The sequence below is a fragment of the Phyllostomus hastatus genome, unplaced genomic scaffold (genome assembly GCF_019186645.2).
Source record: "Phyllostomus hastatus isolate PE091 unplaced genomic scaffold, TTU_PhHast_1.1 phas_contig_34, whole genome shotgun sequence".
Taxonomy (NCBI): Eukaryota; Metazoa; Chordata; class Mammalia; order Chiroptera; family Phyllostomidae; genus Phyllostomus; species Phyllostomus hastatus.
Window position 1 is genome coordinate 65,954,514 of NW_025333857.1, and position 576,716 is coordinate 66,531,229.

The 576,716-nt window shown below is 47.4% G+C and overlaps 9 protein-coding genes and 1 long non-coding RNA gene across 24 annotated transcripts in view; 3 read left to right on the plus strand and 7 right to left on the minus strand.

The window, feature by feature from the left end:
• Nucleotides 1-73,679: 73,679 nt before the first annotated feature.
• CDK5RAP2 (CDK5 regulatory subunit associated protein 2) lies at nt 73,680-241,255 on the minus strand. 3 transcript variants are annotated; one of them, XM_045840755.1, is made up of 37 exons: nt 241,031-241,255; nt 231,749-231,816; nt 228,627-228,694; nt 220,020-220,130; nt 216,435-216,511; nt 210,031-210,154; nt 207,303-207,457; nt 203,904-204,066; nt 202,731-202,784; nt 201,751-201,870; nt 199,938-200,030; nt 192,237-192,455; nt 173,504-173,680; nt 169,815-169,958; nt 161,657-161,754; nt 156,171-156,301; nt 154,609-154,718; nt 152,428-152,556; nt 147,715-147,810; nt 145,649-145,836; nt 136,148-136,580; nt 129,858-130,089; nt 121,246-121,822; nt 119,276-119,508; nt 109,934-109,982; nt 107,115-107,287; nt 102,029-102,148; nt 97,930-98,046; nt 95,896-96,085; nt 94,762-94,883; nt 93,449-93,700; nt 90,746-90,823; nt 89,519-89,784; nt 85,324-85,467; nt 78,692-78,818; nt 74,187-74,233; nt 73,680-73,773 (listed from the first exon to the last, which is right to left on the minus strand). In XM_045840755.1, the coding sequence occupies exons 1-37, from the start codon at nt 241,084-241,086 to the stop codon at nt 73,717-73,719; spliced, it is 5,598 nt and encodes a 1,865-aa protein (XP_045696711.1). In that variant the 5' UTR covers nt 241,087-241,255; the 3' UTR covers nt 73,680-73,716. The 3 variants fall into 3 exon arrangements, with proteins under 3 accessions (XP_045696711.1, XP_045696712.1, XP_045696713.1); XM_045840756.1 differs by lacking the exon at nt 202,731-202,784 and having other exon boundaries at nt 73,691-73,773; XM_045840757.1 differs by lacking the exon at nt 85,324-85,467 and having other exon boundaries at nt 73,691-73,773.
• Nucleotides 241,256-254,709: 13,454 nt separating this feature from the next.
• MEGF9 (multiple EGF like domains 9) lies at nt 254,710-344,615 on the minus strand. The gene is made up of 6 exons (XM_045840257.1): nt 343,851-344,615; nt 298,949-299,150; nt 275,137-275,276; nt 261,958-262,101; nt 261,150-261,419; nt 254,710-259,350 (listed from the first exon to the last, which is right to left on the minus strand). Exons 1-6 carry the CDS (start codon nt 344,446-344,448, stop codon nt 258,899-258,901), a joined length of 1,806 nt encoding a protein of 601 aa, XP_045696213.1. The 5' UTR covers nt 344,449-344,615; the 3' UTR covers nt 254,710-258,898.
• A 34,421-nt stretch (nt 344,616-379,036) lies between these two features.
• FBXW2 (F-box and WD repeat domain containing 2) lies at nt 379,037-405,363 on the minus strand. Of its 4 annotated transcripts, none has more exons than XM_045840258.1 (8): nt 405,266-405,363; nt 405,049-405,157; nt 399,948-400,457; nt 391,202-391,396; nt 388,818-388,951; nt 385,058-385,144; nt 384,013-384,182; nt 379,037-379,707 (listed from the first exon to the last, which is right to left on the minus strand). In XM_045840258.1, the coding sequence occupies exons 1-8, from the start codon at nt 405,314-405,316 to the stop codon at nt 379,419-379,421; spliced, it is 1,545 nt and encodes a 514-aa protein (XP_045696214.1). In that variant the 5' UTR covers nt 405,317-405,363; the 3' UTR covers nt 379,037-379,418. The 4 variants fall into 4 exon arrangements, with proteins under 4 accessions (XP_045696214.1, XP_045696216.1, XP_045696215.1 ...); XM_045840260.1 differs by having other exon boundaries at nt 405,255-405,326; XM_045840259.1 differs by lacking the exons at nt 405,049-405,157; nt 405,266-405,363 and adding an exon at nt 404,801-405,033.
• Nucleotides 405,364-409,340: 3,977 nt separating this feature from the next.
• Nucleotides 409,341-410,444, plus strand: B3GALT9 (beta-1,3-galactosyltransferase 9). Its single transcript, XM_045840036.1, has one exon. The coding sequence runs from the start codon at nt 409,470-409,472 to the stop codon at nt 410,442-410,444; it is 975 nt and encodes a 324-aa protein (XP_045695992.1). The 5' UTR covers nt 409,341-409,469.
• A 2,706-nt stretch (nt 410,445-413,150) lies between these two features.
• PSMD5 (proteasome 26S subunit, non-ATPase 5) lies at nt 413,151-432,430 on the minus strand. The gene is made up of 10 exons (XM_045840734.1): nt 432,181-432,430; nt 426,411-426,555; nt 425,286-425,399; nt 424,712-424,840; nt 422,635-422,744; nt 420,739-420,881; nt 419,772-419,963; nt 417,764-417,873; nt 417,241-417,381; nt 413,151-413,860 (listed from the first exon to the last, which is right to left on the minus strand). Exons 1-10 carry the CDS (start codon nt 432,354-432,356, stop codon nt 413,603-413,605), a joined length of 1,518 nt encoding a protein of 505 aa, XP_045696690.1. The 5' UTR covers nt 432,357-432,430; the 3' UTR covers nt 413,151-413,602.
• A 4,016-nt stretch (nt 432,431-436,446) lies between these two features.
• LOC123820047 (protein CutA homolog) lies at nt 436,447-452,163 on the plus strand. The gene is made up of 6 exons (XM_045840735.1): nt 436,447-436,570; nt 440,560-440,708; nt 444,770-444,829; nt 446,561-446,606; nt 446,888-446,937; nt 449,784-452,163. Exons 1-6 carry the CDS (start codon nt 436,502-436,504, stop codon nt 449,884-449,886), a joined length of 477 nt encoding a protein of 158 aa, XP_045696691.1. The 5' UTR covers nt 436,447-436,501; the 3' UTR covers nt 449,887-452,163.
• Nucleotides 452,164-453,748: 1,585 nt separating this feature from the next.
• On the minus strand, nt 453,749-474,679 carry PHF19 (PHD finger protein 19). Of its 4 annotated transcripts, none has more exons than XM_045840732.1 (15): nt 474,556-474,679; nt 470,390-470,590; nt 469,794-469,875; nt 466,806-466,901; nt 466,186-466,286; nt 465,577-465,725; nt 463,922-464,017; nt 463,200-463,268; nt 462,889-463,009; nt 461,346-461,413; nt 460,042-460,203; nt 459,340-459,430; nt 458,581-458,666; nt 457,555-457,650; nt 453,749-456,322 (listed from the first exon to the last, which is right to left on the minus strand). In XM_045840732.1, the coding sequence occupies exons 2-15, from the start codon at nt 470,573-470,575 to the stop codon at nt 455,980-455,982; spliced, it is 1,746 nt and encodes a 581-aa protein (XP_045696688.1). In that variant the 5' UTR covers nt 470,576-470,590; nt 474,556-474,679; the 3' UTR covers nt 453,749-455,979. The 4 variants fall into 4 exon arrangements, with proteins under 4 accessions (XP_045696688.1, XP_045696687.1, XP_045696686.1 ...); XM_045840731.1 differs by lacking the exon at nt 474,556-474,679 and adding an exon at nt 473,974-474,262; XM_045840730.1 differs by lacking the exon at nt 474,556-474,679 and adding an exon at nt 473,413-473,560.
• Nucleotides 474,680-487,650: 12,971 nt separating this feature from the next.
• TRAF1 (TNF receptor associated factor 1) lies at nt 487,651-515,629 on the minus strand. 5 transcript variants are annotated; one of them, XM_045840278.1, is made up of 9 exons: nt 510,874-511,223; nt 509,008-509,201; nt 507,589-508,356; nt 505,420-505,504; nt 496,945-497,010; nt 496,066-496,476; nt 493,703-493,880; nt 491,807-491,955; nt 487,651-489,037 (listed from the first exon to the last, which is right to left on the minus strand). In XM_045840278.1, the coding sequence occupies exons 3-9, from the start codon at nt 507,726-507,728 to the stop codon at nt 488,819-488,821; spliced, it is 1,248 nt and encodes a 415-aa protein (XP_045696234.1). In that variant the 5' UTR covers nt 507,729-508,356; nt 509,008-509,201; nt 510,874-511,223; the 3' UTR covers nt 487,651-488,818. The 5 variants fall into 5 exon arrangements, with proteins under 5 accessions (XP_045696234.1, XP_045696236.1, XP_045696232.1 ...); XM_045840280.1 differs by lacking the exons at nt 509,008-509,201; nt 510,874-511,223 and adding an exon at nt 515,611-515,629; XM_045840276.1 differs by lacking the exon at nt 509,008-509,201.
• LOC123819752 lies at nt 510,459-521,672 on the plus strand. Of its 2 annotated transcripts, none has more exons than XR_006785857.1 (4): nt 510,459-510,573; nt 513,518-513,578; nt 513,993-514,067; nt 520,731-521,672. It is a non-coding gene; the product is annotated as an uncharacterized LOC123819752 (long non-coding RNA). The 2 variants fall into 2 exon arrangements; XR_006785856.1 differs by lacking the exon at nt 510,459-510,573 and adding an exon at nt 512,699-512,799.
• An 11,529-nt stretch (nt 521,673-533,201) lies between these two features.
• C5 (complement C5) overlaps nt 533,202-576,716 on the minus strand; it is a 90,674-nt gene continuing 47,159 nt past the window's right edge. For both annotated transcript variants that reach the window (XM_045840627.1, XM_045840626.1), the window contains exons 23-41: nt 569,052-569,141; nt 567,759-567,971; nt 567,226-567,301; nt 561,691-561,850; nt 559,911-560,006; nt 558,016-558,187; nt 554,719-554,924; nt 553,031-553,183; nt 549,715-549,777; nt 548,052-548,133; nt 546,729-546,774; nt 543,839-543,941; nt 540,743-540,817; nt 540,525-540,630; nt 539,326-539,409; nt 538,137-538,226; nt 535,788-535,871; nt 534,348-534,486; nt 533,202-533,735 (exon numbers count right to left, since the gene is read on the minus strand). In XM_045840627.1, the coding sequence (XP_045696583.1) occupies nt 533,597-533,735; nt 534,348-534,486; nt 535,788-535,871; nt 538,137-538,226; nt 539,326-539,409; nt 540,525-540,630; nt 540,743-540,817; nt 543,839-543,941; nt 546,729-546,774; nt 548,052-548,133; nt 549,715-549,777; nt 553,031-553,183; nt 554,719-554,924; nt 558,016-558,187; nt 559,911-560,006; nt 561,691-561,850; nt 567,226-567,301; nt 567,759-567,971; nt 569,052-569,141 (2,177 nt within the window). In that variant the 3' untranslated portion in view covers nt 533,202-533,596. The remainder of the gene's footprint in view (nt 533,736-534,347; nt 534,487-535,787; nt 535,872-538,136; nt 538,227-539,325; nt 539,410-540,524; nt 540,631-540,742; nt 540,818-543,838; nt 543,942-546,728; nt 546,775-548,051; nt 548,134-549,714; nt 549,778-553,030; nt 553,184-554,718; nt 554,925-558,015; nt 558,188-559,910; nt 560,007-561,690; nt 561,851-567,225; nt 567,302-567,758; nt 567,972-569,051; nt 569,142-576,716) is intronic.

A 576,716-nucleotide genomic window follows, 5' to 3' on the forward strand; every position in this document is an offset into this window, starting at 1 on the left:
AGTCCGAGGCCACAAGTGCACGGCTTCCATCAGCACCAACATTTCACAGGCCAGATACGGAAGGATCGCCCAGCTCATCTTCTAGAACCCTCTCCTGTGAAAACTGAGTCACAGAAAACATGAGGAGCAAGGTGCTGACAGAGGAACGACCAGAAGCTAATGTGCTGAGCAAGTTCAAGGCCTCTTGACCCTTCCCTGGAGGTGGAGAGCAGGGTGCTTGAGAGCATGGGCATCACACAGACCTGCACTCAGTCCTGACTCTGCCACATGGCAAATAAGAAGAACCCTGCAGCAGCACAGGGCTGTTGTTAGGGTAACAGTGTGGCCAGATTTGGATAGGGATGCAGACAGAGGTGCAGATACAGATGTGGACACAGATATAGACACGGACACAGATATAGACCATGTAGTTGATACAGACTACACACGGATATAGACATACTCGGTGCTTAGACCGATGCCTGCCGCACAGCAAGCCCTGAGCGTCGATGGTACCATCACGATATTAACATTATTCTTGTCGTACACATGAGAGGCACGGCGGTGCTAGGAATCCGATGTTCAAGCCAACTCATCAAATGTTTACCTGCTAAGCTCTGAGCCTGGGCTGCCTGCCGGGAATACAGATGGATGGAAGTCAGCCCGAGTCGCTTCTCACAAGGCATCAGGGTCTGATGGGGGCGGCGGCCACAGAGCCGGGAAGTGACTGTCTTGGGCAGGTGTGTAGTAGAGAGCAAGGCCACGGTGGTTGCACAAAGCGGAGTGGGCATCCACGCCCACAGTGCATGGAGACAGCATCCAAAGGCCATGCTCCGAGCCCCACCATCCCCACTGCTTACGGCCATGAGACACTGGCCGGGGCGGGGGCAGTGCAGGGGGCAGGGGGGCCATCTCCCCGGTTCTCAGTCCTATCCCCTGTGATGTGGAAGAAATGGAATCCTGGAACAGGTGCTTCCTGTTAGGCCCACGTGCAGCTCTGATGAACAGCAAAACTGAAAATGGAACTCAGGTTTGGGGGCAAAGGTAGGGGAGGAGGGCTCTGAATTTCAAGGACACCTTGGCGACTGGGGTACACCAATTGGAATCTTCCAGAGAGCTACATCTCTTTACCCATTTCCAGTAAATAAATCTGATGTACTTAAATGTCCCCTACAGATGGGAGACAGGAAGTGGCTTAGAGTTCCCTCGTGGAAGATGCCAGACCTGTTTCCTTTTTTTTTTTTTTTACATTTCTTTTTGACTTGTCTAGACAGTCAGATTCCAGAGTTCCCTGCCCTTTCTCCTTCACCCCCAACTCCCTCCAGGCCCCAGGTGCCTGCCTGTCTTCCTTCTGTCAACAAGCAGAGCCACTGTCTTCTGAATCGCTGTGGGCGAAATATCTGCTTGCTTGACTGCCCCCAGGGGAAAACCGAAGTGCCCCAACAGGGAAGGCCAGGCTGGAAGAATGAAGGCGACTTGATGCACTAGTTACTAAGTCATCTGGTAGTAATAACCACACGAGTGAGGGAAGGAATGAATGAATGAGGAAGCTGGGGGGTGTGGCCCACCCATTGTGTTGGCTCCACCCTCTGCCCCGCCCTGTTTTTCTTTCTTTCTTTGTTCTCTTATTGATGCCAATGTGGGTAGAAGTTCCAGGGCCTGCAGCTACGCTGATGGAAGCGGAGTTTATCTGTGCCAGGCATTATTCTAAGCTTTGTTCCAATAAGCCTCTATTGGTGGGTAGTTTCTGTTACCTTCTGCGATTTTATTGGTAATGAAACTACGTCATGAGTTAAATAGTTTCAGCCCTGGCTGGCGTAGCTCAGTGGATTGAGCGCGGGCTGTGAACCCAAGTGTCGCAAGTTCAATTCCCAGTCAGGGCACATGCCTGGGTTGCAGGCCATGACCCCCAGCAACTGCACATTGATGTTTCTCTCTCTCTCTCTCTCTCTCTCTTTCTTCCTCCCTTCCCTCTCTAAAAATAAATAAATAAAATCTTTGAAAAAAACAAGAGAATGTATTTTTAAAAAAAGAGTTAAATAGTTTCTCCAATGTCACCCAGCTACTGAGTGAGTGGCAGAAGCAGGATGGTTCCCCGGGCACTTTGGGTCCAGCTCGGGGCTGTGCTGCTTCTCAGGGCCCACGTGTGTATGTAGCTTCCTGACTCCATCTGAGCGGCAGCCCCAGGGACCCCTCCCGGCTGTCTCCCTTGCCCAGCGAGACGCAGGCTGCGCAAAGTGAGACACAGGTGGTCTGCCAAAAGCCCCTCATCCTGGGCCCTGTCTCTGCTGACCACTCCTGCCACAGTGGCCATCCCTTCGGCTGAGAGCAGTAAGCCCCCTTTTATTTAAGCAATAATTGGGTGGAATCATGACTTCTGCTTTCTGAAAATGCTTTAGAGCAAAGCTCATCCACATGTCTGGGAGGGAGGGAATTAATCACCCATTAAGTTTTACCTGGCTACACATTAGAATCACCAGGGGAGCTGTTAAAACTCCTGATGCCCAGACAGCACCCCACACCAATTACATCGGAATCTTTGGGGAGGGGCCAGACGGCATTATTCGTTACAGCTCCCCGGTGACTGCAGCATGCAGCCAGGTTTGAGGACCACTACTCCAGACCTGATTCCTTAGCAGGCAGAACACAAATGGAGACACTTATGAAAAATTAAATCGCCACTTGGCTACTTGGGCTCAGGGCCCGGAGTAGAGGAGAAATCCATGAGGGCTTCCTGGAAGAAAGAGCACTTGAGCTGTGAAGTCAGACGACGTCCGGAGAGGCAGCCATGAAGACCCCTCTCTGGCCCTGAACGCGGCTCTTCTTCAGCAGCCACAGTCCCCCCCCACCCCCAGCAGTTTCTCCTCCATCCTCTCCCCCACCTCCCTCACGCCCCGCAGGAACGGGCTGAGTGCTCCAGACAAATGGGATGTTGCATGAAGAGCATATGTCCTGTATGCATTTAAAGAGCATTTCTCTTCCTCCTCCCCAGTCTCGTCGGGAAGTCAGCTCTTTCTGCTTTCACATTTTCGGGACGAGCAGATGGCAAAAGTTTTGATTCAGGAATAATGTCCATCTGAAAGACCCACGCTCAAGGACCCCTGACTGTCATCAAAGGATTATCGCGGACACACAATCTGGCCTCCGAAAAAGTCCTTGTTTCATCCAAAAATGAAATCTTCGCTTACCCACCCCCAGCCCAGCTTCCTCCTCTGTGCCCCTGTCTCAGCAATGGCACACCCGGCACCCAAGCCCTGACTCGCCCACTGTTGATTTTACCCCCTTTACGTGTCTTGTCTCAGCCCCCACAACTGCCCTCCACAGCCTGGGCTCAGGCCTCCGCGTGCACCCGGTGGGCCACGCCCCGGCCTCTCCACGGCCCTCCTTTCCTCCCTCAGCACACATTCCACATTGCGGCCTCAGAACTTCGCAGAAGGCCCAGCTGACCAGCACACACCCCTGCTCGGCAGCCTCCGAGGACTTCATGTACCGCCGTGCCGTTTCCCGCTTGGAGACGTCACGGCTCACGTTGAAAACGGCAGCGTGTGCCCAGCTCGCTGGAGCAAACAGATGAGCTGCTCACTGCGGAGAGCAACGCACCCTGGGGCGCCGGCCAACCCGGGGCTGTGGGGCCTAGGGTCTCAGCTCCTTTATAACCCATTTGCAGCTGACTGACTGGGCGCTCAGGCCTGCAGGGATGGGTCCCAAATGCGAGTGACCATCAGGATTGTCTGCAGACCCCTGAACACACAGCTCCCCGGGCCTCCTCTGACCACCACGCCTCCCCCACCTTCCCTGGAGTTCAGGGTCTCTCAGAGCTGGGCTTTTTTTCCTTAAGAGCACTTATCTTCTCATTGCTAATTATATGACCATATGCACCAGTATCTGATTACGGTCGGCCTTGTTTGCTGAAGCATAAGTTCCCAGAGTCCCACTGAATACCCAGTGCTCCTAGCTCGGGTCAAGTGATGCTTCTTCCAGGCAACTCTCAAGGATCTCTTCTTGGTATCCCAGGCTGACTGCCTTCGTCAGGGACATGTGATGAGCACTGAGGACATGTGGCTGCCTGGCACCTAACAGATGCTCTAAAAACATCTGTTGGTGATGGGTGGATCCGTGGATGGATGGATGCATGGATGTCTGAATGTATGATTAGCTCCCTGATGGATGGATGGATTATTAGACGGAGGTCAGAGGGTGTGCAGATCATGGCCCTTCTGGCCTCTCAAGCTTTGTTTGCCTCCATATCCCCATCGACATGCTAAAAGCTCACAAAATTGAACGATGTCACGGCTGTGTTCCTACATGGCTTTGTCCTTGTCAGAAAGGAGCCGTTTTGCTATTTGAAGAGGGTTTTCTGTTCCCAGGAAACACAAGCTTCTGCAAAGAACAGGAAGAGGTGTGTCCAAAAAAAGTTACTTCTACCCGGAGCACTGATGCCAAGAATAGAAGCTTCGTCGTGTTGCACACACTCCCCGCCCCGCTGCCAGGGAAGCGGCCTCAACACCCAGGGAGAAGATCAAGAGCAGCTCGATTATTAAGCGTGTTTCATCATCGAGTGCGCGATACCAAGCCGAGAGGGTTGTGAGTCCAAGCCGCTAACCCTGTGGCTGGACCCAGCTGAGGGGTCAAGGAGAGCTGTGTGGAACAACAATAATAACAGCTACACTTCTTGCTGAGCACTCACCATGTGCCAGTTGCTCTGCTGAGAACCTTGTACACAGTATCTCCTTAAGCTTCGCTACATCTGCGCTATAGGAACCGCCTTTGGATTCAGAAGTCCTACCCGGCGGGGCTGGAATCCCGCCAGTGCCCTCTAGTGGCTGCACGGTGTTGGGCAAGGTAGGGAATCCCCCTTTCTCTGTTTCTCATTGGTAAAATGAGTAGGATACTAGTGCCTACTTTGTGGGGTTGTGAAGATGACATGAAGTAATGTAATTCATGTAAAGTGCTTAAAACACAGTCTAGACACATAACATTCATTAGCGGTTAGCTATTATTATTATTAGCTCCATTTAACAGAGGAAGAAACTGAGTTCAAAGAGGTTGCATAGTACCCAAGCAGCAGAGATGGCTCTGAACCCATCGCTGTCCAGTCAAAGCCCGCATTCCTGACCACCGGGAATACTGCCTACCTCCAATGCCCTGGATGTGTGACTCTGGCCACTTCGGGCACCTCCCAGCCCTGCTCCACCAAAACTGGCGATCTCATTCCTTTGGGTGCAGAAATACTATATTTCCTGGGTGATTGTGCCACGCCAGCACCAGGGGAACGCACAAATGCGTCAGACACAGCCCTCGCCTGCAGGTGGCTTCTGCCTAGCAGTAGAAGGACCCGGATATGAGTGTTAAGATACAAAGTAGAAAGAGAGCTGTGCTTATTGGCTGCCTACTATGTGCTGGGCCAGGGTCTTCCCCCTTTGCACTTCCCTATGAGTTAGTGTTTCTAAATGTGGGAACTAAGGCCCAGAGAGGTTGAATCACCTGCCCAAGATGGCACAGCAAGGAAGGAACCTGGAATAAGGTCTGTCGGATTTTGATCCATTCAAATCCCTTAGCACTGAAGGGCCACTTACTCTGGCCAGGATAAAGAACGCTGTGCTGTGATAGGGGTCGTGAGGACACTATAACTTAGGGGTCACAGAGCCTTGGGCTGAAAGGACCTCCGTGAGAAGGTCTCAGATGGTGACAACAATAAATTAGCCAAAATCGTCAATTTGCTAGAAACATATAACTTATCAAATAGATTTAAAAAGAAATTTAAGCCCGAAGAGGTCTATAACCATTACAGAGGTTTAATCAGTAATTTAATATGTAGCTCCCCAAAGCACAAACACCTGAGTATAAGGATAACTGGGGAAATCTAAGTAAGATCAATGGATTGTATCAGTGTCGATATCTTCACTGTGGCCTCACACTACTGTTTTGCAAAAATGTTACCATTGGGGAAAACTCAACAAAATGTTCCACAGATCTTTCTGCATTATTTCTGATGACTGCGTGTGGATCAACAACTCTGTCAACAAAATTGCGACTAAAAAAAATCAACGGGAAAATAAAATCCCAACAGGAAAGTGAGCAAAGTATATGAACAGGCAATTCATGGAAGAGAAAGCATAAATAGCCAATAAACATATGTAGATACAATCAAATTAAAACAATGAAGTGTCATTTCACACCAAGTTAATTTCCATTTTTTTTTTCCTAAAACTCAGAAAACACCAAGAATTGGCAAGGACATAAAGAAAAAGGTATTCGCTCGCTGCTGTTGAGAATATAAATTGGAACCAGCACTCGGGAGAGCCGTTTGGCAATATCTGCGAAGCTGCAGAGTGGTCTGTTCTGTCAGCGACTCTGCTTCGCTCTCTACCCAAGAAGCGCTTGCGTGTATAGACACAGGGAGAGATGTACAAAGACACTTATTGCAGCACTGTTTATACAGCAAAATAACCCAACTGTTCTTCAATCGCAGACAAGATAAACAGCGATTTGTTAATAAAATGGAATACAATGTGGAAGTTAAAATAGCTAAAATGCGTCTTCATACATAAACATAGATTAAACTCGACAAAATGTTGAGTGGAAAAAAAGCAGGTTGTGAAATAATATGTTATGATACCATTTATTTCAAAAAAATTAGACCTGCAATGCTGTGCTGTAGTAGTGCTGATGGGAACATATATATGTAATGAAGTTCAAATAAACATACGAGAGCATTTATGGAAATGACGTACCCGGTACCTTTGCCAAGGGGGGAGGGAATTCTGCTGCTTCTACATCCATTTCCCCTCTTCCTGGGATCAGCTCTTTCATGCTCCTTCGAAAAAACACCCCACCCCAACTCATAGTCCTGGTGACCCAGGTAGGCCTGACTCCAAGCCTCACCCCACCCTCAACCAAAGGGGGGACATAACCCAGCTCCGGCCAATCTTCGAGGCCACGGTGACCCATTCCAGAGTGGGCACGTGACCTGAACAGCCTCATCCCTTGAGACATGAGAACCTTTTTTCCCTGCTACATGGCCAGGAGGGAGCTATGGTTCTACCAGGTCTGCCCAGCAGCTGGGAACGAAACTAACACAGAGGAAAACAGACAACGAAATGCGAAATCCCAAAGACACCATTTGAGCACCTGGGTCCAGCCCTACCTGATCCAGTGTCTCTGGGACCTTTCAATTATTTGACCCAATTAGGTTTTGGGGGGTTACTTTACTTAAGCCAACTTGAGAGCGAGTTCCATTCCTCGCCAGAAAAAGAATCCTAATAAATTTTGCCTAGTTCCACCCTTGAGCTAATCGGATAGGAAAGACAAACAAAAAGGAAAACAACCAGGGTCCCAGCTGGACCCTCCCGGCTCCCAGACAAGCAGGTGCCGGGCTCAGGCGCCCCTTACAACAGTGTGAAGCTCTTCTCATGGCGTCCGTTCATTCCCAGAGACGTGCAGCTTCCTGGGCCCCTCTGCCTGAACCTGGGTCCGAGGCTGCTCCCTCTGTGGCTATTCTAAACCCACTCAAAAGCAGACCCGAACTTCAGCTTCCCAATGTACTCGAAAGCATATGTGGTGATGCAGACTTACCTAAAGATTCTGGGGGGGAGAGGGGGGCACATCCTCGGGGATCAGCCTCACAGTCCCTCTTCAGACACTCCTGGTCCCCGCAAGTCCCTTCTCAGCACCCGCCCCCCCCCCCTGCTGCCATGGAGGGGAGGCAGACGGGCCATCCAGTCTCAGGGGCTCCTCGCCCCCTAGCCTGCACCCTGAGTCCCTTTCCTACCCCCAGAACATCTTTGAAACTCTCCCCCTACGTCTTCCAAATTCTCTCCCTCCTGCAAAATGACTTCACTTTGGCCCCTGCACTGAAGTTGCTTATACACAAATAACAGGGGTGTTTGGCACAACAGAAGTTTGCCTATTAACTTAATCCACTCTATTTAGATGCAATTTAGGTTATACAGGGGAAAAGAAAAATGTATTACACGTGAAAATGTTACAACACAGTGCAATAAATACTGTACTAGAGAAAGTCAGGCAAGGTGTGTGGGTGGGGAGAGGGGGAGGCTTGCGAACTCTGCCCAGAGGGGCGTCAAGGAAGCTTCCCCAGGAGGTGACATGTGAGCGGACTCTGCAGCGTGAAGCAGTGTGTGACAGGCGGAGAACAGAGGAAGGCCGTGACCAGCAGAAGGAAGGGCACATACTAAAGTGCAGAGAGGGGAAAGTTCGTGTGCAAGGTGGGAGCATCTCTTGGAGAGAACCTGGGACCGACGGTGAGTGGGGAGGGGCTGGGAAAGGGAGTCAGGTGAGGTCGACCAGACCCCAATCACGGGGCGTCTGGGATCCCAGGGAGCAGCTGGACTCCCCCAGCAGGTGAAAGGAAGCCACTGGCACGTTCTGATGAGAACAGTGGCCTAGCCAGCCCTTATTTACAAAGATTAGGTTGGTCACCAGTGTGGAGGGGAGGTTGGGGGGCTGACGGACAAGGGTAGGATTGGTGAGGCCAGGGGACAGTTAGGGGGCTAGCTGGCACCAGTGGCGTGTTCTCATGGCAAACAGCAGAGACACCAGGCCCAAAACCAAACGGTGCAAGCATATTCAAGGCCTCTGATCAAGCCTTGTCCACTATCATCCTATTGGCCAGAGCAAATCACATGGAAAAGCCCAGCTACTACTCTGCAGGGTGCAGAGCACCGCAGGAGGTATGCATGTGTTGTCCTGCCAGAGCGGAGTAAAGAACTGGAACCAATAACCCAGTCTATGATGTACCATCTTACCCGGAACCCCCAGGCTCCCGCAGACCCCGGCACTGAGACACAATTGTAATGCAAACGCTCCCACGTAGAGGGGCCGTGCAAAATTCATGGAAACCACAGCTAATGGAGGTATCGTTGACCATACCATCTGGGCTTTCACCCACTTCCTCGTACAACCTGTGCATCTAAAGCAATTAGAAGTCTCTTAAGGAAGGTTAAGTAGGAGGGTCCAAGAAATTTGACCACATCCTTCTGAAAAACGTTCTTCCCATCTCCTTGGGTAGGTCAGACTTCGTGAATTCCATCCACGTATGTCACAGCCACCGAGGTCAGCTCTAATGTCGCCCGCTCCTTGGTCCTCCAGCTCCTCCCGGCACACCACTTCATGCATCTTTTATCACCACCTTAACACCTTTATAAAATATGGATTGCTCGTTCCCACGGCCCATCCCAGGGCCCCCAGGTGAGCTTGCCTGCTGGCGTCTGGAGCCTGGGGCACCTCCCAGACGACAGAACCCACCGGGGTGGGGGACCAGGAAGACCCGTGGCCCCAACACAGAAGAGACGCCTGGGAGTTCCATGAACACGGTGTTTGCTGATAAGAGAAGAGGCCCTGGGCAGAGGCCCCGTGAGGAGGGAGACGGGACGGAAAGGTCAGGAGGAAGGAAGAGGAAGTGCAGACGTTGATGGCGAGGCCAGGCTGAAAGCCGGATGGATCATCAGCCCCGTTTGCTGTTAAATTTAATGGGCTGTAGGGCTGATTGCTCAATCTATAAAATGAGCTATTAATTTGCTGTTCTAACAGGATGGGACCTATCTTATGCAAATTGACTTGAAAGCCAGCATCAATTCTAAGAGAATGGGTCAGACCTCTCCGAGTCAGAAGTCCTGCAGACTTTCCTCTCGGTGGGTGCGCTCCGTCTGCTTGGCGTTATGCGGAGCGCAGGCCCCCTGAAGTCGGAGGACCTGGGTCCCCTGAGGGCAGGCCTGTGTCTGTTCTGTGCACCCCCGTGTCCCCAGCACCCAGCACAGTGCCCGGTACCTGAAAGAATGAATGTGTGAACTCCGGTGGCCGATCTGCCGCAGCTGTGCATGTGACTTCGGGCAAGTCGCTGCCCTCCTGTCAGCCTCCGGCTCCCCCACCTATACAGGGGAGGGTTTGGACCAAGCGTTGTCACGGAAGCTCCACCGTCCAGGTCATCAGTGAGCTCCGGGCACGGCCTGTGGGCGCTGCGAGTCTCTGAGACGCGAGAGGGAGAGGCTGGGAGACGCCTGACAGCCCTGGATCTCACAGGCCTCCACGGAACCATCTTCCAGAACAGGCTCTGCTGACCCAGGTTTCGGGGAGCCGTGGCCTGAGAAACCTCCCCTCCCGTCTTGCTCCAGTGCTGACTCGCTGGGGAACAGCCACCTTTCTTCCATGTGAATAATGACTTTGACCTCGCAGGCTGTGGGGAAGTTCAAGCTGAAACGATGGAAGAAAAACAATTTTGGTTTTAAAACCACAATGTTCTGCCAGCCCGTTGGGTGAAGGAGAGTGAGTGGGTTTCAGGGACAATGCGATCAGGGTTCAGATTCCAGCTCCACCCCATGACGGCTGTGCAAATTTGGGCAATAACTTAACCTCTCCCAGCCTCCGTGTGCATGTCAGTGAGTCCAGAATGATAATTCCTCCCTCCCAGGGTTGTCGGGAGAATGAAATGCAATGCATTGTGTACAGTGTCTAATACTATGATGCCTGAGTACTACAGGACTGGCTACACAAATTGCAGGACCCAGAGCAAAATGAAAATTCAGGGTCCCCCTGGCTCGAAAATTATTACAAGTTTTAAGGTGTGATCGCAGAGCGTTAAAGTAAGTGCAGGACCCCTCGAGGTGCAGGGGTCACACACCTGAACCCAACCTTGCCAGCACAGAATAGCTGCGATGTGTCAGGCCCTCCTGGGAACGTATAAATAGGATTTGGAAAGTTTTGTTAGAAGGAACTCGCTATTACTATTCCTGAAACAGCTTCACTTTTCCTCCTCTGAGCAGAGCAGAGCCGGCTCGCCCATCCTGAGAGACATTATATAAAGGTGGAAAGAAATCAACTCTCTGGCTGCTGGCAAACACTGCGGCCAGAGTAACAGGGTTACAGAATAAGCCAGGAACTACAACAGTGGAGACGTGACCAGCAGTGTTGTCCCCCACGTGGCAGGAAACACGGAGCAGCCATGTTCCTCGTTCATGAACCTTCAGTGGCTGCTCCTGCAGCACCTTCAAGGTGAAGCTTATCATCCCTAGCAGCGCATTCAAGGCCCTCCATGGTCTGATTTCCCAGCTGTCTCCCCCTGCTCCCCGTTACGGTGCTTCGGTTAAAGCTCTTTTCTCATTGGCCTCGCGGGTTCCAACGTTCCTTCTCACCTTCACGAGTCTGTTCGCTCAGCTTCTACCCCCTGGGGCGCACGCCCCCCATTTCTCAACCGCATAAAAACTTTTCCCACTCTGAGCTCACATTCCACCTCTTCCAGGAGGCACTGCCGAAGAGTCTCCAGGATATGGAGACTGCATGAGTTAGCTTTTTGCTGCAGTAACAAGCAGTCCTGAAATCTCAATGCCTTATGAGTGTAGACATGTGTTTCTTGTAGGTGAGCTCCGTGTGTCTGTCTGCTGTTTTGGTCCACGTGTTTGCTCATTCGGGCACCCAGGTGCAGGAACAGCACGTGTCAGGGACAAGCCATGTGGCATGTGGCATGGTTTTTCATAGCAGAGAACAGGCACGTACAAGAGGCAAAGCCAAATCACAGGAGTGTCTTCAAAGCTGCTGCACAGGCATGACGGCCCACCACATTTCATCGGCCAAAGAAAGTCACATGGCCAAGCCCAACGTGAATCAGGCAGGAAAGGGCACTTCACCTACAGGAAAGCTTAGCAAGAAAGGGAGTGATTGTGAGCAAATCACACAATGTACTCAGCAACCAGAGGGCTGATCATTTGATTCAAATACTCCTGTGTTGCATCCCAGTTCTTCCGACCTTTTGTGGAGTGGGCTCAGGCAAGTTCCTAACCCTCCCGGTCACAACTTCAGCATCTGCAAAAACAGGGACACGAGACCTAGTCTAAAGGCACCCAGGAGGGATTAAAAAAGGTAATGGCTGCAACACGTTTTGCGTGGTCTTGGAACACAGTAAGCACCCATGAATGATGTTTTTATCAACAGCACTTTTAAAATTCACTTTTACTAATTTCCTATTCACTCATTTGTCCATTTTTCCTCCCTTTGTTCAACATCCATTTCCGTTGCACCCACTGGCACCCACTGGCACCCGCCTGACTCCCCACCACACTTGTCTGAGTCCTAAGGAACTTGGGCTCCATCGGTGAGTCCTGCCGTCCCCACACCGAGGCCCGGTGGCCCCCTGCAGGCACCCCACGGCCGCACACACGGCCGCAGCCTCGCAGGAGAGCCGCCAGGGCTGCTCCCTCTTGGCCCGCTTCCATCTCCATCTGAGGAATCCGAGCAGGATCAGCGGAGGGAAGCAGTGGGGGCACGTCACACTTCAATTAGTTTCCTGAAGTTAAGATTGCTTTCATGGGAGGAAGGAATAAGGTAGGGGACGTTGAGACCGAAACCAAGGGAAAAGGAAGGGAAGAAATGGTCGTAGGGAGCGGGAGGAGATTCTCCCACGAGGCTGAAGTAAACTGCATTTTGCTAGAAAGGCTGCAAACAGCACCTGGTTCTGCTCAGGGACTGTCTTTGTAAACCACTCGGCTTTTCAGACGAACAAGAAGAAGAAGAGCCAGGGGTTTGGGGGGACCCCCGAGCTGGATGGTGATTTAGGTCTCAGCCCCAAACGGGGGCACTGATGGTTCCCTCAAGGATGAATGAGGAAACAAGCCAAGGCACTTTGCTCTCCCACAAATCCCTCCAGCATCTCCCAGACAGTTCGATTTAATAGGAAACCTACACATCCCAGCTCCGCCGTTACCATCTGTGCGGCCTCAGGCGGTCCGCTCCCCTGCTGGGAGTCTCCGCTGCCTCCAGTGACAGTGACGGGAGGCCGCGGCAGGACCGTGCTGCCAGGGCTGTGGGGACAGGGAGACGGGAACCTGTGTGCCGGGACGGAGTGGCCACAGAGAGACTGTTAGCTCCCTGTCCCTCACTGTGTGTTGTAGGCAAGTCGGCTTGCTTCAGAGAGAGAGAGAGGCGGAAAAAGAGAGAGCTGTATTATCAGAAATCGGCTCACACAACTATAGAGGCTGATGAGTCCCACAATCTGTCATTGGGAAGCTGGAGACCCAGGAAAGCTGACAGTGTGTTTCCAGACGTAAGACCAGTGGGCCCAAGACCCAGGAAGAGCTGCTGCTTCTGTTTGAGTCTTAAGGCAGAAGAACTCTCCTGTCCCACCTTGAAAGCAGTCAGCCCAGAAGAATTCCCCCTTCCTCATGAGAGGGTCACTGTCTTATTCCATGTAGGCCTTCCACTGATTGGACGAGGCCCACCCACACGGAGGTAGGGCAATCTGGTTTACTCAGTCAAGTGATTCAAATGTTGAAATCATCCAAAAACACCCTAACAGAAACACCCAGAATAACGTTTGGCCAAATACCTGGGCATCCCGTGGCCCAGTCAGGTTGACATATAAAATTAACCACCACAATTCCGAAGACTTTTCTCTGATGCCAGGAACGTCTAAGAGGACACTGCCACATCGTTCACGGAAGCACGAGTCCGATGACGTCCTATCTGAATCTTCGCGGGTGAAACCCAGGCAGCACAGCATCATGATCATGTGCCAGGAGTCACTCTCTGAGCCTGCTCCCCACTCTGGGAAACGGAGACATCAGTGTCTTTGGTACAAACCAGATGCAGGCAAGGGTGAGAAGGAAGAATCTGGGGGGGGGGGGTGTACAGTACTGTGGGGTACACATATGTGCAGAGAAAATCAGGGCATGGCCCCTGTACCAACTACAGCCGTGGGCATGCATTTAGCTGCAAGGAACAGAGTACGTTGATGAGCAAAGACTTGAGTCCTAAAGTTACGGAATCATCTCACATGACAAGAACTTGGATTTAGGCCCAGCACTGGCTTACTTAGGAGCTCAGCAGCACCAGAGCACCAGATCAGCCCCTCCAAGGATCCTGGGGCCTTCCTGCTGGGCACTCCGAAAGGGCTGAGGTAGCTCACCGTCCTCACGGGACAGAAACCAGCCAGGAAGGACGTCACGAGGGTGGAAAGGGCTTTCTCCTTCTTCCTGTCTCTCTTAAGACAGGGAAAGCTTTCTTGAACTCCCCAGCAGACTTCCCCTCGCGTCTCGTTCCCATGACCTTTGCCAAGAGGAACAGATCTCCAAGAGCATCCTGCATCCGTCCTGATGCATCCCCGACACTGGGCACACGGCCCCCAGCCGAAACTGAGATCCCATCATCAAGAAATAGAAGGGGAAGTTTGGGTGCGAGACCCACACAGTGCCCGCCTTGCTCCCCCCACCCCCCGGGGCCGTCAGCTAAGGGCAGCTGGTCAGTTCGAGGTGGTGTCAACAAGGCCGCAAAGACAAACCAGAAGCGGGGTGAGGAGAAAGTTCATCCCCAGACCACACGAGCCATTTTTTGTTTAAGGAGTGTGTCTCCATCTTGAGCCAAAACGGCCTCGAAAAGCATCATGCTTCAAGGAAAAAAATCAGTGAAGGCAGTGGGAGCTGAGGAGGGTCTGGTCTCAGCCACAACAGGCCCCTCTGAAGTGATATCAAGACGGTACCATGTGACCATCAAACAGGCTTTTGGGGTGGGGGGCTGTACTCTCAGTAGTAAATAGTGCTTTATTATTAATCCCTTCACTTTGCTCTAAAAGGAATGTCTTATTAATTTTGTATTATGCTTACTTAGTTTTGCTATTTGCTCATGAATAGTTTATCTTTTGTTCATAAAAACTTGGAGAATCTGGAGTTCCTGCTTCCCTCGTCTCTGAATCAAACATCCACACTCTCTGAGCTATTTTTCCTAGACTCTTCGATCATCAGCTGTCGAGCACCTGACACCTGTTTGCCCCTGAGCGGTCGTCTCACCAAATAGAGGTAAATCTCTGGCACAAATCAGTCAGACCGAGTCAAAAAGATGGTGCTCGTAGTAGGTGCTCCAAAAATGTTTGTTGACTTAACTCATTCTCAAGCACAGTGTATAAACTATAAACCACAGCGGAGATGGGGCATCTTCCTCAGCGCCTCCCTGGAGCAGGTCTGAGGTCTGGGGGCTCGGTTTCCGCTGTGTGTGAGGGGCTCTGCTCAGTGCCGGTCCTCACAAGGCGCCCGGCAGGGGTGGGACGTGCAGACTAACCCCCCCATCCACCCCTCTAAGACAGGACCTGCACTGGGCCCTGGGGGGGGGGGGGGATCAAACACAGCCTCAGCCGAGAGAATCAGTGCTGGAAACGAGTAAAAGTGACCCAGAGAGGCAACTGTTACCAAAAAAAGACGCGTCCTGAGAAAAGGCAGTAGATGGAGTGCTTGGGTGTACGGGCTCTGGTGTCTCGTGCTTGTTGAGTCTCTGCACCGCCACTGGCTTGCTGGGTGACCTTCTATAAGGCACTGAGCCTCTCTGTGCCAAATCGTGGAAGGGATTAAGAAGGAAATGCACACAAAGTAGTTAGCACAGGACCTAGCCCAGAGCAAGATCTCTAGACCTGTGCGTTATTTTCATGATTATCAGGAAGGTCAGAGGAGAGAGATGCGGGCGGTTGGGGTGGGGCGGGGGGGGAGGGGCAGTGTTGAGCTGGGCTGCAGTGTGAGCGGAGGTTTGCTGGGAAGGGTGCTGGGGGCCCTAGAGAAAGTGCAGGCAGGGGCAGAAGAGTGGGAGAGCACGAGGGGTGCTTAGCAAACTACAAGAATCTGGGGGTGAATGGAGATAGGGCTGAGCAGCATGGCGACACTGAAATGCTGAGTTAACACTACAGTGGGTCGCCCCCCCACCCTCCCACACCCAGGCCAGCACTGAAGGACCTAAAGCAGGGAGACACCAGGAAGCAAGAGAACGGCGAGAACCCTCCGAAGAGGGGGGAATCCTTTTTAAAGGGGTTCGGGGGTGGCTGTGGCCGGAGGAGGAAGCAGCCCCGCTAGGTTGCTAGGCTGTGGGCAGATATAAGAGGAAAGGACCCGGTCGCTTTCACTCTTCCTTCTGGGCCACCATTGTCCTGGGACACACCGTGCCTCTCCTACACCTGCAGGGACTCACACCTGTGGCCCGGGAACCCTCAGGAGCAATGTCAGGAATGCACGGAGCCCTGTCTGAGGAAGGCTGAGGAAGAGAGGGGCAGGGGTGCCTAACCACCCTCAGGCAGCCCTTTCCCGTCTCATCCTGTCTCACCCCAGGCCAGGGGCGTGGCCCGAGGAGGACCGCCCCCGGGTGCCGCTTTTCTCTGCACGGAAGGTGACGCTTCACCGTGACGCCAGCTGGGTGGCGCGAGGGTGACTGGCTAAGGCTTTACGATGTTATGACCTGTCCACCTCCCCCCATCCTGCCCCCTGGGCCCCCTGGGCCTCGAGCTGGGCTGCCCCCACACACATGGCCTGACTGTAGCCCACCCCCCTCGGGAAAATAAGTGTACAGGGAAACACGACTCCAAATTTAAAAACACAGCTAAACTGAGAGAAGAAGGAAAAAAAAAAAACAGCACCCTGGAATATGAGTTCCATCAAGAAGCAGAAATATGAGACCAGAAGGAATAAGAACGTAAAATTAGCCTAGTCAACATATAAAGGAAGATAAAGGGAGATATTAACACTGTGAAATGGGACCGACAAAACAAAAATTAAAGGAACAAGTAGAAATATTGCATATACAAAACAGAATCGCTTATATTATGAACAGAGCCGTTGGGATAAATAGCAGGAGAATGAATTAGTCAAGGGGGCGGGGGAGAAAGGTGGAGAAGATTTCCCCAAGGAAAAAGAATTAACTAATTAATTCATCAGTTAAGGGAGAAAAAACGATCGAACTGGGGAGCTGCTTCAGGGTACGGCCCTGCAACTAGTCCATAAATGAGGCCCCGAGCCCCACCGCCCAGCAGGGGGCCGTGGACAGCGGTGCTGCGTTACTCACTTCCAAGCTGCCAGGCGAGATCTTAATTGATCCCACCCCGAAACAGAAATGATCATCACGTGACGTGATAGCACTGTCATCCTATTGCAATATATAAATGTGTCAAACCAACAAGTCAGAAACCATAACTTACATAGTGTCATGTCAATTATATTTTTTTAAAAAAGGGAAAGAAAGGAGGGAGGGGAGGAGGGGGGGAGAGGGAGGGAGGCTGGCCCAGATGGAAGGAGAAGGTGAAGGCGCTGACATCCAGACAGGAGATCCAGGAAAAAAGACATGAAAACACAGGCAGGAAAAGGGGTTGAGAGGATAATGGAGATGAATGTCCTGCGGCTTAAAAAAGAGTGAAAGCATTCAGAATGAAAGGGCCGAAAGGAGCAAAGAGGCGAGCAGACCCCACCCCAGGCACCCGGTGGTGAGCTGTGGGGTGTGTTCCGGAGGAAGGGGAAAGCAGGGGGACATCCAGAGGGGCTGGAGGGGGTGGAGAGAAAAGCTCCGGGTTCCAGACCTAAGCCTGACCTGCGCCTCCCACCAGTCCCCAGGTGAGAGAGCCCCACCCTCTGCTTTATGGTCTCATGGGACCCCGTGGTTCTCCTTCAAGTTGAAGTTTGTCAGGCTGGTGTCTTCAGTGATTATTAAATGAAGGTCTCCTTCTCCACCGCACGCATCACAAGGGCAGTGGCTTCATGTCTTTGTGCCCTGGGGTGTGTTGAACACACACAGATCAGTGCCACTGAGCACCGACTTGTTGATTGGACAGCGTGAGTGTCTCACTGCCCAGTGACACTTTCTTGTGTCCATCTCCTCCCATGGGGGCCTGGCCTGCCTGGCTGTCCCTGACATCACAGCTGATTGTGGCCACCCTTCCCCATCAGGACACGAGATCCAGCCTCCCCCATCCCCGTGGAATCAGACCCAAGGTCCACACCAGGAATCTGCTCCTGCTCCCGCTGTGCCCCCACCCCCTGCACACTCGCTCTCATCACCCAGTCTCAGTACTCAATTTCACAGCTGCAACGTGTGCCTAAACCTAAATCAGAGGACGGAATGGACTTTCCATGGTCACGTGGCACCAGGGTGAGGACCTCGGGTCCCCTGATGCCCACACCGAGATGCTCTGTCCTGCTCCACATTGCCTTCAAACGACACCCATGAATGCAAGTTTTCCAAACTAGGCCACCTTAAAGCTCTGGGTCTGGGCAGTGAAGGAGCCCAGAGGCTCAGGAAGCCAGAGGTGTCTGTCCTCTTCCCATCACCCCTGTGGAATTAGTCTACAGTCAGACAGACCAGGGTCCCCGTCCCAGTTCACTGCATGACCTTCACCGATTCTCTCTCTCTCTTTGCGCTTCAGCATCCTCCTCCCTGAAGGGCAGGTATTACTCCCCGAGTCCCAGGTGTGAGGACAAAAGCAGAGCATGCCTGTAAAGTGCGTGGAACCATCCATGACACACCAGCGGTGCTCATTAAATGTACCTTCCCCACCAGCTTTCTTCCCGTGGCTCAGTGGGGAGCTCCAGGAACACCGGAATCATGGCTTGCTAGCTCATCATTGTGTCTCCGCACAGCGTTGGGGGTGTGGGAGGTGCCCAAGAGATATTTGTAGAGCGAGCGGATACATGGATGGGTGGATGGAGAAATGAATGAGCGAATGAATAAGTTTTCCATTCATTATGCTGAGGAATTGATGGGAGGTGTTAGGTTATATGATAGTCTTTGTTTGTGTAGAATAAGTCACTAAAATGGGGGCAAAGGAATCCTATCTGCCGTAGTACCAAACCCAAAACAATGCCCACCCAGGAATTCATTGCGCCAGGCTCTCTATGTCGGGAGAATGCTCAAATTCCCAGGAGAAGAGTCGTCTGTTATGTCACATAATCTCAGCCTCTAATACTTAACATTATAAGATCTGCTAATAACTCCAGGTCACTTGTCTGGGGAAGAAAGATAAGGATTTGAAAATGATGCATATTAGCATATGTAATCTACCGCCCAATATTGTTGACTCAGATATTTTAATTCACACCCCCCCCCCTTGCTCTCTGACAACAGTTGTTTCGGGAGATACAAATGGAGAGGGATGATTGCGATATGGTTCTATTCCTGGCACTTTCTGTCTTTCCATGTAGAGCTGGTTTCCACACATATTACCAAGATAAGACCCTTCCCTGGAGGGAGAAAACTTTATGGAACTAAATATGAGCAATAAAATCCCAACATTTAAGTCTGGGCCCTCCTGGTGATCTGCTGTGTGGCTTTCTGCACACTGTGTGACTTCCCAAGCCCGCTCATTTAAGCAGATTCAAGATGGCTGTTAATTCTTTGACCCTCCGCCAACCAAGAGGTGAGCTGTGCGTGCCCTCCCCCTGCACCTGAGCATGCTCTGTGGCCACCTGGACCAACAGGACACAACAGAAGTGATGCTACGCCAGTTTTCAGGCCCAGCTTTCAGAAACCAGCAGCTTCCACTTTTTGGAACTGGGACTCCTTTCTCTGGGAGCTCTGAACATCCTGGAAAGAAGTCCAACTTCCCTGAAGCCACCAAGCTGAGGATGACGCACGCAGGTGATGTTGTCACCGTCCCAGCTGAGCCCAGCCTTCCAGCCATCACCCCTCTGGGCAGCAGACATGTGAGGGAAGGAGCACCTTGCAGTTAGCCCTGGCTGATGCCACATTGTTCAGTGACTGACTGCCCAGCTAAACCTTTTCCCACTTCCTGACTCAGATATCACGAGCGAAATAAAGTGGTTGCATTAAGCCACTAAGTTTTGCAGCAAATTGTTACGCAGTGACAGATTACCAAAACCTCTTTTCTGCAGGGAACAACGCAGTGTGCTGGGATTCCGTCTCAGCCATATTTATGCTTGGGTTCTTCTTCTTTGCTGTTCATCTGGGGAACTCGTGTGTCCGGAAAAACCCAGAGAGAAAAGAGCACCTGGAAAGTAGGGGATGATCCGACTCAGACAATGCAAACAGGAGGAAATACAAATAGCTAATAAATATTACAGTATGTGTTTGACCACACTGCTAATGAAAGAAATGCAAAATGAAATAAGATGGTATGAAGGAGGTATTTTCGCCTCCCAAGCAGCAAAGTTCCTGTGTAATGGTAACAGCCTAGGCTGCTGGAGGTGGGTGGGGCACGGAACACCCTCACAGACTGCTGGGAAGGGTCAAGATGGGTCATGATGTGCCTGGAAAGCAAACTGGCCGGTAAGTCTTCGGCCTGGGTATCTCTCTTGGAAAAATAATGTGACACGTGGACAAAGATTTATGCACAAAATATCTTCATTGCAATGTCATTCCTAGTAGTAAAATATCCTGGGTAAAAACAACTTACATGTTGGATTTGGGGGAATGGCTAAGTAAATTGAACTGCCCACACAAGATGGAATAGCACGCCACTATTATAAATGATGCGTATGAAGTGTCCTTAACGACACAGAAAAATGCTTAATGCTGTAACATTAAGTCAAAGAGCAAGAGAGGGAAAGGTTATAAAGTATGATTTCAACTACTTCAAAAAGTATAAACGGGCTGGAAGAAGATCTGATAAAATGTTACTAGTGTTTTATCTCTGAGTGGCAGGATTATGAGTGGTTATTTTTCTTAGGTAGTCTTCGCTGTGGTTTCAATGCGGGGAAGGCATCACTTCTACAATCTGACTTTTTTCAATAACGAAAGGGATGGTCAACAGTGGTTAATCATCAGTCCACACTGAGAAGCATGAACATGGAGATGGGTGTTGGGAGGGGTTTTTGAGAGGCGTGGGGGAGTCCCTGGAATTGAAAACTTGTGCTGATACAGACCTTTCAGGGTGAAGTTTAACTTTGCCCTTGTCTGCGATCGGAACAATATTTGCTGGGTGTGTGAGCAGTGTAAACACCAAGTCTGCTTCCCCGGCAGGACCTGACTTGAGAAGTGAACCCCACCTCATTCCCCAGAAGCAGCTCTGTGCTTATCTCGCGAGAACTCTGAGAAACTCACTGCCTCTGAGCACATGGAAAGAGCTCAGAATCCAAGTAACTGTCCTCAGACTCAAAGTGACAGAGTCCTGGGATTTCAGGCCCCAGGAGCCTGCTTCTGTGGCTACTTGGGTGCCTGTTTTGTGCATTTTCACTTGGTGTTGTTTATGAAGAAAGGAATGAGAAAGCAGAGCTCCTTAAGGATTTAGAACGAGAGAGTATTAGGGCCAGAGGAAATTTCAAGGTCATAGTTCTAGTCCAGAGCTTTGTTGCACTGGTGAGACACAGAGGCACGGGGAGGTGAGGAACTCTGCACGAGGTCCGCCAGTGAGCCAGCGTGGAGGTGGGACCGCAGCCCAGGTCTCCTGGTGCTCACCGTACCGCCTCTCGGTGCCACCCTCCCCTGGGCCTCGGGGGCATCCACTCGGTGGGTCACACTCAGCTTCTTTCTGTTTCTTCGATTGTTTCTTGTCTGTATCTCTCCATGAAGGCATGGACCTGGTTTACCTGGTCCACAGTAGGTGCTACATAAGTATCTGTTCAATGGGTGGGTGGATGGATGGACAGATGAATGGTTAGATCAACATGAAAATGGACAGATGTAAGGACAACCTGAGACAGAATAGTATCATGGAAAGGCCATGGGTTCAGGAGCCAAGATGACCCGGGATCAAATCCCAGCACCGCCACTTACTGGTTACATAGCCTCAAGCAAGTCATTCAACCTCTCCAAGTCTCAGATACGCCCTTTGTAAAGTGGGGGCATCATTCCTGAACAGGGTTTCTGAGAGATCATTGAGATAATACGTAGGGTCCCTAAAACTTTTTGCCAAAGTCCTACCACTTTAGTATTTTCTAATTAATTGCTGTCTTCCCTCTTCCAGCCCGTGAAACCAAGTCTGAGTCACAGCTATTGTCTCCTGAGTCTTAACATGACGACAGCTGTTTCGTCTGACTTCCAACACCCCTGCGTGATGCACTCATCTAAATATTATGGGAAAACACCTTCACACATTATGTCCACCAAAATAGGAGAGTAAGAGTCAGGTCCACCCAGTGGAATTTGTTAAGCATCTATTAGGTGGCCGCGTTGATGCTATGATCTAGGGAGGACACGAAGAGGAAGGTATGGCCTTCGAGGTCAGGTGGTACAGGGAGGAAGCCATACATGTTCAGCCAATGAGGACATCTATGCCTCCAAGGCTCCCAGGTCAGAGGGGGGATGACAGTGGCCCCGCAGCAGGCAGATGGTTATAAGACAAGAGCCCCAGCCCTGCTCAGAATCTTCCCACGTGTACAGAAATCCCCGCTGACTCCAACCCAAACCTCCAGGCTGAGATGCAGCAGCCGCCACCTCTGCCTCAGACACTCCGGGTGCTAGCGCATGGATTCTCCTGCCTCCAGATTCAGTGTGGATGACAACACTCACAGAGCCTCAAAAGAGAGAGAGTCCACAGTGTGATGAGGCAGTTAAGGATGTTTCCTGGGAGAGGAGACCGTTGGTTCAGGACGAGGATGGCACAAACTCGCACCTGGCGCCCCCACGCCCCACCTCATCCCATCGATCACAGCGCACTTCTCCCCTGAGCTCAGGACTTACCCAGGCCCACCGCCCTCACCAGCAGATCAGACTGGCAGGCCAGAGGATGCCTGCTTGTCACCTCTGAACCGATCACTGATTTGGGATAGGATTTGAGAGGCAGCACAGTGCAATAGCAGAAGTCAGGCAGACCTGGGTGTTGCTTCTCATTTTTCCACCAACCTGCTAGGCAGCATTAGCTGTGTCCATTTAATCAGGAAATAAGTCCCTCTCTGGACCCCAATTATACATTTCCTTAACAAACATTTTTAGCACTCTCTGTCAGACACTCTTCTAAGCATTTCATCAATTTTAGCTCATTCGTTCACAGCCGCCATCCAAGGTGGATGCTATCCTTGTCCTCACTTTGCAGAGGAGGAGATTAGGACACAGAATGGCTGCGCAGCTTTCCCAAGGCTGAACAGGGAGAAGGGGTGGAGACACGACTCAGACCCTGTTCTTAACTCACATCCTGTGATCCTTTAGCCCTTTTGCTCCCTGAAAAGGAAGGCCTTCAGACAGCCCGGGAAAGGCAGCTCTGAGAATGAAGTGAGGTCAGATAATGCAGGAAAAGACAGCAAAGTGAACCGAGTACACTGAAGCTCTCAACAAAGCTCAAGGTTGGTTCTTTGATTTCCCCAAACTAACCACATCCTGGTCTATCATGCAAATCTGAACAAACTTCAAGAACTAAAATCCATGTAGACAAAGTGCTCTAAACACAGTGAAAATAAGTTAGATATTAACAGCAAAACAAAAAGATGGCTAGAAAAGTCTCTCTACTCCGAAATAAGGAAACATGTTTTCAAACAACCCTTGTGCCAAAGAAGAAATAACATTGGAAATTAGAAAATATGTTAACTAAATGATAATGAAAATGCTACCTTTCAAAACGTGTGGGAAAATTGTAGCTTTAATTGCATATATTAGAAAAGAAAAAGATTGAAAGCAATGATCTAAGCTTTCATCTCAAGAAGTTAAAAAAAAACAGCAAAATAAAACCAAAGGACATAGGAGAAAGGAAATAAGAAAACAGAAATTAATGAAAGAAAACAGAGCACAACAGAGTTGATTAATAAAGCCAGAAGTCAATTCTCTGAAGACTGTTTGTATTGATAAGCCCCTGGCAGACTGACTGAGGAATGAGAGGGAACGAGAGAGCACTAATAACCAATATCTAATGTCAGGAGCGACGAGGGGAACATCACTGCAGGAGTACATAGAGACACAAAATATAATAAGAGGCTTTAGGTCAATATATTTGAAAATATAATCAAAACTGACCAATTCTGAGAAAAACACATCCTACTGAAATTGACACAAGAGGAAAAATAGTCTGATTCCTGTCTCGTATCTATCAAAGAAATTGAATTCATAAGGGAAACCTTCCCACAAAGAAAACGCCAGGGTCAGCCAAGTGGCAGCACTAATGAACTCTACCCCACACTCAAGGCGGATGCCACTTCACCCGCTCTCCGCTGGAGAGTGGGAGCTCCGCTCCCCTCGCGTTACTGCACAAGACCAGCGTCATCGTGGTACCAAAACCTGAACAATAAACTAGAAGAAAGTGACAGACTAATTTCTCTCATGAACCCAGTCGCATCCTCTGCCAAACATCGACAAGCGGAATTTACTGAACTGATTGATCCTTTCTCCCTCGTCCGAGGCCTCTCAGCACAGTGAAGCTGTTTATGTCATCCGGAAGTTAGAGTTAGGGATAAGCTGAGGTCCCTTTTTTCTACGAGGAAGCTGGGGGCCCTGGAGTCTCAGAGACTCCCTGTTCGATATTTCTGAGTGAATGGAGAAAGGAGGGAGGGAGGGAGGGAGGGAGGAAGAGAGGGAGAGAGAGAGAGAGAGAGGAGAAAGCAAGCAAAGAGAGAGAGAATGGACTGAGGGACACCCTGTGATTTTTATAGGAAATGGAAGCACCTGCTTTCAAAAGTCATCTGCTCTCGGTCTAATTCAGCCGCCAAGAGGACACCCGTGTAACTGGAAGAAACAAGCAAAACTCATCCAACAAGCTTCCTGGGAGCCTCAGCAGCTTTGCGGTTTAGGAGCGTGGGGAGTCGGCGGGAAAGCAGTCAGGAAGGAGACTTCAGGATTCAGCATTTCCGCACCTGATAATGGACTGTAAGAGCCTGGGTTGTAATGGGATCTAATACCCGTGCGCCCTCCCACCTTTGTCCTCTCCCTAAACAAGTCAAAATGCCTCGCCTGGCCCTGGCGGACTGAAGGAAACGGTCCCATCCCTTCAGAGCTGGCGAACTGCTGAGGTCATCAGGGTCCTGTCGGAGAGAAGTGAGGGCCATACTCTGACCCACTCCCCACCCGTCTGCTCTGACCCCTGGGAAGACCGGCACGGGGTGGGGGGGGGGGGGGACCGTCTCCATGGGAGTTTGCAGAGACATTCATTCGCGGGAACTGAGAGACCTGTAGTGGAGGGGGAGCATCTGAGACAGAGGGTCCCGCCTTCTTCTTCCCTTCGGGAGTCATTTGCCCAAGGTCACTGGGAATGGAGAGCCGGGCCCTTTCCTCTCCTCCAGCCACTCTGCAGGGCACTGTGTTACAGAGGATACAGGCAGGCCTCCCACATTCGGTTCATGCACAATGTCATTGATTAAACAGATTTCTCCACCTTTCTTTCTACCTCCTCCCCCATCCTGAAAGGGGAGAAGTCACAAGGACTCCCCCCAGCCTCCTCCACCCCCCTCATTTTTCATTCACACATGCGTGCTGCAAGCCCTCACCCAGCTAGTTGGGGTGGAAAGGGCACACTCTGGGGCTCTGCCTCTTACTCCCAAGTCGCTCCCCTCCCCCTGAGCCTGTGTTCTCACCGGGAAACGGGGCTGCCTTCAAACACCAAACCCAAGGGGAAGTAAGGATTAACTGCGAACGTACTTATAAAATCAATGCAGTAGTGACTGGTATTCAATTCAGGTTTAATACGTGCTCATTTATTTCCTGCCTATGTTCAGGCACTGGGATGGCAATGGTGAGTCTGGCATTTGTCCCTGACACCAAGAAGCTCAAGATACAAGAGGGGAGATGAACACTACACGAGGGGAGGGGTGAAGGAGAGCACAGTGGTGCACCGTGTCCCCAGGGGCTAGGAGAGGATGGACAAGAGAGGGGACACGTGAGTTGCCCACGTCGGAGGCAGGAGAGGGGTGGTTCTGCTCATCAGACGGTCCCGCTGAGGGGGTACAGCAGAGCCTGAGGCCGGAGAAGCCTGCAGAGCAGCCCCTGGGAGGACCTGAATGCCAGGCTCCCGGTCTGGGTCGCATTCTGGGTGAACCATGATGTAAAAGGCGGGTGATGAGAGTCGCTTTGGATCTGCTGCCCCTGAGTCTCTCGGGCCACAGCTTCCCTTCTTCCTGGACCCAGAGTTCATGGTCAAAATGCTGGAGGATCTCTGTTTGTCCTGCTCTCATTTTGAATGCTCAACCCACCATCCTCTCCAGAGCTTTGACTCCTCAGTTCCTCGGGGATAATAACTCTCAGCTGTACGTCACCACCAAAGGGTCCGAGCCCAGGGAGGTGAATGGGGCTGAGAATGTGCTCACAAAACTCAGTGCCAGGCTCCACCTGGGGCCCCAGGCCACAGGGGCCCACATCTCCCAGCACCCAGGCAAAAAGACATCCTCCTGGTGGCCCCCTTTTCCTCACCCCTCCCCAGCCAATGCATCAGGAGGACCTGCTGAACCCCACTCCTATGTGGGGTTCAAACCCAGCTGCTCCTCTCCCCAACCAGTGCCTCCCTGCTGGCCCAGACCCCAGAGTCCTGCCCTTGCCACACCCTTGTGTCAAGGTCTTCGATGGCTCCCCACTGCCCTAGGACGAGCTGCAGACTCCTCTCCCTGGCCTTCCAGATTCTCCAGCCACCAGGAGAGAAGCATTGAACAGGTCTCCCTCACAGCCCCCTAGAAGGAACCCACCCTGCCAACACTGTGACCTTGCACTTCTAGCCTCCGGAATGTGAGACGACATGTTTCTGTGGTTTAAGCCACCTGGCTTGCGGCCCTTTGTCAAGGTGGCCCTAGCAAGCTGATAACCCCATCAAATCCTAATCAGACATCAGAGTTTATCTTAGAGCTCCGTCCTCCAGAAGTCTTCCCTGACCCCTGTGCTCCCAGAGCATCCTGTCCTTCCTCATATGGTGGCACCCATCACGGCCTCTGCACGGGTGATTGTCTCTCTCCCCAGCCAGCGTGAGCACCTCAAGGGCAGGTCACCATCTGTCTGGCTCTCCACTGTGTTCCACAGCCCAGCTTTCTACCCAGGGCAGGAAAGACTATGCTTCTTGGATGGGTGGATGGGTGGATGGATGGATGAGTGAATGAGCAGAGGCTACTGGGAGATAATACATCCAGAGAGGAATGACCAGAAACTCAAAAGTCAGTGTCCACAAAGGTGTGGGAGCCGCAGGCTAGACTGGAGCAGTTGTGGAAGCACACAGCAGCTGGGGTGGGAGCCTTGTCCCGGCAGACAGACCCTGGCTTGGCTCAGGACGAGCTCTGGAGAACAGCACAGAGCAATTTCCTAGAGCAGCTTCCGTGGGAAGATGGGGGAGGGCCATGTGCCGTCTGCCAGGAGCCAACTCCTGAAGGCAAGGGACCTCTGAGACCTGGGCGTGCCTCTGGGTCCCCCTTGTGCTTAGAAGTCTCCACCACGTCCTGATCTCCAAACCAGAGCAAGGTGTCCCCCAGAGCTCTCCTGGGGTCCGCCCCACCATGTGCCCGTGCACTCATGCTCAGTGCTGCAACCTGTTTGCTTACCACTCCCTCTCCGTCTCTCTTTTCTTTCGTTGCAATCTTTGGTCATCAACCAAAGATTGGATCTGGTGTCATCACACCAGAATATCAGTCCTGTCAAATTCCCCACAGTCCGAATCTTGCGGATCTGAAGCTGAACTTTGAACTCAGAGGAAGCCAGTGTGGCCAGACCAACAAGGTCAGGAGGAATTTTCAAGATCAGAGAGGTGGCCAGGTGCCAGGTCGCATGGGGCTTCCGCTCCACAGGGACTCTGGGCTTTACGCTGAGAGGAGGGATTTCGAGCAGTTGAATGTCATGTGACCACATGTTGAGAACGACGGGAGAAAGGAGACGGTTAAGGGCAGAGGCGGTGTCCTGAAAAGCGCAGATGCCCTGGAAACACCCCTGGGTGCACATTTCTGCTCCAGATCAGCAGAATCCTCGCGGTGGGGAACCTGGCAGGACTTAATTGCCTGGCTTCACCAACAAAATATTGCCCAGAAAGAAAGCAGAGACGGAGAGGGAACCTGCAGACGGAAAGGAAATGAAGCAACACATCAACTGACGGCGACGCGTGGTCCCAGTGCAACCCTCACACTGGAAACAGGCGGGAGGAGTGGGCAAGGTGTGATATACGAAGGAGTTATTGTTAATGTCACTTAGGTGAGCTGACGGTCAAGTTCTTGTCTTTTAGAAATACGATCTGAAGTATTTAGAGATGAAATCACTTTTTCTAACACACAGCTTGACTGTTGGTATGCCGTGTGACATCTGCGAGGCACTCCAACCCTTTGAATCTGTTTCTTCATTGTTAAAAAGGGCATTTTTAAGGCCCTGGCTGGCGTAGCTCAGTGGATTGAGTGCGGGCTGTGAACCAAAGCATCGCAGGTTCGATTCCCAGTCAGGGCACATGCCTGGGTTGCAGGCCACAGCCCCCAGCAACCGCACATTGATGTTTCTCTCTCTCTTTCTCCCTCCCTTCCCTCTCTAAAAATAAATAAATAAAATCTTTTAAAAAAGGCATTTTTACAATCTTCAGCAGGACGGTATTGTGCTAAGTGAATAAAGAGGTCAGAGAAAGACAAGAACCATGTGATTTCACTTGCATGTGGAATCTAGTGAACAAAATTAAACAAAGCAGAAACGGACTCATAGATCCAGAGAACAGGACAGCTGTCAGAGGGGATAGCGGGGCTGGGGGACATAGGTGAGGGAATTAAGAAAAGACAAACTTCATAAGCACAGACCACAGCGTGGTGATAGCCAGAAGGAAAGGAGGGTGAGACAGATAGAAGAGGGTAAAGGGGGGACAGATGGTGACAGAAGGAGACTTGACTTTGGGTGGTGAACACACAAAGCAACATACGAATTGATGTAATATTGAATCATACACTTGAAACCTATGTAATTTCATTAACCAATGCAACCCGATAAATTCAACAAAAATACACTTGTGTGCAATGGGAAAGTCCCTGGCACAGGGCAGGCTCTCAGCAAATGGCAGGGGTTATGGAGACCAGTGGCAGCCTGGGGTACATCTCATTGCCCTGGCAGCCCCTGGGACAACCTGGTGGAGGAGGAATCTGAATTTCCGAGGGGAACCTGCCAATCTCTCTCCGGATCAGATTCCATCCCCAGGGTAGCCCCCAGGCCAAGGCCGGCTCAGCCTCACTCTCGGAAGGTGGAGGCAGGGAGGTGGGGTCGGCTCCCCCCAGCCCCCCAGAGCCCTCTGCCGAGCCTCAGGGCGCAGTGCAGGTCCCCAGGCTGGGCAGGGCAAGGATGCTCCTGAGCAGAGGGTTTTCTGAGTCCTCGGGGACTGCTCTGCCCTGTCCCTTTTTAGTCACCTTACGAATCAGATAGTCCCCCCAGGGTTTTAACCATTTCTCAGAATGGTCTTCTATTAAAATCTGAAAACCAAGCCAGATTCTCAGGAGACAGACACCTTAGCCACTACCTCGGGGAACACAGCTGAATTCATTTCGAACCAGGGACAGGTGGCCCACAGGTGGGCTTTGACCCATGCAGCACTGGTGTCTTTGAGCACCTCCCACGCGCCAGGCCTATGAATGACCTTCTCTGACTTGCTTCACGTGGGCCGGTGGTCTTTCTATGCGCCTCCTTCTCCTTGGAGCCCCTAAAGTCAGAACGGGACCCAGGCTTCTGCTCCCTGAGCCCGGACCTCATTCCACTGCTCGTCCCCCCCGATCGTCACTGTTCCACGACAGTCAGACGTGACTGTCCCCAAAGCCAGCAGCATGAAGGCTTCTCTTCTCCCACCACTCGTGTCCTTACAGCACTCACCACCCAGCACGGCCGTGAGTCCTGCGCACACCCACCTCCCCCCACACTGCCACGTCCTCCTCGGAGGGATTTTTACTGCTGAAACAGTCCAAGGAAAGCCGGGGTGGTGGTGGCCCGTGAGGAACAGGAGGAGGAGCTGTAGTGGAGCAAACAAATAACAAGAGTCGTGATCTCCCTGGTTGCGTGCCTCCCAGTTTTGGGGCACCGGGCGGGTCTTTGGCCTTGGGAAATTCACCCAGGAGCCGCCTTGCACTATAGATGTGGACACTGAGGCTTCCTTTGTGTTAAAGACATCCTTCCCCCACACAAACGCTCCCACCAGGACGGAAGCGAGAGCCAGAGTTTAGTCAGGGACACAATGGACCACGTGGTCCCCTTCTCCAACACCATCCCAGGACTCACCCGCAGGCTGGAAGGAAACCAGCAGGGACCCTGCCCTGGCCTCGCTCATTCTCCTGCCTGAGCCAGTGGCTGCCATTTATTTTGACAGTTAGACGCACGTCAATTTCAGCAGGATACAACATGTTGTTTGGATTTTAGTCTTATCGATTTTAATCAACCAAATTGTTATGTTGAGGCACCCTGAAAAAAAATAATCTTGAGAGCTCATTTTAACAACTCCCTCATGATTTAAACTCCTGCAAGAAAAGAATGGTGAGTTTTGAATGTCTTAGCCCTACTCCCTTTTCCTCCCTCATTTAAAAAAAAAAAAGTTTCCAAAGTGCAAGGTTTGAGAACGTGGGGTCTGTTCGGAGCGCAGCTGCCGTGTGGGGCTGTGTCAGCCCCGATCTGCAGGTGCAGAGAGCGGCAGCAGGCTGCGTGACCCCATCGGGGCCACCACTGAGGTACATGTGAAAATAAGGTAGTCACCAGCGCGTCCCTAGAAGTAGAACTCCTGGATTCCTCAGAAAACTAAAAATAGGTACACCATACAACCCAGTAATCTAGTTCTGAGCATTTATCCAAAGAAAACAAGAGCATGGAAAAGACACATGCACCCCTATGTCCACTGCAGCATTATTTGCAGTAGCGACGGTATGGATGCCACCTAGGTGTCTGTTGACAGATGAGTGGATGAAGACGATGTGGTGCATTTCCACAATGGCACACTACTCAGCCAGAAAAAAGAATGAAATCTTGCCACTCGTGACAACTCAGACGGGTCCGGAGGGCATTACACTAAGTGAAACAAGTCAGAGAAAGACACGCTGTACATTTTCACTTCCATGTAGAATCTGAAAACAAAACAAAACAAGCAGCCAAACAAAAACAGACTCATGGAAAGACAGACCGAAGGGGTGTTTACAAGAAAGGAGGGGAGGGGAAATGGGTGGAAAGGGGACAGGGAATACAGTCAATAGCATTGTAGTAAGTCCACACGGTGACAGATGGTTACTGGAATTAGTGGGGTGGTCACGTGGCATGGTATAAAAATGTCAAATCGCCATATTGTACACCTGAAACTAATATAACCAATATAAAATTGTATACCAACTACACTTCCATAAAGAATGAATTAAGAAAAGAAATAGAATTCTTGGGTGTATCAGACGTCGCAAATTCCCCACGTAAATCAATGCACCACCACACAACCAGCAGCGTGAGTTTCCCAGCTTTCCCGTTCCTTTTGCATATATGCTGACCCGAAATGCATGAAAAGCAAGTCCACTTTTACTTTAGATCTTATTTCCTTAGTTATGAGTGAGGCTGAGAGTCTTTTCAGATATTTATTCCCTTTTTTTTTTCCTGGAGAGAGCCTGTTAATACTCTTTGCCCATGTTTCTCTTTTGCTCTTCCATGAGAATTTCTGAGAACGTTCATTAATAAGGAAATGTTCTCTGTGTCATTGGCTGCAAATACTTCCTTCCACCCGCTGAACGTTTGCCTTTTAGCTTATTTGCGGCGCTGTTGCCACACAGAGATATTTTGAGTTGCGTGTGGTCTGTTTTTGGCCTCGTGATCGTCTGCGGTGTTTATAGCCCTGGCCCATCCGATGTTCTTTCCGTCCCACCCACACCCACTTCTGGTATCTATGGTTTCTTCGTGGGCATGTGAAGCTTCGTTGAATTGCAGCTTATTCTGACATGATGAGTGAAGTAGGAGTGTAGCTCGCCCCACCCCTGCCACAAATGCCCAGTTGGTAGGCCTCACGCGGAGGCAGACACTGCATGGAAAACAGCTCTCTCGGCGTCTGCAGGGCAGGCACTTACACCGTTTGAGAAGACGGTAGAGAGAACTTGCAGAGCCCCACAGGAGAAGCTGCGAGGACAGGACACGCGGTCCCCCCGAAAGAATATGTAATATGGCACCAGGCTGGGTTTTTTTCTCAATACCAAAGTCATGTCTCCGCCCCAAAATTAGCCCAGTTCATTAAATCGGGCTGACTCCGCGTGGGCCCAGGGCAGTTTATACGGGTTTTGTTTGGCCTGGGATGTTGACGTCCCTTCTGGAGACACGTTTGACATTTACTGCTTCTGTTGAACAAGAAGATGGGGAGAGCGCAAGCAGGAGCGGGAGGTGAGGGGGAGACAGAAAGATTTTTTCTGGAAGAAAAGCAACGTCACTCACGGAGCAGGGCCAGGCGTCAGCGTCGTCCCAGGGACCCCCGGGATGGGGCAAACTCTGCAAAAGTTCCTTCCCAGGACGAGCAGTCGCTGCGCAAAGTCACGTGACGGTAAATCCGGCTTGAGTGGCAGCCCCGTTAGCGAACTGGAGAGGGGATTGGTGTCCTTCCGCGGTGGGGCAGGCACGCGGTGAAGAGCTCTTTCTGGCCGGCACCGTCGCGGTGTGAATATGCATCATCATCGGCTTCTGCCATGAGTTATGCTTTCATTCTCCTCCTGGTCCCTGGAATGTAGAGAAGGCATTTGTCTGGTCTTTGTGGCGGGGGTGACAGCTATGGCAACGTGGTCACACAGGGGCGATAGCGGCCTGGCAGATAAATCAGGCGCCGTGAACGAACCTGTTGTAATCAATTTGATTTGGGGGAGTAAAAATCCTCCCTGTGGGCCCAGCAGGCCTTCCCTCTGCTGAAGTGTTTGCTGGGGTTGCCTCCTCCAGCCTGTGGTGTCTCTGGGTGACATGACCTGGAGGCATCTGTCCGACACGTCACGCAAGACACCGTCTGCCTTGCCCACGAGAGTGTGGGCTCTTTGAGGACAGACCTCTGTCCGATGCCTCTGCGTCCCCATCTCGAGCACAGAGGCAACCGCCGTCTGTTCATTGAAATGAACAGAGAAGCCAAGGCTGAAGTCCGCCCTCCACCAGCGGAGGAGGGGACCCTGGCCTGAGAGCGCCGAGCACCAGGGATCTCCCTGCCTCGGCCTCTCTCACGTGGCCCGTGGCTCCCAGGGGCGTCTTCTTCACGCCTGGGGCTCGCTCACTCCTTCCTTCTCATGCTCTTCCCTGTCACCAGGCCACGTCAGCGCCTTCTGGGCTTTCTCTGCCTAACCGCTGGAGGCCACACCTCCACCTGCGGGCCAGACCACCCTCCTGGGCCCCTCGCCCGCGTGTCCAACCTTCTTGAGGACAAGTCAGACTCTGCCTGGCGGAAGAGGAGCTTAGCATCTTCCCCTCTTGTCCCTGTGTCCTTCCTCTCAGCCAGGGACACCAGTGACACGTCACTGCCTCCGCTGCTCGGGTCAGAAACCCAGCTGGCGTGCCTGACTCCTCCCTCCTGTAACCTGACCTCCAGGGTGAGTGGCTTCTAGCGAGATTTTTGTTTGGGCAGCGTGAGTCCTGATTGGGCATTCATCAGAGCTCACATCGATGAGATTTAATTTCCCCCTTAGGTTGACCGAGTGGACTTGGCAAGAAAGACAAATAACTGTGACTTCATCCATCTCCGCAGAAGGAGAGAGAGGGCTGGGCCGGCGGAGTGTTTCTGAGCTGGATGCACAGATCTCTCCGCGGGCAGGCAGGAAACCCTTTCGCTCCGAGAAGGGCTGCGGATCTCCCCTCTGCTCCTTAAGGTAGGCTCCCGGGGCGGAGGTCCTTTGAGCATTAGGTGCTCCCTGACTACCAAGGGCTGGGACCCGAAAGGTAACCCTGAGAAGGAACCAAAGGGAGGGGGGGAAGAAGGGATGTCCCACATGATATCTTTCGGAAATTTCCGCACCGCACATTGGGGTCAGTGGGCACGCAGAGAGATCGTTGTTTGCTGAACCCCTTCCTCTTCTCGCAGGAAAGCTCATTGCCAGATGCTCACGCAGTCAGCTCAGCAGGGAGGTTAGGATGCACACAGGCTTTGGAGCGGGCTGACGGGTCAAACCCCAGTTGCACTGCTCACGCACTGTGGAAGCTTGGCCAAGTCGGTTCATCACTCTGAGCGTCAATTTCCTGCTCAGCAAAATGGGTAAACATCCCTACTTCGCAGAGCTGCTGCGGAATTAGTGCAATTGCAGATGCGTTAAGTACTTAGCCCCATAGCGGACACATAGTATTCAACTGGTATTGGGTTGGTGGTAACTCTTGTGGTTCACGATGACCAGGATCATTCTTTCTGCTTTGAACTCTAAGTCCTCCCAGTCCTTGAAAGAATGTCTCAAATCCCCTCCTCCCTGAAGCTTTCTTGGATCATCTGATGAGGAAGCGGTGCCTTCTCGGAGCCCTAGGTGCAGCCTGGAGCAGGGAGGCCAAGGTGACATGGCCACCCCAACACGACTCCTGCCTTCAAGTGCATTAGCGTCCCAGCAGAGCTCAAACGCCCTCTCCACCATTCAGCCCCCAATGTGTGAAGTCAGCAAACAATTTCACTTTTCTGAAGCTCAGCTTTCTCATCTGTACATCAGAAATAGCATTTCCTACCTCCACTGCAGGCACTGAGCGTGGGAAAAGTCAAGGAGGGAGGGAGGGAGGGAAGAGCGAGGACTGGAAGAGGGAACGGAGGGGAGGAGAGAGGAAGAAAGAGGGGCATCGTGAAGACAAAACTTCCCTGCGGTATGAGACAGTGAAGGAATGGTGGATGAACGGACAAACTTCACTCCGCCCTGCAACCCCCAGGTCCCACAAGCCATCCTCCTCTGGCCTGTGTGGCGGGACGCCTGGGCCACTGAAACCGTGGCCCACTGAAATCTGTACCGTGAAATCCGGAGAGCGATTCCATGCCCTGCCACTACAGCCCCACTTTCAATAAGTGAAACTTGTTTAAAAGCCCACTGCTCCCAGAAACAGCACCGTCAGACAAGGAGCCCACACTTTCTCCCATTTGTGGACATTAATAATACATGGCAAAAAGCTGCTGCTTTATTTTATTTTGTCCTCCATGTCAAGCTCTTTAAATCAAATATTTAGGGAGGGAATATTTACCCACACGTCCTCGAGGAAGCATTTCTGGTCTTAAAGGCAAACATACACCACAGCGATCGAGGGCCGATACACTCACAGCAGGGTGGAATTCCTGTAGCTCTCACAGCGACCCTGTGAGGGGCCGCGACCAGCATCCCCACTTCATAGATGAGGAAACTGAGGCTCAGAGAGGTGCAGTGAACCTCCACAAGGTGGGGCTCCCAACTCACTGTCCTGCCTGGTGCCCAGGCTCTCTGCAGGGCAGAGGTTGAGAGCAAGGCCGAGTGGGCATTATCCAGCTGTGCATGAGTGCCCGCCTGGCTGGAGGCAGAGCAGGGGCAGGGAGGAAACAGGACAAGCCAGAGCCCTGAATTAAGGGAGCATCTAACCCATTTGCAGAAAGGAAAGAAGCTTCGGCCAGCGCTTGGGAAGCCAGAGGGAGGCCAGAGAGCAGAGGAGGAGACTCGTAGGGCCAACTGGGGATCTTGGAGTTTATCTGAGGGTCCCCAGGAGGCACAGGAGGGACTGGAGAAACATAGAGCCCTACAGTGACCAGCACCGTGTCTTAAGACAGTCACTCAAGAGGAAAGCACACGCCCTGAGTGGGTCCTTGATGCCCGATGCCCAGCGCTAAGCCAGGAGCAAAGGGTGCAGAAAAGAGGGCGCCATGGGCCCTTCTCAAGAGAAGCGCCAGCAAACCAGTGTTCACTGGGCCCTTACTCCGTGTCGGGCACTGAGCTGGGCTCTACATGGTCATATCCTTAGAGGATGGCTGTTAAGTTCCCACCATATGCAGAAGAGCACCGAGGCCCAAGGAGGTCCACAGAGCCAGTGACGCAAACACAAAATGGCCAAGCATTTTTTATGCATTTACTAAGCACTTTACGAAGTTCCAGTCACTAGGCCATCACATTCACAATGTGTGCATGTTTTCAGTAGATTAACTCCTCTCGACAGCCCTGTGGGGAAGAAATCACCATCCCCATGCTACACGTGAGGACACTGTGAGGCTCAGAGAGCTTAGGCAACCTGTCCAAATGCACACAGCTGGCGAGGGGCAGCGCACACTCTCTCTCAGCCATCCCGTCTCACAGCCTCCTCGGCTCACTCCCCACCGCAACCACGTGCGTCCGGGGACCCTGGAGAGAACAAGGGGAGCTGCTTACCAGGCTGATGGGGTTCCAGCTGGGCTTTGATGAGCAGAAGGTGTTTTCCTGGCAGAGAAGGAGGGAAAGGGCATCCGGGCAGGCAAGTGCATCAAGGGCCGGGGACGTGTGCAGTGCAGGGAATGGGGCAGGAAGTGAGCTCGGAGAGGAGCCAGGTCAGAACCTGAAGGATGTGGAATGCCAAGCTCTCTAGCTCTACCTGCAGGCAATGGGAGGCCGTCCAAGGGGCCGATGGGTTCACGTGGTGTTCAGGGGAGCATTTGGGAGACTTTGGGGAGCACAGGTTGGAGTAGAGGAAGAACGGCAGCCAGGACATTGGTGAGGATGGTCGTGACCTTGATGAACCCCTCCCCCCATGTATTGAGCGCCTACTATGCCAGGTACTGTGCATATTTCCTCCCTGGTGTTTACTAGACTAGTGAAGGCGGGCATTCTTGTCCCCCTTGTATGAAGGGGGAAGTAGGCTACAGGAGGGCCTGCCTGGGGAAGGTCCCCTCCCTGAGAACAAATTCAAGCTGCTTCCCTCCCCTCTAGGGAGGTCAGCCTCCCCAGAGACCTGTGACCAGCCCCGCCATCCTCCCGAGAGACCGAGAACTAACAGGAATTTTTGGCCCTCCAGGGTCCCTCCTGCGTGCCTACCAATGCCACCCCACTCTGGGCTCTGGGACAGAGTCCCGGACAGTGTTCTGAGTGCTGAGTTCATCAAAAGGAAACAGATCACTGTGAATGCTGGGCGTGCAGCCCCGGTGGCTTCCCCACTCCCAACTCCCATCCTGGACTCTCTGAACAATTACTTCCAGGCACATTAGCGGCCTCGAGCTAAATGCTGAAGTGTGTGTTTCCTGCTCGGAGGGGTGGGTTATCGCTGACTCTGCAAGTGTTGCTCTAAGTACTTGAGAGCTGGGGAGGGGGCCCAGCTGCGAGAGGACCAGCCCTCCCCCGTGCAGCTCAGGGCCCCCCATACTTAAAGAGCAGGAGCAACCAGGGAGAGGGGTCCTGCTTAAATGCATTTTTAAAACGCAATCTCTGCAACGCCAGACAATCTCTACGAGCCACAGCGGAGAGAGCGGTGGCCCCGGAAGGAAAGGGGGCCTGGTTAATGGAAAGAGTAGCAATTGGAGTGGGAGCAGAATGGAGATTGTGGAAGAATGCCAAGACCCTATGTTTTTGCCTTGGATTAAGGCGTTTCAGAGGGCTCTCAGGTCTAAGTGACCCTTTGGGACCCATTCATGTCCACAGACATTTAGTAAGAATCTGCCTTGATGTCAAGGTCACACAGGCGGCTGCCAGGATCACCTTGCGGCTTTGAGGGTCAAATGACAGGAAGCCTGACCCTCACCTGAGCTTGCACATCAGAGATCACCTGCAGCCTCCCTCTGGGCTAGCTGGATGAGGAATTTAGGTTTCTCCCCGTCTGCCAGGCTCCCGGGGCCTGTTTCTGCTGTGACAGCTCCCCTGATGCGGAGAAAGCACCGTCCCTTTTTCCGTGCTGTGGCACCTACGCTGGACACGTCCTGACCCCCTCTCCCTTCCCCACCAGCGCTCCTGCCCCAAGACTGCCTGAGACTTTGCTGAAGGCGTCTTGGCAACTGGCAGAATTCCCACCCACCCCTCCCCCCGTATCTCCTGTCTTGCTGTGTGTTCTGATGCCTGTTTCTCTCTCTAGCCTCATCTCACCCCACCCACCCCCTCGCACCCTGAGATCTAGTCGCTCTAATTCTTCACTTCACTGAATGCATCCATCACACTCCTTCCTGCCTCAGGACCTTTGCACAAGCCGCTTGCTCCGTCTGTGTTTTTCCTACTTGCCCTAGGGAAGTAGGAGAGGACCCCTACTCAGGTCTCAACGCAACTGTCCCCGCTCAGTAAAGATTTTTTGTGATGCCCCCAGTTAACCATCACCAGTATATTCTCGTCCTCATTATTCCCTGCGCTTTATGGCACATGTCACAGTTTACCCGTGTGTGTGTTGCGTGTGAGTGGCAAACTCTCCCACCAGACTGCAAGCTTTGTGGGGACAGGGAGTGAATGTCTAGCAAATGGTCAACAAATATTAGTTCGGGGGTGGGGAAACAAGTATAAGTTGAGTGAATGAATTAAGGGTGTGCATAGCATACAGAAGTAGCGTGAGAGGAGTCGTGAGTGTCTCTGTCCTGTTGATGGGGGCTGTGGAGCGAAGGCAACTCCCGGGCAGGGTGCTGAGGTAGCAAACCGTGTGCACCAGAAGGCTCCGACCAGAGGGCAGGACGGGGCGGGCGGGGCAGCACAGCTGGGGGCGCAGCACAGAAGGGTGTTTGCAGAGTCACACATGTTTTTATCCGTCTGGGGAGTTCAGTGTAAGGGGGGGGACGGTTTGGGATAAGGCTGGGAAGATGGGCAGGAGATGAGGTTAGAACTTAACCACCAGGTACTAGGGAGCCATTGAAGGATGGTGAGCAGGAGAGTAATGTGATAGAAGCTGATTTTAGAATCAGGACACTGGTGCCAATGGGGAGGGAAGTGGCCCGGGTGAATCACCATCAGGGCAGCAGTGCGACAGTTGTCGCTGTCACTGGGGCAGTAGGTACTTGGGTGACTGGAGTGTGTGCACTGAAATGAGGGTTCACCCAGGAGGATAGGCTTGCGGGGGCTGGGGGGAGTCGATCACCTGCATGGAGGTATCCATGAGGCTGCAGGGTGCTGTAATCAGGAGCACCAGGGTGGCACCCAGGCCAGAGGCGCCAGTCTGGGCGGACAGCTTGGAGGTGGCACAAGCACATGGATGAGAGGGCCCGGGAAGAATGGCTGGAGGGATTAGAGCTCCGGAGCTCCCACCAGCCCTGACAGTCAGTGATCTCACGAGAGCTGGGAGCTTTACTTGCGAGGGGAAGGGGAGGAGCAGAGTTCATGCTCTCAGCTCCTGACGCCGGAGCCCGAGGGAGTCGGAGAGAGAGAAAGGGCTTATTATCCCCCGTATCCTGGCATCGGGCATCGCTCAGGCTGGCATCTGATCGCCAGCACTAATGAAACGGCATGCCCGTGGCCAGGCAGCCTGTAATCAGGGCCTTGCAAGGCTGCGCTGGGCTGCCAGAGACCTCTGGTTCTGTCCCCCAAAACCTGGTAGGTTGGAACCTGATGTGTCTTCAGGGACACGTAGCTGGTCTTCTGTGACACGGATGCTTGTCCCGGGGGCTGGCTTTTACAGGCACACAGAACAGGGAAACGTTCAGCAACAAAGGCTTAGTATCTGTTTCACTCAGGACAAGCAAAGAACTGGAATGCTCAGCCCGGGGAAGAGATAGCCACAAACCCCAGGAAGCCTCCTGGGCCAGGGGAGCAAATGTGGTCTGGGAGTGATGGTAGTGAGCTCCCCGTCACTGGGAGGGAGATAAAGAGAAAACTCAAATCTCGAAGAAGAGGCAGAACAAGGTGACTCTTGGGGCCCATTTGGACTATAGAGTCTAAGACTTTCTAATTCGTGTGCAAAGAATTCTCTGGGTATCCATTCTCACAAATCACATTCCCAGAGCCCAGAAAGTTCTAACATCTCACCTCAAACCCTCTGGTTACAGTCTAAGCTACATTTGCCCATAGTTGCTCCTGAAACTTAACCTAGAACCTGTGTCTTCAGGGCCCCAAGGATCCTATAAACAGTGCCATTCTCTGCAGAAGAGCCTTTGTCCTTGAGCGCCTGAGCCAACTCCAGCCAACACCAGTACAAACATCTCTCCCAAATGCTTTCGTCCAACACGGTAAAAACGGAGACCCACAGAAGGCAAGGGGCTCGGCCAAGGTCACCTGAGAGTCGGTGGGGCTCCCACCTTCGGAGCCCCGCCCAGGGTATTCTCCCGGCGTCCAATAACAGAGAAAGTCGATGCTGCGGAAGGTTGTGGCAAGAACGAGGGCTTCCTTAGACAGTGTTGGACGGCAGGTGTCTTTTCTTAATTTAGAGAAAGTTACCTAAGTTGGCCCTGAGTGCTCCGAGAAGGGCGTCGGGCCTGAAGCCGTTCCCTCCTCCCAGAAACCCCCGGCCAGCCCTGGGTTACCTGCCTGATGAGCCCCAGAGTCGGCCAGATGGAAAATAGGGCATTATTGCGGTGGGGGGGGGGGGAACCCAGTAAGTCTGACATACTGTCTAAATAAAATGCATGCAAGTTCTAGAAGACCCACACTCCCAAAACTAACCAGATTTGTCGATATTAAAAACCATCTCAGTAAGGATAAAGAAAAAAGTGGTTGCCTCTGGTGAGCAACATTGTGGGAGCCCTATTGCTTTTCCTTTTCAATTATTTTCTTCATCAATCATATCATTTTATTTGTAAAGCATGTCCATGTTTTATTTTTATGAAACAATATTCAATTATTAACATAGTAACTAATGCATACATAAATGATTGTATATTTATCATTCATTAAATACCTGTATTTGGATACATTAAATATATTATATATATACATATATATTTGGAAAGTCCTAATTTTATGGCAGGGTAGTCATATAAGTTGAATGAAACGAGCTTTATGAAAAAGTGATATTTTAAAAATGCATGCTAGGGCAGGTAAATTTCCTGCTGGATTACTTTCTTCAGAATTCAGAAAAACCCTCTAGCCCTGTGCCGACGAGGCCTGTTTTAAGTTTCTGCGCCGGCCCTGCTTTGCAGTCTGATGTCTCTTCTCGCTTTCGCTTGCATTCTCCTTTGTTTCATTTTTGCAAGACGTGGCAAAGTGCTTGTGCAGTGGCCATTCCCTAGATTATCGTCAAGTGAGGGCCCTTTTTTTTTTTCTGGGTCTGTTCTAAGGAACTCTGCATTAAACAGACCTCTTTTGTCCCATGGATTTTGAAAACTTGGAGTGTAACCATCAAGCTCCAAAATCACAAAAGATGGCGAGGAAAGCTGCAATGGCTGAGGAATTCCATTGCGTGAGAGCGCACGCCTACCCTCTGACCATAGACCGAGGGACCCCCACCCCTTCGCTCTGGAACTTCTGGCTGACCTCGGCATTCAAGGCCCTGCTGGGAGAGGGTTGTGCTCAAGGCCTCTGACGTCTGGCCCCCACCTGCTTCAGAAATGCATCTCTTGCTTAAGCATTTCACACACCTCCCTCCAGCTGAATGCACCTTCTCCTCTAGAATGTCATCTCCTCGCACCCTCACACGTCCAAATCCTTCATGATGAGTCATAATAATAAAAATAGCCAATAAGCTGAGCAGTTACTAGGTGCATGAGGGTGCCTTCAGGGATTTTAAAGTAGCAAGCATTTACTGAATGATTCACATATAAAAAGTTCTTTGTATCTGTTTTTGTTTAATCTGCACAGCCGTCCTACAAGGCCCAGCTCAAGAAATGAGTTGAGTAACTTGCCCGAGGTCCCTCAGCCAGTCAAGGGTGAAGGCAGGGGACATGAACCAGGCAGTTCACCACCGGCCACACTCCTCACTGTGACGCTGTACTGCATTCTGGGGAGCAGTCGGTGCACCCTAGAGAGGCTAGGAACATCTCTAAAAGTTCAACGGAGGGTTACTATACGACCCAGCAGCTCCACTCATAGATACATACCCATGAGAAATGAAAACATAGGTCAACACAGACACTTGGGCATAAGTCTTGAGAGCAGCTTTAGTCTCAGTAGCCAAAAGGTGGAAGCAACCAAAATGTTCCTCAACAGACGAATGGATAAACAAATGCGTGTGTGTTTGCAATCAGATACCACTCGGTCACGAAAAGAAGTGGCGTACTGATACACGGGTAAACCTGGAAAGCATTCCGCTAAGTGGAAGGGCCGGACCCCAGAGCCCTCTGCGCATCATCGATAGTGAGGGAGGCTCAGGCTATGTGTGCACATGGGGTCAGGGCATTTACCGGGAATCTCTGCAGCTTCTGCCTAATTTTACTAGGAACCTCTCAGGGCTCTACAACAATACAGTCTTAAAAAAAAAAAAAGAAAAAACACCCTGCATTGGTTTGTCAGGGCTGCTGTACCATAAGAACACACATGAGAGCTTAAACTGCAGAGATTTATTGTCCTTCAGCTCTGGGAGTCAGGAGCCTGAGATCGCGGTGTCTCAGGGTGGGTTTCTCCCGAGACCTCTCTCCTTGGCTGGAAGATGGCCGTTCTCTCCCGGTGTCTTCACATGGTCCCCTCTCTGTACGTGTCTGTGTCCTAGTCTCCCCTCGTGAAGACACCAGTCACGTTGGATGAGGGTCTGCCACCATGACTTCAATTGTACTTCATTTCCTCTTCAGAGACCCTGTCTCCCATGCAGTCACACTCTGAGGACCTGGGGGTTAGGGCTTCAGCACAGGACTTGGGAGGGACACAGTTCAGCCACAGCAGTCGTCGTATGGCGTGGGGTCCCTTCTGTATGCAGTAACCAGAATGGACCAATCCACGGAGACAGGAAGCAGACCAGTGGTTGCTGAGGGACAGGGGAGGGGAAGTGGGAGTGACTGGTGATGGGCACAGAGCTTCCTCTCGGTAGGGGGGGATAAAAATGGTTTGAAACTGGAGCGAGGCGGTGGTTGCTCAGCACCGTGAATGCGCCAAATGCCACCGAGTCATCCCGTTTAAATGGTTAATGGTATGTTACTTGAATTGCCCCTAATTTTTTTACACTAAAAATTAAAAAAAAGTCTATTCACGTCAGCCTCTCTCCAGATTTCCCTTTACCCCGTCTCACTCCCAGCCAAGTTTGGAGGTGTCGGCATCTCTTCACCCAGGAGACGTTGGGAGTCTGGGGGGCTTATAAGCCCTGAGCTTTCCTAAGTGTCACATAAGATGGAGTCAGTTTCACCAAACAGAGACGGAGAAATGGCTCCAATTTCAGGAGGAGGGAGACAAATTCCGTGCTCCCAACCGGTGATCAGTCCAAAGAACCCACGGCTGCGAGTCTGAGACGGGCCAGGTGGGAAGTGTGTTCCTTTGTCCTGGGGCCCAGGCCCGCCCCTGCTGCCGGGGCAGGAAGCTCGGAGCAATGACAACAAACGCTGCCTTGTTGGCCGGGAGAGTTTCTCACAGGATGGGCCATACACGCTGAGTCGTCAGCATCAGGGAGACGTTGCCCAGAGGAAGAGCTCAGGGACGCCCAAAACTGAGAAGGCGCAGCCGCCGGCTGCCTCTCTCTCCGGGTCCCAGGCGGCTGGAGCAGCCTCTGTCCCCGCCGGGGACGCTGTCCGTCATAAAGGTGGAGACGAGGGACAGCGTCTCGGCAGCCCCTGTGCTGGCACGTGACATGTCTCCCTGGATGTCACGCACATCACTTCTCCTCCATGTGTTGGCCAGAGTAAGTCCCGTGGCCAGTCCGGATGACAATGGCAGAGAAGGGAAGGAGAAGCACATGTGAGTGAGTAACGGTTTGATCCCTCCCACAAAGCGAGCCAGGGCATGGGGACAAGCTCAAAGCCTGCCCTCACTCGGTCCCCACAGCCCACGCAGGACTCCATCATTCTTTCCCAGAGGCAGGGAGTGAGGCCCCCGGGCAGGCGGGACCCCTGGAGCTTGCGGCACCGACCCAGCATCCGACATCCGACGGGCCAACGCGTAACCGTGGGACCAGCGTCCTTCCTGAGGTGAATTCATAATAAACGAACAATAAACATTCCATCGAAATCTTTAAATGGATAGAGGAGTTTAATTATAGCAATTTAATATTCAGAAGCAAATGCGGCTTTTATACAATTACAGGAAAGCAACTTTTAATTAACTTTGCTAACTTTCTTTTGCTTGGAAAATCTAATTAAAAATACTTGGGGAACTATTAACATAACACAAGATTCAGGAAGAGGGTGAAAGCAATGTCGGGAAGGTAGGAGACAGAGACACAGGAAAGGTGTCAGTGGTGAGCTGGGGCACCTAAGTCGCCCCAAGCATCCGCCCCTCCCTGCCCCTCCCCAAGCTCTCAGGACATCAAGGAGCGATTTTGCCAACAGAAGCTCCATGGGGTTCCTCCAAAGGATGGAGTCTGAGCAGAGCTCTGCCTGTTCTTGCTTCTGCCTCGGGGACTGCCCCGCTCTGATGTAAGGAACACAGAGGAGGGTGTGTGGTTACACTAGAGGGCCAGAGGGAATTCCAGAAGGGACAGAGCACCCTGTAACGTTAGCCTCTGCAGGGAGGCACGGCAGAGTGGATGTCCGTTGGGTTTCCAACGGGCCTACTCCTCGTGTGCCCCGGGATGAGAGGGTAGTGTGGTCCACGATGCCACGGCCCCGCGGTGGCCGCAGTGCCGGAGGCTGTATGTATTAGATATATGATCTCAGATCCGAATGGGCATTTGAACACAATGCCCAGGTGATTCCACGTGCCCCTCAGTGACCTCCGAGTGCGACGTGCCAACAGCCTGCTCTGGAATTGCTTGGGGACCCCAGGCCCTGCCCCAAACCCAGTGAACCAGCACCCCTGGAGGCGGGGCTCAGGAGCCCTCGTTTCAGAGTCAGGTGAGTCTGACTCGACAGAACCCCAAGCTTGGGGTCAGGACGCCCGACCTCCCCCTCCTGGCCGAGGAGCCTCTCCACCATGATGGGCCTCAGTTTCCTCCTCCATGAAATGGAGAGAGAGAGCAGTGCCCGCCTCACACACGTGCTGAGAGTCTGCTGAGCACGGGGATGTGGCACTGGGAGCGACGCTGAGGACGACATCGCCACCCTTGGCTGGAGCCTCTGAAATCGGAGGGCCGGTGGGGGCTGAGGCCGCCGATCTAACCTGGTCCTGCCTCTGACTCACTTCACGGCCGAGGGCAAACCAGGCCACCCTCTCGGGTCTCCGTTTCTTGACGTTCTCAACAACCGGGCAGGAAGTTGTAACCTGCAGGATCGTGGGAGAGCTAGGTCAAGATTCCCTGGACGCTGGAATCTGCCATTTTGCACAGCTGCCCTCCAGGTGGACCCCACCTCCCCAGGGGGGCGCAGGCAGGGGCAGAAGGGGGTCCCCAACAAGGCTAGTGACAGGCCCAGGGCGGCGGGGGTGGGGGGGGGATGGTGGGGGAGCTCTAAGGGAGAAAGGACTACTCTCCCTGTTACAGAAAGGCGGCTTTCCCAGTAAGTTCCTTCTGAAACTCCAGAATCAAAACAAAAAAGACCACAAACAAACAAAACTGACTCTCAGGTGGCTGTGCACCCGCAGACCCCTGGCCCTGCGCCTGCCCACCAGCGGCTCCAGGCGTAACTCGCTGACCCAGATTCCTGAACCCAAGGGCCTCGGCAGGGAGGAACTTTAATGTTACACTGACCCCCTGTGGAAGTCAGAGGTGGCAGCTGCGCTCCCACCAGGAGCATCCCCCCAGACTGTCCCCACCCCACCCTTCCCACCTGGCCCAGTCCACGGCAGCCAGGCCCTCTCAGGCAGGGCCATCGGCCAGCTGCCACCTCTGAGAAAGAGACCACTGCATCCTGGGAAACCCCTGCCAAGGTCAGAGGACAAAGGGAGGGGGCATGCAACCCCTACTCCCCACCCCAGGCTCCAGCCTAATGGCCCCCGACTGGCTAAACCAGCGCCATCTCTTGCCTGGATAGTGCTACTATTTTCCTGGTGGCTTCCCAGCCCCCAGAGCCATCGTCCTCCAGGGTGAAGCCTTTGCTCATTCCCGTGAACCCCAGTCTGGAGTGGCCTTCTCCCATCAAGGCCTCCTCTCTCTCCAGCCATTCATCAGCTGTCCCACGGGCCCTGCATGGCAAACACCCCGAGACCCATACACAAGCTGAGGGGAACTGCCCTCTGCGGTCCAGGCAGTGGGAGAAGCTGCAGGGAGCAGATGACAGCATGCCCTATCAGGGGTCCGTGGAAGTGCAGTGGAGGGCTCAGGAATCAGGGAAGTCTTCCTGGAGGAAGTGGTGTCTAAGCCATAACCCAAAAGATAAGGAGGCATCAGCTGGGTGAAGGAAGGAAGGAGAGAGAGTCAAGGGAAGGGGACCACCCAGGGAGGTGAGAGAAAGAGGAGCTGGGTTGTGGAACCCAAGGGAAGGGGGTCTGGCTGGAGCAGAGAAGGGCAGGGGGCGGGTGGGGAGAGAGGACACAGGAAGCCTGCTAATGGGAGTGGGCTTGCGCGGAAGGACAAGGGAAACGACATCCTCAGAGGTTCCTTTTAGGAAACTCCAGTCCTTGCTGAGAACAGGCTGAGTAGGAGGGGACCGAACCAGATGTAGGACGACCAGGGAGTGTCTGCCATGGAGCATGGACCGGGCACTGCCCTCAGCCCCTGACACGTTTGTCAGTACATTTCCTCCTCCCCAGAAGCCAAACGAGGAGGGGCTGCTGTCACGCCCACTTTCCGGAGGAGGAAGCTGAGGCCCAGAGGGTTTAAGCAACGTGTCCAAGGTCACATCACAGCAAAGATGAGTGAGGGGGAAAGAGGCAGCCAGCCTGAAGGAACAGAGGCAGAGCACGCCAGGGCCTCAGGGACAGGCCTCTGCCCCGTGGGGCTGGGTGCGGGGTCCCAAGAGCCCTGGCTTTGGGACGGAGAGACCAGGGGAAGCGCTCCTGCTCTGCCTGCCGTTCTGCATCCAGACAAGCTCAGGCAGGGCTCTGACGTCTCCAGCCTTCCCAGCTGCCCTGGGGACAGGATGAGACTCATGGGCAAATCCCTCATGGGGATCGGGGATTGGCAGGAGAAGGGGAGGTGAGCCAGGGGAGGCACCTCAAAGGAAGGCGCCTTCCCTCCCCTCCCCCTTGGGGGTGGGGCAGTCAGGGAGCTCAAACAGTGGAGAGTGCCTGCCCCCGCCCCCTGTCACTCCTCCTAGCCTCCCCTCGCTCCCCACACAGGGGACAGCATAACTAGCACTTGGGAATCTCCCTCTTCTGTGTACCAAGAGGACGTCACAGGGGTGTTGTTCTCTCCCTGAGACGCAGGAGTGGCTCTCTCAGCTGCTCAGGAAGAGCTGTGGCTTCTCTGCGCAATGCAAACAGGTTGTAGATGCTCCTTTCCCTCTTTGCTTCAGCTGCCGGGGAGCTCAGAGCCACGGACAAGTCTAATTGCCCAGCCCCGTCGGCTTCCTAGTACTCAGTGAGGGGGTGCAGTGTGGAGGCCCTCCGCTCGAATGCACACACGCGCCCCCGGTATACGTTTAAGGGAAGAAACATCCCTTAGGTTAATATCTTACATTGCTGTACCTGTTTACTCCCAGGCCCAATCCCCTTACTATTTTTCCCCTCAATATAAAAGTACATACCGCCCGAAACTGCACCCTTTGGATATAAACATCTATATGAACATTTTGGTGAATAGCCTTCCAGATGAGTATGAGATGCAAGTATCACTGTACAAAAATGAGGTTCTGTAATTGACTCAACTATATGTCACAGACAGCACTTCCTATCAATGACTATAAATCCACATGACTGCACAGTACACCATAATATGAATTACCACAATTTATTTAGCCAGATCCCCATTCCAGTGCATTTCGGTTATTTCTCATTTTGGCAATTATACAGCAAGCAGCCGTGGAATTTCTGGTGCCGTTATTTTTCCCATTTGTGTGCTGTGCTTCTGATGGAAAATTCTTAGCAACCGTCTCCTTTGTTTTTAATCAGACAGTATTCTTTACATTTTTGTAAGATCGGTAAAATCCTTTTGGGACCAAGAAGAAAGAGGTTTATGAAATAAAATAAGTGATGGCATCTCTACCCATTTAGCATAACAATGGAGCGTTAGATAGCCATAAAAGGCAGTGAGGTGCTGATCCCTGTTACGGCGGCGCGGGTAAACCTTGGAAACGCTGCACTAAGTGGAAGAAGCCGGTCGCCGAAGACCGCACATTGTGGGGTTCCACTTCTACGAAATGTCCGCACTGGGCAAGTCCACAGAGACAGAGAGTGGATCGGCGGTTGCCTGGGACTGTGAGGGACACGGGTGTGGAGGGTGACGGCTCCAAGGTAATGGGTTTTCTTCTGAGAAGATGAAAATCTTCAACCGTTGATGGGGCGATGGTGGCAAAACTGTGAATACCGTTCAATTGCGCCATTGAACTGTCACTTCAAATGGGTAAATTGTGTGGTGTGTATATATATAAATCAAGCTATTGCAAAAGATAAAATAAAACGCTGGGAACAGATCCCTGGGAGCCTGCGAGGAGACAAGAGGCCGCTAGAGGACAGGGGGACAGAGCTGCCACCACGGGGCTGCTCGTCCCAGGGAGAGGAAGCCACAGGAGCAGTGTCTCAGCCCCTGGCCCAAGGCAGGGGCAACGGTGGTGGAAGACTCCGCAGAGTTTTGGGGGACACAAGAGACATGTGCAGGGCCCCTCTCCAGTCCAGACTGTGTCCCCAACCCCATGTTCCCAAGCAGCGGGCTCCTGCCAGCTGTGACGGCCCCAACACACGCAGACAGAGCCCTCCGCCGCGCTCACATTGTCCACCGCGGGCAGCTCCAAACTCTCTGATTATAACCGGCTTCTATCGTTTCCCGAGCAAGCCTGCTCCCTCAAGTTTCCTATAACCAAAGCCAGGAAGCAACAAAGAGAAAAGAGGAAGAGAGAAAGCGCCCCCAGGAAGGGTGGGAGGAGGAAGTAGCCCAGTTAAGACCCACTTTTCACCCTGATTTTATGGGTCTGGACCTCTGGGGTCTCTGGAGGGGCCCCCTCAGGGGACCACAGGTGAAACCAATAACCCACCTCAGCTGGCAGGTGCCTGGCTGAGAAATGAGCCGAAGGGATCCCGCCACCTGGGCTCCAGGAGCCGGGGCCTGGGGAAGGGGGCATTTGGCCGCACAGGCTACCAGGTGGCTCCCAGCATTCGGGAACCTCCCTCCTTTCCTGTCACTGTCCGAAAGACCTTGCCCACAGACCAAGCAGTCCCCTGGAGTCAGGCCCGGGCTCCAGTCCCATATCCTAGCTCCAAGACCCTGAGCAAGTGGTTCTTCTCCTCTCAATGAACCTCAGTTTCCTCATCTATAAAATGGGGGTGGTGGACACTATCTACAGTTTCTTTATTTTCCTGGGAGGTGTGAAGACCAAGTGAGCCCCTGGAAAAGATGAAGGGATTGGGGAAATGGTTCCTAAACACCAGAGTGACTGCTCCAGAATTTCTGTGGACACATGTGGAAATACAGATTCCTGGGCCTCCTTAAAAGAGAAACGGTTCATTGGTTAGAGATTGGGGCCTAGGAATCTGTATTTGGAAAGAGCTACTCTGTACTTGTAACGGGTGGACAGGCACAGGGAACCTCTGCTTTACGCAGTGACGTGGCGTGTGGCCTCTCTGTGGGGCAAAGGTCAGACAAAGGAAGTAGCGCTGGTCAACCTCTGGGGGGGGAGGGGGGGACTGCTCTCAGCCAGGCCAGGTACGTTCCCTTCCCGAGCCTCTGTTTCCTCACCTGGACAGTGGGTGAGGAAATCTTTCAGGCTTGGCAGGTGAAGGGTGTGAAGTGTTCAGCACACAGTGAGCCATCCATCAATGGTAGCTGTTACTTTTTGTATTAGCTTATATTTTTTTATTATTAGATACTCAGAACATTCAGATAACTTAGAACCTAAAAACCACCAGTTTTTATGTTTTTGCCTGAACTTTTCTCCTTTTTCAATCCCAAAAGGCATGGGCTCCCAGAAATGCACATTCATTGTGAAAATGCAAGCCATCTAGGGGTGTTGAACCCAGTAGTTATAATTCGGGGCCTAGTTTTCTGGGCATTTCTCTATAAACAATTATAAACATATACATCACTGCCAATTCGCACACACACAAAAATGGCATCCTACATTGTAGTCGTGCTGAAACTCGCTTTTTTCTCCACTCAGCAATCTATCAGGGACCTCTTTCCACACCAGTCAGTCTATTGGTCTACGGACCTACAAGCTGAAAAGTATTCATTTACATGGGTGCACCGGGATGTATGTAACTCGGTGCCTTCCTATGGGCAGTCAGGTGGCTTCTGGTCGTCCACTCTTCAAAACAAAGCCCCATGGCCATCTTTGGGCATTCTTTCTTGAACCTCTGGGTAAGCAGTCCTGGGCAGCCACCCTGTGCCTGGTGCCAAATACTTAAAATACACTTATCTCTTTAAACCTCACCACAGACTCTGCCGGATTTGACAGATGAAGAGACTGAGACTGGGCGTTTCAAGTCCCGTGCCTCTGCGCCTGTGGGCGGCAAGGGGTGGGGCAGGTGCAGCCTGTGGGAGACTGAAGTGGGGCTGCCTCCCTGCATCCCTCTTCCTCTGCAGGTCCTTCCACACTGACTCTGGGCATGGCCTGACCAGTCCCTTTAGCCGATGAGACAGACGCAAGCAGAAGCCTGAAGAAGCATTTCCACGGTCCTGCTTCTCCCTCGTTCCGCCTTGAGAACAAGCTCAGGCTCATTGGCCAGAGTAAATAAAGCAGGAAGCATCCCATCTGAGGCCATGTCAGACCAGCCAGCCCTAGCCGCTTTGCCAGCTAAGGTACATGAGCAAGCCCAGCCAAGGTTAGCTGACTCAGCCCAAATCAGCAGAACAGCATAGGTGACTCTTGAACGAGAAGGAAGGGTTTGTATTTTAAGCCACTGAGTTTTGGTATGATTTGTTACGCAGCCATAACTAACTGATACAAAGCCAAACTTGGATTCACAATCCCTACTATCTCCACAACCTCCCTGCCTTTGTAAGGGGTCAAAGCCCTACATGCAGTCTGTATGGAACACTGGGCTGACAGATCTGGAGGTCCCTGCCCCTGTGAAACTGACAGTCCAGTGAGAAAGAACCCGGCAAATTATTACAGTTGAGGAAAGCGAGGCTGGAGATGGTCCAGTGTCCCTGAGCCCAGGAGCTGCAGGACGGGGACTAGGCTCCAGGCCCCTGTTCTTTCTTCACAGATAAAACCTGGGGTTCAGAGGGGCTTCCTTCACGGTCACACAGCACTTCAGTGACAAAGAGAAACTCCAGGCCCTCCTGACCCTGCTGTACGCAGAGTCCCGGGGGCCACTCAACACTTAGAGCGGTGCTGAGTGCCCACAAAAGTCACGTGCCCAGTCCCACCCCTGACTCCACCTGGCAGCACCCCAGGGACAGCCTGTTCCCAATTTAGGGAGTCAAGTCGAAGAGCTTCAGTTCCGTCTGAGGGCATTAACAGCTAATTTATATTTGCGGCCCTGTGTGCGGTTTTTATGCATCCTTAAATACCAAAACATAATTACCAATGTCAATACATAATGTTTATTTCTTTCAGAACCGACATTTTAATTTTCCTGAGCAGGCGGGAAAAATGATATGCATAAAAATAATGACAAATATTAAAATTCTCCCGAATAAGGGACCGAGATCACCACGTAATCCTAAATTTAAATGCATTCACGATCACAGCCATATTAAAGGTCTGATAAGCCAAATTAGGTTCCATGTAAGCATAATTAATCTTCTTTTTCAATGAAGATATTACAAGGGCGTTAATTTGAATCCCAAAGGCCTTTGGGAAATTAAATTATATAGATAAAGCAAATATTTGACCTTTTGCAGATAATTACTTTTTTTTTTAAATCACAATGCAAATGAACAGCAAATAAACGTTGGGTGTTACGGGGCCCTGCAGAGATAAAGTTTATAAATATTCAGTGAGAGAAGAAGCAGGTATTGCTCTCTTCGGTCCCCCAGCTTTTCATTTCAGGTTTGGAAACATAAAACTCCAGCCAGGGGCCCTGGTGTTTATTAACAAATAATTGAATGGAATTGGCCAGCGCTGATTATGTCAAATTTGCAAATTATCCGGTATCATTTATAGGTCATTAAATTTCAAATGACACAGAGCAATGGGGCTACAGGGACCATCCCAGGGCCATCCTTAAAACGGGCTAATGGTTATCCAGGTAAATGTCTCACCATTGGAATGGCGCTTCTGTTGCCTGCAAGTCAGGGTCCTGGGGCCCCAGGCAGGATGGGAAAGAGGAACCTACATGGTGTCACAGCCCTTCCCCTGAAGCCACCTGGTGGCATCCAAGAATGCACAGGGGCCAGGGCCCAGTTCTGGTCCTGCAGCTCATGGGCCGAGAGATCCTGGACCATCTCCTGCCTCGGTTTCCTCGACAGTCAATGAGCAGAACCACACCTGCGGTCATCACACCAGGGCCATGAAATGAGATCAGGATTCTGAGTGCAAATGCCTGAGGCCCTTTGGAGGTGGACAGGCCGTGTTTGCGTCCAGGTCCCACCCCAGCTCTGATGACAACCAGGTCTCCTAAGTTTCCCGGATCTGCAAAAGAGGTCTCTAGCCCCGCCTTCACTTCCTGAGGTTCTCGTAATGATTAAATAAGAAAGGGTTGTGAGGTGCCTTGCAGGGAGGATGAGGGTCAGAATACCCAAGTCATTTCCCCAGGCTCCCAAACAGAGAGCAGCCAAGGCACCCAGCCCCTCCCCAACTTCAGAGCAGAGACTCTGGGCCCTAAGCCGAACCACAGGGGCCTGAGCCCCCAGCATGGCCAACATTACAGAATGGTTTCTATCTCAGTTTCCTTTTAAGACTGAGCTTGTCCACAGCTACAGGGCACAGAGATGTTCAGATGTTCAAATGTGAGCTCACCACTATCTAGTGCTTCCAAAAAAAAAAAAAAAAAAATAGCACAGGCTCACGGAGAAATGGCAAGAAGAGAATAATGATGCTGTGCAGTGACAGGCCAGAGCAGAGTGACCAGCTGCGCCTGGGGAAACAGAGGGCTAGACTTTCAGAGGGGACATTTTGAGTGGGCTCTGAAGGATGAGCAGGAGGTCACCGAGTGGAGGAGGAAAGGACATCCCTAGCACAGGAAACAGAAGGAGCAAAGAGAGAGAGGTGCATGGAGCGGGTGCTGGGGGTCTAGGCATTCTCCGAAGGCCCTGGTCGTCACTCCTTATGTGACTCCCCTCAGCCCGGAATGCTACCACCAGGCGCTTGGCCTCCCGCTTGGATCCACAGGGGCTGGCGGGGTCAGAGTCGAGCAGAGGAACGCATTCTGCCAGCAACGCTATTTGCCGTTGTGCTCCACACCCTGCCTGAGGCATCATCCACAGGCCTCGCGTGGGTGCTGGGGGAAAAGAGCCTGTGGACCACTGACTGCCAGGCGGGCTCCACAGCCAAGCTCCCAAACGTCACACAGCGTCACACAGCGAAGTTCCCAAACCCTCGCCCTTCCCACAGCCCCAGCGAGGCAAGGCCTCAGGCCGGAGGCCGCAGCTCCCGAAAGTGTGTGCAGCGGGAGACATGTCAACAGCCAGAGACAAAGTCATTTTCCCCATCATAATCACCCCGGAGTTTTCCATCTTTCTGATTAGAGCAGAATTGAATCTGGCTGGGCAAATTGAATTTGTACATTTCCTAATCATACAATCTGCAAGCACGGAACGTCCTAGTCCCGAGTGGTCTTCCCCGATCCGGAAGGAGAGGGAGATGTCCTTGTTGATGAGGAGGGAGTGACAACTCAGAGCCTGGAGTTACTGGTGATTCATCAGCTGGGTCCCAAAGGAAAGTCAGGGCCTTCCCAGGTTCCAGGAGGAGGAGGGCCCCCGTCCCCAGGCCTGGGGCAGGAGGGGTCACCCTGCCATGGGCAATTTGGTGTCCCCATGATTTGGGGCAGTTCCCAGGCCTTTTGGGCTGGCAGGGTTATCTACACCAGGAGGTATTTCCTATGCGTCGAGTAACTACTGGACCACTGACTGCCAGGTGGGCTCCACAGCCAAGAGCAGAACTCACATCAAACCTAAGACTGGCCTCGGACCCTCCCGGGGGCCCCGCCACCCCATCTCCTAAGGGTGGTCCTCCTGCAGCCTCCCCTCGCGCTGAATGCACTTCCTGGTGGTTCGCCCTGCCCCCTCGGCTTTGGTTGCTATCTCCACCACAGCTCTCTCTCTCCTGAGCTCCAAACCTGAGGATCCAGTAGCCCTCTGGGTACCTTCATCCAGATGCCCAAGATGCCCCTACTCCCGCACAGCCCAATGGACGTCGGCCTCTTCACTTATTGAGAGAACCAGAGCCAATGAGAATGAAGGAAAACCCCATGCTGGGCCCTGTCCTGTCTAAATACATGCATAGTCCAGTCAGCTCTCCTAACAACCCTCTAGGGAAGAACTGGTGTTAGCGCTGTCTCACAGACGCAGAGATAGTCTGCCTTTCTCTGCGTGAGATTCTGCGGAAGAGTGGACAATCCGTGGGCCACGGCTCTGTAGACGCTGGTCTGTTGCTTCAAAGGGCCCCTGAAGCGCCCTGACTTGTTTTTTTGCTGGGTCCGTCTCTCAGACGTTTTGCTTCTCCCTGCCTGGATCCTTGCATGTGATTTGCTTTTATCTTTTTCCTTATTCAACACATGAACCAGGGTTTGACCAAGTGTTGGTCTTCCCCGGGCTTAGCCAGGAAGGAGGGGGCCTTGTTGACCTGCACAGTCTGTCTTTAATTTCTGCCTTAGTTCTGTTTCTCCTCAAAAAACCACCATAACATCTCCGATTGCCCCATCTTTTCCGTCTTTATCTTTGTCTTCTGGCTTCCAAGGGAGCTTTTCAAGAGTGTCTGCCGCATCACTGATTCGATTTCCTTCGAAGTCGATTCCACTGCCGACGCTTCCGGGAATGCCGGGACGATCCCATCGCCTTCCAGGTCCCTCGCAAATCTTCCTCAGCTCATCCAACCTCTCTCTGCGTTTCACTGAGGAATCTGTTTATCCCAGCTTCCTCTGCTTATACCTTTCTGCTCTAATTCCATTAAAGCCACCCTCTCCTTACATTCACACGAGGGTCCTTATAAGATGCTGAAATTTTCTTCTGGGTCCAGAGAAAATACCGTTCAGAGGTCTAGTCATCCTCTGAGTTTTGAACAATATTCTCATTCAGTTATTCAGCAATATTTTTTCAGAGGTCCCAAGTCATTTCTCAAAGGAAAATACAAGACCACACTGATTTATTCACCAAATATTTACTGAGAGTCACTATGTCCCAAGCACTACAAAGAATGTCAGCAAGGCCATCAGTAGCTCCTGGCTACCTCTGGGCCAGAGAAACCAGGCATGTGTTTCTCCTTGGTCTAGGGGGAAGCTCGGTGGGGGCAGGGACCAGGTCTGTCTTCTGCACCTGCCACAGGCCTGCCAGAGCCCTGTGGATGGGCAGCTGGATCCTGAACAGGACCCAAGAGTGCTCATCACTCAGCGGAGGGAAAGGGTGAGTGACCCTGCTATCCTTTCTCAGGTCTGGATTTGCACGACCAGCTCCCAGGAGATCCGTGCATGGTCTTCATGATGAAGTCAGCTCTCTTCCTGAGTCCTCCTCCCACCAGTGGACACAGAGACCTGCCACAGGGTGGGGGGGGAGGCCGGGGCCTGCAGTGCAGAATGGAAACTGAGAGCAGCTGGCGCCCAAGTTGAGCACGTGAGAGACAAAAGCAATGGGGGCTGAAAGAAGAGGACCTGGACATTGGGGGAGCAGGGGAAACATTATTCAGCCCATGACAGCTTCCACGTTCTGAGAAAAAGTGGTTTTTATCCCAGGGTTCTAGATAAGGCCAAATGATCAAACCAGGGAGAGGACAAAGTAAAGATACTTTATGATTCCTAAGAACTCAGAACATTCACCACTCTGCACCCAAATTAAAAAACCTGTATATTAAGATGCTTCTACAACAAGATAACAATTTTAAAAATATTTTCGACAACAAAAGACAAACAACCTAATTTTAAAAATAGGCAAAGGACTTGAACAGATACTGCTCCAAAGAGGATGCATGATGGCCAATAAACACATGAAATGATGGGAGCATCATTAGTCACCGGGGAAATGCAAATAAAACTGGAGCTACCACTTCATACCCAACAGGGCGACATGCACATGTCATGAACCTTGCCAATATGAGAATAGTTACTTCACAAGAATTGGAGGGTGGGCAGGAGCCATGGAAGAAAGTGTAAATATACTGATTTTTTAAATTTTTCATAGCTGTGATCAATACTTACAGTCCAAAAAGAAATCAATCAAGAAATAGCACCGTATTAAAAGTTACAAAATCAGTAGAATTCAGAATAACAACATAACTACAAAATTCAGTAGGGGAAAGGAGAGACGGAAAGCAATAAAGTACACTGAATTCCCCATCTTTCTTAGCAGGAGGAAACAGGTACTCTCTGAAGGACATAAGTTAAAAAATAGAATTATAAGAGACTTCTGGCCAAGATGGAGGTGTAGGTAGATACACTTTGCATCCTCACACAACCAGAAGAAAGACAGCAACAAATTTAAAAACAAAAACAACCAGAACTGCCAGAATATCGAACTGTATGGAAGTCCGACAACCAAGTAGTTAAAGAAGAAACATTCAACCACACTGGTAGGAGGGGTGGAGACAGGCAGCCAGATGGAGAGGACTTGCGGCAAGGCAGTGGCTGGAGGACTAGGCAGCCCCACATTTGCGTGCAGATAAAACAGGAGGAACCACTGGGAGCAAGACAGACCGCACAACCCAGGGTTCTAGCATGGGTAAATAAAGCCTCAAAACCTCTGACTAAAAAAACCTGTGGGGGTTGAGGTGATGAGAGAAACTCTCAGCTCCACAGGAGAGTTCATTGGAGAGACCCACAGCGTCCTAGAATGTACACAAACCCACCTACCTGGGAATCAGCACCAGATGGGCCCCATTTGATTGTGGGGGGCAGAAGAAGTGACTAAAAGCTGGCAGAGAGCTGAGCAATCAGCACTGTTCCCTCTCAGACCACTCCCCTATATACAGCACCACAACACAGTTACATGGGTTGCCCCACCCTGGCAAATACCTAAGGCTCCTCCTCTTACTACATAACAGGTGCGCCAAGACAAAAAAACACCGCCCAAATGAAAGAACAGATCAAAGCTCCAGAAAAAATGCAACTAAGCCATAATGACATAGCCTATCAGATGCAGAGTTCAAAACACTGGTAATCAGCAGGCTCACAGGATTGGTTGAATTTGGTCACAATATAGAGGAAGAAGTGAAGGTTATGAAAAGTGAAATAAAGGAAAATGTACAGGGAACCAACAGTGATGGGAAGGAAACTGGGACTCAAATCAATAGTTTGGAACAGAAAGAAGAAATAAGCATTCAACCAGAACAGAATGAAGAAACAAGAATGCAAAAAAATGAGGAGAGGCTTAAGAAACTCCGGGACAACTTTAAACGTTCCAATATCTGAATCATAGGGGTGCCAGAAGGAGAAGAGGAAAAACAAGAAATGGAAAACTTATTTGAAAAAAATAATGAAGGAGAACTTCCCCAATATGGCAAAGGAAATAGACTCCTAGGAAGTCCAGGAAGCTCAGAGAGTCCCAAAGAAGTTGGACCCAAGGAAGCACACACCAAGGCACCTCATAATTAAGTTACCTAAGATTAAGGATAAGGAGAGAATCTTAAAAGCAGCAAGAGAAAAGGAGATAGTTACCTGCAAAGGAGTTCCCATAAGACTCTCAGCTGATTTCTCAAAAGAAACCTTGCAGGCAAGAAGGGACTGGAAAGAAGTATTTGAAGTCATAAAAGGCAAGGACCTACATCTGAGATTACTCTGTCCAGCAAAGCTATCATTTAGAATAGAAGGGCAGATAAAGTGTTTCCCAGATAAGGTCAAATTAAAAAGTTCATCATCACTAAGCCCTTAACGCATGAAATGTTAAAGGGACTTGTCTAAGAAAAAGAAGATAAAAAATACAAACAGTAAAATGACAACAAGCTCAAAACTATCAACAACCAAATCTAAAACAAAAACAAAAACAAGCTAAGCAAACAACTAAAACAGGAACAGATTCACAAAAATGGAGATCACATGGAGGGTTATCAGTGGGGAGGGGAAGGGGGAAGAATGGGGGAGAGGTACAGGGAATAAGAAGCATAAATTGTAGGCACAAAATAGACAGGGGGAGGTTAAGAATAGTATGGGAAATGGAGACGCCAAAGAACTTATATGTACAACCCATGAACATGAACTAAGAGGGGTGGGGAATGCTGGTGGGAGCAAGGAACAGGGCAGAGGGGAAAAAAGGGGAGAAAAAAATGGGACAACTATAATAGCTTAATCAATAAAATATATTTAAAAAATAAAAAATAGAACTATGGTATTTATAACTTCAATTGTTGGTAAACCTCTGTTTTTGTCTGGTGACAGATTCCCCTCTTTCCTTGGGGATGACCCACCTGTGTGGTTCAAGTGGGGCTTGCCTGTCCCTTTGGCAATGGGGACGGTCACATGACAGAGCCTGACCAATCAGAATCTTCCCGGGAATTTTTTGACCGGCACTCTTGGGAAAGACACTGACTTTCAGGCAGGGTTGTCAGGTTGGGAGAACGTGGATCTGGGCTGTTCTGTGTCCATCGTCTTGCAACTTGGCATGTGGCTAGGGATATGCTGAAGCAAAACAGAGCTGATGGCGCCGAGTCCCCCGATGTGCCTGTAGCCTGCGTCACTCTTCTGATTTCTGTTAGCTTAGTGAATTTCCCTTTTGCTTTAAAATAAATAAAGATATGGATGGAACACTGAAAAATCTTTCTTTAAGTTAACTTTGAGATTAACGATTAAGAATTTTTTCAAGTGCCCTGGGCAGCCACGTGGCCCCTGTGCTGTGCTGACAGGGAGTGCTAACTCAGACCATCCCCCAGGAGGCAGTGGGGCTCCCCAGAACAGAAAAGGAGTTACAACAACAGCACGTGTGAGGACCCTAGTGTTTCCAGGATGGGGTCACAGAGGTTACTCAGCGGCTCAGACATCCCCCGATGAGTAATGATTATGGAAAGAACTTGGCGTTTGGATGGCCAAAGTCTAAACCCTGCCATCAGGAGCTGGGCAACTTGGACATGACTCCCAGCCACCCTGACCTTAGCTTCCTTGACCCCCCAAAAAGCTAATAAAATGTCTATCCCATGGGGTTGTTGAGATTGCAAAATAGTGAATGAAAGAAAGGTACTTTATAAACCATTCCAAGCTTTGTTTTTTTTTTAAATACATGATCTTTATTGTTCTTTCATTACCATTTAGTCCCCGGACACCCCCCGGCCCCCCAGCAATCCCCACCTTGTTGTCCACATCCCTGAGTCCTTTTTGCCCAATCCCCCCACCCCCTCACCTCCCCGGCCCCAGCCCCACTAGCCGTCATCTGCTCTCCACCTGTGACGGCTCTATGCGGTATGATGACGAGTTAAGGCCCTGGGTGGGTCTGTTCTCCGACCACACACGGCACCCCGGTCCCACCCACCGCCCCGCACATTCGGTGAGGGTGAGAGAGTGTGAGTGAGTCCTTGCGGCCCCTTCCAACTCCCTCGGCCCCCCGAGGTCACCCAACTGGAAGTGTCCTCATTTTCCCCTACTTCTCCTGCCTCTCCCTACAAGGTGCCTCACCCTCAGAACCAGTCCTTCTTTTTACTCTATTTTGCTTTTACAAATGCCATCCTCAGGAAGGGGCCAAGGGGATTTTTTAGGCAGTAAAATACGGCTCGGGTGTCCGGTGCCTCTGGAGACGTGAGAGGACTTGTAACGGCTGCACACGAAGACCGTGTCACGTGTTATGTGGGGCTGGGTTCCTTCTGAAAACTTGCATGTGTTTTCTCTTACTCTGAGAGGAATGTTATTCCTTATCATTGTTTCTTGTAAGTAATATAAGTAATATGGTTTATTGCAGGAGATACAGAAAAGGACGAAGAAGGAAATAAAAGTCACCCACAAGCCCACAATGCAGACTGAAACCCTGTTAACGTTTTAGTGGACTTTCTTCCACTCTGTTTTACTGACCCCCTAGAAATCCTATCATAGACTGTGTCGGGGTGGTCGGCGACTCGGGCTGTGAAAGAATTCACAGAGCGAAGACAGTGCAGAGAGTGAAGGTTTATTGTTACTTTCCCGAGGGCGGGGGCGGGCTGGGTGTGGAGATGCCACCGCACCAGCCCTGAGGGGGCGGGGCTTTGGGTTTTCATGGAGTGACCAGGTGGCTGCAGAGCAGGAGGTTTGGGTTGGGCTGCAGCTTGTTTCGATGTCATTCTCGGGTACAGGGTGGGAGGTCTCCGTGGTCCGGTGTGTCCTGTTCTGTGGGTTCAGAGCCTCTGCACCTTCGGGCCACTTCCAGCAAATTTCTAGTCCTGAGGGTAAAGGCTCATAAAACAGTGAGGGTCAGGCATGCTTTATGGGGTCCAGCCGTCTCTGGGAACGAGGGTCTGAGGAAGTGCCTTCTGTCCTATTATACTGCACGTTGCTTTTTCCATTCAATATTATATTGCTCACATATCCCCATTTCATTAAAAATTCTGTTTAAAAATGTTTTTACCAGCATGATACTCCAGGGTACCAAAATCTATTCAGTCAAGTTCCCGTTATTGAATGTTTTAGAAACTTCTAGTTTTACTACTGATCTCTCAGCCTCAATTCCTTTTTATCTGTTCAGTGGGAGACTTTAACCATGCGTGTGCATTGTTGTCACCGACGGGCTGGCCTGGGTTCCCAGGGACACACCCAGGATGCCAGGCGGCTGGACCTGAGGCGCCACTGCCGCCCACACACGGGACAGTCCCTGCCCCCAAGGGCAGCCTGTCTGCAGACCTCCTGCCCCTCCTCTCCTCTGACCCCCACTCAGAGCGGGGACAGCGTCCCCTGCCGCCCCCACCCCCACCCTCACTGAGCTTGTGTCTCCGAGGGTCTCAGCGGCGCCCTTCCAGAGGGTCTGAGCTCCTTATGCAGATAAGTCTCTCCCCTTCAGCCCCCCGCCCCCGCCCCAGAAGGTCAATGTGCAGTTTTCTAAACCCCAAAAGTACACGGCCGTCTTACACCCACCTCCAGAGCACCGGGTGCTTCCTGACTCTGCATCTGCATCACCGGGGTCCCCCCATCCACCCCCTGTGCGGGGAGGGGGCACAGAGAAGGTTAGAGGGCTGAGACATCCTGGAGCCAGCGCCACCCTTCAGGCCAGGACATGGGGCTCTCACACGGAGACCGGGTGGCATTGCTGCACATTCGTGACATTCCTCACCAGTGGGTGCCCCGTCCAGCACCCATTAGGCATGGCCACGTGTCCCATTATTCCAGGGTCTGGGCTGGGAAAGACGAGGCCTGGGGTCTAGCTGCAGCCCTGCCACAAACGTGCTGCGTGTCCTCAGGAAATGCCCTCCCCGTCTCTGGGCTGTGGGGAAGGCAGGGGCCAGAGGGGTGACCAGATGATCTTCAATGGCCCTCCTGAGTCAGGTGATCGGGCCGGAGCCCCACGGACAGTCCTCCATGGGCAGAGCACAGTGTGTCCCCCGGGGCCAGCTCCCAGGGCCGCACGGAGGACGAGCTGGGCCGCACCAGCTTCCTCTTCCTCAGACCTCTCCCTCCAGGGCTCTGTGGATGAGCGTTAGCAAGCTCCTGAGCAAAGGGGTAGGCTTGAGGCCTCGGGGTGGGGGAGAGAGAGGAGTCTCCCCTTCCTGAGAGGAACACGGGGCTCCACGGGGCAGCCGGGGGCTGTGTGAGATTGTGGAGGAGAAACGGTCTCGGAAAGTTGTGTCCGTGTTGAAAGGCCAGGAGCCAGCTCGGAGGGGCCCCTGCTGGCCGACCTCGGACAGGGTGAGCACCCGTGCAAGTAATGAGAGTAACAGATTACAATCCACCGAACAAAGTAAAAAGCCGTGTTGTCTACACAGGTACAAGTAAGAGAAAGTGACAAATACGTGGAAGTTTAACGAGGGATGGGATATTTGCACTTTCAAAGCACCCCCCCCCAAGATAATTACTAATTACAAAGGTAAAACCAGTAACATCACAGCTAATGTCTCTGTCAGTGACTTACAACAATGACTGACAGACACCTTGATGGAGGGACCCCAGTGAACATCGGCAGCAGCGAAACACACTGACCTCCAACCCCTGTGAGACGCGGTGAGGGAGTGCACTATCGCCCTGGGGCGTTCCCTCCAAAATGCACAGCCCGGATCCGACCAGTGGGAAACGTCAGACAAACCCGAACCGAGGGGCAGCCCATAAAACAACTTCAAAATGTCAAGGTCACGAAAGTGGAGGCGAGTGAGAAACTGTTCCAGGCTGAAGGAAATGAAGGAGGCATTTCTTTAACCACACGCACCACACAGGGCACGGGCCCTGGGTCCTCTCACCACGAAGGACAGCACTGGGACACTCGGTGAAACCTGGGTGGGTCTGAGGGTAGATGTAGCATGTGTCAGGGTGGGTTCCCCAGGTGTGACAGTGGCAGCCTGTAGGGTGGTCCCCAGTGACCCTCACCTCCCGTATTCACCTGATTGTGAGCAATCCCCTCCCCTTGAGTGAGAATACAGCAGAAGAAACGGGATGCCGCTTCCAAGGTTAGGTTCTAAAAAGGACTGCGGCCCCTTTCTCTCTGTGTCTCTGTCCCTCCCCGTCTCTCTCCCCATTCCTCCTCTCCCTCTCCCCCTCTCTCTCCACTCTGCATATCATGAGCAGCCCCATGAAGAGGAGGCTCCCCTGTCCTGGTGAGAACCTGAGGCCCCCAGCCCAACAGCCTGTGGGGACCTGAAGAATCCAGTACCACCCGAGTGAGCTTGGAAGTGGATCCTCCGGACCCAGTCCTGCCTGGAGGTGAGTGCGGCCCATGCCGACGGCTGAACCAGCTCTCAAGAGTCAGAAGTACCCAGAATGCCGAGCCAGAACCATCCAGCTAAGCTGCGCCCCTGAGACAATAAATACCTGCTGTTTTACGCTGCTGACTTTGGGGGTGGTTTGTTACGCAGCAGCAGAGAGCGGACGCAGTTGTGTGGGGGTTACATAGGAGAATGTCCGTGTTGGTGGGCAGTAAACATTGATGTATCCGGGTGTGGGGGGACATCAGATAGGGGGTTATTCTCAAATGGCTTAGGAATAAAGAGTTCTTTGTACTATGTCTGTAAGTTTAAGAATGTTTCAAACTTACAACATTTATTTTAAAAAGAAGTCATGTGCCCAGCGGACATGAGGGGAGTTCCAGAAGGTCAGCACCCAGGGCACAAAGAAGCATTTGGGGGGACTTCAGACATTGTGGGCTCTCTCAAGGCTGAGCCCCCGCTGTCTTAGACCCTGAGCGACTTCCTGTTGTCCTCGGGATGAAGTCACCCTCCTGGGCCCACCCTGCGTCTTGCTCTGCCCTCAGTGCCCGACCTCCAGACCACGCACTTCCTGGCAGATCCCAGAGACCACGCTGCTCCCCACCCCACCCCCGGCACTTTTGTCTCCTGCCTGGCAGGCCCCCGCCCCCCTTTCCTGGGAAGCCCCAATGACCCTCTGGGACTCAGTTCAGGAGTCACCTCCTCCACGTCCCCCCAGCTCCTTCCCCTTCCCCGTTCACAGCACACAGCACACAGCACACAGCACGCTACAGGGAGGGTCTGCCTCCTCCCTCTGACTGTGGGCCCAGCGAGGCCAGAGGCTCCACCCGACTCCCTGCGGGCACCCAGCACCCAGCACCCAGCCCCAGGCAGGACCCCCCGTGCACAGTGGGTGCTCAGTTCCAGGGGCCCGTGTGCCTGACCGGGGATGACTGCGGGAGCCCCACAGCCACTCCCCCGGGTCCCCAGAAGAGGCCTGCGCCCCGCGTGGCCCTCAGACCGCAGCAGCGCCTTGGGGAGGTCCCAGGGGATGTCAGGCTCCGTCGAAGGAGCAATTTGTGTGTCAGGCCCGCTAATGAATCCCTGAACAGAGGGATTAATTACTGTGGGTCGAAATTAGACTTCTCCCTTCCTTCGAGATGCATCTCCTTTTTATTCTTAATTAATTTTTAAAATTACGACGTCAGTGTGGAGTCCAATTTATTTTACTTTTAGCATCATTTCTCCGATAAGCAATTCCACCCGGTGCCGGGCGCCCTTCTCCTCGGGGCAGTTTGTCACACGGCTGTCACTTCGAGGGGCTGCGTCCGACCCAGTGGGGCCGGGGGCCTCGCACGAGCCGCCGAGGGGTGCGCCCGCCCTCTAACGCACTGCCGGGCCCCGTCCGGCTGTGTGCCGTCCTGCAAGCCCGTCCCTCCCTGTGCCCCAGGGTCAGCGGAGGGGCGGCGCTGGGCTGTGGCCTTGGGAATGCACAGGGCCCTGCGGGTTTATGAGGCGCTTCACACGTGTCGTCTCACTGGGCCTACGACACCCCCGGTGAAACAGAGCCTGTCACCCCGTTCTACGAATGAGGAGACTGACGCTCACGAGGAGAAGTGGCCGGGACACGCTGGGAGCGAGGGTCCCACGCCAGCGCCTGTCCACCTCCCTCCCCCTCCCTGCCCCCCCCACCCACCCCTGGGGGCGGTACCGTCACCTTCCTCTCCCAAGCTCCGAAAGCCCTTCTCAGGCCTCAGTAACTTGCTTCCCGAGCCCATTCCTTCCAAGGCTCACTTCTTCTGCCTCTGGGACTTTCTAAACAAACTCTCTCTCACAGTCTCGGGCCCGGATCCTTTCCAGCCAGGACTCCAGCACGGAGGCTGCGGCACCGAGGTCCAGGCTGACCCCACCAGTCTGATACCAGGTGCCCCCAGAACCACAGAAACGATTAAAACCAGGGAACAACACTGACGGGTCACAGCTAAGTGGTGAGCAGGGAGTAGCTGGGCAGCGTGAGTCAGGGGGCTTCCCCGAGGCCGCGCTCCATGTGGGACTCTGGGTCGCGTCGGTCCTTGCCTCTTCCAGCTCCCAGTGGTGGCCAGCACGCCCCACGCTCCACCCCACGGTCTCTGTTGTCACACGGCCACCTCTCCACCTGTCACTGTGTCCTCACTTGCTGCTCTCCCCCCACGCCTCTCCTTCTTTTTATAAGGACACCAGCTATAGTGGGCTAGGGGTCCACCCTACTCCAGAATGACCTCACCTTAACTAGTTACGTCTGCGGTGACCCTGTGTCCGATGAGGTCCCACTCTGAGATGCCAGGTAGTAGGGCTTCCATGTGTCGTTTTTGTGGGGGCACAGTTCAACCCATACCAGAGGTCTCCTCTCCCAGAGAGAGACCTGCTGTGGGGCGTGGCTGGCCCTCCTCGAGACCCCCCTTCAGTTCCTTCTCTGGGCCTCAGTCTGACCTCCTGGAACACGGAGGGGCCGGTGTGTCCCCCTGGGTGGGTGCTGCTCGGGGTCCTTTTGAAGAGACCGCCAGCCTCTCACCGCACTCTGGGCTCCCCAGCACAGCAGCGTGAGGACAGGAACACAGACGATTCCAAACTGTATCTTCACCACAAAACAAATATTTTGAAAAGCCTTTTGATGTCACTTGAATGGAGTGAGAAAAACACTGTTCAACCCCCCGCGTTTTTAATTTCATCCCCTTTGCTATTTTTTCCTCTCCTTTAGAGCTCGTGTTTGCTTTCATGTTACGTTATTTATTTGGTTGCTTGTCAATTAGTGTCTATTCTCCAGGAGACAAGCACATTAGCAGCCGCGGAGACGGGAATTAAAATCTGCAGCCCAGTTGGTGTTACCGAAGGCTCGCCTACTACCCGACCGAGAAAACAGCGCCTGTCATTTCAAAGGATGACCTTCCTCTCCTTTCTTCCTGTTCCTGGCTCCCCATTCAAGGCCGACGGCCTCGTCCAGGGGGCCCAGGGGGCCGAGGTGGAGCTTTGTCAAATGCACAGAGGAGGGCGGGCAGCTGTTCGTGGCGCCTTTGATGACTGTCGGTGTGAAGCAGGAGTCGCCGGACCTGAACAGCGTGCTGTAAATGGCCGGTCCAGGGTTCTAGCTCAGCCCGTCTGCCCCGACACACCTCCGTCCTGCACTTCAGCGAACGGTTCACGAGGTGACACAAAGCGGTGCGAACAAAGGACCCCGCTCCAGCACAGCTCCCCGATTTGCTGGGTCTGTGTCCCTGAGCAAGTGAACCAGCCTCGCTGAGTGAGACTCACTTCCTGGTCTGCAAAACGGGAGAATTAGAACCATCTGCGCAGGCTGGTTGTGAAAACCGAGACTGGGAGTGTGAGGCTCTGCAAACTCAGTTTCAGCATCTGACTCTTCCCATGAGTCCGAGGAGTTTACCGCGTGGCCAGGAGAGCTTTGGAGGTACAAAGATCGAGGACGGGTACCCCAAGGGTGGAGATAGGGGCAGCCTGGCCCAGGCCAGACCGGGATCTGACCACTGTGCCCCCCAAGGCTGCAGGCCGAAGGTGGAGGGACCATGAGACCTCACCTAAGCTGGGGGTTTCAGAGCCCGATGACCAGGCGGAGAACCAAGGAGCGGGAAGGCAGCATCTTCCCATCGTTGGTCCCCAGGATGCTGCCGCACGGACGCAGGCAATGGAGGAACCCGGATGGCTTCCGCTCCTCCGCCGGGAGCTCAGCAAGGGCCCGCATCCACCACAGGCCCCATTGAACGGCCCCTTTCTCTGCCTTGGACCCCTGAGAGCAGGAGAGAGTCCCTCGGCAGCTCCCATGGGGAGACACGAGCCCCCGGGGACAGAAAACCGAGTGTGATTCTGCTGAGATCCCACCACGACACAGTGCCTGCCTGCAACCTGACGTAACGTCCTCTCGCTGGGGCGGTCCAGGGGCCGGAGGCTGGCCCTCCCAGGACCCCCTTTCAGTGAGTGGCCAGGACGAGGAACCGGCCCCCGCAGACCCGCTGTGTGACCTCGGGCAGCTCTCACCCCTCTGAGCAGGTTCTTAGAGCACAAAGTACAAGGAGATGAGGTTAGATGCACACGACAGCTGCGGGAGGTTGCGCAGTGAAAGAATATACTGGAAACACTGTCAAAACGAAGGCTCGGGCAGCAAGGATGATGACGATGATGGTGATGATGATGACAGACTGAGAGAAAGGCAGACTTTGCTACGTGACACACTGCAGGCAGGACATTGGGGGCTCCCCCTGCTCTCCCGCATTCTCACCGGGGCCCCACACCCTGGCCCTGCAGGAAAGCCAGAGGGCCCGGCCAGGGGCAGGAGACAGGGAGGCAGCTGGCCCTCACTCGGATATGCCCCAGCCCCTGGCGCGGGAGCCAGAGCAAGGCTGTAAAGCCTAAGTCAGAGCACACCCTCCTCTGCAGCCAGAGTCAAGAAGAGCCAATTCAGCGAGACCACCGGTAGGAGTGTGCCAATCCCAGCTCCGCCCCCAAACTCGGGGTGTGGTCTCCAGCAAGCACTTCCCCATCTGGACAGCGAAGGCTTTAGCCACTGGTTTTCAAAGGCGGGGCGGGGGGGGCAGGGGGTGTCCCTTACAGCCCCAGTGTTTGGGGGTGGGAGGGAGTGAGCGGTCAGGACCCTGGGCAGCCCATCTCGGCCTCACACAGGCTGGCCGCTCCTGTCTGCCTTGTGTACATGGTTCCCGGGGAGGTTCTTCTTGAGGAGAAGCTTCCAGTTCCCAAAAGCATCCGGGGACCACAGGCAGACGGTGGCTGGGACTCGGGAGACGGACACCATGTTGCCGGTGTCGGCCCCGGGCATGCGCCTCGGCCCCCCCCACGCCTCCCCCTCCCCATCTGTTGAAAGTGGGGTTGGGCCGAGGGGCCCCGTGATGCCCCCAACTCTGAAGTGTGGGGACCCCAGGGGACACGACACGAGGCAGCGAGGGAAGTGGGTGAAGACAGGGAGACGGTGTCTGCGGACGGACAATTATCACCACACAATATAACACTCTAATGGCAGAATCTTTTACATGAGAATAGACATTATGGAGCGCAGTTCCATCAAATGAATATAATAGACTTGTTTTATATTACAATGCACACTGTAATTACACATTTCAATAATTCTTTCAAAGCATTACATAGAAGCGTCCTGAGGTAATGGAGTCCTGTAACCATATATAATAATTCGCCCGAGGGGAGGACACCGCAGGGGGTGACAGGGTGACCGAGGGGCCTACCAGCTGTCAGGGAGACCCACACTCTCCTCCTGCCCCCGGTCCCATGGCTTCTGACTCGGGAAGGGCGCTCCGGCCAGGACTCTCTGCACAGACTCCACCCGTCCCTCCAACCCATGCCGTCCCCCTGCACCCCATCCCTACCTTCTCCCTGTGTCTCTCCCCTGCCTGCTGCCCTCCCTGGCTTCCCTCTGTCCCCGAAGAGGCCTGCCTGTCTCATGCTGCCGCCTGAGGCCCAGCCAACCCCTGTAGCCTGTGTCCTCCTGGCCACTGTCTGGATTCTCAGGAACGGCCAGCTGGGTGGACAGCTCACTCACAGGTCTTTATGAAGCTGTGAGGACCCACCCTCCCACCTCTTCAGCACACGAATTCCTGCCAACTGTCACCACTCACCTGGACACCCACTGCAGGCCCCAGCCCCACCCACCCCCAGGCCTGTTAGGGTCCTCTCTTCTGGGTGCCCTTGTTGCCCCAATTGACCACGGACATAACACAGTTCACTGTGTGCCTGCCTCTCCCCACTGGGTCTGGCAGTTCTGGGCCAAGGCAGGTACTGGAAGAGGCTGAATTTGATCACTGATTATCTCTCAACCCTTCCTCTGCTGAGTGCCCATGCTCCAACCCCCACCCCGCCCCCCCCACACACAAACACACTCGCACACACGGGCTCCGGCCACTGGCTTCCACCACCGGGGGCCTTGTATCCGGCTCACCCTGTCTCTGACCCCGGCCCTGCCATCACTCTGGAGGAGCCAGGGTGGCCCTGGTCTCCATCTTCACCGGGTCTGCGGCCACTGGCCCAGCAGTGCCACCGATGAGCGGGGACCACACGTTGTTCTGTTCGGAGGGAAGTAGCATTAATGTAAATAGAGGATCTTTTGGAAGCTGAGAACCTGTAATTAAGCTCTCGTGTGAACGCCTGTTAACAGTGACGTGACTACGGTATTTGCGTGGGAAGGTGGCTGGTCACGACTGCGACTGTATTTTAACATCGTGATGGAGCAGGTAAGGGGTGAGCCGGGGTGCCCCGTGCTGCCCTCTGGGGCTAGGCCGGGGCGGCGGCTTCTCCAAGGACCGAGTCAGACCGACAGAGCTGGAGGGGCCTGGGGAACCGGGGCAGGGACCTGCGAGGAGTCAGCTAGAGGCGGCTCCAGCACCTGTCCCTCGTTGAGGTTGGAGAGGCTGATGCCCAGAGAGTGGCAGACACTGGCCAAGCCAGGGGCGGGGCAGGGCTCTGGATGGGGTGGCGGAAAGCTTCTGGGAAGGCCGCCAGCGCGCTCAGACACTGGGTGCGGACGGCGCCCCGCCCACCCAAGCCGTCTCGGCACTCACCACCCTGAACTGGGCTCACCCGAAACACCGGGTGGGGCCTGGGGGCCGCAGCCTGCTGGTGGCTTGTTGGAATCCAGCTCCACGGCCCCGCTGCCCCGTGATTTTGGGAAGTTTACTCTGCACCCTGTCCTTCAGCTGAAAAAAAGCAGCATCTCCCCGACAAGGCTGTCACAGACATGAGGTCACAGACGCTGCTGGCTCAGAAACTAGTCTTCCCTGCTGGCGTTACTACCGGTGTTCTCCCCCCTCCCCCCAATAGCCTGGGTTCTTCCAGGAGGAGGCGAGAGCAGCTCTGAGAGTGCTCAGTGAGTAAAGGTATTCACCAGGGCCGGCACGGGGAGCAGAGCGCACGGGCCTGTGCCCTCACAGGCCTGCCAGCTAGTGGCGTGACCAAAGAAAACCACACTCGCACAGTCCCAAGTCACCACGGTGGCCGAGCGCCGGCGAGGAGGAGCTCATGCTGTGTGTGTGTGACAGGGGCTTCTGATTGGAAGACTTCCCTCTGAGGCACAAGCAGCAGCCAACCAGCGAGAGAAGCAAGGGATGCCAGGGACGTAGATGGGAAGATGCAAGGCAGGGAAGCCTGTGCAAAGGCCCTGGGGCCAGAAAGGAAAGCCCCACGAGAGGGGTGCAGGTGGGGGAAATGAGGGACAGGCAGGACTCGGTACACTACCTGCAGGTCACACTAAGTGGGATGGGAAGCAGTCGACATTTTAAACACAGAGACAATACGATCGGTTTTGCACTTTGAAGAACCACTCTAGCGGTGGTTTGGGGGCACCGGAGAGGGTAGGGGTGGATGCAGGGAGGTCAGCTGGGAAACCATTATAGCAAGTGGTCCAGGTGAGAGACCTGGACTGAGGTGGTGATGAAGAAGCAATGGTCATGCCCTTGGGAGCGACAGGGGGAGGGAGGAGGTGGGGCGGGGTGGCTGACTTCAGTATAAGCTGCTGGTGGGGGGCAGAACCCTCACTGAGATGAGCAAACAAGCAAACCCCAGGGGTCTGGCCAATGTCCGGGCCTCACAGCTGCCTTTCCCTCCCCACATCACAGTCTCGCGGCAGAAATGAGGCTCGGTTCTACTAGAGCCCCGGAGGCAGCGGCAAGGCCCTGGGTCTCTGGGCCCGCTCCGGCCCCCGACCTGCCCCCCACACCTGCTGCCCAGCAGGGCGAGTTGGGACGGCCCGTCTGTGGCGAGAGGTAAACACGTCTGGCCCTGAAGGCAGAGTCCTGGGCTTCTCGGGAGACTGGATGAGTAATTTTGATAATTGAATTTTTGAGTTAGACTTAAAATATGGCCAAGATTGAAGAGGCAATTTGGCAGGGTCAGGAGCCCCCAGGCAGGTTTCTCTGCCTCCACAATGCTGAGAACTTATTAACAAGATCACTCTTTCTCCTGTCCGCAGCCCCATTTACAAGCGGTTCTCGGGGCCGCCGTGCCCAGCAATTCAATTGCGGGTCTCTGGGCCCCCGCTCTGGCCACCCAGAGGTGTGCTGTCCGAAAGGCACGGTGGGAAAACTTGGGGCTGTGACTGCAGAGGGGAGGACTGCACTTTGGGGGACAGGCAGCATCTCAGGGAGACACAATAATCCAGAGGACAGGACAGTTTAGAAAGCAGGTTGTGACAGACTCAGGTTCAAGTCCTGGCTCCAGCACTTACTAAGGTGGCTCTCCACGCGTTTTCTCCTTTGTAAAATGGACAGGGCGGTGCGGATTAATTGAGATGATGAACAGTGTGGCCACTGCTGAGCAGGTGGGCAGCAGCCTGGAGGGGTGATAGAGTTTTACCCTCTGGACTCAGCGGGGGACCTGGGCAGGTGGGCCCCCTGGGGGCGGGGCGAGGTGGAGGCCCCGTGCCTCTCTGCCCCCCTCCCCTCCCTATATTCTGCCCCTGCAGCTGTTCCTCTCAGGTGCAGCGCCAGCTCTGTGGACACAGGTGGTGATTAATTTCCCCAACCGGAAACGGACGCCTTTTCTGATTACTGCTTCAGAGCCCCCTGAATTCAGCTGCTGGTAAAATTAACTCGCCAGGGACAATGGAGCCTTTTCCAAGGTCCAAATTGTCCTTATTTGCGGAGTTTGTTCTTGGCCTGAATCCAGCCCGAACCGGGCTGCTCCTCCACCTCCCAGAGGAGGGAGGGCCTTCTCTAGTCCAAGGCTGGGAGTGTTTCTCACAACACTGAACTGGGAGATAAAAATACGCTTTGCCTTGGACTGCTGTGTTCCCGAAAAGCTGCGAGTGACCGAGGAGAGTGGCCGGCTGGACGCCCAGAGCGCCTGCTCCCAAGGCCCTGCTGTCAGCCAACCGTGGGGGCCTGGAATGTGCCACATCAAGTGTATCTGCCCTCACAGCCCTGCGCACCATGCCCTTGCCAACGACCGAGCTCAGCAACCAAGGGCTGTGTGCGGGCCCCCAGACAGGCAGTACGCTCACAGCCGCCAATGAGGGAGGCAGATTGCTCCCCTGTGGGTACATGTGAACACGGGTCTGACTTCCAAGCCCCACCTGAGCTCTGACCACTGTCCTGTACGACCTACCCTGCCCCCTCAGCAAAAACTTATATGGGAACGTAAAATAGTGCTTTGAAAACTTGACCTCAAGCCCAGTCACTGGGAGACACTGAATAAGAGTTGCTACTTTTTGGAAAGGGTTTGGCTACTTCCGCCTTTGAGGCTCCCACGCTGATCAGGGCTGGGCGAAGGGGGATTCCCATTTCACAGGGGTCTAGATGGCGACAGGAGCATGTGACTTGGGACTAGAAGCCGGCCTCCTGCTCCCTCCACAGAACCATGTGGAGCCACCCTGGCCGCAAATCAGGGCTCCCAGGGAGGCATCCGCCAAGTGTGACTTCTAGAGAACGGAGCTGCCAGGTAACTTTGTGCCTGAACCTGAGTTTTCGCACCCTGGGAGGTATTAAGGTCCATCTGTGCAAACACTTGTCATGAGAGAGCTCAGGTGACAGGAACCCAAACAGTCCGGGTCCTTCCTGCCCCTTGCCCCGCCCCTCACCTGATGGGCAACAGGCAGAAAACGGGTGGGCGGGGGGGCCAGGGGTGAGGCCGGTTCCCTGACTCCCAGCCTGGCTTCCGTTCCTCCACTCCCCATGCCTCCAGCCAATGCAATCACGCCAGCTCAAGTCACCATCCTGTCTGGGGAGCCGCAGGGGCACCAGCAGGGCAGGCAGTAGAGAGCACTTTGGGGTTTGGGACAGGAGGGATCCGGTCCCAGCTCTGCCTCACAAGGGTAGGGCCTTGGATGAGTCATTCAGCTGTGCTGTGAACACAGGCCTGGCCCAGACCCTCCATCGCCCTCACCTCCAGTGAGGTCTCGGACTAAGGAAGTAGTGGGGACCAGTTATATGGAGTCATCACGTTGCTCAGCCACCACAGCAGGGGAGGGCCTCGCAAGGACCATGAAAAACTGGCTGGAAGAGAGGGCGAGTCTTGGGCAGAGGCTGGGAAGGGCACCTTTGTGAGCAGAAGACAGCTCAGTCTGCCGAGACCACGAAGGGTGAGGGTGTGAGATGAGGGAGCCAGGGTGCCACAGGGCCAGACCTGAGTCCGTGCGTGAGGAGCTCAGATGAAGCCCCTCACGTATGCAGAGCAGGAAGCATCTGGTCCAGGGCACCGTGCGACTCCGGTGTGGGGGGCCCCCGACTAGAGAAACACGATGGAAAAGGAACGAGGAAGGAGCCCAGTAACAGCAAGAGGTAAAGGGACCAGACACTAGGATCTCCAGGAGGTGGAAGCAGAGGGGACCAGGGGTGAGCTGAAGGGCAGGTGGCAATGGTCAGAGGGCAGAGTGTCAGAGTGGCTGACTGCAGAGGGAAGCAAACTGAGGGGTCAGCCAAGCCGATGCCGAAGTCCCCAGAGTGATGGCAGAAATGGGCCCACAGAGGGAGGTGAGTCTTGGTCCAAAATGCTGCACAAATGAGGCCACGGGCCTGGCTGACATTGCAGGCGCCCAGGTGGTGGGCGTGGGGCTGAGACCAGAGAGCACAGCAGGGCAGGCAGTGTCAGGTCAGGGTGCGGCCGTCGGCATCTCTCGGGCCCCCATGGCCGGTCCGGAGCCTCGTGGGCCAACAGGGCCGAGCCCCGCCCTGCCAGTTCCTCAGGAACACCAGGAAGCACAGGGCAAAGGGGCAGCACAATTACTCAGGAGGACCAGTGACAGGGCTGCAGCACATGCAGCGGGCAGCGACGAGGACAGTGGAGGAGAAAGATCATGGTCATCGTGAGGACACCACAAGGCCAAGCCCCCACTGCGGCCTCCCTGGTCTTCCCCCCTGGTGGGAATGGCACGACCTCAGAGGGCCGCTCTGGGATGTCACTATGCGCTGCTGAGTCCACGCCAAGTGCACACGCCAGGTGCAGATGCCAGGTGCCCCAGCCATGCCATATGGCGTCGTTCCTCTGCAGACCCCTGACTGGACTCGGCAGAGACCTTGGGCGACATCTGAGGGCCACCCTGAGACCCCAGCCTGCCCCACTCGGGCGTTTGGGACCTCGGCTTCGAGGCCAAAGCGAATGCAGCACCGAGCTGAAACAAACCATTCCATGTGAACTTTCAAACCACGGGGCCGGCTGGGCAGGAAGCAAAACCGGGAGAACACAAGGCCCAGAGGTGCGCGGTAGGGACGCCCCACTCCACGGGCTGCCCCAGAGACAACAGGCCCAGCATCCAGTGCCCAAGGCCTGCTCAACACCGCGGTGCAGAGCGCCCAGGCCTTGCTTGACACCAGCTCTCAAACTGACTTCAGGACGGAAAACATGAAGAGGAAAAACAGATTTCCTCTGACCAGACAGCTCCCTCTTCCTCAGTAAGTAGGAACCACGCTTAGAGCAGAGAGGGAGCGGAGAACCACAGCTTTATTGTCTGACAGCTCTCAGGAGCCTGGTCTGCTGGGGCTGGCTGCTCCTGGGTGGGCGCCCCCGGGCCTCAGCTAGGGAGAGAGAGGAGAACAAGGAGAAGTTTAGGTCCGAGGAGGGGTCTGAGGTAAGACCCCCGAGGTAAGAGTTAAAGGTGACATTTTATTCTGAAATTACCATCAAAGACACCTTTTGGTCAGTAAGTATCTGTAGAACCAAACGACAATGAGATCACATTGCTCTCACTTATTAAACAAGTTTGTATTAAGTGCCTACCACGTGCCAGGCACTATTCATTGTTTCTCATCGGTGAAAACTGCACCCGAGTTTAGGAACCAGACCCGCGGACCCCCAGCATGATTACAGGAGAGCAGCAGGGAGCTACAAGTGCCGGGAGGGCCGGGGCCCTGTCCCCCCTCCCGCCCTGTGCCTCCCCCATGCCCCATCCCAAACGGCCTCCAGTGAAAGACACTCCAAGGGGCTTTACCTCCAGGTTCCCTCTGGCCTTCCGAAGGATCTTGTGGGTGACGACCACTGAGGAGAGAGCAGAGAAGGGGATGATTAGACACAGAGGCCCAAGAAGACAGCACAAAGCCAGGTGCAGGGAGGAGGAGCCCCCTGGACCCCAAATGGTTCAGACGAGCTGGAGCACCCAGGCCAGAGAGAGGTGTGGAGGCCGCACACCAGGACCAAATAATCCATCCCAGAGGGCGAACCAGAGGTGCCTCTTCAAGACGTCTTCAAGACGCCACACTAAGCCACAGCCTCCCAGAAACACCAGAGCAGAGCAGAGGGTGCAATGACGCCACGTTCTAGACACACCTGGGGCTCTGAAGGCCAGCTGGACACTCAGGTGTGCCCCGGGCTCACCTCCACGGGCCCAGGAGGGCGACAGTGCAGAGCAGGGCGGGGCCGCATCTGACTAGCGTCCTGCACACTTTGGTTGCTGGGAAGGGGGTGTGCCCCACTCCAAGCAAACCCCTGCATGCAGGCCAAGCCAAGGGTCGAGGGCAGTCCTGTAAAGTTGAACTTGAACCTAGCAGCACTTGGAATCGGCTCCTAATGTCCTGGGAGGGCGAACTCTGGCATTTTTCCTCCTTAGCTGCCCTTGAGCTGGCAGAGGAGCCCACCGTGGGTCCCGAGTAAGTCACATTCTCCTAGGACAGGAGGGCGCTGGGGGGCTGACTGCAGAGGGGCCTGCAGACCTGGCACTCAAGAGCTGGGCATGGGCAGATGGCTAGTGTGTTGGGACCCATGGGAGGGACGGCAGTGCCCACCTTTTGGGGCAGCAACTGGGGAGTCAGCTGCTTCTTCCCTCCAGCTTTTTCTCGACCAACACAAACGCCAGCAGCCAGGACGCCGCCAAGGGAGAGTTCCGTGCCTGATCAGGACCTGCTCTAAGCAGGGCTTGGGGAGGGCCAGGGAATCAGTCTGCTCCCCGGGGAAGGCGGCACAGGCTCCCGGAACCGGGCCACTGGCTCGTGGCACCCAAGGCTGAAACAGACTCCCCCTCAACTCATTTCAGCAGAGGCGCCACGCGGTGGCCTTGAGAAAATGCTTATTTCTTGCCTCACAGATAAGTCCACTTGGCAGTAACGAAGTCAGTTTGAATCTGTGACACTGGGGGAAGGACAGAGTGGCAGTGAGAATTTCAGAGGCGCCGCTGCTTCTCCACGCCTCCCCCAATCCCACGCTGCAGGGCACTTCTACCCTGGGCCCAGGGGTAGGCTTTGGGGTAGGCAAATCCCCAGAAACTAAGTGCAAATCTGTGTGTGAGTGTGTGCGTGGACACATGCATCTTTCTGGAGGTCACACCTCTCCCGAGAGTCTCCAATGATTGAGTATCACAGCGTGGGGGTTGGAATCATGAGACGCTAAAGAACACAACTCCCGGTGGGAGAGCGGAGGCTCACCTGGCCCACGGGAAGGGCCCCGCACCTGAGGGGCACCACCCGCCCTCCCCGCTCACGGAAATCCCCACTGCCGCGAGAAGCCCCAGGGACACAGTGATAAAGGGCATGTCCCAAATCCAGACTTGCTCGGCGCAGAGGAGTGACTGGAACCCAGGTCCGTCCTGCCCAGTACAGGCTCCTTCTGCATTAGCAGAGCACTGGCCAGGAAGGCACCACCCAGTGGTGTCCAGCTGGTAACAACTGTGACCTCGGTGACTACCCCAGCCCCGAGCAGCAGGTCCTGTCCCAGAGGCTGAAAGGGCAGCCGGTCATTCCAGGTCACACGGTGAGGGCGTGGCAAAGTCCTTGGGTCTCAGGTGACAGTCTTTCCTTCCTGTCCCCTGCGGACTATGGGAGGAGATGCAGTGTCCAGCTTGCCCCCAGCAGAGAACAGGCCTAGGCCCTTGCTCCTCTCGTCACCATGCAGAGAAGGGTCAGCAGGGGACACTATGCCGACTTCCACGCAGTCACTGAGAGCCAGGAGCAGGCCCGTGAGGCCGGCAGGGTCTGAGCACCTCCAAGGCCCTGGCCCGTCAGGACGAGCTGTGGAGCCGGCCAGGAGAGCCCCAGCCCAGTCTGCCACCAGCTGCGGGACCCTGGGCACGCCCCTCTCCCGGCACTGAGCCTCGCACCCGCTCTGTGCCAGGCCTCGGAGACGCAGAGGTGGGTGACACCGTCTGAGCGCGGGAGATGCTGAGACACACCCAGGGTTTTTCACACCAGTCACAGTGTGCCGCCTCCACATGGGGTTCAGTCTGACTCACTGGGACAGAGGAGGCAGAGCACGACATCTGCGGAGCTTCCCCTCTGGCCCAGGAAGAAGACAGTGAAGCTGAGGCTTCGCCCCAACCCGACGAGGAACCTGGGGCACTTTATAAAGCCGTGCTCAGAGCCGAGGCCCGCCTGGCGGGTGTGGGTCCTTCGGAATTACCGTCTCCAGTCAGAGATGGCGAATCTGAAGCTCAGAGAGTTCACACAGCAGAGTGGAGACCTGAACTCGCTCATTAACGAGTCCACACTCACCAACCTTCACATCGGCTGGGTTCTGTCCTTTGCATCTGCACGGCAGCTCACCCACCTGAACCTCCCGCCCGCTTCCAGAAGGTGCTCGCTCACCTGTGAACAGGCTCGCCCGTGAACGGGGCTCACTGTGCGTGCCCTGACTTGTTCAGGGCTGCTGAGGGGGTGCCGATACAGCGAGTTCTGACTCTCCCTGGACTTGGGGGCTGAGCTAAAGCACAACTCCTGCCCCCCTGCTGCTCCGGGAGGTGACCCAAACATGCCACAGCCACCTCAGACACGACCACCACGGACACTGTCCCCCCAGTGCTCCTTTGCTCTGCGGTGACACGAACCGCTGGGCTAGAACCTCAGAGACACCCACCACTCTGCCGGGCTGCTCCCTAAATTCATCTCTCCGACCTCCTCTCTCTCCTCCATGGCGCTGTGTCGGCCCCATCGGGCCTCTCCCCTGCCTGCCTGGGGGACTGCCACCGCCCCCGACGAGGTCTCCCCACCTCCCAGCCCCTCCATGCTGAGCCACAGGACCTTCTGACACACGGGGGACCATGTCAGCCCCTGCTGCTCCTTCCCGAGTCCAGCCCACAGCCCTCTGTGCCCCGGCCCCTCCTTAGCCCTCTCCCTCCACTGTCCACAGCAGAAGCCTTGGCCACCCCAACCGTGTCCCTCAACACTCAGCTCCTGCCCGTGGGGCTGCCGGCCAGGGTCCTGGTCCTACCCCTAACTCCTGCTCACCCCGTTGAGACCCAGTTGGTCCAGAGCCTTGAAACACCTCTCTCAGCTGCCTGGGACGCAGGTGCACCACTCTGCAGCTCATTCTCATGCCACCCCCATGAAGTCAGAGCTCCCCCTGGCAACACTGCCTCATTCACCTCTGTCCCGGCACCTGGCGCGGGGCACAGAGCAGGACCCAGGGCCTGCTAGTGACCAAACAACTCACTTTGCCGTTCCGACTCTGCCAGCCTCACGGTCTGTTTTCAGAAGGCTCCTACGGAGCTACAGAGAACTCCTACTTGACACTAATCTATGTTCTACACTTCTCAGAAGTGCCCCAGAAACGCTGGGCTTTGATAAGACGGCGCAGAAAACAGCGAGGAAAGGCAAGCGCCGCGGTCAGCAGTTCTGCGAAGACAGGGAGGTGACAGGCTGACAGCCCAAGGCTGGGCCGAGGCTGTGCTGCCAGGAGGCTCCGGAGGAAACCCAGCGGCTGCCTCTGAACACGCAGCATGAACGAGAGCTGAGGGTCCACAGCGGGGACCCACAGCTGCTCCCCACCATCTCCGAAGCTCCCAGATCGGGGCTGGGGCGGACCTCACAGAGCTATGCCACCTCTCCAACCCGGAGTCTTGTGTCTGTCTGGAAAGTGTTTCTCAAACCCGCCCCCTCCTCTGGATGCCCACTGTCCGGCCCGGGCGTCCTTCTCGTCGGCCCGGCTGAAGAACTGGCTGCTCCTCACCAGCCCTTCCTGCACGCAGATGGGACAGGCTGACGCTCTGCTCTGAGAGCTGGACACCCGAGGCTGACACCTCAGGCCTTCTGTGATGCAGTCCTGTCCCCCAGACCCCTCCTGCCTCGAGTGGCCACTTACAGCTCTTAGTCCAGCGATGTGAAGTGTTGACGGTCTCGTGCACGTAAAACCTCATTTCTTTGCCCTCTGCCTTTGTCCACACTGCTCCGTTCCCACCTGACCAGTGCCTGCTCCTCCCAGGGCGCAGGGACACCTGCCCCCCCGCCCCCAGTGCTCCCTGAGAGCCTGCCCATGTTCCCACACTGCACACGCCACACACCGGCCCCCAGGGAGGGGACAGTCCCTGCACAGTGGCCCCCCACAGACGTCTGGTAAGTGAATTCATCTGTCTGTGGGGGTCCACAGGGATGAGGTGGGAAAGGACACCCACACATAGCAGGTGTGATGACGAAGGGTCCGGGCTCCCAAGGGGGTGGTCCGGGGCTGGCTCCCTCTAGTCCCCAGAGGTAGGAAGTGGTCAGACACGGCGGCCACCCCCGACCGCTCACTTACACTGATCAAAGATGACTTTCTCCTGGTGCTTGCTCAGCTGCAAAAGCTTCATGGTGTTCTGCAACTTCTTTTCCTGTTCAAATAATTTTTTATGTAGCCTGGTGATCTCCGCCTTCATTTCTCCAATCTGAAGAAAACAGGAATTAGAAAACTGAACAGAGAATAATAAAACACCATCCTACCACACAGGCAGAATTATAAAACCATATGAAGATGCTCACCCTGACCGACAAAAGATATCCCAATAAAAACGAGAAGCCATTTTCTGCCGGTCAGATTGGCAAAAACACGCAAAACCCGGCGGCAGTGAGGGTGTGGGAAGCTCTCTCAGGACCGCTGGTGGCCCAGGGGGAACACGTGTCCTGTCGAGGTTCACCAAACTGCAAAATGCACTGAACCCCTTGACCCAGCGATCCTGCCCGTGGCATTTACCCCCCAAGGAGTAACACAGGCACAAGAGCAAGCCCGCACCCAAGGGTGCTCACCTCGGTGGTGCTCCCAATAGGAAAAAATGAACTGCCTGCTTTGTTTCAGTGAGGATCTAGCTACACAAGTTACGGTGCTCGCACACAGTGGGGCAGTTCTGCAGCCATTAAAAATGGTACTGTAGAGCTCTGTTCATTGACATTGCGAGATGACAGTAATTAGTGACAAGGACCCCGGAACAGCTACTGTGTGCTGCGCGTTCCGGTTTCACGAAACTGAACACCCATCTCCATACCCGCAGATGGGCGCATCAGGATGTCTGCAGAGAACTGGTGACAGAGAAATGTCACCAAAATATTGAGAGTGATTACCCCCAAGAAATGTGATTCAGGATGTTTTATTTTCGCTTTTAAAAATTTATCAGGATTGATTTTTTAAACAAAAGCTACAATGTTGATTTTTTAAAAATTGTTAACTCTTAAGAAGAGTAGAAAAGTGTTACTAGGAGAGTGTGATCCAGAAGGGCGGCCGATTCTGACCTTTCGGGGGCGAGGAGAGCACAGGGGCCGCGACACCAGAGACCCCCGTGCCCGGAAGCGAGGTGTGCACGCCACGGAGGCCTCCTAACAGTCTCCTCCGGACTCGTTCGAGGGCTTGCGGACACTCCCTTCTAAGCCAGCCGCCTGCACGGTGCCCTGGCCCAGACTGCCCTCTGCCAGTCACACCCCCTCTGCTCCCGCGAGGGGACCTGGGCGCTCGCCCTCAGGGCGTCAGTCACGGCAGGCCCTCGCGTCAGCGTCAGGGACGACGTCACTCCGTTCTAACGCTGATGAGGTGCCGGCAGGCACTTCCGTCCTGCTTGTATCAATCAGTCTGTGGTCAAACTGGTTTCGCTGTATGTCATTTTGCTTAAAAGTCACACAGACGGCGTGAAGAGAGGACTTGCCGTATGTGATTTAATCGAGTATTAAGTAAACCTGTGAAATGTGCACGAGGGGAGAGGGCCGGCTGCATGAAAACTAGCATATGCCTCAGGAAGGGCGTGATAGAGGCAAGTCACTAAAAACCACATTACTGGCAAATTAGGTGTGGGTGAATCAACTATAAAAGTTGTGGGAAGAACACGGTCTAGGGAAATTCTATATTCAAATTGCTTTTCATGTGTCTGAGTTTTTCCTTCATCTTAAAGAAACAGACATTGGAAGTGACAGACATACATTATGGATGTAATTTATGAAAGGAAGGAAACGCGGACCTCCACACAGCAGACGCGTACTCAAAGCAAAGGCTCTGGCCCTACATCAAAAGAACGGCAAATGAATGTACATTTAACTGTTTTAAGTTAAACTGAAATGTTTAAGGTATGTATCAATTTTTTACTCCCTGCTTTAACCTACTTTTAAGATTAAACAATTGTGGCAGCTACAAGGGCTTCAGCGGTTCCCCCAACCACCCTAACGGAAACGTCAGGTGTTCTCGACTCTCCTCCTCCTGCTGAGGGCCCCCCGGGATCTGTGTTCTGGCCACGGCTTCGAGGGCCGCACACCCCAGGACAGCCGGTCCCTCCCCACACAGAGCCCGAGTCCCTTCCACATCTGCAAACGGGGATGCTCCCGACCCGCCGCTCCACCGCAAGGGTGAGACCCACGGAGGTGATGCCTGAAGGCGGGGAGGAGGACCGCGCTGCCCCGCCCGGCTAACCTCCACTCTGCCTCGCCGGCCTCCCTCCCTCTCTCTGAAGTCAGCTCAGCCGTCGCCTCCTCCAGCAAGCTTTCCCTGAGACTCCGCCCCAGGAGTCCAGGTTGGCTTCCGCTCCTGTGGGTGCCCACTGTGTGCGACGCTTCCCCTGCACTGCCCATCTCACGCTGGGCAGTAGCTGGCCCTTCACTTGTTTGCTTGCCCTCCTGAACCACACGCTGCCTGAGGGCAGAGCTCAGCTCTTCCTTCTGGCCACCAGCCCCGGGCACGGGTAAGCGCTGTGAGACGGGCTGCCAACGGGGTGGCGGGGGTTGCTTGTCACCCGCACTCTCAAAACGCACTGTACACATTCTGCCCAGCACTGAAACGAGGAGCTCAGATTATTATGCGTCTGCTCTCCCTCTGAACCGAAGCCTTCACTTTCACAGGACGACCACACCGCGGCGGAGACAGCAGGGTGCGACAGCCCCATTAGTCACTCCCAGCCGTTGTGGTGCTGCGGCAGAGGAGTTCCAGTCCGGGCTTCCAGGAAATGGGAGGAATCAGCACCTGACTCTCTGGAGGCTGCTGTCAGGGGGAAAGTGAGATGCCGAGTGTGGAGCAGAGCGCCTCACTCCCGGGAGGAGCTGGACAGAACTGCCGCCTTCCTCAAGGCCACAGAGCTGAGCGCCGAGCGGAAAACCACACGCCCCCAGGAGAGGAGGCCTCGGCTTCCCCCTGAGCATCCGTCCACCTGACTCTGGAGCCGGGGCGCTCTTTGCGGTCGTCGAGGCTGTTCTCTTTCACAATGAAGATAACTCGAACATTTACAAAAGTAGAAAGAACAGGACAATGGACCACCAAGGTACCCAGGAATTATCAAATCGTGGCCGAATCTGTTCCATCAACATCCTCACTCTAAAATTACTTCCAAAACTGACCCTGGAAGCCAATCATATTTCATCTATGAAACATTTCAGTGTACAGCTCTAAAAGAAAATGATTCTCTTAAAAAAGCCACACACAGTATGAGCACAACTCCAACAACGACAACGACCGCCTCCTGGCACCAAGTGCGTGTCAGCGGACACTTTTCCCCGACTGCATCATATTTTGTTTTTTAACAACTGGTTTGGTTCCAATTAAACTGGAATACAAATAAACACCACATTTTGCGTTTGATCGATGTGGCTCTTAAATTTCTTTTGACCCAGTGGCTCCCTGAGCCCCTGGCGGGACTTGTAAAGAGAGAACTCAGGACCACTCCCAGACCTGTTGATGCCGCGGGTCTGGGACGAGGTCCCCAGTCTGCCTTTCCAGCCCGTTGCCAGAGGTGCTGATGCTGCCGGAGGAGGAGGAGCCACGGTCTGAGAACCACCGCACACCTGCAAGTTTCACTCCCCCGCCCCCTGCCCCCTTTCCCAGGATAAGAACAGCTCTGAGCTCATACTGTACACTCCCTGCCCCGCACCTAGGATCAAGCCATTTCTCCAGGACTCCTAGTTCCTTTCAGTGGGAAAGGGTACTTAGAAACCACGAGTTGGCACCAGGGGTGCTCACTGTTCTGGCTTGAACACTTTTAAAGCCTTCTAAGAAGAGAACTTGTAAGGTTTTTTAAATAGTAAATTCATCATGAGTTCATACTGATATTTCCAATTCAAATTAAGGATTGCAGGAATTTTACTTCATTGATTTTTAATTTATTTTATCTCTTCTCTGACAGTAAAAAAATTCAACATATTTGTTTTATCTTTATAATAGAAATATAACAGTTTCATGATATCCATACCAGTATTGTTACTAACAATTTAATCACTGGAAACAGCTAAAATGTTTTTGCAGCTCTTTCTGCCCTCAGAGCATCTCCACGGGGGATGCGTGCAGCCAAATCACCGTCAGGGACTGTTTGCTCTGTGTGCTTGTGCCTGCGACACCACGTACACTAAGGTTGGTGCACTGCAACCTGCTATGAATCTTTAGAAACAGCTTTTTTCTCATATTGATTTATTATTTGTAATTATGTAAAGCACTTACATGATTTCAGAGTCAAAGTTACAAAACCAGGGCCACTCACAGAAAGCTACCTTCCGGCCTGCCCGCCTGCCCTCGTCCTTCTCACCCTCACGGGCAGCCTGCAGCTTCAGTCAGGTGTCCCTCCCTTTAGAAAATGTGTACAGGAACAGGTGAATGTATTTGTAACCCCCCACAACTCTCTTAGACAAACTGAGGTGTACGGTCACACGTTCCACAGTAGGCCAAGGGACTGTAGGGGACGGTGTATTCAATGCAAAAGGCAAATCGATGAATGACACTCAGAGAAAACACTAGGAGTGAAAAGCCACTGGGGTTGCTGGTGAAAACTTGGAAATCTGATTCACACCGTGGAAAAAGGAAACACCAAGGAAAAGGCACTGCATGGAACGCAGGCAAAGACAGGTGTATGGGACATAGGCAGGGACAGTGTAGGGAACACAGGCAGGGACAGATGTATGGGACATAGGCAGGGACAGTGTAGGGAACACAGGCAGGGACAGGTGTATGGGACATAGGCAGGGACAGTGTAGGGAACACAGGCAGGGACAGGTGTATGGGACACAGGCAGGGACAGTGTAGGGAACACAGGCAGGGACAGAAAAGTGGCCAGAGGCAATCTGACGCCACACAGGGGGCTGTGTGCACCAGTGACCGCACTGGAGCGTCTCGAAGGCCCTTTCTGTGGCCCTAACATTCTGTGACGCTACAGTGAGCATCATCAACTCCCCCAGAAAGGCTCGGAAAGACAGGACGAACCATCACGAGCACAGACCAGACCCTGCACCAACTCGCTAGTGGGGGAGGGCAATGTGAGTATGATTTGCATTTACACAGGCACACACAGACACACTCGTAGTAAGCACTGCACTCTGTCTATTTAACAGACGTCACTATGTGCTGAGGACAAAAACCCTGCACTGAGGATAAATTGTTTAGTTCAGACACAGTGTGCTTTAAAAATCATGAGGACAAAGGTTTGAGTATGAAAGGAAATTATTCATTGATTCATTTAAAACATAAACAAATTAGACTTGGCCCCTCACTGAAAGTAGAGGAAGGCAGACATTAAACAAATAAATATGTAATTATAGTTTGTGCTAGGGGCGTGCGGAACAAAAGCTATGACTGAGTGAACAGGGAGTCCTTTCTGACCTTGAGGAAACAGGCAAGCCGAGATCTGAAAGGCCGGGAGCCAGCCAGCTGGGAGGGAGGCGGGGGACAGGTAGTGGGACATCTGTGTCATCTAAGCCTAAGACGGGAGACAGTGTGGTGGGTCAGGAGGAAAGGCCTATGCGGGCTGCCCACCAGCAGGCCCCCTTCCCTCCGACATTCCCTCTCCCGCCCCAGGCCCCACCGGCAAAGCGTGGTCTTCCTGCGCCAGGACTGGTGGCGTGCATCCCAAGCTTAGTGCGCCCAAACCTGCTCCCCAGGACCCCAGAGGGAACCTGAGGCCAGGCTCCCGAGACCCTGCGGCAGAGAGCGCTGCCTCGCTGCTCCTTCTCCACCAGGGTGACCAGACCTGAGCGCTATCGAGGGGGTAACCAGATGAGTGCTGACACGCACGCACATTCCCTGCTGCCTTCCTGCGGCCCGTGGCGAGGACTCGTAGGTTAGAGGAACGAGGGGGCGAACATCTGTCAGGCCACCCAGCAAGGAGTCCTGACGCCTCCTTAACCTGCGCGCTCCTGCTCCCTGGGTGGCTTCTGACCACCACGGTGGGCGCCCACCTGTCACCATGCATGGTTCCCGCAGACGGAAGCCAGGGGCCTGCTCTGCGCTGCCGGACTCCTGATTGGTGCGGTGAGACGGGCACAAGGATGGGGGCGAGGGTGACTGCTCTTAATTCAGCCACACTCGCCTCACTGGGAAGTCAAGCTTTTAAGGGAGGTTTCAACGATTTCATAATGAATGGTTTTCACTGATTTTTAAAAAGTAGTTTCTAGGTAGTTAAAACAGACCTGGACGAGGCCCACGAAACATGATGCCGAAAGCTAACAAAAGGCATCGGACGTCGGAGAAAAGCATCTGAACTGGAAGAGGCTTGGAGCTGTACAAGGGAGCCAGCTGGGACCCGAAGCCCAAGAACCAAGGTTTACCCTTTGGGTTCAGACACTTGCGCGTTCATTCACATCAGCTCTGCAACCTCCAGCGCGGGCCTCACCCCCGACCTCGGGTTCCTCGGGCGTGGAATGCAAACAGGATCCCCCTCAACACAGATGTCCTGGGAGTGGGGGCAGGGCAGGGTGAGGGCAGCAGGGGTGCTGGGGGGGGGGAAGGGGGAGCACGAGGGGCCAGCCAGCAGGGTGCCTGGCACGCTGCTCTTAGCAAACATGCCGCCTTCCCTGTCCTCCTCCCCCCGACCCCAGCACAGACCCCACACTGAGCACCCACCCGACAGACTGCCGTGAGCCAGGTCCTGGGCTAGATGCACAGGAGACTGAGACACAAGCCCTAGGGGCTTCCTTGAGCCTCTGGATCCATGCGGCACCACCCACCTGCTCACAGTGCAGCGTGCACTGGCCACCCGTGGGGAGCGAGACCCTCCAGAGAAGCGTCAGCAACCTCTCGGCCTCGTCCAGGACCAGCTTGGCTCTGCTCACGCCGGAGACAAACCGGCTCAGGGGCGCCAGGTGCAGGCCCTGCGTGGGGGGACGAGAAGGCTGTTACGTGCAGTCTGGACAAGGACTGTGGACGAGCCGGCCGTAACGGGCGGCATAAATCTCCACACCGCAGGGCTCGTGTTCCACACGCTGAGCAAGAGCCCGGGGCCAGACGACACCAATTTATTGTTCGTAAAGGCGGGCGAATTAGAGATCATGAGAGAACTTCGGCGGTGATTTTAGCCCAGACAATAACCATGATTAATGGCCACCTGCATTAACTATATTTACTATGCCAAGAAGAGGAAGCGTGGTGGGACCACTCTCACCGCCTCTCGGGACGGCAAGCGACGCCAGCAGCAAGGGAGGCAACGCGGACGCCTCTGTCCCCGCCGCCCCCTGGACGGCGCCCCCTGGACAGCTCTGCCCGCTGCCTCGCACAGCGGGGCCTCGAAAGTCCCTCCCACCCTCGCTGCTGGCGGGACCCAACTCACACTGGGATGCCAAGGGCATGAGAAAGCAAGGAACGTGAACCAGAGAGGGGGAAACCCAAAATACATTTTTTGGGTAATCTTTTTTAAGTATTTTTTATTGAGTATGCAATTCCAGTTTTTCCAATTTTCTCTCCTTTATCCCCCCTCCACCCTGCCCCTCCAGCCCTCCAGCATTCCACCCCCTTTAGTTCATGTCCATGGGTCGTACATATAAGTTCTTTGAGTTCTCTGTTTCCTATACCTTTTTTTTTTATCTCTCCCGTCTATTTTATGCCTACTAATTATGCTTCTTCTTCCCTGTCCCTCCCCCCCCCCCCACTGAAATCCCTCCATGTGATCTCCATTTCTCTGATTCTATTCCTGTTCTGGCTGCTTGCTTAGTTTTTATTTTCATTGTTTTTCTTTTCTTTTAGGTTCATTTGTTGATAGTTGTAAGTTTATTGTCATTTTACTGTTCACATTTTTTATCTTCTTTTTCTTACGTAAGTCCTTTAACATTTCATATAATAATGGCTTGGTGATAATGAACTCCTTTAGTGTGACCTTATCTGAGAAACACTTTTTCTGCCCTTCCATTCTAAATGAAAGCTTTGCTGGACAGAGTATTCTTGGATGTAGGTCCTTGCCTTTCAGGACTTCAAATACTTCTTTCCAGCCCCTTCTTGCCTGTAAGGTTCCTTTGGAGAAATCTGCTGATAATCTCATGGGAACACCTTTGTAGGTAACTATCTCCTTTTCTCTGGCTTCTTTTAGGATTCTCTCCTTAACTTTAATCTTGGGTAACTTAGTGATGATGTGCCTTGGTGTGTTCCTCTTTGGGTCCAACTTCTTTGGGACTCTCTGGACTTCCTAGAAGTCTATTTCCTTTGCCAGATTGGGGAAGTTTCCCTTCATTATTTGTTCAAATAAGTTTTCAATTTCTTGCTGTTGTTCTTCTCCTTCTGGCACCCCTATGATTCTGATATTGGAATGTTTCAGGTTGTCCCAGAGGCTTGTAAGAGTCCCTTCACTTTTTCGAATTCTTGTTTCTTTGTTTTCTTCTGGATGGATGTTTATTTTTCCCTTTTGTTGCAAATTGTTTTGAGTCCTGGTTTCCTTCCTGTCACTGTTGGTTCCCTGAACATTCTGCTCTATATCACTTTGGCTACCCTTCATTTGTTTTTTCACTTTTCAACCAAGCTCAATCAGATCTGTGAGCACTTTGATTACCAGGGCTTTGAATTCTCCATCAAATAGGTTGGCGATCTCCTCATTGCTTAGTTCTGAGGTTATGCTCTGTTCTTTCATTTGGGCCCTATTCCTTTGTCTTGGCAAAGCTGATAGGTTGTAAGACAGGGCACTTTCCCTCGGATTCCTGTGTGAGACTGGGAGTATCTCCCACAGTGGCACCCCCGCCATAGCCCACGGCCACCGCTGAGTCCCCTAACATCAGCCCCTCCTGCGCAGCTCGCTGAGCTCCGCAACCAGCCCCCACCCCCTCGGCTGCCCCTCTCCAAGGTTTCTGTGAGTCTGCTGACCGGGCCCAGTCTTACCAGTCTGGTTGTCCTGGTTCATTTTTTCTTTAATTCCTTGGTTGTCGGAGTTCCATGCAGTTTGATTTTCTGGTGCTTTTGGTTGTTTATTGATTTTTTTATTGGTTGGTATCCTTCCTCTGGTTGTGTGAGGAAGCAAAGGGTTTCTACCTACATCTCCATCTTGGCCAGAATTCCCAAAATACATTTTTAAAAGACAAAAGAGCACTGTCTTCAAAATAAAGTAAATAAAAATAAAACAATACACCCCGTTCAGCTATCAAATTGGCAGAAAAGCCACTTATAAGTAAGAACACTCGGTGAAGACAAAGGTGCAGGGACATAACAACTCTCCTGGAAGGGACGGGGCAGGATTCGCCAGTGGCAGAACCCAGAGGAGTTCACAGCCTGCGGGGGCCTCACTCCACACCCGGGAACTCGTCCCTAAGGAACTGACCAAAGACGTGACCAGCGGTGGGTGTATCTACAAGGACCGTCACAGCTGAAACAGCCAACAGCCAGGTGAAGCTGTAAATACATCCATGTTAGCTTATTTTGCAGCCATAAAAATCAAGTTCTAGAACATAATAATGAGTAAGACAGGAAAAATGTTAACACACTGTGAACTGAAAGTCAAAATATAAAATTCATATATGTTGGAATCAGTTTAATTAAGCTTTATGAATGAGCCAAAAGTGTATTATCAAAATTTTAAGGGTTGGGCACTATGTGGTATTTTGATAGATTGTGTTTTTATGATTCTCTAGTTTCTAATTTTTGCACAATAAAGACTATAATCACAAAAGAACAATAATCTTATTAATACTTATTGATTTATTCAACAAATATTTACCACCCCCCCACTCTGAGCCAGGCCCTGAGCCAGGCAGCAGACACACAATCCTGAGCAAGACTCTACCCCTGCTCTCCTGGGGCTTACTATCTAGTGCAACTCAAAGTGCAAAACAAAAAGGCAAAATGGGCATCAGGAAGCAGGGGGCTCAAGTAGCCTCAGGAAGAACCCAAGAAGAGGGACCAGTAGAATTTGGGTCCAGTCTGGGAGAAAAGGAAATCTGATGTCAAGCACCTGACACATGAGTCCTCAGAAAAAGGTACCTTTAACCGAGAAAGATTTCAGCAGGAAGAGGCAGGAACAGGGCGTGGCTGAAGGGCACTGAGGGGTCTTCCAACCCAGAGGGCACCTGTGGCCAGCAAGCAGGACACATCAGGCAGCCCAGGCTGATGGGGGTGGGGGGCAGGGCACCCTGGGGTACCTGGGGATGACACGGGGGGGGGGGGGGCGGAGGCAGCAGGCCTGCGAACGAGAAGCCCCTGGTGCCCAAACTGCTCCCGGGGCACGTGGAGTCTCTGCCCAGGGGAGTGAGGGGACGAACAGCGTTCCCCAGGAAGCTGAGTCATGACAGAGAGGGGGCCTTGGAGGGCAGAGAACTGAGCTCCAACCTCAACGGCTCCAAGTCACTGCGCCCCAGCACTGTGCAGCAGGAAATGCCGTCACCCACTCCCAGGGTTGCTCTGGGACGGGAGAAAACGCCAGCTGACAAGCTGCTCTGCACGGAGGGATGGCAGCGCCAGCAGTCTTGAGGGGCTGCGGGTCGCCTCACACCGGCAGGCTCAGCAGAGCTGCTGAGAAGCTCCTGTGTGGCTGCCACCCACTGCGTGAGGCACAGGACAGTCGCCACCTCACTCACAGCAGCTCGAGCCCGCACAGAGGCCTAGGTGGGTGATGGCCAAGTGACTGGGCAGGGGACCGATGGACACGCTGAAGGACCGAAGGGCAGAAGGATGGACGAAAGACTGGACAGAAAGAGGCAGGTGCAGGGCAGACCGCAGGGGAGCGACGGCAGCGCTGCAGGGTACCAGCCTGGACAAGCGCCCCTCCCACGGGGGAGAGCATCAGTCCCCCAGACTGGACCCGACGTCTCAGCCCTCGAGGCTGCATTTCCAGGGCTCCCGTCTCAAGGCCTGAGGACACTCGTGCCCCTGCCTCCGAGCACCCGCAGCCAACACGTCCACGCCTGCCCCCAGGTAGCATCTGCCTCCCCCCAGCTCCGTGGGTCAGGTTACCTTTGTTCCCTGCTCTCGACTGGAGGGGCTGGGAGCCTCTTGGATCTGAATGTCCATCTCGGCAAGAAGCTTCTGGCCCTGGCCAATGTGCTCACACAGGGCATCGTAGTCCTCAATCAGGCCCAGGACATGGCAGCCACTCTTGCTGGCCCACAGCTGGTGGCCAGGGACCAGGCGAGACATGCACGGGGCGGTGGTGGTGGTGCTGCCACTGTCACAGGAGAGGGAGTCCCCGTCATTTCTAGAGAGTGAAGGAGTCTCTGAAGCTACAGAACGAGAGGGAAGATGTCAGATCTACTAGGGGCAGCACTCCATTCCATGAGCTGCGTTCAGCCGCGCTGAAGGCAGCCAGCAGGGCGACGAGCGGCCCTCGCCTGTGTATTACCCCACGCTGGGCTTCTGCATTGTACGGGAGACACTCAGTTCAATTCAACCAACGTTATCAGGTCAGGCACCCACTCTGCAGAAGACCCCGACTCACAGAGATGAATCGAGCCAGTGCCTGCACTCCAGGAGCCCGTGGTCGGCTCAGAATACAGGTACCACGCGGGAGGCGTAACAGCACAATGATGAAGGGCCAGGGCTCAGAGTTAAAAATACATCAATTCTCTGTGCGGGAAGGGAGGTCAGGGAAGGCTTGCTAGAAGAAGCAACAGTTGAGCTGGGTTGAACAGGTAGCAAAAGTTTATGCTAAATCGAGGTAAAAGCCTGTTGCTTTTCCCTTTGGATCCAAATATGTCCGGATAAATAGTTCTGACTGGGGACGCCCGTGAGGTTTGCACTCACGGCGAGCGAGCGTGGAGGAAGCAGCAGGATTTTCGCTGGCAGGGAGGGACAAGGGCGGTCTGGCCGGGAGGGAGGGAGGGAGGGAGGGAAGGGGGAACAGGTCTGCGGGGCGGTGACCCATCTGGATGAGATCACGAGGGCAAGGGACAAGGCCGGACAGGCCGCACCGAGGCTGGCTGCTGGGGGCCCTTGAAAGTCACGTGAAGGTGTCACACTTAAGTCAACAGAGACCCGATGACGCCACCGAGGTTGGTCATACCCAGGGACACACTAGCTGGCTGGGAGAAGGGAATCACCGGCCGGAGATGCTGAGAACATGAAATCCCAGAGCCTGCCAAACACCCTGCGAGGCTGAGCCCGGGGACCTCCTCCTCTCCCATCTAAAAAGCCCCACAGGTGACCCCAAGCCTGCTGTCGTCAGCCCAGACTCCCACTCTGTACCTGATCTCAGGGCCACCACCTGGGTGGAGTCAAACAGATCACGTGAGTTGTCAGTGGCCACAGGACGTCTGTCACCGTCTACAAAATGTACGAGAGAAGGGAAACGAACCGTTAAAGTTTTCATTTCTCAGAGAGAACTGAAGAGTACAGTCAAGTCCCCGACACACGAGCACCATTCACACCCTCCCCGGCACCTCTCCTGCCGGGCCGGGGCAGGACACGGGTGAGAGAGAGCCGGCCCAGTCCCTCCCGGGGGGGACCCTTCTGTCCAGACAGGTGAACAGCAGTTTTCCCCCGGGGTGGTCAGGGCTAAGCGAGGGAGGCCGGGGGCTGTGGGAGCTCAGGAGAGGGGTGCTAACCCGGGGGCGGCAGGGAGAGTGAAATGCAGGCAGAGGAAGGAGCAGACAGAGGGGCACTGAGCGGTGAGCTGTCACGACACCCCTGGGGGCATGAAGCTGGTCCACGGCAGAGCCCAGGGGGCCGCTGTGAAGCCTGTGGGACTCACTCAGGGGGGGCGGGGCGGGGCAGTGTCCAGCTGAGATCTGCGCTCTGGCCCGCAGGAGTGAGTCTGCAGGCTGCTGCAGGAGCCCAAGCCAGAGAGAAGAGCGACCCAAAGTAGGACTTGGGAGGCGACGCGTTTGAAACAGTGTGAGGGCGAGAAATCAATGAGATGCTGCACAAGATGACCTGTGACTTCTGATTCAGAAGCCACTTTCACTCAGGAATGTAGTAAGTGGCTTGGGGAGCAGGATGGCAGTGTAATTCAGATTTCCTGGAAGACGAGACCAAGGCAGAGAGACAGAGAGGTGACCTGCCTGGCACTGCCCGGAGTGCGTGACAGAGGGAGAACCGGCCAGGCCTGGGGATGCACCACCCAGCTCCTTCCACCCAGCTCCTCCCGCCCAGGCACCTCCAGAGGGTGCACTGTGCCTCCTGAAAGGCATCTCTTTCTGCCCAAAACAGCAGTCTTCCCAGCAGAGCTTTCCAATGGGGGCACGTAAACCCAGTCCCGAAAAGTCTCCTGCAAAGGTGGAGGGGCTGCTGCCTGGTACAGCTCTGACCTTCACTCTCGGAAAGTGGAGAGTGTTTCGCTGCGGTGGCCATGTGATTCCTGACACACCCTCGGGGTGGCCCCTGTGGGGTCTGCGCAGGGCTGACCCTGGAGCAGGCGCAGCAGCAGGCACAGGCTGTTCAGTGGTCTCCTCACTCCAGCCACCCCACTCCCCTTCCTGGGCACCCCAAGCGCGGGACTGTCTCCTGCTTCAGCCTCCCGGCCCACCCCCGCGGCCCCCCCGGGCCCCCTCTCAAAGCTCTACGAAGGGACACCTCTGCCTGTGAAACAGTAACGCCCACCGATGACATGCGCCCCAGGCGGGAGGTGGCGATACCGCACCTTCGGGCCCTCTGAGGTGCTCCTAGTAGAACTGTATCCTAAGGATTCTGTTTACTAGCAACAAGCATATTTACACCAACGTCTACTAAAGCCCGAAATCGGAGACCACTCTAATTAATAATCACTGGGGTCGCGGTCTGGTGACCAATGATAATCTGCAAACAATAGCCAGAGGCCCGTGGGAGGGGAGGGGAGACACTCATGACGTGAGGTTGGGCAGAGACAAAGGAAGGACATGGAACGGCACAGAAGCCACTCTGAGCAACATAAACTCATGCCCACACCTGGGAAACATAGACTAGGACAGAGGAAAGTATGCCAAGTAAGAAACTGTCTTTCTGTAGATCGTGAAGGATCTTTTCCCACTTTCTGTTTCATATTGTCCCATTGTCTTTTCAGTTAAAAACGTGAAATCCTCGTAAGGAGAAACCAATGAGCCGATCACGAGCTCTAAGGCAGGTTGACTGGATGTCTTCAAGAAATGTTAATTTTTTAAATTAAAGGCAACAGACGTAACTTCCAATTCCGGTAAAGACAGTCCAAACGCTCACAACACGTGTGTATGGGGCACGTGGGCGTTCCCTGGCCACTGGACCGGCTGGTGGGCCCCGGCACCCGAGGCTCCGGAAGGTCGGTGCTGCTTCGGGGGCAGCTCTGGACTCAGAGCTGGGAAACGATTTCCAGCCCCAGCTCTGTCACCGACTCACTGTGTCACTCTGGGCAGCTCGCTGGGTCTTACTGCTCCATCCAGAGCAAAGAGGACGGCCCGCCCGACCACCTGACCGCTGTGAGCCTGGCCCTCCGCTGGGCAGAGGGCAGGGGGCTGAGCCCAGTCTTGGCCCCTTCGCCACCCTACGCAGCTTCTGCGGGGCTCGACAGTAAACCCACAAGCTCGGGCAAAACAGAACCAGTTTTCTAACTACCAGGTGCTCTTCAGATTCAGAAAAACACGGACAGCCAGGACAAGAGGTTTAAGTTCTCTTTCAAAGGCAGGAAGAGGGACTGGATTTTCGGCAGCGGAGGGATGTGGGCAGGACTGAATGGACGGGAGGGAGCAAGACCGGAGGCCATGAGGGCGGCCGGAAGCCCAAACTCCCCTTCCCTGAGAACCAGGAGGCCCCAGACAGAGATTACACCGTTTTGCCAAAGGTGACAGCTAACTAGTGGTTAGGGTACAGTGTGCCTGCTGTCAACGGAAAGACACCTCTGTGAGCAAGGGCCACATGCAGGAGCTTGCGCGTCCCGCACACACACATGCACACACACACAGGGCTGCCTCCTCTAAGGGCAAGGAGAGCCGGGAGCAGTACCTTGCCCGTCAGGCTGAAGGGGTTCAGGTTCGGGCACGGGCGGGGTCTGGAGAGCCAAAGCGAGAGCTGCGTCTGGAGCCTGCCCCCCGCCCTTCGCCAGCTGCTCCTGGAGCTTGCCCTGCAGCATGCTGTTGGTTTCGATGCTCCTTTCCAGCTGTGTCCGCAGGGCCCGGACCTCCGTCAGCAGGTCACGCAGGTCACCGAGAGGGTCCTGCCCCTTCCAGGCTTCCCCCGACGCCTCTGCTCTGGACTCTGCAAACATGCGCAAAGGGAAGCCTCGACGTCTCCTTCCACCACGGGGTCAGCCCCCGAGGGAGCTCGACGGAGTTTTAAACCCACCACCACCAGCACCCACCCTTCCCTTCCTAAGAACTAGGTACAATTTAAAATAACGACTTGACTTTAAAAACAAAAATACTGGCAGGCTTAATTGCTGCTATTCCACAGGCTAAATAAGAGCTGGAAATTAATTTTCGCTTCTGGCCATAAAAGCCCAGCAAATTGCACACCAAACCCCGAAATTATGTCTGGTAGTAATAAAATCTATTTGGGCGGAATTATAGAATGAAAGGGGCTGATTTTAAGAGCCAGAGTATATTAAAAAGGCACAACAGTAAGAATAAGAAAAGCAACTTGAAGAGAAAATAAAAGCTGGGAGGTGACCTTTTTCTAGATAAACTTTCAATAGGGAGAAACCATCTGGAAAATTAGTTTTTAAAAAACCCCACCACACCTCAAAATTGATTCTAAGACATCCGAGTTCACAGTCAAGTGTCTGTGGGGGTGCAGAGAGGACTGGGGCCCACCCCCACCCCCGGAGCGATGCCCAGAGTGGAGTGGGAGCTCCGTAAACATGTGCTGACCGAATGGGCAAAAAGAAACACACACAGACAAGGAAATTATAACACGAGTCCTATCCTGAGGGCCTGCTATGTGCTAGGTGCTGTGCGAGGATGCATTTAACAAACTACCTCGTTTAATTTCCATAACCATCTACAGAACAGATATCAGGAGGCATGTTTTCTAGAGGAAGAAACAGGCCCAGAGGGGTGAGACCGCCTGCCAAAAGCCACAGGGCCAGGCACCAAGCCATGGAAACCCAGACCTCAGCTGGCCTGACTCCTGAGCCTTCCATGTTTCCTGCGGCTCCTTCTGAAAAAGCTTGCTGCAAAATGTACCTGCTGCACCCGGGAGGTGAGCGTGGGGTTTGATGACAGCATTTCAGGAAGGAGCGCTGGACCTTGTCTGGGTGAGCGGACAGCCCAAGACACAGAGCCCAGGCCGAGAGAGGCCCCAGCCCAGAGCGCCCGCACCTCTGGGGATCCTGTGCTCCTCGTCCAGCTTCTCGTACACCTTCAGCTCCACTCGCAGGGACTGGAGCACCTTGTCGTTCTGTGAGAGCAGCTGCTGCCTCCACTTCACCTCCTCCTGCACCCTGCAAAGGCCCCGGCGCCACGGGGAGAAGTTAATTCCAACTTGGAGGGACTCGGTCACACCCCACGGGCTAGCCAATCCACCCTCAAGCTAGGGGAGTGTGGACAAGGCGACAAGCGTGGTTAAGAATTCCAGGCACAGCCACCACTTCCCGAGTGCCCCTGTGAGCCCAGCCCTTCGCATATGTCGTCTGAGACCTTCAGAGACACCCGAGAAGGGGCACGCTAACCCTTGGAGTGACGCTCCAAGACTACATCTTCTCCAGGGCGTGCCGCCCCGCTGGGGAGCCAGGGCTGGGTGACGGCGAAGTCACTGACCTCGCCGCATCACCACACCACCCCGGGTGACCGAGGGTGATGTCCATCACTCTGAAAGAGCCGGACACTCAAGAGTGCGGACAGGAAGACGGAAGACATGGGGGACAAGACAGGGTCTAAGGGGAAACTGCAAAGAGCAGCTGGTACAGCCCCTTTAAGACCGAAGTCAGGTGCGTGCCCTCCTCGACTCAGAGTCTTCCCCAACCCCGCTGTGTCCCTCAGCACAAAAACCAAAGTCTCTGCCGCGTGACAAGGTCACGCGTGATCCAGCACCCAGCCACCTCTCCGCCCTCACTTCCAACTCGGCCTCTTCCCCAACTGCACCGGCCTCCCTGCTCTGCCCTGCCCTGGGAGGCCAAGGACACACACCTCAGGGCCTGTGCCCTTTCCTCTGACAGTGACCTCCCGCCAGATACCGCAGAGCTCACGCCCTCCCTTCTCCAAGGGCGTCTCTGCAGAGGCCTCCCTGACCCGCCCTGGAAAAACCACCACAGCCTGCCCCCAGGCCCCATCCTCCCTCCTGCGATGAGCTCCCTCCATAAGTTTTATCCCCGCCTGATGAACTCTGTGTCCGGGTGCTCGCTGTCTCACTGCCGGCCCTGTGCGCTGCGGGGCGGATGTGCCCCGTGCCGTGACCGCAGCCCAGCGCGTGGACGCCCGCACAGCCCCTAGGACACGGGGGCACCAGGCCGCTACCTGCTCAGCTCGCTGCGGCTGTCACAGAGCTCCTGTAGCAGCTGCTGGCTGTGCCTCTGCCGCTGGCCCGCCTCCTGCTGCAGCCTCCCGTTCTCCGCCTGCACGCAGGCCAGCTCGCGCTGGAGGTGCTCGAGGTCCGCGGCCTTCCTGGAGAGGGACTCGCGTAATTTTTCATTCTCCTTCTGTTTATCTGCAAACACAAAATGCGCCACTGAGAAGAGACACCATTTGTTTTTTTCCAACCTTATTACGCAAATACAGCACTTCAGCTCGAGCACTCCAAGAATACAAAAGAGAATGAGATTTAATCTGGCATTTATGATTCTGGCATTCCAATTATCTTACGCATTTTGGGCAGATAAATCTGTCAACATCAAGGCTGCAGATTAAACGTCACTGGGATGAAATGGCCCTGTTTAATTTTCTATTAAATAATGGGCTGTGCAAACCTAGTTACTTTGCCTTCACAGAGCAAAGAGTGGGGAGAAATCACAGACGGAGGCAAGAAACGGGCCCTGGATCCTGGCACCGGGTGCTAGAAAAGCCCGCAAGCCTCCCTGCCCCAGGCCAGCAGGGCTGGGCGGCTGGCAGCCCGGGGCCCATCCGCCCCCAGGCCCAAGGGCAGCACCTCCCTGAGGAATGGGGTTCGCCCAGCACCCCGAGGCAGAGGGCCGTGTGCGAGTGCTCTCCCGCTTACTGACTCCACAGCCTTGAGTGTGTTTCTTCAGTGCTCTGTGCCTCAGTTTCCTCAGGTGTGCTGGTGGGAGGATTAGCCGGGCACTACACGCACGGGGCCCCCCCAGCGCACTGAAGGCTATCAGCACCCGCAGTGCGGGCTGCTGGCAGAGCTGGTAACCGCTAACTGCAGGCATCCCACTAAGATCTTCACACGCGTCATCGTGTTATTCTTCCTCGAAAACCTCCTAGGTAGGTCCTAGTCTTCTCCCCGTTTTCCAGACAGGAAAATAAGGAGCGAAGAGGCTAAGACTTCCCCAAGATCGCACAGCCACCAAGTGGCAGGGCCAGGACTTGGACCCAGGTGTCCTGATTCCACTCTCAACTTCAACACAGTGGCCTCCGAGCCAGTTTCTCTGCCCCCCGCCCCAGACTCCGGCCCACTCAGCTTCATGTAACTCCTGCCTGGTGGACCCTCACCCTGTCGCTGACCCCTAGGCCTCTGCCTGCCCCCTTCTGCTGAAAAGGTCCTGGCTCTTCTAAACCTTAGGCACCTGGGTTAATCCGTACTCGTCCTTCCAAACCCCACCTCTGAAGACCAGCCTCCCCCGGGTCGGGATGCCGTCTCCAGGCTCCTGCAGCTCCCTGCACCGGCCTCTGCCATGGGTCCCGAGGGACCCACTCGGGCCCTGACATAGAACTGGCGCCGGGGGCGTTTGCTGGCTGAACGGCTGACCTGCACAAGCCCAAATTTCACCTCTCAAACCAAAACCTCTGGGGGAAGTGGCCCAAGTTCCAGCCCCACCAGCTCCTGGCCCAGCGACCACTGTGCAGTCAGTGCCTTAGGCCGCAGTCTTATACCGGCAAAGCAGGACCAACAGGGATCAGCCTGGGAGCACCTGAAGTACTGAGAGGTAAAGTGAGTGAAAGCTCTTGGGGGACTAAGCTCCAAACAGGAGGAATTAAGACAAGGGACCTTTATGAGAAACACTGGGAAAACACTCCTGACGGTAGGGAATCTCTGACTGAGATGTGGCCGTACACCCTGCCGGGCCCCCTCTCCCCCCACCGCGAAGACCAGAGAGGGGCAGCTGTGTGGAGGGTGGGCGGCGAGCAGAAAAAGTCACGTGCACCCAGCTGAGGGCTTCACAGGGTCTGCCTGTCACAGCAGCCCAGCGAGGCACAGTGGTCCTATTTCACAGCTAGGAATGCTGAGGCCCAGAGAGGTCATGTGACCTGCCCCAAGTCACAGGGCCAAGTAGGTGACCCCTGGTCGTTTGGACTCGAGCGCCTGCCTTCCTTCCAGGCCCCCGAAGGCTGCGGGCCCCCGGCGGCAGCGGTGCCTCCTTCAGGGCTTACCTCTGGATCCTTTGGCAAGCACTGCATTGAGGGCCTGGTTCTGCTTCCTCAGGAAACGAATTTCTGACGTCAGAGAATTATGCAGCTCCGACCCACAAACAAAAGTGTTTGAAGAACCTATAAAAACACACACAGTGGTTCATGCCGAGTCTCCAGGTCAATATGGAAGTTTCTAGGAAACAGCTTTAAATAACTGGGAATCACTCCTGTGACCTGCATGGGGTGTTACCAGAGTCCAAAGGAAGTGAGAGTGAGCTGCGGAGGGGAGACGAGACGGGGCTCCCCCGCATGCTGCCTGCCCTCAGGGCGGACCGAGGAGGAGACCGGGGCTGCGGTGGGGCGAGTGGGTGGCGCTCTTCACCCCCCCAGACTCTCTCCAGAGGTCCGAACCCACCCACCTGGCAGCCCGCAGGGCCTCCCCAGTCCACAGAGCCGAAGAGGGGCTCCTCACCCCCCCCCCAGCCCCCCGGCCTCCCAAACCTGCTCTCTCTCCTGCTCTCTCTCCGTCTCCTGTCCGGCTGTCTCCTGTCCGGCTGCCTGCCGACGGCATCACTGCTCTCCCAAACCCCAGCTAGAAGCCCAGGAGCACCCCCCGCCGCCCCCACTGCCCAGCCCCCACAACCATGATGGCCGAGTCTCTCTCTGAATGCCTGGACGCCGGCCCCCTTTGCAGCCCCTATATATAGTTCAGGCCTCACCGCCTCGCCTCCCGACCGCTCTGCCAGTGCGGTCACCATCCCAAACACCGTCCATTCATGCTATTCTCGGCTCAAAAACATGCGCTGGCCCACACCTCGAAAAGCAAACAAAACCACCAAACACCGGGGCCAACTTCAGAGCACCACCCCTCAGCTCCCATCTCCTGCCTCAAATGCTGGCAGGCCGGGCCGCTTCCATGTCCCAACCGTGCTCCATGGCCACACGTCTCCCTGACTTTGAAGAACGAGGTAGTACTCCCTTTGCCTAGAAAGCCTACCCCCTCCTCCCCTGTCAAAAATCACACTGTCTTTCAACTTGTAGCTTGAATTGGCTGCCTCCATGTGCATGCTAACCAGACCAGGGCCTGCAGGTGGACGGACGGGATCTACGGTCACCGACCAGCTCCAGTCGGTTCCTCGTCTGCAAATACCTCCCTGGGCTGTGGGCTCTCTATCCAAACCCTACCCCTTCCTCTGGCCAGACGCCTCCCTTGACACTTCGTCCCAGCACTCCCTGCCCTCTGGGCCCTCCACGTCTGCCCCGCACATGGAGTCTCTGTCCACAGCTGCCCTTGGCAGAGTACGTACAGGTGCCTTCTTCATGTAGGGAGACGTGCTTCCCCCCTGCAGTCTCCCATAGGGACTGCGTCGATTGCACCACAGAGCCGAAGGCCGGACCCCTGCTCCCCCGCCTCCAGTGCAGCCAGACCAGGGCCTTGTGCTGCTCCTCAGTGTGACTAGCTGGGACGCCTGCTGGGGCTTCTGGGAGATCTCCCGCCCAGAGAAAAGGGAAGGACAGGGAGAAGCCACAACCTCTTCCCTCCCACGCTCTGGACACTGCCCTGAGAGGCTGCGACGCTTATAGCTACTGCAGTCTTCACAGGCACTAACCCTGCCTTGGACTGCCTGCCTCTGGATTCGCCTTGTGAGAAAATGCACACCCCCACTGTCTACACCGGTCAGCAGGTCAGCACCCACACTGTGTTACCTGCAGCTGAAGGCATCCCGGCACACAGTGAGGGCCTGCAGCATCCCAACCCCCACAGGGAAGGTGTGGCCGCGGCCTCCCAGGGCCAGAGCTCACACTCCCCGCTCCGCAGCACCCTTCTGCTCATGCTCGTGGTTCCCCCGCCTCAGCGTCTTACAGGTTCCACCCCACACACATCCCTCCTCACCGCCTTCCTCCACTCTCCCTGTGAATTCTGGTGTCTTTTCAGAGACAGCTGGGTTCGAACCACGGCTCTGGCTTCTTACTAGCTGCAGGACCTAAGGCAACATAACTTCCCTAAGTCTCCGTTAGCTCAGCAGAAACATGGACATTACTGTTACTGCAACTACCGTCTGTACTAATGTAGCAACTGATGACAGGCTGGAGCCAAAACAGAACCCAGGAACAATGTAGATGAACAAGAGAAATTCTAGAGAAGTCGACTATGACCACAGCTGAGGTGGTCACTTTTCAAAGGAACAGTCAGGCCAAAGAGCAGCTCCTGATGAGGCCAGAGCCAGCGGGGGTCACTTCTGCTGTGGGGAGGCCAGTCTGCCCTCTGACTGCCATCACCGTAGGCCCGTGTAACCAACCGGTGACAGCTGGCAGATACGACACGGGAGATGATGGCTTTCAACAGCAGTCCACCTCAGCGCTACAAGGGGGCGTGCCTTTCTTGCACCCACTCCCGGGGGACCCCCTCATGGCGGGGGGAGGCGCAGCCACCACGTCTACTTCTTTGTCTCTTCCGAAGCCGTGACAACACAGAGGAAGAGCGTGTCTTCCCACCAGCGTGAGTCCTTTATGAATGCCTCTTTATAAATCTTCCCGTCAAAGTGAATTACTCTCCAGAGCGATCGCCTGCTCCATTATAGCTGGTGGCCATCGGAGCCCCCAAATAATTCTGTAATTGGATTTGCCAGGGAAAATGTAAAACAGAATGAATCTAATTCGGGCATTACCAAGAGTGAACGTGAAGAGCCCAGGCGTGTATTTCTTTCCTGTGTTTGATATGACTAATAACTCAGATTAATAAATTTCCCTGGGGGTGAGAGCGGAGGACGCAGGGTGGGGGGGTGCGGGGGCAGGGCGAGAAACGGCACCCTCCTGAGCCAAAGAGCAGCACGCACGGCACTCTGGGAAGGCGTCCCTCTGCGCTGATGGCCACGACGGGCTGGGGAGGAACGGGACCTGGACCGGGCTCCAAAGATTCGAGCGCCGCCATTGAGCACATCTTTCCAGCACTTCGTGTCTTTGCAGAGCTTTGCAGTGTCAAACTAGTAACGTTATACAAGACACAACAGAAAGATAACACTGGCAGCGGTGAGGAAACCGCCATCTACTGAGAGGAGCGCTGAGCGAGGCCTCTCGCACGCTGCCTCTGCCTCGTTTCCTCTCGGTGACTCTCAGGCGCCAGTCAGGGCAGGGAGAGGCGGGGGGCTCTCCCAGAGTCGAGGAGCTCACAGACGGAAGAGCTGGGACCCACCCTCGGGCAGTCCAGTCCCGAGCAATCTCGGGCTTTTCCTCTCGCACAAAGCTGCTCCCGAAACACATTCTTCATGGCATGAGGACACTCTCTTTGGAGCAACAAGAAAAGATGTTCAAAATGTATTGGTTGAAGAAAAAAGGGGAACAGCACAGTGCTGTAAGGCATCCTATACCTTTGGGATAAGTGAGGAAGGGAGAAGAAAATGTATTTGTTTTTACATTAAAAAACCCTGTTTAAGGACACCAGTGGAAGTGGGAAGAGGGATAATGGCACGGATGGGTGCAGAACGGAGGTATTACTTTTTGAATCACGTGAATGTCTTACCTATGGGAAAAAACACAAGCTTTAAAACTCTTCATGGAAGAGTACTGCATTCAGCATTAACTGTGGCTACCTACTCAACATCACTGATGACCTTCTGATTGGCGTGTGAGATTTACCAGACTGCTAAAATGCTAATGTTGTTACAATCCGTTATTAACAAGAAGACAAAATACTGCTTTGTTTTGTTTTAAAATACCCATCCATTTCTCTGTAGCTGCCAAAGGCACACAAGGAGCCGACCACAGCTCGGGACGCCGCTGCAGGCCGGCAGGCTGCTCCCACGGCGGGGGACCAGCACGGGCTGCACGAGCGCTGCGTCAGGGACTGCGGGAGCCGACCCGAGTCAGCTCACGTAACTCTCATCACGACAGGGTAACATGGAAGGTATCATTCTCGTTTTGAAGGTAAGTCACTATAACTGAGAGTCAGCCAGGTTACGTGAGGGCACCCTGGAGGTAAGCGGCAAAGTCAGGATTTGAACTGAAATCTCTCCGGCCACAAGTCCGACACTCTCCCCAACCCACGGAATGCTCACCTGGCCAGTGTGCCACAGGCGCAGTGCTCACCCGCGAGCACTGACTGCGGGAAGGTCCTTCTTACCTTGATCCAGTTCGGACCCTTGCCGCTCCAGCTGTCTCTGCAGATTCTCATTTGTCTTAATGGATTCTTCTAAACGTTTTCTCAGACTTCGAATTTCTTGTATATGCTCCATCAGTAGGTCTACAGGAAGGACATTTTTAATTCAAAGTCTGAAGCCCCTAACAAAGTGAGTAATTTCTAGATTGTGGGGTGATCTTGAGAGTCCCACAGTCCTGGGTGGATTAAGATAGTCGGTGACGGCAATTCTCCCCCAGGCCCATGTAGGGGGCCCGCGCCGCTGCCCCCAGGCACAGCTCTGAAGTGGCTCCCTGCGGCCTCCACGAGGAAGGTGTTTTACATCACGGAGCAAGATCATGTTCCATACAACTTTAATGCCAACTCTAATGCAGCCCTTTACTCTTGTAAATATCAAATATTAATTTAAAATCTTCCTTATGGTGAAACTAACATCATTTTCAAGTCTGCGTGAATTGCCTGAGAGTTGATTAAACTCCCTTTATCATGAATCCAGATATTTTCAGGATTAAGTCTTTGAAAGGAATGCTATCCATGTATCACTTGACTAATTTCAGACTTAAAAACAAAACAGTCATCTCAATGTTAGTAAGAATGGTGAGAAGGGCACTCTCAAGAATGCACCCTGTTAGCATAAGTATAAATATATACACACACATATATAAAGATTTTTATCATTAGTCTTAGAAAGAAAGGTTCTTCCCAATGTCGTTTACCAAAAACAGACTACTTCTAGTTCATTTAATGAGGTCACCAGAGATGCTGACAACCATTTGCTAGAATGCATGAAAATGTTCTTTTTGGCACTGTATATAACAGTAAGAACTGAAAATAACTCAAATTATTAAATAAATTGTATTACATCCATTATGATGTAGTATTACATAGCTATTAAAATTATATTATGAAGACCCTCAAAAAGCTTTCCATGCTCATAATTCTGTCTCTGTTCTTCTTGTTTGCTTAGTTTTATTTTTTTCCATTTTTTTATTGTTGTTCAAGTACAGTTGTCTCCATTTTCCCGCCACCACTTTCCCCTGCCCCACGCACCCCCTCCTCCCACCCTCAATCCTACCCCCCTTTGGCTTTGTCCATGAGTCCTTTGTACATGTTCCTTGACAACCCTTCCTCTTCTTTCCCCTGAGGGGAGTGTGGGAGAATAGGTGAAGGGGTGAGGGGATCAAGAAGTACAAACAGGCAGTTACGGAACAGCCATGGGGATGTAAAGTACAGACAGGAAATGGAGTCACCAAAGAATTCACATGCATGACCCACGCACATGAACATGGTGGGCGGACTGCCTGAGGGACGGGGGGTGCTGAGTGGAGGGGGTCAAAGGGGAAAAAACTGGGACACCTGTAAGAGCATAATCACTAAAATAAATTAAAAATTACATTATGAAGACCCTATAACATCACAGAAAAGTACACGTACAAAACGGGTAGTCCTCACAGTCGTGACTCTATTTAAACACCTACTAAACACCCGCGGACAGCAAAGACACACGCACACAAACAAAGATGCACCTGAATATTCACAGAGGTTGCATCTGGGCAGTAGATGTCGGGTCTTTCAAAACTTCTATATCCATCTTAATACTATATTTAATAATACAGACCATAAAAATTTTAATGTTCCTTATTTTCCAAAATGAGCATATATATTACTGTTTAGCCTCTGCCAAACCTCACTTTAACAAAGACAGAAGCACAGTTCCCGCCCAGAGGTGGGTTTCCAGGATCAGTGTTTAAAGCAGAACCGCATTAAGTATCCAAAGGCAAAAACTAATGTCTTTAATTCATCAATTAGGGTGCCCTCGGTATGTCTTAGTAATGTTTATTTTAAAACATTATACTAATGCTATGACCCAGTTTTAATTCCTCCAAAACGACTTTCATTTAAAATAGTACTATATTACAGATCCTTTCCTAATTAAATAGTAATTTCGCCATGAATCTAAATGTTTATGGGATGACTTAATTCCCAAACCGCCAGCTACCTCCCAGTAAAGCCACGAGTGCGGCGAGTCACTCGCCGGAACGTCTGGCTGAGCCCCGCCACTGCAGCCCGGCACCAGAGGACCCTCCGCCGCGGGCTCCGGGCACGTCGGGCATGTCACGCCGGGCACGTCACGCCAGGTACGTCACGTCCGCAGGTCACCGCCCTGCACCTGCCGCTCGGGCCTCGCTGCCCTGCACACCTGCCGGCGGCCAGGCAGGTGGGAGTGAGCCAGGAACTCATCCGCTCCGCCTGCGGCCTTGCTTGCTGGCTTGCCCACTCCACACGCTGCTGCTGCTGCTGCTGCTGCGCGGGGACAGTGCTCAGCAGCCGTGGGAACACGTCATCCTCCACGGAGCCCGGCCGGGCGCTGGAATCACCCCTCGGGCTTCAGGAAACATTCCCAGTCGAACTGGACACCACGTATTAATTATGCAGCCCTCACCAAGGCGAAGGAAACACTATCCTCGCCTTTGCAAAGTGGGAGAAAAACATTCCTCCCTCTCATGATAAACACCCTCTGACGATGCTGACTCTTTAAAACCAGCAATCCTGTTAAGAAGCAACCACCAGACACACTGCGCTCACCTTTTGCCCAGAAGTTCCAATTTAGAGAACCTAGGTTAACAAAGTACCCCCCAAATAAGGGGACAGCTCCATGTTCAAGGATATTCCCTACGGTGCTATTCAAAACTGTGAAGTTTCAGAAAGGACTTCAATGTTCAGCAACAGGGGAACACAAGAAAAACTGCAGTTCAGACACTCAACAAACTAATCTAAAGCCAGTAACAATGATGTTCTATAAAAACATGTCAGAAAGTTTGTGATACAATATTAAGTGAAAAAAGGAAAAACACAAAATTCTGTCTGTGTTCAGAGTATAAATATGACAAGAGAAAAAACAGATGCAAAGATGAAAAGCCTGAAGACACGAAAACCGAGAGAGCGAGCAGTGGGTTTATCGGGCGGCTCTGGCGAGCGCTCCACCCGTACTGGAAAAAGCCTGGTCCCCACCAGGAAGGCAGGGTGGGCCTGCGGTCCTGGGCCCTCAGAGGATCAGAAATAGAAGACCCCCGGATGGTTCTGCATGGAAGAGAATAAACAGAGGCTGGGGTGGTGGACAGGGTGGAGACTAGGAAACAGAGGGGCCGGCAAGAGGAGAAACCGGGACCTGCCCAGTACCCCAGCAGGAGGTTCCGAAGAACAGGGACCTCCCGTGTCAGCGAGCGGGCTCGCTGCCCTGTGAACCCGGCCCCTCCAGTGCCTCACGCTCAGCCAAGTCGGCTCCTCCCGGCAGGGGGCGACCAGACAAAAGGTGGCGAAGGAATCAGTAACGAACACAGATGCATAGCCCACAGACACAGACAACAGTGTGGTGAAGGCCAGGGGGAGGGGAGGGGCTGGGTGGAGGTGGCAAAGGTTGGGGGGGTGGAGGTCATCTGGAAGTGTCAACAATAAAAATTTTTTAAAAATTCTGCACCGAAGCACTGGACACGAAACAATTCATGGTCTGACCTAAATTAGAGAAGGCAGATCATACTTAGAAACTCACAGAAATCGCAGGGGACACAGCCAGAAATCCAAAGAAAGCAAACGCAGGCAACCGGCCGCTGGACGACCCCAGCTGAGACCTGAGTCACGTCCGACAGGTGCACGTGGTGCTCTAGGTGTGTTTGCAAACTGTGCTCCTCAGGGCCCTGGGTGTCCCAGGGGAGCCTGAGGGGCCACATGGGGACAACGCCTCCACTCATTTCCTTTACATACTGGAGCTACATGTAAAGGTTCATCTGAAAAAAAAAAGGGAAGGGGGTGTTGCTAAAAAAAGATTTGAAGTTTCTGAAAACCGCTGTTCCATGTAATCAGGTGTCAGCAAAGAACTTGAACAAGGAGGTGCCAGCGTCTGCCCTGTGCTTGGGGTCCATTCTGGACGCCTCACAAGAACCCGCCAGAGGGGAGACCGGAAGACGTCGGCCGAGGCCCAGAGTCCGTTCCAGGGGCCAGAAAACCAGGGCCTCGGGGTCAGCACACCCAGGCCTGTTTTAGTAAAGGCAGTTTAATTGGGCCCCAACACACATCATTCGTTTACATGCAAATGATGTGGCTCCTTTGTGCTTCAGCACCAGGATTTAGTACAAAAAGGACCAGATGCTCTGCCAAGCTTACAATACAGGGTCCAGCAGAAGCAACACCATTAGTGTTGTTGGCAGGATGTATGAATGTCTCGCACAAGATGGACAGCAATTTGAACACTTCACCTAAAATGACATATGATGTTCTTGAGTGTGATACTGTTATGTTACAGAATCACATACTTACAATTTTGTAATGAAAGATTTTTAGGTGATAAAAGGGGGGTGTTATTTGTGCCAGATCCTGTATTTACTACCTGGCCTTTTCCAGGGAGCACGGATCCCTGGTCTCTCTGTTCTGGTCCATACTATTTGCTCCCTGAACTTCTAAAATACCCCGCCTGACACCCCAACAGGAGGGAATACAGGCTGCCAGCACAGAAGGGGCAAAGGGCAGCTTAGGGGCAGGTGGGAGCTTCGGAGGCTGGTTCGGCCCACTGGGCCCCTGGCCCCATGGTCAGAGGCAGGACACGGGGCTGACCCGGGGGCCAAGGGTCGCACGGAAGGGAAGCACGGCAGATTTCTAGAATCGCAACATGTCCAGACAGGGTTAGGTGATCTCTGGAGAGTCTCTGAAGCGCCCCTGCGCTCGAAAGAAGCGAGAAACAATGAACCAGAGTCGGAACTGACACGTAACCTCAGCGCTTCCCGGCCTGCCACTGTCGGAAGCGCGAGGGAAGGGCAAGTCACACAAGTCACCACCTAAAAACCGAGGACGACTTTCCCCAGGCAGCAACACTCCCAACCGCCGCAGCTCCCCCAGTGACAACAGCACTCCCAACGACCCGCGGGGCCCTCACAGGACCGCCCTCCATCGGAGATGCTCGCCCTCCATCGGAGATGCTCACACGTCCCTGCACTCTGCCTACGAAGGCAGGACGGCAAACCGCGTTCGAACCAGGAAACCTCGGCTATGCTGAAATGCTTCATACAGCTCCGCTTACCTTGAGAAAAATTGTTCGCTGTGACTGAAGTCTTCTCGGTCTCGCTGTCTTGCTTCTGGTCTCGTGAGCAGGAGGACTTGTCGGACGTGTCGCCGTCGGACAACGCGTGAGAGGCCGAGGGCTCAGGAGACTCGGGGAGGATGTGCTGGTCGGTTAAGCTGTCTTCCTCCACCCTTGACCATGGGGATTGGGAGAGAAATCACGTCCCGCACTCAGACCCCAGCCAGGACCCTGACCGAAGGACGCTTCGGGCTCCCGGGCCCTCTGCACCTCCACCACACTTTGGGCTGCTGCTGGGGCACCCCTTCGTCTCCCCAGAGCTTTTCTTAGCAAGGACATTCTAAAACCAAGACAGGCTCAGTGGGCTTGAGTCTGGAGCCCATGTAGACGGGAAGCCACCATCGGGCTCCCAGGGAGAGATCTGAGAGAGGGCACCGGCCAACGGCAGCTGTTGGCCAAACGCCGGCACCACGCCAGGCACCTTAGATGCACCAGCTCACCCGGGCCTCGAGGAACCCCTCTGAAGTGGGGAGGAAGACCCTCGCTGAGAGTTGGGGAGACTGAGGCTCATCATAAACTTGCCTGCTGTCTCACAGCTTCCAAGTGACAGAGCTCACATCTGAGCCAGGGTCTGCCTGCCCTCAAGACCCCAGGGGAATGTGGGAGACCAGCCCAAACCCATGAAGTCGTCTCACAGGGCCTAAACACCTCAGGCCCCTGGCGGTCCCCCAGCAGGTCCCGATATCACCGTCCTGGCAATCATCTGGTTATTAGCCTGCATTTCCCAAGGGCAACCTGAGCCATGAGGAAAAACATCCTGAACTCTGTGAAAAGCCCATGTGAATCTCCATTATAGATAAGCTCCTTAATTTAAGCTCTTTTTTTCCTCCCACTTTTCCTATTACTTCTTGTCTCATTATTCATAAGCTCAGACAAGAGCAAAGGACTCCAAAGCTGCAACGCATTCATTAACAGGTAAACACCAGATGCAACTTTGCTCAGACAGCATGATGGATGTGTGGGCTTGCTGCTGCCTTGCAGAAGTGCCGACTGGGCCAAGGACACCCATTTAATTAGCCTGGGAGTGACCCATGCGAGTGCTAAAGCTACAGCTGGGAAAGGTGGTGCGGAGGGAAGAAGCAAACCTGGCAGAGGCCGAAGGGGTGACGCGTGGCCGAGCAGGCTGCTCCCGGCCGCCCTCTGACCCACTCCCCGAGAACCACCACCCCCTTTCAAGGCGGCGAATCTGATCACGTCTCGTCCCAACTTCGCCTCTTTAGAAGACTCCCCTCTTCCTACAGAGCAGAGTGCGGGCTCTGCCCGGCCCAGCCAGGCCCTGCCCACCTCTCCTGCCATGACCCTCACGTTCAACGCACCAGCCACACTGCTCAGAGGGGCGATGTCTCCCCCACCTCGGGTGGGAAACACGCCCAGACAGCCCCAGGCCCCACCCACTCTCAGCCTTGAGATGCCAGCCAAGACTGTGTCCAGTCTGGGGCGCCGTCCTCGCCCTCCCCACTGCCTGCCGGTGGGACGTGACCCGTTATTTTAAGGATGGAAGTGGAGGGGTGAACTGGGAATACGGCAGCGGGAGAGGAGTGCTTCTTCCAAAGTTACAGAAGCCTTGACGAAAATGCCCTCCTCCAGTTACTGCGGCCACTTCCCTGCCTGCTCGCTCTAATGACACTGGTGGCTTTCACGATGCCAATGAAAACTAAGATTCTGCACCCCAGACTGGTCTCTGTTCCTTTACTTTCCCCCCAGGAGGCCCAAGGGCTGCTGTCCCAAAGAGGAGGGAAGCGCCCACAGCACTCGTACCATTCAGAGCCTTTAACAAGTAAACAGGAGGGCACGACCTTGACACTTCCAGTTGGCCAAGAGGAAAGCCAAGCAAGTATGCAGCCCCTTTATCCAGTGAATGTCTTCTGAATTCCCACTACGTGCCAGATACCTGGGGCCGGAGCAGGTATAAAGGCACTGAAAACGCAGTGTTTGCCCTCTGAAGGCAATGTGGAATAACAATAACAGCTCAGGCCTTGGAGTACCATACAACAGGCTCAAGTTCAAATCCCACCTCTGCCTCCCAATGGCAAGTATGCAACTGTGACTCTCAGGCTCCTCACCCAAAAATGAGACTATTGCTCCCCTTGTAGGTAGGGTCAGAAATATGGAATGCTAATATCCAATTAAGGCCAGCTCCTTTCCTCTCTCAAGGAATTCTGGGGGCCAAAGATAAATGCAGCAAGTATGACACAACCATGGGGTGAGTTCTGTAATGTAATGATGTGTCAGGTGCTGCAGGAGGAAGAACTGGTCCTGGGATGTCCTGGAGAGACGGGGTGTCAGGAGGAGCCAGGTGCATGTCCTGCGACCTGACTCCGAAGAAGGAGTTTCCAACCTCAGGAGGGAGAAGGTGGAGTGTGCAGCTGCGCCAGGTCATGGCCCGGAGCACAAGTCAGAGAAGGCTGAAGCGGGGGTGCCCGGTGGAAAGGAAGGATGGGTCACACTGAGAAGGGCCTCAAGGGTCAGGCTAGGGAGTCTGGAATTTACTCCACAGGTAACCAGGTGCCAGCGGGAGGATGCGTCGTCTGGGTCACACCACCTGACAGAGAAATGCTACAGGTAACCTACAACAGCTGAGTGAAGGTTGCATGATACTCGGCATGACCCCTTGGTTCTGTGTGGCCGGTCTCAGTTTCCTAGGCGTTCCTGCTTCACTAACAAGAAGCGGGGCTGAGCATGGCAGGGAGCGCAATACTGCCACAGCCAGCAGACGGTCCAAACCCACGGAGTCTCCCAAGCGCACGCCGCGCACTCACCTCTCCATCAGTTCGTTCTGGGCGCCCGTTTCCACTCCTCCCGATTTCCCTGGAAGCAGAAGTAACATTAAGAAGAAGGAAAACATTTTCAAAGAGTTTTCCCAAGTAATTTCCGGCTCGTACGTTTGCACAGGCACTATTTCATTTGTTGAACCACTCTTTCCAACAACCCCGGGTGTTTAAAGGAGGATTACCAAGAACACAATTCGGACTACAGACTCCTCATCACTCATTCTGGTAGGAAAGTGGCAGCGCTGGAGCTCAAGCAATGACGAGGCGCTGCTGGGCGCGGGCCCTCCGTCCTTCTCCCGCCTCTGGCGCCAGCGCAGGCAGGCTCTCTGCAGGAAACGGGCTCCGGGAGCGAGAGAGAGGGCACCCCGGCAGGACCGCCTTCCACTGTCTCTCTGTGCATGTTGGCATGGGTGGCAGGAGAGCATGGCTTACTTTTTCACTCCTTACTTTATTGTAAGCATTTCTCTTACTAAATTTGCTTTTGAAACCTCATTTTTTATGGCCGCATTAATATTCCGTGGTAGACGTACACACACCACAACGTTGCCAGTCCCGTGTTGACATGGAGGTCATCTCCAATTTTTCACTTTTATAAAAATAAATGAAACAAACATCTTTGGGCGTGCGGCTGTATCTGCATTTAAATTATTTCCTTAGGAAAGGCTCTCAGAAGCGGGATTACCAGGGAAAGGAGAACAGCGGAAGAAGCCAGTGTCTGCGACAGGGGAGATGACGGAAGAAATGACAAAACAAAGCACAGCCGGGCAGAAGGTCCTCCTCTGTCTCCTGCGTTTTGTCATCCGCTGTCTGAAAGGCAGCACAGGAGCCCGGGTTTCAAAGGGACTAACAACTTTGTTTGAAAAATACTTGAGAACCCTGGAAATTGCAGCCCGGGATGAGCTCTTTGAAGAAACTAATGTGTGGCTAAAGAGGAAAACAAACCCTCCTATAGCTGTACTTGAAAAATTAGACTATAATTACACCACACCCCACACAGCATTTTCAAAACTACTCCTGAGAGAGGAGTTCTCAGACGCCAGAGCGCACAGGAGAAGACCACTGGGGGCGCGCACAGTTGCCTTGTGCCTCGTGCCTCGCGGTTCCCACTGATGAACTCGCAGGGCTGTTCACCCCCCCTCCACCCCTGGCCCCACCAGGACCGCCACTGGGCCCCAGGTCAGGGCCCTGCACCCAGTGCTTGGACGTCACCCTCCCCTGCAGGGTGCTGTCGGGCACCGGCAATGAGCCAGACAGGCCTGAGCAACCAGGAGCCAGGCCCTGAGGATGGTTCCTTAATGTCCTGGACCTCAAACCACCCTCCAGGCCCAGGGTGAGCGCCTCCGTTTCACAACAAAGAAGCGGCCACCCAGGAGGCTTCATGTGTCCACCCTCTCACGCTGCCCACACACTCGGGAGGCGTGGCGTGTCCACCCTCTCGCACTGCCCACACACTCGGGAGGCGTGGCGTGTCCACCCTCTCACGCTGCCCACACACGCTCACCTACTTTCCTGCTCGCTCCTGGTTCACAAGGGACGTGGAGACATGGCTGCTGCCAGCTCCACCACACACCTGTGTCCCCCCCTCCTCGTGCTCACGTCCTGCAGTGACGGGGTACTGGGGCTCCCCGAAAGGCAGAAGGGGGCTGACAGGCCTCTCCCACTGGGGGTGCTTTCCAGGGCTCCTCCACCTTTCTGTCCTCTACATTCCTCCTTGAGGGGGCAGGGAGAGAATCTGTATCGGACGGAGTCCGAGTCCGAGACCCTGACTGCAAGTCCCAGGCTGCGGGACCACCCGGCACGGGCGGGCACAAGCGCACGCCCACAGAACAACGCAGACTGCACTTCTCATCTCACACCTGCACGGGGGCTGCTCACCGGCATTCTGATTTCAGCCCCACAGACGCCCGAGGAGGGGCCCTCTGCCACAGCCCGGCCTTCCAGAGAGCTCAGGCGCTGCACACTCACCGACCAGGCCGACAGTGACTCCAGCTTCACACTCACCACTGCCCTGCGGGAGCACAGACGCCCCCTCAGGACCTCCACGGGGTGGCAGACCCTTGGTCTGGGGCAAGCATTAGGCATCCCTGAACTGACCTGAAGACCACAAAAAACTCTCCCTGACCCCTAACAAAGCCCATGACCACAGAAGGAAGAGTCCCGACACTCCCAGCAGCACGGGTTTCCTCCTCTTCAAACGAGAGATCCTTCGAGGAGCTAGTAAGGACCCAACAACTGCACTCCAGCCACACACCCCCCCCCGATCACAACAGTGCTCTTTAGAACCCAAAGTAGAAACTGCTGCTGCGGGGTGCACAGGGAGGTCGTCAGGGCTGATGCGCCGACTTTCGCAGTGGAAACTGCCTGCGCACAGGTGACAAGGCACCACCTGTCAGGCAGGTCCAAGCGCTGAGGAAGGATGTGGTGAACACACTGCTCCCACCTCTCAGGTAAGTCTTACCGCTCTCCCGCTCTCCCTAAAAGCTGTGTGGCCGTGAAGGGACTTCGTCTTTCCAAAGAGAGGGACACTTGGTTACCCAGTTCATACTTGAACAAGCAAGAGATTACCATGCAGTAGGGGCTCGCACCTGGTGACCCGCCTTCCGCTTCCTCTCTGCACCGGTCCATCCGGCACACATCCGGCACACTGCCGCCGCTTACAAACCCCCTTTGCAAACAGGACTCCCCAGCTCAGATCCATCGGTCACCCAGAACGAAGTTCGAATATCGGAGCCCAGCACCTCCTACTGACCCAAATGTCTCCCCCTTTCTGTCTCACAGCAACTCCTACTCAGGGTTACGGTGCTCCCCCAGGTGCCCGTGCTAGACCCTGGGGGCACAGAGAGGAGGGCGGAGCCACCCTGCCGCCTGCAGTGAGTCCCCGGCTGAGGGGGGTGGTGGACCCGAAGGCAACCACACTGCAGGGCTGAGACAAAGGGCAGCTGGGAGGGCCCACAGAGGAAACTGAACACGGCCAACCTGAGCCAGGGGGACAATGCAGAGGAGGTGACAGCTGAGCTCTGCCTGTGAGGCAGGAAAGCACTGCTCTGTAAAGGTAAGCAGCTACGGGGCTACCTGGAGCCAGATCACAGGAGGAGACAGGAAGACAAAGCCCTCCCCTTTCTCTGATCGCCTGGCTCGCTGTGCGGACCCCAACTTGCACATCCCTCTACCGCTCCTGCTGCCCCTCCCCAACGACCATGAACCCCTTCCACTGTGAAGGCCAAGGCCCAACACCCTTTCCCCCTGGAGGTCCTGCCTTTGGGGCTCAGAGGTGCCTCCTGCCAGGCTCACAATTGCGTGTGAGACAGGGCGGGGGGCGGGGGGGGGGCGCGGTTTCGCATCCAAGGGCCCTCTGGAATGAGGGGGCCCTCTGGAACACCACGCACAGCTGTCGGCAATGCCCTCAAATCCTGAGGGCACTGCCTGTCCTGCCCCTCCCTCGCTCGAAGGCCAGAACAGGGTAAGGCCCCCATCTCCCAGGAGCTTAAGCTCTGAGGAAATAAAGTGTGTCCACAAGAAACCATTGCTGGGACCTCCTGAGCCCCCACGGTTGGCCGGGCCACCCTGCGAAACAGGTGCTGCTCCGTCACAGAGGAAACTGATCCCTTAACCGTAAAAACGGGATCTGAGCCCAAGCCTGCTGGGCTCCAAGGCGCTGGTTCTTCCCACCCCAGCACCAGGCCTCTGTCACAAGCCCAGGAGTGACTGTCATCGGGGAGCTTCGCACAACCCAGAGTAACTGGTTCCACCCAGTCAGCTGTGACTCTGAGCAACGGACGTGCCCCCGTGAGGGCCAAGGGCCTCGCACCAGCCAGGCGGTCCTGAGGGCTGTGCCCCCCACCCCCCACAGGAACAGACTCGAGGGGGCACTCGGGTCGTGGAGCCAGGCACGTGTGCCGAGCCGAAGCTTCGGGGTGAGCAGGGAAAGCCCCCTGGAAGGCAGGCAGGCTCTCTAGAAGTGGGCCGGGGGGAAAAGCCTTCTAGAAAAGGGGCTGGTTCAAAGAGAGTCACAGAAGTGGGGAAAGGCAAGGCCTGACCCACAGAAACATCTGACCCAGACACCTCACCGGACAGGGGTGTGAGATGGACGCCGTGGTAGCCCAGAGGTCCGGCTGCGGACACCAACTGCCCGGGCTCAGACCCAGACTCGGCCACTTCCCGTGTGACCCTGAGCAAGCACATCAACCTCTCCGCTCCTCACTCATTAAATGAAGATGAATGCTGCCTCCTCATAGGCTGAGAGCAATGCCCAGCATATAAGAAGCACTCGTTAGAGACCAGCCCTCCTCCCCGTTTCTCCTTATCATCATCATCATCATTTAGAGGTCAGGGATCATCATCATCATCATCATCATCACCATCATTTGGAGGTCAGGAATCATCATCATCATCATCATCATCATCTAGAGGCTGGCGGGCTGGAACAGGCGCACTGCTGCGGAAGGCCTTAAAAGAAGTGGGCGTGCCAGACTCGCCCAGCAGGTGAGGGAGAGCCAGGAGCAGGGACCCCGCAGCTGTCTTCTGGTCGGGTGGCCAAGCCCTAGCACACATGGGAGCTCCCCGAGGAAGGGGACGCTCCCAGTCGTCCGTGCGCCTCCCCGGGGCTTACTCAAACACGCCGGCGACAAACACCGCCGTCCTGGCCTGCGCCGCTGGGCCTGGGAGGCACCACGCACCAGGAAATGGTGGAGCACCTGAGACTGCAACACCAGTTCTTGATCTACTTCGGGGCTCGACCTGCTTTAAGAAATCTGTCTGAGGCCCTCACCCCGGAAAAACGCACCCACTCACGAAACCTGCAGGGCCCGACCCAGCGCTCGCAGGTCTAGCCCCGCAAGTTCTTCATTACAAGCATTACACCACCACACTGTCCCACTACTCGTTGGGCTGAGCCCATTAAACATTAACAAAGAAACAGCAAGGACATGCACAAAGAACTCCAGTACAGTGTCCACTGCAATAACCCCAAATGGAGAACCACCGAAATGTCCATCTAATGGGCAATGATTAAATAAATGATCGTACATTCATACAAAAGCATGCTCTGCAGCAACCAGCACTTACAATGTAGATCAACGTTTATTATCTATAATTGAACAAAGGGAGAGATGGCAAACAGTCTTACTACCAAAAAAATACAAATATGTATTAAAAAGGTCTGAAAATATAAACTCCAGGGTGTTCATGTTTTGCTTTATAAATGATGCAATTACAGGAGTTATCTGCTTATCTGTTATTCCACAATAAACATGTAGTGCTTTGTATTAATAAAAAAAGACTGTATTTAAATTTTTGAAGAACTCACGCTATGCAACTGCCTCCAATACAAAACTGCTTTGTGAGAAGCTCACTTCATAATTCAGGAGCCAGACCCCTTCGACAGCATCTAGGAAAGACACACCTGTGCTGCATTTTTTTTCCAAGAAAAAAGGCGCAGTGAGGCCCCTGAGACCTTTATGCCTTTTGGAGAAGAAAATAAAGTCCCGTTGGCACTGTCTGCCAAGCCTGCAACACTTGTGCTTTGCAGGAAACAAAGAGTGAGACCTCCCTGGGCTTGTCAAGGTAAAAACTAGGAAATAAATCAAGGGGGGTGGCTGCACGCGCGAGGGAGGGCAGCTGGCGCAGGGCCCTCCCTCTCTCAGCCCCCGCTGCCTAGGGTCGGGGAGAGGGCTTGCAGGAAGGAAGGAGACAGATGGGAAGCCATCTCGGGCCCGGAAGATCAGCTCCATCTTGAGGACTCGGTAACTTCTCCAATAATTAATGAAAAGTAGCTTACTTGGAAAACCTCAGCCAGAAGGACGCAGATCTCATAAAGCTGGGGAAAGTCAAGCACTCCTACGCCCTGGCGGCCCTCAAAGGTCCCGCAGACCGGGAACCAGAGAAGTCGGTCTGCGATGGGCCTCACTGCTGGGCTCTTTCAAAACCAGGAACAACAATCCCTGGGCCCAGAGGCCAAGGGACCCCATGTTCCATCTCGGAATTGAACTGAACATATGTGGACCTTCATGAACCATCTGTACCATACGCACGGAGAGAGAGAACCGAGGTCAAGTCCGGGTTCTGCCAAGTCAGCTGTGACTCTGAGCAACTCACGTGCCTCTTGAGGGCAGAGTTCCTCGCGCCAGGCAGGCTGTCCTGAGGACTGCGCCCCCCACCCCCCACAGGAACAGACACGAAGGAGCACTCGAGACATGGAGCCATGCACACGTGAGTGCTTCCCATCCGTTACTTAACGTAACCCTTGCAACTCACAAAGGCAAGCCTTAGAACTTGGGCGGAGAAGGGACTGGCCCGCTCCCATTTGAAAGGCTCCCTGACTACTGTGTGGAAATGCACAGTGGCGGGACAAGGTGGAGGTGCGGACCCAGGGAGGAGGGGAAGGGGGAGGAAGAGGGGTGGCAGTGGTGACCTGGAGCCCAGGTGGGGAAGACTGGTCCGATCTGGAACACAGTTTGGAGGGGCAGCTTCCCAGGGGCAGCCAGCAGGGTGGCTGGAGAACTGACTCATCGGCATCACCTTAGGAGCCAAGGGAGGCAAGAGGTTCTCATGTCCAAAAGTGCTGCGGGTTTGAGCCTGAAAACCGCTGGATCGCTGGAGGCAGCGAGTGGAGGCCGTCAGTGACTGTGGCAAATGCTCCTGGCTGTCTGAGGGCCCCATTTCAGTGGGTTTAAGGAAAGGCACAAAAATAAGGACCGCATAGAAACAATTTAAAAGAATAAAAGTTGTAACTTTGGAACCACCTTAATGTTACTCATATTTAAAAAATAAAATTAAGTTAAATCAATAAGGGTAGGGGAACCCTAAAACTAGATACAAATGGAAACAAAAAAAAATTTTAACTGTATTTCAAATGAATAATGTAACAAGACTGTAGAAACAATGAAACCAAATAACTAAATTCAATACCTGACTAAATGCCCTTCGCCTAAAGACAAAAATCACCATAAACAAATCTTAACTCTTTCAGGTTTGTTCTTCACCATGGTGCGAGCGGAGCGGTTCTGGACTCTGTGGGTGTTACAGAACTGAGCAAACACGCAGACAGGCCGATGCCGTGAGAGCCGGCAGAGGGGGACACAAACTCGGAAGCAAGAAGGGCCGGAAAGACCACAGCGGGTGTGACTAGGAATTGGGGGTACCGCTGTGATTTTAAAATGTATTATGCATTTTTAAATATGCATAATTTTATACATACATACATATATATACATATATATATAGTGTGTGTGTGTGTGTACATGAACTGCCTGCTGCCTGCTAACGAGCCTAGAAACAGTGACACGGCCACAGCGATAAACACAGCTGGCACCAACTCGGGGTTCTTAAGTGGCGCTGCCCTTTAAAGTGAACCAGAGCTAATAGAGAGATGGCTGATGGCTGACTCAGGGGCAAGGACAGTAGAAGAGGAGCTTGGAACATCTGTTTTGTGCCAGAAAGTAAGAAAGTATGCCCCCAAAAGATGGGAGACACATTAAAAGGAACTGTCACCTGCTGAGTTTGGAACACTTTGAGCATTGATATGAATGACCGAGTGGATAATAAGTAGTCCACTGAAAAAAGAAAGAATCTGCCCTGGCTGGTGTGGCTCAGTGGATTAAGTGCCGGCCTGTGAGCCAAAGGATCACCAGTTCCATTCCCAGTCAGGGCACATGCCTGGGTTGTGGGCCAGGTTCCCAGTTGGGGGATGTAGGAGAGGCAACCACATATTGACACTTTTCTCCCTCTCTTTCTCCCTACCTTCACCTCTGTCTAAAACTAAATAAATAAATAAAACAAAAAATAAAGAATTTGCAAGTCAATACTGATAATAAACAAATACATAAATAAAAGGAGGTAAAGGGAGAATCCATTCTTGTAACAGAGGCCACCTAATAATAATAAGTGAAGAAGGAACGACACCGCTAGAAAACAATCACCATGCTGACATCATCGTGGTGCTGACTGACGAGGGCAAGAACCATCAGTGGATGGTAAATCTCACAGGTACAAGTCTGAGGAGCAACGAAATACTTAGAGTCACACAGTATCCCCCTTTAATGACGTTTACATTACATAGGGAAATACTCTAACTTAGAGTGAAGAAACCTGATGCACATCACCTTAACCAGTGATCAAAGTTAATACCACCAAAAACAAGACAAACTGCTAGCGGGGACCCCATAACACGACACCAGGAGGACACAGTCGTTTGTGCAGTGCTCCCGCCCAAACCACGTGACTCGTCCCATCTAATCAGGAGCACACGACAGATGACCCTGAATGGAGACCGGCCTGGACTCTTGAAAGGTGTCAGTGCCACAAAGGACAAAAGGTGAACTACCCCAGACTGAAGGACACCGCAGGAGCCATGACAACTGAGCACAGTGTGGGGACTGGCTCAGGATCAAAACAAAGCTCCCATGAAAGACCATCTTTTATGAATACTGTGCGACTCCATCGACACCAAGACTCATCTATGGAAAGTTCAGAGCTGTGGTTGCCTGTGGGATCATAAAAGACATCCTTGAATCTGCTAGTGAAATTTTGACTACAGACTACCTATTAGAAAATACCATTTCCTGATTTTGTTAATTGTGGTTAAATAAGAGAATGGCCTTGGTCTGAGTACCTAGGTGGACTGATGAACACGACATCATCAATCCACCCTCACAGGGTTAGGAAAAAATGAATGTGTGTGTGCACATGTACGTGTTTGTGTGTCGGGAGAGAGAAGCAATGGGGCAAAACACCAACCACTGACAACGCTGCCAGGAGGGTACATGGAAGTTCCATATTGCAGTCTCAGAAAATTGCAGATTATTTTCTAAAACATTTTAATGCAATAATATTTATTAAATTAGTAATATTAATTAAAGCACCTAGCATATAGCAAATGGTTAGCAAAGGCTTTCTTTTGTCCTTCCTTTGACTACTTCAGACTCTCAAACATATTTTTTAACCCATAAAAGATCTGTTCATTTTGGTTTGTTTGTTGTTACCAATATTTAAAACTCACTCATTTTCACGCCCCTCCCCGAGACATCCCAACCGCCACCTTATCTTGAAACAACGGGGACAGAAACCGTGCGGCAGGTGCCGAGGGGCGGCCCCTCTCGGCCGGCTCCTCTGTGCCTTACCAGCTTGGCCCCGAGGCAGGCGCACAAACCCAGGCTGGGGGCAGTGGTGCGGTCACTGGAAGGCAGCAGCAGCCAGTGTGGCCTTGCTGTCACCTCATCAAAGCAGAGGGCGGCAGGTACGTAGAGCCCAGGAGCTGGCTCCTCCTGGGCCCTCCAAGAGGTCCTGGGTCGCTGACAGATGTGCCTCAGGACCCGGAGGGCCTCACCCACTTACCGCCGAGAAACAGCTTCTCCAGTCTCCCCAGCAGCGCGGCGCACTGGTTCAGCTGTTCCCGGAAGCCCGCGGCCACGTAGCGGTCCACGTCGCTGGCCTGCAGCAGCTCCTCGAACGCCTTGATCATGGTGCTCGCGTGTTGACGACAGATGACACAGATGTCACGGCTGTCCTTAATCTGCTGCCGCTGAAGGGAGAGCTCCCTGGCTTGGGACTGCACTAATGAATTGTATCTGATAAAAGGGGGAAAGAAAGTGCTTGTACCATTTTGGGATTGAATTTTTGTGACCTTAACGCTAATTGGAAAAATGACAAGAGCACAATTTTTAAAAGCCTGCAGCTGTACAACTATGTATACTTTTAGAAAAATTGAAACTGTACAAGGTCACTCCTTCGATTTCAAAATAGCCAACAAATGCTGGAACAAAGGTTCCTCTGCAATATTTTTAACCTTATGAAGCCCCCAATTAAAGTAAGATTGGCAAGGACTCAGGAGAACAATCAGTTTCCATACGCTCTTCAAAAATCTTCTTCCGAATTGTAGAAACAAGTGCCCGAGGGTCAGGGAAGCTACCACAAATTCTCAGGAAGAGCAACAAAAGGAACTGCAGGCAGGAAGACAAAGACGGGACTCCCTACCCTCCACAGAAACGCCGGGGAGGGATCGGAATCCTAACCACCATTCATGGAGGGGCTACGACCCGTCAGTCACTGTAGTAGGGGATTTCTGTACAACACCTGATCCTCCCGATCTTCCAACAAATGTACGAACCTCCCCTTTTACAGACGAAGAAACTGACTCTCCTCGATCGCAGCTAGTTACACAGGGAGGATTTCGGATGCAAACAAAGCCCGTGCCGTCATGCACTAGTACCTCCTGACACCCCACCGTGGCTTCCCCTGCAGTCCTCGGGCAGCGAGCGGGAGGCACTGAGGAAACCACGGGTTAGGGAAAGCGCAGCTCACAGACACCGTGGCCGCAGCGACCTGGCTCTCGAGTGGCTGGGCAGAGACACTGACCCCTCAGTTTAACGGGTTCCCCTGCCCCTGAAACGATGACGTGTGTGTGACTGCTGACTCCCTCACGTGTGCACACGCAGTCGCAGGAGAGCAGGACCGCAGGGGGGTCAGCAAACAGATGAGAAGGAGCCGAGAACCAGAGGGGGCTGACGTGGGCCTGACCCCAGTCGACGGCTCTGTGAACCTCCTGGGGCGGTTCGAGGTCACCCCTCTGAGGTTCAGTTTCCTCATCTACAGAAACACACTTCATGACACCCCCTCCTCGGGGGACTCTGAGGGTTAAATAAGAAAAGTGCCCAAATGAAGTTCAGACACAACCACTTTTCAACAGAGAGGAGCTCCCTTCAGTATCATCACTTGGGGAGTTCCGAAAAATCCACTCTGGCCCCTGACAATGTGTGTGTCTCAAAGTAGCGGCAAATGAAGGTCCGCTTCACAAACGATCACATTTTCGCCACATCTCATGAAGCAAAACTGTATGTATCCAGGCCCACAGAACATGTATCTCCATGACCTAAGAATTCTCCTCTTTCAATACCCGCTTGTTTCTCTGAGATGACCTTAAAGGGTAAAGATACGGAAAATATTTCTATTCTTCCCACTCACCTAGGACACTTTTCGGTCCTGCAACACAGTAAGTAAAAGCCAATAATGGCAGCCAGGAGTGAACACTGTCGTTCGGCAAACATATTATATAAGTCACTGAGTGACTGGTGTGAACCATTCACCCTGAATCCCCAGCCACAGGAAGGCGGCATCTGCCCCGCCGGGCCCAGAGGACACAAGGCCATTCTCTGCGGCCTCACTGCTCAGCAGGGCCTCGCTACCCTCACCAAGCCCCGCGGTCCATGCCCCAGGCCGTGGCCCCTCTTAGATCTCGGGCTGCGACCTTTTGGCAGCAGAGGGAAACCGCAGACCTAACAGTGGGAGAAGACAGAGGAGGGCAGTACCTAGAGGGCGAGAGATCTCTGAACTTATTCTGCAGGTTCTGGATCTCACTGAAAAGTTCCATGTTCAAGTCCTGCTCCTTCTGCAGCTCACAGTCCCGCTCTCCTCGCTGCTGCTCGAGGCTCCCCAGCATCCTGCTGTCAATCATCTCCGGGGCTGGCGGACAGAGGATTTTCATGTGCTTTACGTAGCGTACTTGGTGCAAACTCGAAAACGTCATTTCTTCCTCGTCGGTACCGTCCCTGGGCTTGCTGGAGCCATCCTGGGCCCCTTCTGTCCCACACAAAACTGTGATGATGGCCTCACTGCACCGGGAGTGCTTCTGAAGCTGAAACAGGAAGTTCCGGTAGCCCTCGAGCTCCGTTTCCAAGTCACCGATTTTCTGTTTTAAGTTTTCCGTATCATCTGATGTACCGACGTTCTCAGACTGATCGGTTGCAATGGCACTGACTTTAGGGGAAAGCTGACCCTTAGAACTCAGGCAGGGAGCTACTGACATTGGGCCCCAAACGTCTTCAGAAGGATCCTCTTTGCCCGTTGGCGAGACAGCAAGGCCACTGAGCTGGTCAATTTCAGGGTCTGAAAACGAACACATTTAGGTCAGTATCTCCTTTGCTGAAATCCGCCCCCTCTGCCCTCCCTCACAGACACCACCAGGCAGAGACCACTACAAGAGCCTCCCTGACTGCCAGCTTCCCTCTTCCCTCTCGGCCCACCCCCTTCCTCAGAGCAGCTGTCTTACGGAAGTGAATTTAACCGTGGCAACCACCCTCCCGCCACCAAACACTGATCGGCATCCCCACTGTCTTGAGGACCAAACCCAAACTCCCTTTCACAGCATCTGAGACCCCCCAGGATCTAGTTCCAAGCAATCTTTTCTAGAACGCCTTCTGGCACCACCCATGGCGATTCCCTGCTTCCCATAATCCCCCCACACAGCCGGCTGGTTCACGCCTCCATGCTTTTGCACGTGCGTTTCTCTCTGCCTGGGACACACTCGGCCCATCTGCTCCACTCCTACTCCGTGAACTCCTACCCGTCCTTCCACGCCCAGATCTCGTTTCCTTCCTCTGCAAGTCCCTCTCCAAACTACGCAAAACAGTCCCTCCCATCTGTGCTTCCACAGCACCTTACATATACCACCCGGGACAAATGTACTCCATGCCGAGTGCTCGTGGAGGAGTTACAATTGTCTCTTTAAATTTATTTACGTGGCTATTAGTGATGTGGATTCTCTCCCTCCCTGGCCTTCCACCTTTACGTTCTCAGTCCCTAGTACAGTGCCTAGCTGCACCAGGAGTCAATAAAGTTCTGATAAACATCGAGGACGGAGGGAAGTACGGCTGAAGAACAGTAACCCTACAACCCACCCAGGTGAGTCGTCTTCTCATTCCCACACGCGCCCGCTGCCAGGAGATGCCACAGAGCCCCTGCAGTGAGCTGATGCAACAGCTCACAGCCCTTCCAGGACACACCTCCTTACGGCTGCTTTAAGTCCCCAGGGACGCTTTGGAGCCAGAGGGAAGTTGGGTCACACCCAGCTTTGCCACTTGCTGGCTGCACACTGTTAGGCGAGTGACTCACTAACCCAGAGCCTCGGTTTCCCCAGAGATGCCTAACATATATGCTGCTGTGAGGCTCCAAGCTCAGGCCCGAGCCCGGCACGTCTGTCCTTAACCACGCACCACACTGCCTGCGGTCCAGGGAAAGCCCCGCTCAACATGAACAGCTGTCTGAGTACTTCAGAGGCAGCAACATTTAAGAAAAACCCATCTCTGAAGTCAAACAGACTTGGTGTCAAACCCTGCCTCTGCCATCTACTTCCTCGCCACTTAGTCCCGTGAACTCCGGCAAGTTACTTAACCCCGCTGAGCCTCGGAGCTTCACCTGCAGAACGGGAAGAACACTGGTCACGGGAAGAACACCGGTCACTAAGAAGGGCTGCGTTTGTTTTGTTTTAGCATCCAATGGGACGACATCTGCAAAAAGGTTAGCGGTTCTGGTACAAAGTAGGGGAGAAACCCAACTAACATTAACACCCTTTGCTTCCCTGAAACTGTTCGAAGACGGGCAGGACGCCTATCACGGGAGGCCTTCCAGCACTGGCCGTGGACTTGGAAAACGCCGTGGGTTGGACACGGTGCCTGAGGCACCCTCCCAGGGAGAAAAGCCCACACAAGTCCTTGTCGGACTGTATACTCCAGTTTCTGGGTTCTGCAACTGCTCCTCACAGCTCTTAAATCCATTCTTGTTTCTCTGCTCCCAATGAAAATACCATAAAATGAACCTTTTTATTTTAGAAAGCAGCTGCTACCTGACCTAAAAGAAACCTTCCTGATGCAGCGTTCTTACTGTACAAAATCTGCTCTGATCACTGGTCTCTGAGGTCTTCCAGGGGAGAGACCGTCCCACTCATCTCTGTGTCCCAGTGCCTGGCACAGGGCCTGGGGCAGAGGGGGGACTCGGGAGGTGCTGCTGGCTGAGTGAGGAGGACAGAGACAGAGCGAGGGCCCCCAGCCAGGCTCTGTTCCCCACTGCATCACCCTCCAAGACAAGGAAACAGCTTTGCTGTAACAACCATATGATTATGGAATTTCATGGCAAGGAGCACTGTTCACTCGTGAGAATGAAGATCAGTTCTGATGAGTTTTGTTAAGTAATCACGAGGCAGAGACCAATGTAAGAGCCATACAAACGTCCTTCTGGAATAGAGACAAAGGCTGGCTCCAATGTTTAGCTACACCCATGCTCGCGCCCCAGCCCCCAGAATGGCTGGGAGAGTGTGCACGCTCATGCTCACTGCACTTTAAACTCTGCTCCTCCGGGACAACCAACCTAACATCCAGACACTCGACACTCATCATTTTGACTCCAGAAGTGCCGCTAACCTGCAGCAAGTTGGGGTTCAGCAGAAGTAAGGGTCCGACATCCAGGCTCCAGCGCGGGCACGGCAATGCGGCCGTGCGCTTCGCTGCTCCGTGGCCCTCGGTGAAGTTCCAGAGGAGTTGCTGCTGTTTTTCATTTAAAAGTCACTGCCTGGGGGTGTGGGAGAGGGAGGACTGCGCCACGGGTGCACAGCGTGAACCTGCACACTCAGGACACACAACTCTGTGCCGGGCCCAGGCCCAGGCTCCCAGCACCTCCCACGCTGCCCACTTGACCTTCCTAACAACCCGTGAGGCACCACTAGTGTCCTCGCTCTGCAGAAGAGGAGACGAGGCTTAGAGAGAGAAGAACCTGCCCAAGGCCCAGGGCGCGTGAGCAGCGCAGCCCCCGCCACAGCTGGCAGCACCCGCCCCACTCTGAATGCCGCGTGCCTCCTGCAACCAGGGTCTGTCTCCTGTGTCAGGGGCGCAGGAGCAAGGAGCGACACTCCTCAGCCCTCACTGGGAGTCCCCTTCATTCACCTCCCACCTGTCCACTCAGGGGCTACCGAAGAAGAAACGGCAGGGACGGACAGCGTCACGCACAGTGCCCAGCCTTGCAGAGCACAGCCACTGAGCGAGTCAGCTCAAGACCGAAATATGGAGGAGCGGAGGGGCTCATGGGAGCGTCTAAACAACCGGGGGATTCAGGAAGGCCTCGTCTGAAGTGACCTTTAAGCGAGGCCTGAAGGAAGAAGGAGGCGTCAGCTAGGCAAGAACTAAAGGGGGAAATTCAGTATAGAGGCAGCAGCATGTGTAAAGGACCGTTTATTTGCATTACAGGAAATACTGCAGTTCTAGAACTTTCTACAACTCGGCTAAGGCGTACTTTATGACCTGGTAGAGTCTCCTCAGAGCCCAGAACACTCAGAGCACACGACCACGTTTCCCCCGCGCAGAGCGGAGGCACTGAGACAGCAGACAGCTCCGGGGGCGGGGCCCGCAGCCCAGCGTTTCCCCAGAGACCGGCATTCTCACAGCCACCCCATGAAACATTTAGGATTCCTGAAGACAGTTATTTCTTACAGATTGATGGCGATTTTTTTTTAAAATAAAGGAGGTGGGGAGATCTAAGGTAAAACAAAAAATGGAAGCACTGGTTCACACTGATTGAATGGGAACGTGAACACTGTTATATTATCCTTCGTGCTTCTCTCTCTGTTTACAATAATTCATAATTTCAAGAAAAAAAACTTACCTGGGGCCTCACTCACATCTCTGTACCTTTCCCACTGACGCGCTCAGCCAACCCCACAAAACAGGTGTGGGCTCAGGCTCACCTCTGACCCTTCCTCGCAGGCGGCCAGGGGCTGACTGTGCGCACCGAACAACGGTCAGCACCACGGAGAGCGCCGGCCGACCGAGGGGCAGGCATCCGGAGAGCGTGCCGTGTCCTTCACGGCTGAACCGCAGGAACCCAGCCCGCTGCCCGGGAGAAGAGCGTCTGACCGATGGACTGGGCAGCTCGGAGAGACGTCCCGCTGGACCCTGACTCCCCCCCTCCTTACCAGCTGGGTGACCCGGGACCAATTCTTTCTAAAAACCTCAGCTTCCTCACGTGTTAAACGGGAACAATGATGATGCCTGAAGATGGCTGCTGCAGAGCCACCCGTAATAAATTAGTAGTAATTTTTACATAAGGCACCGCAAATGGTGCCTGGCACACCGTAGGTGTTCAAACACAGAGGGGTTGAATTCTGAGTGGTCTCGTAACTGGTTTGCTGATCACTGTCATTGTCCCTTCCCTCGTTTCTCCAGACACAGGGCGTGGTTTTAATTCCCGTTTGCTCTCCTGGTAGGCTGCTCCCACAAGGGGCTGGGCTACAGGCATCCACGAAGAGAACAAAAAATAAATAAAAACACAGGCTTGAAACTTAGCCAAGCAACTGAGAAGAACACAAAGATACAACAGGGAAATAAAAACACTGGGGAGGCAAAATGCAATTTATAAGATAAAATTAATCTATCGAGCTGCCATAACAGGACATAAAAAGCATAAATACACTGCAGCTTGTCTGAAATGGTTTAAGTCCAGGCTCTCAAAAAACTGGGAGTGAGAAAATGAATTCTAGAGACTCACGCCCACCTCTCCCAAGAGAGAGGCCCCAGCGTCTTCTGGGCAACTTTGGAAGGAAGTACCACTTGGCTGAGGCACCCTGGGGTCTGAGCAAGAAGTGAAAACATTGTTAAGCCCTGGCCAAGTGGCTCAGTTGGTTGGAGCATCGTCCCATACACCAAAAAGGCTGCAGGCTCGATCCCCAGTCAGGGCATGTAGAAGAAGCAACCGACCAATGTTTCTCTCTCTCTCTCTCTCTCCCTCTTCTTCTCCCCCTCTCCCTCTCTCCCTCTCTCCCTCTCTTTCTAAAAATCAACAAGCATACTTGGGGCGAGGATTAATTTTAAAAAATCGTAAGTGCACACGGCAAGCCCTCGGCACAGTGCCAGGGCGTCTGTTTGGCTGAGTCACCTTTACCATAAAACTCTTTCCTCTCTGAAGGGTCCCCACCTCCTGAGCCACACTGATTTAATTAGTGACTCCCACCCCGAGAGACAGGGAGTCCTCAGAAGGCGGACTCTCTCCCAGTCCTCTGTCAGTCTCCCACACCCGGCGTGCGAGGCTGGGGGCCCAGGAAGTTCACAGGAACACTCACTGCACGGGCGAAGAGACGCCCACATGGGGCAGGTGAGTGGATGGAGAGAAGGGATGGGAGGGAGAGAGGAGAGAGCAATCTGGCTAGAGGCCACTCTTGAAACCGAAACTATGGTAAACTCACAAAAGAACCTAAAGTTAAATGGAAAACACCCCTGGCTAAAGCTCACCATAAAACCCAAAGCAAAGCACCATATACTAACTTCACGAAACAGTGAAGGACGCAGGCTCTGGAATCCGGCGGGCTGCTTCACACCGCGCTCGGGAGGGCAGTGCCCGCAGCCAAGCCGCCCTACCTCTAAGCCGCAGCCTTGGCGACAGAGCAGGGGTCACCCGCGCACCCGCCTCCGAAGGGCTGAAGGGGATTCGGCTACATCGTGTATCAGAATGGACAGTGGGGCCGAACAAACAGTAGGTGCTGGTTTGTCACGGCCCCAGGAAGGCTCCCAGACTCCCAAGGGCCGAAACAATTTTAGGACTGTGTAAATGTAACCACTCCTTAACTGTGAGGGAGTTTAAATGACATTCGGCCCTTTGAAGACAACCTCGAGGCTGACGTGGCCCCCCAAAGAAGATGAGTTTGACACCCCTGCCCTCGACGATGACGCCATCTTCCCACCTCGCAGGCAAACCCTTCCCTGGCAAAACCCCAAAGCACCTCGCTCTCCTCCCCGCACAGTCCACCCGCCCCCAGAGGGCGCATCCCACGCCTCCCCATCAGGGCTGTTTCCTCCCCACAGCCCCTGCCTCTGGGCCTGGGGCGGAGGTGCCTGTGCTCTCCCCTGGCACTTCCACCGCGTTCTCTCTTCCCTCAGCACTCGGCACTGCGCCTCCTGCCGTCAGACGACACCGCTGCAGCAGTCACCCACGGTCACCTGACTCCAGTCACCTGACTCCACGACAGTGTGGCTCTAAGTGCCCTGCGGCTCTAATCCCTCAGAGCTGCCTGCTCTTGCTGTTTGCAGCGGCTGTCCCCCGTGCCCTCTCCGGGACCCATGCCAGGCAGGCCCACCTCTCCACTGAAACAGCTCCCTGCACAGTCACCAAGCACTCCCGCAGCGCTCAATGCCAAGGCCAGTCCTCCGTCCTTGCCTCGCCCGTCTTACCGGCAGTTTCCACACAGCTCGTCTGCTCTCCACTCAGCGTCTGGCCGGCACCCTCTCGTGGCTCCCCTCCGCAAGCACCCTCTGCTCCTTCTCCGTCCAACCTCTGCTTAGCAGAGAACCCCACTCTCAGTTCCTGGGCCCACTCCCTATGTCTCCGGGTCGTACAGCTTCAAATACCAGGGGCACGGTGATTATTTCCTATGTTCTGAGCTCAGCCCAGACCTCTCCCTGTGCTCCAGACGCGTCGACCTCCAGCTGCCTACCTGACGTGCCCACTGGGATGGCTAGCAGGCATCTCCCCCAAGTCTGGAACCAGACCCCCGAGGCCTGGGTCTCCTGAAGGCTTCCCCACTTACTGCATGACAACTCCGTCCTTCCGGCGGCTCACATTCAGGTGGTCCTTTAACGGAGAGAGGTTGGCCCGCTTTTCTTAAAAGCCAAGTAATAAATGTTCTAGACTTTGGGAGCTACAGGGTCTCTCCTGCAACTGCTCCACTCTGCCACCGTGGTGCAGAAGCAGTCCCAGACACTACGCCAGTGACTGAGTATGGCTGCCCTCCAGTGAAACTGTGCAAACAGGCCCCAGTTTACGAGTCCCTGCTTTAGAGCTCGAGTCAGATCACATCACTTCGCTGCTGGAAACCCTCCGGCAGTCTCCGGGCCTACCTGGGGTGACAGGTGGAGGCCTGGAAAGAGCCTGCAAGTCCCTGCCCTGACCTGCCAGCTCCCTGACCTCTTCCATCTCCCACCTTCTCACTCCAGTCCAGCCATACAAGCGACCTTCTTCCTATTCATCCGACTTGTGAGCTCAAAGCAACATCGGGGACTTTGCCCTCGTTCCTTCTACCAAGAGGAGCAGCCCACTCACTTCCCCCTGCTTTCTGTCTAAATGCCGCCTCATCAGGGACACTTTCTAGAACATTCCATGGGCATTAGCAAACACTCCCCCCATTCCACAGCATCCCTGTCTTATTTTCCCCACAGCACTTATCTCACACCTCCTTTATCTGCTCACTGGCTTATGGTTTCCACCCCCCCCCCCCCACACACACACAAGGAGGTAAGTTAGACCCAGACTTCATCTGATTTGTTCACTCCTAGCTCCCCCGTGACTAAAGCAGAGCTTGGCTCACAGGAGGGTTTAATGAACGCTTTCTGAATAGATAAATACAAGATTACTGCTATTGTTCTTATTGTTGTGTGTTGCTCTCATCTGCTTATAGCGGATGTTCACAACCAGGAGTCGACCTAAGCGCCTCCGTGGACTTGAGAACCCTCTGGAGAGCAGGTACCCTTGCTCTGTGAGGGGCCCTCCGCTTTCTCCGGCGGCACACAGGGGCGGCAGTCCCAAATCTCCGAGAGCACTGCCCGTCCTAGAGGGCCCGCCTGAGGCGCTCCCCCCAAGTCTGCTTTGACCCAGGGACTCTCTGGTTTGGGAGCTCTCGGGAGAGCACAGGCAGCAGATTCAAGCGGGTGGGGAGGCTGGTCACTCGTAGAGCCAGACGTAAGGTCAGCAGGGCTTGGAATCAGCCCTGGACGATCCAAAGAACCCAGCAAAGAGGACTTTCAGATGCCCCATGTCTCATGCCTGAGGCTTCCACAGACCAAGCTGGAAAAAATGCCCAGGGCCAAGCCCTCCCAACGGGGGGCCCCTGCAGACAACCCCAAGGGAAGGGAGCAGTGACCTCGGAAGACCTGTGAGCGCCGCGAGCCCCTGGCTGTAACCAGCCGCCACAAGAAAGTGAAAACAATAGATTCATTTTCCTGATTGTTTCCCTCGATTGTATATTTGTCAAGAGTCAAGATTAATCACTGCAATCCATAAAATTTACACTCAAACTTATTGCAATTCCAAACAACAAGGCTGACATTTCCAGCGGTGCTATCGGGTCGTTCATCTAGCTCGCGGGGAACGCATTTTTCTAGGTGCTTACCTTTCAGGAGCGTTTTGTCTGGCACTGGGCTCTCCTCCGTCACTGCTTCAGCCAGAATTAACTTTTGGTGAAGTTGCTTATTGCGCATTTTAAACTCCTTCAGCTCCCCCTGCAGCTCCAAGATCTGGCCCCGCAGCTGGGCCACCACCTCCTGTGGGTCAGGGAGCCGGCACACACTTCCCAGCGACTGGGAAGGTTTCATCAGGATGGGCAAGCGGGACTTCTTAGCCTCCTAAAAACGCACACACAGACAGCAATGAACACACTTCCTTTGTCACACAGTCAACAGGCTCATGCCAATCTTTTTTTAAACTATATTTTAGTGATTATGCTATTACAGTTATCCTGATTCCCCCCCTTGCCCCCTCCACCCAGAACCCCCACTCCCTCAGGCAATCCCCACACCATGTTCATGTCCATGGGTCATGTGTATAAGTTCTTTGGCGACTCCACTCCCTGTGCTGTAATTTACATCCCCATGGCTATTCTGTAACTACCTGTTTGTACTTCTTAATCCCCTCACCTGTTCACCCATTTCCCCCACACCCCCTCCCATCTGGCAACCATCAAAATGCTCTCTGTATCTATAATTCTGTCTTTGTTCTTCTTATTTGCTTAGTTTGTTTTTTAGACTCAATTTGTTGATAGATATGTATTTATTGCCATATTTTGTTTATAGTTTTAATCTTCTTCTTTTTCTTAAATAAGCTCCTTTAACATTTCATATAATAATGATTTGGTGATGATGACCTCCTTAAGTTTTTTCTTGTCTGGAAAGTTCTTTATCTGCCTTTCGATTCTAAATGATAGCTTTGCTGGATAGAGCAATCTTGCCTATAGGTCCCTGCTTTTCATAACTTTGAGTGTTTCTTGCCAATCCCTCCTAGCCTGCAAAGTTTCTTCAGAGAAATCATCTAACAGATTTATGGGAATTCCCCTGTAGGTAACTAACTGCTTTTCTCTTGCTGCTTTTAAGATTCTCTTCTTATCTAACCTTTAGCATTTTAATGTTGATGTGTCTTGGAGTGGGCCACTTTGCATCCATCTTGTTTGGGACTCCCTGTGCTCCCTGCACTTGTCTCATGCCAACCTCCTAAAACGGAGTGCAAACCGCTGTCCAGACTCCTGGTTCCTACACTGGCATCCACGCTGGCCTCCCAGTCTACAGAGCTTAGATCTTGGCAAGTCCCTCCGCTGCCTGGCAAGTGTCCAGCTTTTCCTCTGTGACCCCCTCTGGCCCTGGCCCACCGTCCCTCTGGACATTCCAGACGTTCCACATGTGGCCGTCTTTTTTCCAACACAGTCTTCTGGGAAACACTTCCTTCCTCCTTGTCTATTTCCTCATTTCCCACCCATCCTTCAGACCAAGCCAATCTGCCCCCCACCCCTGCTAGTCTACCAGACCCACCTCCTACTAAAGTGTTCAGTGGCTACCGAGTCACTGATCCATGAAATACTCCCCAGGCTCAGAGCTCCTGGCCCGCCCATCCCAGGCATCTTCATTTCCAACGGCTCCCACGTGCTCCAAAGTCAAATGAAAACTCAACCCTTCAAGTCCATCACCCAGCGCCCCCAAAGCTGGGCCCCTTCAGCAGTCTCTGTCTTGGTGAATCACACCACGGCCAGTTTATGGCAAACCCAGTATGTGGGGGTCCTTTTAAACTTCCCTGTGTATACTCATCACACACTTCCATCACTCACCGAGTTCCATTCATTCCAGTTCCCAAGTTGTCTCTGAATTCTTTCAACTCTTCTCATTCTCCACTGCCACCACCCAACTCCAAGATGCTCTCACTAGGCCACGGCCACAGCGTCCTGAGTGGTCCCCCCAACACTCACCCTTGCCCTTTCCAGTCCACTCTCCATACTGCAACAGAAAAGGCAAACCCACCATTCATCTCCTCGGCTTACACCAGTTTAACTGCTCCCCAGTTCCTGGTGACGAGGTCAGTCTCGACCACAGCCCACGCCGCGCAGGACCTCCAGCCTGAGTTACTGCCCCTCCCCACTTCCCTACTGCCAACTACCCGCCTTCCGTCAGTTCTTCAAAGTGCTAGCGTCCTGCCACCTCAGAGCCTTGGCACACGCTGCCTCCTCCGCCCTGGACACTCTTTCCTGCACATCCCCCGCTTCACCCACTAATCCCAATACAGTCATTAGGGCTCTGTTCAAATGCGCCTTGCTCGGGAAAATGGGCCTCCATTTCCAAGACCAGGCCAGATCTGCCTGTAATACACTCACTGCTCCCTCCCTACAGCTCTCCTGGGACAGCACTAGTACCACTGTGATTAAATGCCTGTGCAATTCTTGTTCTTGGTCTAGTTGCTGCAAGCCAGAGTTCAGGGACTCTGCATTTCTTGGCCACACTCTACCCACAGCTTCCAGGACAAGAACTCGCACACAGCAGATGGCCCACAACGACTGTGGGATGAGCAAGCAGCAGTAACTTCAGAGGTCAACTGAGGGTGCCTTTCCAGTGCGGGAACTTTAACCATATTCAAACACTGAGGAGAGAGACTGAATCTAGGGATACATAAAAAAATATTAAATCGCAATACTAAAAACACAAATAACTCAAGTGAAAGCTCTATCAAAGGATCTGACAGACATTTCTCAAACGGAGACACGTATTTCTCACACATGCGTATGGCCAGTGAGCACAGGAAGAGATGCTCAACGTCAGCGGTCACCAGGGGAATATAAGTCAAACTGCAATGAAACAGTGCCACTTCCTCCTTACTGGACAGCTACGGTGAAAAAGACAATGAGTGCCAGCCAAGACGTGGAGGAGTGGGAACCCTCTGCCTCGCTGGTGAAAATGCAGAGGAGGAGCGGACACTTCAGAAAACAGGCTGGCAGTTCCTCAGAAGGTGGAACACAGATTTACCCTGTGACCCAGCAGTTCCACTCCCAGGCACACACTCAGGAGAAATTAGATCATGTACACTCACCACAATTTGCACACAGAAAGTTCACAGCAACATTACTCATGATAAGCAAAAAGTGGAAGCAGTCCAAATGTCTATCAACTAATGAATGGATAAATTAAATGTATCACACCCATACAATGGACTGTGTAGCAGTAGAAATAAATGAAGTAGTGTTACAGGTTAAAACATGGATGAACCTTGAAGACACTACGCTGAATGGAAGATCACATAGCACAGGATTCCATTCACACGAACTGTCCAGAACAGGTGAATGTATAAAAAGACAGAGAGGAAGGAAGGGGGTCCGTGGTTGCCTACAAATGGGATGGGCCAGCCCGGGGCAGGGGGGATGGGAAGTGACTGCAAATGGGTTCAAGGTTTCTTTTGGAAGGATGAACATGTTCTAAAATTGACTACAATAATGCTTGTTCAACTCTACGAATACATTTTTAAAGCCCACTACATTGTACCCTTTCAATAAATAAACTGTATGAGATGTGAATTATATCTACATAAGGTATTTCTAAGTGGTGGGAAAGGAACCTGAGGAGACCAGGAAATATTTGGGACCCTGGGAATGAGAAGATCAGCGAGGTCTCTCAGGAACGAAAGAGGGAAACCCCTTTCTTGCATGTTCTAGGATATAAAATGCTTTCAAGCACATTCTCCCAGAACCCTCAAGTAAACTCTGTATTCCCCAAGTTCACAGGATAACCAAAGTCATCATGCTTATTTTCCAGACAAGAACTGAGATGTCAAAAAACCAGTCAATGTCATAAACAAGGTTAGACCGTTGGAACCTAAACCAGCTCTTCAGAATCTATTGCCCAGTGAAGAAAAGTGAGGTACTTGCTGCCCTGAAATTCCAGGGAAGAGGAGAGGACAGGTTCAAGGACAAGAACACTAGTGGTAGTGAAAGAGACCCCTCTGGGAGGAGGTGGTTGCCTCATCAAAAAGGACTGGAAAATAACAGTCATTTGCTTGGTCCTCCGTCTCCTCCAATCTTTATTCTTGGATCCAAATCTGTGTGTCAGATGGCAACAAAAACATATCTCCAAGTGCACAAATGCCAAAGCCAATTTCAGGCTAGAAGACTGCCGTCAGTCAACCTAATGCCGGTTCTAAAATAACACCCCAGAAAATGCTACCTTATGGATGCTGAACAGATTCCCACCTACCACCTTATTAAAGATGGCATCATGGAACTTCCCACTTGGCAATGGAAGGGGAACAAGGAGGCACACACACGGAGCTCCTACCATGGATAAGGCACTTACCACACATGACCCCATGTATTCATCATGCCAGCCTCGGGCTCTAGGTCACACTGAGCCCGTTCAAGCCACTGGGAACAGCTGGGTGATCTACCCGAGGACTCAAAGTAGCTAAATGGCCAGGCCCGATGCAATCACGGGTATAGCTGTGAAGTCCATCCTCTCGCCCTTCAAACTAAACAACTGGAAGCATATCCATCTCTTTGTTCCCATGCTGGACCACAGTGATGGCCTTTTTATGGCCACAGTGATGGCCACAGTGATGGATACCAGAGTTCTGGCGTCATAAGCCTTGGGATTACTGATGCACTGACTAACCAAAGACCACAAGGAAAATCACTGAATTTTCTTCTACTCCGCATAGAATGGAGGCCACCAGGGTGGTAAGAGGGCTCCTCCCTTCCAGAGAAAGGCTGTCTTGTAAGACCCCTGTCTACGTCTAAAACAGGACCTCGGTTTACACCCCTCTTCCTCCTCCTAGCAGCTGAGTCACTGTGGACAATTTTCTGACCCTTTCACAGCCTCTACCTTTTCCCAAGTAAAAAGAAGGTAATAACTACCTAAGTCACATGCTTGCTAGGAAGGATAAACGTGATGAAGTGTGCACAGGTACCTGGCACCATCCCGGCACACAGAGCAAATGCTAAAAAATAAGCACTGTTACCTTTCTTTTTAAGACACAAGCAAAAAGGATAATTCCAAACTCAAAAAAGTACATCAATATATTTGGGGAAATTAAGTCCATTCAATTATCTAAACTTCCTGAACACAGAATGATGTCTCCCATACAAATGGGTGGGGGATTCTAGTTTTTCTAACATATAGGTAGAAACTAAAGGAGATGGGGAAGAGGAGAGCATTTCTATTCTAGCCAAATTGCATCTCAAGAACCATTAATATAATGGCAGTGTCTCTATATATATTCGTCTCTACTGATATCTTTAGAAAACCCTTTTCTAGAAATTACAGTTTTGGTGCATAATTTAAAACAATCAAGAGCAATTTTGCTAATGATTTATCTAACTGTCTTTGGAATGCACAAAAGCAGTAATTTTGGTGGTCAGAAAATAAACTTAATTCTCCATTCTGATGTTGTAAAGTGGTGTGTACAGCTGATTTCTCAGACACGGAACACCCATCACAAACAAGAACACCAATAGCCACCACTAGAGCGCTATCAGAAACACAACCTGTTCCCTTCTCTACCAGAACTCTCACATCTCCCTGCAATGGGGATTCCCAGCCCCAGCCCCTCCTCCCAGCAGGACTTCAAGCAAAAGGCCCAATCGAACAGTACCAGGAGAGTCAGTTTTTAATAAGCTGGTATACTGGACTGTGTTTGAGGAGAAACTTAGAGACAGCATCTTGGCAGAAAGAAAATGCATACATTCACTCAACAAAACGAGACCCTACCACGTCAGGCCAGCACGGGCTGGAGGGTGGCTTGACCCAGGGAGAGGGCAGGGCTGTGCACACAGGCGCAATGAGGGTCCCTGCTCGGCCCCTTTACTGCGGGCAAACCGCAGGCCCTCGGGATCTGGCTTCCTCAGCTCCGCTGCGTAAGGATCACAGGATGCAGACAAAGGCCACAGAATAGGCCCTCTCAGACACACAGTCTGCACAAACTAAAACCTAGCTTCTCATCCCTGCCCCTAAAATCTGGCTACTACAATTTTATTGCATCCTGAAAAGGTAAATGTCCAGCAATAGGTGAGAATTATGTAAATTTAAGTGCATTCCACACAATGCAGGTGTACACGGCCATTATGAGAAGAGACGGGCCTGAACGCATAACATGAGAGAGAAAGCTACAGACAGAGGGGCACACGTGACTATTTGTGGGAGGAAAGCACGTGAGTGTCATGACAGAGAGACCACTGAGAGAGGGCTGGGATGGGGGAGGAGAGACGGGGACACGCAGGCACACTCTCGGGAAGGTCAGGGCGGACGCACACCTCTCAGCAGAGGCCGGGACAAGTGCAGGCAGAGGAGGATGCGGGTTTTACATAAATCCAGTTTTAGACAAACCTGGGAGATTCTCTAAGCCTTCTGTTTGTACTAAGTAAGTGACGTACGGAAAACTCACTCTGTCAGCCCTGGGGAAGAAGGCAGGGGGTGCGGCCTGTCGCCCTGGCATCCCGTCCAAGTTGTCGGGCGGGTGCTCTGTGCTGAACGCAGCATCTGTCGGGGTCTCTTCCCAAGCCCCGCTCCTGGCTTCCTGCCTGAATCCGAGCGCGTCGCCTTCCGTGGCCGTGGTCTGCACCGAGGCATCTCTCAGTTCCACCCTGGCTGGCCCAGCAGCCTTCACCAGCGGGGCTCCCCAAGGTGACTTCAGGTCGCCGTGGGGCTGGGGAAACGAGCTGGCTTGGAGGAACTGTCTGAGTTCACCTCTCAGCTGCACAGCCATCTGCTTGAGTGTCTCCTCAGTTTTCCCATCGGGGTGTTCTCCAGAAACCGCCTGCTCTGGCAAGCATCCTCGTCCCAGAAGCAGTTCACGCAGCTCTTTCAGGAAGTCGGGCCTGTTTCACCGGAAGGAAAAGAAGGGGCAGAACTAAGCCTTCTGCTCTGGCCTCGTCCCCGTGCAGTTCCCCGGGGTTCCCTCCTGAATGGCCCAGGGAGTGCCCACCACGTGTCAGGAACCACTCCTAGTGTTTTACCCCACGTCACCGCACAACCACACAAGGTAGGTACCACCATGTCTGTTTTATGAAGAAAAAGAGAATTAGTTTGACATAAGCAGCACAGTAAGCAAGGGGGCCGAGTGGCTGAATGGACGCAGGCTGGACCTAGGAAAGGAACAAACAGGGTCACAAAGTACTCGTGACAATGCAAGGTCCCCCTGCCCCCCTGGCCTATGCCTGCGTCTGGGGGGTAAATCTGGCTTTGGATGAAGCTGGCCAGGCTGGTGGACCCACCAGTGACCTGGTCACGATGCAGAATCGGTGCTCAGTAACTAGGGATTGAATAAAGGGATATTATAAACTGCTCTCAATCGGAAAAGCAGTGGTTCTAAAATCCGACAAAAATGGACTCGAATTCTACCTGCGATTCTGTGAAAGTAAGGCAAGCCTTCCTCCACAGGACAGCTCTGAGGGCTAAATCAGAGAGCGCATGGGCAGATGTTTTCCATGCCCCTTGCCACACGCCCTGGGCCTCACTCGGACTGCAGCTGCAGCCGTGTGGGCAGCGCACACGACAGGCCCACCTCGAGCTCTCCCTGCCCGCTCTGCTGCCGTGGGACTCTTCCCAGAGCCCTCTGGGCCAGCCAGCTGGGCAGCAGGGAGTGGGGACCGGTGAGTACCTGAGGGACGCCCTCAAGCAATGAAGGAGGAGAGCCATTGAGTAAACACCCCAGGCTCCCATCTTCAGAGGGACCAACATTAAGGCACAGTCTGTGCCGTCCCTCACAGGGTGCCCAGTGGGACCGAGCCCCAGCTGCCCACAGCAGTAGCGAGAACGGTAAGGTGCCCTTCATTTCTACCTTCCTCTCCCTGCTTCCTCCTTCCTACCCCCCAGAATCACCATTCCGAATAAACCACATGCACCCAAGTCCTTATTTCAGGCTCCGAGTTCCCAGGAACTCAGATTGAGCCAGCATGTAAAAGACCGTGGAGTGGTTCAAGAAGAGTCCTCGTAACGGGCACTGGGGGTGCAGAACTGCCTGCGAGGAGTGAGCCTGCTGTCGGAGACAGGCATGTGCACAAGTTACTCCTCCACAGGGTGCAGAGACACACGGCACCGTGCAAGTGTGGCAGGGCTGCAGAGCAACAGCTCCAGCGTCAAGACTGGGTGGCAGGAAGAACGTCAGAAAAGGACTGTAGAGTCGACAGAGGCTGGCCAGGGGAAAGGAAAATGGAAGAGCCTCAGCGGGGAAAACAATAGGAGCACAGTCAGGACACCCTGGAGAACAGGGAGGCGGGGCTGGGAGCGAGGCAGGGGCGGAGCCAGCCATGCTGGGGAAAGGAGAGCCATTGGAGGCTCTGTGCAAGGGAGCAGGCAGCCACAGTGCTGTGGCAAGGCGACTCGGACTGTGGGGTAAGGAACGAATGGAAAGGTTTCCTGTCCAGAAGGTGGTGTCAGCACACACAGTTCTACACCCATGCAAGGACAGCACAAACCCGGAACAGCCAAAATGTTTCAAGGTGCACTACAGGATTCAAAATCAAGATAAAATTTATCCAAAGGTCAGAAACAGTAGAGACCCAAAGTCAGGAGAAAGGGACATTTGCAGAAAGCAGCAGGACCAGCAACTCAACTCCCATGGAGGAAGAAGAACCACGCAAATTTCCTAAGCCCTCAAAAGTCAGGTTGAGGCAAAACCACCGCACGGAGAGGGTAAGGGGAGGGGATGGAGCAGGGCTGTTACCATAGGCAAAACAAGCCTGCCAGCAAAACCCACTACTATGAAAGATAACACCAACAAGTGAGAGCTCACACTCAAGAAAACAGAAATAACGAAGCAATCTGAAGATTTTAAAATAAGCATTTTAAATCATCTAAAAATATAAGAGAAAAAGAAATTTGTAAAAAAAAGGAGAGGTTGTGAAATTGAGACAGCAAATGATGAAGAAAGGCAGTGGAGGGGGCGAGGACGGTGGGAGAGGCGGGAGCGCTGTGGCCCTCGTCCAGCAGTAGGCAGCTGCGGGGCGGGCGGAGGCGGCCGCAGCCAGGGGAGCGGCGGGGACAGGGGAGGCCCTCAGCGGTGTCAGGTCTCTCTTTGTTCTCTCTGCAGTTTCTCCGGCCTGCCTTATGTCCAGATCCTTGTGGGGCAGTCGGACTGCACCTACCAGCACCCTGAGCCTCCCTCGCTCTGGGTCCGTGCCACCGCCGGCAGTGACAGGAGCCCTAGCGCCCCCTACCCCACTGAGCCCTCTCAGGGCAAGGCAGGGCCAGGTCTCCACCTGGATTCCGACCATCTGGCTCTGGGGCAGAGTCAACTCAATTCAAATGAGACAGCTCCCACACGCCACAACAGAGTAAAAAATAAAATTATAAAAAACAAAATTAAAATGTCTGGTGCATTTTTCACTTCTAATATGAAATCATTTAGACTATACAAACCATCTTAAAATTCAGCAAACCCAGACTATTAGAAATATTTCTGGTGTTTTAACTGTGTTAAGCTAAATTTCCCTTCCCTCTCCTTCCCTTAACGTAGATTAAAAATAATGACAATCGCTATCCAGCTAGCCAAAGGAGCACCATTACTCACAACCAAACAATACACAATAAAACCCAGGAAAAGGACTTTACAAATGGGGAGTAAAAGGTGGTGAGAGAGGCCATTATAATACACTAAAGTGGTGTGCTGTTAAATAAAATATAGCGAGTGTTCCTTTCGCTAGAAACATGAACAGTAGATTCATTAAGTTGTCACTGTAACGGGGACCTTTTTAATGGTCCAGTCCAAGGGTCCTGTCGGAGCCCAAACATTGTTTATGTGCCCCCTGGGCATCTTGACACACGGAAGGTGTAAGGGGAAAGGAACTGACGTTTATGAAGCACTTGCCGGTGTCAGATCCTTTAAATACACTAACTGCGTTCAGTCCTCGGAGTAAGACTGTAAGGCAGGGACTAATGTCAAGCCCATTTTACAGGTGAAGAAATGGGCTCCTAAAGATCCAAGAGCCCTGGCAAAGGGCAGAGCAAGGACTGGAACTCAGGCCTTCCTGACTCCAAAGAAGCATGGCGCTCTGCCCCGTTTTCTAAACATGTCTCCTGCTAGAATGCTGAGCTCTTAATTGCACATTCAAGTACTTACTGAGCACAGCGCCCCCCATGTGTCATGTATGGCCGTGGCAATGCACAGTGAAGAGGAATCATGGAGCTTAGACATCATTAAGGAGCAGACAGAGAGACAGACAGACATCCACGCGGTGGCAGCGATGGTGAGTACTGCGAAGCAAGGGAGGGAGGAGGGGAGGAAGGAAGGGAAGGAGGGAGTCCCGAGGCAATGAGGAGAAGCCGAGTTTCTTTACACAGAGCGGTCGGGAAAGGGCTCCGCAGAGCCGATGTCCAGCAGAGACACCGCCGGCCTTGTGTGCACCCAGGAAAAGAGCATTCCGGCTGGAGAGAATGGCTGCGGCTAAGGCCCTGAGATGAGAACAGGCTGGGACACCTGAGGGACAGAGAGAAGGCTGTGTGGCTGGGCCACGGCGAACAAGACAGGCAGGTGATAAAGACAGAGAAACAGCAGAACCGGGCCAGGAAGCTCTGGTCTCACTGTAAGGGCAACGGAAATCCACTGCAGGGCTTTAAGCGTGGAAGGGCCATAACCCGATCTAAATTTTTTAAAAAGACCCCTCCGGCTGCTCTGTGGTGAACGGCCTGCAGAGGAGGCTGTGCTGTGGGAGTCCGGGCAAGACCAGTAGAAGAGAGGGGAAGTGGCTGAACAGGGGTACACACTGAGTGTGGGATCAGTGGGACTTGCTGATGGATACGGGGATTGTGGAAACTAGGCTTTCGGCTACACCAATCAGATAGCGGTGCCGTTAACTGACACGAGAAAGATCAGGACAGGGAGTTTGGCTTTGGACGGATTAATGTTGACACATCTTTTAGACATCAAGGTGGAGATGTCAAGCAGATAGCTGACTGTATGATTTGGAGATTTGGAGAAGGTCTAGGCTGTGGTATAAATTTGGAAGTCCCAAAGCATACTCAAAAGCCATGGGAGAGGGAAGACATAGTGACGTGGGCTAAGGACACAGCCCTGGGACACTCCAACATTCAAAAGGCAGCAGAGGAGACCGAGAAGGAAAGGCCAGGGAGGCAGAGGCAAGCAGGGAGGGCGAGTCGTGAACGGAAGGCCACAGAGAGGGGCCGGCTGCTGCTGCTGGAAGGCTGACGCTGGCCACTGAACTTCACAACCTGGAGACAGTCACTGACCTTGATAAGCGGAGTGAAGGGTATGACACCCTCGGGATAAGATAAAGAGAGGATGGAAGGAAAGAAAGTGGATACAGTGAATAGGAATGGTTCTTCCAAGAAATCTTGCCTTTCATCAAAAAACGGTGGTACATTTACACGATGGAATACTACGCAGCAGAAAGAAAGGAGCTCCTACTCTTTGTGACAGCGTGGGTGGAACCGGACACAGAGTCATGCTGAGTGACATAAGTCAGGCAGTGAAAGACAAACACCATATGATCTCACCTATAAGTGGAACCTAATCAACAAAGCAAACAAGCAAGCAAAATATAACCAGAGACTTTGAAATTAAGAACAAACTGACAGTAACCAGAGGGAAGGTGGGAGGGAATAATGGGGAGAAAAAGGGGGAAGGGTTTTCAGGAACAACTATAAAGGACACACGGACAAAACCAAAGGGGGATGGATCGAGGGTGGGAGGTGGCGGTGGCTGGGATGGGGGGGAAATGGAGACAACTGTACATGAACAACAATTTAAAAAATTAAGATTAAAAATATATAGATAAATAAAATATTTTTTAAAATAAACACAAAAAAACAAATAAAAACATTTATTTGCAAAGTTTAAAAAAAAAAGAAAGAAACCGTGCCTTTCAGGGGAATATGGAAATGGGGCAGCAGCAGCTGGAGTGAAACTGGGGAGGGGAGGGTGCAGGAGGAACCTCTCCCAAATGGGTGATACAAACGCATGCCGTATGCTCATGGAAATGATTCAGTTACCGAGGACACAGAAAAGAGAGGGCGCCCCAAGAGGACAGGGGCTTGTGAACCCCGGGGGGGGTGGCTGGTCCTCCATAGGAGCGGGATATGTGTTTCTTCCCTTCTGACAGCAGGACAGTCCGAGGTGGTGGATACAGAGGCAAATAAGCTGGTCGCTCTGGCAGGAAAGGAGAAATAGCTTGAGTTCACTGTTTGTTTTTTCAATGAAGTATAAGGCAGGATCACCGGTCAGGGCAGGGAGAGGAGAAGCTGCAAAAAACTGTCTTGCGCTGGGCAATGCTGAATGCTCGTTCTGAAATTAGTGATGATAATCTGATGTCACAGGGTTGCATGTCCCATGAGTAGATGGCCAAGACGAGGTCTTGAGAAAGGGTTGGATGCAACAGATGGACAGGGGTTACCTGTGCCCTGGGGAGGGAACGTTCAACCTCTGCATGTGCAAAGGCTCTGAAATGGGCAGTCAGCTCACTCCGGGGGCTGAGAGAAGAAGCACAGAAAGCAGGAACAGTGGGGACGGAACAGAGCCGAAAGACAAGGCGGCCAGGACACACTAATGGGGCCCCGCAGGCCGTGTTAATGATTTTGATCCCAGGAAAAGCGGAGGGTCTCTGAAGAGTTTTAGGCAGAGAACTGCTCTGGGAGTAGTGTCGAAAACAGACTGGAGGGGCGAGGGTGGCTGCAGGGGGCTAGTTAGGAGGCTGCTGCAGCGATGCCGGAGCACTCTGACAGAGCTAAGGATGGGCGGGAGGCAGCAGGGGTGGTGGGAAGTGTGTCAATTAAGAACGACGTAAGAGGCAGACGTAGGTTTGGGAGGTGAAGAAAAGGGGAGAATCAAGGAGGTCCTGCCTGGAGCCCACAGATCTAGTCCCTCTTCGGCACCGACCGCACCCCAGGCCCTTGCCGAGTCCCTCCAGCTGTTCATCTGCTCACTTCCACTCTTCTCTGGACCCCTCGCCGGCGCCTCTCTCTGGCGGTGCCCTACCTGTCCCTCCACCGTGCCCAGCAGGGCAGACTCCGATTTCCTAGGAGCTAGCTTCCCCATTTCTACTACGTAAAGCTCAAGACTGTAATTAGCTTTGAAGAAAAAAATAATCCCCCAGGGCTACCTTTTTAGATTTTTAGATATCAAATTTCACACCTAATTTTAGGCTACAAAGACCAAAACATTTAGGTAATAACATCCTAAACCATGTCCTCCCAGGAATGGGGCCAAAACGAATTGGAAGCCAACCCAGGGATAGCCCACCGCAGGAGAGGGGGAGCGGCCAGGCGGGGCCTGCACCGACCCTTTCACCCCACCTCCTGAGAATATCCCGCTCCAGTTGGTCAAGTGCAAGACAACTAGTTAGGCTAAGGTAACTACTGGACAAGTTGCTTCCTTACTCCACCCTGGCGGACGGGCAAGTCGAATCAGAGCCGTCCAGGGGCCCAGCTCGTCGGCCAGCCTCTGAGCCCCAGGACGGCTAGAAGGTGGGGGAGCACAAAAGTGAAGGAACTCTCAGGCCACATCGATGCCGGCTCTGCACTGGGGTTAGCGGACATGGCTCAGCAATGACCTCAGAGGCACAAACCCCAGGCTGGCCACTGTGTCTTGCATATGGTATAAATCTCACCTGAGGGTAGTGGGACAGGGTAGGAGTAACTGGCAGGGCACAATTCAAGCAGTAATATCACTAAAATCCCACCTCATGCTAACCTGGATCTATACTATATGCCCATCATTGCACTTAATCCTCAGAAGATACCTATGGGGTGGATGAGGAACCCAAGATGGGGACGGTCTAACCGACAGAGCTGAACCGGAGCCCTGGTCTGTCTGTCTGACTCTGAAACTCTGCTTTTCCCAGTGCACCAAAACCACCTGGCTTCTAGGGGGTATACCCAGACAGAAGATGGGGTTTCTCTGACCAACCAGAATCCTGGTTATCCCAAGGAGTCTTTTTACTTATTACTATAATTACTTACTCATTTTTTAGAGAGAGAGAGAGAGAAACATCGATTTGTTGTTCCGCTTATTTAGGCATCCATTGGTTGACTCCTGAATGTGCCCTAACTGGGGATCAGACCCCCACCCAACCTTGGCGTACTGGGACAAGGCTCTAACAAGGGAGCTACCCAGCCAGGGCGCCAAGGAGCCTTTCTCAAAGACTACTCCAGAAAAGTCTCCAATGGCTGCACCATTGACCAGCTAAGGAAATGTCAACTCCCCAAAGTCAGCTCCCACAGCAAAAGAGGAGATCGCCAGCAGCATGCAAGGCTGGTGTGAGGTTAAATGTGACCAGAGGTTTTACTACAAGTGCCCGCCTGGGCCCTAGCACAGGGTAGTGTGCCAGCAAGGGGCACAGGTCCCAGTCAGAACTTCAGGAGGGCCCCGAAATCCAGGACCTCTCTGTCACGGAACTCGATGGCATGCACTCTCAATGACAGCTACGAGACTGGGGAAGCAGATTTGGGCCTACATACGGAAGTCTTTTCTGATCCTAGAACTGGTCCACAATGGCCTGGAAACCTCTAGAACCTACAGAGAACAGGTAACTACATGACACGTCATGAGCTTGCTGAAGGATGTTGGTCCACGGAGTGCTTTCTTTAAACATGTAACTAGGTCTCAATTGTTTTTTAAAAAATCAAGAGGTTTAGAATATAATTTTCTAAATTATATTCTTCCAGGGGCTTCTGCCGGAAGTCTGGAAGCTCCGAGCCCACGTGTTTGCAGGACAACAGCCAGTGGGGCCGAGAAGCTCCTGCCCAAGAGGAGGGAGCACTCACACCCGAGTCGCCCCACTCCACCCACACCCACTGGACTTTCTCCAGCTCACGTCACCCAGGTGCATTCTAGGTGGTCCTGAGAGAGACAGTGCACGCACGAGAGAGAGAGAGAGAGAGAGAGAGAGAGAGAGAGAGAGAGAGAGGCACACATCTTCTAACTCCGATGTACTATTTGGGGCTCTGACGCTGACTGTGGTCATCTAACTCCCTGTGATAATAAACCAGAACTGGGCATGTCCCCCAAGAGGACTCAGGCTAGAAAAATTTTAGATCGATGTCAGAGTTGGGGAAGGGTTAGCTTGCTGTGTGCTCACAAAAACAAAACACTTTCTTTTTTTTTCTTTTTTAGTGAAAGAAATGCCCATGAGGCTCAGTCCACCAATGACACAGAACCGGTGGGGTCCCCGGCTCTTGCCAAGAGTCACGGGCAGTGGCACCCGCTCCGTTTCTCCGCCTACGCTGGAAGAGAATGAAACGCTTACTGAGCACACGCCAGGCCAGCAGTCTTCCCGCCCGGGACCTGGTCTCACGCGCGCACCACGCCTGAAGAGCGGCCGGACAGGCTGAGGCACCGAGCAGGAGGCCCCGCTCCTTCTGGCTCCAAAGCCCAAGCGGCTGTCGCTGGGCCGGAAAGAACTCGAAAGGGGGAATGCTGGCTCCTACAGGGTTGATTTTAAAAACATAAACATACTAACTGTTTCTCCGTTTCTGTTTTAAGAAAAACACCCTGTAGTATTTCCTCATGTAAGAACGACTCCCAGCAGATACAATGAGAGGAGAATTTTAGTTCAAGCTCAACATAAAACAGCAGTCACAATGGCAACAGTAGTTTTTAAGCGGCTGCAGAACTGGAAGAAATTTCACTGGGGCTGGTTCCTGTCGCCGACACCCAGACAGCCCTGTCTGGGGCTCACAGGACTAATTCCAAAGGAAAGCGTGCTTTCTCCTCTCTCTAATGGACTTGCGTGAGGCCTCGCTGAAGTCCCCTCACAGCCACTAGCGTGCAGCCTCATTCCTTAATTGCATGACGAGCAAGATTCCTTCCACGTCTTTTCAGGAGCTCTCTCAGGTAAATTACACAGCACCACCATCTACAGCCATTTAGCAAAATGAGCTTGTTCTCCCCTCAGACTACAGGGACAGGGCAACACCTGGGCCCCACGTCTACCTGGCTTCCAGTAACGACGCGGCCTTCTCGTTGAGGAGAGGGGCAAGCAGGCTCCCGAGCTCGCCTTCCTCCACACTTGGGTCTCCAGGATGGCCAGGTCTGTGGGCTCCACCGTGGTCCAAAATACTGGAATCCATGTGCCTTAAGTATCCATTTTTGCAGCCCTCTTTGGAACTGTCCTCAATAATCTGTAAATCATCAAAGTACCTGGTCAGATAATGGGCTCTGGAGGAGGGGAGGGGGCGTGTGGAGGAGGGAGAAAGGATGGAGACACACAGGGAGTGAGCGAGCACCAGTGAGCCCGGGAGAAAGTGAGAGGGAGCGGGGGAAAGGGACCCAGGCACACGGGGCCACACACACTCTCTCTACAGCAGGGAGGTGCTCTGGCAAGAGCACAAAGATGTTCACATCAGCTTCCTCCTCTATAAAATGGGGACAGTAATGCCACCTCCCAGGGTGACTGTGAGAACAGAAGGAGAAGACTGACTCACCCACGTGTGTGGGGCTCAGGGCCCCACCCACTAGGGCACGCCCCCAACCCCACAGCCCACTCTTTGGAAGCTGTTCCTGCCAAGTGCACAGAACCCATGCCACTGCCAGGGCTTCTGGCATTTACAGGTACTGTTGCGATGTAGCCTCCCCATTCTACAACAGAAAGCCAACTGGCTCCTTACAGATACATCCTAATTAACGTAACTTTGATTTGTCTCATTAGGAAAGTGGAGAGTTCCTAATTCCCATGGAGATGTTATTTACGGATCCAACTTCTCAGGTCACCGAGGGTCCCCGAGGAGTGGTGCCAAGGAAGCGTCTAGTTAAAGCCTGCGCTGAGCGTGTCTGGAGGTGCTGCAATTAGCATCCTCGCCCCTCCTTCCCAAAGCTGTAAATTTCTTCTGCCAACCCATAAATAACTCCCCGTGACTCCATCACTGCTGGTGATATATGCGCTAGCCATCACACTCCTCTCTCCACACTTGTAAAATGATTAAGATTTTAAATGGGAGACAAGACCTACACAAATGAGCTGTTATTTATAGGGCCTTATTTGCCACCAACCTAGTTATTAAATCCACCTAAATAAGCAACCTCCCAAGAAGGAAAAGTCTAGAACGTAATAAGAAAAATAGTAATTGCTATCATTTACTGAGCACTTAGTACATGCCTTTCTATTTAAATATCACAACAATTCTAACAAGAAGTATTATTATCTTCAGTGACGGGGAAATTCAGGCTTAGGGGTTAAGCAAAGGTGAACCAAGGTCACAGAGATAGTGACCAAGACTCAAAATCAGATCTCATTTCAAAGCCCTCACTTATAATTGCTTTGCTCTCTACACTTCAGCTACACAACTATCTACATTTTAATGATCTCCCATTCGTCGTCACAAACTTGAACACCTCGAAGGCCACAGATGTCAAATCTGCAGCCTCCTGTCTCCCACCACATCCCAGTCGTTAGGGTCCTTTTCAAACTCGGAGAGTGCTTGCTCCAAATGCCCAGGACCAGTGTGGCTGGGGGCCCAGTCTGTGTGGACAGAGGCCAATTCTCATCAGTGCCCGGATGACGCTAAGCTGGGCTCCAGACCAAGAGACTGCAAAGGGCCCCTGAGAAGGGGCATTTGGTTTTATTGGTGGCTCCTGACGCTGCAAGCCAATGACCTGTGAGCTTGCAGCAGTCCAGAAAGAAGGGCTCTCATCCCAACAACTGTCACTGAGTTACTCTGTGCCTTGGATGAACCACCCCCTCATGGGCCTCAGTCTCCAATGCAAACAACAAATGGGTCGGGTTAGATCTCTAAAGATCTGCCCAGGTCCCATAACCAGTGCCCACTGTTCTCCTAATGAAGCCCTGCTTTTATTTGCAAGTATATGTTTATTTGCTGTTTCACGACCGGCTCCCCCATCCAGTCTGTAACTTCTTGTCTCTTTATTCTCCGCAGGCACATGGCAGGCACTCAGCACAGGCGGAGTGAACAGAAAAGCCACAGGTCTCGCCCCAGACAAGATGACGGGCTTGGGCACAGAGAGGGGCTGGTGGAATGAGGAGTTAACTGCCACGTTCCTACCTTGTGACTCTGCTCCGAATGCTGGCCACTCAGGAAATTATTCTCGTCATCCTTGCCAATTCTGATCGTGTCCTTGTCCTCCTTGCTGGTTGGAAGCTACATGGTGCATGGAATGGTGTGAAAATGCAACCCAAAAAAAGATGCAGCATGAATATGTATGAATAAGTCAGTGATGACTTTTTTTTTAAATAATGCAAAACAAAAAAACAAACCAAAAAAGAGGCAGAAACAAATGGCAAAGCCATGAAATAAAATTAGCTGAAGTTAGAGCTGCTGGTTTGGCAGATCACACACAGCTGCCTGGGCTCAGGCATCACTTCAGGACAGACCCCCAGGAGACAACTCCAGCTACTTCCGCGGCCATGCTGGGCCCTCCCTGGGCCGCTGGAAACCGAACACGCTGTCTGTCGTGCCGCTGACACTCCTGCTGTGGCTAACTCCACTCTCAGATCGTATAAGAGGAACGAGATTTTGGAAAACAGCTACTGATGGAATTGAAAATATCAAACGGCGAGGAAGCAGGAATGAAAGTTACGGTGTGCCTGATGCGGCACCGCCCCTCCTGCTCAGCACAGGACGTCGGCCCCTCTGCGGGCTGGCGCACTCCTGCGACAGACGGCAGTCCCAGCAACGCTGCCCTTGTGCTGACAGGAGGTCCTCACTGCTAATAAAGAGTGTCAGGCTTCCCTGCTGATAACTTCATGCTTTTGAAAATGAAGGACAGTTATTTATGAAAAGTGCACAAATTCCTAATGCTTTCAGTAAGTGTAAGCCCCAGAGGTTCCGCATTCTGTAGAGTGGACAGGACCAAGCTGTCAAGAAGGCCAAACCTCAGCTCCCTGGAAGAGGGAGGATGCTGGTCATGGGACACCCGCGCTAACCGAATTAAAAATGGGAAAACGCGGCCACACCCAGGGAGGGAATCAGTCAAAGCTGCTTCAGTAGCTACCTCGAACCCCATCTCACCGAAGTGAGTGCTGAAGCCCCCAACTAAGTGCTGAGCCACATGCCGGGCATGCTGTACACAGGAGATGTCTGGGGATCTACGGCCACCATTTCATTCCATGAGCTCCTGCATTTAGTCAATTACCCCCATAATTCTCCCAGCCCAATTTAAGTGTTTCTGCCCTTACTTTTTAGAGGAAACCCTTGTTTTGGAAGAAGAAAAGCGAAACACAGCAAACTGAATCAGGAAAGTCATTTCATAGGAAACTTCCTGGAATCAGAATATGTTCAAATCTACCACGTACGAATCTGCAGCAAGGATCAAACGGACCTGGTGGTCACAGACCAGACATGCGTAAGGGTGCTTGTTAAGCATAAAGTTTGTACACATAGGTGAGGAACCCTCTCTCGCTACTGCCTTCTTCCCTCATTATTAAAACTTCCTCAGGGATACAGATCAAGCAGGACTATTCAACTTGTCAGAGAGAGGATAAAATGTCCAACCACTGTGGGACAAATACTGGAATCGGTCATGAAACTAGTAACCCTACGACCCAGGAGTCCCATTCCTAGGTATTCATCAGGAGAGTCGGAAACATATGCCCACACGAACACTTACATATGAGCATTCCTATCAGCTCTGGCCATAGCACCCAAAGACTCCAACAATCCAAACGTCCACCACGAGCAAAATGAGTGAACGAGCCGCAATGTGCTCATACGCTGGAATACCTCTGAGCGGTAAAAAGGAATAAACTGTTGATTCGTGTAATGACATGGGTAACGATCAAAAACACGCCGAGTGAGAAAGCGCTCCACGAGAGAAAACATTCTGTACGACTCTACCCACGTGAAGGCCCGGTACAGGTGAAACTGACCCGCGGCAGAACAAAGCTAGAAAAGCGGCCGGGGGCGAGGGTGGGAGGTGACCAGAAGGGACATGATCGGGATCAGGATTCGGGCCGCACAGGTACACAGACGTGTGCAACTTATCAAATGCAGGGTTACGATTTCTTCATTTCTTTGTGTGCAAAATGAACCTTGAGAGAAAAAATAACTATAAAACACACTCAGGTGAAAGATGAGCGTGTTGAAGTGTTTACGGGGAAGTGTCCTGCTGTCTGTGTAGTCCAATGTACCAAGAAGGTAAGGCGGGGTGACGGTGGACAGGTGGACAGGTGAAAACGCAGACAGCAGGATCTAGGTGGAGAGACTCCCCTGGCTCTCGTCTGCTCAGACCACTCCTGAAGGTCAACCACGCTTCCCTCCAATACGTGAATTAATCCCCAGTAAATAAACATAAGGAAATAACGGGCAACCTCACGAGAGAGTTCAAGTGCACTTGAAAACAAAAGCATGCCTGTGCCTGGCCGTCCGCTCTTCGGCTGGTTTGGAAGTGCACGGCCACCTCTCGGGCAGTGGGCAGTGGGCAGTGGGCAGCAGCCAGGGGAGTGCACACCAGTGCAGCTGCCGTTTGAGGCCGACCCTGACAGACTGCTGTCATGGGCCTCCTGCTATTTATACCCCTTTGTCAAATTAAAAGATGTAGGAGGAGGGTATATAAAAATAAACAACAGGCCTATTTTATACCTATTATCTATTTGTATTTTTGACCTAGTAACTACATATCTGGAAATAGAGTCTAAGGAAAAAAAAATCCTAAACCCAGAGAAAGATCTGGGTCCAAAGACACTCACAGGTAAATGCAAAATCATGAATCTCTGGAAACAACCTCCATGTTCAACAACAGTGAGGCAGTCAGTGACATGTCAGTACATTCACAAGATCGCATAAGATGCTCTAACGTACAACGGCTGGAAAAAACGAAACTGTGTATATGTCCTGCGGGCATACACGTGTTCATACACACAAACAGAAAAAGATTCCAAAGTGTTAGGTAACTGTGAGTATTTTAAAGTGACAGGATTAGGCGTCATTTCTCTTCTCCCCTTCCCAAGTATTAGGTAATGCTGTGGGTTAATTAAATATCAGACAAAAAAATACCAAAGTTTAAAATCACAAAATATATTTGCTTTGGACAAGCATGTCCAGCGTGCTCCTGTCTCCGGTCTCACCAAAGAGAACCACGCCCACTCCGCGGCCCTCCGCCTCCCCTCCTAGCATCCCCTCCGCCCCTAACAACATCCCCCCCCCCACCCCACCACCCCCACCCCGGCTCCAGTTTGGGAACATCGCCCCTCCCCGGCGGATGGCCCCTCCCCGGCGGATCGCCCGGCCCCAGAACCGTGCTGCGAAGGACAGGGCTGTTCACAGGCAACATCCGGTCGAGTGAGATCTGACAAATGACTCAGTCTGAATCGGCTGGTATTAAGATCTCAGAGTGTGGGAAGGGGAAAAAGCCTCTGTTCTCCAAAGGACACAATGGGACATTTAACAGATTTTTTTCAAAGGGCAAATGAACAAACAAACTCGCCATTTATGACTCAAATGAAGTAGGTGAAGAATGAGCTGCTTATTAAAAATGCTGCCTTGGAGAAAATAAGCCAAGAGACTTGTTTCTCCCTAAATGGACTGCAGATCTTCTTGGTTTTGAAAATTATCCGGAGCCCCAGAGGCTTAGATCAATAATATTCCCTCTCTCAAAGACAGCAGATGGCCAGGGTGCAGCACAAATACCTTTGAGCGTTTCCCACTTTGAAGCGGGGAGGAGCCAGCTTAAAGCTGACAAATTTACCCCCAGAAATGAGGTGGCAATGAGACTTCCATTCACCTGGCCTGCCAGGCTGACCTCAAGCCAACTCTAGCCAACAAGACTCCAGGGGCCCAAGTACAAACAGGTCCCCCTGCGTTTCACGGTGAGAAGAGCGCCAGCCTTCTGAACTGGCGGTCGGGTGCAGGGAGCAAGGCTCCGCAAGCAGGAGAGTTCGGCCAAGTTAGGGGCTAACGGGAGGAAATAACAAACTCTTCCTCACCGCCCCAGCTTCAGGGTCCTTCCAGTGTCCAGCACCGGCCGAGAACAGAGAAAACCGGATACAACCCATCACGAGGACGAGCAGAGACCAGAAGCCATCAGGGTGAAGCAGGCTTTGCTGGGGCGGAACCGAGAGAAGGGGCCTCTCCCCCTCACAGCACAAGCCCAGTGAACGACACGCCCTGCAGCGGCCAGTGCGCGGACAGAGACGCCAGGATTTCACCTCCCGGGGCCCTGCCGAACTCTTCAGTGCGGCCGTAGTGAGCTCCCACACTCCTGAACCTGGACTTGTGGGCTGGCGGGACACTGACCGTGGACTCCCTGCCGTGTCCCCTGCACGTGGCAGAGTGCAGGAGTGCTCGGGTGTGTGTGGGCAGGAACGACACGCGTCCAGTCAAATCCAGAGGCCCAGGTGCCGTGCGTGAGAAGATGCACCAAATTCAGAGGATTAACACAAAAGAAAGTGAAAATTGTGTTTCCTCGTTTGTCTTTCGATGTTAATGCATTCATTAATGTAGCATCTACCCACACAAATTATCTGGGTGATCTGGCCACTCTCCAGACCCCTCTGCGACCATACTGTCTTCCAGACGCACCATCTGCAGCACGGGTCCCAGGGCCGGACTGGGGGTCAAAAGCGTCACAACACATCGACTGTGTCCACACAGACATGACCTGAACATGAGGAAGCCTGCAGACATTACAATTACAGACCCGGGGGCGCCCTCAAAACCCCAATTTCAATAGTGACTCCCCAGGACAGAAGCAGTCTTGAGGAATTTGGGGGGTTATTTTTTTTGGTAATTAGCACATGATGACGACAATGTTTTGCTTACCTCCGTTTGTTCTGTTGACTCAAGTCTGCCATCCCCCTGGAAGCCCAAGCAGGAGAGATCAAAAATGGTTTTCTTCAGGTGCTGGTTGTCTGTATACAGTTCCTTCACCAGCTGGACGAGGTCGCTGACCTGGGAGATAAGAGCAGAAAGGACTACAGACCCACAGGCAGACTTCAGCTCCCCAGGGCCGCGGACCTCCCTGCCTTTAGCACCATAGCCATGGAGAACCAGGCGGCCTGATTCCAGTCTTCCGGCTGCCCTGGGCATGGGGGAAAACCACCAGCCTGCCTGTGCGCCAGTCCCAGAGCCAGCCTTCAAGGCAAAGAGACCCTGGGCAAGCCGCCCAAGCTAAGCCTGCAGCTCATCTGTGCAAAGGGTCACTGTGAGAACTGGACGTGATCACGGTCACAGTGCACTGACGTCCCTGGTACAGTCTAACGACAGCTCATACTGCCTCTCGTGTACTTGAGACCCTCGGGTGAAAATTGCCCCAGACTGAAGTTTCTGAAACTGTCGGAGCCTTATTTTACAGCATCGCCTTCTTTGTGCACTTATCTAGCAATGTCGGTAATAACAATAATCTTCAATTACAAAGCAATGTATAGCTACTGAAAGAGTCCTACAAGCTTTAGTCAATCATTCTTTACAAAAGTCTTGAGGAGGTGGGTGGGCCAGTATGACCCTCCCCACTTAACAACAAAGAGTCTGAGATACAGGAAGTTCACTGCCCATGGTCCCCCAGCTGGGGGCGTCTGGAGAACGCCACGGCATCTACCAGCCGCAGCACCCGGCCATGTGGGAAAGGGCTGCCGCTGCCACGGAGGCACAGCCAGGCCTGGGGGCCGAGACCTGGGGACCCCCGGCCCAGTGCTCGTCCTTGAGGTGCAGGTCTTGCTAGAGCGGGTACCTAAGCAATGGAGCAGACACCACCTTTGTCCCCAGAGAGTTTTAAATCCCAATGGCCAGTGATTTCCCAAAGCCTTCTGAACCTGGTCATCAGCAGCCACTCAAAGGAAGGGGAAACCCCACCCAGACTGACTGCCTACCGCAGATGTCCACAACCCACCAAAACGTGAATGCAACAGTGGGGAACGCAGGACATGCTGGCCCTGGAAACACTGAGTGCCAACCACGGGAACAACCTCCTGCCCTCAGCACCGCCACAGCAGGTGCTCGCAGCAGCTGTCACCCTTCCCATTCTCGTTACCTTCAGAAGTTAAGTGCCTCGACGCTCCGCGCCTCATTCCTCCCAAAACACTGAAATTTTATAGTTCTCCTATCTATTTCTTACTTTCGTACCTCGCACCGGCTAGTTTCTCTTTTTCTGCTGAGAAAACTGTCCACCCAGACAAACTCCTATTCATCCTTCAAAACCCACGTCAGGCCTCACTTCTGCGGAGAAGGCTTCTCTGATAAAGCGGCACTCCCCACGCCCAGCAGTCCACCCGCCCTCGGCCACCCTCCGCCGTGCACACCGCCTGTCACAGCGACCCCTGCACTCCATGCTGCAGTTCCCTAGCTACACGTCTGTCCACTGTCGGAACGAGAATCACTCCAAGACAGGAGCTGAGCCTGTCGTACACGTAGGATAATTTTACATTAAGGCGGCTCCTCTGAGCACACACTTCCTATTCTCATCAATGGCTCTTAGAGCCTTGAAATACTAAACCACTGTAACCGCACCAACAAGCAACAGAGTGAAAAACCTTTTCAGCTTTAGAAAAGATTTATGGATCAAACGTGAACATTTATTCTTTCAAAAAGCATCTATTAACTCCCATTACGTGTGCCAGGTACTGGGAAACCTGAAATAAATAAGATGCAGTCGCTTAGATGTTCACGGCCCAGCAGAGGACGCAGAGAAACACCCAGACGAGTGCCGACACGCTGGGAAGGGAATCCACGTGACCGGCACAAGGGGAGAGGGGAGCGACCTGCAGGACAGGTGGCGAACTGCACGTGGACGGGCTGGAGGGCAGCTGCCAGAGCAGGGCTCACCGGGCTGGGTCCCCAGGCCGGAGAGGCAGTGCACCAGACATAGGGAGGGTGGGGCAGGAGCAGAGACGAGCAGGCGGAGAGGGAAGAAAGGAGAGTCAAGGGGGTTGAGAATCTCACACCTCTAATTAGGAACCCAAGAGACAACAAAGAACCAAGGAAGCACCGAACGGAGCAGGCCAATACCTTTTTCTTAAGTTCTTCTTGAGAAAAATGCTCCACTTGAAACGGACTGCGCTCTTCAAGGCAAATACTCAGGTAAGATGTTTGATCGCTATAAAACGAAAATGGTTCTTCTGCAAAAAAAAAAAAGAAGAGTGGGGGGGGAGGAGAAAAAGAAAATCAGAAACAGATCCTTCCAAGGCCAGTCCTAGAGGCACACACGGGGAGTCCACCCTTTGGGGCGAAAGTAAGTTTCCTTCCTTCCTCTACAGGCTGATATCTCAAAGTGTGGTTTCATCACGGGCTGTGTAAGCTTTCACTGTAGCCGATTCTGAATTATAATTTGCGTATCATGTGCTGTGCCTGGAGACCCTTCTGAGTGGCACAAGGAAATGGTGATCTGAGTTCAGGCAAGGGAGTGATTCCGTTTAGGCGGGAATACAGGAAAAGCGGATGTGACCCTCAAGGGAGATCTCAGGGTGGTGAGTGCCTGATGTGTTTTACTGGCCCCACGGCCCTCCACGGCAGCGAGCACAGCGAGTGCACAGGCTGCCTGCTAGGGCTCACACAAGGGAATCGAGTCACCCGCTACGTAAGGGACCGCTTCCCCACAGCCACGTGGACATGCAAATGGGGAGGACAGATGCGGGGTTGGGGGAGTCTGTTAACTGCGTGAGGCATGTCCACAGACATGACCGCATATATTAGCACATGCGGGTAAGAGCCGATACAGCTAATGTACTAGAAAGAACTAAACTTCAAAGAAAGATGTCCTGGCTCCTACCTGGATAAATCAACCCCACATCCACCCTTGAGCCTCAGTTTCTTCATCTGTAAAATGAAATCAATATCTCCGCCAATGGGATGACTGTCAGAATCAGGGGTGAGGAGTTAGGTGCCTGGAGCTGTGCTTCACGCACAGCCCTTGCTCCATAAATGTCAGCCTACCACCACTACACAGTTCTGCCACGCAAGCCAGGCTGGGGGTACCGAGAGGAAGAGGATTCCAGCCAAGACTCTAAGGGGCTCAGGTTCGAGGAAGGCAGCGAGCCGATACCACCGTGACGGGCACCGCAGTGCCAGCACCACAGGGCCCTCCCCTTGCAGCCCTCCCTATGTGAGTCCACTTGGGGTGGTGACAACACAAAAAGCAACATTTTGACATGAAGCAGCGATCTCACCCCCACATGTCTGCCGTTTGGGCTCTCTGCATGGGGTGCAGTGGCAGGCAGAGCCCAGACGTTTGGGGCAACAAGGCTGTTTCCCAGAGAAAGGGGGCTGCAAGGTTTCACGGGTTCCTGGAGCTCTGAGTCTCAAATGCTACAGAACAGAGCAGAGGCGCTGGGGGACAGCCTGCAGCAGACCTCTGCAGAATTAACACAGTCTGCTGGGTCTCCCACAGCGAGGGCCAAAGCCAGACGCACTCAGACTGAGAGAGCCAACTCTGGCACGGTCACCACGGAAAGGACCGCCAGATGAAGTCCTGTGGGTGGCCCCTGTCCTGCTGGAGTTTAGGGTTCCCTTAACGTCCAGCCCAGGCCCTCCAAGTGGAAACCACAGGGACACACACTCTGGACAGCCTGTACCTTCCCGCCTCCGAATTTCGCTGATCTGCTCCTCCAGCGTCTTTTTCAAATTCCGATAGGCCAGCACGTCCCGCTCCAGCTGCCGCCGCAGGGCCAAGATGCTGTTTAACTCGGCCTGCAGGTTCTGGGCACTGGGTAAAGCAAGACACCAGACATGTGAAAACAGGCCTGCTCGTGCTTTAAGACGCAAAACCCCGCCAGCCTTCCTTTTGAATTTTACATCATCTGAGGTTACTTTCTGGTTATAAATGTACGTATGTGTGTTACAGAAAATTTTAAAGACAGAAGTATGAAGAAAACAAAAATTACCACGATCCTACTACCAATCAACACACGGCAGACTGTATTCCCACCCCATCTTTGTCCCTGAATAATCGTACAACATTGAAGTAGTAACGGACGTACAAGACAACACTACATTGTGCATTCGGCACTGAACTGCTCCCTGCGTTTTGGGGATTACTTGCGATCCACACCACTTTTTCACCATGTGACAATGATAGGTGATGTCCCACCATTTCCTTTAACTCACTCCTATCAGGGCACATCGGGGTCATTCCCAAGTCTTTGCTACAGACGTAATTAAGTACAAACAGTGTAATGCACAGCATGTTTCTCTGCCCGGAAGACGCCAGTGAGACCTTGGGCATACAAGGGGCAGCTCTCCAGAGCCCGGCTGTCCCCTGGCGCCCAGGCTTCAGGAAGAGGAGACAAGAGAGAACGTCGCTCCAAAAAGCCGCGGCACATGGCACGGGGGTCAGGGGTCAGGGCAGGAGGGAAGAGAAGAAAAGAACGAGGGAGCCAACACAGGAAGGGAGGGAGGGGCCAGCTTAGGGACCAAAGGAAACACAAGCACACGGTGCGAAGGGTGTTATTTCAGGCTGGGGTGCCACGTGCCCCCGCAGGGTCACTGTGATGCGGTGCTGAGCCCCACGGAGCTGGAGCGCACCCCGGAGCCCAGAGGAGGCGGTGGAAACACGCACCTCCCAGAACCACACCTCCCGGAACGGGCGCAGGTCCTGGGGAGGACTTTCCGACAGCATCTCCCCAAGAAGGAGCCCGTTTGGTAGCTGGGCTAACTAACACAGCAGCCGCAGGCTGGAGGTGCCAACCCGACATTTACACTGTGGCTAACACACTGAAGAACTGAGTGCTTAATTTTTTTTTTAATTTAGATTTAAATAGTCACATGGCTAGTGGCTACTGATTGGGCCGTGCAGGCCCACAAGGATGTGCCCACGGCAGGGACCTGAACCCCTGGTTAGCAGCTCTCAGAGGGGCAGAAGCCCTCGCTGCCATCTGAAAAACAGCCCATGCTTCTCCGAACTCCATGCCAAAAGCCTCGTTTCACACTCAGGTTAGTTCCGTGAGACAAATTCCCAGCAGCACAATTAGCGGGTCAAACTACAGCGCCGTTTCCGAGACTACCGACACACACTCAGGAAGCCTTCCTCTTTTAGACACCACGAAACACACCAGCCAGTGTCCGGCATCAGACCTCTGGGTCCCCACGAGTGTCCATCAACACCTTGCAATGGCGGCTCTTTATGGGGCTTTTTCCAGGGAGAGGGCCCACCAGCTTTCCACAGATTTTTCAAAAGGGGTCCGCACCCCCAAAGAGGCGAGAGCTGGTGCCCTAAATGCGCGCTACAGACGCGAGCCCCAATTCTCCTTCGGAAATTTCCTCCAGCTCCGTCCACCGGCCGCACACACAAATCGACATATATCGGAGGGAAAATAAGCCATTATGTCTAATCTTCTGTGCTCGCTGCTTTGACAACAGCTCATTGTGAAGCCAGCTTCTTGCAAAGGCAGGGGCCCCACCAGCCACTTGTGCCCACTTCCACTCCAAGGCAATCACAACGGCCAATTTGTGAGGCTGATGGAAATCTTCCAGAGGTGCCACAGCACAGCACTCGCGCGGATGTGGTCGAGCTGCAGCACATTCAACCACGGGAGGAAAAAAAAAGGAGATCGTTTTATAGCGAAGCTCTGGCGACGACGCGGGCTGGGAAAGCCAACAGCTTCACCCCCTTCCACTCTCCGACAGGGCGAAAGGGCACAGCTGCTGGGCCCCGTCTGCCATGTACGTCTCCCCAACCCAGAACCCTTTCACGGTGGGAGGCGGTGGTGGAACAAAAGCAGCGAAGGTAGCAAAAGCCCCGTGTGTGCCTCTTCCTGGAATGTGAGGGGGGAGGAGGCGGAAACAGGGGCCGGGAGACTCAAGCTCCACAAGGCAAACCTCCACCAACTGGCTCCATGACCTCAGCCAGGCCTGAGTCTGGATGTCCTCCTCTGTAAAATGGGGTAGTGTCTTTAGTGTCTTTCCTTTAAGATTGTTCTGAGGAATAAATGAGATGTTATATGGGAAAGAACACCAAACATATACTACATGCCGAAACACACATCATTTCCTTCCTTCCACATACCCTACAAACTCCTGAACGAAAGATAATGTTTGTAAGTCAAACTTTCTGACTCTCACGAGCTGTAATTCTCTCGTCTGGAGACGACGGTGGCGCCCGGTGAACAAGGGGCAGCACGGACGGCTGCCACACCCGGGGTGGGAACAGAGCCGGTGGCGCGCAGTGGAGAAAGTCAGGGGTGTCGCTGAACATCCCACCAGGCCCAGGGCCGCCCCCCCCCCCAACAACAAGTTACCCAGCCCCAATCCCAGCCGTGCCGAGGGCGAGGGGCCTGGGTCACTGGGAAGTGGGAACCGCAGTGGTTCGCAAGACGAGGCACGTCTGTGGCAGGGCCTTGGCTCGGGAGCCAGGGGCATCTGAGCTCTGAGCTCTGGTGGTCCCCGACTGTACAGACGCTGGGACAACACCCTGAACACCACCAACAGCACGGTCCCTCTCCTGAAACCGGGACGAAGCCACTGACTTCCCAGTGCTGCTGTGAGGAAGAAATAAGTAAAGGGGAAAGGGCCAGGTACACGGCTGCCCACGACCCCTGACCTCCCTCCCCTGCCTGAACTATAAGTGCAGCAGCACACATACAGCAGCAGAGACACCCCCGCTGGGGCCAGTGTCCAGGAGGCAGGCAACGCTGATATTACCAAAAGGCACGCCACCGGCCTTAGCCCACAACCCTGCCCTCCGCCCACGGCAAGGACTGAGGATTCAGAAACCCCGTACAACTGGGTTTATGCGCACGGGGATACCGAGGACTACAGAAGCTTTTCATGTTGTGCTCTTACTGTGTTACATGCATCGAGTGTTTGTATGTGCCCGGCCGTATCAGGGCTTCGCACACTGTCAACTACTTTCAAAACCAGTCTGTAAGTAGCGAGGCCGGCAGGGAGGTAAGTAGGCAGGCAGGCAGGTGGGAACGAAAGCAGAGAGTGGGTCACCCGATCTCGACTGTAAGAACACATCCGCTGAGGCTCAGAGTGAAAGGCGACTCAGCCCAGAACGCAGAGCTGCTGAGGGCGGAGACGGGGTATGGACCCAGGCCTGTCCTCTCCTAAAGGTGTTTCAGCTCTGAAGACGAACAGGAAACCTCATGAGCATCTTTGTCAGCCACAGCACTGACCTGCCTTGGTCTCATCCCACAGGTGTTGTTTTAATCCTCACCCGAGGATATGTTCATTGGTTTCAGAGAGAGAGGAAGGGAGAGAGAAAGAGAGACACACATCGACATGAGAGAGAAACACCATTCAGCTGCCTCCCATACACGCCTCAACCGGCAATCGAACCCACAACCCAAGTGTGTGCCTGACTGAGGATTGAACCTGCAACCTTTTGGTGCACGGGACGACGCTCCGACCAACTGACCCACCCGGCCAAGGCCCATCCTACGTCTTTACACATTAAGAACGAGCCTGTGAGACTCAGCCACCCATGATGCTGAGGAGCCGACCGCGACACACTTACCGCAGGGCCTGCCAGCCCCACCCACTCTGCCGACCCCCTCCAAGTCCCCAGCATTACTCACCCCTCCCCCGAGTGACAGTGAGTGGCAGCCAAGGCTTCTGGAAAACGCTCACTTTCTCAGAGTGATGCCTACTTTCCATCTTCTCTGAACTCATTTTAGATTTAAAAACATGAAAATTATCTCATAACTTAGAAGATGGGGGAGGGGAGTCCATCCAACGAACACCTCCCAAGTGCCTGCTCCATACTGGCCGCCGTGAGAGGCCCTGGAAACGGACGTGAACGAGACAGGACCCTGGCCCCGAGGAAGAGCTCATGGTCCAGAGGAGGAGGCAGGGCGCCCGGGGCAACTCTCCTAGGCGTTACCGTGGGCCTCCCGACAAGAGTAACCCTCCCTCAAGATGAAACCCCAAGGACCCCTGGGAGACAGAGAGGGTGCGGGAACCTGTGCGGAGGCAGGGGCAGGAGAGCACATGGCCCAGGGGAGACATCATGCAGACTTTAGGGCTAGCGTGAAGGGCTGAAGAGGAGGAGCAATGAAGGGTGGTTTTTCCTTTTTTAAATTTCTATTATGAAAAATTTTAGCCATAAACAAAAGAAAACAAGCTGCAATGTAACGAGCCCCTCCCCCATCAACCACGCTCCAGACCCAACCACCAGGGAGCCAAGGCCAACCTTGTTCCACAGCCCCCACCCCCACCCCCGGCCGTCCACTTCCTCTGCTCCTGCGCCACTTTGTGGTGAACCCCCGACATCACTCCTTCCACCTGCAACTATCCCAGGGCTGAAAGATGAATTTTTAATATCAGAAACCAGAGAGGCCACCCCTGTATTTACAGGTGGGCAAACAGAGGCCCACAGGTGGCCGCTCGCCCGTGGGCACAGAGCAAGGGCTAGACGGAGACCGCTAGCCATGATCGACTCTCTCACCACACCTCACAGGCACCAGTCATCTCGGCAATTCTGTGAGGACCCAAGTCACCTGGGTGGGTCGCAGGGTTCTGCCACCCATCACTCGTGTGACTCTGGACAAACCTCTCTCATGGAAAATGGCTTTGCGAAAGGCAGGAGTAACGGAATCACTTACGTCACAGAACAGCTGTGAGGATCACTTAAGATAATACAGAGAAACACTTTCTAAATCAATAATAAAGTATTATAAAAATCTGAGTGATTAGTATTAAATATTTTTACCCTAAGTGTGTTGTCAAGTGTCAGACAATTCTTTTTTTTCCCCCTTTATTTACTGACTTTAGAGAGAGGACGAGAGAGAGGGAGGGAGGGAGGGAGTCACATCGATCTGCTCTTGCACATCCATGCCCTCACTGGTTGATTCTCTATGTTCCCTGACCAGGGGTCGAACCCACGACCTTGGTGTATCGGGACAACGCTCTAATCAACTGAGCTACCCTGCTAGGGCAAACGTCTGACAACCCTTGATAGAAAACAGGTACATCTGATTTAAACAAGGCAATCATCATCCAAGAACTTTAAGCCTCCTAAGCAAACTTTGCTGCCTTGGAGACAAGAAGCATTTATTCATAATACGTGTGTGTGCGCGTGTTCACATTCACGTGCGTGTGATGTCCGGACAGAAACCCTTACCTGTCTGAGTCCTGCAGAGATTTGACCAGGTGGGCATAGATGTCCTGCTCTTTCTTTAAGACCTGGATCAGCTCTTCATAGTCTAATTGTTGCTTTTCCTGGAAATGACAATGGGCATCTGACATTAAGAGGAGAATTTTAAGAGAGCACATCCTTACCTCATGCAAACATACTTGGGTTTCTAAACCCAAACGAAGGTGATCCAGAGCGCCGGGCTCCGGATCAGGCCACAGTCAGAGAGCACCACCTGCAGGCGGCGTGGGGAATGACTGACTGTGCATCTCACCTCGGAGTAAAGCTGAGAGCTGTGCTCCCAACACCGAGTAGCTGCCACGGAAGAACCATCCTAGTTACCTGATTCGCCCATCATGGAACAGCCACCCCTCAGAGCTTCTGGGCAGTCGCTTTCACAGCACCACAAACAATGCCTTTCCACAACTGTTCTTGCTCCAAACAAAAAAAAATCCCTAAACTGAAACCTGACAAGTATTAGGGACAAGAGACCCAACGTAGAAGAAGAGGTCAAGTGAGGGGCGCCCTCCAGGCCTGCTGCACAGAGTGGCGATGATGACACCTGCGGACGACCTCTGCCACCCAGCAGCCGTGCGACCCGGCAGCCGGCCTAGCAGACCTCTACGAGGTTCAGTCTCCTCGTTTATAAAATGGGGGTGCAATTTTGTGAATTAGCACTCACAAAAGTGAATTCTTTTTACATTCAAAATATGGCTCTACTACTTCCCAGCTCTGGGACCTCAGGGAGTTACTGAATGAAGCCTTGGTATTCCTACCTGTCCAACGGTGGACAGTGACCACCACCTCACGGAGTTACGGAGCAGTAAGTTACACGTGTTCCGTGAGGACCCAGGAGTCCCGAGAGAAGTGGCCGACGCCAACACTGGGGTGAGAAAGTCAAGGACAGCACAAGGTGTGTCCACAGCGTTGTGTCACGCCAGAAAGATGGACCAGCTCAAAGAATGACAGAGTGTGTCCTCAGAAGGGCAGGGGGCCCAGTTTGAAAAGGCCAGCTCTGGGGTAATTTGAGCACCAGAATAACCAACAATAGTAAGAGATAACAACCTATTTAATAAAACATGAATTCATGAGTATATATATTGATATGAATAAATAAGAAGAAAAGTAGGCTTCTCTCTATAGAAGAATAACAACTACTAAATGTAGAAGGAATGATGAAACTAGAAAACTCACCATTTACCAACCATCGTGGGAATTAATAACTCAGCCGAGAAATATAAAAGGAAACTCATGGGTGAAAGTTTGAAGATCGAGATATTTATATAGATTCAAAAGACCCCCCGACAAAAAATATTAATTATAAAGGAAAGAAGAATAACCGTACAGTCAAGACACCTGATGGACACCACCTTCACAAAGTCATGTCAGCCAGAGGGACCAGCAACGGGACAAACGGAAATCACACACCGTCAGACGGGGCACAACAGAACACAGCACCATGCCTGGGCCCCTCCTGCCGGAGTCCAGAGCCTGACGCAGTCCAGAGCCCCAACCTAAGGACGCTCTACGGCACGACGGCCTGGATTCAGTCACACTGTGTCAAGGCACCAAGGCCGTGAAAGCCAAGGAAGGACAGAGGAGCGGCTCCAGATGGGAGACCGAAGAATCGAGATACACGCCGCATATGACCCTGAACCGGATCCCTCCGCTACAACGGCCCTTATGGGACCCTGGGGAGACCTGACTGAGCCTGAGGACTGGAAGGTGGCACAGTGCCTCTGCCAGTTCCCTCGTGTGAGGGCTGTGCCGTGTCACACAGGGGAGTGTCCTCCCCTATGAGACACACACACTCAAGTGTCCAGAGGTGACAGGACTTCCCACGGACAGCTCTCTCTCGGATGGCTCAGGAAAAGTACACCCTTTATTCTGTAAGTAGCCTCTAAATTTGAAGTTATTTCAAAAGAAGAGAATGTGCCCTGGTCTGGTGGCTCAGTTGGTTGGAGCATCATCCTGTCTGTTAAAAGACTGCAGGTTCGATTCCCGGTCAGGGCACATGCCTAGGTTGCAGGTCTGATCTCTCGTTGGGGTGTGTATAGGAGACAACCAATCAATGTTTCTCTCTCACATCGATGTTTCTCTGTTTCTCTCTCTCTCTCCTTCTCCCCCTCTCAAATCAATAACTATATCCTTGGGTGAGGATTTAAAAAAAAGAAGAGGAAAATGTTGAAATAAATGAAGTTAATGTGTGCAGAAAACCTAGCACAGTGCCCAGCACAGACTAGATAAATGTTCTCCGAGTGCCGGGAGGGAGACAGTCAGCTAACGAGGAGACTCGAGCTGCCAGCAGCTTCTGTGTTTCCCACTAACTCATGTTTCTTCCTAGAGTTAAAACACTCCCCGGGACAGGGGTTCCTAACTGAAATTAAAGTTCGGGGGCTGCGTGAACATGAGCATGAACAGGGGAGAGAAGTTACAGCTGTACCTTCACTCACCTCTGACTGGAATTTGGCCTTCCCTTCGGTATAACGTGACAGAATACTGTGACTGCCACGCACCACAGCAGTTTTAGTATTTTCCTGTGACTTCGTCATCAAAAGAAACAGTTTGTATATATTGTGATTATCTGAAAATGTGTATTCCCGTCACTACTTCAAAACTACAGCAGTCACTACGCTCACCCCTAGATCTTGTTATTTAACATAGTGCCATTTTTATTATTTTTAAATATTTCAATCACCAAATTTTAAAACAATTGGTTTCCTTTTTAATCCTGTGCACACATTCTACACATTTACGTATTTTTCCAGGGAAGGGGCCCTGCTCCAGCCGACTGCCAAAGGGAAGCAGAGAGCAAAGCTTGGCCGGGCTCCCCCGACCTTGGGGACCACCACTACATGTCCCGCCCTGCACAAAGCAAGGGGAAGACGCCACCCGTCAATGGGAGCTTTAAATGCTAACGCACCAGTCTGGCCGTGGTAAGCTAGTCACCAAGGATGCTAGAGGCGTCCGGCCCCTCCGAAACCCTGCCTCGTGTCACTGCACGAGGAGCGCCCAGTGCCTCCTGTGCACGGCCACAGTGCCACAGGGATCCCCTCAGCTCTGGGGCAGAGTTCAAGAGGACAGCAAGACAATGAGGCCATCGAGTCCTCAGCATGTCGGCCACGATCCTGAGTGCCTTCCTGGTATTTTCTCCTTCAAACCTCACAACCGCCCACAGGCTCAGATGGCACAACTCTCCCCATCCTGGTGATGAGGGATGGGGGCACAGGGGGCCAGCAGCGTGCCCAAGGTCAGGGCAGTGAGGCGGGGGCGGACCCCGCCGAGCTCCAAGTGCACCTGTCAATGCCCTCTAATGGATACAAATCACCAGGTGCTTGCAGAGGGTAACGTCACCACTGTCGGCCACATAAAAACCAGCCAGCAGTGACGAAGAAAATAAGGAAACTTACTGCTCCTTGAACACCTACCGTGAGAGGCAGTGATGATTGAGAGTGTGACCTTGAAGAAGTTACTCAACCTCTCTGTGCTCCAATATCCTCACCTGTAAGTAGAGGCAATAACTCTACACCTCATGGAGTTCGTAGGGAGATTAACTGCGTCAACCTACACAAAGTTCTCAGCAGGATGCCTGGCATGGAGTCGACACGTGATAAACAACCACTAACTATGAAATCCCTGTGCTCTGGTGCTGTGTTAGGTGTTTTTACATGGATCATCCCTCATCACAGCCACCCAGGAAAGTATGTACATCTTCCCACTTTTCGGATGAGGAGACTGATTCTCTGAGAGGAGAGGTTAACCTGATGGGTCCGCCCAGCTCATAAATGGCAGTCAGAATTTGTGCGAGATATGTAACTCCAAAGTCAACCCAGAAAGGCTTGCAAAAAAGATCAACAACGATAGAGCTCTGGGGGGATGGAGCAGACTCCAGGTGTGCGATGTACGTGCCCGGAGAAACAGTCCCGACCCTGGGGGCCCGGCACCTTACCTGGACCAGCGTGGGCGGGGCTTCCGGCTGCGAGGCCCACCCACTGCAATGTCAGGGCCTGGGTGCCTGGCTCAGCGCCCCCCTCCCCTTCTTTCTGGAAGCTGTTCCGAACCTTCACCAGGTTTCTCAGGTCCCAGGTCTCTTTGGCCCCGCCCCCCACCTGCCAGCTGACCACACCCGCACTTGCTTCCCCCCCACCCTCCCATCGCTGAGAACTGAAACCCCCTTCACCTGAGCTCCAGGAGGAAACACCTCACCCCTTCTGAGAGCACCTCCCTCAGTCACCCCTCTCCACGGACACACTCCAGGCACCTCACAGGATCCGCTCAAGCCAAACGCTCGGCAGGAAGCCATCCCGGACAGAGAGATGCCCTCTTCCAGCCCCCGAGGCACCCTGGTGCACCTTCGCGCCCAAGCTCGTGCCCCGGCCACCCGTTTACAGGCCTGGGGGTCTTGCAGGCAGCACAGTGTCTGGCACAGATCAGGTGCTGCCACCGTACTTGCTGACCTGATGATTAAATAGCTAAGAGGGACACAGGGACCCATATGACTCTTCAGAGCAGAGATTCCTGTGGACAGTTTGCATAACGGCAGTCGGAGTGAGTCAACGTCTTCCTAGAAGCACACTGCTCACCCTTGTTAAATAAATGAACTGTTTGGAGCCATCTGGGCCCCCTTTCATTAATCACCTGTTCCCCGGCATCGAATCACGCCCATTAGAATGAAGTCATTCGGCTCCGTCAGCAGGGCTGCCAGAGCAGTGGGTCTCCTCAGCACAGGGGCAGAGGGCTGCCCAGAGGGTGGTGAGGGGAAGCCCCTCCGAGCAGGAGCACCCAACCCCCACCCCCATCCTGTCCCTCCAAACAAGGACTGACCCAGACCGGAGGCCGCCCATCCTGCAGAAGACTCAGGATCACCACGCACCTCCTGTGTCTGACTCTGCAGTGTGTCTCCGCCACCCGAGGGTGACCGCCGGCTCACCACCGCCCCCCCACCCTGCCCCGCCCCATTTGAGAACTGCCCCTAACACACAGGGGTAAGTCCCTGGACAACCCCTCTCTCCTCTGTGAGCCAGCCACTGGGTCCACACGAAGCCAGCCCGATTCTCTCCAGGCATTTAGAAATTTAAACGGGGACACCGGAAGTCTGGGAGTCACTGGAGGTGCCTCACGTCAGAGACAGAGCTCTGGGGTGGACAGCCTCTGCTGTCCGTGGGCCGCCACAGCTTCACAGCTCTGCTCTCCCCCAGGCACGGCTGCATGGCTCTCCCGCAGCGGCAGCCTCTGGTATGCTCCCGGTGAACACTCCCGTTCACTGCTCTTTTGCTCAAACTACTCAGTGTTGGATTCTACAGCTGGCAACCGAAAGAACTTGAACGAACACACTTGCATTATTTCTAATCCTTTCAGGAAATAAGCATGGAGTTCTCCACTTTACAGACTAGGAAGGTGAGATTCAGAGAGACTAAGAAGCGACTTGCACGAAGTCACAGAACTGACATCCGAGACCAAAGCCCGGGCCCTTTCCACTCAACCACAGTTTCCTTAATGACTCGACGGAACCACGTGCAATGTGTCGACCACGATCTGAAGACGCAGCAGATACGTACGGAGAAAACCGGAGGGCTCACGTCTTAATAATCAGGGCAGTTCAGTGGCCTGGTAGACAGGTGGTATCTATCTCAGTACCCACGCCACAGCTCTGCAACAAAAACATTCATTCACTTGAATACTCAGGAACTTCGGCAGCGATGCCCCACCCATGCCAATGGCCAAGCTCCAAATCTCTGGCCACAGAAAGTTAAGTGTGGCCAGTGTGTTTTCCTCTCTGTCTTCACTGCCCTGTCATCCAGCGTTAATCCTCAGAATCATTCGATGATTAGAAGGAAAGCAGACTGCCCAGAGTCCATGGGGACACGTCACAGCCTCAAGTTCTTTGCAGAAATGGGCAGGGGATAAGACCTGAGTCAACACAAAATGGCCAAGAGCACAGCGGAAGAAATCCACATTTCCTACGAGGAAAGAACCGCACTCTGCAAAGCACCCTGTGCAGGCGAGGAGGGCGGGGCTGGGGGCACGGGGCCGCAGGCTCCAACAGCGGGGCTCCCTTAAACTGACACCTGGAAATGTACAATTCCTCGATGACAATGTGTAATTCTTGGTCCATGATTTGCCATTAGTCTTGAAGAAGAGAATCAAAACCTGTGGTAAATTAAAATACTTAGGAATTCTGCACAGTGATGTACACAGCACCAGGGTCTAAGTGCAGCGGAAATGCCGGAGAGGCGGTGTCACCCTGGCGGTCGTGGAAGCTCCGACCCCGCCCTGCCCAGCGCAGACAAGGGAACGCAGAGTGACACAGACCACCGAGCTGGTGCAGTTACGTCTAACATACGCAGCCTGTTCGACAGGCTCATAAACATTTTATGCAACATGTATACACTTTCTACATGACTAACACATGGTTCAAAATAGCAAACTTTAACAAAATGCATTCGCATTAGTGACGACCTGTCCACCTAAAACATCTGACGGGGCACCGTCTTGTTTTAAAACAGACTGTGTCTTGGTACAGGTTACTGGCATCCTAACGCCCAACAAACATGGTTGAAATCAAGTATCTGTACGTCAATCGGAATCACAAAGTATCAGCCCTGTGAGATTTAGTTACAGGACTTGCCCAAAGAAGTGACAGAGCCGAGAGAGGAATCCAGGCCTCCGTCCAGACTTCTGGCCTGGCCCCGGGGCTCCCCACTAATCTCTGCTGGAATTTCATTCCAGAGACACAGAAAAATGCAAGTCCGCAAACGGCCAGAGTTACGACAGAGCTCCCTCCCACTCTTCACCCAGCGAGGCCCTCTGGGCCGGGGCGGATGCCAAGCCGACACACAGTGCAGTGGCTAGTGCTGGTGCTCGAACACTGAAGCACCGCTACACCGGCTGTGAAATAACCCCTGACCCGTCCACCCCAACCAGCCCAGCAGCCCTGGCCCCTCCGTGAAGACCCGCACAGACCTCTCCAAGACCCACCAACCACCAACGGCAGGGTTGGTCCCTGGCACGCACACACGCAGGCCTCCAGGACCCTGCTCCAGCCCTGCCGCCCGGGTCTGTTCCAGCAGATGGGCCCGTGCTGCTCCGGTTCATTATTTGGAGAATCACCCTTTGCGAAACCACAAGTCATGATCACGGCCATTCATCAGAGAACTAATTTGTGTAAGAGTTCTCTGTCCTGAATGTATGAACCTGATTAAAACCAAGTTTAAGAAAAAAACAAAACTTGGCCTACAGTGAACTCCTTTCCTTTCCCATATCTGGCTGCCAAGGTGCATTTTATTCGCACTGGGGGTCAGAACAATCTCTACGCATCTCTCACAAACCAACAGAGTCAGTCATTCACTCAACAAACACCTACTAGCCAGGCACCGGGCTAGACACTGGGATTCAAACCTGAGTGCCAGTTAGTTCTCTGTCCCGGAGGTGCCTGCCCACGGTGCAGGGGCACAAGTGAGGAGGAGAAGGCAGGAAGGTGGGCCCGGTAACGTCGACACAAGAATTCAGTGCTACAGTGATGGGCATGCAAAGTGCTGTGCGCCACGGAGGGAGAGAAGACACCACTACTGAGCGGGCTCGGGGAAGCAGAGAAGGTGACACTAGGGTGGCAGCAGGGACGTTGGGGAGTCACCAGGTAAGGAAGAAAAGGCATCCACACGGACGGAGCAGCACGTGCCAAGGCACAGAGAGGCACCAGGATGGCGTTTCAGGAATCCTGCGCAAGAAGGTGGCTGCTGGCGGTGAGGATGGGGGCCGGAAGGAAATGAGACCAGAGAGAGAACCTGGGGCCAGACGAGGAAAGGCCTGCTGTGCCCTTTCTCGTATGCATTTGAACAGAAAAACGTTCTGAACACTTGAGATTGCATAGTCCTTGAGAGGCGAACCCTGGGAGCGCAAATACGCGGCTCCTCTTTTAGCGAGCCAAGATCTCTGTTTGCGGCAGCGCAGGGCGACCACCGATGCTCAGCTGCGGGACCCTAATCCCCAAGGTGGGGAGACGCGGACCCCCTCCGAGCACCTGCCGTAAACGCAGTTATCAGCAAGAAGGCGGCATCTGAGGCTCTCTAGATCAAAGGAATTACCAAACACGTGTCCGCAGAGAATGTGAGTTCGCACGCGGACGTCCAGTCCCAGCCAGGCTCACCTCGGAGAAGATGCTTTTGCCGCCTGGCGACCGCCGAGGAGAGCACTCTTCCGTTACAAAGTCTTCTCTCCCCAATTTGAGATCCTCCACGGTCGTTAAGTAACGGTTCTCCTGTATTGCTTCTGAATCTTTTTCAATGAATTTCTAAAGAAACAAAACAAGTCATAAGGAAGTTTTCATCAAGAAAGAAATATTAAGAGATCGTCCCAACTCTTTACGGGAAGATACTTTTTTCCCTTCACAACACTCTATGTCCTCTAAGTAACTTCCGTCGTCCCAGAATGCTGGCGAATACGGGCACTCCAGCGGCATGTTGGTACAGCCAGAAGGGCAGCGTGCCGGCACGGCGGCAGCCGTTACAAACCTTCCCTCTCGCCAGCATGGTGACAGCCTCCCAGCAGGTCGAGGAGGACAAAGGCCAGGCTCTGGCCCCAGGGCACTGGGCTCCAGTCCTGAGTCCCCCTGGACCAGGGTGTGACCCCTGTGTCTGTTTCCTATCCCACAGGGTCAGGTCAGGGAGACTGTGTATCACAACCCAGCGAAGCTGAGTCTCTCCTGAAGCATGACAATCTGACAAAACCTGAGCCACCTACATCTGTGAGCAGACTGGCTTCCGGGGAGAAAAGGGCAAGACTGCAAACGGTGCTCTGGGGTCTGGTCACGCGTGAAAAACTCCCCCGTGATGACACACAGGACAGCTGCCCTCCCTCCTGGACTCAGTCAGAAGATCAGATGCCAGACACCTGACACCCAACAGGACTGGAGACCATTTCTCTGGTCCTGTGCCCAAGTTCAGGCATAGACTCTATCCCTACGGAACAGAGCTGCTAACTCCGGAACTAGGTTCCTGCACTCTGCGTCAGGAATTCAGGACAAGACCCGCATCTCGTTCCTCAGCAGCTACCAGAATTGATTTGTCATGTCAAACTGGTCAAAGAAATCAGGAGAACACAAACGAAAAAGCAGCAGAGACACATTTTTGTAAAAACCCACTGACCTGTAACAGGAAGAACTGGGAATCAAATCACCAACAGTGAACTTTTAGAGCTGCCATCGTACTGTCGGGTCTGAGTTACACGTTTTAATTTTGTCTTTCAGAAGTCCCGTTACACACGCACACTGCCAGCAGTGCTGTGAGGCTCGGGCGGGAAGCAGCCGCCCCTGCGTCTCCACGCCCACCCCTGGGCCCCACTCCCAGAAAGTAGCTTTCCACCCTGCAGCCATTTCGGCTCTTTACTTCCACGCTTCTGCACTATGTTCCTGCTCTCACGTTTCTGGACATCTCAGGGTCAGATTCTACCTGTGGGCTCCTCTCACGGTTTGAAAACTCAGCTCTTACATCATCTGCCCACGACCCTTTTCCTAACAGTCACACCACAGTTGTAGCTAAATCAGCACTCCACGTTTACGTCACTACGGCCACGCAAACTCTGCTCCGGGCTCAGCCACACGTGCAGAGCTCCATGATGACGTTTCCTTTTCAGTTCTGCGCTTTTCTTGGAATTACTAACAACTGCTTTGTTCTGTTTGTTCCCTTACTGCATAAAAATCAGGTACTTAATGTTCATGTACCTCCAAACTCTCTAAAAGAACTCAAAAATTCCTCTAGATGGAGTCAGATATGTCATGCGACGATGTTGTGTTTCAGTTCCTGGGAGAAATCCCAACCTCAGCGTTCCCCCAGCAGCCGGCAGCCGGGCTCCCTACACGCACGAGGCCGTCCTAGGACCCCCCTTCACACGCCAGGTGAAGCCCCTACTTTCTGGATCCCAGGTCTCCCTGTTCTGAAGACTTCCTCGCCGGCATGAAGTCACCCTCCAGGCACTTCCTGCAAAGAGGAGGTGGAAGGCAGACGATTTCAGGCGCCGAACGCCTGGAGAGCCTTTGTTCTGCCCTCAGCGTGGCCCGCAGCTCTGCTGAGCACAGAATGCTGCGTGGGACACCCCCCTTCCTCAAAACTCCGGAAGCACTGCTCTCCCGTCTCTGGCTCCCGGCGTTTCTGCTGAGGCCTCGGCAGGTGGCCCACATTCTCCTCCCTCTAGAAGCCTTTCGGATGCTGGGTTCCCCACTGTGTTCTGAAACTTCACGAAGACGTGCCTTGGGCTGTAGGTCTTTCTCACTCACTGTGCCAGAAACAAAGCAGCCCCGTCCCTGGAGAGCTGCCTGTCTCCCGTCCTGGACATTTCCCCTCACTTTGAAAACGGTCTCCCCTCTGCTCCCCCTGCTCGTTCTCTCTGGAACTCCTGCTAGCGTACACTGGAGGTCTTCGATCAAGGCTCTAATTTCTTCTTTTCTCTCCCATCTTCCCACCTTGTCGCTCATTTAATTCTACCTTCTGCAAGACTTACTCTTTATCTTCCAACTTCTCTAACTCTTCTATTAAACTTTTTATATCTATAATCACACTTCCAATTTCCAATAGGTCGTCCTTCTTTTCCAAAGATGATCTTTATCAGAGCCCGATCTCATCTACTGTCTACAGGTGTCAGTGTTGACTTGGTTGCACTGTACGCTGTTCTTCCCACCCTCCACGGTTTCCATTTCCTCCGCGTAGCTTTGCTCTGTCTGTTTCAGCCTTTGCCTTTCCTGAGACGCCTTTCTCCTGTGTGACGAACTCCAGCCATCCGACCATTCCTACGTGCAAAAGCGCTCAGAAGCCCTGTGAGTGTGGGAAGGGCACATCACTGGCAGCCTCACTGATGTGACCAGGTGGGGGCTCAGCTGCTGTGCCAGAGGACCCCCAACTGTCAGCCCCTTTCGGCCTTTTCTCCGCTCAGTGGAATCGACAGCTGGGTATACACACTTCTGCCCCTGCCACTCTGCTTTCTGATGCACCTGGTGACCCCCCCAGACCAGAGCGTCTCTGACTGGAGGTCCCCAGAGAGTAGGGCTCCCAGTGCCTGCTAGCGAGGAGAACAGGTCACCCAGCTGCCTAGCATTCCAGCCCGGTCTCCTGTTTACCAAGGTGCCACACGCCTCCACGGCCTGCTGAGCCTTTCCGGGTTCTGCAGGGTAAATCGGCTTGCTTCTTCTTAGCTCTTCATCCCAGAGCATGTAGCAGCCACGTGCAAAAAGTGGGAATCCAAGGAGCTACCACCTGCCCATTCGCTTACTATCTGGACAGAAACCTGCCATAATACACGCCCCTGCCCCAGGCCCGTGGGTTTACACCTTTTCAGCCCCCACTGCCATGTCAATGAGGCTTTGGCGGGAGCAGAGTTAAACACCCGTGTTGAGTCCATGACAGTCCCCAGAACTCAGGAGCGGAATCGAACCCAGGCGAACAAGAAGGGTCTTTCGAAGATACAGAGGAGCAGTCAGAGGGAAGTCCAGTGGAGTGAAAGGGCGCAGCATGAAGGAGGAGCAGCACGGACCTCGGTAGCCGTGCTCAGGCCGGGCACCACAGCAACAACAACACAGGTCAGGGCCTGGGCAGGATCCGCTGCTTCCGAGTCAGGCGACCCAGGGAAACGTCCTTCCATCCGGTGGGCCTCCCCGTCTCCAAACTTACCTTCCTGGAGCTGAAGCCCAAATGGCACAGAGAGAGCTCCAAAGGGCTCTGATACACAGCAATGAAGGCTATAATCATTTTTGCCAGCCCTGTTTCTCTATAAATGTTCCTGCAAAGAGTTTTTTAAAAAACCTCTACCAAGTCAAAATTTAAATACAAAAAAAATTTTTTTTGATACCTGAAGAAGCAAGTCCTTGTCCTTTTGATCAATACTTTCTGCTAAATGTTTGATCATCGGCTCTTGACTGTGTAATTTTTTATTGCTTTCACTCAGCAGACACTTGTAACAATTCTCCATTGCTTTCTCTCTTTCGTTCACTTCGTTGCGTAATTTCTCAACTTCATTTTTAAGGTCCTACCAGAAGAAAAAGAAAAAAATGAAATATGCTTGACAAAAACTTCAAGGTGACAACCTCTCACCTGTTTACCTTACTGCTAGAAAGAGCGCAAGCTAGCGGATGCATTTAACAAATGTGTGCTTCCTTTTCCTTTAAAGTCCAGAAAAGCCAACCTTAAAAATAATCTGAAATTTAGAAAAAGCTTTATGCACAGATGTTACCGCATTATTTATAACAGTGAAAAACCAGGAAGAAACTAAATATGCAACACTAGGGAATTCACTATAAAATGATCATGGTATGAAAAATGCATAATCATGAAGAGCAAACATGGACATGTAATACGATACGGAATGTCTTCTAAATGCTCACAGCTATGGGGACACACCAAATAACAGCATTCCAGGCAGAGGGATTATGGGTGACTTCCAACTGATTTTTAATTTTTTATTTTTCTGAGTTTCTAACATCTCTAAATAAGTGTGTATGGATTTCAAGACAAAAAATACTCTTAAGTCCTGGCATTTATAATAACATGGAAATGCTCATGTTGCAATGGTGAGAGAAAAACAGAACACAGCACACTGACTGTAGCTGCCTCACACGTGTACTACTGGTAATATCGAAGCACTATTCGCAATAGTAAAAGGGTGGAAACGACCCAAATGCCCACCAACAGAGGAATGAACGATGGTACACACTCACAAGAGGGAACTCTGAAGCTATCAAGGAAGAGGAATGATTTCTCTCTACATAAATATACCGCCCTAAAGCCATCTTGACAATATATTGCTTCAAGGGAGAAGGGGGAAGGGAAGAGATCCCAGGAGAAAAAAAATTAAAGTATGTATAGCACACTGCCATTTATTTGACCATAAAATAAATTAAATGGTTGCCTATTAAGAAAAAGAAAGAAGATAGAAGGGACAGAGACAGTAGAACTCATTTTATAGATGTTACACTGAAACCATTAAAATGATTAAGTATTTTTAAAATAAAATTAAGTCCCCTAAAAGTGAAAGCAGAACCAAAAAAAAAAAAAAAGAATCTGTGTATCAAGTTGACTGGTTAGCCAAACAAAAAGAAAACTATTTCCATAACTTTAAAGCAGAGTCACTGTGCATTCCTAATGGGACATTTCTCTAAGAAGAGGGACTGCCACAAAAAACTCTTACACTCTTTTTAGTGTCGTGTTGTAAGAAATGCTATTGGCGTTGTTATTCTGAAACTGTGTGTGTATATTTATTAAGTCATTATCACTGTCATAAAAACCAAGACTTTAAGCCTAAGAAAAAACAAATACAAAGTAAAAGAAGTTAAAACCCGTAATTCTAAATTTGAATTGGAAATATCAATGTACACTTATATTTTCTGTTACTTCAGTCCTTCAGTGAAAAAGCCGAGGATCCCTGCCATCCCAGCATCCAGACTGTAGTCTCTAAACCTCACTCCCTGCAGAAGGAACCAGGACCCTTCAGAGCAGTGCTTCTCAGAGCGCAGTCCCCAGACCGAGGTCACCAGCACCACCCAGGGAGTGCAAACAACTGACGGGTCCCCAACCCACACCTATTGAATCAGAAATGCTGCAGGGAACTAGGGCCCACAGGTCCGTGCTTTAATGAGCCCTCCTAGTGATTCCGATGCACCCTGAAGTTTGCCCTATGGGAAGGGGAGTTCCAGGCCTGGGGCAGCAACGCACAGGTGAGCCCAGGCACCTTCTCGTGTCAGAAAGGGAGGAAGCCATCAAAGACTCAATGTCCATGTTTAAAGAACCAAGGAGTCAACCTGAGTAGACGTTTCCACTGTCCAGGGACAATGAGAACATCAAGGATAATCGCAATGAATAAAAATACATTAAAATGTTTAAAATCTGAGTTTATAATAATAATAAAGCAAAAACACCTTCAATCGCTATAATAGGCAGAATAATGCCCCCCCAAAGATGTTTACATCGTAATTCCCAGAATCTGTGAATACACTAAATTATGTGGCAAATGCAATAAAAGTGGCAGGTGAAATTAAGTTTACTTGTCAGCTGACCTTAAAATAGAGAGATTAACCAGCTGTGTCTGCTACAATTACAAAGATCTTTAAAAGTGGCCAAGGGGAGCATGAGAAAGACATCAGCCTCTACTGGCTATGAGGATGCAGGGGTCACAGGTGTGGAGACACAGGTGGCCTCTAAAAGCTGGAAAAGGCAAGGAAGTGGGTTCTCCCAGAGCCTCCGGAAGGAATGCAGCGCTGCTGACACCTCAACGCGGCCCGGGGAGGCCCATCCCAGACTCCCGATGTCCAGAAAAAGAAAGTAAACTGGTGTTGTTAAGCCGTTAAGGCCGTGGTAATTCGTTATAGCAGCAATGGGAAACCTTTGGAGAATTCTAGTGAATTCCTTATTTTGTCTTTCCTGTATGAACTGCACCCCAGGGTAACTAAATAGATGATGAAAAACAGGTTTTTCTTTAAGGAAGTATTAAGCTATAAATGAAGAAGGAATGAGGAGATTAAATGATCACCATTTGCAAGTGGTCATCAATGGTGAGTGACATAGCATGACAAAAACAGGAACTACCAAATACTCTACACCTCCCACTGGAAGCACAGGTAACTAGCTATAATGTAAAAACTGCCAAAAAATTAAACCTGAATTTGATCATGCATCTTAATCTAACTACCAATGTATCAGAAAGTCAGCAGAGAACAAGTTAAATGCCATTACAAAACACAATCAGCAAAATCCAGAATAAAGAACTATAAAGAACAAATGACCCAACTTATTCAACAAGTAAATTTCATACATGGAAGAAAAAAAAACAAGGAGGGAGCACCTATGGATTAAATAATAATTAAGAAAGTTAGGGAAGGATAGTGTGAACCCATGAATTCATACTGATCCCACAGGGTTCATTCTAGCCTTCTCCCCCCCCACACACACACAGAGTTGGACATGGAAATAAGTATAGATGTGTGTGCATACATGTATGCATGTATGTGTGCATGTGTATATGCACATACACAAGTATTTCTGAGCTGTGCACACTGATGCACACAGCTCTGCACACTGACGGCCTAGAAGTAATGAAACCCAGTAGCAATGAAGACGCCTTTCATTTGGAGCTTGCTTTCTCTTTTATTTTTCTATTTTTAGAGACGGAGGAGGGAAAGGAGAAAGAGAAACATCAATGTGTGGTTGCCTCCCATGTACCCCCCACTGAGGACCCGGCCTGCAACTCAGACATGTGCCCTGACTGGGAATTGAACCAGCGACCGTTCGGTTCACAGGCCCACGCTCAATCCACTGAGCTATGCCAGCCAGGGCTGGAGCTTGCTTTCTAAGTATCATTCTCCAATACAGAAACAAGGCATCCCTGGAAATGTGGTTGATTCTGGGACTGAAGTAGGGAAAACACAAGATGAGTCAAGGGCGACTCTGGTCCTAGAGAGAGAGGCAGTGCTCAGAAAATGACGGGGCACACTGAAAAGGCCAGCGGTCAGTTTGAAGGAGCTCCCGGTGGCCAAATCTGGGACAGGGTGAGCAACGAAACAAATCAAGATATTAGTGGCTTACAACCTACAGACTGAAACAAATATCCATTAGTCCGTACTGATACAAACAAATAACTATGTAATAAATAAATGCAGGAGAAGGGACAGTAGAGCTAAAAAGTGTGGAAGAAATCATGGAAACAGAAAATCAACATTACATAAATATTTACCACTATAATGTATTAATGTTGCAGGTATCATCAATGGATCCTAAGATTCTTGCAAGTATGAGGAGAAACAAGATATTTACAAAGTTTCAGAGTATCTCACCACAAAATACTTGTCACAAAGGGAAAAAACAGTAACTTTATTGTGGAAAAACTCAGGAACCCCCTCTGCCCCCCACCCTGCCACCAAGCGATCAACACTAACCTCTCCAGTCATAAGACAGGTCGGCATCAGGCACCTCCAGACACGACACAATGAGAAGGGCACATCACATCTGTGCTGTTGTCAAAAACGTATGCCCTCCATGTTATCATGAGAAACATCAGACAAGCCCAAAGTAAGGGACACTCACAAAATAACTGACCAGTGAGATGTGACAGATTAAGGCAATGTGGATCCTGGATTGACTCCTGGACCAGAAAAGGGCGTTAGCCCTGGCTGGCATAGCTCAGTGGATTGAGCGCAGGCTGCGAACCGAAGCATCGCAGGTTCGATTCCCAGTCAGGGCACAAGCCTGGGTTGCAGGCCACAGCCGCCAGCAACCGCACATCGATGTTTTTCTCTCTCTCTCTCTCTCTCTCTCTCTCTCTCTCTCTTTCTCCCTCCATTCCCTCTCTAAAAATAAATAAATAAAATCTTTAAAAAAAAGGGGGCATTAACAAGAAAACTGGCAAAATTCAAGCCATCTACAGGTAACAGTCTTCGACTGGTGCTGATCTCCTGGCATGATGAGGGCACCACAGCTATGTAAGATGGCAACATCAGGAGACGCTGGGTGAAGGTCATATGAGAACTCTCTGTATTAATTTAAGGTCTTCCCTCTATGTCTAAAATTATTGCAAAATAAAAAGCTTTTGAAAAGAGCTGTATCAATCAATGTGATGTGTGTGTACCTTATCTCGATCACGATTTGAGCAAACTGTTCAAAATAATTTTCACATGAGACGATCAGGGAAATCTAAACATTAATTGGTTATTCGGTAATATTAAAAGGTTATTTCACTGAAGTGAAAATGGTATTTCTTCTAAAAAATACTGAAAAACTGACAAAACAATATGTCTGAGAATTGCCTAACACACTCCAGCGCTGCGCGGGGGCTGGGGAAGGGCGCAGCCGGAGCGCGGTTGTCGGCTGTTTGCTGAAGCCGGGTGACAAGTGCACAGAGGTTCGTTCTCGCTCGCTCTGTGTGTACGTGAAATTTCCCACACAAAGCAGTTGTGTTTTCTTAAGCACTAATTAAAAACCTAGAAAAATACCAAACCACAAGATTCTAAATGATTTTTTTAATGATATTACTTTCTTCTCTATTTTTAAAATATTTTATACTAAGTACAGGCTATATTCATAATGGAGTATAAACATTTTTCAAGTAACCTTTTTAAAAAAAGAAACAAAGAAACTACCTTAAAAAGTAAATGTTAATTTTTCTCTTGGGCAAACAGATGATGATAAGATTGCTCTAAACCTTAATCCAAAACAACTGGACCAAGAACCTACTATCAGTAAATGTCAGTAAATAGAGATTCAGTTCCCGAGGGAGGGGGGAAGGGTCTTTGGTGTTACACAAAGAATACTAAAGCAGCCTCAGCAGACTCTGCAGCTGGAAAACAAGAAGAGTCCCCACGAGAGTGCCCTGTGAACAAATTAAACCGTCTCCACACTGTGGACGTTCCTACTGGCCCTTGTCCATCTGCAGCCGTGACTTTTATACAGTTTTAACGAGTTTGAGCTTGTCCCATTTTACTTTGTTTATTCCATTACACCGCAACCTACAAACGGCACACACAACATTAAGTAAGCACACAACTGAAGAACAAGTATAAAACAAAAGTTTAAAGGTACAAAGTCAAGAAAATAGTTATTTTTCAAAAAAAAAGGAGAGATGAGAAAGGCCTATGGAGCCGGTACACCTGAGCTTCCAACCAGCCTTTCCTCGTCCTCCTCATCCTCCTCACCCAGCGGAAAGGCGGGATGTGGTCCCTAGGTGAGAGACACACCATCTTCCTGTATCTCCCTGCTAATGAGTGTATCATATTTCCTCACTGTCTCTGATAAGACAGCAAAGAATAGCTCTATGCATACAACGGGCTTTATTTTTCTAACCTTTCATTTGCTTTCTCACTAGCACTGATATTTTCTCAAACGTTCGCTAATTTAATTGGTATGAAACAGTTCTTCGCAAGAGCTTGAATTTGCATTTCTTTGACTGCCACCATGTTTCTCTATATCTGACTACCGTCTGGACGTCCCCTTGTGCAAACTGGCCGTAATTAGAACGCTTTCGAGGACGATGCTAATGAAAAGTCGATCTCTCGGGAATCACCCACACTGTGCACACACAAGCAGACACAAACTCCTTGTCCCCTTGCGTCAGAAAAGCCACCAGGGCAAAGTCCATCTGTCTGACCACTGCTGTTACAGAAGACGTAGACTATGAGGATTCACCTTCCAAGCCTTCCTTTCATTTCGCCTTCCTGACTGCGCTGTGCAAGCTGTTACTGATCAGAATGAGAACACGCACCAGTCAGTGCAGAGGAGCTATGCGGCCGGGCAGTGGGCCTCGGAGTGAGGAGGACCTGGGAGCTCCCACGCCTGAGTCCTGCTGGCAATCAAAGCTACTGTGTGTCCAAGGGCTACCACTGTTCCAGGCACTGTGCAAGGCGCTTTCCTATTAACCCACATATCTCCATGGCTGCAAGGCCCTGCTCCGCTTGGACCCCCGCTGCCTGGCTGACCTCCTCTGCCGCTGCTCTGCCCTCATCTTACTCTGCTCTGGCAACCCCCATTTCCTTGCTGCTTCTCTCACAGACCATGCACACTCCCACCTCAAGACCTTTAGGCTTGCTGCTCCCTCTGCCTGCTGGGAAGTTCCTCAAGCCTGCTTCCTCGTCTCTATCAAGTCTGCACTCAAATGTCATCCCTCAGTCCAGTCTTCCCTGACCATCCCTCCTGAAATAACCACTAGCCCCACAACCTCGCTCTCTGTGTTCCTTTCCTTCATTACTCTTCCCGACGGCATCTTCTGACAGAACGCTAAATTTACGGACTGTGTGTGCAGTCTCCCCCACTAGAATGTAAGCTCCACGAGGGTAGGTATTTTGTGTATTTGGTTTCCTGCTGTATCTCCAGCACCTAGAATGGTACCTGGCACAGAGCAGGCACTCATGGCAAAATAAAGATAGCCATAAACTTGTTGACTTTCTTTTTATCAAGGGGCTATGGAGTCTGTCCCCTCCTATAGCTATAATCTGGGCAATTCAGTGACTTCTGTGACCAACAGAATATAGCAGAAGTGACGCTGTGCCAGTCTCTAAGCCCAGGGTTTTAAAAAATTGGCAACTTCCAACTCTTGTCTCTTGCAACACTCTCTGGCAGCCCTGTCACCAGCTAAGGAAGTATGGCCACCTTAACACAGCCGACAATCCCAGGGTGCTGAGCCCTCCAGCCATTGCCAAAAAGGAACCAGGCATTTGACTGAGGAGTCACGGACCCTCCAGATCAGCCCATTTCCCAGCTGAATGCCATGAGTGACCTGGACCACATGGGGCCCACCTAGCTGAGCCCCACACAAATCCCTGACCCACAAAAATCATGAGATATAATAAAAAGATTATTGTTTTAAGACACCAAGTTCTGGGGTCATTTGTTATGCAGCAATAGATAACAAGAACATAGCTAATATTACCTGTTGGTTGGCTGGTTGGTTGGTTGGTTGGGTGGCTGGCTGGCTGGCTGGACGAGGTAGGTGGGGTAGCTCCCATTTTATGAATGAGGAAACAGGCTCACAAACATAATTTATCCCAGGCCACGGGAACTAAGGGACAGCACCTGCCTGATCCCAGGTCCCTCCGATTACAAGACTCACACTCGTCCCCACACTATGACAAGGGTTTGGACTTCTTTTGCTGTGATCCAATACAGTACACAGTCATCTGGCTCTCGCTTTTGAAACCCCTCCCTAAAAAACTGGTGAGAGAAGAGGAACCATAAAACTTGTGTGAAGCCATCTAGGTACATTTTAAATTCACAGTAACTAGCCTACCATCCAAGGAGATGATGCCGACTTTTCAATTTTAAAATGTTTATTTAGCCCTGGCTGGTGTGGACTACGAAAGAAAGGGTCACCTGTTTGCTTCCCAGGCAGGGCACATGCCTGGGTTACAGGCCAGGTCCCCAGCAGGGGGCGTGTGAGGGGCAACCACACATTGATGCTTCTCTCCCTCTCTCCCTCCCTTCCCCTCTCTAAAAATAAATAAAAAATAAAATCTTAAAAAAAAAGAAAAAAAATTTTTTTAAATATATAAAATAAAATGCTTATTTATTATGCTAAATAAAGCATTTGCACAGTTCAAGTGCATATAATTATGGGTCCACTTACATCATTTCCCAGATTCAGTTCCTTCCTTTATACAAACACCCATCAAACCATATTTCGATGTCTGGTTCAAGTTTGTGTGTGTGTGTGTGTGTTCAGTAATGACTTATTCCATTCTCCATTTCACTTGCTTATATATTTTAATTCAGCTACCTAGGTTAAGAACTTCTTCCATGCTTTAAGTAAGAAAGACGATTAATGTTGTGTCCCATTTCCTCCACATGTCCCTCTACCTAACAGAGTTGACAACATGAGAATGACCTGTTCGGAATCCCACAAAAGACATGGAGTTCTGTTATTCCTAAGATTCGGAGCCCTCAGCCTGAGATCCACTGAACAGGCCCTTGGCAGCCCATGCAAATTTGTATGTGTGAGCACTTGGGGGGTAGAGGGCCCTCCGCATAAGCGAGGGTCTCAGGACACCAAAGAGGATAAACCGTTTCTCTTAGTACATGCATTAGTAACAGAAACTACTATTTGCAGAGCAGCAGCTATAAGCCAAGCACGGGCCAAAGCACTTTTACATAAAGCCTCTCTAACCCCACTGACTGCCTACTTGGTAAGTATTATTCGTCCTGTGTTTACAGAAAGGAAATCTCTCACAGAGGTTGAGAGGTTTTCGCAAAGCTTTAAAAGTAAGCCGTAGTGCTGAAATTCAAGCTCAAGCCAGTTCAACCCCCACCTCTGTGCTCTTTCCACCCAACTGCACTGTTGAGCCCAAAGAAATACAAAACCACTCTGTGGCATGGCCTTCCCCTGGTCAGTAAGTTCAACACCCCGAGCAGACGCTGCAGTTTCTCAAGAACTCAGAGTCGGCAGAACACCCAGCCTGAGAGCGGGCCTCCTGCTAATGAGTGGGGCGGGACCAAGGATCCTGGGCCTTCCGTGAAGAGCAGCCAGAGAAGGCTAGGAGTAGAAGGACCACCGCCGGGAGGGAAATGTGCGCTCAGGTGGCCTTGAGCAGGAGCAGCTACCATGGCAACACGACAACAGCCACGGGCTCACGTGCTCAGCACCAGTGGGGTACTAATAAGTGTTTAGGGGCAGCATGGAGACGGCATGTCTCACCTGAGCAAAACAATCAGAACTGGAAATTGATAATCTTGAGTAGTTTCCCAAACCTTCGATATTCCAGGGCTGCGGAGACAGCAGACCTAGCTTTGCATTCTGGCTTTACTGCTAAAAATCTGTGGCTAAAGACAGATAATTTTAATCTTTATGACTGCTTCCTTTACAGTAAATGGGAATAATAATACAAACTGCTAGGATCCCTGGAGAGTTAAATGAGGGGATGCAAGATGGGTGCGCGGCACAGAAGCAGGTGCACGAGGAATGATACCGTGTTACCTCCCCTTCTCACCACGCACATCCTCGGGCTGACCCCACGCCCGAGTTTCCTCAGGGGGCCACCGCGTCACCATCCACCCAGCCACAAGGCTCAGCTCTTCCCCCTCCCTCACACACCGGATGCCTTGTCATCTATCCGGTCCCCCAGGCCTGAGGGGACAGCACGTCCTCCTTACAGAGCACATGAGTGATGAGTACTGGGGATCTGGTGTTTGCACACGGGCACCAGCGCCCAGATCCTGCCCTGCCAGCCGCCCCTACCACTACCCAGAGCTGTCAAAGGAGCGGAACACAAGAAACCATCGCCGACTAAACTCTCATACCCAAAGCAGGGCTTTCTACAAAACTGAGAGTGCTTGTTTGTGTTTCATGAATGGGGAGGGTATACGCAGCTTAAGGGGGCCACCAACAGAGGCCAGGCCGGGCTGGGTGTGCAGCTGGAAAGCGAAAGAATCTGGAACTTGGGTTGCTGCCAATGAATATCCTAGACTCTGAATAACCAGGTGAGTCAGCCCTCCTCCCTTGAGGAGGTGTTGGGAAAGGAGGGGGGCAGAGGCCAAGGTAGTGGGGGACACAAGGAAAGGGCCCTCCCTGCACACTCAGCCCCTCCTCTCCCTCACCTCACTGCCTCTGCCCTCTTCAGAACGGAGCTCTCGTCTGAGCAACCACGACAGCGTCCTCACTGGTCTCCTGTCCCTGGCTTTACCCGCCAAATCCCACGCACACCCCGGACCAGCACACCCCTGCCCAGAACCCTTCCGGAGCTCTGGGGCGACTGCAGAATGAGGCTCCCTGAACAAGCAGTCATTCCAGCTCCCGCCCGCAGGCCCCAGCTGGCCCTGTGGTCTCACCTCGTTCACACTCTCCAGCCCCTGTGCCTGTGCCCACCCAGTCTCCCCCAGCTAGAAAAGTAAAATCCCCCCAGTTTGGCCTGAAGACAGCATGATTATCTTATAAGGCCCAACCCAAGGGCCACCTCTTCCACAAAGCCCTCCCCAACTACGCTGCCCTCAGCAATCACCCTTCGAAACCACCATCACCTGAAACGCCACCCCCCATTCGACTCTCACGACCCCACGAAGCAGGTGACCTGATCACACCGCTTTACCAGTCGGAAAACTGAAGTTTGAAATGCTCAAGCAACTTAACCAAAGTACAAGGTGCAGGAACCAGGATTTAAAACCAGGTCTCTCTGTGTGTCCTTCTCACGAAACTAGTGGTTTCTCACACCGAGCTCAAGGAGCTCCAGGACCAGCAATGCTCGGGCCTGGCCGACTCTCCTTATATCATGGGACTGCACGCTCCTCCAGAAGCCGACTCGGCCCACTCAGGGAAGAGCGTGGGCATTTGTGTTTGATTTCAGTGAAAGAAGCCTTGGGTGCACCTGTCTCAGTTCCTTCCGAACACAGGGGGACAAGGGGGGGAAGCTCAGAAACCCCTTTCCCACGCCCCCAGCCGTATGTAAAGCGAGAGCCGCCGCAGCCAGGTCTGTGCGGCGGCCTCCGCCGAGTGGCCTGGATTTCTGCCCCCAGGGGCGATTTTCCTTTAAGATCCGTAGGTACACTCTGGGCCAACGACGAGCTGAGCGGTGTCTCTGCATATCGGGGCTCTTTTAGCGCAGACTGCTCTTTAAAAAGTGGATTATTTGAAAAATAAAATACCCCTATAATCTTAGAATCACATTAGAAATGAAAAGCCAGGCGCTCGGCCCTCCCTCTCCAGTCAGCTAGTCTGTTTTATCTCCGGCCAGACGGAGAATGAGAAGGTTCTCATCCATCAAATTTCCACCTTATCAGGTTTCTCTGTGAGGAAGCTTGTCAAAGCATTCGGCAGTTACCTTTAAATAGACAAAGGAGCCTCCTCCAAAATCTTAACGAGGCGCAGGAACTCAGCGATGTGCGAATGCCCAGAATGCGCATGACACAGAGGTGTCCCAGCCACGTTCCGTGGAGCCGCGAGGCCGCTGTGGAGCCGCGAGGCCGCTGTGGGCCGGGCCGCGGCAGAAGCAGGACGTGTGGGGAGGAGGAGCGCCAGGCCTCCCCCCTTCACCCTGAGCAGCTCTACTTTCATGTATTTTTCTCTCCGGAAGAGTTCATCTGAACAAAGAATCCACATGCTTAGAAAAAATAAATAAGCAAACAGAAGCCACTGGAGTGAGACAGCCCTTGTCACGGAGAACGCACAAGCGTGTGTTACTGCTGGCTGTGAGGACTGCAGAGGTTCTGAGCGAGGAGCTCGCTGCCGCTCTCACTGGGAAGCCGGCAATGATGGACAGAGGAAACGAGGTTGGGCTGTGCAGGGGTCAGGGCCCGGCTGAGTCGCTGAACAGCGGGCCGGGCACCAGGTGAGGCGCCACCCCTCCCTCAAGCCCCGCCCAGGGGACGCAGTGGAACCAGCCGCCCTCTCCCGCAGCCGCAGCCCCGGTGCTGTCTCCCACGTGCCGGCTCTTTCAGGCCCCCAGGCCTCGCACAGGCCTTCCCTCTACCAGGAATGCATGGCACCTCCCTGCTCTCTGCTCCAAGTCTCGGCTCAAATCCACCTCCTCTGTGAAGCTGTCCCTCCCTTCCCCACTCCCCCTTAGCACAGCTCCTGCCTCGGTGCTCCCGAAGCATGTGGTCCATCCCTCTACCAGCACTTCCCATGCTGTATTCTAATTAGTTCTTTGTCCGTGTGTCTGTACATTTCCCTACTACGCTCCTTCGGAGACTGTGTCTGATTCGATTCTGTCCTGTACTCCCAGAGCCCAGGTCAGAGCCTGGCACAGAAATTATAAAATAAGAACCAGATACCAAGGAAAGACTTTCTGTTTGTGCCCCCAAAAGACTAGCACAATTCCATGAACTGATGGGAACAGCCTTTTAAACCGGCTCCCCCAGCAGCACCAGTGCAAGGCCCTGAGATACTGGTGAGCCTGTCACTCTAGAGGGGCTCTGACTCCCTTCCTAGAGGGGCCGCCCCGCCGGAAGGAGCAGACAAGCACCCTCTCCACAGGAGAGGTGAGTGTTGGTCTGGGGAGAAATGCACAGCTGTGCTGACCTGCCCGGTGAAAGGGCAGACCGCCTCCACCAGAGTCCAGCAGGCAGTGGTCAGCCGTGTCCAGTCCTGTGCCAGCACACACCACACCACGAGAAACGGGAAAGAGGGAAGAAGAGAAGGAGTATAATACACTGAACACCTCCCTCTACGCGCCGGGAACCCCAGCAGGCATTTTCTCAGGCAGCACATTTTATCCTTCGTTCATTTAATCCTAAAGTACATATAACCAGTCTCACTTTAAGGAAGAAAACGTAAGTTCAGAGAGGTTAAGTAACTGACATAGAGGCTTACAGTTAAGCACCCGCTGCAGCTGAGGTTCCAGATCAAGCCCAGCACGGTTTTCCCCTCTTCTGAAGATACCTCCTAAAACCCCGAAGTCTCTAGCTGCCGAGGGGGCAGCCTCAGCACCCTCGTCGAAACAACTCCTGTTCACCGGTCATTTACGATGTGCCGGTAGGAGGCTCAGGGACATAATCCCTACCGCTACCCTGCTTTTCTGACAGACACGGGCACCACGGTTTGGAGCGGCGTCACCGCTCACGCTCCGACAGCTCCCAAGCGACGGGGCCGGGAGTCAGATCCGGTCTGAATGCACGGTCCCTGTGTTCAGCATCTCCTGCGAGAAACCGGAACGTGCCAAGACAGAACTTCTTCCAACAGAGGACATTTAAACTGCATGTGGTTCTACAACGATACCAACTCACAATCTCCACACCTGATGGAAACAACCCGAACAAGGTAAGGAGAGCTGTGACCCTGGGGAAACATCACCCGCCTCAGGTCTGCAGTCTCCGCCCCACCAGCCAGCCTACAGACGCCGTCCCCGAGTGCCACATTTCCATGGCGGTTTACCACGGGGTGTTCCGCATGCTGTCGCCATCTCCTGTGGAGCCATCCGTCAACAAACGCGCATGAGAACCGGGGGGTTCGGGCTGAACTACCCTGAAATTAAACCCCCTCCTGTCAAAGCACACGGGATTAGCGGCTGGATGACAGGTACAACTTTAATTACATTTTTGGGCTTTAGCCAGCAAATGCATCCCCACCGAGCTAAGTGCCCAGGTACTGAAGCACGTGCTTGTCGGAGCAGCAGATGGCAGGTCTCGAGACAGATGAGAGCACTGTGAGACAGTCTGCGGGACACAGCTAAACCGCTGTCTAATGCACGTCGCTTCTGACGGAGAACAGACCAGGACTTGCTCCTCTCCCCAACACACCCCGAACAGCACCCGGAATGCCCGAACCAGAGACAGCAAATCTAAAATAAAGACGTACCACTCTCTCACCTTCATTGAACGCATGCCTGCACACACAAGGCACACAAGCATGCACGCACGAAAAGGAGAGGCATGTCTCTGGAGCCAAACACTGTGGCAAAGCCAGAGATGTGAGGGCAGGGGGGTGAGGGCCCGAGCAGCACGCCTGTCAGACCGCAGGAGCAAGGACACCCACTCGGGAACAGTGCGGGGTTCTGGTTTGCTTTTGCAAAGCCTCCTGAATTTCCCCAAAGGGCTAAGGGTTCTCTGGAGGCACTGGAGGTAAAATACAATGAAGGGACTCTATCTGTGAGACCCTCACTTTTTGACCTTTCTTATAAAAAAGTCTTCCAAAGTACAAACCAAACTTGTATTCACCAGAGCCTACTCACAGCGCCTGCACCGTTGCAAGCACCCAATAAATGTCCCCTGATTAAACAAATGAACACGCTGCAAATTACAGCGCATGCTGAGTCGACTGCCAGCGGGTCACCGCAATCGCAGGCAATTAAAACAAATGTGAGAAACGGCTCTCACGGCCCAACTTGTCCACGTTCGCGCACCATCAGACACAGCAAATGCACACGCCTCTGTCCGAGCTGCACTTTCAGACGGGCACTGTCTGCCTCTGAAATGCTTAAACGCAGGCACGGTGAGACTGCAGTAAATGTCGCTGGCATGAGCAAAGGATGGTTCGGCCACGTCCAGAGAGAGCCGCTGGCTTCCATCAGAAAGAATCCAGGGAATGCTGTGCCACCGAGGACTGCCTGGTGGGGGCCGCTGCAAAGGCTTCGAGCCTGCGCCTCTGTAAGCAGGACACAGTGCTCCCTGCCGATTCTACAGTGGTCGAAGAAACGAGAATAATGGGGAACAGCAAGACACTGCGCCAGGGACTGAAAGCCTGAACTTAATGCTTACAAGCTTACTGACTTGGATGACACGGACCCGGCCCTGTGCACAATTGCTTTTACTGGATGGGCCATTGTCAAAGGCGCCGTGTGCTACTGCTCGGAGAACTCTCCGGAAAACCCGCCAGAGGCAGGGCTTCCTCAGGCCTGAGCACTGGCAAAAGCTGTCCTTTAATCGTCGCATGTTCCTCCGACAGACACTGGAGCCAACTGCAGCCGCATTTCCCTTCTCGCTCCAGCTGCCAGGGGCCGCAGCTGGATGCCCAGGCCCCCCCGCAGGGCTGCGACGGGCACCACACCCGCACTTCTGCGCCCTCCCTGGTTCCACTTTACCCCTCACCCTTCCTTTTCTTGGGCCCTAACACCTTTATCTTTATTTTTAATTTCACGTAACTTCGGGACTCTCCATAAACTTCTGACAATGTTTTTAAAACAGCAAAAGAAATGTTACAGTTTTTAAAGCTTCAAATAACCAGAATACTTCAAGTTGGATGTTCTTACCTTGTTTCCCCCAAACACACACGCCTCTGTGCCTTCCCCCTCCCTACAAAACCCCTCCCCCCCATGCAGTAAACTTAAACTCAAACTTCAGAACCAGTTCAAAAGTTCCCTCCCCCAGAGGCCTGCCCTGACCCTGCGGGCCACGTCCTTGTTCTGTGCTCCGTGCTGCTTCGTTGGTACCTCTGTCGTGGAGCTGCCCCGTGCCAAGGCGAGGGCCTGCTGAGTATGTGGGTGGGTCCCAGGACAGAAACACCGAAAGGTCTGGCTCTCTGTTTGTTTGTTTCAATCCAAAAGCAACAGCAGCAGCAGCTGGTGAGTGCACAGCTCTAGTCCACTGAAGAGCCTAGTTAACAGAACAAGCTGATCACACACGCCAGCCCGGGGGTTATGCTCTTCCTCTGCACGCACCCCAGCACGGTGAGGTGAAAACACTCCCCCATCACGTTTCCCCAGACCCTGCACCAGCCAGTGACCCCAAGACCTGGTGTAAAACATTCCTATGAGATGGGCAGGGCCAAATTCTTAGCGTGCAACCAGAAGTTAAATGGAGCTACCCCTGTGATACAACACACACGCACAAAGAGAGAAGCCCCAGCCCTGTCACCTTGCCAGAAACATACACGTGGCCCGCTGCAGACAAGTAGCCGTGAGATGCCGGAAGCCGAGTCGCAGGCTTGCTCACACCAGGGAGACGTCTGGAGCGCCAGCTGCGGTGCTGCTCTGCCCAGCGCCCTGACACAAGGCCGCGCCTGCTCTGGGCGGCAGCGAATCCCCCTGCAAACACGTGGTTCTAGCGCAAGCTGACGTGGTGATGGTGCACACGCACACTGCCGACAAAGGACAGTGGGTACGTGGCCCGGGTTGGGCCTCTCAGCACCTCCCCTCGGGCCGCCCCAACAGTGGAGTGCAGCCCTCCCTCCTCTCCGTCCTGAACTGGGGAGACGCGGTCCCGGCGGGCGGGGCGGCAGTGCTGCGTCCTCCCACCTGGCACCGGAGGGACTGGGTCAAGGCAAGGACGCCGCAGCTCTCGGAGGGACGGAGACCGGTCCGGGCAGTGTCCCGGTCACTCGTCCTTCTAGCAGTTCACTTACAAGGCAACAGATGTCCCTTTTTGCCTAAGAATGCGGCTTTTTGATCAACAGCAGCCCAAAACTGTTTCAGAAACAGCGTGTGGGCATGAACCAGCGAGTTATGGAACCGACAGGATCTGACCGGAGAGGGACAGGTAAACAAGCGGCAGCACACCACCCCGGAGGGAGCTCCCCAGCAGCGACTCGCTGCCGGACGTCGAAACGTGAGAAATATTACACGTTTTATATGTGAGTGTGCGTGTGTGTGTGTACATCTATGTAACCTGTACACGCTCCCCCATTCAGATTTTATTGACTATTTTTATACTGACAGTGAAGGAGAAAGGGGAACGACTATTGTAAAGTAAATTTAAAAAAAGAACCCTGCCATCCCACAGGTTTTGTTACCCTACAAACATCGTGAGGGACACAAACACTGACTGTGGAAAGGGCACCTCAGTGCAAGGGCCTCGGGGCACCCGCCAGGGCACCCTGCGCACACCTCGCTCCTTCCCATCAGTCCAAGCAGCGCCTCCCCCGGAAGGGTCCCACGACTACTGCATCCTACAAGGATCTCTCACGCTGACTGCTATGCTAATTAGCTCTGGGTCTCAAACTGCTTGCATTTTGTCGTGCATAACATTTTCAACTCTCTCAGAAAACTAAAACTTTCAGACGCCATGCCTTGCGTTTCCACCAGCATCTAAACCAGGCACATTCAGTGTTCAACAACACTGAACAAATACAGGGGCAGGTCTTTAATACGCTGGAATAAACCGGTACTCACTAATACTGCTAGTGGCAACATAAACTAGACCAGCCTTTTAGACAAATAATCTGGCAGCCTGATTAACTAGTACAAAATATTTGTACCACCTGACCCGTGATCTCCTGTCTAGGGATTTCGAGAGAAAACGCCTCTATGACCAAAGGTATCCACGGCAGCACTACTTAAACAGCCAAAATGTCCAACAGAAGAGATAAGCATTAAGTAAATCATGTGAAATCTATTCAGTTGTGGATACGTACCAATCAACATAATCACTCTGGAGTCGACGCAGCATGGGGCGACAGACACCGTGTTAGAGCAAGTGATCTGGCGACACGTCCGTGACAAAGGAAGGGACATGGGGACATGTCTGTGATAGGGGAAATTACGTGGGCAGATGCCCCACGCGACCGAAGAACACAGACAGGACTTAGTCTCTGATTAGACCGGGGGCCCAGCTGCGCCAGGACTGAAGGGTGATGTCGGAAAACAGAGCTATGTCGTTAGAGCGGCAGAAGGGTAGGCGACAACTTCTTATGTCTCTGAATTTCCACTATTGCTCTCTTATGCTATGCTCATCAAAGTTTCTGTTACACTGCACACTGTGTTTCTATTCTGTCATCAGCATCACCACCAACACGGTAACCCACCAGTGTGCATCTCCATGTGCCAGCTGGCAGCAGGCACCAGGGAGCAGACCTCAGACACCTGCGGGCTCTCCTCCGAGCTCTCTGCTCTAGTGACTCTCCCTGCCCCGACTCCTGTGCCGTAATCCCATTAACCGAGCGCGCATATCCGCAGGGCCAGCGGTCACTCACACTCTGACCCTCTCCTAGCTGTCAGCACCAAGGCTTATGTAAAGGGATGCGACTCTCGGGATGCTCAATACTTGGGTTTAAATATAATAAAGATTGTAAAAGGCAAATTATTTTCTTCCTGCCAACTTCAGAGAAAATTCTTTAATGCTAACATTCAATGCTGAATAGAGTAATCGTCAAAAACATCACTCATATAGGGACCCATGGTATAATCTTTCTGGAGAACAATTTTGAGTGTATTTCTAAAACAGTCTTAAAATACTCATATTCTTTCACCCAGTAATTATATCTCTATCAGGAGAAAAAGAGTGGATAAATATTTGTGTACCAGGATGTTAGCTATAGCAATTGTTATAAGGCCAAAAGAAGTGTAATGACCTAAATGTCCTACAATGAGGGCCTAATTAAATAAACTGTAACCCATCAAGTGATGAAATATTATGCTTCCTTGCACCAAAACAACGTGTTTTTGAAGAACATTGATAAATGGCAACACATCAAAGAGAGATTGTAAAATTAAAAAAAAAATACAAAAATGCATTTTCCGCTTAACACCAATAATGCCTGGGGTGGGGCAGGGGGAAGAGGGTATAAAAGGATGAAAACACCAACTAGTTAGGGCATCGACTGCTCATTTTGAGGTGATCAGATGAGTGTTTTCTTCCTTACGTTTTTCAGATTTCCTACGTTTTCTGCAGTGCATCTCCCTAAAACCAGACAGGGCGGAACAGCCCCAGCGCACGGCACTGCCCGCCGCTCCGGAAGGGGACGGGCTGCTCACGTGGATGGTGCTGTCTCCTCTGCTCCTCTCGCGCCGGGCTGCCTGCACGTCCTTCTCCAGCCTCTCCTTCTCCTGCTGCAGGTCGCTCAGCTCCTGGGTGACCTTCTTCAGGTTCCGCCTCAGCCTGTGGTTCTCCGCACTCTTGGTGAGGTTCTCCGAGTGCAGCACAGCCAGAAGGGCTGCCTTTTCTGACAGAGCAGCTTCGTAGTCCGCAGACCCCTGGGGGAGGAGGCAGAGAAGGGAGAAAACTAATTTTCACAGCTCATTAAACAAACCAAGAAATTCATGCACCTTTTCACCATGGGGTGAGGCATTCAGGACCCAGAGCACAAATAATATGAAGATTCTGAAATTACTCAGGGGAATGTTTATGTTAGGATGTTGATGTTAAAGGGAAGGGGGAAAGCTACAATTGTAAAAAAAAAATTTTTTTAAGACCAGAAGGAAAAGCACAAAATGTTAACAGTAACAGTCTTTCATGAGGTGGGAATATACTTGACTTTTTTCCTTCACTTCTGTATATTTTCAAATGTCCTAAGGTTAGTGAGCACATAATTTTTATAGTAATTTTTTTAGAAAATAATGTATTTTAAAAAGGCAGAACAAACAGCTTCATTTGAAGAGCAGAGATGGACTCAAGCACTGGTGACGTGTATCTACACTAGAACGGCTTGAACCCAGTGTCAAAGAGAGAAAACACGTGGGCAGCACGGCAGCCCCATGGCCACCTGCAGATTCTGCCAAGTCCAAGGGCTCCATGTGTCAAGTACATTTTTATTTCATTAGCACACAGTTTACTAGAGGAATTACCTAGGTGCTTATCAAGCATATAAAAAAATGTAATAACTCACCAACAATCAAAAACAGCAAAATAAAGCAAGCTTTCATTTAAGAAGTGTTTTTATGAGAATATCCAGAGCTGGAGAGCTGACTGTGAAACGACACAATTAACATTCACTTTTCAAGAACTAACTGAGAATCTAGAAGCCAGGAAATATGCTGGCAGGAATGTAAATTAACATGACTTTGATGAACAGATTATATGTATCAAGTATGTGTGTATCACATAAACATACTCACACTCATCCCAATAATTCCATTCCTAGAATTCAATCTCAGGGGAAGAACCCAAAATATAGGAGGCAGGGAGCCTTACACACACCACAGAATTACTTAAATAGTGAAAAGTGAGAAACCACCTAAATGTGCAAGAATATGAAAATGGGTATGATATATGATAAGCTGCACAATGAAATCCTAAAACTGTATTTACAGAGTTGATAATACAAGAATGTTTCTAAGCTACAATGTTATATGAAAAAGTAAAAAGCCAAATTATAGAGTTCCGGCCAAGATAAAAGTGTAGGTAGAAACCCTGTGCTTCCTCGCACAACCAAACGGAGGCTAATAACCAATCTAAAATCAATAAACCACCAAAAGTGCCAGAAAAGCAAGCTGCATGGAATTTCGACAACCACAGGAATAAAGGAACAGTCAAACAGAACAACCAGACCAGTAAGGCAGAGGACAAGAGAGAAACTGCGGCAAGGTGGCAGACTGCACAGGAGGGGCTGACCGAATGGGAAACTGAGGCTCAGAGGTGGTTGTGGACTACGCCGCAGTGGGAGATACTCCCAGTCTCACATGAGAGTTCACCGAAAAGTGGGCTAGAGTCAACCAGGCGAGCTGCATTGTTCCCTCCCTGGCCCCTCCCTCACAGATGGTGCTGCAGCACAGCAAGGGGGGCTGCCCTGCCCAGGTGAATACCTAAGGCCACACCCCCTTACAACCTAACAGGGGCCCCAAGACCAAGAAATGCAGCCCAAATGAAAGAACACAACAAAACTCCAGAAAAAGAGCTAAGCAATGAGGAGAAAGTCAACCTATATGATAGAGAGTTCACAGCTCTGGTAATCAAAATGCTCACAGAACTGAATGAGCTTGGTTGAAAAATGAAAGAACAAATGGAAGATACCCAAAATGAAATAAAGGAAAATATTCAGGGAACCAACAGTGATAGGAAGGAAACCAGGACTCAAAGTAACGATTTGAAACAAAAAGAAGTAAACATCCAACTGGAACAGAATGAAGAAACCAGAATTCAAAAAAAGTGAAGAGAGGCTTACAAACCCCTGGGACAACCTGAAACATTCCAATATCCGGTTACAGGGGTGCCAGAAAGAAAAGAACAGCAGCAAGAAATTGAAAAATTATTTGAACAAATAACGAAGGAAAACTTCCCCAATCTGGTGAAGGAAATAGACTTCCAGGAAGCCCAGGAAGCCCAGAGAGTCCCGAAGAAGTTGGACCCAAAGAGGAACACACCAAGGCACAATAATTACATTACCCAAGATTAAAGGTAAAGAGAGAATCCTAGAAGCAGCAAGAGATAAGGAGACAGTAACCTACAAAGGAGTTCCCATCAGACTGTCAGCTGATTTCTCAAAAGAGACCTTGCAGACAAGAAGGGGCTGGAAAGAAGTATTCGAAGTCATGAAAGGCAAGGACCTACATCCAAGAAAGCTCTGTCCAGCAAAGCTTTCATTTAGAATAGAAGGGCAGATAAAGTGCTTCCCAGATAAGGTAAAGTAAAAGGAGTTCATCATCACCAAGCCATTATTAAAATGAAATGTCAAAGTGACTTATCTAAGAAAAGGAAGATCAAAAATATGAACAGTAAAATGACAACAAACTCACAACTATCAACAAATGAACCTAAAAAAATAAAAACAACAAAAACTAAGCGAACAACTAGAACAGGAACAGAATCCGAGAAATGGACATCACATGGAGGGATTTCAGTGGGGAGTGGGGAAGGGAGGAATATGGGAGAAAAGGTACAGGGAAGAAGAAGCATAACTGGTAGGCATTAAATAGACGGGGAGAGGTCAAAAATGGAATAGGAAACAGAGAACTCAAAGAACTTCTATAACCCATGGACATGAACTAAGGGGGGGTGGAATGCTGGAGGGTTGGGGGGTGCAGGATGGAGGGAGGATAAAGGGGGGCAAATTGGGAAAACTGTAATAGAATAATCAATAAAATATACTTAAAAAAACAAATTATAAAGGACCTAAAAAATAAAATGCATGCATAGAAGCCTAGAAAGAAAATATCAAAACGTTAATAGTGGTTGGGTGACTTCCTGGTTTCCTTCTTTTTCCTTCTTTCAAATCTTCCAGAAAAAAAGAAATTAAAGCATATATAATACTTATAATCAGGAGAAAACATAGTTATTTTTTTTAAAAATCTGCTCTTTGAACTAGACTGAGGGTCACAATTAAAAATCCTAAAGCAAGGAACACCTGAGCTGTCAGGTCACAACTCCAGCGGTGGAGTAAAGGGGCTGCTCCGGCTTCCCGGCCTTTCCCAGGAACCGGTCTTGCCGCCATCAACAGGTAAGCCAGTCTCCACGGTCCAGGAGAGGGGGCTACAACCTAGAGAACCTGGCTGGGGCTGGGGTGGGGGCTCTGCTCTCCCTCCCTGGGCCCCTGCTGCCCAGCCCTCCGGTCCCGTGTTGACCCAACTGCTACTTAGGACGTGGCAACAGAGACTGAGGGAGGAAGCCATTCAAATTTCAGAGTAGGTTATACAGAAGCTTCTGGTTTGGTTTCCTTTAAAATTAAAATAAATAAAAGGAAGTGGGAAACCTAGGTCTCACGCCACAAAAAGTATTTGAGGCAGCACTTACTCAAATAAACTAAAAAAAAATAACAGAAGATAAACAATGACTGGGAAAATGCTCACCATGAACAATGATCATAGTTAGCTTTTAGTGAACACTGATTATATATGCATGTAGAGCCAAACCAGGCACCTTTACACACGGTAACCTCTACTTCTCATGCCAGCCCTGCAAGGTACACACTACCACCCGTACTGCAGCAACGGAGGCTCAGCACTGTCAAATGGCTCACTTGTCCTCGGACGCACGTGAATAAACAGGGAATTCAAACAACTCCTGAGCCTACATTCTCCCCACCGCTTTGCACGTTCCACCGCAGACTCCGACGAAGACCAACACACCGACCACCGAGGGTGAAAGGGAGAACCGAGTCCAAGGGCGGACCGCCAGAGGCAGGAGCACAGGAGCTCGCTCAGCACGGACCAGCGAGGGTCGTCCCTAAACCGACAGCTACGAAGTGACAGAAGTTCGTGGGATTGTCACTCAAGTGACGACAAAGCTTCTTTAACAATCCAAGCTCAAAGAATTCAAATTCATGCATTCTGCTTACTTCACAAAAACTCTTTCCCTATTAAATTTCCTTGAAATGCCCTTTGGAAAACTTCTTCAGAGTTTTTTCACCTTTTCCCCCACGCCACCCTGCTGTCTGAATCCCGTCCCCGCAGTCAGATGCCTCCACACAGTGGCAAGCACTCAGCCCAAGGTCAGAAACTGAAGGCCAAATACAACATTAAATGAGTCATTCTCCCCCGTCCCGGGCAGAAATAAGATGTGTTTGCTACAGCGAGAGCCAGAAAGCTCCAAGTTCAAAGGCCAGTGCCAGCTGAGTGGCGTGGGCAAAAGCAACTTCTCTGAGGCTCAGTTTCCTCGCCTGAGAAAGTGACGGCCTCTAGCTCCCACGGCTGTTGCGAGGAGTGACTGACACACGAGTCCCGTCGCAGTGGGTGCGGGACGCACAGGAAACCGAGTTCCTCCCGGGCCGCTCACTCCGCCACCTTCCACTCCCAGCCCAAAGATGGAGCGGGGTTTCCGCAAGCTAAAAGCTACGTGTGTACCACCACTAGCAGAGAATCTGAAAAAACGACCACAGTGACTACTGTATTTCTACGGCAGAAGATATCTCATCCAACCTGAGGGCGAGTTTATAACCTGCGCCCGGACCCTACGGCGTGCAGCAGGCTGGGCGAGCTCCAATGTCTCGCCCCAGGTCACACAGTTCACGAAGAGCAGAGTCACAATCAAATCCGCGCCCCACACCACGCCCTTCCCAGTGAAGACAGCGTGGCCCCTGCATCCGCTGGACTGAAGGCAGCTGTGGGAAGTCTGTTTAAAAAGCACAGACACACACGCACACGCGTGCTGGCCAAACTGCTCGAGTCTACTGCATGTGAGTCCACAATGAGCAGAAAACTGCAATTATAAAAAAAGAGACTGGGCACATCTATTTTTACTGCCATAGCAAAACTATTAGATGTGAAAAATGTTAGAACAAAGTATATACTATAATCCTATTTAATTTTTCAAAGTATATACTATAATCCTATTTAATTTTTCAAAGGTTTTATGTGTCTGCGTAGAAATATGCAGTAAAAGAGGCAAGGTGTTAATAGTGAACATCTTCAGATGTGAGATTATCGATGACTTTTATCAACCTTTTCCACTCTCTTAATTATTGCATAAATTTCCTACAATGAGCACTTGTACAATACTTTTATAGCCAGGCAGGGAGGGGAGGAGAAATAATGCTATTTCCAACTTGAACATGTATCTTTTAAATGGGTAAAAAAATGTATTTTTTGCCCTGGCTGGAGTAGCTCAGTGGATTGAGCGTGGGCTGGGAACCAAAGTGTCCCAGGTTCGATTCCCAGCCAGGGTACATGCCTGGGTTGCAGGCCACGGCCCCCAGCAACCACACATTGATGTTTCTCTCTCTCTCTCTATCTCCCTCCCTTCCCTCTCTAAAAAAAATAAATAAATAAAATCTTAAAAAAAAAAGGAAAAAATCCATACCAATTTATATTTTAAAAAAGAAAATGTATTTTTAAATGGCTATAGCCAGCCCACATGGTAACCTTCCCAGAGTCACACACGTGACTGGCTCTCAGGTCACTGCACTGTGACAACTGCTCCAGGAGTCTGAACATGATTCGATGTTGCTTCGGTGTCAGGCTTCAGGCCAGCCCTGTGAGCTTTGGCTGTGTTATTCATGCTGTAATTAGCCCCAATCACATGGCACCCCTAAGAGGTCCCGACAAGTGAGAGAAAGTGCATCTGCGAGCGTACCTGACAATGAAACGACCAACGTCTGAGTCCTGCGTGTGTTGGGTCGCACACACTCCGAGTAGGGGAAGGAGCACAGACTGCAGTTGGGCTTAGGTTCAAGTCCCGACGACCCGTCAAACGGGCCAGCCCGCTGCCTTCACAGGCAGGGATCACACGGGCACTCAGAACAGCCAACCGGGCATGAAGGCCTGACCTCCCCACGGCGAGACCAGAAACCCCGCCAATACTGCGCATGACCTCAGAAAGCATCCCGAAAGTCGGGCAGGGCTGCGGGCACTCATCTCACAAGTGTATGTGTAAGTCTGATGACATTCAAATGTGTAACACTACTTACTTTCTTCCAAGGCCCAACATAAGTAAAATATCAGAATGCTTATAAGGCTATCTGGTCTCTGCTTGTGAATTGTCGATGTATTTTTTTTCTCAAGCAATGGGAAACATGAATGCTTTTCCTAAAAACAGCCTTTAAAAGCTTGCCATTTTCTAAGAAAGGAGAAGAAAACCTCAGAGAAAAGTGTAATCTCAGCTCCGTTTCATCAACCACTGTCAAAGCGGCGGGGAAGGCAAGTCTGAGGTTCCAAAAGCAGAGATCTATCTGTTCATGTTTCTAGTGCACCAGGATTTAAACTGAATTTCCTCAATTCCTCTTATTGTGAATCAACACTCTGCAAAAGATAAGGCATGAGATACGAATCTTAGAAATCAAACAGTCTCAAATCAGACTTAAATTTAACTTCTGCCTTATAACTAAAAACACAGGTGAAGGTGGGGAAGGAAGAGCTCAGGCAGTACGGACTTCTCAGGTAACAGAGATTTACTCATTAAGTTACTAGTAATGGGTGCGCACTGTCCAGGGAAACCAGACCCGTGAGAAGAAAGTGTTAAAATGATGGACAGCACAGACCTACAACCAGCAAGAGAAACGGAAGATGGTGAGGACGACCAGCAGGGGCCCTGGCAGCACAGCCCTGGGGAAGGAGAAGAGGCAGGTCCAACCAGCAAGGCCTGGAACAGAAAGCCACTGGGGAGCAGGTGGGACTGGAGAAGACAGGGGAGGGGACCGTGGGGGGATGGGTGAAAACACGGGCTTGGGAGTGAGAGCGGCTCCGGGGTCAAACTCTATCGCTCACCACTTCTGTGGCCCCGAGCGAGCGAGCTACCTGAGTCTCCAAACCAGGACCTCCGCAGCAGTGTGAGGACATTAGCGGTGACCATGTCACGGGGCTGCTGCGCAGTCGCTGAGCTAATCTGTGGACGGCACTTAGCACAGGGTTTGGCACACGGCATGGACTTAATAAATGCCAACTATCGTTAGCAATCGCTACTTTTAAATCCCGGCCCCGCCACTTGCTAGCTGCATGACAGTGAATAAACTAAACCGTCCATCTTCACTGAGCTTCAGAAACCCCACAGATACAAGGGAAATCAATATCTTCCCCACAGGACTGTACTGATGAAGATAATCCACACACTTTGCAATCTCCTACCTGCACAAAGTAAACTCAGCACTCCCAACTGAAGGGCAGTTGGCATCATTATCAGTATTATTACCATTATCATATTGATGAGGGGGCTGGGGAAGCACCCAAAACTGGTAGAGTTTACCTAGAAAGAGAGAGTTCTACCATTAAAGACGGCTGAGAAGTTTCCTTGGTTCCTTTCAGCTACGAAGTCCTGACCTCCCCAGGAGTAAGGATGAAAGAGACACCACTCCAACCAAAGTGCAAACTTACCTGGAATTTCTGGGTGTGTGTTTCCTGGCGGGCCTCTTGGGCTTTGGCAAAGGCAGCATTGAGCTCTTCAATTTCAGACTTAAGTTCTTCGACCTGGGTAAAAACAAGGACTAGCAGTCAAGTATGCAGCTGGGCTCCTACCTCTGGGTGGCCCAAATGCTTTAACTGCTGAACTCTGCTTATAATCAAGGTCTTTGTCATCATGCACAGAAGAACCTCTTTCATGAAAGAGATTCCCTCAACTGTAAAACGAAGCTACCACCACTCACCCAACCACAGCACTGTGGGGTTAAACGAGGTACTGTGCAGAGGTGCTGAAACAACGCCTGGCTCATACTGTTACCATCCCTATTATTGTTGTCCATATGGATGACCCGCCCAACACCCCAGCCGATGGGGTACATCGGCTATGCCCATGTACCCCAGGGAGCCACCAACTACCACGGCCACACCCTGGACTTTGCCAGCACCCAGAACTGCTCCACCACATACTGAAGGTCACAGACTTCCGCTGGGCCCTGAACTCCCAACACGATACAAATTATAGCTACTATTGTTATGAAGCAGCTCTCTGCTGCATCGGACAGCCTTTCTGTATCAGGCGGCTCTCCCCTCGGCTGCTGGCCTCCTGCCTCCATGCTCTCCCTCCTTTGACCCACTCTCCGGATCTAGGCAGAGACCTCACTACAATGCAAACGTGATCTCGCCTGTCCCGCTGAGAGCCTTCAGAGGAGCAACGCCCAAGCAGCGAAACACGAACAGTCCCGCCACCCCCAGCTGGTCCCGTGCAACCTCTCCAGCGTCTTCTCTCACTTCGCTTAAATTCTGCACTTGATGCTCTGACCACCTCAGACTGCTGCTGGTTCCACAAAAAGGTATCGGGCTCTTCCTCCACTGAATGCCCTGACCACTGCTCTCCCCTCGGCATGAAACAGCCTCCTCTCCCATCTCCCTTCCCAGCCAACCCTACTCATCCTTCAAGACCCAGCTCAGACACCTCCCCCTCAAAGAGCCACCCACCCCCTTCCCAAACACACACCCTAAGCTGGATTGGGTCCCCGCACTCCACCTCCACAGCCCCCTGCACGTCCCTCCATCACAACCTTTCCTTCCCCGCCCTCCTTCCCCACCGGGCTGTGAGCAGAGTCGGGCCCTCTTCCCTGCCCCTGTGCCACGCACAGTGACTGAGACACAACAGACTGCTGCACCACGGACAGGAAACGGCACGGGATCACTCGGCCACCACCTCGGGTCCCACGGACAGCGACCCACGCAACCATCTGACTACCCTGGCCTTGCTCCCCAAATCCCCTTTATCTCAGCGTTCTGCTGTCTTTCAAAAGATCAGACCCGCACTGTCCAGGACGTAGCCACCAGCCCCCTCTGGCCGCTGAGCACTTGACCTTGGTTAATCTGACTTGAGATGTGCTGAAAGGATATCTGGACTTCAGATTTTTAAAAATGTTAAAAACTTCACTATTATTTTTATTCTATTGATTAGATGTTGAAATGATACTATTTGTCATATATAGTAAAACTGATTTCACTTGCCTCTTTTTACTTCTTTTGATGTGGCTTTAAAAAAATTAAAATTGTACCTGTAACTCACATATTTGTATTGTGATTTACACGCCAGAAGAACTTCTAATTGACCAAAGGATCCCTGCCCCTCTTCCTACAGTCATTTAACTCTACATTCTAGAGTCATTCCAGCTCTCCCATAAACTTTTCACGCAGAGCTGCAAGTCCAGGGCAGGACAGGGCAGTCCGGAAGCTGACCAGGAAAAACCTCACTCGGGTGGGTCAGACATACCTCTTTTTCCTTCGACTTTAACGCCATGGCTAGGCCCTGAATGGCTTTATCCCTCTTTAAGCTATTTTTCTTCTCTGTAGCAATTTCTCTTTCCTTCTCTCTCAGGTCCTCCTGAAGTGCCTAAATTAGATTAGAAAAAGATCCACTAAGGTGATGTGTTCCGACCGAAATGCACTGTAAATATATCTTTGAGAGCACACTCAGATGCAGTTATTCTATCTTATTCCTGTCAGCCTGTGATTAATGCTTCCACATCGAGCTGAGCGCAGTGGCGCCGGCGCCGAGCTGCTGTGCTACCGCTCCCGGCAGCAGGGCTGGGTGAGAGGACGGGGATCGGATCGGCTACGACAATGACAGCTATTCCTACAGGAAGGACGGCGATGCCTTCTGGAATGTGCATACGGTCACGTCAGAGCCTTTGAAACCACACCAGGTTATTTGGGGGAAATAACAGATCATTAATTTCATTCCCTAACGCTACAAAAGCAAGCAGAGAATTCAGTCTGATGGAGACCGAACATATACACTTATAGCGTGAGTTCCCTTCTAAAGATAATCACTGCTGCCTCCCTCCCAGGCTGTCGTGAGGATCAAAGGAGATCACAGACGGGCAAGTCCTTTCTGAGCCGGCAGGTGCTATACAAATGCCAGCTGCTGGGACAGAGGGGCCACGGAGCAATGGCTTTGCACTCAGACTGCAAGTCCGAGTCCCTGCTGCATCGCCTCCCAGCTATGTGACCTTGGAGAAGGGACCTCACGCTCTGAGCCTCACATGCCACATCTGCAAGATGGGAATGCCTGCCTCCCAGAGCTGTTACAAAGACTGAGACACCCTCTCCACAGCGCCTAAAGCTTGGCTGGCAGACGGTAGCATTCAACGAGTGACAGCTAATGTCACACAGAATTATCTCCTGCACTCAGAATAAAGCAAGAGTCTAGGATAAATCTTCAACACATTTTTAAAAATTGCATCAACATACCTGGATCCTCTCTTCAAAGCGATTTCTCTCCGTCTGGTGCTCCATTTGTGCAGCCTATGAAAAGGCATTAATTGGGGACCAGAAGAGACCCACAATCCAACAGCTTCCCCAGGACAATTAGAATGAGCACCTTATCTACTTGCTGCTCCCCCTGCCGTGGAACTCATGAAAGCAACTGTCCACTCCTGTCCCACCCGAGTGAAGAAAGATGTGCAGATGAGCGATCCGCCCTCGCAGACCACCAGCCCCACAGAGAGTCAAGCCAGGAGCTACTGGATGATGAAAAAGGACAGGGCCACGGGAGTGAGACGGAGGGTCAGAAGGGGCAGGGGACGGAGGTCTATGACAGCCAGAGACTAACTGGTGAGGCCCGAGAATTCACTGCTGTGTCCGGGACAAAGGAGACCCTGCTGCACAAGGAAATCAACACTTTGCAGGAGCACGCAGAATGTCTCCTAAGGAGAACACACCACACCCAGCCGCCGCCTTGGTCCAACGAGAACGGGGAGGTCTGGACCAGGCCTACCTGCACTTCCAGTCCTGCCCACCCTCTTCAAAAGAGCTCATCGTGGAGGCCGCCTAGTGTGGGGGCGGTCCAGGGAGGCTTTAGGGTCGGTACTAGTAACCCACCTCCTCTTGGAGCCTAGGAAAATATAATAACTCCTCTGTGCTGAGCCTGTTTCTAAACCCAGCGAGGGACCGTGATCTCTACCCTGCAGCATGGCCTGGATTCAAGGCAGCAGCACGCTAAATCCCTCTGTGAGCTGCAGCCCAATACAGGTTGGTGCCCTGCCCCCACGGCCTCTGAGTTTCAGACCAGAGTTGGCCTTAAGCCTGCCTCTAGCTGGAAAAGGTAAACCAGGTAAGTACCACAGTGTTACCCTAAGAAAACCCACAGGTGAAAACAAAGTCCCTGGGCCACAACCAATCAACACACAGTGAAACAGAGGCGTGCAGGTAGGGACTGATTTTTTTAACCAGCTGCATGAACACAAGCCGGGAAGGGAGAGAAGACGCCGGGCCCCCGGCAGAGGAAGGTTCTGCCCACTCCTCAGCTAACGGGGGCACACTGAGAAGCAGCCTGTGGGAGAGCCGTGGGGACTGGGTGAGCATCCCGTTTCCCTCGGTCCGATCTGCTCATTAAAGCCCTCCGTGGGTGTCCTGCCACCTCACCTCGGTTTCTCTCCCCTTTTCCTCCCGCAGAGCAGCAGGAAGTCCTCGGAGCTCTGCCGATGACACATCCTCATCAGGAGACACCATCTGAGATCTCTCCTCTTTAAGGCACTGAATTAAAGCTTCTTTGCTCTTCAAAGACAGTTTCAACTCCTCAATCAGTCTAAAAGAGAGTAAAATTTAAATATTAATTCTAAGCTGTTCTCTTAGCTCAGTGGAGCAGGAGGAGGTCGGAAATGGGGCCAGACATCTTCAAAGTAGACGTGTCCGATGACTGACCACAGACGAAGCTGCACTTTCCAATTCAGGGACTAAAGGCCAGAACTCATGTGACATGAACTGTGCCCTCACCTCCAGCCTGGCTCAGGTCGACCCAACCTCCCAAAGGTTAAAATATACTGTCTTTCAAGACAAAAGCTAAACTCCTCGGTGAGGCGGTGGAGCCTGAGCTCACTGGGCCTGCACCCGAGAGGCCCCAGTGCGTCCTCTCCAGAGGCTGGGTGGGGTGGGGCCCCCGCACCTGCATTCCATGACCCCGTGCCCGGAGCTGCCTTCACGACTCTACTCCTGCCGCCGCCACCACCACCACCGGACAGACGCCCACAGTCCCTCCAGGCCTAGTGGGGCGTTATTCTCATTATTCTCAAAGACTCCTCAGAGAACTTTTGCCAATGGACACCCCCAGACCCCTCAGGGAGAGCTGAACGTGTCCTTCTCCAGGCCAGCAAACTGCCTCTGCCCACTGCTCCCTGACAGCAGCCACATTATCTACGCTCTCTCAGCCTGCGTTTCCTCGGCTATAAAATGGGGGTAACTTGCTTATGTGGAATGGAGATAAGCTATTTAAAACGGCCCTACACAGCTCCAGGCATATGGCAGGACTCAACAAATGACAGTTGCTATAATTATTACTTTTCTTTTTAGCACTCAATGATTAGCATTTTGTCAAAGGACCCTAAGAAGGGTGTTTGTAGCTAAGCCTACAAAGCAACTTGCTCTGGTAGAAAAGAGGACACGCTCCCAGGGTGAAGGTGGGAAGAGAGCACTAAAAGCAGTTACAGCACCTGGCAATGCACAGGGGCACTGTCTGAACATTTGTGTCTCCGGACAGTGCTGGCGTTAGGAGGCGGGGGCTTTTGGGGGAAGATGGGGTCATGAGGGCGGAGTTCCCACGGATGGGCGTGGCATTGTATCAGTGAAGCTGTGGACAGATCCCCTGCCCCTTCCGCCAGGTGGCGACACGACAAAAACAGGACCTGAAACGGGGCCCTCACCTGACTACGCTGGCGGGCACCCTGATCTTGGACTTTCAGCGTCCCAAATAACTTCTGTAAGAAATAAACTTCTATTGTTCACAAACGACCCAGTGTGTGGAATTCTGCTATGGCTCCAAATGGACCAAGACAACTGGATACAGAGGGAACTGGCGGCCCCAGCACTAGGCCCCCAAAACCAGGAAAGAGGAGTAAGAGCGCCCTCTAGGGGCTCAACTCTGAAACCATCAGTCAGTCAGCTGGAGAGGTGGAAGTCATCCAACTGTACATGAAAATGGATGTGCTGTGTGTGTCCAACTCACACCTCAATGGAACTGATTTTCTAGCTAACTTAAAGCAAGCCCTACAAGGGGTGGACATGAGCGGGGCGGGCCTGCGGGGCTGCAGCCCAGCGGGAGCACCAGGCCCACCTAGCGGGGCAGCAGCTCTCCAGCAAGACCACGGCCCGGTCCTCCCACACCTCCCGGGTTTTCAAGAGCATCTGGAAATCCAGACTCTTACACAAAATTAGATTTTTTTAAAATACTAAAAACTAGTTAAACTTCAAAAAAAATCAGATAAAACGTATCTGTTGGCCAAACTTGACCTGCTGGGCCCCTCACTGTCAGTGCCTTAAAGATACAGAAGAGCTTTAAGGTCTGATCAAAGGAAAACAAGCAGCTGCCATATGTACCTTCAAAAAGGGTGGGGGTGGGGCCGGAAACACATCCCTGTGAGGGCCCTGCCCATAGCGCAGTCATCCCGGGCAGCAGATGTGAACCCACCTGGCCAGGGCATGGCCGAGGACCCTTATCCCGGTTCTGTGCCTATTCCAATTCCATCACCTTCTGACACTGATTTGGCTTCCGAGACAGGCCTGCCTTCAGGGAGGAAACACGGTGCTTCTCGCCCCAGGGGAGTTCCACCAGGGAGGGCCACACCCTGAGCGAGCAGAGGCCCACAGTGGGCATCTGGCAGCTGCTTTGCTGTCTGGGATGTGACTGGGGCACACCTACCCCCGGGTCAGGCGCATCTGCAGGTCTGACAAGTCGGCTTCTGTGCCCACCCAGCCAGACCTATGGGAAACCCCAGGAAGACAAAGCCTTTAGCAAGGCCATGACCAGACCACCCACATCCACGGAGACCCCACCGCTTGGACCAGCAAGTACTGTGAGCAATAACCCTTCCCAAGTCCCCTTTTCCAAAAAGATAAGGACCCAAGTTCCTGCACTCTCCTCAATGACCTTGAAATGAGGCGGGCTCCACACCCTCGCACGTGCCACGCCCTCTGGAGGCCAGGCTTCTTCAAGGGCCCCCAGCGCTCCTCCTCTGACAAGCAGTCCCTGCCCCGCACCCAGGCAGAGCGGGCCAGTCCCACTCCCTCACGTTTGTCTCAGCACAGAACCCTGAACTTACCTCCAGCACCAATCTATTTCTACCTCTGTCCCCCCCATACACACACCCTCGGGAACTCCATTTAAGGAAGACAGTGCTCATCTCTGAACTCCTGGCACCCAGCGCGGCCGTGCTCAGCAGCTGGCTCAGGAACGAATCCTCAGCTCCTCTCACTCAGGCCTTAGTCCACAGGCCCGATCTCGACTCTCCTGGTGGGTGCCCACAATCCCTCAACCCAACACGTCCCAACTGAAAGCTCATGGTCCCACTCCCTCTGCCCAAAAACACCTTTCTCCCTTCACCCCCCAAACTCGGCAAACTGCACTACCATCCCACCACGGCTCGTCTGGGTGAGGGGTAACTCTGCAGCCTTTCCCTCAGCCGCAGATCCAATCAGCCCCCAAGCCCTTTGAGCCAACACGTGCATCTACCTTCTACCATTCGTCTCTCTCTCGTCCGGTAGTTCTGTCACCTCAATCCTGTCAAGATTAAGGGAAAAAGGGAAATCAAGGTTGTTTTTCCCTTTTTCCTTTGGCTACTGGGAAGCTTACAGCCAAAACTGAATGCTGAATTTAGTTTCTGAGTGGAAAGCTCCAGCATGAATTTCTATCTACTACCTCTCTCTCTCTCTGCCCTCACAGTCCTAGTTTTCTCACCGTGGGGACAGGGAGGGGAGGAAGGGGGAGGGGACAATTCTTTCCCCATGCCGCCAGACAAATAACTGTCAGGTGTCGCAGGGGCAGAGCCAGACCTGTCTTTCTCCTCCAGGGCCACGGCCACGTCCACGTTCCCCTCGTGCATCTTCTTCATCTCCGAAAGCCTGTTCTCCAGGCCCAGCCGCAGGGCCCTCTCCGCCTCCGTCCCTGCGAAGGCCTTTCTCAGGTCCGCCTGGGCAGCCTGCACTTCCTGGAGTTAAATTAAATGCACGTGATGCAATTTTTCAATACAATTGGGAACACTCTGAAAGGAAATTGGATTAAAATATAAATATTTATGACTTTTTCTCTGGCACACTTCCCCCCCACCGAATTGCGCCACACACGGGGAGAACCGGCAATAAAGGCATCTGCCAGCCGTCCTTCCGTCTTGTATCTGGAAGACTAATAGGCATTTCCAACGGAAAAGACTCAACTCTGTAGGAACCGGTTTGGTTTTGAAAAATCAGATCAATATTTACAGCTCAATGAGAACAAGGAGAAATGCGCCTCTCAATGCCTAAACATACATAAATTTCAAAGAGGCACCATAATCTCCACGCAAATCCATCCCACACCCCACCGCCCCCTCCCCAGTGTTTTTTAAGATGATGACTACACAACCCTAAAGTACATTTTCCGTATCTCCAAAGTGATTTAGGTGGTGGAAAACTCTACGTTCATCCAGAGCGCTCAGAGAAAGCAACAAGGAAATTATCTCAGTCCCGTAGGCAGGGTCCTGTTAGGGGAAGAGGCCCTGGTGCTCAGGAAAGGGACCTGGGAGTAGCCGGGCATCTCCGACTACTCATGCCAACTGCCTCTGATTACAACACAGACATAAACGTGAAATCCCACTGTTCAAAACCCAGCTCCCACTTATTTGCTGTGTGACCCTGGGTAGTCACTTAACCTCTCTGAGCCCCAGCTTCCCACCCTATACAACAAGGATAACCACCATCATGTCAGAGAATTGTTGTGAGACCTGTCAAAGGCCTGCTGCAACACAGGAAACTCGGACAAACGGGTTTGTCCTTCCCTTCCCTCCAGTGCCTCCCCCAACACTGTCTCCCCGAGAGGCCTGCCTGTCAATCTTAGTGACAGCTGGGAAAAACCATTTCCCAATTTGCTGAGACCAAACGACAAACCCTCTTATTTACTGAGAGCCGACTCCATGCCAGGCTCTATTTATAAATACTACCTTTGGTCCTCACTCCGTTCGCCCTAAGAAGTGACAGACTGCCGCAGTTTAGAAGTTTAGAATGCAGGCTCTGCAGCCAGACCTCCAGGCATTTTCTGCCTGTGTGACCTTAAGCAAGTGACTCAGCCACTCTGTGCCAGCACTGCATGTTGTTGTTAGAGGGTGATTAAAGCATTTACGTCCTAGGTTTGTTGCGGGGATTACCTACATCAGCGTGTGCAAACGCTGAGAAGGGTGCCTCGCCTGTGGTAAGTCCCTGACAAATGGCTAGCTGCCCTGCTGTCGCATTACAATGACTCCAGCAAAGCAGGCGGCACTAGCCTCATTTTGCAGAGGGAGAGGCAGAGGCTCAGGGAAGGCGAATGCTTTATCCAAGGTGACGAAGCTGGTAAGTGACAGAGCAGGGATTCAGGTGTCGGTTGTGCAGGCACCTGAAATCATTGGGAAGCACTTAGTGGGAAAAATAGGATGAATGAACAAGATTAGGTTAAGTGTCCGGAAAGTCTCACAATCATCTGAACTAAAACTCAGAGCTTGGACTCAGAGACCCTTCCTGGGCTCAGAGAGGTCCCACGCAGCCCCACCGCTTACGACCACGCCTGGTTTCTCACCCTCTCCGAGCCCCTTTCCTCACCCGCGTGATCAACCTGACATCTCCACAGCCCCAGGGAGCGGACCCCAGGGCCAACCTGAACGCCGTGACCGGAAAGGACCACTGTAATAAGCTGCACAATACAGCCCTCAAATGTATCCACTCTTTGCATCAGAAGTGCTTTTTGCTGCTCTTTCTCCTCACACCTGCGACAAGAATCAGGGTTGCAGAGAGAGAAAGTGAAATGAAACAACAGACTCCGAAGACCAAGGATCCAGCAACTGGTTTACTCAACATTGGCTGTAAGTGGAGGAAACTTCTTTTAGCACCTAGGAGCCAGGCCTTCCTACGCAAGAGACACCCCGACTCCCACCGGTCACAGGAAGCATCCGACTGAGCACCAGAGGGAGGAGCTGCTGCACACAGCGCCTCCCTGAGAGGGGCATTCGGTCAGCGCTGGTGGGAGGGCGCAGGGAGGCTGGACGCTGCGGAAGGCGGGATGGAGGGGTGGGGGCTGGACGCTGGGGACAGCACTGCACAAACACACAATGGCCCATCAGTCAGAAAGTCTGGTTCCAGCCTTAGCTAATGACGGGTGAGTCACTTTCCTTCTCGGGGCCTCAGTTTCCACTTCAGGAAAAGAAAGGCACTGAGCTAGATAACAGGAGGAGCAGTGCAGCAGGAACTCGGGGCTTCAAATCGGCAGTGACACATCTACATGCAGGGTTAAACTGGGACTGGATAGTGCTTCTCTCCGTGCCTCAGGGTCTTCTCCTATAGGAACGAGACAGTAATGGCCAGTCTGCAGGGGGTGAGGGTACAGATTCTCTCTGCCGAGCGCCCGGAATGGGGCTGGAGCCACAGAGATGCGCAGTGAGGACAGCTGTCGTGTCTGCGGAAATTCTGACAGTTACGAGGCGGAAAGACACAATTGCGCCCACTCCATTATTGGCCTACTGTAAGAAACCCTTCTCCTCGGGGTCTCCAGACTTGCCTCTTCTAAAAGGAGTATCCTTTTGGTCAGGAGGTCCTCGACCTGCTTCACCTTCTTCTGAGCGTCCTCCTTCACCCGCCGAACTTCAGAGCCGCCCCCTTCGGCCAGGCTCTCGACTGCTTTGCTGCAGAAGGAGGCAAACAAGGGCCACAGTTAGGTAGCGATTGCAGGCACCCAAGATACAAGGACTACTCCCCCGGGCCTGCTATTTTAATTAACATCTGTAACTCAAAAAACACTGATAATATGATATATAAATGTGTCAAATTAACTGGTTGTGCACCTTAAACTTACACAATCTTATATGTCCGTGATGTGTCAATAAAAATGCACATTATTTAGCCCTGGCTGGGTAGAACAGTTGACTAGAGCATCATCCCCACACACCAAGGTTGCAGGTTCAATCCCTGTTCAGGGCACATACAGAAAGCATCCAATGACCCCAGCAGGTGTGGCTGAGCTGGTTGGAGCATCGTCCCACGGCCAGAAGGTTGCAGGTTTGACTCCCAGGCAGGGCACAGACCTAGGCTGTGGGTCTGACTGCCAGCTGGGGCGTGGATGGGGGGCAACTGGTCGATGTTTTTCTCACATTGATGTCTCTTCCCCACCCCTGTTCCTCTCTCTCAAAATCAATCAACATATCCTTGGGTGAGGATGAAGAGAAAATATGTTTAAATATATATATATATACTATTTAAAAATAAAGTAAGTCATTTATAATCTCACCACTCGGCACAGCTAAGGTAACATTTCAGTGTACAACCTTTGAGGTGTCTTCTTCAAAAACAGAATCATGCAGCACACATCTGTGATCTGATTTTACTGCTTAACACACTATAAACATCCTTTTGTGTCAGTACAAATTAATATTTAAAGGCTACATATTAATTTTCAGTATATATTAAATCAACCCCTATTTTAAAAACGTTTAGATTACTTCTGATTTTACACATCTGTCTGATCATCCTTAAGCAGCTCGAGAAACAGTGCTCAGTACAAAGTACTCAACAAATGTCAGAGTTATGGTACATTGTGCTAAGCAATGTTACGATGAAAGCATCCTTGTATGCATACTATCCAGGGACTTCCCTAACGTCAATTCCTAGAAAGCGAACCACTAGGTTAAAGTGTAAATACTCTTTTAAGACTCCTCTGACAGTTACTGGCAAGTTTCTCACCAGGAAACTCCCAACAAAGTGCACCTCCCCCAGCGGCAGGGAGGGTGGAAGCTGGTCAGACAAGCCACCGCAGGAGGAAACAGGTAAAACACGGTGAATCTGAGGAAGTTCCACGGGGCTGCCTGCTTCATCCCTGGCCAGCCGGAGGGGAAGCACCTGAACCGCAGCCCCGCTCTGCGAGCACTGGCTGCTGCTCAGGGCGTGGGGAGGAGACCCGAGAGCGGCCCCCACCCCGTGCTCCTCGGGCGTGAGATGCAGAGCCCCCCTGTCGCTGTGGCACCACGGGTCACTCTCCATGGGACAGGCAGGGGTGGGGACGGATGGCACACGGAAATCAGACACGGGACCACAGCCACGGACGCCTCTCATTCTGGTTCTCCCCAGAAGAAAAGCAGAGGCGGGCACCACACGTGAGACGCACCCAGAGCCGCTCTCAGCACATTCCTCAAATGACTGCGGGTTTCCCGAAGGCAGAATAACATAAGGGAAATGGCTCCCCCTATAGCTGGTTTCTCAGACTCTATTCACCACCAGCCTCCCAAGCCCTGCTTGAGGGGTGTGTGAGACTTTCCCAACCAAGAGCCACGCGACCAGACACGCACGTGCACCGGCCATGTGAATCTGCGACCGAGAACAGTGGAAAGTCAAGAGGGCTGTTCTTGCTGCCCAAGTCTCAAACATTCACATCATGTCCCTTCCACCAGTGAGCCTGCACAAGGCCCTGGTGTCGTGATACCCCTTGAACGGAATTCAATGTGAACAACTGGAAAGAAAGCACAGGGGCTCTTAAGCTGAAGAGATCTGCTTCCAAATTTTTCCTCTGTTATGTCCTCCGTGTCACTATGGGTGACTTAGCTCTTACACCTCAGTTTCCTCATTAGAAAGATGAGGTGACAACCTCTCAGAATGCATGTGCTAACAGCACGGGGCTCCTGCCTCTCTGATCTGAGTGCTGCAAGACAGCCTGTTGTGCCCCAGCCACCGCCACCGCAGTGCTTGCCCCTGCTGAGATGCCCCTAGCGGCCTCATTCCACCCCCTGCTGGTGTCTGAGCTGAGGAAGGATCATCTGCCGGCCAGAACTCAGGCCGTCGCTGCCACTCCCTGATTCACGCCATGCAATGTCCTGAGCCCACCCCTCAGCTCGTTTCTTGACTAAGACTGTCTGGAGTTCACACAACCACTTCTGTCACTGCTCAAGAGGTCATGCTACACGGCTGCAAGAATTCTGGACTAGAAGCTTTTCCTCCCTGAGTTTTGGATACAGAATTTTCTGGACTAGAAGCTTTTCCTCCCTGAGCTTTGGATACAGAATTTTCCAGTCCTGAATTTCCTCAAACCCCCTCCAATGTTTTAGCCCTTGGGCCTTCCAGAGCCTCCTCTAGAAATGGCTCAATTACCCGCCCCCACCCTCCACCCCACCCAGCAGGTGCAAATCCACCGGCTCCCCCCACCCGCCCAGACCAAACCTCCGTGTTGTAGAGTCAGCCTCACATACATCATCAAGAGGCCGACTACAATTTTTAACAAGATCTGGCATTATTCAGTTTGTTTGCATTTAGTTATATCAATAAAATATACTCCCAATAATAAATGTTCCAACTTTTCATTTATCATCTTTGTATTTTACAGTTACTGTAGCAATAAAATTTATACTCAGCAGTATGGTGCCATTTTCCTCTACTAATGGAATTATTATTTTTGTTTGTGTTTTAAAGCTACAGAAATAAAATTTACTCCCGACAATATGTCTGCTTTTGTTTTTAATGTCCCCTTACGGTAACGGATGAATACAACAATGGAAAGTCAGCGAGCACAGCGGCTCGCTCCACAGCGCGGGAGAACGGGCCGCAGAGCCCTTGGACGGGCCGCCCGCTCCTCCGAGCCCGAGTATAACTTTTCCTTCAAATGGGAACAGCAGCTGCCTCGCGTAGCTGCCGTAAAGTCTAACTGACATGATCAAGCGTGTCAAGTACCAGGCACAGGGTTAGGGGTTAAGAAGGTTCTCAATAAATGTTAGTTCCCTCCCTGTAGAATCCGGTCCCACAGAGGAGACAGACAGCAAGACCCCAGGAGAGGGAAGGCGGAGAGACACTGGCCCAATCCAGCTCTCCGCCCAATGCAAAAACGAACCTTCTGCAAACACCACCCTCGCTACTCTTTTTAACCATCAACATTTCCTCTTGATTCTTTCCATTCCAATTATAGTTCTCCCATCCACCCAAAAAAGAAACAACCATGATATCAAAAAGGAAGTGGAGGGCATTAATAAAAAAGACATTTTTCCATCAGCAGGTACGCACCACACACACCATGCTGGGTGCCAGGCAGTCAGAGGCAAGGGGAGAGGCACAGAGCACAGGCCGGTGGCAGACGGGGTGCGGACTCCGTGGCAGGGAACCCACACGAAGGCCCTGTCCGCCCCTTCCACCACCCTGTACTCCGCTAAGGAAGAGGTTCTTGGCTAAGGGGATGCCCAGTCATGTTAAAGAAATGAGAAACACATGTGAAAATAAAAAAAGAATGTGAAACCTCGTGCTGGACCAGAAGTCACAAACTTGAGTTCTAACCCAACTCTGATCTTCCTGGCTGAGTGGTTTAAGTCACGGCCCTTCCCTTCTCCAAACCTAAATTCCCTCCACTCTCAAATGAGGTTTTCCTCGGGATCTGAAGAACTTGCAGGATAATGATGGACTGACTGCAAACGGATATCAAAGTGTTTTATAAGCTGAAAAGTGCGGCCCACAAGTGGGATTGTCATTACATGCCAGAGAAGTTGGTGAAAAGACAGGTGTGAGCTTCCACGTGTGACCCAACAGGAGGCGCTATGCAGGGTGGCGACGGGAAAGGCGCTCGGCTGAGAAGGGCTGGAAGGGGAAGAGGGCCGAGCAGCAGGAGCAGCAGGAACAGCGACGTTTCTAGATCTGCGAGCTGTGCGTGAGACACAACGTCGGTGGGGAACACGCCGGAGCAGCTGAGTCACTGTGGACGTTCCCACACAGAGCTCACAGTCTTGACCCCTAACCTACCCCCGACAGCCCCCTTCCCATCCCCTACATAGTCCTGTTGGTTCTGCTTCCTCTGTGTCTTTGCAACCCGCCCATCCACCTGTCACTCATCTGTCACCCACACTCCTGGGCCAGCCTCCTGACTGGCCCCCTGCTTCCACTCCTGCCCCCTCTGCAAAACGCTTCCCACTCAGCACCCAGAGTGACCTTTTAGAAAACAAAACTCTGATTGTGTCAGTTGCTTAAAGCCCATGACTACCTTCGCTTTGATGTGAGGGTAAGACCAAACTCTCCAATGAGGCCTCCAGATCCTGCAAGACAGGCCGAGCCCCCCAGCCTTCTCCGACTGCCTCCGTCCTGCACACTCCTTTCCCCTTCACCCGGTTAATGCCTGCCTACACCCCCGACCTCATCTCAAATGCTACCCCCTCAGGGCCCCCTCCCTGCAACAACCTATACTATATGTCTGTTTCCACTGCTACAAACTCCCACGGCTCCCTTTATTTTCCCCACAGCCCTTCTCCCAATCGGTACTGAGATATAAATACAGTTGCAGTATTTTATCCTCATCACCACCACTAGACCATAGGCCCCACGTGTCTGTCTGGATCAAACTGCGTCCCCAGGAGCCGAGTCCCATGCGGCACGGCACAGCCGTTTAATAAACACATTCTCAATCAACTGGTAAGTCAGATCGGACCTGAAGGGTTCTGAACACTAGTTTGGGCAGTTCGGCGCATCTACGCACACAAACATGCGCACACGCCCCCGCAGCGCGCGCCCTGAGTGCTGGTGCTGAGGGGTGCACGAGGCCTCGGTGAGCCGGGGCTCCCCCGTGGACACGCGTGACTGAAAGCAAGTCCTGCTCAAGAGGCGCAGCAGGGAGAGCCCAGACCAGATTCTATCACTGACTTCCAGGCCTGGTAATGTAAGTTTGACTCCCTGCCTAAAGAATGATGAATGATGTACTTCTGGAAGAAAAACCAAAAACAAAAACTTATTATTCCAATGGATTCATTTATTCATTCGCTCACTCAGAAAATGCCAGGTGAGCAAGGTCAGGCGGGACCTGGGAACCTGCAGTCTGCTCAGAGCTAACAGCAGTCTGACTTCCAGCAGCCGGCCCTGCCCAGGGCAGTGCAGCTGCGTCCCAGGCTGCAGACTCCTGCTCCCGGCCCCGCATCCAGCAGGGGCTCTACTGCCGTGACAGATGCAGCAGTTCCACATAAGCTTTCAGCCCAATTCTGGGACAGGCAGCCCCGGGAAGTCTTACTCCACTCTCACCCACCGAAACTCAGCACACTCCGGTATCCCCACTGTACCCACAAACTACCAATGTACCTCCACTGCACTTGGTTTGCACGGTGAGTTGTCACCAGTCTCTGATGAGCTCTTGCAGTAAGGGAATATCTCTTTTCAAAAACACGTGTAGCACGAGTAATTATGTCATAAATGTTTATGAATGAATGAGTGAATAACCAATTGAGTCATTGGTTATATTCTCTGAACTGCGCTTGTTGTTTAAGAAATAATTAATCAAAACAACAGTTTTCAAATGCTCTTTAAGCAAAACAGACAGAAAAATGAGCTACTCTGGCGGAAGCGCCGTCCCCTGCCCCACTGCCTCACCTCCCACGGGGGTCCCTCGGGGCCCCTTTATGCCCCTAGGGCTTTTACAGCAATGAGTGAGCTAACGATACACTTACAAAATCTGGATGGATCTCACAAATATATCATTGAGGAAAGGGACCAGACGCAAAAGGGTGCATGCATAGCACGTGATTCCGTTTCTACCAAGTTCAGAAATGGGCAGAACTAAGCAATGACTAGTGACTAAGCGACACTACTAGTCAGCAAAGGGACCATCTTTGCGAGAGAAGGTAAGTTCTGGGAGCATAAGGGGACTTTCTTGGGGGCTGGTGACGTGCTGGTTTCCGATCAGGACGGTGACCCACAGGTGTCTCTGCTTAGTGAAAATCCATCCTGCTGTCCGTGTAAGATCTGCTCATTTTCCCACAAACTGTAAAAGTTTGTTGAAACATAATTAAATAAAAACGAACCCTCCTTGGGGCCCTCCAAGCCCAGCTGGAGGACAACGGGTTGGAAAGCACAGGGCTCTATTTTACAGCCCACGTGGCCGCCCGTGGGGGAGCCCTGGGCGCCCCTCGCACTGGTGACGGGGACGCCGGGGACGACGGGGACGGGACGACAGGTACTCACGAGGCTTTGACGAGCAGCCGCTCTCTCTCCTGGAGCTCCCGCTTCAGACTCTCCACTTCCACCTTGAGCTCGATGTTCTTTCAGATGAGATCAGGGAAGAAAAGAAACAGCGTAAAACTACAGGCCGCACTGTCCACCGTGGGGAAACCACTTTCCTCGCGGACTGACTACGCCGTGCTTGTAATAGGTAGCTGTTAGACTGGAAACCTCATTAGCCTCAGGGCACAGGGAAAAGGGAATTATTAAACACTGGTGGTCTCAAAAGAAAGCCCCCGATTTCTCAAGACTTGAAACAATTATGTAAATTTTCCAAGCTTCTAACAGCCAGAGCACTCAAACATCAAGGCATAAATGTCATACAAGGGAGGCCGATTTAAAAACTGTTTGCCCTCCACCAAGCAAATTTACAAGCAATTCTGCAGTTTGTTTTTACCATTCCAGGGCAATTACTGCTGGTTGTTTACCATCACACATGTGCTGGCTGCAGCAGTGGAAACATTTTACAGCTTAAAAAAATAAACATGTGGACAGATAAATGGGAGGCCCCATCCCTGCCTGTCTCATTTCAATGTGAGATTTCAGGGAATTCACGAAAGAGCCACAATTGTACACGGCAAACTGTCTATTAGGGACACCGCAGTGTTCACCAACCAAATGTCTTCCTCGTAACCAACGAGGAGGAAGGACGTCGCACGTGGCCCTGGGCTCCTCATTCACATGCGAGTCCGAAGACAGAGTCTGTAGCGAGCGGATCGCAACGTGAGACAGTGGGACAGAGGCTGGCTTCCCGAACCAGCCCACAGATGTAGCCCAGACCGGGCATCAGATGGGTCTCCGTGGTAGAAAGGGGTCTGGGCGAAAGGTTCTCAAAGAACTGCTATAATTCCAGGTTCTCTTTGAAATCTTGCTCCTGTTTTAATAATTCATGCCAATTTTGCATTCCACTCCATAATACATGAGTATCATTTTAAATAAAAATAACATTTCCAGTAAAATTTACAATCTCGGAGGACATGGCTCTCCCTCCTTTCAGCCAAGCAGCACCGCGGGATCCCCACACTGAGAAGTCAGATGAAAGGAAAGGCCAGGGGTGTGGAGTCAGAAGGACACGGGTTCGAATTCCGCCTCCACTCTTCACCAAATGGAAACTGTAGTAAGTCAGCAGATGCTCATGTATTCATTCCCCCTCTTCACCGACAGTTACCATCCCTGTGACGGGCCAGGCACTGGGCTGGGCCCTGAGGACTCTGGTGAGCCGGCAGACACAGGCCCTGCCTCCGAGCTACCGTGGAGCAGGGAACTGGAAGTGGGAGCCTGTAACCGTCCTCAGAAGTGCAAGTCCAGGAGGCAAGAAAGCAAGGTTTTGCCTTTCAGGTCCCCCAAGTGACAAATGAAAATCACAAAGCCCACCTACCCAGGGGGATTTTAGGACGAAGTGAGCTAAGGCATGAGAAAAGCCTAAAGACCAGGCTCAGAATATGCTGTTTTCCTCATCGTCAAACAACAAGAACCAGAAGAAGTCATTCATGCAGCAGAACTTTTTCTGGAAGACAGTAACCTTTGCACAAAGGACCCTGAGGGTCAGTGCACTGTGTCTTCAATGGCAGCTCTGGGAAAACCACAGAAACAGCCTTCGAACTGAGGGCTCCTCTGCAGCTCTCAGAGGAGCAAAGAGCGATGTGAGAGCTGATTGCTGAGACTCCGAGTGCTCTGCTTTCGGAGGAGCCAGCTGGCACTCCAGCCCAGCAAATTTAATAGAACAGAGAACTAACATGTCCACTAGACTATTTTTTGCAAGCCCAATACCTCAAATTACAAACTTAAATACGTGGTAACCATAATTTCTAAACCAAAAATCAAGGCACCTTAGTAGCATGAAACAGATTATCAGTATAAAAAAATAAAGAAGCTTTGACCCACTATTAAGGAAAGATATGCCAGATATTATTAAGGAAAAGTGCAGATTACAGAACAGAATATGCTTGCACTTACATAAACAGGGGACTTACACATGTATACATTCGCGCACACACTTGCTTGCATTCACATACAACTTCTCTGCCTGAGGGACCAGTCATTTGGTTAGACCTAGGGGACAAGGGATGGGGTGGAAGAAAGCCTTTCCAGTGTACACCTTTTAAGCTTTTGGACTTTTGAGTCATGTACAACTATATACAAACTTAAATTGCAATAAAAGTGCAATAAAATCAGGTCATCTAATCAGACAATGGAAAAGGATCGCTGAGATGGTGTGGTACAATGAGGTGGGCAGACCTGGGTTTGAAATACACCTCATGTAGCAGCGATGGCATCAGGCCAGTTACTGACTTCCCCTGAGCTTTGGCTCCCTCTCCTAGGTGAGGGCCGTCCCCACCACGAAGGGCTGTCTGGAGACTCAGATCCAGGGGATGACGTGCACAGGCCCAGGACAGGGCCTGACACAGGGAAGGCAACTGGCACACCCTGGCTTCCTACCACCCCAGAAGGTCTGAGGTAGGCGGTAACTACCCTTACACATGAAATGTTTTAGGCTATTGTCTTTTCTTTGAAAATTGTACTCTATCATCACTTTCTTCCAGAAAAGGGGACGTCCTCTTTGTCTTTCCATCCTCACAATGAAGAAAAAAATTGTGTCTTGAGGGACAGGGGAGCTTTTCATTTCTGGAAAAGGCTCAGAAGTACCGTACAATCCAATCCCTCCTCAAGACAAGTCCATTCAAGTTCATCCACTGAAACTCCAGCAGAGTTCTTTTTCCTCCTTCAAAAGTTTCCACAGGTATAAACTTCAGAAGAGAAAAAAAAATGGAGTAATTCCCAGGCCAAGGGCTAATCTATTGGAGAAAGCCAAAAAAATAGGCACTGAAATATTGTTTGTATTCGTGTCTTTTCAAGAATGCCACGGTCTTTTCAACTTTCAGAGCCGAGGTCTGTTTTCAGGCAGAGGCCTCCAGGCTCAGACCTCAGATGGAAATAGACTTTCTTCCCGACAGTGATAAGCCAGCAAGTACAGCGTGCGGAGCAGCACACCACAGAAACACTGACAACCCCAACTTCGGGCTGCCAATGGAAGCCGCACTCGGCCGGCGGTAGCTGTCCAGCACGGGCCTCACGCTGGGGAGCGCTGGGGAGCGCTGGGGACGTTCGCCTGTCATCTCACTTTATCCACACTAACAACAACCCTGTGACACGGATTATCACTTCCCTCTGGGGCAAGCCCAGGGAGCTGAAGTGACCTGCCTACAGTTACACAAATTAGTTGGTAACAATAAGATTACATTCCAAAGACATTCTACCATTTCACTGTGTTTGTCTCAATTACAAATAATTTTAAAAAGGCAACTGAGTTATAGTTCATCAGAAACCCAGTTTTAAGAAGAGAAAAAAGACTACCTTAAAATTAATCTTGGGTCTCTTTGTTTAATATTAAGGCCGTCCTATTATCTTTATACTCCCCATAATCAATTCAAATTAAATGAAAGCAGCTCTTTCTATTCAGGCGTACTCAGAGCAAATATCAATCAAACTTCTGCTTGGAGGACAGTGAGAAAAGGCATCAGGGGTGGCAGCAAGAAGTGGGACACTTACAGTTTTATAGATGTGCTCAGTGGGGCCATCAAATTCCTGCTGCATTCTTTCCTCAAGGAAATAGATGCGAAGCTTTAGGTTAAAGTTTTCTTTCTTCAACTCAGTGATTTGCTAAAAAAATAAGCACAGGTGGACTATCAAAAGTAAAGGTCTTAGGCACATCACCAACATTAATTCTCACAGGCTACAATGTATTCAAATGTTAAATACCAGAGGAAGCTCACCTTTGTTACACCTGTACCGACCCAGAGTTAAGTGGTTCCCTCTGACCAAATTTAGGACAATCTGAGCGTCAGAATGAACAATGGCCAAGCGAAGAAAGAACTCAAGACTCCACACTGACAACAAGTAAAGGAAGAAAGGAAGAGAGAGGGAAGTCTCTTCTCCACAAAGGAAATCCAGTGAGTATGTGCAGGAGAAGAACAGTGAGTAAATGTAGGAGAAGAGGGTGGGGAGGGGGTCCCTTCTCCCCAAGGGAAATCCAGTGAGTGCACACAGGAGAAGAACAGTGAGTAAATGTAGGAGAAGAGGGTGGGGAGGGGGTCCCTTCTCCCCAAGGGAAATCCAGTGAGTGCACACTGGAGAAGAACAGGGCGGAGGTCCCAGCGCACAGCCGCTGCAGCGATGGGCGGCGCGGGCCAGGAGCACCGATGCCAACGGAATCAGATGAACGATGTGGACAACGTGACACCACACAGGCTCGAGGTACCCCCCCGCAGACGGCTTACAACTTCAGGAGGAGAAGGTGCAATTAAAATTCAGCAAGCTCGCAGACACCACGTTAATCAGGGCACACACCGCCGTCCCGAGGGACTCACAGGGAACGGGCTGCAGGAACCCCACGGAAACCAATGTTAGTAGATGCTCCAGCCCCTTACATAAAGGGGTGTAGTATGTGAATATAACCTATATTTTAAAAATGTTTTCTGTGGAAAAATGTCCATGGTTGGTCAAATCCAGAGGCAGAAGACACAAATACAGAGGGTTCATGTATTTAATATCACCCTGGTGGGGCGGACTGACATCTCGTGTCTCCTGAAATAAACCCCTGAAAACAAACAATCTCACTTGAAACACTTCTGCCCACAGCCTTTTACCTGAACCTAATCCAAAGCTGTCAATCAGACACATCCAAACTGAAGGACCTTCCGCAAAGCAACAGACCTGGACTCTTTAAAAATCTTACTGACAATCTTAAATTAAAAGTGATTGGGAAATTCTTCTAAATACATGGAAGTACTAAAGGCATTACAACTAAGTGCAATGAAATCATACAGTGAATCTTTAATTAAAAAATAAAATAAGCTATGGGGGGATCACTAGCAAAATTTGAATAACAGCTTTATATTAGGTAATAGTATTGTGATTATGCAGAATATCCTAATAGCTACATGGTGAAGTACTTAAGGGTGTTATCAAAATACCGGCAACTCTCTAATGAGTGGGAAGGAAGGATTCCACCAAAAATACTATTAGGACTAATAAATGAATTCAGTAAATTTGCAGGATACAAATTAATATTAGGAAACCTGTTGTGCTTCTATACACAAATAATGAACTATTGGAAAGAGGCATGAAGAAAACAACCCCATTTACAACTGCATCAAAAAGAATAAAATACCTAGGAATAAATTTGACTGAGGAAGCAAAACACTTGCACTCTGAAAACTGAGGAAAACACAAATAAATGGAAGGTTATACCCTGCTCGTGGATGGGAAGAATTAATAATGTAAAAAGGTCCACATTACCCAAATCAATTGACAGATTTAATGCAATTCCTATTAAAATGCCCATGTATTTTTCACAGAACTAGAACAAAAAATCCTAAAATGTATATAGAACCACAAAAAAGCCTGAATAGCCAAAACAGTCTTGAGAAAGAAGAACAAAGTTGGAGGTATCATCCACCTAGATTTCAAACTATACTATAAAGCTATAATAATCAAAGCAGTATGGTCTCAGCACAAAAACAAATACATAGATCAATGGAACAAAATAGAAAGCCCAGAAATAAACCACACTTACATGGTCAATTAATCCATGACAAAGGAGGCAAGGTAAAATTATACAACTTTTAGAAGAATACATAGGGAGAAATCTTTGGAACCTAGGGCTCAGCAGAGTTCTTAGATCTAACACTGAAGGCATCGTCCATTACAAAAAAAATGTATCACCCTGGCTGATGTGCCTCAGTGGGTTGAGCGTGGGCCTGCAAACCAAAAGGTTGCAGTTTGACTCCCAGTCAGGGCACATACCTGGGTTGCAGGCCAGGTTCCTAGCAAGGGGCACACGAGAGGCAATCACACACTGATGTTTCTCTCCCTCTATTTCTCCCTCCCTTCCCCTCTCTCCAAAATAAATAAATAAATAAAATCCTCTACAAAAAAATTTTATTAAATAAATTAGGCTTCATTAAAATTTAAAACTTTTGCTCTCAAAAACAGTGTTAAGAGAATAAGAAGACAAGCCACACACTAGATGAAATATTTGCAAATCACATATCCAACACAGAAACTCTAGCCAGAACACATAAATAACTCTCAAAATGCAACTGTAAGAAAACAATTCAGCTTAAAAAAAAACAAGAGATGCAAGATTTCAAAAGAAATTTCACAGCAGAAGATACACAGAGGATAGATAAGCACAAGAAAAGATTTTCAACAACTTTAGCCATTAGGAAAATACAAATTAAAACTACAGTGCACCTACTCAACTAGCTTTAAAGAATTTAATTGATAATATCAAATGCTGCTGAGGCTGTGGAGCAAACGGAATGCGCACACTCTGCTGCTGAGAACGCAAGTGGCGCAGCCACTCTGGATAACCGCCCGGCAGCTTCTCACCCCAAAGCCACACCTATCATGTGACTCAGTAAAGAAACCAAAACCTACGTTCACACAAAAACCCGTGTGTGAAGGCGTCCTGCAGCTTCACTGACGGTCACCACGAGGCCAGGAACCCGAACGTCCTCCCGAGGACGGAAGAACAAACAGGGCACATCCACGTGATAGAATGATGCTCGGCTCCTGTGATACCCACAACGTGAATGCATTTCACAGGCACTGCACTGAGGGAGAGACGCTAGCCTCAAAAGACTACATGCTGTATGATTCCATTCACGTGACATCTGGAAAAAGCAAAATTACAGGGACGAAGGGCAGCGCACAGCGACCAGAGGTTTGGGGTAAAGAGAGGGTCTGACCACAAAGAGACAACACATGGGGCTAGTCTGGCACTGTGGAACTGTTCCACAGTCTGATGGTGATGGTGGTCACACGAACTTAGAACAGTGTACACTATTTTTAAAAATTATAATTACATATGTATGTGTATGTATGTATAGATACATATACATATATATCTATCTATCTGGATTATGATAGAAGTTACAAGAGAGTACACATTTGCCAAAACTCATCCAACACTTAAAATTGGTAAATTTCATTTTATGTAAATTATATATCAATCAAGTTGAATTTAAAATAACTAAAATTAAATATAGCAAAATGTTAATAGCTGAATTTGTATACTAATACATCCCCACACATATATACTCATTGGTTTTTTCAGCATTTAAAAAAATAATTGCTAATAGCATATAATGCTTTCTTTATTAAACATACTTTTATGACTGGATAAAAAATGATAAGCCTTCTTTACATTATGTTTTCAAACTGTCTGCCTCTGGCCCTCTTGTTAACAATTTTGGCTAACAAGAACAGCAGGAGAAACAATTGGGAGGTTCATTAAATCCTCCTTTTGAATGTTTTAAGGAAACAGCACATAAAACATTCATTCAAACAAAAACGTCTGCCCTGCCAGCTGCATCCTATAAAGAGAAACCTTACTCTGTTACTCAGCACCAATAAAATATTTATGGAGCTTGCATAGAATGTCCACATTGTATGCACTGCTAAAATTCTTCACAGAACACGTGAGAGAATATTTGTCCTATTTATAGGTAAAGACACTGTCTTTAAAAGAAAGAGAAAGGTAAAGCAGCCCTGAGAAAGGAGGCCACGGGGAACGGCAGACGGCGCGAAGGAAGCCCAGGCGCTGTGCTCACAGCAGCGGCGGTCGGCTCTCGGCTCCGCACCACTTCCCCCGCCAAGTCCGCTCCGACAGCCCCGGCGGGCCGGGCTGGGAACCCTTCTAAATGTCTCCTTACACCCTCCACTGTCTTGCTCACAGCAGTTCCACACTGCACTGTACCAGCCGGCTACCGCCTTTCTACCCAACCACCTCCGAGACATCGGGAACCATCTTCTGGTGCATTCTAGTCTAAAACGTAAGACACGGTTACTAAATACCCAGCGGCCGGACCGGCGATCAGCCCCGTAGTGTTTCCTAAGGCCGTGCGCTGCAGGGAGGCAGCAGCCGGACCGGTCAGGCTCTCATCGCTCCACCGTTTCCGCTCCCGCTCCACGGCTCCTGGACGAGCACGCCCCCTGCGGCCACAAGGCGCTGTGCATCTGGCTCCCACCAGCCCCGTGGTCTCCACGTGTATATCCCCTCTCTTGCTCACAGTGTTCCAGCCTCACTGGCCTCCTTTACGGTCCTCAAAGAGCGCAGCCTCTGTCTGTCTACACAGCCCTTCCCACAGCCCTGGTCAGGGTGGCGCCGTCTCCTCCTTCCCGTCCTGGCTCAAATGACGCCAACCCAGAGGCCCTTCCTGACCACCTGATCTAACGTGGCCCCCATCCCTACCGCCTCCACCAAGTCACACCCCAACACAGAACTCTTATTTTCTCACCAGAACTTCTCACCGTCTGTATTCACCTTGTTTGCTGACACATTTATTATTTATTATGCTTATTATATGAATACAATCCACTTCTTGAGGGCAAGGACCTTACCAATTCATGGCCCTGAGGTTTTAGCACAGTGCCTAGAACACAGTAGATACTTAGTATTTGTTAAATGAATGAAAAAATTAAAAAATACAATCCAGACTACCTTACTAGCTGTATGACTTTAGTCAAGTTCATTTTACCTTATGCCTCAGTTCCTTTAGCTATAAAAGTGGGATTATAATAATGCCTATCTCAGAGAGCTATTATACGGATTAGAAGAAATTAATTTGAACATTTAGCATTGTGTCTAGCACAGCATAAGAACTTAAAACATACTTTTTAAAAGATTTTATTTATTTATGTTTAGAGACAGGGGAAGGGAAGGAGAAAGAGAGGGAGAGAAATGTCAAGGTGTGGTTGCCTCTTGTGCACCCCCATGGGGATTGTGGCCCACAACCCAGGCATGTGCCTTGACTGGGAACCGAACTGGTGACCATCTAGTTCACGATTCACAGGCCCGTGCTCAATCCACTGAGCTACATCAGCCAGGGCAGAACTTAAAACTGAGCACAGGCCTGCGAACCAAAGTGTCACTGCTTTGATTCCCAGTCAGGGCAGATACTTGGGTTGCCGGCCATGACCCCAGTAGGGGGTGTGCTAGAGGCAACCACACATTGATGTTTTGCTCCCCCTCTTTCTCCCTCCCTTCCGCTCCCTCTAAAAATAAATAAATAAAACCTTAAAAAAAAAAAAAAGACTTCCTGGGCCAGGAGACCCAAGTTCAGAGCCTAAAGAAATCCCTCCCTTTCTTCTAAACATCTTACAGCCCTGTCCCTTCGCTCCAGAATCATCCCCTTCCCCAAAAGGCCACACGCAGCAGCCCTTCAACCGATCACACGGCCACCAGCCTTGCTCCCCCCTCGCAGTCACCAGTCTGGGTGACCCGAAAGTGCAATTCAGTCATTTCCCTCCCAGGCTGAAATCCATCACTGGCTCCCCTTCACCTTCAGGGCAAACTCCAGCACAGCAAGGAACATACAGGAGCTGACCCCCGCCCGCTTCGATGGCCTCACTCTTGCTTCGATGGCCTCACTCTTCGCAGGCGCCCGCACACAGCCTCCCGCTTCCAGCCAGAGGGAACTGACAGCTCTCCAAGCTCACCACTCCCTACCAGGCCTCTCTCTGCATTCGCACAGGTCGGTCCTTGTGTCCCGACGCTCTCCCAGTCGTCTTGCCTTGGCAAATCCGTTCTTGTCCCTGATGACCCAACTCAAGAAACACCTCCTCCAGGGAGGCTTCCCTGAGTCCCCCAGGCCAGGTCCAGGGCCCCTTCTCTGTGCCCCACAGCACCCTGTCCTTACCTCTATCACTGCACTATTTTGTTCTCCGTCTCCCCAACCAGACTGTGAGCTTCTTGACAGGGAGATGCGCCTGCTATTAACCTGGTGCAAATTCCCCAGCCCCTGGCACAGCACGGCACAGGGAATATACCTGAAAATATTTACTGATGGAAGATGGACTCTGAGCAAAACCAGAAGGAGACCTACGTCTGTCTGGCTAGATGCTAGCTAACAGGCCCTGATGTTCAGACACCCATTCCCTGAGACTAGAGGAGGAATCACGAATTCCCCTTTACATAGAAGGTATTCCAGCCTCCTCTTCAATGTGTATGCTGACTGTAAAACAAGCATGAAATGCCAACAGCATCTCCTATAAGCATCCTGCAGAAAGTTCAGACCACCTCCACAGAGAGGTCGTGCCTTTGGTAGCTCAGGCCAGATGAAAATGTTCAGTCACTTATAAAGACCTCAAAGGGAAACACTGAAAACGGTGTGGTTATTTCAATCTCAACAGAAGGATTTGCTCTTGAAAGTACTACAGTAAAAGACATTAATGCCATAAAAACCTAACAGCAGCCAAAGGACCACGGTCATAAAATGTTTACCAAAAAATCCATAAATCCTAAAACACACTGGCATGGAAGGCTCTCCCTCGCCTTCAAGAAGAACAGCACTTAGGTCACCAGGAGCGCGTCTGAGCAAGGGCAACGCAAACCACAAGCCGAGCAGGAGGAACACCCGCACTAACGAGCACACACCCCAGCAACAACAGGAAGGAGCAACAGCTGACACGCGGGACGGACTCGGCGTACGTGCTCCACGCACACGCCCTCCTAACAGCACCAAGGAACACACACCAATGTCCTGCCCCTTCCACGGGAAGGCAAGCACAGACAGGTTGGGTGACAGGCCCGAGGCCGCCCCACGGAAGTGGACGAGCAGGCGGCCCGGCTGCAGAGGCGGGGGTCCCTGGGCAGCACAGACCGCCCGGAGAACAGCTCTGCTGTGTCCCCCCACCCCCACCCCCGGGGCCCCGGCTTCTCCTACATATAACGCGGAGGCGCATTCCACTCCCAGAGTCCCCTCAGGTCAAAAGGCAGACAGTACAATGTGAACAGCAAAAACTGCAGGCTTCTATAAAATTTCTCCATCTGGAAATAAAATCCAAAAGTGCGCCCTCCGTAAATTAAATGCCGCGTCTCGCAGCGCGGCTCCAGTATTGCCGCAGCGCACTGACGCACGGAGCGCCTCGCACGCCAGGGCCCGGCTCAGGGCAGCGGCGCGGGGAGCAGCAGCTGTTGTTACTCTTACGATGAAACAGGAACCGCCATTTAAGTAGCAGAGCACATTTTAATTATACACAATGTGAAGTAATCAAATCTCACTCGTTTGCGGCCCCAGACCCCACAGCATAGATCAACTTGTACAGTTGAAATTATAACAGCTCAAAGCTCGGAAATTACTTGTTTCCATTAGAGATCTGACAAGTCATTTCTTCGATTGGTCACCGGTGGTTTGCAGATAACTATTAGCAGTAATGAGCATCCTAAATTAAAGCCAGAGACAGCACCGCTCCGCTCGGCAAAGACAACTGGGGAGAGAGAAGCACAACCGGGGGATGCCCTTCCCCCTGCGTCCCCGTCCTCCCTCTGATGAATAGCTCCCCTGTCCTGCACAGTGCAGATTCCATTTGGTTGCAAATGCAGAAGGGTCTAATTCCTCCCATGATAAATGAGAGTGCTGAACAGGTGACTTGTTGAAAAGATTTGGAATTGGGAAAATAACCTTATTTCCCTGCTATCTGCAGACCAGCGCCCTCCACTAACAAATGAAAGACATCGGGCGCGGAAGCCGCATCTATCGCCCACCCGTCCCTCCTGGGACGGTCACCGCAGGCCTGGGTCCAGGCTGCTCACGTTCCACTGGACACTGGACAGCCACAAAGAGGAAGCCTACAGAACTCCAGGAGTCACCCCAATGCGGTGGGAAAAGTGATGGCTTTGGAGTCATTAAAAACCGGGATTCGAGTCCCAGCTCTGCTGCTGGAGCATCCTGTAATGCCTTATCTGTAAAACGGTGATAACACAAAACCCCTCACAGACCTGCTGCAGAGGTCAAAAGGGGACCATTAACAAGGTGCCTGACACCACAAGAAAGCCCTCGACAGACATGAGCTCCTCTCAACTGTGCAGTAAGGCCCTGTCCTCACATTCGGGACACAGAACACACCACCCTCCCCCAAGCTGGACACTGCTGACCCTGTCGGAACCCACAACCAGCCCACGGCCTGACGCGCCGACTGTGCGGGGTGCATGAGTCGAGCAGAGAAGGACCACGAGACCTGGCGTTCCTCCAGACTCGGGCGTCATCCGGCTCAGACGCTCGTCAAGAAGTGCAGCTCCCTCCTGGGCCTGCTCAGACAGCGGCAGTGGGCGAGGTGTTTTAGGGACAGAAACTTGGTTTCTCCACTTACATTTTCAAAGTCCTTCATGTTCCGGGCTCTGGTGGGAGACACTGTTTCTTCTGACACTTTGGGGAGCACTATAAAAAGGCAAAACAGACAGAATGTCACGGTATACAAATCGCCAGCATCTCCGTTAGGGAACAGAGCTCAGAGAAGAAAAAACGTGAACACCATCCACCACAGTATATTCTGCTGGTGCCTTCTGTCCATTGTGATTCACTGGTCTGAGTCCAGTGAAAGCTCTAATCCATTTGATTTCAAATATTTACAAATTACTTAAACTAGCCCCAATGTAATAAGTATGCGTGACAGAATGAACCCAGAAAATGCACTGCGCGTGTGGCAAAGTAGAACCTCCTGACTTGTACTTCCTTGCTGTTTGTCATAAAGGTGTTCTGCCGAGCCGGGCAGCATGTCACATGTTGACAACTGAAACATAGTGTGTCCAACTGACCTGGCATCAGGGGTCACAGAACTGTTAGAGGACACTAGACAACAAACATTTTAGGTTTTGCAGGCCATATATAAAGCCTAAAATCTGTACAATATAATAACACTAACTCTTCTGTTGAAACACAAAAATAGCCACAGACAATTCATAAACAAAGAAGCTGTGCTCCCATAAAAGCTTATTTTCCGAAGCAGGCAGTGGGTCGGAAGCTGCCGATCGCTGCTATGGAATGATTAAAGACTTCGCCAAAACCCAAATTTCCCCACTGCTTCTTTAATTGAGCATTTATTGCTTCCCTACTCTGGGCCAAGCACCGTGCTAGGCACCAGGGAGCCACGTATCCGGGGCCCAAGAGGTCCCCACCCCAGTGGGCAAGACAGAGACGGACAGGAGCTGCCCCGCCCACAAGGGGCCTGGCACTTCCCAGCTGGCGAGTAAGGGCGTGCTGAGCAAATGAAAGCACCCTTCCAACAGACATGCGTGGAGGGCCTCTTCTCTGCCGGGCATCCTTCTAGATGCGGCTGTATCAGGAAACAAAACAAACAAATGGAGCTGACACTCTAGGAAGCAGAAATAGACAATAAACAAAATCATAGGGCAATTCATAACATGTTACAATGGGATCAATGCGATGGAGAAAAACCAAGTGGACAAGGAGAAGAAATACCAAGGCTGGGGGCGGTAAGGAGTGCCATCTCACATAAGCTGGCTACACTAAGCAAGGTCTCGCTGAGAAGGGGACGCCTGGGCAGCAGCCCGAGGTGGGAGCACGGCTCGTGGGCCCGAGGACCAGCCGTGATGCCAGTGGACTGAGAGGGCGAGAAGAGGAGGTGAGCGAGGTGCCGGGGGGGGGGGGCGCTGACTGCGGGTGGCCTCACAGGCTCCTCCCTGGACTCCGAGGAGCCAACAGTGGATTCAGAGCCCGAGAGGAACGTGGTCGGACTCGCTTTCTAGGGGCTCCCTCGGGCTGCCCCGCTGAGGACAGACTGAAAGATGCTTGGGAACCAGGAGACCAGTCAGGGGGGTCCTGGGGTTCTCTAGGCCAGAGATCACAGTGGCTTAGACCAGGGTGGCATAGCGTGAGTTAGAATCGGCCTGGGAGTGGGCTAATTCTGGGTATTTTTAAAATAGCCAACAGAAATCAATGAAATAAATGAAATGAAATATATACATTTCAGAGAGGAAAGCAAGCCTAAGGCTGGTGGCGGAGAGCCAGGGAAGGCAGTGAGTTTCAAGCTAAGTCTGAAAGGGGCAGCGGGCAGACGAGGGGCAAAAGGCAAAGAAACCACCACCCCACCCCACCCCACCCCCGCACAAAGGCCCGGAGCTGGGAATGGCACAGTGCTCTGAGCCACTCAGCAGAAAAGAGGATCAGGCACTGGGCGGGGGTGGACCGGGAGGAGCCCCGTGCGCCAGACTCAGGGCTCACAGGTCTGAGCTCCTGCTCTGCTCACAGGCCACGCTCAGGCACCTGTGTCTGTGTCCCTGTCCCGAGAACGAGGTCCCCCTCGTTCTTCAAGTCTTGGCTCCAGTATCGGTTTCCCGGGAAACTCGTGCCTGACCCACCTCCTCCGTCCACCAAGACAAATCTCCCTCTTCCTCCCTCTCACCGCACCTGATGTGCCTTCACTCATTACATTCATCATATGATTTGTCTTAATAATTCTCTAATCGTCTGTCCCCTCGGCCTGGCTGTAACCTGCTCCAGGCTGAACCCCAGTGCTTAGCCCAGAGCCTGGCACCACACGCACGTGCGCGCGGGCCTGCCGATTTTCTGCTTCTAACCGTCTGGGCACAGGAAGGGCGGAAACAAGACTTGCTGGATTCTGTGTTACCAGAAAAAGTTAACATATTCTGCGGGAAAACCGAAGGGCGGCCTATAAGCTGAAGTACTCTCCAGAAACAGACCTGGGACACTTATATGGCCTGCTCTAAAAACGTCTTCCTTTTGCCCATGTTTCATCAGTTTGGAGAAGAGAATAACACACGAGTCCAAATAGCTCTAAGATCTCTCAACAAGTCGAATTATCAGCACTTCCCCAGATCCCTGCACCAGCCTGCACGTTTCTCAGAAACAAAGTTATGAAGGATGCAAAACAGAAAGTCTCCTCACAATCCAGCTCAACCCCAACGGGCGGCTTAGTTCCTCAGCACCGTCTCCTGGGGTCTAACCAGCTGTTTGTCTCCACAGGGCAGGCCCGTGTGGATTCGAATGCTGGGCCTCCACCAGCACGTGGAACCAGCAGCCTGCCAGGAGACCCCTGGCACACCAAAGTTCAGACAGCAGCTCTCCTCGGCCTCCAGCCACCGAGCAGTGGGGACCACCAGGTCTTCCATGCCTGACCTAGTCACCAAACCCACGTCCTGCCTCCACGCAGTCACTCAGCTTAGCAAACACAGACTGAACCCCTACAAGCATGATAGCGAGAAAAAACACTCATGAAATACGGCCTGAAGAACATCAGTTCCTCTAGGCCAGTGTCTGTGAGAGGAGGTGAGGAACACATCAATACATACGTAAAATCCTGAGCCCTACTGTGGGCACCCTGCAGGCCAGGGCGGGCTCTGGGCCCCAGACACACAGGGGCCCCTCCCAGGCTCCAGGCCTCAGGGCCCCCACGGACTGGCATCTGCGTCCCTTGTTCTTAATTTTAAAAAGTGCCCAGCGTTGGGTACTTACCACCATTTCCCAAACCAGCAATGGGGCTGATGCCTTCCAGGTCATCTGGTAACTTGGGAACGAGGCCACTAAGAGAGAATACACGCATAAGAGATGAGTGAGTGCTTGAACGACAGAGGCCGTTAAGACTGCCGAGACTGCGCACGGCAATCATCAGGCCGTGGCCGGCCAGGGGCACACAGCTGAGCCACGTGGGAGGCAGCAGTGCAGGGGCTGAGAACTCAGGCTTTGGGGCAGAGTTCTGGCCCTAACACTTAACAGCTGAGTGACCTTCAGTAACGCTGGTCATCCATTCATTCCTTCATTCATTCCCTGACTCATACATCAAGCTGTATGCCATACATGTGGCAGATGCAGAGGCAGTGTGCCATGTAAGTGTCTGAGTCTCACTTTCTTCATCTGTTACATGGGAATACCACCCTCTAAAGATTAGATGAGTTAACGCACATAAACACAAAGCACATAGTAAACACTCACTAAGTGGCATCTATTGTCTTCGTCATTACTAATATTAATACACCTATCATAACCAAAATCAAGCTTCCAAGAATCAGGCACCAATTCAGATGCTTTAAGACCATGAAACAAAAATGCAAAACTTACTGATCCAAGAAGTATTACTACATGAAACACTGATGTAAGAAGAGGTCCACTGAAGACCTGGAGACATTGTCAGAAAACTACACCATAGCAGGAGGAGTGGTTTAACACAAAAGACGCCACCCTGGATTCTACTCTAAGCTCTGCCACAAACCCCTGCAGGCTTTGCTGCCGTCATCTAGGAAAGGAGTGACTGACACGTAAGCAGGACACAAGTGCCCAGCAAGGTACCTGCATGCTGTGGGTGCCCCAGAAATGGAAGCAAAGCATCACTGTCAGCTGGAAACATACAGTGCCTTATCACTGACAAAGGGTTCGCCAGCATGAGAACCACCCAACTCCCTGAGGGTCCACGCACTGTTCAAAGGAGGGCGCTAAGACCCAGATAATCCCAGTGGCCTATCCAGGGTTGCAGCGTAGTTCGGTAGAGAACCAAATCCCGAATCCCAGCCTTTCATGTCTAATCCCCAATGACGTGCCCCTGTCCGAAGCTGTCAACTAGGAGTTGATGGAAGCTCAGCTGCACTTTCTGGCCATCTGCTCCTCCCACACATCTAACCCTAACTCCATTCCGTTCCGAAGGCAGTTTTGCCGGGTCACCAAACTTAAAGTTGGCCTGCACCTCCACGATGAGTGCCAGGCAAAAAAAAAAAAAGGATATCATAAAATTCCAACATCAACAGAATGATTACAAAAAATGTGTCTGCTATAAAGATAGCAAGAAAAAACTTACGCAGACTATGCCCTCAATGATAAAAGAAATACATTCACACTAAAGTCACCTCTAACCCTTCTTGGAAGTTAGGGGGGCTATAAATGAAGACGGAGGAAATATTTAAAATCATCATTTGTGGAAATGAGAGAGATTTTCCTCTTTTAATTTTCTATAATTCTCAATTTCCTCTAATAGGCATTACTAGGACAAACGCCATTTTCCAAACTGAATTTTCTTAAAGATTAAAATCAAGTTCAATCACCACCTTGTGCAGATGGTGGCCCCAAGGCACACACCAGGTCCCTGGTCAAGCTCAGCCTGCAGTCCAGTCCCTACGCTCCCGACCGGGGTTTCCCCCACCACAGCCACGGAATGACTCCCACTGGCTGAATGGCCCATCAGTTACCCAAGCCAAGATCAATCACAGTTGAAAACTACCTGGTGGGCACAGCCAAAGAATCCGGTCTTTGATAAGTTTCCTACAGACAAACACAGAAGTATGAAAAATGACATTTGACTTCCCAACTCTTAGAAGAAACCACTATGTAACAGAAATTCCTGTCTGGTTCCTGCCAAGTTTCCACTTGGGCTTTACCTACCCACTTTTTTCCCCTGAAATTTATTTTTTTAATTTAATCTTTATTGTATTTTTTTCCATTACCATTTAATCCCCTTACACCCCCCGCCCCCATCAATCACCACCCTGTTGTCCATGTCCATGAGTCCTTTTTCCTTTTTCCTCAGTCCCTCCACCCCCTAACCACACGCCCACCACTGTCATCTGCTCTCTCTGAGCCTGTCTCTGTTTTGCTTGTTAGTTCAGTTTGTTCATTAGATTCCAATATGAGTGAAATCATGTGGTATTTCTCTTTCTCTGACTGGCTTATTTTACTCAGCATAATGTTCTCCAGGTCCATCCATAAGGTCACAAAAAGTAAAATTTTCTTTTTTACGGCCAAGTAGTATTCCATCGTGTAAATGTCCCACAGTTGTTTTATCCACTATCGACTCATTTTTGACTATCTATAACCATCTGCTAATGGACACCTTACCCACCCACTTTTAAAATGCTATGACTCTGTCATCTGCACGCTCCAGTCAGTCCCAGGCACCCCTCCAGCTCGAAGTAGCTCCCTCTTCCCATTCCAATCACTCATTTTTAGCCTGAGAACTAAGATTGGGGGTTCAGGGAGCCTTACAAGATAGCACAACTACACAAGCAAAACAAGAGGACTTCGATATGGTTTTTATCACGGTGCGACGGGAGAGACTAAGGCCCAGAAAGGGGAAGGAACTTACTCGCTCAAAATCACAAAGCAGCGGTGGCAAAGCTGAGACCAAACCCAGCTAAATCCAGCACAGTCACAACAAGCCTACCCTGCAGGACACCCACGCTGAGCAGGCACCGCACTCAGGACAGCACAGGGAGGGGCAGGGCCGGCTGCCTCCCGCCTAAGCCTCGCCACAGCCCTGCTGTGGTAGGTGGCAGTTTTCAACGTTGCCATTTTTTTTTAAATGAGGAAGCAGAGGCCAAGAAAAGTTGATGAGCTACAAAAGGCACACTGGCTGGATTTCAAACCCCATGTTCTTAACCTCTACCCCACCCTGGGACCCCTAACACCTGCCTCAAGGGGGCCGTGGCGAGGTCTGAATGAATGCAGGCAAAGGGTTTCCAGTGCTCACTGGCCACAGCGCAGGGCCACCGCGACCGCTGTCTGTCCACTGTTGGTTGAGTGAACCAATGGGCACTCACCCGAGCTTCACCACCTCACCCTCCTGCCTTGCCCTCCGGCCACCCAGTGGGAGCGATCTCCCTCTGGGTCTGCACGTGCAGCAACAACTGTCCATCCACACCACAGAGCCGACAAGGCCTAGGCATTTCATTGGTTCAGGGTCATGAGAGCCATGGAGGGGTCTGGGCATCACCTTCAGGAAACAACTACACCAACCAGTACCCTGCAGTGTGCCTCTCAACATTCGTCATTCTATGTTATTGATCCTTGGAGAAGAAATGTGTAAAGACCAGAACGCAGAGAAGCTTCAAGCTCTCTTTGGCTCCTCCGCACTCCCACCTCAGCCCCTCCCGAGAGGCGACCACCGCTGTCGGCAAGACCCGTGTCCTTCCAGACCTCGGTCTGTGTGTTCGCACAGACGGAGACACAGTTTTATTTTGTGGCTTAAAAACAAGTCAATGCAATCAAACTCTGTAAGTCATTCTGCAGCATCTTTTCTTCACTGAACGCATCCTAGAGGTATTTTCATGGCGGTACGAATGGGTCTCCCTCAGCAGTTTAAACTCCCACAAAGCATTCTAAAGCACTCTTTCCCAAAACGATCGCCCACGACCCACAGAAGAAAACATATTACCCTTCACTCTTGAGATGTTTTCTATTCTGCTCTACTCCATTTTACAAAATCCTGATTGCAACCTGCGGAATCGGATTTCGTGAGCGGCTGCGGGTCGCAGTCTGAAATACAGATGCTGTTGAAAGGTCTGTATTTACACAATCCGCTGGTGGTGATTCAACTTGTGTCCAAGTTTTCCTTCTGCAAACAACGCTGTGCAAACATCCTCATACAGCTCTCCTGGTGCACATGCGTGAGCACTGCTTGCGGCTAGACAACAAGTGGAACTGCTGGACCAAAACATATTCCAATTTTTTTAATAGGCAAAGGATTTGAAAATATACAAATGGCTAATAAGCACATGAAAAAATGCTCAACATCTTTAGTCATTAAGAAATGCAAACCAATACCACTGTGAGACACCATGCCATACCTCTTGGATGGCTACAATAAAAAAGGCAGACTGTTAATAACGAGTGTTGGTGAGGGTGTGGAGAAATAACAGCCCTCATACACTGCTGATCAGAGCGTAAAATGGGGCAGCCACTCTGGAAAAGAGTTCGTTCCTCAAAACATTCAATATAGTGTTACCACAGGACCCAGCAATTCCACTTCCAAGTTTATATGTAGACAGAAATGAAAACGTATGTCCACATAAAAGCTCCCATACAAATAAATGTTCATAACAATGTTACTCCTGACAGCCAGAACAGCAGAAACCACACAGATGTCACAAACCGATGAATGGACAGACACAGGTGGCCCGTGCACACACTGGACCACCGTCAGCCACAGAAAGGAATGAGACACCGACACAGGCTGCGACGTGGGTCCCCCTCACAAGGACAACACGCTGTGAGAGCCCGTGTACATGGGACATCCAGGACAGGAAATTCCACAGGCAGAAAGTAGACTGTGTGGTTGCCCAGAACTGAGGTGGGGAGCAGGGAGGAATGGGGAGTGTGATGGGCTGAATGGTGGGCTTCCCCAAAATGCATGCCGAAACCCTCCCCTCCTGTGTGAGGGGATTAGGAGCAGATGAGGCCATGAAGGGGAGCCCTCCTGAACGGGATGAGTGCCCTTGCAAGGGATGGGAGAGCTTGCTTCCTCTCTCCACTCTCTTCCACGTGAGGACGCAAGGAAAAGTCAGCAGTCTCCAGCCCAGATAAGGGTCTCACCAGAAACTGACCATTCTGCACCCTGATCTTGGACTTCCAACCTCTGGAACAATGAGAAATAAATTTCTGCTGTCTGCTAAGTCACACAATCTGTGGTTTGTTTGTTTGTTTTTTACAGCAGTCCAAGCTGACTAAGACAGGGAGCAACTGCTAATGGGCATATTTTTGGGATGATGACAATATTCTAAAATTAAATTATGGTGATGGTTGCACAATTGTAAAAATACTGAAAAATCACTAAATAATTTTAAATGAATAAACTTTACGGCATATAAACTATATTTCAGTAAAGCTATTAAAAACCCCACAGGCACGTTTTTGAAGTTAACAGATGCCAAACTGTGTTCCACAAAGACTGTGCCAGCTGACACTCTATCTGCACTATTTCCGTGACTACAAAGCAGCATTTCACTACGAAACACGGGACTTACACAGTATTTGTCTTTTCAGACAGAGACTGAGCAAAATTGACGCATTCAACAAGTATTTGTTGAGCCTCTACTATGTCCCAGACATGGTCCTGGGTCTAAAGACACAGTGGGCCATAATCCAGGCGCGCCCCCGCCCTCCGAGTTCACACACGGGTGAGGGTGGCAGTGCCCCCTCCCACCTCACAGTCTCGCGGCACCCCGATCCCAGGTCAGCCGTCACCGGAAATTCCATCCCACCAGCCCCTTTCTCAACCTCCTTCTACAAAAGTCCATGATGGCACCTTTGGACTGCTAGAGAACCAACTGTGTACAAACTTTTAGGCAAGTACAAACTTATCAGAAAACATTTATTTTTCTGGTCTGCCCCTACGCAGACTGCAAGCCCTTAGTGGCCAGGTAATGGAGGGACCTTCAGATGAACAAGCTGGGCCCAGGCCTCAGGGAGCTCTCAGTCAGGGACAGGCAGAAGCCTGGGCGAGAAACCAAAGCGATGGGCCCGGGGTGGTGGGTCCAGAGGAAACCGTGCACCCCGGTAGCAATACAAGAAAAACAGCCAACACGGAATGCACTCCCGGTAGCTGCCAGGCTACATACAGTTTCCATTCATCTACACAGACACCCCGATAGAATAGGTATGATCAGATTAACAGCTACACAGATAAAATCACCAAAGAGAAACTGAGGCTCAGAAGGGTTAAGTAAATTACCCAAGCAAGACACGAGTAACTGGCTGAAGCAGGATTCAGATCCAGTCATGTGAGTACAAAGCCCAGGCTCTTTCCACACCCCTGGGCGGGGCTTACTACAGGGCCTCAGAGTAGGTAAGTGAAGTTCCTGGGGCCGGGATTTGGGCCTAAATCTCACTGGGCAGGAGAGTACTGGGGCACCCACAGTTGATAAGGTTTAGAGACAATGACATACACTAACCTAATTACCTCAACAACAGTCTAAGAACAAACTGGACTCCAGCTCAGTCTCTAAAACTGGGGCTCGGAAACCACCAAGCAGAGGAGTGCTCACATTAGCAGACGAGGAGGTGGTTTTATTCTATGGACTTTTCTCTTCCACTGTGACCACCTACTGGAGAACCGATCTCTCTGGATATTTCTGCCGGTCTTTAGCGGCCAGTTCAAGTACCAGCAGTTATGTAAAGTCCTCCCAGAATCCTCTCAGAACAGGTGCTGGTCAGAAGGCAGGAAGGGGTACCGAGAGCCAGGCTTTGGAGTCAGGAGGCCTCGACTAAATCCTGGCTCGATCGTACGCTTTCTGTGGATCCCAGACCTGCTCACTTCCCATCTCTGAGCCGCAGTGTCCTGACCTATACAAAGGGGGTGATAGTGTCAAAAGACAGCTGTTTATTCAGTGACTTACAAATAGTTACTGAGCCCCACTTATGAGCCAGATATCAGGTTAGGAACCAGGGTTACGAAGATGATCAAAACGCAGCCCCTGCTCTCAAACAGGTCGGAGTCTAATCTGGGAGATGTGTACAGCACACCTGCGCTGTCCAGGTCAGCAGCCATCAGCCACAGCCACAGGGAGCTACGGAGCACCCGATTCGATTAATCCACGCTGAGAAGTACGGCAAGAGGAAAATACATACCAGACTTCAGAGACTCGATACGGTTAAAAAAAAAAAAAAAAGAATGCAAAATAATTTATTATTAATAATTTTTGTGGTTTACAAGTTAGAATGATAATACATGGAAATATTAAATTAAATAGATTATTAAAGTTAATTTCACCTGTTTCTTTTTATTTTTTTTTAATTTGCCTACTAGGAAGTTTTAAATTACATATGAGGCTCAAGTTCTATTTCTGCTGGACAGCGCTGGCTGGTCAGTGAAACTCCGCAAGGTGAGGAAGGCCTGAGGCAGGGTCAGTGACAGATGGGGGGATGGGGTGGCTGGAGGAGTACAGAGGGCCCGGGTGGGGGTGGGGGCATGCCAGTGAAGTCTTCCTCACTGTGACATCTAAACTGAGACCTGAAAAACAACAGGCATTAATAAGGCAAAGGGGTGTAGTGAGGGCCGCCCAGGCAGCAAGACCAGCGAGGGCACAGGCCGAGCAGTGAGAAAAAAACAAGACAAGCTCGTTCACAACAAAGAGTTGGGCGGCCAGGCAGAGCGGAGAGCCTGGGGAGGAGAGAGAGGAGGGAGAGGGAGGCCGAGGGAGGCGATGAGGTAGACGGGGCCAGCGTAGGAAGGACCGGGAAGCCGTGTTAGAGCGTTTCATACTGAGCGGAGAAAGGAGCCAGGGAGGGTGTGGAGAAGGCGAATGAGAGAGTCATTGCCAGGAACGCCCACAGCCCCTGGGTCCTGCAAAGTCCAGGAGAGGAGGGAAGGGAGAATACCTGATGACCTGCTGAGTTGCTACCCTGGGTCAGACACTGGGCTTAACCTGTTTATGCTTACCCACTTTACAGATGAAAACTGGGCTCAGAGGGTAAGTGACTTATCCAAGGTCACAAGACTGTTGAGTGACAGCATTTGGATGGAAACCCAGCTAGGTCTGGCCAACTGGCACTGAGAGTGGAAAAGCAATCTGAGAGATAAGGGACTTTATCACCCAGATTGCTTTGGTAATGGTAATGAGAACCATGAACACACAAAGCAGCAAACTGATGATCAGATTTACATTTTAAAAAGAATTTACTAGTCCAAATGACAACATATGGAAATAGTGCGTTAATATTAGAGATGTGAAAGAAAAAAAAGAGGACAATCTGGGTGAGAGGTCATACCACAATATATGGGGCAGCGGCAGTGAGATAAAAAGTCAGGATGAACTACCACAGGACCCAATCAGGCAGGAGCTGCAAAGGGCCTTGCTCTGCCTTGTACACAGTAAATTCACAATAAACAAAGTAACTCTTTGTCCAGGTTTGCTCACTATAGGACTTGTTTCTGCCTATGGTCCAGGCATAAATATTGACTGTGACCATTTCACTCTTCAGGGCGTCCTGGTTTGCACAACAAATAATATGGTTACCCTTTCAGTTAAGGTCTGCTGTCCGGGAGCAGCAGCCTGTCCCTAGCAGACCTGGACAAACACTACACGGTCTCAGCCAGGCTCTCCTCTGCATCCTTCTACCCATGCTGTCCAGGAGTCCTGGACACCCAAAGGGTCCCAGCCCTGGAGCCATGCAAGGCTCTGTCAGGCCATCCCATCAGCAGAGACCCTGGCCCCACCAGCAATGTGGACTCCGACAGCCTCTTGGAACAGGTCCATTGGGAGGCCACTCCTGGTCAGTATTCCCTAACTTATATTACTATTGATGATGATATGATGATGATGATGGTGACAGCAACACAACCATTTTCTAGGCACTGATTATGTGCCAGGCACTACACTTGCCAAGCAAATGGCTGGACAAGCATCTTCTCCTTTAATCCTCACCCCAACTCGGTGGGGTGGCTTTTCCACCAGCCCCACTTCACAGGTGAGAAAGTAAGTTAAGCCATTCTACAAAAGTCACACAGCTAGTTAGTTTAAAGGTCTGGATCTGAATCCAAACCTGTTCAACTCCAGCCAAGGTTCTTAATCACGACGGTCCATTGCCTGTCTCATAGCCACTATGTGACCCCCATACGCAGTCTGGACAGAGCAACTACACTCCCCATACTGAAAGCAAACCCTGAAACCAGAATGAACCATCAAGTACCCTCACGGTCCTGACCCTCAACCAGCTCCCACTAATGGTCACACGCCAAGAGGTCCCCCTCTTCCCGCTCTTTTAGAAAATCCCTTACCTGTCCCTCACATCCTCTTCAAAGAATGTCCCAAAACAGGAAAGGCGAGTGTGGTGCGGGTCAGGACGCCCAGCCCTCCACACTCAATATCAGCTGGTGGGTTCCCAAAGAGACCCCCCGCTAAAAATCCCAACCCGCACACCTGCTTCTGTCCGGAAACCCTCAAACACCCTCAAGAACCCCAACTCTCCGTTGGAGCGAACTACCATCAGCCGGAACCCCGTGCTCGTTACCACGAACCCCCAAAACCCGGGCCACACCTGCAGCCGCTGAGCGTCCCGGGGAGGGTGACGTCCTCTTCCAACACCGAGTCCATCACGGACACAGAGGAGGTGGTGGCATTAGTGTGGGTGGTGCAGGCACCACTGGATCCCCCTGCGGTAGCGACCCGCCCGACTCGCCAGGTCCCCGCCCCCTCCAATGCAGCTCTCGTTGGAACTCTGGCGGCGCCGCTGGAATTCAAACCGCAGCCGCCGCCATCTTTCCCGGCGCTTCTTCCTACGGAAATGAGGCGGGGTCATTGAGAGGTGTGCAGTGAAGCCCGCAGGCCGGGACCCGAAGCCAGGTTGGGAATCGCGGGTGGGCGCCATCTTAACTAAGGGCAGAACACCCGCCCTTGGGCCAGCGAGGCTAGGGAAAGACAGTCTAGTGGCCATATTTGGTGAGGGCAGTCAAGCCGAGGCCGGGAAGGCTCCATCTTTGTTGAGGGCTAAGGCTGGCCAAGGTCCGTTATTTTAAGCGGGAGTTTGGGGGTCTGGCCACTTACGGACCCTCAGAGTTCATAAATTGCTCTATGCTTTCCAGGATAATGACCACGAACATTACAATCTATTCTTCCAAAAGACTTGCTTCGCTTTGGCTTGAAATTCACCAGATAATCCTATGCTGTCTCCCTTTAGAAAAATCCTTACCTGTAGAACCCCAACTCCAGTAGTTATTTGCACACTTAATTTAAAACAAGCTCATTCCTATGAGCCAAGTGGTCAGCAACACTTCTTCTCCAGACTCTCCTAGTGATTCTTTTTTACCTTTAGGTCTCAAATGCACTTAACATCCAGTAAACTGAGGCCGGGAGAGACAAAACGACTCTCCCGAAGTCATACGCAGTAAGCCTGTGAACTGGAGCCAGGCCTGGGGCGCCAGCCAGCCGCGTCGCGACTCTGCAAAATCCCGCTGCCTTTCCTAAAGCACAGAGCCATCACCAAACATCTGGGTAACTGGGGCGGAGCTTGGCCAGAGGACCCAAACTTCGTCTCCCCATCTCAAGGTTGCTCTACTGTCCTCTACAGGGTGTCAGAAGAGTCCTGCATGAAAATAACTTGAAAAGATGGGTAAGTGGGTTGATGGTGACTTTTCCTCTAAGCATGTACAAGTCCACCCTCGGTCTCAGTTTTTTCATTCTTCAATTTAAGTGTTACTTTCCAGAAGAGGCCTTCTCTAATCCTCTAACCTAAATCAAGCCCTTTCTTGTTTTTCCTCTGTGGCATTTACCACATTCTTCAAGTATAGACGTGTGTGTGTGTGTGTGTGTGTGTGTGTGGTGTGTGTGTGTGTGTGTGTGTGTGTGTGTTTGGTTGTTTGTTTTTAATGTAGGCCTCTTGGAAGCTCCATGAGAACAGAGACTGTATTCTGAACTGTTTGCTGTTACATCCCCAACACATATCAGTGCCTGCCACCCAACAGGTGTTTAAAAATATATGTTGAATGATTCAATCAATCTGGAAAATGGGGCTAAAACCTATCCTGCAAGGATGTGAGGATGACCTAAGATACCTATAATAGCTCAGTCAAAGAGTTATCCCAACCCTGGCTGGTGTAGCTCAGTGGATTGAGCGCAGGCTGCCAACCAAAGCATCGCAGGTTCAATTCCCAGTCAGGGCACATGCCTGGGTTGCAGGCCATAGTCCCCCAGCAACCGCACATTGATGTTTCTCTCTCTCTCTTTCTCCCTCCCTCCCCTCTCTAATAATAAATAAATAAAATCTTTAAAAATATATGTGCAATTTGATTTTTTTAAAAAAAGTTATCCCATATTCACACTCTCTCTCCCCTCTGTGTATGTGTGTATCCCTGTGTTCTTGAGGCCTATACAACTTGCCCCCGTGCCTGTCCCTCTTCCTTTTCCAGATCTTCAACCGCCCCCAGAATCAGCAATAAAATAACACCCTGAAAGACAGAGTGGGCAGGAACCCGCTGGCTCCAGGGAAGGCGCAGTGCTTGAAGCCCCGGAGCCAACAGTTCTTGACAGTGCTAACTGCAGCCGGTGAGATCTGAGTGTGTCCAAAAGCAGGGAGCTGCTTCTGCCACTGACTCTCTGAGATGTTTGGCCAACCACTCCTCTGCGCTGGGCCTCAGTTTCTACATCTGTAAAATAAGAGGGTCGGACTGGATGGATGTCTCAGGACCTCACAGCTCTGAAGGCTATTTCTCGGTGTTTTTTTCAATGCTACTGACACACAGCCAACTCTATGCTGGTGAGGGAGGCTGGGTTATAAAGTCATCACTTCTCAAATGAAGGAACTAACTTTCCATCCAGCAGATGAAACCCTTGAGAAAGGAAACAAGGAAGAAGTCTAACCTTCCGGAGTAGGTCTACCATTACCCCCATGTCACTTACAGATGAGAATACTGAGGTACCGAAAGAGGTAAAAATAACTTTCTCAAGGTCTCACAGCTGGTAAGTGGCAGAGCTGGGATTTGAGCTCCCATCTCGCTAAACTCCAAAGCACTAGTTGTTTCAGGCAGCCTGTCTTCCCTGCTTGTTTCTTTTTCTCCACTTTAGAATTTACAGTTAAGAGATGATATCTACATCCAGACAACAGTATTTCATGGGTGTGTTCAGCAGACTCCTTGGGCAACTGCTTCGAGGTGGCCCTGAGGTGAATCTTAATGAGGACAGTCTAAAGGCGGCCCGGGAGTCTAGGCACCTGAATTCTGGCGCCGAGAGTCCTCTCACATCCTGTGACCTGCAGTCTCTTCCCCTCGCCTCTCCTTGGTTTTCCCACGTGTAAAGCAGGGCAGACAATGCTGAGCTCACACAGCTGCATTATCCAATTAGATACTTTGGAAACTATGAAGAAATAAGAGCCTGTGAGGCATTCTCTCTATAATTAATCCAGTGCCCCTTTCAAAAAAATTGGATCCTGTGTTAAACCCTTTAGCGACCCTGGGAACTGAAAATAGAATCAATCGTACAAAGGATAGGCTATTTGGGAAGTTGTTTTTCCTGTTTTCATGGTCAGGGACAAAGCCCTTTGCCCCATCTCTGTCTCACCACGGCCTTCCTTTCTGCCAAGCCTAGCGCTGACGTCACTCTCACCAGCTGTCTGGGCTATCTGGCGCCGTCTCTTTGACAGCAGCCACCCAGCCACAAAGCTGGCATTATTATTTCCTTAGGCAAGGTCATATCCAATGGCTGTGAGGAAGTCGCTCGCAGCCAGATGTTTCTCATTAGGGTACAACCCTCCTGAAGTCTTAGCAGCTCAGTTATCTCATCAAGACACATCGGCTGCCACCACTAGCAGCAGGAATATGTTTTAATAGGATAAATACGCACAGATTGCTACTTTGCATTATTTCATATTGTCCTCATAGCTCTGTGAAGTGGATTAGAATTGTTGCCCTGCTCTACAAATGAGGAAACTGAGGCTCAGAGAGAGGAGAGATTGGCCAAAGACAACCTTTTCCCTTTCTCTCTTTTTTGACTTTTCATTTACAAAGAACTGCAGACAGAAAAAAAAAAAGTTGCGAAAAATTCCCTGTATTGTCGTCACCCAGCGTCCTAAAATATTAACACCTTACATAACCATAGCACAATTGGCAAAAATAAGAAATCACACTGATACAGTATGACCTACTACAGACCTTGCTGGAATGTAATGAGTTTTCCCATGGGTGCCCCTTTCCCAGCCTACTGCATGTAGTGGTCCTGTCTCCTTAGGTCCGCTAATCGGTGACAGGCCCTTTGTCTTTGTCTCTTTCTTTCATGACATTGACACTTTACAAAAGTTCTTGCCAGTTATTTGATGGAATGTTTCTTAGTGTGTGTCCATGTGATGTTTCCTTATGGTTCCATGGAGATTATGCTCTTTGGGCAAGAAGAACACAAAAGCGATGCTGTGCCTTTCTCGGCTTATCGGGGGCAGATGATGTTAAGATGTCTCACTAACTGGTGGTATTAGCTCTAATCTCTTGACTAAGGTGGTATCTGCCAAGATTCTTCCTGGTAAAATTACTATTTTCCTATAATTAATAGGAGTCTTGGGGGTGACAGTTGAGACTATGTAAATGTCTTGTCTTGAATCAAACTTTCACCCATTAATTTTATCATCTATTGATAATTCTTACCCAAAACAACTACTACAATGGTATTTCCCAGTTGGTGATTTCCGATTTTTATCATGCCTTCTATATCTATTCGTTGGAATGCTAATATAAGGAAGAGATTTCTCTTCTCCCCCATTTATTCAGTCGTTTATTTCAATCCACATGAATTTGTGGATATTTGCTTTATTTTATGGGTTATAATCTATTACTACCACGATTTCTTGTGTTATACATTTGTCCTAGATTTGGCCAAGTCGCTCTCTGAATACACAGATGTGTCAAGATTCAAAGCCAGGCCTGCCTGGTCTCAAGGTCAGCACCTCTTCTAGCACACCACCCTGCCCCTTTGCTCTGAAGAACCCTTCCCAGCAGGCCTTGCCCAGTTCCCAGGGAGCGCCCACAGTCTCCTCCTCTGCAGGCTGGTGACTAGGCCAGTGCTGCCTTCTAGGCCCAACATCTAGCCCCAGGCTATGCACTTAATAGGGCTCAAGGCCAGTTTGTCGAATTAACTCAAAGCCCTGACTTTTCTCAAGATGGGGAGAGGAGTGAGAAATGTCCCCTATCAAAGGGAACAACATGAGTATTATTGGGCTAGACGGGGTCACTGGCATCAGCACGGTATCATCTTAGACCTGCCAGGTTACCTTTCTGGGCTTACTTTCTTATCTGTAAACTCACTGGACAGCGACATCAATGCTCCTTCACCACTGACGTTCCGTGAATAACTGATAGGACCTTTTCTGTGTGCCACACACTGTGTTAGGGCTTGACAGTCCCTCCTCACAAGAACCCTATAAAACAGGGACCGATTTTGCTCCACTTGACAGCTGACAAAATGGAGGCTCAGAGAGGGCAGGGATTTGCCTGGCCACACAGCAGCTAAGTGGTGGAGCTGGGAGTTGAACCCGGACTTCAGTCCAGTGCCTGTGTTCTTCATCACCACGCCATAGTGCCTTTCACTGAGCCACTGCTACCCTGCCTTCAGTAAGCTGGTCAAAATGCATATACGTAGTTGTAAATCAAAGTAAAACGTCTTAAATACTTTCTTGTTACAAGAAAAATAACAGTAAGACTCCAGGGACACACAAAGGAGAGACTGAGTCAGTCTGACTGAGGGGATGGGGAAGGTGTGTGAGAGGCAAGATCTGTGTCCTGCGGAGGCCGGACAGAAACCTGCGTGCACCAGGTGGGCACCAGCGCCTCACCTTTTAAGGCCAGCGGAAGTAAAACAAAATCCCTGTTTAATGTAACGCCATTTACAAAGCCCGCGTCACATTCTTCATCCCTCGATGGTCTCTCACAATTCAGAGACGAGTTCCTTCATGGGTGAGGAAACGGAAGCTCAAGAGGAATGAACTGATTTTCTCAAAACCATACAGCCATTTAGTGACAGAATAAAATGGGGCCCTCAAGTACTTAATCCTCCCAAATCTGGCAATTCTGAACTTTTTAAAATTTATAGAAGGTCTGGATGCATTCCAAATCAAGATCTCCCTGCCCAGCCCTGGTTGGGGAGCTCAATTAGTTAGGGCATCATCCTGATACTCCAAGGTTGCGGGTTTGATCCCTGGTCAGGGCACATACAAGAATCAACCAAAGAATGCATAAATAAGTGGAACAACAAATCTCTCTCTCTCGCTCTCTCTCTCATCAGTAAAAATGGAAAATGATCTCATTGCCTAAATCGATCATCCACAGTACCATGGCCAGATCCCCATACATCTAAACACGGAGGCAGAATATGAGAGAGTCAATTCATTGGGGAAACTCTCCAGGGTATCAGGAAGAGCTTTTCAGCACCCTTCCCAGCTGCACATTTGAATATGTAAACCAACAGTAGCTGTAGGCAAAGAAAGGTGATTGAATTAAGCAACTCTCTGGACCTTTTGTAGATTAAAAAAAAAAAAAAGCATCAATGTCTTGATTATGACTTGCAGGAGAGGGTAGTCAAGTTGCCTTTCGTCACTTCCTAGGGAAGGACCACAAGGAAGTGGCAGCAGCACTTACTTCCTCAAAGGGATGGATGGGAGGCTCTTTGCCCTTGCATGTGCCTTCCCCCCGTGTGACAGGCCACCAGCGCGCGGCACAGGTTGTGTGCCCTGCGTGAGAACGCCTGGCCAGAGGATGGGTGGAGGCTGAAGTCTAGTCCATGCTCTGCTTCCCAAGCCAAGTGTGTTCCAAAGAAGGGGAATATTTTTCTAACTCAGCCAAAGGAACTCTGTCCTAGTGGTTCTTATAGACTATAAGAATAGTTTTCCTTCCCCCTTTCTCCCTAATTCCCAGAGTTCCCCCAACCATGGTTTCAGAGAAAATTCTGGGACCCTGTCTGGATAGCTGCCCAACCTCTGGACTCCAGAACACCCCGGGCTTATCTCTTTTATCGCACTCACCCAGCTCTCTAACTGTTAACTCGACTATCTCCACTATTGGGCTATGAGCTTCTTGAGAGCAGGACTTTTAAATCAATTTCATTCAGATACAATTTACATACAGTACAATGCATCCATTTTAAGTATGCATTCTGATGAGTCTGGGTAAATTTATCTATCCATGTAAACACCACCACCATCAAAATGTAGAATAGTGGTCTCCAGAGAACCTTCCGGGATGATGGAAATACTCTAAATCGGCACTATCCTATAGAGTTGAACCCAAGAGATGCGATTGAGGAACTGAATTTTTTAAAATTTTATCTTAATTAAATTTAAATAGCCGTATGAGGCTAGTGTCTACTGTGCCGGCACAGATATGGAACATGCCCATGACCCCACACGTTTCCTTGTGACCCAGTCCCAGGCAGTCCGCCTTCCACCTGAGCAAACCACCGATCTCCTTTCGGTGGTCAAAGACTGATCTTTTCTAGAGTCTCACACACCTGGAATTGTCCAGTGGGTGCTCTTCGGTGTCCGGCTTCTTGTGAGAGCGGGACATTTTCATTCTGTATCCTAGGCTCTCTATTACAGTGCCTGGCAGATGCTAGGTGTTTAAAACACGTTGGTGAAAGAAGGAACTAATCCATCTTAATCGGAATTAATGATCCCATCCCAAACACTCTTTTCTCCCCACCTAGTAGAATACAAGAGGAAACGGCCCCTCACAGAGAACGTTTAGGTCTATCTCCTAGAGGTCCCCGTAGAAAACCTGAGACCTCAGCGGGTTCAGCGGCCCGTCCCAGTTTCCTCTGTAAATGGGTGAGAGCACAGACTACGACCTCAGTGTGCAGGCCGTGCTCGCCTCGCTTCACAGCACAGAGGTCCCCCTTGTCCTCGGGCAGTCCGTTCAAGGCCCCCCAGGGGATGCCTGAAACCAGAGATCGTACCAGACTCTATATATACTATGTTTTCTATACATACATATACACCTAATGTATGCACAGTAAGAGATGAACAACAATAGTAATAAAAGAACAATTACAGTGGTGGGCAAAAGTAGGTTTACAGTCCAAATACAAATAAATGGTATAACAATAAATAATAATACAAGAATAAACTTTTTTACATCCTCACAGCTGTAAACGGACATTTGCCAGCTCCCTGTATGACAAAATACTGTAACAGAAGATGCGAATATTCCCTCTCTCTGCCGCTCTCTCTCTCTCTCACAACCGAGGCGGGTACTAAGTGACTAGCGGGCAGAAACATTTCCAGCGAGGATGTGCTGGACAAAGGGCTAATTCACATCTGGGGCGGGACAGAACAGCATGGTATGCGATTTCATCACCACTCAGAACAGCACAGCATTTAACACTCATGAATTGTTTATTTCTGGAATATTCCATTTAATATTTTCATGCTACGGTCGACCGCAGGTAACCGAAACCACAGATGAGGGGGCACTGCTGTGCCCACTCCCCACCCACCCCCCCAGGCAGACATGGCAACTCTCGTGACGCCCGCGGGACCACAGGAATGCCTACGAGATGCCGTGCTGCCCACCCCGGCCTCCTGTGGATGCCATGCGGCCTCAGACCGCCCCTGAACACACCCAAGCAGCAGCAGTTCAACTTAGAAGTGCATCTCATTTCATTCCGAATGTACCTAAAACTTAGGAGTGGCCTTATTCCAATACTTGTCAGAAAACAAGCCCCCGGTACCTGATCCAATTCTCCACTCACTGCATTTTTCTAAAGCTTTTATTGAAGATCTTGTAAATAAAAGGCAGAGTAGAAAGGAATTATCCTTCATATAGAAGGGGCATGTGCCGGGGTGCTTCACATATAAGATTTCATCTATCCTCAGTGCAACCCTAAGAGGTCGGCACCGTGATTCTGTTACAGGGATGGGCAGTAAGTAGCACTAGGAGCCATGCATTAACTCGCACACAGTCTTGCGGTCGTAAAGCCTGCACTGGAATCCGTATCCCTCTGCTTCCAAAGCTGATACTCTCTGTACTGCAAGCGAGTGTTTTTTAGAGCTCAGGCAAAGAAGTTTTCTTTCTGTTACTCCAGGATGCACCCTGTAATTAGATAGTAATAGCGAAGTAATCTGTGCCATGGGTTGCTGGGAAACTCAGCTCAGTTACTTAGGTGCCAATTGCTGATGTAACCTGTAGCCTGGGGTTGCTGGTGCACTTCTGCCTCCCGTTTGGTGTACTTGACTGATACTTTAACCCTTAAGTAAATGCTTTGATGATCTACTTTAATACAACAAGGTTTAATACAGCAACAGATTATAAGTCGACGAAGTTAATTCTGTACCCAGGACCAATACCTGACAACATTGCTGCCTTTTCATTTTCACTATAGGAAATTCAAAAACGTCACTGTTGTCAAACTCTGCCCCTTGCTACAGAATTAGAAGTTCTCTCCATTTCACAAGATTCCTTTGGGGATTAATGGCCCGTTGGAGTCTATATAATTTGCTTAATTACCCCAAAATAATTATCTCGACTAAACAATCTTAATAGACAACCATTAATGTCTTTATCTTTGTCTGGAAGAATCTCATCTCTTGGTAAAAAAATAGCTTCCTCAAACGAAGCTAGATCATCCCTGAGCTATGGTGATAAAAGATAACAATGGCCCATTTAGAAAATGGTTGGGGAAAATTGTAAAGCTGAACTATAGCCTGTTGGCTCTGAAGCTACTGAAAATAAAGGCAGGAAGGAGAGGGCGCCAAAAGTATCCGCATAGCAGACTTCCTACCCCGTCAGCACATGCCACAGAGTTTGAGGCTACGCGATCCAGTCTGGGCGCCATCTCCCTGCCCTGGAGGAATGAGCTTCATCAGCACCATTCCACAGAGGGAAGTTTTATGCTGCTTGTTCCTAGGGTCGCTCAAAAACATCCCTACTTACAAGTGACTTTGGTGCTGCCCAGTATATTTGTTTTCTGTGTTAGGATTGCTCTAATTCACAGCCTGCAAACGGCAGTACATGTCTTTGCCACATTTACCAGTGAAAAACTACCATACAGCATGTTCAATCACTCATTCATTCCATAATATGTATTGAGCTCTTTTAGGTACCGGGGCCTCTGCTTGGCCATGCGATGAAAAGATGAAGACAGTCCCAGCCCTCAAACTGGACAGATAACTTAATAGTAGAGAGTCTCTTTTCCTCCCCCTGCTTCTTCCTCATCTTTTCTTCATCATCATCATCTTTATCATGAATGAATGTTGGATTTTTTCCCCTGCATATACAGACCTGATTATCATATGATTTTTCTTTTTCAATCTGTGTGAATTACATTGATTGATTTTCAAATACTACGCCAATCTTGCATTCACGGGATAAACCCCAGACAGTCATGAAGTACTATCTTTTTTATATGTTGTTATATTTAATTAGCTTAATTTTCTAATATATCCTATTATTGGGTGACTGTTCTATGTCAATTAGGTCTAGTTGGTGACAATGTTGTTCGGGTGTTCTATGTTTTTACTGATATTCTGTCTACTTGTTCCATACGTTAGTGGGAGGGGGTTGCAGTCTCCAGCTATAATTGTGGATTGGCCTATTTCTCTTTTCAGTACTAACAATTTTTGCTTCATGTATTTTGAAGCTCTTATTATTAAGTGCATAAACATTCATGATTGCTATATCCTCCTGATGAATTTTTTTTCCCCATTTTGAAATAAAGGTAGTGGATTTGTTTTGTTTATTTAGTATAGATATCACCAAGTTATGGTATTTCCTTCCAAACATTTTCTATATTTTCCAACATAGTTGAAATTATGTTTTATCTACCAGTTTATATCTTATTAAAATTTTTCACTATGAAATGTCATATATATACCAAAGTATATGTGTGTGTGTAAACACAGAGAGTTTTTTAAAAAATGCAATGGCCATAGCCAGGTGGCTCAGTTGGTTGGAGCATCATCCTGTGCACCAAAAGGTTGTGGGTTCCATCCCCGGTCAGGGCACATATGGGAGGCAACCGATCGATGTTCCTCCCTCACATTGCTGTTTCTCTCACACATTCCTTAGAAAGAACAGCACCGATACCTTTGGAGTCATCTGCACATCACCCTCTTCCTTCCAAAAAAGTTATCTTTGCTTTTGTATTAGTCATTCCTTTATTTTTCTTTAGTTTCCCCACATATGTATGTGCTTTTAAATAACATATTCCATTTCCCATTTTTGACCATTACATAAAAGAAATTATATTGTATATATTCTTTGACTTGTTTTACTCAACATTATGTTTTTGAGATTCATCTGTATTGATGTATACATTTGTAATTCATTCATTTTTTGACTACTGCATAAAATTATGTTCAAAGGACATGGGTAGATCATAACTTATACATTCTCCTCCTGACAGACAATTGGGGTGTTTCCAATTATTATTTTGCTGTAACAAATGATGCTTCAATGAAGAATTTGAAACGTGGGCCCTGGTGTACATACAGAAGAGTTTCTCTAAACTATTGATATATACCAGAAGTAGGATTGCATGCACATGTTTAAAATGTCCTGTTTTTCTTCACTTTGACTCTGTTTTTAATCATTCTTCCTTATTCTTTTTTTTTAGGGTGTGCTAGTAAGGGAGGGAGAAAGGAATGGAAAGAAACATCAATGTGAGAGAGAAACACAGATCAATTGCCTCCCATATGTGCCCTGACTGGCAATCAAAACTGCAACCCAGGCGTGTGCCCTGACCAGAATCAAACCCACAACCCTTCGCTTTGAGGAACAACACCGACCCAGCTGAGCCCCACCAGTCTGGGCCTTCCTTATTCTTTTTAATGACTGTGTTATCTCAACAAGTGGATGCACTAAGCCACACAACATAACAGCACACGCTCTGTTGTTGAACACCTAGAGTCTGTCTCTCTCTTTTTGAACTTTATATAGAACTTTGGGAAAAAATGTCACTTTTCGCCCAGCAGTCTCTGCTTTTTAGGTCATTTCATTATGAGGCATTCCCAGAAGCGGATTTCTTGAATCGAGGCTGAACTGATTTTTATTCAGTGGGAGGGTTTTTATTGCTGAAATACACAGAGTAATCCCCATCCAGTTAGTTGTCAGTCCTTTGGGATTATAGATCCTTTGGAAACTGTGATTAAGGTTATGGACCGTTCTCCAGACACACACACACACACACACACACACAAATTGTTTGTATTCACAAACCAACGTACAATTTCAACAGTTTCTCAGACCCCCTGATGCCCGTTTGCTGACATCTCTATTAAATTAAAAATATTGTCTTATCTACTGAATATGATTTCTCATAATACTCTGCCAAATAAGTTCACACAGCAACTCTTGTATCTGTCAAGTACCTTTGTTTTAAACCACCACTTCCTGAGCACGAGTGCCAGCACTGTGCCAGACACTAGAGGCAGGGGAACAAATGCCCCTGGCTTCAAGGAATCCAGAGTCTACTGGGGAAGACATGCAATAACAAGTATTTACAATAAAATATGTGCAATAAGAGAAGTATTCATTGGACAAAATGGAGATACGAATTACAGATTGATGAGCTTTTTTTTTTTAATCAGGGGGTTGCAAAGAATGAAGAAACATTCTCCCGAATGTTACGGATAGAAGAAGCAGCAGCAGCAAAGGGAGAGAAACATCACATAACCTGGCATAGATAGGAAACTACCCACGTTTAACATGACCGGGCTAGAGTGTGGTCGTGAGCAGGACGGGACAAGGCTCTTCCTCACTTGGGCCCGCGACTAGGAAAAACAACGCTGACCTGTAGGACCTCAGCAGCTGGGCTGATAACACAAAGGAAACCACAAAAGAAGATTTCCCTCCAAATACTTCCTTTATTGCCCAAACCTACTCTTCCTGCATACAATGAAAACATTTGGACTGTTTTGTTCTGCAGCTATCTGAAATTCGGCGTTCAACACACAACGTTTAAAACCTACCTATTGGTACAAACTGGCAACTCATTTTAAATTTAACATCGCCCAATGGCTTTCATTTTGCAAACGGAAGTATTAGGAAGCCTATACAATGGTTATGACAATTTCTTCATCAATTTGCCTTGAAAAATTACCATAAATTATGACTTAACATTCACTGAGAATGTTGCTTTTCAGCCCATCAGTTAACACTCCTGCTACTATCATCTCAGGAAAAACATTTGGTTATTTTGAATTTAACTCAACTTTTTAAGTGTAACGAAGCATACTTGTTACTTTGAAGTTACTGGTTTAATTCTAGTGAAGCATGTGTAATTTTTAAAAACACTCATACTTCTGTGGAAAATGAATGCAACCAATTTTGATAATGCAATCTAGTAAATGTCTTTATTTGATCGACTTTCACCAAAAGTATGACTTACAATGCTTGTGTAGAAGTAATATTTTTCCTCTTGCTGTGGTAAATTTTTAGAATAATTTACTTTCTCTTGAAATTTTAATTCGCTTAGGTTTCTGCCATGCTTATTTTTCTGTTTTCTTAAAATAATACCCCATTCACGCACATCATAGATCTACATGCATAGAACCCTATGTATAAATTATAATGTGGGATTATGAATTAATAAAACTTGTTTTCTTGTATGACTAGAAAAGAAAAACAGAGTTTTAAAGTTTAAATATCAACAACTGACATTGAATAAACCAGTTGCCGTTTACAAAGCTGTCAGCACAAAGAAACACCTTCGTTTTTCTTCTTTTCAAAGTACCTTTTGGGTCTCCAAATGGCATCCCATTAAACACCACTGACCTTTGTCAAATAGGGATCTTCAAGGTCACCTTAAAATAACAAAAAGATGTACTCTCATTACCAGTTATCTCATCGACTCATAGGACATGGTTGTGGCTCTTCAAATTTATACCAACAAAAGGGAATGTTTTACATGAATGAAAAAGGAATCCAAAAGGAGCGAGTTTTTTCTATAACATTTCCATGGAAACCCCAGTGGATCTGAGAGGACAAGCAAGAGCGCAAACAGGAATGTGTGTCAATATATGTTTTTTCCTCAGGGTGCTTTGTTTTTGTTTTGTTCTAACGGGGGAATCTTCCTCATGTGGCACTTTATTCCCAAGTGGAAAACATTCTTTAAAGGAAATTCTTAAAACATAACGCATAGTCAACAAATGAAGCATTCGGGATTTCACCATGTGGTTGGAAAAGAATGATCTGTGACACATATCTAAAGACTTCCAACCGCTCTGACCACGTAAAAAACAACGAATCTGCAATAGGTACAAATTATATACATTTATTTTTAATAATTTTAAATAACACTCTTGTATAAATTCTTTTATATATTCAAATCATACACAAATTTAGAAATGCATCATGAAGCCTAGTACAGCATAGGTATGAGAACACATTTTTAAAATTTGTGTTAGAATTTTAGTGACATAAATACAAGTTTAATGTTTCAGAAACATTCCCTAATTGCTTGGGCTGAAATTTAATGTATTACAGAGTGCTTGTGCCTAGCATTAAAATTTAACTTTAAATCATTTAGCTTTTGCATTAACGTAAGTCTGCAGCCCTGGGCTCACATTCTAGGGCTGCCGTTGCAGTTACTGCACATTAAGACAGGTTCCCAACTGCCTCTGGAAAAGCATCACTCAGCCACTGACATTTTAATGATCCATAACCTTTAGTCCATTTGATATTACATGACTTCTTCAAATAAATCGGTGTGTTCTTCCTGCATTTCCCCTTGGCATAGTCACTGATTAGAGGGTAAACAGAAAACTTGCATTAACCTTCCATTATTACTCCCCTCCACACACCAAACTCTTTAGCTTCCAAACTCCTTACTCTCAAGACCATAACAGACCAAAGGTTCTTCGTGGATGAGACCAGAAACGCTTTCCTTACTCTAACAGGCTACACTGGGTTGCTTTTTACTTCTCAGAACTTTTGTCAGGGAGCTTTCCTTAAGATGTGTAAATTCAGCTCCTATCCGTATACTTCAAAATGTATGAACCAGGGGATGTTCATTACAAGGGTGTTATGTTCACCACATGTCCTACAAAAAAAAAAAATAGGGAACTAAGGTAAGTAAGAACCCAATCCCAGTTGAGGCAGTCAGGAGGAAGTACTGTTGTTGAGCTTTCTGCCTCCAAAATGACCAGCTCGGCTGACCAAAATGAGCCCGGGGGTGAGTAAATGTTGTTTCAATTGTCAATTTTCCTGGGAATATGGGGCTAGAAAGTAGCCATGTAATTTGATGCTTCTACAAATTCTCTCCTTCCCCCAAAACATTCTCTCCTCCATTCCCTGCCCTGTTCTCCTCTCTTAAAAGTCAGGTATCCCCAAGAGTAACACATTAAGCCCATAGGACCTTAGCATAAATGAGGTTTAGTTTTTATTATCATTTTTCTCTATAACTGGGGAAATTCCATTAGTAGAGGTAGGAAGGGGAAAATAAGAGAGGACAGACATAATTAATATCACTACCTAGGGCATCTAACTGTCAGAAATGCTTAAGTGCTTGCTAAAAGGAATTAATGATGATGAGAGTATCATTTAATAGCAGTATCTGTCATTTATCAATAAGATTCATACCAGTCTTATTTGAAAATAAACACATTTCTAATCTCTAGACCAAAAGGTCTGATATTAGTCTTTGTACAGGACTGATGGGATACTTGTGCTGAACGCCCTCATCCATGGGATCGTGCTTTAGAGCAGTGACTGTTTTTATAACGCACGCCACGCTCGTTTTCTAGTCTGATTTTGCTGGTAGACCACTTCATGATTAAATTTTAAAGCAATATTATTTCCACCAGAAAAGAGCGGGGGCATGAAATAAAATTTTAAATGTTTAAGTCCTTAATTTTTTCCATTGGGAAAAAGTAAAAACATGATCCAGGACTGTTCAGAAGTATTTAAAGGTCAATATTCTTTGTGATTCAATGTTTGCAATACCTTCTAAGATCTGTTTCAAGGAATCTCTATCTGGCCAGAAACTGGATTATTTGGCTTTGGCTCTTATACCCCAATAAACACTCCTTTCTCTATTGGGTCAGCTTCTGTTAATCAAATGTTTATTTCTCGCCACCCCTAATCCCCGGCTTTGAGGGGGCAGGTATGCCACTTTGCACAATTCCTTAAAACTGTGCAGTGCACATCATATGCACACATGCGGCAGCCACTGGGGAAAGCAGGTTTTCTGTCCCTGCTGGGAAGGATTGGGTCACTTGAATGGAGCATGAACTGATATTTTTATATCCCCAATTCCAGCTTCAGAGAGTAATCTTCTTGTGTTCTCTCCACAAAATCCTTCATAGCCGTATGGCCTGAATGGTACCTTGTCCTTAAAAAACTAGAAACATTTACAGATGGGACTCCTCTTCTCAGCTTTCTTGTGTCTGTGGCTAAGCAATCTCTGCATTAGCATGTAGTTGAAATAACATGTGCTTCAGAGTTAGGAGTCCTAATTCCAAGCCTAATAATGACACATTGTGTAGCCTCAAACAAGACATTTAACCTCATCTATGAAATAGGGACAGCAATTACTTCCTCAGGGGGCTGTGGTGAGGAACAAAAGAAACACATATGGGAAGATGCTTTGCAACCTGCAAAGGCCTAGAGAAATATTAACTTATTTTAATGTAATGTAACATAATGTAATCTCTACTGTCATGAGCAATGGCCAAATATCCGAAGCACCTCGGGTTACCAGAAGTAGATTATCCGCCTGCACATCCTCCGGAGCATCATCTCCAAACCCTGAGAACAACTTCGTGGTCTCCTACAGAGGGGCGGCCAAATTCCGGGTTTCCTCTGGGGAAATTGGCCAAGTTGCCAACTTAGATTTCCTAGGTCTAATAAGTCTTTACTCTTTTTCTAACCACTTGACAGTTTGCTGTTCTAATAAATATCTATCGTTGTCTTCTGGCTGCTTTTCCTGACTTCTTTAATCTACAATCTGTCAATATCAAAATAGATGAGCAATAGTAGATGGCCTCAGGAAAACAACTGCGCCTAACAACAAGGACTAACCATACGCACGCAACTACAGTGCCACCCCTAACTGGACAAGAAGACAGGCGGACTGTAGCACTGCAGAGAGACGGTGCACACCTCATGGCACAGGAGTGACGAACGATGTTCCGATGCAGGAGATTTCTGGGGGGAGGGCACAGAAATATTTCACAGGCATGAAAACCGGATGCCAAGTGATAGGATGGCTTTTCTTTCAGAACTAAAATATTTCTAATTCCTTTGGAAGACCATCTTTTACATTAAAAAAAATTTTAATGAGGATATGTTCTACATTAATCTATATAAAATATAGAGAGTGGCTAATGTCTAATTAGGTGAGTATCTTGGAGAGTACAGCCTGTGGCCCCACTTACCAATCCCCGACTTCAAAATCTATTGCTTGAATCTCTAATAAGTCAAAGAACAAACTCTACATTTAGAATGAGAAAGGGAAAGAAAGATTAGAAACATTCAACCTCATAAATTTCAACAATGTCCAAAGAGGGACTAAAAATGACTGATGCTCACCAGAGTCCCAGCTCTAGCAATACTGCCATCTATTTTACATTATTTTAAACAATCCCCGTATTTTCTTTTTATGCCATTAACTTCTGTACAAATACATTCTAGATGATAAAATATGACATGATTTTTTTACAAATAGATACAAAGACAATGCTGACCAGGTATGCTACATTAACTATATACACCTTATTTCTCTAGAAGCAGGAATATTTTTTTATTTTTAGATAATTTATCATTTACACTGAGACCCTAAGGAGGACTGTATCAGCTTCCTGCTCCTAGGTGTTGCCTTCCCGTCTGTACCATTAGCTTATTCTGTGCTTTAATGCTTTCACTGAGCAAGACTTCCAGAAGGAAAAATCAAGCCCTCCTAAAGGCCTTCTTGGGACTTTTCTGCTCCTGTTCTAGAAACAATCAAGGCTGTTTATTGAGGTACAGCCCAGACATCAGCTTTTCCTCACTGATGTCTTATTTAGTACAGAAAAATGAATCCCATCCCTGACCCTCTTTTAAAAAATGTTTCAGGAATGGAGATGAAGTCTTCCGGCAGTCCTCTCCCCCTCCACATCCGTCATCCTGTTTCCGCTGGTCGAGTGAACACTCCCAAGGAGTCCATTTGGAGGTCAAAGTGGATTAGGGTTGCACTATGGAGTTCAGCCTTTCTATCCTCCCATGTGGTTTTGTACAAAAATATACTTTACGTCAAGTCCCTTATTGACAGTGACTACTTCAGATCTTCGTGGGAAAACTAAAAGTAATAGGCTAAGTGCATTATGAATCTGTACCTGGAAACTCCAATGCACTATATGCCTTTGCTCTCTCAGCAGATCCTACCCAGGCTCTGTCTGGCCCGGGGTCCGACGCTGTCTTAGCAAGCATGTGGTCTAGCAATCCAGGAGAACAGTTCTGGCTCCTTAGGCTTTGTAGTTATGCATGGGTGTCGTCAGGGTGAGTTGCCCATTGGGAGCCACTTCATTGCCATCATCTTCCAACAATCCCGACACGTCTGCATTGGGAATGCTGTCGTGGTAGCTGCTGAAACTGATATTGTCTTCTTTGAGCTCGATGGTCCAAAAGGGGGCATTGAGTTTCCGGTTTTGGTACTCCCGGTACATATAGACAGCCCCCACAAATCCCATTAGCAGCACCACCACAATGATGATGACAGTCAAGATGATGATGTTAAATTGGGTCCACGATACATCAGCTAAAGCTGAAGTGCTGTTTTCAGCAGAGCTTACTGAAAAGATAGCTTGCAGGGTTGTGGGGGTAAGTGTACTATTTATAACAGGGGTGGGCACTGATGTGGTCAAAGAGGCATTGGGAACCAAAATGGTAGAACCTTCAGGTGTTGGAACAATAACTTCTGAAAATAAAAACAGAGAATGAAATGTAAAAGACAAAATTATCTAGTTTTAAGAAACAATAAAAGAAATACATGGGAGTGGAAGTTGATATGGCATGTTGACATGATATTCTGCTTCAAGGTCATGCAAGTTAAAAATAATTTTAAGAGAAATATCGTGAAAAGAATCAGGGTCTAGAAAACCTGATTATTATATCCATGGCTGTTATTCAAAATATATAATATCTATATTAAAATCTTTGGAAAAATTCTAATGTTGGAATTTTCCATCCTTCTTTACTGTTGGATAGAGCCAAACAAATTCCTGCAGAGGCAATAAATATGTCACTACTGACTTCTAAATCACTTGGTTAAAAGTGACAGGGATAGATGACAATTGGACTAAAATAAGTTCAGCATGTCTGATGGCATTTCATAAGGGCAAACTTCTATTCAAAGGAGGCCAAAACAAAATAGAAAAACAATTGTATTTCTAGTTACTTCTAGATAACACAATTTAGATGTCCAAAATTGATGTCAGTCAAGAGAGAAAAAAGACTGCTTTTAATTTCATATGTAGTAATTCTTCCTTTGTGTAGATTACAGCTACAATTCACATACTATGCTTTGCACTTCCAATGCAGCATAGCTCAGTGGAAATACCAAAGGCTCTGGAATTAAGTGGAACTGTGTGGTTATGGATAAGTCAGTTAATTTTTTAAAAACTGAGGTTCCTCATCTATAAATGGGAATAATAATATATGCTTTGCAAAGTTCTTGGGAAGAATTAAATGAGATAACATACTATGTAACATTGTTATATTTAATGTTTATAGTGCTTGGCACATAGTAGTCATCATTCAAGGAAGTGATCGCTTTTGTCATTATAGTTAATCACCATAATCAGCTACATCAATCTATCCTAAAGAGAGGCATGTTTTACATTATTTAATAACTAATAAGAAAAATCATCAGAGTCCTGACAGCTAAGTACATACAAGATATGCCTCCAAGTGGGAAAGAGAACTGAGTGACAGGACACCTAGGCTGGCGATCAGGTTCAACCTGAGGCTTTTAGCCTTGATCTCAACAGAATAAGGACAGCAAGAAAATGGCAGAAGGACAATGCCTGCCACAGGCCAAGCTCCACCAGCCCAGTATTCAGCATCTGTCAGAATATCAGAGGGTGGTTTACAGAAAAATGTGCTCTAATCTCTCTGTGACCTAATAAAGCCTGAATATTCTTAACTCATTCTAAATTTCTAATCATTAATTTGTATCTAAACCCTACTGAACCTCCCTGGAAGAAACATTTTGCCATAGGAATAACTTTTTCTTTTATAGATCAGAAGGAATACTATAACTATTTCCTCCATCATGCCTGGGAAAATTAGGCCCAAAGTTAGGACAGATGCTAGAATGGGCTCTTGTTCCTCAGCTGGCACTTCTAACCAGACTGTAGTCCCTATTTAAAAAGACCTTTGGTGATCACTGGAGGTGATGAGAATACAGGAAGCAAAGGATAAAAAAAAAATGATAGGACTTTTAAATTATTAACATAAATATAAAAGTAGATGAAGAGAAAATGTGAAAACACTGCAATGACTTGGTCTTGGTCCTCAAATTTCTGAAGTTGACTTTGGAATATCAGGAGAGCAGCAGGAATGGAAGGAAATCTCTTTAGGCAAATATCTATCAACATCTATTTCCAGAAAACTCCTCTTGTGGGATTGGAAGGTTTTATAAAGCTAAAGGCAGCTGTCCTGAAAATTTCAGTGCTAGGCTTAGATATTAAACGTACAACCTTAGGTGAAGTTTACCTTTCTTGATGCAATTGTCTTCGAGGTCTCGAACATAACCTTCCAGGCAGTTCTCACACCAAAACCCAGTGGTGTTATGGAGGCAGTTGATGCACTCACCACTCTCGGGCTTGCAAATCTTTGGAGTTTTAATTGGGTCCACATGGCCATGACATTGGCACTTCATACAGATGCTGTCAGAATTGTAATAGCCATTTTCACATTTATTGCAGTTCTGGCCTGTATAACCTTCTTTACACTGGACACATTTAGGTTCCAATTCACCCAATTCTAAAACAGAGAGAACACCAAAATAATTTAGTCCAGTCTCAAGCTACAGTGGAAATGCAAAACAACTACTCATTCTCAAAAGGGTTAAAACTTTCCCTACTATCTCCTCTCAAACTTAAGAGACACATGGAATCAAGTTGAAATCCTACACCTTATTTATTAATTGTCCAATTTATTGTGAAAATGATGGGGCCATCAGAGAGCCTATTTAGATAGAAAACAAAAGAAGTATGTTTACATAAGAAATCTGAATAATTACAAGGGCTAGGCACTCACTTTTTTTATCCCTTACTCTTTCGTCATGATAGATGGAATACGCTTTTACCGAAAACGTCCTCATCCCTCCCTCAAGGGTCATTCATTCCCCATACGTAGGCGGACTTGACTGCCAGTTCCTAGAAATGAAAGCCTTTGCTGTTTTTATAACTCCCTTTCACCTATATTACCCAGAACTTCACTTATCAACACATTTTGTACCTATCGATAACTGATTCACATATTTTTCCTTTAAAAATAAAGATTTAGAGAAAGGCCTTACTGAGGACACAACTGCCTGTAGACGTCACTGCTGAACACGGGCAGCGAAGACATTCCGTAGTGGCGTCAGGACTCGGATAAAACCCTTCCTCGCATTCTTCGCAGTGGTCCCCTTTGCTGTTCCCCTGGCAGTTTAAACACGCACCTAAAAGAAGCCAATTATTTTAAGAAGTTGAATATTTACTCCGAAAGCACAGTAACTTTATATAAATCATACACAAAAGACGTTAGGAGTCAATGAGGAACAGTCCCCAAGGAGAGGCCGGACAGAGTTCAGCTTCCGCCCCATCTGACGTCCGCACTGTGAGTTTGTAAACTCTTTAGGGAAAGGTGACCCGAGTTGCAGTAAGCCTTGCTGACTGACGACATACTGAAAGTAGGCCAAGAATATGCAGAGAAAAAATAAAAACAACCTAAATTCATTAAAAGAAAATAGATAAACTGCACTATTTTAATCATTGGCATACTGCATTAAATAAGTGAATTAGACCTATATATTATGAACATGCATAAATCTTAATGCTGGTTGAAAAAAGCAAAATGATACATACAGAAGGAGAGTACTTATTTTGTAAAATTGTAAGAACCACACTAAACAATACTAAGCAGATAGAAACACTAAGCAGATGGATACATACATATGTAGTAAAAAATTAAACATGGTCTGACAGGGTGCAGGCAAATTGTATGCTCTGCTTGCATTTGTGGAGGAGAAAAATGAGACCATGGAAGAAAACAGAGAGGACTCCAGCTTTATCTGAAATTCTCTGTTTCAAATATCTAACTCTATATGCATATGCACAACTTATTAAGCAAAATGTAAAAATGTTCATTATTCTAGTTGTGCATACATGGGTATTTGGTATATTGTACCCCATACATTTTCATATTTAAAAATGCAAAAAATAAAATGAAAACAATAAAAAATCAAAAGAAAGAAGGCAAACAAAGTTACGTGTTTTATAATAACACTTTTTGATACCCTGTTAGTAACTATATTCTACAGGCACTGAAGCAGCATAGTGTCTGAAAATAAGAAATTAAAAAGTGCAGTGTAATTCACATTCCTTCTTTAGGGGCCCACAGACATTCAAAGGGACACTCAGAACTATTACAGAAGTGATAAAAGTGAGCAAACTACATAAAAATCTAGGAATACAACAAAAGTTTACATGATAAGCTAAAATATAGTTCAATACAAAACCATAAGGAGTTTTTTAAATTTCCTTACTAGTAAATATTTACAAAAAAGGGGAGAGAGAATGAGGTTGTGAAATAAAATGGTCTGACAACTGGAGCAAGATTTGAAGAAACAAAAGAATGAAAATAGTAACATACATGTCAAACCTCAATTCTTTTTTATTGACATAAAATTGACATATAATATCCTATTAGTTTCAGGGGTACACCACACCACAGTTATTTCATATTTATGATTCCCATAATAAGCTAGTGACCATCTACCACCATAGAAAGTTACTACAACATTTTAACTATATTCCCTACACTGTCCATTGTGTCCTGAGATTTACTTACAACTGGGAGCCTGTACCTATTAATCTCCTTCACCTATTTCACCCACCCCATAATCCCCCCATTTTTCCCCCCTATTTCTAGTAACCGTCAGTTTGTTTCCTGTTCCTGTGAATCTGTTTCTGTTTTGTTTTCTTTATGTGCTTTGTTTTGTTTTTGACTCCACATATAAATGAAATCATATGGTATTTATCTTTCCCATCTAACTTATTTCACTTAGCATAATACTCCCCAGGTCCATCACATTGTTGCAAATGGCAAAATTTCATTCTTTTTATGGCTGAATAATATTCCTGTGTGTGTGTGTGTGTGTGTGTGTGTGTGTGTGTGTACCAAATCTTCTCTCTAGGCCATTTATCTATCTATGGACACTTACGTTGCTTACATATTTGACTACTGTAAATAATGCTAAAGTGAACATGGAGGGTGCATATCTCTTTTCACATTAATGTTTTCATATTCTTTGGATAAATACCCAGAAGTGAAATTCTTGGATTATATGATAGTTCTATTTTTAATTTTTTAAAAAACCTCCATTTTACAATCTCATCAACATCGTGCAAGGGTTTCCTTTTCTCCACATCCTTCACAGCACTTGCTATTTTTTGTCATTTTGATAAGAGCTATTCTGACAGGTATGGAGGAATGTCTCATTGTGGTTTTGATTTGCATTTCTCGGATGATTAGTGATGTTGAGCATCATTTCATATGCCTGTTGGCCATCTGTAAATCAGCTTTGGAAAAATGTCTATTCAAGTCTTCTGCCCATTTTTTAATCAGGTTGTGTGTTTTTTTAATAATAAATTCTTTGTATATTTTTATAATAAGTTATTTGGATATTAAGCCCTTATCAAATGAATAATTTGAAAATATTCTCTCCCATTCAGTGGGTTGTCTTGTTTTGTTAATGGTTTCTTCCACTGTGCAAAACCTTTTTTAGAACAAAGAATCTAGTTTATTTTTGTTTTTGTTGCCCTTGTGTGAAGAGAATGGTCCAAAAAAATAATGCTAAGGTTGATGTAAAAAAGCCTGTTGCAGCCCTGTCTGGCATGGCTCAGTGGATTGAGCGCGGGCTGTGAACCAAAGTGTCGCAGGTTCGATTCCCAGTCAGGGCACATGCCTGGGTTGCAGGCCATGACCCCCAGCAACTGCACATCAATGTTTCTCTCTCTCTTTCTCCCTCCCTTCCCTCTCTAAAAATAAATAAAATTTTTTTTAAAAAGCCTATTGCTTGTGTTTTCTCCTACAAGTTTTATAATTTCATGTCTTACATTCAAGTCTTTAATACATTTTGAATTTACTTGTGTATATGGTATGATAGTGGTCCAGTTTTTACATGGTCCAGTTTTCACAAAACCATTTATTGAAGAGACTGTCTTTGTCTCTATTTCCTCATTTGTCATAGATTAAATGCACATTTATGCATAGGTTTATTTCTGGGTACTCTATTCCACTTTTTTGATGTGTGTCTGTTTTTGTGCCAGTACCCTACTGTTTTGATTACTATAGATTTATAATGTAGTTTGAAATCAGGGAGCATGATACCTCCAGTTTTGTTCTTCTTTTTCAAGATTGCTTTGGCTCTTTGAGGGCATTTGTGGTTCCATACAAATTTTAGGATTCTTTGTTCTATTTCGATGAAAAATGCCATTGGTGTTTTGATGGGGGTTGCACTGCATCTGTAGATTGCTTTGGGTAGTATGGGCATTTTAGTGATATTAATTTTTCCAATCCATGAGCATGGTATATCTTTCCATTTATTTGTTTCTTGTTCAATTTCTTTCATCAATGTCTTAACAGTTTTTACAGTACAGGTCTTTCACTTCCTTGGTTAAATTTATTCCTAGGTATTTTATTCTTTTTTGAAGCAACTATAAATGGAAATTTTTCTTAATTTCTCTTCTGATAGTTCATTAGTAACCAATTTCTGTATATTAATTTTATATCCCATGACTTTACTGAATTCATTTATTAGTTCTAATAGTTGTGTGTGTGTGTGTGTGTGTGTGTGTGTAGTCTTTAGGATCTTCTATATAGAATATTACATGGTCTGTAAATAGTGACAGTTTGACTTCTTCCTTTCGAATTTGGATGACGTTTTTTTTTTCTTGCAAATGATGTGGTTAGGACTTCTAATGCTATGTTGAGTAAAAATGGCAAGGGTGGGCATTCTTGTCTTGTTTCTGATCTCAGAGGAAAAGCTTTCAGCTTTTTGCCCTTGAATAAGGTGTTAGCTGTGGGGCTGTCATATATGGCCTTTGTTAAACTTTGTCAAATACTTTTTCTGCAGCTATTGAGATGATTATATGATTTTATCTTTCCTTTTGTTATTGTGGCTTATCGCATTGATTGATTTGCAGATGTTGAACCATCCTTGCATCTCTGGAATAAATCCTACTTGATCATGGTGCATGATCCTATTGTATTTTTGAATTGAGTTTGCTAATGTTTATTTGAGAATTTTTGATCTATGTTCATCAGGGATATTGACGTGTAATTTTGTGTGTGCATGGAAGTGGGTGGGTGGGTGATGTCTTTCTCTGGTTTTAGTATCAGGGTAAGGAGTTCCTTCCTCTTCAACTTTTGGGAATAATTTGTGATGAATAGGTATTAACTCTTCTTTAACTGTAGAATTCACCTTTGAAGCTGTCTGGTCCTGGACTTCTGTTTTCTGAGAGTTTTTAAATTACTAATTCAATTTCGTTACTTGTAATCTATCTATTCAGGTTTTCTATTTCTTTGTGATTCATTCTTGGAAGCTTATGTGTTTCTAGGAATTATCCATTTCTTCTAGTTTTTCAATCAAATTTTAATTCTTAAGTTATTACAACAGGAAGCCCCAAAACTTCATAAGCTTATTAAGAGAAAGACATCTTCAAATATTATTATCTCAATATTTACACTTGAATTAAACTCACATATAAGTATCATCATTTTTAATCATATACTTTTTAAGGCTTCATAGTGATAATATTGTCATATATACAATAATGTAGTATAGCTTCATACAATGATAAATACTTAAGGTATTGACTTCTTTCCAGATTTTCTTGTATTCTGATCACTTTAGATATATAGCTTTGTGACAAAAAAAAAACAGCCAAAAAGACACACTAGAACACTCCAGATTTTGACTCTAAAAATAAAATAGTTTTAAATGTCAAAGTGTTCTATAGGTTGGAAAAGTCAAAATCTGCATTATACATAAAATTTGTCTACCTGCTCTCTATTAAAAATGTCCAATGGAAATAATTTTTAAGGAAAAAAAAGTTCTGATTAAGTATTAAATTTCAGTATATGAGGGGAGACACAAAAAAACTGGAATTATCTTCTGGAGGGCAGGCCCCTTGCCGTACAGGCTTCCCCAGCTAGGCGAGTGTTCTAGGAGCCCATCTGTATCAGTGTACTAGCTGGCATTGTGAAAGGCTGCATTCAGCTTCTGTGAAATTTTTTTGAAGGCTCTTCCAATGAGTTTGCCCGTTTCATGATGGGTGATTTATGAGCACACCTGCCCACACACACCATGCTGAGTGTTCAGCAGTTTCTGACCCAAAACAACCCCCATTCACCCTCCCTATTCACCCCATCTCACTTCCAGAGCAACTTTTTTTGTTTCCCCAATGAAAAAATTCCTCAAAGGGAAACGTTTTGCTGATGTGGAAACACACAGCAAAAAAACAAGAGAAGCACTGAAAGGCATCAAAATCAAAGAGTTCAAAAACTGTTTTGAGCAGTGGAAAAAACATCTCCATAGGTGTATTGCATCAAATGGAGAGTACTTTGAAAGAAAAGGAAGTTTAAACACGTAAGAATAAATATATAATTTTTTATAGATAAATTCCAGGTTTTTTGGGTCCCTCCTCATAAATACACCTCAAAAAAGTTAACAGTTCTGTAACAGAATATGGATGTTTGGGGCAAGATGCATTCAAATGACATGTCACTTGTAATATGGAAAGAAAAAGTCACATTGCTACTCTTATTAAGAAATGGTAAATACATATACTTTTAAAACTTTGCTCCTGCAATACTACTGGGCCTACACCTTTACTATTTGGAGACTTTTTACCATTCTAGATAAGACCCCCAAGCCTTGTCTTTGTTCCTATGACAATATAATTTCATTCTTTTAAACCATTTATGTTAGAATATTCAATTTTTTTCCAGGAGGATTTCTTATTTCCATTTGTTTTAAAGACATACCCTGCAATGAGAAGTCAGTAAGAAAAATAGCCCTAGGTGGTAAATATGTTATCTCAAAAGTCAAGATGAAAACAAGATTAATAATAAAACTCATCAGTTTTTTTTATTATTTACCGAATACTTTATTAGTTTCTGTACTCAAACCTATATGGATTAAGACCTTACATATTTAATACAGTGCATTACCCCTGTACAAATGAAAAAAATTATATTGAACATTTCTAGACTAATATGGCTGGTAATTTCTATGCTACACTACCTTAAAAAGAACAGGCACCTGGAACACAGCTATGCAGAAAGAATATTAATAAATCACACACAGACCAGACATAAATACACCAGAATGCTAATAGTAATTGCAAGAAGCAACATTCCCTTCACAGTTTTTTTTTCCTAATTTTCAAATTTTCTCTGGTATACATCTATCACTTTAATTTTTATTATCTTGATTTTTTCTGATTACAAATTAATACATCGTAAAATATATGACATGCCTATTGTAAAATACTTCAAGAACTCCAGCAACTTTCAAACATTTCATGTAGAAATTTGAAGATAGACTTTTTAATAAAAATAAAGATCACAACCTTCAAAATCCATATACAGTAGAAATTAATAATGTGAATTTGCTTTTGTAACAGCTTACAATTCCTCTCGGGAGGCAACACAGCGTAATGATCTGGTATTTAATGTCAGATCTGAGTTCCATTCCCAGTCAAATCTCTTACCACCTACGTGACCTTCAGCAAATAGGTTCTCGGAGTTTCATTTTTCTAAGCTGTTAAACGGGATAATAATTTTTAGCTAATGATTTGCTGTAATGTAAATATTTCAAAGAGTGAAAAACTATTCCTTAGGATGTAATATTTTATCTTTATGCTTCAATTACCTCATCTATAAATTAAGAGAGCTGAACTAAGTGACATCTAAGTTTCCTTTAAAATAAAAACTTTGAGGATCTTTGTTATGATAAATGATATATAAAAGTTAACCTAAGTTTAACTTCATTCATTATTCTCTGCCTGGAGCCTCCCATATACAACAATACTGTCTTACAATTCACATTCTCTTTGCTAAAATATAGCCAAAGGAGTGGATCAAAATAAAGATAAAAAGGAAGCAATGAGTGTTTCCTGAAGATGATCTCATGCTCTTTGGCTAAGCATCAAAAAAATCTGGTAGTGGTAACCAAGAAAATAACTGGTCAAAGAAAAGAATACAGGGTTTCTTTCCCACTAAATTCAGTGACAAGGCTTTGAAAACATAAATTGCCACCTGTAAAAAGACTTTTCTTTATTTATCTTGCCATTTCATGGTTTATATATAAACCTGTCAGAATACAGAAAGGTACTATATTGGAGGAAAAATGCCTGATCTAGTCTACAGGACAGAAGGCAAACTTTAACCTGTCAAACAAAATAAAGGCCAAGTCTACATGAACAAGGGAGAGAGTAACAAGATATAAGGTTAAAGAGAAAGTCAAGCGCCAAAAAATGTTAAATTGTGTAGGCTGTGGAAAGAAGTTGGAATTTTATTCCAAGAGGGATGAGAAACCACTGAAGGGTTTAAGCATGGGAGTGATGTGATCTGGTTTTACATTTTACAATAAAAAGATCACTCTGGCCCTGGCTGGTGTGGCTCAGTGGACTGAGCACTGGCCTGTGAACTAAAGGGTCACTGATTCAATTCCCAGTGAGGGCACATGCCTGGGTTGCAGGCTGGGTCCCCAGGAGGGTGTGAGTGGCAACCGCACATTGATGTTTCTCTCCCTTTCTTTCTCCCTCCTTTCCCCTCTTTTATTTTTTTATTTATTTCTAAAAGTAAATAAAATCTAAAAAAAAAAAAAGATCACTCTGTTCCATGGAGACTGGACTATGGACTATGGTGGGGTGGGGGTTGGGAGTGAGAGGACAAAAGAGGAGACAGTTCAGATGAGAGAGTGCCCAAGTAGTTCAGAGACAGGACAGTGGCTTAGATGAGGATGATAGCCATGAAGATCATGAACAGATTCAGGGTGTTATGTTCAACGTCAAGCTGGTAGAACGTGCTGATGGCATGGATATTTGCAGTAGGAAAAGAAGCAAATATGACTGCTAGGCTTCTGGACTAAGCAGCTGGGCGAATGGTGCCCGTCACCAGAGTGAAGAACACTATGAGTAAAGCCAGCTTTACTTACCGGGTAAAATGAGGAGTTGTTTTGGATGTGTTAGGATTATGATGCCAATTAAAGCATTTAAGTGAAGATGTCAAATGCACTGTTAGATCTTTGAGTGTGAAGATCAAGCAAGAAATGTAAATCTGGTCATCAACACAAGTGTGGACGGCCTTTAAGTTAAATCCAGGGGACTGAATGAGATCATTTAGGGAGCGTGTAAACGGAGAGGATGAGCATGCCAAGGACTGAGCTCTGAGGCACTCCAATGTTTACAAGTAGGACAGAGGAAGATGTAGCAGAGCCGACTGAGGAGGGGGGAAAAGCCAGGAAAGTACGATATCCTTAAGAGAAGAAAGTCATTGAGGAGTAAAGGAGTGGTCAGCTCAGTCAAGCTGCTACAGGCAATTTACTCTCCATGGAAAACTATGCATACATGAAGGAGCTCAATTCTTTAAAAGAAGTACATTATACAAACTTAAAGTTCTAGTTTTAAAAAATAACAGTTCCCCCATCTCCATTTTAAGGGAAATGTGTTTTCAATAAAGAAAATCTAAAAAAATACAGGAAGAGTAGAAAGAAAAAATAATTATCCTAAGAAATTTGCCATTAAGATTTTGAGTATTTTTTCTTGAAATCCTTTCATATATAAAGGTTCAGATTTGCTTTTAAATAGTCTAAACATGTCCCACATGCCATCTTATACCCTGCTTCTTTTGCAGTCTTTCTCATGTTGTTATACATCAATCTTTAAAATATTTTAATGACAACATAAAAACAGCTGTCATTTATTGATTGCCTATAATGAGCCAGGCACTGTATTAAGGGCTTTATAAATACAGGGTCTGGTGGAAGTAATGCCTCCTTGAGTGTGGTTAGTAGGGTAATAATATGGGTGTAATAATTTATAGTTTTAATTTGAACATTTCACCTAAAATGTTATGTGGTGTGCTTGAGTGTGATACTGTTATGTTACAGAATTACATGCTTATGATTTTGTCATTAAAAAGGGGCATTATTTGTGCTGGATCCTGTATATTGTATTGACTATTCACAACAATCTATTAGGCAATTACTGTTACAATCCTAAATTTCTTTAAAAAAAAAAAAACAAATAGGCTACCCTGGCCAGTATAGCTCAGTTTGTTGGAATGCCCTCCGGTAAACCCAAAAGGTCACAGGTTCAATTCCCAGTCATCACATGCCTAAGTCATAGGTTTGATCCCTGGTCGGGGCATATATGAGAGGCAATCGATTTTTTTCTCCCTTTCTCTTTCCCTCCCTTCCCCTCTTTAAAATCAATAAGGATATCTTCAGGTGAGGACAAAAAAAACAGGCTAAGTAATTTACACATGTAAAGTCAAGATTGCACTTTCTGTGCTCTTAACTATGTATTGCCCAGATAATATGATTTGTTTCATTCCCTGTTATAAATAGGGTGGTCTAATTTTTTTAGAATTACAACTACCACTTTGATGAGCATCTTGGAACATGAAGCTTTTTATGAATTGAGAATTATTTCCTCAGAATAGATTCCTGGAAACAAAATTACTGAATCAAGGAAGTATTTTTAAGACTTTTGACACACATGTCAAACTGCTTCCCAAAATGTTTTCTCAATATACCTTATCACAAAAAGGTTACTTTAAAAATCTACTTCAGTCTAAAATACAATACAGGGTATAGAAAAAAAAACTACACCAGGGGAAAAATAAAGACTATGAAAACATCATAAGTGGCCACCAGAGGGCAACCGTATCACAGCGCTGTTGAAAAATCTCATTTAAGACAAAAGACTGAGCTTACAGTTTTAAATTGAGTATTGGCAGTCCTTCATGTTGGACTCCACTTTTATTATATTTCAAAACAGAGAAACCATTTATTTCTCTTATTACTAGCTGCTTTTAAAAAACATAATCATGAAAAGGATTTCTTTCGCCTTAAATTATCTCCAGAATAAGGACAGTTTGGGATTTATTTAACATTAAAGAGAGCTAGTTCATTGCTCCACGGAAAATGAGAAGTGACAACCAGCAATGTAGACTGCTTCCTCATAATGCAGAAGATCGACGGAGCAATTTAAATCAACTCAGCGTGATGAAGCATTTCTGTCATTACTCAGGACTGGAACTCATCTTTCCTCTGTATGGATTCCATTCACTTGTTCATTTATTCAACAAAAACTTAGTGAGTATTTACTATGTGCCACACTCCATGCTACAGACTGTATAAATGGTGAACAAAACAGATGTGGAACTTACAATGAAGTGAATAAGCCATATGTGACTCATAACCACAAATAAATATACAAACTGTGGTAAGTGCTATGAAAAAACAGAAGTGTGTATGAGTGTGTATAATTGGGAATTGTCATTAATCCTGGATCATCAGGAACTGCTTTCTCCATAGGTAGATAGATAGATAGATATTCTTTGCAGAGAGAAGAAGGGAAAGAGAGAAACATCGATCGCCAGCATTCTGTACAGGCCCTGACCGGGAATCAAACCCGCAATCTAGGCATGTGCCCTGACTGGGAATCAAACCTGGGACCCTTCAGTCCATGGGATGACACTCCAACCAACTGAGGCACGCTGGCCAGGTCTGGGAACTGCTTTCTAACAAAGCAACCTTTAACTAAAGGCCTCAGGAAGGATATGATTTATTGAGGTAAAGGGTCCAGGGCTGGGAATGGAGGTGTATTAGAAAGGCCCCTCTAGGCAAAGAAAAGATCATGTATGAGAACCTTGTGATAAGGGAACACAGCTTGTCTCAGGAATAGAGGCCAGCATTATTGGATCATAGACAGTAAAGAAAAAGAATAATATAAAATAGAACTGGTAAGCAGGTAGGGACCAGATCACATAATAGGAAAATAACCCACAATTTCTTCTAAATAAATCTGTTTCACCATAGAGTAGATGATTAACATAAAGAATAGCTTTCGCCCTGGCTGGCGTGGCTCAGTGGATTGAGTGCGGGCTGCGAACCAAAGTGTCGCAGGTTCGATTCCCGGTCAGGGCATATGCCTGGGTTGCAGGCCATGACCCCCAGCAACAGCACATTGATGTTTCTCTCTCTCTCTCTCTCTCTCTCTCTCTCTCTCTCTCTCCCTTCCCTCTCTAAAAATAAATAAATAAAATATTTTTTTAAAAAAGAATAGCTTTCAACACAGATTTTTCCAGGGTACTTTCACATTTTCAAATATTCTGCTAACTTGCTCTCACAAAAACATCTGTATTTGTCAGACTAGTCCTGAATTTTTTGTTGAGGGAAAAAAGACTTCCAAGGAAGTCTCTCTAATCCTTACATTTAGGAAAACTAAAGATAAGAAAAGTCCATGGCCTTTAGTTTTTGTATAGTTTGACTAAGTTTGACTCAATATGGCTTTCTTGTTTTTTCACTGCCTAGGGTTCACTGAGCTTTTTGAGTCTGTGGGTTGATATATTTCATTATTTGAAAAACTCTTGGCCATTATCTCTTCAGATATTTCTTCTACTCCAATCTCTCTCTTTCCTTTCGGAGTCTCTAATTACATTTATGTTAGACTTTTGGCTGTACCCCACATGTTTTTCCTGCTCTGTTCTTTCCATTGCATTGTTTTTTATCTCTATGCTTTAGTTTGGATATTTTTAATAGAGTGACATTTGAATCTATTGTATTAGCCTTGTCTCTACTATGTACAATCTGCTGTTAAACCCATATGATAAGTTATTAATTTCATGTTATATTTTTTTGCTTTTGATTATCCTTTTGATTTTTTTATAGATTCTAAATCTCTTAAAACTTTGTCTCATTTCATCTTTGTCTGGTTTTCCTCTAGTTCCTTAAAATATTAATTTTAGTTATTTTAGTCATTGTATGCTAATGTGAACATGTAGATGGGTTTCCTTCCATTGTTTTCTCTTTATTAGTATCATTCTCCCACTTCAGAATTATCTCATATATTTTTTAAGATTTTATTTATTTATTTTTAGACAGAGGGGAAATGAGGGAGAAAGAGAGAAACAGCAATGTGTGGTTGCCTCTCCTGCACCCCCCACTGGGGACTGGCCCCCAACCCAGGAATGTGCCCTTACTGGGAATTGAACCAGCAACCCTTTGGTTCACAGGCTGGCACTCAATCCACTGAGCCACACCAGCCAGCGCTCATATTTTTATAGTATGCCACATACAGTTTATAAAAGAACCACATATGACTCTCCTTTCCTGTGTTAGGCAAATAAAATAGGACGATCACCTCAGTCCAATCAGAAATAGAAACGAGCTGAGGAAGAACTGCATTTTCAGTATGAGTCAGTTCACCAATGGTTCATCACAATTCCTGGTCGTGGCCCTCTAAGGTTTTTGACTTGAGAGCCTAACAGGCTGAGTCTCCTCAGCCCTGACAGAACTGCAACAGATCCAGTACTTCCCTTTGCTGATCTGAGCCTAGGTCCCACTCCATGCACCTTCAAAATCTGCCAGTGTCTTGAGAGAGAGAGATGGCTGTATGTTGTAGGAGGCCCTCTCTAAATGGATTTTTAATCCTTACCCCAGGACATCGTTATTGATTTTAGAGAGGGGGAAGGGAGAGAAACATCAATGTGAGAAACATTGACCTGTTGCCTCTTGTATGCATCCTGACTGGGGGCCTAACCCACAACCTAGACATGTGCCCTGACAGGGATTGAACCTGCAACCTTTTAGTTTACAGGATGACACTCTGAGCAACTGAACCACACTGGCTAGGGCTGTAAAGAAACTTTTGTCCTCTAAGCACAAGAAGAAAGATTTCTTTCTAGCTTTCAGGCCAGCCCTCCATATCCTACACAGTCAGCTAAGTCCTAAGAGAAAACGGGCCTTGCGTTTAGGGCTCCTCTAGTTTCCAATCCGTCCCACAAGCCCCAAATGACTGCCAAAGGCTCTTCTTGTATCTCTTTCCTCAAGAAGATTTCCTTGGCTTGGGCTAACCCTGCTCCTTAGCCTATGCCCAGAATCAGCAAATGTCCCCTTGGAAAGGAAATGGCTTTGATCATCAGCTCACTTAGGAAGAGTTCTAGCCTTTGGAAATTTTAGTTCATATCATCCTCCTTGTTTCCATAGCTCTCCAACCAATATAATTTTTGAAATGCATGTGGCGTTTTATTTTTCATGTTGTCATTGCAGGAGTTTGGCTTGCTATAACTTATTATATCCCACTGAGAGGAGAAAGACCCTTATAAACTATTTGGAAAGAATCAACCTACAGATGAAGGACTTCAAAATAAAAAGAACAATGGACTAATTACATTAAAAGGTAAGGAAAATGTGTACCTGTGAGGGCATCACAACTGGCAGACCTATTACTGCATTGGCAAGGCGAGCAGCCACTCTTACTAAAGCCATAATATCCGTCTTGGCATCGATCACAGGTAGAGCCGGTGACACCCACTTTACACTGGCATTTCCCAGAACTGCAAATAAAAGCAAAGACAACAAACAAAAGTAAATGAGTTTGAAAATCTTGTTGCCTCACATCCCATCATATGATGATCTTAACGTAGAAATTATTTCGAGTAGACTCTAGAAGTACTGAGTGATTTTTATTTTGAATATAATAGAAATAGTTTCATGACCATATAAATTCAATTAACATAGTACTAACACTAATAATTTGCGACAATTTAATCCTCTGCACTCAGGTAGTTCAATACAAATGACAAAGGAGCCATGGAGAGAGACTATAAGTCCCAGTGCTTAGAAATCTTTGTCTGTTAAGCAGCGGGGCACAGAACTGATACGACTGCCACACCTCATTCCCGAATCATTCCACAGTTCCGTCAGCACCCACGCTGCCCCAGTCTGGAGGTGAAAAGCCCTCACCCAACTTAGCTTCTGCATGAAGAATATGAAGACCAGAATCTTACTGAATGTGTCAACCAATTTCCATTTAGATGCTGGAAACAATATAATTTTCTACTTTAGGTACGAGCTATATTAATATAGATCTAATAATAAAACTGGAATTCACAGTTATGTAAAATGACTATAATGGTGACACCTGTCACTTTCTGGATTAAACCTATATAAAAATTCTAAATTGTCAACTCAAAAGGATTAAAAATCTAAAGTAAGAAAAATAATTTATTTAGTATCCCATGTCTTCCTATTAGCCTATTTTCTTTTCTTACATGTCCATTACATTAATATCACCCCTTTCCAATCAGTGAAACTTAACCTCTGTTTGTTATTTCCAAGTCCTCTCTGCCCCATGTGCCCTCGCAATCACTCTCCCAAACCTGTGTAAATCACCACTTTCTGTTGAATTTCTTAGTATTATTTCCTCTACAAACATCTCTCTTAAAATGTCTTTCCTCCTTCACCTCTCAAAAATTTTCCTTTCAAGTTCATTTGCCTATGAAAGTTTTCTCTGAGTAATCTAAAGCAATCTTTTGGCTTCCTAACTTCACATTCTCTGCACCGTAAATTTTAACCTTAATTATGGTCTGTTCTACATTCTTTCATATATGTAACTCTTGTTTCTCTAGTTAATTTGTTAAAGACATGAACTAAAGACCTGTATCATGTAGTTATTTTTTATTATCCTCAAGACATAGCTCAAGCCTATGGATAACGTACTATAACTATTTTCATTTCATACATCTTACTTGGTAAGTTTGCTGACTCCCGGAACCGTATCTTAGCTACTTTAATATCCTCACAGTCTCATAGTGCCTGGTCTGCTGTAAGCACTTCATATATACTTGACAAACAAATGCTCAATAAATATACAAACTGAGTTTTAGAATTATGTACTGGAAGGGAAAAAGAAAGATGAAGAGCTAAACTACCGGGATTCTCAGAAAAGCTAAAGTTCTTTCCCTTTTTTCCAACAGTATAAGCCTTCTTTATATGCTCATTCTGTACCTCAAATTTTTAGGCTTCATCTGAGTAGATTTTGTTATCAGTTTTTTTGTTTGTCTACCTTAGACAATCAAAGGTGGAACTGTTTTTCAATTTAATTTTTTTTAGAAATTTAGCTCCTAATAATGAGCTTCTGTGGTGTTGTTCATTTTAGTTCAGGAGCCCAAGCTCAGATTATTAAATACTTGCACAGCTCTTACACATACTGTCAGTTAAAGTAATCCCCTACTACTTCCCATATTCCTATTTCTGTAGTAAAAATAGAAGTTCTAAGTTTGAGAGTTATTGGAACTTTGGACTGAACTTTGGAAAATGGAAGTAAAGCAACTTTCAACTGTGTATTTTATTTGTACCATACAAACCTAAGGATTTTTTAAAAATATGTGAGATATGCCTCTCTCTTCCTCAGCATCCCCTGAGCAAAATAATAAGGCTCTTGCCTTCTATTACTATCAAAGTATTTTGAGCAGCTGGAATTGAAGTTGATTCTCTCTCTCTCACTTATCATGGTTCTCTGCAATATCTCAGGGTATGCCAAAAAGGAGTAGAACAGTTTTACATGGAATATTTTTTAGGGCTTTCCTCAAACAAAACCAATCCAGAAGAGAAAGAAAGCCAAGCTCATGTAAGATAAATACTTAACATATCTTAGTCTTGTATCCTGAGAAGTAACCTATCAAAATCTGTATTTCTATCTTAAAGCTGCCTAGTGTATTGGGTTATTCAATTTCTTGACTAACAAAGAATTTTACAGAAAATGTAAAATGAAAGCATCTGAAAGCAGGCATGATGATAAAAACGATGAGCCCTGGCTGGCATAGCTCAGTGGATTGAGCGTGGGCTGGGAACCAAAGTGTCCCAGGTTTGATTCCCAGCCAGGGTACATTCCTGGGTTACAGGCCATAACCCCCAGCAACCGCACATTGATGTTTCTCTCTCTCTTTATTTCCCTCCCTTCCCTCTCTAAAAACAAACAAACAAACAAAAAAACGATGAGCCATCATTTATTGAGGGACTATGTCAATAAGTATATATTCTCCCTAATCCTCAAAATAACTGTTAAGTGAAGGTTTCCTCAATCACACTATTGAGGAAATTCATAAAGGTTAAAGTTATTGTGCACATCTAGTAATTATTTATACAAAGCCAGACTTTCCCATTATACAATGCTACCACCCCTCCTTAAGTTTGACCCTAAATTTGTACAAGAAATTTGCCTGCCGAACGACTTGACATCCACTTGGGTATCAAGCTTCATTATGTAGATTGCAAGCACCACAGTTCACCATATATTTAGGTTCTTACCCCAGTGAGCTGTTTCTGCCTTGCGCAAAATAAACCCCCATCTCTTTTCTCACTGCCAGTAAATTTCAGGTCTTCTGTGACAAAAGCTAAGGGGTCTTACTGCTTGTAGAGAAACTGTAGCCTAGCAAAGCCCAAGTTTCTCAGAAGATGTAAACCCAACTATTTTGATTCTTAAACCTTAATTAAAATCTGTACTTAGTATGGGAGATGAGCATTGCTTTTTTAAATATGGCAGAAATTTATATTAGCAACCATATCTCTTAAGTAACTTTATAAAAAATTAAAAAGAAAAGAAAAAATACACCCATACACACATATACAGTCTCACACAAGAATACTCCAAGGTACTTGAAGATCTGTTAAAGTAAATCTGTATCCACTAAACATGAAGTTCAGGAACATCTTCTGATTCAGAAGAAGGAACCAATCAATTTAAGTCTTGCAATCTTGCTATACTGTCAGAAAATTATAAAGGATATAATGTACCTTTCAAAGAATGGCTAACATCATTTCATTAGCTAATTTTCAAAGCTTTTAAAAATGAACAAAATATGCTTGCTTCTCATTGCTCTATGGACATTAGATTATTTATTCAGTATCCAGAAGAAATACAGTTATTTTAAATTAAAGTGTTTGCCCAACCCACCACATATGAGAAAATGGTATTATCTTGGAATACCTAATAATATAATATTAATAATGTTATTGTTAATTCTTAATAATTAATAATATAAAATATAGTCAGTGTTCTCAAAGTAGATGCTATTCTTTTTTATTTCAGTCCTCACCTGAAGGTATGTTCTCATTGATTTTTAGAGTGAGAGGAAGGGAGAGAGGGAAAGAGAAACATTGGTTGCCTTCTGTATGCACCCCAACCAGGAATCGAACCCACAATCTAGGTATGTGCCCTGACCAGAGATCAAACCCGCAACCTTTTGGTATACAGGATGACACTCCAACCAGCTGAGCCATGCAGCCAGGGCACAGATGCTATTTTTGTAAGTGGATTTGCCCTTCATAATTCTTAAATCAGAAGACTGATTAAAGGAGGCATTTTTTTCTCCCTGGAGCATATGCCCCTTAGTTCATGATTTTAAAAAATAATCCATGATGGTTTTATGAATCTTATGATAAAGCAGTTGACTAGTCTAGACATCACGCTTTGCTTTTCTTGGGTAGATTTTAAAACAACAGGAAAGGAGATGCTCTTTTCTCCCTTTGTAAAAAATACACAGAATGGAGTGGGGAAGTTTAACTGTGAGGCTGCACAAGCAGGCTTTTCCACCCTGTTACCAGGGCCAAGCTCCGCATGTATAAGAATTAAATCACTCAGCAAATATAAAGCTTTCCCTGTGTGACTTCTTTTACAGAATAAAGGCTTTACAACACCCCCTTTCATAGTCTTCCTCTGTTAAAGACTGTTGAATGCTTTTTGAAGCAAAGGTCAGTGATATAAATGCAGAGAAGAAAAAAAATAGGCCTGTTAACAAAAGACTTATCCTTATCCATAGGTCTGAATGAAAGAACCAAAGACTCACATCTTTATATCTAGAGGGTAAGGGCAAAGAACTGGATTTTGAACAGAAATCTATACCACTGAGATAAACTGAGAATTTAAGACAGAATTGCTCATCTGGTGTCACTCTTTATAGATATGACTTAGCTGGTAGTGAAGTACTAACATCATATGGAGAATTATATCAGAAAAAAAGGATATAGAATTAATTATAAAGGAAGCACAAGCCTTGTGGAACTAAGCTGCATTAAATATAACTAAGTGTATACTTAGTTATACTAAGATATACACATATCTTGAACTATCCTATATGGAATTCTCAGATTTTCTTAGTGTCAGTGGTTAGAGACTGACTTTATCACACTCACAGGTATGAGCAACTGTTACAAGGTTTGAACACTTAAAAGTTATTCCTTAAAATATAAACAAGTAATACATTTCTGACATGAAGCTATTAATATTTCAAAAGGAAATGCAATGGCTATCTCAAGATGGGGTGCATATTTATGTCATACAAGTACTAACCAATGTGTCCTTTGAAAGGTTCTGTTTTGTTTAAGATGGGTGGGTGGAGAGTCTTCAGATTTTCCATTATTTTATAATCACACTGACTAGGGTGGGAAGGGTGGAACACAGGAAGGGAGGTATCAGGGTCTATGGAAAATTCATAGCCTGAGGAGACAGAGAGAGACAGTTCAAATTCCAGCTCTGCTAGTAACTAGCTGGAATCGAGTATATATTCTGTCTTGGACCCAGTATTCTCATTTGTAAAATGAAGACAACGACACCAAACTCTATAGGGTACTTAGCAGTGTCTGGCACATACTCAGTACTCAAAAATGAAAGAAATACCGAGATAATGACAACAATCCAAGAGCCTGAATTTTTCTCTAAGAATTGTAAGAAAAATGGGTTAGAATCTCTATTAGGCAAAGAAAGACAAGACTAAGTTATTTACTTTTCAAATTCTGTTACCAAACCTAGAAAAATGGCAAGAATTTATGGGGTAATTACTGGACTGGAGCAAAAAAATGTGGCTAGGAAAAGAAAGTACATCATGAACAAATGGTAGAAAAGATTTTTGAAAAGATACTTCAAAATCGAGAAAGGAGCCCCGGCTGGGTGGCCCAGCTGGTTGAGTGTCATCCTGCACACCAACAGATCACTGGTTCAGTCCCCCAGTCAGGGCATGTGCAGGAAAGCAATTGAAGTTTCCCACATCAATGTTTCTCTCTGCCTCTCCCTCCCTTTCCCTCTCTCTAAAAATCAGTCAACATGTCCTTGGGAGAGGACAAAAAAATTAAGAAAGGAAAGGATCAGCAAAATCCTACATTAGGTAGAACTAGTGCCAACAAAACCTGATGTGCTCTTGTACCAACTTGCTAATTGATTTAACTTTTTTTCTAAATTGTCAAATGTCTTGTCATGTCATATCAAAAACATTGTTTATTTTCTAAGATTTACAAGCTATAAAGTGTGTATATGGCAGACCTTTAGATACCACGTTATCAATTTTAACTCAAGCAGTCACAGAATAACCAAAGATACAGTTATAATTAGGGGAAATTAATTTATTTAGAAGTCTTGCTTTTCCTTCTTCCTCCTTCCTCAGATAGTTTACCTGTTGGCAGTCTGACATGGAAAGAACAAGAAACAGAAAAAAATAGGTAATTAAATGTATCAATTTTTTTCTTATTCTTTTTTTAATATCTAAAAACAATTTCATTTAGGAAAAGATTGAAAATACTAGTTAAAATACAGTCTGAAATTACCAGTAAATTGTGGATAATATACCCTCTCAATAATTTAAAAATAATATTGAAAGACAGCTAGAGCTCTGACCAGTGTGGCTCAGTTGGTTGGACGTCATCCTGCAAAGTGAAAGATTGCTGGTTCGATTCCCGGTCTGGGCACAAGCCAGGGTTGTGAGTTCAGTCCTAGCTGGGGAGCATTCGAGAGACAACCAATGGACATTTCTCTCTCACATAGATGTTTTTCTCCCTCTCTTCCCACCTCCCTTACCCTCTCTCTAAAAATAAATAAAATCTTTTCAAAAGACAGCTAGAAAAAGCTTTTCTGACCAGAAAAACCTTTTACATGGGAAAATAAAATGAAAGTTATTCATAATTCTTAATTTCATGTTTGTGTCACAGTAGTATAAAGTTAATTAAAAATAGTTTCTCCTCTTTTGTTATGAAATAAACTCAATAATTAAGGATTTTGGCAAAACACCACCTGCATTTACTGTTCCTCTATCTTTCTGCAATCATGGAAAAGGCCATTATGCAATGAGCAAGTCTCCATTTCTGGAGGGAAAGAAAAGATAGCTTTATTGTTAAAAACATTGGGACATTATGCTAAACATTCCTTGTATTTTTTAGGGCAAATAGTCTAAAAATACATTTAGAGGAAATCCATATTCAGACAGAAATTTTTAATACTCAAAAAGGGTATTGCCTAAGTACAAAAATATTCTTTGATAGCTGATATTACCAAAATCAAATTTAAGTGCTTATTTAAAAAGTCAGAAGTAAAACTTAATGGCAAAAAATTTAAAAGTGTCGTATTTCCCAAGCCACAACTTGGGAAGACTAAGTTAATTCAACTAGGAAAGTTATTTCTGACTTCCTTAATTTTTTTTAATGGAAGAAATACGGCCATAAGAATTCTCAAACCCACACAATTACTCCATTATTTGATTGGAGATTTCTCCATTTCAAAAATTCATTTAGAAAAGAGAAAAAGTATGAAGTCCCAGTATCATCTTCTTAAAAAGAAGGTGCTCCTCAAATATGTTAGCAGTTTTAGTCTTTTGTAACCATTGTGAAAGGTTTACTTAGTGAAAGGGTAAGCATTAATACTTGATTTGTATACATGCTGTGTTATAAAAATTAACTTGTAGTGCCTAGAATTTAGAACTAATTTTGTCACAGAAATGATAGCATAAGTGGTGGCTTAGTTTCCAGAAGAGCAAACCAAAACCTGTTTAATTCAAAATGTTGATATTGACAAGTGCTGGGGACCAAGTCATTAAACCCAAGTCCTAAGCCTTTGAGCTCTGAACCTTTAGGGGGCAGTACCAACATTTATAGAGTTATTACTACAGAATGATAAAGAAAATACATAGCACAGTTTTTATATAAGCATTACTTAATTTAGACCTTATTATAACCCTATGACATTCATTAGTCTCAGCTTTGCAACTTTGTAGCTGTTTGATCATTGTGCAGTTTCACATCTGAAAAATAAGAATACTGCATTTCAAAATATTGTGAAAATAACTAAAATTACATATTTAAATGTCTTCCAAATATTAGCAGCTCTGTATTAGTAAAATATTAATATTCTCAATTTCCCCAATTGGTAGAGTTTCAGCAATGTAAATAGACTCAATTTTTAAGTCACACAACCAGAGGGTAATCATAATTAGATCTTCTGCCTACTTGTATGATGTTTTTTTTTTATCTCTCTCATATGTTATAGATTACCTCTATGTACTTAATGAAAGCAAACTAGAAGGATTTCGTGTGCTAATCTTAATAAATCTGCAACACTTCTAGATGAAGCTTCTTATGTTAATATTCTCCTGACTCAATAGTCGCTCATTTAAATATCTCCTCTGATGAATTGGATTTTAAAATAATTACCAAAGATATGAGACATTGCTTCTGATCTGTCTCAGCACAAACCTAAGATCTGGGAACTCCAGCTTCCTACCACTATCTAGCACTGATTGCAAAAGCACTATATTCCAGCCAGTTTCCTTGCAAAGCTTCTCCCCACCCCCAACAGCTTTATTGATATAACATTGCAAAGCTTTTTATGTCTTCATTTTTTAATTGTGAAATACATCATTCATTCCAAAGTAGACAATTTTAGAGACAATATAATTTAAAGAAAAATAAACTCAACACTTTGGGTTTTTATTATTATTATTTTTATTGTATTTTTTCCATTACCATTTAATCCCTTTATACCTCCCTCCCCTGTCACCCTGCCCCCGCAATCACCACACTGTGGTCCAGGAGTCCTTTTTCCTTTTTGCTCAATGGCAGTTAAAGGGGGCTGGGGAGGGTAGGAGGTGGAAGAACTGAACTCAACACTTTGATACCCACCAGCAAGGCATTTAAAGCCCCTTGAGTGGTCCTCCTCAACTGCATCCCCTTCTCTTGCCCCCAAAACAAGTATACATCATTCTTTTTTTTCTAAATTCCATATCTATGGTTGTTCAATTATAGTTGTCCATATTTTCTCCCCACCCCTCCCCACACTCCCTCCAAACCCACCTCCCTCCCTTGCTTTTTTTAAGTATATTTTATTTATTATGCTACTACAGTTGTCCCTTTTTTTCTCCCTTTTCTCCCCCTCCACCCTGCACCCACCTCCCACCAGCATGCCCCCTCCATGAGTCATATATATAAGTTCTTTGGCTTCTCCATTTCCTATACTATTCTTAACCTCCCCCTGTCTATTTTGTACCTACTAATTTTGCTTCTAATTCCCTGAGGCCCCCCCCAATTATTAATCACTCTTTAGTTTTTTAAGAGTTTTACCATCTCTGTATATATTATTAAAAATCCTATCATTCTGCCTACTCTTAAACTTTATATTAATAAAAATCATTGTTTTCTTTGATTTTATTCATTTTTTACTACTGCATTGCATGAAAATAACCCTATTTACTTATGCATTCTTCTAGACATAGGGGCTGTTTTCACTTGGTATTATGAATAATGCTTCTGTGGTCATTCTTGTGCGTGAGCATTCTTTTCTCCAGGGTACATACCAAGGAATGGAACTGGTAGATAACAGAGTTTGCGCATGATCAACTTCACTAAGCAATGCCTGTTTTCCAAAGTAGCAGTAACAATTTACATTTCTATTACCAATGGAGTCATGGTATCATTGTTCTACATCCTCACCAACACTTGATAGCATCAGCTTTAAAAAGTTTTGCCAATCTGGCGGCTTGAAGTGGTATTGAATGGTGGTTTTAAATTCTATTCTGCTGATAATGAGATGGAATATGTTTTCATGTGCATTGGCTATCTGAACTTCCTCTTTTATGAAGAGTCTGCCCAAATATTTTTCATTTAATCTTTATTGTATTTTTTCCATTACCATTTAGTCCCTTTATATCCCCCTCCCCCCAGCAATCACCCCACTGTTGTCCATGTCCATGAGTCCTTTTTCCTCAATACCCCCACCCCTAATTCTCTTAGCTGTCATCCTGTTCTCTAAGTCTGTCCCATTTTCCTTGTTAGTTCAGCTTGTTCATTAGATTCCACATATGAGTGAAATCATACGGTATTTGTCTTTCTCTGACTGGCTTATTTCACTCAGCATAATGTTTGACAGGTCCATCCATACTGTCACAAAGGGTAAAATTTTCTTCTTTTTTACAGCTGTGTAGTAGTCCATTGTGTAAATGTCCCACAGTTGTTTTAGCCACTCATCCATTGACGAACACTTGGGCTGCTTCCATATCTTGGTGATTGTAAATAATGCTGCAATGAACATAGGGGTGCTTATGTTCTTTTGATTTAGTGTTTGGGGTTCCTTCATATGTATTCCCAGGAATGGGAGAGCTAGGTTGAAAGGCAGATACATTTTCAATTTTTTGAGGCATCTCCACACTTTCCACAGTGGCTGTACCAATCTGCATTCCCACCAATAGTGCACTGTGGTTCCCCTCTCTCCACTTCTTCAGCCAGCACTAGTTATTAGCACTAGTTATTTGTTGACTTATTGATGATAGCCATTCTGACAGGTGTGAGATGATATCTCACTGTGGTTTTAATTTGCATTTCTCTGATGATTAGTGACACTGAACATCTTTCCATAAGCCTATGGGCCACCTGTATGTCCTGTTTGGAGAAGTGTCTATTCAGGTCCTTTGCTCATTTTGTAATTGGGTTGTTTGGGGGTTTTTGCTGTTGAGTTTTATAAGTTCTTTATAAATTTTGGATATTAACCCCTTATCAGATATATCGGTGAATATGTTCTCCCCTTCTGTGGGTTGTTTTTTTTTTCTTATTTTGTTGATGATTTCCTTTGCTGGGCAACCAATTTTTTTTTAAGATTTTATTTATTTATTTATTTATTTATTTATTTATTTATTTGATTTATGATGGGAGGGAGATAGAGAGAGAGAGAGAGAGAAACATCAATGTGCGGTTGCTGGGGGTTATGGCCTGCAACCCAGGAATGTACCCTGGCTGGGAATCGAACCTGGGACACTTTGGTTCCCAGCCCATGCTCAATCCACTGAGCTACGCCAGCCAGGGCTGACAACCAATTATTTTTTTACATTGATTTGTATGTATTTTTTATATATTCCTTGAAAAGTAATCTTTTGTCAGTTTAATGTGCTACAGTTATCTTCTCTCAGTTTGTGGCTTTTCTTTCCACTCTTTTTAAAAGTTTTATAGATTAGCAAAGTGTTAAGAAAGGAACTCTGGAGATCTATTACCTGCCTTCAGATCCTGACTTCATGACTTACAATCCATATGACCTTAAAGAAATTTTACAAACCTTTTATGCCTCAGTTTGCTCACGTGTAAAATGGAGAAAGTAATAGTATCTCACTCAGAGGTTTGTTGTGAAGATTAGTTAATATGTGTTAACATGTGTTAATGCTAAGCATGTAGAACAAAGCCTAACACATAATAAAAACAGTGTAAGTATTGCTATTACATTAATACTATTGTTGAAAAAATCCTCCCCCAAATCAAGGTCATTGAGATGTTTCCTAAAAGCTTGTATGTTTTGCTTTTCATCTCTATGTCTTTAATCCATCCAAATTTTATTTTTATATGATGTAAGTTAAAGGTCCAATCTCATTTTCTTCTGTACAGATAACCAAAGCTCTATCCAGTGCAATTCACTGAAAAGTTCATCTTTTTAACCCTAAGCTTTAGTACCTCCTCTCCATATGTCAAATGTCTTTATGCACATGGTTTGTTTTGTTTTGTTTTGTTTCCGGGTTTTCTTTTTTGTTCTATTTATCTATTGTCCCTGAACAAATACCACAAACTTTAGCATGCATCTGAATCATTTGAAGGGCTTGTTATAACACTGATTGCTGAACCCTATCCCAGAATTTCTGAGTCAGTGGGTCTGGGGTTGGGCCCAACTATCTACATTTCTAACCAATTCCCAGGTTATGCTGATACTAGTCTAAGCATCTAACTTGGAGAACCACTGTACTAAATTAACTTTTAAAATATCATTGTGTTTATTTCATTCTCTACTTTTTATACTCCTAGCCTTGATTGATAAAGGTGCTTAATTTCCACCTCTGGGGCTTTTGCTAAACTCTTAATTTGGTATCATTTCTGACCTAAGAAGAGGGTATTTAATGCAATCAACCTCAGTAATCTGTCTGTCAATAAGCCCCATTTGCTACTGATTCCTTTGACCTCAGTCCCCTATATTCTCAATGACTGAACTGCAGCCATTGTCCCTAGTTTCTTGATGCCTGGCTCCTGGTCCCAGTTGCTCTGCTTCGTACTTCCCATCCAATGGCTAGGTTCATGATGCTTGCTCTCAAATCTGTCACATGTCAAATGCTTGCCATTTGAGCCCCAGCAAGTCAGGTAGACTTAGTTTTGATACTCATAGTGTCCTAACTCCTGCTTTTCAAATGTTTCTCTATGGATACTCCCATTACTTCATGTTGCTTCTTCTATGCAATATTTGTTTTCCTTGTAGCCTAGATCTGACTTCTAGATTTATGTTTCCGTGCACCAGTTCCCAGTGGATGAATCATGATCACCCACACCCAGACCTGTGCTTACTTGAGACTCACATTGTCATATCTAAGCTTGATCATTCTATTTCAGGGTACAGTGGAGAAAGCCTTGGAGTCAGATAGACCTGGGATCAAATCTAAGCTCCGCTATTTATTAGTTATGCCCTATTGCTAACTCAGCCTCTACGAACAAGACAGCTAAGCGATTCTGAGAAGTCAGAAAGGTTAAATGTGTAAAACATCAAGCATAGAGGCTTAACAGTATTTGTTAATTTCCTTCTCTTCCTCCTGCTGCCTCTCCTGAATTGTGCAGCTTCCTTAGATAAACAGTTTGGTCAAGAAAGCAATATATTTCTCTGCAAAAACTTTTTACAAATGCCTATAATATCTGTTTTACTGGACATTCTTTTCAATTGTAGAATTCTTTAAAAATCAATTGAAAACCAGCAAAAATAAAACTTAATTAAACAAAGAGCCACAGTGTATGTGCTAGCAACTGGCAGAGAGAGAGAAGGGATTCTATTATTGACACTGTAAGCCAATATTACTATTTTTGGCAGTGTGAGCAGAAGGTCTATGTCTTTCCTCCACAGTATTTAAAATAAAACTTGATGGTATCTCCGATCTCTATGAGAATCTATTGAATGTTATTATGTGTTATAAACCATCTCCACAAAAATATGTACATATTCACCATTACATTTTCTGTGCCCCTCTCTTGTTAGGTTAAGAACTCCTGACCTTGAGCACAGTAGCATACACTAACCCAGAACTGAAAACCATGGGAGTTTAATGTAACAGAGAGAACGTGGGATATGGTTTCAGAAGACCTAGAATTGACTCTTTCACTCTGATAGTTAGTAGATATCCAAGCTTGGGCCCGTCATGTAACCTTTCAATTATTACTTCTCATCTGTAATTTGATGGATCATCATCCTTATCTACGTCATGGAGTTGTTAGAATCAAATCAGAAAATGTACAAGAGAAAAGAATACCGTTAACTGTAAATGACTTTGTAATTAGTTATTAATATTCCCTGGAAAACTACTGAATTTATAAACACAGGAACAAGCCTGAAAAAAACAAATTATTGAAACACATGGGATAAATAATACCAGACAATTCATTTAATATATAAAGAACAAAAACAATGAAATTAACAGTTTTTAATCCAGTCCTATATATTTTGAATGGCAAAATAATCATGGCCAAAGCACTTCTGTACCTTTTTATAGGAATCTAGAGAAACTCCAAGTCCACCTCTCTCTCTGGGGTTGAAAAATTTACATATTTTGAATGGAAATCAAATCCAAAGAGAAAAAGTATGTATAATCCCCTATTTCTCTCTCCACCCTCAAAACATTGCTATGAAAAAAAAACCATCTGAGATGGAAAAAGTTATGCTGATTTAATTTTCTTTCAAGGGACACAGAAGACAAAGCCTTCTTTGTGACATCAAGCATCCTTCTATTTCAGCCTAAGTCTAACATAAGCTTCAGAAGCTCTTCTTTTAAAACTTTAGAGAGAAAAGATATTTAAAACATTAAAATAGGCTATGAATTTGATTGAATATTCTAACCACAATGCCATACATCTAAAATGGCAGATATTTATGCCAGTAGAGTAAGTTTATTTCCTTATCCTGATTCCTCTTCCAGACCTAAGGCTAAGAATCATCACCAGAAACAACTTTGTCATCATAAAATAGTAATATTATCCATATTCCCTTGACTAGCTGCTCCAAATAACAACTCTGTTGACTTTTTACTTTGAAATAATACTAGATTTAAAGAAAAGTTGTAAAGACAGTACAGATAGTTGTATTTCACCCAACTTCCTCTAATGTTAATTTCTCATATAACCATGGCATAGTCATCAAAACTAAAAATTAACAGTGCTATGATGTTATTACCTTAACTATAGAACTTATCATCTAACTTTCATATTAATGTCCCTTTTCTGTTCCAGGATCTAATCCTTACATTTGCTTCCCTTGTCTCCTTAGCTTCCTCCAGTCTAATGGTTTTTCAGTCTTTCCTTGTCTTTTATGATCTTGAAGCTTTTGAAGAGTGCTGGTTAGATATTTTGTAAAATGCTTCTCAGTTTGAGTTTCTGTGATGTCCTGTCACAATTAGACTGAGGTTATAAATTTGGGGGAAGGATATCACAGGGGCAATGTGCACTTCTCATCGCATCTTATTAGGGAATACATGAGAGCCATGTGACTTATTACTGATGATATCTTGATCATTCCAATGATAATTTTTCATGTTAGGAATCTGTGTGGTAACTAAACTTAGTATGGTTATCATGTTTATTTGGGAAATAAATAGAGGTTCAGCCAGTCAATTAATAAACCCTGGGACCTACTGAAGGCAGTCTAGTCAGACAGGTGTTGGTTTAAGTCTGTTTCTGCCACTTACTCGTCTGTTTTGGGGAAAATTACTCAAGTCTCAGTTTCTTCATTTGTAAAATAATACCATTTCAATCAGTTGTTATTTTATCCTTACAAGTTAGTTATATAAAATACTTAGCCTGGCACATAGTAAATATTCAGTAAATGTTAATGCTGTTCAGTCTAGGGTGTATAGTGGTATTAATAATGTTAGTAATATTGGCCAAGTTATGTGGCATTTTCATCTTAGAAGTCAAACTACAAATCAGAAAAAACACTGTGTGTTTATAAGATTTTTTTAAAGTGCATTTCTCTCAAAATGAATAGTAATGAACTCTTTCTCTTTTTTTTAAGATTTTATTTATTTATTTATTTATTTATTTATTTATTTATTTATTTATTTTACAGAAGGAAGGGAGGGAGAAAGAGAGAGAGAGAGAAACATCAATGTGTGCTTGCTGGGGGCCGTGGCCTGCAACCCAGGCATGTGCCCTGACTGGGATTCGAACCTGCGATGCTTTGGTTCGCAGCCCACGCTCAATCCACTGAGCTATGCCAGCCAGGGCTATAAGATTTTTAAGTATAGTAAAATGTCCTATCAGGTAGATATCTAACTGGAGATTAAATTTGTGGTTTCTTTTTTAGCAAGAGACGTTTATAATCGCTTTGCCATTTGGGCAGTGATAGAAAATAACCTTGGAGTAGATCCTCCTAACTGGGTGAAGAATCATTTAAGTTAAGTTTCCCTTAAGTATGTAAGTACATAGTGGACAGGACCCACTGTCCTTAGAACTCTTGTTCAGCAAGAACTTTTGCATAGGGGAAAAGGGGGGATTCTATAAAATGTCCTCAACCAGTACTCTTGGAGCTGGCTTGCACGCTGGGATGTGGCTGTATTTATAAACTGAACAAGATGATTATTAAGACCTATAACTTTGGAGCCCTGATTTAAAGCATTGTTTGAAAGAACTAGCACTAAGGGAATGGGTTCATCCTCCCTCAAAATATTGTAGCTGCCAACAACTCTGGACCAATAAAAGCTTCATTAGAATATTGAGCAAGCATCGTGGGTCAGGTTATTTAGGGCCAGGCCTCATCCCAACAACTCTATGCAGAAGTAACAAACGGCAATATCAGTGAACTGATCAGAATCACATTATTTTAATACTTAGCATGAGAGGAGGATTGAATCCTAGAGTTATTGAAACATTAGTAATTAATTGGTGGAGAATAGGTTGCCTCAAAAGGACACTGGATTTATGCTACTGAAGTATATGAGTGTCAGAGTAATTAAATTGAAAAAAATAAGTATGTCTATATTTGAACCCTGTTTGTAGAAAAGTCTGTCGGTTATATAAGCTTTCAACTTCCCCATATCTATTATATTTGCTACCCCAACAGGCCTCTCTATAAAAATGAATAGTTTTTAAAACCCAAAAAATAAAGAACCCTTGGATTTATTTTTATCAACATAGGCAGAACACGAGTATGGGGATACTACTTGACATTGAGCAGCAAGGCTTACAGGGAAATAACAACACCATGAGATATCGTGTCAGGAGCAACTACTGACACATAGGAAAGCAGATTCAATTCCTGGAGCCTGCCACGAAGGAAGAATGGTAATCATAGGGAGAGGGTATGGGCCTGAGAAGGCACCCTGGGACTGAGCAAATCCCTAAATTCAACTTAGAAATGCCAACTACCTTTAGATTTGTGTGTATGTATTAATGCAAAAATCACAAACTTTCTAGAGAATTATGCACAAAAACACTACTATCATGGGGCATATCACCATTCTCACTATTCTCCATTCTCTCAATATTCTATCTATTCTTGCTATTACTGCTCTAATTTTGGCCCTCACCAGTTTCCATTGTGTCTCTAATTCCCCCTATTTACATCCAGCCATTCTACTACTGCTAGAATACAGCGCTGACCTTTCTTCTGTTTAAAAACTGCTTCATGAATAAAATCCAAGTCATTTGTCTGGCCCTTAGGCCCTCTGTGACCCAACTCCAACAGGATTTGCCAAATTTATCTTCTATGCCCTCACTCCTCTTCCATCTTACATCCTGTGTAAGCACACCTCTGAGACGTTAATCTTGCTATTTCCTGTTCTGTAACCACTTTTCCCACTTCTGTCTAAATCCTTTCCTTTCATCAAAACCGAAGTCAAAACCTATCCTCCTCAATGAAATCATCTCTGATTTTTCCAGCTATAAGTGATATCTCCCATTTCCTAATCCCCTTAACATTTTATCTTTATGTTTTATGATGTGGGTCAGTTTTTATTTTGTGCCATATATACACATTTATATATATATATATAAATATTTTTTTCTTAGACCAGAAGCTCTTTGGTCTTCCCATGGTCCTATTCATTTTGTATTTCCCACAAGGTCTATTAAAGTATCCTGCACAAAATTTGTTGAACAAATAAATACCTTGGTACCAAATACTGCATTTGTATGAACTTGGTTATGGGTGCTATCAGCATATGCATAACTGCAGACTTGGGGGAGACTCTCAGAAGAAGCATCATGTTTAAATATTATCAATAACAAAACTTTTACTTTAAAATATTTCTATTAAAAATTTAAAACTGACATAGAAGTGGCTTAATAAAAATAAAACAAGTAGAAGAGTCTGCAACATAGTCTTAGGGAAAATAACATGTTTTATCAACAGCAACTACAAGTCACTGAGATATGTTAATGTTCACCAATGTTTACCAAGAGCTGGGGGGTAAAAGGGTTTTTTTTTTTTTCATTCATTTTACTAAAGCTGATATCTACTTAATTAGAAGATGAGGAGGGCAGATCATGGGCTGTACTGAATGGAGGATCTAAGACAGAAATGCACTGATAAACATACAGAACTTTCCAAACTATAATTATTTACATTTAAACCTCAATGCACTCAGTGCCTTTTTCTGAACAAGCCCCTGTCTGGCCATTTATTAACATTAAAATTTTAGTCTAATTTGTTTTACTATAAGCTTAACATGATACTTGGTATAATGTACTTAAAAAAGCTTCTAAGACATAAACCATTTGGCACTGTACAAACATTTATTGAAACTAATGGATCTTAATAGGACAGATGCTGAGATCAATTACCTGCTTTTGACCAAGATGGCTACCTTTTAAAAGTCGACCTTCAAGGGAAAAATTATTAAAGTGTACCCAAAAAGGTAATTTAAACTAGAGATTGATGTAATTGCAAGAGTAATAATAGAAGTATAAAGTTATTTTAAAATAAAATTAAAACTATGAAGCTTTGTTCTGTTCTCCTCTAAAATAGCATGAAAAAAATGCTAGTTAAGATTTCTTGACTTTGGTATACCATGTATATGCAACTGTCTACCAGACAGCTCTATCTGAATGTCCCACAATCATTTCAGAATGAACATATCTGAAATCTAACATCATCATCATCATCATCTCATCCCTCCAACTTGCTTATCTACCTATATTATTTTTTTAAGATTTTATTTATTTATTTTTAGAGAGGGAAGAGAGGGAGATAGAGAGAGAGAGAGAGAAACATCAATGTGCGGTTGCTGGGGGTCATGGCCTGCAACCCAGGCATGTATCCTGACTGGGAATCGAACCTGAGACACTTTGGTTTGCAGCCCGCGCTCAATCCACTGAGCTATGCCAGCCAGGGCTTATCTACCTATATTCTTTATCCAGTTAATGGAATAGCTCTTCACTCATGTGCCCAAGTCAGAAAGAAACATGGGAATTATTTCTCTGTCTCTCCCTTTTTCTATACATACATCAACTACCTAGTCTTCACAACTACCTAGTCTTGTAGATTCTATCTTCCAAATATTTCTTACATTGATTCTCTGCTCTCCAGATGCCAATGTCAATGTTTCCCATTCCCAATGCCAATGTCAATGCCTTAGATCAGGCCTCTAACCTCTCTTGCTTGGATTGTTATATAGCCTTCTCACTGGTCTCCTTGCCTGAGATCACTCTCTATATCCACCCAACTTCTAATTAAGTAATTTTTCTAAAAAGCAAATCTGATGTCATTCCTTATTCAGTATTCTTCACTGGATAAAATAATTTGCATGGTATAGCAGGTCCTTTATGGCCTGCCCCTATTTATTATTCACTCATTCACTTTGTTCATTCTTCAAGTAGTTACTGAGTCTGCTTTGTGCCAGGCACTGCTGTAGGTGTTAGAAATGCAATGGTAAACAGACAAAAGTCTCATCTCTTAGCATTTGCCACTCTTCTTCAACCCTTCCTCTCCACCATTTCCAAGTATCCCTGGCCTTCAAGAAATAGTGAGCTATTTGCAATCTACTAAAGATGCCTCATTCTTTCATACAAACTTCTACTCATCCTTCAAGTCTCAATTTAGATGCAACTTCCTCTCTCAAGACCTCCATGAATTGCCTGTCTACTTTATGAATATTCATATTTTGTTTGCATTTCTATCTTTCCTCTGGCAGTAAGTTTCTTGAGCATAGGGATAATATCTTTGGACACGTAGTTTTCAAATGCAATGTCTTTATTAAATGAAATGAGTAAATAAAATGGCAACGCTTTCCTCAATTATTAATTATACTATTGATCAAATAACTTTTTCTTGATCTCTCAAGAATTACAGGCAAAGTAATAAGTAAAAGTTTATACAAGCATCTGGTATTCCCAATTATTACACGAGAGGATTTTCAGAGCCCCATATAAATGTGAGCCTTGGAGGTTTTGTCATCTTTCTGCTTGACATTTATTTCAGCATAAGTTTACTTCATGATGGGAGCTGAGCACTCTGTCCTGGGTGCAGTCCCATAATTAAAAGTGCAAAGTAGTAAATATTTCAACACATACAGTATAGCAACAACCACAGATTTTATGAAAAGGATATTACACCACTACAGAGATTCTTTGCTATCTTACAGAGAGAATCTAAAATGATGCGCCTTGCATACTAATATATTATGAATACATGTTTTTTATCTCAATATGTATATAATTTCCTAGATACAAAGTCAGCCCTGAAATATTTTAAGAACTGTATTAAGAGACTCAGCCTCTCGCTAAGCACAGTACTCTTTGAGAAAAAATGCTATGTGATTTCTTCATTCATTCATTAAACATATGTCCAAATGTAAGTCAGGATAACATTAAAAATTAATTCCAAAAGCAAAAATAGGAAGATATTTGTAAACCAACTACATCCCAGTTAAACAGGTTGGAACACCAATGGTGATGTGAGGGGGTGGCCATCTGTCAGTACATAAAGAACTTTGTTTTTACACACAAAGGCATTGCTCAACCCACATCTGCCTCCTGTAGCCGAATTCTAGCCTCGCTGGGACAACTCCCACTGAAATATATGGGCATAAAGAACATGGAAATGAATTTTTAAAAAGCCAGTTGTTTGTTCCATGGGCTTTGTTTGATATATTAAACAATCAGGACAGAATTGAGTCCACTTTTCTACTTTTATTTATTTTTAAAAAGAGAAGAGGGAGTTTAAAACAAAAGAATTTGAGTAGGTGTTAGAAGCTCAGATTTCTCATCTTGTATAATCTTATAAAATTCACTTAAATTTGAATAGTTTTTTTCCTCCTGACAAGGTCTTCTTCTCATCTAACTTCCCAAATCATAACTTGGAAGGCACATTATAGTTCCCACCGTCTCTTGAAAGCCTTTCCTTATTACTTCAGCTCATTCCTGTTCTCTTCCCACTCTAAAATTTAGAAATTTAACACTGTTTTGTATTGGTTTTTAGTAGCTTTGTGTCCTTTAGTCTTGCACAAATTGTACATTTTCTTCACAAGAGCAAAACAATATTATTTTCATTCCAAAGTTTTTAGTTTTCTTTCATGAGTCATCAATTCTACTCCTCACTTTTTTAAATTAAACAGACTGAACATAGCCCTGGCTATTGTGGCTCAGTGGACTGAGTGCCGGTCTGCAAACCAAAAGGTTACTGGTTTGATTCCCAATCAGGGCGTATGACTGGGTTATAGGCCAGGTCCCCAGTTGGGGGCATGCGAGAGGCAACCAATAGATGTATCTCTCACACATGGATGTTTTCTCTCCCTGTCTTTCTCCTTCCCTTCCCATCTAAAAGTATATAAATAAAAATCTTTAAAAAAACAGACTGAACACAAAGAGATGGCAATATAATCAATACTGTAATTGATAATTATTCATTGAAGATCTGATCCTCTGATGTTCTCAGTTTCTACTAAGCTAAAATGGATTGGTTCTAACCAAGAAGTTATTTACACAACATGAGCATCACATTGGAGTCAGGATCTGATTACCAGAATACAGCCATAAGAAATTCCTAAATAGTCTGCACTCCAGCATCAAAGTTTCTTACAATACTTACTCACCCTGCTCTGTATCTGAGATTTTGAAAAAGGCCACACCAGCATAGTGAATAGGAATACATATCCTAGATCCTGACTGCAAATGTTTCCATACCAAATTCTTTTCATCACTGGCTGTTACCTTGTAAGTCAGGCAAATTACCTAACTTGCAATATTTTTCCTGTGCAAATGAGAATAATAGTGTCAACGTGATATGGTTGCTGTGAGAATTAATAAATTACTACATGCAAATGGCTTAGGATAGTGCCTGACATGTGTTCAATTAATTTTAGCTATTATTATCATTCTAAAATATAAAATGTCCAATTATAAAAGGTTTAATAGCTTTCTTTATGAAAATGCAAGAAAATAATCTAAATTTTTTCTGTTAGAATGAACAATTTCTTCTTTAACCTACCAACAAATACAAATACCTCAATCCCTACTCACAGCCAAGTCTGATTGACTTAATCCTTCTCATTTGTGAATCACCAATTCTATTCCTTGCTGTTTTAAAAAATAGATTCAACTCCTAGGAAGTTATAAGGCTGAATCTATGTGCCAGTCACATGTAAGTGGACACACACACACTTTTTACAAAAATTCCTTTATGTTACATACATTAATTCTATTTTACAGATGAAAACACTGAGGCTTAGAGAGGTCAAACGTCTTAACCAAGGTTGTATAGTTAGTAAGTGTCTAAACCAAGAATGGGATCAAAATCTACTAATTTCAGGCTCCACTTCCTTTCTACAATGCCTCACACTACTTGCCTGAAATATCCTTTGCCCCTTAACACCTACACATAATTTATAGCAGAGCACAACGCAGAGAGGTATTTCCTCATAGTTCACCATATGTTCTTGCCCAAACACATAGTCCTACAGCTTCTCCTTTCTGTTCCTCTAGTCTCAGGTCAACTTAACTTCCTTTCTGGTAGTAAGAAATGCAGTGCTCAGCTCCCATGTTGTCCTTCTAAAGACTTCTTTTATGTATAGGCTTAGAAGTAAACACTTTTTCCATCTTTCCTGAAGTGCTCAAGGTAAATGTGTTTGCAGAATCTTATCCTAATATTAGTAGTGAACATGCCATAGGACACCAGAATGAAAAAAAATCTCATCTTTTAAAATGGTAAGAAATGTGAACCTTGTGAATATAACTTGCATAGGCATGTTTTGGGGGAGAAAAGGAAGCAATGTGAACAACTACTACGTTCTCAACCTCAAATAACAGAGTGATGAACAGTTTTCTCATTATAAAAGCCATATGGCAAGATGATAAGGACACTGGGCTTGGAAGTGGAAGACCTAAGGTGGAATACTTTCTCTGCCACTTACGATCTTTGTGACTTAACAACCTACATAAAGAGTTGTAGCCCTGACTGGTGTGGCTCAGCTGGTTAGAGCATTGTTCTATAACTGAAACGTGGCTGGTTCAATTCTGGGTTGGAGCACAGGCCTGGGTTGTGGGTTAGATCCCCAGTCCGGGTATGTACGACCCTGGTCCGGGTGTGTACAATCCCCAGTCAAGGAGCATATGGGAGAGAGCCAGTCACTATTTCTCACATCAGTGTTTCTCTCTCTCCCTCTCTCTCTTTTTAAAAGCAATGTAAAAAATGTCTTTGGGTGAGGATAATAAATAAATAAATAGGAGTCATTATGAGGATTATGACAAATAACTATGTAGCATAACAAGCATCATAAATTTATTTTTGTTGCACTTGAAATTATAAATTTCTTAATCAAGTTCACTTCTATATTGTAGTGAACTTCACTTTTGAATATAGATCACTTCACTTTTGAAGTACAATATGATACCGTATTATATAATAGTACACTATGATTTATAAAGAATACAAAAAATCTGCTAAGTATAAGAAAACTCCTCTGCCATGGAGCTAAAATTTCCTTCAAAAATATTCCTTCATTAAGCCAATAATATTACTTTGAAATTAAAGCAAACCAGAATTTATTAAGTGATATGTGCTAGGAAATTTACATGCATTCTACTCATATAACTTCACAACAAGCTTGAGAACCTGAGGCTCAGAGAAATGAAATCACTGGCCAAAGACACACAGCTCCTAAATTACAGCAAATCTTGGATCCACACCCAGGTTAGATTGATTCTAAAGCTTGTGTTCTCTTCTTCACATAACATTGTCTCTTAGCTTTTTGAATTGGGTCCACAAATTTCATTTGAATTTTTGTAGACCCCAATTCAAAAAGCTACATGCCTCACACAAGGTCAAAGAAAAATTACTTCCAGTGTAGGAGAAGTACCCCCAAAATTCTCATATTTGGGGATACTGTTTTACTAGTTTAAGTCACCTTCAAATAACATACTATTTTAAAGGCAATTTTCAAACAATTCCTGCTAATCTAGTTTTGGTCGCCAAAAATATGCTGATACATAAGAGTGAAACCAGTCTTTTTCCACTAGTTAGGAAACTATGTTAATTAAGAAATTAATATATTAATCAAGTGTAAGCCTTAGATGTGCAAAGAAACAGTTCTAGAATTTTGATAAGAGGAAAAATAAATCAAAGAATTATTTCCTGTAACTCCAATGGAATGTTAATAAACAGGATTGTTTCCACTGGAAATGCCTAAAACTTACTGCTCCCAGAAAGATTGCTTCCTCAATAATTTTTGTCCATGAAACTTAGAGAAGCTATCACAAAGCAAAATTCATGGCCCAGGTGTTTCTGAAGAACTAAATCTGTAAATTAGAAGCCTTGTAATCTTGACATTAACTATAATATAATATATAAAATGAAAGAATAAAAGTATATGCAATATTTTGTAAGTCTTCCTCTTTATTTAAACCAGTCTGGTGCTTGAGAGCAGGAGCCTTATTTTCCTTGATCATATAAAATGAACTTCAATCCGCTGCTGCTTACCTGTTGCAGAGTACGCTCAGGGCTCCATGTGGACTACATTTGCATGGCAGACAAAGCCCAGAAGTGTGATTCAGGTAGAAGCCCTCCTTGCAGGTTTCACAGTGAAGCCCCTGATAACTTGGCTTACACTCACACTGCCCTGTGGTCTGGTTGCAGCGATTCACATCCACGCTTCCAACCACAGAGCAATTACATGCATATTCTGCAAAGGAGAGAAGGAAAGACATTATTAACTAAGATTTAATGTTTTCTTAATAAAATGAACTCTATTTTTCTTAAGTATTCATGACAACTTTGTAAGGATGGATAAAATAAATTCTAGTCCAAATTCACTTTCTACCCTACTTAGTTTATTTAAATTGGGAAATATATACAGTAAAGTACATGAAACTATGTATCATTCATAATTATAAAACATTCTCACTTTCATTTCCGGTACTCTTCATCTTCTAGCTCTTTGACCCTACAATTTTATGTGTGTGGGTCTGTACATTATTAGTTTTTCTGGATTGGAAATCTCCAAAAGCAGGGCCTATGCTTGTCTACATGGCGCTGAGAGCAAGTGGGAAATGACAACATGTTAAATAATAAATAATCCCATTGTATAACTGCAAAAGCCTAGGGCCCCAATGGTTAACTGTGTTAACTTACATAGATCAGACAAGACTGTTCCTCAACTGAAATCATAAGTTAATATGTTCTTCCCAGGAAGAAATTAATGGAGAATCGAAACTTTAAGGCGAAGAAATAATTAGATAAGTCCCAGATGAGAAAGTTTACTAGATCATCCCAATCAATGGATAAAACCAATCACAATTTGAATCTCTTTTCCAAATTAAAGGGTTTAGAAAATAAACATTTTTTTAAAAAGTTTTTATATCACTTCCCCAGATTCCACATTCACATTACTCACACTACGGAGGCTTTTCCTACCTGAATGTGTATTCAGGGGGATATAGGTACATTTTCATTCTAACTGAAAAAATCAGGAAGAAAAGCTAGTAAAACAGTCTCCTAAATCATTTGAATGCCCCCTCATTATCAAATTGTAAGTGTGTGTGTGTAACTTAAATGACTATTCAGACCTAGAAAATTGTCATATAAAATAGGGCACAGGGTACTGGATATTAAGTTCCTAATTTCTTTTTTTTTTAAAGATTTATCTATTTATTTTTAGAGAGGGAAGGGAGGGAGAGAGAGAGAGAAACATCCATGTGCGGTTGCTGGGGGCTATGGCCTGCAACCCAGGCATGTGCCCTGGCTGGGAATTGAACCTGTGATACTTTGGTTCGCAGCCCACCTTCAATCCACTGAGCTATGCCAGCCAGGCCCCTAATTTCTTTTAAAAAAGAAGAGGGATAGAAGGGGGAAGAGTTTGACTTGGATGATTTCCATGCCCATTCCAGCTACATATTTGATGATTAGGATCCAGCCTTCAATTTTTCTCTCCTTCCTCCAGCTGGCCTTCCATGGCAGTGAAAAGCCAGGCAGGAAAAAGTAAAGAAACCCCAGCTGCTGCCAGCCCCAGCTGAGAGGCCTGACTGAGGAAGAGGTTAGGAGGTTACCATTGGAGATGTGGACCTCTGGCCGTGTTGGTGATCCTCAGCCCACCTCATTTCTTGGGGCTCATACTAAAAGCAGCCTCTGATGAGACCTTACTGTCCTACAGTCAATGGAGGATGAAATTCATTCTCCTCTAGTAAAATCACTTAGGAAATGGAAAGCAGTATTGTAATAAACATTTTTTTAGATACATTTCAAACAATTCTTTAGATGAAAACATTTAGGAGTCCTTGGCTTTGGACTTTTAATGCAGGTGCATTTACCGTTTAGTTAAGATTTAGTTTGTGTTATTATTACTCATTTTATCAGGAAAAAAAAGCATCTTCAGCATAGGTTGACAGAGTATTAACATAGGACTCTGCAAACATTTGTAAAAGCTTGCAGTTAAAATCAACTGCAGACAAAACAAAACCTTGCACATATTGTATAGGAACAGCCCCATTCCAAGATAGGCATGAACTTAGGTTTGAAAAGTCCAGAGAAATCTATGATACAAATTGTACTTCTGAATAGAAAAGGCACTGTGTAAGATGGCATTATTTGGATAAAAGTTTAGCTTGAAAAAAAATAATCTTTAATGTAATTTTGGATGATTTCCTAAAAGTTACTAGATAACCACAAATCCAGAGTATTAAGAGGAAAGTTTTAAAACAATTTGTTTCTCTATTCTAGAAAATAAACCTGCAAATTTTTGTACGCCATCACAAGCATCTTATTCACACAAGTCAAAACAAAGAATTCCATAAAGGTATTCCCACTTGGCCAACTCTATACCAACACTGTACCTCCTAAATTTCTTCAGTTCCTAATCTTTGGTGTCAGCTTCTCTCCCTGCTCCTCCCACCTCTTCTAATTTGTAAATTTACCAAATGAATAAATATATTGTATATGGGTGTGTCAAATATGGGTATTATTTCTTTTTTTTATAAGATCTTTTTTTTAGATTTTATTTATTTATTTTTAGAGAGGGGAGGGAGGGAGATAGGGAGACAGAAACATCAATGTGCGGTTGCTGGGGGTCATGGCCTGCAACCCAGGCATGTGCCCTGACTGGGAATCGAACCTACAACACTTTGGTTCACAGCCCGCACTCAATCCACTGAGCTACGCCAGCCAGGGCGGGTATTATTTCATGTATGTGTTGAAACCCAGAAGAGAGTTCAGATTTCTTCAGCCCAAAGCATCAGAAAGGAATCAGCTTCCCATCTCAATCACTATTCTTATTTTTATTGGGCTATGTAAGCATGACATTTCTTTGACAGAGTTACATGCTTTCACATTATTTCTACTGTGTGTGTGTTTACGTGTGTGTGGTTTTTGTAAATGAGGAAGCCATGTTTAGTGGTCTGTAAACCTGCCAATGAGAACTTCATGGCAAGACCTTCACTCCACCAGAAATGACCAGAATGCTTAAAATAACATTTTTCTGGTTCCCAAATCTGGGACCAGCCATTCATATAGTAACTTGGCTAGGCCTGTAAGTTGTGTGGGGTGGAGTCTCTGGGGATCTCCAAGGCAGGTCAGTGTTAGCCAGGTTAATGGAGTCTCAGAAATGACACCAGCTTGCCAGCTCTGTATGGGGAGGGTTGAGAAAAGGGACAATGGCCTCTGTTCGTCTTGATGCCAGACACTTCCAGCTCTCCCTATATACCACTGGCGCCTTTCAGTTGCCACCCCAGTGCTGCAGCCCAGAGGGAATGAGTCTGAGTAGGTGAGTCAGTGTGTGGGTTCTTTAAGAGGAACTGTTTTGGGCTCCAGCAGTTTCTTCCATTGACTCAATCCCCACTGGTTTTTGCAGCCAGAAGTTGTGGGGACTTATCTTCCTGACACTGGAACCCTGGGCTTGGGGGGGGGGGGACCTGGTGTGGGGCTGGGACTCCTCACTCGCTAGATAGCTCTTCTGAATTTTTACCTACCACACATGAGTGAGGGACCAGCCTGTTCTGCATCTGTGCCCCTCCTACTAGTCTGCATGGATGTGGTTTCTTTAATTCTGTAGTTGTCAGACTTCCATTCAACTGGATTTCTGTTGGTTCTGAGTGATGGTTGTTCCATATTTTAGTTGTAATTTTGATGTGGTTGTGCAAAGAGGTGAGCCATGTCTGCCCATGCCACCATCTTAACCAGAAGTCCCATTAGTTATTTCTATGAAACTAATTCAAACTCTTCATTATCCCCTGAACACATTCTTTCTAGTCTCATCTCTGAACATTTTGTTCATTCTGTCCCTCTTGAAATGTTCTCTCATCTCCATATATTGAAACCTATCCCCTACTTCAAGAATCTGCTGAAACTTACGCCTCTATACACTCTAACTCTATTGCCTTTCGCGTGAACCCATAACATCTACTACTTGTAACTCATATGACAATAATTTGAAGAGGCAGTAAAGTGATGATTAAGGGCTGTAGAGGCAAACAGCTGCAGTTTAAATCAAGCTCGTTCACTTACTAATTTTATGACCTCAAGCAAGTTAGCTAACCTTGTACTTTTCTCTTATATAAAAAAGGCATAATATGATGCCTATAATACTTATCCCCAACAAATAAGCTGAAAGTAGTTCAGAGTGCTGCAAAAATTAACAGAATCACTGGCAGAAAGGGATACCTAGTGAAATAACATAATTCAGATGTCAGGTTCATAGGCCACACAGCCTTTATTATACCCTTTAGACAAGATCTGTTCAATAAAAGCCTAGGATTAGACTTATTACCATGGCAGTTTTGAAACTGTTTAAAAATAGAAATATAAAGACCTGAGGAAAAGACAATAAATTTATGTTTTTCTCTGAGAATTTGAACTTATGGGACAATTTTGATATAAAGGTATCCAAAGTAATCACTAAATTTAAATTTAAAGTTATAGGCCATCTAATTAGGGAATAAAATGGTATCCTACATATTCCTGGCTCTATACATTACCAATATGGGTTCCTACAAATACAATGACAAAAACAGAAAGGTTTAGGATGTGGTTACAGAGAAGATGAAAAAAGAGTATTTACTGGTACTAATCAGCCTAACAGCAGTGGGGTGAATGGCACGTACTTCAGCAACACAGACCACTCTAGTGCAAGGAAGGGGGCTGATGTATCAAGACAAAAATACACTATCATGTTAGCACTGCTCTCCAAATTACTCAGAGGAAAAGAGGCCAAAGCCAAGCCCAGAAACATGTGTATCTTTCCTGTTTGGAGGACAGAATCCAAGGCCCCTATTCCAGTGATCAACCTCAAATGAAATGACTCCAGTTAAATAAATAGAATGAGCAACAGTAATAAATGTAAATCACCATTTAGTTGTGTCAGGAAACCTGCTAGCTTGTAAGTAGAGTAAAATCTAAGAGCCTTCACAGTTCTTGACATTCATATGGAACCAGATAGGAGTTAATGTAGAAACAATGCAATTTACTAGGAAGCTAGCAAAATGAAAAGAAAGAAATATTTCAACTATGAGAAGCAGTGGGAAGGACCAATAGCCAAAGAAAAGAGATGATGTGCTGATTTTTTAATGAGGTAGGATCATAGGCACCGGAGCAGCACCAAAGAGTCTGCAATATGACTAATGGGTAGCAATGGGAACGAAACAACATGAGCAGGACTCGGAAAGGTAATCACTGACAATGTCTGAATAAAATGCCAGAAGCTCATTTGGTTGCCTAAGAGTTAACATGGAATAAATTCTGCCATTTCAGTAGTAGGTTTCCTTTCAATGCCCTATAATTCTTAGCAAACTCTGTAAGGAAATAGAAAAGAATGTTAATGTTAGAAAGTAAATGTCAGCAGAGAGACTGCAACCTTTGGCAATGTTTTTTCTTTTTGTTTGGCTTCTGAAGACCAATGAAACACAGTGATTTGAACCCTGAAGAAGAATAAAAAACAAAAATCTGGTGCCAAACTGTTTGAAAATAGACATATAAAGACCCAAAGAAAAGACAATAAATTTCTGTTTGTGGGATGGGTTTGATGTAAAAGTAGCCAAAGTAATCTTTGCATTCAAATTAAACACTGCAGTCCCAACTGGTGTGGCTCAGTGGGTTAGGCATCATCCCGCAAACCGAAAGGTCACCAGTTTGAATCCTGGTCAGGGCATGTGCCTGGGTTGCAGGCACACAAGAGGGATTTTTAGATGGTTCTCTCACTCTCTTTCTCCTTCCCTTCCCCCTCCTGTAAACATAAATAAATAAAATCTATAAATCAAACATTGTACTTTTTCAAACATTCCCTATGAAGGGCCAAGAAATGAACATTTTCAGCACTTAAAAAAGAATAGAGTAATTTTGTTTAGAAGTTTCATAAGTCCCCCCCATCCACCCCATGCACAAACACCTGCCCTGGTAAGAGATTATCTCCTTGAGCATACAAAAGACCTTTAGGAACCTTTCATACATCTGGTAGGCTTCTCTCTGTGTCTAGCCATTACACCATCTTATGTCCCTGCTCCATAAAAAGTCCATTATATCTTGTAGAAAACATTAATTGCATTTTAGTACTTGCAGCTACTTTGATGAGAATAAGTTATTTTAGAAAAATATTAACTTGATAGTATGTCCTCATTAATGTGCCCTTGCTCTCTCCATACCTCTTTCTGGAGTCTTTTCTGGGTGCTGTAATTAACTCTGATGTCTGGAGACTCAAGCAGTTTGGTACAATAGTATGTTAGTCTTTCGCAGATAAGAAAGAACCATAAATGAAAGAAAGGAAAAATTTGAATAATAAAATGAAAAAATTATATCCTCAGTCAATTCATGATGCAAATCTTATTGAACAAATAAATGTAAATTGATAACAGCACTGTTGCTGAACTAAAATGATTACAAAATAAGTATTGCATAGATACTGGAAAAATACTTATAAATATAACTAACACAGACCACTCACAAGAATCTAGGTCAGGAATATAGCCTGGAATTCTAACTATAGCCTCTTGCAAAATAGTGGAAATACCTTTGCAAAATTCAATTTCTAACTTTTTCATTCCTTCAATAGTTATTTCGCTCTTGCCATAGCAAGTATGGCTCAGTTGGTTGGGGCATCATCCTATAAACCAAAAGGTCATGGGTTTGATTCTGGTCAGGACACATGCCTGGGTTGCTGGTTTGGTCCTCAGTCCAGGCACATGCAAGAGGCAATCAACTGATGTTCTTATTCACACCGATGTTTCCCTCTCTCTCTCACTCCTTTCCCCTCTCTCTAAAATCAATAATTTAAAAAATCTTGAAGCAATGATTTCACTTTTATTTTTCAATATCTTCAGATATTGAAAAAATAAAAATACTGCTCCATCCTATTCTAAAATTTTTCATTCTTCCCCATATTCAGAAGACATACAAAATGTACTATAATATTGATGGTATCTTCTGTTCAATCACAAAGTGGCAAAAACTAGAAGATATGTATTTAAATGTATTAGGCTCAGTTCTTAATCTTACAACCAAATTCAAAACATTAAAAATTCATTAGTGCCTTGGCCAATGTGGCTAAATTGATTGGGCATCATCCCTCGAATCAAAAGGTCACTGGTTCCATTCCCAGTCAGGGTACATGCCTGGGTTTTGGGCCAAGTCCCCAGGTGGGGCACATGGGAGACAATCAATTGATGTATCTTTCACACATCAATGTTTCTCTCCCTCTCTTACTCCCTCCCATCCCCTCACCCTCAAAACAAACAAACAAACAAATATTAAAAAGAGAGTAGCAATACTTGATTCAAAGCTCTGCCTGTACATCAATAGAACAAAAAATAACAATTGTCTTGACTAAGGCCTGTTTTCCTAAGTGTATGGTATATTTATTTCAAATATATACTTTTTATTAGGTCCACATTTCTCTTTGTAGGTTTAGAGTAAAGGAGTCTCAGAAAGGCCTCACTCTACGGAAAGGGAATTATTGATAGAGAGTTTTTATTTTTGTAAAAGGTCTTAGTCTAGCATAACACTGATACTCAAATTACATTTCACATTTCTGTTATGCCAGGGCAGGACCACAGATCTTTACAAAGCTGGGGAACTTAATATTAAAGCTGATGAGTTTCCTGAGTTAAACCAGACTTTGTGGAAATGTGGAAACTTTTAAGCCACCACTTTTAAAGAAAAGCTTTAAGCTTTACCTTTTGAAATAAAAATATATCCACTAAAATCCCCAATCACAATTCACTACTGCAAAACAGTCCTTCTACTTTATGAGAGACACATGAAAAGGGGGGATAACATGACACAGGTTTTACAGAAATTTTTCTGTCTCGCACTTAAGGACCATGTTGCGAGTGCTTGCCCTTGGCTCACTGCCAGTTTTCCACAATTCAGAAACAATTCATTTAATTTATGAGACAAGATGACAAGCTCTGGGAAAGGTTGTTAACATCTAGCTTTTGCTACTAATAGTAACAAAGTTATTGAATGTGTTCTACATGTATATCAAACATCACACTAAAAACATCATACATATGGTCTTCTTTAGCCTTCACCACAGTTGGGTGAGGTAGGCACCTGCAATGAGGAAAATGAGTCTTAGAGAGGTCAAACAAATCACACAACCAGCCAGTACTGGAGAACGGAACAGAACCCAAACTGAGCAACTCCAAAGTCCACATCTTTTCACCATGAGAATCTTCTGCCTACGAAAATGAGTAGAAAAAAACACTAGGCAGACCCAGCACACCTGAATCCTAGAATTTGCTGCTAATTGCCCAGCACTGTGGCCTTCAATAAGTCTCATTGTGTCTCAATCTATAAAAGGTGGGTGATTCTTGCTATTTGTCTATATGAAATACTTAGGTATAAATGCAACATAGTATGTGTGTGATCTTTAAGCTAAAACTCCAAAACACTGATGAAAGAAACCAAAACGACCTTAGTGGAGAGACATACCGTAACAATTAGATCTATAGATTCAGTGAACCCCAATCAAAATCCCAGCAGGATTTTTTTTGGTAGATAGTCACAAGCTGACTCCAAAACAAATGTGAAAAAGCAAAGAAACTTGAATAGCCTAAAAATAACAAACTTGGAGGATTCTCCATAACTGATTTCAAGACTTACTATAAAGCTACAGTAATGAAGCCAATGTGTGACTGGTAAAATAACAGACACAAAGGTCAATGGAACATAACAAAGAGTGCAAGAAGAAGACCTTAACAAACATCATTAACTAATTTTTGACAAGGAGCAAAGGTAATTCAATGGAGAAATGATATTGTTTTTCAATAAATGGTGTTGAAACAGTTACATGTCCATGTGCAAAAAAAAAAATGAACCTCAATCTAACCTCATACCTTGTACAAAAATTAACTCAAAATAGATCATAGCCCCATATGTAAAATGCAAAACTATAACACCTCTAGAAGAAAACATAGGAGAAAATATGATTGACCTTGGGTGAGACAAATTACTTTTACATGCAATTCATGAAAGAAAAACTGATAAATTGGATTTTACTAAAATAAAATTTTGCTGCTACTAAGAGAATGTAAACACAGCCACTGATTGGGAGACTATTCTCAAATCACATTTTTGTCAAAGACTTGTATAAAGAATATACAAAAAGTCTCAAAACTCAACAATAAGAAAACAATGCAATTTAAAAATGGGGGAAAGGTCTGAATACACACTTCACCAAAGAAAATGTATGTATGAAAAATAAACATTTAAAAAGATGCTCAAATCTTTTATTAGGAAAAATGCAAGTTAAACCATAATTACATACTACTACACACCTAACAGAATGACTACATTTTTAAAAAACTGGCAATACCAAGTTTTTGGAAAAGGATGCTGAGCAACTACAACTCTTACATGTTGCTGATACAAAGGCTTGGAAACCAATCTGGCAGTTTCTCCTAAAGTTAAATGTATGCTTAGCTTACCATTATGACCCAGCAATTCCACTCTTGGGTATCTACTCAAGAGAGCTGAAAATCTATGTTCACACATAAGCGTCAGTAAATGTTTACAGTACTTTTATTCATAATCACTAAAAGTTGGAAATAACCTCCTTCAACTAATGAATTGTTAAACTGTGGTTTATTCTTTTTATATCATACATTAATATAGTTTTCCTATCAGAATCTGTTTCTGATTAAATTGATCTGCCTATATTATACAATATTTAAAGTTTTAATAACTGCAGCTTTATCGTGTGTTTCACTAATGTATTACCCTTCTTTACATTTTCTTTTAGTTGTTCACAGTTATGTTCCCATCAGAACTTTGTTGCCATATTTCTTCCAAAAAAGATCCTATTGTAATTTCCCCAAGAATTCCACTAATTCTGAAAGTTAATGTGTCAAGAACTGGTAGCTTTATAATATTCAATTTTCCCATCTATGAGCACTTATACACTTCTCCATCTATTCAGTCTTCTTTTATATTCCTCCGTGAAATTTCATAACTAAAAAGTACGTCTATATAAGTTTCATACATACCTTGGTGAGATTATCTCTAACCTTTTCATCATTAGCAGTAATGGTTAAAACTATCTTTTTTCCCCATTATCTCTTCTAGTTAGTATCAGTTAGTAATACTTATCAACTTGGATTTCTTGGTATAGTCATTTTGATGAACTTTCTTATTATTTCTAACATTTTTCCCTTGATTCTTTTAAGTAAGACTTCTATTTTTAAGTTACATAGAGTGAGTCCCACTGAAGGTCATGTCTTACCTGGCTAACAACAATAAATACAATTCTGAGTTCTTCTCAACCACAACAGTTTGTTGGTAAAATAGAACAAAACCATTTCACACCACTGCTCATTTTAATCCCTAGGTCAGTCTTATTATTAACTGTAATAAAAGTAATTACCAGACTTCTGGCCAAGATGGAGGCGTAGGTAGATGCACTGTGCCCCCTCACACAACCAAAAGAAGGACAACAACAATTTAGAAACAAAATAACAACCAGAAAATCAAACTGTATGGAAGTCCGACAACCGAGGAGTTAAAATAGACACATTCATCCAGACAGGTAGGAGGGGCGGAGTCAGCAGCCAGGGGGAGAGGGGCCAAGGCAAAAAAAGCAGTGGCTTGTGACCCTGGGTGCACAAAGCAGCAGCTGACCGACCTGGTGTGCACAAGACCCCCATGTGCCCAAGACCGCAGCGGGAGGACCCTGGGCACGCAGGCAGCAACTGGCAGACCCCAGGTGCGGGGTCGCAGTGGGCAGACCCAGCAAGGTGGCAATTGTGGAGTGGTGCGCGATGCACTGACAGGGCAGTCCCACATTCGTGCACAGATAAACCAGGTGAAACTGCAGAGCGAGACAGACCACGCAACCCAGGGCAACCCAGGGCTCCAGTTCGGGGAAATAAAGCCTCAAAACACAGATTGAAAACACCTGTGGGGTTGAGGTGCCGGAGGAGATTCCAAGCCTCACAGGACAGTTCGTTGGAGAGACCCACAGGGTCCTAGAATGTACACAGGCCCATCCACCCGGAAATCAGCACCAGAAGGGCCCATTTGCTTGAGGGAAGCAGCAGGAGGGACTGAAATCCAGCAGAGAGCTGAGCAAGTGCCATTGTTCCCTCTCAGACCCCTCCCCCACATATAGCATCACAAACCAGAGAAGTGGGTTACCCCATCCTGGTGAACACCTAAGGCTCCGCCCCTCACTACATAAAAAGTGAGACAAGACAAAAAAAAAAAAATGGTCCAAACGGAAGAACAGATCAAAACTCCACAGCAAATACAACTAAGTGACTAAGAGATAGCCAACCTATCAGATACACAGTTCAAAGCACTGGTGATCAGTATGCTCACAGAATCAGTTGGATTTGGTCGCAAATTCAAAGAAAAAATGAAGGCTACGCTAAGTAAAATTAAGGAAAATGCACAGGGAACCAACAGTGATGGGAAGAAAACTGGGACTCAAATCAATAGAGTGGACCAGAATGAAGAAAGAAACAACCAAACAGAAAAGAATGAAGAAACAGGAATTCAAAAAAATGAGGAGAGGCTTAGGAACCTCCAGGACATCTTTAAATGTTCCAACATCCAAATTATAGGGGTACCAGAAGGAGAAGAGGAAGAGCAACAAGTGGAAAAGTTATTTGAACAAATAATAAAGGAGAACTTCCTCAATCTGGCAAAGGAAATAGACTTCTAGGAAGCCCAGGAAGCTCAGAGAGTCTCAAAGAAGTTGGACCCAAGGAGAAATATACCAAGGCACATCATAATTACATTACCCAGAAGATAAAATTAAGGAGAGAATCCTAGAAGCAGCAAGAGATAAGGAGGCAGTTACCTACAAAGGAGTTCCCATCAGACTGTCAGCTGATTTCTCAAAAGAGACCTTGAAGGCAAGTAGGGGCTGGAAAGAAGTATTCCAGTCATGAAGGGCAAAGACCTACATCCAAGATTGCTCTATCCAGCATGGCTTTCATTTAGAATGGAAGGGCAGATAAAGTGCTTCTCAGATAAGGTTAAGTTAAAGGAGTTCATTATCATCAAGCCCTTATTATATGAAATGTTAAAGGGATTTATCTAAGAAAAAGAAGATAAAAAAACATGTATAGTAAAATGACAGCAAACTCACAATTATTAACAACCACACCTGAAAAAGAAACAAAAACAAACTAAGCAAACAACTAGAACAGGAACAGAACTACAGAAGTGGAGATCACTTTGAGGGTTAGCAACAGGGGAGTGGGAGGAGGAGAGAGGGGGAAAAGGTACAGAGAACAAGTAGCATAGATGGTAGGTAGAAAATAGACAGGGGGAGGGTAAGAACAGTATGGGAAATGTAGAAGCGAAAGAATTTATGACCCATGGACATAAACTAAAAAGGAGAAATGTGGGTGGGAGAGGGTGTGAGGACGGAGGGGAATTAAGGGGGGGAGAATTGGGACAACTGTAATAGCATAATCAATAAAATATAATTTTTAAAAAAGTAATTGCCATTTACTATTACCTACCATGACTCAACCTTTGTCAGACATTTTACTTGCATGAACATTTAGCTGCACAACAACCTTGCAATGGTTGTTTATAAATAGGAAAACTAGAACTTAAAGAAGCTAGGTACTTCCCCATGACCACAGAGTTACAGTAAGTGGTTGAGACAGCACTCAAACCCCAGGTTTATCTAACTCCAACACTGTTCCTCATTCCACTTTACCACAGAGCTTTCTTCCTTTAAAAGATGGGATGGAAAGAAGGGGCAAAACAAAAAAGAAGAGAAAGAAAGAAAAAGAAAAAATTTTACCTAGTACTATTAATAATGCAATTGTTTTTGTTTGTTTGTTTGGGTTGGTGTGTTTCTGTTTTCTTTGTAAGAAAGTAACATCAAGTAGAATGATTAACAAACTGTAGGGTCGGGGAGAAAGTGTTGCACAAGGTACAAAAAAATTTCTCAACTGGAGACTTAGAACACCTTACATTTGTTTTTGGCTGATTAGTCTTAATATGTTGTTCAGAGCACATGCTCATGATTTAATATTTGGGATTTGTTTAGTTTATTTAAATGTATTCTCATAGCTAAAATAATACTATGTATTAATATTCCTAATAGCTCTATAAATTCTGGATATGAACTGTGCTAATCTGACAAACTGCAACATGAACCTAGGCAAAAAATTTTTTGTATGTCACTCTTTTTTCATTTGTTTGCATTTTTTAGTCTTTAAAAAACAACCTATTTTTGCAATTTAATAAGAATTGATTGCTTATTTTTTGAAAGGGCATTTTATTTTGTCAAGTCCTATCAAACAGGATACACTAAAAGAATTAACTGTACAACTGAAACTAACACAAAATAATATTGATGGTAAACCGTAATTGAAAAATGAAATAAAAAAATAATTAACCAAATACTGCCTATATGGCTTTAAATACAAACTATTCTATCAAACTTTGAAGTTAATGAGCTTTTTTATTTCAGCATTTTTCAAGTCCCTTGAGTTCAAAGGAGATGGGGTAGGGAGAAATAGAGAAAATGAATTCGAACAACTTAAAATCTGGCTCGAGGCCACAATAGAAAGAGATCAGTCTTTGAGGTCAAGGGACTTGGGTTTAAATACTGAAACCATTGTTTATAAACTCTATACTCTTAAATTTCACACCTTCTGTGTAAAGACTTTTCATAAAACAGTGTCTCGCATATTTTCAATTAATTTTAGCTATTATAGTATTCTAAAATATAGACTGTCCAACTTCATATAATTGGGATAATGAAGCCTAACTTTGGAGAGTATTCTAAAAATTAGAGGAAACAAGGCAAAGAAAATACCTAGAACAAGACATTCTCTTCTATTCTAACTTTCTATTATAAGCAATCTTTTGAGCAAGCAGCATCCTTAAATGTTACTACAGATTGCAAAGATTGGAAATTAAAGGGATCATCAGAGATTTCTGAATGCATGCAAAGAAATATTATCCTAAATAAATTCATTACTACCTTAATTTCATAGCGACAGAACAGAAAAAAATATAAGAAAAAGGAAAGAACTTCAGTTTCAAGTTGCATCTGAGGTTGGGACTAGATTGGCCTTAGTGTCTCTGCTTACAGAGCATAGCTGAGCAACTTAAAGGCTAGAATGTATTTGCTCATTGTAATACCTGGAAAATTAATTCAGAGAAAAGGAGTGCATAAAGAGCAAGAGAAAAGGTCAATTTAAAAATACCATCTTAAGGTACCCAGTGATACAACCCAGAAATTGATTCCTAATTTTCAAAAAAGACAAAGTTGGTCCCACATATTATAGTTTAACTATATTTTTTAAGATTTTATTTATTGATTTTTAGAGAAAGCGGAGAGGAGAGAGAAAGAGACGGAGGGAAACATCAATATGTGGTTGCCTCTCATGTGCCCCCAACTGGGGACCTGTCTAGCAACCCAAGCATGTGCCCTTGACTGAGAATCGAACTGACGACCCTCTGGTTCACAGGCTAGCGCTCAATCCACTGAGCCACACCAGCCAGGGTGATATATTTCTTACACATATTATCAAGTGGGTGATTTGTGGATTGCTAACAATAAATATGTATTTGATCACAAGATTATGCTATACCATCCTGGGAAAATACATGAGGAACACAGGAAGAGTGAGTAGAGAAAAAATCTACTTACTATGGTTGCAACAGAGACTGACAGGGAGTAACAGAAGAAGAAAATACGTATTAGAAAGGTATACTGGGGCTCTGAATTCCAGTGCAAGGAGTTTGAACTTCATTCTATGTGGAATGATTCTCCAAATTAGTACCCCTTGCTTCAAAATCACCTGGGGAGCACAGCAAAACACTGATTCCTGGGTCCCACCCTACACCTACAGAACAGAAATCTCTGGTGGGGGAACTCAGGAATATGCATTTTTTACAAGCTTCAGAAGTGATTCTGTTGTACCCAAAAAGTTTGCTGTAGCAAAAGGGAAATATGGTAGATTCTTGAACAGAGTTGGGCTTCAAAAGTAAAAACAAAAACAAAAATAGCAACAATAGTAATACCAACAGTATTTATCTCTACTACTATTTATTATTTGTTTACTTATTTATTTACTTATTACAGGCAAGGCACTGTCCCATGTACCTTATATGCATGAACATTACAAACTTTCAAGGAACCAATACTGTACGTACAGGTGATAGGTTAAAATAAGGAAATGGCCCTGGCTGGTATAGCTCAATGGATTGAGCACAGGCCTGTGAACCAAAGTATCACTGGTTTGATTTCCAGTCAGGGCACAAGCCTGGGTTGCAGGCCATATCCCCAGTATGGGGTGTGTTAGAGGCAACCATACATTGATGTTTCACTCCCTCTCTTTCTCCCTTCCTTCCCCATCTCTCTAAAATAAATAAATATTTTTTAAAAAATAAATAAATAAAAATAAAATAAGGAAATGGAGGCACCAGAGAAACTAGCAGTCTAACAAGAAAATATGAATTTGGGCAGTATCACTAGTAAAGATTGCTTCTACAAGCATACAGATACCTATCTGTATATTATACATTGAAATAAGTCTGTTTGCTTTTTGAATAAACAAACACTGCAAGGTAGAAAATATACCTGTCTGCAGTTGTCTGTAGTGCTAGAAGTTTAATGGATTTGGAGTTAAGAGTCAACCAAGTAAAATAGCTGAGCCTCACGTTATTCCAAATGGCACTTAAAAGAAGTGCTTTCATCTTTTGGAACTGGAAGTGGGCTATCTTATTTTGTGTTCCCTATCTAATCCTCTTACTCCTCAAAACATGTTGACAAATTCTTCCCACTCTTCTGCCACTCTCCACTATTATCAAACACTTATACGGTATAAACATTGTTCTACACTACAAGCCGTGAAGTTCTTTGCTTTATCATCATTACTAAGCACTTGGGTAACGCCTCAAATTGAAAAATAAGGACACAAGACAGAAGAAACCCCTCTTCCAACTCCACTGCTCACTCCTCTGTTGTACACATCATTAGAGGAACTTAATCACTCCTCTTTATAAACACACACACACACTCTGAGGATCCTTAAAGGAAAACTGAAATGGTCATAAGTGGCCTAAATATAGATTGGAAGGCTGCATTTTTTAAAAATAAGACAGAAAACTGTACTTGAACAACAATTAAAATAAAATAAAATTTAAAAAAATAAGAATTTGTGAACACCATGTTAAAGACCTTGTTCAAGTTTGCAAACAATACAAAACACACCCTTCAAAAGTCCCCCAGTAATTGCTGAGGCACTACCAGAAGTTAACAATCTCAGAAATTCTCAAGGACCAGTAGTCAATAACAAATCAAATTTAAAAAGAAATAATTTGTCTCCCTCCTCTACTCCTGAAGTAATAGTCTTGAAGAAGCAAGCAATGTGAGCTAAAATATCTAAGAGAAACACACTCTGGCTAAGTGAAATTTATCTCTACAGTAGTGGAATTTACCTGTTCTTCTTCCTACTTCACTTTGGATTTAATATATCCCCTTCATCATTTTCTGTACTATTAAAAGCTATCACCACACTGTCAGTGGGATTGTAAAATAGTGCAACCACTATGAGAAACAGTGTAGAAGTTTCTCAACAAATTGAGAGCAGAACTACCATATCATCCAGCTATTCCACTGGGTATTTATCTGAAGAATACAAAAACACTATTTCAAAATAACATACACATCCCCACGTTCACTGCAGCATTAGTCACAATTGCCAAGATATGGAAACAACCTAAGTGTCCATCTGTAGATGAATGGATAAAGATGTCAAACACACACACACACACACACACACACACACACTAGAATACTAGTCAGCCATAAAAAGACAAAATATTGCCATTTGTGACAACAAGGGAGGACCTTGAAGGTATTATGCTAAGTGAGGTAAGTCAGAAAAGGACAAAAACCATATGATTTCACTCATATGTGGAATATAAAACAAAACAGGCAAAAAGAAACAGATGCACAAACAAACTAAAAACAAATTCATAGATACAGACAGCAGATGGGTGGTTACCAGAAAGGAAGGTGGGTGAAGGGAGGTCCAAGTGGGTAAAGGTGTGAGGGAGGTCAAACATGTGGTGATGGATAGACACTGGACCTTTGGTGGTAAGTACACTAGAGTATATAAAGATATCAAATTATAATGTTGGATACCTGAAATTAACATAATATTATAAATCAATGTTACCTCGATTAAATATATATTACATTAATTTCTTTATAAATTTTGGATATTAACCCCTTATCAGATGTATTGGAGAATATGCTCTCCCGTTCTCCTTTATTTTGTTTATGGTTTCCTTTGTTGTGCAAAAACATTTTTGTTTGATATAGTCCTATTTGTTTATTTTTCCTTCTGTTTCCCTGGCCTGAGGAGATATATCAGATAAAACACTGCTATAAGTAACGTCTGAGATTTTACTGCCTATGTTTTCTTCTAGGATTTTTATGGTTTTGGGTCTAATATTTAAGTATTTAATTCATTTTGAATTATTGTATATGTTGTAAGAAGGTGATCTAGTTTCATTTTTCTGAACATATCTATTCAATTTTCCCAACACCATTTATTGAATAAACTCTTTAGCCCATTGTATGTGCTTGCTTTCTCTATTGAATATTAATTGACTATACAGGCGTAGGTTTATTTCTGGGCTCTCTATTCTGTTCCATTGATGTATATGTCTCTTTTTATGCCAGAACCATGCTATTTTGATTACTATGGCCTTATAGTATAGTTTGATATTAGGTAATGTGATTCCTCTTTGTTCTTCTTTCTCAGGACTACTATTGCTATGTGAAGCCTACAAACAATCCATTTAAATGGGCACAGGACCTGAATAGATACTTACCCAAAGAGGACATACAGATGGCCAATAGACATATGAAAAGATGCTCAACATCATTAATCATCAAATAAATGCAAATTAAAACCACAATGAGATATCACTTCACACCTGTCAGAACAATATCATTTCACATCAATAAATCAACAAACGAGTGCTGGTGAGGATGTGGAGAAAAGGGGAACCCTACTGTACTGTTGGTGAGAATGCAGACTGGTGCAGCCACTGTGGAAAGCAGTATGGAGATACCTCAAAAAATTAAAAATGGCTCTGTCTTTTGACCCAGCGATCCCACTTCTGGGAATATATCCAAAGAAACCCAAAACACTAATTCAAAAGAACATAAGCACCCTATGTTGATTGCAGCATTATTTACAGTCACCAAGATATGAAAGTAGCTCAAGTGCCCATCAGTGGATGAGGGATAAAACAACTATGGGACATTTACACCATGGAATACTACTCAGCCATAAAAAAGAAAATTTAACCTTTTGCAACAGCATGGATGGACCTGGAGAACATTATACTAAGTGAAATAAGCCAATCAGAGAAAGACAAATACCATGTGATTTCACTCATGTGTGGAATCTAATGAATAAACTGAACTAACAAGCAAAACAGAGACAGACTCATAGATAGAAAGCAGGATGACAGCTGTGGGGGGTGTGGTTAGGAGGTGGAGGGATCAAGCAAAAAGGAAAGAGGACTCATGGACATGGACAACAATGTGGTGATTGTGGCGGGGGTAGAGGGCATAAGGGGGTTAAGTGGTAACAGAAAAAATACAGTAAAACTGATGGATAAAACTGAGGAAATAAATTCCTCATGAATATCAAATACATATATATATATTTCATTAAGTACCCACATAAAAAAATTTTAATAAATCAAAAAAGAAATAATTTGGCTCTCTGTCCACTGCTGAAGTAAGAGTCTGTTTAAAAAAAAAATCATGGCTGAAAACTTTTCTGAAAAAAATAGTTTATTGAACCAAATGCTAGCCAGAAAAGAACCTGGTCCTGGGGCATGCACTCTGAACCAGCAGCAGCAGCAGTGTTGAGCAGAAAAGACAAACATGTCCACTGTCATGGAGTTGATGAGGCTTTCATACAAACAGTTTGGGGAAGAAAGACATAAGCTGTTTTTAAAGCATTTACATTGGCTATAGTTAAAAAGGGTGGGAAAAGGTGAAGCAGGGATAGTTCTGAGATAGGTACAAAGTCTGTAAGGAGGAAGTGTTTGTTCTTCAGGACTGGTTGTGGGCAGCAGTCCAGAAAGTTCGTGTATAAGCAAGAAGCAGAGCCACCTGGGTTTTCTCTTCAGATAATCACAGAAAAAAACACCTGGAAGTTAGTTTGAAGTTTCAACATATATTCAGGAATGTAAGCAGTCTTTGTTGGGTTTGCCCTGCAGTTGTTAACCGATTAACCTCTCTTGTCTCTTCCTTCCACCCGCCCGCTTGCTGTAATTTAATTTAGGACATCTCAGATTTATTGTCTTGTCTGTCCTAGAGAAGCAAGCAATGTTAGCTAAAATAGCTAACAGAAGTACACTCCAACTAAGTGAAATATATCTCCACGCTAGTGGAATTTACCTGTTCTTCCTGCTTCACTTATGATTTCATGCATCCAACTCACCACTTTCTGAACCATTAAAGGTATCACCACATCGTTGGTGGGGATTGTAAAATAGTAAAACCGCCATGGAAAACAGTTTAGGGGTTCCTCAAAAAGTTAGGTATAGAACCATCACATGACCCAGCTTCTGGGATTGAAAGCAAGATCTTAAGGAGACATTTGCCCCTTTCAGAGCAGCATTATTCATAACAGCAAGATGTGGAAGCAATCCAAATGCCCACAACAGGTAAATGAATACACAAAATGTGGGATATTCACATAATAGAATATTATTCAACTTAGAAAGCAAGGAAATTCTGCCACACATACAACATGGATGAACCTTAAAGTCATTATGTCAGATGAAATCAGCCAGTGACAAAAGACAAATACAACATGATTCTACTTATATGAAGTATCTAAATTAGTCAAATTCAGAAAAACAAGGAGTAAAATAGGGGATTGCGGTGGGAAGGAGAAAAGGAGTTCTGTTTAATGGGAATACTTTCATACACTTAGAACCAACTTCGAAATAGTGATTACATCTGAGTAAAGAAGGAAGAAAATTGGATTAAGGAGGAACACTTGAAGCTTTAATCATACCTACTATTTTATTTCAAAATTGAAAAAAAATCCAAAGCAAAGTGGGAGAAAATTCAGATATTACAAAGCTGAGAGGTAGGTATATAGTGAATGCTCACTATAGCTTGACATATTTCATAATTTTTTACAAGACCTAAGTTTCCCCCCATTAACATTTCTCATTAGTAAATATTATCCTACTCAACCTTGTACTATAGTTATTTATCTGCCTGTCCTACCTAAGTTCTAGAAGAACGGGTTTTACATCTCACTTATTTCTGAATGCACTATTACCCCTCCTCAAAATACGCAAACCTGGGTCTTTGGGATTCAGGTACCAGATTACACGATATAGAAGTCAGACTTAAGTTAAGTGATAGTTACCTGAAGCAATACAATAGAAAAACAGAAACTTTGGGGGGCTATCTGAGATTATGGCCTCAAAAGTAAAACTACATGGAAAGTCTGAAAAATGAAAGAAAAGAACAACAGCACAGTACTGGAAGTAAAACTAAATCTAGAACTAAATCAGGTGTATTAAAAGCTTTTTAAAAAAAGATGCACATATAAGGGAATTAACTTATTCATCCACTCGGCAAATACATATTGGCTTACTATGTGCCAGGCATTGTATTAGGTGCTGGGGGATGCGGCAGTGAATAACATGCACCAAAATTCATGCCCTCAGGCCCCTTATAGCTCAGCATGGGGGAGACACCCAAGTGTCTTAAATTAAGTATCTAGTATGTTAGGAAATAGCTAAGTGGTAAAGAGGAAAAGGTATGCGTGGAGGGAAAACACAGGGTGGGAGGAAGAGGAGGGACTGTATATGTGTTGGGGAGTGCAGTTTTAGACAGGATGGACAAGAGAAGCCTATGGTAAGAATATACAAGAGTTTTCCTTTTATACGGTCTTTACACGTGCTTCTGGGCAGGGTATGGAGGTTTAAAAGGCTGAAAGCAACATTCTGTTGAATAATTGAACGACGAAATAAATAAATGAATGCATATGACTAGAAGATGGGGAGAAAAATATCAAGAAATGAAAACGGAGAACCCTATTTTTTCTCTGAGGTTATTAGAGAAAAGATTTTTGATGAAACACATGATTATTAATTCAACCATTTAACAAATTAGTATTGTACCAAAAATGGGTAGTATAATTTCCACATGCTGGAGATACAATGATGTGGAAGAAAGACATGGTCTCTACCCTCATAACAGCTGAGAGTCATACAACAGAGAGAAAAACAAAGAAGCGACATAGTATGATAAATACTAAAATGGAAATACGTGTCCAATGTTTTGGGAAAACAAGGTGTGCGTGTTTGCACCGGGAGAAACAGGTGGGACTTTCCAGAGGAACAAATCTAAACTGGGATACAAAAGGTGAAGAAGTTTAGCCAAGCTAAGGGCAGAGGGGAATATTTCAAATGCAAGGGATATCATGTGACTGACAGGGAGGTAAGACGGAACACAGTACCACAGAGAACTGAGTAAAGCTCATTTTGGCTCCAGCATAGACTAGGAGGCAGGAGTGGTGACAAGTGAAGGATTTTCTTAAGGGCACTTGGGTAGCTATGGAGAAATTTTACACAAGAGAAAATGATATGATCACACCTACATTTTAGAGAGATAACTGGCTGCAGTGTAAAGAATGGACCGGAAAAGAATGAAGGCAAGGAGACTTTTTAGAAGCCTGCCAAGAGCACGTGTATGTTACCAAGACCACAGGATATTTATTGTTACTTGGGTCAGGTGGTATGCTCATTGTCTTAAAACTTATTTTTCTATTGTAGCAAAAATAAATCATGTACCAATGCATTATCAATGTCTCTTCTCTGGCAGGTAGAAAAGTTGTATAACATCAAAGACCCTAATAAAACCCATAAACAATGTTACTAGAGTTGTGCTGTATAACTACCTACAGTCATTATGCAGTGCCTTGAAAGAGCACCTTCATTATACATTATGATTTTCATCCTTTCCCTTCCCCAAACAATTTTTCTACCCATTTTAACAGCTTCTTAGACATTGAGATCCATGGGTAAGAGACAAGTACAGCTTTTCAGCTGAATAAACAAAGACAGACAATGAGGGCAATGTGGCAAAATGAGTCTGCCCACTCAGATATTTTCCAAAGTAGGAGTTCATGCCCAGCTTCCTCGGTTGGAAAGCTCAGAGGAATAAACATTCCAGATAAACCAATATCAAAGACATTTCATCAGCACTATTATTTGTGCTAATCGTTTGGTGGACAGTATACAAAACTTCAGGGAAATTATGAGGCCCAAGGGCTTGCAATTTTTTAAATGGTAATGAAAAAGACAGGTACACTGGGATATTTTCTTGACAACACCAGACCTGACATATTAAAACAATTTTATTCACTGACAGAGACCAGAAAAGCAATGAGCTTTCATCAATGCACTCTAGAACTCATATTGTATATATCATGTGTATGTTAAAAAACATGTGGGTGTCGTCAAAGATAGAACCACTCAAAAAGAAAATTGCCTGTTTGCTAGGGTATACTTTAAAAGACTAATGTTTTGTATTAACTATATAAAAGATGTGCAGTGTTTGATTTGGGTGATGCAATGTTTGAGACAGCTTTTCTATCCTTTTTTTTTCCATTCAATATGAACAGTACATTCCTAACCAGGTCTGCTCAGACACCCAGGGTGCTAGTGAATGGTAGTACAGACTCTTCAGTGACCAAGCAACCAATATCCTGGAATTTGAAAAGAACTTTTTATAATGAAAAGTTCTACTATAATAGACCATTTGCCTGGCTTGTTTTCATAGCTGAAAACTGACCCTCTGCTGGAGACCAAAATTCCCCCTGTATTAGCCCTGAAGTCACTATACCAGCTTAAAATTAGAATAGGACAGAGGAGGGGGAAGTACTTCAAAATTCTAAGACGACACAAGGTGGAAGAAATTAAGTGATCAAAAAGAAGAATGCCTTGTTATAAAAATAATGTGGGCCATAGACATTTACAAAGAATTATAAATAGTAAGAACTCAATAAACATTTATGAAATGAGCATGGTTCAAATGACAAATTTCAGCTCAAGTGGTCTACAGTTTATATGACCACTGACAAATTATTCTTTGAGTCAGTTTACTCACATGTAAAAACTGGATATTAACGTATAACCAATCCTACCCAAACAATGCAAGGAGCCCTTATCTTCTAGTTTTCATCTTCAGCTGGGCTATACAAAGTTATTTAGCAATGTCAGAAACAACAAGGAAGCTACCAATATCCATTATCTCTCCCCCAAAAATAATCAATCAAGTCTATAGGTTTAGTTTTTGTAAAAAAGAAAAGATTTTCCCCTTAATCATAAAGAAAGCATTTCGCTGATTCTGTATTTAGTGATGGTAAGAAATTGTTCAATTTTTTTTTGTTTAGGTATGATAACAGGTAGCTATTTAAGAAAAATAGGAGAAACCTTATATTTTAGAAATACATTCTGAAATATTCATAGATAAAATGATGTCTGGAATTTATGTCAAAATAATACTGGAATGCAGGCTGGGGGAATGGATGAGGCAGGATTGGCATGGATGGTTGTCCCTGCGGGTGACAGGTATGAGAGAAGTCATTACACTATTCTGTTAACTTTTGTGTATTTAAAAATTTTTCCATAATAAAAAAGGCTTAAGTGTCTACATTACTTTCACAGGCATATTTTCTCAAGTTTTGTTTGTGATAGCAAAGTCATTCACTGATCCCCTGAACAAGAGGTCAAATTTTAAATATGCATCCTAAACAAAAGCTCTTCACCAAGATTAACTTAAGTCAGGTAGGTTGGTTTAAATGCACTTTAACAAGATTTCCTGAATGTTTGGAAAAAAAGAGATGAATTGCTATTTCAAAGACAGTTTTAACAACTAACATTTATTGAATTCTTTCCCTGTGCTTTCACTATTTTAAGCGGTTTAGAAACATTACCTCATAACAGTACTCATAACACTATGAAACCAACTGACAGAAAGGTAAGAGACGGAGCTGGGATTTGAAATCAGACTTTAGAGCCTGTACTTTTAATCTCCAGGGACTTGAGGGCTTCCAGTAAAGATGGTGGCATGGGCAGACATGGCTCACCTCTTTGCACAACCACATCAAAATTACAACTAAAATATGGAACAACCATCACTCAGAACCAACAGAAATCCAGTTGAATGGAAGTCTGACAACTGCAGAATTAAAGAAACCACATCCATGCAGACTGGTAGGAGGGGCACAGATGCAGAACACGTTGGTTCCTCACTCACGTGTGGTGGGTAAAAATTCAGAAGGGCTATCTGGGGAGCCAGGAGTCCCAGCCCCACACCAGGCTTCCCCAGCCCAGAGTTCCAGTGTCAGGAAAATAAGTCCCTGTAACTTCTGGCTGCAAAAACCAGTGGGGATTGAGTCAATGGAAGAAACTGCTGGAGCTCCAAGAAGTTCCTCTTAAAGAACCCACACACTGGCTCACCTACTCAGACTCACTCCCTCTGGGCTGCAGCACTGGGGTGGCAACTGAAAGGCACCAGTGGTATATAGGGAGAGCTGGAAGTGTCTGGCATCAAGGAGAGCAGAGGTCATTGTCCCTTTTCTCAACCCTCCCCACACAGAGCTGGCAAGCTGGTGCCATTTCTGAGACTCCATCAACCTGGCTAACACTGACCTGCCTTGGAGATCCCCAGAGACTCCACCCTGCACAACTTATAGGCCCAACAAGCTACTTTTCTATAAGAAACTTAGTGAGGACCTTAGCAGCATCCAGTCAGAATCAAAGGATACAGTAATTGCAATAAAGAACAATTTACAGGGAAACAAGAGTAGAGTGGATGAAGCCAAGAATTAAATCGATGATTTGGACCATAAGGAAGCAAAAAACAACCCATTAGGACAAGAAGAAGAAGAAAGAATCCAAATAAATGAGGACAGTCTAAGCAACCTCTGGGACAACTTCAAGAGGACCAATATTCGCATCAAAGGGGTGCCAGAAGGAGAAGACAAAGAGCAAGAAATTAGAAATCTACTTGAAAAAATAATGAAAGGAAACTTTCCTAATTTGGTGAAGGAAACAGGCATGCAAGTCCAGGAAGCACAGATAGTCCCAAACAAGATGAATGCAAAGAGGCCCACTCCAAGACACATCATAATTAAAATGCCAAAGGTTGAAGATAGAGAATCTTCAAAGCAGCAAGAGAAAAAAAGTTATTTACCTACAGGGGAATTCCCATGAGACTGTCAGCTGATTTCTCTAAAGAAACTTTGCAGGCTAGAAGGGATTGGCAAGAAATATTCAGTCATGAAAAGCAGGGACCTACAGCCAAGATTGCTCTACCCAGCAAAGCTATCATTTAGAATCGAGGGGCAGATAAAGAGTTTCCCAGACAAGAAAAAACTAAAGGAGTTCATCATCACCAAACCATTATTATATGAAATGTTAAAGGGACTTATTTAACAAAAAGAAGATTAAAACTATGAACAATAAAATGGCATTAAATACATATCTATCAACAATTAAATAAAAAAACTAAGCAAACAAGAATAACAGAGACAGAATCATGGATATGCAGAGCATTTTGATGGCTGCCAGATGGGAGGAGGCAATGGGGGGAATGGGTGAAGAGATGAGGGGCTTAAGAAGTACAAACAGGCATTACAGATTAACCATGGGGATGTAAAGTACAGCATAGGAAATGGAGAAGCCAAAGAACTTATATGCATGACCCATGGGCATGAACAATTGTAGGGGGCATTGCAGAAGCAGGGTTGCTGGGTGGAGGGGAGCAAAGGGGTAAAAATCAGGACAACTGTAATAGCATAATCAATAAACTGTAATTTAAAAATAAATGAATAAATAAATCACCAATGACTAGATGCTTTGAGGCTCAACATACTGGTTTCAGTGTTGGAAAGAATTAAGAGAAAAGAGAAAAAACTATTCTAGGCTCAAAATATACGTGCATTGCCTATCAGAGGAAGCAGTATATATGGTGGGGAGGGAATGGAAAACATTTGAAGGTAGGTAGATCAAATATTGAGTTATAGCTAGTACCATTCATTATTACATGACCTTGACTAAATCAAACACCTCTCTTAGTACAGCTTTAACATTCTCACCACAGCAACAAGAATAATAAAATAATAATTATATGAGGTGAAGGATATGTGAACTAACCTTAATTGGGGTAAACATTTTGCAATATGTATGTGTATCAAATCATCACATTGTACATCTTAAACTTACACAATGTTATATGTCAATTATATGACAAAAAAGCTGAAAGGAAAAATCTCTCTTATCCTTGCTTTCCTCACCCATACTTTGAAGGCTTGAGATAGGGATGAAAAGTGAAAATGTAACCTAATACATAAGTATCCTAAAGTGTTTACATACAATTCTGTCCTTCCATTAGACTGTAAATTCGTAAGTCATTCATCCTTCTATCCTTAGCTCCTAGCACAGTACCTGGCACACAGGAGACACTTAGGTTTGTTCAGTCTAACAGCAGGTCCATTAAGAGATCCAGCATCAATTGCTGGCTTTATTTGTCAAGTCTATATGTTATACCAACAAGCGAAATCAGTTTCAAATGTTTGCTTAATAAGAGAGGACAGAACACTAATTCATGTCCCCCTCCTATTCTTACATTATCTTTGCATGTAAACCCTTTAATCCAAAATTAATGCTGGAAAAAAGTTTAGAGAGAGTCAGTGGCCTCTAATTATCTTTGCTGGGGATCATTTACTCTTTCAGGAGTGCACTGTAGTTTACAGACTGATCTAAAACACAAACCTTCCCATGTCACTTGTGGCTTATACTCCTTTGTTGCTTTTGGAATAAATTTCTGAGCATGATATATAAAGCACCTCATTATTTCACAACTGCTAAAAATGTCAGCTTCACATTTCACCATTCCCTGTACTACCCTCCCATATCTCTCCTCCCCTACTTGAACCACTCAGGTCTTCGGTTCCCTGAACAGGCTGTGCATGTGCTTTCTTACCTCTGTACTTTTTCACATGTTGTTCCCTTTTCCTAGAGTGGCCTCCCCCTCCTCCACCTCAAGTGTCAGCTCAGAGAACGCTTCCTCCAAAAAAGACTTTTCTGACATTATCCTGCATCCCCCCAAAAAAAGTCTTGGTGAGGAGCTCTTTGCTCTTGTAGCATGTGCATACCACTGTGATGGAACTTATGATTCTGTAGTCTGACTTTCTGTGTTTTCCACTATGTTCTCAAGAACAGAAACTCTTACTTGTCTCTGCAGCATCTCTCTACCCCAGCACTAGGTGCATTGCAAGTCATTAACAAAGATCTGACAAACAAATAAAGGAACCTTATTTTGTTAACGTGGAAGGCCCACTGTAAACTTACTGACATACCCTTCTCCCTATTACTTAGGTAAAAATGAATGTGAAATCTTAAGCTGAACATATTACCAAAACACAGTTGAAGGCCAGTTTGAACATAGTGAGACAAAAAAAAAAATCAAGTGAAAAGAGGATCTGAAATCTCTGGTTGGAAAAAAAAAGAAGATTAATTAAGCAATAAGGAAATAGAAAGTAATAGCTTCCTGATACTTGTGGCTTTAGTCCTTGAAGACCGTTTAATCACTGATTTTAAGTATGTGCATTTCTAATTGAGTGTTCTATAATGGGAGATTATCAACTAAAAGAAATATAGCAAAGATAAATCCTCATTTTCTGATAACTGTGAAAAGTTCTGTTGTTAACAAAAACATCATATGCTGAGAGATAATTCTCTAAGACAGTAAGTTTATGTAAACATATTTTTTTGCAACAAATATCGAGCCCATTTGGAATTCTCAACAGAAATGTTATGCAAAAGTCCAGCAATGATAATACACAGAAAAGCACCTAGTAGCAAAGTTTTTGTAGCAACTCAATATCATTATTTGATATTGCCTCTGCTTCTGACAAAATTGTGTGTGATCTTTTACACTGACTGAAATGGTCCTAAATTTTTGGAATTATGCAATTTTCCCTTAAGTGCCATCCTACCTAATGTATAAAATTACTTACCTGACTCATAGCAGATATCTGTCTTCTCTTCTGGAAACCTACTAATGTACAGATCAACAAGGCTAACAAAAAATGAAAGTAATTTTAAAATAAACAGTCATAGTAGTATATGAGGATATGTTTTGGTCTTTCAGGTAAAGTACATACTTCCTACTACAAATCCAAAGAATTAAAGGAAAAGCAATAAGGGTAGTAAATAAATCTATGGTATGGAGAGAAAAATAATGACTAAAAATCAGAAAAGAGAGAGAAGGTGGTAGAAAGAAAAAGATGCATTAAAATTAACAACAGTGGCTAGAAAGCTATTAGTAGAGCACACTAAACTCAATCTACTTTTAACATGTTAATTTAACACAATAGGAAGAGCTTCAGAAATGAAACAGATTTGGTTTTGAATCTCAGCTAACTAGTACTTCACAGCTATGTGACTATTGGGCAAACAACTTCATCTCAGATTCAGGTTCTCTGTAATATACTGTAACACTACTAATTCACAATTGAAAAGATTAGAGATAGTGAAGAATAAAAAAGAATGGAAGTAGTGAAAAGTAAATAGATATTCAAAATATAACACTACAAAGAACAGCTAACATTTAGAAAGCCTACTTATGCCAGGCATTCTAAGTGTTTCATTTAATCCTTAAAATAACGCTGTGAGGTAGATGCTATTATTATGCCCATTTTATAGATGAGAAAACTAAGGCACAGCCCAAGGTCACAGAGGTAGTAAGTAGTGGAGCAAATGACTCAAATCCAGGCAGTCTGATTCCAGAGATGATTGTTATCACTAATATATAATGATTCTTTAGTTAGCTTGAACAAAAGTTCTCTTTCAAACTGACGTAATTGTGCTATGTTCCCTCCAAAAAGCTAACCTCTAAAAACTACACAACTCCAATCTACAGAATATCTCTGCTACTCTACTGGCTTTGTACAAATAATTTCACAATTATGGGCTTTCATTTCCTCATTCCTTTAAAGTAGAATGCTGCTGTCCTAGGTTATTATACTTGTAAAAACAAGATACAAGATAGTTTGCCCAACTGTCTTTTCTTCCAGGGATAGATGAAATCTCTGGATATAGCTGGTTATACAATAGGAGACAACAAAAATATGTTTTACGTCAAGCAGGTATGGCATTGTAGGCCATTTTTGTGGCTAGTGATTATGGTGATAGGTCTGGGAAAGAATTCCAAATTTCCAAGTTGCTCTTTTCTGGTCATGTTTCTGGATAGGAGGAAGAGATAACAAGAGATGAATGAGATAGTGTCTAGCCTCTTATTGTAACATGCAGTCTATTTGGAAAATATCATACAGTTCTTTGAATCTGCCATTCACGATCTAAGGTCTACCTGACCATATCATTCTCAGAAATAAATAATTAACTATGTAGGAGTATCCATTTATTCAATAAATATTTGCTGAGGTCCTATCAGATGCTAGGAGTTAATCTAGGTGCTGGGCATATAGTGGGGGCAGGGGGAGAGACAAACATCCCTGCCCTTATGGAACTTACATTCTAAGAGTGGTGGCAGGGGGAGGATTTATGTTCAGTTCAACTATTCATTGAGTACTTACTATGTGCTGAACACTGCCCTAGGTAGATGTTTGAGTACAAACATCAATAAGCTACTTGAGAACAAAGTATAGAGTCAGATACATAGAAAAATACTTCAAAAGAAGAATTCTTAAAAATCAAATAATAAAAATATAATATATACAGTAATATTATATAAGCTACAAGAGTATAGGAGGCGGCATGGATGTTTTTCAAAGACAAGTTTGTCAGGCAAAGAAAGGGATGTGGTAGACATCTGCGTCATTCTTTTTGGCAGCTTAGTATCACAGTCTGATTTCCTACTATTTCAGAATTTCTTCCTATTTGAGGAAATTCTCAATCTTTGAAGCTTTGCTATCCCACCACAAAACTTCATAATGCCAGGTTGTTTTTTCCCCTGCTTTCCCTACCTCAAGTGCATGGACAAGTGATTGAGGCTCTTAGCAATCACAAGCACCCTCACCTGGCTTGGAATTAGAAACATATGATTCAAAGCAGGGAGCATGAGGCCCTAGGGGCAGAGGGAAGACGGCTGCCGTATGATAAAATGTAGCAGTACTTGTTGTACTTATTGTATCCAGTACCCAATGTGTGCAACTACAGCGTCTAATGTTCAGTCATGGTATCAGTGGCATTTTCAGTGGAATTCTCTGCAACACAACAGGGCATTATGTCTAGCTCCATGTCCTGAATTTGGTCCCCTAGGAGACTCTGTGAACTCTTCAATATCCTTTTAATAAATGCCATTTCTGTTTATTACAATTAAGGCCCTTATTAAAACTGAAGAGAAGGAAATTCCAGGCAGAGGGAAGAGCATAAGCAAAGTAACTGCAGGCCAGTTAGCCTACTGATTAAGAGAGGAGGCTTTGAAACTACATAGACCTGAATTTGAATCAAGGTTCTACATTTTACTAGCTATGAGACCTTGCTCAATGTACTGTATTTAATCTCTCAAAGAACCAATTTCTACTTAGTAAAGTGGGAATTAAAATACATATTCTTGTTAGGTTCTCTGAGAATTAAGTAAGGTCATGATAATTCATTTAAAGCCCTTAGTATCTCACATAGACTATTTCTTTATTAATAATAATAAGCATGATATTTGTGGGGAAATATAAGCAATTTGTGCTGAAGTTTAGAGCATTAGGAAAAGGGTGGTAGGAGATTATTACAGGGAAATTACAGGGAAATTATTACAGGGAATTTACAGGGAAATCAAGTCATATTAAGAAACTTAAGCATTATGGGCTGGAATCACTTATGTGACTAAATAGGAGACTTATACTGAAGTATAATTATCATATTAAATTACTAACTAGGAGAATTATATGGCCAGGTTGTGCACTGCATATGTATTCTCCACAGCTATAGTTGTACAGTTTGACCTGTAGGATGTTATTGTTGAGTCCTTATGCCATACAAACTAAAGTTATTTAATTCTTTCTAATAAATACAAATCCTCCAAAACTGTGTATATCATCTGTCAATATATTTTGCAACTGAATCAGAAAGAAGTAGCTGGGTCTATACATAAAATAATAGTTTCTCCTTTGTCTGATCTTTGAGTAACGAAGGAAGTTTATAAAATGGGGGGATGCATTCTCAGATAACTGGCAGAATGATGAATTACATTTGCAAGCCTGAGATTCTATGATTTTTACAAAATCAAATTATCACCTACTACTTTTTACAACATATTGTCTTGCACCAGCATCTTGCTCTAGAGTCCCTATTAAGTCAAAGATGAAAGGCTTTATTGTTAAGAACAATCAATACTACCATTTTGCAGTGTGTGGTATTTCTTGCCAAATGCTAATAAGCATTACAGTCTCTGTTAGCACCAATCCTTCTGGCGCTGAGCAGACAACCTCAGAGTTACTGTTCAGTTCCGCTTTACATTTATCATGGTTGTCTACCTATTTATTCTCGACTAATTTCCATTATTATCATCTCTCCCCATCTCCACTCCACACCCATATCTACCTCTGAGAAACACACTTTGATCTAATTTTGGTTTTCACAGTAGCTACTGAAATCAAACCTGAGTCACTGTGTAATTCAGAATGAGTGCTTAGAAGGACAATGTATGGGCTTGCTGGGGGCGGTTAGGAGAAGCAATAAAAACAGAACCCTAAATGTGCTCTGTACCACTGCTTTATTTCATTTTCAGCTACTCCCATCTGCTTTGGCAATGCAGCACGGTTTAGTCAAAAGAAAAAAAGGGCACAGACTTTTAAGTCAGACAGCTGGGTTTCAATTCTAGGTCAACACTCAAGAACCCTGTTAGGTTGGTAATATTATACTCAAGTTACAGACCATGGTATAGAAGCCCAGGGAGGCTATTATGACTTGCACTGTGTATGAGCATGTTGTATTTGGTAGGCTCTCAAAAATATCAATGTGTAACCAATACAAAATTGAGTGTTCATGTCTTTCTATAGCCCAGCCTTGCTTTCACTTTACCAGGTCATTTGCAGCTAGGGCCTGATATCTACAAAAGATCCCAGATTCCTATAAAACATCTGCCAGAACTGGGCAATGGCTGCTTCGTGGAGCCCTATTTTTGCATTTGCTTTTTTTAAAAGATTTACTTATTTATTTATTTAGTTAGTTAGTTAGTTTTAGAGAGAGGGGAAGGGAGGGAGAAAGAAAGGGAGAGAAACATCACTGTGTGGTTGCCCCTCACGTGGCCCTCACTGGGGACCTGGCCCGCAACCCAGGCATGTGCCCTGACTGGGAATCAAACCGGTGATCCTTTAGTTCGCAGCCTGCACTCAAGCCACTGAGCTACACCAGCCAGGGAATTGCATTTGCTTTTTGAAAATAGCTTCCCTTTAGTCCAGTACTGAGCAGTGCCATTACTATTGTATCTGCAACATGTCACAGGATAATGTGGCATCACCTGGACCACTGTGACAGAATAGGATGTGGTCAAGCTTATTGGTCCCACTCTGCACCTTAGAACCACCTGTTAGGCTGACCTGTAACAATGTGCAGGTCTCCCTGATTACCAATGTGTTGCCAGTCTACAGAGTGTTTCAAGAAAGCTCATAACTGTATTAATCTAGAATTGACCAATTTTTTTCTATTTTCAAACACTGTGAATAGATAACAAAAACTACTAATAATAATGACAGCTAACTTTGAGTGTTACTATGTGCTGATTATTAAGCACGTCTGAAATGGTTTATGTTCATTAATACTTTAATCTTATCTCAATAACACTATGGTTTGTTACTGCTTCCATTTGAAAGTTATAGCCTTTTCTTTACAAATTGCAGAGAATAGAGGTCATTGTGTAAAACAGATTATCAATGTCCTGAATGCCAGAGCCATATTTTAGCATATTCTCTAGCCCAGCACCTAGGCCTTCTTTGGCACTGTATGAGCTAGGCAGATGGGCACCTTGACTTCTCCCATCACAGAACTGAAAATACTAGGTGCCTGGCTTGGTTCCAGGCTGCTTTAGGCTGCCGGGGCCCACTGGAACCCAACAGATACCACGCTTACGCTGGAACAGACAAGAAAAATAGTCACTGGTTTGGTTCTGCCGAGGAGTGCCAAGTCTCAGGTGAAGCATCATATGACTGAGATTTCTATTCAAAACAGATTTATGCTCTTTTCGGTGACACGACAACTAATTTATTTTTTAAGATTTTATTTATTTTTAGAGACAGGGGAAGGGAGGGAGAGAGAGAGAGAGACATCAATGTGTGAGAAATACATCAATCAGTTCCCTCTCACACACCTGTAAATGAGGACCTGGACCAGAACCCAGGCATGTGCTCTGACTGGGAATCAAACTGGTGACATTTCAGTTCACAGGCCGGCACTCAATCCACTGAGCCACACCAGCCAGGGCAACAAATAATTTAAATGTGGTTAGTTTTTTCCCATTTTGATCTGTTATATACTTGACTTCAGAAGAGTACTAAATCCAAACCACACCTTTGTTTTCATAACAAATAAGTGATCTCACTTATTGCTGTGAGAAATGAAGCAATGTATGCAGTAACAAAATATTAAACTCAGTCAGTGATTAAAAAGCTTTATGGTAGAGTTTTTCTGTAACTATTAGGAGGCACTTAATATAGTAACTTGAACATAATGAGTGCTCAGAGTTTGATCATTTAAGTTATAAAAATAGCACCAATAATACTACTTTCAACTTCATTTGAAAAGTGTCCCATTTCACAGTGTTAAAATACTTGAAATATATTACATTAAAGAATAATATTTGAAATATGTTATATTAAATAGCAATTTGAAGGCAATACAGAAATATCTCAGTGGTAGGGAGGGGGCTAAAATAAGAATGTAAGAAAAATTCTGTAGTTACCACTAAAATATTAACTTTAGTTATATCTGGGTTCATTTTTTTATCTTTATTTTTTTATATTTTCTAAAATATATATTATTTTATAGTCATAAAAATGATTAAGTAGAACCCATTCTACAGAGCTCAACTAAAAATAATATTAAAATCTACAAAAGCACAACTTAGTTATTTTATGAGTTTAATATAAGGATTATTTTATTTTCTCAAGGTGGTACAGGAAGAAAAATAATACTGAAGGATCCCAAATCTTTTGAAAACACCATAATATATAATTGTGTATAAACTACATAAATATGTTAACTACAAAATAGCATTAAAATATTTTAGCATAAAGAAGTCACCTATAAATGTATGTTTGCTTCTTTGTTGTGTTTAATCAAAAGCTATCTTGTTCACATTACACTGAAAGCTATTAAACCATACAATCAGGAAAGAATACCAGAAAACAGTTTGAATTCTATAAAGCCTTTGTGTCTGAGAAAAGCCCACCATAATTTACATGTGTAACTTATCAAAAAACTTGGGAGACTGGAAGTAAGTAACAGGCTTTATTTTACAGTCAGAGAAACTAAGTCACAGAGCCATTAAAAATATGCTCAAGAACTCACAAAGTGAATGAAAATAAAGAATGGAATTTAGTGCTCCTGACTGCTACTCCACTGATTAGCTGGACCATTCACCTCTGCCTTCATGGACAAGTCGGTACAACTAACTAACTTAAAAACTAAAACCAGTTGAACAGGATAGGTTTGCAGGCAATATACCAACGGTTTAGTATAATAATACCCAACAGCTAGATCGCTTTGTGTTTTTGGTATACATTGTAACTATTCATTAACCCACACAACATCAATAGGTGGCAGGGCCATACTGTTAATGCAGTTCATGTAGAACAGATAAATCAAAACATGCTGTAGGATTACAATGAATTTGAAGTCAAATGAGAAATCTATGGCAGAAAAAGCTCAATGCCTTCCTCCAATCAAGCCTCAATAAAAATAAAACAGGATAAATATGTTGGAATACCAAGCATCCCCCCTCATTCCCCATTATGTCCATTAACCCTTCCCAAACTACCATTATATCCCTATAAATGATAGCTAGGACTGAAGAGAATCTAAAAGCTACTCGATTTACCCGATTTCCTTCCGAGATGCCAACATCTAAACTTTCCCTAGAATATTTTTAAAGGAATTTCACCTTTGAGGACCATTTCCAAAATTAAAGTGGTCATAGAGAATATGATGTTCTCCTTATACTTAGCAATGCTACTCCTAACCTCTTATTTTTGCTCACATACATCAAGTAAAAACACCAGATTTTTAAAAATAAATAATAAAAACCTAATACGATCCCTGATAATGTGCCAGTTTCTGGGAAGCATGCAAGACTGAAACAAAAGTTTTCAAAATCAGCCTAAAACTTGCTAAATAAAGGTTATTTAACATTCTCTAACCAGGTTGAAAACATTCCTACTCCTTATCATTTTCCCTGTGACTAATCAGAATACATTCCTTTTTCCAATTGAATAAATTTCCCTTTCCCTCAGAACTTAGCTTTCCCCCTGGCAAGGATATCATATAAAACAGCTGTTATATTATCAGTATAAAAGCAATCCTATCTGATCTAATTGTAAAATGTAAGGACCGATAAAACCAAACTTTTGAGAGCTCTATACCTTTAAAAAAAGATCTAATCAAAGATCTTCTATTAGGAAAGGCTGTGAACAAAGCCATAAATTCAATTTTGCAGAATTTAAACATAAACTACTTTAATAAGTTATTTCAATTAATTTTAAGTCATGCTTTCAATTCTTAAAACAGAAAAATATGGATAAAAACGACAACTCTGTTTTCAGTCTCATCTAAGATCTTAAACCTCCCCAAAGGTACCAAATCTTACATATGTCATCCCTACCATAAGATTAAGATTTGTCAGGCCTCAGGAAAGTTTCCTTTCTTGGGTATTGTCTTCAGCAATCTCCTTTCTTCAGAACCACAGCTCACTGAGACTAAGCAAATATCTCTGATGCAAATCAGAATTGCTAAGTCAATGGCAGAAATTATAGTTAAGTGGCCCTGGGTAATATCACCTAACCTGATCTCATGCAAGTACAGGCTTACCAACCTTATCACAACATTTATTTCATTTCATTTATTTATTTTTATAATTAGAAGTTAAAATTAGGTATATTCATTGGAAAATTCAGAAAAACACAAAGAAGGCAATTAAAATGACCCATGATCCCATTATTTAGCTTTAGCCACTTAACATTTTGGTATATTTCTTCCCTCCTGTGTACAATGCTACTAAATATAATGTAAGTATTTGAATGTTGAATGCCTGCATAATACTCATGTTATGTAAGTATTATATCCATAATATAGTAAGTCGATAACTTACTATAATTTCTTTATTACAAAATGTAGAGTAGAAGAATTCCTATTTCAAAAATCTTTACTGAAAGAAACCCAGCATGTAAACCACATGCGAACTGAGCTGATTAAAGTGTGGGTGGAGATGTGGGGGCAAGACTTGTGGGTGAAGGGCCCAGAAGTTACCCACTGGGCTTCCACTGTCCTAGACTGCCTTCCCAAACACATTTGCGGAACCCTAGGTCCCAAAATAATACAGTTTAAAACCCACAACTCCAGTCTCATTCTCTCATTTTACAGATGAAATTACTTGCCCAAGGTCACAGAACTGGTGAAAAGACTGAGAAATAACCTAGGGTCCCATGTCTTACAGACAAGTGCTCAGCTTTTCCAACTTAGCTGCTCTTTCTACAAAAGTCATCCAATGTTTGTCTATCGCTGATCTTCCTTTAACTAAAAAAATAGAAGAGATGAAGTTATGTAACAAAAAATAAATAATAAATAAATAATGTAATTTGCCAGATTTCAAGGAACTCTATTTGCCATAAGCAGCAAAGGGAAAAAGAAAATTTCATTTCTAAACTAAGGGAAAGGCCATGAGATTGATTATCTTCCATAAGAATACACTGTAACTGTAGTGTAGCTACAAACAAATTCCTTTTTTTTTACTCATTCAATCATCAAATATTTATTGAGAATCTATTTTAGGCTGAACACTGGGGATATAATTGTGAACAAAACAAACAGAAGTCCCTGCCCTTGCGGACTTTATAAACCTGATAGCTGTAAGCAAGCTACTTTACATTTGTAAATCTGAGTATTTGCCACCCATAAAGTAAGCATAATAATATTTAACTACTGCATTGTTGAAGAATTAAATAACATGATGTATATTTTTTTAAATCCTGGTAACTAGGCATGTACTATTTCTCAATTCATATTAATTACCTTTCCTGACAAAGTGTTAAGTATTAGACCAGAAAAGAGAAATGAGAGAGTACCATGCCTCCTTGCTACTGGCACACTGATTTGAGGTACTGCAGCTAAAATAATGTTAAGATAATTCCAAAGAGCTTCATACACTAGGAAAGAAGTAAAGAGTATTTCAATCTGAAGGGAGATTTACATGAGACCTCTCAATCAAGCTCTGTAATTCTCCTTTGTTATGTCCATCAGCATTTCTTTATTTTAAATCCTCACTCGAAGATATATTTTACTGATTTTTTGAGAGAGAGAGAAGGAGGGAGAAAAGGATGGAAGGGGAGACAGACAGACAGACAGACAGATATCGATGTGAGAGAGAAACATCGATCGTTGCCTTCTATATGTATCCCAACTGGGGATCAAACCTGCAATGTGGGTATGTGTCCTGACCCAGAACCAAGCCTGCAAACCTTTTGGTATATGGGAGATACTCCAACCAACTGGGCCACCTGGCCAGGGCACCATTTGCTTTCAGTGAATACTGGGCTCCTTCCATAACATTCAGCCCCATATAATGTCTAGGAAGGAAAATATGAAGCCTATGCAATCTTCTTTTCCAAATACCATTTTTCCCATCCTGTAAATATGGGTAGCTAAACCAGTCAAAGATTTACATTCAAATTTATTTACTGAAATACACTTAAAATACAACAGTTTGAAATACAAAATATCAATGTGAAACCCCACCAAAAACCTGTAAAGATTTTGTTAATATTCACCAATAAAAGTACCAACAGGAGCTAAGCCTTTATTTGCTCATATAATATCCAAAAGTTAACAAAATATGGATGTCAAAGTCTTAGAGATTCTAAGAGCACCTTGTAAACTGTAAAACACTGCACACTTTTTCATTATTAGAAGCATCCTGTTCATTATTAACTTTAATAAGATTTCTACAGGGGAAATTCTGTCATTCAAAAGGTCAAACATTTGTTCCTCAACCAAATTAAACCCTTTATACTGGTATGCAGCCCAAATCGACCTACCTTGAAAATACAGCTCATGCTGCATTCATAAACAGAAAAAGAAATTTGCTACTTACTCAAAGTACTTGAGTTTTTTTAATTGAGACAGGTAACTTCTGTTATGATAGTTTTTTCTGTATTGTTACTTAAGAGAATAGGGGGAGAAGGGGGAAGCTGGGCAATTAAGAAGATCCCAGAGCAAAAACAAAATCTTTTTTTCTCATTTTTTCTTATCTTTTTTTTTCAAAAAGAGAGAATACCCTGTCCTGCATATTGTATAAATGATGACATTTTCTTATCAAGTGGGCTTAATAATCTAAATTAAATAGACTAAAAACAAATTTAAAGGAAAAAAGTCAAAGTCACAGAGAAAGGTTTTGTTCTGAGTGCAAAGTGTTCAACCCTGGGCACCCCGTCACCAGGACATCTTCAAGGACCTTTTGTTCCTCCAGAGAGACTTCTTGGAAGAATTGGGCTTTGAGGAGGCACTGAAGAGGACAAAGTGGTAAATTGTTAAATAGAGAGGATAATTTTATTCCTTAAAGAATGTGAAAGAATGGATGAGGCTAAGTATAAGAGACAGGAGTGAGAGAAACATAAGGGAGTTTAAAGTGAAAAAATGAGCAGGGGGGATAAAAGAAAGATTTTTTTTAAGAAAGATATTTTTAATGAAGAAAAAGTAATGGGGAAAGATTTATCCTGACAATAACAATGATCTGTGAAACAGTAGCATTACCAAGGAATTATTTCAACACAAATTTATCACATGTCTTAGATACATCTAAAAAGACAATTATTTTGAGTAAACCTTTATTGTAGTCCAAATACATAGTATCCAGACATCTTTATCTCTTTCATCACAATTTTTTAAAATCTCCCTTCAAAGTTACCAGTACAATTAGGGTAGTTTTTTCTAGTGAAAAGTAGATAAAACAAAATGTATTCTTCAAAAAAGATTAAGTGACCACAGAAAAGGTGTCTCAACATTAGTAATAAAGGGTTTTATAGCCTATCTAAAGAAAACAAACAAAAACCAAGATCAAGGCAAAAAAACATAAATTAAATTAATTTATAACTACAATATCATCTAACATCGTCTTTCAGCCAAACACAATCTTATATTTCTATTCTCTTCTGATCTATGAAGTGCCCTAGAGCGGTAATCTCTTTGCCCCTAATTTACCCATCAGTAAAAAACAGCACCATGATACTTTTCTTCCATTCTTTTTATAAGAGTGCCGGGACATCTGGAAGTTAATATATACTTGTTCAGAAATGCTGAGATGAAAGTAATGCACACTTTAATTTTATGGGTCTTTTAAAAAATCAAGATAAAAAGACCTAGATAGATTATATCAATGTGTAAATTGTCAACTAGCCAGAAGGCTTCCTGGGGATATACATAATTCAGAAAAATAGAAACTTAATGTTCTAGACTTTAACTATTTTGTCCCAGAAACTAATCAGACTAAGGAATTTCTACAGAAAGCTAGGAATTTAGACCAGGAATAAGATATAGTGAATTGGAGAAGTCCCTGGGCCTGATCCTAAAAAGACTACATAGTCAACGTTTTCTCTATCACAGACCATGTAGAACCAAATCAAAGGAAGAATTAGAGCTACAACTTAAAATCACAGCTGTAAAACATTGTAAACAGAAAATGTGAGAAGGTGAATGAATAGTACACAGTGGAGTAAAGGCAGAAATTGCCAAAGGAGAGCGGAAATTTTTTCAGATTAGTATCCAAGAACCAATAATTTTAGCAAAATGGTTCCCATCTCTTCTCTACTATGTAACTACTTCTTTAAATGCCAATAATACAGATTCTGGAACCAGAATGACTAGGTTTGAATCCACGCTCTGCCACAGCTGAGCTGCTCTGAATTTCAGTTTCCTTATCTATCCAATGAGAATAATAATAACTTTATTATAGCTAGTTGTGAAGATTAAACATTCATATATGTGAAGCAGTTAGAACACTGCCTTTAATACAGTAAATACTATGTGTATTTGCAATTACTATTACAGTGGTCCACAGTCCCTCAAACCTGATGCTAAATACCAGGAGCTCCAAAAACCAATTTTTTTCTAGCAAAAAAAAAATTAGCAGCAAAACCTGAGCTGAACAAATACAAGGCTATTTATAGTCTTTATTTATACTACTCAGTGTGAACATATATGCATTTTGATGTAAATATTTTCATGTGTTTGTATATGTTGCCCCAAACTTCACTTTGGTGTACTTATTAACTTCCTAAAACCTGAAAAGTTCTAAATTGTGAAACACATCCAGCCCCACATAGACAAGATTATGGACCTACATTACCTTTGAAGCCTGAATAATTTCTATTTCTTTAAAATGAATGGCATCTTCTTAACTAACTACAAGCAAATAAGACCCTGAACCTAGCAGTAGCTAATTTTAGGATGAAGAAAATATTTCCCAGTACAGTGAGGTGGGTCCTGCATTCCCAGAACGTTCCTTTCAAATAAAACCCAGTCATAATATTTTATATACAGGTCACAGAAGTCAGATTTTCGAACTCTAAATTTAGTGCTTGCTTAAACAAAGCCTATTCTCTTAGTTTCAATTACAAGTAGATGATTAAGGCTTTTTGGGGGACATTAATGTGTCCTGAATCATGCATACCAAATCATCACAGAACTATAGAGCTGGAACAGACCCTTGAGAACTAATCTAAACTATTTCTCCCTTCCTCCCAAACTGTTTAACATCCCTAAATTTATTCTGCCCTATGAGGCAAGAAGAACCTGCTCTAACTTGTCCTCAGACTCTGTCTATAGGAACACCCTGTAGGTGAATATGAATAAACTGGGTGGGGTCCACTGACAGACCTGGGATCTAAAAGGATGGCCTGAACCTAGCATAATAGATCTTAAATGTTTGACAAATGTCTCAGCTTATACTTTAAAAAATAACAAGAATTTCCAAATCCAGAATGAAGGAAGACTCATCTAGCACGTTAAAACAAAAACAAAACAAAACAAAACAAAACAACTATCTTAATGGACTCGATGAGTCAACAACATAGTGTGGCTGCCAAAAAAGCTACTGATTAAAAACAACTACATCAACAGTAGAACAGCATCCAGAAAGAACGAGGTAACTGCCCTCTCTGCTACAGCTAGTTGGAGCTCATCTGGACTATTATGTTCAACTCTGTGTTGAACTTTGGGAGAGACACTTTGGGAGAGACACAGAAAGACTGAAAAAGTCCAGAAGAGGGATGACCAAGGTAGTGAGGGAATCTGAAACCATGTCACATAAAGAACAGTTGAGGGAGCCGAAGGTATTTAGTCCAGACTCAGAGGGAACATGATCACTGTCCCCAAATCCCTGAAGAACTGTCATGGCACAGAGAGAGCAGACTTATTCTGCATGGCCCCAAAGGGCAGAACGAGAACCAGTCTGTGTAACTACAGAGAGAAATATTTCAGCTAAGTCCATGGAAGTATTTCCTAAAATGTAGAGCCACAGAAGAAGGTAGTGTTAATGTTCCATCTGGCCCTAAAGGTCCTTATTTTTTTCTCCTGAAGTCCCCCATTCAATCTTGCCTGCCACAATCAGACAGAGGCACGGGATCTTTTTTTTTCCTTCTTGCATCTCCACTAGAACCTTAATAGCAGAGAATAAGGGCTCCAGGTCTGTCAAATAGATGCATTAAAGGCCTGTAACTTCAAAAATCAAACACTTGTCATCAGCTTAGTCTCTTACTGCTGATATAACTATTATTCTATAGTGTCACAGCCTCTCCCTTCACCCTCCTTAAAATGTCCTACCCAGCCAACCAATCAGCCAAATGTTTTGCCAGGTCTGCGGGAGGAAAGTGACTGCTCGCTGGGCAATTAGTTTCAGTTTGCGATCAGTTGTCCCTGCAAATAAAAGAGGGCCATAACTGAGGGGCAGGCAAGAGCTCTCCGCTAGACCTTCACAAGAGAAATTCTTACTAATTCAAAGGGCAGATAGAAGACCCATCCCATCACATAACACATTATCAAACACACTCAGTCGTTAGAGGAACATTAAAATGAAACACCCTGTACAACCATCTTCCCGGATGCCAAGACTCCAACTTCACAAGCCAAACTAGGTCTCTCAAATTCAGGTAGAAGTTCTCCTTGGGTCAGAGGGATGTGTTTACTGTTTGAAGTAAACTAGAACCCATGTTCAGATAAAAAGGTCACACCTGATTATATCACTGTAAAGCTACAACTGCCTACTAATATGCTGAGAACTAGACAGAGGCAGTCCACGGTGAATTCACAGAAAAGTACAAACTATGGAAAATTTAAAACACAGAGCTTCTGAAGGTGGGCATCCTCCTAAAAGTTTTGAAACCCAGACCCCTGCAGACATAGGTATATTTTAATCCATGAAAAGCCTTGAAAAGTTTGGATTGCAAATATAATCAATCCAGCTTCACTTTATCTAAAATTCATTTGGAGTGGATGAACTCCAGCCAAAGTATTAGAGAATATAATATATATGATGGACTTGACAAGAACACATTCTTCTCTGTGCTTTTTAAAGTGAAGCGCAGAAGCAACCCAAGTGTCCATAATAAGAGATTGGTTAAATTATGATACAGTCCTACAACAAAAAATGCAACTGTAAAAAAAAATAATAAGGTAGACCTTAGGTACTAACATGGGGGGAGCCCATGATACATAGTTAAGTGTACATAGCAAGCTGCAAAAATATATAGAGAGAATTATTTCATGCTGAGTTTTTAAAAACTATTTTTAAAAATCCATGTGTATGTTCATATCCGCCCAGAAGAATGTCTGAAAAGAGATCAAACTGTTAACAGTGGTAACCTCTAGGGACTGACTGGAGCCTGGAGGCAGTAAAGGAGTGACTTTCACTTGTTCCTTTGAGGACTTCTGGTTGTTTGTAATTTTTTTTGCAAGTAATGGTTACTTTGTGATTTAAAAATAACAACACAAAAGTAATAAAAGTAAAACACATCCATTACACAGACTTATTTATCATATACTAACCATTCAGTAAGTGATCTTGCTACTTAAATGCTACTGTGTGCTTCCAATTCCAGAACACCTAATTCATCCTTTTTCTATATGCTTTACTAAAACAAATAAAAACCACCACAAGCCCCTACTAGGTTCCTCAAATGCTTACTATCCCCCCCTCCAAAAGAGCCTAGTCATATGTAATCTTCACAGCAATCCTATGAAGTGAGTACTATTATTATTTTCATTTCACAGATGAAGAAAGGTTAAGAGACCTGCCCAAGATTATAGGGTTAATAAGGAGCAGAGCTAGGATTCAAAAGTAAGAGTAGGCTCCAGAGTTCATACCCTCAACCACCATGCTTCCTGTCTCTCGGTAATAGGTCAGTCTCTACGTACAAGGCCAAAAAAGGTTACGGTCAAAATCCAGCTAGAAGAGATGCAAACTTGGCTTTTCATGAGTAAATAATCTGCATTCCTACGAATGTCAACGCCAAGCTTGAACCCAAGATTCAAGACTGTTAAGGCTCATAGTCATGTGGTGAAATTCTCTACAAACTCAGTTACAGTCCAAAGTCCATACCTGACTCCGCCGTAGATCACCGAGCCTAAGAATTAGGTCAGAGATCCATTAATGTAAGGCACATCTAGGCAAACGGTTTGGACAAGGTAGGTTTTATTTGCTCAGTTCCAGACCATTTCAGATGGAAAAGGGGAGAGCAGAGGAGCTGTCTCTGACTCTGCTTGAAGACTTCAACTAGCAGGAAGAAGAACCTTGTTTTCTACGTGGACTCAAACAGAAATTGGCATTTATCAGCATCAGCAAAAGCTAATACACTAGCTTAAGAGAGAAAAAGGGCGGGGGGAGGGGGAGGGCATCCCTGCTTAAATTGTGTATTTGTCCAAACATACTGACCTTGTAGTTAAGGGACCAGAAAAAAAAAAATGGTGCAAGGAAGGGATTTAACCTAATTTATAAATGTGCTCAACCTAGATACACACCTGTCCCAAATGACCGACTGAATCCATTTATGGCGGGGAAACACGCATTACAATGTTTCTTTTTTTTTCCCCCTTTTGGCCCCAAGTGCTCTGTCCTACTTTGTAAACAAAATGCTTTCAATATCCCTTCCACCTGTCCCATGCACTTCTGATATTTATGTAAACGAGGAGAAATGGACAGGAAACCGGAGCTTCGGGAGGAATCCCTCGCGCTCGGCTTTCGGCCCGCGGGTTGCAGGGGGCACCGTGCCGCCTCTGGAACTTCCCCCAATAACCCGGGCGGAGCGGCGGCGGCGGGAGCCGCGAAGTTTGCGCCCGCAGCGGGCGTCTGACAAAGGCCCGAAAGCCCCGAGGGGAAGGAGGCGCGATGCCTCCCGCAGCGGCTCCCTCCTCGCGAGGAAGCCCAGCCCAGGGGGCGCAAAAGACTTTCCAGGCGCGGGGGGTGGGCAGCAGGCTCGCCGGAGCCCGGACCTCCCGCTGGGGGGGGGGGGTCGGAACCTGGGGAGCCTCTGGGGCGAGAAACGACTCGTTCCAGCCGGGAGCCCAGTCCCAGAGGCCAGGCGCTGGGGCAGGGATGGGCGGCCGCTGGGAGGGTCCTGCCCGCCGAGGAGGCGCTGCCACTCACCTGGGGGAGGCGTCGTGGGGGCCTCGGTGGCAGGTGGGGTGGGCGGGACGCTGCTGCTGCTGCTGCTCCGGGGGAGAACGGGAGTCGTCGGGGTCGGCGGCGTGGTGGGCGCCGGAACGGTGGTCGCCACCGGGGTGGTCGGCGCCGGGCCAGGGGTCGTCGGGAGGGTGGTGGGCGCAGGTCTAGTCGTCGCCCGAGGGGCGGTGGGAGTGCGTTCCACCGCCGGAGGGGTGGTCGACGACCGGCCGAGCGGCGCCCGTAAGGTGGTGAGAGCGGGTCCGGCCGTCGACCGAGGAGGGGTAGTCTCCGGGGACTGGGCTGAAGAGGATGCGGTCAGGGGTCGGTGGACGGTAGTGCGCGGAGGTCCGGTCTTCGGGGCGTGGGTCGTGGGAGCCGTCGCCTTAGAGAAAGGGTGAGTGGGCTCGCCTTCCAGCCGCGGGCTCGGCGACGCGTCCACCTGCCCCGCGGCCCCGCTGCCACCGGTGACATTCCCCGCCGCGGTGGCTGAGGCGGCGGCGGCGGCGGCGGCGCAGCACAACAGGGCGAGGCCGCCCAGGCTCGGCAGGCTCCTCATGGCGCGCTCGGCTCCGCCATTCATTCATTCAGTCAGTCGGCTGGTCAGTCATCTTCTCCTCCCTGCACTCGGACCGGGGAAGCCGCCGCAGCCGTCACCGCCACCGGGCGCACCATCGCCACCTCCCTCTGACAGGCGGCCGGCCCCGCGGGCGGGCCCCAGCACGGAGGGAACGACTTGGCCGGGCGCGGACAGCCCGCCCTCTCCGATTGGCAGCCTCTCTTGAGCAATGAGAAGCCGCGCTGGCCCACGTGACCCAGTCGCTCTCCGGCCTCTTTGTAGCCTCTCCGACCAATCAGAGGGCGTCAAGGGGAGAGGGCGGTGCTAAGGCGGGAGGAGGGTGGTGCGAGCCTTGCTCCAGTAGGTCCGACTCGCGGCAGCCCGGGCTTTGTCTACCCAAGAAGCGGGGCGCGGGCCTCGGGCACCGGACGCCGCGGAGCAGACAAAGGACGCGCCCCGCGCGGCAGACACTGGGCCAAGTCGTCTGCTCCATTGAGCGGCGAGCGCGACCCGGGGCGGGGAATAGAATCGCGGGAGCTTGCCCGCCCTCTTGAACAATGGGGCGCCGGCGCCGCGCTCGGGGGCGAACTGGGCTGGAACCCCCGCGAAGGGCGAGGGCGACAGCAGCAAAGATGTAGAGTTCAGCATTGCCTCTGCTGCCCAACAGAGCTTGACCTTGGCCCTACGACGTCTGCACTGCCATTCCCATTTCAGAGATGGGGAAACTGAGGGCATTATTGAACTAAGACCCACGCCCTCCCCAGGCACCTGCTGTGGGCCTGGTTCTGTGTCGAGCAGGACAGGGTGTCTAGAGACCCATCAGTAGCGGAAGGTGCGAGCTTCCTGCGTTGGGGAGACAAGATCACACACACTTTACCCGAAACCCCGGGGAAAATAGGACCCAACTGATGAAACCTCAGCCTCCTGTCGCCTGCTCAGTGGTATAGTGGCCTGAGCGCAGTTTTCTCACTTCTAAATAGAAGACGTTACACGCCTGACCCACCCCCACTTCACCCCACCCTCCACCCACAGAGCTGTTGTGAGAATTATGTTCTAAAAGCGCTTACCCCAGTGCCTGGCCCCCAGTAAACCCGTGCTAATGCTAACTCCCGGTACTCTCAGGGTGCTGTGCTAAGACCAGCCGCACGCCACAGCCCTGCTGTGTCTCGGGAGCCGCCCGCCCATTGCAGGGATTGGGGTGGGACTGATAGCAGAACTTGACCCTGGGTGACACTAAACCCTGTGAGGTTGGAATTCTGGCGCGCGGCCTCGCCCCATCCGCCCAGGTTCCAGAGCTTGCTCAGGCGCTGCAGCCTCGGCTCAGCAGCTTTCAGAGGGAGCCAGGCGGGGCGCGTTTGTCATCTGACAGGGCTTAATCCCAGCCCCACCGCCAGCCCCATTCCTGGCCCCCGCTGTGTGTGATGCTTGCCTTTGTGCGTGGCTGCCCATTAGTCACTGGCCTCCAACCAGAAGGGCAAGATGAGATTTGCGTGTGAACCTGTGTATACGTTAATGAAAAAAAAACACAAACATTTATTTACCTGCAAGAGTATTGGGTGGGGAGCGAATATGTACGTGCTTGTGTATGAAAGCATAAACATCTTGTGACTCTGTGTGTATGAGTATTATCCATATTTGTATGAGCTTATATGGGAGCTAGTACCTATCTGTGTACGTTATGTGTATTGGTGTGTGTTTTATGTGTATTTTCTGTGGGGGGTTTTTGTTTTGTTTTGTTTTGTTTGCCTTTGTGAGTATCTATGGGTGTGTCTTGGTAGGTCCCTCTCTGTATGTAAGGGGGGGGGGATAAGAAAGGTGTGTGTTGGTGTTCTAGTTTCAGACCAATATTTAGCAAACACAAATCAAGATTGTTTTTACCTCTCTTGGGGTAAACAGGTCATGCCCCTTCCCAAAATTCTCTTGCTGTTTCTTCGTCGCCCTTAAACCCCAACCAAAATACCACGTGCTCTGAGACTTTCCAGGGTCTCTGAATGGGCATTAATCTCTCCATCCCCAATTTTCCATTGCCCTTTGTTTATTCATTGATTACAACCCTGATCTATCCATCTCTCTCTCCCCTGCCTCTTCCTAAAAGGATTAAGAATGGCTTTCAGAAATATACACAAGATGAATTGAACTGCCCACATGGCTTTATTACTTCTCACAGGCATGCATCTGACTACTATTCAAAATACTAGAACTTGTGATTTATGTCTGTCTTTCCCATTAGGCGGTTCTCTCTGTTCTCAGCCTAGCAGGGGTAATACATGTGAGTGCTAATCCCTGCTGGTTAGCTTGAATTAAGACAAAAAGAAGTCCAGTGTGCCATGGGAAGAGGCTGTGTCTTTAGAGTCAGGCAGACCTGGGTCATCACTCTGCCAGCTGGGTGACCTTGGAATAGACTTCGTGCCTCTGTGAGCCTCAGTTTTCTCATCTATAAATTAGGGCCAATAAATTCTGTCTTAATTAACTTAGCTAAGGATGGTAGGGAATGTTTTTACAGAGCCTGGCACATGGAAGGTGCTAGATCTGTGTAGGTTTGTCTTTCATTTATGCCAGTGTGACCTTTGAGTCTTGTTGGCTAGAGGATCACAGCAGAAACCCCTGTCCCGTAACTTCCCCACCAGGAGACACAGCTTGATAGCTGTCCTGCCAGATGTCCCAAAGTGGTAGCTGAAAATGCCAGGATGACCTTCAGCTGTGCTACGTCAGAGATTCTCTGGCAGTAGAAGAGCTGATGCAACTTCTTTGCCTGGAGAAAAACTAGAAGAACTTGCAGAGGTGATTCAGGCCAGCTCTGCACCTCAGACAGGGATCATCCCTGCTTATCAGTTGGGTTAATTATCCTGTAATATGTACAGAAATATTGAATTTTTTTCCAGGCAACTTAAGTGTATTAATGTTATTCACTCCACCTATAATTCTTAAATTTCTTATTCTGCCTTTATCTCTAAACTGCAAGATGACTTTTTAAAAATTTCTTAGGGATAATACTTTACTTTGTGTTTAAAAGTCAGAAACACCATATCCAACATCAGAAAAAGATATTACAATTATTTAATTTAACCATATAAAGTCATCAGAAGGGTGGCTAAGAAGACAGTATAACTACCAGTAATACTAGATCATTATCTCTTACTATGTGCTGAACATTATACTAAGTGCTATACATGAAATATTTTGTTTACTCCTAAGCAGAACCTCAGGAAGTAGGTACTATTCTTATTCTTATTTTACAGATAAGGAAACTAGGGCACAGAGAGGTTAAGCCATTTGCCCAAGGTCACTTAGTAAGGATGGCTGTCTCTACTAATTCCCTTAACAACTGTGCTATAAAGGGGAAGTACTTATAATAAAACGTTGATAAGAAAAGAGAAAATAAAAATTATAGTCGTGACTTTTTTGTGTAATAAAATGTTAACTGGCACTTTTCCCATTGCCCCAGAATTACAGCTAAGGCCCAGGGCTCTAAAGAGAGCTGTCAACCCACCCGTGACACCTGGGGCTACAGGCCTTAATGATGCCAGAGCTGGGGGGAGGGGGGGCCTTGTCCCAGTCCATGCACAGCCTGACCTTTCTCCTGTAGGCAATGCAGACACTGTAGAGGGCCCCATCTGATTCCTCTTGTGTACTCAGCACCTAGCAAATATACAAAAGTGGCTCAAAAATTGTTTATTGAGCTAAATGGAATCTCATTATAGGGCAGACACTGTTCCGGGAGTTTTGCATTCATAATGCATTTATTCCCCAAAGCTAGGGCTATCGCCCATACTTGAAAGAGGAGGAAACTGAGCCTCTGAGGGTTTAAAGGACCTGCCCAAGATCCGCCCAACTTCAAAGCCCAGGCTCTTGTCTAGACATCACAGTCCTTTAATGTGGCAACTGTGCAGTACGTAGTAGGAGGTGAATGAACACACTGAAAGAAAGAATACATACATGCAGAATTTGGCCCTCCTGCTAGAGCAGAATTCAAGAAAAGAGGGGCTTTGGGCATAAGAAAAGAAGGCATAACAATATGATAGACATGGCTCAGCAAAAGAACTTTATCTCCACATTCCAGTAAAACACAGAAACTTTCCCCTTTCTGGTTTCATTGAAACAACAGCGCTGACATGGACTATTGCTAATCCTGCCGGAGCTTAGCCTCACATCAGATGTGGCTAAATGCAAGGTCTGGCATCATCTGCAGAAAACTTGAGGATTACTGGGGCTACCATTAACAAAGTCAGCCTGGCAAAGGACAGCAACAGACAACTCGCTGGGAAATATAAGTGACTAAGAAGCATGAAATACCTGTACTGTATATTAAACTTAAGTAACCAAAGATTTGCAGATTGAGATAATGACTTATAATTTTTTAACCTATTGATTTGGCAAAGCTTTAGAGCAACTGGTAATACCTGTTGCTGTCAAGGGAGTGCCCCACACTATAGATAGGAATGTAAAGTGATAGCACCTTTGCGGGAAGCCTGAAAAACGTTTGTGCTCTTTTGACTCATTTCCACTTGTAAAGAATATATCCAAGGGAAATAAGGAATCAGATGTGAGTAAAGATGTAGGTACAAAAACATTCATCAAATGTTACTGATAATAGTGAATATTAGAAAAAAAATCTAAACAGATAATAAATGTGGATAGGTTAAATACTTTGTGCTCTATGCCCTCCTTATGTTGGAAGACTATGCATCTATAAAAAAATAATACTCGTGAAGGGGCTTCTTGGTGAAAAAATGGGTTACCACTACACTCCTGGCCCAAGTGCGGCCCAGGAGGTAGAGCTACAAGAGCTCTCATGTATAACTAGTGGCAATGCAAAATGCCAAAGCTACTTCGGAAGACTGTGGTTTCTAATAAAATTAAACATACTCACTATATGATCCAGCAATAGTGTTCCTTGGTATTTACCCAAAGGAGCTAAAAACTTAAGTGCACAACAAAACCTGCACACAGATGTTTATAGCAACTTTATTCATAATTGCCAAAACTTGGAAGCAGCCAAGATGTTCATTAGTAGGTGAGTGGATAAATAAACTGTGGCCCAATACAATATTATTCAACACTAAAAAAATTGGCTATCAGGCCATGAAAAGACAGGAAGGAATCTTAAATGCACAATACTGAGTGAAAGAGGCCAATTTGAAAAGGCTACATACTGTATGATTCCAATTATATGACATTCTGAAAAAAGGCAAAACTATGGAGACAAAGAAAGGTCAATGGTTGCCAGGTTTTGTGGGAGGGGGAAGGGAGGAATTAAGAGGTGGAACATGGAGAAATTTTAGGGCAGTGAAAAATACTCTGAAAAATATCATAGATGGATACATGTCATTATACATTTGTCCAAGCCCACAGAACATACAAAACCAAGAGCGAACTGTAATGTATACTCTCCACTTTGGGTGAACATGATGTTTCGATGTAGGTTCATTCATTGTAACAGATGTGCCACTCTGTTAGGGATGCTGATGATGAGTGAGGCTAGGCGTGTGTGGGGGCAGGCGGTATATGGGACATCTCTATGCCTCCCTCTCGATTTTTGCTGTGAACTTAATTAAAACTGCTCTAGAAACATAAAGCTTTATTTAAAAATATGTTACATGACTACTTATACTAGGATCCCAATTATGCAAAAACAATGTATGAATATATGTATAAAATAAAATACACCAAAACATTAACAATCTTTGTCTCTGAATGATTATAGTTATGGTTATTTAAATTTTTTCTCCTTCATACTTTTTCCCATTTTCCAAATTTTTTTACAACGAGTACACACTGTTTCGGCAATCAGGAACAACCAACAATAGAACTCACTAGGATCTAGAGATATGTCTGCCAACCACATCCTTGATCTACCCCCATGGTATCTTTATAAGTGACGAGGAGGAGAAAGTCTAAAATAATCAATTCTCATGAATTCGAAGCACCTTCCCCCAACAATGAAGCTAAATGTTAAAATCCTGCTTCAGGGAACTTCTGGTGTTAAAAATAAGCTCAGAGAAGCATTCACTGCAGTTCTTGGAGATCTGCTGAGGACGTCATTCACAGTGGGCACCGAGTCAAGCCCTTGCTCGTCATCAGTGTTGGCTGCAAAGCAAAGAATTTGAACCATTCGGGGGATGAATGGTGCCAGGGCCTTACAAACAACTCTTGCCCTTAGGCTGCTACAATGGTAAGAAAGGGGATTTACTGACAGGTGCAGAAGACAGAGTTTTCCCAGTCATTACCGCAGGTAAGCTTTGCAGCCCCTCTGGAGGGAAGGTTGCAGAGACTAACGTTTACTGAGCACCTATTGTAGGCCGGACATCAATGCTCAACCGTTCATGGACAATACCCCTTTTAACCTTGCACTATGAAGTAGAAGGAGTGATTCCCTCTACTCTATGTGTTAAGACACTGTCACTCAAGTAAGTCCAATGATGTGCCCAACTTCACCAAGCTAATAAATGAAAGAACTAGCATTCATAGCCATTTATTTAGACCTCAAGTCCAGAGTAATTTTCACAACTGCTTACTGAACTTCTTCAGCTTTGATTATTTTTATTGCTATTGTTGTTCGGAGAGATGGTGATTTAGCAGTGAACAGTGCTGGGCTCAGTTCTGGTTTTTCCAGCTGTGTAACCTTGGACAAGTCACTTAAGCTCTGCGTTTCAACTTTCTCCTCTGCAGAATGAAGATCAAAATATCTATCTCATAAGACTCAAGATCAAACGAACCAATGTATGTTAGAGGTTGGGCCAAAGCCCACCACATAGTAAACACTCAAAAGACAAGGGACAGGCCTAATTTTCTTAAACCTCATCTGCTCACATACTGGGTCCAGGCCAGGAGAGTACTATATCCTCGTGGTTCAAACCCAGAACTTCGGGACTCCCAGAGGACTCCTACTCCCCAGCCTGCTTCCATGACCTCTTGAAGAGCCTCCTTCACTGGAGAGGGTACCTATCATTGGAAGGTGTGCCCAGCACCCAGGGCTGGGAGAGCCACAGGAGTGGGCACTGCACTCCCCGAGTGCGCCTGGGAAATCCAGGCCTCTGGGACTAACATGCTCTTTGTTGAACTATTTTGAGTAGCCATGCTGATTTCATGCTGGCTTCTGAGGGCTGGAGGATGTGGAAAATCCAGTCTGAGAGGAGGAAATATTTCCCTGGAAAAGCCATAAAAAAAGAGAAAATGTCAGAGTTGGATTCAAACCTGTCCTGGTGCAGGTGATAAACGAAGACCCAAAGAAGAAAAGGGCCCTGGCAAGGTCCCTCACCACACACCAGCAGCAGAGCCTGTGTCGGATCCAAACCCTCTGACTCTCGCGCCGTCAGACCCCAACCCTTCCTGACAGAGGAGGCAGCCGAGGGGCAGCAAGGGACCTAGACTCGGCTGGATGGAAACCTAAGGGCCTTCCTCCCACCTGCAACCCCCGACCCGATGGGGGCTTTCTTTATGCCACCTGGCTCCCCCTCGAAGAAGTTTCCTCTTGAAGTCACAGAAATGGTGCTTCGTTGCCAGCTTTTTATCAATGGCCAAGGCAGTATGTTAAGTGATGACAATAATCGGGGTCTGCTCTCAGGCATCAGCCAGGGACTCGGGAATGGCAAAATCTTCCAAATTAGGCCACATGAGTGCGAGGGAACTAGAAACAACATCTTTCCCATTCCATCAGGCCTAAATTAGAACAACTCTGAAGAGGGTCCTGGGAGATCAAGCCTCTCTCAGGCCTAAGGGTCTGGCTTCCTTTCTCACACAATCGCTGTACTTTTCCTGCAGCCATTGGGCGTTTATTGTGTGTGTGCAGTGCCTCAAGGGCAGCCCGGAACTTGGAATTGGATTTAATCATTAGCTGCATACCGGCAGCTCTACTTCTTTAGAGACAAGAATCTTGGGATCTCTGCCATCTCTGGTCCCATGATGAAGAATTATTCTATGAATCAGCCAAACGGGGCTCTCAGCCTTCAAGGTGAAATGGTCTCATGGGAAAAGTCTGCAGTCTACTGGGCCTGATGCCCTACTTCCAGCCTATGTGCCCTAGGCCAGCAGTCAACCTCTCTAAACCTCAGTCCTGTCATCTGTAAAGTAAGCGTATATACTGGTCTACTCCTTCTGCGCTAGGAGGAGTCACTCATTCATCAGAAACATATTAAGCACAGATCTAGAGATACCCTGGTGAACAAGACAAAAAATAGACAATGTGCCCCAAACTTGTGCTTACAATATGCTGAGCAGGAAAATCAATCCACAGATAGATGGGCAAGCAAGCAAAGTATTTACAGATGATGACAAACGTTACGGGGGAGATGAAAAGGGTGTTGTGACGCAGAATAACTGGGGGACATCCCCCCAGGGTGCTCAGGGAAAGTCTCCTGGAGGATGTAACATTAAACTTGAAATTAGAAGAGAGAACTGGCTCTGCAAAGACCAGGAGGAACAGCCAGGGCAGGACTCTCAGGTGGGGAAGGACTGGAAGGGAGACCAGAGCAGTGAAGGGGAACGTGGAGTGAGATAAGGTAGGAGCGAGCTAGGCAGAGCTCCAGAGCCATGTGAGCAGGCCCGATTTGCTTCTAAGAGCAGTGAGAAGTCAAGGGAGGCGGATCATAGGGCGGCGAGGACAGGAGCATGGGAAGCAGTGAGAGGGCCAAGTTCAGGTACAAGAGGGTGGTGGCCCAGACTGGCCTACAGGCAGATTGGGAATCTATTTTAGATGTAAAATTGTCAAGACTTGCTGTTGGATCTGGGCACAGGGTGAGGGAAGGAAAGAAATCAAGGATGATTTGCATGTGATCACTCATTCATTCAACATACATCAACTAAGCACATGTATGTTGCAGATAAATATGGGGATGAAGTTCAAAGCTGAGTCATGGAGAGGAACCAGAAAAGAGTCAAATTTATACGTCTAAATAAGCACAGTCAATGTTAGAGAACATCTAACTCTGTTGAGGGGAAAGGAGCAAACAGGTCTTCCTAGGGGAGGGGACTTGGAGCTGAGTTTTGAAGGAGGAACAGGAAGAGGGTGGAGGGAGGGATTTGGGGTCACAGAACAGAGTCCTGAAATAACAACCAGCATGACAAGAATAATCGTGGCAGTCGCTGATATTTCTGAAGTCCTAGCCATGTGCTAGGTGCTGGAAGCCCCTTCTAACTCATTGAATCCTCATAGGAACTCTGGGGCACGGTTAACCTCTGTCACATAATCTGCCGAAGACCACCCAACCTCATGCCAGGTTTCAGCCTCATGCAGTTTGGCTCCAGAAACCACACTCTAAACCCCACACTAAACTGCCTCTCCGTGGGAGAGTACTGTGCCTTAAGGGGTGGACGAGAGCAGAAAGTATAGGGTGTAGGAAGGCAGAAGTCGATGAAGGCGAGATAAAGAACATGAAAGTATTTTGCAAACTATAAAGTATCGCCCCCAAGCAGATCATCATCACTATTATTAAATAACCACCTTCCCCTCTGTGGGAAACTCTGGATTTCTGGCCTTGGAGGGCAGCGGCTGCCTGGGGGCCTGCTCAGAGAGCTGGTGTCCCAGGAGAGGATGGTTGGAGTGAATCTGACCGTGAGCTGGGGAGCAGCAGGCATGGGTCCCGCCCCCGTCCCCATGGCTCTGCCCTAACTTACTACACAGTTTTGAGTGAGTCGTTTCTCCAGGCTGGCCTTCCCCGTCTGGCAGGAGCAAGGATTCTAAGTGTTTGTCCAGCCTCCACATTTTGCACAATTGCTGCTGTCATTGGTGCCCTGCTTCTTGACTAGACAAAAAAGGAATGTCTGCTTGGGGCCCTTTCCCAAAGCAAAATACCACCTTGGATGCAAGTGGCACTTTCCAGGAGCAAGACCCACGGGTGGGAAGCCTATGGCTCATGCCTTCAAGTCCGATACCTGTCCGATCCCTGCTAACACACCAGTCTCCAAGCCCCTTAACTCCAGCCCACTCCTGCCTCTTCCAGTCCTTCACGGGGCGCCAGGCAGCACCAACCGCCTTCGAGACACGATGCGGTCCGAAGATGCAGGCGCTGTGCACATCCTCCTGGGTTCTGTCCTGAGTGTTCTGTGGACCGAAACCCTCAGGACTTTCTCACATGGGCTGCTGCATCTGGTGCCATTGGTTCTGAACCCACTGCCCAAGAACAGGTGTTCATTTGGGGTGTGGCATTGACCTTTCTCCTCATGCCCTGGGATCTCCACAGTGAGAAGAGACTCCCAGGCCTGCAAGAGAACCTCTTCCATCAAAGCAGTGCAATCTGAACCCATCTTGCTGACACAGAACTTCATAAACTGGAAGGCACATTCGTACATTATTACTTCACACCTCATTCCTGTTGCACCTCGTAAAACCCCTGAACTAGTCTGGACAGGGGCAGGCTTGCCAAATAAAATACAAGATGCCAGTTAAATTTGAATTTCAGATAAACAATGAATAGTTTTTAAGTATAAGTACATCCCACACATTTAATGGGACATACCTATACCTAAAATAGTATACATTGTACATCTGAAATTCAGATTTAACTAAGCACCCTGTACTTTTTCATTGCTGCGTCCAACGACCCTAGACAGGGGGCATTAACTCCACTGTGCAGAAATGGGGCTCAGGAGAGTGAAGAGATTTATCCAGACTCTCTGAGAACGGGGACCCTGTCTGATTCCTTTTATAAATTTCAGTATTCCCTTATTTATTTTTAAACATGAAAGGGATATTCCCTTAAAGCTAGCGTGTCGATCCTGTCAGGGGTGATGTAAAAGATTTACGTTTCATGAAAAGCCTGTTCTAAGAAGGAATACCCTGTGTTTGTGTAGGTATATATATTGTGTAGAACATTAAAAACTTAATGATTCATTTTTAATTCCTGCTTCTCAACCTGGAATTAGCACAGAGATGATGCTTGGGAGGTGTTCATTCAACTATTGGGCTTTCTGAGCCTCTCTTTCCTGCAGGCGCCCTGCAGGGTGAGAGGGAGAGATGGCTCCTGGCTCCGGACAGAGCGGCCCCACGAACTCAGTGTTCGGCTGGCTTCCCTGTTCTTTCTATGTGGTGGCGCCCAAGATTAATTCAGATGAGTTTCAGGAAAGCAGCGTGAAACTATAGAACATCCCGAAACGATCCCAGGACATCATGAAAAGGCTCCTTTTCATCACACTCCCTTCCTCCTCCAGGTTCAGGACCAGAGGGGGGCCTGCCCAGGGCCCTCACTTCCAGGGAGGTCTTGGCAAAGATGCTGCCCAGGGGGTGCTGACGGGGTCGAATGCAGAGGCCCAAGTCCCTCTCCTGCGCTCTGGACCAGCAGGCCAGGCAGGGCGCCGGTGGGACAGCCTCCACGTGACTTGGGACTGGATTCAGCTCATCTGTCTCATGATGGACACGTCAGGCCCAGGCCACTGACAGATCACATGCTGAGGTCACCTGCCCAGCCGCAGCTGTGAGTAAACACAGACGCCAACGCAGACCTGCGTGGCTGCGGGCGGAGGTCAGGGGGCTTGGTCCCTCGCCAGGCTGTCCGCTGAGGACGACCTGCCGAAGAACTGGAGCTTGGGCGCGAGCACTAGGGTTTTGGCAGCTGAGCTTCAGCAGTAGAATCCTAGAATGCTACGGTGAGAAGACAGGAGGGCCTTAGAAAGCATCTAGATCTAATGCAAACATTCTTGTTTGTCGAGAGGAAAAAAAAACCCACACAAGGCTCAGAGAAGGAAAGGACTCAGTCAAGCTCACACAGCCCCTCGGCAGCAGAAGCGGGCGTGGAGCTCGTATTTCTCCCGGGGGCTGCATTCCTCACTCAGGCCGTCAGCTTTCAGTTCAAGGCCAACAAGGGGTGGGCCGGATGTGGTCACTAATTGGTATACTGACAGAGCCTTAACTCGGGCCCTCCATGAGCATCTTAGCCCGATCTGTCGCCCCCTGCTCCCTGGAGGCCCTGCGGTCCACAGGCTGCGGATTAGAAATGAACCACTCTCGCTCTCGGCCGAGCCCCTGAAACTGGAGATGAAGTGGCCTGCAGACATCATCTGATCTAGTTCCCTAGCATCTGTGCTGGAACATCGTCCCAGGAGCCAGTGAACTCCTGAGGCAGCAGGTGGGAGGGCAGGCCCCGGGGAAGTGGAGGGTGGTGAGCCGGCCACAGCGGGATGGACAGGGTGTGGAGCCGGCGCAGGTAAGCTGCACACAGTCCAGCCCAAGCCCCCTGGGCTGCTAACCAATATGCACATCCCCCCAAGGAGCAAAACCTGAAAATCGGATGAAGAGAAGTGAGGGCGGCTCTGCCTGGGAATCCCGGGTGGGTCGCCTGGGGGTGCTGGCGTGGTTCTGAGCTCTGAACAAACAGAACAGCCTGTGTCGCTGCCCGCGTGGAACTTACGTTGTAGTTAAGGAGTGAGAGAACACCTGGGTGAGTAAGTGAACAAGGTCCCATTTGGAAATGCCAGTGCTAGTTAGAAGACACAGGCTGGTAACCAGATAGAAAATGGCTCAGGGGCCCAGTGGCCTCCTGGGAAGAGGTGGCCATGGAGCTGAGGCCTGAACGAGGACCAGGAGGCAGCCCTGGGAAGAGCCAGGGAGAGAGACCCACACTCGGCCTAGCTCTCAGAGAGGAACAAGTCCAGTGTGGAGCCGGCTTGAAGACGAGAGAAGCCAGAGTGGGTAGAAGACAGTGAAGAAGAGGAAGAGGGGAAGGAGATACAATCTGTGAGGAGGCTCCCAGCAGGAGACTGCCTGTGAGGTGGTCTGAGCTGCAGCCCACCTCCCTGGGCTTGGCCAGAGATTGAATCCTGGAGATGATTCCACGTCCAGAACAGGAGACCCACAGCAGAGCAGGTGTCACAGCGTCATTGTGTGACGTGTGCTACTCGGGCCAGAGGCTGGCGCACCGTGTGGCTGGGGTGGGGTCACCAGGCAGCTGCACAGGCATCTGCAGCCCAGCCCTCCAGTCGGACAGGAAACATCCATCCCAGGTTTCTGTCCAGGCCAAACACCTTCAGGAAGGTTCTTCCAGGGGCTCCTGCAGGTACTCTACCCCCGCCCCCACCACCACCACTGCCTGGGAGCCCCACAGGTCAGAGGCAACTAGAAAAAAAAGCCTGGGTGGTAAGCGTTGTTGTGGAAGGCCAGACTGGGCTGCTCCTCCTTCGGGGGGCTCCACCCCTGCTTTCAGAGTCTTCGTGGGGGCCCTCCACCTCCCGCCCCACGCAGGCCTGTTCTCAGGGTCAGTGACAGTAAAACAGTTCGCCCTGCGGAGGAGTGGCACCCTGGCCTCTCCCAGGTGTCTTGCATTGTATTACGTCAAAGTCAAAGTCCCGTGTCAAGGGAATGTGTCTGGAATTGTGAAATTTCAGTAATGTGCCAGCCAGGTGAGGGTAGCAGGCAGCACCTGGTAACTCATCAAGTTGATGTCAGGGCCCTGCCTGGAACCAGGTGTTCTACATTTAGGTTCGGTGCAGGGATCCCTACACTGGGCTGTCTTACCTGGTTCAGGTAAAACATTTACTCCCACCCACCACAGGCGCTTGACTCTTGAGAGTTCGTGGGAAAGTCTAGAGAGCACCCAACTCTATTCTGACTGCCAAGGTACGACTCCTGCAGAGGCGTTTGGGGCGGGGGTGGGCTGGCCCTGCATAAGCTGACGGAGCGCTGGGACATCCATGGAGGACCTTCTCACAGTCCCTTCCAGAAAATTCTGGAAGGCCTGGCTCAGCAAGCTGCCTTGTCCTCTCACTGGCACTGCCTCCGAATTGCTTTCTGATTTCGGACCAGGAGCAAATACACGGGTGCTCTCTGTGAGCTGGTTTTCTCTGTCTTGAGGATGATTGAACCTCGAATAACAAGGCCAAGAAACTCCATTCTCCTCCGGAGTCCCTCAGTCTGCTTCCAGGACTTTCTCCTAAGGGCTAACTTCTCAGTATTGGTCTAAGAGTTTGTTCTCATAAAAGTAGATAATATTATGTATGACAGAAAACTGAAACTACCCAGCTGCCGAATGTCAGGTGGAGGGACCAACCCTGTCCCATGGGCTTGAAGGAATACTATGACAAGCTTCAGAAGTGACAAATATAAATCTCACCAAAACATGAAAAACTCTATCTGAAACGATGTTCAGGGAACATATTAGAAACCCAAACTGTGCAAGTCTTTTTGGTTCTTGCCTGGAGACTCCTCCTCTCCCTGAAACCGGGAAGAGCTCAAGAGAGACTTCAATAAGATGTCCATAAAGCCCATCTTCTTTTCCATGGGTCTCTGCGTGCTCAGAGAGTGAAAATAAAATAATCCTTGTGAAAAATGCCTTTTAACTTTTTCACATTGTTGAGTATCACATTATTCCCTTTCTTCAGCAAACACAGCACACGATGTTCATGCCCGCCGATGGCTCGGCCCGTGATAGACGGCTGGGCGGGGAAGGACTATGGGCACCGGGACTCAGAGAGCGTAGAGCTGCTATCCTGAGCAGGCCTCTCCTTTCTCCGGGTTCCCCCCGGCAGCTGGGATCCAGAGACAGCACATGCGCCCACCCGAAGAGTGGTGTGCTCCAGGGTCAAGGGCAGAGGAGTAGTGCCGAGGGCCGCTTTCACAGGCAGCACTCATCCCGGACCAAGAGAGACCATCCCTTTGCCCCCGGTGGCCTGTCCCTGAAAACGTCTCTGCTCCCCCAACTCAGAGCTTCAACTGCATGTCAGCATCCTCCACGGCAAACAACAAAAATCAACCGACCAGGGATAACTTAGTAATGATTTTTATCATCGTTGGTGTTGCTGTTGTATGCAGGCACTGTGGTAGGCTCGGTGGTCAGGGCGTTATGTGCATTATGTCTTTTCATCCATAACTCAGAAAAGGAGGCCATCACTCCCTGGTAAAAATGAAGTCAGTCAGGGTTAGAAAGACGGAGAGACTTCCCCCAGGTCACGGACTTAGTAAGTGGCAAAGATGGTTTTCAAAGCTAAAAGCTACTGCCAGGCTGCACATCTCCGCCACCAGGTCCCGCCGCCTCTACCGCGAAGCCCCTGCTGGGCCACGGCAGGAATCCGGCCAGTGGACGCCAGGACTGCCATCCTCCGTGGGTCTCTCTACTCGCCTTCCTGCTTCAGGGCAATTCCCAGAGAGCCGGCGGGAGCTGGCTGTTGACATTCACAAGCGCAGGGACATGAAGCCGGCTTTCCGAGCAGCTCACATGAACTGGCAAGACTCAGAAATGCTCTCGTGACCTCAGGAAACATCTGCAAGTCCTCAAGGAGGCACGACCTACCCCTTTATCGCCTCTCTAGGAGAGATAGCAGGCCTGTCCCTCAGCAGGGAAAGGACAAACACTGCTCTTACTTTTCAGGCTGGGTCCTGGAACAGCTCATGCCTGCTGAACTTTGAGGATCAGGCCCGCGGGAGCAGAGCCTCTGTGGGCAGTGGGTTGCAGCCCTGAAATCAGAGCCAGCACCTGCCCTCCAGGGCTCACGGGGCCGTGGAGGAGACAGGGACGGGCCGCATCCGCAGTTCGGGGCCTCGGCGCAGGACAGGGGATGTGGGGCAAGGGGAAAAGGATGGACTCCAGCATCGGGAGGATCTGTTTCTTCACATCCTGGTTGTGTGACTTGGGGCGAATTTCCTAACCTCGCTGGGTTGTTTCCTCATCTGTAAGAAATGTAAATAATTATACTTGTATTGCTTAATTTTGATGAGAATTACAAGAAACAAGTACACCAATACTTAAAATTGCCCAGCACAGCGTAGGCACTCATAAATGACAGCTACTAGTATAAAGATGACTGGTATTATTATAAAGATGTGAGTAGGGCCATCTGCAAATGGTGTTGTTCAGGGGAAAACAACAGAAGGGACACATGAGCTGGTTTTGACAGGTAAGTAGGAGTCTGTTGGGCCGCCGATGGGCAGAAAGCGTGTTCGAGTCAGAAACGACAGCAAGGGCAGCTTTGTGATGGAGCAGGAGGTGTTCGAGCAGCATGGCGTGGACCAGGCAGGAACCACTGCAACATTCCCCTCAAACCATCAGGGACTAATTAGCCCTTCGAGGACTCTCTGAAATCCCCTTTGTAGTGTCCTCAATTAAAGGACCTCGCAGCGTAAGTCATAAACAAGCATCCTCGTCAGCCATGTTCACTGAGGTGGAGCAGCCTCCATGCCCCCCGCCGGCCAGTCCACAGGGAACAAATGAAGCTGAGGACAAGCCCCCGCCTGCCCGGGCCTCTGATTCATCTTCTCTGGAGTTAGGCAGACTTGCTTTTCAGTCCTGGAAGAGATCCTTTCCTGGCTGTATAACCCTGGCAAGCCCCTTGTGTCTCAGACCCCTCAGTTTTGCATCCGAAACCACAGGGATATCCATGCATTGTATCAAAGTCACTGGGCAGGATCTCAGCACCGAGCATGCGGCGGGTGCTCTCTGCAGTCCAGAGAAAGGGCCACACGAGGTCAGGACTGACATCTTTCTGAGGAGGCCTCACAATCTCAACCACAGAAGATAGAAAAAAAAGACTTTCACCAAAATGTTATATTTTAGATATTGCCCTGCACTTTTTCTTTCAATGAATGCCAAACTGTGTCCATATAGATTCCTCATCCTTTTTTTTTATTCACGTACCACAACATTTTCGATTCACTGGTTTTTCATATATTCACTTCTCTGTAGTTCCAGAGCAACTTTATCACCCCCAAAGAAACCTCACATCCGTTAGCGGTCATTTCCTGTCCCTCTCCCACCAGCCCCCGGTACTACTCACCCTATTGTCTGTCTCTCTGGATTTGCCTCTTCTGGACACTTCATATGGATGGAATCATACTGTGTGAGGCTTTCTGTGTCTGACTCCTTTCACTTAGCACAGCATCTTCACCATTCATCCCTGTTGTAGCACAGATCAGAGCTTCATTCCTTTTTATGGCTGAGTGACATTCCATTGTGTGGATGTTACACCACATTTTGTTTATCTCTTCATTCATTGATGGGCACTTGGGTTGTTTCTACTTTGGGGCTATTGTGAATAATCCTCATGCTTTTTCATGATTGTATTGTATTCCATCGATTGGATGGAGCATAGTTTATTTCAGCACTTCCCACTGAAGGATATTTCTGCTCTTTCCCATTTTTTTTGTTGCTAATGCAACATGCTAACACAAAAAAACATTGCCACAATATCCTTTTTGTCTTTCATAAGAGGTAGCCAAAACTGACCCCATTTCCTGAGGAAATTATCCAACCAAAGCAAAATGTTATATTGACAAAGATATGAATTGCAGCAATTTACAATAACATAAAATAAGAACTACTACAAGAGTCTATTTAGATAAATTCTATTATTTGGTGAAATAATGTACAGTCAGTAAAAATGATAATTATGAAGGCAGTGTACATCAAGTGAATTGCTAATGATGGTTTTAAATTTTAAAAAACCCGACAAAATGCAAAAGGGCATCACTCACCCCTGTTGGTTCTCATGATAGTAAGACATGGAGCTGGGAAGCACACCCATACCCTCTGTCCCCAAGTGACCCATCTCTGCCACTTCACCGTGGTCAACAGAATCTGGGCTTCCTCTGAGGAGCAGGCTGGGGATCAGTGCCAGCCTGTGTAACTGAGGGTGCATGAGAGGACCACTCAGAGGAGGAGGGAGGGCTCTTCTCCCAGGTGACACCTCCTCAGGTCATCAGAGGGAGGGCATGGCTGGGCTATGTAACTGTGGTGAGACTCACAGACCTAGGTCATCATGGGGCCATGGAACCAGTCACTCGTGAACGGAACGGGGGGCCTGTTGGGAGGGGTGCCCTCTGAACTTCCAGTGTGCCTTGCTCAAGTCTCTGGCCAGCATTCAGCATCTTGGACAAAGGCTCACTTCTTCAAGGGCTGCCTGATACTGAACTTCCCAGAGCAGGGAACGCAAATACATTCAGCCGAAGCAATTGTGAATGCATTCAACTGAACCAGTCACGGGAAATGCTTTTTGTAAATGTATGCTTTCTCTTATTCTACTACAACCATTGCCATTAAGAATGTACAGCATAGCAAAACCAATGATGAGCATACAGCCTCTAAATATTAATGGGACAGCTTAGCCCCAGTGAAGGATGTTGGTTTTGTTTGAAATTGTGATTCCTGTGTTGGGTTCTATCAATATGCTTAGATTATCTTGATTATTTAGTATAACAAACTATAATGTGTAATATTTATTATAGTATATATATTATATAACTTAAACTATGTCATAATAAATAATAACTTAGATGATATGTATTAGAATATGTCTAAATATCCTAAACAAAATATGCTAAATATATAATTTTTGTTAAATCAAAGTTCATGTAAAGGAATATAAAAGACCAATATTCTATGTTGTTCTGTAAAGTGTATAGCAACTCCCAAGTGCTGTTCTAACACAGCCTAATCATCTCCATGAACTGTGAAATGGTCACCAAAATGTCCCCAGTCTTAGGGAGAAGGTTGAAGTTATATTTCTCAGGTCATAGCTAAGCTGCTCTCACAAAAAGACTATAAAAAAAACATAGTGGCCCAAACATCCTCCTCATCATCAATTAATTTCTCTCTTAAAAACAAACAAACAAACAAAAAAAATGACCAGCCAGGCTGGGTTGGTGAGGTGACTCTGCTATGAACAGGAACCAGGTTCCCTGTTGCTCTGCCTTTCCCTCCCCAGGGATCCTCGTTTGCTTAATTAAAGCTGGGTTGCTACTCCTGGGAAAGAGGAAAGAGCCAACGGGTAACATAAAGAGCTTAAGTTAGAGATGACCCAGAAAGTGTGTACATCCCTTCCTTTTATATCCTATTGGTCCATACTTAGCCACAAGACCACATACAGCTGCAAGGGAAGCTGGGAAATGTAGTCTCCACTCCCCCAGGAAGAGGGAGAGGAGGGAATTGGGGGAAAAGCAGCCATCTGCTACAAATATTGTTTTTTAATATAAGAAAATGTATAACAAGAGTCTTAAGGCCAAAATGGAGGCATAGGTAGATACGCTCTGTCTCCTGGCACAACCAAAAGAAGGACAATAACAAATTTTAAAACAAAAAGCAACCAGAACAGTCAGAAAATCAAACTGTATGGAAGTCTGAAAACCAAGGAGTTAAAGAAGAAACATTCATCAGACCAGTAGGGGGCAGAGATGGACAGGCAGGGTGCAGAGGACTCGTGGCAAGGTGGGGCTGCTGAGGCAGCAGCTGGCAGAACAGGCAGTCCCACATTTGCGTGCAGACAAAATTGGGAGGAACAACTGGGGAGCAAGACAGACCACAAAACCCAGGGTTCCAGTGCAGGAAAATAAAGTATCAAAACCTCTGACTGAAAAAACCTATGGGGGTTGTGGTGGCAAGAGGAACTCCCACAGGAGAGTTCACTGGAGAGACCCACAGGATCCTAGAATGTACACAAGCCCACCCACCTAGAAATCAGCACCAGAAGGGTCCAATTTGCTTGTGAGTAGCAGAGGAAGTGAGTAAAACCCAGACGAGAGCTTAGCAAGTGGCATTGTTCCCTCTCGGACCCACCCTTCATGTACAGCGTCACAACACAGCGACGTGGATTACTCTGCCCTGGTGAACACCTAAGGCTCCACCCGTTACTATATAACAGGCCCTCTAAGACAAAAAAAAAAAAATTACCCCCTAAAAAAACAGATCAAAGCTCCAGAAAAAATACAACTAAGTGATGAAGAGACAGCCAACCTATCAGATGCAGAGTTCAAAACACTGGTAATCAGGATGCTCACAGAATTGATTTATGGTCACAAAAGAGAGGAAGAAGTGAAGGTTATGAAAAGTGAAATAAAGGAAAATGCACAGGGAACTAACAGTGACAGGAATGAAACTAGGAATGAAACTGGGACTCAGATCAATGGTTTGGACCAGAAGGAAGAAATAAGCATTCAACCAGAACAGAATGAAGAAACATTTCAAAAAAATGAGGAGAGGCTTAGGAACCTCCAGGACAACTTTAAACGTTCCAACATCTGATTCATAAAGGTGCCAGAGGAGAAAAGGAAAAGCAAGAAATGGAAAACTTACTTGAAAACATAATAAAAGAGAACTTTCCCAATCTAGCAAAGGAAATAGACTTCCAGGAAGTCCAGGAAGCTCAGAGAGTCCTTAAAAAGTTGGACCCAAGGAGGAACACACCAAGACACATCATAATTACATTAGCCAAGATTAAAATTAAGAAGAGAATCTTAAAAGCAGCAAGAGAAAAGGAGACAGTTACCTACAAAGGAGTTTCTGTAAGACAATTCCTCAAAAGAAAACTTGCAGGCAAGAAGGGGCTGGAAAGAAGTACTCCAAGTCATGAAAGGCAAGGACCTACATCCAAGATTACTCTGTCCAGCAAAGCTTTCCTCGGCAACAACTCTGTCGCCCTCCAAGTGGAGACAGTGAGGCTCCGAGAGGGTGAAGTGACACGACTTGTCAGAACTGGGATTCTTCTGTCTTCAAGGCTGGTGTTCTTCCCACCACGCCACACGGGAAAGAAGGTTTCTGAAAACAACTTGACCCCTGACAACTTAGTCAGTGTTCAGGTGTACACAAAACAGAATGTGCCTGGAAGTCCCTACAGGACTTAAAATAACTTACACACACACACCCTGAACTTCTGATACAACCAGTGCAGATAAGGAATTGCACACTGGGAAAACAAACTTTCATAGCAATAGAGATAGGATATGAGAACTCCATTCGTTCATTAAAAAATCATTTGTTGAGCACCTGCTACATGGCATTTTCAACCCACTAGATCCTGGTAATCAATAGCGAGCAGACGTGGTTCTTGTTGTTGTTTTGGTGGTTATGGTTTCTAAATCCTGCTAATGGTTGCTGAACCTCTAGTATGTACCATACATTTTCACAGCCCTTTGTCTGTTGTACCAATAATATTATACACCAATACACCAATAATATTAGCCCCCACTTAACTGAGTTAGGATCGAGGCACTATTTCTGCTCTCACGATGACCCTATGCAATAACTATCATTAACCTCACTCTGCAGAGGAGAGAACTGAGAATCAGAGAGGTTAAGTGAGTTTCCCAAAGTTACACAAAGCTGTTTTCCAATGTATGTCTCTCTGCCCTTAAGCCTCACAGGGTCTTGGCATCTTCACCCTCCAATGTCCACTCATCACAAAACCTAAATAAGGGCCTAGACTTAATACATTTGGACTTATCCATACGTGCTGAACTTAGTGGGATGGAGCCCAGGAATCTTCTGTTCTTAATAAGATCCCCAGATGCTTCATAATCACGCTGAAGTTTAGCGACCACTGTCTTAATTTGTCACCTGGAATCCTACAGTTCCATCGTCCAAGAAAGGAAGCATGCCATTCCTTACATTCCACTAGGGGGCAGCAAAACGAATGTGTCTAGAGAAGCCGTACCCCATGGTGGAAGGGACTGGAATCAGTGATGACATTCATTGATTCCCCGGACCAACAGGGAGGGCCTGCCAGGAGCCAGGCCCTGGGCTGGGCAGTGGTGGATGATTCCTATACTTCTGCTGTTTACAAGCAAGGAAAGCTGCTTTGGAGCAACGTGGTAGATGAAAAACAAGGTAATAACATTTCGCAGGTCCTCCCTTCAAGAGGTGAAGTCTCTTCTGCACCCCCGGATTCTGCGTTGGCCTCCCGGCCTGCCTCAACATGGTGGAAACAGCCTGTGGAGTTCTGGAGCCTGGACCTCAAAGCCTCGCAGCTCCTACCTTTGCCTTCTCGGAAGATCGATGTCATCGAGAAACCCAGGTGGGAAGACCATGCGGAGAGGCCCAGCAGTGCCAGCTCAGGCCCCAGAAGCGTGAGTGAGGCCACCTAAGACCATGCATTACCTGAGACCCGCTGACTGCAGCTGCCCACGTGAGCCCGGTTGGAACCAGCCGACCCCGTCAACCCACTGAGTTGTGAGAAATGATAGTTTTCTTAAGCCACGAAATTCCAGAATAGAATATTACATTGACAGAAGCAAGAATGCATGGGGTGGGGGGGACTCATTTACTTAACAATTATTTACTGCGGCCTGCCCAGTACCAAGTATGTTATCCCAGGTGTCGGGTTCTGTTCTTTATTGAGCAAGATAGGAGAAGCCTCCAGCCTCGCAGGGGAGAAGGCGGACAATAAATAGGCAAACTGATAGATACATGATTTAATATGAGATAAATGTTACGAAGATAAAAAGCAAACAGGTGGTTCAAAAGTAATTAAGGTTGGACTGGTCAGGGGTGTTTGGAAGATAAAATAGTCATGGAAATTTCTAGAGAGGTGAAATTTGAGGACAGTCCTAAGTACTAAGAAGAAGCAAGACCTGTGGAGATCTGGGAGAAGTGAATCCCAAGAAAAGAACAATCAGTATAAGATCCCAAAGCAGGAAAAATCTTAGTACGCCCAGAACCCTGCACGGAGGCCAGTGGGATTTGTTAACTGCAACACGTCTGTACTCGTTTGAAACAACATTTTAACTCATTTAGAATTCTTTATAGTTCAGTTTTGCCACCATTCAGAACAGGGTAATGTCGGTGGCTCACATTCACTAAGAGCTAACTCCAGTGAATACACATAGTTCTAAAGTATTTGTCCAAATATGTTTAAAAATATTTTAAACATATTTCTTTTTCTGGCATTTGAATCAGCAGGCTGTTTTCCACTTTTCTGTAGTTTGCATTGTCTTTGGTGTTCTCTGACAAGGTTCAGAACCTGATTTTCAGATAGAGACTACTCTTCCAATAATAGCAAATGGTTTAAATTCAGTTAAAACGAACGATGGGGTCCCAGTACGATAAATGAACACTGGGCGCTCTCTCTCCCCTTCACAACTCATTCCGGAGGAATTGTCTAAGTGAAATGGGAGGATGGAGATGAAGAACTTGCAAAACAAATTACAAGGAGCGGCTCTGGGGCGCAGAAGTCTGTCTGGAACCGGTGAGCGTGCCTGGGAGTGGGAAGCGGGAGCCGGCAGCCTGGGGAGAGGCCGGCGGAAGGGCAGGGAGGGGCGAGGCTGCAGGAAAGGCCTGGACGGTCGGCCACTGCCTCACCCAGTGCCGTCTCAGGACAACCACTGCCCGCCCCTTCCCTTCGGAGACCAGCTCGCAGGCAGGACGCCTGTCGGCTCCTCGGGAAACAAAAAGCCCCAGTGAGAAGCAAAGTGAAATGCAGCGAGAGATCACTCGGCCTCCTCCCAGGGCTGCCGCTCCCTGTGAAAGTGAGGGCGCGTCCTGTCTCTGAGCAGAGGGTCAGTCCCATGGGAAGACATGGGATTAACGAAGCGGGATCGGGAGTGATTGTGTGGGGCCTGGGCTTCCGTGGCTTGGGGCTCATCCCCTCCTCTCTCCTTAAACCCAGTGAGAAAAACCTAGACCGGAGCCTGGTCCTCAGCCCTTCCCCAGAACACTGCTCTGCAGAGGAGCTGAGAGCCCAGGGGAACACGAGCTCACGGACCAAACTAATTAGCCGCCTGAGGAGCATAAACACAGAACACGAAGAACAAGTGTCTACAGTAGAAAGCAAAATCATTGGGGTAGACTGGCCAAGAATACAGGTGGCGAATGCACTTAGGAAAAGAAAGCATTTAAAAATATAAAGCAAGAACCGGAAAGCATTTTTCTACACTTTTAGTGAGGTATAATTTTGCATAAATAAGCCGCACGTATTGAAAGTGTCCATTTGATGACTTTTGACGTACGTATACATCTGGGAAACCTTCACGATAGTCAAGATAATGAATATTTGCATCACCGAAGTTTCCTTCTGGCCCTTATAATCCATCCTTCCCTCCACTTCCAACCCCAGACAACCACTGATCTGTCACTAGAGGTTAGTTTTATAGGGAGAAGTATGTATAAATAGACTCATGTAGTCTGCATTCTTTTGTGTATGACGTAATTCACTCAGCAGAATAATTTTGACATGCATCCATGTTATTTGTATGTGTTGTTGGTTTTTCCTTTTTATTGTTGTGTAGTATTCCACTGTGTAGATAAACCTCCATTTGTTTATCCATTTACCAACAGTAAAATACGTTGGTTAAGATATTCCTAAAACTTTCGCATAGTCTACGTTCAGTTCTTCTAAATCACTTTTGAAGTCAAGATCACTTTTGATGTCAATGTCTGTGATTTTTGACATCGCTTTTATGTTGCCAAGATCACTGTTTACAAAGCATTTAAAATAATTTATAAAAGAATTAAATGTCTTTATTGCTGAGCTCTAAAGCCAGCTTGGCAATATGTGATGCTGACTTCCTTTTCTGTACAGGTTTTTAATGTGGTAAAGTACGTACTAGATAAAATTTGCCACTTAAACCACTTTAAAGTGTACACCTGGGTGGCATTAATCAAATTCACAATGTTGTGCAACCACCACCACTGTCTATTTCCAAAATTTTCCATCACCCTGAGCAAAAACTCTGTATCCACTAAGCAATAACTCCCCATCCTGTCCTCCCCCCAAACCCTGGTAACCTCTAATTTACTTTCTGTCTCTATGAACTTGCCTATTGTAGATATTTCACATAATAGAATCATCCAATGTGTCTTTTGTGTCTGGGTTCTATTCCCTAGCATGTTCTGCAGTTCATCCATATTCTAGCATATACTAGAACTGCATTTTGTGGTTGAATAATATCACATTGCATATGAATATACGACGTTTTGCTATACACTGCTCTGCTGATGGATATGTGGGTTGTTTCCACCTTGTAAATAATGCTGCTGTGAACAAACAAGTATCTGCGTGAGTCTCTGTTTTCAATTATTTTGGATACATACCTAGGACTGGACTTGCTGAGTCATGTGGCAATTCCATGTTTAACTTGTTGAGAAATCACCCACGTGTTTTCCATGGAGGCTGTACCAGCTCACATTCCCACCGGCCATGCTTGCCAACTCTTTCTTGTCTCTCTGAGAAGAGCCATCCCCACGGGTGCGAGGCGGTGTCTCATTGTTGTTTTAATTTGGTGTCTTTCGCAGCCTCTCTCTCATTCTGCTCCCTCTTAGTCCTCTTCTTTTTTTAAACATAACTTTATATGAAATTTGGCCTTAATGCTTCTGTTGTTTACTTTATGTAAAATTATTTTTTCCTGACTTTTTGGAATGAGATTACATTCAGGAACAACTTTTCAGCCTTCACAGAGCCACCTCTTCTGCTGTTTTTCTGTGGCATTTAAAAATAAAGCAGCTTGCTTTCTGGGACTTCCTGCCTGTCCTCATCCTTCATTGAATCTGGTCCTTTTTTCCTTGTCTTCAAATTCTGGTAGTGTCTTCCATGTTCCTATATTGACTATAAAGACCCCATGAATAATAACACAGCATCTTTCCTCCCCTCCCCTTCTCTCTCTCTCTGTCTCTGTAATGCCCATTTTTAATTTTAGTCCCAGTTTTCCCTACTGTGGGACCCTGTCCTAGAAGACAGCAGGTCAGTCTCATGAGCTTAGAAGAGCTGCCCGGCTCCAGCCCTTTCAGGTGCTCTTACCATAGGCCCCTGCACCCACCCACCGCTGGATTGGACAGAACCTCTCCCAGCTTCAGCTGATGTTTCCAAATTGGTTGCTCCACCCTTCAGTGATCACCCATTGCCTCTTTTGGGTCCTCCTGTCCTCAGGTCCTTCATCTCCTACCTCTGTTCCTTCCCTTTTTTTCCTTTTCTTCTTACATAAATGCTGTTCTTGCAGAAGCTTCTGATTTTCTTAATTTGCTTAATTTTGGGGTTTGTGGGGTTACCTTGTCACCTAGTTCTGTTATCAGTGTTGTCTGGTTTTTTAGTTTTGCTATTTAGTTACCGTTTTAGGTGGGGATGCAGAGATGGAAAAACTATGTTGCTACCACCAACATGCTACTTTTGTGTTGAATTTTGTTGTTTAATGATTTTGCCTTCAAATTCTATTAGTGTCTTTCATGTTCTTACTATATTGACCGAAGACTCCCATGAGTAGCAATACAATCCCCTTAGTTTGGGAACTTTATGGAGAGTGACTTGCTCTGGGAGATCTTGGTTGCGACCTGTAAGTAGAACATCTCCCTTCTTTGTGCTTCCTTCTTGGGCTTTTGTGTGTGCACTACCCCTAGAGAACCATGAGCTCCCAGAAGCAAGAACCATACACAGCTGATCTCTGTATCCCCAGCCCCTAGCACAAAGCCCAGCACAGAATAGGGACACAATATTTCCTGAGAGAAGGAATTTCAGCCAAATGATGCCTGCAGCTGTATACATAACTAAAACATATTATTCTTAAAAATAATTTTTACTCACTGTAGAAAACTCAGAAAATACAAACAATACATAGAATATGTTTACCTATAATCTCATCCCCAAGAAAAAACCACTATTACCCTTTTTGGTGTAGTTCATTTTGTCCCTATGCATAGTTAGACCATTTCATTTGAAATATGCTTTGTGCCACTTTAAAACCTGTTTCCTACTGATGTTTCTGTATTTTTCCATGTTACTAGTCCTCATAGCAGTGTTTAATAGCTACATAATATTCCAGTGTGTAAGAGCAATTTTAGTACAAATTAAAAGCATTTCTAAAACAGTAAGCATGAGTGTATGCAGACCGCCTGTGGGTGTCTTGCCATCACATGCCCTATAATAACTGGAAATAAAGTAGGAGGCAACTCCAGTTTTGGAATGCATTCAGAGTGACCCTAGCCTGAAGTATGAGGAAGTCCCTGTGAATTCAACCCATTGCCAGATGCTATTCTGAAAAGTTCCACTAGGTGGCAGAACGGGTTAGGTAATGGCGATGGTTCTCAACCTTGGTAGGCAGGCAGTACAATCACCTGCCACGCCCCTACTTGAATTCCTGATTCATTAGGTCCAAGGTGGAGCCCAATAATTTGCATCCCTGCCAAGTTCCCCAGTGATACCCATGTGCCAAAAGGAAACCACACTTTGAGAATCAGTGTAGACTCATCAATGGCCCATTCTTCTGAGTTTACTTTGTACCCATTCTCAAGACACAGTCTTGTAGGGGAGAAAAAATGAAGAAAATAACTCTTATTTTTTGGTACGTTTGTCAGCTTAGGCTGACACACAGCCTTCACCCGTGTTTTTGTTTGTTTTACTGATTTCCTCTCATTTAGAGGTCAAGCTTCGTGCCCTTAAAGCCTGAATGATCGGTCAGCTGTAGAGTGGCCTTACGTGGCTAAACCTGTTGGACCAACAAACTCAGGAATGTCTGCTCTCCTGTGACAGTCTCACAGATGGAAAACCTCCTCTCTGAACTCCCAGAGGCCTGGCGCGTACACAGCTGCCAGCCCCTCCCTGACTCCGCATTCATGAGTAACAGTAACACACCAGGATGACTCTGCCCTTGGAGCCTTGTTCGGTTGCTTCTGGATGAATCCCTCGTTTTAAATTTCAACACAGTTAATTTGGGGAAAAGAAAGGTTGTAATTCAGGATTGCCCATATTCTCTTTTAACTATTATGGATCACCTGTGGTACGTCTTCATCGAGAAAACTTTGAAGACACAGTTCTGTATATGCCCAGGCCTGTCGATGAGCTCTCTCCTACAGCGCTGTGTCTTCTGGGACTCCTTTCCCAGGCCAGGCCCACTCTGAAGCATACCACACTCGTTCCTGGGATGTAAAGAGCGGTTGTTGATAGGTTTGCTGGACACTGATCCTTTTTACGTCCTGAAAGGGAAGTTTCAATGCGTGCCTTGTGTCAAATTATTGTTTCTAAAACAGTGATGCCTAGATTAGTGGAATTGTATTGGTGACTCTATCTCAATGTTTTCCAAATTATTTGGGAATGTGGTAAAAATAAATGGGTAAAAGATGAAGACAGAATTCTAAAGATATACAGATGAGCACATATACAAATATCGGTCTTGGCATGTTCAAGACATATCAGTTAATGCAACCTTGAGATACTTTCCTTATACCTGCTAAACTGACAAACATATTTACGATAACCACTCAGAATTGATGATGTTGTGTTGAAACATACACACGCCAGCCAGCAAGGTGACAACATAAATCCCTTTACTCCATTTGGAAGGCCTCATGATACATATGAAGCAAAAGCCACGAAGTGTCTCCTCCTGGACACAGAGACAGTTTCTGGGGCCAGAAATGTTCTCTCTCGACTTGGGCAGTTGTTAGACGGGTGTTCGCTCTAACTGTCGAGTGAACTGTGGGTGTGTGTTTTATGTGCTCTTCTGTATCTGTAACCAAAAAAGTTAAGAAAAATATATCCTTTGCTTTTACCAACAAGTCATCTAGTGGGAACACGTTCTAAGGAAATATAAGCAAAAAAAAAAAATTTCTCTGTAGTATTATCTAAAAAGCAAAACTAGAAACCCTCTAATTATCCACCAAAATAAGAATAGTTTAGCAAATTACAGGTAATAATATTACAGAGTACTATGGTAATTGCAAAGACTTGAAGCACATTTCTGACCACAGAATACAAAAAAGGACTTGCAATCAATCTGTACACATGTGCATAAGGATTAGAAGTATTAATAATTGTTATGATGCAGGAACTCGGTAATTTACTCCATAAATTGGTGTTGTCATTATTTTACCACCAAGAGCACAGAACGTGTGGTTAAAACACAAAGCACAGGGACCTTCCACTGCCAAAGACTACACATGCCTAATCACAAAATGATCATCACATGTTCTGCCCCAGTGTGCTCAGAACACTGTGGAGGTTTACAGGATATGGCAGAACGGGGAAGTCTACGAGAGGAAGAGCTGTGTGTTAATTGGCCTTTCATTTTGCTTCAATGCTGATTATTCTCAAAGATATTTTTCCTCCGTAACACATAGCCCCTGAGATAATCCATGACATTTATTAAAATAACTTATCAAGCCCTGGCTGGTGTGGCTCAATGAATGGAGTGCCAGTCTGTGAACCAAAAGGTTGCTGGTTCGGTTCCCAGTGAAGGGCACATGCGGGGGTTGCGGGCCAGGCCCCCAGCTGGGGGTGTACGAGAGGCAACTGATCGATGCATCTCTCACACATGGGGTGTTTCTCTCCCTCCTTTCCCCTCTAAAAGTAAATAAATTTAAAAAATAACTTATCAAGAACTTACAGAGTATTGTGAAAGAACTCAGTCTTACAATGTTGCTGGGGAGATGAGATATTCACCCAAACTTTGAAAAATTTCTGGATCAAGGGTGAAAGCTAACAGTTTGCCAGCTGCACAAGGTACTTGGCGATGAACTGCCAAATACATGGCACGACTACCCCAGACTACCCCAGACTACCCCAGACAGAAGCGCTGAGTTGGGCTGAGTGTGGGATGATAGTCGGTGGAGGCTTTGATGATAGTGGGAGGTCAGTGGGGTCCTGAAGGCTGGCCCTAGGCAGGTGGAGAGGCACATGGAGGGCTGTCCCAGGAGGAGGAAGAGCGAGAGTACAAAGGCAGGAAAAGTAAGAGCAAGAACTGAAGGGAGGAGCTGGGGCTCAGCTATGTTAGGTTCCTAAGTCTAGACAACCCCTGTTGGTAACAGAGTCATTAAGGAGAATGTAAGATGGTTGAGCAGGTGCTCACGAGGTGGGGGGGAAGGCATCAGTCCAGGTTTGAACCAAAGAGACTTGCAACAGGGAGGGGGGGAAAGGAAACAAAGCAGGGAAAATCCCGGTGTGAAGACGACAAATCACAGCCCCAGCCTCCACCTCACCACTTACTCCTCCTCTAATTAGGCGCATTTCTAAGCCTCAGCTTTCTCATCTGTAAAAGGAATGATACTCTGCCCTGCAATGGTGCTTTTGGGGGTCAAAGGTGCAAGGACCCCGCCTGATGACAAGGGGCCCTACAAACTGAAATGAAGAATGAACCAACTCGGGCACCTGCTGAGTAGAGGAGGGAAGAGGAAGGAAGAGGGTCGCAAGGTCTCCCTCCACCTGACCTGCATCACCGCGCTTTTTTCTCCCATTTGCATCCACAGGTCAGAGTTGCCAAAATTGCTTCTTTGCATTTTTATACTGTTACATGTATTGTTTTCCCTCTTGGGTCTCATTCAAAATCGTGATATTGTTGGGCTTACGTTTTAGTGCCTGCAGAAAGTGTAAAGGAACGGAGCCACTTCCAGTCACAGGAGGGGCAGTTCCATCTCCAAAAACACATTCTAAAACACACTCACTTTTGGAAAGTCCCCTCTGAACTGGTGGGGGGGAGGGGATAGGGAAGCAAGAAAATAGTCTTAACTACAGAATGTATTTTTAAGGAAACGCAGATTTATTACTTTCCAGTACAAACAATAACTTGGGCTTGGCTAACCAAATGTTGCCTAATTGAGGAACCTGTTTTAATGTATAGATATAAATATGACTTATAGTTAGCACGATCACTCACGGGTAAAAGAAAGCTCTATGATGCATGAGACGAACGGCTCCTCTTAAACAGAGACCTTGTACCACAATCACTCCACTATTTGTTGAAGCAATCCCTACTCCCCCCGACCCACGGACAGTTCAAATATAAACTTCACCTCATTCCCCCTAGATCACAACACACATCGAATTAGTGAAATGCGAGTTGATGAATGTGACCACGTTGCTACAGATGTTGGGTTGGAAACCATCCTTTTTCAACCTGAGCCTTAGTGAAATACATCTGGTTCACAATTTGGGTATAGGGACTCCAAAAAGCTGTTGAGTTTGTATCATCTGAATGAATAATTTGCCTAGTTTAAATACGCAAAAACACCTTTTTATTTGAGCTCATCCCTGACTAGCAGAACCAGCTGATTCTTTAAGCTACAGTAAGTGAGTGGGTTTACACTAGTCAGGAATGTAACACTAACCCACGAAATCACTCTAGAGAAGACTGGAAAACACTGGACGACTTGACTGCAAAACACCTTTCTGCAGGGAGCATGAGTCTTCAGCCTGATTAGGCTGATGGCAATGGTGCGAGACTATCCAGTCACCTATTTGAGGATTTAGCCTGAAAAAAACCTCACTTTCCTAGAGTGGGCATGGGGAACCTGTGGTCAGAGAGACACTGCCAAAGACAGCTAGTGGGCATTTCTGTCAAGAGTGCTAACCTGTCCTTTCATCAGACTCTTCATCTGGGGACTAACTCCCAGCAGTGTCTTACATGTCCTGGCCAGAACCAGCAGAACCAGACACAAAGGCTCCATCAAGGGCACAGACCTAAAGGGTCTTCTCCCCCATCCCGACAACTCCGTGTCCCTAAAGGCAAAGGTGACAGTGCACCCTGCCCCAAGTTGCATCCGGAGCAGCTATCTGATTCTGCACACTTCCCTGCAGCAAAAGCAAGTGATTCAGACACCTAGGCCTGCAGGAAGCCCGGGGGAGGCCCAGAAAGCTGGAAGTGATGGTGGGCTGACACACCTCTAGACTCCAAGCAGCCAGGGCACAGGAGCCCAGCAATAAGGAGCTAGCTGGCTGGGTGTGGCCAAAGCAATGTGCGAAGCCAGACTCCACTATCCTCAGCTACTTTGGGTAAAATGCTTAATCTAACAGAAACAATTTCTTCATGTCTAAATAATACTGTTTCCAAACTGACTGTTTTCTCCCTATTTTATAAATTCAGAGCAGAAATCCCTCTCCTGAGAGCAAATATTAGAAGGATTACATAATCCTCATTCACATTTTACACTAAGCATTTTCAATGGCCAGAAAAGAATTTTTAAACTTTGAAAAATGAAGTGCAAACCTTAAAATGTAACAGCAAAATTCCTCACCTTCCACTGATGAGAAGCTACCCAAACATAGGAACCTTCCTTCGGAGCTTCTTCAAAGTCCAGCCCCTCCCTGGAGTGTCTTTCTTCCTACTTCTCTACTAGGTCTGAAAGTTGGGTTAGGACCAGCTTTGACAGCACTGACTACTTCAAATAACGGGGCTGGAGGAAACTATTGTATTTTGCTGCGTATAATGCGCTCCCATATTTTTGGTCCAAACTTTCAGGGGAAAAGAAATCTTTCATTTTAATTAATTAATATTTAGGAACAAAACTGATTATTGTATCCCAGGGTATTATTTTGTACACAGATATCATTATTGCTTTCTAGAATTACACTTTTAATGCATAAGCATAAATAAAAGAATTAAAAACATTTATATACAGAATTAGTACTACCCACGTATAATGCACATCCTTATTTCTTCCTCAAAAATTTGGGCAAAAAAGTACACATTATACACGGCAAAATATGGTCGCTTCCACTGAAATGGGAACAGAGTCCGCTAAAAACCTCACACCCAGCTGTCCGGGACCCCCTCACCCTGGAGCCCGGGTTGTTCTGCGCCTTTATGGCCCTAGGAGAAGCCCTCACATCCACCAAACTCAGTGTCATTAAAGATAGCCAATATACACAAGGATGGAGTCATCTGCCCGTAACTTGAGAATTTTTCAGAGATGAGAACAGCCACAAGAGAAGAGGCAAAGCCCTGACCCTCCCTCTGAGCTAAGGAAGCAGGCGTCAGCGTGTGAAGACGGCCCCCCAGCTCAATGAAAGGGCACCAAGCAACTACAGCTTGTTATCCCCTGGCCACTTTTGCTGATTCCCCATTCTGCTTCACTTTTTTAAAGGATGAGTTAGCATTCCATCCTTATAAAAGCTGGCAACAGTATGGCCACATCTAGCAACTATAAGGCAATTAAATAAAATGCTCTGGTGCCGTGAAGGCCGCCGTGAGGAGGAATCAAAGGAGGACTCCAGCCCCAGCCTCCCGGACTGCTGTCAGAATCTGTTGTGCTCAGTGCCACCATGGTAACTACGCACATGTTCACACCGGAAATGGGAAGTGGGAGACACCACACAAGTTTCAGGTTTGTCACTTCCAAAACACTTCCCCCCACAAAGGCTATTATAAATGACTCACTCTTTGAAGCTACTGAATAATCTCGAAGTGAGGCGGGAGTAGGGATGGTCATGGAAACAGTAATCTCAGTTATTTGTTTAGGCTGCATGGGAAGGAAAAAGTCATTTACCCTCATCATCGCCCCAAGTCTCCTGAGGCTCCTGCAAAATAGATTCCAGCTGCAATTCGGGTTCCATTTCTTGGAGGACCAAGCAGAGCTTATACAAAGAACTCAGTATGAGATGAACTTAGGGGATGGAGGAAGATACTGTTCTTTTACCTAATTCCCTTAGAGTGTCACCATGGCTATTAACCAAGCCTGTCCTTGAAACCATCGATTTTCTAAGCTTCACAGCAGTCAGCAGTTCATTGCCAGGCTCTCGCGAATGCAGATCCTGGGAGAGCTGTGCACGCACTGCAGAATTTGCATCCTTCTCAGCCCTGCTGGGAACCCCTTCCCCCACCTAGAATGGGTATGCTTTGCATTATGGTCGGGGAGGAGAATGAGTAACTCACACTGCCAGGCCGAGGCTCTCCCTGAGGGTCTGGTTCTTATGTTCACCTTTAAACTCCTTTCCCACCTGTGAATGAAGCACGCCCCTTCCCCTCACTCCCCTGTAACACAAAGGGACAGCTGAATGGCCAGATTTGTTCGAACATTCCCACTGCTGAATCACACAGCCTTCTTTCACTTTACAGCAATGAGAGAGAGGGTGGAGGAAACCAGCTGGTGGCCCACAGACGTGACTGGCTTGGCCCGCTGCATCCTAAATTATCTTCAATTAGTTGTCAACATTTTAAATCAGGAAATTTCAAACAAAATTCTGTTCCTCCTGAAAAACCCGAAGACCTGCCAACGCTGGACTGGGCTCATCTCTGCCTAACGCTTACAGCGGAGTGAGTGCCTGCCCTGTTCTATGAGCTGTCTGCGGTTCAGCAGTCCCACCCAGCGCCTGCTTCTCATTTCTGTCATCTGCCTAACTCCCCCGGGCGTGTGAGTTTATGAACCCTAATCGAGGGCAATTCCTTCATTGTACAGATTTTTAAAAAGAGGGCCCAGGGACAGAAAATAAACCTGCCTGAGGCCATACATCAAGTTAGAGGGAAAATCAGGGTCAGGTGTCTTTCTAACATAACAACATGGCCTCTCTACAGAACCACAGCTCCTGCCTGCACTTCTCCCACCGACGTTTACATATCCTCAGTGGAACCTGTGCGTGTTCTACATTCTCCTTTTAGCCATCTCTTCCATATATTTGGTTTCCTTACAGATGACAACTTTCTATCAGTGGTTTCATTTATATATTATCTCCGACCCCAAAAAAACAATGAATCAGTAATCAGACAAAACAAAAATATCAACTTTTACCCATCTCAGCAGATGCAGGACCAGAAAGAATCTTACAAATCATCTAGCTAACTATTAGCTGTGCGGACAGAGAAACCAGGGCCAGGGGCTCGACATGCCTGAGGTCGCAGGGTTCCTAGGCAACAGGGCCCGTCCAACCTTCCACCTCAGTGCTCTTTCCACCGCACCACGTCACCTCTGTGCAGGCACCTGTGCTGTGGGAGACCGAAGACCAGCGGGCCCCTGATGGAAACAAGAACTACAGGACTCCCTCACACCTCAAGACGTGGCTGGCCTGGACTCTGCCAAGAACTGGGAATTAGAATACATTACAAACAATTTACAGAACTGGATTTGTATTGGAAGACAGACTTTCTTTAGAACTGGTGTTTGGTGGAGAGTTTTGGAATGTCACAGGACTTGGTGGTCTTCGTAACACTGCTTGTTATAAAAGCTAAGCCCCATGTGAGAAAAATTACTGTAAAACATCATAGCACCTTTGCTTCAACTTCGAAAGAAAAAAAGGCAATGGTAAAAAGCTTTAATAATAGAATGAATGTGTTTTTATAGGCAACCAATTAGCAGATTAATAAATCATTTGAATTTCTTTACTTAAAACCAATATTCAAGAAAGATGAATCCAAAATGCATCCTCTTACACTGACCAACGTAACTACATACAAATGAAGTCAATGGTGTGCCCCCTAGCATGCTGCGCTGTATGTCAATAAAACGAGCCCTCCCCCACCCAGAGCCCTGGCCCCTGGCAAACAGAGATAAATGATTGTGCACTGCGTGATGATACCATTAAGTGAGAACTTTGGTTCATGCAGTCGGCCGTCACAGAGGTTGCACTCAAAACCCGCAGCCCGGGCACCCAAAGTCGGCCAGCAGTGGTGGCTCGTGGCGTCAGCCATGCTCCTTCCACAACACCAGGTGAATACTGTGGTCAGGCATGCTGGTGGCAAAGACCAAGCCTGTGTCATTGTGCCCATCCAGTCCATTCAGCCAGGAAGCTTCGCCTGCCAGAAAGCTTGAGCCTCTCTTTGATTTCCTGTACTCTGGCAGGGGCCAGCGGCTAATCAGGCTCTCTGTCCGCAAGTCCATGATATACAGGTAGCGGTTGTCAAACAGCAGGGCAAAGACATCTCCAAAACCAAGCAAGGCCAAGTTGGGTATCTCAGGAGTCTTGATGACCCTACAAGAATGAAAGTAATAACATGAACCGGAGGGCAACTTTGCTTTTGTTTATGCTACTGTAATCTTCTCTGGAGACATTTAAAAGCAATATAAACTTCAAGCAAATTTAGAGTTTTAAAAGTTTTTGATAAAAAGGAAAATGGAGACAAGAAGTTCAGCTTACTTTAAAGTGGGGGCAGGGGAGGAGAGTTCATAATAATATGACAACGCAGGCATGTGAGGAGAAAGGCAGTATTTGATGAACAGTTATAAAAGCACAAAATGCCCATCAAAGCTGGTGAGGACCTTACAGATTATCTCATTTAACATTCTCTTTTACAAGATGTAAAGACTGAAGCCCAGCAAGGGTAAATAATTTGGCTAAAGATTCACAATTAGTCGATTACTAGGTAGAACTAGAATGTGAAGACCCAACTCTTACTGCTGGGTGAAAAGATTTACTCATGAAATCCTAGAACACTGACCTAGGGGGACCTCCTGAACAAAGAATGAGAACCAAGTGACTTAAATGCTGCTCTCAGCAGGCAGCACACATGTATAGGTTCCCCTCTAAAACAGTAGAGACTAAAAATATTAAAAGTCTCCCAAATAATCCAGAAACATTCATTAATAGATTCACAAGAATTTGTTAGAGAAAACTGGGGAAATGTGAAGAATAACCTCAACCTTCTCAGGTTCACAGTTCCCAAAACATCAACAACAAAGGTACAAAATGGGACAGATCTAGATAAATGGCGGCACAAATTAAAAAACAAAACAAAACTTAGGTCTCTGTTGTCTGCAGTTAGTAAAGTAAAAGATGGACAATAAAAGGTGATATTCTCTTTGGAGGCAATAGGAAAAGAGCTACAAGGTGAGGGATCTACAAAATCTGCTCTGCAACAGTAAGTCTGGGCCCATGAAAGGCCAGGTTAGCCTACGTTTTAACAAGGACACTACCAACTAGAGTTAGGTCTGAGAGGTCAACCAGCATGGCAGGGCCCGGTAACCAGGAAAAGTAAGAAACAGCTGAAGGAGATCAGCTGAGAGGGGGAGAAAAAGAACTGGCAGGGACGGGGAAAGTGCACATGATTGTCACCATGCTGTAGTGAAGGACGTAGGAGAGGCCAGACATCACAAGCTCTGGAAGAGAGAATTAGCTCCAAGGTGGAGAGAGTTGCACAGAAGCAGATTTCAGTTTGATACCAGAAAGGGAGGGGATTTCATAGTGAAGACATGTTTCTCACACTCAACCTGTTCAAAACTGAACTTATTAGCCAAACCTGTCTCTCTCTTCCTTGTTTCCTTGGTTGCTCATTCACCCAGTTGCTCAAGCTAGGAAACAGGGCAACCATCTAATGTTCCTCTTTCCTCAAACCACAAATTCAATCACCAAGATCTATTGATTTCACCCCTAAATTTTCCCTAATTTATTTACTACCATCTGAATTGCTACAACTCTGATCTAAGACATCATCTTTCACCTGCATTACTGCCAAGAGTTTTCAATTGATCTCCCCACATCTACTCTTGGCCCCTTTCAATCAGTTAACCTCACACTAAAATCTAATCCATCTCATTTAAAATTTTAAACCCTTCTATGGCTCTCTACTGAACTCACCACACTGGCTTTTAGTTCCTCAAATGCACCAGTCCCTTCAGTCTCCCGTCCTTGAAGTGACTGCTCTTTCAGTCTACAATGCTCATTGCGTATCCCCAGCACTGAGTTAATGCAAATACTCAACCCACACAACTTCCTCAAAGCAGCTTTCCCTTGCTCCTCAATCTAGCTGGGATCTCAAAGTACCCATACTATGCTGCTCTTAGCCCAACCATTAAAACATCTGTATGCAATTAGCTGTTTAATGTCAGTCTTCCCTTCTGCTGGCTAGTAATTTCCACGAGTTTGGTAAGTATCTCTGCTGGTTCCCAAGGTACATCACAATGCCTAACACATAGGTAGGTACCTGATAAATATCTGCTAAAGACTACAGCAATGGTGCAATGACCACAGACAGATAAAAATTCTTACAAAAGAGATCCAAAAGAAACTGGGAGAAACAGAAAGAAAGTCTAGTTAAGTCCCACCTCATCGATGCAAAGCAGGAAATAACCAGAAACTTAGAAAACGGATGGCCAGGGATTAGGACATTAGCCTGATAAAGGTGAGCTGACTCTCTGCACTGAAGCACAATTATGCTGCAGAATAGAATTCAGGTCTCCCACAAGCTCACGTCTCTGTTGATGACTTTAGGGCTGTAAAAGGACATCCCTGTGGTGCAGTCTAGGCCCTTGACCCAAATGACCCTGCCTGCTGCACTCACATAACCTAGAGCAAATAACTGCATCTTAGATGGCTTAAGCAATTTGCTGCCATCTGCCATTTGTACTATGCTTCTTCTCAATTAGCTTCAAAGAGTAAGCAGTCCCGGCCTGGTCTTAGTAACTTGAGGTCATAGGATTTGTTCAAAGATTTCAAGAGAAGTTGATTTCTTTGTGTTTGAGCGGGGTGGGGTGGGGGGCAATAAATAAAGTAGCCCCCCTTCAAAGAAAAATCTGAATCTGGCCATTGCCTAGCAGTAAACAATCTTGAAGATTTATTGCTTAAAACTAGTGGATCCAAACACCAAAACCTAACAGAATTTTCAGCCAGGACTCTGGACTATCTATACTGTACATTCTGAGTAAGAAGCATACACGAGAAAGAATCAAATTAAAATCTTGAGAGACTCTAAGCATAAAAAAACAACAACTATGATATCTCTATTTTACATTGTCTTTGCACCATTCCCTCGCAAATTTTAATTTAAAACATAAATAATACTAAACTGTAAAACATTGATTGGGGGGGACTACATGGATTTTTTTCTTTGAAAAGTATCAGGTTCTTTCAAAAGCTCGTTCTCTCTGGCTTGCTGGTGTCTTAAGCACAAGCTTGCTGGATGACCCAGCCATGGACTACTAGATAAATGGGTACATGGAGAGATGGATGGGTGGGGAGGTTGGCGGGTCCTAGATGAGAGCGTGCTGTGGGATGCTGGGCAAGGCCCCTATGCTCTCTCAGCTTCAATTTCCACATTTATAAGATGAAAAGCTTGGACTAACGTTTTCCAGGATCTGTTCTGCTCTTTTTTCCCTTAATAGCACAGATAGCTTGGAAACCTAATTGATTAGAAACGTAGGTGTGACTCCAGGGAGACATAGCTGGGGTTGTACCTTTATGAGCAGAGGGACAGGGTCCACCACAGTCCTGTTGGCTAGTATGATCAGATTCCATACCCCTTGACTTCAAACAATCATGAATAAAAAACAACAAAGAGGACGTTCAATTTTCTGTACTTCCCCAAGCCACCATGCTGTGGAACACTACCTCTGTGAGCTGTTAATAAATGAGTGTTCCTCAAAAAAAAAAAGGGGGGGGGGTCTTGTGCACTATGAATGTTAGGTACAGTAGGTTAAACAAATTCAAACAGGTTTCTTTATGTAGGGTTTCTGAGAGCTATTAGAAATAAGTACCTGCCAGGTCCTATACTAGGTCATTACAGGCATTTCATTTAATCTTTATAGGTGACAAACTGGGACAGACAGGTTAACAAACCTACATAATTTCACACAGCTCATCAGAGACGGCACGAGGTCTTAAACCAGTTAGTTTGTCACCAAAGTAAGTTCTCTTAATCACCACAAGGTCTTGGCTTCCATCAGCCTCCAATGTGCTACCAGATACTGCCACTCTCCAGAAGGGCTCTATGGTATGCAGGGAATCACAAATTATTTGTCCATGGACCTTTGCTTATTCATTTCTCTAGAAGTAAACCTACAAGTCTAGTTTTCTCTACATACCCATCTTTCTACTAGTCAGCAGAAGGCCACTCAATCCTTCAATGAAGAATTTCAACTAACTAGGAAATAGAAATTAAAATATTAGAACTAGAGGAGATATGAAAGATCTTTCCATCCAAAACCCTCCTTTTCCAGATAAGCATGTTTAATTCTGAAGGAGGAAGTGACTCAGAGTAAGGGAAGGGATTGTACTAGACTGTCTAGGTTCTAGCATATAACCCTTTCTAATTATGTCTCTAAATCATTTTTATATGTGAAGTTTACAGCGTACTACCCTATTTATAACTGACGGAAAGATTTCCCAAAAGCAAGTTAGTGACTGGTTTATCCAATATTTACTCTTGTGTTTACTATTAAACTGAAATGGATGGAATGAATGAAGGAAGGAAGGAAGGAAGGAAGGAAGGAAAGAAGGAAGGAAGGAAGGAAGGAGGGCTGGCTGCAATGAACTGTCAAGAACAAAGGTCCAAAGAAACACTACCTGAGAATATCATAACTGGCAAAGTCCCATTGGTAGAGGCCCAGTGCTGAACTACAGACAATGTATTTGCCATCAAAATGAAGTCTTGGCTGCAGGCAGATACTTCTATCCTCAGACACAGACAATGTTTTTAAGCACTTGCAGTTGATTTCTCTCCCAATTGGCCAAATCTACAAATAAAAGAAAATCAGAAAACATGACAGATCATATCACCCTAGAAAATCTTGTCCTTAATGTGGTTTTCATTTGCTGAGTTCAGAAACCAACTGAAGTAAACTGGAAAGACCAGAGGGTTTAGAATTGAGATGCATGGGTTCAAACTCTGATTCTGCATGTATGTGCTGTGCTGTCTTGGATAAAATACTTAACGTCTCTGAACATCAGTTTCCACAATGAAGATGATAATGCCTACCATATGAAACAATGTAAAAAAGTTGCACTAAAAAGGATTAAGAGTGCTCTGCTAACTTTTTGCAATTTTTTTTATTCTTATACAAGTAAATGTTTATATTTTCATAGTTAGACCTAAGAACTGAAGAGGGTAAAAAGATACATGTCTTCAGAAAACAGAAAGGCCCAGGCCAGGTTGCTCAGTTAGTTAAAGCATTGTCCCATAAGCCAAAAGGTTTCAAATTTGACCCCTGGTCAGGACACATACCTAGGTTTTGGGTTTTATCCCCAGTCGGGGTGCACACAGGAGGAAACCAATGACGTTTGTGTCTTGCACCAATGTCTCTCTCTCTTTTCCCACTCCGATTCCCCTCTCTCTCTAAAAATCAATAAATGTATCTTTGGATAAGGGTAAAAACAAAGAATGCACTGAAGATGATTTTCTGTGGATTTTCTTTTCTTCATTTAAAAATCAGAGTTAGAAACTGCCTAGAACATAGAGATAATGCACGCTTCTCTTGCCAATGGGTTTAAGGTGGCTTAGACAACAATAACATTCCTACCTACCTTGAAATTTTCATTTTAATTTAATTTTAATGTTCTTATATTTGCCAGTTTTTCTTTGATGAGGCAAACTAAGAGAGAAAAACTTTACCTTGATCTCATACTTGTCCGCACTTAAGAGGATGTAGTCTCCAGGGCTGTGCAAGAGAGACTTGACTTTGCACTTCTGCAAAACCACCTAGAAATATAAATACCCATATTATAGAAAGATCCTTTTAATGCTACCCCTATATGTTTTTTTTTAAACTTAAAATACAAAAAAGAGCTTGAAATGATATCATGTGCTAAAATAGCTGAGCTATAACTCAATGACCAAGTTAACCTCTACTAAGAGTTTTACTATAACCAGTATATCAAAATTATCGGTAGGATCTAAAAGTGCCTAATGTTGGCAGCATTTAATCTTGGCTTTAGTGTGAAAGCAAACATTAGGACTGATTTTTAAAATTATAAAATGTTACTTTATAGAAAAGGTGAAAAATAGGAAAGAAAAAAGCCCACAGTCATAGAAGTAGATTCAAACCATCTGTTTTCATAAGCATGTGCATTATAAAGGAAAAGGCACTAGACTTATTAGGACCAAAATCTGCCATACATTGACTTTGCAACCTTGGACAAGACCATCTAGCCTCTTTCTGTGTTTCCTCATTTTTAAAATAGGGGATGAGTCCTGGCTGGTGTGGATCAGTGGACTGAGTGCTGGCCTGTAAACCAAAGGTTCCTGGGATTGATTACCAGCCAGGGCACATGCCTGGGTTGTGGGCCAAGCCTCCAGTTGGGGGCATGCAACAGGCAACTGACTGCTGTATCATGCACACTGATGTTCCTCTCCTTCTCTTTCTCCCCCCCTTCCCCTCTTCTCTAAAAATAAAGACAATCTTTAAAAATAATACAATCTTTATTACAATCTTTAAATATAAATCTTTAAGTATTAAATTTATTTTAAATACAATCTTTAAAAATAAATGAATAAATAAATAAACAACCAATAAAATAGGGAATGAGGAGAGGCTTCTAGTAAAGACGATGGTGTAGGCAGACATCACTCACCTCTTCACACAACCACATCAAAACTACAACTAAAATATAGAACGACCATCACTCACAACCATCAGAAATCAAGTTGAATGGAAGTCTCACAACTATGGAATTAAAGAAAGCACATCCATCCAGACTGGTAGGAGGGGTACAGACGCAGAACAGAGTGGTCCCACACCCATGTGTGGTGGGTAAAAATTCAGGAGGGATATCTGAGGAGTGAGGAGTCCCAGCCCCACACCAGGCTCCCCAGATGAGAGTTCCAGTGCCAGTGAGATAAGTCCCCACAACTTCTGGCTGCAAAAACCAGTGGGGACTGAGTCAATAGAAGAAATTTCTGGAGCCCTAGGCAGTTCCTCTTAAAGAACCCACACACTGACTCACCTACTCAGACTCACTCTCCCTGAGCTGCAGCACTGGGGTAGCAGCTGAACGGTACCAGTGGTATAGAGGGAGAAACTAAAATGTCCAGCATCAAGGAGAGCAGAGGCCATTGTCCCTTTTCTAAGCCCTGCTCCCACAGAGCTGGCAAGCTGGTTCCATATCTGAGATTCCATCAACTTCACTAACACTGTTTGACCTGCCTTGGAGATCCCCAGAGATTCCGCCCCACCCAATTTATGGGCCCAGCCAAGCTGCTTTTCCATATGAATGGATGGTCTTGGCTTATGCTTCACAACTTCCTAAATCCAATCAAATAAGCAACAGCTGGCTTTAGTGAGCCCCAGGCCAGGCACTAGTAATAGCCAGCCTAGGTTAACCTGGGAATCTCCAAGCCCAGCATAAGTAGCAGCCATTTCAGATTGCTTATAGCTCAGGCTGGGTGGCCCTGAGCAAAACACAGGTAGGGGCTGACCTTGGCCTGCACCACCCGGGAAACCCCAGGGCCAGTGCACCCAGTGGACAGCTACAGACCACACTGGAGCACCACCACCCTGACCCTGCAAGGCTGATCCTCCATGGAGGACAGAGATTGGTGGTAAGTGGTCACAGCCAATCCTTGCAGCTGACTGGCCTAGGTAAATCACTCCCATTGATCTGCCAACAGCACCGAAGGATCAACTACAAGAGGAAGGTGTACTCAGCCCACACAAAAGGCCCACCTCAAGTACCCAGCCTGGGTGATAGGGGAGGCTGTGCCATTGGAGCCTACAGGACACCTACCACATTAGGTTACACCACCAAGACATGGAGTTAAAACAGCTCTACCTAATACATAGAAATAAACACAGGGAGGCTGGCAAAATGAGGAGACAAAAAAAACATGGCCCAAATAAAAGAACAGATCAAAACTCCAGAAAAAGAACTAAACAAAATGGAGATAAGCAATCTCAGACAGAGTTCAAAACACTGGTTATAAGGATGCTCAAGGAACTTAGTGAGGACCTCAGCAGCATAAAAACATCCAGTCAGAATCAAAGGATACATTAATTGAAACAAAGAACAATTTACAGGGAAACAACAGTAGAGTGGATAAAGCCAAGAATCAAATCAATGGTTTGGAACATAAGGAAGCAAAAAACAACCAATCAGAACAACAAGAAAAAGAGAATCCCCCAAAACAATGACAGTAAAAGCAGCCTGTGGAATAACTTTAAGCAATCCAACATTCGCTTCATAGGGGTAAAAGAAGGAAAAGAGAAAGAGAAGAAATTGGAAATCTGTTTTAAAAAATAATGAAAGAAAACTTCCCTAATTTGATAAGGAAATGGGCATGCAAGTCCAGGAAGCACAGAGTCCCAAACAAGATGGACCCAGAGGACCACACCAAGACACACCAAAATTAAAATGCCAAAAATTAAAGATAAAAAGAGAATCTTAAAAGCAGCAATAGAAAAGAAGTCATTTACCTACAGGGGAGTTCCCATAAAACTATCAGCTGATTTCTCAAAAGAAACTCTGCAGGCTAGAAGGGATTCGCCAGACATATTCAAAGTCATAAAAAACAGGAGGCTACAGCCAAGATTATTCTACCCAGCAAAGCTATCATCTAGAATGGAAGGGCAGATAAAGAGCTTCCCAGGCAAGAAAAAAACTAAAGGAGTTCATCATCACCAAACCATTACTAGCCCCCGTTGAAGGGGCTTATTTAAGATCAAAACTATGAACAATAAAATGGCAAAAAAAAAATACATATCTAACAATTGAATCTAAAAAATAAACCGAGCAAACAAGAACAGACACAGAATCATGGATACGCAGAATGTTTTGATGGTTGCCAGAAGAGGTAAGGGGATTAAGAAGTACAAACAGGTATTCGAGGAATAGCCACAGAGATGTCAAGTACAGACAGGAAATGGAGTAGCCAAAGAACTTATGCGCATGACCCACAGACATGAACAAGGTGGATGGGATTCCCTGAGGGAGTGGGGGGTACTGGGTGGAGGGGGCCCTAGGGCAAAAGTTCAGTAAAACTGTAGCATGATCAATAAAATATAATTTAATAAAAATATGCTATCCTAAAGGGAAAAAAACACCCACAATTCTATAAGAAATAATCACCTTCAACATTCTGGTGCATGAACACATTTAGAAACTGGTGTCATACTCTATATAGTATTTTTTTTTATGTGACCTCTTTTATTTGTTCCCTGTACCCATCTACCCATCTACTACATTGTGGGCATCTTTCCATGTCCTTAAGTCATTCATATTTACAGCGTGTCTTTTACATGCTGGTCACTGCTGTTACACCATCATGCTTTGTGGTTGCATCTATTCCATCTTATGGCCCACCACCATTTACAAGGCAGCAAGTACCATCCTTCACCCCACCCCCACAAAGGCCGACATTACGAAGACTGTCTTCCTACCTTGGTAACCCATTCCGTGTGCCCGGTGAGTGTGTTCAGGCATGTCCCAGCAGATAAAGCCCATACTTTCACAGTGAAGTCTGCAGAACCACTCACCAAGATATCCAGTTCATCATTGTAGTCAACACTAAACACTAACATATATAACAGATGCAAAGTTAAAACATGCCTATGAGAGTCTTATTTATAGAATTTAACAGCGTTTATTCTCCTTAGCTGCTCAATTTTATAATTTCTAATAAAATTAGAGCTATGATAAGAATGGTACTACTCAACTGACAGTTTTATGATAAAAAATATATTCATTTCAAAATTCTTGTTGGCGATAATGGCATTTCTTTTCAGAATTATTATCTGCCTGATACTATACAAAACTTACCTAGCTTATGCAGGGAAAATAGAATGAACACAGGTGGCCTTAGTCATATTTCCACTATTTACTGTAGTGAGTCAAAATATCAAGAATATGCTACAAAACAATAGCCATACTCAAGAAAAGCCAGTGTAATGAGAAAAACAAAACACAAACAAGCATCTCAAAGACCAGAATAAGCCATTTCCTCAAAACTGTCTGCATTTCTTCACATCTAACCTCTATTCCTTCACAGCTATACCTCCAATACCTAAAACAATGCCTGAATATACAGCAAGTACTCAAATATTGGTTTTTCAATGTCTGCCAAATTTTAAAGAAACACTGGAGACCCAAAGATGAAGACATTGGTCTTTAAGGAACTCAGTCTAAGTAAGCGGTGGTGGTAGTAGTCCAGAAAAAAAACAAAATGTTTACCTCTTGCTAGGGAAACACCAAGGAGAATGACTAACTCTGCCCAGGGGTATCAGGGAGGACTTCAGGGAAGAGGCGATATTGGAGATGGGCCCTGAAGGATGAGTAGAGTTTATCAAGAAAAGACAGAGAATATTGCAGGCAGAGGGAACAGCAAAGGCATGGAGTTAGGAAAAGCCACAGCAATGTCCAGGGAACAGCAAGGAGGAAATTTTCTAGAGCAGGGCTCTGAAAGTTCATCCATTACAAAATCACCTGGTAGTCGATGTATATTTTGACACTAAAATAGTACACTCAAATTAACATATAAATTCCATGGTAAATCATGTATCTTCGAATATTAATTTCTACAATAAACAAGTGGTAGAAGATAGCAGACTGAGGAAAAATGTATAGGATGACAAACAAAATGGGAAAAAATATTTGCTTTTAGCAATAAAACAGCTAGGTTTACTTCAAAGAATTACTGAGTACCAGGTATGGTCCAAGAACTTGGGATCTAAGAGCAAAGACAGGCAGGGCCCCGGCTGGCGTGGTTTTGTTGGTTGGGTGTCATATAAACTGAAAGGCTGCGGATTCAATTTCCAGTCAGGGCACATGCCTTGTTGCTGGGGCACATAGAAGAGGCAACCAATTGATGTTTCCCTCCCTCCCGCCCTCACTCTCTAAAATAAAAAATAAGCATGTCTTTGAGTGAGGGAAAAAAAAAGGCATGATCTGTCTTTCTGGATCTTACCGCCTGGTGGGGAAATCAAGATTACCATATTTCCTTGTACGATCAGTGTTATGACAAATATACATAGTATTGAGATACCTATAGCAGGGGAGAGCTCAACCTGTTTTGGAAATTGACAAAGGCCACTCATAAAATGTGATGCTTAAGAGCACGGGCTGTGCCTTTCAGGGGGGAACGCACTGCGCACATGGGAAAAAGAAGAGAGCTGCTGCTCACAAGGCCGGGCAATAGCACACCAAGGTTTCTTCACAAAATTCCAAAGTACGACGCCCTGAGGGAGCTAAGGTCTCCGGGCTATAATCAAATGACCAGCTTTTGCAAACTAAGGCTGCTGTAAAATTATTAGAAGATATTCAGGTATGTTTCTTTCATCTTCTCTCCAGGCAGTGGCTTGTTATCAATTGTCAACCAAGCTCCAATTCAATGTAATATGTGCAGATCACACAAACTGGGAACCACTATCACTCCAAAAGATTTTAGCCTTATTTCTACAAATAAAGTAGACTGAATTTTTAGTTGTACGAGTTACTCAATTTGGAGGTAAGAAATCTGATCAAAGTAAAGGGGACTGATTGTTCAACAGGATATAAATGAAGTAGGAGAGAAGGAGAACTGCTCCCTCCCAACATAAGGGTATCGAGAGAAGAGTTTTAAATGGGCCAAGGAAAAAGCAGAATTAGGAAAAAGATGCCAGGTAAGAACAACTTGAATAAAGGGATTAGCCGTCATGACTGAGAAAGAAAGGGGGGAAGGCCAAGTTAAATTAAAAAATTAATAAAAAATGAGATCACATTCTTGGCTCCTGACTTTAAGGAATGAAGTTCAAGTAACCACAGAAAGCCTTGGAAAAGGACAACCCACCCGCCCCTGTGTGCCCTCGGAAGTGTTGGGTCCTGGCTCCGGAACTCCATTCCCAGCAGGCCACAGTGTTGTCAAAGGAGCCTGTCACAAGCTTCTGCTCATCAAACTTCACTGCTGCACAAGTATGCGTCTGGATGCCATAAACGCACTGCCCTGTGCTCACATCCCACAGTTTTGCAGACAAGTCATCTGACCCTTTAAGAGAAAAACAGAGAGATTAGTAAGAAAACACTGAAGAAGGAAAATCAATCTCCAAACCACAGTATTCTTAAAGAAGAACTCAGCAGTCACCTCCTCTAGCACTCCCACTTCATAGCAGAGAAAACCAAAGCATACAGAGGGTAACATGACTCACAGAGTCACCAAAATGGTGTCAACAGCACGGACGCTGCATGCAAACTTTTTGGTTTAGCCCTTTTTCCTTAACTTTCTAGGTTACAGAGGAATGTTAGACTAAAGCATCCCTTGGTGCTTCACTTACAAAATGTCATAAATCTTTCAGCATCGTGAGTCTGATTTGAGTGTGAAATGATGAGTATTACCCATGACGGCATGTGTACATTTGCGTGTTTGTCCATTACTCAACAATCCTGAACAAATAGAGTGTTGAATAGTAAAGCTGCTGTTGGAACATGTTCTACTCAAGACAAGTCACAGAGGAGCTTCAGATCATGGGTTAACTTCTGAAAAGGTTAACTGTTCATTTCTTAGGCCATCTTGAAATGTGTAAAGGACCTTCTAAGATAACCACAGGTAAATTATTCCCAGACATTCGCAACAACTCAACAATGAGCTTATAGATCCTCTTAAGATTCTGTAGAAAAAAGTGTGTTTCACTTCTGCCTCTGATGAAAATATTATACTGATCATGGTGACAATTCAGGACTTTGCTTTAATTATATTAAAAATGCTTATGATTAGTTCATATCTCACAAATTACCTGTATAATAGAAAATAATAAGAATCAAAGGACATTTTAAGGATGCAAATACCATCACTAAGACAAGGACACAATAATCTGGAAAGCACCAAATGAACAGTTTTTAAGAACTGAATGACTAGATAACGCCAGCCACAATTCTAGCTTTACGGGTTGGGCAAGAGCCACCGTTTCAGACAATAGAAAAATCACTACCACTATGAAAGAGGTACAGCACAAATTTTAACCTGGGGAAACCCTTAAGAGAACATACTGGAATGGAGACTATATTTGTTGTCACTTTACTATTTAGTGATTCTGTTTCCTCTCTATAAAATAAGGGGTTCGTCTTGATTGGTGGTTCTCACTGGGTATATAAAACATCAGAATTATATAAGGAGTTTTATCAAAGCATACATGTATGGCCCTACCTTCAGAAATTCTAAATTAGAATATCTGCGGTGGGATCCAATAATTTTAAAACCGTGCCAAGTGATTCTAATGCATGAGCAACATTTTGAGAACCAATGTTCTAGAACAGTGCTGTTAACAGAAATATAATACAAGCCACATTACTAATTAAAAATTTTCTATTATTTACTTGAAAAAGTAAAATGTAATATAATTTAACAATATCAAATTATTTCAACATGTAATCAATATAAATATTAATAAAACATTTTATATATTAAGTCTTTGAAATCCAATAATGAGTATTTCACATTTCACATCTCAGTTTGGACTAGCCACATCTCAAGTGCTTAAAAGCCATTAAGTGGCTAGTGGCTAGTATATTACAGGACAGTGCAGGTCTCAATAATCTTTAACCTTGGGCATTCTGTGACTATATTCCTAGTGAGCTAAGGCAGGAAATCATTTTAGGATATGACCTCGGTTCTGATTTACTGCCAACATTCAAACAGGGCCACGTTCATTCATTCGTTCGTTCGTTCGTTCGTTCATTCATTCATTCATTCAACCTGTATTTACAGAACTTCTGTATCAGATAGGCCTGTCTCTTGCCCTCATGGTGCTTAAGTCTACTTGGGAAGACAAAGAGGTTAAACAAGCAATAATAATTCAGTACAGTACATAGCGGGAAGTACAAAAGCCCATGGCAAGTACAAAAAAGGGACAAAAAAAGCAAATGCCTCAGATAAAGCTCCATGGAGTTTACCACTGTGCTCCTCAACATCTAGGTGTTCTGCAAACTCACCTTGGGGGATGACATGATGGCTCCTCAACTGAACTGGATTTGTTTTTAAGCTGGGCTTTGGCATAGGATTGTTTGAAGAAGGGATTTCATGATTTAAGAAAAACTAGCTAAAAGCTCAAGTATGAATAAGTTAACCTCTCCTTCCCCAAAGGAATAGTATATGCCATAGGTCAGCAGAACTTTTTCAGTAAAAGACCAGAAAGTAAATATTTTAGACTTTTTGAGCCATACAGTCTCTTTTGGAATTACTCTACTCTGCCGGAGCTGGCCCTGCAGCTGGTGGTTTGCCAACCCCTGGCATGTACCTATTAAGTATCTCTATATATTGCATACATATATGTGAATAGACACTGGGGTCAATGCATAAAGAACTGCGAGGAAGCATTCTGAACACTGCCTAGGAATTATTTACAATGCCCGTCAAAATGCACTGTCTAAAACATGGGCACTTGTTCTAAAAGCAGTTCAGTATGACAGAGAACAGTGGTGGTAGGGTCCAGCTAGAGAACTGGGTCAGGAGGATCTCTAACTATGTATGACCTTATTAGCATTTCTGAAAGATCACTATGGCTGCATCATAGACAATGGTTTGAAGTGGGCAAACTGGAGGCAGAAAGGCTAAACAATAGGAGAGAGGATAAACAAATATGTGGTATATATACAATGGAATATTATTCAACCTTAAAAAGGAAGGAAATTCTGGCATATGCTACAACATGGAGGAATTGTGAAGATATTATGCTAAATGACATAAGTCAGTCATAAAAAGACAGGTACTGTATGGTTCTACTCACACAAGGTACCTGAGTAGTCAAATTCAGAGACAGTGAGCAGAACCATGGTTGCCAGGTCCTGAGGGCAGGAGGGAATAGGGGCAGCTTCAGTCTGGGAAGGTGTAAAAAGATCTGGAGATGGATGTGAATGTGAATGTACTTAATGGCACTGAACTATACATTTAAAAATGGTTAAAGTGAATAATTTTATGTTATACGTATTTAACACAATTTGATTTTAAAAAGGGAGAGTTTAATCTAGTTGATATAGAAAAAAAACTGGGCCATTCATTTTTACACCCTAAGATACATTAAAAAACAATCAGACTGAGTTCCAGTGGTACAATTCTCCTCTTAATTGCTAAGCCTTTAGGAGCCATTTTTCTCTGCTCCTTTTTGGCTTCAAGTCAATCTTCCCTATGTATTCCCATTTGCTGCATTTATTAGCCCAATGTTTTCAAGGAGGTCATCAAAGATGCAGCCTAGAAACAAAAGGGGACTAAGTGAAAGCGGACTATTTTTCATTAGATGGGGGGAGGAAAAAAAGTGCTCTCAATTCAGAAAAGAGAATGAAAACAATACTTTGATATCAAAGTTACAGGGATGGTTATGTAACAAAGGTAAGCAGAAAAATGAGCTGAACACGAATGGAGTAAACTACTGTATCAAGCTAAGTTTAAATATTTAACTCGTAGAACCAGATCTCAGCTCTCTCCTGCCTCTCTCTGAGGCATTTGACTTGGCAGACCAACTGAATAAACGTTTACCTGTGCCCTCGTTAAGACAAGCAATTTTCATCCTTCTTAAACTCTCTTCATCACAGTTCTGTTTCTTTACCTCTCCCCTTCCTCTAAGTACACTCTTCAAGGATCCACCCTAGGCTCTATTCTTCTTCTCTACATCTCCTTTTAAAATGTCACTATTGCAGTCAAAGCTGTGATGACTAACTCCTAAACCCCTCTCACTCTGTCTGAGCACTCTGCAAAGCTCTGATCCTGCGTTTCCAGATACTTGTGCGAATCTCCATTTACATATCCAACTGAATCAGTTCATCCCAAATTGAACTCCAACTACCTTCTCAAATTTATTCCTCCATTTTCCATTCTTGTTACTAGCACAGCTATCTTCCCAGGTACACACAAAGCTAGAAACCTCAGCTGTTTTTTGAAATCTCCCTTTTCCTTGCCATGTACCCAATTTGTTGCCAGATCCTGTCAATTCTATTCCAATAGCTACTCTTCCATTCAACTGCTCCTTTTAAAAATCTACCTTTACTGTCCTAAATCTAGGCCTGTTTACCCTCATCTAAACTGCAACAGGCTATGCCCTGGCAGAGTGGCTCAAATGATTGGAGTGTCAGCCCATACACCAAAAAGGTTGCAAGTTCGACTCTGGTCAGGGCACACACCTGTTACAGATTGAATTCCATGGCTGGGATGCATATGGGAGGCAAGCAATTGATGCTTCTCTCCCTCCCTCTCTTTTCTATCTCTCTAAAATCAATAAACATATCCTTGGATGAGGGCTGAAAATAAATAAAATAAACTGCAACAGACTAATACTTCAATTTGGAACCTCTACTTCTCTCTCTGTCAGGGTCTCAACAGAAAAGCAATGTCATCTCCTAAGAGAACATTTTAGAAACTCTTAAGGGTGGCTTCAATTGTCATAAGGGTTTAGGGGTAATGGGGTGTTACTGGCAACTACTGGGCAGAGGCCAGGAGTGCTAGGCACTCTGCAATGACTGGGACAGTGCACAAAAACAATTACCCGATCATCTGCATGACATTCTTAAAGGTTTAGCCATATATTCATTAAGTGAAAAGTTTATTCTTAGTTATCTGAGATTAAAACCTGTTTTACAAAGCATATTTGTAGTTGATTCTGACTTTTCCAAAAGTGAAACTACCAAGCATCTTGAGGAAAAATATACTTAGCTTTGCTGGTAAGTTTACCAAGAATTTTTCACCATTTGAGACATCACACCACTGATGGGATCTGTGACACAAATACAACATTCGGCATTTATAGCTATCATGTCCACAGTTGGTCCATACAGGTGCAAACATCTGGTCACATTACTGTTTTCTAGCATAGCTGTGCTTGAGCACTACATGTTTACTGTGTATTATTTTAACTTACAGTCTTCTTATTTATCCTCTGACACAGAGCTTAGGCATTACATTGATTTTGAAAATATGTGCACTTATAAATTTCTATGAATTTTACTTCAAGATAAAATATTGTAGAACATGTTATAAAAAGAGGACCTGGATCTGACAGAAATAAGAAACACTGATCTACTTGAAGTAGACAGCTCTGATCCTGGCCCTTTTTCTGCTCAGAAATCTTTCAGAATTTTTTCTTATTGACAGAAAACTGTCCAAACTCATGTTCCCAGCATGCAAGGCTTTCACAACACGATCTAAGCCTATTTCTTCATTATATTCTAAGAGTCTCTTATAAAGAGTCCCTACTTATATCCTAAGGGTCCAGCTAAAATGAATTTTCTTTATTTTCTTCCTCCATGCTCCATGCTTATCAGCCCTGTCACATCTTTGTTAATGCTGATCTTCCTATTGGAAAGCCTCTACTTTGAATCTCATCTCTCTCAAGTCTACCCATTCTTCTAGACTCAAAATAAACACACTGCTCAGTTCTTTCAAATGGAAGAACTCACTCCTTCTGAATAATTACATGAATTTTTTTCTTATACATTTTAACTGTATCATTTGATCTCTTTTATAAGCCTTGCTTTCCTTATTTGACTATAAACAAGATGTTGCAAAACAGCAGCTTGCAGGTTGAATATGACCCAACCACAATATTTTTCAAATATGAATAATACTTAAAAATCGGTACTTTAAGAAATCAAGATATTTCACAAAAATCTAGATGTGAGGCTTGTCTTAAAAGTCAGATCTGACAACTCTGGGCCTGAATCCCACATGGCAATAATTCACTGCGGTGGAGCAGCAGCTGCATGCTCTGGAAGGGCAGGCGTTCTCTGGTTAGCCACAGTCCACAAGGAGACTTGACTTAACCGGGTTACCACCTTCCAGACCCCAGTGTGTATGTTCTCTGCTCCAGCTGATCTATGTACGCCTTCACACTGTCTTTCACACAGAATGCATTTTATATGCAAATATCTACTGAACAGCACGAGGCACAACAGGCTCCTTTCTTACCATTTAAGAAATGAGCAGGATAATCACCTCATTCAATCCATAGCATGTTAATTTTAACATTAGCCATCAATCATTTTGGCAATACTACTTTATTGCTGTTCAAGGAGCTAATCCAAGGAGCCACTATATAAGCTTATTTCTAAATTCAGAATTTCCCAATTCAACCCCAGAGAAAAAACACAAGCTCTTAAGAAACAAGATGACACAAACACTTGTACAGACACACCTCAGAGCATTGAGGGTTTGGTTCCAGATCACTATTCTAAAGTGAGTCACACGAATTTGTGGGTTTCCCAGCACATACAGAAGTTATGTTTACACGATACCATAGTCTATTAAGTGTGCAAAAGCATTGTGCCTTAAAAACAACAATGTATATACCTTAATTAAAAAATACTTTATTGCTAAAAAATGCTAACCATCATCTGAGCCTTCATCAAGTCATAATCTTTTGCTGGCAGAGGGTCTTACCTTCAATCTGTTTAGGAAAAAAAAAAAGGCAATATCCTTCAAGCACAATAAAGCAAAGGTAAATAAAATGAGGTATGCCTATATAATTCTAAAACAAATACTTGTCATTAGTAACAGTCCCAGGGATGCTATGTTAGAAAAATTAAACTAATGCTTTGGATCATTTTCAAGGGACAAAGCATGACTTTCAATATACAAACGTTTATTCAGGTTTATTCATCTGTTAAAAATAACAGAACACAGAGACCCACCTAGAGAATAATCTTAAAATGCAGGGTTGTGTTCAGTTATTGTAAATATTAACTTTTTGGATAAAGAAGTCAGTGAATGTGTCCCATTTATTCCTGCTCCAAGTAATTGAAGTTTTTGTATTTCAAAAGTAAAGTTTGGTGAGAAATTTTTTTTAAAAGTTACAGGTGTTTCTGAAGTGAGTCAGCTACCAGCATTTAACTAAGTGCAAATGAGTGCCAAGCTCAAAGCTAATACTGCATCTTAATCTTTTGGAAAAAATTTTAAATACCCGCCATTGATCATGACATTGATCAAAGGACATGGAAAAGTCATCACCACAACTCAGAAATTACATCAAAGTATAGAAGAACAGACAATGTTATAAAAATAAAGTAAGCATGGAGTAACTTCAGTATGACAAACCAAACCAGAAGACGTCTTAAATTTAATGTTTATTTTATAAAATAAAGTGTCTAGTATTTCAAAGAACATAACACCACAAGAAAGGACATGTACATCTTCAATGAATAAAAAATAAAATTTTAAAACGATCATGAGAAATAATGTATCTCTTAACTATTAAAAATATTACAGGCTGGTAGAACTGTGAGGGAGGAGCAGTCTATTCAACACTTTGCTGTAGGCATGGCATTAGTTCACCCTATCTGGAAAGGGCACTAAGAGGAGCTATAAAAGCATCCACATTTCTGGATCTGGCGATTACACTTTGAGGCTTCTGCCCCAAATAAATAATTCAAAGGGAAAAAACCCAATGCAAACAAAAAATATTCATAAAAGTGGAAATAACCTAATAAAAGTGGAATGTGCACTTTTATGAATATTTTTATATTCATACATATATTTATAATATAATTTTATATTTATAAATGGTTTTATAAAATATTAATAAAAGTAGAATATGCGCTAATATTGAAATGGCTGAATAATGATATATTTACACAAAGGAAGAATATGTACTATTAAGAATGGCAGCTACACAGTTCAGGTAATACTCAAATGTTTATTAGAAATTATCTTGGATGAAGAAAGAACAGAGAGTATCCCTATATATTATATACAATGGAAGTTAATAGGCATTGGGATCATTGATAAGAGCTGCTGAGAGGCATTTGAAACACTGCCTAAGAATTATTTACAATGTGTGTCAAAAAGCATTACCTAAACTGTATATAATATGCCTCTGTTAATAATATGCAGAAAGACATATCCATTATAACTGGAATAGATACATAATTTTAAATTTTAATGATTAGCTTAATTGCCTAGTTTTAAAATATCCAACTCTCAGCCCTGGCTCAGTTGGTGGTAGCTCAGTTGGTTAAAAAGCATTGTCCCAATAAGCCAAGGTTGTGGGTTTGATCCCTGGTCAGGGTACATACAAGCAGCAACCAATGAATGCATAAATAAATGAAACAACAAAATCGATGTTTCTATTTCACTCTCCCTAAAAATCAATAAATAAAAAATGAATATATGTCTTCATTCCCATGCCCAAGCTCTTAACTTCTAATTCTTCTTAGTATCATGGGAATTTAGAGCAAGAAATACCTCCCTTCCTATACAGTAAAGACAAGGAAGGAAACAGACAGAGGTTATATAATTCTTTCAAGATGATCTAAATACTTGCTTGGACTAGACACAATTTGTTCCACTGGTTTCCCCACAAAATCATTGCTGATAGGGGGGGAAAAAAAAAAAGCCCTGGCTGGTACAGCTCAACAGATTGAGTGCTGGCCTGAGAACCAAAGGGTCGCCGGTTCAATTCCCAGTCAGGGTGCATGCTTGGGTTTTGGGCCAGGTCTGCAGTAAGGAGCACTCAAGAGGCAACCACACATTGATGATTCTCTCCCTCCCTTTCTCCTTCCCTTTCCCACTCTAAAAATAAATAAGTAATTTTTTTTAAAAGAACAATTCCAGGGTCTCTTACCTGTACAGAGAAGTCCATCTTTGTAGTAAAGTGCATACACTCTGGCACTGTGTCCAATTAATGATGAGGTTTCAAAGGCTTCATGGTCCTCCAGTTGCTTCATTCTCAAAATAGCCTTCAAATAAACCTTTTTCCAGTGCAAAGCGTCCTGAACAGAATCATCTATTTGCCAGCCCAAATTTTTACACGCAGTCTGCCACACCTCTGTACAGGCACTTATCACCTTATTCCACTGTTTAGAGACGAGGCAGCATGTGAGTAAAGTCTGAGGATCAAGCCATTTTAACAAATAAAAACTGAGCTCCAAGGGCAGGAGTTTGAGGAAGTCCCGCTTGAGGAGAGTCTCTAGGTTATTGGAGAGATGCCTGAGCTGGACTGCCCCACTCAGACTAATCAGGTGATCCAGAGTTTCATTTTTCTGCAAGTCCGTCAGAGAAAGAAATGTAACAGAAATGTTATCAAGCCATGTCTCAAAGTCCTTTCTCTCCATAAGGTTATGGAAAAATTTACCTGTGGCACATCAAAATATTGTATTAGTTCTGCTCAAAAAGACCGTTCAAGCAAGACAGACTGCTAACAAATGAAGTATCAAAAATTAGTATAAAAAATTTGGCATTACAACTTTATGCTTAGTTGCTACATTACAACTATACAGTTAATACATTGTATCTGATATTTTCCCATGCACACAAAAGAAAATACATTTGAAAAAACATTCTTTAACAAATCATGATCTCAGAAACATAAGTCAATGAAACTTATGTTGCTGTGTGACTTGCTCCTTTTGAAGTCCAGCACATGCTACATGCATTTTCACAAAGATTTACAAAGCATTTATTCATTATGAAATAGTATATTCTATATAATATACCACTCCTTCATCAAAACCATCATAACACAATTTCTTAATCATATCCTATTTAGGCATTAAAATCATAAAAATAAGCACCATGGTATAACAATCAGAAGGCAAGTCTGAAGCAGAAACCTGAGATATTAGTTATCATGCTAAGCACAACCTGACCTGTTACCAAAATGACAGAACTGATTACTGGCTTTTGCAACAGACATTCAGGCATAAAGGTTTGGGGGAGAAAAATAGGCAGATTTAATAAGTTATGTGGCTCAGGTATTCTGGTTCTTCCACTTCCTTTGTGTCACTGCCTGTTAGAACATGAATTACCAAAGGCCTTATTTGGCCTCACATAGTCTGTTTTTAGAAGCCTAATATGAGCTGGTGACAACTTTTAACCGTGTGCCCCAGAGCACTGTGGGTCCTAGAAGCCTGAACAAGTCAAATTAGTATTTCTGAGGCTTACAAAACACTGAAAACCAGGTAACATCATCTCCACTTTCCCAATAAGGAAGTTACAGGTCACATAAAGTAAGTGATTTGCCTATAGTCACCAAAGCTAAAATAGCAGAACAGACTTGAGGCCACTGCTCTTAAGATCAGTAATTTTCCCACCACACCAAGCTCTCTCTCTCTCTGAAGTCAGCTACAACCAGGAGCATCTCAATCTGGTGACAAAATCTGGGGGCACTGTGCCTATCTGATTATGCCACCTTCTCCCTTAGAACAACAAATTGCTCCAGGGCTAAGTAGACAAAAAAATTTACAAGTATCCAGCACTACACAGTGTGTCAAGGTGTCAAATCACTCTTCACAATGGAGACTAAACTAATAGAAAGAAAACAAAAACAAAGCAAATCAGTAAAAACCATCTTTCCCAATATTGGCCATATGTTGATAAATGTTAGTGCTGGGTGAAGGTTTATTATTCTTTATTTTTATGTTTAAACATTTCCATGATTAAAAAAAGAAAAAAACTTTCCTCCCAATCTGATCAGGTTCTCACCAGACTCATACTAATTTTTAAAATGTTATATCCAAATTAGTTTGGAAGAGGAAAATAAATTCCTTTCTATGTATGTTCCCTAGATCAGGTCTATTCACAAAGCCAGACCTCATCTCCCAACTTTGTTAATCTAAGTTGAGTAAAAACCATGTTCATTAATTTCCCCAATATCAAATTTGGCAAGAATGTCACTGGGCAAAAAAGCAGTAGAAGCAACCAAACCTTTCCAAGCACTTCTAGTTTTATTTTTTAGAACACTGAAGAGACGTTAAAATAATACGCTTGAAGCCTCAGGGTTTGGGTTAGGTAGGATTTATTAATTTAGGGATTTACTTGGCTGCCAAAAAAAAATCAGTTCACCAAAAGTTTTATCAATGCACAATAACAAGCCTCTTACTTCTCAATCCTAATATTCTACCTGTAACATTTCTAAAAATTTTACACTTAAAAAACAATCATTCCCTGGCTGGCGTAGCTCAGTGGATTGACCGTGGGCTGTGAACCAAAGCATCGCAGGTTCGATTCCCAGTCAGGGCACATGCCTGGGTTGCAAGCCACGGCCCCCAGCAACCGCACATTGATGTTTCTCTCTCTCTCTTTCTCCCTCCTTTCCCTCCCTAAAAGTAAATTTTTTAAAATCTTTAAAAATTTAAAAAAACCACAATTATTTACAGCAAGAAAAATAGACCCATTTTCTGTGAACATTCACTCAATGTCACAACAGCTAATTATTAATACTGGCCGACTAAAAATAAACACCAAAATACCTGACTTATAATCGTTATCTACAGTAAAAAAAGGAGAACAAGGGTTTCCTCTAACACCTACATCTCTACACTACACATACTACACACATACACAAAACATGCCACACATCTATGGTAAAAATGCTTATGTTTATGTAAGCTGAATTGCTAAGTAAATGGCCACCAGGCAAATTTATAACACTCATGATAATATTATTGGATTCCCACCATTCAACGAATAACTAAGAGACATCCTGCAGCATGCTATGTGCCCATGACACCACAGAGGATGAGCACTATTTAAAAATACAAGCCATTTCTGAGATTTATATATTCTTTTAACTCCTAAGAATTCTTTTTTCCAATTTTTACATTAGAAACTGCCCTCTAAGCTACTGAACCCCTTACGGGTGGCTGTTTTTCCAGTTCATATCCGACTGTCATGAAAAAGGCATCTTTATTTCAATAAAGCAGGCCCATTACCCAGCAGAATACATGATAAAAACACCAGTTTTTACTTTTCTAAAAAAAAAAGACCTAACTTTGGAGGAAACTTTTGTAAGGCCATAAGTCTAAACTGAACTCTTCTAGAGAGCCTCTAGGAATATTATGTACTGGCAGCACAAGGCCCCAAGGGGACAACCTCAGGAAACGGAATGTCAATTAAACACCAGGAGGAGCTTTTAAATAGTCAGAGCTTTAATAACGGAAGAGCTGCCCCCAGAGTGGGGAGCTTCTGGGAAGTCAAAGACACCTGGATATGAACGTAGAATGAGGTAAATGAAAATGCTCTGAAGTCAGTCAAATCTTTTATGGATCCAGCCACTTCCTATGTGATCCTGGGCAGGTTCAACTAACTTTAAACTTCAATTTTGTCCTCTGTAAAATCGAAGCTATTATTCGCCTTGACAACTGGGAGAATCAGAGGGACATGCTTAGCACAGAGCCCCATCTAGAATAATTCAAATGACACTTTTTGTTAGTTTTATTACGATAAATAGTTGCCAGGAAAGCTTTTAGTGGCCCTGAGGCAGAAAGGGACATGACCACTAACATCCCTTTGGAACTCTATGATCTCATCATAGTTTCTCTTAACATGGCTTTAAGATACATGAAAGAAAAACTCAGCGGCTCAAACTTACTGGGAGTTTCATTTTATAACTAAGGGCAGTTATGAACTTGAGGCTTCCATTTCCCAGTAGGTGCATTCTTCTCTCCACTCTAACCACACGCATGCTGTCTTGCCCTTTTTCCCCCTCCACTCCAGACTAAATATTAAACTTGCCCTCCTGCCCTCAATATTAACAATCACAAAGCTCTGGAATGGGTGGTGTAATCAAAAGACTCATAAATCGGGAGACGGGAGACCTGGGTTTAGTCTCTGGTTCTGCCATTAACCCCTCTGTTCCCTCAGGCAACTCTCATGTTTGTACTGGCTTCACGTCCACTTGTAGACATTATCTCATTCGATTTTCACAACCTTGTAGAAGGTATCAGCACTACTGCCCCTAACTAGTACACGAGGAAATGTATGGCCCAGGCAGTGCAGTGACCGGTGCCACAGGAAACAGCAGGTTGAGCACCTTGCCCAACCCCCATCCTCTCAAAACCAAACAAAGCCTCTACCTCGAGGTGTTATTAGAGATATGACATTCTGGATAAAACAGAGTGAATGCAGGCTCCTGTGCTCCACCAGGACCTGGACTAGTCCACAGTGAAAGCACCACATTTGCTTGGCGCGGGGGGCTTCACCTTCCCTTTCTTATCCAGCACTTAAAGAGCACAGAGGCTTTCACAGACACAGGCCATCTTTTCAATATCCAAGAAGCTGGCAACACTGGTTGTCTCCAGAGAAAACTGAAGAGCTGAGGTATAGAGGTCAGGGCCCCTTTTTTTTTTAATTCAAAACCATGTGACTATACTAGCTATTTTAGAAGCCCCCTTTAGTTTAAGATGAGTTTATTTTAAAGCTTTGTAAGAGCACAAGTAGAATAAAATAAGGGCTCTGCAACGCCACTTGTTGCGGGGTGACCCTGGGCAAATCACTTCACCTATCTCAAAAGCCCCGTTTCCTCCCTTGCAAAATTGAGTAGTGACCACCAACAGCATTGCCTACGAGGGTTTCTGTGTACAGGATAATGTATGGAAAGCGTTTAGCACCGTATCTGACACAGTGGTAAGCCCAGTAACCATTATTATTTAGCATTAACATTATTACTTATGTCAAGCAGCAACCTCACATACACACCTGTTTCCATGGCATACCCACAACTATGGCGCAGGCCCTCACATTAGTACAGAGCTTGTACTTCATACACCACCTCTACTCAGGGCAGCCCTGGACCATCATCGTTAACTCATTTCGTAGCTAAGGAAACTGAGGCAGTAACTCCGAGGCTCAATTTTCCCATGTCTAACATCAACGCCAGATCCCTTCAACCCGTTCTTCGCTCCCAGGTCCCCGGCTCCCGGAGCCGTGTTCCACGCGGCACTGACCTGAGCGAGCGCCCCGGGGCCCGGGACCTCGCGCCGGGCTCACACCGACTAGGCGCGCTCGGGCCGCCAGAGCCTCGCAGCGGCCGGGTCCGCTCCACAGCCATGGCGCCTGTAGGGAGAAAAGAGACAAACGGCCGGAGGCGCGGTGGGTCAGCAGAGGCGTGGAGGCCTGAAAATCCCCTCTCTAGCCCGGCCCCGCCTAGTACCTAGAACAGACCTGGACCAGCGGCCGCCGCTCACGGTCCGCAACCTCACGGGGGAGCGGCATCCGGTGTGGCCTGCGTCATCTCCGCGCGTCCCTCCGCCCGCGGCGCCCAGCGGACGCGGCTGCACTTCCGGCCCCCGCCTCAAGGGGGAAGTGGGAGGGCAGAGGAGACCGTGAGGGAGGTGGGGCATGCGCAGTATGGCCCTCTCGACCGTTGTGGAACCTGGACTAAAGTTTACTTCCAGGTTGCATATATGAATATGTCCAAGCACTTATGTCCCTCATCTAGTCTGCTCTTGGTTCAACTCTGCCCAACTTTTTCTCTTACCCTCATTTTAGGGAGGAGAGGTAGGAGAAGTTAAGAGACGTGCCCAAAATCAAACAACTTTGGGCAGCAATTATGTCCCAAACACTCACTGTTCAAGGGTTAGCGAATAAAAAACACCCAAATCCCTGACCTTCTAGACTAGATAAGACAAGATGCAAACTTCAAGAAGTGCTAAGGAGAAAAATTAAGCAAGGTAAGGGGGTTGGTGAGGGGAAGAGCATTAGAATAGATGATTGCATTTGAATCCCAGCTCATACACTCTCTGGCTGTGCCCACGACCCAGTTACTTAAGCTGTCTGGCTTTGTTTTCCCTCTTCGGCGTAGCAGATAGAGTGCCCTCCTCATGTGATTGTTCTGAGGACTAAGGAGATGAAACAAATTGCTACGTGTCAAGAATTAAAACCATGTATTTCCTATGTGCCAACTACTCTTTTAGCCCATGTTTATGTTATAGAACTCAATTCCCACCACAACCCTAGGTGGTGGTTACTATTACCAGCTCCCTTTTTAGAGATGGAGAAACCCAAGTCAAAAGACTTCAACACAGGCCCCCTTCAGAGTATAAGGTACCTGTGTCTATAAGGGCTCATAAACTTCATGCACATGCACACACACATTTACATGCATTTTATACTAATGCTGCCAGAAAGGACTTTAAGCAATGCTGTTCTCTATTTGTGCTGTTCAATAGGGCAACCAGTAACTTCTTGTCTCTATCGACACTTGAAAATTACCTACTCTGACAGAGGAAATAAACTTTTAATTAATTGAAATTTAAATAGCCACATGTGGCTTATGGCTACCACACTGGACAGCTTGGTCCAATGATATAGGCATAACACATAATATGGATAGTAGGAGAGTCATATATCCAGTTAGTCCAGTTAGTATTAGAGCCAAGGCTCCAAATAGCCTGAGTCCATCTAGGGTACTGGGAACATGTTAAAAAATTGACCATGTTGGGTGGAGCCAAGTATGATGTCCTCAAAGTCGGGTCTCGAGAGAGCAAATTCGATTTAGTAGGCAACAGGAAGTCTCTGCAGGTTTCTAAGGCACAGTCACTGTTGACAACATTATAAGAACATTTAGGAAGATGTGGGTACACAGATCAGATAACATCTATGAAAGGGAAGGCAGTACTAAGCTAACCAAGAAAACCAAGCACTCCTATATATTTGCAGTAAATCTGGTGGGAGTTTGATGAGTGAAACTGGAAATTCCAGATGGAGCTGCACCAGAGAATATATTGTTTGAACCTCTTATGGGCAAAGAAATCAAATTCTCTAAGTTTAAGCCCAGATAAGACCCAAGAGTAAAATGTATGGCTCTAATAAAAATGAAAATTGCAAAATAGGATGTGTTTAATTAAATACCTATAAGACCTATTTAATTATTAGATTTAGTATATGTTTTTAAAAATCCCTTTCATTTGAATGGTTTTTGAAGTTAGGTTTTCTCACTTTGTAAAAAATTTCCAAGATTAAGCAATGATTGTTGAGAAAACATAGACAACTTTAAATGTAATGAGTTATTCCTAGTCAATAATTACAAAAGCTGTAAATAGCAGGTGGGAAGATCAATACGTGAAAAGAAAAGAGAGGAAATATAGCCTGGTCTGAGACCAGAATGCTCATTACAACAGCTTATGTAAGCAACATAAACATGAAAATATGCTGGATCTTGTTCTTTCCTGAAAATAAACTTGCTGATAGAAATGATGTTGGAGATAAAATCCTACATATATATGCTCTAGGAGAAAAGCTAATGCTAAACACCAAATGCTCAGTCTCTTAAATTCAAGTTAAAAGAGACTACATGCTGTTTTCCATTTTGAGATAGTTACCTGGGAGAGGTAGTTGAATTACATATCATTGATTTAGTAAATTTCTTCCATAGCCTACACTGGGAATTCAAAATCCTGCCCGATGAAATGTGCACCAAACCTCACCATTTGTTTCTTTGGGGAGAAAAACTACACCCTTTTGTATGACAGATATTCCTTAATGTTTAGTACATTTCTTGCACGTGCATCTATGAGGGGCAGGAACTACTTCAACTGTTTAGTTTCTTGAGATGCACTCCAAACACACTCTAGGACATTTCTCCTGATGTGATGAATCTATGGAGAGGTAATGTGGGTAAACTGTTCTTTCAACTCAGCTCCCATGAGTCCCTTACCAGGAACTGGCATAAAGACAAGGGTTCAGTTTCAAGAGGTACAGAAGCCTGGAAGCATTTGAAGAGGTTTGCTTTTTTTTTTTTACTCTTTGTTCTGGATTCACCGTAGCTGTAACATGACCAGCGCTTGCTCTCCTATACACCCATCAGGTATTCCAGGACAAAAGCTTAGGACGATTGGCCAGAAACCTTATCCTTAAAGTCTGAGGCACAACGTACTTTGCTTCAATTGCTGTTATACTGGCATGATCCTGAGATACATTTGGGCATAATTTGCCATCTGGACTCAGTAATTTCAAAGGCCCTGAAAATTGCTCACAGACAACATGCAGGTAAGTTTCTTATCATCTTTGAAGCATTTGCTATCTATTATAATAGACTTTTGACAAGGCTGGAGTTTCTTCTATGTACAAATAACCAGCACTGAGAAAATGGAAAGGAGTTCAGATTATAATTGCAGGAGTTTGGTCTGGTTGTTTTTTTTTCCTATTCAACAGACATGGAAAAGTAAAAGATGGGAGTCAGGATTCTCTAGTGGTTAAGAGTGAGCATTGGAATTTGACATACTTGAGCTCAAATCATGGCCATACCCCACCCTCTTATGCACTGAACGATACTGGGCAAATTATTAAACAGCTTGGATGCTCAATTTAATTTTGAAGGAAACCTACCTGAGAGGGATATTACCATGGCATGTAAAGTGCTTCGCACAGTGCCTGGCCCACAACAAGTGTTCAAAAAGCGGTAACTACTATTATGGGAGGCTTTGTTGATCAAAGCTCCAAAGAACAGAGACTCAGTTCCTTTAACATCCCATGGTTATTATATTACAAGACGGCATGTGCTCTTTTAGACGGAAAGTTTCCATCTCCTCTGATGAAGTGGTGGGAGTGACACAAGTGCGTCCCAGATCTCTGAAGGGGTGCTAGCAGACAGCAGACACGGATCTGCCCACATTGACAAACATGTCAGATGGCTTAAAGGACATTGTTAAAATAGACCATCAGAATTCAGTATTAGATTAAGCTAAAAAGTCATACTGGAAGAATGTAAATGTTTGATAGTCGCCATTGTACAGTGGCCCACAAAAGTAACCACATCATTGAAAAAATAGCTCTTGACCTTTGTAATCAGAGAAGAAACTGATCCAAGTGCTTCGATTCCAGGAAGAATATCATGTATTTTCCTTTAGGCTTTTAGCACAGTGATGCCACTTGTCACTTTATATGCATATTATCTGTGTTGGATTCCACTTGGCTTCCCCAGTGTTTAACATAGAGCCTTACATATAGTAGCCAGGCTTTCATCCAAACAGGCAAGAAAACAACCAACCAGCATTTTATTCAGTTTCCACTTTGTGCCAGACACTGCATTCAGCAGCACTGGAGAAGACAAGGGCGTGACGCCTGCTCTCCAGGAGGCCACAATCTAGTTGGAGAGACAGATTAACAAAAAGAAATGAGAAACACTTAAAATAATGTACCACCCACCAAGTACTAAAAAGTACGTATAGTGTTCAGTGGGGGCAAAAACAGAAGTGGAGATGAAGGTTGAATGAACATGTGTTTGTTTCTTATTTAGGTGACATTCTGCAGTCTTCGGACTCACCAGTGGTGTTTCATTCTCTTTAATGTTATCCTATTTCATGCCTTGCTTTTTGGGGCTGACTTTGTGGAAGAATACTTTCTGCATGCTTTGCCTTATGTAGACATGAAAGTTCTGGAAATTAAGGACAAGGCAAGAAAATTGAACATGGAGCCCCTAAGAAGTAATCTTTCCAAATATTATATCTTGAGCCAATCGGAGGTGTGTAAAGGGAAGAACATATTTTTGCTCTCTCTCATCTTCAGTAGCCCAGGAAATCGAACAAGACGGGACCTCATCAGGAAGACCTGGGGTAATGTGACCAGTGTTCAAGGGTACCCCATTCTCACCCTGTTTGCTTTGGGGATGCCTAATTTGGTAATTACCCAGCAAGAGATAGACAAAGAGTCACATAAGAATAATGACATAATTGAAGGAATCTTTTTGGACAGTGCTGAGAACCAAACCATGAAGACCATCACAATGACGCAGTGGGCTGTGACTTTCTGCCCTAATGCCCTGTTCATTCTCAAGGTTGATGACGAGATGTTTGTCAATCTACCAAACTTGGTAGATTATCTTCTCAACCTGAAAGAACGCCTTGAAGATATCTACGTAGGAAGAGTTATCCATCAGGATATGCCCAACAGAGACCCTAACAGCCAGGAATTTGTCCCTCTTAGCAAGTACCCAGAAAAGTACTACCCAGATTACTGCAGTAGTGAGGCTTTCATTATGTCCCAAGACGTGGCTCGGATGATGTATGTGGTTTTCAAAGAAGTACCCATTATGGTGCCTGCGGATGTGTTTGTAGGAATTTGTGCCAAGTCTATTGGCCTTATACCCATCCACAGTTCAAGGTTTTCTGGGAAAAGACACATCAGATACAACAGATGTTGCTATAAGTTTATCTTCACATCTTCAGAAATGACAGATGCCGAAATGCTCTTGGCATGGAAGGAAATTAATGATGGGAAAGAATGTACACTGTTTGAGACTTACTCCGGACTCATTTCCTGCAAACTTCTGACATACCTTGATAGCTTTAAACGTTTTCATATTGACACCCTAAAAAATAATGCCATGTATTATGGTGATTAGGATATTTTTCTTATAGGTGTGCTTTTTAAATTACCTCCTACCTTATTATAAAAAAGCATTTCTCCTTTGTGGTTAATTAGTTTTAATTGTATTGGGTTGCAAAATGTTTTTAGTGCCCTGATATACTACATCATACTGAAATCTTAAAGAATTTAAATTGGCATAGCACGATTCTTTTCAAAATAAAGCCTCTTGTCCAGAGAAGTCAGAACATTACATTTAATTACAACCCCAAGTCTTGTTTCTCTTTACAGCTAGTGAATTTTTTAAAAAATCACATTCTATGGAACTGTCATGACTCAGTGGTGACTAATGTTTGAGAATGCTCAGAAGGAAAGAAAATACTAAATAAGGAAGTTTAAAAAATGTTCGTCTTGTCTGAAAACAGGAAACATTTTAGTAATCTGGGTGGTAGACTACCTTCAACTTAAAAGTTTCAGCTACCTAGTATGTATTAACTTAAATCTCACTAGAGTTAACTTTTTGTGAAATGAATGATTTTCATCATCTACTAATTAGGCAGTATGCATCTATATGTCATGTTATACATACATTCTGTATTAGTTTCCTAGGGATGTCATAACAAGTACCACAAAGAGGGTGACGTGAAACAACAGAAACTTTTTTGCTTGAAGTTCTAGAGACTAGAAGTCAGAAATCAAGGTGTCCACAGGGATATGCTCTCTCTGAAACCTAGAGAACCCTTCCCTGTCTCGTCTAGCTGTTGGTGGTTGCCAGCAATCCTTGGCTTATAGATGCATGATTTTAATTTCTGCTTCCATCTTCACATGGCCTTCTCCTGTGTGTCTGTGACTTCATATAGTCTTTCCGCTGTGCTGGTCTCTGTGTCCAAATTTTCCTCTTGAGGACACCACCAGTCATTGGTTAGGCCCCACCCTAATGACCTCATCTTAACTTGATTACATCAACAATCAAGCAAATCAGTGACTTGTCCTGAAATAAGGTCACATTCACCGGTGCCAGGGATTAGGATTTAAATATATCTTTTGAGGGGGATGCAATTCGACCCACAATACGCATTTCCTGATTCCTCTTGTATAACTAGGCACTAAATCAATAGTTTCCATCCTGGGGTTCTTGGGATTTCAGGTGTCCCCAAAGGAATATATTTTGAAAAGCCCTGCCATGACAACTTATTAATCTCTTCTTTGGATATATTACTAAACTGTACTGGACCGTTTATGTGCAAAATCAGCCTTGTAGGGGTTATGGACTAACTGAGGTGTGGCAAGTGGTTAGCAGTAGATCTGGCCTATAGTCTTCAATAAGGGGAAGAGGTAGCATTTAAGAACTTACGGTATGTTCTGAGTTAAACAGCTTAGGCTCAAATCACAACTCCGCTTACTTGCTGTGTGACCATGTGCACGTCCTCTAACTCTGTTGTGTCTCAGCTGTGAACAGGGTAATAACAGTACCTAACTCCTAGAAGTGGGAGGATAGCAACATGAGTTAATACATGAAAGCTTTTAGAACAATGCCTGACACACAGTATCTTTAAAATATAACCAAGGAACAAAAGGGGAATCATCAGACTAATCCTCAGAAAGCCAGGTTAATATTCTGACTCTGGGCTATGCAACTTGTAGAAGGCTTAGTGTGTTTGTCTGCAAAACGATACTTAACTTATAAGGCTGTTATACGGATAAAATGAGAAAATGCACACCAAGTGCCTAACATAAAGTAAATGCTAAGAAATGATAGCTACTCTTTGTAGTCATTATAAACAAATTTGCTGTTTTCCCCTAGGCTTTGGTCATATTGAATTACCTGTAGTTCCCCAAATGTGGTCTCTTGTTTTCAAATCTGTACCTCTGCTTGCAGTATTTATTAAATGCAAAATAAAATAATAATTTGCAAATTTTATTTGATCTTTAAAAAAAATTACAGGCACAAAATTAGAGTATGTAGGCCATATATATAGGACAGGCCATCCTCTGAGCTCTGACATTAAATAAATAAAATCAACATCATGAACTGAGTTAAACAAAAGTCACCTTAAAAAGACAGAATGTTTCTTCCAGGCCAGGAAGAGCTGGCTGTAGCCTAATTAGTTATGGAAACAAGGAAAAAGGAGGCTCAGGGCTCCAGAGATGGCAGAAAGGAGATGCTTGATCTGGGGACAAGAGAGTTCCAGGCAACTGAGAGCCATTTTGTTACAAAGCAGGGATGGTTTATCAATGTCACCATGGCTTCAAAGAAACCTATCTCTAGATTCTTAACTGGCATACTCTGATAGCACTCTCACGCAGAAGCCTCTGGATTGGTGGTTGGTGTCTTTAGAGAGCAGGGCACTGGAAAATAGGCCAGAGCACTTCTTGATCATGAAAAGGAAGTGCATGCGTCCTTTGCTAACTGATGAGAGGGCATCCTGGTTTACACACAGCATCCCTCTGTTTGACTCTGGTTATTAGGAGTCCATTTCCCTCTCTCTGATCAACTCCATATTGCCTTGATGGATTTGAAAAATTAAAAGCAAAACCCTCAAAAATGATGACCCACCAATAAATAAACACAGTTTGGGGACCTTTCTGGGTTGGCATGTTATCCTCTCTCCTCCCCCAAAACCACAGCAGAGTAAAATTCATTGATCAATAGCAAAAAAGCATCAAAGAATACTAGAAACATTTTTAAAAGGTTTACTGTCTAGTTTTCAAAGGAAGTATAGTAACAAAAAAAATCAAAAGAGACCTTATCAAAAGTATTTATTCTTAGAGAACATAATATTAAGATCCCATATTATTTGGGATCTTAATAATTAGTATTTTCAAAGAATACTTATATCCAAGACTCTATAAATGGAATCAGAATGGGGGAAAGGACAAAAAGATCATGAAGAGAAACAACTGAGTTCCATTTTAGATGAAGCAGATTTAAAATAAGATAGTAAATCCACGGAAATTTTCTGGGAGAGCAAAACTTCCATCTTCTTGCAAAACAGTAAAGCAAAAAAACATCTCTTTCAATTACAACCAAGTTTGTCTGCTCTCTTGGTTTCACACTGTACTTCAGTGCAGGAACACAGCAAATGTCCATGATAATTCTGGAGGGGAGAGAAGTCTTCGTTTTAAAAAATACAGAGGGAGTCAAATGCGTTAGGAGAAGTTTTGGTCCAAAAATGGTCTAGACTCTAGAAGAAATCATTCAGCTCCTTCCACTGCCGTTGTGGAAACAGGTTTCACGTAGTATGGACCTTCACTCAGGTAAGTTCTGAGCCTCAAATAATTTGGGTTCCCAAAGATTTCTGCAACTGTCTTAGAATTGGCTAATGCTTTCACCAGTTCATATTTGGCATCCTTTGAAGCTTTGTCATGCTCCACGGACCGGTCCATCACATACTCTACAAAACCTGGACTGTTAAACATAAGTTTCTGAGCCCAGGGTTGGTTTGCAATGGCCTGAAATGGAAGGCAGAAAGAACACAATTCCTCTGAGGCTTAAGAAAAAAATTAACTTTGTTAGTGCAACGGCTCAATCCTTAGAAAGAAATCTGGCAACATGAACCTTAAAAATGTTAATTTTATGCCTAAGCAAATTCCCTCCAGGAAATCTAATTTAAGAAAATAATCTAAAGGTTAGGAAAAAACCTTTGTATACAAAGATGTTCATAACAGTGTGACAGTTACAACATAAATGTGTAATAGTGGGGCATGGGTAAATTATGGTATATAGCAATAAAAAGTTAAATAAAATTAAGAATATTAAAAAAGGCAAGTCTGTTATATAAAAAAATAGATTCAAATTATATACATGGCATAATTATAAAAGCAGAAAATAAAGACAAAAACTAGGGCAGAAAAGACTGTCCTAAAGAAACTCTTACATACATGCCTAAGATGGTATTTTGAGAATGTTCATTGTATAGCATCATTTGTAACAGATACTATCTAAATCTTTATTTACATTGTGGCTTTACAGTGAAATACTAATGGCTTTCTAATTGCCTCTTTGGTACAGATAAATCCTAAAAACATAGTATCTAAGATGATAGAAACATGATACCATTTATAAAGTTTATGTAAAATACTGTAATTTGTTTAAAGATATATATGTACATAGTAAAAGTACAAAATGATTTGTGCATTTGTAAATGCTGAATTCATGATAGTAATTACATTCAGGAAATAGGAAAGGGAACTGGATTAGGCAGAGGTAGCAAAGTATGACTGTATGTTTGAAATATTTCATCCATCCATCCATCAACCCATCAACATTAACACTATTACTAATAGGAAATACACCAAACAGGTATGATTTTATGTGAGTTTAAAAATATCTACTTCTCAATCTTTTCCAATTTTTAAAATAATGAAAAGCAACTTTTAGAATGGTTTTTTAAAAATGTCACTACTACATTTTAATGAAGAACAAGGAACAAGCAAGTTGATAGCTTAGTTCCTTCCTCTCCAAATGTGTTCTGCAGACCAGCAGCAGAAGTACCACGTGGGAGCTTGTTTGAAGTTCAAGATCTCAGGCTCCATCCCTGAACCACTGAATCAGAACCTACATTTTAACAAGATCTTAAAGTTTGGGAAACATCAGGCTAGTTAACAATAGTGGAGGATGAAGGGTGGGCTGAAATAAAAACAGCTGTAACAACAACTACATCAAAAAGTAGAACATAAGGTAGAAAAGTGAGGGGGACAATAATGTAATAATGAAAATAACCATGACAGAAGCCAAAATGCGCTCCGCAGCGACTTTTGGCATGGGTGAAATAGCCTAAAGACAATTTTCCTGAGGTTGCCAGGGATGTTGTATCCTTCAAGACCCAGATTATGTAAAAGGGGGGAACACCCCAAAAATCCCAGAATTTATTAAAAATTGTGTATTTACTCTTACATGTTTAAACTTCAGTCACCTTCAAAGTACTCTCCATTTGATGCAATACACCTATCGAGACATTTTTTCCACTGCTCAGAACAGTTTTGCGCTCCTTGATTTTGATACTTTTTAGCGCTTCTGCTCTGCCATTTGTTTCACCTCATCCACACTGGCAAAACGTCTCCCTTTGAGGACTTTTTTCATCCCGGGAAACAACAACAAAAAAAGTTGCTCTGGTAAGATGGGGTGAATAGGGAGGGTGGGGCCAGGGGTCATGCCATTTTTGGTTAAAAGCTGCTAAACACTGAGTGCAGTGTGAGCAGGTGCACTCATAAATCACCCATCATGAAATGGGCAAACGTGTTGAAAGACTCTTCAAAAAAAATTCACTGAGGCCGAACGTAGGCTCTCAGAATGCCAGACGGTGCACTGCCACAGACGGGGGCCTAGAACATGCACCCCATGGGGGAAGCCTGTACTGGAGGGGCCCACCCTCCAGAGATAATTCCAGTATTTTGGGGGTTCCCCCTCATATCACATCCTGCAGGAAGTCTTTCCTTCCTTGTCATCTCCACCTTCTTATTCCCTGCCTCTGTCAGAAAACATGCTGCTTGAGATTCCCTTTTTGAGATTACTACAGTGATGACTATATTTTCATGAGCCCAGGTACCGTGGTTAAGTGCTGGGGTTACAAGGTTAAATCAGATATGGCTCCAATTCTCAACAAACTCTATTTGGCAGGTCAGTAAATGAACATTTTCAACATACTGTAATAAACAGAACACAGAGGTATAATCCTTATCACAACCCTTAATAATTATCTAATTAACTGTACAATTATATTTACTGTCTGGGTCCCTCAAAAGACAGAGAGTTACATGAAAGGAAGACCTTTGTATATTTTGTTTACTCTTGTATCCCTAGCACCTAGCAATAACAAAACAAAACAAAAAAAAGAAACCCAACCAATATTTGCCGAATGAATGAGTAAATGCAAAGTATAAGCCCTGGCGGGTATGGCTCAGTGGACTGAGTGCTAGCCTGCAAACCTAAAAGTTGCTGGTTCAATTCCCGGTCAGGACATGTGCCTGGGTTGCAGGTTGGGTCCCCAGTTGTGGATGTGAGAGAAGCAACTGATCAATGTATTTCTATCTCTCACACATTGATGTTTCTCTCTCTCTTTCTCCCTCCCTTCCCCTCTCTCTAAAAATAAATAAAATGTTTTTTGTTTTTTTGTTTTTTAGCGAAGGGAAGGGAAAGAGAAAAAGAGGGAGAGGAACACCAATGTGTGGTTGCCTCTCATGCATCTCCCCACCAGGGACCTGGCCCACAACCCACACATGTGCCCTGACTGGGAATCAAACTGGCGACCCTTTGGTTCACAGGCCCACGCTCAATCCACTGAACCACATCAGCCAGGACAATAAATTAAATCTTAAAAAAAAAAGTATGAGAGCCAACATTTCTTAGGTCAGCCTGTGGTTTTGGGCAAAGCTTACTGAGGATAGTTGAGCTAGCCCTTGAAAATGAGTAAGATGGTAACAGGTAAAGTCAGGGAACAGTGTTGAAAACAGACAGCACACAAACACCCAGAGATATGAAGCAAACAGTCTGGAATTACTAGAGCAGTAAGTGCCAGAAGGGGAATGGCTCAAAGTAAGGCCCAGGAAGACCAGCCTAGGTCAGTAAGGGCTTGCTTGATGGCAGATAAGGAATCTAGAACTAATTCTGTGATCCCACAGCACCCTGTGCTCTGACACAGCATCTAATACCATTTACTTAAACAATCTACATACACATCTGTCTCCCTCATTAGTCTATAGTAATAGCAGGGGCCAGAAACCACCATGCACTAGTGTATTCCTGGGACAGGGCAGAGGGCCTGGCTCACTGCAAGTACTCAGGTGTGGAACGGCAGAGCCCCAGAAGGACCCGTGGGAAAGAAGATGCCTACCGTGAGCACTTTTAAGGCAGCACAGTGTAATTCAGGAAAGGGTTGATTACTCATGCCACGAAAGAGCTCCAACGGGTCCCGAGCTAAAGAAGAAAACCAGGATTCTGTCATCCTCAGGAGGTCATCAGTCTGCTGCTCAGGCTATGGGACAGAAAAGAAAAATCTCAAGGTGTCTGGAAGTCAGCAAACCTGGGTTCTGATGGTACCCTGTCATTAACTTGCTGTGTGATCTCTGCCAAGTCCGGAGCATTTTTCCCCAAACCCAGCCCAGATTTTCCCAGTTTTTAGATCTGGCTGATTAAGGAGTCTCTAGACTCTGCTCCAGTTCCAATACTCTATGCTTCCACTTTAACTTTAAAAATGTAACTAGTCATATAAAGAGGGTCACCCTCTTTTACTAAGGGTAAGAAAGACGGCATTTATTTCGTCAACATTTTAAGTTAACCAGTATTATGTTAACTCATACAGACTTACTCTCCCAGACATATCCCATTATCATTCCTTAATTTCCTAGGCTACTTACTGGTAAATAAAGAAGAGATGAAACTGCATCCAAACACCTAATTTTGAGCTCTGTAGAGGCATTCTTTGCTTGATATCCTATTCTCGTGAGTAAGCGTTCAAATCGAGTTCCTTTGAAGGACAACGAGATTGCTTACATTGTTGTAAAATACAAGTAACATAAAATTTACCATTTTAACCATTTTTAGGCACACAGCTCAGTGGCATCAAGCACATTCACGTCGTTGTGTGACCATCACCACCATCGGTCTCCAGGACTTGTTCGTCGTTTCAGACCGAAAGTCATACTCGTTCAACAGTAACTCCCCGTTCCTCTCACTTCCTGTACCTTCTGTCTCCAGTTATTTTAGGTACACCATGTAAGTGGAATTATACAGCATTTATCCTTTTGTGTCTGCTTATTTCACTTAGCATGTCTTTGTGGTTTCTCCATGTTATAGCAAGTATGAGAATTTCATTCACTTTTAAGGCTGAATAACATTCCATTGTATGTATATACCACATTTTATTTATTCTTTCATCCATCAATGAACACTTGGGCTATTTATACCCTTTTTGGCTATTGTTAATAATAGCTATTAATGAGCACAGGTGTACAAGTATCTATTGGAGTCAGTTTCCAAGTCTTTTGGGTATATACCTGGAGGTGGAATTGCTGGATCATACGGTAGTTCTATGTTTAATTTTCTGAGGAACCGCCACACTGTTTTCCACAGTGGCTGCAGCACTTTACCTTCCGACCAGATATGCACAAGGGTAAAATACAAGTAACATAATATTTCTCACATCCTTGTCAACACTTGTTATTTTATTTTTTAATAATAGCCAGCTTAATGGGTGCTAAGTGAACAATGAGATGTTTAAAGTATGCTTTGCTTTCATACACTGTGACCCCATCAGTCTAAACTAACATAAAAATAAACATACAGTCAGCGACCAAGAGAGAAGCCCACAAGACACATTTATATGCAATACAGCATATGTAGGTCAAAGTGTAATACAGCATAAGTATTTATATGTGTAATACAGTAATACAGCATATGTAGGTCAAAGTGTAGAGGACTTGCAATCAAAGGGCCTGGATTTGAATAGCAGCTGCCCCACAGACTGTATGATCTTAGAAAATTTTCTTAACTTCTCTGAGTTTCAGCTACCTTATCTATAAAATGAGAATGACAATATATGTTCTTTGAAGGATTTCAGGATTCTGTTCTTAGAAAGGTACATATAACAAGGATACTAGTTGTGTTACACAACAGCATATTAATTCTGAACATAGAGTGTACAAGTTTTAACAGTGCTACATATTATTTGTTTGTGTGGAATTCATAGTGCTTGTAAGATACTCATGGATGTTCCATAAAAGTATCATTTTTTTTAAAGATTTTATTTATTTATTTTTAGAGAGGGAAGGGAGGGAGATAGAGAGAGAGAGAGAGAGAAACATCAATGTGTGGTTGCTGGGGGTTATGGCCTGCAACCCAGAAATGTACCCTGGCTGGGAATCGAACCTGGGACACTTTGGTTCCCAGCCCGCGCTCAATCCACTGAACTACGCCAGCCAGGGCTCATAAAAGTATCGTTTGTAACAATAGTATCTTGCAACAAACTTTTCTTCTTCCTTCATATTACAAATATAAAAATTTGGCTTTTCATTAAATATTCACAACCTTGAGAAGTAATTGTTACACTCTTTTTTTAAAAAAGAGGAAAATGAGGCCTAGAGTAGTGAAGTAAATAAAACCCAAAAGCTAAGTCAGTGTTAGAACTGGGACATGAACCCAGGTCTTTCTGAGTCCAGCCCATCATCTGTGTACCAGGAATACTGTTCAAGGAAGATGCAGAGGGGAAAGGGTGTTTGGACCAGCGAAGTTTAAAAAAATTCACTGATAATTACAACTTTTTAGAGATGAGTCTAAGGTCATGATAAAAAGACTGCCATATGTAAAAGTAGTTCCTATAACGTAACTAATATACCAGCCAATGAACTCATAACAAGTCGTACCGACCTGTCTTCTGTAAAACCTGCTTTCCTTCGACGTTGGACCCCAGGATTCCAATCGTGTCCACTGCTACGCCAATCATGGTGGGGTCCTGACTTTCTGTCATTTCAAAGACTTTTTCCACAAAAACAGGATAACGCTCACAGATCTGTTGAGGACTATCCATGATAGCCAGGTTTCCAAAAAACTTCACAAATCCTAGAGATATGTACAAAAATATATTTTAATAGGGGAAGAAGACAGCATAAATTGTGGGTCCTGTGTTTTCATAGGGACAGTAAGAAACTACAGGCCAGGAGGAGAAGAAAGGCTATGGTACTGTATTGCCTGGAAATCAGACAGACCATAAGGAACTACTGAAGGACCCGAAATGTGTGGTGCTGAGGGAACAGGAACCCCATGGTGTCAATGGAGCCGGGTCCAAACACTGAAGCATCGTCACGTGCAAGAGGGAGAACAAAGAAAGACCAGTGGATATGTATCACAGGAAGGTAAGTTTGGAGTCATTATTAGGAAGAAATTTTAAAACAGATTTTCAACAATAAAGTAATCGAGGCTACCTCATAAAAGAAAATCTCCAATTTCTGGAAGTGTTCAAGAAAAACTAATCAACCATGTCTTTGAACAGAATAGCTGGAGTAGTTCTTATATTAGCTAAAGATTACAACTCAGAGATTTGATGAATCTGTGAATATACTGTCAATATCATTACTCATGTCTTTGTTTATGTTTCTTTTGGATGAGGTGCAAAGGAAACCATCCTGATGCTGTAAACAGCAGTACTTTCAGAAAACCAGAATCGACAACAGCACATGGCTCTCAGAGCAACAGGTTCCACCTCATGGGTTGGGTGGGGTTGGGTGTCATCTCAAGGGCATAAGCTCTAAAGGAGATAACCCCTGGCCTCCCCCGACAGGGATAACTCAGAAACAAAACATGCACCATCGCTTCCACAGGCATCAACATTTCTTACCTGGCAAGTAGAAGCTAGAGAAAGGGTCTGAATCTGCCCCAACAATTATATTAGAAATCTGATCAATTACTCCTTCTTGAGCAAGGTACTGCCGTCCATGATGAGTATATGCCAATGATGTCACCATTTCTACACAGGTGGCTCTGAAATGCCAAGATTTTGCATAGGAGTTAGCATGGTTTGTAAATTGTTTTCAGGTAGGTCATCTTACTTAACTCTTCCCACCAAATCAGAAAGGCCAATAATCCTGGCTCTACTTTTCAGATGAGAGTTCAGGATGAGAAAATTGTAGCAACTTATCTAGAATCACATTTTTATTAAAAGGTAGAGTTTAGACTAAAATCTTGATTTTCTGACGTAAGACCCACTTACTTGTTTCTACTATACCATAGCTACTTCCTAAGAGATTTTATTTTTTTAACTTGTATTTTATCTTGAAATGTCAAACATACACTAAAGAGAATAGAACAGTAAGCCCCCAGGTACCCATAATCCTGACTATACAGTTATCTCAATTTTGCTTTACTTATTTCACTTTTTTTTTTTGCTGAATCATGTTAAATTCTTGGCATTTATCTCTGCACAGTTTAGTATACATTTCTAAAAAACATGAATATTTTCTAATATAATTATGTCTTACCACATATTACAAAATTAACAATAATTCTCTGGTACCACATAATATCCAACCATGATCAAATTTTCCCAAGGTATTTTAAGTGACTATTTGCAGGGTTTTCCCCCTATGTCATAAAATCTGATACAGAGCTAAAAAAACTAACAAAATAATTTCCTTATTAGGAATGCTATGAATTAGTGTAACTGGTGACTGCCTTATGCATAGGAGTTCAACAATTCCAGTCACATTTAAAGAACATGGGACGCCCTGGCTGGCATAGCTCAGTGGATTGAGCGTGGGCTGTGAACCAGGCATTGCAGGTTCAATTCCCAGTCAGGGCACATGCCTAGGTTGCAGGCCACGGCCCCCCATCAACCGCACACTGATGTTTCTCTCTCTCTCTCTTTCTCTCTCTCTCTCTGTCTCTTTCCCTTCCCTCTCTAAAAATAAATAAATAAAATCTTAAAAAAAAAAACAAACCCATGGGACAACCAGAAAATCATTTAAGATAACGAAAACAAAATCTGTGCACACAAAGGTAACTATAAGTGCTATCACAACAGCAAAATACTTGGAAGCACACCAAGTATTCAACAGTGAGGGTGTATCAGTAAATTGTGTGGAATATCAACAAGGAAACATTTGACGAATATAAAGGGGACTTGGGGGTACAGGGCTGGGAGTGAAAAGACTAAAATTAGCATTTCTTTCAGGACCTATGTCAGCCATTGTATTGGTCTCTATGGTAAATGCACTTAATCCTCATATTATCTTCTTTATAAATTCATCATCATTCTATTTAGCTGAGGAAGCTTGAGGTGCAAAATGGTTATAATACTTCGTCCAAGATCAAACAACTAATAAGTAGAGATGCAGGCAATTGCAAATCTTACTCATTTTCATAAGTCCATGTTCTTCTATCATGCTACAGTGCTATTATTTAACAATGTCAAAAAGTGTGGACAAGAGTACATAAAGTAATGCAGAACGGCAGTTATCATGTGATTGCAACTTTTTAAGAGCAGGCATGTATGCCTAAGGACAGGGAACACAGTCATTCAAAAGTAGCTGTGCCATCATACCAGGCTTTGCTAAGTTCCAGTGTGCTGTCACAATACCACTTGAGCAATTTTCTAAAGGCCCCTCCTTCAGGACATACATCTGTTATGAGACTGCAGCCTGACCACAAGCCGCACTAGGGACGATGAGTCCCAAGACTATTTCCTGGCCCTCCAAAGGAGGATATTTCACTCTAAGAACTCTCTCAGCCAACATACCTGACCAGCACATCCTCACCAGTCAGTTCCCTGAGAAGCTGGGTCACCAATCCACTGGCGGTACAGTAGTGTAAAGATTCTGGTGACACAGAAGAAATCTCCACAATTAGCTGAAAGAAAAGAACAGAAATAGCAGAAAAGATAAAACTGCACCAAAGGTGTTAATCTCATTTTAAGTTAAATGCAGAATTAGGCACTTCATATAAATGAATTTTTAAAAATGGATTATTTGTCTCCATAAGTAGGAAAATTTCACTGAACATGTAAGAAACTACTTTGTCGCAGACACACTCCATTGTATCTGCACTTTTTACAAAAGCCTGAATCAGAAACAACAAACAGATTATAAAAATCATTCATGTATTCTATCTGTCAGTCATTACTCATTCATTTACCAAGTATGTCCTGAGGGCTTAGTGGAGACAGAGGACACTGAAGGATTTCAAGCAGAGACATGACAGAACCAGATCTGGATTTCTGAAGATCTTTCTGACTGCAAGGGAAGACAGACTAGTGGTGACAACAATGAATGAGACCAGCCTGGATGCAAATACAGTAGTCCCAGTGAGAGACACTGGCAGCTTGGACTAGCATGCTGGTGACTACGCCAAGGAAGAGAAGTGCATGTGTTTAAGAAAAACTGACATAACTTAATGACTAAAAGGGGATGTGGCCAGGAGAACAAGGCCTCATAGAGAATGAGCTCGAGGTCTAATACCAGACCACATGGACTATGAGACAACCAGTTAGTTGTTGCTGTTTTTTTTTTTTTTTAAGAATTTTTTTTTTAAGATTTTATTTATTTTTAGAGAGGGAAGGGAGGGAGATAGAGATAGAGAGAGAGAAACATCAATGTGCGGTTGCTGGGGGTTATGGCCTGCAACCCAGGAATGTACCCTAGCTGGGAATCGAACCTGGGACACTTTGGTTCCCAGCCCGCGCTCAATCCACTGAGCTACGCCAGCCAGGGCTCAGTTGTTGCTGTTTTTTATTAGGGGCATAAGGTGGGTGGAAAAGACCGGGGGGTTAGTTTCAACATGATGTGAGGGGCCTAGAATATGTCCAAGGGGGAGAGAGAGTAAGCAGTTGGACATGAACGTCTGAGCTCAGAAGAGAGGTCTGGTTAGACGTTAACATTTGAGAGTCATCACCGTTACAGGTGAGATCTTAAGTCCCGGGATGAATAAAACTGCCTAGGAATGAATGCAGATTACAGGGGGAAGAGGGCTTGGAACTTTGCCTTCACAAACCCAACAATTACTAGTTCAACAGAGGACAACTAGCTAGGAGGCTGAGAAGAAACATTGAGAGAGGCAGAGGAAAAACTGGGATAGCTTGATATCGAGGCAAGCAAAGTAATAAAGTGTTTTGAGGAAGAAATTAAAGACTGTACAGGACTTGTGTTTAATATACAGCCTACTAATTGTGTGGCCTTGGGTTAATTACTCCATCAATAGTGAGGTTTATGATAATGATGTATAAGGTTTAATGTGAGAATTAAAAACAATACATGTGAGGATTTAGCACAGTGCTCAGTACAAAGCTGGTGCAAACAAAACCATTTCTTCTTACTACTACAACTAAGCTTCTCAAAGTCTAGTTTCAATGGTATCTCCTCTATTATAGTAATTAATAAAGCAGTATACATATATACATTTTTTAATCCTCACCTGAGGATCTGCTTATTGACTTCTTTTTAAAGAGAGAGAAATGGGTGGGGTGGAGAGACAGAGAGAGAGAAACATCGATCAGTTGCCTCCCATATGCACCCTGACCAGGGATCAAACCCACAACCTATATATATGCCCTGACCAGGAGTAGAACCTACAATCTTTCAGTGTACAGGATGACAGTCCAACCAACTGAGCCGCCCAGTGAGGGCTGCAGTATACATATTTTTATAACACTGTCTCACGCACTAGGTGAGGAGTTCACCCCTATATCCCCAGTACTCAGTATGGGGCCTAGCACAGACTATATACTCAATAAATACATGTTAAATGAGCCACACTGCCTTCCAAAGTAATTCTTACTGCATTTGAATTATAGGCATCAGAAAGTATGCTTTCTGTCTTACCTCATAGACCCTGTATCGAACAATGTCATTTGTTTTCATTACAGTTTTCAAATCATCCAGCAGATTGCTTTCAAATAAAGCCTCCAGTCCAGCTTGGGTCAGTGATATTCTTGACAGGGATTTAATGGCCTTATAAAGAAAGAAAATCTCTCTTAAGTCATAAAAATACAAAATATTAATATCTACTTCATAAGATTGATGTGAAGATTAACATATGGAATGTACCTTATAAAATGAGCATTCCCTATGTTTTAGCTACTAGTATTTATAATTAGAAAAGATACACAGTATTCCTAATAGAAAATAATTACGTAAGTTTTGCTTCTTAGGAAGTAACCAATGTACGCCCTATGGCAGATAATTTAGATATGCGCATTCTAGAAAATAGAAGGGGTTTACCAGTACTTATTTGACACCATTTATTTATGTGATGCCCTATATATAAAGCTGTGAATTCAATTATACAAATCATCCCTTCCAAACCTTCACCTCTCAATCCAGAGAGCCTCCTTTGTCTTTTAGGACACCAGTATCGCTGCATGTTTATTTAAGCTGATGGTTCTAGCTGACTCACCGCTTTAGCTACAGATAGATTCTCTCCCCCAATACAATAAACGATTTGTTTTAGTAATTCAGGATTATTTAGAATCTCAGTAACAGCATCAGAATTTTCAACAATTCTTCCGACCTGAAAGAAAAAAACAATCAGAAATGCTCTTCTAGGGTAGGGCAACAGCTAAACACATGATACTCAAATTACCTTCCTGTGCAGTTATTTTAAGAGTTACTGAGTACAACTATAAGACAAGTCATTAAAAATTTCAAATGACCCCAATTCACTAAAGCCAAACACACATATTGCATAGTGACATCTTTGAAAGAAAATGGGAAAAAAAAAAAAAAAGGCTGGGTAAAGACTTCAGAACCTCAGTGAGTACAAACAATAAAAATCCTAGTTCTATCCATTTTTAGCTACACTGAAACCCTGGGCAAATTAAATAACTTCTCTGAGCCTAACTTATTGTCTGTAAAATGGGAATAACCATACTTAAATGCAAGACAGTAATGAAGATTAAATGAGACTAAATAGGTAAAGCACATACTACAATATCTGTAGTATGTCTAAACAATAAATACTTTCCCCAGTTTGTTGAAAGAACACTTTAGAGGAGAAAAGGAAAAAAAGTAGTTGAATACCTACTGGATAAACTAGCTGCTCAGCTCCTAACATTCTCAGCAGTAATTCTTCACTCAAATAGTAACATGTTTTGATTACCAGGGTGGTAAGAGTTACTGTCTTGGTTCTTGGTTAAGTGACCTTTCAATACAGCTTCATTCATGTCACTATAATAAGACTTAATATGGCAATCTTTTTCTCTAGACTAGGGACTCCTTTAAGGAAAGAAACAGGCTTTACCTATCTTGGTAGCTCTAACAGCACATGGTACATTGTCTGGCATATAAAAGTAACTTAGTATTTGATGAATGAATGATGCCAATGGTCCGTAGAACTTCTTTCTTTAGCTTGTATCCCCTTGGTCATAGCTACATACACTAGAATAGATTACAAACTCCCTAGGGACAGAGAGATCATGATTTCTTCATCTCTCTGCACAGAGCCTAGCGTACAGCCAATAAGGAAACCAACACTAGTCACCAAGTATTGGTTCCCTTACTATGTGCTAGAAAAACTTCATACCTGGGATAGAGTGAGTATTTTTACAGAATCATCAGGGTGTGTCAGTCCCTTCTGCAGGTCAACCCTGAGGTTCCGGGCCAAGTGAACTGGCTCTACAGCTTGGAGCAACCTCTCCAGAATGGATACACACAAAGTAGTCTGTTCCCTAAAGGAGACGTGAAAGACCACATTAGTTCATGTCCTGCCAAGTAGAAAGGAACCTGGTAATATCTGACACCTAGTTCAACGATGATCTTTACACAGATTGTTCAAAACGCCAGCTACTAAGGAGACTAAAGGGTAATGAAAACAAATACAATAAAGATTAAATTAAAAATACATAAATAAACCAAAATTTAACTTGGAAATATAAAAAAACCCCACCAGTTTCTAGTTTAACATTAAATATTTATTAAACATTTATTCAGTACCTATATGTTGGGGCTATAAAGAAGGGTAAGGTATAATACATTCTACAACCTCAAGGCACTCAGTCTAATGGAAGATGCAGGCAACTATAGTCCAGTTAGATAAATGCTAGGTTAGAGCTGGAAGCCGTGGGAGCTCAGTATAGAATGCAGGGTACAGGGTACACCTGAGCAAAGTTTTAGGAAAAAGTGGGAGTTAGTAAGAGAAGAAGGGTGTTCCAGGTAAAGCCATAGAACATGAAAAGGTACAGAAGACTGAGACAGTATAATATGCTCAAGGAACCACATGTGCTTGGTATGACTGGGGTCAGGATGGGAGAGAAGGGGGAAGAAGGTAAAAGGAAAGAGATGAATGGCAAGAAATTAAATAGAAAAAATGCACAGCAGTCAGATTCTGATAGATCTTTTATGTCCTGCTATGGAATTTTGCCTTTTTCCAGAAGGCCATGGCAAGTCAAGAAAGTGATTTTAAAGCAGAAGTAACAACTAAAGCAGATGTATCAACTAAATACACAAATGTGGTATAGCCACACAAAATGAAATACTATTGAGCCATAAAAGAAATAAATACTGATGCATGTTACAACATAAACCTTGAAAATATGCAAAGTGAAAGAAGTGAGACACAAAGATTTCCTTTTGATGATGATTTTATTTCCTTGAAATGCCCAGAAGAGACAAATCTAGAGACAGAAAGTAGACCACTGGCTGCCAGGAGCTGGGGGAGGGAATAAGAGAGGAAATGGGGAGAGAATGCTAATGCTAATGGGTTTCTTTTCCTTAAAAAAAAAAAAAAATTGCAATTGTACATACCACAACATTTACTATTTTAACCATTTTTAAATGCCCAGTTCTGCGGCATTAAGTATATTCACAATGCTGTGCAATCATCACCAGTATCCAGCTGCAGAATTTTCTCATCTTTCATTAAAACAAACTCTAGATATTAAACACAAACTTCCTATTTTCCTTTTCCCTCAACCCCTGGAAACCACCATTCTACTTTCTCTCTGTGAATTTCACCACCCCACATACCTCACGTAAATGGGATAGTGTCTGCCTTATTTCACTTGGTACAATATTTTCAAAGTTCATCCACATTGCAGCATGTGTTAGAATTCCCCTCCTAGCCCTAGCTAGCATAGCTCAGTGGATTGAGTGTGGGCTGAGAACCAAAGTGTCGCAGGTTCGATTCCCAGTCAGGGCACATGCCTAGGTTGCAGGCCACGGCCCCCAGCAACTGCACATTGATGTTTCTCTCTCTCTCTCTTTCTCCCTCCCTTCCCTCTCTAAAAATAAATAAATAAACTCTTAAAAAAAAAGTTAAATATACACCAACATATGATCCAGCCACTCCATTCCTAGGTATTTACTCAAAGAGCAAAGAAAGAACACGCCTATGTAAAGACTTGTACACAAATGTTCATAGCAGTATTATCTGTGATATACCCAAGCTGGAAACCATGCAAATGTTCATTAACAGAGAAACTGATAAACAAATTGTAGTAGATCTGTACTATGGACCACTACTTGGCAACAAAAAGGGATGAAGTATTCCTTCATACTCCATTGATAAATCTTAGAATAATTATGCTGAGTCAAAGAAACTAAAGAATATATACTATATGACTCCATTTATATAAAATGGTAAAGAAAAAAAAAAAAACAAGGGAAAACTCATCTATAGTGATAGAATGCAGATAAGTGGTTGCCTGGCTGAAGTGGAGAGGGACTTCTAAGGGGCACAAGGAAATGTGGGGGTGAGAGATACCTTCAGTATCTTGATTGTGGTGACAGTTTCTTGGGTATATAGATGTCAGAACTTGTCAAACTGTACATTTTATTATATGTCGTTTATATAAATTATAGCTCAATAAATCTGTTTTTTTAAAAAACCAATAGTAGGTTGATGGGGGGCTCCACCCACAGAACTCCCCTGGGTCGTCACGGATGAGAATAAAAATGCCCAATGCACGATCTGTATGGGGAGGAAAAGTGACCAGTCCCTCAAAGGAGAAAGGCCCTGAACACCTTCCTCCCTGCATTTTTATTGGGTTCAGCTCAGAGATACATAGTATGCACATAAAACTCATCACCCAGTGCCTAAAAAGCTGCAGTCATGAAAAACCGACTTCATTTACAGATAATAGTTGAAGAAAAAACAGGGATTGTCTCTGGTCAGAGTTGGCTTTAACTCAGGTGCTGTTTCATAGCAACAGGGCAGAACAAACCTCAAAGGAAACCATGTATATTCTTTCTCTGGCCAGATTCGCCCCCAGGAGCTATCTGTTCCAGTACAAGGTCGCAACTGCCTCTTGGGCATGGTTCCCAGGCAGAGTCAGGCAGGGAGAGCAAAGCAGCCGAGAGACTAGGAGACTTTTGCAGAAACACTGAGGACTCAGGCTATGACAAAGCCAAGGGATGAGTGTCTTTCTGCCCCTTTTCTAAAGACTCCTAAGTCCTTCCCTGATAGCTCTTTGCAACAGTGCCTGTCTTAGGTTGTCCCTCCTCCTTTGAGGGATCTTACCCAACACTGGCTAACCAGTCATCTGCCCAGGCCAAGCAGGGGGAAGTGAGTGAGGCAGGGGCTATGGTCCTGCCAGGAGGAAATGTTCTGTCTCCTTAGTGGCTCATGTCCCCAAGGCCTTTTCACTCAGCCCTAGCCATGGGACAAAAGGCTACAGTCCCTGAAACCATGCAGGACAGCTCGCAACAGTGCATTAAAATGTATAATGCACAAATTTCAGGTCACATGTGGCCCTTTGGTACCAAGAAGTCAAAGAGTTAATAACTTATAATAGTTTTGTTTGACTTCCATGTGGTAAAGCAGTAATCTTAGGAATTAATTTTTCACAAAACCTCCTATCAAGATTCTAGATTTACATTCATTTGATCAGATACTGACCAGTATATAGCAATCTGTGTGAGTTAATCAGGATAATAGCAATATCCCCATGGATTGTCAATCTACGCAGAGAATTACTTCCACAACTGCAGCTGGTATGCACTATGTATGTACCCAGTTTTGAATTACCCTGTCTTTCAATTTCCATTAAAATTGTTTCCTAGAGCACTGCTCATTCATTCAGCAAACCAACTCCCCCATGGACCTTATTCTCCAGACTGCCCTTCATTTCAGATCCTACTGCATCTCTGGTGTTAACTTACATTGTGACCTTTAAAGTCTCTTCATCCATATTACAAACAGGTTTGGAAGAAGTGGTCACTCCAAAACTACTGAGTCTAATCTTCTATTGGGCATATATTGTATTGTCTGCTAAGCCCTAGACGGGATACAGAGGTGGACAAAATACAGCCCCGCCTTTGAAGAATTTACAAACCTGAAATAAACACATACGCAGCTGTGACATAAGGCAATGGTGGCAAGTATCATTAACAGAAATAACAATAATGTCCTTCAGGAGATCTGAGGACCAGTCACTGACAACCAGAGTGACCAGGAAAGACTTTCTGGAGGGGATGGCACTTCACCTGGGCCGTCAGGGATGGAGAGAATTTAAGATACGGAGAGGGCATGTCAGGTAGAACTGGCAGGAACAAAGCTAGGAAAGCGCCAAGTCACGCTCAAGGGAAGAGAGTGGTAGCTGGAGGAGATGAAATAGGTGTTGAGGAGGAGAGGGAAAGTATGTGTTGAGGCTGAAAAGCATGCTGGTCCAAATGCCAGACTAAGAAGTCATGACTTTACACTGTAGGCAGCGGGGAAACCGCAGGAAAGATGTGAGCCAGCTGGGCCCAGAAGTTCACCGTGGTTGCAGCATGGGAAGGACACACTTAGAAAAGGAAGCCTTGAGGTGACAGGTCAGACGAATGCAGCATATGTAACACAGAGAAAACAGAGGCCTGAATTAAAGAGGGCAAGCAAGAGATATTTTACAAGCTGACCTGAATAATGTTAACTAATGGATTTAGTGAAAGGAAAATGTATGAAAATGGGAGGAATCTTAGGTCAGAGCCAAGAAACCCTCCTAAAGGATGCACTGTGGATCCAGTAAGTCATTCTCTTTTCAAGTAGGAAATTCCTGGATCACAAATATTTTTTAACTTCTAAATTATGAAATACAACATTTTTTTAGTCAAACACTACAAATGTGCGTGAAATGAAAAGTAAAGGTCCCTGTCCTATCATTCTAAGTCCCACTTCCATATTAATAGTTTCTGCTCTATCTTTCAGATATTCCCAATTTACAATAGCCTGGGTGTGTGTCTGTGTGGGGGGATTGGAATCCTTTTTTCCCCAAAATTATTCCTAACGCAATCATAAACTCCTATAATTCTTTCATTCGACACAGAGCTCTATAGACACATATAGAGATCTACCTCAACTTTTCTAATAGCGGCATAGCGTTACATGGTAATGTGTCAAAACTTATCTAGAATCCCCCTTTTTAAAGATGTTATTTATTTTTAGAGAGAGGGGAAGGGAAGGAGAAATAGAGAGGGAGAAACATCAATGTGTGGTTGCCTCTCCTGCACCTCCTACTGGGGACCTGGCCCCCAACCCAGGCACGTGCCCTGACTGGGAATCCAAGCAGCAACCCTTTGATTCCCTGGCGCATGCTCAATCCACTGAGCCACACCAGCCAGGGCTAGAATCCCATGTTAATAGATATTAAGGTTGTTTTTAGTTTTCTTATGTCACCTTCTGTTAGAATATTCTTTTTTTTTAAATATCTTATTTATTTATTTTTAGAGAGGGAAGGGAGGGAGATAGAGAAACATCAATGTGCGGTTGCTGGGGGTCATGGCCTGCAACCCAGGCATGTGCCCTGACTGGGAGTCAAACCTGCGACACTTTGGTTAGCAGCCTGTGCTCAATCCACTGAGCTACTCCAGCCAGGGCTAGAATATTCTTGTATATTCATTTTGTGAGCAAGTATACCTGCATGTTAAATTCCCATAACAGGAATTACTGGGTCAAATGGTACGTGAGTCTAAAATACTGGATCTAAAATATTGAAACTAAAATAGTGGATCTTGCCATATTGCTACGATAGGTCCCCTTCTTCAGAGAAGAAAAAAGTCAAGCACTTGTACACACGATCGTGGCCTCCTCCCTGTGGGTGCGCAACCTCGCTTTCCCCGCTCAACTCCTATTTCAAAATGAAGGCAATGAGGCCAAGAGAGGGTCAGGGGCACAGCTCACAAGCTGGACTTGAACCCCATCTTTTGCCTCTGAGCCTAGGGTCCTTCCCTCAGAAACGACAGCTTTTCTTTTTTTTTTTTTTTAACCTTCTTTTGAGACTGGAAAAGCCCTGCCTTCATCCCGTCCGCCCCCCGTCTCCGTACTCAGGGGCGTCTCTCCCCGCCCCCGCCACCCCGCTCAAGCTGTGGGCTCCTCTCACCGTTGGTTCTCATTGAGCAGAGAGAAAAGCGGGCCAAGGTGCAGTTCCGCCGCGTGCTCGCGGAGCTCGCTGAGCGGCACCGCCTGCAGCACCGACTGGAGCGCGCGCAGCTCCTCCAGCGGCGCTTCCAGCCGCGACACCTCCCTCAATAGTGTCAGCACCTGGGCCGCCATCATCCCCCGCAGGAGAAGGGGCTCGCCCCGCCGCCCGCCGCCCGCCCGGCTCCCGACGTGCCTCTCCAGGTCTCGCGAGATCTGACGCAAGCAGCCTCTTCTCCCGGATTTCGGGCTGTGACTGCAAACCCTCCAGGAGCAGGGCGGAGCTGGCGGACCGCGCGCGCTCTGGAACTGCCAGACTCGTGAGACGTGTGTCTGTTAGGGCCGAACCGACGATCCTTCGTGAGTGTGGAGTTGCTGTCCGGCGACACCTGAGGCGCCGCTCAATTGGTCACGCACTTGTACTTTTCCTGTTGGCCTGTATATTTCCCACGGGGCTTGAAGGCTCGTCAAATACCTGGCAAGCGGAATAGTGAGAGTGAGGACCCACGGAAGGTTACGCGGTTTTGCGAGCAGCCTCCTGGCTCTCAAGCCATGCTCTCCGCAGAGGCGAGGGCGGGAGTGGCAGAGGCCGCTGAGGACTGGGCGGCGGCTGAGGCCACCCCAGGTGGAACCGAGGTGATGGGCATCCTGAACCCCGCTCAGGCACGTATCAAGAGGCGGTGTAGGGCCAAGCCTCTGGAAGGCAAGATGAGAAAAATCTTGAGAAGCTGGAAGAAAGCGTGAGTAACAGCGACATGAGACCCTTTGGGGGCGTCAGTGAGTCAACCTTGCGGCGCACCGTTCAGAAAAACAAGAAGGCCGTCATGAAGTGTTTCTCCCCCTTCCTCTAGGTGCTGCCCATTCCGCGTGACTACACATCAAGAAGATGGAGACTGAGTTAACCTTTTTGGACCAGACCATGGGGGTGGGGATGAGTGACGGCCTCTGATGCTGAAGGCCATCTGCAACCATTCCACACGCATTACATACATCTGATGGAACCCGCTGGGAAAGGCAACCCAGATAAATTTCATGCGAACGAGGGATGACTTGAGAATTTAGAAATCACTACAGTTTGCGAAATTCAGGGTTGATGAGGGAGGAAGAACCGTTAAATACCCAGTTGGCAGCGAAGTAACTCCAAGCAACTCCAGAAACTGATGAGAGCTAAAAGCTATGTGCCTCAACCGGTCTTCCATGCCAAGGACGTGAGCTTGTTTGGGAAGTGCATTCCTTAGTAGACTTTTAGGGAAAAAGACAATCTGGAAATTTTAGAGGAAGCTAAGGACAGGATTTTCCTCTGCGTGTGTGCCAATGCCACAAGTGGCAAAAAGATAAAAACCACTGCTGCTTTAGAAAGATCCTAAACCCACGTGTCTCTTGGAAGGTTAAAAAAAAAAAAAAAGACCTTCCTGTTTCCTGGCGATCACACCCCAGAGTATCATTAACTGCTGCCCTCTTTTTGGCTTGCTTTCATAATTGTTTTATCTATTAAGCCCAGTGTTGTTTAATAAAAAAAAAACTTTAATTCAGAGTGTTGCTAATTTTGAACATCTGTCCCAGTCACCCAGACTCACTGTTCTTTGCTCATGCTCAGGTAATACTGTGTTTCTCCCTCTGGAAGGCACTAGCTATCTTCAGTCTTGGATCAGGGAATACTTGAAGCATTCAGGAGGTATTGCCCCAAGCATATGTCTGACCACTTTGCTGACTGTATTGAATAAAACCCCTTGCCTTACTTTTAAAGTAACATGACAACAACATTGCTGACACTTTGGTAGTGATAAAAGAGGCGATGGATGATATAAAACCAGCCGTTCTTACTAAAGCCTAGTGGAAACTTTGGGACGATGTGAATGAATGATTATGCATGTTTTCTATAGATGTTGAAAAAAGCTAGTGAAAAAAACAGATGGGCTTTAAATTCATCAACATTGATGAAGATGAAATTAATGAGCTACTAAAGTTCCAAGTTTTGGTGATAATGAGAGTCTGTAGATGAGGAAGAAGACAAGTCCCTAGAACCAGAAGTAAAGATGAACCTAAGGAAACTGAGTGCTGTCTTATACTCCGCTTGAGGCCTCACTGATGCTGCAATTAATATGGATCCTTTCTTGGATGGAAGTTTGGCCTTTAAAAGAGATTATCATAAATTGTGTACCTATAAAGAGAATCTTCAAAATAAAACCTCTTTTCTGAAGAAAGAGAAGGGAGTTACATAATAAAGAGGAAATGTGGGTGAAGGAGATGGATACAGAATAAGTCTGAAGAAGAGTGTGAGTCTGAATCCTATTAGGAGGAGGCGCAGGTAGAGAGAGGGTGAGAAGCCTCCAGGGGAAGAGCCTGGACTGTCAGGCAGTAGCACTAAGAATCTTACTATCACTGGAGAATCTGCCAAAACCAGAAATGCAGGATTGGACTTTTGGAATCCAACCTTGGAATCGAATTTGGAAAGAGTCGAGGTGCCTGACTTGAAGGAAGAAGTGAACCGAGAGGTGGTTTCTTCCAAATAACAATTCATCACTTGCCATCCTTTCCCTGTTGCCCCAGCATCACCTTCTTCATGACCATCCTTATAATAACCAGCCACGTGGCCATGATATAGATCATCTAGTTGTTGAGCAAACATTTATTAAGCCTAAACTTAATAGGCTTCATTTGGAGTCCTGTGCTAAACTGGAAAACATATCTCAGAATCTAAGGTAAATGGTCATTCTTATTAATGTAATAGGTATAGAAGATCAGAGTCTTGGTTTATTTTAGTGGAATTTGAATATAAAGGTTTTCTTAAAACCACTTGGCCTCATTTACTCACTCTGTTTTTCTTAGATGCTAAATTCTTCAATCACAAATGGAGGTTTTCTGAGTTAACCTTGGTAGTTGCCATGAGGGTACTTACTCTGAAAATGCTGACATGATCTTCCATTTTACAAAGCACTTTTACATTAACCAGTACTGTTAAGCCTCCCTTTAGACCTATGAAGTTCTATTAGCCCATCCTTTAGCAACCCCCTCCCCTAACAGTTCAGAGAGGTTAGGTAACTTGCTGAATCTGCACAGCTAATGATGTAAATGATAAGACTAGGGCCACAACTGATTTATTAACTCCTTTGTCAGACACTTTGCTAGGAAGTGCATCATGCCTCTGAGAAATTATAGTCCCAGGGAATGGACAGGTAATTTAAAATAAACACAGAAGCTGTGAACTGGCAGCATGCAGGCCAGATTTGGCCAACAGATGTGTTTTGTTTGACTTTTCTGTTTTAAAGCAATTTTGAATTAATTTCCAGTATCCCCCCAACCCCTTTTTTGTTTAAGGTACTACTTACATACAATTCACTGATTAAAATGTCACTACCACCACAATCAAAATTTAGAACAGATCCCTTAGTTTTGAAAAGTTTACTTGTGTCCTTGTGTACTCAATCCCTTCTCCTGCCCAGCAATGCCATCCTTTAAAAATTGGGGTATTTCACATTAAAAAAACTGGATTAAAAAATCAGAAACCCCAACAACAGTGGACTCTGCATTCCTGAAGGGCCACAGTCATTCCCTTGCTACTTTGCTTATTTGTTTGCAGCTCCCCATACTTGATATTAAATGTTGCAGCAGAAGTGTGTACCCAGTGCCTCAGGGGAACAGAGGAGCGTGGGAGTAACTGGGAAAGGCTGCTGGGGCAGCTGGCCTGGAAGGATGGAGTCCACAGGGAGAGAGCACTTGGGGGCAAGAGTGTTCTAAACCAAGGAGGATTAGAAGGGACATCCTGGGAGGAGGGGGTGAGGTGGGGAGGGCAAAGCAGCAGAGTGTGCATCACTCGTGTTTGTTGGCGGGATGGGCCTGTATCAAGTGGAAGAGTTTAGTGTCTGTGTTTCAGAGTTTGTATGCTTTGCTTTCTGAACGCTTTCTGTATCTAAGGAATATGCGTTTTTATCTGTACATCTCCGAGGATTTTATGATATTTTGTGTTTGTTGTGTTGTTGGAATGAGAAGGGAAAAATTAGTATTTTTATTTTTGTAAGGGTTATAGGTCTGCGCCTGGTGTTTGGGCTGTATGTTTCCGAGGACGGAGCGGCCAGAGAAAATTGCTTCCCCCTTCCCCGCCACCTCCACTTTCCCGTTCCAACCAGCCTGCCGGGGGCGGGGCAGTAGGGCAGGCAGCAGGTGGGGGGGGGCGGGGCGAGAAGGCGGTTCAGGCCCAGAGTTCCCGCCCCCCACCCCCTCCCTGGGGATTTAGCCGGAGGCCACATTCGCTGCAGCCGCGCAGCTAAATTACCGGCGACACCATGGATAGGCTGGGCTTACGGTGCCCTCTGCCAGGCTACCCTCGGTCCTCTGTCCTTATATGCCTCCTGGTGAGTGCCCCACGCTATGACTTTCCCAATCCCCTCAGCCCTAAACGTCCAATCTGGAAATTGATGGAAGGAGACACACTTTCCTTCAATGCCCTTGGGAATGTGAACTGGGGGCAAGCAGGTAGGGGATGGACAGTAAAATCCCCGGAGACACCACTCGGTGTCCTGGAGGTCGTGGTGTGGTTTTGAAGCCTACCAGCGCCCTTTCTTCACTGCTGAGGGAGCATTGACCCTTGCTGTGTGTCATAGCCAGGGTCAGGGAGGTTGAAGGGGTGTCTGGTGGTGAGTTCTCGTCTACGGGTCCCATGATAGAGTCTTTTCTTTTTGTTGCAGTTACCATATTGTTTTTCTGCGGCTTTGTTTTCTCATCTCAGAGATATCTTTAAATGTTATGGTTGGAAGTGATCGTTTGCAGAGGATCTCCAGTGGTGGAGGTAGCTGAGGGGAAGGTGGAGAGGGTCGGAAGCGCAGGGGTCTAGCCCAGCTCTGATGATCACTTTTGGGTGATTTCTTCCTCTTCCTGGCCCCTTTTCCTCATCTGTAACAACTCGCACGTGTCAGTGGCTCTTAACCCTTCTGGCCTTGTAGATTCTCTCTCTCTCTCTCTTTGTTTTTGGTTTGTTTGTATTTGTACCCAAGGAAACTGTATAGATAAACACAGTGTTTCATTCATTCAGAATATTCATGGATCCCTTAAAACTAGGTGGATTATAAATTTAGGTGGATTGTAAGTTTAGAATCACTAGGTGGTTTCTGATTCCCCTTCTGCCTTTACACGGACTGTAAAGTCAACCCTAACCTCTTAAAGGCTATGCAAATTCTCCATGGGGGAAAAAAAGAATAAAGTACAAAGTCACTGAGTGGATACATAAAATGTTTTAAAAGAATGTAAAAATAGAAAAGGCATATAGTAAAAGGCATAAATAGGAAAATGTTGAAAGACTTAAACAATTATAATAGATCTTTTCCCCCTTGTAATGTTTCTGTTAGGGAATATTGTGATGTATGTATTTTCCATCAGTTTTGCACTAATATAATGTCACTTTCTAACATAGTGTAAGTCCATCCTTGGTTCCAGGTTGACCCTTCATGCTTCTGATCCTTTGTTGATATGATTCACAAACATTTCTCAAGCCCATACTCCCTGTCGGGGTTGTAAAGTGCTGGGAACACAGAAACGAGTGAGACCGAAGAGCACATGTCCAATGGAGGGGACGTATACAAACAACTCTCTATTTCTCCGTGGTCAGTGGTACAGCAGGAGGATGTTCGCAGCAGTCCTAGCCTCTACTCAGTAGATCCCAATAGCATTTCTTCCCATCATGTCAGGACAACAAAAATTGTCTCCAGACATTGCCAGACATCCCCTTGGTGGGAGGAAGCAAATTGCCTTGAGAACCACTGGATTAAGTGAAGCTGAACCGACCCCACTGTATTAATTCCTAACTGTGCCCACTGCAGGTCAAAGAGCCCTGAGTGGGAGGCAGGAGTCTGGGATACAAGTGTTGGCTCGGTTGCGGTTTCTGGATGTTCTGCCTCAGTTACTTTACCTGTTAAATTAAGGCTTATCTTAGATAATACTCGAGAGCACAGCCCTCAGTTTCAGCAACACAGGTGGCATTGCTTTAGAATTGGGCTACATTTTCCACTATTTCACCCGCAGTATCTAGCACAGTTACACGTGAATGGAGGTGAAATTAACTCTTCAAATATCAAGACATGTAAGAGCTTAGTATCAGACTCTGAGTTCATGTGAGTTCCAACACATTTTAGGTGAGCTTGTATTTAATCTTAGCTATACGTTGCACTGATACCTGCTGGCTGGAATGCCACAGATCTTCCCTAGGAATGGCTTTGTTGTTGTTGTTGTTGTTGTTGTTGTTGTTGTTGTTGTCGGACAGGCCATTGCTGTTATTTGAAGTCTGTGCTGGAAGCCACCTTCAAGTCGTGGGGTTGATTCCTTACAGTGTTCCAGGATGTCTAGTTCTCTGCTAAAGGCACTGTTAACAGGCCTTCTCTCCTTCACAAGACCAGTTAGCCTTAACAACAACATCTCGCTGGGGTATTAATTCACTAGTCTACAAGTATTTAGTGAGAACCTGCCGTATGCCATGGACTGTGCTGGAGATACCGTGATGAGCAAGGCACGGCCCCTATCTTTATTGAATTTGTGACTGCAGATTATGTTTTCCTACCTCGCTTGAACTCATGGCAGCTCTGAGACAGGCAGCACAAGCGTCAGAACCTCCACTTTCGAGATAAGGTTTATAGAAGGAGAGGCAGTAACTTGGGGAAGGCCAGGGCAGTTAGCAATATTGGCACTAGGATCTAATTTAAATCCTACTGTGCACACATCCACACACACACTAAAAGCTTTATTGAAAAGTCTTTTTTTTTTCCATGCATGGTGACTGGTTCAGTTCAGAGGACTTAGTATGTTGAATTGGTGGTTTGGTGGAGGTAGCAGGAGGGAATGAGAAACCCAACCCAGACAGGCCTCCAGTCAAACTGAAGCTAAAGACAAAAACGCTGCTCAGGCCCTGCCAAGAAGCAGAAGAAGTAGGAGCCAGGACTTGGGCGACAGCATAACAGGAGTGGGAGGACAGAGGTTTATTTGAGCGAGGAATGAGCCCTGGGCGGGGAGACACGAGAAACACACCCTTGTTCGGCCTGGCTTCCAGCACAGTGGGACTCCTCACCGGTTGCCTAGTCCTTGTTAATGACTCCATCGTGCCCCCCAAGCGGAGAACCCTGGATGGAGGGTGTCTCCACTTCTTTTCATTTCTTCTTTTTGAAACATTTATCATCAAAACAATAAGAAAAATTGTATCTTGAATGCCTTTTCCTCTCACGTTGTCATTGCCATCGTGTTCTTTTTCTTGGATCATTGTGATGGTTTTCTAAGCAGGCTCTTTCTGATCATTTTTCATCCTCCCTCCTGGTACCCTGCTTAGTTTCACTGTGTTATTACTCTGCTCCTTAAAAACCCCCAAAAGTACCCTCTCACTTGAGGTCAGGCTCCAGACTCCTTAGCCTGACCCTTTTCTTTATAGTTGTAGCCAGTTTCATTTCTTCCCGATCTAACACCCAGACCAAGACCCCTGCAGACTGTGCATCTCATCTATCCCCAAATACCTCTTGGGCTGGGACATATTATCATTTGCTTAGTATGTCTCCCTTTCCTCTTGTGATCCTACTTACAGTTTCAGATCCAACTTAGAGGGTGCCTTTGCTAGCCTTCCTCATGGTCCCCCCAGCTCTCCATTTTACCAGCACAGGTGGTATTGCTTTAGAAGTAGGCTGCCTTTTCGTCTAGCTCGCCCACAGTGCCTGGCACATATGCAGATGAATGGAGGTGAAATTAACTCCTCAAACATCATTATTGTAAGAGTTTATAATTCATTATAATCTCCGCAGGATGAGAGCAGTTTGTTGTGGGCCAGTTAGTGTCACCTCCAGAAGAATGGAGTTCAAGCCCTGGCTGGTATAGCTCAGTGGATTGAGCACAGGCCTGCAAAGCAAAGGGGTCGCTGGTTCGATTCCCAGTCAGGGCATATGCCTGGGTTGCAGGCCAGGTCCCCAGTGGGGGGTACACAAGAGGCAACCACACATTGATGTTTCTCTCCCTCACTGTCTTTCCCTTACCCTCTCTCTAAAATAAATAAATTAATTAATAAAATAAGTAAGAATGGATTTCACGTCATCCAGACTTGAGTCCTAATCCTGTCTTCACCAAATCAAAGCTGTGTGATTTTGAGCAAGCTTCTTGATTTCTAAGCCTCTATTTTTTGGTCATCTGCAAAATGCAGAGGAAAATATCTAGGCATGAGAACTTCGTTGAAGCACTGAAGCTCAAGATCTCAGAAATTATATTTTGGATGGGGAATGGGCATGAAAAAATGATGCCCAGCCTTGGTGCCAGTCTGCTTGAGGAGACAGATAATGAGTCACCATGTCACTGCTGACTTGTGCTTTTTCCCACCGTTTAGATCCTGACAGCCTCTCTCCTGACATACCCCCTGATCAGGACCCTTAGCCTGCAGCTCCATTCAGCTGTCACTGGCAGTTTTGTCTCCGGCACTTATTCCATCGTCTTTGTCAACTGCCCCAACGAGCAAATTGCCAGAGATATTGCCAGGTATGGAAAAGGGGCTGAGGTGCTGCCCCAGGAGGCTCAGGGAGCTACCAGGATGCTCCAGAGGGGCCACTTTGGGGCCGTTCTCTCACTCCTGACCACCCCGTCCATCCAGGGATGAACTGCACAGCTGTCTGCTTGGGGTGGTGCAAGGAGCACAGCCGAGTGGTCCTGTGGAACCTGCTGCTGGCCTGGAAATGTTGAGCATGGGGGCCCATGAGGCACATGAGACCCAGAGGGATATGTGGTTTACCCAAGGTTTTAAGATAAGAGAAAGTGGAATCCTACCTGTTGAGAATTTTAAGTCTCCCGATTCCTGGTCCATCTCTCTTTCTTCTTGGAGATAACTCTCTTTGCTCAGTTCCAGAAGTGTTCCCAGTCCCAGAAGAAGTCCCAGGTGAAGCCCTGGCTGGTGTAGCTCAGTGGATTGAGCGCAGGCTGCGAACCCAAGCATCGCAGGTTCGATTCCCAGCCAGGGTACATTCCTGGGTTGCAGGCCATAACCCCCAGCAACCACACATTGACGTTTCTCTCTCTCTCTCTCTCTCTCTCTCTCTCTCTCTCTCTCTCTCTTCTCTCTGTAAAAATAAATAAATAAAATCTTTAAGAAGTCCCAGGTGAGAAGGAGGAAGTGGCCAGTCCAAATATTTAGAAAATTTCTAGACATGGCCATTGTGTAGTGGAATGAACATTGGACTTGTAAACAGACCAGCATTTGAATCTTGGCTCCACCACTTGCTGTGTTAACTGGAGCAAGTCCCTTCCCTTCTCTAAGTTTCCTGAATTATAATGTAGGATAATGTCACCTGCCTCACAGGATGGGGAGGATTAAATGATACGAAATATGTACAATCCTTACCCTAGTAACTTGAATGTAGTAGGTGCTCAATAAATGTTTGTGGTATCTGAATTTCCCCTCCTTCATTTCTCTTTATAGATACAGCTTTGAAGAGGGTTCCTGGGGCTGGAGGGTAATGGACTTGACTTCTTGCTCCATAGCTCAGCATTCTTGAAGTTGATGATAGACTAGGTTATAGTGTTTTCAAGTGTTGAATCTGGTCTTTGGGAGCACACACCCTCCAAATTCTTGGTCATAGCTTGCATTTGATTCCATCTTTTTTTCCTCCAACCAGAATGTAATTTTTTTCCATGTTAACATTACCTTTGGAGAACAGCTCTTATCTAAAAGAACCTGTAATTACTTCAGAGATACAACCATAGTGTTTGGCAGCTAAGAACTGAAATCCCTCCTGATGCTTCTTATATGCCCAGGGTCTGTATTGAACTGTCTTTTCTCTGGACCCTTGAATCAGTGGTCCTGCCAAGGAGGAACTTCAGCTGACATCTGTGAGGTTTGGTATTGGGAGGAAATTGATTCTAATGCTTGGATTGTAACTGGTTGAAAGTCCAGTTCAGGTAAATGGGATCAGTATCAGATTGGAGAGAGATTTCTATTATCTTCTTGCATCCAGAATTGTTAAGGAGAAGTCAGGTGCTTATCAGGGTCTTTCCTTTCTTTGTAGGTAATACTGCTTCTCTACGACAATTTTTAGCGTTTTCTCTTTATCTTAATGTTCAGTTACTAACTTGTTGAATATTCCCTCTCTATTCTTCATATGTCTTTTTTTTTTTTTTGGAACTCCTATTAGAAGGAGATTGAGTTTGTTCCCTATGACTGAACTTTGATATTTTCCTAATCCTTTATTCTGTGTACAGGGAGAATTCCTGAGCCCATTCTTCTGTCTTATTTGTTTTTCGTTTGTTGCTATGCAGCCCTTCCATTGAGTTTTTTGTTTAAACGATGTGGTCTCCCTTTTCAAGATTTCCAGTCATTCTTTCATAACCAACTACTCACGTTTCTTAAATGTCTGATCGTATTATAATCTGATCCTGTTTTATGGATGCAATAATCCTGCTTTATCTTTCTGTAGATATTATACTTATATTTTTCATTTTTCCAGCTTTATTGAGATATAGTCAACATATAATATTGTGTAAGCATAAGGTATACAAATGATGATTTGATATATGTGTATAGCAAAATAATTACCACAGTAAGGTTAGTTAACACCTGTATCACCTCACACAGCTACCTTTTTTGGGGGGTGAGGACTTTCAAGATCTACTCTCTTAACAACTTTCGGGTATACATAATTATACTTATTTTAAAATCTTGGTTTTGACTATACTGTTGACTGGTCCTCTTACATAAATTCTTTGGTTTGTTGATTTTTTTGTCTCTCACTGCTGACATTCCTCAGATGCGTACTTTGTTATTCTTAATTGTAACCTCTCTCTCTCGTCTTCTTAGCCGTGCTTGTGGGGAGGCGCAGGAACAGCTGCAAGGAATTGGGATTCGCAGCACTGTTTTCCGTGTGCGTGTGGTTTGGGGGGGACATTCCACAGACTGGGGCGCCCTAGTAACTGGCCTCCTCGGCATGAATTCTTCCTTTCACCCTTGGCTGTCTCCAGCTACTAGGACATTGTTTTGCCTTTTCCCCCAGAGTGCCTACCCTACTCCTCCTTCCTGGAGACAAACACCCCATTATCGCTGCCTGGGCCATGGGAGATTTGGGGCACCCACCTGTTCCTGCTGCGGCATTCCCGCAGTTCACCGTGATGGCTGCCTCCAAGTTCCTGCCCGCTGTGGTTCCCGTCGCCTCCTGAGACGGACGGGTGCTTTCGTCTGTGCAGGCAGTCCCCTGCGTGCTCCCTTCTGTGTCCTGGGCTGCCTTTTATTTTCTGAGGCCTCCTCACAGTTGCTGGTACAGAAAGCGTTCTCCTTACTGTGTTCTGACAGGGCTAAGGAGTGTGTTTGGCCCACGACACTGGACTGAAAGTCGGAAGTGGAGTCTTTAGTGATGTGACTCTGGGACAACAGATTGTCTTTCCTGGAGGTTTAACTCACTCGCAATGTTTGCCTGCCACCTTTGGAACTGGTAGAATGTAATTCCTCAGCAAGCGGCTGAGTGAGCAGGACTCGCAGCAGTTGCTTAAGCAAACTTGTGCCACATGCCTCTCTTGCGGTCAGGGATTTATTTATCTCCTCTAACTCTGCGAGGGAACGAGGGTGGTGTTGATACCCCATTAATGCGGAGCCTTAAATAGAGAGCACTGTTGAGCCTGGAACTCCAGGGAAGAGAAAGTAGGTCAGTTCTCTTGGCAGCAGCCGGAGGAAGGAGGGATCAGCGAGCAAGGCTCAAGTGAGGTTTATGTGGCAAGGTGCAAGCACTTCAGAGAAGAGAGGCCAGCTCCCTCCGCTGCCTGAGACTGGAGAAAGGTTTGTCAGGGCCCGATCCTGGGGGCTGGAGGTTTTGGCATGTGGGAACAGCTCTTGGCATCAGCAGCTCGGTGACTTGGTGGTTCTTCTCTTTCTGTGACACCGGTACTAGTTCAAGCCTCTTGGATTGTATTCCCCAGAGTGCTTCACAGGAATCTGAGATGATCAGACCCGGGATGCCAAGCTGCGGTCTGTCGAAAACAAAAATACCTTAGAGGTCTGCAAAGACGAAGATTGTGCTCTTAGGGCTATGAAAGAAACCTTTACCAGGAAAGGTGAAAAGAGCCTATATTTGCCAAAGACAAACACAAGTTATGATTCTCTTCTCGCGTTCACTTGGAGTTGTGTGGTCACGTGGGTGTCTACAGATCAGAAGCACTGAGTGTCAGCCCGATACATACCTGTATGAAAAAAGCAGAAATGGGGTAACAAAAGGAGCTCTTGGTGGTGAAAAGTCTTAGGAGCTGCTGGTGGAGCCATCTTCTCATTATACAGCAGGAGGGTCGGGGTGCGTGAGGGGGCGTGCCTATCCTGGGTAGGTGGTTGAACGCGCTGCAGAAGGTCACGCAGCCACGCTCCTGCAGGGCCAGGAATGGAACCCGGGTCTTCTTGTTCTCTGTCCAGAGTTCATCCTCGTTCCCTAGGCAGACTGGGCCTGTCCTTCACACCGCCACGAGGAGGGGCGCTCTAAAGCATCATCTAGTTCCCCGGAACTCCTGCCCCCTGTCCCTTCTCTTTAGGTCCTGGACACTAGCCCCACTGACTGCCCCTTTCTTTGCTTTAGGGCTGTACTGGGCAAGAAGCTGGCTGCCTCGGTGAACATTCTGCCCGAGGCATCCTCGCTGTGAGTTTTGCCTCTGCCTCGGCCTCGGGAGTGGTGTGGGCGGGCGTGCTGCTGCGTCAGGTCCTGGCTGGTGGAAAGGGCGCTGCACGGATGGGGAATTGGAAAAGGACAATTCAGAGGCATTTAATTAATCAACTGTTGATCCGTATTCAGAGGAAATTAACCAGTGGGTTTGTGTCATCCATGAACAAAAGCAAAAATGTGCTGCGTATAGAGAAAGGAGGAAAAAACCCTATAGTTTAGGAACCGTGGATCTTGTTTGCACGGTCTTTATTTAAATCCATCAGTTTGCTTTTAGCACAGAAGCCAGACTGGGCAGTCCATCCCTGAGTAAGCCAACTAGGGACATCAAAGAAAACCATTTCCATTGTCTAGATTCATTGGAAGACTGAGCAGTTGGCACATGTGACAGGCTGCACTGTGTCGACAGCTTCACCGTAGCTGAGCCTGGCCTGCGCCGTTCCTCCCAGCCCACCAGAACATTGTTATTTTAGCAGCCCACTCCAAGTGCTGCAGGATTTGTCTTGTGACTTAATTGCTCTGATCAGCCTGTTTCTCATCTTCCCTCCTAGAAAGAGAGAGTGAGAGAATGGGGGTGGGGTAGGTGGGGAGGGAAATAATATATATCTACTCTGAAGGTCAAAACAGAAAAATGTTCTGTAAGGAAAGCTCCCCCCACCTGCCGGCAGCGTCACTGCCTCCACGGCTCGCACCGTCTGTGGCTGTGGCTGTGGCTGTGGCTGTGTCTCCCAAATGTGGCTGTGTCCTGGGTTCCTGAGCTCCATTCTGGGTCTGCCCAGTCAGTCTCCCTGAGCGTGGGGCTTGGGTCTCTGAATTTTTTAAAAGTTGTGTAGGTGATTCACACCAAGGCAGTCTGGGAACCAATGCTTGGGCCCTAGAATAGAATTTCAGCCTGGCACGTCCTTCCGGTGGCCTATAATCGATCCTTTTACCGCAGCTCTGTGAGACAAGACCCGTGGCCCAGGTCATCTTAGACTTGCCCTGGGGCAGTGCAGTCAGCACCGGAAGAATGTGCTGGCAAGGTTCACTGTCCCTGAACTGTGTGAACACTGTATTCTCCAGCCAGGTGTCTTTCCCTTCCCTTCACGGGATGCTGCTCTCATACTCTCTTCTGAACACCATCCCTGACTTTTCACCTTTGGACCTGTTTCCGTGTCTTATAAGGCTCACTGCTTCCCTGAAGCCTCCCGTGCTTTTTATATATCCTTTCCTGGGCACTCAGTGCGGAGAGTCAGTGATAATAAAAGCAGCACCCCTCCAAAGGAGGGGGAGGGGCCTGGAAGCGGAGGGTATAAAGCAAGTGTTGAAAGAGCCAGAGATGCCCAGTTTGGAGGTGAGAAAACACAGGAGTTTCTGCAGGGCTTCCTGAGGTGGTTCCTCCTGTGGAAGCTGGGGAGGGCAACTGGGAGGCAGATGTTGGCCGCACCAGAAGAAAAACCACCCCATAGGTGTAGACCTATAAGGGAGACGGACTTCTTCAAGAAATGGGGAGCCTCTCACCTCCAGGAATGTTCAGGCGGATGCTAGGAACATGCATGAGAATGGTTGCCCTGGATGGTCTTTGTGCCCTGGCCAACTCTAGACTTTTTTACATGGGCTTGGAAAGATTCTCAAGTTTCCGTCTCAGTGAGTCACCTAACTGGGCCAGGCGTGACATTTCCCTGGGCCTGTTTGATGAGCATCGTAACTGGGTTCTGTTCTCTTCTCCAGCTACTTCTGGAATGGAGAAATAGAAGAAGCCACGGAGATTCTGTTGGTGAGTGAGGCAGGGTGGGGGGAAGGGCAGGGCCTTGATATAGGACGCCCAAGTGAGACCAAGGCCTTTTTCCCAGATTCCAATGAAAAATTAGCAAAGATCAACCGATTGAGATCAACGTACTAGCCCCAAGTAAGATGTCTTGGGTTCACTTGGGAGCTAGCTGGGGACAGGGCCGGTGACCTGGAGGGAAGGCCGTCTCCTAAAAGGCCAGACGAATGAGCAGCAGCAGAGCTGGGCTGACGTCCTAAAGCAGTGATGTGTGTTTTTCTCTTTTCCAGTTAATGAAGACAAAGACTTCCAAGGTCCACACTTTGTCCAGTTATGTCAGGTAAGGCTGGCGTCTCTTCTCAGCTGGGAGCGTTCCATAGAGACTAGGTGAATGGGCTTGAAAAGCAGGAAACCTCGTCACCAACCTTCCGTGTGACCCTGGACATGTCCTGACCCTCAGAGTCTCCATGTGTAAAACGAGAGGCTAGATGAGTGAGCTCACGCCAGTGGTTCTCAAAATTTTGGTCTCTGGGGCCCCACGCACTTTTAAAAATTATTGAGGACCTAAAAGAGCTTTGTGTACGTGGGTTATATCAAAGTTGACTGTATCGGAAATTAAAACCGAGAATTAAAAAATTTAAAAATAACAATAATAAACCATTATTATTACCATTACATATTAATGTTGTAAATAATGCATTTTATGGAAAGTAACCATATCTCCCTCCCCCCAAAATGAGGAGAATGGCATCATTTTACATTTTTGCAAAATCTGGCTTAATAAGAAGCATCTTTAAATATTGGGACACTCTTAAAGCTCATGGTGATATATTCAAGTTTTACAAATATCTAATTTTTGCTTGAAAACATAATTTTTTTCCTTGGCAGCAAATTATTTAAATTGTTTTCACTCGAATGATGGACTCACTGTATTCCTCATTCTCAAATCTGAGTAACCATAATTTGGAAAAGTGACGAATTATTGGAACTCAGACTTAAAAATGGTGTTCCATGAAAAAATCTAGCTTTAGCTTGTGACTCAAACAATCAGACAAGTTTAAGACACCATTGAATTTAGGCATACAGCCAAGTGCCTTATGTACACTTCCCACTTTGTCACACAGTATTGAAAAGACATACTCAGGGGTTGAAATTTAATAAAAACAGTAACTCTTACCACTCTGTCAAGGATGTCCTTAAGTGAATTTGGCCTGGTGCGCATGCAGGTGTGTGGTGGACAGCAGTGACAGCTAGTGCAGGGTGGCGCCGTGTGCGAAGGTGCCAGCGGTTTCACCCGTCATCGCTTTTGCACCAGCAGTGCGAATGTTGACATAGGAAGAGGTAGATAACACATTAGCAGCATTATGAAATAGTTTTGGCCTCATGGACCTCCTGAAAGAATCTTGGAGTTGCCCGGGAGTCAACCTGGAGAACCACTGGTTTACAGCCTTCCCATTCAAAGTGTGATTCTGGAATAATGGGCACCGCCTGGACGCTTGCTAGAACGGCAGAGTGTCGGGGTCTCCTTCCGAACCGAGCTCCAGCTTAACATGATCCTCAGGTGATTCCCATGCACGTTAAAAGCTTGAGAAGTACCGGTCTACACCGGTGATTCTTGGTGCTGGCTAATGCTATAATTGCTTGGAGACATTTTTCATTGGGTTTCAATGACCCATTTAGGCCCTATTTCAGATTTTGACTTCATTTATCTGGATGGGGGATCAAATAGGTTCTTCAGAAGCACCCAGGTTGACACTAATGTGCAGCTAGGGATGCAGGTCACTCACCTAGATGATAAAACCCCTTTCCTTCCTTCCAATCAGGATTCTGGGAACACCTGGCTATGCCCTGGTCTCAGGTCCAGCAGGAGGGAAGGCCCCGTGTTACCGCCGTAGCAGAGGTGTGGGGATAAGGCACCTTCGGTGGAACTAGCACAACCAAGCATTTACAGCTTATCCAGTGAGGGGCAGCTGCAGAGTTAAGATGGTAAACCCCAGAGCTTGACCTCCAGGGTCAAATCCTGGCTTTTCTACTTGCTAGTTGTAGCTCAAGTGCATGCAAATGGGTTAGACTTTCTGTGCCTCAGTTGGCCATCTGTAACAGGCGGGTCATACTAGTGCCTCGGGGTGAATTTATGTGAAGTGTACATGTAAAGTGCCATGTCAGAGGCAGCTGTTACTGCTAACGTGTTACAGATGTCTTCCTCTCTGTGTCTGAATACTGTATGTCTGCTTATAAACACACGTACACTGGTCCAGGCGTCCATGAAATAAGTTAAGAAAATTCGTGATCCTGGGGCACTGGGTAAAATTACCCGGCTCACTCTCAGTGTTGAGGCACCTACACACAGGTGGTGATGCATGCTGTCTCGTGAGAACTTCCCAGTGCCTCGTTCGCAAAGGAAGCAGAGGGCTACTGCTCCCTTTTGACAGGTGGGAAACTGAAGCCCCAGGCCCTGGGTTTCTTGAGTCTGGAAAATGAAGAAAACTCGGCATTGTGTGCCCAGGGCCAGGTGGAAGATACTGGGAGAAGGGAGAGGGAGTCCCGTGGGTTCGGATGGTCGAGGAAGATCCCTTGAAAAAGCCAGTGGCTGAGTTTGGCCTTGCAGGGGAGAGAGGTTTTTGACTGATGAACAGGAGCAGGGAGAGCTTGCTGGGTGGAGGAGAGACTATGGCAGCATGGTGGGGGGTGGGGCACAGTGGTGAGTGTGGGGCAGCAGCGAAGACAGTAGCTAACGTTCGGTGAATGCATACGGTACCAGTCAGTGCGCCGGGTCGGTACTTCATATACTCCGTCTTATTTAATCTTCAGCAGTCCAGGCAGGTAGGTGCTATCTTCAGTCCTCCTTTTATAAGATCTTTAGAGAAATTAAGTGATTTGTCCACGGTCACACAGCTAGGAAGGGGCAGACTTAGCATTTGAACCCGTGACTGTGAGACTCGAAAGCCATCTGGCCCTTCTCTCCTGCTAGATCTGAGACCAGGGTATAGCCACCCTGGTCTCCCACTCGGACAGATGGAAAACATGGGCTCAGGGGTGGTGGGTCACGGAGCTGGACAGGTGGGCCGCAGCAGATTGCAGATCTGCTCCAGGTGGGCCTCGAGTGAGGCTGGCCTGTGGGGTTTTATCGGCATGGGCTGATTCTAATCATAGTCACCCACGAGACTCTCTGCTTTCTTTCCAAAGGCTGGTGCATCCTTTTGAAATCCCAGAGATCTTCAGTCTTCCCATGGACCAGGGAGACGTGCACTATCTGAGGTGGCTGAAGGAGGGCATGGAGGAGGACTGAGCGCGCGAGGCTCTCTGTGAACCCTGCTGGCTGCCTGTGGCCTTCGTCCCCTGCACTCTGGGGAAGGGAGGCCTCTTTCGGCCTCCTAGCATCTCTGGATTCTGTGTTTTTTTTGTCAGCACAGAGGAGCTAAATAACTTGTGGACATTGAAGGTCCGAGGCTTCTGAGGCTAGAAGAGGAGGCTGGGCCAGTCAGGCTAGGCAAAAACCCGCCGGAACTTGTGTCTGAGTGCATCACCCTTGAATGTGCCCCCAAGGGTGGGAGAGCAAGGGTGGTTTTGTGCAGGGGTGGCAGTGGGAGTGAGGTTTTTCATCTTCAGCAGTCGCTGGGCTTACCTCGCGTGTCTAGGGTGGGATTACTCTCCTGGTTCTCAGGAGGAGGAATAGAACTGATGACCTGTTTGCCTAGGAGGGTGTGGGATGAATGTCTCCTCCTAGAGGAACGGGCAAGTGCTTTCTGTATTCAAAGCATGGACTGTGAATGGTCCAATATCAGGGACAAGCAGGATTCTTCCTCCTAGCTGCGGAGGGTGCTTGTGATCCCTGAGCCCCGAGGAGCGGGCCTGGGGATGGGCTCCAGGAGTGTGTGCAGGACTGGGGGAACAGCCGTGTTTAGACGCAGCCTCCTGGGTTGGGAATGAGTCTTGCCTCTTTCCTAGCCCGAATATGGCAGATCTCAGGAGGTCCCGTTGCCTTGCTCAGTGGAGACATAGGCTCTGAGCCCACCATACTAACTGTTTTACCTGAGCACTGAAACTGAGCATCCTACAGTAGGAAAGAACCCTGGGGAACTTCTAGGCTCTTGTTTTTCAGACTTGCTCCACAGAGCCCCCCTGCGGCTGGCAGAAGGTACTCCCTGCTTCCCCCCACTACTTCAGTCATGCAACTAACTGGACTTTTACTATTTTAACGTATTGAGCTGTCTTGTGAGATTTGTAGGATTTTTTAAAAGTTTTCATTGTTAAAAGTTGTAAACCAGGGTCTAAGCCAGTCTCTGTGCAGATGACTGGAGAAAACTGAACTACACCAAGGTCCAGAAAGGGGGTGTGTTGTTACTAAGGGTGCAACCAAGGCTGCTCGCCCTGCGTCTGGTGCTGCCCTGTCCCTGCCCCCTGCCCCCCCGCCCGTACCAGTGGAGGAGGGCCGGGGAGGCTGAGCTTCCTGTAGGGTGAGGAGGAGAGAAACGTGACCTAGGCCCCTCCAGGAGTCTGTCACAAGGTAACTCCACTCTGGGGAGTCCGTGGGCAGTTGGGGTGAGGGTCCCCTGAGAGAGGGTCCACAGACATCTGTGGTTATCTGGGCCCTTCTTTCAGAGGGAATGGTGTGTGGGAGGGGTGGTGCCAGGCTCTCATTCTGACTGACACCTCCTGTTTCTGGACCTTAGTTCCCCTGAACATGAAACAGGGGGTGGGGGGGGGGTGTTTCCCAGGGTCCTTCTGTGGAAGCTCTGTCGGGGTTCAGGCTGAGGCCCTTTCAGAGGTCCAGAGAGTTCTTTTCTGGCAGCCAATGGGGATGGGGGCGGGCTCTTCCAAGAGGAGAACAGGGAGAGTGATGACGGTGATGTCCCTTTTCACAGCCAATGTTTCTGATCACGTAAGAAAAACCTGGTGTGAAGTCACCTTGTCCGCAAATACGCAGGGGACCCCACGTGGACCACCTGTGTTGCTTTCAGGATCAAGTCCAGTTTCTTGGTCCGGTGCTCAAGGCCCGTCATAACCTTGGCCCACCTCACTTGTCCATCCTCACCCACCTCTCCTTGCCCACTCCGGCCAGTGGCTGGCTCCAGTGAGCCGCTGCACGTTGTTCCTGGGCTCAGGCTCAGGCCGTCCCCTCCGCCCGGGGAGCGCGTCCACATGCCTGCGGTGGCTGTACCCTTAGTACAGCCGTGGGGGCTGGGCCAGGACCTGGACTAGTGTTCCCACGCGGGAACACCTTCCCAGCGTCTCTCAGGAAGTGTGTGTTTTTGACTCTGGAGTCCCCAGAAAAATCAGTTGAAGAAATGAGAAAACATATTGAAATGATCTGTGATACTAAAGCTTAAAAGCATAGAGACATCACTGGTGTGAAGGACTCCATCTGACGAGAAGCAAGCAGGAAACGCCAGCACGCCGAGTTGCAGGTCAGGGGGGCCGAGGCCAGAGCATGGCGGGGAGAGAGAGGCTCGCTGCCCAGTCTTGCTCGCGATGTTATGATGTTACGTGAGCAGGGTGTGTCTGTAGCCCTGCCCGCTGCAAACCGTGAGTCGTTCTTGCAAGTAAAGTAAGTTTATACACAGTGTATTTTATATAAATCCTATGAGCCGTATTCCAAGAAATAAGCGTTGAAAGCAAAATAAGTTCTTGATTTGGCAGTTTAAACACGTGATTCTTGTACTGCTAACCTCGCTAGGATACTTGAATATTACCTTATTTGAATATTATTCAAATAAGGTAATATTCAATTGAATATTGAATAATTGAACACCTGGCATTTTCCAGGATTGAAATATTCCCTCCAGGCTCCGGTTCTTTGTAAATACTGTATAACTAAGCTTAGTATCCCTATTTGTTAAACAAAAAAATTTCCAGCTACCTATAATAATGAGGAAAGAGTGTGAACTATTTTAAGAATAACTTAAGGATTTAGGGATTTTCTGAGAATGCTAATTTCTTGCTCCTAAATTCCAAAGGTTAGTGCTTGTTGTACATTTGTAAACACTAACCCAGACCACGAAGAACTGGGCCCTCTGCGGCCTGGGGAGGACCGCTGTCCTCAGGAGGGCCTGTGTAGCTGCTCGCTGTAGAACTCGGACCACCACCCAGGTCTCCGGACACCTAGTGCCTTTCCCTTTCATTCCAGTGCACTGATTTCAGCCCGAAGAACAATCCCTACACTCCACCCTCCCCCCAGCTCCAACGGCGGTTTTGTTCCAAGGGCAGTTAAAAGGTTGAAAACAACCCTGGCTGGGTGGCTCAGTTGGTTGGAGCATCATCTCATACACCAGAAGGTTGCGGGTTCGATCCTCTGTCAGGGCGTGTACAGGAGGCAACCAATCATATTTCTCTCCCTCAATAAAATCAACATATGAGGATTTAAAAAAAAGGTTGAAATCGAAGGAATGGCAGATAAACGTGGGAGCCATAGTTAATATTTTTAGGGGCAGCCGTGAACACTTACAGGGATTAACAGGCTGCCCTTCTCCCCTGAAACTCCAGAATTTCGTTTAGAGCCTTGGTCTTCACTGCCCTATAGCTGACTTTTTCCTGGCCCTTCACATTTATTTTTCTCTCTCCAAACTGCCCGAAATGTAACGTTTATCTAAAGGCATAAGGCATGACATTTCTGTGGGAAAGGGCTCCCTCTCAGCACCCCGGGGAACTGAACGCAGCAGGGGTTACCTCTGCCACGTGACGGGGAAGGGAATCGAACCAAAGGACTCGGACCAAAGTGGCGCCCCTGCTACCCGGGAGAGCCGGGCTCGGCGCGCACCGCAGGCTTCCGGGGCGTGTGCCTCCGCGCCCTGACCAGTCCTGTAGCTCCTGTGCCTACGGGTTTGCACGGGGTCAACTTCTAAGTTCACCCCCATCCTTTATTACCGCCCTGTGGCCCTCAGCGACTGTTTCCTCTGCGTCAGGTACTCACAGTGGAAAGGGTCTCCACATCCTCTCGGTGGGAAGGGTGAGGGCACTGCCCGGAGAATCCGTAGGCAGTGGTGGGTGTGGCAGGGTGGCCGGGGGCGGAGCCTGGGGGGGGTCCCACCACTCCTTGGTTTCCAGGGAAACCAGACCAGAAACCCGAGCCAACGCCTCCCGCTGCCCAACTGCGGGCAGTTCACTGGGTGGGGGAAGACAGGCCCCTTTTCAAAGAGCTTTTAAATGGCAAATCAGACACATTAATTAAACTTTAATATAACAAATGTTATCAAAGCAGCAATTCAAAACCATAAATCTTAGAAGGTGCACAGGATTATAATGTCAGGTGGCAGTAATGCAGCTACGATCCAGTACGAACGAAGTGCTGGGGTGCCGAGCCGGGCGGGCGAGCTCGCCAGGCCTCGTGCTCACCGCTCACTCCACAAGTGGGGAAGGCACCCCTCCCCGCCCCCTCTTCAGGCCAGGAGCCTCTCTGGAGCCCAAGCAGAGCGAGATGCAGGCGCACGGCGACTGCCTGGCTGGTCCTGTGCTTTCTCAGGAGCCTGGGGAGCAGGCCCAGGAGGCGGCGGCGGCGCTCTCTGAAGCCAGGCAGGAAGCCACAGGATGGACCCCAGGCCCCACACCCCTGCTGGGCTGGGGGCCGCCTTCTCAGCTCCCCTTCCACCCCGCCCCCCTTGGGGGATTTGGTGGCAGCAGCTGTGGGGCTGAGAAGGGAAGGGAAGGGGGAGGGCTGGGCACAGGCAGCGGGGTCCCATTGGAAAGGCACTGTAGGGGCTGAGGGCGAGGGTCATCTGAACTATCGTGGCGAGCCCCTGAAGGCTCCCAGGTGGCGGGGGGCCAGCCAACAACGGTCACCAGTTCCTCAGGCCCGCTGTCCCCATGCCAGCCCCTCACTGTTCATCCGCCTTCGCCTTGCAGCTGGCAGCCTGCGGGTCCCAGCCAAGCCGGAGGCCCCAGCAGCACTTGGCAGGGCTGGTCCCCCTCTGGTGCACGCCCCACGCCACGCCCCCTCAAGGCACTTCTTTCCATGTTTCAGTCGAGAGTCAGTTTCTAACATCTCTGGAAGCAGCAAAAATGAGGGACTCCCACCTCCCATTTCTGGTTTCCCTCCAGATGGATGTGAGTTTTAATGTGGGCTCTAAGGATTCTATTTATACCCCACTGACAAGGGCTTCCCTTGGAGGGGACTAAGTGACGCAGGCCCTTAAAACTCCCAACCTGTCCCAAAAACTGATTGTCATTTCAGGGCGGAGCAGGGAACAAGGCAGAGGAGCCGGGGGTACTCCCTGTGCTTTCCGGCGGGGTCAGGGCTGGTTCAGAGCTGGCTCGGGGGGCTGAAGGAAGGGGCAGGGGCTGGACTTTCACATTTCGTTGCAGCACGTGGTCCCTGGAAGGAGGTCAGGGTGGGGGGTGGCAAGGGAGATGAGGGCAGGAGCCAGGCTGTCACTGGAGGGTGTGTGTGTGTGTACACACCTGGAGGCCAGGGACCCAATGTTTGTGCCTGGAGGGTGAGAGTAGGTGAGGGCAGAAGCTTATTATGTGTGAGGGAACCTGCCTTTGGCTACACGTGCAGTGGTCTGGGGCAGCAGGCGTGGGAAACAAGTCTGAGGTTTGGCACAAAATGCCTTCCTTTCTTCCCACGTTCTCTCCCTGTGCCCCGGGTTTTCAAGGCCACGCCCAGCTCCAGGGTCACTAAGAGGGGTGTGGCCAAGCAAAGGGAAACGGGGACCTCAGAAGTGGACACTGCAGCCCTCACTCTGAGCCTTGACAGGTGGGCTCCGGTGCTGGTACCTTGAGGTGCAGACCCAGCCTCTTGACGCCTCAGATCCTGAGAGTTGCAGGGGCTGCGCCACCCAGGCTTTCATGGAGGCCTGCTGCCCTCACCCCCTTTTCCAGGGCTGGGGGTTTGGGGGAGGGCAGGAAAGTGGAGGGAAAAGCCCCGAGAGCTCTCCTGACCCACCTTCACCCATTCTTCCTCAGAGTTTCCTGTTCTCACAAGGTGGTCCCTGGGGCACCGGCTGCCCCATGAGTCAGGTGGGAGGGACAGTGTGCACGTGGAGGGTGTCTAAACCCCCCCTCAAAAGGTCAAGAGGTAAGTGACACAAAGTTGGGGACAAAGACAGACTCGGGCTTCAGGAAAAAGGATGCCAGGGCCGAGGGGACACACGTTCAGAGGAACAGGTGAGCAGCCGGAGGGAGTGGGGAGCGTGTGGCAACACGGGGACCTTAGAGACACAGGTGAAGGGGCGAGGAGCCTGAAGCAGCCGGAGGGCAGAATGGGCGCGGCAGCGAGGCGCAGACCTCGGCCTGGAAGGTGGGCGGGGGGAGGGGGCCTGTGCCAGGCACCTGCAGCTCCGTCTTGCTTCCCTCCCCCACCCCACCCTGAAGAGAACTGGGCAGCCGGTGGCTCCCACTGTCCCCTCTTTGCTTCCCAGGGCTCCTGGCACCCCCCGAGGGCTGGTCAGTAAGGGGTGGTCCCTTCCCACTCCACCAGGTACTGGACCTTGCCCTCGGGCGTGACCCGCCGTGCCAGCACCTGGTACTTCTCCCCACAGGCTAACCGCCCAGCCGCGCCGAAGTAGTTCGTGATGGACGACTTGAGGTGGGACAAGGACGAGTCGTCCTCACTGATGCTCTCAAACGTGTGGCTGTCGACGCCCTCGTCTGGCCGCTCGGGGCCCGAAGCCCCCTCCGCGCCGCTGTCCGAGGGGCAGTGCCCCCCCAGCTCGGCTGCCCGCCGCTTTGCCCGCAGTGGCATGTACGCCGTGGCCGCCAGCTTCCTCTTGCGGCTGCCCACTGTCCGTCTGTGCCAGGAGGGGAGGGAGAGGCGGGGATGAGGGGGGCGAACCCTCACGAGCCCCTCTCCCTGCGCACTGTGCTGGGCACCAGGCCCTGGGGCGGGCCCGGGCCCGGATTAGCCCACTGCAAATCGCAACAGCCCCATGAGGAAGGGAACGGGCTCCAGGGAGAAGCCCCCAGCTGGGGAGTGACAGAGCCAGGGTTCACACCTAGGTGTGTCGGGCCCCGAACCACACATTCTCTGTCCTTAGGGTTGCAGCCCTGTGCACACCCGGGCCCCATCCTCCGTGCCTCCCAGAGTCGTGTCGGGCGGAGGCCCTGCTGGCGCGGCCTGCCCCTCACGGGGGCTCGCGCAGCTGGAGAGCCAAGGGGGGGTGGGATGGCGGCTACGGATTAAAGCCCCTCGTGCCCCGGAGTCGGGACTGGAGACATACACGTGTGCACACATGAGCGGAAAGAGGCAGGCGTGGTCGGGAAATGGACACGCGAGAAGAGGCATGTTCACGGGTACGTGAAGCAGAAGGAGCTGAACTCAGAACTAGTGAGGAGAAACAGGAAGAAACAAATGAAAATACAGAGGCCACACCAGAGAAAGACACCAGGACAGAGAGGTCTGGTGACAGAAACTCCCAAGACACATAGTTGTACTTTCTCAGGGGCCTCCAGCACCCCAAAATCGAACCAAAGGAGGCCCAGTTCAGAGGAACTCGGGCATGCGCTTTGCGGCACCACCCCCCACGCCGCTGTGGACCGGCTGTGGCCGGTGGCCCCTCGGCAGTGCCCCCGGGATTTCTGTTCCTCTGCCGGACCCTGCACCCCGCAGGATGCCATGGCCCTCTCCATCGGGCTGTCAGATCAACGGCTGTGTTCCCGGGAGACCTGGACGACAGACCTGTCTGTCGGGACAGGACCGTGCAGTCAGGCACAGACAGGCTCCGTCACGGCACACAGAGGCCGAGACCCCCAGAATGAGAGGACCTCCGGCCAAAGGACCCCGGAGTTTGGAACTGCCCGGGGAGAAATGCGACCCAACCTCCCGCAGCAGTCAGAGGAGCGAGCTGGACGTCCAGACCAGACCAGGGCGCCGCAGGCCCAGGCCCACACGGCAGAGGGCCGGGCCCTCCGCCCAAGACACAGACGCACAGAAGGAGCCTCCCGCCGCGGCGCAGAAGTGGGAGGTGGAGGGCCGGTGAGGGGGATGCAGAACCGGAGGAGTCCAGGTGGCCAGGAGGCTTACCTGGAGTCATAGGACAGGCTGGTGGAGGCGGAGCCCGAGGTGCTGGCGGCGTCCGTGGAGTCCACGTCTGAGAAGAAAGTCTGGCCTGAGCTGGCACTGGGAGGGGGGAGAGGGTGAGCCTGCCGTCAGCCCTCGGCGGCCCTGGGGACCTCTGACATGCACCCTCCGTCCTGGCAGAGGCCCCAGTTCCCACCGCCGCTCCCTGCCACCATACCTACAGTGGCCGCCGCCTCTCTGCCCGTCCATGTCCCCCCCTGCCCGACTCCAAAGGCCGAGGAGTCGAGAAAGCCTCCCCTGACGAATTAAAAGATGATAATGAGCATGATCCCAGACAGCTGTGCAACGCTTTGCAGGCCCAAGGTGCCTTCGTCTTAGAAGCCACAGTATCTTGTTAGAATCTCGTAGCCACGCCAAACCAGGTGAGCAGGTTCACAGAAGTTAAAGAATTTTGCTCAGGTTACAGAGCCAGTAACCGGTGGGTGGGGGCCTGAGCCCGGTACTGACCAAAGCCCTTGCCTCTTGCCCGCCTACAGGAAAGCCCTGGATGACCTTAGCGATTTCAGAAATAAAACAGTGGAATACTCAGACCCTCCACTGGGTGGCCCACGCCCCAGGTGCTGTGGGAACACGCAGGAAGTGTCCGAGGCAGCCTGGGGTGAGCCAGTGACAGCTTCCTGGGGGAATGTGAGTGTGGGGCACCCACAGCAATTCTGGTGCGGCGCGTGGGGCCGGGAGAAGCAGGAGAGGGGCTGGAGAAGTCGTAGGGCCCGGGCAAGGCTGGCCTTGCGTGCTGCTCCGAGGGGCCACCCCCGGGAGCCCTGGAGACCACAGCAGGGGCACGTGGGCTCTGAGGTCGCCCCTGTACGCAGCCTTAGGCACGGTGTGTCCTTGGAACGAGAGCTCTCGCTCCCTCAAAAGGCTTTCCGCCTCCCACTTCCAGAGCCCATCTACACCGCGGCGGGGAGTGGAGAGGGGCTCCCCGCTGAGTGTCCAGAGCGGACTCTCTGCGGGGCCCCTCACGGTTACCTTTTTAAACTCTGAATCTCATCCAATGTGAAGTCGAATATGCTGGCCAGGTGGTGGTTGGTGCTCCAGGCTGAGGTAAAGTCGCTCTGTGGACACAGAGGAAGGAGTCGGGAGGGGAGGGTGGGTCAGGGAGCACCCGATCTCCACCCTCCTCCACCCCTGGCTGAGGCCACACAGGCTGCCTGCTGGTGCGGCCCCGGGCTCCTGGGGGCTGGACCCTCCCAGGGAAAGAGTCCTCGCTGGCTTGCTCTTATCCCCAGTCCCGACCAGAGAGCCACGCCGCCCGGCTCCTGTCCCGGCTCTGTCTCTGGCCGACTGACTGCATGACGCTCCCACGTCTGGGTCTCAGGGCCTCAGCTGCCAGCGTGGACAGGGACCCCGCGCGTGCCTCACTCAGAGCGGTGTCGGAAAGTGCAGGGGAGTGGGAGGCACTGCAGGGGCAGAGCCAGCTCTGGAGCCCCGGCGCAGGCCGGGCTCCGCCACTGCCCGAGGTGGGACCTCACTGCTCCTCCCTGGCCCTCCGTTTCCCCACCCGGACAGTGGGGACAAAGATCCTGCCTACCCCCACGCCCCTTCGGGTTCTGGGGAGAACTTGGGGAGCCTGGTTTTCCCTTGTTTAGTTGTAACAGGAGCTGGCTTCTCCTCTGTGGGATGCGGGACAGTCCCCTGGGCCCTGGGGAACGCACTTCCTGCACAGGACTCCCTCCCATGTGCTGACCCTGTGTGGGGACGTGGAGAGTAAGAAAATAAGAAACTAACACTGGGAATAGCATCTTCCAGCAAAAACTTTGATCTTTTTCTTCTATACACTCGCCTTTTCTGCTGCTGCTGGAATTCGTGAGGCAACAAACTGTGGAGACAGAAAAGGGAGAGGGTGGCCCAGTCAGAGCCTGAAGGCCCAGGAGGTGGCCCAGAGGGAGAGGTAGCATGGGTGGGGGCGGGGCCACAGCCGTGGGAGCAGGGCAGGCTCTCCTTCACCAGGGGCCTGGGGAGGAAGAGGAGTCCTCTGGGGCAGCAGGTGTGGGAGGGGATGGAGGGCAGCATCACGGGTAGAAAAGAGAGAAGGTGCCTCTCCAGGCACAGCATCCAGATGCTCCGGCCCCCACATCCAGGACGAGGGGCCTCGGCTCCACCAAAGAGCCATGGACTCCTTACACTCTGACTTCTCTGCCTAAGCCCTCAACCAGCAAGACTGGGTCTCAGGATCTGGCTTTTCCTCCAAGCAAGGCACTAAGGGCTGTGGAGGGAGCCACGATGTAGGGCCAGCCCCGGCTCAGCCAGCGACTGGCCCCTCAGGGAGCCTCCAGCAGGGGCACTGGCTGGGTGTGCGTCCTCCCTGCCTGCCTGGACGCTAGCAGACTGTCTGGGCCCATCGCGTGGCTTGTCAGCTGGGGCTGGGAGTGGGAAGCAGAGATCCAGGGTTCAGCCGCAGCCCTGGTCTCTGGGTCCCCGGGCACTGACCCAGGCTTGCTCTTTCCTCTCTTACGCAGCTCAGAGGAGGTGCCACTCTCGGGGGGCACCAGGCCCTTGTCAGGCAGCAGCTTCCCTGGTGGGTTGGGCGGGACTCGGATTCGCAGGCGAAAGATGCACTTCTTCTTCTTAATCTCCTTGCCGCAGAGGAACCTGGGGGGTGGGCAGGGGAGGAGAAAGCTGTGGAATCTGTTGGTCTGTCCTCATAGGGAGGAGAGCCAAGCATCGAACCTACTCTCTCTGCCTCCCTGTCCCCAGAGCTCAAACCCAGGAGAGATGGCAATTCTTCAAACTCCCAGGCAGTGACTGAGGATGTGGCTGGTGGTTCTTCCCTGTCCCTCCACTGCCTGTGTGTGGCTCTCGGTGCTCCTGTCTCTTTTCTTCTCTGCCTCAGCCAGCCGCAAGGCCACCTCCCAGAGGAAGACTCCTCCAGCTCCCAGGGGAGCACCTTTCTGTTCTCTGTTCTCCCCAAGGAGACGGAAAGCACCTCCAGGCCCTGCCCTCAGCCTCCCAACACCAGCTGGGCTGCCATGAGGCTGCAGCAGTGACGCAGACACAGCCCAGCCCTCCGGAGGCTATTCCCGAGAGGGCAGGAGCCTCCTGGACTCGAGAGCAGGGCTGTGTCTGGGCCCCAAACCGTGAGAAGGTGGGGGAGTGGATACGTCTGCCTAGCTGTGTCCTCACACCCACACGGGGCTGACACAGAGCGGCAGTTCCATAAGTAGCTGTTGGTGGAGCAAATGAAAGGGAAGAACATGAGCAAAAGCATGTGTGGGAAAGCAAAGCATTCAGAATGGCTGACATCCAGAATACAGAAGGCAAAGGACAGTGGCAGAAGACATGGCAGAGTCTCATAAGAGGCCATGAATGCTGTGCTAAGGAGCCTGGGCATTCCCTGGGATGGGGGGTGAGGGACACGTCAGCTGTGTGTCTGAGAGGCACTCAGACAAGTCTGGATGGGAAGCCACGGGCCACGAGGCCCACCTGAGACACGGTGACTCAACCCCTCGGCGCCTGGCCCCGAGCTCCTGCAGATGGCCAGGGCAGCAGGGCCCTCAGAGCTCAGGGGTGCAGATGAGAGTGTCACATGCTGTTGGAGGGTCGGGGGAGCATCGCAAAGGAGGGGGGGGTGCTCCCTGGGTCTCGAAGGACAGGTAGGATTTACACAGTCACAGAGAAGGGGCAGGAGACCCAGGCAGGCCGCACACCTTGAGCAAAGACTATGAGGCAGGAGAACCCTTAGAATGAAGTCCCACCCGTAGGGGGCCCCACGGCACGCCCTTCCCTGCACGCACCGGCTTTTGTAACTGTTCAGCGCGTTGAGGAGATGCGGTCCTCGGTCGGTCACGGGGGTGCTGGTGAGCTATGGGGGAGCAGGCCAGCAGGACAGTCAGACCCTGGCGTATGGCATCTGAGGAGGCCTCCGCCACACACCTCCCTCCCCTCAGTCTCCTGAGTCCTCCAGGTGAGAACCACTGATGTAGCCATGACCTCAGACGAGTCTTTTCACCTGTGCTCAGCTCCCACCTGTAAGTGGGGCGAGGCACTCCTGTCCCAGATGTATCAAGAGCTTTTAAAGGTGACTGTGTCCTTGACCCAGGGGTGCTACTCCATGGACTCGATCATCAGGACAGAACATGAAACACGGACAAAGCTCCATGTACAAAAATGCTCACGGCAGCCCTGTTCTCAGTGCTGGGCCGACGGGACACATGGGAGAGAAACAATGTCCAACAGGAAGGACACGAGTAAACGGTGGTCGAAATCCACGCAGCCTTTAAAATGTGTATGAACACTCTCCCGTGACAGGAAAAATTAATTATTTATCATGTAATGAAAACTGAAAAAGGTCATTTAAAATACTGTGTAATCTAAACCACGTGAAAGAAAAAACAGGGAGAGAGGATGGAAGGAGACGCACCTGTGCATTAATGGCAGCTGTTTCTAGGTTGTGTGGTGTGTGGATGGGTTTTTTAACACACGCTTCCTTATGCTTTTTGGTACTTTAAAATTGTTCTACCAGGAATATGTAAAATGATTTTGTAAATCAGAAAAAAAATGTCATTTTTTAAAAAAAATGCACCAGCTCTACCTGTCTTCCAGGGCCTTATAATACGTATGTCTCTTATACATTATCAAACACTGTAAGTAAGCATATTATATGAAACACTTTTGCAAAGTATAAGGTTACCTTTTTTTTTTAAACCCGTCTTAACCAAAGAAGGATTTGGGGCACAGAGAAGAGAAGACGCCTCACTCTAGATGTGGTAGGGAGGGTTCTAAGGGTGTCAAAGGGAAAAGGGGACATAGCCCCACCATGGAAGTGGTTGGGGGTCCCCCGGCTCAGCTCCAAATGTCCTGGGCGAGTCATTCTCCACCTCTGACATCCTGCAAGTCCGGTTTGCTACTTCAATCTACGCGGACCCTGGTGCCCACTTCTGCTATTCAAAGTAGGACCAGCAGGGGGCAGGCGCACCTCACTTTTCCTCCTAGCCAGGTAATCTGAAGTTAAGTCAGCTATCTCTGTGGAGAGCCCTGCTCCAGCCAGACTTGATCCTTAGTTCTGTACAGCTGAGTCTGTGAGGTCCTAACCAGCCCACTGTCAAAACCTGGGTCAGGGAGCCCCTTGCAAGGCACAAGCTTGGCTTGGAGATGTGGATTCGGGGTCCCAGCAGCTCAAAGGCTCTGGGGCTTTATTCCAGCTAGCAGCTTCGAGTTAGGGCTCAGAGTCCTGGATCCCAGCCCACGCCCTATGACCCTGGGAACACCTCTCCGCACTGTGGGACCCCCGCTGTGGGACGGGGTCCTGCCATTCCGCCGTCCCATGGTCCTGCGTACCTTGCCGAGCTGCAGGAGCTCCCAGTGGTGGTTGACAAAGGCCAGGATCTCCTCAAAGTCAAAGTACTTCTTCTTGCTCTGCACCCCCAGGTTGTAGAGGGCCAGGTGAACCACATCCACCCTGGGCGAGGGGGCAAGGAGGTGGGGCCGGGGTGAGGCAGCAGGCAGGGCCGGAGCCTCCTGGGTCAGGACTGAGGGGCAGGGGCAAGGCTGGGAGCTGGTAGTTGGAACTGGAATTGTTCCTGGAGGGATGGGGGAGGAGAGGGGCTGGGAGGGGGCGGGGGCGCCTGGGCCAAGCCCCATCCTCTCACCATCGCAAGGGCAGCCTCTCGATGTATTCTGGGCCCTGGTTACACACGGAGCAGAAGAACAGGTAGAACCTGTGGGTGGGTGGAGAGGGGGCCTGTGGTGGGAGGGGCTCTGACACCCCACCCTAACGCAGCCCCCTCACCTCCCACCTGCCTTCCCATAGTCAGCTTGTTCTTATTCCTAGGGCTCGTGGCTTGGGGGTGGGGGTAAGGGCAAGACAGAGACCAGGAAATACCTCCCTGCCCCTTCACATCCCTACCTGAACCCCTGTCCCCAGTGTCATTGCCCTGGAGTGTGGCTGTGTTCAGAGGGTGGGCTGCAGTGGTCACACTCTTCCCCTCTGAGACACACACATGCAATCACCAAGGCACCCATAGGCCTCCCATTAGCTTAGCCCCATTGGTTAGAAGCTGGGTCAAGTCATCCATTCACCCAGTGGCTCCACAACAACCCTGGGCAAGGGTGGGCAGGGCCTGTGTCACTCCCCCCTTCCTCAGCTACTTAAAGAGACTGGGGCTTAGGGAAGGTGGGGCTGTGTCTAAGATCCCCCACAAGTCGATGGCAGTTGGGGATGCGGTCCAGAATGTTCCTCTGCAGGAAGTCTTCCCCCACAGAACCCCACTTCACTAGCGCCTGGCAGGCAGTCTGAAGGAGGTGCTACTCCTGCCCCCACCCCCACCTCCACCTCACACTCAAGACTGAGGCAGAGCGGATCAGCACCTACCGGTCCCCAAACATCATGGGCTCGTTGAGGCACTGGGTGCAGGCCTCGTGGAACCACTGCCTGCACCGGAAACACTGCAGCATCCGCAGATACCACCTGCAGACAAAGAGGAGCCAGGGTCACCTGGGCCCAGGCTCCCGGACAGACACGAGCCTCAGCAACCTTTCCCAACATAAATGTGCCCTCCACTGGGGCCAGGGGAAGAGAACCCAGTGACCGAGCACTTGGGCTGTGCCCAGGGAGGTCCTGGAAGCAGGGCACATGCCATCTCCTTTGATCTCAGGGTGGGACCCTATGTCCAGTTTATAGGCAAGTCGGAGGTTAAATGGCTTGCTCAGGGTCACTCAGGAAGCAAGCGGTGGATGATGATTTCAATCCTGGCCTCCCCGACTTCGAAGCGCTCTTCCACCATGCCAGACTAGGGTTCCCATCTCTGGGCTGCGCCCCACACGCTTCTCCCCAAACACCACTGACAGGGAAGAGTTTGCCCAGGAGACTTGGTGGAAGAATAAAGGCTCTTGTAACCAACAGGGCAGTGCTACGTCTGGTTTTTCTCGCCTCATGGCCCTTCCACACCTACTCAGTGACTGTAAGTTAAGAGCAAAATGGTGTTTCCTCAACAAGAGTCAATGCCTTGTTCTCAGCCTGTCAGGTGTGGCCCATGGACCACCCACTGGCATTGGAATCACCTGGGGTCTAGGTTCATCTGCAGGTTGCTCAGCCCGCTCCAGACCTGCTCAACCTCTGGGGGAGCCCCAGGGAAATGCATTTTAAACAATCACCCTGGGTAACCCTGCTCAGAAGCACGGAAAACCACTGCCTGGATGCTGTAAAGGTCTCTTTGAGAAAAGCATTTCTCCACAGCCTCCAGACCCCTACTCCTTGTCAGTGCGGGACTAAGATGCAAACTTCAAGGTGTCCTGGAGGCTGCCTTTCCTGGGCGCAGAGAGCCCATCTCTTAGGCTGGCGTCTGCAGTCTCCATGGCTACACGGAGGCCCAGGCCCTCAAGGAAGAATCAGGCAAAGACCCTTGCCCTATAGCCAGGACAAGGATCCCCTCCACAGTATCCACAACGTATGACACCCCACTCCTTCCTTGCACCCACCCCCCCCAAAAAGTGTCTTCATTTCTCACCAGCAGCCTGTTTCATTGGCTCTGGCAGTGGAAAGGTTTGTCTTAACTTCCACTCACCCCCAGTAACAGCTCACATGTAAATGCCCAACAAGTGCCTGGCCTTTAGGCGAACCATCGGACTCTGGCGGGGCTCACGGCCACCACAGAGCGGGAAAGGACCACGAGTACTTAGGCTCAGGGCCTGCACAGCTATCACGGGGTTTGCACCCTCGTGTCCAGGCTCTTAATCATTGTGTAACACTTCTTTTCCGCGGTGCCCCAGGAAACCACCTCCACCTAATTTCGCTCATCCTTAACGTTCGGGCTTTTCCCGGGAGGTCCCGCTCGCTGGGCCCCGCCCCTCGACCCAGTTCCCTCGGCCTGACCTCCCTGGAGCGCCCCAGTCGGCCCGCCCCGGCCCCCGCGGCCCTGCTCCTGGAGCCAGGTTCCCCGTGGCCTGACCCTCCTGGCCCGCCCCTCTCCCTCGGGGGCCGGGCCCCGCCCCACCCCGCCCCTCCCCGCCCTGCCCTTGCCGCCTTACTCTCCCGGGCCGCCGCAATAGCAGTAGCACTGCTGCTGGTTGGTGCGATGGGGCGAGTCCCACTCGAGTTCCTCGGGCTGGTAGGATAGCACCATCTTCACCGCCTGCAGCGTCCTGGCGATGGCGCCCTTCTTCACCGCGCCGCCTTTCTGCGGGAGATGAGGGGGCCCGGTTGGGCCAGAAGGGCAATGCCCACTAGGGGGACCCGCAGATATTCCAATAAAGTCAGACGCAAAGAGCTTTTTCTCAGCCATCCCAAATCCATCCTCTCCCTTCCTCTGAAGGATCTCCATTAATAGTAACAAGCACAATAAAGGTAATAATAACTAATGACTGTGGGCACATACATGGTTTTCTTTTAATAGTAAGGGTCCATTTATTGGGGCCTCCTAGTCCTGACACCGAACGCGCATCCATTTTACAGTTGAAGGGAACTGAAGCTGCGGCAGGCTAAGGAACCTGGCCGAGGACATACGGCTGGCAGGTGGTAGAGGCGCTGTCTGCCTCCAAAACCTTGGCTCCGTGACCCGGAGGCAGGCCTGAGCCCGGACAGTCGCTGGGCTTCACGGCTGGAGAGGGAGAGGCAGGGACTGAAGGATGGGGGCTCACCCGCACAGCCAGCGCGAAGATGCACCGTCGGCAGAACCAAGGTGTGAGCAGAGTCCGGTCGGCACTGCCTGCTATGGGGATGTGGCACTGCTGGTGGTAACCTAGGCAGAGGAGGGGTGCTGGGTGACCACAAGGAAGCCGTGGCCCGGGGCCAGTCAGCCCAAAGGCGGCAGGGCTGGGAAGGGCTGCAGCAGGTCCTAGGAGCTGCATGCCTGCCAGCTGCCAGGGGGACTGGCTGGCCATGCTCTCACCAAGGCAAGCCAAGTTGGTGTCCAAGCAGGCGACTGAAAGACAGCCTGAGCCCCAGAGGGGGAGGGCACCGAGGTCTGACTTCAGCCTGTGTGCCGCATCTCTCCTATTTATGCTCTCTGTCCAGGGAGGCTCCAAACTGCATAACTAGTCTCAACTTTCCAGAAGCCCCAGCTCGCCCCAAGGGTCCCCCCTTCCTGGGCCCTGACTCCCAGAGACTGGCCCCTGTCGCCGCGGAGCTCCAAGAGAAACAGGAAGCCAGCCTAGGCCCCAGCAGTGCGAGGCACTGCCTGTCCGGGTCCAGTGCAGGCGGGGTGGGGTGGAGGGACCACAGGTCAGGGCCCTCTCAGTGCCCGGCTCAGCACACTCACCCAGGCCACACTTGCCACAGATGAGGATCTCATTCAACGGCCCTGATGTCTTCCCCAGGCAGATGTTACACTTGGGCTCCTCCCCGGGAACTCCAGCTGGAAGAAAGAAAGAGGCCCTCTGGGGTCCAGCTGGCTGGAACTAGAAGCTTTAAAATCACATTCCAGGTGCCGAGACTCCGCGGACTGGGCCTAGCCCTGGGCCCCACAGGCCAGCTGGCCGAGTCTTCCCAACCACTCTGAAGTGCCTGTTGTCATCACCCCATTCTAAAGATGGGGAAATTGAGGCTTAGAGAAGTCAAGTCCCATGCTCAGCTAGTCAACAGGAGAGGTGGGGTTCAAACCCGCGGCTGTTTGACATGGAATCCTGTTCTTTTGGTCATGTTCCCTCTCCTGCCTGATTTAACTTGATTTATTATAGTTTTTTAATGTTAAATAATGTTTTAAATCTTCATTATGGGAATATAATAGATGGAAGGGTATAATTTAAGTCTATTCTCACTAACAATTATGAACTCCTGGCCAATCTTGTTTTGACAATATTCCCTCCCACTTCCCACCATTATTTTCCCTCAAGTCCCAGATACCCAATCATTTCCATAAATATTTCAGTATGTATCTCTGAAAGATGAGAACAGTCTTTTAAAAAAAATTATAACTACAGTACCTTCATTGCACCTGAAAATTAAAAATGATTTCCTTATATCCACACTTGAGTTCGTATTCACATTTCCAGTTGTCTCAAGCAAGTGTCCTAACAATTTTAAGTTTGTTCAGTTGCTTTTAAACTATAAGTTCCCTCTCCATCTTTTTTTTCTTCCCATTCTGTTTTTGTTGAAGAAGAAATATGTGTTTAGGTGTGGAAGGTTTGAGTGAATACATTAAACACAGGTGACATGTATTTCTGCCTTGGCACCACCACCCGCCGTGGTCCCTGGTAGGGCGGGCCTCCTCCTCAAGGTCGGCTGAAGTGAGCCCTTTCCTCCCCCGCGGCTCCCTGTGCTTTCAGTGAGAGGGGAGCCCAGGAGAGCAGGTCCTTATGGCTTTGGATCTTTATATAATAAATTGAGAGGAGAGGGGCTTGGAGAAGAATCAGTCCACATTAGCCACAACACCCCGGAGAAAAAGGCAATTTAGAAGCTCTACTAACTGCCTGGGTTCTGTGGCCCCTACTTGGTAGGCCCCTTGAAATCATCTCTTCTGGTGTTGGGAACCGCCCTGCCTGGTATCAGAAGCTGTAATTCCCAAGGGTGAGGCTGAGGGAACGACCCTGGACAGTAAGCCAGCAAGGAGACAAAAGTTTATCCCCCTGGCAGGAGCACCGCTTCTGCTCCTTTTACTTCACCCTGCCTGGCCCCCAATGCTCGGTCGGTTAGCCAATGATGGGTAAGATTCCCCAAGGGAGGAACGATCTAAGACAGGCACGATCACATGGGAGGCCCCCAAGGAAGGACTTTGGGGGCTACGGCAAAAGGGGGTAATGGACCCTCGCCCCTCAGGTTTGACATAGCCTGAGTCCTCATTCTGTCTGCATGAAAATCTAATCTCTTGGGTGCCTTACTTCCCTTGCTCCACCTAAGCCTGAAACAATGACAGAGGGTGGTGCAGCCCTGTGCTGGAAAGGACAGGTTCCTCAGGTGATCAGGCCTAAGAAAGAATGTGTAAAATCCTGTGAAACCTGCTTTGTTTAGAATGCTCTCAATTGAATGATAAGGGTCCAAGGAAGAAGTTAAGTTTGTTCCTCAAAGTTTTACAGCTCTTTAGCTATCTGACCCTGACTCAGAATAGGCCCTCAGAGTTCCTTGCTACCTATTGTTCGATCCTTACTTCCTGGCAATGAGTAATGAGCTTTACCTGAATTCTTATGCAAACGAACCCAATAAAAGCCTGCTCTGGCGGGAGAATGAGGTGCTCTCCCTTAGGGGCGCTCTTCCCTAGGGAGGGTGGCCATGGTGCTCCCCACTACAGAGAGTGGCCGTTCCATCCCTATTTCCCCACAGGACCTGGTTGTCTCTGTGTACGTTTTTCTCATGTTTTGACGAGCCATCCGCAGCGTTCTGTGGTCACTGCCGGTCAGTGGCTGCCACATTATGGTAACAAATTCTTCAGAAGCAGCGCCCCTATAGCCCTGGACTAAGCATTTTCTGTGGATTATTTCACTTAACCACCCTGTGAGGCCAGTACTTTCGTCATCTGTTTGTTTCAGATGCAGAGACTGAGGGTCAGAGAGGTTATGTCCCTTGCTCAAGGATATGCAACCAGTAAATGGCAGAGCTAGACCTTCAGCCAAGGAATATCTGACCCTAAGACCTGACCCCTCCATACTTCCCCATGTATTCATTTGTTAGAGCAGAAGTGGCAAACAGCCTGCTGGGACCTCCAGAATGCCACTGATGTCCCCTCTGTGAGACAGTGTCGGCTCTCTGAGGGCAGAGGTGTACCCAACCCAGCTCCCTTTCAACCCTGAAAGCCCGTCCAGCTCCACTGGGCATGTCTGTCTTCACCCTGCCTGGTCTTTCTCTGCTTTCTTGGTCTTTCTCCCACGGCTAGAGCTGCCTCCACTAGTTTTCTTCACATGTTGATAGGGGACACTGTGCTCATTTAGAGGTGACAATTCCGATGGCCTGGGGCCCTCCCTGTTCCGAGCCCAGAGAGACTAGGAGCTCTGTGCAGCAGGAGATGAAGGGCAGCAAGGAGGCAGACACAGGCCCGGGACCCACCCTGCCCCCACCACCTCCTAAGTCACCTTCTCCACCTGCTGGCCTCCCTCATGAGGTATGGGCACCCGAGGGGATGACAAATGTCATAAGGGCCTTTCCATGCAAACCCACAACTGGGATTCTGATCAGCACTATCAGTTGGGCTTGGGTTTCATGGACAAGGTCAGATGGCAGGGATAAGAGACAGAAGGAGATAAGGGGAGAATGGAGGTGGAAGAAGAGAAAGGACACGGGGTGGGGCGGGGGTGTCCCAAATCTCAGCAGTACTCACCATGCTGTATGTCCTTCCACAGGACCCAGTACTTGGAATTATCTTCAAAAGTCACAAGGCAGCTCTGCTTTGAACTGCTGACCTGGGGCACAGAGAGGGAGTAGCAGCGTGAGAAAGTGGCTGGGGAGAAGCCCTGGAGCACGCACGCTCTTCTGCAGGGCCTAGGAACGAAGGTGCCCCCTCCTTGGGCTCCGGAGAGCAGAGGTGGCCCAGAGGGGAAGGCAGGTGGCAGCTCTTCAGGGGAGTGCACGCCCAGTCCCTGGAGTTGTACCATTAGGGACCAAGGGACAGCTTGATGAGAATGCTGAGGACAGAACAAGCCACATGTTTGTCTGTGGTCATCGCCAACCTCAGTCCATGCCGTTTTGTAGGCTCACAGAGCTCTTTTCTGAAGAACTGGTTGGGTGACGTTAGCTCTAAGGATGGCAGCTGCTAAAGCTCCTTCCATGCCCACTCAGCCTTTGAGTGTGAGGGACAAGAAGGGAACTTCCCTCGATCCCCCATCCTCCGTCACGGGTCTGAGGCCTAGGCCGTAGGATGAGCAGAGAGACGCTGAAAACCTGGGAACAGGGGCCGGGGAAAAAAGGTTTATTTACCCTCTTGATCTTCCCAAGGTAATACAGTCCATCGGTCCACCGGCACAGCACATACTGGCCCTCCGTCAGCTTGGACATCAGATCTTTGAAGTTGTTCTTGGCTTTTGCCAGGGCCCCCTTGTTGGGGACGTGGCTGGTGGCACCATAGGAGTCCCGAGTCCCTGGGTCCAGAGCTCGATTCTCCATTGGTTTCCACTCTTACTGGAAGAGAAAGAGAACAAGGGCTTGTTACTCCTTGCTTCAGAGATAGGGGAAGGGAACTGCCATTTACGTACTCTGTGGTGTGTGCCAGATGCTTTTATTATCTCACAAGATCTTCATGGCAGCCCTGCGAGGGGTGACTTATTATACCCATTTTACAGGCAGGGGAACTGAGGTTTGGCGAGGGGAAGTGGCCAGGGGATTCAAGTCTGAGCCGTAGCTCATAATCGGGTGGGCCGAACCTGAGTTCTGCTCTCTTCTCCATCCTTACCACGCTGCCTTCTGCTGAGCAGAACCTCTCAGCCAACCACAGACCAGGGGCCTGAACCACACGCACTCTCTGGCTTAGGAACCCGAGGCTTTATCCCTCAAATCCTTTTCATCTCATTGCACACATAAACTAATTACAAACATTCTGCAGCACACCAAAAATATATATATTTTTGCTGATCTGATTCAAAAATACGTATAATTTTGGTTGGTTTACAAACAAATAACGATAGTAATTACCTACCCTTTTTGCTCCACAGTGACTTTTTAAACAATACTTGTATAGTCTTGTTTAAACTTGTATATCAGAATATCTGGTACCAAGAATTAACCAAGCAGATGCAACCTTATTATGCACCGTCACCAATAAGATGCAACTCTATTATATGACCTATATATTTATGGTTCAAGACAGGGCACTCACACCTGACAGCTATTGTCTTGTTGGCTGTTGTCATTTTTTATCTGACAATCTAAGGGAAAAGAGGTCAGTGGCCCTGACTAAATAGTCAGGTATTGCATGTTTTAAAACTTCTCGCAGCACGCCAGCTGAAAATCGCTGCCTTAAGCAAACATACCGCGTGCTCTCTGAATGGAGGGCCTTCTCCAGGAGGGCAGCGGGAAATCTTATACTCTCACTCCGGCCCTGAGAGCTGGCCCAGAAGACTCGTCCAGAAAGGAAAACGCCCGGGTGGCTTGTGAACTGGTATGGACTTGGCCATCTGTGTGTGTCTTCTGTGATCTCCCTTTCTGTTCTCAATTACGGGATGATTTAATGGAAACCAACGCTGGGACATTTAAACTCACTAGTGCTTTTTACTCAAATGCAAATTTGCTCTGAGCAGTTGTGACCACCCTCTCCGTGACCACCACCCTCTCTGTGACCCGTTCTCTCACCAGCCTATAAAATGCTTTCACTCTTCCTGTTAAGGGGTCCCCAGAACCCCCAAACACCTTAGACCTCTCCAACCAATCAGTTGCCACATCCACCAACTGTGGGCTGCAGGGACTTCTGATATCCTGCAGTCTTTTCCATCCCTCTGTCCCCGGTCTGAGTTAGGGCCTCACCTTGCCTGGGCCAGTGAGTCATTCAAAAACTATTTCCTGCGCCTTGTGCTCACCTACACTGGTCACCTAGGTGGGGAATGATAACCACCAGGATTCGACAGCACACTCCCTGCTTTCCTGCCTCCCCACCAGGCTCTTCCGCAGGGCCACCAATTCCCATCTTATTCTCTCCTGGAAACCTTCTGTGGCTCTTCAATGCCTTTCTAAGTCCTCCCCCAAGGCCTCCTCCTCCCTTCTCTGGGCTCACCTGGCTTCATGCCCCTCCACACACTCTTCACTAAGCCAAACACTGCCTCCCTCTGTTCCTTGCACCGGCTCCTCTGGTCTCCTCTCTCTCTGCCATGGCGCTGGTCACCTGGTGTTATGATTATCTGTACACAGGGACGTTTGAGTGTGTACTCCTGTGAGACTGTGTTGGATGTCTACAGCAATATGTCAGTGAGCATATGAAGCTAAAGACATGTGTGTGCATGTCAGGCGCCCCCAGGCACGCAGGGCACTGCTGGGGTCTTGGCTCTCCAGAGGGCGGCGCACCCACCCCATGTCCCCATTCCTCTTTTCTTCAGGGCAGAGTACACAGGCATCCAGCAGGGTATGCAGTCCGAATCCCTGCCTTCTCTGCCACCTGACTCCCTCCCTGGCTCTGCAAGATCTCCGCCCGAGGCTCTGCGAGGTCCCCTCTCCCGCCAGCCCGGGGCTCAGGGCCCTGGCAGGTTCACAAACTGACACTTCCTCCCCAGCCTAGTCGCTGGGAGCTGGCCGGATCGCCGCGCCCCCCCCCTCCCCGCCCTGGCTGGGCCAAGGAGGGGTGGGGTCACGGGTGGCGGCCCCCCACCCAGGTCTCCATCCCCCCGGAGCGGGCCCCCGTGGGCTGTGATTGGCTGATTCAAACCCATCTGCAAAGAAATGCCTCTTTGCGGGTTCTCGTCTGCGTCCAGTTCAAATCCGCGGCACCCGGAGCGCGGGGCCAGGCGGGGGCAGGAAGCGAGGATGATTCATGCGCCGGGGCCTCTCCCAGGGCGGCCGTTGGCTTTTTAAAAAACGGTATTAAGGAGGGCGGGGGGAAAGCTTGCAGAAGAACCCCCTTCGGGTCAGTGCTACGCTCTCTCTTCAGTCACTACGACGCAGAGCCGCCCCCTTCCCCATTCTGGAGCAGCCTGACTTCGGACGTGAGCAAAATCCCAAACGCCCCCGTCGGTCTCCCCCACATACCACTCCTCCCCCCGAGAAGAAAAAGTAAAGATTTTGGGACAAGTGAATAGCGACCTGTCACCCACGCCCCCCAAAGTTTCGGGGACCCTGGCGAGGTTCCCGCCGCAGACACCGATCTGCACCCTTCGGCCCCCAGGCGCGCGGCTCCCCAGGACTCCAAACCCCCCCCACCCCAGGCGTTCGCCCAGCCAAAGTTCTGGGAGATTGCAAAATAGAAGAGTGTGGCGCGGAGTCCCCGGGCCCCGGCTGGCCGCCTGCAGCGCTCAACTTACCGCGAGCCTGCGTGTCCGCCGGTCCCACCTGGAGTCTGGCCACCAGGCGCATCGGCGGCAGAGACCGAAGCACTCGGCCCGCGGCTGCCCGGCCGAGTGTCCGCCCGTGGGGCCGGGGTCGGGGTCTCGGCGGGGGCGGGGCGGGGCGGGGGCGCCGCGGGGAGGAGGGGGGAGGAGGAGAAGGGAGGGGCCCGGGCGCTCAGGAAGGGGCCCCCCGGGCGCGGGGCGCCATCTTTTTCGCGTTTTCCCGCGAATTATTGACGTCCCGCTTATGTAATTAACGGGGGCCGTGCCGGCCTTGCCATTGGAGCCCGCGGCCGCGGGGCCCCGCAGCGACCCGCCCGCCCGCGCGCCCGCCCCCAGGCGGCCCCCGCCGCCACCGCGCGCCGGGCGCAGACGCGCGGCGCGAGTGCACGGACGCAGAGGCAGTGCCGCCACACCGCCGCACCGCGGGGGTGCAGGCACAACGCCCGCACTCACAGGAGCAGTACCCGACGCGCGCGTTCTCAGGGCAGGCACACACTTGTCAAGGAAACACTGCTTCGCGCACAGGGCACAGACCTACAGCTGGCACAGACACAGCAGGGAGGTGCAGGCTCACAGCGCAGACAGGATCCAGGGCAACCCAAACCGGATTCACACAACATAAACGCACAACACCCTGCGCTGGCAGCACGATCAGCAGAGACACAGCACAGATATAAGTTCACACCACACCATATGCACGACACGTACATACAATAAAGAGGCAGCGATTACAGAGTGTAGACACAGATACAAACAAGGAGAGACACACAGTGTACAGAGCACAGACACACAACAGAACTTACACATAAGGTGGACAAACAAGCACAGTAACAAAGTCCATCAACAAATTGCACTCAGTGAGCAGAAACAACACAAAGATAGGTTGCAAAAGCCTACCACATACGCAAACAACGTACTAAATGAATGGGGAAGCTGGGGAAGTGTGTTCAACATGGGAGTGGCCATGGCTTCCCCACCCTACCCCAGCTTTCCCTGATCACTGTCAAGTTGCCCACCCTTGGCCTTCTGCCTCTGGCCCTTGGGGTGTGATATCTCCAGCTGGCTGGGTCTGCTTTTAGGGTGTGCAGGGCAGAGACTACAAAAGGAAGCACCTACCTCTTGTTCTTATAGGCCAGCTCCACTGATGACTGGCTGTGGACTCTGAGCAGATCACTTCAACCCTTCAGCCTCAGTTTCCTCAACTAAATAGAGTTGCTGGGAAGGTTAGAATGAATATGCACAAAGCCCTGGGCACCCAGTGGGTTTGCAGTGACTGTCGTACTTTGTCAAGAAATTAAATATTCATTGAGTGCCCCCCTGGCTGAACTAGAACAGGCAGCTGTGGGGCCCACAGTCTCATGGGGGTGTCAGGTGTTGGTACAAGCAGCAACAACACATATATGAATGTGACAGGTGTGGTGCAGTGAACTGGACGCGGCGGAAGAGTCCTGCCTTCGAGTCCAGCTCTGCCTGGGAGCCAGTGGAGGATCTTGGGTGGTAAGCTGGTCTCCCTTTAGGCCACAGTTCCTCACCTGTTCAAAGTGGGTAATAATGCTATTCCACCTCACAGGGCTGTTGCTTAAATGGGGTTAAAATCAGGTTATGAGTGAAGGTTAAAATAGCATGATGAAGGAGCAGGTACTTTTGTAATCAGAAACGTGGATCAAAGGCATTGTTAAAACTGCAAAACGGGACATCATAAATGCCACTGGAAAGGTGTAGTGTGGCCAGTGATGTTTTGCAGCGACTTGACTTTGCTGTGAGAAGAGAGGATAAGTCTCACGAAAAAAAGTGACATTTAGGTAGAATGTGGACCTAGGGATGCCAGCCTTCCAGGTGAAGCAGATGGTACTTGCGGGAGCCTGGGCTGCAGTGAGTTGTGTGCATGGGGCTGGAGTCCAGGTGCGTGGAGGGAAGCAGTGGAGGTGAGGCTGGAGGAGCAGGTGGAGCTGAAAGTAGTGGCCTGAACTTGATTTTCAGCTCACAGGCCATCCAGAGCCACTGAACAAGGTGACAAGTGGCACATGTCCTAGGAGAGCCATTGGAAGTCTAGAGCAGAGAAATGCTGTAATCTGAACTTGCTTTGGGATCTGGCAGAAGCAGGTTGAAAGTGTGGACAAACAAGGGAAAGACAAACAGTCCAATGTAAAGAAAAAAATGGGTTAAAGGTAGCAACAGGCAATTCACAAAAGGGGAAACCTAAATGGCCAAAAATATGAAACAAGGTTCAACCTCGCTGGTCATGTGAGAGATGCAAATGAAGAATGGTGACACACCATTTCACATCCCGCAGACTGATAAAGAGGAACAAGTCTGTCGATGTCGGGAGAGGGGGTGGGGGTGGCAAGGATGTGGCACCTTTGGGACCCTTATAACAACATTGACAGAGACAAAAATGGCTACCACGGCTTTGGAGTGGACTTCGGCAATATCCAATCAAGTTCAAGATGCTCTTATCTACAGTCCACTGACTCCACTGCACCCACTCCACATGTAATTGTGAAGTTAGACATTGATTCATTATTCATCTCGATGGCTATTGAGATAGATACTTCGTGATCTATTCACACAGTGGAATCATGCACCGAGATGAGAAAGGAACTAAGGCTGTGAGCTTCACCATAGATGTTGTGTAGGAAAAGACAACATCAAGTTGTGGGGTAGGTACAGTGTAATACAAACAGTTGCTTTAAACAGACACATGTATGTTTAGGGTTCCAGTCAGGGAGGAAAAGTTTATGCAGCACACGGAGCAGCAAAGGCACCACATTTGGAAGGGCAGCTATCCCTGAGAAGGGGGCGATGGCACGGCGGTCAGAGAGAGGTATGCAGGGCTTTATCTATTTCTGTGCTTTTTTAATCCTCATCCGTGAACACCTTTTCATGGCCTTTTCAAGAGAGAGGAAGGGAGCAAGAGACACTGATTGGAGAGAGAAGCATTGGCTGCCTCCTGTATGTGCCCAGGCTGGGGATCGTAAGAGCCAGACCAGGCACCGAACCTGCAACCCAAGTGTGTGCCCTGACCGGGAATCAAATCCGCAACTTTCTGGCTACAGGGCGATGCTCCAACCAACTGAGTCACACCAGCCAGGCCTGTAATGTTTTATTTCTTAGGAGAAAAGATCTGAAGCAAGTGTGGCAAGGTGTCGAGATTTGGCAATGCTGAGTCCAGAGTTGTTCTTCCTGATCCTTCTCCTTCTCAAGTGTAAAACTTTTTCTGTTTTCTGTGTGTTTGAAGTATTTGATAGTGCCAAGATGGAAGGGGCAGGGAGACCGATGAGGTTTGGTCACGTGTGCAGGGCCATCAGAGCGCAGTGTCCCAGCCTGTCTGTTTGGCAACTTGTCACAGCTTGAGGAAGCAGGCCCAGCAGATCCGTCCAGAGGGGAGGGAGTGGGGGCTGGGAGGGGCGGAGCGATCCCCCCCCCCCCAGGAGGTCACACACAGTGTGGGGTGAGGTCTCCTCCCCTGACCCTCAGTTGTGTCTTTGCACTTGCCCATCAGGCGGGACAATCAGAGGTCAAAGTCCTCAGAGAGGTCTCCTGCCTTGAATCCTCCTCCTCAGCCCACGGCATTCTTCTATCTTTTTCTTTCCGGGAAGGGCAACTTGGAAAACGTAGAGAAGCACAAGGAAGAAAATAAAAGTCACTTGTGACTTTTCATGGCCTTATTTTTGTAGTCAAGTTTTGAGGTATGTAGACACTTCATATAAAATAAAAAATTCGCCCCTTTGAAACATACAGCACTATGTTGAGAGAACATGATTTCATTCTGGAAATTTTTGTCAAGCACTAGTCAAGTTAGCACACACAAAAGGGCTCTGCAGAGAAGGAAATGCTTTTCACCAATAGGAACACCTACGGCTGTGGTGCAGACTTTGGAAATAGTAATGTTAACGGTGTTACCACCCTTGAAAGCAGGGGTGCAGCTAGGTGGGCCTCTGTTCCGCTGTCTGAATTGGGGTGTCGGTTTATAACGTCCTCAGCATGGCGGTGCTGAGAGTTTGCAAATTAGAGTAGAAAGCACAATTGTTAACAGCACTTAAAAAATTAAAAAAAAAAAAAACAAGAAAAACGCAAAACAGATGACAGGGTCAGACCGTGACCTGTTGAAGTGCTTGTGGCCGTGGTTAGCTGCCAGACCATAAACACTTCTACCTGTGGCTTTTGTGGGGAAACGAGAGAAGTCAGGCGGGAGGGTAGAAGAGAGCGCTCCCCGCCCCCCCCCCCCCACAAGACCCGGGGCGAGGATCCTATCGCACCGCAAACTTGCCGTGGGACCACGCGCGGGTCTCACCTCTTCTCTGAACTGTAGCCTCCCTGTCTGTCAGAAATAGAGGGGGGTGCCTTAGCAATCTGTCCAGCATTCAGCAGGTATTTGGAAACAGGCTGTGGGCAGGGACTTTGCTAGGAAGGGGGCGGGGATCGGCGCAGGGGCAGGGGGCAGGGAACAGAGGGCGTCGTTGCTTAACGTTGAGTGACACAGCCTCTGGCGGGTGGGGTGGGCCAGACAGACCCATTAGTAGGTAAATCCGCAGATGCCCCAGCTTGCTCAGAGTTCCCTCAAGCTGCCTCCGTGAGATCTCCAGCAGAGCTCTTGAATTGTTCTACTGCCAAAATGTCCTGAAAAGTCCCTCTGGTTGACTGAGTGTTCTGTGATAGGTGACATTCTCACAAATTTCAGGAGTTTGTGAGACTGGGTGGGGGAATATCCAAGTGACCTTCAGGCCCTCTCTCAGCGTGGAGAGGCTGTGAATCTGCCGTCAGAATTCCATGGCTATTTAAGACAACTTTTCGGTCTCTTGCTGCTCTGCGAGAAACTCGCTGTGGTCTCTCTCTGTGGTCTGTCCTCTCCCCAATCACTGGGCCTACACTGGGGAAATCGCTCCAAGAGGCTTAGATGGGACCACTCAGATCTGCTTCTTAGGCCGCTTCTTCCAAGATCATGTTCAAGGTCCCATATGCTTCCTGCCACAAAGGAGGGGAACCACCTGGGCCAGAGCTGCGTGGAGGTAGCCCAGCTGGCGTGGGAGTCGTCCATGCTGGGCTGTGAGCGTTTCATTGCAGATGCGGTTCAGACCATTGGGGCTGACCCCACCTGGGAGGCTGAGACAGGCCCAGGGTGAATGTGGTGGCCGATGTGTCTCAGGAGCTAGAAGAGAAGGGGAGGCGGGAATCCAGAGCCGTTGGCATTCAGGAAGGAGGCTCTGGGACTTCTGTAGGGCCGGTGGGTTCAGCAGGCATAGTATGTATGGACATCCAGCCCAAATAGACAAACGCTAAGGCAGCCGGACAAAAGGCAGGGGGAGAGCACTGCGAGAGGGGGGACAGGGGCAGGCCTCTGCAGCAGGGGGTCGGTCTGTGCGGGTCTCAGGGAGAGCAGAGGAGAGCCCAGGCTCAAACGATGAGTGACCTCCTCACACACCTGCACAGCCAACTCAGCTTGGGCAACCCGCCCTCGGTGTGACTGAGGTGCCATGTCCTGTTCTGCAGCCAGGAGACGACCCAATGTCAGCTCGAGTGTTTCCCACTCCTCTCACTGGTCCGTGCTGCCTGCAGTCACCCCCTCCTGCCAGCCCCAGGGGGAGGACCTTTCTGTGATGGCTACTTTTGTGTCCACTTGGCTGGGCTATTTAGATGTTCTTTTCTGTTTATTTTCAGAAAGAAGGGAAGGGAGAAGGAGAGGGAGAAAAGCATCAATGAGTGCCAGAGATACATTGATAGTTGCCTCTCACACACACACAACCCCAACTGGGGATCTGGCCTGCAGCCCAGGCATGTGCCCTGACCGGGAATCGAACCACCAATGTTTTGGGTTGGCAGGCCAGCACTCAATCCTCTGAGCCGCACCAGCCAGGACACACCCAGTTATTTAATCAGACACTAATCTAGGTGTGGCTGTGAGATGTGGTGAGCACCGACAGTTTGTGGATTGAAGAGAAGATCACCGTTGATAGTGTGGGTGGGCCTCACGCCGTCGGTTGGAGCCACAACAGCACACACTGAGGTTTCCCAGAGAAGAGGCGCCGCCTCGGGCTCCAGGATTAACTCAGCCCGAGCTTCCAGCCCGTCAGCCTGACGTGCAGATGGCAGACTGGGCAGCCCCACAGTCACTCAGGCCAACGTCTTAAAACCAAAGTAAAGATATGTATCCAATTATATCCAGTTCTGTTTTCCTGGGGAACCCTGACTGAGGGACCTTCTTGCACAGTCCTTGGGAACAAGTCACTGACCGGGCCTTTGAGAGCCCATCCCCCGAGCCCCTCATGACACATATGCAGGTCCCCTGGTTCCTGGCCCTCCTGCCCCTCTGTCCGTACACCCCAGCTCGCCCCTCCTGTGGCAGGCTGCACTCTTGAGTTTTACTGCGTCTCCCTGCTCAGGACCGCAAGGAGGCCAGCAGGACACAGGTGGGAGTGGACTGAAGAAGAGTGAACTTGGTGGTGGCCTGAAGAGCTGAGGTCTGTGGCCCAGTAGCAAGACGCCTGGCTTCTCAGGGCACAGGCGGCAGCCTGGGCAACTGGGTCTCTCTGCTACAGTTCCTGGGCCTTGGCCAGAGAGACCGTGCCGGCATTTTCACAGCATTCAAATATGGTTTTCTGGGTAAGCCTTTTCTGGGTCGATGCCCACAGCACCTCGGGAGGCTAGCTGTGTGAATAGGATGGGGACCTATGGCTTTGTGTCGGTCAAGATTCTAGGTTAGAAGTAACGATAACCACCTCTGGTCATCTCAAGCAAGAAGGGACGTAGTGGAAGATAGTGAGGGCTCACAGAATCGACAGGTGGCCGGAGAGCAGGCTCGGACAAAGGGCAGAGCCCGGGGAGCGCAGGAATCCCAGCTAGGAGAGTGCTGCAGGCACAGCCTGATCCAGGGTCCTCTGCCGAGAGCGACTTCAACCTGCCAGGGTCCCCTCGCCACTCACTCAAGAGGCAGCCCCAGGAATGATTGGAAGACGCTATGTGTCACCAGTGCCTGCCCACTGTGCAGGCAGGAGGAGGTGTGCGGGAAGAATTTCGCTTCACCAGGCTTTGGTAGTGAGGGCGGCCATGGAAGCAGATGCTAGTTTCCCCTTTCCCCACAATGGGAAATTTTCCCCAAAAGGGAAACCAGGACTCTGAGGTGGGGGTGAATACTAAACAGATTATATGAGTGACAGCTCCAACCTAAGCCAAGGACAGTTAGATGGTATTGCTTAAAACGGAGCAAGGTAGAGTGGACAGAATTTAGGGTTTAAACTTGGATGACCCGATGTCAAGTTCTGCCATTGACTCGCATCATGACTCTGAAGCAAGAGCCTGTTTCTCACTCTGAAAAATGGGGATAAAACTGTACACAGCTCACAGCATGGCATGTGACAGCTTCGTGAACCATGAGGTGTGCTGTGCCCGGAGGCCGAGGGGACGGAGCATCCGTGCCTGAGGCATCGTCGCCTCTGGAGCTCAGCTGAAGGCCTGGGTCCCAGTCAGAGCCCAGGGGGTGTTTGTTGAGTGAATGCATAAACAACTGATGGAATGATCATCATCATCCTTAGAACCTGTCAGCTCTTCAGGGGAAAAACAACAACAGGCAAATGCTGTTGAACTCTAATGGGAGTCTCCTAAAACGAGGCCTCACAAATGAGCCTGTATCTTTTTTTTTTTTTTACCTTTTTTAACAACCCTTTTGACATTTTCACTTTAATATGTGAAACCTGGCTACTTGTCTCGGGGAGCCTTGATGGAAAAAAAAGCTTCCATTTGGCTTTGGGGCAGCCCATAAAAATGCACTGAAAACTCGGACCAGTGAGAAGTTCGGAGTTCTTGGAGGACAGAGACAGTGACGCCATACACCCTGGTGAGGCCCACGGTGTTTCAGTAATTAGCTCTCCGGGCAAGAGTATGTGTTCTTCATTCCTTCCTGGTTCCTAGTCAAAGGATGGGGCCCACAGTCTGTTAAAGAGAAACCACAGCTTTCAAATAACAGACAAACACATCTTTAACACAGTCAGTCTGTGATTCAAACGGTTTCAAAAGGCGCAGGTGAGGGAAGGGTTTTCGAGAGTTGTAATCGCAGCAGCTAATCAGAATACCCACACCTGTCCCTCCCTGCCAGCTTTCCAAATCCTGCCCCTCCCTCGGTGCAAGTCTGTCCTCCTCCAGGAAGCCCTCCTTGATACGCCCAGCCCACTAGGGGTTTGTTCTTCCATATGACTTAAAAACCTCGAGAGGTTTCTTCTAGCTTCAGGGTCAAGTTCGGGGTTAGCTTGGCATGCGAGGCCTTTTGTGATTTGGCCACTTCCCTCCTCTGTGGCCTCTTCTCATACTCCCCACTTCCACCTTTGAGCCAACTGTGCCAGAACCTTCAACTCTACCTCCTCCCCCTCTGTGGGGGCCTCAGAGCCTTGGACTGTACCCTTGGCCAGATTTCCTCCTTTATGTGGCTGCATGGTATTTATTCACCAGACTCAGCCCAGGCCTCTCCTCCTGAGGATGGTGGGGTGGAGAGTTGGAGTCCCCAGGCCGGGTGAGGTGCCCCTGCTTGGGTCCCCAGGGCACGTGTGGCATTCTCACCACCCACTTCCCTACTGCCACCAGCCCTCCTTCTCTGGGGAGCTTTGCTCATCTGCGTAGCTACCTGGCTCAAAGCAGGGGCTTGCTCCTTTTTCAGCCCTGCTCCTCACACCTGGCAGCAGCCTTGGGTCATCTGAGGAGAGTTGAAATGCTGATGCTGTGTTTTCATCCTCAGGGGTTTTGATGTAATTGGCCTGGCGTGGGGTGGGGGAGCCAGGGTTGAAGAGTTCCCCAGGTGGGTCTGTAATTACAGCACGTGACTCAGGGCTTCCCCGCAAGTCAGGGGGACTGCCCTCCAGGCCCCTGTTGGGGCAGGTGGCCTTGAACTCACAACCCCACTGTTCTTGCCAAAAATCGTGCTGAAAGAAACACTGTTCACCCATGTATCTGGATCAGCAGAGCTGAGTAGCTATAATCACCACAGCCCACTCTGTTAGGAGCAACCACCTGCGTGACATCACCTGTTACACAGGTGCCTGAGCACAACCCCACACCCGGGAGCAGGGCCCGGGACTCTGCACTATACCCAAGTTACTTACTGGGTGCTTCTGGTGCACAGTCATGCCACACCGCAAAGCATCCTAAAACGGGCTGCAAGCTCCCAGTGACTTGCAAAGCCAGGGAGGGGCCTGGAAGACAGCGAGAGCCTCTGGGGAACCATGGAAGGGCTGGAAAACTACTCAGCCCTGGCCAGTTTTTGTTCTTGGGGCCTCATGCTGTCGATCCATTTTCTAAAAAATACCCACCAAAATCTGGATTTTTATGTGAAATCTGTTTAAGGTGGACAACTACTTTGAACAATTGAAGTACACTTTTCAGGCCACACAGAGCTACCCGAGGGCTGCATTCAGCGAGCCGACTGCCAGTCGCTGCAGACGTTTCCCATACAGGCTGTGTGCGGACTGCGTGAGCTGGAGAGTGGCAGGCTCGCTTCCCGGCTTTGGGGCTTGGGCTGCACGGCCGGGAGTACAGGAGGCAGCCCGAGACCCGTGCTGTACGTGCCATCAGTACGCTGTTTGGGGACACTGCTCCTTATGGTGCACAGTGCCAGCGCTTCGTGCCAGCTCCCTGGGAAAAAACCTCTCCAGTCTCAGGGTCTGAGAGAGTCAGGTTTCCCCTCAGCAACCGTTGGTTTATGTCTTCTGGCCGCTGTGCCGCAGGGGTCAGGGTTTTGCCTGCTAGAAGGCTTGGGAGACAATCTGTGGCCCGTCTCCACAGCACATGGGACCTGGAGGCCTGTTCTTTGTTTACCTGCCTCAGTCCTGGCTTCTTCTGACCTTTCCGATTTTTGTTTTCCATGTGTCACCCTTCACATGACCATGCTTTCACCTTTTTACTCTCCTGTGTATCAAGTGAAGAAGTAGGTAAAGTGCTTTCTGAAATAAGGCAGCTATAAATAAATAAGCCCATACAAAACAGCAAGTGCTCACGAAGACTTTGTTGAGTAAGTGACTACTCGAATGATTCATCTTGTGGTCCCCCGGGGCCTTCTGCAGCACAGGTGTTCAGGAAACGAGGGGCAGGAAGGTGGAGTGGAAAGTGACAGTTTTGAGATGGGGAGACGTAGCCCTGTTGTTCCCTAGGACCTTAGCCAAGTAAAGCTCTCTGAGCCTCTGTCTTCTCATCTGTAAAATGGGGATCACCTCAGTACCCGCCTTATCGGAGTTTTGGGAGGACTGAATGAGCCTGTGGATGTAAAGTGCCTGGTACATAACAGGTGCTCATAAATGACGGCTGTCGTTATTAATGAAAACACCCTCATATAGGGTGTTTTTCATTATTTAACAGCCTAATCATCAGTAAGGCATGCAGCATGAACGAGGACACTCTTGCTCTGCTCAAGCTGGCTGGAGTCTGACAAAGAAGCCACATGTGCCCGCTGGGGGGATGAAAGAGACAGGTTCCTCAGCTCACAATGACTGCAGGGAGCTCCCGTCGTTGGAGGCCACAGCTGCAGGCGCAGGTGCTGCAGGCCCTGCCCCGCTTCCCCCATCACTGAGCTCTCCAGCCCTGACCCTCTCCACCCCTGTCCGGAAGCCTCTGCCAGTCTTCTCTGAGCCCTCCTGTCCCCACCCTAACCCCCCGCCGAGCCCTGCCTGGTCCCTCTCATGGGGCTCACCTAAGGGAGCAAATCGTCCTGAACAGTCCCCTTTGTCCTCACTGACGGACACACCCACACTCCGGGAAGTTTGTGTCCTGTGGCGGTCAGGAGGAGGTCAGGAGGAGGTCAGGAGGAGCACTCACAGAGGCCTGAATGGAGTGCCTGGGGGTAGTCCCCTGCGGGTGGGACACCAGCGTGACAGCCAGGAACGGAACCCTCTAGTGCCTGTGCCGGGAAGGCAAGTCCTCATACACCCTTGCGGTGGACAGTGGGCTATGCTGAACTTCTCGTGTGCCAAAGGGCAGACGGTTTACTCAGAGGGGCACACCGTGCAGGGCAGAGCTTCCCAGACTGTGGTCCCCGACCCAGAGCACTCGCATCAGCTGCAGATGTGTGACAGGTGCAGATTCTGGGCCCCACCCCAGCACTACTGAGTCAAAACATTCGGGTGCGGTGGGGGTGGCAGTCTCCGTCTTAGCAAGCCCTCGGGGGCACGCAGACACACGTGGCTAGCCTGCAGACTGCTGGAGCAGTTCTGGGCCTCTGCCACCTCTTTTGGAAACAGGGACGGGGCCATGGCTTCTGTAGGGACAACCTCATGCAGGGCTGGTGCTCAGTGATCCCCTCACCCTGTCATCATCGAACCAACTTGTGCGGGTCAGCTATGGGCTGACACTGTTCTGTGATTCCCCAGGGAATCCGCTGTGGACCCCAAGACAAGGGTGAGAACACCAAGTTAAGGGAAATTTGATTAGAAAGGTTGGTTGGGGCCCAGAATGCCAAGTGTAGAATTTTTATCTTAAATGTGTCTACTACTTTTCTAGCACAAAACAACAGGATCCTTGTTATTCCAGGGGCCCCTGGGACCACCTGGCCTCTACTCTCCAAGCTGCCTCCCAGTCCCTGGGGAGGGTGTTGGAGGAGAAGCGGCTGAAGGTCAGCTTCCCCCTTCTCATCCTCCCCACCCTCCCCCCAAGGCAGGGTGAGTGCCTTCTCTGATGATGCCCCTCCCCTCTCTGACCTTGGCCTTGCTCCGATGGGAAGGGAGCAGGGGGGAAGGCCCTCTTAGGACTTGGAGGCCCAGCTGCCTGGGGAGGACCTGGTGCGTTCCAGGAAAAGGCGCCTGGGAGAGCAGACATGGGGCTGGGAACGCAAGCGCCAGTCACTGCATTCCACAGGCTGCAGGGTGCTGGGCAGCCTGGGCCCCACCCCAGGGGCAACCTGGCAACCAGCTGCTCCCCTTTTAGGCCCTTGGGCGCCCCCCCATGGAAAGGCACATTTTCATGTGTTCATTTATTGCCTGTGCCCCCCACTGCCCTGTGTGCAGCGATGTTGACCTGATTGGCAAGACCGCACTGGTGCCAGGAGGATCTGCGGAGTGGAGGACCCAACACGTGACTTGTTTGTAGAAGGCTTTAGGGATTCTGCCCCTTCCACGAACCCAGTGCAAAGCCCCCCACGGCACCAGCTTCAGGAACCTTCTCTGTGCCAGGGCCTTAGGCTGCAATGACCACCAGTCATCAGCACCCGCCTGGTCAGGGGCCTGGTGAGTCCGCTTGGCCTGTGGGGGCAGTTGGGCTCAGAGCTAGGGATGTGACTTGTCCACGGTCACACAGCTAGGAGAGTGGCTCGGGGTCTAGGACCAGGTGAGAGGACCCTCCCTGGCTCCAGTGGCCTTTCCATCCGAGCTCCAGGGGGAGGGGGAACCCACAGAAGCTTTCCTCCGGCCTGGCACCCCTTGGGTTGCCTCGTTTTCTCACTCGGACCCCAGGGTTCCTGAGAGTCATGAAGGAAGGAACTGACTCCTTAAGATAACAAAGCATAGAAATTTCCAGCAAGCTTTTTTTTTTTTCAGATTCACGGATGTATAAGTAATAAAATTGCCAGAGATTTTTGAGCTTTCAAATTTAAGGGAGGATGATTGCCTTAAAGACGAGGCTGTGACTTCAAGGTCGTGTTGATGTAACAGCTATAATGGCAGGACTGCTTGATCCGCGGGCTCTTCAGGTGAGACCCTGGCGGCTCTCCAGTTAAAAGGAGGAACCCAGCAAGGGCGTCTGTTACGGGTGTCACTTAACACTGACCTGAAAGCAGGCCATGCAGTAGGATGTGAAGCCCTCGGGTGGTGGGAGAGAAACTCGGCTACTTCTTAAGGACTGTGAAATTGGAATTTGTACTACACGTCTGATTTAATACTTGCAATATCTCAACAAGGTAGATAGTTTATGTCCTAGAAATGTATTTTATGTTAGCCTTGTTTCCATTTTTTACTCCTGAAGAGGTGAGCTAGGAGGTGTTTGTGCACTTAACACAGGGCTTTGCTGGAAGATAAGTTAGCAAGTTTTTTAAATCACTGTCGCCCTGCGGCTCACAGCCCCAAGGGTCCCACCCAGGTCCCACCTCACGGACCCTACCCCAAGCCAAGGCTGCTCTCCGCCTCTGAGTCTTCACTCCCCCCCACACCACCATCTCCTGCATCTCAAAGTATTTTAAGGCTGAGTTTAGGTACCACCTCTTCTACGAAGCCCTCCCTGCTTCACTCAAAAGATCTGGAACCCTGTGCTTTCTCTGAGCTTCTCTTATGTACTAGCTTCAATGGTCTTCTTATGCACCGGTTTCCCACAATGCACTAAGAGTTTCTTAAGGGCAGAGTACCCATCTTCCCTTCCCCTCCCTGGGGTCTGGGGCACAGGAGGTCTCAGTAAAGCTTTACTGAGAGAATGGCTGCCTCCCACCCTGAAGACAGCCTGGGTCTCATCCTGTCAGAGATAAGCCGTTCAAGGTGCAGAGTCAGGGCTGTCCCTGGTAGAAGCCTGCCCTACGACCCCTCGGTAGATTGGTGCTCAGTGCCTAGGGATGAGGGTGTTATTTCCAGAACACCAGACGGAAGGCAGAAGTCCCCATAACTCAAGAGACCAGCCCTTCCCTTGTTTCGGGCATCCACCAAGGAAGCAAGTTGGTCTCTGTTACTGACAGGCCGTCAGCAGTGGGGGCAGGAAAAAGGACCCCTGACCTGTTTGGGCAGCCCTTCACGCGTGGCAAAATGCCACCCACTAACAAAGGCCTGGAGCTCCATTGTTGGGTCTTGGCCTTGAGGAAACCCAGTGGGCTGGGTAGGGCCAGGCTCCAGGCGTCCCGTTGTCACAGGAAGAGGCCGAGGCAGGACGGGAGACCGGGTTTGGACGAGGGCTGGATCTGGGAACCGCAGAGCTGGGCGGCCCGTGGCTGACCCACTCCACAGAGCCAACCCTGAGGGTGTGAGGAGTGAGGTTATCCCAGCCTTGCAAGTAAAGAGGAAGCCACAGCGAAGGCTGAGGGTGGGGTGGAGAGCCTGCCCCGGAGCTCCGAGGGGCAGCATGAGCCTCGGGGGTCTGGGAAGCTGGGCGAGGGTCCCCGTAGGACTTGGTTGTGTGAGGTCTCCAAGGGGAGAAGGCAAGCGTGGCCCACAGCCGGGCCGGGCCTTTCTCCCTCCTGTTGGCATCTCCTGGGAGGCCCACAGAGCCCGGCCAGGGAGGCAGGCTGCGTGGTTCTCCCCGTCACGGAGAGGGAAGACGGGGGCGGACAGGGCTGTCCGGCCAGCACGCCAGCCTTGCAGGTTGCCTGCAAAACCGGCAGTGCGACCGAGACGCAGCAATGGCCTCTTCAAATGTGGCTCAGTCACGGCCAACTCCCGTGACCATGCACATCATGACAACTTCAGAAGAGGTTTTTTTTAAAAAAACTTCTCTCTTGGTTTTATACATATTGGAAAGGACAACCTCTGCTAGGGGCTCAGAGACCCTGATCAGTCAACAAGAAAAGTGAATGCCGTGGTTCGTCGGGTCGTGGGATTCAGGAGAGCGTGGACGGTGGCCCCCCAGGCAGGGAGCGGAGAGTTTATGCCTCTCTCCTTCCTCACGCTCCTTCTGGAGGCTCCTGGGAGCTCAGTGACCCTGTGTCACCCGGAGGTGGTGAAGGGGAGTTTGGCGGGGGTCCGCATAGGACGCAGGGCCTGTGTGCCCCTCTGCATGTTGGGGAAGCTGAGCTGCCAGGCCTGGGTGGCAGGTGCTGTGGGGGCCAACCCAGCCCACCTGGTGGCACTGAGGGTGAGTGAGGAACCTGGAGGACATGAGGCACCTGAATGTTTCCAGAACCCCAGCAGCTGCAGGCCTCACCTGGGCCAGGAGGCCTAGAATCAGACACTTTCTGGGCTGCAAGGAATCTTGAAGGTCTTCAGATCCAACCCCCAACTTGATGCCTTCCCCCATTCCAGTGTAGCCGTCTGGCTTTGCTTGCTCGCCTCTAGTGATGCGGAACTCAGTGCATGTCTGGACAGACTGAATTCTGTCCCTTCCACCCCTTGGTTCTGACCCTGGGCAGGAAGACGGCAAGAACGTTTCCAGGTCTCCATGGTGGCCCTGCAGAGGCCGTCTCACGCTCAGGCCCTTTACCTCCAGATCACCATCCACGCCCCAGGTTCGATCCCCGTTCCCTCCCCATCTTGGCCGGAGTCTTCCTTAACATTCAGGCTGGAGTGGCTGCCAGGCCTCCAGTGTTGCATGGCCAGTGCAGAAAGGACAATTTTGCCGCCACCTCCTTCTGGACCTTCTGCCTCTGTGGGCCCAGCTCCAGGCCCTGCCACCCTAAGCCTATCATGGTGCCTCGGGACCTTGGGCACCGGGGGCAGGACCCCCTCCAGTCTGGGCTGATGCTCCCTCAGGATGCGAGCGTGGCTGCACTTTGCTGTCAGCCCTAAGCACTCGTCTCCACAATGCACTTGAGGAACATGGTGTCGTCCTTCACGTAGGCGTGCTTGGGCGACTGCAGCCTGCTGAGAGGGAAGAAGAGTGGGCAGCCGCTGGCCACGTTGGTTTCGCTCTGGGGCCGCTGGAAGGACACGGAGGTCAGGTCGGGCCGGAAGGCATCAATGGCGTGCTCACGGTTGTTCTGGTCCAGGAGCATGAAGGTGACCTGCGGGCCAGGACAGGGGGTGGTCAGGCTCTGGGCAGTGCACCCAGGGGCCAGCTCAGAGCTGGTCTGCGACTGCCACCCGTGCAGCCCCTCCGACCCTGAGCTCAGGCGGGTTAGGAGCCAAAGAAACAACGCAAGGACCAGGCCTGGAGCAGAGCAAGGACCACGCCTGGAGCAGAGCGAGCCCTGGGGACGGAAGCACCTGGTATCCTGAGCAGGCTGGGGGTTGTCCTATAACTAGGGCTCTGACAGTGTGTCCAGCGGGGAAAGGGAATTCGGATGTCACTGTCAATCTTGGTTGGCTGCTGGGGACTACCGGTGGGCCTGAGCTCTGACAAGGAGGCTGGACTCATAACAGGTAATGCCCCTTCCCGCTCCGAGATGTTTGGCGGTGAACGACGCTGGACCTCCCGGGCGAAGCGGGGGGCAAGAACAGACAGGTGTTCCCCTGAGGGGCTGCCCGCTGAGGCCCGGAGCCATGAACGGCACTTCTGTCTGCACAAAGCAGACACGCGTGCCCCCGAGAAGCTGATGACCTCGGGGACACCAACCATCTGACCTGGTACCTGTCACTAGAATACCCATCAGGACAAGAAATGCCTCCCCATCGCCCACTGCAGCGGTCCTCAGACTTGGCTGCACTTAGAAGCCCCCGCCCCCAGGAAGGGTTTAACAATCTGATGCTCAGGCCTCACCTTTTACTGCAGCGGGGACCCGGTGGTGGTTGGTGTGTGTCAAACCTCCCCAGCAGGCGTGGGGACTCTGACCCACTGACTCATACCCAGACCTCCGCGGCACTCCCACCCTCTCAAACATTTTTAACAGGTTTTATTTTTAGAGCAGTTTTAAGTGGGCAGCAAGATCGAGTGGAAAATACAGAGCTGTCCCACACACCGCCTGCCCCCACACAATCTACCACACTGTCCGCGCCCCGCACACCAGTGGGATGTGTTTTATGCCCGATCAACCTTTACGGACACATTGCCACCACCAAAGTCCACAGTTACCTCCGTGTTCACTCTTGGGTTTGGACTAATGTGTAATAACATGTATTCATCATTATAATATCACTCAGAATGGTTTCACCGCCCCCAGAATCCTCTGTGCTCTGCCTGTTCATCCCTCCCGCCCCTCGGCCCCTGGTAACCGCGGATCTTTGCACTGTCTCCACAGTTGTGCCCGTCCCACCATGTCACAGAGCGGGAGTCGTACAGCGTGCGGCCTTCTCAGACCGGCTTCTGTCCCTCCGCACCGCGCATTTAAGGTGCTTCCATCTCATTTCTCTTTGGCGCTGAGTGGTATTCGGTCACCAGAATGCACCGTGGTTTGTTCATCCACTCACCTCCTGAAGGACATCTTGGCGACTTCCAAGTTTGGTAGTTAGGGATAAATATTCATGTGTAGGTTTTTGTGTGAACCTAAGTTTTCGGCTCATTTGGTAAATCCCCAGGAGTGTGATTATGGATCATATGGTAGTACGTTGAGTTGTGTAAGAAACTGCCCAACTGTCTCCCAAAGTGTTTGCACCACTTTGTGTTGGGAACCGCCCTGCCTGGTTTCAGAAGCTGTAACCCCCGCCAAGGCTAAGGCTGAGGGAATGACCTTGGACCATAAGCCACCAAGGAGACAAAAGCTTATCTCCCTGGCAGGAGCACCGCTTCTGCTCCTTTTACTTCACCCTGCCTGGCCCCCAATGCTTGATTGGTTAGCCAATGACGGGTAAGATTCCTCAAGGGGGGAATGACCTAAGACAGGCACGATCACGTGGGAGGCCCCCAAAGAAGGACTTTGGGGGCTACAGCAAAAGGTGATGGACCCCCACCCCTCGGCTTTGACAAAGCCTGAGTCCTCATTGTCTATGAGAAAATCTCCTAATCTCTTGGGTGCCTTACTTCCCTTGCTCCACCTAAGCCTGAAACAATGACAGGGTGGTGCAGCCCTGTGCTGAAAAGGGTGGGTTCCCCAGGCAATCAGGCCTAAGAAAGAATATGTAAAATCCTGTGAAACCTGCTTTGTTTAGAATGCCCTCAACTGGATGATAAGGGTCCAAGGAAGAAGTAAGTTTGTTCCTCAAAGTTTTACAGCTCTTTAGCTATCTGACCCTGACTCAAAATAGGCCCTCAGAGTTCCTTGCTATCTATTGTTAGATCCTTACTTCCTGGCAATGAGTAATGAGCTTTACCTGAATTCTTATGCAAACGAACCCAATAAAAGCTGTTGAGAAAAAGGCTCTTGGTCCTTTTCCTTCAAGAGATCTGCCACCTTTCCTCCCCAAGCAGATCATGTCTTGGTAGACTTATTCTCATCTGTGGCGGACTTTGCACTCCTCTGGCAATGAATGAGAGTTCCTGTCACTCCACATCCTTGTCAGATCTTGGTATTGTCGTGTTCCGGATTTTGGCCTTTCTACTAGGTGTGTAGTAGCATCTGCCTCCTTCCCTTGTTCTGAAAATGCTGCTAGTTCTGGCTGGCCCCACAGCACCTCCTCCAGGAAGTTTTCCTTATTCAGCCCACCAAGAGAATTTCATTTCTACGCGCCTCCCAGGGATATTGGTCCGGACACTTGTGCCCCTGGACTCATGATGCTGGAGGGAGCCTTGGCCATTAGATGTTATTAGGTGTGAACTCAGGGTCTTGTTTTATAAGAAGGAAAGCTAATAACACAGAGAGGGACTTGCCCAGATCACCCCACCAGTTCATGGCTGAACCAGGACCAGGACCCAGGCTTCCCCCACCCCACCCCACCCCACCGTTCCCCTTGACCTGTACCTTGTTTCGGAAAGGCCACGGCAGCAGAGCATCGTACTCCCCTTTCATGATCACGATGAAGAGCGACAGGTGGGTCTTCTTTCCGGTCCCATCGCCATTCAAGTAGAGTCTCAGGCACAACTTGTAGCCGTACTTGGCAGTGTAGAAAGCTGAAATGTGGAAGCAGAGTCAGCCCGGAGGCAGCTGGAGAGTGCTGGCTTTGCAGATGAGGACACTGGGACGAGAGGTTAGGCACGGCCAAGGTCAGCGGCTCAGAACTAAGAAACCTGGGGCTGGAGCCCAGCATTCTTCTCGATCGTATATGGTCCAGGGGACCCACATCTTGGAGCTCACCTAGACTGCTGGCTGTCAGTGGCCATCAGAATCACAGATTGCCAGGCGCCACCCCCGGAGTTTTGGACTCCGCAGTGCTGAGGGAGGACTGGGGCTCTGCATGTCCTACAGAACACAGCGATGCTATTGGCCCAGGGACCATGCTTTTGATTTAACCAACCTGTACTCTGCAGTCAGGAAACTGAGCCCAGCAGTGGGACGTGTCTGGCCCCACAATGTGCTGGGGGCAGAGCCAGGATTGGGGGCCAGGCCTCCTCTGTCTCAACACTGACTTCTTTCTGCTGCCCTAGGCCGAGAGGCTGGGGGCCCCTCGAGGCTGGGGGCCCCTCGAGGCTGGGGAAGAGTGGGGCGGCTCACAGTTCTGCCAGGCACCCTTGGCAAAGGCCCCTGAGGGATGGTTCACCCCTTGGTGACAAAGCACAGGGGCCAGTGGGCTCTCCCCCTCAGCAGCTGGAAGGGCCAAGCAGTGTAGGTGCCAGTCTCACCCTCTGGGACGGGGTGATGGGGGGAAGGTGTGAGGGGCAGGCAGGAAGGGGAGGAGGAGGGACAGACGGACAGTCTGACTCATCCTGTCCCTTATGTTTGGGTAGAACAGGAAGCCAGAGACACTGCCTGCTTTGTCCCTCCTTGGGAAGGAGAGGAGGAAACGCCTGGCCTGCGTGTTGGAGGTGAGGCCACCCTGGGAAGGGGGCTGCCCCTGCTCCTGAGGAAAGGAGCCTGGCTTTGGGGCCCCACCCCGCCCCGCCCTGGGGTCTGGAACAGACCCTGATGCCTCTCTTCATCCTGGCCCTGTTGGTTTTGGGTGAATCGGAGAAGCAGATGGACAGGAAAGGTATGAAGCTGCCGCAAAGATGAGAGAGAGGTGGTTCACCTCATCACCTGCAGAAATTTTCCTTGATTTCATCTGTGTTTACTTAGGCACCCATCAACAAGGACTGGGGAAGAGCTCAGAGGTTGCAGCATTTTATGCACAAATATGCACTTTGTTTTATAAACATAAATCAATTCATTAAGGGAAACATTTCCTGAGTAATTACTTTATGCAAGACATCGTGCCAGGCCCCGGGGCCCAGGAATGAGTAAGAACTGCCCCGGTTTACACAATGCTTCCTAATGCGCCACCCACAATCGCACACTTAGTTCCCGCTTGTCCTAGCTCAGCCTGTCGGCTCCCTGAGGACAGGGGTCCCACGGCATTCGCCTGCGAGAACCGTCCTCTGCACCCTGCGTTTGCACAGGCTTTGGCTCACGGCACACTGTCTTTCACAACCGACCTCCACGCCGAGGGATGACAATTTTACTCCTATCTCTAGAATGTGACGGGCACTCGGGGAGGTGGAAGGCGGGCAGTGCAAAGAGCCCGTGCTCTCTGTGGCCAGGCCGGGCATCCCCCTCCCCCGGGTCCCAGCATGGAAGGTGGCCTGAAGGGACGCTGGCCTGACTGGACGCAGCATGGGTCACAGAGCTGGCTGCTCCCCATGCTGTGGGTTTCTGTGCTCAGCGGGGGGGAAGGGGGTATAGTCTCTGTACCTGAGGGGTTTCTGTGCCCAGGGGACGTGTTACCTGGGGAGAAGAGGCTGACGGTCCTGCCACAGGCCGACTCACGGCACCGCCTGGTGACGTTGGTGATCTTCCATAGGAAGGTGCCATCGAAGGAGGCCTCCTCCATGAGCCGCAGGCTCTGCTCCAGCTTGTCCAGGGCCTGGTCTTTCTGGGCGAGCGTCTGCTGCAACTCTATCACCTGTGGAGAAGCCCACTCAGCCAGGGACACCAGGCCTGGCTTGGGGATGGCTCGATATGGAGACAGACCCGTCAAAAACATGCCTTCCTGACCGTGTCTCCCTCAGGTACGTGCATCTGCCTTTGCACGCGCTCTTCCTCCCTCCTGGAATTCCACTGCCTTCCTTCTGCACTGGCCGACTCCTGCTCACCCATCCGAGATCTGGCTCACACAGCCCTTCCTCTGGGAAGTGTTCAGCCACTGCCCTAGCTCAGCTGGTGTCTCTCTCTCTCTCTCTCTGATCTATGTTCTTAGAGTTCTTACAGAGCCCTTACAGCAGTTTTATGAGGTTTATTTCTTCTGCCTTCCCTACCAGACAGATGTCTCCCCTGCCAAGGGCTGGGCCCATGCCCACTTCCTCTCTGCGTGCCTGCCTTGCATCGTGCCTGGCATGTACGAGCAGAGCCAGGGAGTTTGTTGATGGACTGAAGACATGGCTGCTGCTCTCGGGAAGCCCACCTTCTAACTGGGGCAAGGGTTGTGTAAACAAAGGCGTTACCCGGTCACTCAAACCCAAGGCCTGGCTCTTCTGGTAGGCTTCCCCATTGACCTTTGAAAGAATACAAAGTTATTCTCGGGTGTGCTCAGGTAGGGAAATCAGGAGTGGAAGTGAGTGTTCTTCAAGAAATCGAATCCCTCATTTTACTGATGAGACAGTTGCAGTCCTGAGAGGGAAAGTGACTTGCTCACACCCACAGAGCAAGTCAATGGTGGAGCTGGAATTAAAATCCGGGCCTAAGACAACATGAGACAGTGATGTAGTGTGGTCGAGAAAGAAAAGAGAAAAAGCAACGTTAACATGGTGACTGGTTATATTAAGAAAAGTGTAAGCTACAGAATCCTAGAAGCAGCAAGAGATAAGGGGACAGTAACCTAGAAAGGAGTTCCCATCAGACTGTCAGCTGATTTCTCAAAAGAGACCTTACAGGCAAGAAGGAGCTGGAAAGAAGTATTCCAAGTCATGAAAGACAAGGACCTATATCCCAGATTGCTCTATCCAGCAAAGCTGTCATTTAGAATGGAAGGGCAGATAAAGTGCTTCTCAGATAAGGTCAAGTTCAAGGAGTTCATCATCACCAAGCCCTTATTTTATGAAATGCTAAAGGGAGTTATCTAAGAAAAGAAGATAAAGAAAAAACATGCATAGTAAAAGGACAGCAAACTCACAATTATTAACAACCACACCTAAAGCAAAACCAAAAGAAACTAAGCAAACAACTAGAACAAGAACAGAACCACAGAAATGGAGATCACATGGAGGGTTACCAACAGGGGAGTGGGAGGAGAGAGGGGGAAAAGGTACAGAGAATAAGTAGCATAGATGGTAGGTTGAAAATACATAGGGGGAGGGTAAGAATAGTATGGGAAATGTAGAAGCTAAAGAACTTATAAGTATGACACATGGACATGACTAAAGGGGGGGAATGTGGGTGGGAGGGGGTGTGCAGGGTGGAGGGGAGTGAAGGAGAAGGGAATGGGACAAGCATAATAGCATAATAATAAAAGCATAATCAATAAAATATATTTAAAAAAAAAGAAAAGTATAAGCTCTGGAACAAAGGAGGGGATGACAGTCCTGCTCAACCAAGAACTGTCGGAGAAGTGGATTATCTGGAGTTGTTCTGGGACCACACTCTGAGTGTGCGGAATCCTTAGGGACTGAGCCAGAGCATATGGAGAAGGGCACAACAACGTGCTGTGATGAGGGGGTGGAGGCCCTGGGGGTGTTTCGCCTAAAGAAGGAAACACTCAGGGAGGATATCGCCACTGACTGCTCATCTCTGAAGGGCTTCCACAGGGTCTGGGAGGCAGGTTTGTTTTGTGGGCCCTGAAGGGCAGGGCCAGGTACAATGCAGGGAAGACACAGAAGGGCTGATTTCAGTTTGGTGTAAGAACTTCCTAGTGTTGGAAAATGTCCAGCAATGGAATGGGCAGCTTGGGAAGGGAGTGTCCTACCACGGAAGAAATTCAAGCCCCTAGAAGGTCTTAGGACACGTACTTTTTGGACAGATACTTTTTGATGGGGGCGTGACTGCTGGGAGGGACAACGCTTAGGAGAAAGGCTGACACACTGCTCTGGAGACAAGACTGGGCAGAGGGGACCCCCTGAGTCAGTCTTGAAGGCAACGTTGCCCCCCGTGCTCACCCTCTGCTCCAAGCCCAGGATATGCTCGCGGTCCAGCTGGCTCTGGTGGATAGAGGCAGCCAGGGCCAAGTGGGAGGCCTCCACCTCCTTGTTGAGGACGGCGACGATGTTCTCAAACACGCGCAGCTTCCCCTCCAGGTCGGCCAGGACCTTCTCCTTCATGGAGTGCTGCAGGGCCAGCTCCTCCTGGCTCTCGGAGCAGGGCGCCCGGTAGCAGTCCACCTCCAGGTCCCCAGCCGCCTCCGCGGCTGCCTGCAGCTGCAGGTCTGACAGATTCCGCTCCAGGGCCATGGGCCCCGACCCCAGGCCTGCGCTCAGCTGGGCCTTCCACTGTTTCATGAACCCCAGCAGCAGGTTTAGGTGGGTGGCCTGAGAGGTGACCTCATGCTCCTGCATGAACTTTGCGCTCCCCTGCCAAGAGAGTGGGGCTGATCAGTGAAAAGGAAGAAGGTTCCCAGAGAAAGTCAGATCCATTCGCCCAGGAAAGGGGGCGTGGGTTTGTGTGCAGTGAGAGGGATGCAGAGGACCCTGGCATCACACACGCCCACAGCGAGCCGTGTGCACCCCAGCCTCTAGAGCAACAATTCTGGCCGTCCTTGAGTGCGGTGATGGTTCAGCACCATGGAGAGAGGCCTGGGGGTGGCCTGGGGGGCGACCAATTTAGTGAGGCCACAACTGAGATAAGACCTAAGAACAACTGTCCTGAGTACGGGAATGCTTTACTAGTGAGATCTGTTTGCCTTGAGAAGGTCATCGGTGTAAGGGTCATCCAGAGGAGAACCTTGAAGTGTAGGAAAGTCCTGGACAGGCTGAAGCGGGGAGACCCCATGGCCTAGGGCTGTCGTGGACAGACGTCCCCTCTCACACCCAGATGCTTACCTTGAAGGAGCAGCCAACACCCGAGAAGGGGCACCCGACTCCATCCGCAGCCACCTCGGGGTGATCCTGGAAAGAGTAACATGTCACCAGGTGGGAGTCCCCGTGGGAGCACCGTGGCTCTCTGCAAAGCACCAGCATCCAACAGGGCGTGTGCCGGGCAGGGCCACAGGGCTTCGCACGTGCTGTGTTCCGCCTGGATGACCCCTTCTGTGGCCCTCCTTCGAAACAGGGCTCAGGGCCCCTGCCGTGGTCCTGGGCAGCAGGGCTACTCGTGTCAGACCAGGACCTACACAGCCCTGAGATCCCTGTGCACGCTTTGGCTGCCCCACCCAGTGCAGAGGGCAGGGCCCGGTGCAGAGGAGACACCTGGGATACGCAGGCTGCATGAGCGAGCCCTGCCCTCCTCTGAAGCCCGTGGGGACGCCCCTAGCAGCTGCCGTCTGCACCCTCCCTGGCAGTGCCCCGTGGCTGCAGAGCTGCAGGGCGCCTGCCCTGCACTGCTCTCCTTCCGGATGATGCACAGCCCGAGGGCAGGCACACAGAAGGGTCTCGGGTCTCAACAACAACCCGACCACACTGTTAACCTGTTTACAGGCCCGAGGAGTTTACAAAAGGCCTTCCCGGTCACAGCTCTTCCTCGGCCCCTGACAATGTCGTGGGGAAGGCCGTGGGTCGTCCATTCCCGTTTCACCGATGACGAACTGAGGCTCGCAGAGGGGAAGGGATTTGCCCACGGGGAACAGCGAGGAAGCAGCCCGGGCACAGGCTCTCCCCACACCACACCGCTACAGTTGACCCTGAGCAACATGGGTTTGAACGGTGTGGGTCCCCTGATGCTGGATTTTTTCAGTAAATACCTGCACTGTTTCTGATCTGTGCGGTTTTACACAGGGGACTTAACATCTGTGCATTTGGGTATCTGTGGGAGGTCCTAGAACCAACATTCTGTGGATACTGAGGGCCATGGTGGTGGTTCAGCTTTGGGGCAGTCAGAAGTTAGACACAGGTTTTCTCTTGTGGGGGTTGGTGCCCCTGATTCCCGCATTGTTCAAGGGCCAACTGTATCTCTTTCCAAGAGCAAGCCCATGGGGAACCGGGAGAAAAGTTGTTTCCCAAAACACATATCTGGAAAGGGCTTGTATCCAGAATATGTAAAGAACTCTTACAACTTAGTAATAAGAAGGCAAAAAAAAACTACTAAAAATGGGTAAAACACTGAACAGATGCTTCACAAAAGGAGATACATTGTGTAAGTGACAACCCATGGAAAGATGCCCAACATCACTAGCCAACAGAGACATGCGCACTGGAATGAAACACCGTGATGAAGTACCACCGTCCACTCACTAGATGCTAAGGTCAGACCAGGACACCAACGACAAACAAGCCTCAGTGAGGACACAAAGGAACTGGAACGTATGAATGTTGCTGGTGGGAAAGCCCCTTTGGGAAAAAAATCTATGGCAGTATCTCATAAAGCTCAATCAAATGTACCAAGCAACTTACTCATAAACCATGCTTATGAAGTTACCATACAAGTCACATTCTATGCCTAGGAATTTACCCAAGAGAAGCTGAAACGTGTGTGTGTGTGTGTGTGTGTGTGTGAATGTTTGTGGCAGCTGTATTCAGTGTAGCCTCAAACTGGATGCCGCCCAAATGTCCGTCATCCGGTGAATGGATGGTGGGTTTTTTTCTGGAATACTGCTCAGCAGTCAGAGCGACTGGAAAACTACACGCAGCAACGAGGAGGGCCCTCAAACACCTAGTATGATTCCAGTCTTAGGAGATTCTAGAAAAGGCAAAGCTACATGGACAGAACGCGTATCCGTAGCTGGGCTGCCTGGGGCTGCAGCTGGGGGGCGCTGAGAAGCCAGGGGCACATGGACGTTTCCTCTGGCGGAGAAAAGCAGCGTTCGCCATCCTGCCTGCAGTGGTCACACGGATGCGGAAACTTATCGGCGTTCATCACACTGTACACTTACAATACATTTTATTGCACGTGAATATCTTGATTTTCGAAGAGCTTTGTTGTTTGTTTTAAAAAATAATCTAACGGGGCACAATGGAGACTTGGATTAGCAGAAGGGGAGGACGGAGGTCTTTTGGGCTGAGCAAATACAAAACTCATTGGTTATTGTTCTTTAAAAGTAAAATAAACGAGAGCATGGGCTTGAGTGTGGTTGGCTCAGGGCGCAAAACCCAGCCCAACCAAGGGCCAACCCCCTCGCCCCCCTACTCCAGGGTTCAAGCACAAGATGTTCCTCACAGAGAGTGGAGAGCAGATGTTTTGTCGGGGGCGGGGCAGAGGGCAGCCTTGGCAGAGGGACTGAGCTGGCTTTGGCGAGCGTACAGTGACCTGTGGGAACAACGGAGGGACCGATGCCCGCGTGGCGCTGGGTCCTGGTGAATGGACTGGAGGAACCTCTCAGGCCCTAAAGCTCCCTCCAAGTCCCTGATTCAAATCCTCTGCAGCTCTACGCTGGAAGTGAGAGCCACAGGAGGGATGGAAAGGTGGGAGAGGTAACACGGCCGAATTTCAGGACCGCCATGCCGGTGGGGGCGGGACACGTGTTCTTTGGCTGTGGAGGAGCCCAAAAGGGTTGTGCGCAGCCGCAGTGAGAAGCTCGGCCGGGCGCGGATGGAGCGGCTTCCTTGTTACAATGTGCGGGTGGGTGTGGGCTGTGAGCAACCTCCAGTGGCTGTCAGAGGACGGGCAGGGGTGACCTGAGAGGCCTTCAGAGGCCTCGGCGGCCACCCAGCCTGCCCACAGTGCCCCCGTCAGTTAATCAGTCACTCATTCCTTAGAGGGCCCCAGGGGTTACGGGGATGGGCTCTGGACTCAGCCTGTCCGGGTGCAAAGCCCACCTCCGTCACGTCCCAGACTAGCCGTGTGGCCTTGGGAGAGTGCGAACCTCTCCATGTTTCACTTTCCACCTCTGCGAAATGGGAATAATACTAGTACTTCCCCTTAGAGAGTTATTGTGAGGATTGAATGAGATAATGCACGTAAATCCTGGTCTTAGTTACGAACTGCTGCTGTAATAAAATGCCACGAACTTAATGGCTTAACACAATACCCATTTATTACCTTCTAGGACTGGAGATCGAACTCCTAAATATCAAGGTGTTGGCAGGACTGTGTTCCTTCTGGGGGCTCGAGGGGAGAACCTGTTTCCTTTGTTTCCTCCAGCTTCCGGAGGCCGCCTGCACTGCTTGGCTCACGGCCGCTCCCTGCACCCGCAACGCCGGCAGCAGCGCATCTTCTCTCTCTCTCTGACTCTCTCCAGTCTCCGTCGTGCGAGGACCCTTGTGACCACACTGGACTCACCTCGACAGCCCGGGCTACTCTCCCCATCCCAGGACCCTTAATTTAATTACATGCGCTAAGTCCTTTTTGCCACTGTTACAGGCTAAGTTATATGCCTCGCCCCCGCCCGTTCATCTGTTGAAGTCCTGACCCCCAGAACACAACTGTATTTGGAGATGGGGTCTTCAAAGGGGTAACTAAGTTAAAACGAGGTCACCAGCGTGGGCCCCATCAATAATAGGACTGGTGTCTTGTAAGGAAAGAGAACTTGGACACCAGCGGACAGAGGGGGACGAGATGGGGACACAGGAGAAGACAGCGTTGGCATCTACCAGCCAAGCGGGGAGAACTCAGGAGAAACCAGCTTGGACTTGACCTTCCGGCCCCCAGAGCCGGGAGAAACAAACTTCTGTTGTTCAGGGCCCCCAGCCTGTGGAACTTTGCGACAGCAGCATGACTAGACGAACACAGCCATGTAAGGCCACATGTGCATGGGATTAACATGTAGACATCTTGGGGGGACATCATTCTGCCTAACACAACCCTCAACAAATGTTAATCATTATCAATAGCAGCATTATTAGCAGTAGTATCGCTGCAATTAAGCACTGCCCTTGGGACATCTTTTTTTCTCCCTCTAATGGCTGCCATACACATGCATCCCATGTAACCCTCACATCTCTAACGTTTCATAACTGAGTCTATAAAACACTGTTTCCCCACTGGGTTTCCTCGGGCAGGTGAGGGGCACCCCTAACTGCATTTGCATTTATACGGGACCAACTCATTTTCAAATGCTGCCACAAGATCCCTGCAGTCATCCTTTGTGGCAGGCCAGGCGAGATGACCTTCACCTTAACACAAATAGGAAAGCTGGGTGACTGGCTCTCTCACAGTCACACCAGGCTTGCACACTTGAGTAGGTGACCAAATTTGGGTCTTCCATCCTGTAGCTAGGAGACCTGGCAAGACTTACTGCTCTCTGAGCACCTGTGTGCGTACCACCCCCCATCAGGCCTCCCGGTGCCAGGAGGAGGAGGGCGGGGCTTGGGGCTCTGCTTCTCCCCTGTGGGTGTAGGAGCCAAGGCTCAGGCAGGGTGGGCAGCGACTTGCAGGAAGCAATGCAGGTTTGGGGCAAGGGTGAGGTGGAGGCCTGGAGGCCATGTCCAGGGTCTTGAGGGGACAGAAAAGGGAATGAGGCTGGGGCTGCAGAGGAAGACCGGGACGTCTGTCCTGCGTCTAGCCTGGCGTACGTCTGGTGCCGCAGGAGGCCCCTGTGAAGTGGCCTCATGCTTCAAACTGCTAAAAATAAAATCTGCAGTGGAATTTCCTCTGAGGAGGAAACAGAAACAGAGAGAAAGAAATCCCAACCCTGAGGGAACACTCGTCCTTCTGTCTGCGTCTGGGCAGTCTGCGGGTATGCGGTACGAACCGGGCCCTTTGTAATGGGGTCAGCGGCTGGTTCCGTTGAGAGCCCCTCGCTCAGGGACCTGCGGGCCTCGGAGAATGTGAGTGTGAGCGTTCAGAGGGTGCCAGGAGCTGGGGGGCCGCCTCTGGGAGGCTGCTGCCCAGAACAGCAGGTCTTGGCGTGCCTGGCGCGGCCCCCGCCCCTGCGCTGGCACGAAGACTACCTGAGGTCTTGGAGGACTGAGGGGCTGTTTTCGCTCAGCTCCCAGCTGCTGCTGAGGGAGAGGTACTCCCCCGTGACAGGGCAGGCCGGGTCAGTCTGCCTCTGCCCGCCAGGCCCTGCCCTCCCCAGTACCCGGGCCAGTGTCCTCTCTGGCACTCTCTGCTCAGCTCAGCTGCCACCTCTTCCAGGAAGCCCTGCCTGATTCTCCCAGTTGAAGGTAGCCTTGCTCACTCCTGTTTTTTCACAGACCTAGGTGGATCCCAGACTGTGGTATTTAAACCTGCCTAAAACGCTCGGGGTGATCTGCCGTTTGGAGGGGGCGGAGAAGAGGCCACCGGCCCAGGAAACAGGTGTCGGAGCCAGCCTTGCCCCCCTCTTGCTATGTGGCCTGCTGTGTCGGGGCACACACCTCCTCTCTTGGCCTCCGTGCATCACCTCGCAGTGAAACAGGGATGCGACTGCCACCCACGCAGGATGTCACCGGGTCAGCGAGGTGACGGATGCCACTGTCAGGCTTAGAAGTGCGTGGGTTCAGGGGTGCCTTTCTAGGCACCACACTTCAAAAGACACAGGCACAGAGGCTAGGGGCAGACTCAAGGGGGAGGCGGTTAGCCTCTTCCCACCTGTGCAGGCCTGCCTCAGAGGGCGGGGCGCTGACTGACTGGCCTCGCGTGGCCCTAAGGCGGGCGGGCTTCAGCTCAGTACACACAAAGAGGAAGACGGTACAGCAGTCCGAGTCCCCCGTGGAGGAAGTGGTCGTTTCATGGAATAATGAGCTCCCGTCACTGGAGGGACGTACAGCCACCTGGCGGGAGTCCAGCGCAGGACGGAAATCGGACTAGACAGCTTGACCTCCTGCCATCTTCTGGTTCTGGAGTAAGTCAGGGCGTCACTGCAAGCCACTGGCAACAGATGCCAGCTCGCTTTTGACCTCGAGCGGCCCCCAAAGGGAGAGAGTGAAGGAAACGACCGCCCTCGCAGGGTCGCAGGCAGTGGGAACTGAGGGTTATTTCCCACCCGCCGCCCATCCCCTATTCGCTGTCACTTCTTCTGCAGGAGGGTCATTCCAGGCAAGAACCGAGCCTCTAACTAGGCCAACGGTAATCCTCTCATATCTGCTTCTGACATTATTACCTCACGGCGCTCCCGGGAGACAGCGATCTAAGGGAGTCAGAGGATGAGGACAAACTGATAAGCAGCTGGTGTGGAAAGTGTTCGGAAGGACGGCGCCTCGGGCTTAGCCGGGCTGGGCTCCGCCCGGCCCTTCCACCCACCGCCGCCGCTGCGCCCCAGGTTTCCCCAAATGCACGCGGACAAACTTCGCAATTACCGTGTATGCAAAGTGTTGACTTATAATCAGCTGCTTTCCTTTGGTCAAAAGTCCCCCAAAGTTCCCATCAGGGTTGGGAATCCGGGTCAGGAGGCGGAGGAGTCCCTGGTCTTTCCATTATGTGGCTTTGTGTGGGGGCCGAACCACCGTGTCATCCCAATGGGGGCGCAGTGATAACCGCTTCAGGCGGGGGTGGGGGGAGAGTGGGGGTGGGGGTGGGGCCGGGACCCATGCTGCTGGGAGGTCTGCTTTTCCCCAAATGTAGGCAGCACCCCCCCACCCTGTTGTCTGTTACAATGCTTGTAATTCCACCATTAGTCATTTCACTTGGCTTAAAGCAGCAGGTTTCAAAATGTGCCCCTAGGAGTTCCCAGGGTCCCTCAGGGGCTGGGGCACTGGGGTAACCAAGGGGACCGGGTTCCAGACTCCCCTTCCATCAGGCCACTGCCATAGTCATCCGGTTTCACATACAGATGAAAAAAGTAAAGCCACTGGATTAAGAGATATTAACATTTCTCTGTATTATCTAAAAGTTATCAATGAATGTACATTAATTTTGCTAAGAGGTCAGGCTGAAACAAGTTAAAAACAACAGGCCTGGAGCATTTAAGCAGGTAGGGGCCGCGGGAGGCATCCAGCCTGCCCTCCCGTGTGCAGGGGGGCCCAGCGGTCCACAGAGGGTTGTTTCTGCCTGTCTCCCGCGGCTAGTGCACTAAGATGCCCAAACAGGGAGGCTCGGGAAGTTCTTCCGTGGATCTGACTGTACAGTTCTGGGAAAATGCACCGGATCTGTGCTCTGATTCCCCTGGGGGCCTGGGGGGAGGGGCAGCTGAGAATGGGAGGGGAGAGCCCTGGAAACCAGAAGCCAGAAACCAGCTCCAGGCAGGGCAGGACGTTCCCCCAGCTCTCTGAATGAGGGGCCAGAGGGGAGAGGGGAGGGGAGGTGTGGAGACACACAAGCCTCAGGGTCCTACAGGTGGGAGGAGCGCTGCCCTGCCAGCCACTGACATGGCAGGTACTGGAGAGGCCTTGCAGAGCCTCCTCCCTTTACAGACGGAGAAACAGGCACAGGGTCATCTTGGCCATGAACTGACGTATACAGAACCATCCCTGAACAGCAGGCTCCAGACCCCTGCACTGTGGGGTGAGGTAAGGGCGTGGGGGATCTGGCTGAAAGGAGCAGGGGGCGTCCCCATGAGGACAGCAAGGGCGGCTGAGCCGTGAGACCCTGGCTGCCCAGCAGGTGTTGGGGCCCCACATGAAAGACGAGGGGGTTAAGGTTAGAGCACTGATTCTTCCATTACAGCTTTAGACTCATGGGTCAATACGATTTTTTTTTAAATTGTGATATTAACCTAAAGATTGCCATCTTTTTATTTGCCAGGTAAAGGCTTTGCCAAAAATTCTATCATTTACCATCACTACCATTTCGATTATACAAAGGTGCGTATGGGAAGAGCATAATCTCAGAGTCAAGGTTGATTCTACAAGTGGAAAGAATTTAGTTTTATAAACAACTCTCTACACAGTTTCCTTATTTTTAGGACTAGACCAGCTCTGGTCAGCATGTGGGAACCTCTGGGCTGGACAGATGGCCTGCGAGGGCCCTTCCAACCCAAAAGGGACAGGGTTCTAGACCATGGGTCCTGAGAATGTCCCTTTGGCCCCTCCCACTTCCAGAGCCCCCTCTGACTCCCAGGAGCACGGCGGCATGGCTGAGCCTCAGAGGGGAGCCGGGAGCGGCTGCTCCGAGTCTGAGGGGAGACGAGTGGGTGCAGCTGTGTGCCGGGAACACTGTATTTACAGACACGGAAGTTCGAATTTCACATAATTTTCAGGTGTCACAAAATATCATTCTTCTTTTGATTTTTTTTCCTAACTGCCTAAAATATAAAAACCACTCTCAGCTCATGGGCCCACAAGTTGGATTGGACTTGGACGTGCAGGCCGTGGTTTGCAGGCACCCGGTCTAGGCTGTGGTTCTCGCCCTGAATCTGTCACCATCAGCCAGGTGGCTTCAGGAAAGTTGCTTCACCAGTGAGTCATCAGTCCCCTCACTGTTCACACCCCAGACTCAGTCCAGGCTCAGCACAAAGAGGGAGGCCCCTGCCAGGGACTGTGCAGGCAGCTGTCTACTTGGCCTCAACCTTGACAAATGGAGAAAATGGACAAATGCCCTTTCCTGGGTGCGCCAACATGACATACCTTCTCCTGAGAGACAAGGCTTCCTGGGCTCACAGACTGGGGGTCATCACCTCTGCATTTGGGACAGATCCGATCCTCGCTGCTCCTAAAGACACAGGAGCACATCTGGCTGAATGAGACATTCATGACGCCCTGGCACCAACCTGTTTTGAAAGCTCCAAAACACCTAGGCCCTGCCCAGCGTGGTGCCTGATGCCAGTGCGCATGCAGGTCCACAATCCCAGACCCACCGTTCCCAAACCTCAACAGCACTGGGGACCCAATGTCTTCTGCAGTTTGCAGTGAGCGTCTTTGGCAGCCAAACCTGACCTCGAAGTGACTGGAGGCTGTGACGCCATTTAGTGTGAACATTGGTTTCACTGCAGAAATAGTAATAGGCTCGATCATAAGGTGCTGTCCTAATCCCCACGGGAAGAATTATGTATTAATGCATTGATCTGCTTTTTTGAAATCTGAAAACATTCTGAATTTCAAAATACACCTGAGCCAGGGGTCCAGGTAAGGGGTTGTGGATGAGTGGCTATATTTGTTCTCCACTTCACTCCATTTGGTTTTGGTCTCCTTGGTGCAGGAGTTACCGACGACCATGGCTGCTCACACGCAATAAGAAGGGGCCTCGGAGAACACCTGACCCGAGGCTCTTCACCAGGAGTGGGTGTCAGACTCTGACCAGGTGACGCACGGGCCTCTGGGCTTTTACAAAGCTCCCAGGGGATTCTGATCCACAGTCAGAGCCACTGGCCAGGCCCCAGACATGAGGCCTTGGTGGGCACATGGACTGGCCAAGGGCAGACAGGGTCAGGAGCACAGCTGGGCAGAACACTGCACACCCTGAGCCTGGGTCCCTCCGACACCCAGTCAGCTCCCTCCCCACCTCTGCCAGGTCTTGGGAGAACCGGGAGAGGAGCCAAGAGACACAGTGCAAAAGCCCAAGTTTTGGCCACCCCGCCCCCACAACCTGACCTTTCCTTGGCCACACCTCCCCCGACTTCATCAAAGCATCTGAACTTTTCAAACTGGCCTGGTTCAGTTTTCCCACGTTCTTACCTGTAAAGCCCTAAACAAAGGCTGCGCTGGGGGCATAAGCAGTTAAAGAGCACTTTTGCCAGGAACCTGACTCAGGACAGGCTGACCTAATCTCTCCACTAGGCCTCACTGTCTTCATCTGTAAAATGGGATAATAATTGTATCCACCTTTCCAAGGCTCTTCTGAAGACCCAAGGAAAGAGGCACATAGTAGGTTCAAACTAGTTGCTTAAGGTGGCACGCTGATGATCGTGTGGATGTCATACCTGTAGTTACTGATATTTTAAATATTGTATATATGTGTAAAACGTGTATTTACATACGCATATACCTTATTTTTTGGACTATAAGGCGCACCCTCCCCGCCCCCCCCCCAAATTTGGGAGGAATAATGGTTGTTAATGCTGCTGCTGAGTTCTGTTTATATTTACATTGGTGAAATATTATGTTATTTATGTTATTAAATATTTTACTGCATTTTTTTCCTTCAAAATTTTTTCCCCTATTTTCCTCCTCTAAAGCCCAGGTGCATCTTATGGTCTGAAAAATACAGTCTTCATTGATAAATATATGCATGTTCAATGAAATCTAAATATATCACCGATAAATACATACATATACAAACATAGATATCTTTGTTCCCTTTAAAACTGTTCTCGGCAAACAGTACAAGGTAATGGGAAATACTGTGGAAGGAGGTATATTCATATAGAAGTTCATCATTTACTAAGAAAGTTTACGTTCAGTATTACAAAAAAGCCTTTTGGAACATTATTGACAGTGCCTCTTACTCCTGAGGTAGAAAGCAGTGTTACCCGCACTTCACAGAGAAGGAGGACCAGGCTTCGAGACACGAAGCACTTCACACTGGGCCTCACAGTAAGCAAGGGGCCCAGCTGGGCCCGAGGCTCTCCCCGCCCTGGACAGCCTTCTGCTGTGGCAGCCGCCATCTGTCTGGGGCTACTTCTCCCACCAAGAGTCAGAAGGAACAGCAGCTGGGGGCATAAGCAAGGACTGCAAGGAGAGGGTGTGGAAGCTGAGGTCCAGAGAGATGAGGTCACTGGCCCAAAACCACAGGTTCCTCTCACCCTTGTCTCCCATCATAGGTCCCTCCCTGGCACCTTCTTCCCCCTGACCCCTCACCTCAGGTTCTCAGAGAGACAGGCGGTGCAGCAGAGGGCTCTGGGTTCTGGTGGGTCCTGGCAGGCGATGGGGGGGCACCCAAAGGGAAACTCGTTCTCATCAGGGGCTGGGCGGGGGCCGCTGGTTGAGCCAGAGGCCATCCTGAGGTCCCAGCCTGGCCAGGGGGGCCGGCTAAGCTCCTCTGGGGAGGGGACCAGCCTCGTGGAGTCTGTGCTGGGAGCAGAGGTGAGCTCTGGTGTGGGCCAACCTCTCTGGCGAGCAGGGTTCTGATGACTTTATCTTCTCACTGACTTGGGTGGTTCGACGTCACAGCTGAGTCACAGCAGGGATGGAGCAGGAATTACCCTTTGTGGTGAAAAGAGAAAATCCCCTGGATGCTGACTGCAGGCTCGAGGAGTGTCCAGTCATTCTTCAGAGTGACAGAGAGCAAGAGAGCGAGTCAGAGAGAAAACAACCACCGTGGCACGGACTTTCAGGAACCGCAGTCAGAGTTCCCCTGTCGGAGAACCTCAGGCTGCCGCTGGCTTCCTCCAACCTTTCCTCCCGCCCCAGGGAACCTCAGCACAGAGAGCCACGGCTGGTGACTTGTCTCTGTTCCCTGGGGCCTCTGAACAGCCTGGAATTCTGGGTGGGAGTGCTCGCTGTCCCGGTGGAAATCCCCAGGTCCTGGTGTCAGATCCAAAAAGGCAAGTTCCAGGCGCGTTGGCTCTGGCCCGTCCAGGGTCTCAGGTAAAATCACTTCCTCAGAGCAGGTCTCAGTTACCCCATCTGTAAAAAAATGAGCTGCAACAGATGGTCTCCAAGGCTCCTCTGGGCTCTAAGATCCTGGGACCCTGTGGGCAAGGCAACCAGACAGAGGAGGAAGCTTCTGATGGCCCTGCCAGTGGCATTCCTCATCTGTCCCCATGACAACGCAGGGCCCTCCCCTTCTTTCAAGTCCGAGGCCTCCTAACCATACATGGCTCAGGGTGCTCCTCAAGGCCCCATGCAGGAAGTCATAGATGGCCACATACCCAGGTCAGGCACTACCACTTCCTGGCCCTGGGGAGAGCAAAGCTCTAAATAAATACAAGGCCACAGGGAGCTGGTGGTCTCAGTGGCCAAGTGGGACGCAGATCCACTGTTGTGTGGGAACCATGGCTCCTGGAGTGTCTGCAGTGGGCTGGGCAATGTTTCCCTTCCTATTCCTTCAAGCAACCTGCTGGAAATTCTGCGGCCACATATAGGCACAGAGAAGCAAGACGCCTGGTCCAAAGTCACACAGCCCCTGGCAGTGGAGCAGGATTCGTGCCACGTCTGTGGGACGCCAAGCTCCGTGTTCCTTCACCCACACGAGAGATGACAGCAAGGCCAAGCAGCGGGGGGACTACAGAGACCTGGATGGAGGCAGGAGCACCCACCCTCTGCTTTTTCACCTACCAAATGGAAAAGATGATCTTTCCACTTCTTTCCATCCTGCTGGGCAGCTAGTGAGGGGTTTGCAATCTTTTATAATGGTTTCAGATCATGGGCTTTGAGGTCTGAGAAATCTGAGCTTAGATCTTAAGAATACCATTTTACTAGCTGTGCATCCTGGGACAAGCTCTTAAACTTCCGAAGCTCAGTTTCTGCATCTGTAAAATGGGGATAACAATAATACCGACTTCACCCTCACCTGTTGTGACTAAACGAGGTCGTGGGTGAGAGTGCGGCGTGATGCATGGCCCAACTGAGGTACTCAAAAGGCTTTGACACTTATTCTGATGATGGCCACAGGCCTCCCAGCTCCTCAAGATCAGGGGAAAGGCTTCAAGTGGTAACTGATGCTTATAATATGGTGTTGTCCCACCTATGAACTTTATTTGAGCCTTGCAAGTGGGCAAAACAGGTCAGATGCTACCCCCTTTCCTGGAGCAAAACTGGAGCTACCACGGGCTGCTGGCAAAGAGGGCATGGCACCCTGGCACTGCAGGGTAACCCGGAACCTCCACCCTCCCCTGGGCCAGCCCTGGCCTGGCCCTCTCAGCAAATGACCCTGAGGCGTGCTTCAGAAAAGACTGTCAGAAAGAAAGGCACTCCCTTCACCGTGTGCCCCAAACTTGCAAACTTCTCCGTATCCCCAACTGTTCTTCCCTCTTCCCTTGGTTTGACACAGACAGCCACCTAAGACTTCTCTCCCCATCCAAACTCTGGGTCCCCTTCTGCCTGATGCCCTTCCTCTCCCCTCTGTCTTCAATGCTTCCCTCTCCATCAGCATCAAAATAGGCCCCAGCTGCTCCAACAATAAAAATGGTAAGTACTACTTTTTAGTGCTGGGCGAAGTGCTTTCATAGGCACCGCCTCATCTGATCTCCACTTAGGCTGTGAGGCTGGTACTGTCATCATCTCCATTTGCAGATGAAGGCTCAAAGAGGGTAAGTGATTGCCCAAGGTCTCACAGTGAGTGGGGACTCCGGAACCCAGAGCCTGGGCTCTAAGCCCACATCGTGCTTGGAAACGCTCTTCACCCTCGTCCCAGTTCCCCCGTCGTATCTACACTCTCTCCTCACTTGAAGAGAACTTCTAGCAAAGACTGCCTGCACAGATGCTCCACCGCCCCAAGGTTCTCAATGTCAGAGTCGCCAGCGTCCTAGGCCTGCCCCAGTTGTCATTCAACCAGCCCTCTGGCCAGCACCTGGCATGACTCCGAGCCCCTCCTTTCGAATTCTCTTCCTCTCTGGGCCCCCGGGGATTCATCTCTGTGGCTTTGCCCCCCGGATCCGCACACGCGCAGCCTCTCAGCCGCGCAGCCACTCCTCCCCAACTTGTTTTCCCGGGCCCACCTGGGCCATATCCCACTTTCCCTGGGAGTCTCTGTAGGCCGCCCGAAGGATGGGGCTGGGCGCCCGCCTTTGCGATTCCGTTGCCTCCCGCAACCCGGGTTGCCTGTGTGGCCCCCAGCTCCGTCCCCGCCAACCCCACTTCGACAGGTGTCTGCCCTCTCGCCACCGCCACTACTCCTGTTGAGTAAGCAGCGAGCAGCGCCAGCGACCATTCACGGATGAGCTAACAACCCCAGCGGTGCCCGGGCGCCCGCAGAAAGGGCTGGGGCAGCGAGTCCCGGCTGGGCTCTGCAGCCGCGCCTCCGGGGCCCGGGCCGCGCGTGGGGAGCCCCGCTCTGGGGAGCCCCCGCCCGAGCGAGCGGCACCTGGGACTTCCAGGGCGGGGAGCGCGGGGCCCGGGGCGGGGGCCGGCACCGCCCGCAGTGCCCGGGCGGCGTGGGGGTGGGGCGGGTGTGGGGTGGGGGCGGGGTGCAGTGCGACCAACCTCGGCGCCTCCGCCGCAGCCACCGCCTCCCCGCGGCCCAGCGCAGGCTTCCGGTGGGGCCCGGAGGACGTAGCCGGGCGGCGGAAGCCGGAGAGAGCGGGGGCGGGTCTCCGCAGCCCGAGCCGGCTCGGGGGGCCACCCCGGGGGCGAGGCGGGGCCTCCCCGTGACGGGGAAACTGAGGCCTGCGCCACCCCTGGCTCTTGCCTGCCAGAAACCCCGCGTGGAGGTGGGGCGAGCACGCGCGGACCGAGTCCTGCCGCCTTGGATTCTTGCGAAGAGGCTGGCGCAATGCCAGGCTCATCCACCCTTTCTGATTGGCGCAATAAGCAAAGGGCCGGTACAAATTGGTGTATAGGCAGGGTGCTTTTACAAAACTGGATGCTTCTAGGAACCATGTCTGTTTTCGTCTATAACACACACACAGACACTTATTCCCTATGAATTTGTGTTTTCAATGAAAATACTTAGGGAATTGGTGTTGAGACAGAATTTTTGTTATGAAATACAACCTTCCTTTATTTTTGCGAATTTGACGAAGGCTTCTTGAAGGTCTGCAGGACTGTCAGCTGAGGGGTGAGCTGCCTACTTTGTTGGTTTAGGTTTGTTTTAGTTACCTGGAGGCACCCATTAAATTTTCTTTAGGTGTTAGGGTCCCTTTTTTTGTCTTGACACCCAGCTGGAGTTGGAAACTGTGTTTTAGTTCTTTGGTGTTTGTTTGTTTGTTTTTGCACCTGGGACCACCTTCTGACACAGAAGCTTGCAGGGCAGACGCCCTCCCGTGAAAGGAGGGCCTCTGGGTCCTCCCCCAGGGGAGACACCTGTTCTGGACCAGCAGGAGGTCTCCCGGAGCCTCCAAGACAGGCAATCCGTCGGAGGTTGCCCAGACATGGTCTCTGTGGAGACTTTCAGTTCTAAGGGGGAAAAAAGGACTCAGAGTGTTGAGTCTCTGATTTAAAAATTCATTGATTCTCAGTCCACTCCATGAAGGATTTGGGGCCTACCAAAGCCATTCTCTGGTCTCACTTCTCTCCCACCCACCCCTTCCTCTCTGCCCCAAACCAGCGTAAATGAACAGGCAGGCAGCCTGACCTCACCCCCTTCATGTGCCACATCCTGTTTTCAGATTAATGAGCTCATTTGGTGGAAATTTACCAAGGGAAATAGTTTAATTTTGGAAAGTACCAAAAACTTATCTGTAGTCACTCAGCTTATTTCGGGGGGCTCTTGAAGTAGAGGGGGCATCACCGGGGGACCTCTGAGAGCTCAGGGAGCGGCAAGGCCGCAGAAATCGAAAGCCAAGCCTCATGGGGCTGAACCTGACTCAGAAAGGAAATGAAACCCTCTGGAGACCACTCATGTCTACCCAGGAGAAAAAATTTTCTTTCAAAAATAAACTTAACAAGAAAAGTAGTCCATCTGGCTAAGGCCTACCATCTGGTGGTCTGAGCGTGGGACCATGATTGTGAAAGAAGAAAGTCAACCCAGGAGAGAAGGGCCCGGTGGGGCCCCAGCGGTCCCTTCCACGCCCATGTCTGCTCCACCTTCAGAGAGGAACCAAAAGGCTTTCCTTCTCCAGTTGGGTCCTGATCCTTTAGCTGTCAGGCTCTTGACATTAAAGTTGCCTGCCTAGCCTTACAGCCTTTTGAGCTCCTGGCTCCTGCAAGGAGCTAAGGACTGAAGGGTAAGGAGGACTTGGAAATTAGTTTTGTGAGCCATTCTGCACTGAAGATGGTGGAGCACCTGGGACCCCTCCCTCAGGGTCTGAGCACCTCCCGGCCTGCCCTGTTTCCTAGAGTAGAGATTTGTAATCCTCTTGCAGATGCAGAATAGAAACACGGTGAACACTGACAAGGCCCTGACAAGTGGGATGAAAGGAACTGTGCCTCCCTTCCTTCCCTTGGCCCCTGTCTGGAACCTGTAGCGAGGTACTGGAGGTTGTGTTTCTATATTGAAATGAGCCGTGGACTAGAGGTCAGGAGATGTATGTTCTGGGTTCCCCCCCAGCCACGAAACCAGTTGTTGGGGGTGGGGGTGGGGAGTATAGGGTGGGAAGATAAATAAATGAATGCTTAAGCAGTAATTTAAAAAACTATAGCTCATACATTTTTTTTTTAAACAGAAAACGATCATAAAGGTCATAGAACATGTTAGGTTTTTCAAACTTTGTGTTAGTTGTAGGACGGTGTCTTTGAATACGTTCTCTCGTGGAGCCCAAATATATAAACTGGCTACAAGCAGAGATGCTTTGTGAAGCAGAGCGCGTGGCCAGGGGTCTGTGCACGGGGCTTCTCTCCTCCCCATCCTGATCTCTTGGCTCTAGGTGCGCCGTTTGAAAAGCACGAGCCTTAAAAGACATTTAAAAAAGAAAATCATGAACCTAATGAGAAATGAAAACTGGGATGGTCTCCTGGACTGGCTTGCCTCCGCTGTCCTGGTCTGTTCAAGTTTTCTCTGACAACTGCTTTTCCACATGTCATACAGTTCAGGATGCCTGTAGCCAAAGGCAGCAGAGGAGGGAGAGATTACACCGGCCTGAGGGAGGCGGGCCCAGACTAGAGCCTAAGCATCTGGAGGACTGGGGTCTGTGGTTGTGATTAAAAATAGGAACCGGGACAGTAATAGTGAATGCTCTTTATTTCCTAGGAGAGACTGCTCTGAGGGTATCACATGAATTGCTCCATTTACTACAAATCACCAAGAAGAGGTGAGAAAACTATTTTTCTACTGTCCAGATGGGAAAACTAAGGCTTAGAGAGTCTGCTAACTTGGTCAAGGTTGAGCAGCCAGAATTAGCAACCCCCTGGAATGAGGGAGGGCAGTCACTCCAGGCTTTGCGTGTTTTTTCCACTGGTTCACACCGAGCTGGTATCTCACCTGGCTTCTCACTGGCGAGTTGTGAGTGGTTCCCCCTCTCTGGGCCTCCGATTCCTCGTTTGTCAGGTGACAAGAATGGGAGAGTTAACCCCCCACCCCCCGCACCCCTGATCCTTTGCTCACTGCCGCTCTCAGCTTACAAAATCCAGGCCTGGGGTGCAGGAAGGGGGCCACCTAACTCCTACCCCAGCCAATAGCCCAGCCTAGTCTCCAGTCTCCTAACTCTTGGCGTTTCTTTAACAAGAGACAGATCGCCATGTCCTTCAGGGAGAGCGGAGGAGAGGAGCGGAGCCCAGTCGTGGTGACCCCCCACTTCAGGGTAAGTGTCAGGAGCAGAGTCTTCTCTGAGGGCTGGCTGGAGAGGAGAAGGAAGCCGAGAGCCCAGTCTGGGGGGAGGTAGGCGCCGTGGAGGGTGGAAGGGAAGGATGGGGGTCACCGCTGCTGCAGACATTGTCATCGACTTCACCCCCCACGTATTTATTGCGAAGGCTTCGAGTGTGTTCGGCCATGAGCAGGGCCCCAGACTATAGCCGGGAATGAGGCACACGGGGCTCTTAGCCTCACGACTGCTACGTCCTCGACGTGAACGAACCCAGCGAGTGCATCCTAAGACAGCCACGCTCCTGTGGGTCAACATCCCGTGGAGCCCAGGATGGGCTGCCACTCCCTCTGCTCATAGAAACCCAGCTGTGCCCTGCATTGCTTCTATCCGTTGCCAGCATCGTGCCTCGTCCCCATCATATCCATGGCTTATGCTTAGCAAAAACAACTAGCGAAGAGCTTTCCTGTCAGCATCGTCTTAGTCTCCTCTGATAGCTTCTGGTTCCTGATGCAGAACATTTAATTAGACAGATGACTATTGGCTCTCAGTCTCCAGTAGATGAGAAGACCAAACGGTGCTGGGTTCATCAACCCAGATTCCGTACCTCCCCGGTGGTAACTTATATGCAGCTAATATCAACAGCAACACGAAGAAACACAGCGAGTGACACTGTAAAAACTCCAGCCTACACTATGCACCTTCTGCTCTGGTGACGATTAAAAATGCCCCAGGCTTCCTTCTCTGGATCTTCATCCTGGTTTTTACTGCACTTGTAACTAGCAATTCACAAAATGCACCTGTCCACTAGCTTTTTGCGGGGCGCATAGGAAGCATCCAATAAACATTTGTTCGGTGAATGGCTAAGACGGAAGAGATTACCCACACACATTTTTACTGACATTAACAATAGTTAATGATGATGTCACCTACCACCATCAGAAAACATGTATTAAGCACCTTTGGCCTGGCCTTTTTGAGGGTGTTACACAGTTAGAAATAGCATTGTAACAAACTTTTGCAAAGAAATCTGGGGTTGTTTGTTGGAGGGAGTTTCTACAGCTGGTGATTTTTGCCATCTCATCGGGTTTCCAGATTTTCAGGACAGAAACCCAGCACCCGTGAGGGTCTTTGAACTGCAGGCTCGAGAACTGCCCCTAGGGTTTTTCCGGTTATTTGTGGGACTGGCCCCTTTGAAAGTGCCGTGGGGATTTCGGCATAGCATGGGGGCACCCACGGCACTCACGGGGATGGTGACGTGGTCCGGGCGAGCCGCTTGGCAGACAGGCCTCTCGAGAAGAGAAGCTCCCTAAGATGCCAATAGCGTGGAAGGCAGATATCCTTGGATTAAGACCAGCCAACCTGCTGCTTCTCTTTGCCAGCACTGGCCACCCCGTGCCCTGTCCTAAAAGGTCAGTGCAGCTGGGGGGCAGATTCCCACTTGCATGGACTCTGGCCATACAGGCTCTCCCGAAGGTGGACACCCCAGGCCCCCAAGGCCCTTCGCTGGGCTATGAAGTCCCTGTTCTTGTCTCACACTCACCTCTGCGAAGTCGGGTTTCCTGGGCTCTGGGCTGGTGCAGGTGAGAATCACTCAACCTTCTGGCTCAGCAGCAGTCACCTTCTGGCAGAGGATGGGTACAGCCTGGCGGTCCCTATCCCATCCTGAGGACCCGGCCTGACAGAGAAAATGAGGGAGCGGGGGAGCCCTTCCTCAGGAAGCAGGACGTCTGCCTGCTCTGCTGTCCACTGCAGGAAAGTCCCTCCCATCCTGCTGTCGCATTTTCCTCATCTGCAAAGTGGGAGAGTGACCTCAGAGGAATCCTGCCGGGCCAACCCTGTGCCCACGAACCCCCTGGTGCTGTGGAAGGGGCACAGCGCGCCCACCTGTCTAGGAGCTGCTCCCCTCACCTGCACCGGGAACCTTCATAACAGATGCTGGAAGCTTCCACTAGATGCCCCGGTCTTTTGGGACTCCAGACATTACTTTTTCCCCCAAGAAAAAGAATGTGAAGCACTCTTTTTTTTTTTTGAGAGCTCAGGCCAGATGAATTCCCAGCACAAGGCAGGACCTGGAAGCAGGTCTGCAGGGTGGGGAGTGAGAGGCTGAGAACCAAGCGAGCGGCAGCCGGGGGTGCCTCCGAGAATGCCCACGCTGGGGGCAGAGAGGGCCGGCTGCAGGGCTGGTGTGTGCTAGTCTCCTCTGACACGCTCCCTGGACAAAGTGGGAAACGGGCCCAGGGAGAGGCAGGGGCTCACACAGTAGGGCCGACGTCCAGAGGCTTCTATGTTCTGGTGCCATTTTGTCCCAAAACGTCTCAGTAATGCCCTACCCTTTTTTGTTCCTGCAGTCACATGTCTTTGGACATCTGTCCACTTCTCCACAGAAGGGCCTGAGAACAGGGCACGTTTGTGTTGGTGGGCGCCGTGTGCCTGGCGCACATCTTGGGCACCAGCAGTGTGGGGTCGAGGGGGGCACGGTAAATACCTATTAAGAGAGACCGGTTTGCCGTTTTAACAGGATCCAGGAAAATATCATTTCCACCTTTCACCTCTGTGGGTTCCCAAAATGTATTTAACGAACACATTTTTAGCTTCTACTATGAGTCAGTTTGCTCCTTTTTAAAAGAACCGTGGTATATACAGCTAGCAACAGTTTCTGGGGAGATCATTGCCTTAATCATTTTGGAACTGTAACTGAGGAAGTTTTAAAATGAAAAACCCGATGGACAAAAAAGCCATTCTGTCTAGCTGCCATCCTCGGTTTCTGTTTTCTGTAACCAGTGTCCAGCCCCTGGGCCAGAGAGCCTGGGGGAGGGCCCACGGCTCTCCCTGGCCGCCGTGATCGCTGAAACCAGAGCGGCCCGGGGAGGCCGGGGCCCTGGCACCCGCTCCTGCCTGGTCCTGCTTCTCCTTTCACAGAAAATATGTCTGCACATGAGCCCTCCCAAGCCACCTGGGCACTCCTCCAAGGACAGGCCTGGAGACGGGCCAGGAGAGAGGGTGCTCCTGGGAAGGACACATCAGTGGGAAGCAGAGACCGTGCCATGCAGGCGCGCACACGCAAAGGCTCGCAGGACAGCCAGACCCTGTGAAGTTTCAAGAGAAACTGGAAATCAGGTTTTGGTTTTTTTACGTGAAATGCCTTGATTTTTAGAACACTCTAGGAGCCCCAAACAACCCCAGACTCAAACCAAACGATCGTCCCCACACACCGTGTCTGCGGACAACTCTCTGCAACCTCAGACAGAGCCCCGCTCGCCACACAGACACCCCGAGCAGAGGGGCCAACGCCCTGCAGGACGTTCACGGACCAGACTCTGCCCACAGCGTGTGTTTATCCAGGTGCAGACCCTGAGTGCTCACAGCGGAGACCAGTCCCTGAACATTTACGCACACATTGTCTCCTAGGATGGTGTTGTGACGTATTCACCTTCCAGCCAAGGGGACTCAGTGTTGGAGATCTCCAAGGTCATGGAGACTCGCAGCCCTCGGCTGCAAAGCCAGTGGTCTGAATGGCCACACAAACCGCCTCCCAGACGCCTGCACAGGGAACGGGATTGCCTGCTAATCTGCCTCCCCCCCTCACTAAACTCAGCTCTGCGTGCGGACTTCTATTTGCTGCTGCATCCCCATCACCTGGGCCTGTGCCCCGCGGAACCAGAAGGTGCTCAGTAGTACTTGCGGGATTGTGCGTAGGCACACACCAACCCCCACGCACGCACGTAGACCGACCTTGCCCGAGGACACCTGACGACCCCTCGCGTTCCCACAGGCACCCCACCCACACCCACCCCCCAGCCCCCACACCCACCTCCCACCCCCCAGGGCACCAGACCCAGCGGGGCCCCGGCAGGTCCCCGGGGCAGCCTTGCCCAAAGCCTTCACAAATTGTTTCCTGGAAATCTCGAGGCGGCTGTGGTGTTCTTTTTCCCTAACTCAGGAGACAGCTCAGCAGTTTTGTTTTTCAAAGTCTGGGACTCATAAACCTGGATCCTTCGTTTTTTCCACTAGAATTTTCCTTGGCCTGGTGCCTTTCCCCAGGGCCTTGGCCTGGAGGTTGTGCTCAGAGCGCCCTCTGCTGGGCACCATCTTCTCAACCTAGTGGACAGTGGCCGGGGGTGGGGGAAGGAGGATAGGACCTGCCTCAGGCCCGACAGCTTTAGGGACGGGGGAAACTGAGTCAGATGGCAGTAATGGACAGAGGTTGGGGCAGTGGGGCTCATGCCAAGGATATGCCAGGTTTTGTGGTTTTTTCTTTTCATTGCTGAACATAGTAAAAGAATAAACGGCTTCTAGAGCTCAGACACGGCCAGGAAAGACCCTGTGCTCTCTCCAGGGCCTCTGCATTGGCAGAGTTTAACTTTGCACATGAGCCCTCCCAAGCCACCTGGGCACTCCTCCAAGGACAGGCAAAGTTAAACATCAGGTTTAACTTTGTCCTTGAATCGCCACCACAGGTAACAGGCAAGGACACTGAGACACAGAGAGACGTCGGGAGAGGAGGAGTGGGAGGGGTATTTACTGAGCATCTGCTAGGTGCTAGCTAGGCTTGCAAATCCTCTCCCATTTAATCTTCACAGCGACCTTGTAAGGTAGGTGGCTTTGTTTCCATTTCACAGATTAAGACATAGAGGCTGAGCGAGGTCTCGAGATCAGAAAGGGAAGGGGGAGAGTGGAGACTGGAATCCAACCTGCTGTGTTCTTGGCTTGGCGGCCTGCTGGATTTTTCCCACTTGGCTCCACTGGGCCCGGGGTGGAGCCTTGGTGGCCGGGCTCACAGGGGCAAGGTTTTTATGGTTCTGCCGGTCAGAAAGGGAAGCCCCTATCCCCGGCCTCTTCCAGGGGCTGCGTTGGGGGCCGAGGGCAGATGGGTCGAGCAGCCCCATCAGGCCTGAAGCCCCAGAGCTGGGGGAGGGGGGTCCTGGGACAGCCAGCTGCTCCAAAGCCCCTTCACTCCCAGTAAAAACAGGATTGGATGTCTTTACAAACTGAACTCGTGGGAGGTTCCAAAGGGCAAGGGTTTTCCTGGAAAAGAAAGCAGGTCCTGGAAGGTTTTTGTTCTGTTTTTCTTCTTAATGATGTTCTGGTTAATGACACAAGGGAATGAAGAACACATTTCACTAAGAATTAGTCGCTGCCCTTCTCCAACCATCCTCCATTCCCTGCTCAAAACCTTCAGAACTTCTCACTTCCTGCGGGAAAAAATCCAGCCCCTTGCTCTTGTTCTGCTTTTTGGGTCTGGCGTGGCCTTCTCGTCCACTTGTCTCATTTAAACAGCCCCCGCCCCAGGGGTGTCTGTGTCCCTCCCTTCATTCCCTTCACTGGACACTTCCTCACATTATTTCCTCTCTCTGAAAAGATGTCTTTGCAGCTTATCCATTTCTTAGTCATCCTTCAAGGCCCCGCTCAGAGGTCACCTTGTCCACAGAGCCTTCTCCACTGTGCCCGATGGGAACCGCCCTGCCTTGTGCCAGCCAGCCTTAGGGACACGTGTTCTGGTTCCCCGGGGATCCGTCTTGGATGCCCCTATGCGGGTGTGGGTGTGTGTGCGTGCCCACCCTCTACACTGCTGAGCAGGACGGTGCTATAGAAAGAGTCCCGGGACCCCAGCTGTGCCACCAGGAGAGCAGGGTGGAACAAAGATGTCGATGGAGAAAGCTGCCGTGTGTCTCCCCTCCTCAAGTCAAGAGAGAGGGGCTTTGTGGAGTCACGTAGAGAGCTGAGCGCGTGTCCACGGCAGTCTGAGATGGGGAGACACGGTGGACCGTATCCGACAGCCACCAGAAAAACCCGGAGGGTGAGAGACGGGGGCCGTCTCAGACAAACAAGGCCAAGGACAGGCGGCACTGCTGGGGTCAGCCCAAGCACCCAAAGCTGGCTTGGGTGCAGGACGTGGCGCCCATGGACCACAGGTGGGCCATGTAAGGGAGAACTGATGTGAAGCCCTCTTTGGTCTGTTTGGGGGCCGGGCGGGGGCACACACTGAAGGGACCGCTGACTTCCTTGGGCTGCAGAAGAACCGAATGATGGGGTGCAAGGTGGGGTGGCGCCCACACGAGGGTGAGAGGTCCTCAGAGCACCGTCTGAAGATTCCATGCCTGTTCCCACACAGAGTCATCTTTAAAGACTTCTTACGAGAGCACTGGCCAGGCAAGGGCTCTCCTGCTCCCCTCTCTTCTGCCTCTCCTCACTACCCCACCCCTGTAGCCCTGGAGAGGTCAGCAGTCACAGCCCGCCAGCTGGGGAGGGGGCCTGGGGGAGGAAAGAAGCAGCTGTCCGTGTCCCTGTCCCCAGCTGTAGGGGTCCCGCCTGCAGCAAGCACTGGGTGGGAGAAAATTTTGAACTTTAAATCAAATTTGGAATTGTTCTTTTTTGCGGGGACTGAGCATATAATTTAGGAATAGAGGACTTGTACTTTCCTACCAGTGGTCAGAAAAGCTGTAGCGTGAGTTTTCACTAATGGGCAGAGGGAGGACTTCCCTCCCTTTCCTCCGAATAAATGTTTATGGGGGCTGGGAGACAAAGTGAAGTTAACTGATGACTGTGCACCGAGAGTCTAGTTTACTCAGGGTGTCGATTCTAACTGCTGTTGTAAGGCGGGTTGTCTCCCTCCACTGCACTTTTCTAACTGCTGGTGTTTGCTTCTCTCACCTCTTCCAGAGCGATGACGTCCCCGCGCTCACCTCACGTACAGCAACTGAGCCACCCCCTGAGTGTTCAGCTGTGCTTCGGCGGCAGACCCCTATCTTCTGGGGGTTTTAAGGGACCTCATGTCCAAAGGTCGATGAACTCGGTATCAACGCGCCTTTACTGCTAGGTCCCGCGTGACAGTCGAGTTCCGATTCTGTTTTCTATCAAATGGAACAGACCTGAATGCACATGTCCCCTGCGCCAAGTGTGGTGCTTAAGGACCCAGAGAAGAATGTTCCCTGTCCTCAACGAGTTCACGAAATTGGAACTCTCCAGGGAGAGCTCCAGTGCAGGTGTGCTCACAGAGCATGACTTTTGGGAGGTGTCACTGGGTCTGCCATCCCTGGATGCTGCCGCAGTGCCTATGGTAAGGGTCTGCCCCAGGCTGCCCCAGGCTTTGGCAAAGGTCAGCTCTTCCAAGAAGTCCTCCTTGCCGGGTTCCTCTTGCATGCTGACTGCTTCTTTACTCTGCCATCTCAGGGCCTTGCAGTTCAGCCTTGTGTTCCCTTACCCTGGTGCCACAGGCACGCTGAACCAACGTAACCTGCAGGAGACAGCAACATGCAGCCTGCCCCAGGCCATTCAGGAGAGCTGGAGCGGGACCCGAACCCAGAGAGCTCGACACCGGCTTCTCGTCCAGACAGTTATCACACAGTGGCAATCACTGGCTTTGTGTGTGTGTGTGTGTGTGTGTGTGTGTGTGTGTGTGTGAGAGAGAGAGAGAGAGAGAGAGAGAGAGAGCTTATCATAAGCATCTTCCAGGTTGCTACCTAGTTTTTTTAAATAATGATTCTCTTTAGAGGCAGTGTACTATTTCATACAGTGTGTGTTCCATTATTTATGTGATGATCTCTCTCATTTTACGCCATCACTTTATATGGCATGTTTCATGTATCACATAAAGTACCTTGGTAAACCACAGTGCATTCCTTTATAATAGAACATAACTCTAGACTCACCTGTCCAGTTGCGACTTGATCTCTCCACATGGATGTCTAAAGATTTCCTCAAACACGACAAGGCCCCCACAGAAATCCTTGTTCTCTTCCCTGCTAGAGTCCTAACGCTGTCATACCAAAGGACCACGAACTGGATGGCTTGAAACGAAAGAAATCCATTCTCTCGCAGCTCTGCAGACAACAGAGGTCTGAGGTCCGGGTGCCAGCAGGGCTGGTTCCCCCTGAAGCTCCGGGGGAGAGTCTCCCCCGGGCCTGTCTGGCAGCTTCTGACGGGGGCCGGCAACCCTTGGCGCTCCTTACCTTGTAGCCACGTGGCGCCAGTCTCTGCCTGCCTTCACGTGGCTGGCCTCCCTCGAGTGGCTGTGTCTTCACCTGGAGCTCTCCTTCCTGTGTGCCTCTGTCCGCATGTCCAGATCTCCCTCCTTTTATAAGGACACCAGTCGTATTGGAGAAAAGGCCCCAGTATGACCTCAGCTCACCTTGACTAATTACACCGGCCAAAACCTGTCTCCAAATCAGGTCACATTCTGAGGTGCTGGGGGTTAGCATTTCAATCTGTCTTGTGGGGGGGACACTGTTCAACCCATGACATCTGCCCTCCTCGTTGTCCTAAATTTGCACGCTCTCCTGTCTTCCCCAGCCATATAAATAGCACCTGAAGTAGCTCAGGTGGAGAGTCCATGAGTAATCCTTGATTCTTCCGCATTCATCACTTCCATACTGACCTTCGGCAAACCCTTCGGTCCTACCTCCAAAAATATCCTGGATCCACCCCTTTCTCTTCATCTGCTTCTCTCCCACCCTGGTTCATCCACCACCACGCCCCCTCCGGACGGCTGCAGCAGTTCCTAACTGGGCTCCCTGCCCCTTTCTCCTTGACAGCCTGGCCTCACACCCTTGCTTGGTCCTCTCCACTGGATAAAGTCCAAACACCTCACCTGTGCTTACAAAGTCCTACTGATTTGGTGCCTCCCACCCCACCGACCCTGTTTCCCATCACTTGCTTTCCGTGACCCAGCCACACCAGCCTTCTTGCGGTTGCCTGGACCATGGGCCTCCCTTTCTGGAAGGCTCTCTCTGGGCCTTCATGTGGCTGCCCCTTCTTGTCATAAGAATCTCAGCTTAAATGTCATTTTGTTTAGTGACATTTGCCAGACTGTCCCTAACCACCCACTCCAGAGCAGCCACCCAGTTCTCTATCACAGACCTTTAATTTTCTGCCTCAAATTTAGTAGAGATATTACTTTCCTCATTTACGTGGGTTTTTATTATTTTTCTCTCCAGTTATAACACAGTCCCCAGGAGGGCAGGGCCTTGTTTAGCTTGATTCCACCACCTAGCACTGTGTCTGGCACACAGGAGGATCTCAAGAAACATTTATTGGACGAATAATTGCGCCTGCACAGAAGACCCTTGTGTACAAATTTTTCTTTCCCTTTTGGGAATTTACTTGATACAAATAATCTAACAGGAGAAGGATGAAGGGATGGAAACCTATTTTGGCTCTTGAAATCCATTGTCAAATCACTTTGCAAAGGGGTCAGGTCCGTTTTCATTGGTCAGGCAACCTTTGGAATCCCAAGTGCCAAGGCAGCGATTTCCGGTTTGCGGGGGAGGGAGGGAGGGCCTGGGGCAGAAGGGAGGGTGGTGGGTCAGGGTGCCCAACAGCAGCAGCAGTGACCAGGCTACTGAGCAGGCCCCTCATGCCAGTGCCTGTTGGGGTGAGCAACAGCTCACAGGCCCGCCTGGGGCAGCCTTCTGTGGCATGAACTTGGGATTGGCTATAGGGCTGACCCAAGTTCACCTGCTCTTCAGAGCATTCTAGCTAAAGAGGAAGTGGTGAGGGGGTGGAAGCGGAGGGCCCAAAGTGGGGCTTGGGTCCCCAGGCCCCTTTGCTGAAGCCGTTTCTGGGTTGGAGCTTTTCTGCTCAGGACGTGGAGTTCGGAACGTGAGGTGGTTCAAGCACCTCCGTTGTAAGCCTCCAGGAATAGAGAGGCCTGTTTTACACAGTTCTGCACACAGGCAGGCCCAGTCGGCAGTGCCCTGCCCCTGTCTCCGAGAATAGCTACAAGAGCTAAAGAAGTAAATGCACGTAAGGTGCTCAGCATAATGCCTGGCACATAACTGGCATCACCCAAGTGTCGGCCATTAGTCCTAGGCCATATATCTCCCTGGGCTGCAAGCTTCCCGGGGACAGAGGCTGTACTGGAGACAGAATAGTCTAGCACTAATGAGTCAGGCTGCCTGCGTCCCAAATCCTGGCTCACCACTTACCAGCTGAGTGACCTTGGGAAAATGACCTCCCTGTTCCTCAGTTTACTCCCCTGTAAAATGGGGATAACAGCAGCAAGTTCACTGGGTTGTTTTGTGGAGCGGCTGAGTGGATGAAGATTAATAACACAGAGCAGTACCCAACACATAGACGGACCTTCTTAGTGGGTGAATGGATGTTAACTCCTGCCCAGACCTGCCCTGGGCAGACCTGCCCTGGCACGTTCTGCAAAGTCAGCCTGTTGTTCTGTTCCCTTGGCACCGTTCGACCTCCTCTTTTCCCCTGAGCTCTCTGTTTGTCCCCAGAATTCCTTAGCCTTTCCTGCCCCCTGTTCCTAAAAGGCCTCGAGCACCACTACTCTCAACGGGACGGCTGGCTGCCAAAGGGCCACTTTCCTTCGCGCAAGACTCCTTGACTTTGCAGGACACTCTCTGACCTTGGGGGTCCAAAACCTGGACAGCGGGCCTCACCGGGGGGATGCAGAATCTTGGGCCACCCAAGACCTGCAAACTTAGAATTTGCATTTTGATGAGTTCTAAAACAATACTTCTTTACATCCCCATGACTATTCTCTAATTACCAATTCATATTTCTCAGTCCCTTCACCCTTTTCGCCCATTGAGTACCACATAGGGAACACAGTCAGTGATATTGTCATAACTATGTATGGCGTCCGATGGGTACTGGATTTTTCAGGGTGATCGCTTCGTAAGTTATATGTGTCAAATCACTAGGTTGTACAGCTGAAACTCATGTAATATTGTATGTCAACTGTAACTAAAAAAAATAAAAAATTACTTAAAAACAATACTTCTTAACTTTAATGTGCCTGTGGTGTTGAGATCCTTTTAAAATATAGGTTTCTGGGCTGTACTCCCAGAGTTTCTGATTCAGTGGGTATGAGGTGGGGCCTGAGAATCCGCATTTCTAACAGCTCCCAGGGCTGGGGTGGTGCTGGCCGGAGACTGCGCTCTGTGAAGCGCTGTTCTAAGACCCACAGCCCCCAGGACCCGAGCAATGAAGCTCCACCAGGGACGTTTGAGGCATCGGGGGAAACTGCTTTGAAAGACAGTGGGCCCTTTCCCAGTCTTTTAAGAGAACATCAGGTCTCTGCCTGTGGTATCTTCGCACAAAGATGCTTTTGATTATGAATGCTATTTCCATATTTGTTCAAAATTCCACAGTTTAAAAGTTCTTTCATTTGTTTGCTCTTATTTCATCTTGCAGCAACTCAGTAAGCTGAGCCAGTATTAGCTCAGCTTACCAGGAGGAAGTATTAGCTCATTTCCCAAAGAGAGAACTGAAGACCAGAGAGCTGAGAGTGACAGGCCTCGTGCGTGGCCAGCTCGCTGCCACCCACTGCCACCTGAGCGGGCACACAGGTGGTGTTTCTTATCCTTACCCCCTGCAGGGCCAACAGCGCTGCTCTTACTTTATAGAGGGGCAAACTGAAAGGCTTGAGGACGTTCAGGAACTTTCCCAAGCTCACAAATGAGGCGAGTTCTTACTCTTCACCGTGTCACTTCCCCGCAGTAGTAACTCCTTTCTTTGTGTCTCTGCCTGCCTGTCTGTCTGTGCGTGTGTGTGTGTGTCTCTCTCTCACACACACACACACACACACACACACAGTAGCCAAATTGAAGGGCTGTTTTAATTTTCACACTCAGCATGACTTAAGGAACAGGCCTCAGTAGCATTGCCTCTTGCCTTTAGCAGTGCGAGAAGGCAAGAGGAGCGTGAAGGATGACTCCCCCCGCCCAAGCCCCCGAAGACCTGGGAAACCTTCCTTCTGTTTCCTCTTCTCACTTGGGGCATAGCTCCTTTCTCGTTCTCTGCACTCAGAGAATTAGAATTCACTCTTGGCTCTGATTTCCTCAAAATTTTCTATTTGGAAAAAATTGATTAAACCAAGTAATTCTTTCTTCAGCTCCAATTTCTCTTGCCTTTGTCAACATCAACTCCTCTTCCATCTACCCCTGACAACACCAACAGAAAACACACACACACACACACTAATAACCCAAACTCCAGCCCAACAAAAACCCTCTTTCCAGGACAGTTTGGATTTCTCTCCTCTCATCTGCAAGAGATGTGAGCCCTGGACCCCATAGGGGCTCTGGTCTGTTGGGCCCAGCTGGTGGGATGATGCGGACCTCGGCTTGTGGCGCCCCAGTCATTATGGGTGAAATGAGACATTCACACGGATTACCGAATCCAGTGGAGGAAAAGGGACGGCATGGCTTTTTTCTCAAGGGGAGCAGAAGCCTTGACCCTCACTCCAGTGAGTTTTTATTGTCTTACTGTGCACATTACAAAAAGATCCTCATTAACTATGCACAGGCTTGCTTTAGGTGGTTACCTATACAGAAAACAAAGGAGCCAATGCTGCTAATCACATCACAGAAGAGGGATATTTGCAAATAAAAAGGCAAAAGTAGTTGAACCAGTAACACTCATCCTTGCAAGGTTTAGCATGGATTTTAGGAAGTTGCTTTGCAGTAAATGTCCTCAATTCAGGATGAGGGAGTTTTAGCAAAAAGCAAGACTCATAGCGGCCTAGGTACATCGCAGGCCTGATTCCCCACGGGAGAACCTATCCATGGGTGTGGGTCCTGTGCATCTCCGAGTGGGAGCTGGGCCCATGCCACACAGAACAGTCTACTACAGTGGGAGGTGATACCAGGCACTAAACACTGGGAAAGGGGAGCCTGGCTCTCTGGTTCCAGCCCTGATTCCCCTCTGGGACCCTTGGAGAGTCCCTGCTTCTTCCTGACCTAGCTCCTCATCTGTGAGATAGCGGGGAAGGTTGATTACGATCTCTAGGGGATCTTTAAACTTCCATATTTTGAGTCTAAGTAGGAGTTTCACATGGGGAAAAAAATGTCAACTCCACTGGCAAATTCAAGTCCTTTGTGGCAGGGGAACCTGTCAACTGAGTTCTACAAATTGTGTTGTGTCAGTGTAGAACATGATCTGAGGATACAATTTGCAAAGCTGTTCATCTCTGGTGCCCCCTTCCTTTATTTTCCTGCACCACTGCCAGCGTGCCCACTGCCTCGGTACCACGGACCCCAAGCCCTCATCTGCCTCGCTCTGCCTCGCTCTGCCTCACCTGCCGTCCCAGCTCGGGAGACAGCTTAGAGACTGTGTAATGAAACACACTTGTTGGCCAGTGGGGACGCTGGAGCCCGGAGAGGCAGTCTTTGCCAGGATCACACAAGGACAGTTCCTACCCCGCCAGTATGTGAGAAGGCTGTCCGGTCCGGCTCAGAGGCCAGCAGCATGGGCTGCAGAGCCCCGTGAAGGTGTGGAACTCAGCCTCCTGGGGCCCCAGCTGCTTCCTTCCTAGAAGTAAGGATGGTGACAATCACCACAGGGTGGTTGTGACATGTTGACAGGATATTCCACAAAGTGCAGCCAGACCGTGCCAGGCAGGAAGTTTTGAATTCACCACCTCTTGTGAGCCAGGGATGTGTTACCACCAGCCACAAGCTATACTGACCACACCAGGCACTGTGCTCATCATGTCATATGCGTGATCTATTAACGGCCTCTCAGAGCCGAAGGGACATCGGACATCACGGCGGCCAGCCTTCCACCTTGACTGGTTCCTGCAACGTGGCTGGGAGGGGGTAGTGAAAAGGAGTGTGGGCCCTCCTAGAGGGCCTAGTCTGTCTTTGAATGGCTCTGGCCATAAGACAGTGCTACTTTACAGGAAACCAAAATCAGTTTCTCTGAAACCTCCACTCATTTGTGTGCTGGAAAGGACATGGCTCCTCTGGGTGAAAATGAAGGAGGTGGATGGGATGAGCTCTGGGTTCTTCCTGGTTTGGGCATTTTAGGACTGTATAATTCACCGCAGTGGTTGTGGTACACACATTATCTCATTACAATCATGGAAACAGTGAGAGAGTGGACTCTGCGTTCCAAGGAACAGACGCGTCTCTGCTAGCACGTCTGTCGGGGTGGGGGACCTGCCAGCTGACAAGAGTCCAGAAGGTTCTTAGAAATGGAGTTCTCATCTTGTCTTAAAACAAAACCCCCCTCCGTTCCTCCATTTCCCCTTCCCTCTTTTCTGCTGCTCCACCCTCTCTCCTTCATGCTTTCCTTTCTTCCTCCTCACTTCCTTTCTTCCCTTCTTTCTGATTCGGAGGCCTGAAGGAAAATTTTAATCTCCCAATCAGAGTTAAAGATCATGGCCCCGGCAACAGTTTTCTGACATTGCCCTGAATACGCAGAATCGACCTGGATATCTACCTTTAACAGTTTTCGGGAGTGGGGAAAGCCCCTGGAAACACGGCCCGGGTGCTTTGTGTCTCTGAGCACCTCCCGGATCTGGCTGCTGGGTTCCCAGCTCTGGAGGCAGGGGTGGCAGTGGTTTTCAGCCCTGCGGTCCTGTGTGGGCTTTCGGGGCGGCCTTGGAAATAGTGTGCGAGTCTGTGCGTGGCGTGCATCACTGCATTTTCTAGGAACATGGGTGTGTGAAAGGGAAGAGCAGCCCTTGACCGCTGGCCGCTAGACTGGGAGCTGGGCCTTGGTGTCCCCAGGAGCTGGCCTGGCACTCAGACCCCAGCTGTGGTGTTCTCTGCGTCTGATGTCACAGAACACCAACATCAAACAAAACTAATCAAGACCAAAACCAAAAAAGTTCTCCATAATCATGTTTGAGAAGAGAATGCAACAAGAACATTATCCAAACCACAAAAGTGACCAAATATCTCCCTTTCTTGCCTAACGTGAGGAGTGACTGCTGCTTCTGCTCCTTCTGGCTGGACGAGAATGAAGATACTCAGAGGCCTGGCCCTGCTTCCTGACAGCACCCAGTCCAGAGCAAGGCCCGCCTTTCTTGAACCCTCCCTAAAATATCATAGTAAGTCCTCCCTAACACCCTTGCACCGAGAAGCTCACAGTTTTCACAGTGTGTGTTCTCTTTCACTGCAGAGTCCATAAACCCAACGTAGCTCAGTTACCGCCCTCTCTTGCCTGGTTTACTGCAGTAGCCTCCTGACTGGTCTGTTACTACCCTGGCTTTATTTGCAATGTAGCAGTTCAAGTAATCCTTTTAAAAGGTAACACAGACCCTGGCACTCCCCTGCTCAAAACCTTGCTCCCCCTTCCCTCTGAGCAAAGCCAGTGACGCCCCTTTCATGACCTGCATAATCTGGCTCCTGTAGCCTCTCTGGCCTCAGGTTACCTACCTTTCCCTTTGCTCACTCTGCACCTGCTGCACAGCCTCCTTGCCTTTCCCGTAACACACCGGACATGCTCCTGCTTTTGTCTGGGGCACCGGATGCTCCCTGTGCCTGGAACACTTGTCCTGTAGATTGCCACAGGCCTCGCTCTTTCACTGCCTTCAAGTCCTTGCTCAAACCTCATCTTCCCATTGAAGCCCACCTGACCTGACCACCCTGTCTAAAATGTAACCTCTCCCTCAACCACTCCCAATCTCCCTTGCTTTGCTTTACATTTTCTTTTTCCCACAGCTCTGATCACCTTCTGACATTCAAGGCCAGTCCCCTGGTTATTATCTTTACTGTTCAGTGCATGTCTCCTTCGGCTGGAATCTAAATTCCACAGGACAAGGATCTAGGAACCAACATCTAGAATTGGGGCTGGCTTACAATTACCTGTTGATACAAGCCTGTTGAATATTGCTAAACGCAGTAGCATCACAGGGGCCACAAAGTACGACTGAGTGGCTGGGGATCCCTCACTGAGGAGCAGAGAGCGAGGCCGCCTGTCTCAGCTCTGCTCATGGTCATCTCCACGTGTTCTCACAAAGCGGAGTTTCCTGAACTTCAGCTGTGTGCATGCCAGCCTCCACCATGCTTTTGCCCTAAGAACAACCTGTACTTTTATTTACTCAAATAGACTTACTTTTTAACAAATAAAATTATTTTAAAAGAAAATTATATATCTTCGTTTTTATGTGCTACTTAGTTTTTCAAATACAGATGCTCTTTGACTTATGATTGGGTCGTCTCAGTAAACCCATCATAAGTTGAAAATATTGTAAGTCAAAAATGCATTTAATATACCTAATCTAAAGAAACCATGGCTTACTTAGCCTAGGCTATCTTAACCATGCTCAGAACACAATATCCCACAAGCTCAGGCGACACAGTGCACCGCACAGCACCAGCTGTTACCCATGTGATTACATGGCCGGTGGACCTGCGGCCGACTGCTGCTGTCTAGCGTTGTGAGAAAGCATGATACCACATACCGCTAGTCTGGGAAGAGATCAACCTTCGACATATCACTTTTGCACCACTGAAAAGTTGAAAAATCATAAGTCAGACCATCATGAGTCAGGAATCATCTATACATAGTAAAATAACCATAGTACCCTGGCTGGGTGGCTCAGTTGCTTGGAGTGTCATCCTGATACATCAAGGTTGCAGGTTCGATCCCCAGAGCTCATACAAGAAGCAACCAATGAATGCGTAAATGGGACAACAAATCGACATTTCTCTTTCTCTCCCTAAAAATCAATAAATAAAAATTTAAAATAATGGTGTTCACCTGTACCACCTAAGTCATCCTCTTTACCCCCAACAGAACCTGCCTTGTGCTTTTCCCTTTAACCACAAAGACTCTCCTGTCCAAACCCCGCCATCTTTCTTCAGGAGACCTCCCGGAGCTCCTCCAGCTCACTCAGTTCCTCAGTCCCTGAGCTCCCTTCACACTTACAGGAAGAAACCCACACCCACATTTGGATGTGTATAGGCCACATAGTTTCATTTTCTGTTTCAAACAACATAAGATTATGAAATATCTTCTTAAGAGCTATAGAGAAAAGAAATACCAGAGTGTTCAACTCCCTTGTTTTATTGGCTACCAAAGAGATGAAGAGGCTTGTCCCAAATCCCCACCAGGGGCAAAACCAAGACTGGAACTTGGGTCTTCTGATGCCCACACTCAGTGGGGAATCCACACTTACTGAGTCCCTGTAACATTTCCAGCAGTGCGCCAGGCACAGGAGATAGTGGTGAACAGAACAGACCCAGACTTTGCCCACATGGAGCTCACAGTGGAGCCAGGAAGCTGCCACTAAACAAGATACATGATTGAGTAAATAACTGCAAGTGCCTTGGAATATAAGTGCAGGGTGGAGTAGGGGCCCCAGCCTGTTTGGAGGGACACACAAGTGTCCCTGACGAAGTGTGTTTAAAAGCATAGGAATTAGCTGAAGAGGAGCTGGCAGATTTCTAAATGGTGCCGGGCTAACTCACAAAGGCCTGCTTTGATGTTGGGAAGCTCAGCTGCACTGCGAATTAGACCACCGCGGCCGACCTGTTGGCCACAATGCTGAGAGAGAAGGCAACCCAACAGCTGGGAGACCCCGGGGCCCCTGGAGCACTGCAGTGGTCCGCTCCCCTCCCCCATCCTGCATCAGAAAGGTGACAGGAGACATTTCGGGCCTGATCTGGAGGGGCCCTCAACCCTTGATGGCAGAGTTTGGGCGTATCGGGCACGTTCATTGTTTTTGCCAAGGCAGTGTCTACAATGTGAGCTTTGATATTAAAATAATAATAATAATAATAATAATAATAATAATAAATCCTTAGTTCCTGGAAATGGGAAATCTTTTAAAATTATTTTATTGTTGTTCAATTACAGTTGTCTGTATTTTCTCCCCACTCCTCCCCACCCTACCCCATCCAAACCTCCCTCCCTCCCTTGCTTCCTCCCTCCCCCTTGGTTTTGTCCATGTGTCCTTTATACTAGTTCCAGAAAACCCTTCTCCCCACCGTCCTCTCCCCACTCCCCTCTGGCTATTGCTAAATTGTTCTTAATTTCAATGACTCTGGTTATATTTTGCTTGCTTTTTTCTTTTGTTGATTATGTTCCAGTTAAAGGTGAGATCATATGGTATTTGTCCCTCACCACCTGGCTTATTTCACTTAGCATAACGCTCTCCAGTTGTATCCATGCTGTCACAAAGGGTATAAGCTCCTTCTTTCTCTCTGTTGTGTAGAATTCCGTTGTGTCAATGTACCATAGTTTTTTGATCCACTCATTTGCTGATGGGCACTCAGGTTGCTTCCAGCACTTGGCTATTGTAAATTGCGCTGCAATGAACACTGGGGTGCATAGGTTCTTTTGGATTGGTGTTTCAGGGTTCTTAGGGTATAATTCCAGCAGCAGAATTGCTGGGTCAAAAGGCAGTTCCACTTTTAGTTTTCTGAGGGAATTCCATAACATTTTCCACAGTGGCTGCACCAGTCTGCAGTCCCACCAACAGTGCACTAGGGTTCCCTTTTCTCCACATCCTCTCCAACACTTGTTTGTTGATTTGTTTATGATGGCCATTCTGACTAGTGTGAGGTGGTTGGAAATGGAAAATCTTAGTATTACTTACAAGGCACACTGCAAGGCTTCCTGTAGTTTTAATTAACTGGTAGAAATGCAGATTTTTCAAAAAGAGAATGTGTTTTAGTCCCTATTACTGTTATAGCCAGAGTTTATCTTCATATTTCTATGTGCTACTTCGGTGAGGCCAGTTAAACAAGAAACGCCCAACTGCGTCCTGCCTGAGTCTTAGAAAATGAAACCTGACAAGCAGTGTGATGGTGCGGTGACGTGGAAGGGGGTGTGTTGGGACTGAGAGGGAGCCTTGAGGTGGGTCACCAACTCTGTCCCTTACTGGGCTGGGAAAATTGCTTCTTCTTTCCGAGCCTTCGTGTCCTCCTGTCAGATGGGGATAATAATAATTCCTGTACCTTGTGGGTTGTTTGAGACATTAAATGGGAATATGGGGCGGGGGGGGGGGGCTCTAATGGGCTGCAAAATCTCACTTGAAAATGAGCCTCCTGTTATAAATCCTCTTTATAAAGCTCAAACCGAGGCTCAGACACCTACTAGAACTAACGTCTCCTGATGACTGCAGTTTCTTTTTGCCAGGCTGCTGTGCTAGGCTTGCCTTCCTGGAGAGCTATTGCTGGCGGGAGTGAGTTCCTGGGGAAACACATACGCGCTGGGAGGGAGAGGAAGGGAGTAGAGGGGCCCCCAAAGGGGCTGAGGGCTGAGGCAAGGGCAACAGAGGAGGAAGGGCAAGGACGAACTCTCCTACCTTCTCAGCTTGCAAAGGGCTCTGAGGTTCGGCCTTCTCAGGTCTCTACTGCCGCCTTCTTCAGCTCCCTCAATTCACCTGTCTTTGTGTAGGGGAAGCCAACCTAGCATAAATTAACACTCTTTTCCGCACACTTTGAAAGCAAAGTCAGGCTTTAATGATCAGTTTTCTGTTCCTTGGTATTTTCTTTTAAGCAGAGGCTGTGTTTTTGTAAGATACTATATTTCAGTGGGCTATTCTTTTGTCCCCAGCAAACATTCCAGCGAGGTGGGTTTTAGATGGTCCAATTTATTGCTTCTGGTGTCCAATAACTCTGGAATGAGTATCTGTCTTCATGCCCCCAAGGCCACGTTATTTCAGAAAGTTACAGCTTTTAAAATCGTTCTTTAAGAAAAGCAAGTGCCGCTAATTCTAACTAAAGTGAGCTTTCCAAATAAGACCAGCTGTGAATGTTTCGGGGAAAAAAAAAGGAAAGAAAAAAACTTCAGCAACAGGGGTCCACAGTGAAAACTGTACGCAGGTGAATTTGTCAGGCATTTTCGCAGCCATTTAAAAAGATGTCTTCAGCAAACTCATCTAAATTATCTAAAAATGCTTGGCATGATGGACATGTTGTATCTGTAGGCCAATATTCAATCCAGGTGGAGGAATCTAAAGGGTAGATGTACCTGCCAAGAAAACAAGAAAACAAAGCATTTGTGACAACGCCCACAAAGAGAGCAGCGCCAGCTTCCACTGGGCTCAGACTGACAGGTCCCTCGGGGGTCAGGCTGCCGGCCAGCCCTTTGGGACCGGTCTCCCCGTGGGAAGGTCCTCAGACCCCTGATGGCCATGAAGCTGCGTGGGGCTCCCACGGTTAAAGGCAGGGATGGCATCTGTTTCGATGTCTATTTTTTAAAAAATGATAGTAAAATGCATAAACATTTTTGTCTTTACAAATGGAGCAATCTGAACGCTTTTGGAGTGTGCAGCTGTGGTGCTGGGGCTCAGATAAGCACCCTCAGCTTCACCTTTAAACGCAGGCTCTCGGTTTATGTGTCAGCGAGTCCTCAGCTGCCCTAATGGTCTTAAATAGTTCTTTGTTTTAAACTTTGTTTTAACTGTTTCAATTATTTTAAATAATTGAAATATTTTAAATAATTGAAATATTGTTTCAATCATTTCTTCTAATGGTTTGTTGGTTAACAGCAGGGCACGTAAGAAACAGGTAGTGTATTTAAGAATAAATTACACTCAATTTTGGAGGGAAGACCTCAGAAGCCAAAATACCGGTGACTTACTTGAAACTGAAATTGTGTTTTATCTGGAGAGCTTCTTTACCCATGATTAAATACTGTCTTCCTTTCTGCAGGTCAGCATTAATACAGGTTGCCTTTCTAATGAAGGTGATTTCAGAGTCTTTCTCAGCAGCAGCTTCACCTGAGAGACATACAAGTAAAGTTTATCACATTCGTGTTACAGTGTCACCATTATAAACTCTCTTAAGTATTCCAGCCCCTCGTGGCTGTTTATTAGTGAGTGTAAGTTTATACTGAGAGGCTAATGGCTACTGAAGAGCAACAATGTCCCTGTGGTTCAGACTTCAGACTCGGGCGCCTTGGTGGCACCCCAGCTCTGCCACTTACGGGCTGTGTGGCCCCAGACAAGTGATTTATGCTCTTTGTGTAAGGGCTCAGCCCCCTCATCTGAAAAATGGGCATGGAAATAAAACCTACCTTGTAGAACTGTCATGAGATTAAATGGGCTGATATATGAAAAGTGCTTAGAACTATATATATAGTAAGCAGTATATATTTGCTTGTTATTCTTCTTCTTGTAGAAACAGGAATTAAAAGACCCTCTCTACAGTTGAACAATATTAATCTCCACATGTTGTATAGCAAAATTAAAAAGTAGTTGGTAGCTAAAAACAACAGAGTTGGTGAATTATCAAACTCTAGCAGAGTCATCCTAATTATTAAATCCTGAAAAGACTTCTGAACGTGTTGGTAAATAGTAAACAACAGTAACTGTGTGAACAATCCCCATCATTGGTAACACAAATTCTTGTGCGCATATATTACTTCGGGCTAATTTCCTTAGGCTTTTCTGATCACCATGAATCTATGACTTCCCGTTGCAGTAACACGTACACAACATTCTTGGCACCACCTGCCAATTCACCCCTGCACGGTTAGCAGCATGGCTGTGTGGTGCCTCACCACGGTTTTTTAAAACTTTTTTTTAATGGAAAATTTCAAGCATATTCGGGTGAAGAGAGGATAGTTAATTAACTTTAGCTTCAGCAATCACTAATCTTTTTATCATTTATATCCTCACCTACTGGAAGCACACTGTGTTCTAGGAGAAACACCAATTTATTAGCTTTGAACTGTAAAGCTCACAATTCTTATACAAATTGTTGCATGTGTGGTGTTTTGATATTTGTACAACTTTAAATTTTACGTATATTAAGAATGTACACACAGAATGAAGAGATAACAAAGTGCACAACTATTTCTTAACATACTTTACAAACAGGGCTGTTTTATTTTTATAATTGTTTATTTGTCCATTTCTTTTCTTTAAAAATGTGTCTCCTGACAAAACACATAAACTTTATGAAAACACTAACTCTGACTGTGTTATTCACATTGCATCCTCTGTGTCTAATAAAATGCCTGTCACATAGTAAGTACTAAGTATTTGTTGAATGGAAAAATGAATGAATGAATGCTCACCAGCTTTGTAGACATCCAGGAGGGTTGCAGTGTACTTGACAAAAACATTTTCTTCAGTGAAGGATGTGATATTAACTTTATAAGCTGATGAAAAAGAAAACAACAGTTCATACTAAATACCACTGATGTCATGTCCAATGGAGGCCAGAGCTTGTCAAACAAATGAGAGAGGAAGCGTGGCAGGCTCTTATGGGCAGCCTGAGGTTGATCTTATTTCTTCTTCCAAGAGGCCTTCCCAGATACTCTCAGTCTGATTCTACCGATCATTACTCTAATGACTCATTCCACTCAGAATCATTAGCCCTGGCCACTGTTATGGAACAGGCTGGCTAGGATAAGAATAATATTAAATTAAAAGACAGAAACACACAAAACAAACAATAGGAGGCTTTGTCAGATATAAAGATCAGATTCTGATCCTGTGAGATTAGTAGATCATGGCCACGGGGAACCCTGAAGAGCCTCTCCCTTCTCTGCACAGCCACAGTGGGGGCCTTTGTCTATCACTCAGGCTCGCCTTGTGAGACTGCTGGTTCTCTTGCTTCATTTCCTTGGATACCTCCACTGGCTTTGATCTTTGGTTTTTGATAGCATTCTGTTTTCTGACTTTGCTTGGATTGGCAGCTCCCTGACACGAGCCACTCCCTATGCAGGTTCTCTTCATTAGGGCATCTACCGTGGGTCTGACCTCAGTTCGGGAATGACCAGCTTGAAGGGACCCATCCCTTCCATGTGGCCTGAGAAAAGACCCTTCTGTTTTTGCTTTTGATGGGGTTGAATGACCTAAAATGTTTGTCCATTTTTCAGATCTTAGCAAGCTAGCTAGATATCAGAAACCTATTTTAACTCAAAGGATAAATACAATTTAGATTTAGTTTATTACTTTCAATAAAAGACATAATAGATGAATGAATGAACTCATTGTGGGAAACAAAAAAAGGCTGTTTAAATTAGTGGCTTAAAATAGATGAAAACTGTTCTGAATTTTAGATTCATAAACCTTTATGGTGGATTTGAGCAACGTACCTACTATGGGCATAGGTGGAGAGAGGAAACCATTTTATTTTGTTTCTATTCTATTATTCCAGTAGAACCCCAGAGTCCCCTGAAAAAGCCACTAAGTTATTTTTTTAATGTAATAAACTAATTCCAGCTTGCATTTATTCACCATGTTAAATAGATTTCTAATGGTTAAGAGTTTAAATAGTTCTAAAATGGAAGGAAGAATGTAATGGAATTTTTGTTTGCTAAAAGAATAAAGTATTTTCTTCAGACCTCAGTGACTTTTAAAAACTACAGTGGGTCTTGGCTGAGTTGGGCAACCTTTTAGTTTTTTAAAAACAATCAAGATGAATTAAAAGGAAAGAAAGACTATAAACCACACAAAAATCATTCTGATGGCTGTCTTTCCATTAAGGGAGTTTAGTATAATATATGAAAATCATACTGGAGACCAGAATGACTCCAGTTCTACTACTTACTTCTGGCATAGCTTTAAGAAAATTATTTCGTTTCCCTGAGCCTCAGTTTCTTCGCTGGTAAAATAAGAATGATCCTCTGTTACCTCAAAGGTGACTTACGGGACTCCAGTGAGAAACTACATGAAAGCAGTTGGTAAATGCATAATGCCAAATCAACTGTGCTGATTTTTTATTTGTAAATAATGCCCTACCAACTACCAAGAAAAGTTTTGAGACAGTGTACAATGTGCTCTCCCTCTCTCTTAAAAAAATCCAGAAATAAATGTTAGAAACTATGGACAGAAAATAAAGGAGCTAATTCTATGAGGAACCTGAGATAAGACTACAACTGCACTTGGGCATTTAATTTAGTGCTGAGCTCTGGACAGCCAGGAGATGATTCTTTTGAAATGGAGAGTTTCAAACATGCACTGAAATTCTAGATATATTAAAAATTATTTAGTATTGATATTTTACTGTGTCTTTGAAGATTTTTTTTTTTTTAAACCAAACCTTAAAACCACCTTTGTCTCTGCCTCTGCTCTACTGACTGGAAGAGTGCAGTTATGAGTAAAATCTTATACCATTGTGACTTCTCAAAAAGTCTCTTTAATTATATTTTAGGGCCTTTAGTTCGATGGGATCTCTTGGAGCAAAGTATCTTGGCTGGGTGTGCACATCACTTCCATCGTTTTTAATGAAGATCACGTTTCTTGTTGAGGATAAATAACTTTACATGTTAATGCTGAAAACTGATAGCACTTTCCTTCAAAGAAATATACGGACTGTTGTATTCATATGATCACAACATAAAGTTACTGATCTTCCTGATTATGTATTCATAAAATGTCATGTTTAATGGAACTATATACTGAACTTTTGAACTTACCATATGCAATCTCTGGTTTACATGCTGTGTTTTTTCTCACATCTGGAGAGACTGTCAGATCCAATTCTGGCTGCATTTGTCCACAGTCAGCTGGATTTTGTGAAAAATGGTAAAAGGTTAATATAGGAAGCACACTCTCTCTGAGAGAAAACACAGTGTCCATGAGCTAGGAGACAAACTAATAAAATCTTACAAATACTAGATTCCTAAGACCTAGTGTCTCCTCTTCCATAAAGTGAAATAGTATATAAAGCAAAAACAAAACAAAACAAAACAAATAAAAACAAAATCTTGAACGTGAGACTTATTCTTAGAATGGAGAGTCCACTCCACAGTCAGCTTTTCAGAAATGTATATCTTTCCATGGAAGAATGGAGGAAAATCTCCCATTTTTTAAAAAAAGATTTTATTTATTTATTTATATATTTTTATTAATAGAGAGAGGGGAAGAGAGGGAGAAACAGAGGGAGAGAAACATCAATGGGTGGTTGCCTCTCAGGTGGCCCCACCTGGGGACCTGGCCTACAACCCAGGCATGTGCCCTGACTGGGAATCAAATCAGCAACCTTTTGGTTTGCAGACCCACACTCAATCCACTGAGCCACACCAGCCAGAGCTTCCCATTTTAAATTTAATCAAATGTCCCTTGAAGGAAGAAAATGGTAACTTCACTGATTTATAGTTATAAAATGGTGCGACAAGTAACCAAGAAATGTATGGATATTAAGAATTTGGAAAACCAAAATAAAACCAAACCAACCCAGACCCTCATGAAGTCAGGTGATTATTTGTGAGCTCTGGGTCTTTCTCTTGGCCAAGAAGGCTGCCCTGGATTTGTGAAGACTGAATGGAGAACTCACTAACTGGGGAGGACATAGGAAAGAAAGGGGAGCCTCTTCTCTTTGGTTGTAGTCCTACTACATAAGAAAGACCAGGTGAAAAGTAAGAACTTCACATCATATTATCCCTCTGGTAGCCAACAGCCATCCGGATAGTGTTTCTCCACCTCTGTACGGTAGAAACTATGGGGTTGTTCAGGAGTTGCTGAGACGTAGTTTCACTGTGCTCAAGGAATCAGCTTTCAATTGGCTGAGATGACATTTCTCCTTCTGAGGGATGACGGTTTGTCACACAGCTTCCCCCAGATTAGCTCTGGATTAACTTTAAAACATGTTAAAAAAAAGTTTACCTTCCACGCACTTGCATGTTGCTCCTTCACAGACTTTCTGAAGCTTGCTATCGGACGTGCTATAAAACATGGTGCACTTTTTTTCTGTGGCAACAAAAGCATGGTTAGGAAAGGGGCCTGAAAAACACACAGGACATTTATTACCCCATGAATCTTGCCCATGGGTCTTAGAGATCATCAATTCCAAATCCTTTTTTTTTTTTTTTTGTATGAAAGGCTCACGGAGGTTAAATTTTGAATTGCTTGTCCTGGCATGGGCCCCTCTACCTTCAAAATGACCTTCCCTTCTGTGCTTGAAATTTTACTGTTCGACACTCATTTCTTAGAGTGAACTTATTTGGTGCTTCCATGAATGAGAGGAAATAAATTATGTTCCATGAGAGTCTATTAAAAGAACTGTAATTGTCTAGACTGGAGAAGAAAGGAAGTGTGTGTGTGTGCACATGTATTTTATCTCTCAGGGGGAACTGAGGTTAAGTGTATTCTATGTAATTTCAGAAGTTAAAACTAAAATGAATGGATATCAGAGTGTGGTTCATTCTAGGAATTTTCTAAGAAGTAGAACTGTCCAAAGTGGAGTTATCTGTCTTGTGAACCAGAGGGCTCTCTAATCACTTAATATTCTCCGAAGTGGCAGAGTGATTAAGTTGCGGTCATTCATTAAACATTTGTCGGTACACGTTATGTACCTGACACTGTGTTAGATGATAGGGACACATCTATCCTTAGGGGCACACTGGATGGAAATATTCTGTCTGGGGCTGCTGAGAAAGACGTACAAACAAGTAACTACAATGCAATATGAATATGACAACTACCCTGATACAGCTCTCTGCAAAATGTGATGAGAATATAATGGAGTAGAAGTTGATTCTGGAAGGATTGGAAACTAAGTGGGCTTCTCTAAAAAGGAAAGGGGCAATGAAAATAACACACCAAAAATAAACTTGAGGCACAGGATTTAAAATCTGAGAGCAATCTGATTTAGTTATTTTAAAAATAAAGCAACTGAGGACCAGAGAGGTGAAATGATTTGCTCGAAGTTCTGCTATAGATTGTATGTCCAAGTTGGGACTTTTGTGAAGAGTGAGCCTAGAAGAGGCAATATATAAAGTTTACAGGCCTCTAGTGGATTTATGAAGGTTCTGTAATGAACACAAAGTAGTCCTCTGAAGAAATTTTGGAGTACAGTTGGTTACCTGGTCTGTGGTATTCATACACTGTGAAAATAGCAGGATTCAGAAACCCAACTTGAAAAAATTCAACTATCCGAAATCGAACACAGAGGAACTCATCTGAAGGAATCTGGCAAATTCAAGGTTTAAGGAAATTATGTGAGAGAAGACACTGATAATATTTTAGCTTGTACATTTTGAATAGTAATAGTAAATAAAGAATGATGGGAGGTAGAACCTACTGAATTCAGTTGCATAATAACATGTCCATCTTTGATTTGGTAATCAGTTATTAGTTGATCCACCCTCTCCACAAGCTAAAGGAGGAAAGAGAAAAGCATTAGTTTAATTTTATGATCTTTTTGTTTAAATGCATTCACCCAATGAGATGTTAGATCATGGGGAAATAAGTCACTAATCAAAGAAGTTGAAGAGCAGCTCCCTCTCTTTAAAAAGTTGAAACGTTATCATATGCACTCACAGTTTTTGTGCCATAGAAATATATGCCCTCACTTTATTAGTGTAAGTAGCTAGTTAGTTAAGGAGGGGAGCAAATGGAATTAGACATTAAACCTGACCCACTAGGGAGCTGAATGAGACATTAAGCCTGATTTACCAGGGTGCCACAGCACTCACAGGCTCCCTAGGGGCCTGCTACATTGTCTTCCAAGGGGACGTAATCCCAAAGTGGGCAGGAAAAATTGTCTATCAGTCATTAGCTGGGATTACTGAAGGAGGGATAAAAACAGCAAGGGGAATTCCTTTGCTAGGCACACATGCAGTAGAAGTCAAAATGGTGCAGGGGTAGGTAAGTGCATATACAGCAGAAGCCAGATGATGCAGCAGAATTTTGGAGCATGTGAATTGGAGCGAAAATGATGACATAAAAGGGTGGAATTCAGCCTAGGAAAACCTGGGGGGTGGGGTGGGGAATCAGATTGGATAAGAGCATGAAACCCCAGAAAATCCAGGAAAGGGATTGGTTGGGGGTGGGCCGAACACATCCCTGGGAAAACCGTGACGTCGGTTGGATAGTTTGAAAGAAAGCCTGCTCGTTCCCAAAAAACAAGAAAATATATGGGAGATTATCAAGGATCTCAAAGCAGTTGCTACTAGAGCTTGCCCACCTTCTACATCCCTGAGAGCATATCAGTTCCCTTCACCCCAATAAATCTACACTCAAACTTCTCCTATGCAAATGCTCTTCGAAATTCCTTTCTTACAGCACCATAAGAATCCTTCTACACCAGCAACAACTTCACTGAAAAATCAAAATTTAGGTAGATCATTGGTCTGGAAACAATATTCTGGGCAATCTATGAAAATGACATACTAGAACGAGGGAAATATCTTTTTAAAATACTACAGTAAAACTTCTGACCAAGATGGAGGCATAGGCAGATACACTGTGCCTCCTCACACAACCAAAAGATGGACAACAATTTAAAAACAGAAAACAATCAAGACTGACAGAAAATCAAACTGTATGGAAGTCCAACAACCAAGGAGTTAAAGAAGACACATTCATCCAGACCGGTAGAAGGGGTGGAGTTGGGCAGCCGGGAGACAAGGTGGCAGCTGGCAGACCCAGTGAGGTGGCAGATTGTGGAATGGGGCACACAAGGCTGCAGCTGGCTGGCAAGGCAGCAGTGGGTGGGCCAGGTGGTCCCACATTCATGCACAGACAAACCAGGTGAAACAAAGGAGGAGCAGGACTAACCACACAACCCAGGATCCCAGCTTGGGGAAATAAAGCCTCAAACCACTGATTGAAAACACCTATGGGGAGACCCACATGGTCCTAGAATGTACACAAACCCACCTACGTAGGAATTAGCACCAGAAGGGCCCAATTTGCTTGTGGGAAGCAGGAGAAGTGACTGAAATCTGGCAGAGAGTGGAGCAAGCACCATTGTTCCCTCTCTGACTCCTGCCCCATATACAGAGTCACAAACCAGAGAGGTGGGTTATGCTACCCTGGTGAACACCTAAGGCACCGCCCCTTACTATGTAACAGGTGTGTCAAGACAAAAATAAAAAAAATGGCCCAAACGAAAAAATAGATCAAAATTCCAGAAAAAAATACAATTAAGTGATGAAGAGATAGCTAACCTATCAGATGTCCAGTTGAAAACACTGGTAATCAGGATGCTCACAGAATTGGTTGAATTGGGTTGCAAATTAAACGAAAGAAAATGAAGGCTACTCTATGTGAAATAAAGGAAAATGTACAGGGAACCAATAGTGATGGGAAGAAAACTGGGACTCAAATCAACGGTGTGGACCAGAAGAAAGAAAGAAACATCCAATTAGAAAAGAGAGAAGAAATAAGAATTCAAAAAATGAGGAGAGGCTTAGGAACCTCCAGGACATCTTTAAACGTTCCAACATCCGAATTGTAGGGGTACCAGAAGGAGAAGAGGAAGAGCAACAAGTGGAAAAGTTATCTGAACAAATAATAAAGGAGAACTTCCCCAGTGTGGCAAAGGAAATAGACTTCCAGGAGGTCCAGGAAGCTCAGAGAGTCCCAAAGAAGTTGGACCCAAGGAGGGACACACCAGGGCACAGCATAATTACATTACCCAAGGTAAAAATGAAGGAGAGAATTCTAGAAGCAGCAAGAGATAAGGAGGCAGTTACCTACAAAGGAGTTCCCATCAGACTGTCAGCTGATTTCTCAAAAGAGACCTTACAGGCAAGAAGGGGCTGGAAAGAAGTATTCCAAGTCATGAAAGACAAGGACCTACATCCAAGATTGCTCTATCCAGCAAAGCTTTCATTTAGAATGGAAGGGCAGATAAAGTGCTTCTCAGATAAGTTCAAGTTCAAGGAGTTCATCATCACCAAGCCTTTATTATATGAAATGTTAGAGGGATTTATCTAAGAAAAAGAAGATAAAAATATGAACAGTAAAATGACAGCAAATTCACAATCATTAACAACCACACCTAAAACAAAAACAAAAACAAACTAAGCAAACAACTAGAACAGGAACAGAACCACAGAAATGGAGATCACATGGAGGGTTAGCAACAGGGGAGTGGGAGGGGGAGAGAGGGAGAAAAGGTACAGAGAATAAGTAGCATAGATGGCAGGTAGAAAATAGAAAGGGGGAGGTAAGAATAGTATGGGAAATGTAGAAGCTAAAGAACTTATGACATATGGACATGAACTAAAGGGGGGGAATGTGGGTGGGAGGGGGTGTGCAGGGCAGAGGGGAGTGAAGGGGAAGGGACTGGGACAACTTTAAAAGCATAATCAATAAAATATATTAAAAAGAGAAAAAATGCAGTGAAGAAAACCAAAAATTTATAATAATATATAAAAAAAACATTCACATCTTTTAAGTCGTCGGTGTTTGCATTGATTCCAGTGGGCAAAGCGATGTCCATCACTGCATGGGAGGACTCGGATGATAATTCTTCTCTGCTGGGCTTGTAGCTAAAATAATTAGAGATTAGGAAATGGAGTAAATAAATAGATAAGATTCTTTAAGAAAAGGCCATATTCCTTAGTAGGCTTTAATTTTCAAAGTTGGATCCCCACTACAATATATGTATAGCAATCTCTGAATTTTAAGTTGCAAGGGACCATTTAGTCATGTATACTAACTCTTTACCCACTTGAGGGTTAATCTGACAGAGCTGGAAGAGACAGAAGCCATTCAGTCCAAGCTCTTAACTAACTCCTTGAGGAAACTGAGGATGAAAGTGAGGCACTCGGTCAAAGGTCACATTACTGGTTAGCTCCAGAACTGCATGCTTCTTTTTTGTATTTTTTGTATTTTTTCCAACAGAGAATATTCAAAGAAGAAAATTAGTTGTATATGGGAAAACGATTCAATGAGCATGATCAGGAAAATAATGGAAGGAAATATGCTAAAATATTAGCAGCTATTTTTTTTCTGTATGGTAAGATTATAAGTGATTATCTCTTTTCCATGCTTCTATTTTCTAAATTTTCCACAATAAACACTTTATTTTTAAAAAAATGTTTTAAGGACTATCCTTTGCCTAAGAACTGTGCTTGTGGAGAAGCTAAGGAGTAAGGTAACAGGAGTAAAATGGAAGATTTTCTGGGTTTTTCTTTTTCTGGTAAGAGAGAAAAGAATACCAGGAAACTTGGGGTTTATCCCAGTTCTACTGCGAGATTTCTACAAATCATCTTCCCTTTATAGAGCTCATTTTCTTATTGCTAATAAAGAAATGTAAACTTGTGTTTTACATTTATCTTTATAATTCTAAACGTTGAAGCAGAGTTAGAAGAGTAAAGAGTGGCGAGCTGGGGGTCCAGGACTAGAGATAGGGGGCAGGGGCAGAGTGAGTGTGGTCCTGCAGAGACTGAGTTTCAGGTTCCAGCTTCACCTCAAGATGATTCAGAGGCAGCTGGCCATTCAAGAGTGAAACTTGAAAGAGCAGTTGGGACTAAAGGAAGAAACCAGGAAGACAGCTTCACACGGGGAAAAATGAACTGATCTCACCTAAATGAGTATCAGTGAAATGGGAGGTCTTACTTGAGTTAGGGGTAGGCAGAGGAGCTCTTGTCCCCAGTCACACTTCACGGAGTGTGTACAAAGCAGACCCTATTCAAAGTTTTAGGTGTAATATTTACCATAATAATTTAAAATATAAGATTTATGGCTTATAAAATATTAAGTCCATTCTTCGCCAGAGTAACAATTTTCACAGGATAAAAAGCAACTTGGAATGTAATATGACATCTGGACATGTCCCTAATTGGGTGAGTATCACCAGAAGCAGAGAAGTCTTGCTCACAGATGCAAAGACTCTGTCAACAGGATGGAAAAGGGCCTCCTGACTGGAAAGTATCTATGAAAGGTTGCTGGAGCCTTTGGTGACTGATTGCCATGGTGACGGTTTCTACCGTGGAAGGAAACCATCCTTTCAAGAAGCCCTTTGCCTGCTGCCAAAGACAGCACTCTTTACCAAAGGCATTTTGTTCCAAGAGAAGGAGAGAAATAAAATCCTTTTTTCTTTTCTTATAAATACAACAGAGAGGTTGTAAAAAGCTTAATACATGAAAGAGACTCTGAACACAGAAACTGTGTGCTGGCATTTTTTATATCAGGAGAGAGAATATTAAAAGGCAAAGAATTTCTCACATGAATAAGTACTATACAATTACTCTTATAATTTATCCAATGTAACTTCAGCATCACAGAACTAATATTCCACCCAGCTTTTCCCCCCCCAGATTGTGTGTGTGTATATATATATATTTTTAAGATTTTATTTATTTACTTTTAGAGAAAGGGGAAGTGAGGGAGAGAAACATCAATGTGTGGTTGCCTCTCACGTGGCCTACACCGGGGACTTGGCCTCTAACCCAGGCATGTGCCCTGGTTGGGAATTGAACCAGCGATCCTTTAGTTTGCAGCCTATGCTCAATCCACTGAGCTACACCAGGCAGGCCACCTGGCTTTTTTGAACATTCTGCTCCAAGTTTGTAAAAACCAAACTATAAATATTCAATATTGCATCTCTATTTGTTTTCTTTTGTGTATTAACAATCTGGACATAGGCCTCTTGTCAACTAATTCAAATGGATGAGTTTTTGATGAGAGCCTTTTTATACAGGATGGGGAAAAATTAGGGTTACAGTTGTTTGTATGGAAAATGATACAGAAATTAATAAATAATACAAGAATAAACTGTGTTTTTCATACTCACAACTGTAAACATACTTTTGCCCCACACTATATGACGGGGGATAAAAAAAACTGGAATAATCTTTGGATTATCTTCTGGAGGGCAGGCCCCTTGCAGTGCAGGCCTTCCCCGGCAGCTGTCTTCAATGTGCAGCCTGAGTGAGCCACAACCACCGGCTGATGCTGGCCAGCGCTTTTACTGGGTCCAGGTTATCTTTCTAAAGAAGAGAGTAGGAGCTGCTTATGAGAGAGAACTGTTTTTTCTTTTTCTTTTCCTAATACTTTCATCACATCTCTACCTTTCTGAAAGACAAATAAAAAATGCAGTGTTTGAATTAGAAGATGGCCAAAAACAGGGGGAAAAACTAGGTATGAACAAAAACCAAAGCCGTTCTGTACAGTGAATAGCTATTTAAGAATATCCGTTACATTCCACATTTAAACAGGTGGACAACTTGCATCTTCTGGCCATCTTAGATTTCAAAGAGATGTAAAGAAGCAGCACAATGGCAGATGTGAGCTCTTGAAGCATACAGTCCCCTCTGTGGAAATGCACTCACCTTGCACATGCTACTAGGCGCTTGTAGTCTGAGGTGCCTGTGGATCCTAGCGCAAACGAACAAAAATGAGAATGAAGCATTATTTACTGTTTTTGAAACTGTCAGAACAGAATCATTAATGAGCATACCTCCGAACACACTTAAAAATGATTTGTGGTTTGGAAGTTGGCACCTTTGGTGATTTTTCTGAAAATTTGTGGCTATTGACAACACCAGGAAATCTTTAAACCATTAGAATGATTTGCTGCTTTCAAAGAACTTATGAGTTAAGGAAGGAGTCATTAAAGGTAAATATGTGTTGGTAACTAACATGTTTGGGGGGAGGATGTAGGGAGGAAGAGCAGATGCGTGGATTCGTGGGTGGTTGGAAAGTTTCCTGCAGGAACAGGCCTCGGAGCCACACACGAGAGCCATCAGGACAAAGAGAAACACACCCTGAGCTCACGGCTAAAGGGGGCTGGAGTGTGCATGTGGACTTGCTTTTGGACTGAGGGGAGAGCTAACCCACCAGAGAGGAATGTGAAGGCCAGAAATAGAAAAAAATGGCACACTAATGAGTGGCCATAAGTATTGGAGAGACCAAGTTGAAGATGGAGGCAGAGAAATGTGTATTTGTCAGAACCCTTGGGATACAGAAAGTGTAAGGGGTAGAAATCCAACAGGGTGATAGGGAAATTCAGGGTCGTAGAATGGAACACTGATTTGAAAGTAACAGAAATTCAAGGATCAGAGATTAGACCTTTCTGGGTGAAAGTGGGGAGCTTTATAACTAGTTACATTCTTCTTTTTAAAAAAACCCTCACCCAAGGATATGTTTACTGATTTTAGAGAGAGAAAAGGGATATGGGGGTGGGGGGCAGAGAGAGAGAAAGAGAAAGAAACATCAACATGAGAAACATTGATTGGTTGCCTCCTGTATGCACCCTGACCAGGGATCGAACCCACAACCTAGGTATGTATGTGCCCTAACTGGGAATTGAACCCATGACATTTTGGTGTATGGGGACGACACTCCAACCAACTGAGCCACCTGGCCTAGACAACTAGTTTCATTCTGAAAAAGTAAATTAGTCAAAACAATTTCTTGATCAATAGCGCATACCTTTAGTTTAGTTACTAAGTTGTTTAACATAGATTTCCAACTATTATTAAAGAGTTACTTCTATTATAATAAATTACAGTAACGTTCACTCTGATGTGAACCTGCTAAAGAACCTGATTAAGGAATTTTGATTTTTGGGCAAGCATAATTTTCTAATCAGGGAAGCTCTCTGACAGTCTTTACACTTAGGCAAAATTACAGTGTGAATCATGCTGTTTTACCGCTGATGTCCTGGCTTTCAATTTTCAAATGAAAGCTGCAAAATTCCTCAGAGGTACCAGTTTTGTGAGCCACAGTTGTTACCTACATTGGGACAAGTAAACAAGAAGATTTGATTTCAAGTGGGAAGGGGAAAAACGTATTACGGCAGGCCTGCTGCTATAAATGGGATGGATGCTTAAAGTGTCATTTTCCAAATCCAGTGCAGATGGTGCACATTAAAGACCCATTTTCTCAGCAGCTGGACTTTCAGCACCTCCACCACCTGAAACAGCTGAGAAGCCCAAAGTAAGCAAAAACTGACCCCTGGTCAGGCAGAATCTATTTTTTTCTTTTTAAATTTTATTCCTTTTCTTTTAGGTCTTTCTTCTTTTTCTTCCATTGTCCGATTACAGTTGTCCCCATTTCCCTCCCATTACCCTTCCCTGCCCCACCCACACCCCACCTCCCACATCCAATCCTCTTCCCCACCCCATCTTTGTCCATGGGTCCTTTATACATGTTCCTTGACTTGACCCTTCCCCTTCTTTCCCCCGTTATTCCCCTCTCCCCACCCCTCTGGTCACTGTCAGTTTGTTCTTTATTTCCATGTCTCTGATTCTGTTTTGCTTGCTTGTTTGTTTTGTTGATTAAGTTCTACTTATAGGTGAGGTCATATAGTATGACCTCATACGTTTGCTGTGGCTAGGCAGAATCTTGGTCCAAATTCCACATAGTTAAATCTGAGCACCTCACTCTTCAGAAAACTTTAAGATTCTCATCTTTGAGCCTGTACACTCCAATTTTACACGTAACACTACAAGGAAGTGTTGTTTTCTCCCACCCCACACACCACCATGGGAAAGAACAAATTACAGGTGTGTATGGATGGGCAGGGTGTTGCCGGAAGTAGTTACATCAACAACTAGAAGTGACAGAAAAGGACAATCAATCCCCTGCCCATAAAATCTGATACAGTCTTTGAAGGAATAAATGTCTAAAGATAAGAGCATAATTAAAGTCATCAATAGAATGATAATTTATGCTCAGAAAACATATTTCATTTTTATTTTAGCCATTTAGTGGAAAGTTTTTGTTTATGTATATCCATGCAGTCTATGGCTAAAATAGAATAAACTTAAGCCCTTACATACATACATATACATATATATCTCTCAACCCCCAATGATGCTGGATAAATGAGATGTGACTCTGTTACCAATCTTAGAAAATATATATGTGTATGCATACATGTATATACACACATGTAAGCATAACATTGTAAATGTACATATACAAGGTGGCGGAAAGTAGGTTTACAGTTGTATGTGAAACACAGAGTTTATTCTTGTATTATTACTTATTTATTATTGTATTATTTTCTATACAGACAACTGCAAACCTACTTTTGCCTAACCCTGTATATGCAATTATGTATGTAATTTCCACAGATACACAGATTATATACATACAAGGTTTAAAAATACCAGCTATTTTCAAAAAGAAATTATGTGTACAGCTAATAAGATAGCTAAAAAGAATTAGATAAATGAATCCTACCTCAGTCATAGTTACCAAAGCCTAGATATCTGTAACTTTGTGGCAAAGTCCCTAGTTCATTATATATTACTTAGGGTAAGCAGACACCTAACTCCACAATAAGTTGGTTCTCAATGAAATACTTACGTGCACTGTAGCCAAGCCACTGCTATATCCAGTACGGACAATGAGGTCATCATCGACAGGCACCTGGAAAGGTGGATGGAGAAACCATGCTTTCTTTTATTATTTTATAGGGAGGGAGGAGAGAGCAATGAGAAGAGTGAGCAGACACCCGCCAGCTTCCTCGTTGAAAGCTCATGTGAGATTGAATGGATAAGGCATTGGAGATCCTATACACAGAGTAGGCACTAAAAAAATACTGGAATTTCCTTTCCCTTCTACAGCTAAATAAGGTGTCTGAAGTCGCCTAAGTAAGCCAGCAAAACCAACATGTAAGAAAACATTTTGGTTACATTTTCATTTTTATGTGGTTATGGTAAAATAAGCTCTTCATTTCCTTTGCTGACTAAATAAATTCCTTTCAGTGCCTAGCCTCCTATGTACCAAAGGAGATCCTTTTCCTTAGCAAGAACAGGGAACGTCAACATAACTCTGAAGTAGGTGCACTCTATATATGCCCCTCCCACCTTCTGCTTTGCACACCTCTTCCATCTCCTAGTGGCTTGTTTTCCCTACTTCCTCTGGACTCTGTCATGGAAACCCATGGCAACCCACCTGGTTCACCTAGCACCCCACCCAAGCCTGCCAAATCCTTAGGTGCTGCTGCTCTTCTCCCCACTCTGCTAAGAGGAGAGTGAAGACATGAACTGAGTTAGTTCACCCTTCCAGAGAAAATCTACCATATAAATGCTCTAATTTGTACAAAGCATGGAAAAGATCATTTTGAGTAAGTGGCCTGAAAAGTTGGTTCTTCACCATGATCTTCAGGCCAAGAGCTCCTCATCAGAGCTTGGAGCCTTGGCTCAGATTGTGAATGTCTGGTGAACTCTAAATGCTCGCAGGGAAAGGTTACCAGAGTGGCGGCCAAAAGCACAAATGCCTGTAGAGACCCAGGTGCAAAGCAAGTATGGACATAAGTGCATATACGCACGTCACAAAACTGGGGACTGTGACAAATTGAAGAGTGCATGCCACTGCCAGCACCCTATTGCCAGGTATTAGGTTTTTCGACAGAACTGGGAAATCAGGTTTTTATCTGAAATCTCTGGATTTTAAATGTTGGAATAACGCTGGTCAGGGCAAGTTCTTTATACAATATTTTCTAAATATGAATCAGATATATGCCTAGCAAATATTTTCTCCTCCCTCATGCTCTTTTGTAATGTCATCTTGACATTTCTCTTTCAATCTGAGCCGACTGTTTGGTCCATTTGACCGAGAATATGTTGCAGAAGTGACTCTGAGTAACTTCTGAATAACTTAAGATACATATCTTAAGAGATCTTTAGATTATGCTTTCAAATTTAGAAAAATTTCTTCTTCCTGGAATCCAGCTGCTGGGCTGCGAGAAAGCCCAGACAGCCATGCGGAGAGACCCAGAGGAAAGAGAACTGAGGCCCCTGGCCAACAGCGGTAACTAAGCTCCCAGCCAAGGCTGGCGTGAGCTGCCAGCCGTGTCACCCCAGTCAATGCCACACCAGCAGAAGAACCATACGGACACACCCAGCCCACGTTTCTGACTCTGAATCATGAGATAATAAAGTGGTATTATTCTATGCCACTAAGGTTTGAGATAGTTTTCTTTACAAAATTAGATAGCTGACACACTGGGAAAGTGACTATTTGTGTACAGTTCAGAAATAAAAGGTTATATTTACCGAAGAAACTTACTATAGAGATGATGTTGTTTGGCATCCTGAGCCTGAACATTTTGGATGTTTGGGAGATTTTTCTGGCATTTAGGCAGTACTGACCTCTCAACTCCTGCATCACTTAAAATGTAAACCAAATATCCTGAGACTTTTATACACATCTAGAAGTGGAACATCTCCAAAAAACAACTCAGGATGCAGGCTGTGGAGCTGCAGCTATGCTCCCTGGCCGGCACTGAGAACCAGTGACTTGTGGTTTGTAGATAAAGGAGGACCTGCTGAAAACCAGGAACAACTGTGGAATCTCAACTACTCTAACAGTCACCCAGGGACAAGTCGTTTCACAATCATCTTCCTCCTGAGAGCCAGAGTCCCAGGGGGTGTGTGGAGGTGTTTCAGCACTCGCCCAGTGGGGAGAACGGTGGAAAGGAGATGAGGCCAGTGGCTAGGTAAGCCATCTCATCCCTTCAGCCAAAGTAGCTTTGCTTTTTTTCTGACTTAAATATTGGATTAGCCCTGGCTAATGTGGCTCAGTTGGTTGGAGCATCATCCTATAAACCAAGGGGTCTCAGGTTCGATTTCTGGTCAGGGTGCATGCCTGGGTTGCGGGTTCAGTCCCCGTTCAGGGCACGTGCGAGGGGCAGTTAATCAGTATTTCTCTTTTGCGTTAGTGTTATTCTCCCTCTTTTTCTCTCTTTCTCCCTCCCCTTTCTCTAAAATCAATAAACATGTCCTCAGGTAAGGACAAAATATAAAAAATAAACAAATAAATATTAGATAAAAAATAAATGTTGGAATATATCTATATCTAAATCTACATCTCTATCCATATCCATCTTTATATACATATAAGACACACTATGAGCTACTAGTTTGCAATTTTTACATTAAATCTACCTTTCACAAACACGAATTTGTGGAGATCGTGGACAGTAAGAACTATCATCTAAAATGCAGTTGTTGGAAAAACATGTATTAGTAGCTGCCAGCTATTATTAATATGGACCCTAGTTTTTCCAGTGTGTCCTTTTCTTTGGAAAATTCTCAAAGGCCACCAAGGTTTTCATTTTTAAAAACGCAGTAGTAGCAAAGGACATGGGGCAAGGTGTTGGAGAACCTAAAGGTCAATTCCATTTTGGCCACAGTCTGCATGCATGACCGGGCCAGATGGAACCACTGGAGGACTCCCAAATTGTCTTCTCTCTTCCTCTACTGCTGTGCCTTTGTGCTTGCTGTTCTCTGTGTTTGACATGTTCTTGCCTTTCCTTTACCTGGCTAAATTCTTCCAGATGTAACCTACTCATCTGGATGCCTTTGACAAAACCCTCCTCCTCTCAGGCTGGTTCAGGAGGTCCCCCTCTGTCCTTCCATGTACCTACCCAGCTCTTAGTTTTCACTGTCTGTTTAAACGGCTGCTCTCCCCACGCCCAACACACACATGTATACACAGGTTCTTGGCGCTTTACTTTTGAGTCTTCAGTGCCAAGAACATTGTACCCTTGCTTAGGATACAAAAGGTACTTGCTATATGTTTAAGTAGTAAATAGACACATTTGTAAAATAAGGGTGAAACATGATTTCTAAGGTCCTGTCCAATTATAAAATATTATAAAACATCTTTCATTTACCTCTACTGGCTTCCCAAGGAAATTCTGCTGTGTTATCTTGTAATGTTGGAAGTCACCTTTATGCTTGTAAGAAATACTGATTTCCATATTCAAGTGGAGTTGTTTAATCAGGAGTGAATATTCTGTCAGGCCCTCGATGGCATTCATTGTATCCTAGCAACAAGCAGCAAGGCATAAAAACAGGTTCAGCTTATTTACATGCTCTCTGTTTGCAAATCACTCTCTTAGGAGTGGGTGGAGCAGACTGAATGAAACTGGTTGGGGAGGCCGGAGGCAGTTCTCTCCTCCCCAGTGAGGTTGTTACTCTCAGCAACGACAGTAAAGATGTGTGGCCTCATGTGCAGGTTTCTCCACAGTCCTGAGCTCTTCGAAGAATGACTCCGACTTCTTGCATGACTCTTTCCTTCTCCTCCTTAGATTTCAGCTTGAAGCCATAAGCTTCCCCTTCCCCTTATTTAAGGTTCCCCTTCTGCCCTTTAGACCATTCACCTCAATTTGTAATATTTTTATGTATAGTTTCTTGTTGGCCTCCTCTGCTGTAATGTAAGGGTCAGAAGGAAAATATTGTATCTTTTTTGGCATCCATCACATTTAGTATGTACCATATTTTTCGGACTATAAGATGCAAACCTGCCCCCCGCCCCCTTCTGCCAATTTGGGAGGAATAATGGTTGTTAATGCTGCTGCTGAGTTCTGTTTACATTTACTTTGGTGAAATACTATGTTCTTTATGTTATTTTACCAAATTTTTTGCTTCAAAACTTTTTTTCTTATTTTCCTCCTCTAAAACCTAGTTGCATCTTATGGTCCAAAAATACGGTACACATATGGTAGCTATTCAACAAGTATTTGTTGAAGGGATAAGTGAATGAACTTAACTTTTCTGACCTCATCTTTCTCATCTATAAAATCAGGAAATGTAAACATATCCAAGATGTCAAATACATGGCTGTCTTGTCTGCCCATGTCTGTGGAAGCCAATGCTAATCAATGGGTCACTGTTTCCTGTTAAGCCTCTAGTGTACCCAAGATGAAACCTATTTGCCTCCAGGATCAGATGATCACTAAGTAATCCCGAAGAACCCTTGGAGCTCTACATTTTATATATATATATATTCATACACTCTGTCATTGTCCAAACATCCAGGGAATAGGGAAGATATTAACATTTGAACTAAACTTGAATATAGGTGTATTTTACATACCTACATAGTGATAATGTAAAATACATGCATGAGTTGTAATGTGAAATACCATACATCAAAAGAGTTTACACTGGTAGATAAACATGTAACAATCAGTATTTCTCTCACTTTTTATCTTTCTTGGGGGAGGAAATGTCAGTATCTTTGTCTACAAGGCAGCCACTGTTTATCACATAGGGTGTAACATAATTGCTGATAAACTTATTAGGGACTCGTGGTCACTAGGGTCATAGAGGAAGAGCTGGACTCAGAGTCAGGAGAACTGAGTTTTGAGTCTGACTTGGCCACTAACTCCAAGAATGAACCTCTCAGGGTTGTTCTGCTCCTCTGTCTTAGAAAGGTGTCAATGCAGGTAAACTCTAAGAGTCCTTTGATGCTAGTCACTTATTGTTGCCTATAGCATGCAAGAATGAGTATGGAATGTGTGGTGAGCGAGGCAGCAAGTATGTTTCAGGAGGACGAAACAAGACAAAGAAACATTACCTGGGTTGAATAAAAGCCACCTCCATACCTCTGCTCTTCAGATAGCCATCTGATGACTGGGTTCACATAACTCATATCTTTCAAGTTCAGAAAGGTGAGTAAAGCATAGGAAGTGGTTTCCACCATGTGTGCTGTACTTGTGTTAGGTACAGGGCTTTCTTCCTCTTGAAGATCCTCTTTCCAAAAACGATAAGTGGGTGAACTACCTGAACATCAACAAATCACGCTGATTAATATGATTAAAAATGTGAATTGACACAGCAATTCTAGCAGTTTCTTTCGATACAGGCCTTCTGGTTTTCACAAGTTTCTTATCCTTTTGTAAGAACTTTCTCAAGGTGACCAATACAAAACAAGATCCCTTCATACAGCGCTCTTTGCCTTATTTAAAAAGGTTGATGTGGAATGTCCACAACTTTTGGTAGCAGAGGACAGTTCTGAGACTCAATTTCCATTGGGGGAGGGTTTTCCCCCACACCAACAAACAATTCTCAGACACCTCCAGGGTGTCAGAGATTTCAACTCAATTTTCACCCTATCCACCCAGAAATAGTATCAGATTCAACAGGTTAGGAGTTCAGTAGTACAAGATGTTCTCCCCCCACGCTCCTACTTCAGATGCTAATCCCAAAGCCAGGTTGTTAACTGTACTTCAGAGTAACTGCTTATAAATCGGAGGTTCCAAAGACCCTCCTCCTCAGGTTTGATTAATTTGCTAGAGCAGCTTACAGAACTCAGAGAGGCATTTTACTTACTAGCTTATTACCAGCTTATTATACAAGGATATAACTCAGGAATGAGCAGACAAGAGAGATGCACAGGGCAAGGCATAAGGAAAGGGTGCAGAGCTTCCACGCCTTCTCCAGGTGCACCACTTTGCCTGAATCTCCATGTGTTCCAACCTGGAATCCCTTTGTATCTTGTACTTTTGGGTTTTTATGGAGGCTTCAATTACACAGTCACGACTGATCAAATCATTGGACACTGATGACTAATTTAACCTCTCCAGGGGTGTCCAACCCGTGGCCCAGGGGCTGCATGTGGCCCAGGATGACTATGACTGCGGCCTGACACAAAATTGTAAATTGACTTAAAACCTTTTTTTGCTCATCAGATTTCATTAGTGTTTGCGCATTTAATGTGTGGCCCAAGACCACTCTTCTTCTCCCAGTGTGGCCCAGAGACGCCAAAGGTTGGACACCCCTGCCAGCCGCTCTCCCCTTCCTGGTGGGTGTGGGTGGGCAGGTACTGAAAGTTCTCATCACTCATCATGTGGTGGGTTCCCCAGGCAACCAGCCCCATCCTGAGGTTACCAGAGGACTTTCCAAAAGTCATCTCATTAACAAGACACCTTTGCCACTTTCAGCACTTTGGAAATTTCTGGCAGAAAAAGATCTACATTCTGGAAATTGTGAGATCACACCCAAAGCCTTCATTCAGTCTTCTGTTATTTGCTCCCAATTTAAAGCATTAAAGATAATTTCATATAAGCAGCACTTTTAATAAATTAGGTTCTAAATTATATTTGTTTGTTATTGTTCTAGTAATTTAAGCCTGTAACCTCAAATCCTTTGTTAAATTATTTTTTAAAAAACCAGTAAAGCATATTTAGAAATAATTAAAAAAATTTTTAAAAGATCTTTATTTATGTTTAGAGAGGGGAATAGAAAGAGCAAGAGAGGGAGAAAAATATCACCCGTCCTCTACTGGGGACCTGGCCTGCAACCTATGCATGTGCCCTGCCTGGGAATCGAACCAGTGACCCTTTGGTTCTCAATCCACTGAGCCACACCAGCCAGGGCTAAAAATCCTTTTTGAAGATTAGTGAAAATGTGTCTGCCTAAAATTCAGGATTGCATTATTTGCATGACTTTGGACAAGATGTTTTCCTTTCCTCTTGGAGACTCAGGTTTGCTGTATTTAGAATGAAATATTTGTTTTTTAAAGATACTTCCAGCTTAAACATTATCTGAATTAAGCTCTGCTCTAGCTCTTAAATTTTATAATTTTATGATCCATATCTTATAATAATCAAGACATTTCTTTTGTGTTAGTGTAAGTATTATATAAGTGGTTTTGAGATATATGTTAAGATTCTGTCATTTTTAAATGATGACAGAAGTCAAATTTTGTAGATGGAGATAAACTTCATGTAAGATTTATTAAACTTTTTGAAAACCTCACCCAAGAGAGGGCTAAGAAGTGCCCAACCACACCCGTGCTGACATAGGCACATTAGCCAATGCCCACTGCTACTCTCTCTTTCTTTATTTTTCACCTTTAGTCTTCAAAATGAAATATATATCTTTATAGCCAACCTGGTACAATATAGCCAAGTTATGCACTCTTCTGCTCAAAATCCTCCAATGCCTCCCCTTCTTACTTAAAGTGGAAATTAAAGTTCTAGGGCCCACTGTTCCCCACGGCACCTTGATGTGAATGAGACACAGGCACTCCTTGCTCAGGGTGGAAGCAAACCCAGACCGTGGTGCCTGGCCGAGGAAGTGGAGCACAGGCTGGATTTCAGCCTCAATTCATTGGCTTGCTTGAGTGCCTTGCACATCGCACGACTGTATACAGGAGTCCTGCAGAGCTCCTGTGATGACCTCCAAGTCCCTAGAAGACTGCTTCACCCTTCCCTTCCCTGACCTCACTTTCTACCCCTCATCTCACTCCCCTCCAGCCACACTGGCCTCCTTGCCATTCTTGGGGTACCAGGCAGGCTCCTGCCTCAGGGTATATGCACATGCTGTACCTCCACCAGACATGTCCTTCTAGGCTTCGTCACCTCACCTCCTCAGCTTTCAACTCAAATACCATCTTCTCAGTGAGGCTTAAGCCTGATCACCCTATCAAAAGTTACAACCCATTACTTTGCCCTGTCTCCCTTCCCTGCTTGATTTTTCTTCACGTAAGCCATCATCAACCTATTCCCTAAATGCAGTACTTTACTTATTTGTCATATCTGTTTGTCCTTAAGTAGAATGTAAGTTTTATGAGGGTCTGGATTTTGTTGTTGTTGTTTCTGTCGCTTTATCCCCAGACCCTAAAATAGTGCCTGGTACATAGGAGGTACTTGATACATATTTATCAGATTCAGGAATGAATGAATATATGTTGAATAAATGAATAAATAAATGAATAATGGCACTTACTGCATTGCACTGTGATGGTTTGTGCCTTGAGGCCAGGGGCTGTGGCTTATTCAACTTTGCATGCCACTACCTACTTCTCAGAACGAGCAGACTCTACATACTTAGTAAATGTTTGCTGAAGAATATATGGAACAACACATACCTTTAACCAAAGCTTTCTTCTTCAGGGCTGAGACAATGGAACGAAACTGTGAGTGACTTCTATCTCCCAGGGAAAGAGCATAAGCAGCAATGGCCAGTGTAAAGGTGCTCTGGGCTGAGAGGGCATTTTCAAGCAGAAAGGTGTCGGCTTTACTTAGAGCTGTGCTGATTTTCTGGAAATAAGGGCAGAAGATACCTAAGTTTCTTTAGGCAGCACCAGCCTATCAACTAATGTGAACTACCCCTAGAAGGCACCATGCTGGGGTAGGTAAGAGATAAAGGGTGGAAAGAGAAGTGACCTAATGGAAATGGATGGTGTCTGGCTGAAGCAAATCCTTCTGGGAGAAGGAGCAGAGCATAATCACAGGAGCGAAAAAGAGGTTGTCCAAATTGGGTCAAGCTCTTTGCCCCTGAATTCTCTCCTCCCTCTGGAGGTTTTTCCCTTTAGTTTCTACTTCCCAAGTCAGACCTAGCCTCTGGGAAGACAAAGTCCTGAGTACAGACCCAGCTTCCAGCATTCTTCCTCAGCATAACAGACAGATTCACATTTTCAAAAAGGAATTTTACTAAGTAAAACCATACCCAGCAGAAAAAAGAGCCAAGCTGCCAAAGTATTTTTTGATGCTAAGGATTCCTGGAAAAATAGTCTCTACCCCTTTGTCCTGAGACAACTGAAATAGTTATTTTGAGTAAGTGGTTACAAGAAGGTGTGGTGCGGGGCCACCGACATCTGGCCTGGCTCCTCCTCTGCCAGCTCCGTCTGTGTCTCACTCATGCCCTGCTCAGCGTCAGCTGGTCCTCTAGGCCCCCGGGAACTGGTTCTCATCGATTGTTTTGTCTTGTTAAGTATACATAAAAATTCTCTTGAAGCAAACTAAAAACATTATTTTGTTTTATGGTTCAAGTCCTACAAATCCCCTTGGGTTTTTCTTTTCTTTTTTAAGTATATTTTATTGATTATGCTGTTGCAGTTGTCCTAATTTTCTTTTCCATTCACCCCGCTCTGGCTGGTACCCCCTGCCTTCTAGCAACCCCTCTCCACCCCCGACTTAGTTCATGTCCATGGGTCGTGCGTGTAAGTCCTTTGGCTTCTCCCTTCCCTATACTATTCTTAACATCCACTGTCTATTTCGTTCCTACCAATCATGCTTCTTGATCCCTGCACCATTTCCCCCTTTTTCCCCCTCTCCTTCCCAACTGATAAACCTCCAAAGGATCCCCATATCTATGATTCTGTTCCTGTTCTGGTTGTCTGTGTAGTTTGTTGGTGTTTTTGTTTTTATTTTTTAGATTCAGTTATTAATAATTTTGAGTTTGTCGCCACCCTTGGGTTTTTCATCTCCATTCCGCATGCTGTTTTGAAGGACTTATCTAATTTACTTCTGATTTGTAGGCAGGAGTGTTTAACCTCAGCTCAGGGACCTGTCTCTTCCCAGAGCACAGTTTCAGCTCTATTATGCCTTAGAATCTTTTATGCTGATTCACTCAGGTGAATTCTCTCCTTTCTCCCCTCAGCTTCCAAGCAAATGAAACAGTACAACCCAAATAAGCAAGCATGCTGTTGTGTATTATCAGTAGTTCCGTGACATAGAGCGCTTCAACTATAATACGAGTTGTACACAGATCATCAGATTGGGCAGAGACAAGAGAAGGAAGCCGGGGATGCTGGCTCATTCCCTCATCACACTCAGAAGTTACCAGTTCTAGTTCCAGTGCTATAATTCAGTAGCCTGTAAAACTGAACAATTAAATTCACCTGACTATAGGCCTCAGTTTTCTCAACCGTTGAGTGGGTTGGATTAGGTGGTCTCTAATCTACCATCATTCTTATTCTGGAGTTATTTTCAAGGTGCAGAAATAGATGATGGGTACTGGAGAAAGAAAACTCTTACTTACCATCAGTGGGCATATATCATAAGCCTTTCTAATTCCAATCACAGCAAAGGCTGTAAGATATAAGGCATTCTCTTGGGCTTCAGTAGATGAGGTACCCTAGAAATAATGATAAAGGAGAGTGAAATGGTGTCTTTAAAGTGAAATGACCTGGTTCTAATCTCCATTTTGAGCTTAATATCCCTGTCTCCCTCTATACATTCCAGTTGGATTGTTTGCCATTTCTCAGTAAACTCTGGATCTTTCTTTCTTTGTGCTTTCACATGCCCTTCTCTCCCTTACCGCTCCACCTTGAAGCTCCACTTCACACCCCTTCACCACATTCAAATTCTCCTCCTCCTTCAAGACACTGTTAAATGTATAAAGCAGTATTCTGTCACTATTCTCCCACATTTTTTTCCTCTTGGGGCAGTGACATTCCAATGCAATGCTTTTAAGACCTTCCATGAAGTGACCTCTAGTACTTCTCCAGTGTTATTTCAAGTCACTCACCCCCTTGCTCTCTTGGTCCCATCTCTTTGAAAGAACCACCCTCTCTCCCCACTTCAAAAATGCCACGCATGCTCTTGGCTCCACTTGGAACACTTTTCCTGACCCCCTCTTACCTAGCTCCCAAAAGCTTAGAAACTTATTTTTTTAACTCCTCCAATCTAGGTTAGATCCCCTGCTTTCAATAAAATGATATTTCCCTTTTCTTAACATGTATCACAAACTTGAAATCACCTATTCAATATCTCTGTTAAATCATAAGCTCTGTGGCCACAGTGACCACACCTGTTTTGTTCACTGTTGTGTCCCTACCATGTAGTACTTAGTACACATTCAATTAATATTTATTGAAGAAATGAATGAACACACACACTTATGTCTAGATTGGAGTCACTAGTATTTTTACTCCATTTCTCTACTAGTGTGTGAGCTCCTTAGTGGCAGGGATACTGTCTGGTCCATCCTTCCTACTTTTTCTCCCCCAGGCTGCCCAAAATAGGCTCTTGCATGTATTAGGTGCTCAGTGAATGGTTGTTGAATGAATGTAGATGGATGGATGGATGGGTGGGTGGACATCTTAAGGAAAAAAATCATTGTGGCATTTTACTCTTCAAATGTTGTTGTCAGTTGGACCCATATCTCATGGGAGTCCTGATCTGCTATTGGTCCAACAGGGGACCATTATGAGACTCCTGTTAGCCAGGGAGTTCCTTATGTCTGATATTAAAAAGATTGGATTGGGGCAGGCAAAACAACAACAACAAAATTGTTGAATCTTTAAAACAAATTAAGGAGCAAAATATATTAGAGCAATATTGAAATTACTTTGTATATCAAGCATATACATAGATTCTAATCTCAAACAACACTTTGTCACACCTTGCAATAAATTGACCCCCCAATCTCTCTTTCCAACAGAGCATAAATAGGGTCCCTTCCATCTTTCACGACACCTTGCCGCCTTAACCTGTAAGAAGGCTCTGAACTTCAGGTACAGATTCTATACCAAGGGTACATGGACAGATTAGTGCATTTTACCCATTCTGAGGTCTCTAGCACTTGCTGCCTAGGAACCATCAATGCCTGTTATAGCAGATACCACTTATCTGACCTATAATAGTCTGAAAGCAGTATGAGAAGGCCACTCAAATTCTTTGCCTGTATACAAGAGGATTTTCTTACAGGATTATGTGTATTATTTATCTTTTCTTCTTCATCCTCCTAAAATAGGATGAGAACAAAACTCAAACTTGTGAGTAAAACTATTGCTAACCTGTACATTTGGTTTCCTTACCCGTAATTTTAGTGCTCGATAATTGGAATGTTTCTTGAAAGATCCACTTGATAGCTGACAATTCTCAATCAGCCATGTTAAAGAATTACAAATTGAATTTTGGTTCTGAGGTACATAGTTATGTACTTGTCCCAGTACTCTTAAAACAAAAGCTGTTAACCTTTAAGACAAAATCAGATAAATAAATATTTAGACATGGAATCCCTTTTGGCTTTCCATTTACAGTATGTTTTAGTTAATACAATGCTTATTTTTTAAATATGTTGATTGATTTTGAGAGAGAGAGAAGAAGGAGGTGGGGAGAGAGAGAGAAACACTCATTTGTTGTTCTGCTTATTCATGCATTCATTGGGTGATTCTTATATGTGCCCTGACCAGGGATTGAACCCACAATCTTGGCATATCAGGACCACGCTTTAACGAAGAGCTACCCAGCCAGGGCCAGTGTTTATTCTTTAAAAGACAATACTTTAAAACATGCAATTTCAAAAAAAGTTGTCGCTATTTTACAAAAGAAGGGAAGATTTTAGGAAGATCTCCAAAGACATTCGGTCAACAAATGTGAACTACACATCTTCTGTGATTGCAACATTGTTCGCCTGCACACAAGCTAAAAGTAGATGCCTGATGATAAAAAGAATGTACTGTCTAAAATTAAAGACAATAGTGGTGAAAATGCATAGTATTGAGTCAGGGCACTGATCCATGAACCTGAGATGTGGAAGAGCAAACTCATGCAATTCTAGATTGTAAAATTTGTACAAGTTATCTAATCTAAATCCCTGTCTGAGGCCTGAACGCCCTTCCCCAAAATCGGTGAGAGTGTTGATCCTCTTCCGCTTAAACTATGCCATTAATTCAGGACTTGCCACCTCATAAGGAAGCTTTAATTATCATAATTACTCAGTCAAAAAGCAATTTAAGTCTTTACTAATATCTCTCAAACAGTATCAGAGAGGATCTAATTCACAACCTCCACAATGCCGTTTACACCCTCATTCCTCTCCTCTGGTGTCCTCATTCACTCAGCTGCCCTAGATCTGGCCCTTCTTCAGCTCCTCAGATGCCTTTGAGATACTTGACTCCCTCCGTCACGTAAAAATTTTGTTTTCATTTTCCTTTTTAAAATTAATGGTATTTATTCATTGTATATTTTTGCATTCCCCCCCCCCACCATTTTTTAAAAAGTACTGAGGTACAAGTCATTTTTTTTTCTATGCATATGTTTCTCTTTAGGAACTTGTGGAATTGGGTCTAGGACAGTACACAAGTGTTTCTATGTTCTGGTTGCAACACCATCCACTGAGTTTTGCCTAGAACTCTCAAGAAGCTCTGGGTGTTTCCTGAGACTATTACATCTTCCCGTGGGGATTCTGTTCTCTAGGCATTTAGTTCCCAGCTCCTGTTGTGGTGGTTTCCAGTCTGGATCAATACCCACCCATTGTATCCACATAGTTACCTTCTAGTTGGCATGCTGTAGGGATTTACATGTCTTTTAAAATGTGCTATCCACACAAGGTTAGACTCACTTTTAAGGTACAATCTGTGAGACTTGGTGACTGATTGGATATAAAGCCAAAAAAAAAAGGCGGGGAGGAGTCAAATCAGGGTTAAAGTACAGAGCATTGCTGTATACTGAATAAGGAACCAGAGAAACAAAAGAATGAATTTGGTATGATTGGGTTTGAAGGGCCTTTGGCTCCCCCACCCCAGAAATGTGGATCTGGAGCTTAAGAAAGAAGTTAAATCTTGAGATATTGCTTAGGGAATCATCTGCATAGAAGTTATGAAAGTCATGGGCAAAGGTGAGATTGTACAAGGAGAGATTACAGAAGATAAAAGGGTCCAGGATGAAATCCAGAGGCCTCTTAATAGTTAAAGGGCATAATCTAAAAGTCAATTACTCTAGGTCATACATTCTTTAAAAGTGCTTCATATTGTAGAACCCACAAAGCCATGGCATACCATGCTTTTAGTAAATGTTTTGGCAAAGTGTGACAGTATTTTTTAATTGATTATGCTATTACAGTTGTCCCGTTTTTCCCCCTTCACTCCCCTCTGCCCTGCACACACCCCCACATCCCCTCCCCCCTTAGTTCCTGTCCATGGGTCGTACATGTAAGTTATTTGGCTTCTACATGTCCTATACTATTCTTGCCCTCCCCCTTTCTATTTTTTACCTACCATCTATGATACTTATTCTCTGTACCTTTCCCCCCTTTCTCCCCCTCCCACTCCCCTGTTGATAACCCTCCATGTGATGTCCATTTCTGTGTGTTTCTGTTCTTGTTCTAGTCATTTGCTTAGTTTGTTTTTGTTTTTGTTTTTGTTTTAGGTGTGGTTGTTAATGATTGAATGATTGAATGATGTGAATTTGCTGTCATTTTACTGTTCATATTTTTTATCTTCTTTTTCTTAGATAAATCCCTTTAACATTTCATATAATAAGGGCTTGGTGATGATGAACTCCTTGAACTTGACCTTATCTGAGAAGCACTTTATCTGCCCTTCCATTCTAAATGAAAGCTGTGCTGGATAGAACAATCTTGGATGTACGTCCTTGCCTTTCATGACTTGGAATACTTTCCAGCCCCTTCTTGCCTGTAAGGTCTCTTTTGAGGAATCACCTGACAGTCTGATGGGAACTCCTTTGTAGGCAACTGTCTCCTTATCTCTTGCTGCTTCTAAGATTCTCTCCTTAATTTTAATCTTGGGTAATGTAATTATGCTGTGCCCTGGTGTGTTCCTCCTTGGGTCCAACTTCTTTGGGACTCTCTGAGCTTCCTGGACTTCCTGGAAGTCTATTTCCTTTGCCAGATTGGGGAAGTTCTCCTTCATTATTTCAGATAACTTTCAGATAACTTCCAGAAAATTTTCCACTTGTTGCTCTTCCTCTTCTCCTTCTGGTACCCCTATAATTCAGATGTTGGAATGTTTAAAGATGCCCTGGAGGTTCCTAAGCCTCTCCTCGTTTTTTTTTAAATTCTTTTTTCTTCATTCTTTCCTGGTTGGATATTTCTTTCTTCCTTTTGGTCCGCACCATTGATTTGAGTCCCAGTTTCCTTCCCATCACTATTGGTTCCCTATACATTTTCCTTTATTTCACATAGCATAGCCTTCATTTTTTCATCTAATTTGCAACCCAATTCAGCCAATTCTGTGAGCATCCTGATTACCAGTGTTTTGAACTGCGCATCTGATAGGTTGACTATCTCTTTGTCACTTAGTTGTATTTTTTTCTGGAGCTTTGATCTGCTCTTTCATTTGGGCCATTTTTTTGTTTTGTTTTAACGTGCCTGTTACATAGTGAGGGGTGGAGCCTTGGGTGTTCACCAGGGCAGGGTAGACCACATCACTGGATTGTGATGCAGTATGTGGGAAAGGGGTCCAAGGGGGAACAATGGCACTTGGTCCGCTCTCTGCTAGATTTCAGTCACTTCCTCCACTTCCCACAAGCAAACTGGGCCCTTCTGGTGCAGATTCCCATGTGGGTGGGTTTGTGTTCATTCTAGGACCCTGTGGGTCTCTCCAAAGAATTCTCCTGTGAGGCTAGGAGTTTCTCCCACTGCTGCCTCAACCCCCACAGGTGTTTTCAATTTGTGTTTTGAGGCTTTATTTCATTGCGCTGGGGCGCTGGGTTGCGGGGTCTGTCTTGTTCCCTAGTTGTTTCTCCTGGTTTATCCGCACGTGAATGTGGGACCACCCAGTCTGCAATCTGCCGCTTCGCCTGTCCCCCCACTGCTGCCTTGCTGGCTAGCTGCAGCCTTGCGGGCCCTGTTCCACAATCCACCACCTCGCTGGGTCCGCCAGCTGCCACCTTGCTGTGAGTCCTCTCTGCCCAGCTGCCCATCTCCGCCCCTCCTACTGGTCAGGATGAATATGTCTTCTTTAACTCCTTGGTTGTTGGACTTCCATACAGTTGAATTTTCTGTCATACAGTTCTGGTTGTTTTTTGTTTTCAAATTGTTGTTGTCCTTCTTTTGGTTGTGCTAGGAGGCACAGTGTGTCTACCTACGCCTCCATCTTGGCTGGAAGTCCAGTATATTTTGAAAATAGATTCCTGTATGGATTTAATGAATTCAGACTGTCTTTCCCTCAGAATCATCAGAATTATGGAAGTTACTATGCTTCACTGAATAAGTACTTTTGAGCACCTACTGTGTGACAGGTATGTACCAGGTGCTAGGTATACTTTGAAACACCCATGTAGAGCTTACAAAGTAGTGGCTGTCTGACAGACAATAAGTGAGATAAGTAAGAATATTAGTAATAGAGGACAGGGGGGTTGGGAGGCTGGGTGAAATAGGTGAAAGGGTTAAGCAAAAAATAAAAACTCATAGACATAGCCAACTATGGTGATTACCAGAGGGAAAGGGGGGTGGGGACAGGTAGAAGAAGGTAAAGGGGGATAAATGTTGACAGAAGGAGAGTTAACTTTGGATTAGGAACATACAATATGATATAGAGATGATATATTATAAAATTGTACACTTGAAACCTATGTTATTTTATTAACTAATATCATCCCAGCAAATTCAATTAAAAGAAGATTAGCCCTGACCAGGTAGCTAAATTGGTTACAGCATTGTCCCGATGTGTCAAGGTTGTGGGTTCAATCTCTGGTCAAGGCACACATAAGAAGCAAGCAATGAATGCATAAACAAGTGAAACAACAAATGGAGGCTTCCCCCTCTTTTGCTCTCTTTCCCTCTCTTCCTCTCTCTTTCTCGAAAACTCAATAAGTAATTTTTTTAAATTAAAAAAATTTTAGTAATATATTCTAAGGAGAAAAGGAAAGTTGGGGAGAAGGAAATAAAGTGTTGGGATGGGAATGGGGTATGATTTAGATAGAATGATTAGCAGAGGCCTCACTGAGAAGCTGACTTTCAGAAAAGACATGAGGGAGGTAAAGAAGAAAGCCATGCTGATACCTGGGGGAAGCATTCCAGATAGAGGGAACAGTCAATGCAAAGGCCCTGAGTTTGGAAGCATGATTAGTGTGTTTGATGAACAGCAGGGAGGCCACTGGGGTTGGAGTGGAATGAAAGAGAGTAGAAGAGAATGCAGACGGAGAGGTGAGGTGGGGCCAAACCATGGAGGGCCTTGTAGGTCATAGTAAGAACTTTGTTTTTTGTCCTGGTGAGATGGAAAGCTCCTGAATCATTTCAAATGGCATGAACTAACTTTAATGAGGTCATTTTAGATGCTATGCAGCACAGATTGAAGAGAGGCAAGAGCTGAAGCCAAAAACCTGTGGAGGCTAGTGCAATAATCCAGGTCAGAGAATAGAGTGGCTTGGACCAGGATAGTACAGTGGAGTTGGTGAGAAGGAGTCAAATTCAGGATATATTTTGAAGGTGCAGCCAAAGGTATTTGCTGGATCAGATGTGGCTTGGAAGAGAAAGAAGTCAGTAAAGGGTGACTAGGCTTTTTTAGCCTGAGCAACTAGGTAAATAAAGTTTCCATAAAGGTTGTTATTCTTCAGTTAATTAATTGACTACTATATATAGAATGCAAGTCAAAGCTTCTACTTACCAAGTACTACCTTGTCCATTTTTCCACATGCTGTAAGAATACTCAGAATTTTGGTAGGACATGATGCTTATCACCCCTAAGAGGTACCAGAAAAAGAAGTACTTCAGTGACCTCCATTTCTACTCAAAGAGTGCTTTATTAGCCCCTGGTAGTGGTAAATTTCTCTTGGTTTTGGGCCGCAAGCGTATGCTGTATGTGTGGCCGACATTGAACTTCTCAAATGAAGTATATAAACCACTTAAATTGGGAACTACCAAGTAAGACCTTCTGAGCTCACTCAAGAAGGAAGGAAGTGCTCTGCAGATCTGGAATGCAGGTGTCTTGACTCTTGTCCAGGCGTTTTAGTAAGTGAAGCCAAAACGCAACAGCAGATAGTATTTACTCACATAGTGAAGTCTGCCTTATGTTTTTTGCTGAAATACTTTCACAGGTAAGCTTTTGTATAACTCATAACAACATAAATATTAGTTGAATTAAACTATTTAAGAAACACAAAATTTTTATGTACAATAAGCAAAGTAGATTTTTTTTACCTTCTTTTAATTTTTTCTTCAGGTACTCTTTTTCAGTTAATGGATTAGGGAATAAATTGTTCCAGTGATTTCCCGCCTCCAGGTAGTGATAAACATAGAATACTGGGACAATGCTCATCAACTCCGCCTCTGCGTTCCCCTTGGGAAGGTGGGTAAGGATATCAATGCCTTCCCGACTCAGAACTGCAGACATGATCTCACCCATAAACATTCCTGAAACGCGCACACAAAATTCAAAGTAGACACAATCAATTTCTATGAATTTGTAAGTAACAGTATATTTTAAATAGTGGTAAGAGCAAGCATCCTTATTCTTTCACTTTTATCTAGGCAGTTGAATTACTTTTCAGTACTGGGGAGAAAAAATAAAAAGGTCTGGTTAGGAAGCTAAATTTAAAAGAAATACCAAAAGTGGGCTTAAAACTACCACTGTTATATGGTGGTAAACTGGTGTGATACAGTGGGCGGATTACTACATAGAGAACATGGCAAATTAGTTGCCATTCAACCTGATAGTGTTAGACGTTGTAAATGGTATTAATCAGTCTCTTCCGCAAAGCAAAGCAAAGCAAAGCAAAGCAAAGCAAAGCAAAGCAAAGCAAAGCAAAGCAAATCTTCTGAACTGTGAACACCCTGTGAGTGCTGTGAGGGCCCTGCCCATGATACACGGTGCCACCCTGGGCAACCAGCACTCTTATATACACAACAAGGTTGCACATGATTGAAAAAGTCCTTTGCAGTACTAACATTCAGTGATTCTAAGATTTTTATCTGAGATAAAGTGTAATTAGGACTGTTGATCACTTTGATGATATGTCATTGAATCGTAAAGGCTGGAGATGGGGAAAAAACCACCAAAGACACCACTTTTACAGATGCATTGGAGGGAAGTTTAGCAGAGCAGTGCTGCTGTTTGGGGGGTAAGTTTAGCAGAGCAGTGCTGCTGTTTGGGGGCCATTTACAGTTCATAAAGAATTCTCTGGAACAGGCCTGGCCACCAAGATCATGGGACGTTCTTAGGTCCAGAAGCGGCTGCATCCCCATGGTAGAGACGTCTTTGGGCCAGTGACAGCCCCCACCCTCAACATGGAGAATAAAGCTCCATTTAAATCAGGCCAGTAGGAGAAGATAGTTGGAAAGTGGTTCAGGATTCAAAGGTGGGAGTAGGAGTCGGGTACTCCCAGAGGTAAATTTGTATATGCTATTGACTAGAGCAGAGGAGAAATAGAATATTTGATTTTTGTTTGAAGCACAAAGTGAAATGAGAAATAAAAGTGGCATTTGTTAATTTACCTTTTACACTCACAATCCTTTTGACTTTTGTTTTGGGAACCAAATCTAATGGTACCCTGTATGGGAACTCCTTTTGTCTGCTAGTGACACCTGAAATTTAAAAAAAAAAAAATTCTTAGACTTATACAGAGTTCTCGAGGGGAGGCTATTTGCAGATTATTTATAATATAGCTACCTCTAAGGATTTTTTAATACAAAACATTCTAATAACAATATTAAAATTTTGGAAGGAGGTTAAAATAATCAAGGATTTTTATCAAAGCCTAGGCTTATGTAATCTTTTGAAATAAAGCATTTAATTTGGTTGTAAGCTTCCTGGTCATTACAAGGGAGGAAACAAATAGGTTATATAAATCATATTCACCAGTAAAAGTAAGATTACTATTTTGTTCAAAGAAGAAATTGTTCTTAGAATTGAAATCTAAAAATAACATGTAATTTAAGGAAATATGAAGATTCGTTCCACTAGGAAACATGCCTGAAACTCTTTCCACCTCCTCTCCTTAGTCTTACTGAGACACTTTTTCTCCATGCACAATCACAGAATTTTAGCATACCAGTACCAGAGCATTTTTCTACTGTAACCAATGGTTTACTTCATAAAGAGTATAATATTTACCATTTTACTAATAGAATAGTAAGAACTCTGCGAAGTTCCTTAAATGCATTGTCACACTGGATCCTCACAACATCCCTGGATGTTAGGTCTATTATTTTTTTTATTTTAAAGATGAGGAAACTGAGTCTTAAAAACAAATTGCTCAAAGCCACAAAGCTACTACAGATGGATCTGTGATCTGAACTCCAGAAGTTTTACTGCTTAGCCCATAGTAGTCACCGCAAAGAGACTCTACCTCCTGTTGTCCTGCTCAGAAAGCTTTGTAAGGGCAGAAACCATCCCTTACTGAATGCTATAGTCCTAGCACTCAATACAGTCCCTGGCACATGGCAGATGCTTAAAAAAATAGTGACATTTTGCAATTTAAGGGACAAGTAATGTGACTTTGCAGAAGAGACAGGAACATTCCTCAGATAACTTCTTTCTTCACTAATCTTTTTTTTTTTTAAAGATTTTATTTATTTATTTTTAGAGAGGGAAGCGGGGGAGATAGAGAGAGAGAGACAGAGAAACTTCAATGTGCGGTTGCTGGGGGTTATGGCCTGCAACCCAGGCATGTACCCTGGCTGGGAATCGAACCTGGGACACTTTGGTTCCCAGCCCACGCTCAATCCACTGAGCTATGCCAGCCAGGACTCTTCACTAATCTTTGATAAGTGCTGAGGATATAATATTAAAATAAACTCAGTGGAGACATTTAAGAGGTTTAGTGATTGAAAAGAGCATGGAGTTCAGAAAGAGCTTACTCTGTATGTGACATTGGGCAAAATACTTAATCCTTCTATGCCTTGGATTGCTCATCAGTTAAACAGAGGTAACAGTATTTTCCTCAAAGGGGTTTTGTGAGAGTAAAAATAATATAACCCAAAAATCTGGTAAACAGTTCGTGAACTATATACGGTGCTTAATGATAGTTGGTTGTTTGAAATCATCTTAATTTGATCCTCCATCATTTTTTCCATCGATACCTGTTCTTGACTATTTCAGTTCTCACTATCAACTCTGCTACCAGATGGAAAAGGTACAGAAAACAAAGTTAAAACTAAAAGAAGTCAATTTTACTCCCTTGTCAGAGATGATGGCAAAACTCATCAAGACATCCCATATAAAGGTAGATGCCAAAGAGATTAAAACATTTAAAAGTTAAATCTGTAAAACCAATAAGATAAAATATATTTGTGAACTAATAATGTGGAGAGACTTCATAAAACTTACCCCCCAAATATAAAATAATAAAATTAAATTATAATGAATTTGACTGTATTAGAATAAAGGATTCCCGTTCAAAATCAAAACACACTGTGGATCATCACTGCATGAAGTAAACCAGAAGCAAAATCAACAAGAAATGGGTAAGAAAACTCAAATGGAAAATAGAAAAATTGTAAAAGATAGGACTAGGTAATGTATAGATGGGAAAGCCTAAATGGCTAACACAAATATGAAAAAATGTTTAAAGTCACTAGTAATCAGGACTTCTGCCCAAGATGGAGGCATAGGTGGATGTACTGTGCCTCCTTGCACACCCAAGATAGGGACGACAACAATTTAGAAACAGAATAACAACTAGAACTGACAGAAAATTGATCTGAATGGAAGTCGGACAACCAAGAAGTTGAAATTAGCCTGATCATCCAGACCGGCAGGAGGGGCAGAGTCGGGGAGCTGGGCGTGGGTCGCCACTCGGAGAGCCGAGAGCGTTGGGACCAGTGTGTAAGGCATCTGGGGGCACGTAAGGCATCCGAGGAGTGCAAGACGGCACCGGGTGGACCCTGAGTGAGCAACCAGCAATTGGCAGACTCCAGCCGAGGGGCGGCAACTGGTAGTCCCAGTGAGGCAGCGATTGTGAAGCAAGGCACTGTGCACAACCCAGGATCCCAGCACTGGGAAATAGAGCCTCAGGACACTGATTGAGGACACCTGTGGGAGTTGAGGTGCATGGAGAGACACCCAGCCTCACAGGAGAGGCCCTTGGAGGGTCCCACGGTGTGCACAAGCCCACCCACACGGGAATTGGCACCAGAGGGGACCAGTTTGCTTGGGGGAAGCAGCAGAAGGAACTGAGGTCCCAAGTAGAACAGAGCAAGAGCCATTGTTCCCTCTCGACCCTGCCCCCACATACAACGTCACAACCCAGCGACTGGGGTGCCCCGCCCTGGTGAACACCTAAGGCTCCTCCCCTTACCATAACAGGCATGAGCACACCAAAAAAAAAAAAAGAAAAAAAAGAAGAGAGAGAGAGAGAAAGAGAAAGAGAGAGATGGCTCAAACAGAAGACCAAATTAAAAGCCACAGAACCCATCGTTTTAAGCGACTAAGAGATAGCCAACCCATCAGATGCACAGTTCAAAACACTGGTGATCAGGAAGCTCACAGAATTGGTTGATTTTGGATTAGATGAACAAATGCAGGCTACAATAAGTGAAATGAAGAAAAATACACAGGGAACCAATAGTGATGGAATGAAAGCTGGGTCTCACATCAATGGAGTGGACCAGAAGGAAGATAGACACAACCACACAGAAAAGAATGAACAAATAAGAATTCAAAAAAATGAGGAGAGGCTTAGGAACCTCCGGGACATCTTTAAACGTTCGAACATCCGAATTATAGGGGTACCAGAAGGAGAAGAGGAAGAGCAACAAGTGGAAAAGTTATTTGAACAAATAATAAAGGAGAACTTCCCCATTCTGGCAAAGGAAATGGACTTCCAGGAAGTCCAGGAAGTCAGAGAGTCCCAAAGAAGTTGGACCCAAGGAGGAACACATCAAGGCACATCATAATTACATTACCCAAGGTAAAAATGAAGGAGAGAATTCTAGAAGCAGCAAGAGATAAGGAGGCAGTTACCTACAAAGGAGTTCCCATCAGGCTGTCAGCTGATTTCTCAAAAGAGACCTTGCAGGCAAGAAGGGGCTGGAAAGAAGTATTCCAAGTTATGTAAGGCAAGGACCTCCATCCAAGATTGCTCTATCCAGCAAAGCTTTCATTTAGAATGGAAGGGCAGATAAAGTGCTTCTCAGATAAGGTCAAATTCAAGGAGTTCATCATCACCAAGCCCTTATTTTATGAAATGGTAAAGGGACTTATCTAAGAAAAAGAAGATTAAAAAAAACATGTATAGTAAAAGGACAGCAAACTCACAATTATTAACAACCACACCTAAAACAAAACCAAAAGAAACTAAGCAAACAACTAGAACAGGAAGAGAACCACAGAAATGGAGATCACATGGAGGGTTAGCAACAAGGGAGTGGAAGAAGGAGAGAAGGGGAAAAAGGTATGGAGAATAAGTAGCATAGATGGTAGGTAGAAAATAGACGGGGAGAGCAAGAATAGTATGGGAAATGTAGGCACTAAAGAACTTATGACCCATGGACATGAACTAAGTGGGGGGAATGTGGGTGGGAGAGGGTGTGCAGGGTGGAGGGGAGTGAAGGGGGGAAATCAGACAACTGTAATAGCATAATCAATAAAATATATTAAAAAAATAAACTAACTCAGATAGTGAGCCCATTTTGCCCATTCACAGCTCATTAGTCCTGCTGTCTGGAATGTAGATGTAATAGCAGGAGCTCCACTAGCCATTTTGGACCATAAGGTTACCTTGGAAATGGGAGCTATGCACTGAGGATATATGAGCAGAAAGGCAGAAGAGGCCTGGGTTTCTGCTGACATTGTGAAGCTGCCATATCAGTCCAAGAATGCCTATATCTGGATGTGCTCTACATAACTAAACAAACACATATTTAAATCACACACACACACAAACTCCCCTCCCAAATCACTAGTAATCAGAAGAATCCAAATTAAAACAATAAAGAAATATCACTTTCTACCCCTGAAAAGTAGAGCATTTTAGAGAGGCAAGGAACACCAAGTGTTGGTGAGGGAGTGGAGACATGAAATCCCTCATGCAGTGCTGGTGAAAGTGTAAACAGTACAGCCATTATGAAGAGAAGTATCACCGAAGTGTATGACATTCAATAAACATATGCCCTTTGACACAGCAGTCCTACTCCTAGGTACATAGTCTACCCAAGATTAAAGATAAAGAGAGAATCTTAAAAGCAGCAAGAAGAAAGGAGAGAGTTACCTACAAAGGAGTTTGTATAAGACTATCAGCTGATTTCTCCCAAGAAACCTTGCAGGCAAGACTGGGCTGGAAAGAAGTATTCCAAGTCATGAAAGGCAAGGACCTATATCCAAGATTGCTCTATCCAGTAAAGCTTTCATTTAGAATGGAAGAGCAGATAAAGTGCTTCTCAGATAAGGTCAAGTTAAAGCAGTTCATCATCACCAAGCCCTTATTATATGAAATGTTAAAGGGACTTATCTAAGAAAAAGGAGATAAAAAATATGAACAGTGAAATGACAACAAACTCACAACTATCAACAAATGAACCAAAAAAAAAAAAAAAGAAAAACAATGAAAACAAAAACTAAGCAAACAACTAGAATAGGAACAGAATCAGAGCAATGGACATTGGGGATTTCAGTGGGGAGGGAGAACGGAGAAATAGGGGAGAAAAGGTACAGGGAAGAAGAAGCATAACTGGTAAGCATAAAATAGATGGGGAAAGGTCAAAAAAGGTATAGGAAACAGAGAACTCAAAGAACTTATATGTACAACCCATGGATATGAACTAAGGGGGCATGGAATACTGGAGGGCTGGGGGTGCAGGGCAGAGGGCGGATAAAGGGGGAAAATTGGGAAACTGTAATAGCATAATCAATAAAATATACTTAAAAAAGAAACTAACAACTAACGCTAGTCTTGAGTATTGAGTCTGTGTTTAGTCTCTTTCTAAGCTGATATCCCACAGTGTTAATTACTATTAATTTACCATTTGTTCTGATACCTCTTTCTCCCTCACTGATAGATTTTTCAGATTTCTTCTAATGTTACTGTCTATATACTTCTCCAAATGCATCGAGGTTTTAAAAAAAATACAACCCAGAAACCACGTGGCTTGGTTGGTTGGAGCATTGTCCGGTACACCAAAAGGTTCAGGTTTGATTCTCCATCAGGGCATATACCTAAATTGCAGGATCAGTCCCTGGTTGGGGCCCATACAGGAGGCAACTGTTTCATGTTATTCTCATTCTCTCCCTCCCTCCCTCCCTCTCTCTCCCTTCCTCTGTCTCTAAAATCAATAAACATATCCTCGGGTGAGGACTAAGAAAAAAAGAGAACTCTATAAAATCTTATTCTGGTATAGCAATTCTTACATATATAAATAATGGTAGTAGTCAATAAAATCTCTGAAATAAACTGGACAGAATTGACTGTCATCTTTACCCTATTTAGCACTCTAGAAAGTAACAAAGATACCTAAGTTACTTAAAATGATGAGGGGAAAAAGTCATATTACAAGATTGGAAAGAGGCATAAAATTTTTTTAACCAAGATTTTTGATGGAGCCCTGGCTGGTATGGCTCAGTGGATTGAGCACTGGCCTGCAAACCAAAGGGTTGCTGGTTTAATTCCCAGTCAGGGACCATGCACGGGTTGTTGGAAAGGTCCCCAGTGTGGGGGTGCTCGAGAGCCAACCACACATTGATGTTTCTCTCCCTCTCTTTCTCCCTCCCTTCCCCTCTCCAAAAATAAATACATAAAAATCTTTATTAAAAAAAAAGATTTTTGATGGAGAGCTCTATTACCAGTTAAAAGAGCATTCATTCCCATCTTATGGCTCTGGTGTTCACACCTAGGATTGGGTAAGATAGGGCCATTTTGGAAAGCTGTTTGCAATAACGTTAGTATAGGAGGCACAAAGGTAAAAAGGAGGGAAAACCAAAGGATGCAGTGGCTTGGAGTCATGATGTTACCATGTGAGGCTAAAACCCTCATAACTTGTGAAATCCCTTCCCACAGATTCCCCACAGTGGCAAGGTGGGAAGAGGACTGTGTGCAGATAAAATTAGAGAAAAACATTAGTGTATGGATACATGAATATAGGATGAATTTTTCTCTTATTACTCTATTGAAGTCCTTATTCAGCTTATGATACTCAGCTAGTTTAAAATGTTAAGGTCTTGCCCTGATTGGTGTGGCTCGGTGATTGAACACTGCCTTGCAAACCAAAGGGTTACTAGGTAGATTCCTAGTCAGGGCACAGGCCTGGGTTGCGGGCCAGGTCCCCAGTAGGGGGTACAAGAGAGGCAACCACACATTGACGCTTCTCTCCCTCACCTTCTCCCTCCCTTCCCCTCTGTCTAAAAATAAATGAGTAAAATCTTTAAAAAAATAAATAAAATGTTAAGGTCTTAATTCTTTGCTTTCCCAGAGGAAATGGCATTCTGAAGTAAACTATTTTTTTAATCCTCATTGTTATATCACTGAAAGAAAAAAATGATTCAATGAAACAATAAGGTAAACTTTAACCATTTAATAAGGACTACAGAAGAAACAGAAGTCTCTTTTTCTTTTTAAGATTTTATTTATTTATTTTTAGAGAGGGATGGGAGGGAGAAAGAGAGAGAGAGCGAGAAACATCAATGTGCGGTTGCTGGGGGCCATGGCCTGCAACCCAGGCATGTGCCCTGACTGGGAATCGAACCTGCGACACTTTGGTTCGCAGCCCGTGCTCAATCCACTGAGCTACGCCAGCCAGGGCTCAGAATTCTCTTTTTCTTGAAAAGAATTGTTAACTGAGCACATTGTAAATTTCATAAATAGGCAATATATTTAGGCCTTGATAAAGTGCTTACATTTTTGCAACAATTCTAACCTTGAGAAGATTTGGGACATCTGAATTAAAGGAAAAAAGGGAAGCAGGAATAACTACAAATGTAGTTGTTCATTTGTAATCACCTTGTAAAGTGACTATTGTATTTTCAAATAATGCATGTTAAGTAAGTATGTAAATAACTTTTTCTTATGTTTTCTTTGGACTGATGGCACAATAAAAATACTACAATTATTATTGTGTTGGATAGAAAATGATTACTAACTAAGGGAAATCATGCAATTGTTACTATTTGAATGCTTGCATTTAAAACTAATGGAATTGTATTTCTTTGTTCTAAACCCATCCGGATCA

Coding starts and splice junctions, on each gene's coding strand:
- CDK5RAP2 (XM_045840755.1), bottom strand. CDS start 241,086: ATGGACTCGGTGTTGGAAGAGGACGTCACCCTCCCCGGGACGCTCAGC. Junction 74,234..78,691: donor GAAAGTCATCTTTGATCAGT/GTAAGTGAGCGG, acceptor CTCTCTCCTCAG/TGGTCGTCACCCACAAGATC. Junction 73,774..74,186: donor AGGCCAGAGGGAACCTGGAG/GTAAAGCCCCTT, acceptor CTCTCTCCCTAG/CTGAGGCCCGGGGGCGCCCA.
- MEGF9 (XM_045840257.1), bottom strand. CDS start 344,448: ATGAATGGCGGAGCCGAGCGCGCCATGAGGAGCCTGCCGAGCCTGGGC. Junction 299,151..343,850: donor CCCCACGACGCCTCCCCCAG/GTGAGTGGCAGC, acceptor TCTCCTTTGCAG/AATATGCATGTAATTGCTCT. Junction 259,351..261,149: donor AGACAATTGCATCAAGAAAG/GTAAACTTCACC, acceptor TTTTATTTTCAG/AAGTTATTGTTCCAACACCT.
- FBXW2 (XM_045840258.1), bottom strand. CDS start 405,316: ATGCCGCTCCCCCGTGAGGTTGCGGACCGTGAGCGGCGGCCGCTGGTC. Junction 405,158..405,265: donor AGCGGCGGCCGCTGGTCCAG/GTCTGTTCTAGG, acceptor TTCTCCCTACAG/GCGCCATGGCTGTGGAGCGG. Junction 379,708..384,012: donor GCCAGTTATGATATTCTCAG/GTAGTGTTTCTT, acceptor TCATTCTTGTAG/GGTCATCAAGACTCCTGAGA.
- B3GALT9 (XM_045840036.1), top strand. CDS start 409,470: ATGAAAGTTCTGGAAATTAAGGACAAGGCAAGAAAATTGAACATGGAG.
- PSMD5 (XM_045840734.1), bottom strand. CDS start 432,356: ATGATGGCGGCCCAGGTGCTGACACTATTGAGGGAGGTGTCGCGGCTG. Junction 426,556..432,180: donor CTGCTCAATGAGAACCAACG/GTGAGAGGAGCC, acceptor CGTCTCCTTTAG/GGAACAGACTACTTTGTGTG. Junction 422,745..424,711: donor TTCGATACAGGGTCTATGAG/GTAAGACAGAAA, acceptor CTTTTCTTTCAG/CTAATTGTGGAGATTTCTTC.
- LOC123820047 (XM_045840735.1), top strand. CDS start 436,502: ATGGATAGGCTGGGCTTACGGTGCCCTCTGCCAGGCTACCCTCGGTCC. Junction 436,571..440,559: donor CTGTCCTTATATGCCTCCTG/GTGAGTGCCCCA, acceptor CCCACCGTTTAG/ATCCTGACAGCCTCTCTCCT. Junction 446,938..449,783: donor ACTTTGTCCAGTTATGTCAG/GTAAGGCTGGCG, acceptor TTCTTTCCAAAG/GCTGGTGCATCCTTTTGAAA.
- PHF19 (XM_045840733.1), bottom strand. CDS start 473,464: ATGCGCCTGGTGGCCAGACTCCAGGTGGGACCGGCGGACACGCAGGCT. Junction 469,876..470,444: donor TCCAAGCTGACGGAGGGCCA/GTATGTGCTGTG, acceptor TCTGTGCCCCAG/GTCAGCAGTTCAAAGCAGAG. Junction 457,651..458,580: donor GAGATTCAGAGTTTAAAAAG/GTAACCGTGAGG, acceptor CCCCCCTCCCAG/TGCCAGCTCAGGCCAGACTT.
- TRAF1 (XM_045840280.1), bottom strand. CDS start 507,728: ATGGCCTCTGGCTCAACCAGCGGCCCCCGCCCAGCCCCTGATGAGAAC. Junction 493,881..496,065: donor TCCTGGGCTTGGAGCAGAGG/GTGAGCACGGGG, acceptor GCTTCTCCACAG/GTGATAGAGTTGCAGCAGAC. Junction 489,038..491,806: donor CGTGGCCTTTCCGAAACAAG/GTACAGGTCAAG, acceptor CCTGGCCCGCAG/GTCACCTTCATGCTCCTGGA.